Here is a 576,716-nt window from a genome sequence, read left to right on the forward strand (position 1 = left end):
GATGCCCGTGTAAGTTTGTATAGTCTGTTTCTCAGGAGATCAAAGTATCTCAGGTTCTTTCATCCTTACAAAAGCATCGGTAATACGATGCCAGGCCGATGAACTGATGCACTTCAGATACATTTTGGGGTGCAGGCCACCCAGCCACTTTTTGGATCTTTTGGGGGACGGTGGCAACACCTTTGGCGGAGAAAATGTGCCCCAAGTAAGCCACTTGCTCTCGGAACAGGACAAACTTTGACAGTTTAAGTTTCAGGTTGGCTGCCCGTAGTCTATTGAAAACTTGACTCAGCTGCTCCAAAATTTCAGTTCCGTCTTGCCCCAGGACAATGATGTCGTCGAGGTAGACCAAACAGGTCTCCCACTGCAACCCCACCAGGACACGGTCCATGAGCCTCCGGAACGTGGCTGACACTTTGCACAGTCCAAAAGGCATCACATTCCATTCAAACAGGCCCTTGCGTGTGCAGAAGGCAGCAGCTTTTCAGGCTTTCGGCGTCATCTCCACCTTCCAGTACCCTGATGTTAAATCCAGCGTGCTGAAGTACCTGGCAGTGGACAGTGTGTCTAAGGTGTCCTGGATGCAGGGCAGTGGATAAGCATCCTTTATGGTTCTCTCATTTAGGGGCCTGTAGTCGACACATAACCGCAATGTCTGGTCCTGCTTTCTGACCAAAATGATCGGTGCAGCCCAGCTGCTGTTGCTGGGTTGGGCCACACCAGTGTCCAGGCTCTGCTGAACCTGCTGGTCTGCTGCAGTATGTTTGTCCCTAGCCATCTTGTGCAGTTGCTGCACAAGTCCCGTACCACCAAGGTCACTAGGCCCCATGGAAAAGATGTCACTGTAAGACCGTAGCAGGCGGGCCAACCTCTCCTGGTCGCCCTTGGACAGACTACCACAGCTCTCATTATACAGGACCTGCAGGTGGCTAGGTAAAGAAGCACAAACAGAGTTAGTATGTTCTAGGGCTGGTGGGGCCAAGGATGGCTGGGGCTCCACCTTCCCCAGTGCCGTGGCCGGCTGTAGAGTCCCTGCCACAGCACCTCTCTTCAAAGTGACAGGTATGTCACCCGGGTTGAAGACACAGGGCACATGGTGCTTTTCTATGAAACCCTTTGTTGGGCTCAACATCAGGTCTCCCTCAGTAGCATGGTGCAGGTGGGCGTTGCCAGGCACTACATACTCACACCCAGACTCCAACACTGTCATGCGGGCCACTCTGACAATGTGCACCCGGGACTGATGGCTTGGGTTAAAATGAGGTACCTTTTCACTGAAGAGGGTTATCTCACAGCGACCATAGTCCAGCTGGGCACTTGTCTGATGGAGGAAAGGGTGCCCCAAGATAACCTCTGTGTTCTCTGTCGTGTCTGCAATAATAAAGTTCACATTGGTAACTCTGCTCCCAACTTGTACTGGTAGGTTGACTTCCCCCAGAACTGCCAAACCACTGGGGCCGATACCCTGCAGGACCTGTGCAACAGATGGCTCTATTGGGGTTCTGGATTCTGTGGGAATGGAATTAAAGGCATGGAGGGGCAACACATTCCTCCGAGCACCAGAGTCAAGCTGAGCACACAAAGTGTGTGACCATTGTGGCGGCCCTCTTGGTGGTCTTGTTGTTGTGTGCGATGTCATACGCTCTAGATAGGGTGCGTGGCTGCTTCTCCGGACGTTTTTGCACCACTTCGGTGTCAGCCAGGGCGTTGTTGAAGACATCCACACCGATGGCATCCTGCTCCAGCTCTGTACGGTCAGCATACACATGGACACTTTCTCATAAATGTCATCCCTTAATAGGTGTAAGGCTTCATTTTGCCCCCTATCCCTCTGTCTCAGTTCAATGCTGATGGCCGCCGCATGGTCAGAGCACGGCCCGTAGGTGGTCTCTATATCGGCTACAATTCGCTGATAGCTCCAGTGGTTAGATCTGGGGTTTTTATATACAATAGCTCCAGCCGCGCCAGTCAGGCCGAATCTCAGTTGTACCGCCATTGTCATTTTCTACCAATAGTTTGCCCTCGCACAGCTTTCAAACTGGTGAATAGTCTTTTCAGGAGCCCGTTCCATCAACATTTCCTGGCTTTAATATTGGAATTCTCTCTTTATACCCATAATACTCACCATCACTAGAGTCCTTTATTTCAACAACTGGCTCTGTGTGTGATAACTGTGGTGCAGGCTTGGCCCTTTCCACAGCTGACTGACCATATTGGTATCGATCACGGTTTGAGGCATAGTTATCATCATAGCTTATTACTCCACTACGTTCCACGGGCCAGGGCATGCAGAGTGGAAAAGGTGTCGAAGTGAACTGGGAGACCAATGTGTGGGCCGGGGGAAATGGGTTTTGTGCCATACAGTTCATATAAGTGAATGGGTTAGCTAGCTGGTTAGCGTCGTGAAGGGCAAACTTTGGAGTGGGGCTATTTTTCAAACTGTATGGTGGAGCTGCAGCTGAGCTGGATATAATACTATTTGAACAGTCACATGTTTGCTGATAAAAGTATGTGGACTCACCCTCTATTTTATTCTGTGATTCCAGGGGCATTAGGAACGGATTAGTCAACGGATCTGTTATGAACTGATTAGGTGAAGCTAGGTTGAATGACGGCTTCCAGCCGTAAACAATCTATAATATAATAATATAATGATATATAGTTAAAATAATTGTGTAAGTAGTAAAACAATACAAATGCAAAAGGAGCAACAACAAAAAAAGTTTTAAACATCTCTAGTTCCCCCTGCTTTGCCTCACATTGCTTTGGTCCACTGCCTGCTCCCCTTTAACCTCACCACCACCGACATACACACAGTGCGAGAAAACAACGTGTTTCAGTAGTTGTGGAACTAGTCAAGCTTACTTTATTCACATTAAACATCGGATGGCGTGATTATTTTCTCTTTAATATAGATGATGCTGAGTCATTAATAAATTGTGTCCAAAAAATATTATTGTGTACTTTTGTCACCGATGTAGTCTGCGCTGTTAGTGATTATAACGTTTACCCTTGTTTTATACAGGCGTTTACCTAGCTTGTTTAATAACGTCTTAGACACACCCATAGTGTACGGATATACAAGTCTTGTACGTTAGATTAGACTAGTGCTGGTTTGCATTTAGATTTTCCCGGGTTTGCTATGATTTAGTCGGTTTCAGGGGCGGCTCGTCGGGTGAGGCAGGGGAGGCACAGTTTTCCCCAAATTTTGAGGTGAAAATGAGGAACATTTTATGTTAATAAAATTCACTATTCATTTCAGTTCATGTTTCAGAATGTAAATATTTTTGTTTGTAATTTCACAGTTGTAATACCATTACATGAAAGCTCCGCTTTTCTATCGTGAATGTGCCGAATCTGCTGATGTAATTACAACCGCTAAATGAAAGAGAAGGGGAGGGGGAGGCCAGGGGAACCAATCAGCATCGAGTTTTCACTTTCAGCGCTGAGGAGTGCTGAGAAAAGTAACATCATAGAGGAGGCTAGCCTCCATTCTGGTATATCAACCAACTATCATAGAGACGTAAATTACGTGCTATTAGTTTGAACCTGTTTTTATACAGTCTATTAGCCATATCACCCTGGAGCCCAAGACCCAAGACCAGTTTCCCACTGAAGCTAAGCAGGGCTGAGACTGGTCAGTAAATGGATAGGAGACCTCCTGTGAAAACTAGGTTGCTGCTGGAAGAGGTGCTAGTGAGGCCAGCAGGGGGTGCTCACCCTGTGGTGTGTGTGGGTCCTAGTGCCCCAGTGTAGTGATGGGGACACTATACTGTCAACAAGCACCGTCCTTCGGATGAGACGTTAAACCGAGGTCCTGACTCTCTGTGGTCATTAAAAATCCCAGGATGTCTTTCGAAAAGAGTAGAGGTGTGACCTCGGCATCCTGGCTAAATTCGCCCATTGGCCTCCGACCATCATGGCCTCCTAACAATCCCCATGTCTACTGATAGGCTTCACCACTCTGTCTCCTCTCCACCAGTAAGCTGGTGTGTGGTGGGCGTTCTGGCGCACTATGGATGCCGTCGCATCATCCAGGTGGATGCTGCACACTGGTGGTGGATGAGGAGATACCCCTGACTATGTAAAGTGCTTTGAGTGCCTAGGAAAGCGCTATATAAATGTAATGAATTATTATTATTATTATGGTTTGAAAGTCTCCCGGAGCGGCTGGGCTGATAATTTTCCAAGTATTGATAATGATTAGCGGTATTGAATATATTTTCTTTATGGTTTCTGACTAAAAGCCACCAAAAAGCCATTTTAAAGTGGTTAAGCAAATAATAATAATAACAATCGGCAGGGATCCCCAGACCAATACAATTAGTTTGCCTCCTCTATTTTAAAATCCACGAGCCGCCACTGGTCAGTTTATTTCATTTAATATACCGTATTTTCCGGACTATAAGTCACACTTTTTTTCATAGTTTGGCTGGTCCTGCGACTTATAGTCAGGTGCGACTTATTTATCAATATTTTTTGACATGAACCGAGAGAAATGAACCAAGAGAAATGAACCAATAGAAAACATTACCGTCTACAGCCGCGAGAGGGCACTCTATGCTGCTCAGTGCTCCTGTAGTATACACTGAAGACATAGAGCGCCCTCTCGCGGCTGTAGACGGTAATGTTTTCTCTTGGTTCTTGGTTCTAAATAAATGTGACTTATAGTCCAGTGTGACTTATATATGTTTTTTCCTCATCATGACGTATTTTTGGACTGATGCGACTCAGGTGCGACTTATAGTCCAAAAAATATGGTAGTTAATCTAATATAACATCATACTAAGAGTGCAGTTGTTCTCCAAATATTAGCATAACAAATGTGATTTGGAATTTTATAAAAATGTAATAAACAAGAAGTTAATATTTAGTGCATTTTAGGCACCATATTACCTGTTTTAGCTCTATTTCACCAACGAAAAAAGTTGAAAACTAAGCTAAAGCAGTAACAGCACTAATTGCGTCTTTGAGAAACACACTGAGGAGGTGTTTCCTAACTGAATGAATCCACTTTTTGAACAAATCATTCATTGACGTAATAAATTATTATTTTTTGTTTTTTCCCCTCTTTCACATCTATACCGATCTCACAATACAGTTGTGTGAGGGTGTATGTCTAAGAGTATTTTGCTAGGCATGGCAAATGTTTTTATATATGCATGTTTTAATTATAACTGTGAAGCAACAACATTGCTATTAAATGTGCTATATAAATAAATTAAAGTTGAAGTTAAGTTCAAATTCCATTGTATTTTGGTGGCTTGATTGTGTTAACAATTGTGTGTCTCTAATTGTGCCTCACTACTCTGTTTAAGGTATGTTTTTACAATTTGTGATCATTTATTTTACTGTTTACTATGTAATGTGTGAGTTTAACTTGATAGTTGTGTACCTCCAGTATATACTAGGGCTAATTTCATACTAAAATACCTTGTGGTATATCTTCATACAATGAGACTGTTTGTGTAAAATAGGAACTTTATTATACACACAGTAGTTCAACAATCAGTTTAAAGTACATTTATATGTGCATTTAAGTGAATTTATAACATGTTTGTATGTTAACTTTTTCTGTTATTTAATTTCCATTTATTTTTCCTGTGAGTGCTGTCCTGTTATTCATGGTAATTCAGCACCATCGTTTACATGTTAAATGCTATATAATGCCTTTGTTAAAACATTCGCTCAGACGCATGGTGTATGCAGACGGGGAAGCGGAGGAATTAGAGAGTAGGCCTTCTCGAATGTCCCTAATTGTGCCTGACTACTCTGTTTAAGGTGAATAAATAACACAGAGTATCATCACTTCAGTCGTTGAGTGGTCGTGTTTCCATGGTGTCCTGTGGTTACCACTTGAAGTCTGCTACATAAAACTGGTGCCGTGACACGGATCCACTTGGTCAGCTGCAGCCGATCACCGGGGTCTAGCAGTGTGCTGTGACGTGTTCTGCGTGGCCAGAGGATCTACACAGCAGATATTCAAGTGAAGTTATTCGGACATTTGCACACAAACACACGCGTTTACCTGTCCACGTGAAGTTCCACTAAATTCCAGACTGCGCCGTACACTTTACACGCAAGCGTACATCGGACATTTGCACATATTGGACGTTGACATTCACATTTACATTCCTTTGAAGACTGAGTTCATCTCAAACTATATATTTTCATTTAGTTTTTTTTTTTTGCAAATCTGTACCCACTGCATATTTACATATTTCACAAATTTCTGTTAATTTATTTGGGTTTCATTTTTGTCTTAGCATTCAGAATGGCCGGGAGAGGTCGAGACATTTCTGATATATTCACTCCATTAGCTGGGAGGGGTAGGGGTCTGTATAGTGTAAGAGAGAATACAGGGGCCATACCAAAACTGTTATTTCCAAGTACCTTGTCAGAGCCAAAAGTAAATCCCCATCCAGAGTTAGCACAGCCAACGTGTTCCACTCCAACTGACCCCAGCCCCAACGTCACACAGCAGCTACGAGAGTTAATAGGAGAGCTGGGTAGTCAGATTGGTGAGTCCATAATCAGCCATTTGCTAGCCAGTCAGAGTGTAGTCAACCCGTTACCTACAAGTCCACCAGAGCTAACCAAGAATGTGCTCCATCCTGAATCCCCCAAAGTCAACTTTATAGTGAGGTCTGACATCAAAGAGCCACCCATGTTCAAGGGAGACCAGAGTGACAAGTACACAGTACAAGAATGGATAGATGTTATGGAACTGTACTTGCAGAAAAGCAGTTGCCCTGAAGCAGAGAAAGCCGTTACCGTCATGAGTGACCTCCTAGGAAGGGCTAAAAATATAATCAAAGTGGGACTAAAAAGCACAGCTTCTTCCAGTCCAGCTAGTGTTGAGAAAATTTATGACATGTTGAGACACTACTTTAACGATCACCCAGTGTCACTGTTGCCATTGGCAGATTTCTACGCAACACAGCCTAAAGCTAAGGAAAGCCCCTTCGACTATTGGGTGAGATTGAACTCCGCAGCTGAACGAGCCAATGGTCACTTAGAACGCAGTGGGAGTAACATGGAGAACATGAGTGTGGAAGTAGCCATGATGTTCATACGAAACTGCCCTGACCCAGAACTGTCCAGTGTGTTTAAATGTAAGCCTATGAGCAAATGGTCGGTCGAAGAGATACAGGAGGCTATTGATGAACATCAGAGGGAAAGTCAGTTTTGCAGAGCACCCAGTACAGTTATGCCTCGCACCCTTCAAGTATCGACAGCTACAGCAATCTCTAACGTTGAAGTCGTGGAAAGTGAAATTACTGCTATCAATGCCGCAGCATGCACTCCAAGTAGCCATCCTAAGACAGGTGATGCAGTCAATCCTGATGCATTAGAACGTGTCCTCAGCATGTTAGAGAGAGTGCTTGAACGGACTAGTCAGCGGGCATATGGTCCTTCAAGGCCCGTCCAAACACATGGAGTTCGCTTTCTGTCTTGCCGCATTTGTGGGGACACAACACACTCCACTCGCTCACACTGCATGCGAGAGAGACGGTGTCTTATCTGCATGAGGGTTGGACACCAGCGTAAAGACTGTCCTAGTGTTAAAGAACCAGCCTCCCGGCCGAACATGGTGCCTCACACTCAGGAAAACTATCCTGCTCACATTGGGGAGGGGACTATGTGAGCGGGAAAAGTGAAACCCTCAACAGCAAAGATGACCTTTGGGTGTATGAAGAAAGCTGCAAAGCAATTCCTGATAAAAGTGTTCTATATCAAAATGTAATGAAGTTGGAAAGAGCTGACAGCCTGTTTTACACTGATGTTGTCGTTTCAGGGGCCCCAGTTACATTACGTGCTCTGCTTGATAGTGGGTCCATGGCCTGTACTATGAATGTGGAGGCTGATCGCAAGTTGAAGAGTGCAGGAGTTGCGCTCACCCCCAGTGAAATGCGCCCCGATATCGTCCTTGTTGGTTGCGTTGGTGTTAGCATTCAACCAGAGGGTATTTACCAGCTTGAAATGGAAGTGTATGGACATGAGGTTAGTGTTCCCACTCTTGTCGTACCTGGTCAGCGAGATGAAATGATCTTGGGCACTAATGTTATCAAGTACATCATCAGCCAGATGAAAAGTACACATGGGTACTGGCGTGTCCTCAATCGACCTGAAAGTTCAGGAGATGAAGATATTATGCAGTTTCTGGACATGTTGTCTGGCCTCCACAGGTGGAAAGGCACTGAAATGCCCAACAAGATAGGAACGGCGATACTCACCCAGGCCGTAGTGCTGTGTCCTCAACAAGAACACCTTGTCTGGGGACGCCTACCTGATTCCACACCTGTTTCTGCAGGAAGTGCTGTCCTTGTGGAACCTGCAAAGTCTCAGTCACATAAGAACATTGTCATTGGGCGGGTGGTAGCCTCCATGAGTGGTGACAGATGGGTGCCAGTCAAGGTGCTAAATGCTACAGAAAAGCCCATAACATTGCGGAGGAACACCAAGTTGGCTGATGTATACCCTTGTGTAGCTTTGGAGGACTTGGATATCAGTCCCCAGCATCTAGCCAGTAATGAGCTGAAAGTCATGAACCAAACTGCAGGTGTTTCAGTCTCTGACAGTAGATCCGCTGATTCAAGTTTCTGCGATAGACTGAGCAAACTCAGTCTAAGCAACCTTGATGTTGAGTCTTGTGAGGTGTCATCGCATTGGAAGGAACAACTTGTACAGCTAGTATGTAAATATGAGGACGTGTTCTCAAAGAGTAAATTAGACTGCAGCAAAGTGAAGGATTTCTCTCACCGAATACATCTTGCAGATAGTCGCCCCTTTAGACTGCCTTACCAACGTGTGCCCCCCACCCATTACCACAAGCTCAGACATATTCTTTCAGAAATGGAGGAGCTTGAGATAATTCGTAAATCCTCAAGTGAGTGGGCCTCCCCGCTGGTGCTCGTCTGGAAGAAAAGCGGAGATTTACGCATCTGTGTCGACTATTGATGGCTGAATGCCCGCACTACTAAAGACGCCCATCCCTTGCCACACCAGGCAGATTGTCTAGCTGCGCTTGGCGGAAATGCCATATTCAGCGCTATGGATCTTACCTCAGGATTCTACAATATCGAGATGGCAGAGGAAGATAAAACATTCACTGCGTTCACGACACCAATGGGACTCTATGAGTTCAACCGACTCCCTCAAGGTTTGTGCAACAGTCCTGCAAGTTTTATGCGACTAATGATGAGCATATTCGGGGACCAGAACTTCCTTACCATTCTCTGTTACCTAGACGACCTTCTAGTATTTGCACCAAATGAGAGTATGATGATGGAAAGGCTCGAGCTGGTGTTCAGCCGCCTGAGAACCCATGGTCTAAAACTTTCCCCAAAAAAGTGCCACCTGCTGCGTCGGAGTGTACGGTTCCTAGGTCATGTGATTGATGAGAGAGGGGTAACGGCCGACCCCGACAAAGTTCAAGCCGTTATAGCGATAACTGAAACAGACCTTATGATGGAAGATGGGGTTATGCCATCTCAAAAAAAGATAAAGTCGTTCCTGGGCATGGTTATGTTTTATCAGCGATTCATACAGAACTGCTCTAGCATAGCTAAACCCTTGTTCGCACTGACCGCTGCACCAAGGGGACAAAAGAGTAGCGGAACAAAGCCATCTGCCTTCAGGAGGCTGAACCCAAGCGATTGGAAGAGGGAACAGCGTGACTCCTTCAATCATCTAAAGTCAGCCCTTTTGGAGTCAGTAGTGCTTGCACACCCAGATTTCAACCGCCCCTTCATCCTGTCAACAGACCCCTCTCTGGATGGATTGGGCACTGTACTTTCTCAAGTCTCGGAAGGCGAAACTAGAGCACGTCCTGTCGCTTTCGCTAGTAAGACCCTCTCACGTGCACAAAGCGATTACCCTGCCCACCGCTTGGAGTTCCTGGCTTTAAAGTGGTCTGTCTGTGACAAATTCAGCCACTGGCTGAAAGGCCATTCCTTCACCATCTGGACGGATAATAATCCACTAACCTACATCCTGACGAAGCCAAAGCTCGATGCGTGTGAGCAGAGGTGGGTCGCCAAGTTGGCACCATATGACGTTAGTATCCAGTACATCCCCGGGAGCAAGAACGTGGTGGCAGATGCCATGAGTCGACAACCTTTTGTCCAAGGACGTGCAAGTCGGAGGTTGGTAACAGAGCCTTACGTGAGACTGCTGAAGGAGGCCAATCACTTCAAAGAGGATGTAGTACAGCACGCTTTCAGAATCAGTGCTAAGTGTCAAAGTGTCGAACCCCCTGTCTCTGACCAAGAGCCAAATGGTTTCTCGTTCTCCTCCGATGAAGTGTCGGCCATACTGATGAACCAGGCTGAGTGGAATGCAGGGCCAAAGGGAGAAGTGCATTATTGGCTAACTCAGGATGTGCACAACTTAATTCCAGCAGGGCAAAGTGTGCTGCCAGTATTTACACTGAAAGAGCTTCAGGATAAACAGTCAGAAGATCCTGTTTTGGCTCGAGTTCTTTCTTATGTCTCCCGTGGCAGGAGGCCATCAAGACGTGAGAGGACAAAAGATTCGTTAAAAATCCTGAAGACTCTCAAACAGTGGGAGAGGTTGAAAATGTTGGATGGAGTTTTGTATCGTGTGTGCAAAGACCAGCTAACAGGAAAGATGAATGATCTGCGCCCTGTTGCCCTTACCTCTGCAGTTATGAAATGTTTTGAAAAAATAATTTTAAAACAACTTCTCCAAGAGGTTTCACCCCTTTTAGACCCAAATCAATTTGCCTATTGTGCAGAGAGAGGTGTTGAGGATGCACTGCTATCTTTGATTAACAGTCAAGTCAAGTCACCTTTATTTATATAGCGCTTCAAACAAAATACATTGTGTCAAAGCAACTGAACAACATTCATTAGGAAAACAGTGTGTCATAATGCAAAATGATAGTTAAAGGCAGTTCATCATTGAATTCAGTGATGTCATCTCTGTTCAGTTTAAATAGTGTCTGTGCATTCATTTGCAATCAAGTCAACGATATCGCTGTAGATGAAGTGACCCCAACTAAGCAAGCCAGAGGCGACAGCGGTAAGGAACCGAAACTCCATCGGTGACAGAATGGAGAAAAAAAACCTTCGGAGAAACCAGGCTCAGTTGGGGGGCCAGTTCTCCTCTGACCAGACGAAACCAGTAGTTCAATTCCAGGCTGCAGCAAAGTCAGATTGTGCAGAAGAATCATCTGTTTCCTGTGGTCTTGTCCTAGTGGTCCTCTGAGACAAGGTCTTTACAGGGGATCTGTATCTGGGGCTCTAGTTGTCCTGGTCTCCGCTGTCTTTCAGGGCAGTAGAGGTCCTTTCTAGGTGCTGATCCACCATCTGGTCTGGATACGTACTGGATCAGGGTGACTGCAGTGACCCTCTGATCTGGATACAGACTGGATCTGGTGGCTACGGTGACCTCGGAATAAGAGAGAAACAGACTAATATTAGCGTAGATGCCATTCTTCTAATGATGTAGCAAGTACATCGGGTGTTATGGGAAGTGTTCCCGGTTCCGGTTTACCTAATTAATGCAGCCTAAAAATCCTTTAACGGATTTGGATATTAAAAGCATATTAGTATGTTATGTGTAAACCAGGTTAAAGAGATGGGTCTTTAATCTAGATGTAAACTGCAAGAGTGTGTCTTCCTCCCGAGGAATGTTAGGTAGGTTATTCCAGAGTTTAGGCGCCAAATAGGAAAAGGATCTGCCGCCCGCAGTTGATTTTGATATTCTAGATATTATCAAATTGCCTGAGATTTGAGAACATAGTGGACGTAGAGGATTATAATGTAAAAGGAGCTCATTCAAATACTGAGGTGCTAAACCATTCAGGGCTTTATAAGTAATAAGCAATATTTTAAAATCTATACGATGTTTGATAGGGAGCCAGTGCAGTGTTGACAGGACCGGGCTAATATGGTCATACTTCCTGGTTCTAGTAAGAACTCTTGCTGCTGCATTTTGGACTAGCTGTAGTTTTACTAAGCGTTCAGAACAACCACCCAATAAAGCATTACAATAATCTAACCTTGAGGTCATAAATGCATGGATTAACATTTCTGCATTTGACATTGAGAGCATAGGCCGTAATTTAGATATATTTTTGAGATGGAAAAATGCAGTTTTACAAATGCTAGAAATGTGGCTTTCTAAGGAAAGATTGTGATCAAATAGCACACCTAGGTTCCTAACAGATGATGAAGAATTGACAGAGCAACCATCAAGTCTTAGACAGTGTTCTAGGTTATTACATGCAGAGTTTTTAGGTCCTATAATTAACACCTCTGTTTTTTTCAGAATTTAGCAGTAAGAAATTACTCGTCATCCAGTTTTTTATATCGACTATGCATTCCATTAGTTTTTCAAATTGGTATGTTTCACCGGGCTGCGAAGAAATATAGAGCTGAGTATCATCAGCATAACAGTGAAAGCTAACACCATGTTTCCTGATAATATCTCCCAAGGGTAACATATAAAGCGTGAAGAGTAGTGGCCCTAGTACTGAGCTTTGAGGTACTCCATACTGCACTTGTGATCAATATGATACATCTTCATTCACTGCTACGAACTGATGGTGGTCATATAAGTACGATTTAAACCATGCTAATGCACTTCCATTAATGCAACACAGTGTTCAAGTCTATGCAAAAGAATGTTGTGGTCAATTGTGTCAACGCAGAACTAAGATCCAATAAAACTAATAGAGAGATGCAACCACGATCAGATGATAAGAGCAGATCATTTGTAACTCTAAGGAGAGCAGTCTCAGTACTATGATACAGTCTAAATCCTGACTGGAAATCCTCACATATACCATTTTTCTCTAAGAAGGAATATAATTGTGAGGATACCACCTTTTCTAGTATCTTGGACAGAAAAGGGAGATTCGAGATTGGTCTATAATTAACTAGTTCTTTGGGGTCAAGTTGTGTTTTTTTGATGAGAGGCTTAATAACAGCCAGTTTGAAGGTTTTGTGGACATATCCTAATGACATGAATGAGAAATGAATGAGGAATTAATAATAGTCGGAGGAGGATCTATGACTTCTGGAAGCACCTCTTTTAGGAGCTTAGATGGTATAGGGTCTATCATACATGTTGTTGGTTTAGATGATTTAACAAGTTTATACAATTCTTCCTCTCCTATAGTAGAGAATGAGTGGAACTGTTCCTCAGGGGGTCTATAGTGCACTGTCTGATGCAATACTGTAGCTGACGGCTGAATGGTTGTGATTTTATCTCTAATAGTATCGATTTTAAAAGTAAAGTAGTTCATAAAGTCATTACTGCTGTGATGTTGGGAAATTTCAACACTTGTTGAGGCTTTATTTTTCGAAAATTCAGGGCTGGGCGGAACCAGCGGAGAAACAGAAAATTCATAGCTGGGTGGAACCAGCGGAGAAACAGAAAATTCAGGGCTGGGCAGAACCAGCGGAAATGGAGCAGAGGAGCTGACTGGAGGAGGTAGGAGTGGGAGACTCAGAGGGTATACAGGGGGATCAGGGCTGGACGGAACCAGCGGATAAAAAGGAAAATTAGGGATTACCTCCATAGACCAGTCCATAAGATCCATAAGTTGCTCCATATCCTTTCCCGAGACCGAAAACAGCTCATCCTCAGTCGCGGAAGTGTGGGCAGGGCGTTCCTCCACGCCCTCGATCTCCACTAAGACTCCCACAATGTACGGTGTTGCCGGCTCACACACCTGGTCAGTCGCGCTCTCGAGGTCCTGCATTGGCTCGGGCTCTGCGGCTGCGGTGGGCTCTGGCTCCGTGCGCCTTGATGGTGGCTGGCTGGTCTCTGGGTCGGGAGTGAGGCTGGAGATTTCCTCTTCGGCGGTGCTGATGGTAAATGAAGATCCATTTTTCTCCAACACCCACTCCACAAAAGCGGCGAAATCATCTCGGCGACCGTTCGCTGGTAGGCGTGCCTTACTCCACTCGCTCAGGCCGGTGTAGAAGAAGTTGGAGAGCGAGCGGTCGGGGAAGTGGGTAAGGCACGCCAGATCGAGAAAGTCCCTGGTGTGGTCCTCCAGCGAACGGTCCAGTTGCTCCAGGCATAGGAGACGGACTGCTGGGATGGCCATTCTGGGAGAGGGAAGAAAACAAAAATAAACACCCAAAAAGAAAGAAAAACGTCGCTAAATAAACTAATCTGTTTAGGTCCGTGATTCTGTTACAAACTGGTGTAGTGCTAAACGAAAGACTAAGTGCTCGAGGAGGATATGGAACAAATGAGGAGTTTACTAAAGAAAACTAAGGAGAATAACAGACAATATACTATACACATTCACATACAATACGATATCAGATTAGATCCACATTCACATTCAGTATACATTCATTTACACATATAATCACGGACGAGGAGGAACTGAACAGAACGGGTATTTAAACACACAGAAGGTAATGAGGGAACTGGAGACAGGTGGGGATAAATCAATTAACTAAAACAAGAAAAGGAAGGTGACCAAATAAGGGAACAAAAATTCATTAACGTGATAGGCGGGTAATAAATGAGTGACCATATGAATTTCCCCTTGTGGGACAATAAAGTTTACCTTGACCTTGACCTTGACTATGAAACAAGGGGTGATATCTCTCATCCCCAAACCAGACAAAGACATAACTATAATTGATAACTGGCGCCCTATCACTCTTCTTAATTTTGATTATAAATTAATTGCTTCCATATTCGCCAAGAGATTAAAACAACATTTACATCACATAATTAATGAAACACAGACTGGATTTAAGAAAGGTCGTCATATTAGTTGTAATACTCGACTTGTTCTGGATCTTATTGATTATAGAGATTAAATCAAGTCTGATGCTATTATCTTATTCCTCGATTTTTATAAGGCCTTCAACACTGTAAAACACCAGTTCCTTATTTACTCTTTAGAGACCTTTGAATTTCCTTCAAAGTTCATAAATATTGTTCAAATGTTGTACAAAGAAATAGATAGTTGTATCATTTTAAATTGTCAAGGTTGCCCTTTAAGTCCTTTTTTATTTCTATTTGTTGTAGAAATATTATCCATAGATATTTTGCACAATATTAACTTTGCTGGCCTTAATATCTTTAACAGAGAGATTGGAATTTCACAATTAGCAGATGATACTACTTTATTCTTGAAGGATAAACAGCAAGTTTCTCCAGTCTTAACTACAATCAACGATTTCTCTAACGCTTCTGGGCTCAAACTTAATTTAAATAAATGTGAAATTATTTGCTTATTTGATACTGTAGAAAATGAAATTGAAAATATACCTATTAAAAATTAACTTAAATATTTGGGAATTAATATAACAAAAAATTTAATTACTAGACAATTTCTGAATTTTTCTCAATGGCTAATGAAAACAAAATATATTTTTAATAAGTGGCTCCAAAGAGATTTATCAATTTTAGTTTTCTTATCAGAATTATTTAGAGATTATCCAGATTTGTGTACCCTTCCCTGTATTTAGCTGTAGATAATCACACCTCCAAAAATATAGATAAGATTTTCCTTGATTTTATTTGGAGCAATACATCTCACAAATTGAAGAAATATGTTTTAGCAAACAAAAGCAGTGATGGGGGTCTTGAAGTCCTGAATTTTGATAATACTAACAATACATTTAAAATTAATTGGTTAAAAAGATGTTTGCTTGGGTCAGATTCTTTGTGGTATTTTATTCCTATTAATATATTTAAGAGGCTCGGTGGCCTCTCTTTTTTGATGAAATGCAACTACTCTACTGGTAAATTACCTATTAAATTGGCTAGATTTCATCAACAAGCATTGTTAGCCTGGAAACTGGTTTACAACCACAACTTTTCCCCCCACAAAGCAATATTATGGAATAATATGGATATTAAAATTAGGAACAGATAAAAAAATTTTATAAATGGATTGATAAAAACATAATTTTTGTTGCTGATCTTTTCAATTCTAATGGTGATTTGTTATCTTATGAATGCTTTATGAATATCTATCAATGTCCCATTCCGTTTAAAGAATTTAACTCCGTTATAAAGGCGATTCCTGCTGGTTTAATGTGTCTAATGAGGGAAGCCCCTTTCCTATGAGTCATGCACAAAACAACTCTCGCAGTTATGTTTGGGAGGTGTTTCGCTTTTAAGTAAAGAATGTAATAATACATTTATTCGTCAACTTTCTCAATCTCGAAACTCAATTTCTCCAAAAGGGAAGTTTTTTTTGGGGTTCTAAAATAGCTAATATTAATTGGAGGAAAACATGGTTATTACCATATAAGTACTGTATACAGAATAAAGTGAAAGAAGTGCACTTTAAAATTCTTTATAATATATACCCTTGCAATGCATTCGTGTCTAAATTTTCTGATGTAGCTGATATATGTACCTTCTGTAACAAAGAGAGTGAAGACAGTTGCCATTTATTTTTCTCATGTAATGTTTCATCACTTTTCTGGAAAGATTTGAGTGTCTACTGTTTTTCTAAAGTTAAAATGAATTATAATTTACTCATTAAGGATGTTGTTTGTTTTTTTGAAAACCCAAACAAATCTTTAGAATCATCTGTTAACTTTCTTATCCTTGTAGCAAAGTTCTATTTTCACAAACAAAGAATTCTTAAGAAAAAAACTAATTGTATAGAATTCTTATGTGAAGTAGAATATTTAATTAAATCACTAAGACTAATTAATAACAAAAAAATGTGTTTCTTTTTTTGAGGAGATATGATGAGATCTTTAATGTACCATGATTAATACTTGATTTTTTGTATTTTTGTTTCTTTTTTCTTTTCTTTTTTGTATCTTTCCTTTTTTTCTATTAGTTCTGTTGACTTTGGATGTATTGTTAATACATTTTATGTACTGTATGCTAAAGAAGAAATAATAATAAAAAAGAAAAAAAAAGTAGTCCAAACGGGTCGTTTTTTTGTAGGCGAATTCTGTTAAATAAAATATCTCGCTTGGCATTGAACTTTGAGCTTTAGGATTTTACAGATATTATTTATACTCTAACAACAACATTACACACTAACTAAAGTTTAAAACATGTGATCATGAAGAACGGGACCTTTAAAGAAGACGAGGGAGTCACAAACTCTTAATTGACGGCCAGCTGTGTCCGCTGAAGGCATGATGCTGTCTAACGCCAACACTCTGGTGAGTCTCGAGCGCTTATCAAACGCGTTGAGTTCGTGTGAAAGAGATGAGAGATTTGAGATACAGTGTGATTGATCGTTCAGCCGAAGCTGTATCTGTCCGTCATCGAGGATGTGATTGAGAGCATCAGAGAGCTGTTTATTGATGAAGGAGTGGAGGAACGAGTGCTGGACAACCTCCGACAGGTAACGACCAAAACAAGACTCGTTTCGACATGAATATAATATTAATCTTATCAGCGGCGCTCATTTCTGATGGAGATAATGATCACGAGTGTATACCTCCCTGATTACGATAAACAATAGAAACCATCAGAGAGTTTGTAATGGGGTCACTGGCTATAATGGGAATTGTGCTGGTTTTAATGGAAACTGTATTGGTCACTGTGGGTCTCTACTGGTAATGTGTCACATTATAATGGTGGCTTAAAACCACTAGAGCCTAATAAGAAATTTTCTAAAACACACTATAGGAAAACCATTTTTAATCGTTGAAAGATGATGGTTTGTAACAGTGAAAACCATTAGAATTTCTGTGATGGATTCTATATTTATTTATTTTTTTTCAGGAGGGTTATGTAAGTATAGGCTAGTAACTGTTTTGTTTTTGCCGTATTGATTACATTTTATATAACCAAAGTTGTAGTAGAAATACCATCTGTAAACAATGCTGGTGTAGCAACACCACGATTAATTTGTGGTTTCCATTCTTTAACTATAGAACCATGTTTCTTTGGATTCACTTGAAGAAAATCCATGGTTAATTTTCACAAGGGTAGTTGCTCTGATGCGTGTGTGTGTGTGTGTGTGTGTGTGTGTGTGTGTTTCAGCTCTGGGAGTCAAAGGTCATTCAGTCTAAGGCTGTGGAGGGTTTCATGAAAGACAGCAATCCATCCAATTTTGTTCTGCAGCTTCCAGCGAACTACTCCCAGAGTCTCCATAAACCCACCGGTCTGTTCTGTGTTTTCAGTCCACTGCCAATGCCATCATAATAAATGCACGCCATTACAGCTGCTAGCATCAAGTTAAATGGTCTAAACTGCAGTGTTTAACATGTTTGTGACAGCAGCGGTTTCATCTGTGAGATCATTTTGTTTAACCAGAGACCAGTAGCTCTAGTAGAGTGAACTTCTGCAGTGTTTCACTTACTGTGATCTCAATCGCTGATCATTACCTGTGACCAGTGTGCCTCACTGCATGCGTTTGCTTTCACTCTTTTGTCTGTTATGTTTCTGTTCATTTATATTTAAAGTTTTCCTGTCTGTTCTCAGTTGTCATTCCAGCAGCTCCGAATGTGCCGAGTTTCTCCTCCAAAGCAGTAAGTCCACAAACAGAGCTGTGCAGGATATAGTTCACATCCACTTTCACAGCTGTTTAAGGTCACTGGGTTTTCAGATGATCATGTTCAGTAATCAGCATTATAAGCTCTTGAACTGTCTGTCCAGTGATTCATACTTGATCCTGTGAAGCTCTGGATCATATTTGATCTTGATCTAAGGCTCTAGATGATCAAACTCTGCTGTTAAACCCGTCTCACTCTCAATCTCTTCCATGTCTTCTGTCTCTGATTAATAGTGTTTCATCCAGTCAAAGCTCTTTTAGTGTAACTGTACAAGCGTCCAGCATCAGCTACTGCTTCTGGTGTCAGATCTTGAGTGATTTTGATCAAGTAGGCATCAGAATAACGTCAGTAACTCTTACTGGACTCAAGCAGTTCAGCTTTACTTGATTCTCCATCAATCATGTTTTAGAGGCTGCACATCTGGACCTTATTTCTTCAAATCTCAATCACTGCATTATATGTGCGGATCATTCACTGACACACATTACTGGAGATATAGCGCGACTGCTGATATTTACATCAGTTTATGTCAGTATCTGCTCTACTGTTAGAAAGATCTCACTGATTTACGTCACAAGCAGCAGAATATCATCATAGAAATATCAGCATCTGCAGCTAATATTTTTAGAACATTTTTTCTCCGTTTGAGTCTCTGAATAAAATTAACCCTTTTCCCATCACATTCTTACTATATCAGACTATGTGAGCCATAAAAGCCTGATGTATTCAATATTATATACAAAACATTACATTTACACTTAAGACTTATTTAGCAGATGACTTACAAATGAGGACAACAGAAGCAATCAAACCAACTAAAGAGCTGTGACACTTCTCAGTTAGTCTAATGCAGTATGTAGGGTTGAAGATCTCCTTGAAGATCTTGCTGATCTGCTCAGGTGAAGTTTTCTGAGTGTGAAATGAAAGTGTTCAGTCTCTGCCTGTGTTTCAGGGCAGCTGTGGCTCTGTGGCGACGTTCTCTCTGCCGGCTGGAATCACGTATCCGGTGCAGATTCCTGCAGGCGTCACGCTGCAGACGGCCTCAGGTCAGACTCACACACACAGAAACGCACACACAGAAAGTGTTTCACACCAAACCTCTGAGGCCGAGGCGATGAACACTGTGGCGCAGTGATGATATAATGCAGAGAAGTCAAAGCACACGAGCACTAGAGATGATTCCACATTGAACTAACAGTGATGGAAAGATCAGATCATTTCGCCCACTTCATCTACAGCGATATCGTTGACTTGATTGCAAATAAATGCACAGGCACTATTTAACTGAACAGAGATGACATCACTGAATTCAATGATGAACTGCCTTTAACTATCATTTTTGCATTATTGACACTGTTTTCCTAATGAATGTTGTTCAGTTGCTTTGACGCAATGTATTTTGTTTAAAGCGCTATATAAATAAAGGTGACTGACTTTGATAAGTGCAGTAAACTGACTGCTGAAAGTCTGTCTTCACTACATTATAAAGCATAATGTCATTCTTTTTACTGCACTACATTTCATAAAAGTTGTTGTTGTTGTTTACCTTTAATACTTAAGTATATAAAAAATGTAGTTCTCTCTTGTACTCAAGTAAATCTTTGAATTTTCTACTAGAGTAAAAGAAAGTACTAGATTTCTAATGTAATTAAGCATTAAATGATATTTAATATGAAACGTAGTGCAGTAAATGTACAATATAATGCTTTGGCATGTTGTGAAGTAAAGTTTTCTAAAGAAAAACACTGATGAAGTACAGAGACTTGAAAAGTATTTCTAAAGCAGAGTAAAAATACTTCTCTACTGTCTGCCTCTGGCTGTAAACCAGCAATTTTCAAAGAGTAAAGCGTGGAGAATTATGATAAACAACATAAAGTGATTTGCTTTATTTTACTACACTGAGCAAATGAAGTAGTGCTGTCAATCGATTAAAAAACAACTTTTTTTCTGAAATTAATCCGTTAATCCCACCTAACATTAATGTTTTTATTAATACTTTTAATTTCACATTTAATCTTTAAATGAATGTAGAAACAAGATAAAGACAGTATATTTTTAATAATTGTATAATGGCATCTTTTTTTAATGACTGAAGGGCAGTATCACTCTGTCTCTATGAAATAGTTTTTTTTTTCACCTAATATTTAACCATTGACTAGCCGTTCAACAATACAAAGCTATCAATTTTAACATTTATTAGACTACTTGAAATAATTTCTAATTTAAGTGAACTTAAAACAAAAACCCATTATAATAAATGTCACATTTACCTTTGCCCTTCAGCAAGTATAGAAACTGAATACACTGATCAAACAGTAAATTCTAAATTAAATCTAGATGAATCTTTAAATTTTTCTCTTGATCTTTGATTAGCAGCCATCACAGCAGCTGGTTATCAGTTCTGCTGTCAGCTGCTGAATGATATGGATCTGACACACATCTCTGAGTTGAATCGGTTGTGTTTGATGAGGGATGCTCCAAGACAGTTTGAAAAACCACTGCGTTTCAGAGACCTGTTCTTAAAGTCTGTGACTCCTATAATTAATACAAAGGCTACATACAGTTTTAAGGCCGCTTTAATTGGTAACTTCATGACTTAACTGACGACATTGCATGCTCGTAGTTTATTTTGCACTTTGATATGAAATGATACAGGCAAGAACATGACCATTTCTCTTTGTAATACAATTGTTTAAAAGTTCCATTATTCATGCAGAAGATTCAGAGTCCACAGACCGCTCTGTGCTGATGTAAATGATAATGAGTTCCAGGTTTCATAACCGCCAGTTCCACATGACTTTGACACTAAATCTTCTGATGAAAATGATCTGAACTCTTTCCTCAGGGCATTTCTATAAGGTGAATGTTCCTGTGATGGTGACACGAGGAGCTCAGCATGTGCTGAACCCGCTGTCTCACCCGGCGGCTGTGGCCCGCAGCAGCGCTCTGACCCATCTGTCTGAGCCGGCTCCAGCAGCCTCGGTGTGTGAGACACCGCCGAACCGTCAGATCACAGACGCAGCCTCGCTGTCCGCCTCTGACACTCCGGGCGAGTTCACGCTGGACGGCATCGAGTTCAGCCCGCAGCTCGGAGACATGAGCACTCCACCGGCTCAGGCTCTGTGCTCCGATCACAGCAGTCAGCTGAACGACACCAGCTTCAGAGAGCAGTCCACTGCCCTTCCAGACCCACAGACAGAAGCTGCTCCTGACATCAAGGTAAACACCTGTGAACAGAGATATAGTCATCACCACAGCAGACACATCTCAGGGCTGCACATCTGGAAATAACTCATCAAATCCTTTCAGCTGTGAATATACCACATTTCTGCTTTTATAATTCTGTCTGTGTTGATATATTTTTTTTCTTTATATTTCTAATTCTATATAATATATTTTTTATTCATTGTCTATTATTATTATTATTATTATTATTATCAGCATATTAGAATGATTTCTGAAGGATCATGTGTAACTGAAGTAATGATGCTGAAAATAGAGATTAGATTGAACACACACACACACACACACACAGCAGTGAACACACACACACACACACACAGCAGTGAACACACACACACACACAGACACACAGCAGTGAACACACACACACACACACACACACACAGCAGTGAACACACACACAGTGTGTCTTTTCTGGATCTCCCGTCACCAAGATGAATTCCTTGTGTGTATAAACACACTTGGCAATACAGGGGCCTGTACCATGAAGCTGGATTAGCCGGCTAGCCGGGTAAGTTTCAGGTTAGTTTGCAGCAATCCTGGGTTTTAGGTACCACGGGTGGCTTGGCTTTTAGCGGCATTTATTGCCATAATCACTTAGACTCCACGGCTAACCTGCTCTGGGGCAGATTATGTTCTGGGTTAGAGATCTCAAACTGGAGCTGGACCAATCAGATGTGAGAGAAGTGACACATGTCTAACACAAAGTCACTCCAGTTTATCTTGCTCCAAATTAAAGGTCACTAATGCTAAAAAATAAAAAATAAATAGAAGATGTCTGGCTTTAATGATAATTACAGAGTCATTTTATGACTTATATAATTATTGTGATTCATATTTTTATTATTTTTATTTATATTTTACACAAGCAATTTTAGTTTAACAGTTATTATAAATCGTTTATTTTAAACAAAAAATGTATGTATACAGATCATTTAATATAAATAAGCTGTAGTATCAATAGATTGCACTATTTAAAAAATCTGACCTTACACGTTCGAGTCTCTATCACTATATATTTTCAAAAGTATAAACTAAGTTAACAAGTTTCACTTGTGACTGCACTGATAGAGCAAGATTGTTTATTTTATTTTTCCACCTTCATTTTTCATATGATGTTTACATTTGTCATATTCTTCAATCTCTTAACCTTTAGCAAAACCTTTAACCAGTGCTCGAATTGAGGGGGGGCTGGGGGGATCCGGGACCCCCCATAAGGTATTGGGGACCCCCCATAAGAAGTAAAAAAATAGAATTAGGGGGGTCCCTCGGATATTTTTATTTTAGTAAAAATAATAATGACAAATCAAAATAAATGCATGCAAAGGATACAGTAAATATCGTGAATTGATTATTTACAATTTATTTTAAGTGTGTTTATAGGCTAGTTGTCATTTCTCTTTAAAATGTAAACGTCCCGCCTAAAGAGCGCTGTGCGCGCGCATGACATCGTCGACAGGACTGTTTGTTTGGCGCCGCTCCGGTGAAGCTAATTTTAGCTTTTAAAATATGGAGAAAAATAAACCTCCACTCGCAGTCGGGAAGAGAAAGCTTCATACTGACTTTTTTGAGGGGTAATTGTCTCTCGCTATATATCTTTCTACTTTATATCTAACAGTTATCCACTCCATGTCGGGGCTTTTATATTCCTAGCATATTGGAAACATTTAGGCTTACGTTACTATTTTTTTTCATAATTAACAGTCCTGGTTCTACAGGAGTGCTAGTGCTAGAGATCTCGATGAAGATGGATAACAGATTTTTAGTAATTATAAAGGGAGCGCTAGTTGTGCGCTTTCTATGCTTTCTAATATCCATTCAGAATTTGTATTTATTTGTATATGACTTGTTTTTCATGCTGCTAGGACCAAAGGCTGTATAAACACGGCAAAGTTTTGGGAATTACATACGCATTTATGCGGGATTCACTCTTGAAATAGCAATGATTTATTTTGATTGCCATAGTATTGTTTGTTTATGAATAAAGCAGCCTTTTTCACTGAAATGGTTGAATAGTCTGCTGACTCACTCACTTATGACAGTGCTTTATCGCCACCTACTGGACGTAACTATTTAAAAATCCTATGTGCTGAAATAGTTGAAAAATCCCAACCAACACACAGGCTGACAGCATGTTTTGCCACAATTTATAATAAACAAGTTTCATGCATTTAATCAGGTCTTTTGGAACAAACATTATCACATTGTCACATCAATCATCCAGTTGTTTTTAGGGTAAATACTACATTGGTAAATAAAGCTAGAATCATTCTGTTGGATGTACACTATTCAAAAGTTCAAGAGTCTCTTCTGTTCACTAAGCCTGCATTGATTTGATCCAAAATACAGTAAAAACAGTAATATTATGAAATATTATTACAATGTAAAATAATACAATAAAATATAATTTATTTCTGTGATCAAAGCTGAATTTTCACCATCGTTACTCCAAGTGTTCATCACATGATCCTTCAGAAATCCTTCTAATATGATGATTTGATGCTCAACAAACATTTATGATTAATATCAATGTTGAAAACCGTTATTTACAGTATTTTAAAAAAAATTTAGTTTGATGAATAGAAAGTTTATCTGAAATATAAACTTTTGTAGCATTATACACTACCATTCAAAAGCTTGTGGTTAGAATTTATAAAAAAATGTTGGGAAAGAAATTAATACATTTTCGCTAATAGACGTCAGTTTTGCCTCACTGATGTGTTAGATTTGATGGCTTCAGTCAGGGAAAATGAAAGAAAAACACTGTAGTTAAAATATTTAATATCCACAGACGAAAGTTTGGTACTTATGAAGTTATCTGCATTTCTTAGAACGAATTCAAGCAGGATGTTAAGCCTGTGCTTGAACCTGTGATAATATTTCTCTAATCTACATGGTATTCAACCATATTTTAGATTTGACACATTTAAAAGGTGTGCAGTATTATTTATATTATATTATGCGTTATATTATTCAAAAGAAATTGTGGTTTACTTTGCATTGGAGCATTAAAAGTGGTAGCCTATTTTAGGGGGGTTGGCTACATGGATTAATATGCAAAATGTCAATATAAGGATTACTTTATCACAGAATATCTGTTTTCGTCGGCTTGTTTAGTTTAAAAGTAGACATGTCAAGCTTTCTATAGATATCTCTCTCATGTATTTTCGTTGAGTATTCACGGAGTTACAGTTCATTTTAATGACATGTTTGTAAATGAAGATCGGCGCAGACAAAGGCTGCAGACAGCACATCTTGTTTGTTATCTTTATTTTATAAGTGCACAAAGTTTTGTTATTATGTTTGTATCCAAAAAAAAGAAGACCCTTTACAGATTCGATTGATGTATTGCTCTTATCTGTACGATTAAAACTGAAAGTGTAATTTAAGTTCTTTTCGGGGTTATCAGGAGAAAATGACTCATAACGCGTATCCGCGTTAATCGACTCCAGAGGGTTAATAAAACAACATGCATTTTTGTTATTCGTTACCTGTCCTTTAACTTATTGGGAAAAAGACATTTGTCTGTAAACTGATTAAGAAATTGTTGCATGTTTAAATGTGAAGCACTGTATAATTTCGTTCCCATTATTTAGGCCTAATTTGCCTAAAACAAGAAACTAATAAAATTAAACCGGCACGATTAAATCTTTGAAGCTCTAAAGAATTAATAAAACGTCCTCACAATTAAACTCAAGTTCTCTCATTATAATCAACAACATTCACACGAAGTAAAAAAAAAGCTTTAGTAATTGACAACTAAAGTAATTTTAAAGGGAACCTTCTTTACTTGTTTTTAAAGTAGGGTAATATCATATAGCCTAAAAAAAAATCCCTGTTTTTTTTTTTTATTTTAGAAAAAAAAAATCTGATTTATGATTTAAACCGATTTTTAAATCAATATTCAAATGACGAAGAAATTTTACAAAACAAGTTTTAATATAGTTCTTTATCATTCATTTAGCAGTCAAATTTAAAACTGCAACAAGATGATAAAAAAAATTATTACCTTAATGCTGGAAAGATGCTATTTTTTTTAATACTAGCCCATCATGCATCTAACCATCCACTCCGCTTTAAGAGCTGTTCAGATTAAAACTGCAGCTCCGCAGTGAGTCAGTGTCATGGACCGAGGACCTGTTCATATTTTTTCTAGTTTATATTTCCATCTCCTTATGCCACTGGTTTAGATTTTTTATTTTTATTTTTTTTCTTATAGAACTTGTTTGTAAATAGAGCAGTCACTGTCTGTGTCTACACCGGACGCGAGAGTTGTCATCTGTGCCCCACAGCGAAAAGTGTCTCTAAACTTGATGACATCACAACCTTTAGTTTTGAATCTCACTGGGTCTCTCACTAGAAGTAAATCAAACTTGCTTTGTGTTGCGAGGCTCGTGATTGGCTGTTCACCAGTGATTTCACACATTCATGTGCACACACTCCACAAACCCAGGATCAAAGCCTGAGCTGACAAAGAAAGTTGATGAACAGCATCATGGTACCAACAGAGCCGGATTGGAGAGGTTTGGTTTTGTCAACTCAAAACTAATCCTGAATTTGTTCAGCTACCATCATGGTACAGGCCCCAGCTCTTTCTGATTCAGATTGTAAAAGGGAAGTGACATCAAGTAATACTCAGATAACAACACGTGCATCTTGCCCTCTGCTGGAATAAAAATGGTAACTTCTCTCCCGTCTGTATCCAAAGACTAAAACACAGCAAGTAAATATGAATTATTGTGATTCTGGAATAAAAAAAAAAAAAATCCTCATAAAATTGTGGTTCTAAACCCGAGTCTGATGATGTGTCCTCAGCTTGAGACAGAGCTGCAGACTGACCTCCAGTTCAACCAGCTGCTGGACATCACACAGCTGGACGGAGTCGCTGACAGCAGCTCAGACACGGAGGAGGAAGATGATGACGATGATGATGATGACCTGGGGCTCGTTGGAGAGAAGGAGTTTCTGGGAATGATCACTGCCAATGAAGAGGAGGAGCTGGAAGAGGAAGAGGTAATGATAGCACTTACAGACTTCAACTGAAGCCTTCTATTCCTCTTTTTTTTTTTTCTTTGTTAGAAATATAAGCTGTATGCAGCTTATGTTCTAGAAGTTATCTTTTGCTTGAAATTAGTTTGTTACAATATGAACATTTTTGATACCCTTGAAACTCCTTTCAAACTTAAATTTTGATGTAACAGGAAAAGCTAATGCTAGCAGCGAGTGAGTTTTCTTTTTGTTATTTAAGACAGCAGCTTTAAGACCAAATTATACTGACACACCTCAGGTGTTCCCTTAAGACATTAACTGGTATTCAGTGGTGGAAAGTGTATTAAGATATTGTGTCAAAGTTAAAGTATCTCTACTTAAGGAATAATTTACTTGAGTACCACTAAACTTACTGAAAATAGTAAAAAGTAGTTTGCTGAAAAACTACTCAAGTTACTGTTACAAAGTACAAAGTACTTAAGTAGTATTATTTTTCTATTTTTTACCCCAAGTAAGACGATGTGAGCATTATGGAGCAGGGTTAACCCTAATCCTAACACTTATGTACTGTAATGTCTGTTTTACAAGTGAGACCCATTAGATATCTCTACAGCTGAATAACATGAAGATAGAGATGCTTTGACTTTTGAAACATGGAAGACAATAAACACAATTTCAATACAGTGGTAACTGTCATAGCTTGTATCACAGTAAAGATTTGTATTTTCTGTCTCACTGTGATAAGAAGCAACATGGAACCACCGAAGCTAACGGTTTCAAACTCGACTGATGTCATATAGTGATTTTTGCAGTAAGATGGTCATGTTTGATTCTATGTTAAACATACTACCCTATACCTGTTGCAAGGAGCAACTGTTTTATTATAAATAATTTTGAAAAGTACATTCACGTATAAGATTGTGGTTGTTTTTTAGAATGGCAAAAGCAAAGAAGGGTTTAAAAGAAAAGAAACTGTTTAAAACGGTGTTGATTGAAATGTGAAAGTAAAAGATTATATGGTGTATGGGTAAGGTTGGGCATCGTTTAAATTTTAATTATTTCAATTCTCGTCAATTCCTAATGCCAAAAATAAAGAAATTATTTGTAATACAACATTTTAAATATTCACATTTATTTTAACTCTCATTGGAAAATATTTCCTGGTTAGCTGAATACTTTGAGTGAAAGTCAACAGGCTAAATATGTGTGCAGCAGAGAAAACAGCACAGCAGTCTTCTTGACTGGAATTGTTTAAAATCACATTGAACGTGTAGTTTATAATAGCAAACTTTTTCAAACAAACAAAATTTGATTCTTGTGAATGTGCACGTGCCTCCAAACGCATGTGTGAGTGTCCTCATCACAGGCAGGCATGGCACTGAAATCAGCATGTGTTCGTGTTTGCGTTTGCTGTCTGCATCACTCACAGCATGTGCCTATATCGCCCGTTATATCCAACATTTGTTATATCGATATCCAAGAAGGTGTACGGATGATAAATATTGATACCGTTTTACCGCCCAGGCCTAATAGCATACATGAACATTCACAGTTCTGTCTATGGATATTTTTCCTTTTTCTATATATTTTTATTACTGTTATTTATAATTTGTCTCTTATCTCATTTTATGTATGTCTGCACTGTTTGTATTTTCTGTACAGGAAGCTCCTAACACCAAGACAAATTCCTTGTGCATGTGTGAACCCACTTGACAATAAAGCTCTTTCTGATTCTAGCAAAGGTGGACTTGGATTAAAAAAAAAAAAGAGCATTTTATTTAACATTTTAACCCATACCTAGGCTTGGAAATCCAAAAGCTTAATGTCAGGAATCATCAACTTTTTAGTGAATTATAATTTTGATTCTTCTTATCAATTCTTTTTCTGTACTGCACACATTAGGGCTGTAAAGAAAAAAAAAAATTATGATTTTAAAATTAAAATCCACATTCGAATGCAAAAACATTGAAAAACCTTTTACATTATTACAATACCTTTCTCCTAGGGATGCTCATTTTGGTTATTTTTCCTAACCGACAACCTCGCTTGTTAACCGATTATTAACCATTAACTGACAAGATTATTTTAAATTGGAATTAAATTAAATTAGAAATAAGTTTCTGTGACCCATTAAAAATACTAACATTTGTTTCCCGGGGATTGATATTACATGTGCAAAGAGCAGCACACAACAGAACATGAGGATTTACAATGTCTCCATATCACATCACCCTCCTGCAGCGCTTCTGCGAGTGGAGAAAAACATCATAAAGACAGGCTATATGTAGTGAATAAATAGGCCTACACAAGAAATATACTTTCACTTGAATAAGTAAAAAATATGAAAGAAAAAACGCAGAGTTTTGGTTCATTTTTGTGCTGCACGAAAGGAAACATACGGCACAAACCGGCATCCTATTTTTTTTAGGCTTACTTTATGCACAAAGATTTGATTTTATTGTGAATGTACACAGATAAAGGCAAACCGTTTAAAATTCCAATGAGCTTTATAACTAAAAGGAGAAGTTGCTTCCACTGTTAGAAGGGAAAACTCAAGTGATTGAGCCTGTGTTTTGACGGAACACCAAAAAAGCATACCCTTGTATAAACTGTATTTAATAAAAATTGACAGACTCCGCTATAAAACTCCACTTCCGGTATGCTATTCTGACAAAGTATGCTACATCAACAGAACACCGGCGCAGCATGTGCACACAGTTAAGCTTAGCTACTTTGACAATGCTGCCTGTTCATTATCATTATAAAATACAGTCAGTCAAACATATGGAGAAAAAAAATACACTGCTCAGTTTAAATGTCATAAAATCTGTGCTGTTGTTATGTCTGTAAAAAAGTCTCAGAAAGAGACTCGTAATGTACTACACCGAACCAACCCGGACCTGTCAATTATTTGAAAGCTGGACCCGAAGACACAGACCCGACTGGACCCGATTGTCGTATATTCCACCATATATTGCTATAAAAAGTCAATAAACCTGTTGCGAAAAATACAACTTTTTGTCTTACCTAATTTAAGGAGCCGTAGTCTCTCTTCTATGAACCTGACTGCCTGTGATGCATTACAGTCCTCCGATAAGAAAGTTATCCATGTTATTCCAAGTCCAAGCTTAATCCACTCATTATTTCAGCTTCAAAAGTCCACTTGATGTCACGATGACGGATGACAAATGCAACTGTGCATATGTACATTCTGACTCGAGTTAACTCGCATAATAACTTCGACTGTTTGCTCTTTTTTTTTTTTTTTTTTTTCCAAATGTTTATTGAGCACCGAAATACAGGATGCACACAATGAGAAACAGTACCTATAAATATAAAACAGTGCTCACATTTTTCCAGTTTCTCCCCACACACTTCCAACATTACACTATCCCTGTCCCCTACATGGGGTCCCAGACCCTGACGCCCCCCACTCCTAGATAACAAACAAGAAAAAAATAAAATAAAATAAATAAAAATATAAAATATAAAAATAATATATATATATATATATACAGGTCCTTCTCAAAAAATTAGCATATTGTGATAGTTCATTATTTTCCATAATGTAATGATAAAAATTAAACTTTCATATATTTTAGATTCATTGCACACCAACTGAAATATTTCAGGTCTTTTATTTTTTTTAATACTGATGATTTCGGCATACAGCTCATGAAAACCCAAAATTCCTATCTCAAAAAATTAGCATATAATGAAAAGGTTCTCTAAACAAGCTATTAACCTAATCATCTGAATCAACTAATTAACTCTAAACACCTGCAAAAGATTCCTGAGGCTTTTAAAAACTCCCAGCCTGGTTCATTACTCAAAACCGCAATCATGGGTAAGACTGCTGACCAGAAGGCCATCATTGACACCCTCAAGCGAGAGGGTAAGACACAGAAAGAAATTTCTGAACGAATAGGCTGTTCCCAGAGTGCTGTATCAAGGCACCTCAGTGGGAAGTCTGTGGGAAGGAAAACGTGTGGCAAAAAACGCTGCACAACGAGAAGAGGTGACCGGACCCTGAGGAAAATTGTGGAGAAGGACCGATTCCAGACCTTGGGGGACCTGCGGAAGCAGTGGACTGAGTCTGGAGTAGAAACATCCAGAGCCACCGTGCACAGGCGTGTGCAGGAAATGGGCTACAGGTGCCGCATTCCCCAGGTCAAGCCGCTTTTGAACCAGAAACAGCGGCAGAAGCGCCTGACCTGGGCTACAGAGAAGCAGCACTGGACTTTTGGACAAATTTTGCATGTCATTCGGAAATCAAGGTGCCAGAGTCTGGAGGAAGACTGGGGAGAAGGAAATGCCAAAATACCTGAAGTCCAGTGTCAAGTACCCACAGTCAGTGATGGTCTGGGGTGCCATGTCAGCTGCTGGTGTTGGTCCACTGTGTTTTATCAAGGGCAGGGTCAATGCAGCTAGTTATCAGGAGATTTTGAAAAGCTGAAAAGCTTTATGGAGATGAAGATTTCATTTTTCAGCACGACCTGGCACCTGCTCACAGTGCCAAAACCACTGGTAAAAGGTTTTACTGACCATGGTATTACGTTGCTCAATTGGCCTGCCAACTCTCCTGACCTGAACCCCATAGAGAATCTGTGGGATATTGTGAAGAGAAAGTTGAGAGACGCAAGACCCAACACTCTGGATGAGCTTAAGGCCACTATCGAAGCATCCTGGGCCTCCATAACACCTCAGCAGTGCCACAGGCTGATTGCCTCCATGCCACGCCGCATTGAAGCAGTCATTTCTGCAAAAAGATTCCCGACCAAGTATTGAGTGCATAACTGAACATAATTATTTGAAGGTTGACTTTTTTTTTGTATTAAAAACACTTTTCTTTTATTGGTCGGATGAAATATGCTAATTTTTTGAGACAGGCATTTTGGGTTTTCATGAGCTGTATGCCAAAATCATCAGTATTAAAACAATAAAAGACCTGAAATATTTCAGTTGGTGTGCAATGAATCTAAAATATATGAAAGTTTATTTTTTATCATTACATTATGGAAAATAATGAACTTTATCACAATATGCTAATTTTTTGAGAAGGACCTGTGTGTGTGTGTGTGTGTGTGTGTGTGTATATATATATATATATATATATATATATAATAAAATACAAAAAATTTAAAATAAGTAGCATTGTTGTTAGTTACACTGTATGTCCAAAGGACATAAACATTTCACTCATCAGGAATGATATTTAGAGAATCTATGATGGATAGCAAGGGGTTCCAAGTTTTGTCAAATCTCCTCAAGGAGCCTCTAAGGGAGAACCTTAACCTCAAGTTTTAAGTTATGTAAAACTTCCTTAATCCATCTATCATATGATGGAGGTAAGGCTTGCTTCCAGTTAAGTAAGATCAATCGCCTAGCAAGCAGAGGACAGAAGGCCAAAGAATGTTGTGCTTCAGCTGTTAGAGTGCTAGCATGTGAAATGCCAAAAAGGGCAGACAAAGGATTTGGGTTTGATATACAATGGTAGGCTGTGTGAAGAGTGTTAAAAATTTTAAACCAAAAGTCTGTTAGCTTTGAACATGACCAAAACATGTGAATGAAATCTGCAGGAGATTAGTTGCACCTATTACAGACATGTATAACATTGGGGTAGAACTTAGACAATCTGTGGTTAGTGTAGTAAGTCCTATGTATTAGTTTACATTGAATCAGTCCGTGCCGTGCACAGATGGAAGAGTTATGGACTAGCTCTACAATCTGGTCCCATTGGTCTTCCTCAATATACCCCAAGCCCTGTTCCCAAAGATCTCTGTTTTTTTGGGGGAAATTAGAGAGAGTGGAATCCAGAGCTTTAAAGATATGAGAAATAGCTCCTCTCTGATAAGGGTTTACTTTGAGAAGAGTGTCTACCAAAGTCTCTGGTGGTAGATTTGGGAAGTCAGGGTAATTTCTTTGTACAAAATGCCTAATTTGAAAGAAGCGAAAAAGGTGAGAGGCAGGGAGTTGAAATTTGGCTGATAGGTCGACGAAAGGCATGAAGATACCATTGTCATAGAGGACTTTGATAGCTGTGATACCTCTGTCGCTCCAGAGTTGAAAGGCAGAGTCCATAATAGAAGGTTTGAAACTGTGATTGTGAGTTACAGGGGCAAGGATAGAGGGATGCTTCAGACCAAAATGCTTTCTAAATTGCATCCATATTTTAAGCGATTGAGTGACTACAGGGTTAACACTAATGTCAGTAGTAATGTCATGCAATATGTTTTTCCGCATGCGCACTGGTTTATTACCCCATAGAAAATGAGAGACTGATTTATCTACTTTGGCAAAAAACTTCTTTGAGATGAGTACAGGGATATGTTGGAATAGATAAAGAAACTTTGGGAGGATGGTCATTTTGATTAGGCTGACCCTGCCAGCTAAGGAGAGGGGCAGAGTAGACCATCTGCTGAAGTCTTCCTCCACTTTTTTAAGCAAAGGGTTGAAATTACTATTAAAAGTGCATGCCAAGGACCCGGTGATGAAAATACCCAAATATTTGAAGCCTTGGTCCACCCACCTAAAAGGGACTACATGGTTTGGCAATTTACCTACAAGGTTGTTGATTGCGAATGCCTCACTCTTCCCAAAATTTAGTTTATATCCTGACAGTTGGCCAAATTGTTTTAAAATGTCTAAAATTACAGGAAGAGAGGAAGACGGGTTGGATACATACAAGAGCAAGTCATCCGCGTACAGTGACAGCTTATGTACCGTACCTTGACATGTAATGCCCTCAAATTTTTCTTCAGATCTTGGCCAGATAGCCAAAGGCTCGATGGCTATGGCAAACAGTAAAGGGGACAGGGGACACCCTTGTTTCGTGCCACGGTGAAGTCGGAAAGAGGGTGAGAGCACATTGTTTGTTTGTACAGATGCTACTGGGGATGAATATAACCGTTTTACCCATGATATGAAACCTGAACCTAAACCAAATCTATCCATCATTTCAAAAAGAAACCTCCACTCTACCCTATCAAAAGCTCTCTCAGCATCCAGCAACACCAATATCTCAGGGGTGCTGGAGCTGGGCATGTTCAGAATGTTTAGGAGTCTTCTGGTGTTGTGAAATGAGTGCCTCCCCAGCATGAAGCCTGTTTTATCTGCTGAAATGATCCATGGCAAAACCTACTGAAGGCGGAGGGCTAGGATCTTAACTAGAATTTTGTAATCCACGTTTAGTAATGATATGGGTCTGAAGCTACTGCAAAGTAAGGGATCTTTGTCCTTTTTTAGGAGAAGAGTAATTGTGGCATTGGTCAGGGTTGGAGGAAGTCTGCCAAGTGACAGGGCTTCATTATACATATCACTTAGAACTGTAGAGAGAAGTGGGGCAAATTTCTTGTAGAATTCTACTGTGAATCCGTCTGGACCGGGCGATTTCCCACTCTGCAACGTAGTTATCGCTCCCATGATCTCCGCTGTAGAGATTGGCATAGCTAAATTCTCTGCTAGTCCCTGATCTACTTTAGGGAACTCGATAGAACTTAAACCACTTGTTGAACTGGTGTTAGGGTGATCAGAGGCATATAGTTCAGAGTAGAATTTAGAAAATGTTTCATTAATAAGCTTTGGGTCAGTGGTAGTGGCGCCTGATGAAGATATAATACTAGGAATAAACCTAGATGCTGCTGCAGCTCTAGCTTGCTGGGCAAGAAGTTTACCAGCCTTATCCCCTGACTCAAAAATTCTTTGTCTCGACTTTAAGCAGTTGCATTTCCGCATCATTTGACGTTAAAAGGTTGAATTCTGTCTGATATTGTAAATGCTTCTTATAAAGTGAGGGGTCTGGGTTATTTGCATAGCTATCATCAATTTCCAGAATTTTTTGTGCTAGCTCACTTTGTCTAGACCTGGCCGTTTTTCTGAGGTGGGCTGTGTAGGAAATTATCTGGCCTCTTAAATATGCCTTGAGGGACTCCCACAAGGTGCCCCTCGCAACGTGTGGGTTGTCATTTATTTCAAGAAATAGTTCAATGCTTGATCTTAAAGATTCCACCAGAGGGTCGTCGGCAAGCAAATTTGAGTTAAATCTCCATGGCTTAAAAAAAACGATTGTGATTGGGGAAGTTTGTCTAGTGACGTTGGAGCATGGTCTGAGATCACAATGCTATGGTAATCGCATGATAGAACATTCGACAACAGTCTGTTATCTATAAGAAAAAAATCTATTCGAGAGTAGGTGCGGTGGACATGTGAGAAGAAAGAAAAGGATTTTTTTCCAGGGAATTTACACCTCCATGGATCAGACATGCCTAGCTCTTCTGCAAAGGACGCTAGTAGCTTGGCGGATTTAGTAAGGGAATGCGGTCTAAGAGACGATCCGTCCAAATCGGCATCTTGCACAAAGTTAAAGTCTCCCCCAATGATAATATGATGTGTTTCAATATTAGGAATAGAAGTAAAGATTTTTGAAACCAATTTCTCATCATCCCAATTTGGTGCGTAGATGCTGGCCAGGACAACTTTAGTGTAACAGAGTGTCCCTGATACAATAACAAACCGGCCATTTAAGTCTGTAATTACATCATCTGCTTCAAATGGAATATTATTTTGGATCAAAATGGCAGCACGCCTGGCTCTTTCACTGAATTTGGAGTGATATACCTCGCTAAACCTACTCCTTTTTAAGCGCATAATCTGACCTGTAGGTAAGTGGGTCTCCTGCATAAATACAATATCTCCTTTCAAATCTTGGAGGTGGGAGATAATCTTATTTATTTTAGTAGGTTGCTTTGCCCCTTTGACATTCCATGATATGAAGCGAATGTTATTCATTGTTTGTCTACTTCCCATTGAAACGAAAGTAGATTAAAATTATAGTGTAAAATACGATATGCTTGCCCCAAGCGCCCCTCCCCCCAAACATGTAATCTACTTATCAAAATTCTTCCGGAGCTCCTTCCCCTTTAAACCTCACACTCCACCACACAGTCATATGAACAAATTATTTAACTAATATTTCTTTCAAAACACCTCTGAATAATGACTCAGATTTTTTTTTTCCTTCTACCCCCCCTCCTCTCTCTTTATACACACTGGCCTGCACTCACGGGATAATCCACATTACTCATTGTCCATGTGTTGACAGTTACATAGCCCATAGTCATACTTATTTCGAACAGGGGTTACATTGAAATGTAGGTTAGAATGAAATTAAATATATGCATGCTCCCGGTTTCGGAGAGGACGTTGGCGCACGTTTGGCTGCCACTTCTCCTGCCGTATTTTTAGTTGTTTATTATTTTAATTAATTTTAAACTCTTCTGAATAATTTTAAACTCTTCTGAGTCTTAACCTGCTGCTGGATTTCCATATAGTTACCTTTACTGAGCCAGCGTTTTAAAGTGTTTCCCCCTGGTCTATCTGCTGCTGCTCACATCTGGTTGCCGTGATTCACCTGCACTGTCTCTGCCTGTTGCTGCTGTCTCCGTGTGAGATCAAACGAGTCACTGGAGTTGCGTCAAGTTCTCCGTGTGCAATGGCTGTGTAACAACTCTTGGATGTTATCATGCGACTTCATATGATCACCTGGATTATTTGCGATCTGATTTTATCAGGAACCAGCGTAAAGCAGTGGACCGTACTTCTGGACTTCACCATGCTGAGGTACTCTCTCTCTGATCTTTTGTCCCTGGGACACCATTACCGTCCAGATATCAGCGTCATACAAACTTTGCGTTCCATGCAGCTCCTCCGCCGGCCTAGTTATAATCATAGAGGGTCTCGTCAGAGTCGCTCTACTGCCGGTGCTGGAGTCACTGCACTTTGGTCTAACCGCAGGCGCTCGCTGCGTCGTACTTCGGGTTCCCGTGGAATCGGCCATAGTAACCTACGCTATCCAGAGGTTCTCTCTCAAAAACCCGCGGCGAATGTGTGCTGTAGCACTATGCGACTCGCTCACTTCAACACGAGGTCAATAAACAATAAAAAATAAAACGGCACTTATCACTGACACTATCCTTGACAGGAAAATTGATATTCTCTGTCTGAGTGAAACTTGGCATAAAGACAATGACTATCTTAATTTGAACATGTGTGCCCCATCTGGATATAAATATATTGACGTGCCTCGAGCTTCGGGTAAGGGTGGTGGCTTGGCTGCAATATTTGTATCTAATATATCAATTGATGTTATTGATGCTCCTACTGTTTCATCATTTGAATGTCTGGTTTTTTTTTATTTTACTTCTTAGGGATTTCAATTTTTATGCGTGTTGTCCAAATAGGCCTATGGTTTGAGTTTTTACAACTGGTAGACCCTTTTAATTTCACACAGTTTACTTCAAATCCAACCCATGAGCAAGGCCATGCTTAAACAGCCTAATTTAGACTATTTGAATGTCTGGTTTTTAAAGTCAATGGTGCTTCACCTGTTCTTGTGCTGCTAATTTATCGTCCACCAAAACCTAATCCTTTATTTTTTTCTGAGTTTACTGAGTTGCTGACACTTCTTAGTCCACTCTGTCCGTCTATGGTCTTGACTGGCGATGTCAATTTCCATATTGATAATCCAAACTGTGTCAAAACTGCTACCTTTTTGGACATTTTGGTTTTGACTTTAAACAGCATGTTACTTTTCCGACCCATAGGCTGGGCCATATATTGGATGTGGTATGTTCTGCTGGTGTTGGTATCCAATCTCTGGATAGTATCGACATGAGTATAAGTGATCATAGACTTATTACTTTTGACATAAATGTTATGTCTTCCGATCTATTTCTGAGCGCACTATCAAATTCCGTAACATCAAGCACATGGACTTCACTCTTTTTTCGACTTTTGTCTCTGGGCTTTCCACTACTAATTCCGTTGAGCACTATAATTCCATGCTTTCCTCACTTTTGGATGAGTTCGCACCTGTGCGAGAACGGCTTGTTACTTTTAGGAAACCCTGTCCATGGTTTACCCCGGATTTACGTTTAATGAAGAGGGCATAGTACTGAAACCGCTTTAATTAGGGTCATAAATGATCTTCTTATCACAGCGGATTTAGGTGCATACAGTATTTTGGTCTTGTTAGACCTCAGTGCTGCTTTTGACACTATATGTCACTCTCTTCTGCTTGACAGGCTGGAAAATTGGTTGGGTCTTTCTGGAGCTGTCCTCAATTGGTTTCGGTCTTATTTAACTAAACGTGCCCAGTTTGTTGGCTTGGGTAACTATAAATCAGATACCGTGCCTGTTCGACAAGGAGTTCCTCAGGGTTCAGTACTGGGTCCAATATTATTTAATATTTATATGCTTCCACTTGGGCAGATCATTAGGAAACATGGTCTTGGGTATCACTGCTATGCGGATGATACGCAGATTTACATCACCACTAGTCCTGATGTCCATTGCTCATTAATAGCTTTACGTGGTTGTTTAGCAGAGATTAGTAACTGGATGCATAACAACTTCCTGAAGCTGAATGGCTCCAAAACTGAACTGATGCGGATTGGTACAGTGGCAGCCACACGTAAGGCCGAGCAGATCAGTTTGATTGTTGATTCCTGCACGGTAATCCCCACTTCACAGGTGCGAAATCTTGGTGTCATTTTTGATTCACAATTATCATTTGAAGCACACATAAAACACATCTCTAAAACTGCATTTTTCCACCTGAGAAACATAGCTCGACTTAGACCTTTTCTCTCTTTTGCAGACACAGAAAGGCTTATACATGCCTTCATAACAACTAGGTTAGATTATTGTAATGCCTTGTTCTCTGGCCTTCCAGCTAAATCGTTGAGCAAGCTTCAGTATATACAAAATTCTGCCGCTCGTGTGCTCACTTGTACTTCTCCTCGTGAACACATTACACCGGTTCTTTCACAATTAGACTGGCTTCCCGTAAATGCGAGAATTGATTTTAAAATTCTTACTTTAACATACAAGGCACTTCATGGGACTGCACCTGAGTATCTTTGTGAACTCATCAGCCCTTATATTCCATCACGCTCACTTCGCTCTACTAACTCTCTTTCACTTAACCAGCCATCATGCAAGCTAAAGACCATGGGGGAAAGAGCCTTTTTATATAAAGCCCCTAAGCTATGGAATGTACTTCCTCTGCACGTCAGAAATGCACCAACGTTGGATGATTTTAAAAAGTTGATTAAGTCACATTTATTCAAGACTGTCTTTCTATAATGAATTGTTGTATTGTTTTTGGTGTTTTGTTTTACTTTATTTATTACTTTATTACTGTAGCGCTTTGGGTCTAAGAAAAGCGCATTACAAATAAAATGTATTATTATTATTATGTAAGTATATATATATCAACAAAAACATCACACAGAGAATAAAACTGCCTACCTGTAAACCCATCAGACCAACTGAGAAAAGAGTTTAACTGGGCTACCAGTCATATCCGTCCATGTGAGTACGAAGAAGAAGAAAAAAAAACAAAAAAAAAAAAACCCAGAGACAAGCGTACCATGAGTAGCAAGTTGCCTCTTGTAGGGATCAGTCATCACTTGCGATTAATGATCCGGATTTCTGGTATGATGCCAAAAACTGTTGAGCTTCCTTCACTGAAAAGAGGCATCGTCTCTCCCCGTCATCAGTCTTAATAAACAGTCACGCTGGATATAGCAGTGACGGCTTGAGTTTGAGCGTAAACAGCTGACGCATGACTTCTTTGTACTCGGCTCGTTGGTCCATCACCTCAGGACAGTAATCATCGTATAAGTACACTGACTTGCCATTGTATTTTAGGTTGTCTCGCTTCTTGCGGGCAGCGCGAATTACCATGTCCTTGGTCTGAAATTTATGGAAACAAATGATCCCGTCTCTAGGTTTACCCCCCTCCGCCAGTTTGGGTCTCAGCGCACCATGAGCCCTATCAAGCTCCGGTTGAGAAGTCAGCACATCTTGGCCCAGTATGTCCATCAGGAGATTAGAGAAGAATATTGTTGGTCGTGTTCCCTCCACAGATTCGGGTATCCCGATGAGAGACACGTTGCACCGTCTGCTTCTCTCCTCCAGGTCAGTAATTTTTGCTTTCAGTTTAGCGTTGTCATCGGCCAAGTTGGAAAGCTGAGATTCCAGTGACTGCATTTGAATCAGCCCAGATTGGAAAATACGTTGATCATGATTAGCGATCGTGGTCTGCACACCGTCTAATTTCGCGTCAATGACCGCGAGTTTGTTTTCAAATCTGACGGACAGTGAGTCAGGCTTCGTTAACAAGTCTGCGCGCAGTTCCGCTAGCATGTTAGCCAAAGTAGCATTGTCGATAGCGGAGTCCGGTGATGCAAGTTCTTTCTTTGATTGTTTGGCGGCTTTAGACATAGTTGCTGGCTAGGACTATCCAACTACTATTTAAAAGGCAGTTATAGCGAGGTTAAGATTAAACTGACTGAATAATACCAAAAATAGAGATTCTGTGGTCAGAGCTTGGAAAAACACCGCTACTCCATCCCACTCGCTAACCGGAAGTCACTGTTTGCTCTTTTGAACTATAATAAGGATTGCTCGTTCAGTGCCATGACCGCTGACATTATTTATTTGCTATCATCTCTGTGACAAGTCTGAATCTGACCACTAAAACTTTAAGATTAAATGGTTCATTTATATTATTATAAAAATGGGAAAAATGTAAAGTACGGTTCGGCGGTCGAAGTCATTATCTCCCTCACTGGTTACCATACAAACATGACACGTGCTTGAGACTGCACATGCGTGCTAGCTGGATCAACCTAAAATATGCTTTAACGCAATTTGAATGTCATAGAAAACATTAATGTGACCGTTCACCTCAGATCTTGTTGCTGATTTGAAATATATTAAGTATGAGTGTGTCAAGCGTGCAAGCATTATTACCGTGCGTGCATTAACTCTGAGTCTGTGCGCTCTGCTTCTAACAGTAGAGAAAGAGAGAGAGAGAGATTGTTGTTTTTTTTTTTGCTCACTCTTTTCTTTTCCTAATTTTACAAGTTGCAAGTTACAAAAAAACACAAGCAGTGTCTGATCATGGCCGGGTGTTCTCCGAGTCCGATGACTCCGATCGCACGGATATTACACACAATGTTAAACAGACCCGGGACCCGAGGTAATAGATTCGGACCCGACCCGGACCCGGCTGATCATTTAAAATATACACCCGAACCCGTACAGGTCCCGGGTCGATGGGTCTTGGGTGCACTGTGAAGATCTCCGTTTGCTATTACTTCTTATAGGCTATTTTTTATTCTTGTTATTTTTTTATTTTTTATGTGGGCTATTGTTAATTGAAAGGATTTGTTGTGGAGTGAGGGGAACTAAAATAACATCTATGTTTACAGTGTTTATGTTTTTAAACATTTTCTCTACATTAGGCCTATTTCTGAATATGATAAAATGAAACTTGTTAATAGGCTACGCAACTTGTTTTCTCTCTAAAAAAATGTATTTTTATACACGTAGCATAGCCCATTTTAACAATGTAGCAAACCCTTTTAAATATTTTTATAAATTACTGAAAATAAATTAATGACTTTTAAACTGTTTAAATGATTGTATTAATGTAAAAAATCTTAAAGGTAGGTTAATGGTCATCAGGTTAAAATGAACATCCCTACTTTCTCCCCAGTCTGGCAAAAACTGATCGATTAGTTCTAGGTTTGATGAAAACCAAATGTGTTGTGATTGGTTACCTGTCCCAGTGCGTTGTGATTGGAGAACAGCTTAGACTGTGTTTCAGTTCTGACACGCCCCTTGCCAAAGCAGCAAGTTCTGTCTCTTCCGGTGTAGTTAAGGATGGCATCAGTATTGCCATACCAATTTGAGCTTGATTCAGAATTTTCCTGAGAATATTGAGAAAGATGATCACACAGAACTAGGGTTGCCACCTTCAATACAGAAAAATAAGGGACGCCTAGGGGGGTAAATCCAGTTCCAGTGGTGGTAAATCACAACTTAAAACATATGTAAAAATTGATAGCCTGAATGCACTGTAAGTCGCTTTGGATAAAAGCGTCTGCTAAATACATATAAGGTTTTCATAAAAATATTAATTGCTAATGAACTTTAGTAATTGTATAAGGTGGCGTGAACACAGATTTTGGATAAAGTTTTTGTCATTGTTTGCAAGTCAAGTCAATTCACCTTTATTTATATAGCACTTTAAACAAAATACATTGCGTCAAAGCAACTGAACAGTGTGTCAATAATGCAAAATGACAGTTAAAGGCAGTTCATCATTGAATTCAGTGATGTCATCTCTGTACAGTTTAAATAGTGTCTGTGCATTTATTTGCAATAAAGTCAACGATATCGCTGTAGATGAAGTGACCCCAACTAAGCAAGCCAGAGGCGACAGCAGCAAGGAACCGAAACTCCATAGGTGACAGGAGAAACCTTGGGAGAAACCAGGCTCAGTTGGGGGGCCAGTTCTCCTCTGACCAGACGAAACCAGTAGTTCAATTCCAGGCTGCAGCAAAGTCAGATTGTGCAGAAGAATAATCTGTTTCCTGTGGTCTTGTCCTGGTGCTCCTCTGAGACAAGGTCTTTACAGGGGATCTGTATCTGGGGCTCTAGTTGTCCTGGTCTCCGCTGTCTTTCAGGGCAGTAGAGGTCCTTTCTAGGTGCTGATCCACCATCTGGTCTGGATACGTACTGGATCCGGGTGACTGCAGTGACCCTCTGATCTGGATACAGACTGGATCTGGTGGCCACGGTGACCTCGGAATAAGAGAGAAACAGACTAATATTAGCGTAGATGCCATTCTTCTAATGATGTAGCAAGTACATAGGTTGTTATGGGAAGTGTTTCCGGTTCCGGTTTACCTAATTAATGCAGCCTAAAAATCCTTTAACGGATTTGGATATTAAAAGCATATTAGTATGTTATGTGTATGCCAGGTTAAAGAGATGGGTCTTTAATCTAGATTTAAACTGCAAGAGTGTTTTCACTGTTTGCAGACAGTAACACCATCCAAACAGTGAAACCACATAATAAATAACCGATCTATAAACCTTTCTAAATTCATGTAAAACACACAAATTTTTTGTATTATTATTATTGGTAAGTTAATCTATTTTATATAGTCTATTTTTAATTCTACAGTAGCCTATTGAATAATGCAATCATTTAAATTAGTTACATTGTTTATTTGCTTCACTTGGGCACTGCGGGGGGGGCGTGGTATCTGGAGCAGCCTCGAGTATTACCAAAGTCCTTTTAGGCAAGACGTGCCACTCGGCCGCCATCTTGGCAATGCCTCCGGGCAGCGATTTCAGACTAACAAGACCAGGCTCCTATCTAAATGAATGGGCATAGAGTCAGAACTGCACTTTCACAAGGGTTCCTGAACTGTGCGCATACGTCAGTGGAACTAGACTTATAGGCTTAAATGTTTCCCGGCTTGACTGTTAGAAGCAGATGATTGGCTTTCCAGTGAGAGGGGCGCGACATGCGCATACAACCGCCATCTTTGCCATTACGGGGTTTCCTTATATAGTTGTATTGAGGAAGTGGCATGTCTCTTATAAATTGTCTCTGGTATTACCCAATCAGGGGCAAAATAGGACGAGTCTACACAGAATGCCAGTGGGATGATCTGCATGAGATGCTGCATTGAAGACAACTCCGAAAATATGGGACAATCCCAGTCCCGTAATGATTCAAAACGGGACGCGCTATTTTATTCTCAAATACGGGACAATTCCGTATTTTAAGGGATGGGTGGCAACCCTACACAAAACTTTTGCATGCACTGATATTGCAAGACATATTAGAGTGGTAAGGTTTTTTTTTTTTGGCTAAATTACATTTTAGATATGTTGTCAACAACCACTTAAAAATAAATGCATTTACTATGTTCAAATAAGTGCTAATGTATTAGTTTTTTCTTTAATTCTAACATTTATATATGAATTGCAGTGAAACTGTTATACAGTTTAATTTATTTATAACAGTCCTCTGAAGGTAATTTAATGCCTAAAAGATTTGCATACGCAGGGTACGAGTTGTGGAAGTGTTCATAAGACTGTAAGCTTAAATTAAATTTGCATGTGCACAAGAAGCTTTGTAAAGGTATAAATTGCTTTTTAAGCATAGAAAAATTGCAGCATTTTACTGTTTCTCATAAGTGTAATTCAAGTTTTGTGAAACTGCAGCATGACGCTAAAGCAAAATAAATATGATCTGCAATCTTCTGACTTTGTTTGTCCTTACATTTTTTTTTTCATTCAACCTTTATTTTTACAGGCAAGTCATTAAGAACAGGTTCTTATTTACAATGGCGGCCTGACAAGTGGAATGACCACTTAGGGAAAGGGAAGTAGGGCTACAATAAATACAGAACATTAGAAACACAGGTTAGCATTTACATAAATGCATATTAAAACATCATCAATTTACTGTAAAAAAAAAAAAAAAGTGAAGCAACTGCATTTGTCCATGAAGTATGATATACTAGTTTTGAATGATGAAATTGTCAAACTAGATAAACTAATTCCAATGTTTTGCAGAGCATTCCAATTGCGAGTGGCAGCAGATTGAAAAGATGTAAGACCAAATGCAGAATTATTTTTAGGAATGCTTATTTGAAGATGTGTGAGGACCGAGTGTTATATGTGATGGGCATTGGCTGCAGCAGGTGACCTAAGTAAGGAGGTGAGTGGCCGAGAAGTGTCTTGTTAATGAAGGTGAACCAGTGAATTTTACGGCGATTGTAAAGAGAGGGCCAGTTAACGGATGAATATAAAGCACAGTGGTGTGTATTGAAGGGTGCATTTGTGGAATGATAAATGAGCATCAAGTTTTGAAAGAGAGGACTTGCAAGCAACCCTGTATATAGTGTCTCCATAGTCTAACATGGGTAGAATGGTCATTTGAATGAGAGTAAGTCTGGCAGAGGTGGTGAATGAAGAGCGGTTTCTGTAAAGGAAACCAAGCTTGGCTTTGACCTTTGATTGCAGCTTTGATATGTGAATGGTGAAAGAAAGTGAAGTTTCCAACCAGATGCCCAAGTAGTTATATGCAGTTACTTGTTCTAGAATAGTCCCCTTGCAGGTAGTGATGTTAAGTGCAGGAGGAGGCGTAGTACCCTTACGGCAAAACCCACATTATTTTTGTTTTTGAGGTATTTGAGAGTGAGTTTGAAATGTGTAAAAGACTGCTGTAGTTGGTAAAAGCTATCTTGCAGGGTAGCTTGAACAGCCTCAGGGGATGAACCTGTGACATAAAGGATTGTATCATCAGCATATAAGTGAATGAGTGAATTACCAACTGCCTGGGGAATGTTATTAATATAAATTAAGAAAAGTAATTTACACTTTTGGCACTTTTTTCACTAAAATACGGTCAAAAGCACTGCAAGCCTGTGAACAGTGATTTGCAAGTGAACACAACAGTTTAAAGAACTGCGAAATGGATCGACTGCATGGGACCAATTTGTATGTGTAAAAAAAAAAAAAAAACGTCTCCGGTTACGAATGTAACCATGGTTCCCTGAGTAGGGAATGAGACACTGCGTCCTCTAGGGGTCGCTATGGGGAACACCTCGTCGTGACCCGTGTCTGAAGCATACATTGAAAAAACACCAACTTGTTGGCCGACGACAGCCTCAGACGTCACTACCGGCGCGACTTTAACCCTCTGGAGTCTAAGGGTATTTTTGGGGCCTGGAGAAGTTTTGTCATGCCCTGACATTTGTGCTTTTTTCAGTTTCTTATAAATATCTAAATGGGTAAAGTCTAATCTCACTGTAATCAGCACAAACTGGGCTGTAATAATATGTGAAATGCATGTATGTACATGATTGTGTTTTTGAGAAAAAAAAATATTATGCGTGGTTAGTGAAAAACTAAAAATGTTAAAACACTTGAAACCTGTGATCTCAGCTGCCTAATACCGGAACATGAAGCCGGATGGCTGGTGCTGGCGAGTGTTTAGCAAACACTGTAATTGAGCACTTGAATAACACTAATTGAGCACTGCAAAGGAAACTCACAGAGTTTATTAGTAGACACATAACCACCAGCAATTTAATACACAAGTATATACAGAGAGGGTTACATTTACTCACCCACCCTCCTGCGCTGGAGCCCCGCTCAAGGGGCGCCTCCTTTTAGCCTGGACCATCAGTAGGGTGGTTGCTATGAACACACAACCATAAAAAACATTATAGGTCCAGAATAGGAGACTGTTATGCGAGAGGTTTCCACCTTACCTCGATCAGGTGGAGAGCTGGTGGTTACAGGGGAATTAAGAAGGGGAGGATAAAAGAAGTTAAAAAATTCCCAAAGGGAACGAGTAGATACGTTGGTATCGCTCTGATTCGGACGAGAACGCTGCCTCGTCTAGATCACACACCTTAGGTTCTGCTTATCTCCTCGTGACCCACGATTCCTCTAACCCCTGCCCGCAGGTGGGGGAGGAGCGTGAGTTGTGACACTAGCCTTCTGTGCCCGTCTTTGATCCTCAGATCGAGAACCAGGACCCCTACGTTGTTCGGACTCGGACCTGGACCTTCGTGGAACGATCTTTCATTTATTTTTGATCTCTGTATGGAGATCATGCAGAAATGGAAGGCTCGCCTGAGTTGGAGGGCTATGGTCAAAAAGATAACGCTCATCAGGGTTTTTTTTTTTTTTTTTGCCTCACAGCGTCACCTTGTTAGCGCAGTCTAATGGCAAGTCCTTTTTTTTTTTTTTTTTTACTTTGCCATGGCGTGATCAATATCCTCCAACAGCTCTACATACGCAGGGCAGGAGAATTGAGAAGGCTTAGCCTCAGCTTCTTCACCATAGCGGCAGTGGCTCAGTGGTTCATGTAGGTTGTCTACAAACCGGAAGGTTGGTGGTTCAATCACCGGCTCCAGCTGACCAAGTGTCGAAGTGTCCTTGAGCAAGACACGTAACCCCAGCTGCTCCCCACGAGCTGGATGGCGCCTTGAATGGCGCCTTGAATGGCTGACACCGCAGTCGGTGTGTGAATGAGTGTGTGAATGGGTGAATGTGAGGCAAATTGTAAAGCGCTTTGGATGGCCATGTGGTCTGTTGAAAGCGCTATATAAATGCAGTCATTTACCATTTAACATTTACCATCCTCAAATATCTCCTGCTTTTCCTGGGTAAAAACCCAGCAGAGCACTAACCTCAGTATCAGAAAGTGTTAAAATATAACATCATCCTCCCGAGGCTCTCTTTCGTCCGCCGCCATTACGATCACAAAAGGGAAAGTCCAACTTTAAACCATTCAGACAGATCCATCTTTATTCTCACGAGCTCATTCTCCTCCGTGCCTCAGCAGCGACTGGTCCTGAACCGCGGGAAGCAGATGGCTAACTTTTTTCCTTTTTTTTCAGAAGAGAGACGAACGAGAGCGGAACTTTTTTTCATTGAAAAAACACTCACAATGCACGCAGATTGCCTCCTCAAAGACATCGACTGTGTGCTCTTCACCCAAACAAATGACGCAAAGATCGTGTGTGTCATCGGGTGTCAAATAACGCCGACACGGATGCACACATTGTCTAAATGCTTGCTAGTTGTCGCCATGATAAACAGAGAAAGATCACTTTTACCGGTTCTTTAAGATGCACGCTTCAAACAGAACAGTCAGTGAAGGCGAAGAAGAGAATGTCGTGCTCTCCCGGTGCTTGTTTATAGTCACGCCGGTAGTGATGTCAGAGGCTATAGCCGGCCAACAAGTTGGTGTTTTTTCAATGTATGGTTCAGACACGGGTCATGACGAGGTGTTCCCCATAGCGACCCCTAGAGGACGCAGTTCGAAGTTCCCTTGAAAGGGAACCGATATGTTCAGCTCTGTCTTTTTTCTGCGCTCATAGTTTTAGCACGCTTCTCTAACTAACTTTTTTTTTTTTTTTTTTTTTTTTTTTACTTTTAACGTTGTAGTGGGGGGGGGGCGGGTTGTGACTGAATATTACTAAAATATTTATTATCTCTAAATTACTGGGAATTTAATCACCATTTGTCATCTGTAATACCATTGTGTAACCACTAGATGGCTGTTTAGCTCTATAAATAAAAATATAAATGTGGCTGTGTGTTCCCTAGGGACTAGGAACGTTGGATTCCCACATAATTTTTAATTTGGTTGTATATTTAGATATTGTTAAGGACATTTTTATCAAAGTTGTATTTTATTTTGATTTGAAGATTCAGATTAGTCAAATCTGGAAACATAGAAAGCATTTTGTTGCTTATAATTGCTTCCTATAATAGCTTGATCAGTCACATGAAAATAATTAGACTCAATACTGAAATTTCAAAATATACAGTTGAGTGTTAAATACTGTAAACAGAGACATGGTCTGAAAAATGGACACATTCAGCTTTATGTAGCTTTATTGTTTTAGTAAAAAGGCTTTCAAATTATAGCGCTTTGATACTTTAGTGTTGAGCATTGTCACAAAACAACATTTTGACTTATGTTTAACATCAGCTCAATGGTGTATGTAGATCAGGGCTCTGAACCGGTTCAAGGAACGAAAACGAAAACCGGAAAACGAATGAAATTTTGACAGTAACAGAACCAGAAACAGAAACTAAATCAAATTTTATAGTTCCGAACAGAATCAAAAATTTTAAATGGCCATTAACCGGTTAATAACGTTATTTTATCGTTCCATTTAATATTTGAAATTTGCTGTCAATGAATCATGAATTCCAGAAGTACGTCCTATGCAAATGTGACGCTGAAGCCAGTGAGTGAAATTTCCGCTCAGCTGTGAACTCATCATAGGCAAGTCGCATTGGCAACGCACCGCCCTTAGAGTTTATCTGAGGATATGTGAGATGAATTCAACAGATCAAACACCTGCAGCACTTCTGTGAAAGGAGAAAACTGAAAAACGAACCCCTATAGGCTTACATAAAAAGGAATAAAATTACGTGTGCTAAATTACGGTTCATTGTGACACATTCCAAAGTTTTCGGAAAGGAAAACGAAACTGCAGAGAGAAGTTTTCTTTATTTTGCAAAAGCTTTACGGTTTTAATTATTTTTCAAAAGCTGACAGCTTTAAATAATGTCTTGCTTCTATATAATCAACCAGCTTTGGTATGACCATCACGCTGACACAACATCATCTTGCATTTTGAGTTAAAGAAACAAAAAGTTAGACTGCTCCGTTGTACAACATGTTTAATTCAATTTAAGTTTATTTGTATAGCGCTTTTTACAATACAAATCGTTACAAAGCAACTTTACAGAAAATTATGTTTCTACAATATTTAGTAGTAGCTAGTAGTTTGTGAACGTTTGACAGGATTTTAGAAAAATAAAAATAATAATACAAGACGTAGTCAGCTAGCTGATGAACTATCAATATTATTAATTAATAGTAATTATATGATGCAGTCACACATGTAGCAATATTTGTTAGTTCTGTTTGTTGATTCAAGGTTAGCGTCATCTGGGGTCCTCTGAGGGTCAGCATCATCTCTTCTCAGGTGTTCTGGATCCAGACTGGAGCTTGTGTAAATCCTAGTTACATCCCGTGGCAAAACATAGAAACAAAATAGAGACATCATTAGCATAGCTGCTGAAACTGAAGTAAAATTAGTTTAACCCAAGCTAAAGAATAAAAATGCAGATGCAACTACACTCACAATTTAAGAGATACATTATTCAAATGCTTGGCGAAAGAGATGCGTTTTTAATCTAGATTTAAACAGAGAGAGTGTGTCTGAACCCCGAACATTATCAGGAAGGCTATTCCAGAGTTTGGGAGCCAAATGTGAGAAAGCTCTACCTCCTTTAGTGGACTTTGCTATCCTAGGAACTACCAAAAGTCCAGTGTTTTGTGACCTTAGGGTGCGTGATGGGTTGTAGCGTGGTAGAAGGCTAGTTAGGTACGCAGGAGCTAAACCATTTAGGGCCTTATAGGTAAGTAATGATAATTTGTAACTGATACGGAACTTAATAGGTAGCCAGTGCAGAGACTGTAAAATTGGGGTAATATGATCATATTTTCTTGACCTGGTAAGGACTCTAGCTGCTGCATTTTGGACGACCTGTAGCTTGTTTATTGACGAAGCAGGACAACCACCTAGAAGTGCATTACAATAGTCCAGTCTAGAGGTCATGAATGCATGAACTAGCTTTTCTGCATCAGAAACAGATAACATGTTTCGTAGCTTGGCAATGTTTCTAAGATGGAAGAATGCAGTTTTTGTAACATTGGAAATATGATTTTCAAAAGACAAATTGCTGTCTAATATAACACCCAGATTTCTGACTGTAGAGGAAGTAACAGTACATCCGTCTAGTTGCAGATTGTAATCTACAAGATTCTGTGTGGTGTTTTTTGGTCCAATAATTAATATCTCTGTCTTATCCGAATTTAATTGGAGAAAATTATTTGTCATCCAATCTTTTACATTTTTAACACACTCTGTTAGCTTAGATAATTGGGAAGTTTCATCTGGTCTCGTTGAGATATATAGCTGAGTATCATCAGCATAACAGTGGAAGCTAATTCCGTATTTTCTAATAATATTACCAAGGGGCAACATGTATATTGAAAATAGAAGGGGACCTAGGACGGATCCTTGTGGCACTCCATATTTTACTGATGATAAATGAGATGACACCCCATTTAAGTAAACAAAATGGTAGCGATCGGACAGGTAGGATCTAAACCATCTTAGAGCCTTCCCTTGAATACCTGTATAGTTTTGTAATCGATCTATGAGTATGTCATGATCTATGGTGTCGAACGCAGCACTAAGATCAAGTAAGACTAGAAATGAGATGCAGCCTTGATCTGACGCAAGAAGCAGGTCATTTGTAATTTTAACAAGTGCAGTTTCTGTGCTATGGTGGGGCCTGAAACCTGACTGAAATTCTTCATACAGATCATTTTTATGCAGGAAGGTGCTCAATTGAGCAGACACAACTTTTTCTAATATTTTAGACATAAATGGAAGATTTGAAATAGGCCTATAATTTGCCAGTACACTAGGATCTAGTTTTGGTTTCTTAATAAGAGGCTTGATAACCGCCAGCTTGAATGGTTTTGGGACGTGACCTAAAGATAACGACGAGTTAATGATATTGAGAAGCGGTTCTTCGGCTACAGGTAACAGCTCTTTTAGTAATTTAGTGGGTACAGGATCTAATAAACATGTTGTTGGTTTAGATAAAGTGATACGTTTATTTAGCTCTTCCTGTCCTATATTTGTAAAGCACTGCAGTTTATCTTTGGGTGCGATGGATGAAACTGAAGTGTTAGACACTGTAGAATCTACATTCGCTATTGTATTTCTAATGTTATCTATTTTATCAGTGAAGAAATTCATAAAGTCATTACTATTTAACGTTGGTGGAATATTTGAATCAGGTGGCGTCTGGTAATTTGTTAATTTAGCCACTGTGCTAAATAAAAACCTTGGATTGTTTTGGTTATTTTCAATGAGTTTGTGGATATGCTCTGCCCTAGCAGTTTTTAGAGCCTGTCTATAGCTGGACATACTGTTTTTCCATGCAATTTTAAAAACTTCCAAGTTAGTTTTTCTCCATTTGCGTTCAAGACTACGAGTTACTTTCTTGAGAGAGTGAGTATTACTGTTATACCATGGCACAGTACGTTTTTCTCTAACCTTTTTCAATTTGATGGGGGCAACAGCTTCTAATGTATTAGAGAAAATAGTGCCCATGTTGTCAGTAATTTCGTCTAATTCATGTGTATTTTTGGGTACAAATAGCAGTTGAGATAGATCAGGCAGGTTATTTGCGAATCTGTCTTTGGTGGCTGGAACAATAGTTCTGCCCAGACGGTAACGCTGAGACATATAGTTAATATCAGTTATATGCAGCATGCACGATACAAGGAAATGGTCTGTAATATCATCACTTTGAGGTACAATATCTATAGCAGTAAGATCGATTCCATGCGATATAATTAGATCTAGTGTATGATTAAAGCGATGAGTGGGCCCGGTGACATTTTGCTTGACTCCAAAGGAGTTTATTAGGTCAGTAAACGCAAGTCCTAATGTTGCGTTCAGCGTGACCGCACCTCACTGTGCTGATACAGCCGATGTGAAGGATGATGTTTTATGTAGATAAAAGTACAAACACTATATAATCAATAATATTTTAGCATCCAAATACTTCATGGAAACATTTGGATTCATGCCGGACGAGAGATGTAGGCATTAGCTTCAGGTTAAAGGAGCATTTCACCCGTGGGAACATTGATCTTCATTGAAAGTGGGTCATATATGTAGTCGAAATCTATTAAAACTTTCGAATTTGGTGCCTTTTTGACCGAGTTATTACAGAAAGTAACTTTAGGGCTCATTTGTATGGAAAACCACAACTCCCACAATGCAACACATTTGCACAGCTCCACAAGCCACTCCCACTAATCCAGAACACCGCTGTTAGGCTGTTAGGCGATATTGTCTACAAGACATTGAGGACACAGTTAGCGATGTATGGTATTTACGTGCCACAGTAGTAAACAATGCCACAGTAAGCTTTTTGTGCATTAAAAAAGGTACTGCACAAACAGTTTACAGTTGACGTTACGTAACTTATTAACCGGGAATCATTTCGTGATAATAATGCTTGAAGAAATTGTATACATTTCACGAAATGAATAATAAATTAAATTGAAACACTTATTTTACAGTTAGACGTCCATTTGTCCCTGCAGGCTTCGGCTGGCGTTTCCAGTTTACCTTCGGAATTCTGAAATATGTCTCCAGGACGCCTCTGTCCATATGCGGGGCGAAACTAGGATGGTTCACAACGCACCGTGTCCTTGTCTGCCTCAGACATTTCTTCGAGGAGAAATTGGCATCTTTCAAATTCTTTCAGCAGACGGACTCGAGCTCTGTGTCCGTAGGCGCACAACGAGAGCACAGGCACCACCAGTCAGCACCAGCTCGAGCACGCCCGGGCTCCTCGGACGTGACAGGCAGGTCTCCGGCCTCGGCTGCAGCCGCCGCCTCCTGTTCCTCCTCTGCGCTATATTGTGGCTCGTATAGATAGCCACGAACATCTGTTTCGAGCAACAGACTTTGAAAATCCTCTTCTTCCATATCATGAGTTGTTCCTCCAGCCATTCTCGTAAATCTGACTCTATAAGCGCTTGTTAGCTTAGCTACATAGCTTCCAAACAAGATGGCGGATTTTCATTTTCGTTTCTGTAAGTTTAGTCCCACCCACTGATCTGTAATAGGCCTGTAGGGTGAGTGGGTCCCACCCCCTGGAATAATAATAAGCTAGTGTCTGTAGTCTCTACACTTTTCAATGAATTTTGACTTCCTGCTTATTATGACGCAAAATGACGATTTTTACGTCATAATAAGCAGGAAGTAAAACAATTAAATCCTTATTTCTCCCATCTCAGGGAAAAACAAAGGAAAAATCCATGATCATTATAATATATGACTGGGTTTCTAACAATACAAAGCTAAATGCAAACGGGTGAAGTGATCCTTTAAATTAATTTGTTTTTGCATTGACGTTTTTATAGGCTAAACTTGTTTTGTTTTCAAGAGAAACTAATAACTTTTTATAATGTTTGTAAACATTTTGCTTTAGACTACAGGCATTTTAGCCTTCATTATTTCGTAAAGTAATAGGGCTAATAAAATGCAACGCCGCAACTTTCGTTTTTTTTTCACTATCAAAACACTTTTTTTCACTTTCATCCTTTTTTTTTCTTTACAATGCAGCAAATATTTTTAAAAATATTTAAAAAACTTTGATGTCTTTTAAAGTGTTGATAGATTTTTTTTTTTTAGTAGCCTACATTTGGCCAAAATCTAGAAAAGATGACTAACAGCGGGTTATTAATTAACGTTAGATCTCTATTTTTTCTTTTTCTTTTTGAGTATATAAAACGCTGTACTTTATTATTACTACATTACTATTATTGTAGGGAGTGAAATTAAAAGGTTAAAATGAATGTTCTATAACTTTAAATAAGATATAAAGGTAATATAGCGAGAACATAGACCCGCGATTAGAATCGCGGGAGAGAATAGTCTGCGCGCTGTTATGAGAGGTAGAGAGGGAGAGAGAGAGAGAGATGAAGCACACTGTGTAATCAGATGTGGCTAATTCGTAATGTTCACCTCTTCATGTTTTATAAATCAAGTGTTATGATCTGCCGAGCTCCATGTCGGTGTCCTTCCAACAAAGCCAACGAGCTAGCGCACGGTAAGAACTGTAAAGCCTGCATATAGAAACGAAGCGCGTTACATTATTATTAGGCAAATTATAGACACATAATATTGTTATTTTTTAAAAATAACGATATTAACCGGTATTTTTTCCACACGAACCGGTTTCGGAATGGTAATAATTCAGAGGAACGCAGGAACAGAAAAGTTAAAATATCGATTTTGCTCTGAGTGAATCGATTGAATTTACTTTGGGTTTTCAAGCCCTGATGCAGATTGTATGACATTTCAAAGTAAAGCCAAACCAATCCAATTATGTTAACACCAACTCACAAATCAATATGAACACATAGAGTCTAGCCTAATGGTACACAACTTATACGTTTTTATACATTTGTCATTTTGCATTATTGACACTGTTTTCCTAATGAATGCTGTTCAGTTGCTTTAACGCAATGTATTTTGTTTAAAGCGCTATATAAATAAAGGTGACTTGACTTGACATTTATTTTTAATGTAGCCAATGTGTACATTAAAAGTACCGTTCTGGCAGCGAGAATGATCCGAAACTAAATGAAGATTAACGTTTTGGCAGATGATGTGTTTATTGAATCAATCGGATAAGAGTAAATTGAGATTCAATGAGAGCCTCATTTGATTGACAAGAAGGTGGTGGACCCCATTCCCCCCCACACACACTTGCAAAACTCAGTGAGAAAATCGTGCCAAAATTGTAAGCTCAGAGAAGAGAAACATGGGGCTGTACATATCGGTTTATTTCGGGTAACTTTTTGCACTACATATAAACAATTTGTTTTTTCACACTCACAGACTGGTTCTATGTAGTCAATCTATTTTGCAGTTCTTTAAACTGTTGTTTTCACTTGCAAATCACTGTTCACAGGCTTGCAGTGCTTTTGACCATATTTTAGCGAAAAAAAAAAAAAAAAAAACCTGCCAAAAGTGTAAGCATGGAAAAATGGAAGTCAGAAGAATGCAGATCATATTTAATTTGCTTTAGCGTGAAGCTGCAGTTTCACAAAACTTGAATTACACTTGAGTTACAGTAAAATGCTGCAAATACTTTTTTTCTTGTGCTTAAAATGCGATTTATATCTTTACAAAGCTTCTTGTGCACATGCAAATTTAATTTACGCTTAGTCTTATGTAAAATTCCACAATTCTTACCCTGCGTATGCAAATATTTTAGGCATTAAATTACCTTCATATAGTCCAGTGTTTCCTGCAGACTTACACTATATTTGTAGCAGCATACATATGCAACTGAATTCTCTGACAGCAGGAGGTTCATTTATTGTGGGAGAAATAGAGGTTTCCCCAGTAACGCTGTACAAAAAGCAGCACTCCAATCACAAACGCTGCTTTATCAGGCATAACATGTTAAATGAAATTAAATGAAAATTACATCCAGATTTCTGAAGACAGTCCATTTTCTTCAGAAGTACATTGGTTTCGATGTTGAAATGTGCAGTGCTCATGTTAATTCAACAAAATCAAAGCCTTTTGGATAATCTATTTGTGTCAGTCAGTTTTGATATTGTGTCGGGCCGCCACAAATAAATCAATGTATGGGAAACACTGTAGTCTCATAATTTAAGTGTACCTTCTGCAGATTACATCACTGTCCAGTCTTGCACTGTCAGCAATTTATTATAAAAACTTTTTCACAATTATAACATATTTACTAGGGCTGTCGTCGTTAACGCATGCAATTAATTTTAAAATCCTTAATGCGTTAAAATTAAATGTAGTAAATGTAAAATTACTGAAGCACAATTGAATCCTTTAACCCAATTTTACTTCTCTGCTTGTGATCAGATTATTTTTAGCCACTAAACACTAAAAGTTTTCAGTCCAATGATCCGGAAAGCTAATGCGTTCAAACAGTCTGTCCAAAACAGTGCTAACATAAAGGAAACAGACTAATTACATCAGAGATTGCAGAGCTCTGCTAGAGTGATTTGTCTCTGAAGAGCGCGAGCCTTCACAGTCGCGCTGCATGAAGTACAGACTGAACAGCTTGTCAACATCCATTGTATGACCAGATGAAATGCAAATACACAAAAAATCTAGTGACACCCCTGTCCACGCCCAGTATTCAAAACAAGCAACAGAAAAACATGGTTCAACCAATCAGAGCATTTTTTGTTTGTTTTGCATTTAAATAATGATTTATTTCCCTCCTATTAGCCTATAGTTATAGTTTCAGTTGAAAGCAGCTCACGCTCACTCCGTCAGATGCTGACAGAAAGGCTGTCTGTGAGGCTGACGAAATTGCGCTGTTTAATGTGTTTGAGATGTGCTGTTTTCCTTAATGCATAACTTACATTTTACAGGTATGTTGTCCATCTGTAAATGTTACAAAACCAATGGAAATATTTCCATTTTGCAATTAATCACAGAAAAAAAGGTGTGATTTAATCAGATTAAAAATTAATCAATTGACAGCCCATATATTTACCAAGCGGCTTAGGGATTGGTGATACGATACCGATACATTTAATGGCAATCGATATAGATACGATACTTCGAAGCTGAACTTTTAGATTATGAAATGTATTTTATTATTATGAGTAAAATGGGTAATAATACCTACTTTATATTTGAAATGCATTTTAATATTCAATATGCCTTAATTGCAATTTATTAGGTTATATGTTTGTTTACACATGGTTAAAACATATTTACTGTAGTGGTAACCAAGGAAATCTACAAATACTATAGTTAAACTGTGTTCACTTTACCATGGTTCTTTGTCATAAGGGACTGCCAGTAATAGGCTGTTGCATGCATAAAATGCAACCTTTTTATTCAGAGTGTGATTTATATTAACAATACAGAATAGAACATCAGCAATATGAACATTTAACATTCAAATTTAAATAATTGTACTGCACAAACTAGAGTACAATTTCAATAGGTTTATTGTGAAATAACTCAAACATATAGCCTGTGTTTTTTTTCTGCATTGCTCTGGGCTGCCTTTTCCAGAAACACAAATGCTTTCTTATTATAGGCTACTCTTGCTCTACTCTACACCTTAGTATCAATATTTTTTTATTTGAGTATCAATACTTTCGATACTCGCATCAGTATCGATACTTCAGGATCAATTTGCCCATCCCTAGTGGTAATCTCCCATCATCTCTCGTGAAGCCCATATGGAAGTTACTTAAACTGTAATTCATTGACTGGCCGCTAGAGGCTGGCTGGAACAGGGAGTCAATCCCCTAGACTCCCCATGTTAAACTGCCTAACAAAACATGTTTACAGCCTGGTTCCAAAAATTATTTTGGTCTATATAGCTAATTTTGACCTTCGTGACCTTCGTTTTTTTTTTTTTTTTTTTTAGAACCCATCCGTTTAATTTTATATAAAGCCTTAAAGTGCTGCATAATTAAGGGCTCATCAACTAGAGTGACAGGTGGATTGCTGCTGCTGTCCCCGCTCTCGTGCTAAGGGGGCGTGGCTTCTGCAACCTTTTGCCCATTTTCGATTATCCGGGAGTGGCGTGCGACGACACGCTGCCAAGATGGTGACGGCAGGCTCCGCCTACATTTGGCTTCAAAAACGTTCTTCAGAAACCTATTGGTGACGTCATGGACACTAAGTCCATGTTCTTATACGGTCTATGATATTAACACACATAATTATTCAGGTGCATGTGTAATAACTAGTGGTGGGCATAGATTATTTTTTTTAAAATCTAGATTAATCTCTCTCTCTCTAGATTAAAATGGCTCATTTGAATTCTGCCGAAGCCATTCAGAAAATGTGTGCTACCCAAATAATGACTAAAAGTAAGTCTTGAGCCAGGTGGCGCATTAGACCAGGGGCTCATCTCCTTTTTCCAAAATGCATCACAAACTGCTTGAAAAAGCTGTTCTACTATGACAATTGGTGATGAAAATAAATTGTTCAATAAGGTGTACTTGTTATTACTGATAGAGCTGTGCTGACGGGCTTGCTTCGGTTGCACTCAAACATAGTAGTTTGATGACGACTCTTTCCCTGCGCTACATCAGTGCTACACCAGGGATGCTTTGCGTTTAGGTGGTACTTGAGACAAGAACTCATATAGTAAACTAATTCTGCATTGCACAAGGTGCAAACAACCTTATGCCTGTTTCACACATACACTAAGTAGACATCCAAAAGGCCCTTTTTACCGCCGCACGTACCGCCGCAGCGGCGGTATAAAGTGCATTTGCAGCCTTTGACCGCTGAATGGCGCTTTAACCACAAGTTATCAAACAAGCGCATCAAAGCACATTTTCGCTAATAGACGTCAGTTTTGCCTCACTGATGTGTTAGATTTGATGGCTTCAGTCAGGGAAAATGAAAGAAAAACACTGTAGTTAAAATATTTAATATTTAATATCCACAGACGAAAGTTTGGTACTTATGAAGTTATCTGCATTTCTTAGAACGAATTCAAGCAGGATGTTAAGCCTGTGCTTGAACCTGTAATTATATTTCTCTAATCTACATGGTATTCAACCATATTTTAGATTTGACACATTTAAAAGGTGTGCAGTATTATTTATATTATATTATGCGTTATATTATTCAAAAGAAATTGTGGTTTACTTTGCATTGGAGCATTAAAAGTGGTAGCCTATTTTAGGGGGGTTGGCTACATGGATTAATATGCAAAATGTCAATATAAGGATTACTTTATCACAGAATATCTGTTTTCGTCGGCTTGTTTAGTTTAAAAGTAGACATGTCAAGCTTTCTATAGATATCTCTCTCATGTATTTTCGTTGAGTATTCACGGAGTTACAGTTCATTTTAATGACATGTTTGTAAATGAAGATCGGCGCAGACAAAGGCTGCAGACAGCACATCTTGTTTGTTATCTTTATTTTATAAGTGCACAAAGTTTTGTTATTATGTTTGTATCCAAAAAAAAAGACCCTTTACAGATTCGATTGATGTATTGCTCTTATCTGTACGATTAAAACTGAAAGTGTAATTTAAGTTCTTTTCGGGGTTATCAGGAGAAAATGACTCATAACGCGTATCCGCGTTAATCGACTCCAGAGGGTTAATAAAACAACATGCATTTTTGTTATTCGTTACCTGTCCTTTAACTTATTGGGAAAAAGACATTTGTCTGTAAACTGATTAAGAAATTGTTGCATGTTTAAATGTGAAGCACTGTATAATTTCGTTCCCATTATTTAGGCCTAATTTGCCTAAAACAAGAAACTAATAAAATTAAACCGGCACGATTAAATCTTTGAAGCTCTAAAGAATTAATAAAACGTCCTCACAATTAAACTCAAGTTCTCTCATTATAATCAACAACATTCACACGAAGTAAAAAAAAAGCTTTAGTAATTGACAACTAAAGTAATTTTAAAGGAAACCTTCTTTACTTGTTTTTAAAGTAGGGTAATATCATATAGCCTAAAAAAAATCCCTGTTTTTTTTTTTTATTTTAGAAAAAAAAATCTGATTTATGATTTAAACCGATTTTTAAATCAATATTCAAATGACGAAGAAATTTTACAAAACAAGTTTTAATATAGTTCTTTATCATTCATTTAGCAGTCAAATTTAAAACTGCAACAAGATGATAAAAAAAATTATTACCTTAATGCTGGAAAGATGCTATTTTTTTTAATACTAGCCCATCATGCATCTAACCATCCACTCCGCTTTAAGAGCTGTTCAGATTAAAACTGCAGCTCCGCAGTGAGTCAGTGTCATGGACCGAGGACCTGTTCATATTTTTTCTAGTTTATATTTCCATCTCCTTATGCCACTGGTTTAGATTTTTTATTTTTATTTTTTTTCTTATAGAACTTGTTTGTAAATAGAGCAGTCACTGTCTGTGTCTACACCGGACGCGAGAGTTGTCATCTGTGCCCCACAGCGAAAAGTGTCTCTAAACTTGATGACATCACACTACAGTGTCAAATCATCTGAACACAGTGTCAGAACATTTCATCATAAACAGAACGAGCATCAGTTCACTGATGGGGATCGAGTGCAGTGCATCCATCACTGGGGTCTGTTGTCTTTTGTTGGAGAGTTCCACTCGTGTCAAGTGTAGACCTGGCGTGCGTTTTTTATTGTTTTATTTTACAGCCCTGCTTGTTTTAATGTTTTTATTAAATATCTGTATTGACTACATGGTCATATTATCGAATTATTTACTGCCATGCGACCTACAAAAGTAAAGCTTGGCGAGTCGATGAACGAGCATTGCTGCAGGTTGATTTTTGGCGGATGTGCTGTGCTTGTGTTCCCGCGGTCGTCTTCATTTCGTCGGGTGAAACATCTCTCTCACTCGCAGCAGAGTCTGTGAGCAGTAACAACTTCCCCTCCACGCGCTCTGATACCAGAAAAATAACATAGCATATAAAATAATAATAATAAAAAAAATAACTGGAGAGTTTCAAAGTGGCTTAAGCTATTTTGTGTAAACTTTTTTTCCCTATAGCCTATCACATGCCAAGCTAATAACATTGTAAGCATTACATCTTTAATTGCTGCTTTCTGCTGTGAATATTTTGTTTGTGATGAAAATAACAGTATATTTTTGTCAGTTATTTTATCTAAACAGATCGATTAACTTCAAGATTTCTAAATCAGATAGCATGCTGATAATGTAGCACTGTAAGATTACATTTGTTTGAATGCATTATTGCAAAAGCGATTGAGTGTGAATCTGTTTAAATCAGGCTTTAACCCGAAAATAATCAGTAAAAGAAACAGACAAACTCTTAACATCCCGCTCGACTCTTGCAGTCAACCTTCTGATCAAGCTAAATATGTTGGCTGTTGGCATGAATTTTACTCGTGATAAGAAGCTCATATTCAAGTGTTTGTGCAAAAATGATTCATGTGCATTAATGACAGGGAGGCGCCGTCTCATCACTTTAATTTTTCATGATAATGAATGTATAATTTTTTAATTAACATGATATCGTGGTGTCTCACATAGGTACATAAAAAATATATCTACTGAAAGCTTGAAATGTTTTTAGATGAAAAGGAATAGTGTAATGTGTGAATGTTGCATTTCTCTCGTCGGAGAGAGCCAGCACTGTGAATATAATCAAAACTACAGTCATATATAAACCGGTTCAGCAAGTGAAAGCCTCATAAAGACACTGTCCATATGAAAGAGCAATTCACACTTTTATCTCGACCCCCACATCCATGAATAACTACCCAAAACCCAACCCCCTCCAGCTGAACAGAATTCGGTCTGTGTTTTGGCTCTGAGGAACGGTGTGTTAGCTACTGGGCTGAAACATGCTTTCACTCAGAAGTACTCTTTGTATTCATAATTTTCTCGCAGCCCATATTATTATTTTCACAAGACCATAATGATAATAACAAATCATCAATTAATAATTAATCATTATTTCACGAAAATCATTGTTATTTGTGATCGTGGATGTTTGCGGGAGGCTTTAAGACCAAGCGGAATCCTCTGTTCCCGCCTCACAGCGAGTCCCGCGCGCTCAGTGATGCAAGCTTCACTGTCTGCGGTTTGACTTTACTGAATCAGATTGAGGCCAATACAACTTATTGATCATGAGCCCAGGGCCAGAGCAAGCTCAAATGCCGCTCTAGGCAGAGCACGATCGTGCCGCCCCCCTCACATTCACAATTAGGGATCCTTAAGATGCATGTAAACAATTTTTTTTAAATCTATGAAATTACACTAAAATAAAAACGTGCAAGCATGTTTTCAGAGTTTTTAATTTTTTCATTCTGCAAAAAGGTGAAAAGGGTAGCCTACACAATGCAACAGCTAAGTATAAATTCTGTTTTATAGGCTAATAGATAGTGTACAGAATAAAACTAAACATATGCACACATTTTTTTTAGCTCACAAAACTGGAGTTTTCGATTGTTTTCTTGACTGATACACACATTCACACACCTACATTTCAGAAGCGTGCGCGTCGGGCTTTCGCAGCGGCAAACGCTTTGATTGCGTCCTCGAGTTTAACTTGTACTTCGGAGATCATTTTTATCAGTTTAAGCTTTGAGAAACTGCGTTCTCCATAGCTCACAGTGACCGGGAGAGTGGGAAGCACTCTCAATGCTACAAAAACATTTGGAAAATTGTTTTCCATCCCTTTTTCACAGATGAATTTAAGCGCATCCAGTGGTTTAGATCCAGCAACCAGGCGTCTGCCCAAAGCAGTCAGCTCTTCAAACAATTCATGCCCATCAACATCTCGCGAGTCTCCGTGAATCAGGGCCTTTTCCAGTCCTAAGCAATCCTCGAACTAGGCTATTCTATTGTCCTTTTTCTTTGAGAGATGCGATGTCATCTAAAAATCCAAATACGCGCCCATGGTCTAGGAGCAGCGAGAAGCGCTCTTCCACGGAGGCGATTACTCATGACCAGATAAATTTATTCGGTTTGACATTTTTGAATATACATTAAAGTATTTTGCATACATATAGACCTACTAATAGGGCGCTGCTGTGCGGGAATTTTTATTCGAAATGTAAAGTTTTTTAATTTATTTATAGCTTTTATTTTATTTATACCTAATGTGAAACAAACAATTAAATTAATAATTCTCTCTCTCTCTCTCTCGCCTTCTCTCTCTCCGCCCTAGGCGGCTGCCTAGTTCGCCTACAGGCACGAGCCGGCCCTGCATGAGCCCAACATTTAGCAAGGCAGGAAAATTCTAACGGAAGGAAGACGTATATCATTGAGCTAATGCTGTTAAACAGAGAGAGAGAGAGAGAGAGAGAGAAACTAGTCTAGGGCTATTCTTAAACTTGGAGCTCATTATATTGAAGTAGCCTACAAATCCAAACACCAGAAATGTTATGCATTTTATGAATAATGAAATGTTATGAAAATTATGCATTTTATTTATTCACACTGTATGGTTGAAATAATATTTTAGTTCACAACTTTAAGTTCCGTTGTTTAAAAAAATGCTTTATTGGCTAATGTTTCATAAACCTTCGGTTGCTCTAAAATGCCATTGTTAATTTCTAAAATGTTATGCCATTATTAATTTCACAGTATTTTTACCACCTAAATGACTAATCTTTAAAGTCACAATTCTATAATGGTCAAAATTACTCTGGCCAATGGTATTTTTTTAATGACATTATTTTATTATTATAATAATTATTATTATTATTTGAATAATTGTAGCTTACATAAATAGGTAAAGCAAAACAAATATTCGGATTGTCCCTTATTTTTTCCCTTGTTTTCCTAAAGAATAAACACGTATTTTTTACAAGAACAAACATGATAACATATTATTAATTAATAAAAAATAATTTAAGCAATTAAAACCTTTTTTTAAACTTGAATTTAAATAGTATTAAACTAACTTTAAATTCTCAAGGAGTTTATAAGTAAAAAAAAAGTTCTAAATAAACTTGTTAACAATATAATTAGAACTAACAATATAATTCGATTTTTAAAAATGAACAATTCCTGTATAAAATGGGACAGCAACCTTTATATCAGTGGTTCTCAACCTTTTTTTCCAGCGGGCCGCACTATGGTCTAAGTGCAAGTCTACGCATATAATTTAAATATTACGTCAGCAATACAAGCCAACCTGATTTATAATATTATAGCCTAACTATTATGATATATAACCTATCACATTCATTGAAATAAACAATTCTACTCCCCATAAATAAAACACCTGATGCTGTCGGGAGCTGACCAATTTTGTGAGATTCAGCTTGAAAGCAATAACACAAAGAAGTTGCGATTGTAACGCCTGTGTTATACTTTCCTCATGAGCAATCCGGATGCAGACACGGCCAGCGCGGACGCAGACTTCAATTTATACTTCTGAGTGCGCAGGCTGATGGTCCGCTCTGCAATTGCCCATAATTATTGCACATCTGACTGCCTTTATATTCTTTTATTGACGGATTGCACAGGTTCGAGTAGCAATGAGCTTCTTCACTCTGCCTGCACATGTGCAATTTTGCTTTTGAAGCCTACTGACCACGCGCACCTGTCCGCGCGGTCGTCTGCTCAGAGCCTCGGCACACACTCTCCAATGACGATAAGGATTGTTACATAGTGTATGGTGTTTCCATTTATCTGAACTTCTTCAAGTGAGTTGCGGGGCGAAAAAAAAAAACAAACGAAAATCCAGCACTTCTCCTTCAATACTGATACTGCGACTATTCACAGTTTGTACATGTTCATTCGCTGGCATTTTTTGAATTTCTTTTTTTTCACCCTTAAAAAACAAATGTGTCCATTCTGATGCGCAATTTTACCTTAAAGGCAATTTACCTAATGGCTGTTGATGACTATTTGAATTGAATTCTGCCAAAGTGCGTTCGTTAAATGCTTATGCCAGTGCTCATGTCTGAAAATAATATATGAAGAAAAGAAAATCACATAAAAACATTAGGATATAGCTTATATTTCATTAGTAGCATAATTTTTTTAATTGATGTAAATAATAAAATTTTAGAAAATTATAAAAAAAAAAAAAATTATTAAGCATGTGGTTCGGGCCTCATTTGAATTCGTCATGGGCTACGGGTAGAGAACCACTGCTTTATTTCAAACATTTTTAAATCGTCCACAGCTGAGTTTTGCGGGAGGCTGATCTGCGCCAGATCGCGTGAAGTGAATGTAATGAACAAAGTCATTTTCAGATGCAATGAAAAAAAAAAACCATGGATAACCTAGATTAGTCCCAGGCTCTGTTCTGAAGTAAAATAATTATAATTACTGTTAACCAAGAGTAACACATTTTTAACACATTTTAACGGATTAATCGCCTATTTTCATTTGCTGAATGTTTTCTTTATTTTTTATTTTTTAAACACGCTAAAAATTAAATAAAGTTTGTCAGAGGAAAAAAAATATGAGTCGTGTATAGGTTTCATTTTAACGGATCAATCACCTATTTTCGTTTGCTGCATGTTTTTTTTTAAACACGCTAAAAAATAAATCAGAGTTTGTGAGAGGAAAAAAATAGGCTATAAGAAAATATTTTACAACAAATCCTTTAAATTTAAGAAATTTATTAGAACGAAACAATAATTTAAAAATATATAATTCTAATGGATAAATATAATTGCAGTATATAATATAGGCTTAGTAATAAAACAAAACAAAAAATAATAATAATAATTTAAAGCTAAGCATAAGGTAAGGTTTGGCTTTCTCAATCGGGAGAAATCAAACGTTTCCATATTTGTGATGTTGCCCATTTGAAGCTTAACTATTATTCATGAGGTAAATAGGCTGTGTGCATTTCAGTATCGAGCAAAAAAAAAAATCATAATTAACAATGTCAAAGTGCTCACACCGAATGTCTGGTGAACGACTGCTGTTTCCAGTGAATATGTGCGCGAGGCACCAGCACGCTCAAACAGCTGAAACAAATAATACTTAATTTTTGGTCACACATAAGGCATAATTCAAAAATGCTGGTAGTTTGAAAAATCAAGAATAATAACAGAGTTAATACTAATTATTGCTAAATGCTGGACCGTTCCCATTTCGCTCTGCATATGGAACCTGAAGATTTTTTTAAACCAAGAATGAACCGAAATGAAAATGAAATTAAAACATTAAGCTTATATATATATATATATATATATATATATATATATATATATATATATATATATATATATATATATATATATATATATATATATAGGCCTTATATTTATTTACTGTTTAATAAAAATAGCATGCATATGATCCTTTGTGTTAAGGTCTTCTTTTAATTTTTGTTTAGTAGACTGTAGCCTAAGACTATCCTACATTTTAAAAATTAACAAATTGTAAAAAAAATTGTTTTTTTTTTAAATGTTACAATGTTATATCATAATGTTGTTGTTGTTTTACTTCCTCCTTTTATCTCATTTTACAGTTACATTCATTTCGCAATCCGTCCCTTTGCGCCACCTGGCGGTAGTTTCGCGAATGATTTTAACACGCGACTGAATTACAGTTACACGCGGCGGTAAGCCCCAGATAGGATGGCCACCTACTGTACTCTGCAGTGTGTATGTGTTGCGTATTTTTTTTACGCACCCATTTGAATGGATTCCAGCGTTCACACTGCACGAGCCTGTGGCCCGTCAGTGCGTTCTCGTTCTCGACCCCTACAGTGCAATTCGGCTAGGTATACATCCGCGCTAAAATATCAAGGTGAAAGTCATCATAGCTTGCGTAGTATAGACCCAGCTCCCAGCCCAACGTTGACAATAGATTAACGGCGATATTTTTTTTGATCAACCAATAACAGTCTCACGTTAAGGCAGCACGTTAATGTTTTTAACATTTTTTATGCCCAAATACACACCCACTACACACTGACTAAAATTCAAGAATAAGGTTGTGATGACAAGAAGCAAGCCGTGTGTGTTGGGAGGCCGCAGTTCAGTGCCCATTTTAATGTTTTTTTTTGGTTTTATTTGTATGTCTTATTAGCCCTAACTACTCTCTCTGGACGTATGACTGCAAAACTTTGCTTCACATTCGCGCAGAGATGGATGATCTCACACAGGCCCGCGATTCATGCCGTCTATGCCAGTGGAACCGTGGCTCAGCCTAGAGTTTGGATACTGGTGAACTCCGCATAATCGGAGCAATTATTGTCGGAAGTGTGGCAGACGAGCGGGTTTCGCTGTGAAAGCTAGAACATCATGGATGTCGGAGAGTCACTGTAATGGTTTAAACCTTGCTAATCATCGGGAAGGAGGAGGCGGGAACCGGCGGATAATCAAACAAAGACTTTAATTACAAAATAAACACAAAACAGCGCACCAGCCCCTCACGGACGACTGGTGCGCTCAAATAAAAACCAAAACACAACTAAAATCCCAGGCCTGGTCCTCTCTCGTCCTTCACTGTCGTCGCTCCAGTTTTATATCCTTCCATCTCCTACGTGGGACTCGAGACCGGCAGTGGGTCGCAGGTGCCACTGATTTCCCAATCATTGCCGGCCTCCCTCCTTGTTCCCACGTCCCTCGGCCCCGCCCCACTCGCCACAGTCACCTGTTGACTTCGGGAGACATTTTGAGTGAGAGACTCTCCTGTTTGCGTCCAGTTTGCCCGGACTTTTGGATACCTTCTTCGAGGGCTGTGACTCAATGACACAAAGTTTTAAGAGGAGTAAATGTTAATAATTTGCGTTATATCCAGTCGGCTGTGGACTCGGGTGGAGCATCACTGTCTTCGTTGTAGTCTGGTACAGTAAATATGGCCCTGGTTAATGCAAGATCACTCTTAAACAAACATTTATTTTAAAATACTTTTTTATAAAACATAATTTGGATTTTCTGTTTATTATTGAAACATGGCTTAATGTTGGCGAGACATACGCCCTGATTGAAATTCTCTATATGACTGTACATTTTTTAGCACCCCTAGAACTACTGGTCGGGGTGGCGGACTTGCATGTGTTTTTAAGGTTTTAAATGCCGTCTTTTGTCAAAAGTGAATTATCAGAGCTTAGAGGCTCAAGTGATGTATGCTGGCTGTAAATCTGTTCTGTGTGTGTTGGTCTACAGACCACCAAAATATAACAAGGATTTCATTCAGCAGTTTTCAGTGCCAAATTGTGATAACATTTTACTTCTTAGGGATTTCAATTTTTATGCGTGTTGTCCAAATAGGCCTATGGTTTGAGTTTTTACAACTGGTAGACCCTTTTAATTTCACACAGTTTACTTCAAATCCAACCCATGAGCAAGGCCATGCTTAAACAGCCTAATTTAGACCCGCTAGAATTGAAGAATTATCGGCCCATCTCAAAACTACCATTCCTATCAAAGATTTTAGAGAAGGTGGTTTATTCCCAGTTGATGTCATTTTTAAGTAGGTATGAGATCTTAGACAAATTTCAGTCTGGTTTTAGGGCAGGTCACAGCATGGAGTCTGCACTTTTAAGAGTTGTAAATGACCTCTGTATAATCACAGATGCAGGTAACGCGGCAGCTCTAATTTGATTGGACTTAAGTGCAGCTTTTGACACAATAGATCACGTGATTCTGATAAAGCGGTTATCCCGTTTAATTGAAATTAGTGGCACGGTTTTAGAGTGGTTCAAGTCTTATCTTTCAAGTAGATCATTTTCTGTAAAGTATGGTAACTTGGTTTCAACAGCAGTGCCTGTTACCTGTGAGGTCCCTCAGGGTTCTGTTATTGGCCCTTTTTTATTTTCCTTGTATATGGTTGCCCCTGGGTTCATTTTTTTTAAAAATACGACATGTCTTACCATTTGTATGTGGACAATACACAGATATATTTGCCAATAAGAGTGTGAGAGAATAATGGTTCTAATTTGATATTTGCATGTCTAGGAGGTTAAGTGCTGGATGACCCATAATCTGCTTCAGTTGAACCAGAGTAGAACTGAGATTGTTTTTTGGCCCTGCTAGAGGATGTTTAGATATGTCCACATATTTGGGTTCATGGTCCGATTATTGCCATGACAAAATAAGGAACTTGTTGTGGTATTTAACCCAGAGCTGAAATTTGACAAGCAGATTAATGCTGTAGTAAAGAGTTGTTCTTTTCCAGATTAGATCTATTGCTTGACTAAATGATATTCTGTCAAGAAAAGACTTAGAGAAGGTTATTAATGCCTTTGTTTTGTCTTGTCTGGACTATTGCAATGTGTTGTATGTGGAGTCCTGCCAGACCACTATTTCATGCTTTCAATTAGTTCAGAATGCAGCAGCTAGGCTGCTAGTGGGTGCTAAGAAAAGTCATCATATCTCTCCTATTTTAGCTTCTCTCAAGTGGCTACCAGTGAACTACAGGATAAAATATAAAACTCTCATGTATGTTTTTAAAGCAGTGCTTGGGTCGGCCCCTGCTTATGTGTCTGAGCTCATTGCTGTTCGTCAAGCACTTAGGTCTCTAAGATCTAATAATAATTTATTGCCTACTGTCCCTCATACTTATTTCAATTTAAAAGGGGATCAGGCCTTTGCTGTTGCGGGGCTGAGGCTCTGCAATAGTCTTCCTCAGGAACTAAGAGAGATCACATCTTTAAATGCTTTTAAAATTGAAGTCAAAAACTACTTGTCTTTAGCCTTTGAGAGGGTGAGTGGGGGGGGGGGGGGGGGGTTAGTGTTTGCTAAACATTCTATAATTTATTAGTAATTATATAGTCTAATACAGCATGTAGTTTGGCCTATGCCATCTTATTCATTTTTTCTAATAAACGTTTTAGCTAGCTTGTCATTGAATCTTACTTTTTTATAGTTGTGTATTTTAATTAAAAATAAAAATGATTCCATCTTTTTTGGTCTTAAAAGGTGAAAGGTGTATAGATGTAAGAAAAACAGAACAGACAATTATATTTTTATTGTAAAACCTAACACAATATTGTGAAATTGAAAGTGAAAGCATCCGTAGTCGGTCTTATCGAACTGAGAAAGTTAGTTGCAAAAGAGCGACTATGGGAATGAGTCTAGAGCCCTGAGTTGCCCAGCTCTCCCGTAAATGATCTAGTACCCCCTTAGCACCTGTTAAAAAATATTAAACTGTGATAAAGATGACATGACACTGTGTAAGCAAATTGATTAATTAATCAGACTCATATTTTAGTCTACTATTGGCAATGTTTCATAATTACATTTAAGATGAGGAGGAGCAGTCACAAGCCTCCAGACTATGTGAGGAAAATGTGGACCAGGAGGAGGTCAGTTAGGCCAAATATGAGATGAGAGGACCATGCTAGAAAGTACAAGGTTAAAGAGCTACATGCTAAATAATTGTAATCTAAAAAAAAACATAGGCTATTTTAGAGGTCATTTCAAAGATCTTGCCCAGTGCTTAATTTGTAAATTTTGAGGTCCTGGAACAAAGCGGGGTAACTGGTCCGGCATGTGATTACAGAAGAGAGAGGTAATGGAGCATTCGCGCAATCACATTGGAGGACCAGGTTAAGTTATTAAGAGCGTGCATCAGTCACTTTTAGGGTCTGTAAAGTCATGAATAACCACAATATGCCATGCGATTTTAAAACAACAATTTCCAGACTTAAAAAAATTGCCCCTCAAAATTCCTGTGCACGTCCCTGCCTGGTGGAGTTTATGAATATTAAGTGCCGGCCATTCTATCTGCCGATGGAATATACTGCCATACTGCTCGTTTCGGTTTACATTCCCCCGAAAATCAACTGCAACAGGAACGATGCACTAAATTAACTGTATCAGCACATCAGTGAGAAGCAGATAGCACACCCTGATGCTTTTCTTATCATAGCTGGGGATTTCAACCATGCTGACTTAAAGAGTGTGTTTCCAAAAATACACCAACACATTAACTTTCCAACACGAGGTAATAACAATTTAGGATTTGTTTACACATCACAGAGAGGAGCTTACAAAGCCCTCCCCCACCTCGGAGCCTCAGACCACATCATCGTCATGCTAATGCCTGCATACACACTGCTCATTAAAGTCACCAAACCAGTTCACAAACAGAATCAAGTGTAGCCGGTAGGATCGTCAGCGGCTCTTCAAGACTGCTTTGACACAACTGACTGGGATATGTTTAAGCAGGCTACCATTTACTACAACAAAACTGACCTCCAGGAGTACTCAGAGACTGTCACTGCCTACATCAACAAGTGTATTGATGATGTAACAGTCAAAAACAAAACAAAAGCCATCACTGTCCGGGCCAACCAGAAGCCTTGGATGACAGGGGAGGTCTACAGACTCCTGAAGACATGGAACGCTACCTTCAGAGCTGGAGATGAGGTGGGCCTGAGGACAGCCAGAGCCAACCTGTCCCGCGGCCTGTGGCAGGGGATACAGACCATTACGGACTACAAGCCCCCACTGCAGACCTGTGACAACATCTCTCTGCTGAACGAGCTGAACACCTTCTACGCTCGCTTTGAGCAACAAAACAGCACCACTGCACTGAAGACTCCACCTCCTCCCGGCGACCAGGTGATAACGCTGACCCCAGACAGCATGAGGAGATCCTTCAGCAGGATCAATGCACACATAGCTCTGGGTCCTGACAACATCCCTGGGCGTGTACTAAGAGACTGTGCAGCGGAACTGACTGATATCACAGACATTTTTAACATCTCACTTAGTCAGGCTGTTGTTCCCACATGTTTCAAAACTACCACCATCATCCCAATCCCGAAGAAGCCATCTCTATCCTGCTTCAATGACTACTGTCCTGTTGCACTTACTCCCATCCTCATGACGTGCTTTGAACGGCTAGTCATGCATCACATCAAGTCTGCCCCCCCCTCCCTGGACCCCTTCCAGTTTGCATATCGGTCCAACCGGTCGACTGATGATGCCATCGCCACTGCCATCCACTCAGCACTCACACATCTAGAGAAAAAGACTCATATGTCAGAATGCTGTTCATAGAATTCAGTTAAGCATTCAACACAATGATCCCTCAACAGCTCATTTACAAACTTGTCCAGCTGGGGCTCGACACTTCGTTCTGCAACTGGCTGTTGGACTTTCTGACTGGAAGACCTCAGGCAGTACGTGTCGGCAACAACACATCCAGCACTGTCACAATGAACACTGGGGCCCCCCCAAGAATGTGTGCTGAGCCCCCTCCTCTTCACTCTGCTGACCCATGACTGCACACCGTCACACAACTCCAACCTCTTCATTAAGTTTGCAGATGACACGACTGTGGTGGGTCTCATTAGCAACAAAGATGAGACCAACTACAGGAGCGAGGTGAGCCGCCTGGCCAGATGGTGCAGTGACAACAATCTCTCTCTGAACGTGGAGAAGATGAAGGAGATTGTTGTTTACTTCAGGAGAGCGCACACTCAGCACGTTCCTCTGATCATCAATGGTGCGACTGTGGAGAGAGTTACCAGCATCAAGTTCCTGGGTGTGCACATCACAGAGGACCTCTCCTGGACTGAAAACACAGCAGCACTGGCCAAGAAATCGCAGCTGCGTCTCTACTTCCTCCATAAACTGAGAAGAGCCAGAGCCCCACCCACCATCATGTACACCTTCTACAGAGGCACCATCAAGAGCATCCTGACGAGCTGCATCACTGTGTGGTATGGTGCCTGCAACGCGTCCCGCCGAAAGACTCTACAGACCAGCTGAGAAGATTATTGGTGTCTCTCTTTCCCAGGTCCCCCCACCTCCCACTAACATACGATGGCATGCACCAGTCAATTTGTGCAGGAGTGGTTTGTTCACTACCTCATTCACCATGGAACTGACTTCATTCTACCACCTCATCAGTCAGTTGAAATAAAATAACTGCTCTTGAGTCCTTTGTCACTTTAATCAGACTGAATAAGCTTTTTTTTTGCACTAAAAATCTTTTTATCGGTGGTCACGTGACCCGGAGCAAGATGGACGCTTGAGACTTCGCTCCTTGCTAAACCAAGGTTTAAAGTTCTTTTTCTCGCTTGGCAAACGTCACTTAATCAGTTATTTTCTATCTCAAGTATGCCTAAACCTCCTCGTGACAAAGATTTTCCTATATTTTCGTCGTCTGGCCCGTCCACCGGGAAAAAAAGCGACGACTCGACTGACCGCGTGCTCCACTGATGAAGATCAGCATGGTGAAATTGACACGGAGGCCACCTGCTCGATTACCATGGATCAGATTTTGATTGAAATCAAATCCGTGGCCTCCCTTGTTAATAACATGGATGAAGCTGTCGAAGCTCGTTTGAATACGATAAACAGTGCTCTGGGTGACATTAAAACATCTATCACGTCAGTTGAGCTTTCTCTTTCCAATCTATCTAATCGAGCAACAGATTTGGAAAAACGAATGGATGAAGCCGAAACTCGGATCTCAAATACCGAGGATAGTCGCGACAATTGCGAAGCCCAAATATCAGCTATGCAAAAGATTGTGGATAGGCTGCAGCTTAAGGTTGACGACCTGGAGAACCGCGGGCGTCGGAAGAATTTAAAGATCGTCAATCTCCCGGAGAAAGCGGAAGGCTCCACTTTACTCGCGGACTTTCTCCAAACTACCATTCCAACTTTAGTCGGCCTACCTGCTGACTTTCCTCCTCTGGAGATTGAACGCGCCCATCGCGCTCTGGTCCCGAGCCCGGACGCGAATAAGCCACCAAGAAGTATTCTTGTGCGATTTCTCCGGTACTCTCAGAAAGAAGCGGTTCTCAGGGCAGCTTTGAAGAAGCGCAACATCCTCTACAATGAATCCAGATTAAGGTTCTACTCTGACCTTTCGGCGGAGGTCCTGCGCAAACGTCGTGAGTTTGACTCCGTGGGGAAATTGATGGCCTGTCGGAATATGTATCGTGGCTTTGCCTACCCTGCGAGGCTTCGCTGTCTTCATAACGGGCAAATTCGTCTTTTTGATACCCCCGAATCAGCCGCTGCCTTTTTGGAATCTCTTACTTGAGGTATTTTTGCTGCTACTCTCGTTTGTTAAGGAGGATTATTGACTTGATCTACAGCGAGTCCCTTCATTACTTTCTAGTTTTTAAGACTAAAGGAGCCAACCTGTTTTTATTTACTCACTTTTTTGTATATTTATTTATTTATTTTTAAAGCCTGCCTGATTTAAAGTAATTTGGAATAACTAGGAGGTTTGATTAATCTTAAGTATAGCTTCCCATTTATAACATAGTTTTTATTTTATTCCTAAGGGACTCTCCTTTCCTTTTCCTCGCAGTGTTTTTTTTTTTTTTTTTTTTTTCTTTTTTTTTTTTTTTATTCAGTCTCTTGGTTTGGCCGTTGTCTCTGGCGACTGAATTGTTATTGTGGTCACTAATTTGAGTTTGGATTTGTACTGATATTACGTTCGTTGACTTCATTATGGGGGGTTTTACTCTGTCGTTTGGGGACAGAGTGGGGGTGGGTACGTGCTGCAAGGTTTTCTTTGATGTTTTATGTGTTTGTTGTAAGCCAACTCTCTGTTGCCTTTTTTCGCCAAATAAAATCGCTTTATCTTCGCGATTAATTCACACCTTTCATGGCTGGTTCACTTAAACTTATCACTTGGAATGTTCAAGGGATTGGACATGTAATTAAAAGGAAAAAAATTCTAACTCATTTGAAAAAACAAAAACCTGATATAGTATTGCTTCAGGAAACAAAATTCGGTTTTCTATCCGGTTTGATAGACGTATTGCGCCAATTAAATCCTAAAGTGAGGGATTATACTTTTTTTCTCAGCCCCACAATTCATATTCCAGGCTGGACTATTTCTTTCTCCCTAAACAATTTTTGCATGCAGTTCAGACTTGTCATATTGACTCTATTGTCCTATCAGATCATGCAGCAGTATGTTTGCAAATTGACCCCGCCTTCAGTATTCCTAGATCTTCAAATTGGAGATTTAATACATCTCTTTTAAACAGTGATCATTTTTCATCTTTTGTTTCAGATAGTTTGTCTCAATTTTGGCTCGACAACAGAGATTCTCCTGTGTCTTCTGCCATAATTTGGGATGCAGCCAAAGCTACTCTACGCGGTCATCTTATTTCTTATACTTCCCACCTTAAAAGAGCCAAAGACAGTAATAGGAAAAATCTTGAAAAGGAGGTAACTAGATTGGAACAAATACACAAGCAATTCCCTACAGTTTCAAATTTAAAATTACTGGAGAATGCAAGAACTAAACTAAATATGGATCATACCTCCCATATTCAGAAGCTTCTTCTCTTTACTAAACAAAAATATTATGAATTTGGCAATAAATCTATCCGGTTACTGGCATACCAATTAAAGAATCAAAACAACGACAGGTCGATTAATATGATACGGAATATAAATGGTGTCACTTCTAGTGACCCTTTAGTCATAAATAGTACTTTTAAGGAATTCTATAAATCGCTATACAGTTCTGAATCAAAAGCGACAGACTCTGACATTGCTGCCTTTTTAAGTAATATCACATTACCGTTATGTTCTGAGGAGGACCGTTTTAACCTAAATTCTCCTTTTTCAGTAGAGGAGGTTTGGGCAGCAATTCAATCCATGCCAAATGGGAAGTGCCCCGGTCCAGATGGTTTCCCACTGGAATTTTTCTAAAAATTCTGGCCCAATATCCATCCGATTTTTATGCCTGCGATCAATGATATCTGGAAAGGTGAAATCCCCCCATCTTGGAGACAGGCTTCAATTAGTTTACTCCTAAAAAAAATATAAAAATCCTCTAGATTGTTCATCTTATAGGCCTATTAGTCTCCTTAATGTAGACTATAAGATAATGGCAAAAGTTCTGGCCTGCAGACTGGAATCAATTCTTCCTAAGGTTATAAATCCTGATCAAGCAGGCTTTGTGAAATCCAGGCATGGTTCGGATAATGTACGTCGTGCTCTTAATGCTATACATTATTTTAATACTCAGAAAAAGATATCAATGATATTATCTTTGGACGCCGAAAAGGCTTTTGACCGCGTGGAGTGGCCTTTTTTGTTTTTAGTTTTGGAAAAATTTGGATTAAGCTCTAATTTTATTAATGTTATTAAGCATCTTTACTCAGACTCTACTGCCTCCGTCAACACAAATGGTTTGATGTCCGAAGGTTTTTCAGTACGTAGAGGTTGCAGACAGGGATGCCCCTTATCGCCCTTATTGTTCACACTATTTATTGAACCTTTGGCAGAGTCTATCAGGACTAATCCTGAGATATCTGGAATTATAATTAACGGGAAAAAACACGTCATCTCTCTGTATGCAGATGACGTCCTTTTATATTTAGAAAATTTACAGACATCTACTCCTGCAGTTCTGACTTCCTTGGCTTTGTTCAGTACTGTGTCGGGATACAAAGTTAATATCGAAAAGTCTGTTTCTATGTCTTTTAATTACTTTAATAACCCTACAATACAATTTCCTTTTGAGATTTCTAAAAAAGGTTTTAAGTATCTTGGCATTCTTCTCACCCCTGATTTGAATAATTTATTTGAAGCAAATTACTCCCCTTTAGTTCAAAAAGTTAAAAAAGATTTAGAAAAGTGGACCCCTCTGCCAATTTCTCTTCTTGGGAGAGTTAACGTCATAAAAATGAACATACTTCCTTGACTTAACTATCTTTTTCAAAATCTCCCATGCTATTTAGCTACATCGTTTTTTAAAACTTTGAATTCTTACATATCTCGTTATATCTGGAATAATAAGCAGCAGAGAGTTGGTCTTTCTAAACTTTGTAAACCAAAGGACCTTGGGGGTCTCTCCTTACCCAATTTTCAGCTTTATTATTGGGCTGCTCAACTCAAAATGATAACAAGCTGGGTTATGAATAAGCAGGATGCTATGTGGATTGATTTTGAATCTTTATTTTGCCATCCAAGAAGATTAGATTCCCTGTGGTTTATTAATAATATAACTCAGATAAACTCTCTTAATGATAATGTGATTGTCTATAATACATTACTGGTTTGGAATGATGTGAAAAAACATTTGAATATCCCCCAAACTATATCCATACACTCCCCTCTGGCTTTGAACCCAGACATTCCCATTCAGATTAGGAGCATTGGATTGCTGGATTGGAGTTTTAAAGGCTTGTCTGACTTTTCAGGAATGTTTACCTCTGAAACTTTGAGATCATTTGAACAAATTAGAGAAGAGTTCGATATTCCCTCCGAAGACTTTTTCAAATATCTTCAAATTCGGCATTTTATAGAGTCTCTTTTAAAACAAAATAGATTCCGATTTAAATTATCGGAATTGGAAGAAACCATACTATCAGTTAAATCGTTCAAAGGACTTATTTCAAAATTTTATGCCTTAATTTTATGTATTAACTCATTCTGATTCTTCAGTGTATGATTCTTTGAAACCACTATGGGAACGGGACCTAGGAGTTCTGTTTAATTCTGAAAATTGGACCAAGATCTGCGATGGTATCTTTCCAAAATGTACCTCAATTTCCATACATGAACAAAATTTCAAATTTTTCCACAGAATTTATTTTACACCTGTTCGACTGCATAAAATGTTCCCAGGTTGTTCTGACCTCTGTTTTAAATGCAAAGCTTGTAAGGGCACATTTTTTCATGTATTTTGGTCTTGTGTTCACATCCAACCATTTTGGAGAGGGGTCCACTCTGCAATCCAGGAGATAACAGGGAAACGGTTTGTTATCCCCCTCACTTTTTTTGTTGAATGACATTCCTAAAGACCTTTTTGACTCGGACCTCAAATCTCTGTTTACTACCCTCATATTTCTGGCTAAGAAATGTATATTACTAAAATGGTCTACATCTCAGATCCCTACAATTTCCATGTGGATTTCTCAGCTGTCAACCTTTCTTCCTTTGGAGAAATTAACTTATGACCTCAACCACAAACAGGACAAATTCAGGAAACTTTGGGAACCTCTCCAATCCTTCCTACACAAAATTTGAAATTTTATTTTTTAGAGATTTTTGGCTTCTTCTGTTTTGATTTATGTTTTTTGTTAACAGATACACTTGTACATTTTATTTAACTTGCAGCACTTGGGGTTTGTTTGTTTGTCTGTTTGTTTGATTGTTTCTGTCTCGGTTGTTTGTATTATTTGAAAATCTCTAATAAAAAAAAAAAAAAAAAAAAAAAAAAAAAAAATCTTTTTATCTAAACTTTTTATCCGTTTGTTCACTTCACTGGTTTGCACTCTATCTGCTAGGGATGGTAAGATTAACCGATTTGCATCGGTGCATCAGCATAAAAGCTTACGATGCGATGCATCGATTTAAATAAGCGTGCATCGGATACAGTTGGCGTTTGTATTGCAATGCATAGTTTCAAACATATCTGCATCGGTAAAAACTGATTTATTCATATATATTTATAAGTAGATGCGCTATTCTTTTACTATTTATAAAGCGACCGATATTTTATGTAACTTTTAGATTGATTTCTCCTTTCTGAACTATTGCGAAAGTGCATTCTCTCATCACCATCACAGCTGCTACGTGATTGCGGTATCACAGCAACACTACGGAGACCGAGAGGTGTTACCACCTAGAACGGATTAACATGGCAGACTCGGGAACTCTTTCTTCCACCAAGTCATTTAAAATCCAGTGTTTGGAATGACTTTGGGTTTTATAAGTGAGATGGAAATCTTGAAGAAACCCATGCAATTTGTAAAATGTCGTGCCGCTATAAAATATACAGGCAGTATGACTAATTTAACAACACACTTGAAGCGCCGACACAATGTGAGTGCAGCAGACTAGAGTCCTGCAGCGGGTCAGGGACCCGCGGATACCCGCATAAAAGTGGCTGAAATGGGTGGATTTTGACATTCCTAAAATTGACGGGCGGGTGGTAGTGCGGATGAAAAAATATTTGCAATATTTGTATGTCTAAATTACCATTACACATACAATCTGTTGTGAGATTTATCGCGAGCGCGGATCGAGTAACGGGCCAAATTTTAACATGTCTGGGCAGGTGTGCATATAATTTTTATATTATCAGGGGTGACTGGTCGGATCTGCTGCTGAACTTTGCGGGTATGGGCGGGCGAGGGTCTCCAAAAATGGACCTGTGCAGGACTCTAAAGCAGACATTTAAACATCTATATATCTATCTATCTATCTCTCTCTCTCTCTCTCTCTCTCTCTCTCTCTCTATATATATATATATATATATATATATATATATATATATATATATATATATATATATATAATATTTCTTTGTTTATCCCTGAGCAGCATTCTTAAATTGTTTCACCTGTTAAATGTGTGAGCTGTTAAAAGCAACTAGAGACAAGACAGGAAAATAATTTCTGTTTTTATTTAATCTTTTGGTTTTGTAAAAAATATAAATATTTTGTTTGTAAAAGAGTCTTGTGTAAAAAGTCAGATGGCACTTAAGATACTTTAAGATAAGATTTCTGTCATAACAAAAGTAAATAAAAGTTAAATATCTACATATAGAATTGCACAGCATATTATTTTTCTCCATAATCAAGTCAAATACTGAGGTGCTAAACCATTCAGGGCTTTATAAGTAATAAGCAATATTTTAAAATCTATAAGATGTTTGATAGGGAGCCAGTGCAGTGTTGACAGGACGGGGCTAATATGGTCATACTTTCTGGTTCTAGTAAGAACTTTTGCTGCTGCATTTTGGACTAGCTGTAGTTTGTTTACTAAGCGTGCAGAACAACCACCCACTAAAACAATACAATAATCTAACCTTGAGGTCATAAATGCATGGATTAACATTTCTGCATTTGACATTGAGAGCATAGGCCGTAATTTAGATATATTTTTGAGATTGAAAAATGCAGTTTTACAAATGCTAGAAACGTGGCATTCTAAGGAAAGATTGCGATCTATATCGACTATGCATTCCATTAGTTTTTCAAATTGGTGTGTTTCACCGGGCCACGAAGAAATATAGAGCCGAGTATCATCAGCATAACAGTGAAAGCTAACACCATGTTTCCTGATGATATCTCCCAAGGGTAACAAAGTGTGAAGAATAGCAGGCCTAGTACTGAGCCTTGAGGTACTCCATACTGCACTTGTGATCTATATGATTCCTCTTCATTCACTGCTGCGAATTGATGGCGCTCATATAAGTGCGATTTAAACCATGCTAATGCACTTCCATTAATGCCAACAAAGTGTTCAAGTCTATGCAAAAGAATGTTGTGGTCAATTGTGTCAAACGCAGCCCAAAGATCCAATAGAACTAATAGAGAGATACAACCACGATCAGATAATAAGAGCAGATCATTTGTAACTCTAAGGAGAGCAGTCTCAGTACTATGATACGTTCTAAATCCTGACTGGAAATCCTCACATATACCATTTTTCTTTAAGAAGGAATATAATTGTGAGGATACTACCTTTTCTAGTATCTTGGACAGAAAAGGGAGATTCGAGATTGGTCTATAATTAACTAGTTCTTTGGGGTCAAGTTGTGTTTTTTTGATGAGAGGCTTAATAACAGCCAGTTTGAAGGTTTTGGGGACATATCCTAATGACAATGAGGAATTAATAATAGTCAGAAGAGGATCTATGACTTCTGGAAGCACCTCTTTTAGGAGCTTAGATGGTATAGGGTCTAACATGTTGTTGGTTTAGATGATTTAACAAGTTTATACAATTCTTCCTCTCCTATAGTAGAGAATGAGTGGAACTGTTCCTATAGTTCCTATAGTGCAGTCTGATGCGATATTGTAGCTGACGGCTGAATGGTTACAATTTTATTTCTAATAGTATCGATTTTAGAAATAGTTCATAAAGTTATTCCTGCTGTGATTTTGCGAAATGTCAACATCTGTTGAGGCTTTATTTTTCGTTAATTTAGCCACTGCATTGAATAAATACCTGGAAGATAGGTTACTTTCCCGTCAAGCAATACGAAATGCCTCTAGTTTTGTTTTCCTCCAGCTGCGCTCCATTTTTCGGGCTGCTCTCTTTAGGGTGCGAGTATGCTCATTATACCATGGTGTCGTACTGGTTTCCTTAACCTTCCTTAAGCGTAAAGGAGCAACTGTATTTAAAGTGCTAGAAAAGAGAGAGTCCATAGTTTCTGTTACATCAAGTTGTTCTGAGGTTTTGAATATGCTAAGGAATTTGGATACATCAGGAAGATAACTTAAAAAGCAGTCTTTTGTGGTAGAAGTGATGGGTCTACCATAATTGTAACAAGAAGTAGAATTTACAATTTTGGCTATAAGAAGTTTAGACAAAACTAAATAATGATCTGAGATATCACTTGGCTGCATAATTTCAACACCATCAACATCAATTCCATGTGACAATATTAAATCTAGAGTATGATTTCGACAGTGAGTAGGTCCTGAAACGTGTTGTCTAACCCCAATAGAGTTAAATGCTGATCCCAATGTATCTTTTTCATTATCAACATGGATATTAAAATCACCAATTATTAAAACTTAACTAACTCGGATGTAAAATCATCAAACTCTTTAATAAAGTCTGTATGGTGTCCTGGTGGCCTGTATACAGTAGCCAGTATTATTAACATTTGTTTCTCTGGATAATGTTATATGAAGTACCATTACTTCAAACGAGTTATACTTGAAGCATGCCCTCTGAGAAATCCTGAAAACATTGTTATAAATTGAAGCAACACCTCCCCTTTGCCTTTTAGACACGGCTCATGTTTATAACAGTAATCTTGGGGGATGGACTCATTTAAAATAATGTAATCATCAGGTTTTAGCAAGGTTTCTGTCAAACAGAGCACATCTAGATTATGATCAGTGATCATATTATTTACAAAAAGTGTTTTCGTAGAAAGGGATCTGATATTCAATAAGCCAAGCTTTATCATTTGTTTATCCGTATTGCATCTATTTTTTATTTGTTGAATTTCAATTAAATTGTTACTTTTAACTTGGTTTGGACATTTTTTGGACATTCAGTTGCCCTGCTGCAGGGGCTCTGTCGCCGGAACCGAACAATGTACAGGAATCTCTGAGCTAGACGCATCCAAAGCCGTATCTAGAGCCCTAACATTCTTACTGTCCTCAATTAAAGTTTGGATGCATGTCTCTAATTCTGAAATCTTCTCTGTCAGTGTAGCAGTGTTTTCTGCGTTGTTTTTATACCAAAAGACAGACTACGAACACTCTTGCCAGCAGATCCTCGTTTATTCTGTATAACACAAATGGAAATATGAGGACTCGTGCAGCACATAAACCAGCGTGCGGCAGCAATGCACGATATGCTGTGACATCTCATGCAGACTGGTGCAATATACTTTCACTAAAGCACATTTTACGAACATATAACAATGGAACATGTACCTGTATACAGAGGTGGGTAGAGTACCCAAAAACTGTACTCAAGTAAAAGTAAAATTACTTCTAGAAATATTTACTCAAGTAAAAGTAAAAGTACTAGTCTTGAATAGTTACTTGAGTAAGAGTAAAAGAGTATCGGATAAAAAATCTACTCAAGTAGTTAGTTACTAGTTACTTTGGGTCATATATACTGAGCCTATTTTTATTTAGATATATAGATAAAATGTATGTAATGTATGTGTGTGTGTATACATATATACATATAACATATATATTTCATCACCCTTTACTCCAATTTCTGTAATTTATTATAAAACCCTGTCTGTTTACTAAAGTAACAGATATAGATGTCATGCCATAACATATTTTTAATACGACTGACTTTATATTAAATGTGAATTTAACATTGAAAGTTAATGTGATATAAATATTGCTACTAATCTTTCATTGTTCAGAAAGAGAGCAAATAACATTTACATTATCAAAGATCATTTTCACTGACAGTCTAGATTTCAATCACTCTCAGAAACTCCCATTAAAATCACTGAAACTGTTAACACTGTGAAATCAATATCTTATTTACAGATTAGTACACACACATCTGCACTTTGTTGTTTCTGACGAGAGAATTCGCCAGAAAGAGGTATTCAGTCAGTGAGCGAGTGAAGGAAGCACCGGCATTTTAGCGATGACTCATCTGAACGCCTCTGATTGGCCAATGCTTTAATAAGCTCAAAAGAATCATGTGTGATTGGTTATAATGCGCAGTGCTGTAAAAACACATCTGTCTCTGGCTCAGCGCCAGCCAGCGATCACAGATCTGAATTTAGCAGCTGATGATATGACTTGCTGAACGTACTCGCACCTGTGTTATTGTATTAAAATAAATAAAATCTTAATCGGCTATTTTTTGTCTTTTGGAAGCTGCATTCAACTTGACTCCCCTCTGTTATAAGCCACACACGTACAACAAATTAATGTCAGAGGTATCGTGTACTGTAATCGAATATAGCCCAAGTTATTACCTGTTAAACAGTAGACAGCACACACGGTGTTCATCTAATAAGGATCTCCATCGCTAGCAAATAGTAGCCTTTGCAGATTTGCTTTCAATTCAGTGCAGTTCCAGCCACGTTTTCAACGCTCTTTCTGTTCTTAAACGTTACAACTCTGAGTGAACTGCTTCAGACCCTCAGCGCGTGCGGCAGGGAACTGAACGACTCATTCAAACTGATTCATGAGCCAATTCACTCGTTTGCCAATTGATTTGATCAAGCCTTTGAACAGAATTGTCTCAAAAGAATGAATCATTCGCGAATGGGCATCGCTCATTGCCAAGAGAAAAGTAGATGGCGCGTTTGGAATAAACTGAAGCATTTATAACATTTATTGCATTAAGATAAAGTAACGAGAGGGGCGTCGCCCATAGTAACGAAGTAAAAGTACAGATTTTCCCCAAAAAATTTACTCAAGTAAGAGTATAAAGTACCCATCTTTAAATATACTCCGAAAAGTATTAGTTACCCCAAATAATTACTCAAGTAAATGTAACGAAGTAAATGTAACTCGTTACTACCCACCTCTGCCTGTATAACACAAATGGAAATATGAGGACTCATGGAGCACATAAACCAGTGTGCGGCAGCAATGCACGATGCTGAGAAAGAGTAAAATTACATATATTAAAAAGAAACTTTAGTAAAGAAAAATAATCAACAAAACATCTGAGTGCGTATTACAGAGGGGCTTTAGATCACAATCATACAGATATATCATTTGAATTCATCCGTTACATGAAATACGGCCCTAATTGACTCGCTGCAAAACTTGCGCGACCTACCGCTGTGACATCTCATGTAGACTGGTAAGCAGCAAAGTGCGCCAACCCCCCAAGTCAGCATGGCGGCAGGAAACCCCAGATATGGTAATGGCAAGTGGAATCACAAAGTAATTTCCTAAATACACAACTGCTACATTCCCCTCTGCTGACTTCCACTTGCACATGACAAAATAAAAGCACAACATAAAAACAAAATTCTGCAAAGTCACCCAAGAACAAAAACAGATACTCCAAATCTGAAAGAACAATAGAAAGAAAAAAATAATAATAAAAGGGAGAAAAATAATTTGTAGCATAGTACCAAATGATAATACTGAGTGTCACATGAAACACTTAATTCTCCAGTCTTAAGACTATTCTTTTCAGAATTAGAAATGCAAGAGGGTTGCAAAGCCTCTAAACATGCCTTTTACACATTACATACTCTTAGTGTTCATTTTTGCACAGTATTTCATAAGATCTTATCCATTTCTGGATTCACTCTTTAAATACTCTTCCTCCTCACAAGGTACCATAAATCACAAATATAAATCTCAATTCAATCACAATTTAACCTTCGTAGTTAATCAGTTTTATATACAGAACAACCATTCGAATGGGAAAGAAAAAAAAATTCAACCCAGACAAAACCTTCTGATGCATATTCTGAATCAGTCTAATAACTGGTTTAACCACCCTCCCACATCTGGTTCTGACTGTCAGTGACCCACCCTGACCGAAAAAGTGCTCTGGAACATCGCTGTTAATGGTCAGTGGCTAAAGTATCAGTATCTACACCTTCATCAGCCTGAACAATGTTCTTGTCATCGTCAGGTTCATGTGTCAAAGACCTGCAGTCGGTCTCAATTGTCTGTATACTGTCGTCTGCATCACATGATACAGTCAGGGAAGTAGGCTGGTCAGCTTTACATAACTGGACAGAATCAGATTCAGAGGGGCCAGCATCTTGGGAAACTGGGAGCTCAGACACCCATGACACAGTTCTCTCGTCCAGCTCATCGACAGGTAAACTAAGCTCTACATTTCCATTCATAGACAGACTTGACCTGCTTGAGGTGAATTTTTTACAAGTATCATCATCAGACATGTCCTTTCGCAGAGGCAAGAAGTTCACTGGCATAATGAGATTTCTATGAACAACTTTTTCAGTACCAGTCGCACTATTTCTGATACGGACCTCATCGTTCATTCCCGTCACTATGTAGATGTGACTCTCCCATCTATCAGCAGTCTTCCTCTTGCCACGCTCTCACTTATTGGCCAGGAGTACCCTGTCGCCAATATTTGCTGGAGCACCTTTGAGCTTCTTATTGTAGAGGTTTGCTTGCCTCTGCTGTTGTTTTGAAGCAGAGCATTGGGCCAGTTTCATAGCCTGTTCCAGATCATCTCTGAAAGACTGCACATATCGGTCATAGTCAGCCACCTGTTCATCAAGAAGTGCAGAGTCAAACATCATGTCAACAGGCAACCTTGGAGTTCTACCAAACATCAACTGGAATGGAGGATAATTGGTCGTTTCATGAATCGTTGCATTATAGCAAAAAGTGAGAGACTTCAACATTTGAGGCCATCTGTGCTTAGCTTTAGGTGGCAAGGCACGAATCATGTTGCCTAATGTGCGGTTAAATCTCTCGACCGCCCCATTACCCATTGGGTGGGAAGGGGTCGTATGGGATTTTTGAACACCTGCAAGCTGAAGCATTTCAGAATCAGGTTGCTTTCAAAATTGGCTCCCTGGTCAGAATGTACTCGCTCCGGGAAGCCATAGATGCAGAAAATGTTATCCCATAGCTGTTTCGCTACTGCCTTTTCCAATTGGTTAGGACAGACCATTTTACCAAGCTGGCTCAGGCTTACCTCTGTCACGACCAAGACATCCAGAGACTTATTAGAGGAGTCTTTGGCAGACCAAAAATCTACACAAACTAGCTCAAGAGGTCTTGATGTCCTAATACTCTCAAGTGGAGCTCTTGCCTCTGGCTCTGGTGACTTACTGACTACACATCTTCTGCAGCATCCCACATACGGTCTCACATCTTTTTCCATTCCTTGCCAGTAGAACCGAGATCTAGTGAGGTAGAGTGTCCTGTGTTGACCCTGGTGTCCAGCTTCATCATGTACCCCCTTAAGCACTTTATCTCGAAGGGCAGCAGGCACAATAAACTGAAAAGTTTTATTTTTGGAGACGACATCCTTGGACACACGATACAACAAACCCATTCTGACTGATAGTTTGTTCCAATGTCTCAGCAACCGAAGTACGCTAGGTGATTCCTTACTCCGCTCCCTATTAAATGGCCTAAACTTGCGCTCCACAAAATAAAACAGTCTGCTCAGAACAGGATCAGCATGTTGTAATTCTGTCAGCTCCTGCCTTGACAATACTGGATGATCCAGTGGCTGAGATGGTATAATTGACTCAATCAACTGTGGCAGCAGGTAAGCATATTGTCGAACATGATTTTCCAGTTGCCGTTTCTGGCCCTTGTTATGCCTTGGTTTTCTCATGCCTGATGTTAAAGCAAACAGGGGTCTACCAATGCGAGAACAACCTTTGATATACTGCTGGTAGAAAACCATCCCCAAAAACGACCTTATTTTCATCTGTGATGGAATGTCAGTGCCATCTTCCATAAGATCCTGTTCTGTGATGTCAACAATAGCTCTGACCTTTTCAGGATCTGTGCCCACGCCATCAATACTCACAATGTGACCAAGGAACTTAACGGAAGATTTCATAAAATGACACTTCTTTTGGGACAGTTTTAGATTGTGAGCCTGAAGTCTTTGGAAAACCACGTCTAGTCGTTCCAAAGCAAGCTGTTCGTCAGGGGCGAAAACGAGGATGTCATCGAGATAACACAGCAAGCTCATAAAGTTCTGGTCGCCAAATGTTCATCATCCTCATGAATGTCACAGGGCTATTACATAGCCCCTGAGGAAGCCTGTTATACTCGTAGAGACCAAATGGCCTAGTAAAAGCTGTGAATCTCTTGTCATTCTAATGCACCTCCACGTTATAATAACCTGATGTTAAGTCCATTGTAGAAAAGAAAGCATTACCACCCAGAGCTTCAAATGCGTCCGCTTGGTGCGGAAGAGGATGTGTATGTTTTAACGGTTCGCGCATTTAGCCAGCGGAAGTCTGTGCACAGCCTCAGATCACCATTCCTCTTCAAGACTTCCTCTTTAATCACTCGCTGACTTTCTGATTATCTCGCGCTCCTCCATGTCATCCAGGGCCTCACGCAGTTTCTCATAGTGTGATGGTGACAATCTTCTGTAGGGAAGTCGGAAGGGTTTAGTATCGCTTAGGCCGATTCTATGAACAAAGCCTTTGGCCTTGCCACAGTCTAAACCATGACGAGAAAATATTGACTCATACTTAACCAACAGCTCAACCAACTTCCCTCTCCAGTAAGGTGTCAAAGAGTTTGAGTCAATGTCAATATCCTGGAGCTCCAGGCTAGACAGTGCTGAGCCAGTAAAGACCATGCAGCATGTAGTGTTGTCTCTCCATTTCACATGAATTACTACTGCAATTTTAGTCTTTCAGTGTCCACTTCATTACACTGCAGATCTTTCACCTGTTGAAATGACATGTCAAGACAGTCAATGTCAATGTCTTCAAGTGCCATGCAGGTGTAAACATCAGCCAGTTTGCAGTTGCTTAGACAGATAGGCTTGTTCGATGGGTTGATAACTTTAACTGGGGTACTGCTTTCACCCCATAAAGACACGACTATCCTGCCCACCAACACATTTCTTGGTGGAGTGCGAGCTGTGCTAGGCTCCACAACGACTGTACTGCCTGCAGACAGGGTTTTGTCACAGGACAACTTTCCCCACACTATGTGTTCTGTCATGGGTTCTAAAGTGACAGCATGCTTCAGTTTTACAGTTCCTACTTTTGTAGGGGGATCCATTCCTTTCCATGACTCAACATTGCACAAGAGTTGCATCAAAGCATCTGCATCAGGATTCAATCAGATAGTTTCCCCCAGAAATCACTGGATACTTTCATGTCATGAATTTAATGTTTTATAACATTACTTCCCAAAATTAGGTCAGCGTTTTGCCCATCAACTATTAAGGCAGGTACACAGAAGGAGCAGTTAAATACTTCCATCTGGACGTCACATACTCTCTGTGGGCTTGTTCTTTGACCGCTTGGCGGGAAAGTAACCTATCCTACAGAAAAGCATTAAAAACTGCTAGATCCGATTACTTCTCTTTTAGAAGACAACAAACATAACCCTAGGTATTTATTCAATACAGTGGCTAAATTAACGAAAAAATAAAGCCTCAACAAGTGTTGACATTTCCCAACACCACAGCAGTAATGACTTTATGAACTACTTTACTTCTAAAATCAATACTATTAGAGATAAAATTGCAACCATTCAGCCGTCAGCTACAGTATCCAGAACAGTTCCACTCATTCTCTACTATAGGAGAGGAAGAATTGTATAAACTTGTTAAATCATCTAAACCAACAACATGTGTGTTAGACCCTATACCATCTAAGCTCCTAAAAGAGGTGCTTCCAGAAGTCATAGATCCTCTTCTGACTATTATAAATTCCTCATTGTCATTAGGATATGTCCCCAAAACCTTCAAACTGGCTGTTATTATGCTGAGGCCTGGACACTCTTGTTGTCTGCTGACAAATTCCCTGATCCAAAATTCGTTCCAAAAGACTGATCACTCGACTCAATGACTGATCTTGAGTAGACTGCTCAGTCACCTGGGATGGAGGAACCACAGCAGCAGCGGCCTCCAAACCACGAACGTGGGCACAAAAAGTCAATTGACTAAGCATGACATGCAATGCTACTCACATGTGTGTTAGACTTGCGTTGTTGAAGCTTATTCTCGCTTTGATACTCATCCAGTCTAACCTGCACATCAGCTGCAGCCCATTCGTGCAGTGGCTTACATTTTGAATATAAGAGACCGCTCTGGATCCGGACAGTTCCTGATGAACATTAAAGTAACTTCACGAAAGGGGTCATCTAGAGTTTTCCCCTGTCTCTTCAGTCCTTCCACAGTAAATGTCAATAGCATTGTGCAGCCGAATCCAATAGTCGAATGGCTTCTCGTTTTGCAAAGGCAATGTGGTGTAAAAAACTGCCAAAGGCATGCACGAACACACAGTTTCACCACATTGTTGTTTGAGCAGGTCAAAAACTGGCTTTGGACCCTTACTGAGGTCGATCAATGGGTTACTTCTCAGTCCAACCTTCACCACATCACGTGCTCTGCCCTGCAACTTAGTCAGTACTTCGTCAGCTTGGTCTTTTAAGGGCACTTCACGCTTCAAGTACACTTTTACACTCTCCAACCACTCATCAACAGAAATTTTCTCCTCCCCATCACCTCTGAAACATAGAGGCTCATTGACATCATGCTTAACAACCAAGCTAACCTTTGACAATTCACTTATATTAAAAGTTGAATCACTTTGTTTGTTTTGGCCAAAAACCCCAGATTCAAGACAGGTGAAAATATTCTGGCCAAATCTGTTTCACTATGTCATTAATCGGATTCACCGGCACAGCATTCAAATCAGATAATTGCACAGAATCATCAGAGATGGCAGAAGACTGTGACACAATAGGTGTCTGCACATCAACACTTCTTGTGTGAATAGGGGTTGACAAAATGGACCTATGTTATCAGCCCCACCAATCTGATGTGTATGCGCAAACCTCAGTACTCCTCGCCCGCTTCCCATACCATTCTGACTATTAGAACCCTCCATTTCGGAATCAGCTATTCAAATCACAATGCTTCTTGTAACTGACTTTTTTTCCTTTTACAATAACAAAAAATAGGTAAATAAAAAAATAACAATCTATAAATTTTAATCAACAATATAATTCAGGATTCCAGCGATTAACACTCTAAATTAACCCAAGATAGTATTTAAAGTCCTTTAAAGAATGAGTTCAATACAAGAATCAATATATTTCAGTCCACTAAATACTTAAGATTTCACAAATCAGGTATCCAGTTCACAGTATATATTGTTAAATGGCGAACCTTTCGTCCACTCAGTCACGTTGCAGCGGTGCACTCATTGGCCTAACACCCCTGCAACTTCTCCACTCGCATGTAATGTCCGATCCCACGAAGAGTGAAGCGTCGATCACGGCACCAGTTGTAGCGGTGTTTTCTGCATTGTGTTTATACCAAAAGACAGACTACGAACATTCTTGCCAGCAGATCCTCGTTTATTCTGTATAACACAAATGGAAATATGAGGACTCGTGCAGTGCATAAACCAGCGTGCGGCAGCAATGCACGACGCGCTGTGACATCTCATGCAGACTGGTACAATATATTTTCACTAAAGCACATTTTACGAACATATAACAATGGAACATGTACCTGTATAACACAAATGGAAATATTAGGACTCGTGCAGCACATAAACCAGCGTGCGGCAGCAATGCACGACGCTGAGAAAGAGAAAATTACATATATTAAAAAGAAACATTGGTAAAGAAAAATAATCAACGAAACATCTGAGTGCGTATTACAGCGGGGCTTTAGATCACAGTCATACAGATATATCATTTGAATTCATCCGTTACATGAAATACGGCCCTAATTGACTCGCTGCAAAACTTGCGCGACCTACCGCTGTGACATCTCATGTAGACTGTTCGAATGAAAACGCTAATAACAAGCTAACGAGTGCTAACGCAATGCAGGTGTACTGCACTCACGGATATAAAATAAAAGTGAACGATCAAAATTAATCTGATAAGATTGATCCATAATCTCAGAAATATGCTGTGAATTAAGTTATTTTTATCACTTTAAAAAACAGAGAGTGATAGTAAGATAAAGATTCTAGAGAAGAAAAAAAAACCGCTACACGGAGCTACAATCAGCTCCAGCAAGACCAACAGGAAGCAGAGAAAACACTGTCCAAAAGCATAATAGAACCCCTTTAAATAGCCATTCATTAAACCATGCAGAAACCTTTCTGTTGAGACATTGTGAAGACTTTGAGTCAGCATACAAAAAATACATACTAGTTAAATATTTTAACTACTTACATAAAAACGACGATTCCATTTGTTATTTTTATTTTTTAACTAGTTTATTGAAACTAGTGTCAGAAAGAACCACTTTATAAGATCCCAGCCTCAGTAGTTATTAGAGAAATGGGGCTGGATATTGATTTTCATCCCATTGTCAGCGAGTCTGGCACCGATTGATGCACTTGGCAGTCCAGTGCTCTTGAAAATCTGATGCAGTTTAATGAATGTGTCTGTTTCAGGATCCGCTGAACTCTGGAGATGACGTAAGCGAACAGGACATCCCAGAGATCTTTGACACCGAGAACATCATTGTGTGCCAGTATGACAAGGTAAAGGAATGAGAAGAGTTTTCTAAATGAGGTAAAGAGATCAGCCTGTAGAATACACTTGATAAAGATGGACACTGTAAGATTAAACCACCCTGTTAATTTAATCAAAGCAAGCTGGTGTCTTGAGAGCAGTTCTTTTAAGGTCATTGCACACTGAGTCTGAAATTTTTGCACAATAAAAAATTATGACCTCTCATTGTGTCAGTCTCGTTTACACAGTGCCTCTGAAACTCTCGTCCATCAAAACAAATTTGGGTTTGATTCTCTGCATTTTTCACACCGGTAGCAAGAATTTTGAGAGGTTTATTTATATAGAGCTTTTAACAATAAAGATTGTAACAAAGCAGCTGAACAGCATTAAATAGGACAATAGTGCATCAAGTAAAGCAAAAAGGCAGTTCATCATTAAATGTCATCATCCAGCTCAGTTCAGTTTAAATAGTAACTGTGCAATCAAGTCAACAAAAACACTAGAAATTAAGTACAAACAAACGCAATAAAACAGAATGGAGTCTTTCAAGTTGATCCATTTTATCTCGCAGCACAAAGCACCATAAAGATCCTTGCACACGGAGTTCACAGAAATTGGTGGTCTTTCTAAAATGGTCTGATTATTAAGATTACAACATAGATGACATATCAGATGTTAAACCTGTTAGCCAGCACCCCCCATTATGGGACTCACAGCTGAAAGTGCTCTACCTAACTAAAAATTGTAACAGTTTCTTACTTCAGTGTGTTACATCCTTTTGGTGTCTTTAAGACCCTTTGGGCTTTTCTTTTTTATCAACCAGATTTGATAATGCTCAAAAATATTTAAAGTTATAGACACTGAAGTGGCTAGAATTTTTACCACTCTGAATGTTTTTTTATATATATAAAAATACATGAAATGAGTCCTGGAGCAATCTAGAAAAGTAATGGGTTGAAAGTCAAATGTCTCATGAGTTTCTATTTCAAATCTGAATAAGATCTCATGAAAAATGAGATTCCTGCAAATATTTTTCTGAGACTGTCTAGACCCCCACCATCCCCCAAATATAAAAAAAATATTTACTCACTGTATTTAAGGCTTCCACAAATTGTCATTAAACATAACCACTGCATAGTTTTTTTTTTTCAATTATAAAACACTAGGCAGAAACTTAGACATCATAGAAGTGATTTATTTGAGCATTAGAAAAATACAATAATAATAATTTGAGTAAGAAAAATAAATACAATTAAAAAATACTTAGCTTTATATGCCAATTACAGAACATCATCATCACATTCAACATAAAACACACGCACACACATATAAACACTGTTGAAAAATAAAACAAATAAAGAAAAAGGCGATCGCTAGAAGTTCCGCCTCCATCAGCTGACAGGTGCTCAGAGCGCGTCACGAGCCGTCACGAGAGAGCGCCAGAGTTCAAATATACTATTTTTCGCTTTTCTTTCACTTATTACTTTGTGGATTGTCTCATTCTGTTTTTGATGCTGTACGCTGCAAAACCATGCCATTTTTTTTACTACCAAGATGCAGTTTCTTAGCGTGAGTTTTGATGTGTACGGTTTACACAAATTTAGCAAATACAGTCTTTATAAGCTTTCCATTGAAAAACAGTGATCTGTCGTCGATGCTTGAGGCTTAGAGCTTTATAATGATATATAGTTTGTCAAGATTAATCTTGTTCCGTTTCATTTAATCTATTCGTAAACACCGACACGTGCGAGTTGAGGGGCGTTCAGGGGTGCAGGTTAACAGGTAGAGAAAATTTATAATTTTAAGGGAAAAATAAGTTGATTTTAAATTTCATGGCATCAACCCATCTCAAAAAGTTGGGACAAGGCCATGTTTACCACTGTGTGGCATCCCCTCTTCTTTTTATAACAGTCTGCAAATGTCTGGGGACTGAGGAGACAAGTTGATCAAGTTTAGGAATAGGAATGTTGTCCCATTCTTGTCTAATACAGGCTTCTAGTTGATCTACTGTCTCAGTTTTTCTTTGTCACATCTTCCTCTTTATGATGCACCAAATGTTTTCCATGGGTGAAAGATCTGGACTGCAGGCTGGCCATTTCAGTACCCGGATCCTTCTTCTACGCAGCCATGATGTTGTAATTGATGCAGTATGTGGTCTGGCATTGTCATGATGGAAAATGCAAGGTCTTCCCTGAAAGAGGCGACGTCTGGATGGAAGCATATGTTGTTCTATACTTGGATATACCTTTCAGCATTGATGGAGCCTTTCCAGATGTGTAAGCTGCCCATGCCACACACACTCATGCAACCCCATACCATCAGAGATGCAGGCTTATGAACTGAGCGCTGATAACAACTTGGGTTGTCCTTGTCCTCTTTAGTCCGGATGACATGGCTTCCCAGTTTTCCAACAAGAACTTCAAATTTTGATTTGTCTGACCACAGAACAGTTTTCCACTTTGCCACAGTCCATTTTAAATGAGCCTTGGCCAAGAGAAAATGCCTGCACTTCTGGATCATGTTTAGATATGGCTTCTTTTTTGACCTATAGAGTTTTAGCTGGCAACGGTGAATGGCACAGTGGGTCGTGTTCACCGACAATTCTGGAAGTATTCCTGAGCCCATGTTGTGATTTCCATTACAGTATCATTCCTGTATGTGATGCAGTGCCGTCTAAGAGCTGAAGATCATGGGCATCCAGTATGGTTTTCCGGCCTTGACCCTTAAGCACAGAGATTGTTCCAGATTCTCTGAATCTTTGGATGATATTATGCACTGTAGATGATGATAACTTCAAACTCTTTGCCATTTTTCTCTGAGAAACTCATCCTTTCTGATATTGCTTCACTATTTTTCCAAAAATTTTTTACCAATGTTTGGCGTGACATTTCAAAATGTCTAAAAATTATTCCATTCCTTTTTTACTCAGAATTTGTACAGTTTCCCAACTTTTTGGGAATCGGGTTTGTAGTATAAATAGCATAAAATCCTGTAATTTTAACAGAACGATGTGTAAATAGATGGAATCTATAGCTCCTTGTGCGGATTAAATAGCATATTGTTAAAAAAAACTGCTATTTTCACTCAACGTAAACAGAATCCACTGCTATTTGCACTTAGCTTTCTTTACTGCTGATTCAAGTGTGCAAACTAATTAAAAATTGTAAATGTGTGGTGACAGAATAAACATGCAACACAAAAACAGTACATTCATGGCCAAAATATCTTAAGATTTTAACACCATGCAGACATTCTAGTTTTATCATTTGAAACTATCATGTGAAAAAGACGCATGGCCATTATTTAGTGTTATTAAACACTGTGGACTATCAGCCATCCAATAATAGCAAAGAGCTTTGTCTTTTGTTATGCAAGTCAATAACAATAAATGCTATTTTGATGCTTTTGAATGTGGCATGACAGATCTCTGTATTCACCTGAGTTCAAGCCGCAGCGTGAGTCTCTTCCACTTTCATACAAGTTACAGTGTGAAATAAATATGAATGAACATCAGAACATGTGATGTCTAATGTAATCATTTCAAAGGTTTAGTTAATTCTTGCTGGCCGTTGACATTTTAAATGATTGATGATAATAAAAGGTACTTATGAGTGAAAGTCTTCTGAGGTGCTGAAGCAGGCGCATCTCTGATCATTCATTATAATAGCTTATTTTTAGGGAAGCAAATAATTTTAGTAAAATGACCATGGCTAAGTGTAGCATATAAGAAACAGAAGATAGTGATCGCATATGGATTGTCCGTGGTTTTCAGTATCAACTCCTTATCACAGACATAAATCTAGTGTACGATTCTGACCGCGAGTAGAGGCTGCTATACTTTTATCTGAACCCACATGACTGAGAAATGCTAATGGCAGTGCATCATTTTCATTATCTGTTAGTGTTGACACCAGCAGTAACCAAAGCAGATGAAGACAAGATCGACTACACAAACACCTGCAGTGTTACCAGAATAACTGCATGTGTAAATTTACTAAATCTGTCAGTTTGTATTTTAGTTATATCTTTAGCACAAATCTCCCTGACAAAACACTTTTAAGAGTTTAAGTCCATTAAAACGTCACTAGTTTCTGTATAAAAAAAAGTTATTGATGTTTGTTTTACAGATTCACCGTAGCAAAAACCGCTGGAAGTTCTACTTGAAAGATGGAGTCATGTGTTATGGAGGGAAAGACTATGTTTTCTCAAAGGCTGTGGGGGAGGCAGAGTGGTGACACACATACTGCTTTACAAGTATTTATCTAATCTTGCATGCCAATTATAATTTACATCATCTTATGATTGCATTTGTATTTCTTCATATGAGTTTGTGATTGTATTCTGATACAGAAAATAATGTTGGTGCTTACTGAGTTAAAAATATATATTGATAGAATAAAAGTAAAAGAGATGTAGTTTTTCATCATATAAGGTTCCTTATGTTTTTTGGTTAAGCTTGAAACTTTAAGCTGAGACATTTTTGTTTATTCTAAAACAAACATTAAAATGCTGATTCCAGACCAGTCTGTCATTTGTTGCTTTTCTTAAAAAATAAATAGAAAATAAATGGTCAAGAAGCATGAGCTTCTAAAATGAGGTCTCAGAGAAATGCTAATAAGTTTTTTCTTCCAGCTCTATATCAGAGCTCCTGACGGACTCCTTGAGGACGGTTAGGGTTATGTGTGTTTAGTGGAAGTTCATGCCTGATGCTGAAGGAGCCCCATGAAACTTTCTCTGCTAAAATATCCTCTTGTATAAGTACACTGTAAATAAATGTGCAACAGTGAAGATTAACTGCCTGCATACCTGTAGACCGCTTCCTTGATGATTAGCTAGCTTATTTTAGGTTAGGTTATTTATTTATTAAGCAAATGTAAAAACAACCAAAAGGTTGACCAAAGTGCTGTACATTAGAAACAATATATAAAAATAGAATTTCAAACAGAAAAGTAAAATACACAGTAAAATTCATTAGTTGTTAAATGCCATGGTGTAATGATGAGAAAGAGACGTTCGGATCCATGTGCAGAACTTTAATGATGAGAATGGTCAGACAGGCAATGATCGGTAACGGCGTCAGGTATGTAGGGATAACCAGAATGGATAACAGAAACAGGCAGATGTCGGGGGCAAGCAGCGGAGAATCAGAGTCGGTATAAACAATCCAAAGGTCAGGTACAGAAGGAAAACACAAGGAAAACGCTCGGAAATGTCAGACTGGCTAAACAAGACTTTGCAGAGAGTGGGAGTGAGTGTGCTGCTTTTATGTGTGTGTAAATGAGGTGCAGGTGTGGCAAGGAAATTGGCTGATGAATGATGTGCAGGTGTGGCAGGGTGATTGTGATGCAGTGACTCATGGGGAAAGTAGTTCGGGTGTGGTGCAACAGATGAGAGGCTCTAGAGTCCGAGTGACATCTGGTGGTTGATGTGGAATGGTCCTGATTGGAGTGCCCTCTACTGAAGTTCATGGGCACTCCATCTAATGATCGTGACATAGCCCCCCCCCAAAGGAGCGGCTTCCAGACGCTCAAAACAATCTAGGAAGTGCGGTGGAGTGGAGGCGGAACGGGGGAGGGACGGAGGGCCAGGTCCATGAGGAAGTGCAGTGGTTGAGGACCGAGGCAGAGCAGGCAGAACTGGGCCTAACATGGAGATCAGGAGCCTCTCCTGGACCTGACATGGGAAACAAGGGCCCTTCCTGGGTCTGACAGGGGAAACAGGGACCCGCCATGGGCTTAAATCGGGAACAGGAACTCGCCATGGGCCTAACTCGGTAACAGGAACCCGCCGTGGGCCTAATTTGGGAATAGGGGTCCACCAAGGCAGAGCAGGTGGCGTTGGAGCCCACCAGGGTGGGGCAGACGACCACCACAGCTGAGAAGAGACAAAAGCCCTCCAGGGCGGAGCAGACGACCACCACAGCTGAGAAGAGGGGACAGAAGCCCACCAGGGCGGAGCAGAGGACCACCATAGTTGAGCAGACATGACAGAGGCCCACCAGGGCGGAGCAGAGGACCACCACAGTGGAGTTGGTGGCACAGGAAAGCAAGTCTGGTCAGGTGGGACTGAAACAGGGAACATAAACAGGTTAATAGCGGCCTCCGTGGCCGTGATGAGATGGTAGCTGGCCTCCATGGCCGTGACAGGGCAGGCGGTGAGTTCATGGAGGACCTCCGTAGCCATGACGGAACGAATGAGAGCTCATAGACGGCCTCCATGGCCGTGACAGAATAGGACGAGAGCTCTGGAAGTGCGGCTGAGATGTGACGAGGCTCTGGTAGATCAGTGGTGATTTGACTGGATTCATGAAGATCGACTGTGACTTGACTGGGTTCCTGAAGATTGACTGTGACTTGACTTAGTTCACGGAGGTTAATGGTGACTTGACTTTGCTCATGAAGATCATTGGTGACTTGCCTTGGTTCCTGAGGATCAACTGTGACTTGACTTGGCTCAAGAAGGTTAATGGTGACTTGACTTTGCTCATGAAGATCAACTGTGACTTGACAAATGAAGATCAAATGTGACTTGACTGTGCTCTTGAGGATCTACTGTGACTTGACTTGGCTCAAGAAGGTTAATGGTGACTTGACTTTGCTCATGAAGATGAACTGTGACTTGACACATGAAGATCAAATGTGACTTGACTGTGCTCTTGAGGATCGACTGTGACTTGACTTGGTTCCTGAAGAACGACTGTGATTTGACTTAGTCCTTGAAGATCACCAGTGATTTGACTCTGTCCTTGAAGATCACCAGTGACTTGACTTGACTTGACTCTGAAAGGTCAACGGTGACTTGACTTGACTCTGGAAGGTCCACAGGACCTAGCCCTGACTCTGGAGGGTCGATGGCGACTAACCCTGACTCTGGAAGGTCCACGAGCACCTGACTCGACTCTGGAGGTTCCACCGGAACCTGACTCAACTCTGAAAATTCAACGGTCACCTGATTCGACTCTAGAAAGTCAATGGCCACCTGACTCGACTCTGGAAGGTTAACCGGAATCTGACTTGATTCTGGGGAATCAACTGGAACGTGACTCGACTCTGGAAGGTCAACAGGAACTAGCCCTGACTCTGGAAGGTCAAAGGTGACTAACCCTGACTCTGGAAGGTTGACGGTGACTAACCCTGACTCTGGAAGGTTGACGGTGACTAACCCTGATACTGGAAGATCGATGGTGACTAACCCTGACTCTGGAGGGTCCATGAGCACCTGACTCGACTTTGGAGGGTCAACCGGAACCTGACTCAACTCCAGGAAAACAGGGACCTGATCAACGGTGAGCTGACTAGACTCATGAAGTTTAACTGTGGTTTTACTTGACTCATGGGTGTTAATGGTGACTTGACCTGACTCTGGACGGTCAGCGGAGACTTGACTAGACTCATGAAGTTTAGATGTTGTTTCACTTGACTCTTGTGTGTTAGTGGTGACTTGACCTGACTCTGGAAAGTCGACGGGGACCTGATTTGACTCTGGAAAGTCGACGGGGACCTGACTTGACTCTGGAAAGTCGACCGTGGCTGCCATCTTGCGCAGCGGCGCTGGGCTGGCGGCCATCTTGAGCAGCGGCGCTGGGCTGGCGGCCATCTTGAGCAGCGGCGCTGGGCTGGCGGCCATCTTGTGCAGCGGCGCTGGGCTGGTGGCCATTTTGTGCAGCGGCGCTGGGCTGGCGGCCATCTTGTGCAGCGGCGCTGGGCTGGCGGCCATCTTATGCAGAAGCTCAGGTACAGGGACCACCGAACGGATAGGAGCTGGATACCTTGGAGAAGTGACCTCCTCAAGTGTAAAGGGAGAGCCATAAAACTGCAATACAAAGTCAATAAACTGTCCCAGGGTCCAGCTAGGGTCTTCTTCGGGTAAACTTAAGCTTATCTTAGCGTCAAGACCACTCCAGAAACAGTCCATTACCAGATCCTCATCCCCAGGACTATACTGGATGAATTCCTCCACAAAGAGCTCAATTGGTCGGCTATCTTGAAAAATGGAGCAATGCACACCTACAGGGTTGAATGAACTTTTAGCTGGCTCCATACCTGGTCTGGGGTTCAATAAAGCTGCTGGATCCTGGTTTGGCGAAGTCTTCTGTAATGATGAGACGGAGACGTTCGGATCCATGTGCAGAACTTTAATGATGAGAATGGTCAGACAGGCAATGATCAGTAACGGCGTCAGGTATGTAGGGATAACCAGAATCGAAAACAGAAACAGGCAGATGTCGGGGGCAAGAAGCAGAGAATCAGAGTCGGTATAAACAATCCAAAGGTCAGGTACAGAAGGAAAGTAAGCTGTTCCATCATTTGGGGCCAACCCTTGGAAAGGCTCTGTCCCCTCTGTGCTTTAGCTTTACCTACACACAGAGAGTAATCCAAGAGAGTACTTCTTGTGCGCTGCTCGGCTGCCTGCATGTGGAACCGAGAGAATGGAGCGGTCTTAATTCATCACCATCATTACCCATTCATCGGTATAGCCGAAAGGCTCTATTGGAGATAAATACTATACAAGGATGCCTCGAAGGATGGTTACAAATTACCTAAAAAACCTAGAATTAGTAGTAAATATTCTACAGGAGGTGGTTAGACTGAAAAGCAAGAAACGTGGGAGGAGAGGGGGCATAAGGACTCTGTCTGAGATTTAACCGGCCGCCGCTACCCTCCATCATCATCAGCAATTTGCATTCTTTGAACTACAAAGTGGACACCTTAAAATCATACATAAGGTACTGTAATGAATACCATGTGGCTTATCCTATTATGTTTCACTTAAAGTTGGCTACATCCTAGAATAACTGATAATCTTTTTGAACTTCCCGGGTTTACCTTAGTATGGGCAGACAGGGAAAAAGACTCAGGAAACAGTAGATGTGGGGGGACATGTGTCTACATAAATTATATGTGGATGTAATTACAATTCGGATGTGATCATCTATTTGTTGTACAGTATATGTCCTGCCCAGTGGCAAACCATCAAAAGCGGCCAGTCTTATAGCAGACAAGATACATTCAATTCAATTCAATTCAAGTTTATTTGTATAGTGCTTTTTACCATACAAATCGTTACAAAGCAACTTTACAGAAAATTATGTTTCTACAATATTTAGTAGTAGCTAGTAGTTTGTGCACGTTTGACAGGATTTTAGAAAAATAAAAATAATAATAATAATACAAGACGTAGTCAGCTAGATGATGAACTATCAATATTATTAATTAATAGTAATTATATGATGCAGTCACACATGTAGCAATAATTGTTAGTTCTGTTTGTTGATTCAAGGTTAGGATCATCTGGGGTCCTCTGAGGGTCAGCATCATCTCTTCTCAGGTGTTCTGGATCCAGACTGGAGCTTGTGTAAATCCTAGTTACCACGGGATGTAAATCCCGTGGCAAAACATAGAAACAAAATAGAGACATCATTAGCATAGCTGCTGATCCAACAAAGTAAAATTAGTTTAACCCAAGCTAAAGAATAAAAATGCAGATGCAACTACACTCACAATTTAAGAGATACATTATTCGAATGCTTGGCGAAAGAGATGCGTTTTTAATCTAGATTTAAACAGAGAGAGTGTGTCTGAACCCCGAACATTATTAGGAAGCCTATTCCAGAGTTTGGGAGCCAAATGTGAAAACGCTCTACCTCCTTTAGTGGACTTTGCTATCCTAGGAACTACCAAAAGTCCAGCGTTTTGTGACCTTAGGGTGCGTGATAGGTTGTAGCGTGGTAGAAGGCTAGTTAGGTACGCAGGAGCTAAACCATTTAGGGCCTTATTGGTAAGTAATGATAATTTGTAACTGATACCGAACTTAATAGGTAGCCAGTGCAGAGACTGTAAAATTGGGGTAATATGATCATATTTTCTTGACCTGGTAAGGACTCTAGCTGCTGCATTTTGGACTACCTGTAGCTTGTTTATTGACGAAGCAGGACAACCACCTAGAAGTGCATTACAATAGTCCAGTCTAGAGGTCATGAAAGCACGAACTAGCTTTTCTGCATCAGAAACAGATAACCTGTTTCGTAGCTTGGCAATGTTTCTAAGATGGAAGAATGCAGTTTTTGTAACATTGGAAATATGATTTTCAAAAGACAAATTGCTGTCCAATATAACACCCAGATTTCTGACTGTAGAGGAAGTAACAGTACATCTGTCTAGTTGCAGATTGTAATCTACAAGATTCTGTGTGGTGTTTTTTGGTCCAATAATATCTCTGTCTTATCCGAATTTAATTGGAGAAAATTATTTGTCATCCAATCTTTTACATTTTTAACACACTCTGTTAGCTTAGATAATTGGGAAGTTTCATCTGGTCTCGTTGAGATATATAGCTGAGTATCATCAGCATAACAGTGGAAGCTAATTCCGTATTTTCTAATAATATTACCAAGGGGCAACATGTATATTGAAAATAGAAGGAGACCTAGGACGGATCCTTGTGGCACTCCATATTTTACTGATGATAGATGAGATGACACCCCATTTAAGTAAACAAAATGGTAGCGATCGGACAGGTAGGATCTAAACCATCTTAGAGCCTGCCCTTGAATACCTGTATAGTTTTGTAATCGATCTATGAGTATGTCATGATCTATGGTGTCGAACGCAGCACTAAGATCAAGTAAGACTAGAAATGAGATGCAGCCTTGATCTGACGCAAGAAGCAGGTCATTTGTAATTTTAACAAGTGCAGTTTCTGTGCTATGGTGGGGCCTAAAACCTGACTGAAATTCTTCATACAGATCATTTTTATGCAGGAAGGTGCTCAATTGAGCAGACAACTTTTTCTAAAATTTTAGACATAAATGGAAGATTTGAAATAGGCCTATAATTTGCCAGTACACTAGGATCTAGTTTTGGTTTCTTAATAAGAGGCTTGATAACCGCCAGCTTGAATGGTTTTGGGACGTGACCTAAAGATAACGACGAGTTAATGATATTGAGAAGCGGTTCTTCGGCTACAGGTAACAGCTCTTTTAGTAATTTAGTGGGTACAGGATCTAATAAACATGTTGTTGGTTTAGATAAAGTGATAAGTTTATTTAGCTCTTCCTGTCCTATATTTGTAAAGCACTGCAGTTTATCTTTGGGTGCGATGGATGAAACTGAAGTGTTAGACGCTGTAGAATCTACATTCGCTATTGTATTTCTAATGTTATCTATTTTATCAGTGAAGAAATTCATAAAGTCATTACTATTTAACGTTGGTGGAATATTTGAATCAGGTGGCGTCTGGTAATTTGTTAATTTAGCCACTGTGCTAAATAAAAACCTTGGATTGTTTTGGTTATTTTCAATGAGTTTGTGGATATGCTCTGCCTTAGCAGTTTTTAGAGCCTGTCTATAGCTGGACATACTGTTTTTCCATGCAATTCTAAAAACTTCCAAGTTAGTTTTTCTCCATTTGCGTTCAAGACTACGAGTTACTTTCTTGAGAGAGTGAGTATTACTGTTATACCATGGCACAGTACGTTTTTCTCTAACCTTGTTCAATTTGATGGGGGCAGCAGCTTCTAATGTATTAGAGAAAATAGTGCCCATGTTGTCAGTAATTTCGTCTAATTCATGTGTATTTTTGGGTACAAATAGCAGTTGATCTAGATCAGGCAGGTTATTTGCGAATCTGTCTTTGGTGGCTGGAACAATAGTTCTGCCCAGATGGTAACGCTGAGACATATAGTTAATATCAGTTATATGCAGCATGCACGATACAAGGAAATGGTCTGTAATATCATCACATTGGGGTACCATATCTATAGCAGTAAGATCGATTCCATGCGATATAATTAGATCTAGTGTATGATTAAAACGATGAGTGGGCCCGGTGACATTTTGCTTGACTCCAAAGGAGTTTATTAGGTCAGTAAACGCAAGTCCTAATGTATCATTTGCATTATCAACGTGAATATTAAAATCTCCCATGATTAGCGCCTTATCAACTGTAACTAGAAGGTCTGAGAGGAAATCTGCAAATTCTTTTAGGAATTCTGTATACGGCCCTGGTGGTCTGTACACAGTAGCCAGAGCAAGAGATACATTAGACTTCTTTTGCATGTCTGACAGTGTAACATTTAGCAGAAGTATTTCAAAAGAGTTAAACCTGTATCCTGTTTTCTGGGTAACATTGAGAATATCACTATATATTGTTACAACACCTCCGCCACGACCAGTCTGACGGGGCTCATGCTTATAACAGTAGTTTGGTGGAGTAGACTCATTTAGACCAAAATAATCATTTGGTTTTAGCCAGGTTTCAGTCAAGCAGAGTACATCAAAACTATTTTCTGTGATCATTTCATTTACAATAACTGCTTTGGGTGTGAGTGATCTAATATTTATGAGCCCAAACTTTAAAAATTGTTTTTGTTCATTTACTTTACATTTTTCTGGTTTAATTACGATAAGATTTTTTCTAGATCCTACATTATATTTTGACCTCACTATTCGGGGAACAGACACAGTCTTAATAGTTTTTACAGCGCAAGTACTTTTATCATTTAAGCGGGTGGAACAAAACTCATCATAATAGTTATTAGAGAATTGTCTTACTAGTCACATGGAGCGAAGTGTCCTGGAGATGTTGTCAGAGAGCAGCTCCGCTCCGATTCTGCTGGGGTGTAATCCATCAGCGCGAAACAGCCTAGGACGCTCCCAGAAAAGATTCCAGTTATTAACAAATAGCAGTTTCTGTTCTTAACACCATGACAACAATCATTCATTTAAAGCAAAACGTCTACTGAACCTTTCGTGTCCTCGTCTATACGTGGGCAGTGGTCCTGACACGACGATCGTCGCCGCGGGCGTCGTGCTGCGAACCGTCTCGATCAGGCTGCTGAAGTCCCTCTTCAGCGTCTCCGTCTGCCGCAGCGTGGTGTCGTTAACCCCGGCGTGAAGCACGGCCGCTCTGGGGCTCTCGTCGGCCTTCAGGATCGCGGGTATCTGCGCAGAAACATCGAGAACACGAGCACCAGGCAAACAATGAGTGTGCACTTTACCTTCGGCTAACGTAGCACTTACGTGTCAGACGATGGAGTCTCCGATGATCACAGCGTCGCGTCCTGTCTCGCGGAGGGGAGCGAAGCGGTTCCGGATGGAGATGTCGAAGGCAGGAGGGGGAGAAGTCGTCGCCCGGGACCCGGCTCGCGTCCTCCGCTGTGGATGCACCCAGGGTCCGTGGTGTCCCGGCGTCGCAGTGAAGGACATCTGGGAAGATCGCGTCCTGGGTGCACCGGGCCTGTGCAGAGAAACACACGGAGTAGACGTGGTGGGACTGTTAGCAGATCGCTGTATACTTACCCCGGACTTGTGAGCGTCAGCCCGGGATGATTCCAGCGCGGCTCTCCGCTCTCTCAGCTGGGCCTGCCTCACCTCCAGGTCGCGAATCTGCTTTCCCATGGCCTCGAGCTGCACAGAGTGGAGACATTCATCCGCCATTAAAGCAAGTAACAGTGAGTACAGCAGTGGTAATGTGTGTGAATAGAGTATTAGCAATGTAAGCGCAGTTAGCTGCAACCACGTCGCTGATGCTAACGGGCTAAAAGCTAATAGCGGACCCGGGAGATCAAAATAAAACTAGTGATAGCGAGGCGCTCTGATTGTTTTTGTTGTAGAATACAATAGAGGATATATTCACACGTTATATAAACGGAAACGATGATGTATAAAATTGATTTTTGAGTTAAAAATAGTCAATGAAAAGAATATAGTGACGGAGCTCAAACGCAGTACAGCCGCCAACAACAAACAGGAAGTAAGTCCCATGAACTGCAACTCTGCTACCCTGAAGCCCCTGTTATACTGCTTGGAGACATTTTTGGTGTAATTTGGAACAAGTGCTGCCAGGATTTGAACAATTCCAATCACAATGTGATGTACATGATTCCAGCATACAAAACAAAGTTAAAATGGGGAAAAGTGGAAAAGAAAGAAATCGGAGTATGGACAAATGAAAATACAAACTGGGAATTTTTCCATGATGGAACATATGATGAAAGAACTTAAGTAATCAATGACTATATTAACTTTTGTGTGCAACTGGTAATACCTACAAAGAATATTCAAATATATCCAAACAATAAATATTGTCAACAATTGATATTAAGGAAATTATAAATAGACGGAATGTAGCATTTAGAAACAAAGATCCTAAAGAACTGAAAGTGACTGAAAAATAAAATGAGGAAAGCTAAAGAAGCTCACAGACAGTGCATAGAAGAAGCCAAAACAATAAGAAAGTCTGGGATACCATGACAAAGATGGCTGGTTTATCCTCTCCCAACAAATGTATTGTAACAGCAAACAAAGTCAGCTTTCCTAATGAACTAAATACATTTTTTTAAAGATTTGAACCCTCAAGCAACAATGAACTAGTATTGTCTTCCTCCCAAAAGATAGCGATCAATGTTGTGGAAGTTAGGAAGACATTTCAGTCTGTTAATACAAGAATAGTGTGAACTAGCTCCAGTGTGGCAACCAATATTTCAAGCTTCCATTTACTTCCGACAATATGGAAATCCTCAATCATAAAACTTACCAAAAACACTGTCCAAAGGAATGTAAATATTACAGACCCATAGCCCACACTTCAGTAATTGGCAAATGTTTAGAAAGAATACTACTTAAACATTTGTTTAATAATGTCAAAGGTAAACTTGATCAGTGTCAGTTTGCATATAAACAAGATAGCAGTACACATAGCCAGGTGTTTTTTTTTCAAAAATAGGATAGATAAGAAAAGGTAAGTGCTAGTATTAGTTGGTTAAGTGCTGCGAAAAAGATGAGTAATTGAGATTGGGAGGTCATGAAAAGAACATCAAACAAGTATAAGCATATAGGTACTTATGAGTATGGATAGACAAAACATTATCATTGAGAGATCAAATAGGTAGTATCTGTGCAAAATCTATGCAAATAATCTACTTTCTCCATAGATTGAGGTCATTTGGAGCAAGAAAGCAGATTCTTTTATTGTTTATGTCTGTAATCATGAGTGTCTTGATTCGGTGTGGTATATGAGTTTATCTGTCTAAAAACAAAGCTAATGAACTTACTAAAAATGTGCTCCAAAACAGTGTCAGCCACTTCAAAAAACATATGAACTATCTTACCATAATAATCTTGTAAGACTAGCTAATAATATTGTTTCTAAACCTAATCGTGTTATATAACGAATTTCTACTGTTGCCAACTAATCTACAATATAAGGTCCCAAGATACAGTCAAATTAAGTTTAAGAATTAATTTGTACATCAACCTGTATTAGCGTTGAACACTGTTGGGAACGTTACTTTAAAAAAGTAATTAGTTACTCACTACTTGTTCCAAAAAGTAACTGAGTTAGTAACTGAATTACTCTATAATAAAAGTAACTTGTTACCAGGGAAAGTAACTATTTGCATTACTGTAAAAAAAAAAAAAAAAAAAAGTTGCTATGTCAAAGAATTTGTTTTTGTTTTTTTTTTTAGCAGTTTTCACAAGTCAGTTGAAATAAGTAGAACAGACAGGTGTTCATACATAACTTTCGAGATTTATTGCACGCCAACAGACAGCAAGAGTTTTATCCTGCACTCTTTGTAAGAAAAGTGTTTTTGGCCACTAGCTTTGTAGATGCGTGTGTCACACATTACATGTACACATTACATGCACGTTCTTGCCTTTGACTACAATGAATTTAAAGTAGTGCTTATATCTCCACCTTGAAAATGCCAACTTTTCATCGGATTGATGATCTTTGATGATCGCCATTTCTGCTGCTGCTGCGAATCTCTGTGTAGCTGTTGCGTGCGTGTGACTGTGTGTGTTTGGCATCGCTGGCGCGTGTGTGTAAAAACACTGGCTCTGATTGGCTACCATGAAACACATGACTCTGCCTTAGCCAATCATAATCGCTTATCTCGTTATTAACCCACCTGCTCACTCGCTGTGTGAGCCAGGGGTGCGTTCGGATTGCATATTAAATCAATGCATAGTAACGCACCGCATTTAACGTTCAGTAACGTTAATGACGTTGTAACGACGGGAAAAGTAATTAGTTAGATTACCCCGTTACTGAAAAAATAACGTCGTTACCTAACGCCGTTCTTTTAAACGCTGTTATTCCAAACACTGGCGTTGAATAACTCATATAAAAAGTAAATGTTCTTTTGTGTGTGTGTGTGTGTGTGTGTATGTGAGAGAGCGAGAGAAAGAGAAAGCTCTATAGTCTGTGTTGTTTATGTGATAAAGTATTGTAAATTTGAGTGAACCTACTGTAACGCAAGACAAAGTTCTGACTCAGTCTGACAATAAAGTGTATCGTATCGTATCCCCAGACCTAAGAGACCTAGTTGGGTTATGAAGGAGTACCAAAACAGAAAGGTTGCCTGGTGCTAAGCCATGTAAACATTTGTAAACAAAAATTATAACTCTATTCTAAATTTAACCAGTAGCCATAGCAGAGACAACAAAATGGGAGTACCCACATGGAAAGAACCTATATGAGGATATATGCGCATATATGAAACCTATATGCAGTTTATATGCACATATATGCTGCATATATACAGCATATATGCACATATATGATAATATATTTGCTGCATATATGCGTATATACATATGTATGCCACATAATAGTGTCAGTCAGAGCAAGAAGTACCAGTCAAGTAAGAAAATCTAACGTTCCTCTTGAGGAACTTGAGCTGCGTCGAACGCTTTGGGGAAACGCCTTTGGCAAGATTAGTGTGATCATGCCCTTGCACAAACCTAACTGGACACTGGAGGTTTATATAGATCTCGCATTTCAACTAAGTCGCTCTGCATTTACTGTGAGTGTTGTGGATGAGGAACATCGCAGTCCTGCAGTATCTCCCATACCAGAGTCTCGTCACAAGATGGCCGCCATTCCAGAGTCTCGTCACAAGATGGCCACCATTCCAGAGTCTGCTTCGAAAATGATAAGTCTGTCTGTCAAGTCAGCGCCACTGCACAAGATGGAAGCCAGCCCAGCACCACTGCACAAGATGGCCGCCAGCCCAATGCCACTGCACAAGATGGCTGCCAGCACAGAGCCACTTCACAAGATGGCCGCCAATCCGGTGCTCCAGTACAAAATGGCAGCCACAGTTGATCTTCCAGAATCAAGTCAGGTCCCCATTGACCTTCCAGTGTCAGGTCAAGTCACCATTAACCCCCATGAGTCAAGTAAAACCACAGTTAAACTTCATGAGTCCAGTCAGGTCACCGTTGATCTTCATGAACAAAATCAAGTCACAGTTGGTCTTCGTGAACAAAGTGAAGTCACCACCAATCTTCATGAACTAAATCAAGTCACAGTTGATCTTTTATGAGCCCAGTCAAATCACCACAGAGTCTTCCAGAGATTCAACATGTCTCAGCTGACCTTCCAGAGCCTCGTCACATCCTGTCTGTTGCACCCAGCAATGTTCTCTCAGCCTGTTGTATTGCTGTCAAGGAGACTGTTACTGCTGTGGAACCTCCAGAGGTGGCGGCAACTGCTGCAAAACCTTCGGAGGTGTCAATAGTATCCATCCATGAACTCACGTTCTGTCATGTCATGGCCACGGAGGCTGTCTATGAACTCATTGCAATTTCACTCAGGACTCTTGTATTTGGTGTCCATTTCCATTCCCTACTCCATTTCCCATAGTCCCGTGCTTAAGGCTAATTACCACAAGGTGTTCCCCATTACCACTCCCCTATATAATGTGTTTGGATGATTGTGAAGTCTTGTTTAGTTCTGTCTGGCTTTTCCAAGCGTTTTCCCTGTGTTTGTTCCTTCCGTGTCTGATCTTGGATTGTTTATACTTGTTTACACTCTGCTGCCTGCCCCGACCTCTGCTTGTTTCTGTTTTCGATTTTGGATATCCCTTGACATACCTGATGCTGTCCTCTGATCATTGCCTGTTTGACCATTCTGTTAATAAAGTACTGCATATGGATCCGAACATCTCTGACTCTACGTTGCAGCCGTCCTTTATTCTCACCATCCCATTTAATTTGCCACATATCTTTTAATGTTTTTTAAATTACCTCTTTTATTTCTAATTTACTCATTGGAGTATTAAATTCTATGTCTGGGCACCACTTCATTACCTTCTATTCCTATATGTGCAGATATCCGTACAAAATAAATAATTGTTTTTGTTTTTTTTCTGAACAAACTCTGTAAAATGTCTTGTCTAGTTGAAGATTTACCACTCTTTTTAATCACACTTTATAGTGATGAAAATGAGTCTGAACATATGACTACTTCAGATATATTAATGTCTTCAACCCACTGAAGAGCCAAAAATATGGCAATCATTTCTGTAGTGTAACTGACAGATGATTAGATGTTCTTTTTGCTATTTTATACCTGAACCTTGGAAGATATATTGCTGCTGCTGTGTGTCCTGTTTCAGGATCTTTAGATCCATCTGTATATATAAATATATATATATATATATATATATATATATATATGATCTAAATATTTCTGTACTACGGTTTTTATCATTTATACTCCCTAAAACCTGAATGTTAACTACAGGCATTGGGAATAACCATGGAGGTGTTACTGGCAACACAACAGTATTTCAAACATAACAATTACTTATTCCAATTTCATGTGCCTCATTATTTGCTTTCCATCCAAAACTATTTATATTTACATATTCATGTTCCCAACAGTTTTCTAATACTTTTTTAACTGGATGTATTACTGAATGGCCTTTTACAGTAGCCCAGTATACCAGTTTCAGCTTCAACCTGCGAAGCTCCAGTGGCATCGCATTCATTTCAACCTGTAAAGCTGGTACAGGAGCAGTTCTAAATGCTCCACAACATAATCACAATGTCTGGTTTTGTGTTTTTTGTATTTTTCACATGATGAGACTGTTCCATAAATCATACTCCCGTAGTCTAAGTAGACCTTATAAGTGCACAGTATATTCTTTTTAGAGACTTTCTATCAGCTCCCCAATTTATTCCCACCAAACACCTCAGTACATTTGTTCCTCTTTTACATTTATCTACTATATGTTGAATGTGTTTTGCAAATGTTATCTTTGCACTAGAATCCAACCAAATACCTAAAAAATCTAAATTCAGATACTTGCTCTACCTTTTGCTCATACAGTTTTAACTTAACAACTGGTGGTTTCTTCTTTTTTGAAAAACATATTATTTTAGACTTTTCCACTGATATTCGAAATCTCCAATTACTTGCCCACATTTTAACTTCTTTAATAGCATACTGCATGCTTTCTTCTACATACAACTACATAAAACAAACCTCTTTTCCATAAAGCAGCATCGTCTGCATATAAAGACACTCCAATCCCTGGTCCAATGGTATTAAAATTATAATTTACCATTATGTTGAACAATATAGGGCTGCACACATTACCTTGTGGGGTACCATTTTCAATTGCATATTTCTTTGAATACGAAGACCTCTTCCTAACTTGAATGGTTCTATCAATTAAAAAATCCTTTATCCAATTATACATTCTACCATTAATATAAATTTTATTCAGTTTAATTAAAAGTCCTTCCTTCCACATCATATTGTATGTTTTCTCTATGTCTAAAAACACACCAACTAATACTTCATTAATCTGCAATTTTCTTATATCTGATTCTAGATTTAAAATTGCATCTGTTGTGTTTCTACCTTTTCTAAAACCACTCTGATGAGGACATAATAGATTTTTTGATCCCAGAACACAATTCAGTTTCGCCACCAAACGTTCCATTAAACTAGGGATATGCCGGTATCAAATTTTCCTGTTGCGGTTAATTGATCATGCTTTTATCATGGTATACGGTATTATCACGGTATTGAAATTTGGTTTTAAAAAAGTGGTCGTAATAACAGGAGTGCAATTACTGTGATGACAGGACAAGCATAGAGGAATTCTAGTGCCTACGGTGAAGTGTCTAAGGGGAAGTGAGCCCACTAGTGGACACCCAGGGAAACAGAGACTAGACAGCGTGACATTACCCCCTCCTCCACGGAGCAGCTGCCAGAACTGCTCCACCCGAACCCAAGGGAAGACCAAAAACACAAAGAGACCAGGAGGGAGGTGGAGCAGCGGAGGACCAGGGGGAGGGATGGAGGGCCAGGTAAAATGGGGAAACCGAGACAAGACGACCAGGTAAAATGGGAAAACGGAGACAAGACGACCAGGTAAAATGGGAAAACAGAGACAAAGGGAGTGCAACACAAAACAAGGAGTCCAGGAGGGTGTTGGACCGGGGGAGGATCAGGGGGAGGGATGGAGGGCCAGGTCCTTAGAGGGAAACAGAACGAAAGACACAGACAAGAAACCCAGGAGGGAGGTGGACCGGCAGAGGATCAGGGGGAGGGACGGAGGGCCAGGTCCATAGGAGGAAACAGAAAGACACAGACAGAAGAACAAAAAAAAAAATAAACACAAAAACACAAGTCCAAGAAGGACATCACGTGACGCCCACCAGGACGAAGCAGAAGACCACCACATCCGTGCGACCGAAGCAGACGCCCCCCCAGGGCGGAGCAGAAGACCACCACATCCGTGCGGCCGAACCAGACGCCCCCCAGGGCGGAGCAGAAGACCACCACATCCGAGCGTCCGAACCAGACGCCACCCAGGGCGGAGCAGAAGACCACCACATCCAAGCGGCCGAACCAGATGCCACCTCCGTGCGTCCGAACCAGACCACAACCGTGTGGTCGGGATAGAAGCCCCCCAGGGCGGAGCAGAAGACCACCACGTCCGTGTGGTCGATGCCGGAGCCCCCCAGGGCGGAGCAGAAGACCACCACAACCGTGTGGTCAGGACGGAAACCCCCCCGTGCGGAGCAGAAGAGCAAGTCTGGTAGGGCAAGTCTGAAACAAAGAACATGAACATATTAAGGGTAGCCTCCGTGGCCACAACAGGAACAGTCGGGTGCTCAGAGAGTTCAACTGAGACGTGACAAGCCTCTGGAAGTTCCGCAGAGGCAAGGAGAGACTCTGGTAGTTCAGCTGAGATGTGGAACGGTTCTGGTAGTTCATCAGAGATGTGGAGAGGCTCTGATAGTTCAGGAGAGATGTGGGGAGGCTCTAGTAGTTCCACAGAGAAGTGACGAGACTCTGGGAATCCCATGGTGTTTATACTGAATTCCAGAAGATCGGTGCTGACTTGACTCTGCTCATGAAGATTATTGGTGACTTGCATTTGTTCATGAAGATCATTGGTGACTTGTATTTGTTCATGAAGATCCTTGGTGACTTGTATTTGTTCATGAAGATCAATGGTGACTGGCCTTTGTTCAAGAAGATCAATGATGACTGGACTTGGTCCTTGAAGATCACTGGTGATTTGACTCTGTCCTTGAGGATCACCGGTTACTTGACTCTGTCCTTGAGGATCACCAGTGACTTGACTTGACTCTGGAAGGTCAACGGTGACTAGCCCTGATTCTGGAAGGTCAACAGTGACTAGCCCTGACTCTGGAAGGTCAAAGGTGACTAACCCTGACTCTGGAAGGTCGACGGTGACTAACCCTGACTCTGGAGGGTCCACGAGCACCTGACTCGACTGTGGAGGGTCCACGAGCATCTGACTCGACTTTGTAGGGTTAACCGGAAACTGACTCAACTCTGGAAATTCAATGGGCACCTGACTCGACTCTGGAAGGTCAACAGGAACTAGCCCTGACTCTGGAAGGTCAACAGTGACTAACCCTGACTCTGGAAGGTCGACGGTGACTAACCCTGACTCTGGAGGGTCCATGAGCACCTGACTCGACTCTGGAAGGTCAACAGGAATCTGACTTGATTCTGGAGGGTCAACTGGAACCTGACTCAACTCTGGAGGGTCAACAGGAATATGACTCGACTCTGGAGGGTCAACCGGAACCTGACTCAACCCTGGAGGGTCAACGGGAACCTGACTCAACTCTGGAGGGTCAACCGGACCCTGACTCGACTCTGGAGGGTCAACCGGAACCTGACTCAACTCGGGAGGGTCAACGGGAATATGACTCGACTCTGGAAGGTCAACCGGAACCTGACTCAACTCTTGAGAGTCAACGGGAACTTGACTCAACTCAGGAAAGCCCACTGTAGCTGCCATCCTCTGCAGTGGCTCCGGGCTGGCGGCCACCTTGTGCAGTGGCGCTGGGTTGGTGGCCATTTGTACTGTGGTGCTGGCTCAGCAGACATGACGTGAACACTCCTGGGAATCTCTAGGATCTTTGACAGCATGGAGAAACAATCCAAAAACGTCTCAGCGGCCATCTTGGGCGTTGGCGCTGAGCTGGCGGCCATCTTGCACCGTGGCGCTGGGCTGGTGACCACTTTGTGCTGTGGCGCTGTGCTGGCGTCCATCTTGCCTCGTGGCGCTGGGCTGACAGGACAAGACTAGAGAAATTCTAGTGCCTACGGTGAAGTGTCTAAGGGGAAGTGAGCCCACTAGTGGTTACCCAGGGAAACAGAGACTAGACAGCGTGACAATAGGTATCACTTTACAATAAGACCTCATTAGTTAACCTTAGTTAATGCATTAACATTCAAGGCAAGGCAAGTTTATTTATATAGCACATTTCGTACACAATGGTAATTCAAAAAGAAAGTAAAAAAAGTAATGAAGAAAAATAATCAGAAAAATAAAACAAGCAATTTAAGAACTTGAAAATAAAAATGATTTAAAAATGGACTTAAAATGAATTTAAGAGTTTAAAAATACAAAAAGATTTTACATAACTAGCCCTGATTCTGGAAGGTCAATGGTGACTAGTCCTGACTCTGGAAGGTCAACGGTGACTAGCCCTGACTCTGGAAGGTCAAAGGTGACTAACCCTGACTCTGGAAGGTCAACGGTGACTAACCCTGACTCTGGAGGGTCCTTGAGCACCTGACTCGACTCTGGAGGGTCCACGAGCACCTGACTCGACTCTGGAAGGTCAACAGGAATTAACCCTGACTCTGGAAAGTCGATGGTGACTAGCCCTGGCTCCGGAAGGTCGACGGTGAATAACCCTTACTCTGGAGGGTCCACGAGCACCTGACTCGACTGTGGAGGGTCCACGAGCATCTGACTCGACTTTGTAGGGTTAACCGGAAACTGACTCAACTCTGGAAATTCAATGGGCACCTGACTCGACTCTGGAAGGTCAACAGGAACTAGCCCTGACTCTGGAAGGTCAACAGTGACTAACCCTGACTCTGGAAGGTCGACGGTGACTAACCCTGACTTAGGAGGGTCCATGAGCACCTGACTCGACTCTGGAAGGTCAACAGGAATCTGACTTGATTCTGGAGGGTCAACTGGAACCTGACTCAACTCTGGAGGGTCAACAGGAATATGACTCGACTCTGGAGGGTCAACCGGAACCTGACTCAACCCTGGAGGGTCAACCGGACCCTGACTCGACTCTGGAGGGTCAACCGGAACCTGACTCAACTCTGGAGAGTCAACGGGAACTTGACTCAACTCAGGAAAGCCCACTGTAGCTGCCATCCTCTGCAGTGGCTCCGGGCTGACGGCCACCTTGTGCAGTGGCGCTGGGTTGGTGGCCATTTGTACTGTGGTGCTGGCTCAGCAGACATGACGTGAACACTCCTGGGAATCTCTAGGATCTTTGACAGCATGGAGAAACAATCCAAAAACGTCTCAGTGGCCATCTTGGGCGTTGGCGCTGAGCTGGCGGCCATCTTGCACTGTGGCGCTGGGCTGGTGACCACTTTGTGCTGTGACGCTGTGCTGGCGTCCATCTTGCCTCGTGGCGCTGGGCTGACAGGACAAGACTAGAGAAATTCTAGTGCCTACGGTGAAGTGTCTAAGGGGAAGTGAGCCCACTAGTGGACACCCAGGGAAACAGAGACTAGACAGCGTGACAATAGGTATCACTTTACAATAAGACCTCATTAGTTAACCTTAGTTAATGCATTAACATTCAAGGCAAGGCAAGTTTATTTATATAGCACATTTCGTACACAATGGTAATTCAAAAAGAAAGTAAAAAAAGTAATGAAGAAAAATAATCACAAAAATAAAACAAGCAATTTAAGAACTTGAAAATTAAAATGATTTAAAAATGGACTTAAAATGAATTTAAGAGTTTAAAAATACAAAAAGATTTTACATAAAATACAGTGCAATACATAAAATATAGTGTCAAAATATCAGTTTGGACATCGCATAGTGCTCATTCAATAAATGCACAGCTAAACAATGAGCAATAGCTACATTTACTATAGAAGTTATTAATCTTTGTTAAAAAATAGTCTTAGTTCATGTTAGCTCATTAAATAAAACAATTTTTTCAATTTTAACAATGTGTTATTAAATATTGGAATACCTAAGATTAATGAATGTTCTGAATAATTTTTTCATTGGCAGTTTGTTAACTATTGAAGCCATAAGGTAAAGTGTGAATGAACAATAAAAGATCAAAACACTTTCAAACAATATCTAGGGCATTTGTAGTCCAGACTAAAAAAAAAAATGAATTTTTGAAGATAAATAGCCTATAAACTCTAAATATTTCAGTAGTTGGCTCTGTAATAAACACCATAGGGAAAACACAAATCTGAATGGTTATTTAAAATTATTTAAATATGGTTTAGAAAGTAACAGCTGCTTTATTTACTGTGTTTACAGGGCAAGGGCTGCATTTTAGTGCCATCTGCTGTCAGAGAGTGAATGTGCTTTCATTCAGCACGTCTCTCACGTGTTCCTCCATGTGCTTCTCATGCGTGCTTGTTTACATCAGAGCGCATGCGCTCTTTCAAGCAGCATACAGCGATGTTGTGCATTTTAAGCAACTGATGGGAATACTATTCTTAAAATGCATTCCAAATTCTGAATAATTTTTAATGTATATTTTTTCAAGGTATCTAGAAGTGCCCACGATAACAATATCGTGCATATTAATCACCGCAATATATCGCATTACCGAATACCGGCACAAGTTTAACTGTAACGTTACTGGCTAGCATCTTTACACCTTAACAAAACAACAGTTTACTCTACAGTAGCTCAACAAATGTGATTTTAACACATGGTAACCGTGTTTTTGTTCATAATACTCACATTTGTAAACACTCCTCGTCGCTGCTCTCCTTCCCAGTCGATGATGACGTATCCTCTCGCATGGCATCCTGGGATTGAAAAGTATCCATCGATGAACACTGCAGACTCTGGGCTGAAGCAGTAGGACATCCGGGGATTTCTCGCCTTCTGTTTTATGAATACTCAGGTTTTGAACGTTGTTGTGTATGCTGGCAGATGAATGATACACGGCAGACAATCGAGTCATGTTAACTCACATTGTTTTTACTCTGAACTATTAACTTCAATACATCACTATATGAGTCACCACTATAGGGCAGGCTTATCACAGAATGCTGATACCCAATAGTACATATATTACTCTTTCCTCCCCCCTAGATTAATCAACCTAGGAAAACAAGAAATGCATAACTATAAACTTACTGCATAACATTTACAATTAACCTGGAAAATGTTGCCAACTACAACACAACTACAAATCAAGCCTTTGGGGAGGTTTCCTTCATCTCTCAGGATAACGTCTCTGTGAACCTGGGTGTGGTAAGGTGTAACTGGAATCGTCACATCTGGTTTATCATTGTGTGATTCAGAATCGTTCATGTTAACTGAGGTAAGAGGGGCGGTCTCAACAGCATCATTGACATTGTCAGTTACATCAGGGACATTGTCAGGTGAATCAGGAACAGATAACAGCGAGGATTTTGTCTGTCAGTCCATCAGCTGATCTGCATGCCGTCTCCATGTGTTGTCTCCAACCTTTACTGTGTACATCAAGGGTCCAGTTCTGGTGGTGATCTTACCTGGCTGCCACTTTTACAGTCTGTAGTCGCGTGCTAAGACTTCTATTGTTCATGTGCACAAATTGTTTGTTTTCCAAATCTCGTCAAACATCAGGTTTGATGAGATCCAAACGAGATCTTAAATTCCTCTTCAGGAACATCATTGCTGGTGTTTGACCAATCATGGAGTGGGTGGCATTTCTGTACATGAAAAGGAAGTTGTCTATTTTGTGTTGGAGCAAGATGGTGTCATTGTCCATTGCTTTTATTGCTTTCTTGAAGGTTTGTACAAACCTTTCTGCCGAGCCATTAGTGGCAGGATGATATGGTGCGGAAGTAATGTGTTTGACTCCGTTCAGCTTCATGAATTTCTGAAACTCGTCTGAGATGAACTGTCGTCCATTATCCATGCATATCTGTTCTGGCAGCCCATTTCTGGAGAATATTGTTCTTAGCACAGAAACAGTCTTCATTAGAACAACTTCAGGCCACTTAGAATGTGCGTCCACGGCGATCAAGAACATGGAGTCCTTGAATGGTCCAGCAAAGTCGACATGCACTCTTTTCCACGGGGTGACAGCCATTCCCAGGGATGCAAGGGAGCTAATAGTGGAGAGTTCTGGGTCCTTTGACATCCTGGACAAGCCTTTGCCAGATCCTCAATCTGTTTGTCGATTCCCGGCCACCACATATAACTGCGGGCAAGGTTTTTTCATTTTTACAGTGCCAAAATATCCTTCATGCAGTGTGTCCAACATCTTACTGTGCAATTTGGAGGGAATGACAACTCGTAAGCCACACATTAGAGTTCCTTGACACACAGAAAGCTGTTCTCTCCTCGCTGCACACTCCCTGTGAGTTCCCTTGTGTCGGCCGCCCATGTACTGTGATATCATAGACCTTGGACAATGTTGGGTCATTGCGGGTTTCTCTCTGAATAGTGGCATTTGTCACAGGAAACTGACTCATGATTGAGGTTTGAAACACGTCAGCTGGATCCATTGCCTTTGACTCTTCTGTCAACCTTAGCATCATAAACAAAAGAAAAAATAAAGCCATCAGCGTTACCGTGTAGTTTGGTGCCTTTGTACTCAATATCATATTGGTGAGCACCCAAGAAGAGTGACCAACGCTGCAACCTTGTTGAGGCCATCGCTAAGACACCCTTTCGAACATTGAAGATCGAGACCGAGGGCTGATGATCTGTGATCAGGGTAAACCGTTGACCATACAGATAATGGTGGAATTTTTTTTACACCCCACACGAGACTAAGTGCTTCACGGTCTATTTGTGCATAGTTACGTTCTGCTGTTGTTAGTGATCTAGATGCGAAGGCTATCGGTTTTTCAGTGCCATCTGGAAACTTGTGTGACAGCACTGCGTCAATTCCATATGGTGATGCATCGCACGCCAGTCTGATAGGCATAGATGGGTTGAAGTGTGTCGGCACTACATCAGAAGTTATGAGCCGTTTGGTCGTTTGGAAAGCTTGTTCACAGCTGTCTGACCATTTCCACTGTGTCTTTTTTTTCCACAACAATGCATTCAAAGGATGTAGTACAGTGGAGAGGTTTGGAAGAAATGTGTGGTAATAGTTCACAAGTCCAAGATATGATCGGAGTTGAGACACATTTTGTGGGTGTGGTGCATTTAGCACAGCTTCAATTTTGTCTTGTGACTTGTGTAGACCATCTTTGTCTATCACATGACGACAGTAAGAAATCCGAGACTTAAAGAACTCACATTTTTCTTTGTTGGCTCTTAGTCCACACTTACACAATCTCATCAGTACCCATTTTAAGTTTTGGAGGTGATCTGTATCATCCTTCCGGTTGTACTGATAGAGCCCTTTATGTGTGTTGATGGTCAGGAATTTCTTGGATTTCTCATCCATCTCCATTTGGAGATAAGCTTGGGCTAGGTCAATTTTTGAGAAGTGTTCTCCACCAGACAAGGATGCAAAAATGTCTTCAATGCGTCTGGGACACTGTACTACATGAAGCGCTCGATTAATGGTCACTTTAAAATCCCCGCAAATATGCACATCTCCTGCTTTCCCCTTTTTGATCACTGGGACTATGGGTGTTGCCCACTCACTCCATTCAACATTTGTCAGAATTTCAATTTTTTCCAAATTATCCAGCTCTGCCTCCACCTTGGGAAGAATTGCGTACTGGTCTGGGCGAGCTTAAAGAATTTTGGAGTAGTGTCTTCTTCCAACTCTAGATTCACTTTTATTCCCTTAAGTGTTTCTATTCCTTTCTGAAACACAGGTTCTGCATTTTCTATAATTTATACTAGGGTATTTTGTGTCTCTTTGTTTGTGACTTGCTGGGACACATCCAGGTTTTTTATTGTGTGCCAGTCCAGAGGTATTTTCCTCAGCCACTCACGTCCGAACAATGCAGGCCCTCTTTTTTCCAACACATACATGTTCAATTGCTGCTGATTTTCTTTGTATTTCACAATTACTGGTAATTTCCCTTTCGGAGACACATTTTCACAAGTATAGGTCTTTTATATCACTGATGTACTTTGCAGTGGTATTTTTGAGAACAGTCACTGGTAATCAGCTGCTGAGATGACCGATAAGGCCAATCCAGTGTCTAACTCCATTTTGAGTTTTACTCCTGACACTTCTGGTGTATGCCAAATAACTCTTCGATCAATTCAAGAAATTGAAGAGGAAATAGTGCGCAGAGCACACCCGACAAAGAAAAGAAAAACAAGACAAACAGCGAAAGAAGAAAATGTGAGTATAACAGCTCCATTGATTGAAGTTTTAGGTCCTGACAGGCCTATTATGGTCTTTAGACCATGGACTGTGACTGACATGAAAGAAGCGATGGCTCATTTGCCGAGCCCTGGCGAAGCAGGTGATAAATTTTCTACCAAATTAGTCACATTCTGCCAAGAATTCAGCCCTACCATGCACGAACTGAGAAGGCTGCTGGCAGTGAAACTGGGGGCTACAAGCTGGCATAAAGTGAGTGGAGAGCTGCAGAAAGAAGACTGTCGGAGAGAACACTGTGAATGGAAAAGTGGATGGCTATCTGCTGTTTTGGCAGACGCTTTGCATGCAGAGGAGATGCAGGCGGGCGAAGAAGGAAAGAGTTCAAGCCAAGACCCGACAGAGAGTGGCAGCTGGCGTTAGTGCAAACTGTGTCGAAGCCTGGGGGCTATTCTGCGCAGCGAAACCAGCAATCGAAAGGGGGAAGATGGAAAAGAGGAGGAGGAAGATATCCGAATGGAACTGAAAGAAAATCTGAAAGAAGGTGTTGTTGGATCTGCGAGACTGATGAACATATGACATTCAAGTGTACCAGATGCAGACTGTGCAAAAAGGACGGTCATTGGGCAGGGGATTTCCCGGAGAACCGGCGAAATCCAGAAGCAGACTGAAGCGAGGGAAACGGAGAGCAGAGAGGAGGGGTCCAGGGCAAGCAACCAACGGTCACAAGTCAGGGTAGTGAACATTTTCTAACCATAAACAGACACACATACACTGATGTACTTTCTGCTCTCTGCAATGAAGAAAAAAAGCTTGCTTTCCTTTGTGTATGTCTGATTCTGTTGATGAACATCCCGATAAATGTGCAATTATGTTTAAGAGTGAAGCCTTTATTGAAATGCCTAAATATCCTATGCTAGTAGAGGGGATATGGATTGAGTTTTTAGCTGATTCTGGAGCCTCAAGGTCAGCTATACGGACATGTGATTTGCAATGCCAACCACAATTAACAGGCGAAATTAAGGAGTCAATTTCTGCATCAGGGCACGTAATTTGTGAAAGGTTCACAGTTCCTCTGAATTGTAAACCAGAAGGGGGTGAGGTGCTGAGGCATGCTTTTCTCTACACTCCAGTATGTCCAGTGCCTTTGATGGGGAGAGATTTATTGTGTAAACTAAATTTGACACTGATTGCAGACTCTGGGGTGTCCGAGTGGCAGAGAAAGAGCAGATTTGCTGTCTGCAAGCAGAACCAAAATGGGCATATGAATGGCACATCATAAATTCTGATTGGGCTGAAATGATGTGTGAACTGACTAAAAAGTTGAACAAAACCATTTGACAGAGAAATTATGTTGCCTGGCAATTTGCATTGCACGTCACATGTTGTAGTAGAATGAGATGACCAGTATGAAAAAGACTGGTTTGGGGAAGAAAAGGAGAAACTTTGTTTTGAGAAAGTGTTTTGGACAGAAAATGTGTGCGCAGTTTCAGTTTGTCTGACAGAAAAACAGCTTCAGTTTTACTTAATGGCAGAAGATTCTGTGCCTCACTTATCACTCTCCAAGGCCAGGGACAGTCATGGCGCAGATTAGGGCTATTTGTGAAAAGTTGTGTTTGGGCTACCGACTGGAGGGAGATAGGAGAGAGGGTGAAACACAGTGAGAGCATTTATGTCAGAGTGCAAGCATGAAATTGGGGTAGAAAGAGTTGTGATAGCCATTTACAAAGGAGAAAAGGAATATCATTGCATGACAAATATTTGTGCCTCAGATATACATCCCGCATTAGCAGAAGTGCCATCAGAGTTATGGGCAAAATACAAATACGATGTGGGTTTGATTAAAGGATGTGAACCGGTTGTGGTCACCCCAAAATCTGATTACAGACCGTGTCAATGTCAATATCCTCCAAAACCAGAGGCAATTCTTGGTATAAAACCAGTGTTTGAGTCACTATTAAGAGAGGGAATAATGGTGCCAGACAAAGGGCTCCCTCAGTGCCAACTCCATACACAATTTTGTCATAAATACCACAAGATGCAACATTCTTCTCAGTGGTAGATCTGGCTATTGAATTTTTTTTTTTTTTTAAGAAGGCGTTTGGAACCTTTGACCCTGACAGCAGGTACAGCTTTGTTACAGTATGTGGACGATCTTTGCTTGTGTGCTCGTGATGAGCTTACATGTGTAACTGACACTGTGACTCTCCTGAAGCATCTGGCTCAGGAGGGCGATAAAGTCAGCCTGACAAAACTGCAGTTCGTAAAACAACAGATTACATTCCTGGGGCATGTAATAACACCAAATAGCAAATCACTGTCTGAAAAAAAGGGTTATAGCTATGAGAGAAGTCCCAAAACCACTCACAAAGAAACAAACGCTTTAATTTTTGGGGATGTGTTCCTATTGTAGAACATTTATTCCAAATTATGGAATTTTTGAGCTGCCCCTGAGAGCCCTGAGAGGGGAGGGGTTGAAGTTATGTGACAGGATTGAGTGGACAGAGAAAACGGAAGAGGCATTTCTGAAAATGAAAGTTCAGCTGTCTGTTGCACCAACTCTGGGCTTGCTGGCACCAATAAACCCTTTATTCAAATGGTAGATGAGAAAAATGGATTTATGACTTCTGTATTGTTGCAACATCATGGAGACAAATTGAGACTTGTGGTATATTTTTCCAGCAAATTAGACCCAGTTGCAGCAGGCCTGCCACACTGACTGAGGGCAGTGGCAGCTACTGAGCAGGCCGTGATGGCTTCTAGAGAATTCTTAGGTTACTCTGATCTGACATTGATGGTGCCTCACGCAGTGTCCATGATTTTGCAGGAACATAAAACATCACACTTATCAACAGCTCGATGGTTAAGATATCATACTATTCTGCTTGATATGCCTAATATCATTGTTAAGCGAGGAACAACATTGAATGCTGCTACTCTCCTTCCAACAGAAAAGGGTGGGGAAGAGCATTATTGTTGTTTAACAGCACTTGAACAAGTGTGTACGCCACGTCCAGACCTGTCTGATGTGCCACTTGAAAATGTCCTCTTTGTGGATGGCTCAGCTTTTAAAGATCCACAAACAGGCCTGAATAAGGTTGGTTATGCGATAACAACTGAATTTGACATTGCAGCCTCTGGCTCATTGCCATCAAATTATTCCGCACAAGCAGCTGAGCTTGTGGCATTAACAGAAGCATGCAAACTAATGACAGACAAATGCGTCACAATTTACACAGATTCACGCTATGCATTTGGGGTAACTCATGATTTTGGTGCGCTGTGGAAACACAGAAATTTTTTTTAAGTCAGATGGGCGACCAATATTAAATGCACTCCTTGTGGCAGATTTGCTAGATGCTATTTTGCTGCCAGAAAAGATAGCCATTTGTAAATGCACAGCGCATACTAATAACAAAGATTCTGTATCTACAGGAAACGCAAGAGCAGACGCATCGGCGAAGGCTGCGCCATCTCAGCAGACAAAATCACCAGAGTGTACTTTATCTGAAAGTAACCCTGACATTTCTTCATCTTTACAGGGCATGCAGACATTTGCGACAGCGTTGGAAAATTTTTGTAAAAGATGTGTCATTTGTTATACACATAATGTTGCGATAGGCATAAAAATGTCTCCGGTATCCCAGCCAGCCCCGAGGGATTTCATTGAACTGTACCCATGTGAAAGGAAAGAAAGAAAAATTGTTTGGTATTTGTGGACATGTGGTCCAAATGGGTAGAGGTCTTCCCAAAGTCCAAACAGGGTGCAGCAGCAGTAGCAAAAGCTCTGCTTACTGAAATAGACACGAGATGGGTAATTCTACGAAAAAGCAGTTCAGACAATGGAACACATTTTGTGTAGGGGCAATAAAAAACAAATTGGCTAAGTGTTGTGAGGAAACTGGACTCACATGGGTTAAAGCGCTCCCCATCATGAGAACGAGAAAATGATCCAGAGTGAACCTGAGCCCTTTTGAAATTCTCTTTGGCAAACCACCATTTATAGGAATGGAAGGGGGTAAACAACAGCTGCCATCTACAGAGGTGTGTGAGCATGACATGTTGAGTTAGTGCAAAGAAATGTCTTCTCCGTTGTCTAATGTCTGTGTGCAGGTGAAGGCTGCTCAGGGGAAGGTTGCTGAAACCCCGTTGTATAACCTGAAACAAGGAGATTTCATGGTGGTACGAGATCTGAGGAGAAAGAGCTGGAAGGCGAAAAGGTGGCTGGGACCGTTCCAGGTGCTTCTGACCACTCACACGGCTGTGAACGTATCAGAGAGAGCAACGTGGATCCACGCCAGCCACTGCAGAAAGGTCCCACCTGCATCTGAGGAAGAAGAGCTGAGGGAGCAAAGATCTGGAGACACACACGTCAACAAGGCCAGAATCCAGCCTAATCATCAAGCGTTCTTATCAGCGGGAAGAGCAAGGTTAAGACTGAAAAAACAGCATCAAAGTAGTCTGCGCACAAGTGAAAAGATAAATATGAGCATCATTGTTGGGTACATCATGTTGTTTTCATATTCCAGACTACAGTGACAACGTTACCAATATCATCACCCACATGAGAAAGGCCGTAAAAGAGCCTGAGCGTACACATACTGCTGCTAAATGATTTTTGCTGCTATTATGTCTACCATGTATTTTTCAGTTGAGATCCAGCTCAGTACAGAGACTGGTGAAGTCTAGCGTTTCACATCAAATGGTTCAAATGACTGTTTGCAATGAAGACATTATCATGGATTTGAGTAGGGAGAAAACTATTGATAGAGGGGCAAACAGTAGCGGAAGCTACAGTGAAATGCGTTAAATGTATGATATTTTTTCTTTGAAATAAGTAATGTTCAGGGCTATCTGAATCTATACTGTTTGCTTGCTTGAAATAGGGTCTGTCCCCATACAAAAAGCCTTAGCATATTTTCTAACAACTTTTACAAACTTAAGAGAGTGATCATTTATGAGAAAATGAGAGATGAAGAGTATAAATGTGATGATATGCTTTAAGTTTGCTTTATTTTGAATTATGGTTGTATTCCTGAGTGTGAATTTTTGATTTTGAATTGTGTTTGTATCTGTGAGGTGACTGAGGGTCTGACTTATGTCAGAAATGCAATAACAGTGTTTTATTTGTTTAGCCCGACTTCCAGAGCAAATATAATGTTAAGTGTGTAGTGAAAATATAACCAGTAGAAATGAATTTTTATGTTTTAGTGATCAATGAATGATAAAAAGGGGGAAATTGTGGTGGAAAAATTCATTTAACATTGCTTCTGTATGCCCATATATTCATGTGTTTTCTTAGAATTGCTGTGTGGGTTCAGAAGGGCGACACCTGGGGGGGAAACAGATGCCTGAGGATGACCTGAGGGGGTCACCTAAGTCCTAAATGTGTGAGAAACAAACCACAGAGAGTGTGTTTTATGTTATCCATGGAAATTTGCAGTTGCTAAGACTTTGTAACCTTGACGCAGCAGAGGGATATAAGGTGGAGGACTGCCCTCCCCTCTTGTCGCACTCTGCAGGAACTCGGTGTTACTGTATGACTGTCTGACCTTCTTTGCAAAGAATAAAAGCTTTCTTTTTAATTATAACCTGAGAGTGAGTCTGTCACTTATGCTGACGAGAGTTTATTTAATTTTGCCACAACAGCATCATGAGACATTTTTCCACAGTGATAACATTTCTGTTTTCTTTCCAATTTCAGTGACAGTTTATTTGTTGCACATTCCATTGTTTTTTTCCAATTCCAATGCATATTTTGCTGCAGTCTCCATGGATATTACTATGTTCAGTGCACGATCGAGTGTCAAGTCTTTTTCTGTCAACAGTCTTTTTTTGCGTGCTTTCATTGTGCATTCCACACACAAGCCTGCCAGTCCAGCTCCAAACTGACAATGTTCTGACAATTGGCATAGCTCAGCTATCAGAAATGCTTTCTCCTTTTGCTTGGTTACGCTTATGGAATCTGAATCTTTCCGCAATTAATAGGAGTTTGGGGTTCAAATGTTCATTTAGAATATTGACTATTTGCTGAAACGTTTTATCCGCTGGCTTTTTAAGGGGTTAACAAACTACGGAGCAGTCCATACGTCTTTGCTCCCATCACGCTCAGCAAAACAGGCACTTTCTTACCATCTACAATGGCATTAGCCTCACAGTATAATTCGTTTATATAACTATATAACTCGTTTGTGGTTTAGCTTTACACTATAATTGGCTTCTCTTTCTTTCATGTGACTCACGCTGTCTTTTCATGATCTCTTCCTGTTACATATCCATTAAAGTCTTGTTGACGTGTCTGTAGTTGTTGATCCAGGCCTCGTCGTCAATTTTGTTGTGTATGCTGGCAGATGAATGATACACAGCAGACAATCGAGTCATGTTAACTCACATTGTTTTTACTCTGAACTATTAACTTCAATACATCACTATATGAGTCACCACTAGAGGGCAGGCTTATCACAGAATGCTGATCCCCAATAGTACATACATTACAAACGTACTTCTCTCTTCACATACTCTTTTTCCCTACTATATAGTAGGTGAGTAGGCATATCAGAACGCAAATTAAGTATACGTACATCCGAATCTCACAAGAATTATTGCAATTCTCGCTTACTCTTTTATGAACACAAAAGATTCAAACATACTCATTCGCTCGCTACTGCTTTTTCCATACTACATAGTAGAGAAGTATGCGATTTCGGACGCAGACATTGTGTTTTTGGAACACAACTAATGTGTTGTCATCTCAAATTTTTGCGTTCTCAGTACCTTTCCGAGTAGGGGTCTGCTCACCCTTCAGGTATGTTAACTGTCTCTGTATTGAGTGATGGGTTATGATGGCGTGCGGTATAGCGGGTCGTTGTGTGTATATGTGTTGCTTTCTGTACCCTTCAGTTAATCGGTGGTTTTGATGATTGCTGTAAACGGTATCCAGTGAGAATTATATGTGGAGTGATATCCTCTTTTGGGGCATTCTTGAGGCGTGGGTCTTCTCTCTCATCCTCAGCATGATCTCCTTCTCGTTTCTTAAAGTCCACCTTGATAACCACTGCGCTGCGCTGTTCTCCGCATTGCTGTGATACCGCCGTGAGCAAGCAGCAAATAAACAGGATTTGTATCATCTACTTCCTTTTAGAGTGATAGAACCTATAAACTGACTGTTAGTTGTACAAGAACGAGTGTTTGTGTGTATGTGTGCGCGTGCTGCACCAGTTCTATCTTTTTGTTATGTCTTTTCTTTTTCTTTAGTTTAAACTGTGTACTTTTGTGTGGACCGACCTTAATTTATTGTAGGTTTGTATTTTGGTTGTGATACTTTTTTTTCTCTCTGGGTTTTACCAAACTCAGCTGTATGTTTGCTCTCTCAGTCAAAGTCAAAGTCATGTCACCTTTATTTATATAGCGCTTTAAACAAAATACATTGCGTCAAAGCAACTGAACAACATTCATTAGGAAAACAGTGTCAATAATGCAAAAATGATAGTTAAAGGCAGTTCATCATTGAATTCAGTTATGTCATCTCTGTTCAGTTAAATAGTGTCTGTGCATTTATTTGCAATCAAGTCAACGATATCACTGTAGATGAAGTGTCCCCAACTAAGCAAGCCAGAGGCGACAGCGGCAAGGAACCGAAACTCCATCGGTGACAGAATGGAGAAAAAAACCTTGGGAGAAACCAGGCTCAGTTGGGGGGCCAGTTCTCCTCTGACCAGACGAAACCAGTAGTTCAATTCCAGGCTGCAGCAAAGTCAGATTGTGCAGAAGAATCATCTGTTTCCTGTGGTCTTGTCCTGGTGCTCCTCTGAGACAAGGTCTTTACAGGGGATCTGTATCTGGGGCTCTAGTTGTCCTGGTCTCCGCTGTCTTTCAGGGATGTAGAGGTCCTTTCTAGGTGCTGATCCAGCATCTGGTCTGGATACGTACTGGATCCGGGTGACTGCAGTGACCCTCTGATCTGGACACAGACTGGATCTGGTGGCTACGGTGACCTCGGAACAAGAGAGAAACAGACAAATATTAGCGTAGATGCCATTCTTCTAATGATGTAGCAAGTACATAGGGTGTTATGGGAAGTGTTTCCGGTTCCGGTTTACCTAATTAATGCAGCCTAAAAATCCTTTAACGGATTTGGATATTAAAAGCATATTAGTATGTTATGTGTATGCCAGGTTAAATCTTTCTTGTAAACTGACATTATTTGTGCATGTTGCGCTGAGTGCCTTTTAAAGAACATACTATTTTAATTATTTTTGTACATTTAATAAAAGGACCATTGGTAAATTGTTTGTGCTCATGTCTCTGACCTTCCAGGGCACACACGAACCTGTGTGACCTAGTGTTAACTGCTGGGTTATTTTGATATTCCTTGATTGATTCAGGGTGGCGTGACAATTTCCCCATAACTTAAATTTATTAAAATCACATACTGCTTCGTCACACTGGCTTTATAATTGGAATAATTATACGATGTTTCCAAGAGGACAGGAGTTTTACTCTTTTCTGTACTCTTAAAAATATATAATAAAATATTCTCTCTAGATACCTAATCATTTCATTATATATGTTGTCTTTACCAGGATATGTATTTCTAACTCCTACAAGTGCCTGATTTAATTCATACATGGTATAAACTTAATCTACTGAGCTTTCATTCACATCTCTTTGCTGTAAAATATTAGGATTTTCCTTCATTTTATTTTCTCTAAATTATCTAACTTTTTCTGATATATTTCTATTAATATGAACCTTAACAAAATTTTCAGACCTTACTTCTACTTTCCCAGAGTTAGAAATGACTTGTTTTCCTTCACTAATTAAAACTGGAATTTCTCTATTAGGATGAATCCCTCCCATCTTTCTTATCATTCCTCACATTTCATTAAGTTCAGTCTCTTTTCCAATTTCATGACAAAATTTCCTCTAGTAATTATTTTTTGCTATACTAATGGTTTTCCAGACAATTGCTTGTGTTCTCTTATACTCAAAATCATTAAATGAATATGATTTATTAACTTTCTTAAATACTCTGTTCCTTTCTTTTATAATTTCACTGCACTCTTCTGTCCACCATGGTACAATCTTCTTTCTCCTTTTCCCTGTGGTTTTCCCTATTACATCAGTTGCTGTTTTATAAATAACATCACTTATATATTTAATTCATCAACAGCTTCCATTGATGTATCTGTTGCCCACATTCTTGTCTCACTTATTTCTTGAAAATTGTTCCAGTCAGCAGATTTAAGTTTCCATCTAGGATTTTCTTCCCTTTCAACTTGTTTTAATTATATTCTAATTTAACAGCTTATAGGGAAATGGTCACTACCTACTGTACTTTCTTCCATAACACTGCATACATACTTCCTTGCCAAACATTGAGATGCTAGAGTCAAATCAATTGCTGACATTCATCCCTGTGCAACACCTACCCTTGTATTCCTACCATCATTTAAGCATATTAAATCTTTCCATCCAACATCTCTTCTACTACATTTCCATTATGATTAGTATGTACACTTCCCCATAGAGTATTGTGAGCATTAAAATCCCCACACCATATCATTTTATGATTTCCTAATCCCCCAATATTCTCTAATGTTTCTCTAGTTAACCTTTCAAATCGGTTATAAAAATTTATTCAGCCCAAACTTCAACCACCAATGACTCATATTCCTTATATACCTGCACTGTTATAAATCCTATTCCTTGTTGTACAAAGGTAGCAACTCCTCCTCCATTTCCAACACCCCATCTCTTCATACTGCTACATACCCTTGATAAATAAAGTTTAAATGCGTTTTCAGCCATGTTTCCTGTATACATATAATTTGCGATCTGCTATCTAAACTATCAAACAAACAAAAAATTATAATTCCTGTCCATTAGCAATCAGACTTCTTGCATTCCACTGTAAAATGGTAAAAACCATTACAATCAGTTTGTATTTAGCATCTTGATTCTCTCATTTATTTGCTCCACAGTTACTTCTTCTGTTTTTAGATGTTTTCCTGCTGCTCTAATTATGATTCTAATTTTTTCTGTTCTACTTTCCGTTTGTGCAGAGCAGTTTATTACTTCAGCCACAAAGGCAATAGATGACACTTTGTTTACTAGCATAGTATTATCATTCACCTTGCTACAACTATGGCTTTCTTTTGTTCTAGTTGTAACCTTTTGTGTACTTTCTTTTGGTTCTACCACCTTAACCCTTTTTAATGCTTCCGCATATTTTAACCCTTCTGAAATCTTGATACTTTGATTTTTCATTACTTCTTTTCTTACTTGACATCCACCATAGCCAGCGCTGTGATCACCTCCACAATTGCTACATTTGGGTTTTACACCCTGTCCACACTTTCCATATTCATGTTCTCCACTACACCTCGCACAACGCTGTTTTCCATTACAAACAGCTGCTTCATGCCCGTACTTTTGACATTTGTAGCACCTAAGAGGAGGAGGAACAAACTGTCTAACAGCATAGCTTATAAACCCAAAGAATACTCTTTCTGGTAATCTTTCTTCATCAAAGTGCACTCTTACAAATAAGCTTTTCTTTTTCTCTAACATATTTCAGACGTTTGACACCCTTCACTTTTGTTCCTGATAAACTTCTCTTGATTGTGTCTTCCGATACATCTGTTGGGACCCCTGTTATTACTCCCTTCATCCATTTCATCATCTATGTCCCTGCTAATGTCTTTAAGTCTAGTACCTGCTTTGTCTGATAGTTGTCTGCTATCTTTACAAAAAAGTAGCAACTTTCCATTCCGTAACATTTTTGCATGTTCGATTTTCCAGATTTCTTCTTTGATTTCTTCTGTTGAAATCTTCTTTTGATTTGATTTCTTCTTCTTCTTTGGCTTTAGTTATTGTCAGTGGGGTGAATGCATTTACATTACCGGACAAGACATTTATCATTAGCTTAAATTCTTCCTTTTTCCTTTTCTACTGTTGTCTTTGCCTTTCACTTTCCGAACCAGAAAGTTCATTCCATTTTTTTTCCTTTTCCGATTTTCTACTGTTCCAATTTCCATTTTTACCTCCTCTTTCCCCGCCACTACATTCACCCTATATGTCCAGCTCACTTCCTGATCCTACGTCACACCCTAGTGTCGCCAACCACCTTCACCGGAAGACCACAAACCCCTGTTGGCTCTGCTAATAAGTGCAGACGTTAGTTGGGCCAAAGGTGCATTCCATCAGTAATTAAACCACTGGTGTTAGCATAAAAGGTTGGTGCGCTTTAGCGAAGGGGCTCTCACTTTTTTTTCTCTCTCTCTCTTATATCTTTTTGTCCCAAATTTTCTTTTCCCTTTTTTATTAGTGGTGGGCAGATCGATGCTTTGTGAAGCAATGAAACAGTTGAAGCAAATGTGCTATATTGTGTCGAGGCTTTGAATCAATCCGACACTCGTCTCAACGGTGACACCTAGTCACTTGCAGGTGTTGATCTGAAACAACCTTGACAACGAGCCATAAAAAAAATTGTTGTTTTTATTATTATTGTATTTTTCTAATATGTGAAGCTTGTAACCTGTAGGCTTCTCAATGAGCATAATGTTATTTTGGTCATGAAAAATTATTATTAATGAAAGAAATCAAGCCACAATGTCTCACTTTTTTAGAGGTTTTTATAAAAAAATATTAATTTATCTGCTGTGGAAGGACTTAGCCTACTTCTTTTTTACAGATAATTTCTCCAGCCTTTGAAAAAATCCTCTCACAAGGGACACTTGTTGCTGGCATGCAAAGATATTTTTCAGCTAGGACATACAAATGAGGAAAGATTACTTTTCTCTCTTTCCAGTAAATTAGGGGATCATGCAAAAACGCATCATGGAGGTATTTTTTCACTTCCACTGTGGCATTGTGTATCATCTGGGTTTCATGGATACGATTATCAAAAAGTTCCCATAAACTGCCCTGTGTTTCTACTGGTGTTGATGTTGATGGTGATGAAGATGATGATGATGATGGGCCTGATGATGAAAACAGCAATTAGTAACAAATCCTACACTACACTGACCTACACCTATATGAAGTATATATATTATGAATTAGATTACATAACATTACATAGACTGAAACTTTAGCCTACTGTTTAATTATTTGGAAACCTTCATAAACAAAAAGTTATGTTATGAACTTTTATGCTCAGTGTGCAGAGAAAATCACATGGGATGTAGAACTACAACCATTAGGAAACCCAAAATGATGTCCTCACTGGCTGTAGATTGGGTACTCATATGTAGACCTATAAAATGTATATTCACATAATAGTATATTATACCTATTCATTGTGTTATATATCTAAATGTTTCAAATCATTTTCAATGAAGAGTAAGCTAATTTAATAATTTATTATCTGTGCGTCAGTTGTACATTAGTGAGCTATGAAATGATTGTGGGGCAAATTAATTGTAGTAGACCTTAATAATAAAGGTACCATAATAACAATAGTGATGGTAATTTTATTCATTAATTGGAAATGGCAAATCCTCTCAATATCATCGATAGCAATTTTTTTTCCTTTGGATATCTCTCTGGCTATCATCCATATTTTATTGTTTTGCTGAGAATCATTAAGCAGGTACAGCGAGCAGTCAGTGGCCCATTGGTTTGTCTCCTGTATTGACAGTGTAAACATCAGAATGTGTTATAGATGGAGCGATGAAGTATTTTTCTTTTTGCTTTAATTGCTCTGTGGTGAGTGATGCTGGCAAAAGAGCCAGGCAGGAGAAGAAGAGTAGTTTAGTTTCACTGTATATGCTTCCTACTTTATCTTAATGCAGTAAAAGTTATAAATGCTTCAGTTTATTCCAAACACACAGTCTACTTGTCTCTGGGCAATGAACGATGACCATTCGCAAATGATTCATTCTTTTGAGTCAGTTCTGTTTTCAAGGCTTGATCAAACCAGTTGGCATACCAGTGAATTGGTTCATGAATCAGTTTGAATGATTCGCTCCATTCACTCAGAGTTGTAACAGAAAGTTTAAGAACATCAAGAGCACTGAAGACGTGGCTTTGGATCTACAGTCAATAGAAAGCAAATCTGCAAAGGCCATTGTTTGCTAGTGATTAAGATCTTTTTTTAGATGAACACCACATTTGTTGTCTACGGTTCAACAGGTATAACTTAGGCTACATTTAATTTCAGTACACAATACCACTATTAAATCATTTAATTGTATGTGTAACTTATAAATTAAATAAAAAAATTGTTTACATTATGTAAATAAGCTGTCAGGAATGCCTTTGCCTAGATACAGTTAATATTGATTTTCCACAATATTTACACTTGCAAAAATATACAATTGTTTACATTTTGCAGAACAGATGGAAGAAAATACGTCAGTGCATTTGCAACCGATGCAACTGGTTCTTGACTCGAGAACGAGTCAATCTTTTGTTCGTTATCTGGCTCGGCTCGGTGTTCATCTTCAGTTCTCTCTTCACAGCAGTTCAGTCAGTGTACTGTTTGAGTAAATGAATTACTCCGGGATATTGGTTTGTTTTAACTCAGAGGGAGTGTCAGCCACATTAAAAAAAGTTAACAGCTTAAGTCATTTGTGGATTAATGCGTATTGGAGACGCGAACCATTTCAAACGATTCAGTTCGATTTCGTGAACTGGTTCAAGAAGATCCGGTTACATCGAATGATTCGTTCACGAACCGGATATCACAAACTGCAGTGAACGCGCTCACAACAGACCCTGAAGAGAAGATAATGCTGAATAAAGTCGTAGTTTTTGTTATTTTTGGACCAAAATGTATTTTCGATGCTTCAACAAATTCTAACTGACCCTCTGATGTCACATGGACTACTTTGATGATGTTTTTCTTACCTTTCTGGACATGGACAGTAGACCGTACACACAGCTTCAATGGAGGGACTGAGAGCTCTCGGACTAAATCTAAAATATCTTAAACTCTGTTCTGAAGATGAACGGAGGTCTCACGGGTTTGGAACGACATGAGGGTAAGTTATTAATGACATAATTTTAATATTTGGGTGAACTAACCCTTTAACTGCAGGCAGATATAGGCCTACATTTATTGTACAGTATATTACAAAAATTTGGATCGTCCCTTATTCTTTCCTTTATTTTCTTAAAGAATAAACACTTATTTTCTTAAAAAAAATAAAATTAATCTCAGTTGTAGGAGATATGCGAGCAAATAATAGATTTAAAAAAAAAAATGTGGGAGCTTGGTTTCCGAAATGGAAAACGAATACAGCTCGTAAAAAATGATATGATGAAAAATCATGATAACATATTTAAGTTAGGCTACTTTAATTCATAGAAATAATTTAAGCAATTTAAAGCTTTTTTTTATACTAGAATCAACATGGATATCAGTACTACGGATGAATTAAAGGTTGAAACGGGTGAAAATGTTGTTTCTTAAATTAATTTTCAGATGCAATGGGGGAAAAATGGTTCAAAAACATACACAAAACTTGTAAATAGTTAACAACATAGGCTAGATTAGGCCCAGACTCTGTTGCTAACTATACTACAATGTAAATTTGTAAACCAACAGTAATCGCCTATTTTCATTTGCTGCATGTTTTTTAAAAAAAACGCTAAAAATAATATATATAAAAATATATAAGTCATGAATAAGTCGCATTTTATTACATACAGAAATAATAATGGGTGGCCTAATAATGTTATAATATACCAAAAGGATATTTTTAGTTCCCCTCACTTTAAAACAAATCATTTAATCAATTTAATCAGAATTCTAATGGATAAATATAATTGCAGTATATAATAATAATAATAATAATAATATAGGCTTAGCTATAAAAAAATAAATAATAATAATTTAAAGCGAAACATAAGGTAAGGTTGGGCTCTCTCATTCGGGACAAATCCAAACGTTTTCATATTCGTGATGTTGCCCATTTGAAGCTATTATTAAACTATTATTCATGAGGTTAAATAGTTCACGCGTAATTCAAAAAGCAAAGTGTTAGCAGGTTGAAAAATCAAGAATAATAACAGAGTTAATAAGAACTATTTCTAAATGCTGGACTATTATCATTTCGCCCTGCATATGGAACCTGAAGGAATTTTTTACCAAGAATGAAAAAATTTAGCTTTTAATCCAGGTATGTATATATATATATACACAAACACACACACACACATATATATATATGTGTGTGTGTGTGTGTGTGTGTGTGTGTAATTATTATTAATAATAATAATAATAATAATAATTCCTTACATTTATATAGCGCTTTTCTAGGCACTCAAAGTGCTTTACATTGTCAGGGGGTATCTCCTCATCCACCACCAATGTGCAGCATCCACCTGGATGATGCGACGGCAGCCATAGTGCGCCAGAACGCCCACAACTCACCAGCTTACTGGTGGAGAGGAGACAGAGTGATGAAGCCAATCAGCAGATATGGGGATTGTTAGGAGGCCATGATGGTCAGAGGCCAATGGGCAAATTTAGCCAGGATGCCGAGGTCACACCTCTACTCTTTTTCGAAAGACATTCTGGGATTTTTAATGACCACAGAGAGTCAGGACCTCGGTTTAACGTGGACCTCCTTTCATCTCTGTTTACAAACCAACATTTTACAATTGCAGTCAGTTTCCAATCCATCCCTTTGCGCCACCTGGCAGCAGTTTTGCGAATGATTTTAACACACAACTGACTTTCAGTTAATGCCACAGCCCTGTGGCTCTAACGTCTGTCGTCATGAAGTCGTTTGAAAAACTGGTTCTGGCTTATCTGAAGGACATCACTGGACCCTACCTGGACCCTCTGCAGTTTGCTTACTGAGCAAACAGGTCCGTGGATGATGCAATCAACATGGGATTGCACTTCATCCTGAAACATCTGGACAGGGACTTAAATGAGGATCCTGTTAGAGGACTTAGTTCGGCTTTCAACACCATCATCCCAACAGTCCTCCAGACCAAACTGACCCAGCTCTCTGTTCCTAGCTCTATCTGTCAGTGGATCACCAGCTTTCTGACAGATAGGCAACAGTTAGTGAGACTGGGGGAATTCATGTCAAACAGCTGCTCCGCCAACACTGGTGCCCCTCAGGGTTCTGTTCTCTCCCCACTGCTCTTCTCGCTGTACACCAATGACTGCACCTCTAAAGACCCCTCTGTCTGTTCTTTCTGAGACATTTCCGAACTCCCTAAAAACTGCAGTTGTTAAGCCCCTCCTGAAAAAGAGCAGTCTTGATACCACCATTTTGAGCAATTTTAGACCAATATCTAATCTTCCTTTTATAGACAAAATTATATAAAAGGTAGTTTTTAATCAGCTGAATAAATACTTAAACTCAAATGGATACCTGGACAATTTTTAATCTGGTTTTCGACTGCATCACAGCACAGAGACAGCACTCATTCAGATAATAAATGATATTCACTTAAATTGTGACTCTGCCAAAATATCGGTGCTGGTATTGCTAGATCTCAGTGCTGCGTTTGACACTGTCGATCATAACATACTTCTACAGAGACTGAAAAACTGGGTCAGGCTTTCTGGGATGGTACTCAAATGGTTCAGGTCATACTTAGAAGGGAGAGGCTATTATGTGAGTCTAGGAGAGCATAAGTCTAAGTGGACGTCCATGACATGCGGAGTCCCACAAGGCTCAATTCTTGCACCGCTCTTGTTTAGCCTGTATATGCTCCCACTAAGTCAAATAATGAGAAAGAACCAAATTGCCTATTACAGCTATGCTGATGATACCCAGATTTACCTAACCTTATCTCCAAATGACTACAGACCAATTGGCTCCCTCTGCCAATGCACTAATGAAATTAATAGTTGGATGTGCCAGAACTTTCTTAAGTTAAACAAGGAAAAAACTGAAGTCATTGCATTTGGAAAGAAAGATGAAGTTTTCAAGGTGAATGCATACCTTAACTCTAGGGGTCAAACTGCTAAAAATCAAGTCAGGAATCTTGGTGTGATTCTGGAGACAGATCTTAGTTTCAGTAGTCATGTCAAAGCAGTAACTAAATCAGCATACTATCATTAAAAAACATGGCAAGAATTAGATGTTTTGTTTCCAGCCAAGACTTGGAGAAACTTGTTCATGCCTTTATCACCAGCAGGGTGGACTATTGTAATGGGCTCCTCACCGGCCTTCCCTAAAAGACCATTAGACTGCTGCCAGGATTCTGACTAGAACCAGAAAATCTGAGCATATCACACCAGTCCTCAGGTCCTTACACTGGCTCCCAGTTACACTTAGGACTGATTTTAAAGTACTTTTACTCGTATATAATTCACTAAATGACCTAGGACCAAAATATATTGCAGATATGCTCACTGAATATAAACCTAACAGAGCACTCAGATCACTAGGATCGAGTCAGTTAGAAATACCAAGGGTTCACACAAAACAAGGGGAGTCCGCCTTTAGTGACTATGCCGCCCGCAGTTGGAATCAGCTTCCAGAAGAGATCAGATGTGGTAAAACACTAGTCACATTTAAATCTAGACTTAAAACTCATCTGTTTAGCTGTGCATTTATTGAATGAGCACTGTGCAATGTCCGAACTGATTGCACTATATTTTTACTGTTTCTTTTATTTTATTTTATGTAAAATCATTTTCTAACTGTTTTGAATTCATTTTAAAAAAGTATTTTTTTTTATAATTTTAAAAGTTTTAAAATTACTTGTTTTATTCTTGTTATTATTTTTCTTCATTATTATTTTACTTTCTTTTATGTAAAGCACTTTGAATTATCATTGTGTACGAAATGTGCTATATAAATAAACTTGCCTTGCCTTGCCTAATGAAAAGAGAGAGCGTGTTTACTGCGCATTTCACTAGATATTCAACAATGTTTTTATCTGCCTGCACTGACACCATTGTATGCGAACAGGACTGTGCTGGACAATGACATCGCTGTTTTTATTTTTACAGTGCTGATATAGATAAATGAACTAATTATTGATTTTTTACAACCGAACAAATCAATGCTGAATTTACTTAAGCTGGACAAAATTATTCACCAGTTATCACAGTAAAGATGCTTTGAGACAATCTGCATTGTAAAAAGCGCTATACAAATAAAAGTGACTTGACTTGACTATTGACGACGGTCATTATAAGGAAGGAAATGCCACAGAATAGAATCTTGCTTAAAGTGCAAAGAGCTGCTTGATTTATTTATTGTTTGTTGATTTTAAAATATAAAACTTGTGCATCTGTTCTTTTTTGAAAATTCCTGACTAAAACATTTTTAATATACTAATGAACCCACAGATCCCAGCTCATTACATGAGACATGTTGGGGAAATTTTGGGTCTATCATTGAGATTATGCCTTGAACTGCAGTCTCGGAGAGGTGAGGCGATCCAAAAGTCACAGAAGCCAACGTTTCTTCATTGTCTAAAAAAAACAAAACAAAACAAAAAAAAACAATGGTATCAACTAAACAGCAAGGAGGGTAAGCAATAAAAAGTTCATACATGTTTGAAATAACAGGAGGCTGTTACCTAAATGTATAAAAAAGGTCATTTTAAATATTTCACCAATACAACTGCAAAATCCACAACACAGAATAAAACAATTTCAGTAGCCTTGGGAGCCAATTTTAACAGTACCTTGCAATGTGGAAACATTAGGGAGTTGCTGTGATCCGTTATCCATATCGTCTATGTCATCTATTAAATGACATTGTAAAAATGTTATTACACCAACCATACACATATACACCAAGTAGATTTAACAACATTTAAATGATGAATTTTCTTCACACTTCCCTTCTCCATAGCCATAAGCAGCTTTGAGATCTTAGCCAGCTGAATTGTTGTTTGGGGCAGTCGATAGTACTGGTTTAGTTGAAGGTTAGTTGATATGAGGTTTTGGGGATCTTTGGCTCCACAAGCATCTGCAAATTGACCAAACTGCCCTCTGTAGTGACCATCACTACAAGGAACAGCGAAGAGGTAATTGTTGTTTTCAGTTACTCCACACTCTTTCCTCTTACTAATGAGGAGTGAGAGGTTAGCAGTCATATCAGAAGTCAGAATCACAGCAACCTTTCTTCCTTTTTTCCCCCTCACTCTGGCGAATTGTTTGCAAAGTCTCTTCTCAACTTCTGTGAGCCCAGTGTTTATGTCATCATTTAGTTGGGACATGTCACGATCTTCAAAAATTTTTACAGTCACCCGTGCCACTTCACCTTCCCTCCTCCTATTAAACAAAATGACTTGACAAAGGGTCACCTTTGCTAGTGCTCCATAAGTGCCTGCTGTTGGGTCATTGGCTAGTTTCTCTTTAGTCAATTCCACATGCTGACCAAGATACAACTGTAGCTTCTGAACATCTTTGGCCAGTGGAAGCCCGGTGCTCTTGTTGTATTTTGCCTCACTCAGGTTTGATAAGGCAGAATGGGAAACTAATTCAAACCACTTTGTTTCATGAAGTGTATGAAACCTCCTGATGGAATCGATCACCTCTTGGTCCTCTTCCATGAGAGCACGACACATAATGAGGTCACTTATCTTTCTGATAGAATGCCCAATTTTAAGGGCCAAACTTGGAGCTTTGAATGTACCGTTTCATGATCAAAACCTGAAACTCTCTTGACAGCACTAGTAAGAATAAAGAAGTTGCCTGGTTTTATTGCCTCTTCCATGTTATGGATTCTTGTTGTGTGGCGCAAAGTCACAAGTAATCTCCCAAGTTCCCTTACTTTCTGTCTTATATACTCATGCTTTGATCGGTCACTGCCATGCTTATTAAAGAGGGACTGGGCAAACTGTATGAGATAATAATCATTCCTTATTGCAGTAGACACGTTATCCTTGTGCATTTTGCCCAGCACTGACCAAAGTTCACTTGAAATTGGCTGGGACATTGTGGATTGAGCAGATGCTATAGCAAAGACTCTCTCTCCAACATTATTCTCTGGTCTTAGAGCACATTTTTTCATATGTCGAGAAAGTTCTTTCTGGATAACATACCCCTAAAGTACAAGCAGTAATCATACGTCTCAGGGCTGCTGCTCTGTTTGGAACTCCTTTTCACTTTAAGACAGCCTGATCCTGTGTTTTTAACAATTGAGTTGTGCTTGAAGTTGCCAAGGTTTCGGAATTCCTCAAGAAGAACCTTTCTGTCCTTGGATGATTTGGGTAACTGGATTGTCTGTGCGATTTCAGCATTTTCATTTTCATGCCTCTCCAGATGGCATGCAAATATTGTTTGAGGGTTTCCACATACAAAATAATAATTAACTTGGCTTTTAAGGATTTTGCTGATTTGGTTGAGGTTTTACTTTGGCCAAAAATATCCACAGTACCCTTTTCGTTTCTCACATCTTTTGTTTTCTTCTGGTATGACTGAGCTTTCTGGTTCTGGGTCACTTTGGAGATCACCAGTAGTTTCTAGATCCATCAGGATATTCTTACAGTTGTCATGTTTATCTTTGGTCTGTTCTTTTTCAGCAAAAGTAATGCTTAAATCAGGCATATTATTGGTATGGAACTTTTTGGATGCTTCGGGCAACTCAACAATCATCTCTGTCCCTGAGCTTTCTGAATCCGATACAGAGTCTGGGATGTACTCATCATCAGATGAGACATCATCCTATAAAGTACATTAATTTAATTAATTAAATACAGCATACTTTAAGTAACATAAATACACATGGGAAGGATGGATGTCAAAAACAAACTGCTAAGAGTCATCATATTGATATTAAGCATTTTATACTTCAATATACACTTACTTCTAATATATCCCAGTCTTCTGAAGATTTCTGGAGGCAGATTTTATGCCACACACCACAGCATTCTTCACAGACAAAATTAAGCAAACCACAGCGTTGGACAACAACTGATCAGTTTCCCATGCTGACCAATTCCATCCTAATTTTCTTATTAAATCCAAACAGCTTCACACTTAAGAACAGTTTGAGTGATGGCTAACATTTTCCATTTAGACAAATGTACACAGTTTTCAACCATTAAGTCAAGTCAAGTCACCTTTATTTATATAGCACTTTAAACAAAATACATTGTGTCATAGGAAAACAGTGTGTCAATAATGCAAAATGATAGTTAAAGGCAGTTCATCATTGAATTCAATGATGTCATCTCTGTTCAGTTAAATAGTGTCTGTGCATTTATTTGCAATCAAGTCAACGATATCGCTGTAGATGAAGTGACCCCAACTAAGCAAGCCAGAGGCGACAGCGGCAAGGAACCGAAACTCCATCGGTGACAGAATGGAGAAAAAAACCTTGGGAGAAACCAGGCTCAGTTGGGGGGCCAGTTCTCCTCTGACCAGACGAAACCAGTAGTTCAATTCCAGGCTGCAGCAAAGTCAGATTGTGCAGAAGAATCATCTGTTTCCTGTGGTCTTGTCCTTGTGGTCCTCTGAGACAAGGTCTTTACAGGGGATCTGTCATTAGGGCAGAATAGAGGCAGAATATCTTTAAACACGCCCCTCCAGCCATTAGTTTGCTATGAGTGAGAGACAGAGACCAGGAGCGCAAACAAAACAATGACCTCTATTCAATATTCCATTTCAGTTGGAAATACATCGCCACACTGAAATAAAATCTGCAGCGATTTACGGTCCTCATGGACATTAAAGATGAGCCGAATCTAACCTAGAACACAAATGGAAGATGACTATATACATCAGCTTGATAACGCCTGCGTTCATAATAGCGCCAGTCCAAAGAGTGACCTGTGTGAAGATAAGGTGAGAGCCACGGTTCTCTGCATCTGCAGCCATGGACTTCCCACAAAGCTTGATAGACTCCATTTAACGATGGGAACCCGACGAGTGAACCCTTGCAGAAGGATAAGAAATCATTAAATATAACAACAATCCCTTATTCGCCAATTAAACTTCAGTAGCTATTAAATCCTGTGAAAGCATAAAGAAAGCCCTTACAGAAAGATTTTTGCATAACTTTAAAGCAGATGTGAGCGTACACTGTCCAGGACATTAAAGTCACGGAGCACAAACTAAATTAACGGAGTAGGAATTATAACCTCCAGGTCCAAACATTGACAAAGTTTAGGAGGAAATCCAGAGAGGAAGTTATCTATAGATGTACATAAAAACATCAGACTATAGAAGGCCTTGAAGTTCAAGTGCAAGTTCAAAGATGGAATACTTTAATGCTCACCACACAGAAAGAGCGCCATCTAGTTATTTATCAGAGCAAACTAATGCCACATAGTTAAGCTAGAGCTAATTACCTTGAATCTAATATGTCCTGAGAAAAGCAAAAAATACGGATTGGAAGAAAGTATGATAAAATGCTTAGTTAGTCAATATATTGTGTATTGGGAACACTTTAGTGTTTGACCACAAGAAAACGTATCCGTTTACATACATGCTCTTATTCAGAGGACGCTGGTGTAGAAATAGACAGCGAAGACCTCTTTACAAAAATTGTCTATGAAACAGGAGAGACTTAAGTTGTAATACTTACCCCATTCCAGTAGAAGGCATTCAGGATTTATTGTAGATAGACGCAAATGAAACAATGACTGAATAAACAAAGACAAAAGAATATGATTAAGACAAAATACTTTATGGTGTGCTAGATATAGCATATTTTTCAGAAAGGAATAATGCAAGCAACGATCTTTATCAGTATAAAGATTTTAAGCCTTTAATAACGAGCCTCAAAATGCCTCATTACAAAAGAGTTGTTCCAAACATTGAATGTATTAGTTTGATTAACATCTGATCATGCAGTGTTAGTCTACTAGATAATCACACAACAGTGTAAATACTGTAACTTTGCAGAGAATAAACTTTATGCTTAAACGCCACAAGTGCATAAAACAAAACCTGGCAACACTGGAACTCTACTTGGTACTCTACTTAGAAAACTCCAAGCCTGTGTATCATCCAACTCTACTAAATGACCAAAAACATTCACAGCATCACCAGAGCAAAGCCAACTATCTAATGTGATTCTTGAGAGGAATGTCAAACTTGAACTAAACTAAATGCAAGTAACCCAGGGAAAGCCAGGCAATAAGTCAAGTGACAGTTTGAGCAAAACTTTCACGGCAGTATCTGCAAACACAATGATGTGTGAGTAGTGGGCTTTTATATTCCTCATGTTGAGGTCCGATTAGCTATATCTAATTGCAATGTAATGTGGCATTAAGTCTTCCTAGTAGAACTTGTGCTGACACTTCCATTTCTACCATGCTGATCAATCCGGCCACCACAATAACCAGTTGGTCGACAGGCTGGAAAACAGCAGCCTACAAAAGGAAAAAGAAACACACAACAACCTCACATCAAACACAATACAAAAATAATAAAAAACAACTTCAACTCACAAAGAAATATATAAATTACACAAAAGCAAATCAAACATATATATATATATATATATATATATATATATATATATATATATATATATATATATATAAAATATGTCATATTCTAGGTTCTTCAAAGTAGCCACCTTTTGCTTTGATTACTGCTTTGCACACTCTTGGCATTCTCTTGATGAGCTTCAAGAGGTAGTCACCTGAAATGGTCTTCCAACAGTCTTGAAGGAGTTCCCAGAGATGCTTAGCACTTGTTGGCCCTTTTGACTTCACTCTGCGGTTCAGCTCACCCCAAGCCGGCAGCCATATCACCCTGGAGCCCAAGACCGGTTTCCCACTGAAGCTAAGCAGGGATGAGCCTGGTCAGTACCTGGATGGGAGACCTCCTGAGAAAACTAGGTTGCTGCTGGAAGAGGTGCTAGTGAGGCCAGCAGGGGGTGCTCACCCTGTGGTCTGTGTGGGTCCTAGCGCCCCAGTGTAGTGATGGGGACACTATACTGTCAACAAGCACTGTCCTTCGGATTAGACGTTAAACCGAGGTCCTGACTCTCTGTGGTCATTAAAAATCCCAGGATGTCTTTCGAAAAGAGTAGAGGTGTGACCTCGGCATCCTGGCTAAATTTGCCCATTGGCCTCTGACCATCATGGCCTCCTAACAATCCCCATGTCTACTGATCGGCTTCACCACTCGGTCTCGTCTCCACCAGTAAGCTGGTGTGTGGTGGGTGTTCTGGCGCACTATGGCTGCCGTCGCATCATCCAGGTGGATGCTGCACACTGGTGGTGGATGAGGAGATACCCCCAGACAATGTAAAAAGCGCTTTGAATGCCTAGAAAAGCGCTATATAAATGTAATGAATTATTATTATTATTATTATTAAACCATCTCAATTGGGTTCAGGTCCGGTGACTGTGGAGGCCAGGTCATCTGGCGCAGCACCCCATCACTCTTCTTGGTCAAATAGCCCTTACACAGCCTGGAGGTGTGTTTGGGGTCATTGTCCTGTTGAAAAATAAATGGTCCAACTAAACGCAAACCGGATGGAATAGCATGCCGCTGCAAGATGCTATGGTAGCCATGCTGGTTCAGTATGCCTTCCATTTTGAATAAATCCCCAACAGTGTCACCAGCAAAGCACCCCCACACCATCACACCTTCTCCTCCATGCTTCACGGTGGGAACCAGGCATGTAGAGTCCATCCGTTCACCTTTTCTGCGTCGCACAAAGACACGGTGGTTGGAACCAAAGATCTCAAATTTGGACTCATCAGACCAAAGCACAGATTTCCAATGGTCTAATGTCCATTTCTTGTGTTCTTTAGCCCAAACAAGTCTTTTCTGCTTGTTGCCTTTCTTTAGCAGTGGTTTCCTAGCAGATATTCTACCATAAAGGCCTGATTCACACAGTCTCCTCTTAACAGTTGTTCTAGAGATGTGTCTGCTGCTAGAACTCCATGTGCCATTGACCTGGTTTCTAATCTGAATTGCTGTTAAACTGTGATTTCTAAGGCTGGTGACTCGGATGAACTTATCCTCCACAGCAGAGGTGACTCTTGGTCTTCCTTTCCTGGGGCGGTCCGCATGTGAGCCAGTTTCTTTGTAGCGCTTGATGGTTTTTGGGACTGCACTTGGGGACACTTTCAAAGTTTTCCCAATTTGTCAGACTGACTGACCTTCATTTCTTAAAGTAATGATGGCCACTCGTTTTCCTGTACTTAGCTGCTTTTTTCTTGCCATAATACAAATTCTAACAGTCTATTCAGTAGGACTATCAGCTGTTTATCCACCTGACTTTTGCACAACACAACTGATGGTCCCAACCCCATTTATAAGGCAAGAAATCACACTTATTAAACCTGACAGGGCACACCTGTGAAGTGAAAACCATTTAAGTTGACTACCTCTTGAAGCTCATCAAGAAAATGCCAAGAGTGTGCAAAGCAGTAATCAAAGCAAAAGGTGGCTACTTTGAAGAACCTAGAATATGACATATTTTCAGTTGTTTCACATTTTTTTGTTATGTATATAATTCCACATGTGTTAATTCATAGTTTTGATGCCTTCAGTGTGACTACAATTTTCATAGTCATGAAAATAAAGAAAACTCTTTGAATGAGAAGGTGTGTCCAAACTTTTGGTCTGTAATATATATATATATATATATATATATATATATATATATATATATATATATATATATATATAAAACAAAAAACTAAACCTCAGAAAACTTAGTGACTGCAAAGGGGCTGTTGGTCTTCTGGACGCCACTTGAAACCTTAAAAACCACAGTCCAGCTGATGTTAGATGCTGCAAATGTAAAGAGAAAATAAGCAGACACTGGCATCCAGACGACTCACATGGCACGGAAACGGTTACGTGTGAAATAAATTCCCAGGAAAACAGCTGATGGCATCCCATGAAGCTCCTCAGTCCACCCTTTAATAGAAAAGAAATAAACCCATGAAACCCTTTATGATAAAGCCACAAACAGACCATGAGTCGATCGCTGCCAACAGCTCCTACCTTACAAACATCTACATGCTCCGCCGGAAGTAAGGTGACTCGCTACTAAGGGGTGCACAGCTACTGATTTCTGCTAGTCGATTTCTTATTTTAAAAAATATTTAAAAAATATAAGTTATTCGACTACTCGTGGTTCATGCTATTGTAAATGAAAAGACATGAAATAGTTCTTTTCAATAAACACTTATTAATTAATAGCCAATGCAACAGTTACATATGTAATATGTCCCGTTCCTTGTTTAGTTAATTGATTAATTACCACCTGTTCTCCATTCCCCAGTTTACCTCCCTTGTGTTTAAAAGCCTGTCTGTTTAGTTCCTCCCTGTCCGCGATTATCAATGTTACTGTCAATGTTACCTCTGATGTTGTTATTGATGTTCATTAAATTCTCTTTTGATTTATTATCCTCCTCGTTCATCTGAGTCCCACGGCTGCACATACAGCCCGTAACAGAATCGCGGACCGAAAAGTAAATATAGCGGTGTTTTTCTTTCTTTTTTGTTTTGTTTTCTCCCTCTCCTGGAATGGCCTTACCAGCTGTCCAGCTCCTATGCCTAGAGCAGTCGGACCGTTTGCTGGAAGACCACACCAGGGACTTTCTTGATCTGGCGTGCCTTACCCACTTCCCCTACCGCTCGCTCTGTAACTTTTTTTTACACCGGTCTGAGTGAGCGGTGTAAGGCACGCCTGCCAACGAACGGTCCCAGAGAGGATTTCGCCACTTTCGTGGAGTGGGTGCTGGAGAAAAATGGATCTTCGTCCACCATCTGCACCACTGAAGAGGATATCTCCAGCCACACTCCCGAACCAGAGATCAGCCAGCCGCCATCCTGCTGCACAGAGCAAAAGCCAGAGCCCACCGCAGCCGCAGAGTCCGAGCCTGTCATTGTCCGGGAGCATGAACTCGAGAGCGTGACTGACCAGGTATGTGAGCCAGCAACACCATGCATCATGGGATTACTGGTGGAGATCAAGGGCGTGGAGGAAATCTCTGCCCACACTCCTGCGACTGAGGTTGAGTTGCATCTGGTTTCTGTGAATTATATGGAGGAATTAATGGACCTTGTAGACTGGTTTGTGGAGGTAAATCCTGAATCTTCTGTTTCTCCGCTGGTTCCACCCAGCCCTGAATCTCCTGTTTCTCCGCTGGTTCTGTCCACCCCTGATCCTCCTGTATTCCCTCCCAGCCTCCCTCTCCCACCTTCTCCTAGACCAGTCTGTTCCTCTGCTCCACTTCCACTGGTTCAATCCAGCCCCATATCTCCTGTTTCTCTGCTGGCTCTGTCCAGCTCTGATTCTCCTATGTTTCCTCCCGGCCTCCCTCTCTCATCTTCTCCTATACCTTTATTTATTTATTTATATAGCGCTTTAAACAAAATACATTGCGTCAAAGCAACTGAACAACATTCATTAGGAAAACAGTGTCAATAATGAAAAAATGATAGTTAAAGGCAGTTCATTATTGAATTCAGTTATGTCATCTCTGTTCAATTAAATAGTGTCTGTGCATTTATTTGCAATCAAGTCAACGATATCGCTGTAGATGAAGTGTCCCCAACTAAGCAAGCCAGAGGCGACAGCGGCAAGGAACCGAAACTCCATCGGTGACAGAATGGAGAAAAAAACCTTGGGAGAAACCAGGCTCAGTTGGGGGGCCAATTCTCCTCTGACCAGACGAAACCAGTAGTTCAATTCCAGGCTGCAGCAAAGTCAGATTGTGCAGAAGAATCATCCGTTTCCTGTGGTCTTGTCCTGGTGCTCCTTTTAGACAAGGTCTTTACAGGGGATCTGTATCTGGGGCTCTAGTTGTCCTGGTCTCCGCTGTCTTTCAGGGATGTAGAGGTCCTTTCTAGGTGCTGATCCAGCATCTGGTCTGGATACATTCTGGATCCGGGTGACTGCAGTGACCCTCTGATCTGGACACAGACTGGATCTGGTGGCCACGGTGACCTCGGAACAAAAGAGAAACAGACAAATATTAGCGTAGATGCCATTCTTCTAATGATGTAGCAAGTACATAGGGTGTTATGGGAAGTGTTTCCGGTTCCGGTTTACCTAATTAATGCAGCCTAAAAATCCTTTAACGGATTTGGAAAATCAAAGCATATTAGTATGTTATGTGTATGCCAGGTTAAAGAGATGGGTCTTTAATCTAGATTTAAACTGCAAGAGTGTGTCTGCCTCCCGAACAATGTTAGGTAGGTTATTCCAGAGTTTAGGCGCCAAATAGGAAAAGGATCTGCCGCCCGCAGTTGATTTTGATATTCTAGGTATAATCAAATTGCCTGAGTTTTGAGAACGTAGCGGACGTAGAGGATTATAATGTAAAAGGAGCTCATTCAGATACTGAGGTGCTAAACCATTCAGGGCTTTATAGGTAATAAGCAATATTTTAAAATCTATACGATGCTTGATAGGGAGCCAGTGCAGTGTTGACAGGACCGGGCTAATATGGTCATACTTCCTGGTTCTAGTAAGAACTCTTGCTGCTGCATTTTGGACTAGCTGTAGTTTTTTTACTAAGCGTGCAGAACAACCACCCAATAAAGCATTACAATAATCTAACCTTGAGGTCATAAAAGCATGGATTAACATTTCTGCATTTGACATTGAGAGCATAGGCCGTAATTTAGATATATTTTTGAGATGGAAAAATGCAGTTTTACAAATGCTAGAAACGTGGCTTTCTAAGGAAAGATTGCGATCAAATAGCACACCTAGGTTCCTAACTGATGACGAAGAATTGACAGAGCAACCATCAAGTCTTAGACAGTGTTCTAGGTTATTACAAGCGGTGTTTTTAGGTCCTATAATTAACACCTCTGTTTTTTCAGAATTTAGCAGTAAGAAATTACTGGTCATCCAGTTTTTTATATCGACTAAGCAATCCATTAGTTTTTCAAATTGGTGTGTTTCACCGGGCTGCGAAGAAATATAGAGTTGAGTATCATCAGCATAACAGTGAAAGCTAACACCATGTTTCCTGATGATATCTCCCAAGGGTAACATATAGAGCGTGAAGAGTAGCAGCCCTAGTACTGAGCCTTGAGGTACTCCATACTGCACTTGTGATCGATAGGATACATCTTCATTCACTGCTACGAACTGATGGCAGTCATATAAGTACGATTTAAACCATGCTAATGCACTTCCACTGATGCCAACAAAGTGTTCAAGTCTATGCGAAAGAATTTTGTGGTCAATTGTGTCAAACGCAGCACTAAGATCCAATAAAACTAATAGAGAGATACACCCACGATCAGATGATAAGAGCAGATCATTTGTAACTCTAAGGAGAGCAGTCTCAGTACTATGATACGGTCTAAATCCTGACTGGAAATCCTCACATTTACCATTTTTCTCTAAGAAGGAATATAATTGTGAGGATACCACCTTTTCTAGTATCTTGGACAGAAAAGGGAGATTCGAGATTGGTCTATAATTAACTAGTTCTTTGGGGTCAAGCTGTGGTTTTTTGATGAGAGGCTTAATAACAGCCAGTTTGAAGGTTTTGGGGACATATCCTAAAGACAATGAGGAATTAATAATAGTCAGAAGAGGATCTATGACTTCTGGAAGCACCTCTATTAGGAGCTTAGATGGTATAGGGTCTAACATACATGTTGTTGGTTTAGATGATTTAACAAGTTTATACAATTCTTCCTCTCCTATAGTAGAGAATGAGTGGAACTGTTCCTCAGGGGGTCTATAATGCACTGTGTGATATGATACTGTATCTGACAGCTGAATGGTTGCAATTTTATCTCTAATAGTATCGATTTTAGAAGTAAAGAAGTTCATAAAGTCATTACTGCTGTGATGTTGGGAAATGTCAACACTTGTTGAGGTTTTATTTTTCGTTAATTTAGCCACTGTATTGAATAAATACCTGGGGTCATGTTTGTTTTCTTCTTAAAGAGAAGAAAAGTAATCGGATCTAGCAGTTTTTAATGCTTTTCTGTAGGATATGTTACTTTCCCGCCAAGCAATACGAAATACCTCTAGTTTTGTTTTCCTCCAGCTGCGCTCCATTTTTTGGGCTGCTCTCTTTAGGGTGCGAGTATGCTCATTATACCATGGTGTCAAACTGTTTTCCTTAACCTTCCTTAAGCGTAAAGGAGCAACTGTATTTAAAGTGCTAGAAAAGAGAGAGTCCATAGTTTCTGTTACATCATCAAGTTCTGAGGTTTTGGATATGCTAAGGAATTTGGATACATCAGGAAGATAACTTAAAAAGCAGTCTTTTGTGTTAGAAGTGATGGTTCTTCCATACTTGTAACAAGAAGTAGGATTTACAATTTTGGCTATATGAAGTTTGCACAGAACTAAATAATGATCTGAGATATCATCACTTGGCTGAATAATTTCAACACCATCAACATCAATTCCATGTGACAGTATTAAATCTAGAGTATGATTTCGACAATGAGTAGGTCCTGAAACGTGTTGTCTAACACCAATAGAGTTCAGAATGTCTATAAATGCTGATCCCAATGCATCGTTTTCATTATCATAATGGATATTAAAATCACCAACTATTAAGACTTTATCTGCAGCCAGAACTAACTCGGATGTAAAATCACCAAACTCTTTAATAAAGTCTGTATGGTGCCCTGGTGGCCTATATACAGTAGCCAGTACAAACATAACAGAGGATTTATCATTAACATTTGTTTCTCTGGATAATGTTATATGAAGCACCATTACTTCAAACGAGTTATACTTGAAGCCTGCCCTCTGAGAGATCCTGAAAACGTTGTTATAAATTGAAGCAACACCTCCACCTTTGCCTTTTAGACGCGGCTCATGTTTATAACAGTACTCTTGGGGGGTGGACTCATTTAAAATAATGTAATCATCAGGTTTTAGCCAGGTTTCTGTCAAACAGAGTACATCTATATTATGATCAGTGATCATATTATTTACAAAAAGTGTTTTCGTAGAAAGGGATCTGATATTCAATAAGCCAAGCTTCATCATTTGTTTATCCATATTGCTTCTGTTTTTTATTTGTTGAACCTCAATTAAATTATTAATCTTAACTTGGTTTGGACGTTTTTTGTTTTTTCTAGTTCGGGGAACAGACACAGTCTCTATAGTGTGATATCTAGGTGAAAAAGTCTCTATGTGCTGAGAATTAACTGACCTCTGTGACGGGAGGCGGCTAGCAGACGGTCGGTTTAGCCAGTCTGTCTGCTTCCTGACCTGATCCCCAGTTAGTCAAGTATAAACACGAAGACTATTTGCCAAATTTCTAGAGAGAAGAGTGGCGCCACCCCAGGAGGGATGAAGACCATCTCTTTTAAGCAGGTCAGGTCTGCCGCAAAAGCTTGTCCAATTGTCTATGAAACCTATGTTATTCTGTGGGCACCACTTAGACATCCAGCCATTGAGTGATGACAATCTGCTATGCATCTCATCACCACGGTAAGCAGGGAGGGGACCAGAGCATATTACAGTGTCTGACATCGTGCTTGCAAGTTCACACACCTCTTTAATGTTATTTTTAGTGATCTCCGATTGGCGAAGTCGAACATCATTAGCGCCGGCATGAATAACAATCTTACTGTATTTACGTTTAGCATTAGCCAGCACTTTTAAATTTGCCAAGATGTCAGGCGCTCTGGCTCCCGGTAAACATTTGACTATGGTGGCTGGTGTCTCTATATTCACGTTCCGTACAATAGAATCATCAATAACTAGAGCACTTTCATCAGGTCTCTCAGTGGGTGCATCACTGAGTGGGGAGAACCTGTTTAATGTTTTGATCGGAACAGAAGAGCGGTGTTTTGACCCACGACTACGCTGCCTCACCGTCACCCAGTTGCCCTGCTGCAAGGGCTCTGTTTCCGGAACTGAACAATGTACAGTAATCCCTGAGCTAGACGCATCCAAAGCCATATCTAGAGCCCTAACATTCTTACTGTCCTCAATTAAAGTTTGGATGCATGTCTCTAATTCTGAAATCTTCTCTTTCAGCCTAACTATTTCGCTGCATTTATCACATGTGAATCCCTCATCAGCGACAGAGATAGATAAACTGTACATGTGGCAAGAGGTGCAAGAAACAATGATAGGAGAAGCCATTACTCACCGTGCTTGATGAAACTTCTTACTGTGGTTGTTTGATGAACTTGTGAAAAACTGGAGCGAGAGGAGAAAAGAATACAGCGATAGGTTCGAATGAAGACGCTAATGACAAGCTAACGAGTGCTAACGCTTTTCTATACCAGCCACTTCCAGTCTCCAGCTTGTGGATTCCCTGTCTCTGCCTCCAGCCTCCACTTGGACCTCTGGACCCTCTGCGTCACCCTGGCTCTGCGGCTGCTCTGCTCCATCTTGGGCTCCTCACCCACTGGCGCAGTCTCCATCTGTCGGCCCCCTGGTGTCGTCGGCTCCTCCTCCACCATGGCTCCTCCCGCCATTGACTCCACCGTGGATCGTCATCCTGGCTGGTCTCTGGAGCACCATCTAGGTCTTCCTGCTCCGGGCTCCTCCCTGGCTTTTCCCTCCTACTCCACCCTGGGTCCTCTCCATTGCCTGCCCCTTGCCTGCCCTACGCCCCGCCCTACAGAACCCCCACCCTCCCTCCGCTGGAATTCCTCTTTCGGTGCAAGGACGCACCATTCCGGGAGGGGGCGAACTGTTACATTCATGGACTTTCTGTTTCCTTATTTTGGATATCTCCAGCCACACTCCCGAACCAGAGATCAGCCAGCCGCCATCCTGCTGCACAGAGCAAAAGCCAGAGCCCACCGCAGCCGCTGAGCCCGAGCCTGTCATTGTCCGGGAGCATGAACTCGAGAGCGTGACTGACCAGGTATGTGAGCCAGCAACACCATGCATCGTGGGAATACTGGTGGAGATCGAGGGCGTGGAGGAAATCTCTGCCCACACTCCTGCGACTGAGGTTGAGCTGCATCTGGTTTCTGTGAATTATATGGAGGAATTAATGGACCTTGTAGACTGGTTTGTGGAGGTAAATCCTGAATCTTCTGTTTCTCCGCTGGTTCCGGCCAGCCCTGAATCTCCTGTTTCTCCGCTGGTTCTGTCCACCCCTGATCCTCCTGTATTCCTTCCCAGCCTCCCTCTCCCACCTCCTCCTAGACCAGTCTGTTCCTCTGCTCCACTTCCACTGGTTCAATCCAGCCCCATATCTCCTGTTTCTCTGCTGGCTCTGCCCAGCCCTGATTCTCCTATGTTTCCTCCTGGACTCCCTTTCTCGTCTTCTCCTATACCAGCCAGTTCATCGACCTCATCTCCACTGGTGCCAGTCAGTCCCACAGCTCACCCTCAGTCAGCGCCATCTGGGCAGGACTTCCAGTCTCCAGCTCCGCCTTGGCATGTGGATTCCCTGTCTCTGCCTCCAGCCTCCAAGCCCTGGACTCCACCTCAGTCCTTTGACCCTGTCGCTCCGCCTTGGCACCCTGCTCCCTCGTCTTCACCGTGGCCCGTCATCTCACCAGCTCCACCGGGCTCCCTCGTCCCTCCGGCTCCACATTGGTCAGTCGTCAACCATCCGCTGCCTCGGGACTCCACTCCTATGGCTTGGCCTCGTCATTCCATCCCTCCGGCTCTGTCAGGCTCCTCCTTCCCTCCGGCTCCATCTCAGTCGCTCCGACTCCATAGCGGGCTTCCGGGGGCCCCACCTCTGCCTCGGTCACTGGTGCCTTCAGCGCTGACTTGGACCTCTGGACCCTCTGCGTCACCCTGGCTCTGCGGCTGCTCTGCTCCATCTTGGGCTCCTCACCCACTGGCGCAGTCTCCATCTGTCGGCCCCCTGGTGTCGTCGGCTCCTCCTCCACCATGGCTCCTCCCGCCATTGACTCCACCGTGGATCGTCATCCTGGCTGGTCTCTGGAGCACCATCTAGCTCTTCCTGCTCCGGGCTCTTCCCTGGCTCCTCCCTCCTACTCCACCCTGGGTCCTCTCCATTGCCTGCCCCTTGCCTGCCCCACGCCCGCCCTACAGAACCTCCTCCCTCCGCTGGAATTCCTCTTTCGGTGCAAGAACGCACCATTCCGGGAGGAGGCAAACTGTTACATTCATGGACTTTCTGTTTCCTTATTTTGGTCATGTACCGTTCCTTGTTTAGTTAATTGATTAATACCCACCTGTTCTCCATTCCCCAGTTTACCTCCCTTGTGTTTAAAAGCCTGTCTGCTTAGTTCCTCCCTGTCCGCGATTATCAATGTTACTATCAATGTTATTTCTGTTAATGTTATTTATGTTCATTAAGCTCCTCTTTTGATTTATTATCCTCCTCATTCATCTGATTCCCATGCCAGCATACACAGTCCGTAACAAAAACTTTATAATTATGACATTACATATTTTTTTTTCATGTTACTGTCAGTATTTGTAACTGTAACAACCTTAAAATTATTCGTATCTACAGTCAGATAGAACCAGGTGGAACGTACAGTTACTTGATAAGACCGTATGACTATCTTTTTTTATATAATTTATCACTGAAAAAGTATGCCGTGTTAATCTAAAATAATATTTATAATGCAAGCAGAGAGATGTCATGACAAATGTTTAGTGATTATTTGAACACGACTGAATTAATTCAATGCATACATTTTCATTACGTAGAACTCTTTAAGCAAGTCTTTTTTTTACTTCACTAAACAAATGTGCATGTGCCATGCAAACCAACAAAATATAAAGATACAAACATGTATAGGCCAAATATAAAATGTATGTAGTTGATTATTACCATATTTTGAGAGAGAACTGGTTTGGTTTTTGAGAGTCTGAGACATGCAACATGGCTGTTTGATTGGTGAGCGCGCTGTGCTTATTCCATTCATTCATATCATATTGTTGTCACGGTTCGCGAATGCACCGTCTCCAGCTGTAGTCATGTTATGTCATGTTGATTGGTTCTTGTGGGTGTTGCCACTGATCGCCTGATCAGCGGCAGGTGCATCTCATTCCACCGCCTATTTAATGCCCTGTCTTTCGTCTCCTGTTTGTCAGATCGTTGTTTGAGGTCCTCGTGTCGATGTCTGTTCGTGCTCCTGTGTTCCTGTCTTTGCTCTGTGTCCTGCTTCAGTCTTCATCGGATATTCACAGTCGTTCACGGATTATCACCGCCGATCACCGATCTACCATCACCGCCATCGCTACCAACGCACTCCAACCACCTACCGACCTGTCTGTGCTGCCATCGTGGTTCCTGCGTCACTCACCAGCATTCATCCATCATACTTCTGTCAATAAACTACCTTTACTTGCATCTGCCTCCTGTCCTCCATTGTTAGCGTCACAGAACGATCTGACCAACATGGAGGCAGCGAGTAATCAACCCTCCTCTCTCGAAGCTTTCCTCAGCGCCAGTGTTCGGAGGATGGACTCCCAGGAGCGGACTCTTAACGACACTGGTCGCGCGGTTCAGGCTTTAGTGACGCAGGTATCCGAACTCACCCAACAGTTCCAGCTATTACGAGCTCCCACTGCGCCACTCACACCGCCTGTTCCACCAGCACCATCGGAGGCCCCCTCCCAGCCGGAACCACGCCTCCCGATTCCGGAGGCTTACTCAGGTGAACCCGATTATTGTAGAGCTTTCCTTAACCGTTGTGATATGCATTTTGCCCTCCAGCCTAGAACGTTCGCCACTGAGAGGGCCAAGGTGGCGTTCGTCCTGACCCTGCTCTCTGGGAGGGCGGCATTGTGGGGAACAGCGGTGTGGGAGAACCAGGACCCATGCTGCGCCTCGTTCCAGGCCCTCACCGCCGAGATGAGACGGGTCTTTGATCGGGCCGCCGCAGGACGGGAGGCGGCCAGGAGGCTGGCGGAGTTGCGCCAGCACGAGAGATCCGTCTCAGACTACTCCATCGAGTTCCGGACCCTGGCGGCGGAGTGCCATTGGAACGAGGAGGCGCAGTGGGACATGTTCCTGCATGGGCTGGCTGACCGCGTCCAGAGGGAGATCTACGCCCTGGACCTTCCCCCGTCGTTCAATGGACTCATCGAGCTGGCCCTTCGGGTCGACGCACGTCTGGCACGGATGGAGAGGAGGGGGCTACTCAACACCCCATCCAGGGGACCGGCAGACGTGCGGTTCAGCGGCGGGGACGTGGCCAGCCCCGTCTACGATCACGAGCCCATGCAGGTAGGGCGAGCTCGGCTTTCCCGGGAGGAGAAGGAGAGGCGGAGGTCCCTGGGCCTTTGCCTTTACTGCGGGGGAGCCGGACATCAAGCCCACGCCTGTCCGGTAAAAGGCCAGGCCCGGTAGTACGTATGAGGCTACTATCGGGTGGGATCTCCGCCGAGAAGACCTCCATCATCATCATCATCACCATCATCTTCTACGCTCCTCCCGGTATGGCTGCGGTGGTCAGCACAGACACATCACTGTCAGGCACTACTGGATTCCGGGGCAGAAGGTAACTTCATGGACAGCACATTAGCCCACAAGCTCCACATCCCCCTCAGACCTCTTCCGCACCACATCACGGTTCACGCCCTCACTGGTCAGCAACTTCCCACCATATCATACATCACTGAAGACATTACACTCATCACCTCTGGCAATCACTCCGAAACCATCTCTTTTCACATCCTTGACTCTCCCCTGGCACCCATTGTCCTCGGACACCCTTGGCTCCTCCTCCACAACCCTAACATTGACTGGCTCTCTAACTCCGTTTTGTCTTGGTGTAAAAGGTGTCATGAGTCTTGTCTAGTGTCTGCCTGTCCGTCTGTGTCTGTGTCTGTGTTGCAGGAGGAGGCGGTGGATTTGTCTAACGTGCCCGCTGAGTACCTCCATCTGAAGGAAGTGTTCAGTAAGTCTCGGGCTGCTTCTCTTCCTCCGCATCGTCCTTACGACTGTGCCATAGATTTACTATCAGGTAAGTCTCCGCCTAAGGGCAAACTCTATTCACTTTCTCTTCCAGAGAGGGAGGCTATGGAGAAATATATTTCTGATTCTCTAGCTTCCAAATTCATCCGCCCTTCCTCTTCTCCTGCGGGGGCGGGGTTCTTTTTTGTGGGAAAGAAGGACGGATCTCTGCGACCTTGTATTGATTACCGGGGACTGAACAACATCACGGTAAAGAATACTTATCCTTTGCCGTTGATGTCTTCGGCCTTCGAGAGGTTGCAGGGAGCGTCAATTTTCACAAAACTGGACTTACACAATGCGTATCATTTGGTTCGGATCAGGGAGGGGGATGAATGGAAGACCGCTTTTAACACCCCCAGAGGGCACTTTGAATACTTGGTTATGCCCTTTGGGCTCTCCAACTCCCCAGCGGTCTTCCAGGCACTCGTCAACGACGTGCTGCGAGATATGATCGATCAGTTCATTTATGTCTACCTGGACGACATATTGATTTTTTCCTCTTCTCTCCAGGAACATGTGCAGCACGTCCAACGAGTGCTTCAGAGGTTGCTAGAGAATGGGCTTTTTGTCAAGGTGGAGAAATGCGAATTTCATGCACAGTCAATTCCATTTTTGGGGTATATCGTGTCGACTGAGGGAATACGCATGGATCCCGAGAAGGTTAAGGCTGTGGTAGAATGGCCAAGCCCAGATTCCCGTAAGGCCCTACAGAGGTTTCTGGGGTTCGCTAACTTCTACCGGCGTTTTATTCGCAACTTCAGCCAACTAGCCGCACCTCTGACCGCCTTGACCTCCGCCAGAACTGCGTTCAGGTGGTCGGACACAGCTCAGGCTGTGTTCGCTAAACTGAAGAGCCGTTTCATTTCAGCCCCTATTCTGATTACCCCTGACCCTACACGTCAGTTCGTGGTGGAGGTCGACGCATCAGAGGTGGGGGTAGGAGCGGTGTTATCGCAACGTTCTTCCTTAGACGACAAGGTCCACCCTTGCGCGTATTTCTCATATCGTTTATCTCCGGCAGAACGAAATTACGATATTGGTAACCGAGAATTGTTGGCAGTCAAGATGGCATTGGAGGAATGGCGTCACTGGTTAGAGGGATCGGGGGTTCCCTTTATAGTATGGACTGACCACAAGAATTTAGAGTACATTAGCACCGCCAAGAGGTTGAACTCCAGGCAGGCTCGGTGGGCACTTTTTTTCGGACGTTTTGACTTTACTATCTCGTACCGCCCGGGTTCCAAGAATATCAAACCCGATTCTTTGTCGCGTATTTTTGACCATTCCGAACGCCCGTCCACTCCCGAGTGTATTTTTCCTGAGACATTAGTGGTCTCCACTCTCACATGGGAGATCGAATCGAAGGTCAGAACGGCCTTAGAAGGGGTAACGCCTCCGCCCGGGTGTCCACCGAACCGTTTATTTGTGCCGGAGGGATTAAGGTCCAACGTTATCCAGTGGGGACATTGCTCGAATGTAGCTTGCCATCCAGGGTTTAACCGTACTAGATTTTTAGTCAAGCAACGATTCTGGTGGCCACTTATGGCTCGCGACATTCACAGTTTTGTTTTGGCTTGCTCGGTTTGTGCCACTGGTAAGACTTCCAATCGGCCCCCTGATGGGTTACTCCAACCGCTGCCGGTTCCTTCGAGACCCTGGTCCCACATCGCTCTAGATTTTATTACCGCCCTCCCGCCCTCCCAGGGCAACACGGTAGTTTTAACCGTGGTGGACCGGTTCTCGAAGGCAGCCCACTTTATTCCCTTGCCCAAATTACCTTCAGCCAAGGAGACAGCGTTGACTGTCGTAGACCACATCTTTCGTTTACATGGCCTCCCGATAGATGTGGTTTCCGACAGGGGACCCCAATTTGTGGCTAAATTTTGGCAAGAATTCTGTAGACTACTGGGAGCGACTGTAAGTCTGTCCTCAGGGTTTCACCCCCAGAGCAATGGTCAAACCGAGAGAGCCAACCAAGATTTGGAAAGGGTGTTGCGATGTTTGGTCTCCAAGAATCCTTCCTCCTGGAGCCAACAATTGTCTATGGTGGAGTACGCCCACAATACCTTACCAGTATCAGCTACGGGCCTATCTCCTTTTGAGTGTAGTGTAGGTTACCAGCCACCTATTTTTCCTAGTATGGAATCCGAAGTTGCGGTCCCCTCCGCTCACGCCTTCGTCCAGAGGTGCCACCGCACTTGGACCAGAGCCCGTGAGACTCTACTCCAAGTGGGGGCGCGCACCAAGGCCAAGGCCGATCGCCACCGGTCTAGGCCTCCCGTATACGTCGTGGGTCAAAAGGTGTGGCTTTCAACCAAAAATATTCCTCTCCGGTCCGTATCTAATAAGTTGGCTCCCAAATTTATTGGCCCGTTTACTGTCACCAAGATCATTAGTCCGGTGGCAGTCCGCCTTAAACTCCCTCCTACGTACAGGAGAATTCATCCCGCTTTTCATGTGTCCAAAATCAAGCCCGTATTTCATTCTCCCATTAATCCGCCTACCCCGGTCCCTCCCCCGCCGCGTCTCGTAGATGGGGAGACCACCTATTTGGTAAATCGTATTCTGGACTCTAGAAGGAGGGGACGGGGATTTCAGTACTTGGTGGACTGGGAGGGTTACGGTCCGGAGGAGAGAAGTTGGGTACCTGCTAGGGACATCCTGGATCACTCCCTTATCGATGATTACAATCGACAGGTAAGAGATTCTGGGGACGCCAGGAGGCGTCCTTAGGAGGAGGGGTACTGTCACGGTTCGCGAATGCACCGTCTCCAGCTGTAGTCATGTTATGTCATGTTGATTGGTTCTTGTGGGTGTTGCCACTGATCGCCTGATCAGCGGCAGGTGCATCTCATTCCACCGCCTATTTAATGCCCTGTCTTTCGTCTCCTGTTTGTCAGATCGTTGTTTGAGGTCCTCGTGTCGATGTCTGTTCGTGCTCCTGTGTTCCTGTCTTTGCTCTGTGTCCTGCTTCAGTCTTCATCGGATATTCACAGTCGTTCACGGATTATCACCGCCGATCACCGATCTACCATCACCGCCATCGCTACCAACGCACTCCAACCACCTACCCACCTGTCTGTGCTGCCATCGTGGTTCCTGCGTCACTCACCAGCATTCATCCATCATACTTCTGTCAATAAACTACCTTTACTTGCATCTGCCTCCTGTCCTCCATTGTTAGCGTCACAATTGTAGCCAAAGGTTTAAATCATTGCCTTTTAAATAAATACAAATGATAGAATGTGTATTATGTATTATTATAGGTGATATTACTCTCGCCAATCTCTGATTTCTGAGAGATGCATGGTGATGCAACAGCAATGCAGCGTTTCATTTGTGCTCTTTTCTTTCATAAAGTTTACATTCATTCACTTCACACTAGTGACTTTAGAGCTCTGTTTATAATACTGCGCTGATCCCCTGGCTCAACTGTTATATTGAAAACACTAGACTGTGCCAGCCTCAGCCGAATATTCAGTCAGCATTATTCCATGTCTGTTGTTCGTTTTTGAAGCCATTATCCATGCCATTTTTAATAAGGTATTCGGTCGGCTTCGGGCACACCCCTAATTATTACATTACATATTAACATTTTACATGCAACATAGATAAAGCAATAGAAAGTAACAGCTACACGCAATATTGTAATCCTAAAATTCACACATACTGTGCATGCATTATGTTTAATGCATGCTACAGTAGTCGATTGTTTCTGACAGCGCTGACTAGTTGTTGATGTAGTCTATCACTTGACTACTCAACGAGTCTATGCAAGCCCTACTCGCTACCCGAGGCAGTGGTAGACCGAATTGCTATGCTAAGAAGAATTTGGCAAAAAGATGAATAAGTTCTACACCACATTACAGGCTTGTGACTCTAACATAAAGTCAGTTAATAGCAATCTACTCCGATATTATACTGCAGCAGCAAATACATCTTAATGTTTTATAAACATAAATCTACAGAGTCTAGAGCAAGTCAACAGTCTATTACTTTTTTTATCTATTTATTTATTTTTAAAAGTACAGTAAATTGAAAAAGAAGTGTACTTACTGAAAAATCTTTCAGTAATGTCATGATAGGTCCAATAAGTCTGGCCTGTATGTGTAACCTAAACTTAATAATATAAACATGAGCTCTCTCACTGTGTTATATTTATGATTTGTCCATATATGAACATGCTGTTTATAACTTTGAGAGTCATTTATGACCATGAAATAAGATTCGTATGTGCAGTGATCACAGGTTTAATTGCCCAAAGAAGTCTGCCAGATATATGTATATATAATTTTTTTTCATTTGGAAGGACTGTCACAGTCCATCTTTGGTAATTAAAGAGGAAATAATATGGATGCTAAATGTCCAAAAACAAATAGTTATTAATATGATAGTTGCCCGAAACACAAGTTGTATATTACCTTTTATCAAAAGTAAAAACTTTTAGTCATAGGTTAGTCTTGCTTTCACCTCTAAAATTTTATAGTAGTGACAGCTGTCTGCTTCACATTCAGATTCACATCTGAACCAAGTTCATCCTCTTTGCCAAGATTGAAATAAGATACAACATTGAAATAAGATCTCAGTGACATTAATAAAAAAATTAAAATTAAACATTGTAAACAAACACTCAGCAAGAAAGACTACATTAAAAAGAAGATACACAACATAAGAAAAACCTTAAATGTTAAACTTTTATACCATATAAGTGTATTATCCAAATGTCTATGATTAATATGTTATTGCTTTAAAATTTAAACATATCAACGCCATGAATTTAAGTATAGAAAGACTGTTCATTTGATCTAAACCATGAGAATAAGTAAAATATCACATGCTCCAGCAAACCCACAAAACAAATAAATGACAACATGTTGCTATTTTCCACCAGGACTGAGATGCATCATCATAAACCATGTAGAATAACATGACCAAATCCAGCCGGACAGTTCAGCTGAGTCTTCAGTTAAGATACTATATAAATGACAACCTCTGATTGCAGCACAGTTGCCCATCAAAACTGGTGAGTCACATCATCTATCTATCTATCTATCTATCTATCTATCTATCTATCTATCTATCTATCTATCTATCTATCTATCTATCTATCTATCTATCTATCTATCTATCTATCTATCTATCAGTATTTAGTATATAGTCATCTATAATTTTTATTTTTCAGAATCCATAACTAGGTGGCTTCGATTTCTATCTGCGCATCATACTTAAGGTAAATAACTTCCCAACTGATGGTTACAATATGATATGTTTGCATGTTTCACCGATTGGAATGTATTAGGAGAGTTAGAATTAAAAGTTAGACAATTACAATCAAAGAGTGAATCTAATGAAGTATATCAGCATGGTGATGTCAGTTGTGCTCCACAGTGAAGTACAATCATGGGAGATGGTGAAATGGAGTGTTTCGGCCCGGCGGCCATTTACCTCCGGAAGCCAGAAAGAGAGCGACTCGAGGCTCAGACACTCCCCTTCGATGCCAAAACAGCATTCTTCGTGACAGATGCAGCTGAGATGTACTTGAAAAGTACTCTTATTAGTATAGAGGCTGGCAAAGCTACTGTCAAAACTCACTGTGGGAAAGTACGTATCATAGATTTAAAAAACAAAAACTATTTCATATGTGACTGTGCTTGAGTCTTCAGAGGTTAAAGTTTTTCACTTTAATAATGTAGAAATGTGTGTACAAAAAGTCTAAACAATGTTCATTACAGACTGTCACAGTAAAAGAAGATGAAATCTTCCCAATGAATCCTCCCAAGTTTGACAAAATGGAGGACATGGCCATGATGACCCATCTCAATGAGCCTTCTGTGCTGTTTAACCTCAAAGAGCGTTACGCAGCATGGATGATCTATGTAAGTACATCCTAATTTATTCCTGGAATAGGGTAACAACATTGTAAAACTGGACGATCTCCATTTCAGACCTACTCTGGCTTGTTCTGTGCCACTGTCAATCCATACAAATGGCTCCCAGTGTACGACACAGTTGTCGTGAGTGGATACAGAGGCAAAAAGAGGATTGAAGCCCCACCTCACATCTTCTCCATCTCTGACAACGCCTACCAGTTCATGCTCACAGGTAAGTGGATTCCAGCAGTCTCAACATATAACAGTTAAAGAGACAATGAAAAAAAATACACTTTATAATAACTATTGTGAAGTATTAGTGTATTATTCATTGTCTATAAATTGCTGTTTTGATGAGTTCATAGAAAAGCTAAATTAACTCAATGCTCCATAACCAATAATTTGCATGATTGTATCTTCTATATACTTATATGAATAAATATTTGAAATGTTAACTTTAGGATAAAGCCTATTAATCTAATAAAAATGCAAAAAAAAAAGGGGGAGGGGGGCTTCACAAACACTTTATAGCTTCAAGTTACTATAAAGTGCTACCTATTTTATATATCCTGTTAATATTTCATGGTTTAATTTCAGATCGTGAGAACCAGTCTGTCCTGATTACGTGAGTAAATATTCTTCTGCTGACACAACCTGAAGCTTTTCAATTATGATTGTAAATCAGTTAAAGATTTAGGACTAAATGATGCTCTCATATAAATCTCCAGTGGAGAATCTGGTGCAGGAAAGACTGTGAACACAAAACGTGTCATTCAGTACTTTGCAACTGTTGCGATGGCTGGTCCAAAGAAGACAGACTCTGGCCCTGGAAAAATGCAGGTTAGTGAATATCTATTCTAGACAATGTTATTGATGACAGTGTTTGTGATTCACCTCATGACTACCCACTGTGCTACAATTACGTCTAGGGATCACTGGAGGACCAGATCATTGCAGCCAACCCTCTGCTGGAGGCTTATGGTAACGCCAAGACTATAAGGAACGACAACTCCTCTCGTTTTGTAAGTTGCACCTATGAATCATCATTAATAACATCATACATTTTCAATCACCAACAACTGAGCTTTTATCAATGATTTCAATCTAGGGTAAATTCATCAGGATTCACTTTTCGGGCACTGGTAAACTGGCAAAAGCAGATATTGAAACTTGTAAGTCAACACAGCTTTCAGCCAAACATTTTATTTGGAGTTGTGGGTAAGATGTGGGTTAATAAATTGAACACATTTTTTCCCCATTTTTTTCTTGGAAAGATCTGCTAGAAAAGTCAAGGGTAACATTCCAGCTGTGTGCTGAGAGGAGTTACCACATCTTCTACCAGCTCATGACTGGACACAAGCCAGAGCTGCTCGGTGAGAAATCTACAGGATTGTGTGTTTCAGTTATTTCTATATTTGAGAGCACTGGCAACATACTGCACATCAATTCTTTACAGAGGCCCTGCTCATCACCACCAACCCTTACGACTATCCAATGATCAGCCAGGGTGAAATCACTGTCAAGAGCATCGATGATGTGGAGGAGTTCATTGCCACAGATGTATGTGGATAGCTGCAATATTATTAGTAGTAGTATTTTTGGATTTTATGCAAAATGTCTGAGAAAACATCAGAAAAACACAAGCTTTAACTGAATACTGCATGACACAGTATAAAGTACTCCAATAAACAATATGATTTATTTGGTCTTTGTAAAAACAGACTGCCATTGACATTCTGGGCTTCACTGCTGATGAGAAGATCAGCATCTACAAGCTGACAGGTGCGGTGATGCATCATGGGAGCATGAAGTTCAAACAGAAGCAGAGAGAGGAGCAGGCCGAACCTGACGGCAATGAGGGTAAGAAAAAATTTTAGCACAAATGAACATATTAACATTCACTTGATTAGCAACAATAATGCATAAAACTGCTTCCTTAGCGGCTGATAAAATCGCCTACCTCATGGGCATCAACTCTGCTGACATGCTGAAAGCTCTGTGTTACCCCAGAGTGAAGGTCGGGAATGAGATGGTGACCAAAGGCCAGACAGTACCACAGGTGATGACTTCATCAACACATTTAACTTGTGGATACAGTGAGAAATATCTCAGACATAGTCATCTTGAGAAGTAAGGGTAATAATACATTGACCTTTGAATCTGTCAGGTGAACAATGCAGTCTCTGCACTCTGCAAGTCTGTCTATGAGAAAATGTTCTTGTGGATGGTCGTCCGCATCAATGAGATGTTGAACACGACGAATCCTAGAGAGTACTACATCGGTGTGCTGGACATCGCTGGATTTGAGATCTTTGATGTGAGTATCAGTCATTAATGTCTCTGAAAGAATCAAGACATACAAGATAACAGTGAGTTGCAATAATTGCTTCTGTTGAATTATCAGTATAACAGCTTGGAGCAGCTTTGCATTAACTTCACAAATGAGAAACTGCAACAGTTCTTCAACCACACCATGTTTGTTCTGGAGCAAGAGGAGTACAAGAAAGAAGGCATTGAATGGGCGTTCATTGACTTTGGTATGGACTTGGCTGCCTGCATTGAGCTCATTGAGAAGGTAAGAGGATATTCATTAAATAAAAATAACTATTCTCACTGTGCCTGTACTTGAGTGTGAATATTTCTTCAACAGCCAATGGGCATCTTCTCCATTCTTGAAGAGGAGTGCATGTTCCCAAAGGCTACAGACTCAAGCTTTAAAAACAAGCTGCATGACCAGCATCTGGGCAAATGTGCAGCTTTCCAGAAGCCCAAGCCTGGCAAAGGTAAGGCAGAGGCCCACTTCTCTCTGGTGCACTACGCCGGCACTGTGGACTACAACATTACTGGCTGGTTGGAGAAGAACAAGGATCCACTGAACGACTCTGTCGTGCAACTTTACCAAAAGTCAGCACTCAAAGTGCTGGCCTTGCTGTATGTCGCTGTGCCAGAAGGTACACACATCTGCAATTCCTCAATTCCTTTGTGTTTTAATTATGTACCTGCTTATACAAAAAAAAAGGTTGAGCTCATCAGAGCACAACAAACTTGTGATCACAGATTTTGGAGTTTCAAATTATGAAGTATATCTATTCAAGAGAACAGTTATATTCAACAAGATGTAAATAGAGATTTATTGAAGGGCTTAATAGACAGCAACACAAAATAAAAACAAACACTTATGTCACTGATATAAAGCAGAGGGAGGTGCAAAGAAAGGAGGCAAGAAGAAGGGTGGTTCCTTCCAGACGGTGTCTGCAGTTTTTAGGGTAAACAGATTCTCTCTCTAATTGAAGTTTGTGAATTTTTCACCATTACAGATTAGATTAATCACAAACTTTCCACAGGAGAACTTGGGTAAACTGATGTCTAACCTGAGGAGCACTCACCCTCACTTTGTGCGCTGCTTGATTCCTAATGAAACCAAGACTCCAGGTAACCTTGATCCTTGAAGACTCAAATACATCACAGTTTTGAAAAAAAATGTCTGGAACCATAAGAACATTTGCATTTCAGGTCTGATGGAGAACTTCCTGGTTATCCACCAGCTCAGGTGTAATGGTGTGCTGGAGGGAATCAGAATCTGCACGAAGGGTTTTCCCAGCAGAATCCACTACGGTGACTTCAAGCAGAGGTAATGACATCTTTTTGCAACTTCTTACTTAGAAATGATGTATTACCTAATCTTCACCTCCTAACATATTTCACAAGAATAATTCTTTCCCCTAAATGTCCCCTAGATACAAAGTATTAAATGCTAGCGTCATCCCTGAGGGACACTTCATTGACAACAAAAAGGCTACAGAGAAACTCTTGGGCTCTATTGATGTTGACCACACCCAATACAAATTTGGACACACCAAGGTGAGCTGTTCAGCAAATACACCATGTGGACAAAACTATTTCAACTCTTTCCTTCTCATTTTTTACTCTGCTATAACACAATGACATTGTAGAGAATTCAGTCCTTCCAATTGTCCTGCAACAGTATGAGGAAGGAAGGCCTGAAGCTTTTGAATTCAGGCGTTCAAGTCTAGGCTTTGTGTCAGTCAAGCCTTATTCCACACCAGATTACACAAAACATTTCTATATGGATCCCACTTTGTGTACCGGACACCTCAAACTGTTACATCAAAAAAGAATGGACAGAATTCTCCCAAATGTCATTCTATACTATAGTATAGGCCATAATATAGGTTTTTCCCCACTGGAATTACTGGAACAGCCAATCTCAATTATTATTAGGGCCATATCCCAGGCCACATCTACTCTGAAAAGCGTTAATTGGCTTCTTCAACACTACACCAATAATATATTACAAATGTTCTTGTAGGTGTTCTTTAAAGCTGGTCTGTTGGGTACTCTTGAGGAGATGAGAGATGAAAAACTATCAAGTCTGGTTACCATGACTCAGGCCTTGGCCCGAGGATATGTCATGAGGAAGGAGTTTGTCAAAATGACGGAGAGGAGGTACTTGCAATAATGTCTGAAACACAACTGTTTAGTTGCACAGTGTGATAAAGGCTGATTTACTGATTACAATTTACACAGGGAGGCAATTTATTCCATCCAATACAACATCCGCTCATTCATGAATGTAAAACATTGGCCATGGATGAAGGTGTACTTCAAGATCAAGCCTCTTCTGAAGAGTGCAGAGAGTGAAAAAGAAATGGCATCAATGAAGGAGAACTTTGAGAAAATGAAAGAAGATTTAACAAAGGCATTAGCTAAAAAGAAGGAGCTTGAGGAGAAAATGGTGTCACTTGTTCAGGAGAAACACGATCTTCTACAGCAAGTAACTTCTGTGAGTATTTCAGCTCTTATTTATCCCAATATGGATCCTGCAGCTATGAACATAAGTAGGGATGCACTGATATGACAATTTTGGCTGATACGATAATCGATATGTTGGCAGATAAGTCTAAATCCACATTTTACATAATTTTTGAAAGCCTCGTTACCAAAAAAGATTCACCATTAAAAGGCATTAAACACTTCAACATAAATCAAACATAAACCAGCCTTACAAATAAATAAAATAATGCTTCAATAATGGAAACAAGTTAATGGACAACAGTACTTAACGTGTAAAAAAAAAAATCATGCCATGGACAGTGGTGTAGTGGATAGGGTGGTGGGGGGCGGGGGCATTAAGATGATGAAGTGTGTTGAAAGACGATAATCATGTAAGGACTATAGCCAGAGATATTGTCAAAATCACTAAATATTGTCATTATTGAGAGTATTTGTCATTTGCAATTAATGTAGGCCTGCTATTTCCTGTCTAGCATTATTAGGTTACTTTTATTATTAAATTAATATTAGAATTAATTTGCTTTTCAACAATTTCATAGCACATTAACGCATAACTGACACGCTTTGACCTGTGAGGAAAATAAAAATAGGCTATAAGCTTAAGCTACTCCTCACTGAAAAAAAAACATCTTAAAAACAGGTCTGTTATAGCCTACAATGAGTTATAGGCCTATAGCCTAAATAAAATTGTTACACTTCAGTAAAATTTTATCAATGAAGCAAAAGAGCAGCTTTATTTTATGCACAGACAAGAGTAACATTGAAGAAATAAATTATATATACGACATATAAGGAGATTCGTCTCTCGTCGTCTCTGAGAGAATACGCGCTGTTAATGTGTGTGTCGTCAGACGCCGAGAGCGCGCTCAGTTTTTACTTTCACTATCATGGATAAAAGATGTTCACCTGCATATGTTTGACTTGCACAAAGTTTGCACATTGCTTGTATGATATCCACTGGCTGGCCTTCACAGTTTAAAACAGAAGTAGCCTATTTCCAATATTGCAATGCACCCGCTCTACAAACATCGAATAGTCAAATGTGTCGTGGACACGATCTTTCTGTAACAACGCGTCGAAACATGACAAATAAACCAAAATAATTCACAACTTTTTTATCACGGTAATATTGTCTTTTTAATATTATGTTTATAACATTCCCAATTATAGTTATTATTGTTTTGCAGTGCTGTTCAACCTGTCTGTGTGCAGCTAAAGCACAGAATGAACACCTGTATACTGAAGTGCTGCCAGCTTTTTTCACACAAAGAAACGCATCATATATTCAGATATTTATACAACATAAATATAATACTACAACTTATATATGTACAAAAAGATGCAAATGCACACGTGAACCTGAACTAAGTTATGTGCTAATCAGAATGTGCTGTGGATGCGCTCTTGGCTCTTTCTGCAACAACGAGCTGAAATATGGAAACCAAACCGAAAGAATTCATAAGGTTTCGTTATAATAGAATTCTCATTATAATGTTTATATATATATATATATATATAGATATATATATATATGACAATCTCATTCATAGTTAGGCTATTAATGTTGTAAGCTGCTGTTTGAGCCTTGTGTGCTGAGCTAAAGATGATAGACAGCAAACTGAAACACTTAATTAAACCGTCTATATAGCTTAATCAAACGCATTCTATATGAGAAAAATCTTACTTTTATGTATAAATAAAAACACAATATTATAACGTACATTTGCACAAAAGACTGTAAATGCACAAGCGAACTTGACTGTGCTAATTATGTGTGGATCCGTTGTGAATGCGCTCTTTCCTTAACAACGCGCTAAAACACATGCAAACAAAGATTCCGTTACAATATTTTACAATAGCTAATGATCTCGTTATAATATGACAGACTTGCCCTGCACATTTTCCTTTTCAAAGTGATTTGAGCAATATTTCAAGCAATTAAAAACCATCATGGTTAACAGTGCACATCTGAAGTGTCTCTGCAGGAAATAATGCATTATTTATCGGCACTAAGATTTTGGCCGTATTCACATATCAGTTTAATAACGATAACAGAACAATTAATGTATATTATTAATATATGGTGGCCAATATTTCATCCATCCCTAAACATAAGTGATTAACTATATCCATGTCAATGAACAGGAATCTGAAAGCCTCTCTGATGCTGAGGAGAGATGTGAAGGGCTCATCAAAAGCAAGATCCAGCTCGAGGGCAAACTCAAAGAGACAAACGAGAGACTGGAGGATGAGGAGGAAATCAATGCTGAACTGACTGCCAAGAAGAGGAAACTGGAGGACGAATGCTCTGAGCTGAAAAAAGACATTGATGACCTGGAGCTCACCTTGGCAAAAGTGGAGAAGGAAAAACATGCAACAGAGAATAAAGTCAGTATTCATATGTGTGTGTGTGTGTGTGTGTGTATATAGCCTATTATATATACATGTATATGAAGGGATTTGTTCCAAAACCCGATTAACATCTTTTTTTTTAAGTTTCTGCCAAAATCTGTATTTTATCTGGTCGGTATTGATAAGGCAATTTTTAATTTGATGGAAAATGCAATATCGACCGAGTTAGTAGGTTATGTTTTTTCCCCTTTTTTTTCCAAACCACGTCAAATGCCAGTCTCCCTTTTCTGCAGAATGCAATATATCCGCTCCACCAACCACAGCACACCATTCCACGCACTCTAGACAGTAATAGCGGAGCTTTGAATACACCCGGCATCCTAGTTTTCCTCATCTACTTTGTGATCAACAATCAAGGGCTGCATGATAAATCACATGCGATTGTCGTCAGTAAAGTCGATTCTGTGATTTAATAGCTCTGGTAAATCTCCATCACGTGCTTCTGCTTTAAGATGGAGCGGCATTTAATACACAGAGCCGTAGATCACTGACAAGCTACACAATATCGAGTTTGTTAGATGAATCGCATTTGATTATTATTATTATAGCTTATCAGTGTAATCTTTTTATGTTTGGCATTTTGGCATTTATGTTTTTGTTAATACAGCGTATAGCACTAGTCAGCTATATTAATGTAACATGACAAAGACGAATGCACTTTTGGAAGCTGAATGTAAGGGAAATGTTATCTTGGAATGTCTGTGGTCTATTGTGATATTGCTGTTCTTATTCTTGTTCATGAAGAAATGTTCTCGTTTATTGTTGTAATTAAATTATAGCAAATAAGATGACGCATTGAATTCATTTTTGGGAGCGAAGACTGATTAATGTATTTTTGAATGTATCCTATATATAGGATTAGTATTGACAAAATTCAGAGGCTGTCATATGTGGATCAACTTATTTTGTTGTGTAAAAAACTTTCATATTGTTTCAATGCATTCATTGCATTTTGAAATCAAAAACAAAAAAACGATCATGTATTTATTAATTTTATAATAAATATTTGAAAATCAAAATCTGGATTAAATTTTGTAATGTTATTATAAACTAAAGATGCTTTGTGAAAGTTTGAAACAGAAAATAGTGGTTTTCAGCTTGCCACTTTCTTGGTAAAGAAAACACATTTTTACTCAAATTAATCAAAATGGATTTATAGCGTTTTGGAACCAGACTCTTCATATACACTGCAGATTGGGATTCAGGCTCTTGATAATGAAACCTATTATCAATATTTCCATTTAGGTGAAAAACCTGACAGAGGAGATGGCCTCTCAAGACGAGAGCATTGCCAAGCTGACAAAAGAGAAGAAAGCCCTCCAAGAGGCACACCAGCAGACTCTTGATGACCTTCAGGCAGAGGAAGACAAAGTCAACACTCTGACTAAAGCTAAGACAAAGCTTGAGCAGCAAGTGGACGATGTAAGATGTTTGGCATCAATAAGAAATCAAATTTATTGCTCTGTACCAGATTTTAATGTTCCAGTTTTTGTAACAATAGCTTGAGGGCTCATTGGAGCAAGAGAAGAAGCTTCGTATGGACCTTGAGAGAGTCAAGAGGAAGCTTGAGGGTGATCTGAAACTGGCCCAGGAGTCCATAATGGACCTGGAGAATGAAAAACAGCTATCAGATGAGAAGATCAAAAAGTGAGTGACCATCAGATCTTTAACTTTACACAATTACACAAAATATGTATTTGACACATTTAACACAACATTACTTTGAAAACAGGAAGGATTTTGAGATAAGCCAGTTTCTCAGCAAGATTGAGGATGAACAGTCTTTGGGAGCACAGCTTCAGAAGAAGATCAAAGAACTTCAGGTAACACTAGCTCTAATCTTTCTGATGTGAAATGGTGAAGTGGACGCATAGCTGGAAAAATCCACGATACAAATATCAGTAAAGAATCTTTTTTTTCACCCAGGCCCGTATCGAGGAGCTGGAAGAGGAAATTGAAGCAGAGCGATCTGCTCGTGCCAAAGTGGAGAAGCAGAGAGCTGATCTTTCCAGGGAACTTGAAGATATCAGCGAGAGGCTTGAGGAAGCTGGTGGTGCCACTGCTGCTCAGATTGAGATGAACAAGAAGCGTGAAGCCGAATTCCAGAAGATGCGTCGTGATCTGGAGGAGTCCACCTTGCAGCATGAAGCTACAGCTGCAGCTCTCCGAAAGAAGCAGGCTGACAGTGTGGCTGAACTCGGAGAACAGATCGACAACCTCCAGCGAGTCAAGCAGAAGCTGGAGAAGGAGAAGAGTGAATACAAGATGGAGATTGATGACTTGACAAGCAACATGGAAGCTGTGGCTAAAGCAAAGGTAATGTCACTAGATGATCATTAAGAAGTACGAAATCATCTTTGCAAACATATTCATATAATCTCTAATCTCTTTAGGGTAATTTAGAGAAGATGTGCCGCACTTTTGAAGACCAGCTGAGTGAAATCAAGGCCAAAAGTGATGAAAATAGTCGCCAGTTGAACGACATGAATGCACAACGAGCAAGACTTCAGACTGAAAATGGTGAGTAAGCGACACATGTAAAAACTGAGTTCAAATATTCTGTTGTTACAGTTCATGCTGATATCTGTAACCTGTTTCTAAGGTGAATTTAGCCGTCAACTGGAAGAGAAAGAAGCACTTGTTTCACAGTTAACTAGAGGAAAACAGGCTTTTACTCAGCAAATTGAGGATCTCAAAAGACATGTTGAGGAAGAAATCAAGGTAGAGTTGCAAATATTATTTAGTTTTGATAATACATTCATTGTAAAGTTCTGTTTTTTTTTAATCCAAACCATTGTGTAGAAGTTACAGTGTTTAAAATCCCAAAATGTGTCACCTTACAGGCCAAGAACGCTCTGGCTCATGCAGTTCAGTCTGCCCGCCATGACTGTGATTTGCTCAGAGAGCAGTATGAGGAGGAGCAGGAGGCCAAAGCTGAACTCCAGCGTGGAATGTCTAAGGCCAACAGTGAGGTGGCCCAGTGGAGAGCCAAATATGAGACTGATGCCATCCAGCGCACTGAGGAGCTTGAGGAATCCAAGTAAATACAGCAACGAAAAGAGTCTTAACTACCCTACATTTAATATCAGTAAGATTTCATTATTTAATAACACTCTCTTTAGGAAAAAGCTGGCACAGCGACTGCAGGATGCTGAAGAATCCATTGAGGCAGTGAACTCCAAGTGTGCATCTCTGGAAAAGACCAAACAGAGGCTGCAGACTGAGGTAGAGGACCTGATGATTGATGGGGAGAGGGCAAATGCATTGGCTGCCAACCTTGACAAGAAGCAGAGAAACTTTGACAAGGTGAGAATGATGTGGATAATCTTAAAATCTAAACCTTGAACCATGGACTTAGCTAATTAACAACGATTACCTTTTTCACCAGGTCCTAGCAGAGTGGAAGCAGAAGTATGAGGAAAGCCAGGCTGAACTAGAAGCTGCTCAGAAAGAAGCTCGTTCTCTCAGCACTGAGCTTTTCAAAATGAAGAACTCCTATGAGGAAGCTCTTGACCACCTCGAGACCCTGAAGAGGGAGAACAAAAATCTGCAACGTAAATGGCACTTCTATTTTTACAGCAAAGATTTTAAAAACAAGAGATGCATTTAAAAACAGAAAATGATGTACAATTGATTTTTAAATACTTTCAGAGGAGATTTCTGAGCTCTCTGAGCAGCTTGGAGAGACTGGAAAGAGCATTCATGAGTTAGAGAAAGCCAAGAAGACAGTGGAGTCCGAGAAAGCAGAGATCCAGACTGCACTAGAAGAAGCCGAGGTGCCATTCCTTTGCTACAACACTACCATCACACCAGTGCTTTGAAAAATATTAAAACATTGTATATGTAGTGGTTCAAAACCTTAAATGAATGTTATTTCTTCTTAAACCGTCACAAATATACTCCCATAACTCCGGAGGCATATAGTACAATTTGACAAGTTTAAAAAGTATGTAAATCATTTCCTTTTTCTACTTGCAGGGCACCCTGGAGCATGAAGAGTCCAAGATTCTCCGTGTGCAGCTGGAGCTGAACCAGGTGAAGAGCGAGATTGACAGGAAGCTTGCTGAGAAGGATGAGGAGATGGAACAGATCAAGAGGAACAGCCAACGAGTGATCGACTCCATGCAGAGCACTCTGGACTCTGAGGTCAGGAGCAGAAATGATGCCATGAGAGTCAAAAAGAAGATGGAGGGAGATCTGAATGAGATGGAGGTCCAGCTGAGTCATGCCAACCGCCAGGCTGCTGAGGCCCAGAAACAGCTCAGGAACGTCCAAGGACAACTCAAGGTATCCCTCTGTAGAAAGAGTAGTTTAAGTGTTTGATCAAATGAATATGATACATGAATTAACTGAAGCACAACATGGAACTAACAAAGAAAGAACATTGCCACAGGATGCCCAACTGCACCTTGATGAAGCTGTCAGAGGACAGGACGACATGAAGGAGCAGGTGGCCATGGTGGAGCGCAGGAATGGCCTAATGCAAGCAGAGATTGAGGAGCTGAGAGCTGGCCTGGAGCAAACAGAGAGAGGCCGCAAAGTGGCGGAGCAGGAGCTGGTGGATGCCAGCGAACGCGTGACACTGCTGCACTCACAAGTACAAAAAGATTTATTAAATACTAAGAGCAAATTCAGATCACATGATACATTATTAGTTACATATACATTAAACTACCTGCTTAAATCCTGCAGAATACGAGTCTTATTAACACCAAGAAGAAGCTTGAGACTGATCTGGTCCAGGTTCAAGGTGAGGTGGATGATGCAGTCCAGGAGGCCAGAAATGCAGAGGAGAAAGCCAAGAAGGCCATCACTGATGTGGGTGTTTGCATTCGGTTACTCTATTCTAATTTAAACAGTTATTTGACTTGTTTAGCTGGATGTGGTAGCAAAGAGAACATTCATGGAAGCTAATTCTATCTATATTGGTTAGCTCGTTTTCATTGGCCAATATTTCAGGCTGCCATGATGGCTGAGGAGCTGAAGAAGGAGCAGGACACCAGTGCTCACCTGGAGAGGATGAAGAAGAACCTGGAGGTGACTGTCAAAGACCTGCAGCACCGTCTGGATGAGGCGGAGAATCTGGCTATGAAGGGTGGAAAGAAACAGCTCCAGAAACTGGAGTCCAGGGTAAATTACAGGCTAAATACAGACTTAGGGTGTACTCATACTAGGAACGGTTGCCTTCTAATGAGCCAGAGTGAGATTATACAAGTCAAACGAACCAGGCTTTGGGGGTGCTCTGGAACGGTTCAGATCGCCTAGTGTGAGTAACCCTCAGGTAAGCTGGCCATGGCAGAGATTTCACCGTTGACAATAACTCTCTACTGAAGGTGCATGAGTTGGAGGCTGAAGTTGAAGCTGAACAGAAACGTGGTACAGACGCTGTGAAAGGAGTGCGCAAATATGAAAGGAGAGTGAAGGAGCTCACCTACCAGGTAAAACCACACGCGAATTAGACACTTAACACCTTTCATGATGATAAACCGTTTAACCAAGGCCATGAACAATTATTACACCCAAAGACTGAGGAAGACAAGAAGAACGTGACTCGACTGCAGGATCTGGTAGACAAGCTGCAGCTGAAAGTGAAGGCCTACAAAAGCCAAGCTGAAGAAGCTGTAAGTCTAATGTCAAATTTCTTGAGTGTTTAGACATTTTCTATCCAATACAATCAGTGCCATGAGTGCAATGCTCTGAATGGGGTTGTATATCTGGTGTAATCCTAACAGGAGGAGCAGGCCAACACTCACCTGTCCAGGTACAGGAAGGTGCAGCATGAGCTGGAGGAGTCTCATGAGCGCGCTGACATCGCAGAGTCCCAGGTCAACAAGCTGAGAGCCAAGAGCCGTGAAGCTGGGAAGGTAACAACAGATGATGATTATGTAGAGAAAAGTGACTTTTTATACATAAAATCTATGAAACATTTAACAAAATCATTTTTATTAATTTTAATGGTTTTTTTTTTGCTTTTTAGACTAAAGATGAAGAATGAAGACAAGAAACTATACCTACAAGCAAGCATATGACTGACTTGTGCTGAGTTCTTCTGTGTCCATTAAATGGCAGAGTTTGACTTTGTTCTTCATTATTTTTTCCACTTTCAAACTTCATCACATACTCAATCACTGTTTTAAAAGATAACTCATGAGGCATGATATGGTAAAGAACACAAATGCAGAGTACTGAAATTGTGATAGTGACATAAAGTGACGTAAAACCTAAACCGGAAACAACCTGAACTTCATAATAAAAATGGGAACTTGTCTTTGTATGTCACTTTGGATAAAAGTGTCGGCTAAGTACACAAATGTAAATGTGTTGGAATAAACCAAAAGTCACTGGCAAATAAGAACACCAACTCAAGGAGACAAACCAAAATGGGTATATTTATGCACTGTATAAAAGGCATTACATGAAACAATGACAACAAAGGAAATACCAAAATAAAAATGGGAAGGGGAAACGTGAAGACAGAAAAGTCAAGACCAAAACAGTCAGCCATATCACCCTGTAGCCCAGGACTGGATGCCCACTGAAGCTAAGCAGGGTTGAGCCTGGTCAGTACCTGGATGGGAGTCCTGGGGAAAAAAGTTTGCTGGTGGAAGATGTGTTAGTGAGGCCAGAATGGGGAGCTCACCCTGTGGTCTGTAATGGAGACACTACACTGTAAAAAACACCGTTCTTCGAATGAGATGTTAAACCGAGGTCCTGACTCTACAGGGTCATTAAAAATCTCATGGCACTTCTCTTAAAGAGTAGGGTGTAACCCTGGTGTCTGGGCCAAATTATCTCCACCGGCCCTTGTCAGTGGTCTAATAATCCCATCCAGACATTTGGCTCTATCTCTCTCTCTCCTTTCCACCTGTAGCTGGTTTGTGGTGAGTGCACTGGTGCCATTGTCCTGTGGCTGCTGTTGCATCAGTCAGGTGGATTTGAGTTTGAGGAGAGACCCCCTCATATGATTGTAAAGAGCTTTGGGTGCACAGCAATACACAGTAAAGCACTATATAAATGCCTCATTCATTCATTCACAACAAAACTTCAAAATAGGTTTGCTTTCAAAATGCTACCTTCCAAAGCATACCAATATATATGTACATTACATGCAGAGCCATCGAGAAAGTTGCAACATGCTTTGATCTTCCTGCCATGCAGGCAAGTGGTTCATGGAGCTGTCAATATTTCCAAACAACTCAGCAGTTTCTAGTACTTTATGTGCATTGATAACTATGCTGACCTCATTTTACCATAACATTTTACTCAATTAAATAATTGTACTATATTTTCATCATTCAGTTCTATTTAGTTATTATTTGGTCATTGCATCCATGAATGACCAAATATAATATAACATTCTCTAAGTTGTTTATTGTTTATATTATTATGTAGCATTTAGGGTTAAAATGGAGAAAACATTATTTCAGTGCAAAGAGGAAAATAATATTCATATGTAATGCCATAGTTTATATATATATATTAAATTTAACAAGGTTAATTACTTCCCAGTTTTATTTTGTGATATTCACATAACCATACAACATAACATAATATTACAAAAGGCAAGCATATTCGGAATTTTACCAAATAAAAAAGGTTTCAAATAATGTTTAAAAAAACACAAGGCAACCATTTGCGTTCAGCAAAACTCTTTATTGTAATTATTGAAAGTCATTCAACCTCCTTCAGAGAGAGAATGATTGCAAAAGACTAAAAACTAAAAATATGACAACTAGCATCTTGCTATCTATCGTGTTTCTCAAATTATCTAACTGCAATTATAATATAACTGTCTATTATATAATGATAAACGTTAAGTATAACATGCAGGGCCGTAGCTGGGGTTTACGGGGCCCCGGTGCAGGTTGTATCAGTGGGCCCAGTTTGAGTTTAATTTGTATGTTCTTTCTATTTATTTATTTGTGCCATTTACACAATGTTTAAGTTTTTTCAAGTTTGTAGGTGTTCAGGTACAGAAACTGAATAGTTAAATGTAAAATAGCACTGCACAGTCTTCATTGTAAAACAAAAATTTGGTCCCATTTAATATTGTCCCTAATACCTGTGTACTTAAATTGTGGTTACATACTATGTATACATCTAGTTACTATGTAAGTACACAATGGTATATAATATCTAAAGCTGTATTGTTTGTGTAACTACACATATTCACTTCATTTACAGCAATATCGTTGACTTCTTTGCAAATGTTTGATAACGATTTGGATGTTAGAAGCATATTAGTATGTTATTTGTAAGACAGGTTTAAGAGATGGGTCTTTAATCTAGATTTAAACTGCAAGAGTGTGTCTGCCTCCCAAACAATGTTAGGTAGGTTTTTTTCTGAGTTTTGAGATCGCAGCGGAAATGGAGGATTATAATGTAACAAGAGCTCATTCAAATACTTAGGTGCTAAACCATTCAGGGTTTATTCAGGTAAGTTATTAGCAAGATTTTAAAATCTATACGATGTTTGATAGGGAGCCAGTGCAGTGTTGACAGAACCGGGCTAATGTGGTCATACTACATATCAATGCTGTATTTTTATCACTCCCAAGAATAAAATGTTATTGTAAAGTGAAGTCAGCATAGTTATCAATGCACATAAAGTACTAGAAACTGCTGCAAATATAGTGAAACTGCTGTCTGTCCCGAATAAACCCATTCAAACATATAGACAGCGCATAGTTGTTTGGAAATATTGACAGCTCCATGAACCACTTGCCTGCATGGCAGTAAGATCAAAGCATGTTGCAACTTTCTCGATGGCTCTGCATGTAATGTACATATATATTGGTATGCTTTGGAAGGTAGCATTTTTAAAGCAAACCTATGTTGAAGTTTTGTTGTGAAGGAATGAGGCATTTATATAGTGCTTTACTGTGTATTGCTGTGCACCCAAAGCTCTTTACAATCATATGAGGGGGTCTCTCCTCAAACTCAAATCCACCTGGCTGATGCAACAGCAGCCACAGGACAATGGCACCAGTGCACTCACCACAAACCAGCTACAGGTGGAAAGGAGAGAGAGAGATAGAGCCAAATGTCTGGATGGGATTATTAGACCACTGACAAGGGCCGGTGGAGATAATTTGGCCCAGACACCAGGGTTACACCCTACTTTTTAAGTGCCATGGGATTTTTAATGACCCCGTAGAGTCAGGACCTCGGTTTAACATCTCATCCGAAAGCTTTTTACAGTGTTGTGTCTCCATTACAGACCACAGGGTGAGCGCCCCATTCTGGCCTCACTAACACATCTTTAAAGTGAAGTGACATACAGCCAAGTATGGTGACCCATATTCTGAATTTGTGCTCTGCTTCGGTGCCTTTCTCAAGGGCACCTCAGTCATGGTATTGAGAGTGGAGAGAGCACTGTACATGCACTACCCCCACCTCTTCCACCAGCAACCTTTTTTCCCAGGACTCCCATCCAGGTACTGACCAGGCTCAACCCTGCTTAGCTTCAGTGGGGCAACCAGTCCTGTGCTACAGGGTGATATGACTGTTTTGGTCTTGACTTTTCTGTCTTCACGTTTCCCCTTCCCTTTTTTATTTTGGTATTTCCTTTGTCATCATGGTTTCATGTAATGCCTTTTATACAGTGCATAAATATACCCATTTTGGTTTGTCTACTTGAGTTGGTGTTCTTATTTGCCAGTGACTTTTGGTTTATTCCAACACATTTACATTTATGTACTTAGCCGACACTTTTATCCAAAGTGACATACAGAGACAAGTTCCCATTTTTGTTATGAAGTTCAGGTTGTTTCCGGTTTAGGTTTTATGTCACTTTATGTCACTATCACAATTTCAGTACTCTGCATTTGTGTTCTTTACCATATCATGCCTCATGAGTTATCTTTTAAAACAGTGATTGAGTATGTGATGAAGTTTGAAAGTGGAAAAAATAATGAAGAACAAAGTCAAACTCTGCCATTTAATGGACACAGAAGAACTCAGCACAAGTCAGTCATATGCTTGCTTGTAGGTATAGTTTCTTGTCTTCATTCGTCATCTTTAGTCTAAAAAGCAAAAAAAAATTAAAAATTAATAAAAATGATTTTGTTAAATGTTTCATAGATTTTATGTATAAAAAGTCACTTTTCTCTACATAATCATCATCTGTTGTTACCTTCCCAGCTTCACGGCTCTTGGCTCTCAGCTTGTTGACCTGGGACTCGATGTCAGCGCGCTCATGAGACTCCTCCAGCTCATGCTGCACCTTCCTGTACCTGGACAGGTGAGTGTTGGCCTGCTCCTCCTGTTAGGATTACACCAGATATACAACCCCATTCAGAGCATTGCACTCATGGCACTGATTGTATTGGATAGAAAATGTCTAAACACTCAAGAAATTTGACATTAGACTTACAGCTTCTTCAGCTTGGCTTTTGTAGGCCTTCACTTTCAGCTGCAGCTTGTCTACCAGATCCTGCAGTCGAGTCACGTTCTTCTTGTCTTCCTCAGTCTTTGGGTGTAATAATTGTTCATGGCCTTGGTTAAACGGTTTATCATCATGAAAGGTGTTAAGTGTCTAATTCGCGTGTGGTTTTACCTGGTAGGTGAGCTCCTTCACTCTCCTTTCATATTTGCGCACTCCTTTCACAGCGTCTGTACCACGTTTCTGTTCAGCTTCAACTTCAGCCTCCAACTCATGCACCTTCAGTAGAGAGTTATTGTCAACGGTGAAATCTCTGCCATGGCCAGCTCACCTGAGGGTTACTCACACTAGGCGATCTGAAACGTTCCAGAGCACCCCCAAAGTCTGGTTCGTTTGACTAGTATAATCTCACTCTGGCTCATTAGAAGGCAACCGTTCCTAGTATGAGTACACCCTAAGTCTGTATTTAGCCTGTAATTTACCCTGGACTCCAGTTACTGGAGCTGTTTCTTTCCACCCTTCATGGCCAGATTCTCCGCCTCATCCAGACGGTGCTGCAGGTCTTTGACAGTCACCTCCAGGTTCTTCTTCATCTTCTCCAGGTGAGCACTGGTGCCCTGCTCCTTCTTCAGCTCCTCAGCCATCATGGCAGCCTGAAATATTGGCCAATGAAAATGAGCTAACCAATATAGATAGAATTAGCTCCATGAATGTTCTCTTTGCTACCACATCCAGCTAAACAAAGTCAAATAACTGTTTAAATTAGAATAGAGTGACAGAATGCAAACACCCACATCAGTGATGGCCTTCTTGGCTTTCTCCTCTGCATTTCTGGCCTCCTGGACTGCATCATCCACCTCACCTTGAACCTGGACCAGATCAGTCTCAAGCTTCTTCTTGGTGTTAATAAGACTCGTATTCTGCAGGATTTAAGCAGGTAGTTCAATGTATATGTAACTAATAATGTATCATGTGATCTGAATTTGCTCTTAGTATTTAAAAAATCTTTTTGTACTTGTGAGTGCAGCAGTGTCACGCGTTCGCTGGCATCCACCAGCTCCTGCTCCGCCACTTTGCGGCCTCTCTCTGTTTGCTCCAGGCCAGCTCTCAGCTCCTCAATCTCTGCTTGCATTAGGCCATTCCTGTGCTCCACCATGGCCACCTGCTCCTTCATGTCGTCCTGTCCTCTGACAGCTTCATCAAGGTGCAGTTGGGCATCCTGTGGCAATGTTCTTTCTTTGTTAGTTCCATGTTGTGCTTCAGTTAATTCATGTATCATATTCATTTGATCAAACACTTAAACTACTCTTTCTACAGAGGGATACCTTGAGTTGTCCTTGGACGTTCCTGAGCTGTTTCTGGGCCTCAGCAGCCTGGCGGTTGGCATGACTCAGCTGGACCTCCATCTCATTCAGATCTCCCTCCATCTTCTTTTTGACTCTCATGGCATCATTTCTGCTCCTGACCTCAGAGTCCAGAGTGCTCTGCATGGAGTCGATCACTCTTTGGCTGTTCCTCTTGATCTGTTCCATCTCCTCATCCTTCTCAGCAAGCTTCCTGTCAATCTCGCTCTTCACCTGGTTCAGCTCCAGCTGCACACGGAGAATCTTGGACTCTTCATGCTCCAGGGTGCCCTGCAAGTAGAAAAAGGAAATGATTTACATACTTTTTAAACTTGTCAAATTGTACTATATGCCTCCGGAGTTATGGGAGTATATTTGTGACGGTTTAAGAAGAAATAACATTCATTTAAGGTTTTGAACCACTACATATACAATGTTTTAATATTATTCAAAGCACTGGTGTGATGGTAGTGTTGTAGCAAAGGAAATGTCACCTCGGCTTCTTCTAGTGCAGTCTGGATCTCTGATTTCTCAGATTCCACTGTCTTCTTTGCTTTCTCTAACTCATGAATGCTCTTTCCAGTCTCTCCAAGCTGCTCAGAGAGCTCAGAAATCTCCTCTGAAAGTATTTCAAAATCAATTGTACATCATTTTCTGTTTTTAAATGCATCTCTGGTTTTTAAAATCTTTGCTGTAAAAATAGAAGTGCCATTTACGTTGCAGATTTTTGTTCTCCCTCTTCAGGGTCTCGAGGTGGTCAAGAGCTTCCTCATAGGAGTTCTTCATTTTGAAAAGCTCAGTGCTGAGAGAACAAGCTTCTTTCTGAGCAGCTTCTAGTTCAGCCTGGCTTTCCTTATACTTCTGCTTCCACTCTGCTAGGACCTGGTGAAAAAGGTAATCGTTGTTAATTAGCTAAGTCCATGGTTCAAGGTTTAGATTTTAAGATTATCCACATCATTCTCACCTTGTCAAAGTTTCTCTGCTTCTTGTCAAGGTTGGCAGCCAATGCATTTGCCCTCTCCCCATCAATCATCAGGTCCTCTACCTCAGTCTGCAGCCTCTGTTTGGTCTTTTCCAGAGATGCACACTTGGAGTTCACTGCCTCAATGGATTCTTCAGCATCCTGCAGACGCTGTGCCAGCTTATTCCTAAAGAGAGTGGTATTAAATGATGAAATCTTACTGATATTAAATGTAGGGTAGTTAAGACTCTTTTCGTTGCTGTATTTACTTGGATTCCTCAAGCTCCTCAGTGCGCTGGATGGCATCAGTCTCATATTTGGCTCTCCACTGGGCCACCTCACTGTTGGCCTTAAACATTCCACGCTGGAGTTCAGCTTTGGCCTCCTGCTCCTCCTCATACTGCTCTCTGAGCAAATCACAGTCATGGCGGGCAGACTTAACTGCATGAGCCAGAGCATTCTTGGCCTGTAAGGTGACACATTTTGGGATTTTAAACACTGTACCTTCTACACAATGGTTTGGATTAAAAAAAACAGAATATTACAATTAATTTATTATCAAAACTAAATAATATTTGCAACTCTACCTTGATTTCTTCCTCAACATGTCTTTTGAGATCCTCAATTTGCTGAGTAAAAGCCTGTTTTCCTCTAGTTAACTGTGAAACAAGTGCTTCTTTCTCTTCCAGTTGACGGCTAAATTCACCTTAGAAACAGGTTACAGATATCAGCATGAACTGTAACAACAGAATATTTTAACTCAGTTTTGTTTTAAGATTTTTTACATGTGTCGCTTACTCACCATTTTCAGTCTGAAGTCTTGCTCGTTGTGCATTCATGTCATTCAACTGGCGACTATTTTCATCACTTTTGGCCTTGATTTCACTCAGCTGGTCTTCAAGAGTGCGGCACATCTTCTCTAAATTACCCTAAAGAGATTAGCGATTATATGAATATGTTTGCAAAGATGATTTCGTACTTCTTAATGATCATCTAGTGACATTACCTTTGCTTTAGCCACAGCTTCCATGTTGCTTGTCAAGTCATCAATCTCCATCTTGTATTCACTCTTCTCCTTCTCCAGCTTCTGCTTGACTCGCTGGAGGTTGTCGATCTGTTCTCCGAGTTCAGCCACACTGTCAGCCTGCTTCTTTCGGAGAGCTGCAGCTGTAGCTTCACTTCACTTTGAGTGCTGACTTTTGGTAAAGTTGCACGACAGAGTCGTTCAGTGGATCCTTGTTCTTCTCCAACCAGCCAGTAATGTTGTAGTCCACAGTGCCGGCGTAGTGCACCAGAGAGAAGTGGGCCTCTGCCTTACCTTTGCCAGGCTTGGGCTTCTCGAAAGCTGAACATTTTCCCAGATGCTGGTCATGCAGCTTGTTTTTGAAGCTTGAGTCTGTAGCCTTTGGGAACATGCACTCCTCTTCAAGAATGGAGAAGATGCCCATTGGCTGTTGAAGAAATATTCACACTCAAGAACAGGCACAGTGAGATCGTTATTTTAATTTACTGAATATCCTCTTACCTTCTCAATGAGCTCAATGCAGGTAGCCAAGTCCATACCAAAGTCAATGAACGCCCATTCAATGCCTTCTTTCTTGTACTCCTCTTGCTCCAGAACAAACATGGTGTGGTTGAAGAACTGTTGCAGTTTCTCATTTGTGAAGTTAATGCAAAACTGCTCCAAGCTGTTATACTGATAATTCAACAGAAGCAATTATTGCAACTCACTGTTATCTTGTATGTCTTGATTCTTTCAGAGACATTAATGACTGATACTCACATCAAAGATCTCAAATCCAGCGATGTCCAGCACACCGATGTAGTACTCTCTAGGATTCGTCGTGTTCAACATCTCATTGATACGGACGACCATCCACAAGAACATTTTCTCATGGACAGACTTGCAGAGTGCAGAGACTGCATTGTTCACCTGACAGATTCAAAGGTCAATGTATTATTACCCTTACTTCTCAAGATGACTATGTCTGAGATATTTCTCACTGTATCCACAAGTTAAATGTGTTGATGAAGTCATCACCTGTGGTACTGTCTGGCCTTTGGTCACCATCTCATTCCCGACCTTCACTCTGGGGTAACACAGAGCTTTCAGCATGTCAGCAGAGTTGAAGCCCATGAGGTAGGCGATTTTATAAGCAGCTAAGGAAGCAGAGTTTTATGCATTATTATTGCTAATTAAGTGACCATTTTTATATGTTCATTTGTGCTCAAATTTGATCTTACCCTCATTGCCGTCAGGTTCGGCCTGCTCCTCTCTCTGATCATTGGATAGTCGTAAGGGTTGGTGGTGATGAGCAGGGCCTCTGTAAAGAATTGATGTGCAGTATGTTGCCAGTGCTCTCAAATATAGAAATAACTGAAACACACAATCCTGTAGATTTCTCACCGAGCAGCTCTGGCTTGTGTCCAGTCATGAGCTGGTAGAAGATGTGGTAACTCCTCTCAGCAGACAGCTGGAATGTTACCCTTGACTTTTCTAGCAGATCTTTCCAAGAAAAGGTGTGGTAAAAAGACATTGTTTTCAATTGATTAACCCACATCTTAAACTCCAAATAAAATGTTTGGCTAAAAACAGTGTTGACTCACAAGTTTCAATATCTGCTTTGGCCAGTTTACCAGTGCCCGAAAAGTGAATCCTGATGAATTTACCCTAGATTGAAATCATTGATAAAAGCTCAACTGTTTGTGATTGAAAATTTATGATGTTATTAATTATGATTCATCGCCGCAACTTACAAAACGAGAGGAGTTGTCGTTCCTTATAGTCTTGGCGTTACCATAAGCTTCCAGCAGAGGGTTGGCTGCAATGATCTGGTCCTCCAGTGATCCCTAGAGGTAATTGTAACACAGTGGGTAGTCATGAGGTGAATCACAAACACTGTCATCAATAACATTGTCTAGAATAGATATTCACTAACCTGCATTTTTCCAGGGCCAGAGTCTGTCTTTTTTGGACCAGCCATCGCAACAGTTGCAAAGTACTGAATGACACGTTTTGTGTTCACAGTCTTTCCTGCTCCAGATTCTCCACTGGAGATTTATATGAGAGCATCATTTAGTCATAAATCTTTAACTGATTTACAATCATAAGTGAAAAGCTTCAGGTTGTGTCAGCAGAAGAATATTTACTCACGTAATCAGGACAGACTGGTTCTCACGATCTGAAATTAAACCGTGATATATTAACAGGATATATAAATATAGGTAGCACTCTATATTAACTTGAAGCTATTAAGTGTTTGTTTGTTTTTTGCCATTATTATTAGATTAAAAGGCTATATCCTAAAGTTAACATTTCAGTTATTTATTCATGTACTTAAGTACAAATAGAAGATAAAATAATGCAAAATAATGGTTGTTATCAAACACTTAGTAATTGATAATTCATTTGAACTGTACTACTCCGTTTCCTCAGCTTAAAACCTCATTTAGGTACCGTTTATAAAGAAGTTGTTAACTAAGGATAAAAAAACATCAGTAACCTTTGATATAAAGATACTATTTTGAGTTAATTCAGCTTTTCTATGAACTCTTTTCATAGAGCAACAGCAATTTATAGACAATGAATTATAGGCTAACACTTCATGCTAGTTATTATAAAGTGTATTTTTCATTGTCTCTTTAACTGTTATATGTTGAGACTGTTGGAATCCACTTACCTGTGAGCATGAACTGGTAGGCGTTGTCAGAGATGGAGAAGATGTGAGGTGGGGCTTCAATCCTCTTTTTGCCTCTGTATCCACTCACGACAACTGCGTCGTACACTGGGAGCCATTTGTATGGATTGACAGTGGCACAGAACAAGCCAGAGTAGGTCTGAAATGGAGATTGTCCAGTTTTACAATGTTTCTGCCCTATTCCAGGAATAAATTAGGATGTACTTACATAGATCATCCATGCTGCGTAACGCTCTTTGAGGTTAAACAGCACAGAAGGCTCATTGAGATGGGTCATCATGGCCATGTCCTCCATTTTGTCAAATTTGGGAGGATTCCCTGGGAAGATTTGATCTTCCTTTACTGTGACAGTCTGTAATAAAAGTCTTTTTTTTAGACTTTTTGTACACATATTTCTACACTATTAACGTGAAAAACTTTAACATTTGAAGACTCAAGCACAGTCACATATGAAATATTATTTTTTAATATTTGATACTTACTTTCCCACAGTCAGTTTTGACAGTAGCTTTGCCAGCCTCTATACTAATAAGAGTACTTTTCAAGTACATCTCAGCTGCATCTGTCACGAAGAATGCTGTTTTGGCATCGAAGGGGAGTGTCTGAGCCTCGAGTCTCTCTCTTTCTGGCTTCCGGAGGTAAATGGCCGCCGGGCCGAAACACTCCATTTCACCATCTCCCATGATTGTACTTCACTGTGGAGCACAACTGACATCACCATGCTGATATACTTCATTAGATTCACTCTTTGATTGTAATTGTCTAACTTTCAACTCTAACTGTCCTAATACATTCCAATCAGTTAAACCAAACAGATCATATTGTCACCATCAGTTGGGAAGTTCTTTACCTTGTATTAATCTCAGATGGAAATTGCAGCTGGCAAGTCCAGGATTCTGAAATATAAAATGAATATATACTAATTAGTAATACATATATAATTATAATTGTATATAGATAGATAGACAGATAGATAGATAGTGACTCATCGTATTTTGATGGGCAACTGTCCTGCAATCAGAGGTTGTCATTTATATAGTATCTTTACTGAAGACTCAGCTGAACTGTTCAGCTGGATTTGGTCATGTTATTCTACATGGTTTATGTTGATGTAAATAGCAGCAGGCTGTCGTTCATTTGTTTTGTTGGTTTGCTGGAGCATGTGATATTTTAATTTTTTAATGGTTTAGATGAACTGAACAGTCTTTCTATACTTAAATTCATGATGTTGATATGTTTTAATTTTAAAGCAATAACATATTAATCATAGACATTTGGATAATATACTTATATGACATAAAAGTTTAACAGTCCATGTTTTTCTTATGTTTTGTCTCTTCTTTTTAATGTAGGCTTTCTTGTTGAGTGTATGTTTGTTTACAATGTTTAATTTGATGTCACCGAGGTCTTATTTCAATGTTGCTTCTTATTTCAATCTTGGCAAAGAGGAGGAACTTGATTCAGATGTGAAGAAGCAGTCAGCTGTCACTACTATTTAATTTTAGAGGTGAAAGCAAGACTAGCACCATGTGATGACTAAAAGTTTTTACTTTTGATAAAAGGTAATATACAACTTGAGTTTTGGGCAACTATCATATTAATAACTATTTGTTTTTGAACTTTTAGCATCCATATTATTTCCTCTTTAAAAACCAAAGATGGACGGTGACAGTCCTTCCAAATGAATAAATAAATAAATAAATAAATAAATAAATAAATAAATACATGTATCTGACGGACTTTTTTGGGGGAATTAAACCTCAGTGATTACTGCACATACAAATCTTATTTCACGGTCATATAATGACTATCAAACTTATAAACAGAATGTTCATATATGGACAAATTATAAATATAGCACAGTGAGAGCTCATGTTTGTATTAAGTTTAGGTTACACATCCAGGCCACGGTGAAGACTTATTTGACCTATCATGACATTAGTGTAAGATTTCTCAGTACGTGCACTGCTTTTTCAATTGACTGTACTTTTGAAATAAATAAATAAATAAATAATTAATTAATTAAAAGTAATAATGTTTATGACTAGCTCTAACTCTCTAGATTTACGTTTATATGTTAACATTCATTAGCTGCTGCAGTATACTATTGTAATAGATTGTTATTAACTGACTTTGTGTTAGAGTCACAAGCCTAGGAATTTTGCTTGATTTTAATATAAATTTACAGACAACAGTCACCATACTCAGAAGCATTTGGCCCAAAGATGAATAAGTAGTACACACTTATTCATCTTTGGGCCAATTGCTTCTGAGTATGGTGAGTTGCATTTGCAGATGCATTCCTATATGAAGATGGTACTGTTTGTTATCACACCACATCTGTCCTAAGTGCATCAAGTCAAATACGGAACGTCAAACCACAAAATCATTTACTTTTCTTGAATGTAGTTTTTGTTTCATTATAGTTTTAGTCGACTAAATATCATAAAATTTTAGTCGACTAAATCGACCATGAATTTAGTCAGCTAAAATCTAATGGGTTTAGTTACAGTGCATTTATAAAGCATTTCTCTAAAACGTCCAAACATATTACAGTATGTAGGTTCATTTCTTGTATTTGGCAGTTTGGCAGGTTAGACAATAGTTTCAATTTGGCTTAAATAGATTCAATTAGGTTAATAACCTTAAATGAAAAAAGAAAAACAAAGAAAAGGATATATCATTACTTCTGATGAAATGTTAACAACTGTGAACAAATACAATTTAAATCAACTTTACAAATGACAATTGTCTCCTTTTGTTCATTTATATATTTAGCTTATTTTCTCTTCTCATGCAACCATAACATTTATAAAATTTTACGTGAACAGTTTAAGCAAACATATGAGATCTATGGCATTTTACTTCATTTATGCACTTATGATTAGACGAAAGTTGTGCGTCATACACCTAATAATAATAATTGAAGCATAATACAAATGACTGTTTTCCTTCATATTGGCGGCTGTTGCTGTTGGACAGTGTTTTCTCTACTTCCTGTTGGCCTTCTGTAGCTAATCGTAGCTCCGTGTAGCTGTTTTTATTTTTTTTATTTTTTTTTTATAGAATCTTTATCTTACTATCACTCTCTGTTTTTTTAAAGTGATAAAATATAACTTAATTCACACCATATTTCTGATATTATCGATAAATCTTTTCAGATTAATTTTAATCGTTCACTTTTATTTTATATCCGTGAGTGCAGTACACCTGCAAAGCGTTAGCACTCGTTAGCTTGTCATTAGCATTTTCATTCGAACCTATCGCTGTTTTCTTTTCTCCTCTCCTCTCTCTCGCTCCAGTTTTTCACAAGTTCATCAAACAACCGCAGTAAGAATATTTCATCAAGCACGGTGAGTAATGGCTTCTCCTATCATTGTTACTTGCACCTCTTGCCACATGTACAGTTTATCTATCTCTGTCGCAGATGAGGGATTCACGTGATAAATGCAGGGAAATAGGCTGACAGAGAAGATTTCAGAATTAGAGACACGCATCCAAACTTTAATTGAGGACAGTAAGAATGTTAGGGCTCTAGATACAGCTTTGGATGCGTCTAGCTCAGGGATTCCTGTACATTGTTCGGTTCCGGCAACAGAGCCCCTGCAGCAGGGCAACTGGGTGACGGTGAGACAGCGTAGTCGTGGGTCAAAACACCGCAAAAATTGAAAGTGCTCTAGTTATTGGTGATTCTATTATACGGAACGTGAATATAGAGACACCAGCCACCAAATGTTTACTCGGAGCCAGAGCGCCTGACTTCTGGGCAAATTTAAAAGTGCTGGCTAATGCTAAATGTAAATACAGTTAGATTGTTATTCATGCCGGCGCTAATGATGTTCGACTTCGCCAGTCGGAGATCACTAAAAATAACATTAAAGAGGTGTGTGAACTTGCAAGCACGATGTCAGACACTGTAATATGCTCTGGTCCCCTCCCATCTTACCATGGTGACGAGATGCATAGCAGATTGTCATCACTCAATGGCTGGATGTCTAAGTGGTGCCCACAGAATAACATAGGTTTCATAAACAATTGGACGAGCTTTTGGGGCAGACCTGACCTGTTGAAAAGAGATGTTCTTCATCCCTCCTGGGGTGGCGCCACTCTTCTCTCTAGAAATATGGCAAATAGTCTTAGTGTTTATACTTGACTAACTGGGGCCCAGGTCAGGAAGCAGACAGACTGGCTAAACCGACCGTCTGCTAGCTGCCTCACGTCACAGAGGTCAGATTATTCACATAGAGACTCTTTCACCTAGATATCACACTATAGAGACTGTGTCTGTTCCTCGAACTAGAAGATACAAAAAACTTCCAAACCAAGTTAAGATTAACAATTTAATTGAGGTTCAACAAATAAAAAACAGATGCAATATGGATAAACAAATGATAAAGCTTGGCTTATTGAATATCAGATCCCTTTCTACGAAAACACTTTTTGTAAATAATATGATAACTGATCATAATATAGATGTGCTCTGTTTGACAGAAACCTGGCTAAAACCTGATGATTACATTATTTTAAATGAGTCCACGCCCCAAGATCACTGTTATAAACATGAGCCGCGTCTAAAAGGCAAAGGCGGGGATGTGTTGCTTCAATTTATAACAACGTTTTCAGGATTTCTCAGAGGGCAGGCTTCAAGTATAACTCGTTTGAAGTAATGGTGCTTCATTTAACATTATCCAGAGAAACAAATGTTAATGATAAATCCCCTGTTATGTTTGTACTGGCTACTGTATACAGGCCACCAGGGCACCATACAGACTTTATTAAAGAGTTTGGTGATTTTACATCCGAGTTAGTTCTGGCTGCAGATAAAGTTTTAATAGTTGGTGATTTTAATATCCATGTTGAAAATGAAAAAGATGTATTGGGATCAGCATTTATAGACATTCTGAACTCTATTGGTGTTAGACAACACGTTTCAGGACCTACTCATTGTCGAAATCATACTCTAGATTTAATACTGTCACATGGAATTGATGTTGATAGTGTTGAAATTATTCAGCCAAGTGATGATATCTCAGATCATTATTTAGTTCTGTGCAAACTTCATATAGCCAAAATTGTATATTCTACAAGTATAAGTATGGAAGAACCATCACTTCTACCACAAAAGACAGCTTTTTAAGTTATCTTCCTGATGTATCCAAATTCCTTAGCATATCCAAAACCTCAGAACAACTTGATGATGTAACAGAAACTATGGACTCTCTCTTTTCTAGCACTTTAAATACAGTTGCTCCTTTACGCTTAAGTAAGGTTAAGGAAAACAGTTTGACACCATGGTATAATGAGCATACTCGCACCCTAAAGAGAGCAGCCCGAAAATTTTGTATTGTATTTTGTATTTTGTATTTTGTATTGCTTGGCGGGAAAGTAATCTATCCTACAGAAAAGCATTAAAAACTGCTAGATCTAATTACTTTTCTTCTCTTTTAGAAGAAAACAAAAATAACCCCAGGTATTTATTCAATAAAGTGGCCAAATTAACGAAAAATAAAGCCTCAACAAGTGTTGACATTTCCCAACACCACAGCAGTAATGACTTTATGAACTACTTTACTTCTAAAATCGATACTATTAGAGATAGAATTGCAACCATTCAGCCGTCAGCTACAGTATCACATCAGACAGTGCACTATAGACCCCCTGAGGAACAGTTCCACTCATTCTCTACTATAGGAGAGGAAGAATTGTATAAACTTGTTAAATCATCTAAACCAACAACATGTATGTTAGACCCTATACCATCTAAGTTCCTAAAAGAGGTCATATATCCTCTTCTGACTATTATTAATTCCTCATAGTCATTAGGATATGTCCCCAAAACCTTCAAACTGGCTGTTATTAAGCCTCTCATCAAAAAAACAGAACTTGACCCCAAAGAACTAGTTAATTATAGACCAATCTCGAATCTCCTTTCTGTCCAAGATACTAGAAAAGGTGGTATCGTCAAAATTATATTCCTTCTTAGAGAAAAATGGTATATGTGAGGATGTCCAGTCAGGATTTAGACCGTATCATAGTACTGAGGCTGCTCTCCTTAAGAGTTACAAATTATCTGCTCTTATCATCCGATCGTGGGTGTATCTCTCTATTAGTTTTATTGGATCTTAGTGCTGCATTTGACACAATTGACCACAACATTCTTTTGCATAGACTTGAACACTTTGTTGGCATCAGTGGAAGTGCATTAGCATGGTTTAAATCGTACTTATATGACCGCCATCAGTTCGTAGCAGTAAATGGAGATGTATCTTATCGATCACAATGGAGTATGAGTATGAGTATGGAGTACCTCAAGGCTCAGTACTAGGGCCGCTACTCTTCACGCTTTATATGTTACCCTTGGGAGATATCATCAGGAAACATGGTGTTAGCTTTCACTGTTATGCTGATGATACTCAGCTCTATATTTCTTCGTGGCCCGGTGAAACACACCAATTTGATGGAATGCATAGTCGATATAAAAAACTGGATGACAAATAATTTCTTACTGCTAAATTCTGAAAAAACAGAGGTGTTAATTATAGGACCTAAAAACTTGTAATAACCTAGAACACTGTCTAAGACTTGATGGTTGGTGTGTCAATTCTTCGTCATCAGTTAGGAACCTAGGTGTGCTATTTTATCGCAATCTTTCCTTAGAAAGCCACGTTTCTAGCATTTGTAAAACTGCATTTTTCCATCTCAAAAATATATCTAAATTATGGCCTATGCTCTCAATGTCAAATGCAGAAATGTTAATCCATGCATTTATGACCTCAAGGTTAGATTATTGTAATGCTTTATTGGGTGGTTGTTCTGCATGCTTAGTAAACAAACTACAGCTAGTCCAAAATGCAGCAGCAAGAGTTCTTACTAAAACCAGGAAGTATGACCATATTAGCCCGGTCCTGTCAACGCAGCACTGGCTCCCTATCAAACATTGTATAGATTTTAAAATATTGCTTATTGCTTATAAAGCCCTGAATGGTTTAGCACCTCAGTATTTGAATGAGCTCCTTTTACATTATAATCCTCTACGTCTGCTACGTTCCCAAACTCAGGCAATTTGATAATACCTAGAATGTCAAAATCAACTGCGGGCGGCAGATCCTTTTCCTATTTGGCACCTAAACTCTGGAATAACCTACCTAACATTGTTCGGGAGGCAGACACACTCTTGCAGTTTAAATCTAGATTAAAGACCCATCTCTTTAACCTGGCATACACATAACATACTAATATGCTTTTAATATCCAAATTCGTTAAAGGATTTTTAGGCTGCATTAATTAGGTAAACTGGAACCGGAAACCCTTCCCATAACACCCTATGTACTTGCTACATCATTAGAAGAATGGCATCTACGCTAATATTTGTCTGTTTCTCTCTTGTTCCGAGGTCACCGTGGCCACCAAATCCAGTCTGTGTCCAGATCAGAGGGTCACTGCAGTCACCCGGATCCAGTACGTATCCAGACCAGATGGTGGATCAGCACCTAGAAAGGACCTCTATTGCCCTGAAAGACAGTAGAGACCAGGACAACTAGAGCCCCAGATCCCCTGTAAAGACCTTGTCTCAGAGGACCACCAGGACAAGACCACAGGAAACAGATGATTCTTCTGCACAATCTGACTTTGCTGCAGCTTGGAATTGAACTACTGGTTTCGTCTGGTCAGAGGAGAACTGGCCCCCCAACTGAGCCTGGTTTCTCCCAAGGTTTTTTTCTCCATTCAGTCACCGATGGAGTTTCGGTTCCTTGCCGCTGTCGCCTCTGGCTTGCTTAGTTGGGGTCACTTTATCTACAGCGATATCGTTGACTTGATTGCAAATAAATGCACAGACACTATTTAACTGAACAGAGATGACATTACTGAATTCAATGATGAACTGCCTTTAACTAGCATTTTGCATTATTGACACACTGTTTTCCTAATGAATGTTGTTCAGTTGCTTTGATGCAAGGTATTTTGTTTAAAGCGCTATATAAATAAAGGTGACTTTGACTTTGACTATTAATGTTGGGACAAGACTTTATAAAGCATGAACTGACGATTTACTAATGAGTGCAGTTATTATAAAGTGTTACCAATGCATTTACTAATGTTAACAAATAACATTTTACAGTGTTATCAAATCCTTAAATGATTTGTAAGTGTTTTATAATGATTTTAATGACCTATAAGCATTTGTGAAAGTTCTGCTTGCATTACTGTGACGATTCGTGTACCCAGAAAGACACAGGGAGAGCGAGAGATCCAATTGCAGGTAGTTTAATATATGGTAATCCAAATCATAGTCGAATACAGTTAAGGTCAAAACCAAAAGGACAGTCCAAACAAAACAAACAAATGAAAGGGACAGGAAAAGGGAACTCGGAATGTGAGATGACTCGGAGGACGAGCAGACAGGAAGAATCTCGGGGGATGAGTAAGCTGGACACACAAAGGGTAAGGACTCCATACAAACAACAGGAAAACACTGGAATTTATAGGGAGGCTAATGATAATAGTGTGCCTGAATCTGGTGCAATTAACCAGAGTGCAATTACTGTGATGACAGGGCAAGACTAGAGGAAATCTAGTGCCTACGGTGAATTGCCTAAGGGGAAGTGAGCCCACTAGTGGACACCCCGGGAAACAGAGACTAGACAGTGTGACATTGTCACATTGTCACATTGTCCACGGAGCAGCTGCCAGATGCTCCACCTGAACCCAAGCGAAAACCAAAGACACAAAGAGACCAGGAGGGAGGTAGAGCGGCGGAGGACCAGGGGGAGGGACAGAGGGCCAGATAAAATGGTAAAATAGAGACAAGAGGACCAGGTAAAATGGGGAAACAGAGACAAGAGAAGTGCAACACAAAACAAGGAGTCCAGGAGGGTGGTGGACCGGCGGAGGATCAGGGGGAGGGATGGAGGGCCAGGTCCTTAGAGGGAAACAGAACGAAAGACACAGACAAGAAACCCTGGAGGGAGGTGGACCGGCGGAGGATCAGTGGGAGGGACGGAGGGCCAGGTCCATAGGAGGAAGACAGACAGAAAAAAACAAAACACAAAAACATAAGTCCAAGAAGGACATCAGGTGATGCCCACCAGGGCGGAGCAGAAGACCACCATAACCATGTGGTCGGGACGGACGCCTCCCAGGGCGGAGCAGTAGACCACCACAACCGTGTGGTCAGGGCGGAAGCCCCCCAGGGCGGAGCAGAACTGTGTGGTCGGGACGGACGCCCCCCAGGGCGGAGCAGAAGACCACCACAACCGTGTGGTCAGGGCGGAAGCCCCCCAGGGCGGAGCAGAAGACCACCATGTCCATGTGGTCGAGAACGGTGTCCCCCAGGGCGGAACAGAAGACCACCACAACCGTGTGGTCAGGATGGACGCCCCCCAGGGCGGAGCAGAAGACCACCACAACCATGCGGCCGGACCACCAGGAGGACAAGTCTGGTTGGGCAAGTCTGAAACATAGAACATGAACATGTTAAGGGTAACCTCCGTGTCCACAACAGGAACAGTCGGGTGCTCAGAGAGTTCGACTGAGACATGATGAGTCTCTGGAAGTTCCGCAGAGGCGAGGAGAGACTCTGGTAGTTCAGCAGAGACATGGAACGGTTCTGGTAGTTCATCAGAGACGTGGAGAGGCTCTGATAGTTCAGCAGAGACGTGGGGAGGCTCTGGTAGTTCCACAGAGAAGGGCAGAGACTCTGGTAATCCCATGGTGTTTATACTGGATTCCAGAAGATCGGTGCTGACTTGACTCTGCTCATGAATATTATTGGTGACTTGCCCTTGTTCATGAAGATCACTGGTGACTTGAATTCTACCATGAAGAACCCCGGTGACTTGACTCTGTCGTTGAAGATCACCAGTGACTTGACTTTGTCCTTGAAGATCACCAGTGACTTGACTCTGTGCTTGAAGATCACCAGTGACTTGACTCTGTCCTTGAAGATCATCAGTGACTTGACTCTGTCCTTGAAGATCACCAGTGACTTGACTCTGTTCTTCAAGATCACCAGTGACTTGACTCTGTCCTTGAAGATCAACGGTGACTAGCCTTGACTCTGGAAGGTCCACGGTAACTAGCCCTGACTCTGGAAGGTCAATGGTGACTAGTCCTGACTCTGGAAGGTCAACGGTGACTAGCCCTTACTCTGGAGGGTCAATTGTGGCTAACCCTTACTCTGGAGAGTCCACGAGCACCTGACTCGAATCTGGAGGGTCCACGAGTCCCTGACTCAACTCTGGAAGGTCAACAGTGACTGACCCTGACTCTGGAAAGTAAATGGTGACTAGCCCTGACTCTGGAAGGTCGATGGTCGACTTCATCTACAGCGATATCGTTGACTTGATTGTAAATAAATGCACAGACACTATTTAACTGAACAGAGATGACATAACTGAATCCAATGATGAACTGCCTTTAACTATCATTTTTGCATTATTGACACTGTTTTCCTAATGAATGTTGTTCAGTTGCTTTGACGCAATGTATTTTGTTTAAAGCGCTATATAAATAAAGGTGACATTGACATTGACATTGGTGACTAACCCTGACTCTGGAGGGTCCACGAGCACCTGACTCGACTCTGGAGGGTGCACGAGCATCTGACTCGACTTAGGAGGGTCAACCGGAACCTGACTCAACTCTGGAAATTCAACGGGCACCTGACTCGACTCTGGAAGGTCAACAGGAACTAGCCCTGACTCTGGAAGATCAACGGTGACTAAACCTGACTCTGGAAGGTCGACGGTGATTAACCCTAACTCTGGAAGGTCAACGGTGACTAACCCTGACTCTGGAGGTTCCATGAGCACCTGACTCGACTCTGGAGGGTCAACCGGAACGTGACTCAACTCTGGAAAGTCAACAGGGACCTGACTCGACTCTGAAAGGGAACGGACACCTGACTCGACTCTGGAAGGTCAACAGGAATCTGACTTGATTCTAGAGGATCAACTGGAACGTGACTCGACTCTGGATGGTCAACAGGAATCTGACTCGACTCTGGATGATCCACTGGAACCTGACTCAACTCTGAAAATTCAACGGGCACCTGACTCGACTCTGGAAGGTCAACAGGAACTAGCCCTGACTCTGGAAGATCAACGGTGACTAACCCTGACTCTGGAAGGTCGACGGTGATTAACCCTGACTCTGGAAGGTCAACGGTGACTAACCCTGACTCTGGAGGTTCCATGAGCACCTGACTCGACTCTGGAGGGTCAACCGGAACCTGACTCAACTCTGGAAAGTCAACAGGGACCTGACTCGACTCTGGAAAGTCAACGGGCACCTGACTCGACTCTGGAAGGTCAACAGGAACTAGCCCTGACTCTGGAAGATCAACGGTGACTAACCCTGACTCTGGAAGGTCGACGGTGACTAACCCTGACTCTGGAAGGTCAACGGTGACTAACCCTGACTCTGGAAGGTCAACGGTGACTAACCCTGACTCTGGAAGGTCAACGGTGACTAACCCTGACTCTGGAGGTTCCATGAGCACCTGACTCGACTCTGGAGGGTCAACCGGAACCTGACTCAACTCTGGAAAGTCAACAGGGACCTGACTCGAATCTGGAAAGTCAACGGACACCTGACTCGACTCTGGAAGGTCAACAGGAATCTGACTTGATTCTGGAGGATGAACTGGAACGTGACTCGACTCTGGAGGGTCAACAGGAATCTGACTCGACTCTGGATGGTCCACTGGAACCTGATTCAACTCTGGAGGGTCAACGGGAATATGACCCGACTCTGGAGGGTCAACTGGAACATGACCAGACTCTGGAGGGTCAACGGGAACCTGACTCAACTCTGGAGGGTCAATGGGAACCTGACTCAACTCTGGAGGGTCAACGGGAACCTGACTCAACTCAGGAAGGCCCACTAGAGCTGCCATCCTCTGCAGTGTCTCCAAGCTGGCGGCCATCTTGTGCAGTGGCGCTGGGTTGGTGACCATCTTGTACTGTGGTGCTGGCTCAGCAGACGTGATGTGAACAGTCTCTGGATCAGCAGACGTGACGTGAACACTCCTGGGAATCTCTAGGATCTTTGACAGCATGGAGAAATAATCCAAAAACGTCTCAGCGGCCATCTTGGGCGTTGGCGCTGAGCTGGCGGCCATCTTGCACCGTGGCTGTGGGCTGGCGGCCATCTTGTGTTGTGGCACTGGTCTGGCGTCCATCTTGCCTCGTGGCGCTGAGCTGGCGGCCATCTTGTGTTGTGGTGTTAGGCTGGCTTCCATCTTGCCTCGTTGTGAGGGTTGGCGGCCATCCTGTGCAATGGTGCTGGGTCGGCGGTCATTCTGCGCAGCGGCGCTGGCGCGGCAGACTTGCGCCTCCTTTCCCCTCTCCGTGCACAATGATGAGACGGCGGGTTCCATCCGAACTCAGGGTCAAGGACTCAAGGACTCCATACAAACAACAAGAAAAGACTGGAATTTATAGGGAGGCTAATGATAATAGAGTGCCTGCACCTGGTGCAATTAACCGGAGTGCAATTACTGTGATGACAGGACAAGACTAGAGGAAATCTAGTGCCTACGGTGAAGTGCCTAAGGGGAAGTGAGCCCACTAGTTGACACCCAGGGAGACAGAGACTAGACAGCGTGACAATTACAGCTTAGTCTTCATCTGTGAGCTGAACATATTTACTGTTACATCCATGACATTATGTAAATTCAAATAAATATCATGTCACAGGATGTCATAGGTCAGTATCAAATGAGTTTGAAATTATTATTTGCAGCACAAATAAGGTTTTTTAGGATTTTTAAAAATCCCTAAAACTGTCAGAAAAGGATAAGGCCTACGATATTTCAATGTGAGTGGCTAAATTTATTTTTGTTTTTATAATTATAATACATAAACTATGAAATTATACAAAATGTATAAAAAAGTAAATAAATAAATGTACACACATTAAAAAAAGCAGCCAAGACGAATGAGTTTCCTTTTTTTATATATAGATTAAAATTGAAGACAGAAGCAGCTGGTAAATGCGGTCACTTAATATTCAAATCCAGTAGATCCACTTCAGATTTATTTCTCAACAGTTTATGTTCACGTGGCTGTTTTCGTCTATATTCGCCAAGCTATTATGTATTTTGAAATAATCTTGTCCGTGATGTGTTCGTTCGTACAACGAAAGGCAGAATCCTGCAGCTCGAGAGATATATGTTATTCTGCCAGTTGCGCTTTCAAATAGTCTTTCACACTTAAACGGGTCACAAATACCTGCATTTAGCTCTTGTTGTGTTATAATGGGTGTATTGTGTGCATTTGTGGTAATATTTTATTTTAAAAAGCTCTTAAACAATAATAAATTTGTTTATTTGAGCACTGTGACACTGTACGTGCTGATCGGAGGCGGTGATTTTACATAGGCAGCCGCAAATATATCATTTTCACACAATAAGTTCAAAAACATCTGAATTTAGCTCTTGGTGTGTTCTAATTGGTGAATTGTGTGATATCGCTGTAATATTTTATTTTGAATAGCTATAAAACAAGAATACATTTTTCTGAGCTAGTCATTCCACACGCTGGTGCTCAGAGCGGTGATTCATCTCTCGTATTTCTCACGTATCACTGACCACACATCAACTATTAATGAGCCCTGACCCGGTAATAATCATATATGTTGGTTTAGCTTGCCAGTGTGAATTAAATCTAAGTATTTATTTGTATTTTTAACCGATTTAAAAGTGAAACTAAAAGAGAGTCTCCTCCCTTTCAGTCCGGGAATTGCACCTGTAGGGGCGCTATTTCTCTCAGACAATGGAAGTCTAAGCACATATACTCAAACAGAGGGACAGAGTGAGATGAGATGTCTGACAGTTTTTTAATTTTCTGTTATCCATACAGTGTTGTAAAGTCGTGAAACTATGCATATTTCCTCAGAATGACTTTTTCATCTGTATGAAAAAATTCTTTGACGTGTTTCATTGCAGGAAGCTGCAATTTAAAAATACAATACAATTAATGATTCCCTTTTTACGGTCATTTCAAAAAAATCACCACGGCAAAACCATTCAAGCTATCCAAAATCCATTCGCAATATAAGTTCCTCAATGTTTTTTCAACATGTAGACAAAGTTTGGTGTGTCAAGTGTACTTCTCCTCTGAGCAGTATGCATTAATTCACAGCTGAATTTTCCCAAAAATCCATATTCAAGTCAAAATAGCCAACTTCCTGTTGGTCGTAGCTGATGACTGTATATAAGAAAGTTGTCCATCTTGATAAGACCAATAATTGTACTGAGTTTTGTGTCTATAGCTAAAACTAACCCCCCCACTTTTGTCAAAAGGTGGCGCTATAGAGTTCCTCCTTGTCAATGTCAATATCACCTTTATTTATATAGTGCTTTAAACAAAATACATTGCGTCAAAGCAACTGAACAACATTCATTAGGAAAACAGTGTCAATAATGCAAAAATGAGAGTTAAAGGCAGTTCATCATTGGATTCAGTTATGTCATCTCTGTTCAGTTAAATAGTGTCTGTGCATTTATTTGCAATCAAGTCAACGATATCGCTGTAGATGAAGTGTCCCCAACTAAGCAAGCCAGAGGCGACAGCGGCAAGGAACCGAAACTCCATCGGTGACAGAATGGAGAAAAAAACCTTGGGAGAAACCAGGCTCAGTTGGGGGGCCAGTTCTCCTCTGACCAGACGAAACCAGTAGTTCAATTCCAGACTGCAGCAAAGTCAGATTGTGCAGAAGAATCATCTGTTTCCTGTGGTCTTGTCCTGGTGCTCCTCTGAGACAAGGTCTTTACAGGGGATCTGTATCTGGGGCTCTAGTTGTCCTGGTCTCCGCTGTCTTTCAGGGATGTAGAGGTCCTTTCTAGGTGCTGATCCACCATCTGGTCTGGATACGTACTGGATCTGGGTGACTGCAGTGACCCTCTGATCTGGACACAGACTGGATCTGGTGGCCACGGTGACCTCGGAACAAGAGAGAAACAGACAAATATTAGCGTAGATGCCATTCTTCTAATGATGTAGCAAGTACATAGGTTGTTATGGGAAGTGTTTCCGGTTCCGGTTTACCTAATTAATGCAGCCTAAAAATCCTTTAACGGATTTGGATAATAAAAGCATATTAGTATGTTATGTGTATGCCAGGTTAAAGAGATGGGTCTTTAATCTAGATTTAAACTGCAAGAGTGTGTCTGCCTCCCGAACAATGTTAGGTAGGTTATTCCAGAGTTTGGGCGCCAAATAGGAAAAGGATCTGCCGCCTGCAGTTGATTTTGATATTCTAGGTATTATCAAATTGCCTGAGTTTTGAGAACGTAGCGGACGTAGAGGATTATAATGTAAAAGGAGCTCATTCAAATACTGAGGTGCTAAACCATTCAGGGCTTTATAAGTAATAAGCAATATTTTAAAATCTATGCGATGCTTGATAGGGAGCCAGTGCAGTGTTGACAGGACCGGGCTAATATGGTCATACTTCCTGGTTCTAGTAAGAACTCTTGCTGCTGCATTTTGGACTAGCTGTAGTTTGTTTACTAAGCGTGCAGAACAACCACCCAATAAAGCATTACAATAATCTAACCTTGAGGTCATAAATGCATGGATTAACATTTCTGCATTTGACATTGAGAGCATAGGCCGTAATTTAGATATATTTTTGAGATGGAAAAATGCAGTTTTACAAATGCTAGAAACGTGGCTTTCTAAGGAAAGATTGCGATCAAGTAGCACACCTTGGTTCCTAACTGATGATGAAGAATTGACAGAGCAACCATCAAGTCTTAGACAGTGTTCCAGGTTATTACAAGCAGAGTTTTTAGGTCCTATAATTAACACCTCTGTTTTTTCAGAATTTAGCAGTAAGAAATTACTCGTCATCCAGTTTTTTATATCGACTATGCAATCCATTAGTTTTTCAAATTGGTGTGTTTCACCGGGCTGCGAAGAAATATAGAGCTGAGTATCATCAGCATAACAGTGAAAGCTAACACCATGTTTCCTGATGATATCTCCCAAGGGTAACATATAAAGCGTGAAGAGTAGCGGCCCTAGTACTGAGCCTTGAGGTACTCCATACTGCACTTGTGATCGATAGGATACATCTTCATTCACTGCTACGAACTGATGGCGGTCATATAAGTACGATTTAAACCATGCTAATGCACTTCCACTGATGCCAACAAAGTATTCAAGTCTATGCAAAAGAATGTTGTGGTCAATTGTGTCAAACGCAGCACTAAGATCCAATAAAACTAATAGAGAGATACACCCACGATCAGATGATAAGAGCAGATCATTTGTAACTCTAAGAAGAGCAGTCTCAGTACTATGAAACGGTCTAAATCCTGACTGGAAATCCTCACATATACCATTTTTCTCTAAGAAGGAATATAATTGTGTGGATACCACCTTTTCTAGTATCTTGGACAGAAAAGGGAGATTCGAGATTGGTCTATAATTAACTAGTTCTTTGGGGTCAAGTTGTGGTTTTTTGATGAAAGGCTTAATAACAGCCAGTTTGAAGGTTTTGGGGACATGTCCTAATGACAATGAGGAATTAATAATAGTCAGAAGAGGATCTATGACTTCTGGAAGCACCTCTTTCAGGAGCTTAGATGGTATAGGGTCTAACATACATGTTGTTGGTTTAGATGATTTAACAAGTTTATACAATTCTTCCTCTCCTATGGTAGAGAATGAGTGGAACTGTTCCTCATGGGGTCTATAGTGCACTGTCTGATGTGATACTATAGCTGACGGCTGAATGGTTGCAATTTTATCTCTAATAGTATCGATTTTAGAAGTAAAGTAGTTCATAAAGTCATTACTGCTGTGGTGTTGGGAAATGTCAACACTTGTTGAGGCTTTATTTTTCGTTAATTTAGCCACTGTATTGAATAAATACCTGGGGTTATGTTTGTTTTCTTCTAAAAGAGAAGAAAAGTAATCGGATCTAGCAGTTTTTAATGCTTTTCTGTAGGATATGTTACTTTCCCGCCAAGCAATACGAAATACCTCTAGTTTTGTTTTCCTCCAGCTGCGCTCCATTTTTCGGGCTGCTCTCTTTAGGGTGCGAGTATGCTCATTATACCATGGTGTCAAACTGTTTTCCTTAACCTTCCTTAAGCGTAAAGGAGCAACTTTATTTAAAGTGCTAGAAAAGAGAGAGTCCATAGTTTCTGTTACATCATCAAGTTGTTCTGAGGTTTTGGATATGCTAAGGAATTTGGATACATCAGGAAGATAACTTAAAAAGCAGTCTTTTGTGTTAGAAGTGATGGTTCTTCCATACTTGTAACAAGAAGTAGAATTTACAATTTTGGCTATATGAATTTTGCAAAGAACTAAATAATGATCTGAGATATCATCACTTGGCTGAATAATTTCAACACCATCAACATCAATTCCATGTGACAGTATTAAATCTAGAGTATGATTTCGACAATGAGTAGGTCCTGAAACGTGTTGTCTAACACCAATAGAGTTCAGAATGTCTATAAATGCTGATCCCAATGCATCGTTTTCATTATCAACATGGATATTAAAATCACCAACTATTAAAACTTTATCTGCAGCCAGAACTAACTCGGATGTAAAATCACCAAACTCTTTAATAAAGTCTGTATGGTGCCCTGGTGGCCTGTATACAGTAGCCAGTACAAACATAACAGGGGATTTATCATTAACATTTGTTTCTTTGGATAATGTTATATGAAGTACCATTACTTCAAACGAGTTATACTTGTAGCCTGCCCTCTGAGAAATCCTGAAAACGTTGTTATAAATTGAAGCAACACCTCCACCTTTGCCTTTTAGACGTGGCTCATGTTTATAACAGTAATCTTTGGGGGTGGACTCATTTAAAATAATGTAATCATCAGGTTTTAGCCAGGTTTCTGTCAAACAGAGTACATCTATATTATGATCAGTGATCATATTATTTACATAAAGTGTTTTCGTAGAAAGGGATCTGATATTCAATAAGCCAAGCTTTATCATTTGTTTATCCTTATTGCTTCTGTTTTTTATTTGTTGAACCTCAATTAAATTGTTAATCTTAACTTGGTTTGGACGTTTTTTGTATTTTCTAGTTCGGCGAACAGACACAGTCTCTATAGTGTGATATCTAGGTGAAAGAGTCTCTATTTGCTGAGAATTAACTGACCTCTGTGACGGGAGGCAGCTAGCAGACGGTCGGTTTAGCCAGTCTGTCTGCTTCCTGACCTGGGCCCCAGTTAGTCAAGTATAAACACTAAGACTATTTGCCATATTTCTAGAGAGAAGAGTGGCGCCACCCCAGGAGGGATGAAGACCATCTCTTTTAAACAGGTCAGGTCTGCCCCAAAAGCTCGTCCAATTGTCTATAAACCTATGTTATTCTGTGGGCACCACTTAGACATCCAGCCATTGAGTGATGACAATCTGCTATGCATCTCATCACCACGGTAAGCAGGGAGGGGACCAGAGCATATTACAGTGTCTGACATCGTGCTTGCAAGTTCACACACCTCTTTAATGTTACTTTTAGTGATCTCCGACTGGCGAAGTCGAACATCATTAGCGCCGGCATGAATAACAATCTTACTGTATTTACGTTTAGAATTAGCCAGCACTTTTAAATTTGCCAAGATGTCAGGCGCTCTGGCTCCCGGTAAACATTTGACTATGGTGGCTGGTGTCTCTATATTCACGTTCCGTACAATAGAATCACCAATAACTAGAGCACTTTCATCAGGTTTCTCAGTGGGTGCATCACTGAGTGGGGAGAACCTGTTTAATGTTTTGATCGGAACAGAAGAGCGGTGTTTTGACCCACGACTACGCTGCCTCACCGTCACCCAGTTGCCCTGCTGCTGGGGCTCTGTTTCCGGAACCGAACAATGTACAGGAATCCCTGAGCTAGACGCATCCAAAGCTGTATCTAGAGCCCTAACATTCTTACTGTCCTCAATTAAAGTTTGGATGCGTGTCTCTAATTCTGAAATCTTCTCTGTCAGCCTAACTATTTCCCTGCATTTATCACATGTGAATCCCTCATCAGCGACAGAGATAGATAAACTGTACATGTGGCAAGAGGTGCAAGAAACAATGATAGGAGAAGCCATTACTCACCGTGCTTGATGAAAATTCTTACTGCGGTTGTTTGATGAACTTGTGAAAAACTGGAGCGAGGGAGCCCTTCATGCCCTTTTAAAAGCTTTTACCATTGTCTAGCTGTCACTAATACTGATATGTGTTCTGAATTTCGTGAAATTCTAAGTATGTTATATGCCTCAAAATCACCTGAAAAGTATTCCAGTTTGACATGTTGCCATGGCAAAATATTTTTAGATATCGATATCCCCCCAGCAGATTTATATCGGCTGTGTTTTAACATTATTCTGATGAAGTTTGAAGCAAATCGAGTAAAAATAAGATGCTGAATTCAAAACATTTTAAAAAAATGACACACTTCCTGCTGCCAGTTGGTGGCGCTATAACTTTGACTCCTAATAGTCACATATATGCGATCGACATCATACAACGAATAATCTGATGAAGTTTGATTAAAATCAGGAAATGTATGTGGATGGTATTAGACACTTCCTGTTTCTCATTTCTCACCATAATTTCAAGCCTCGCCACGAGCAAACCATTCGAGACATCAAAAATCCCAGCGGGCACATGCATTCACAATAGCCCTCTGGCAGTCAGGTTTTAAGGGATACGGCAGTTAAAGGGTTAATTTGAATCATCTAGACTTTGAAATCACATTCACAGAACAATATATATAACTTTACTAACACATTTTTCAATCTGAGTTAAACCTCTTTTTTTGGGCTTATTTTATCAGTAAAGGAAAAAATGCCTAATAATTCTTCACACCTAAATATAAGGAGTTTTGTTTTTCTCTTCCAGGCTTCATGGTCAACTGCATATATATCACACTCATTGCTTTCTATAGTGTAGCTCAACCAATTCTCATCCCATTCGTCCATATTTGTGATATCACAAATCCCAGACAATATTTGTTGTAGTCCAAACTATTTGTTCATTATAGTTTTTAGTGTTTTTTGTTAAATAAAATATTTTCTTTTTTAATTGGACTTTCAGCTTAGTAACTTTGCAGAACTTTTTTTATGCTGAAACAACAACATTACAGTATAACTAAAGTTGAAAAAGTGAAAAATAATAATAGTAGCACTCCTTTAATAGGCATAATTACGCAGTTCATTAATACAGCTATAAATGTTTTGTTCTTGAGCTATAAAGTTCAATCATTGTATTTTCATACTTTAAATATAATAACGTTATTCTAGTTGTCAGCAGGGGCGCTGCACAAGATCCCAGGCCCTATGCATAGGCAGTCCTAATGGTAACAGTCCTTTGTGAGCTCATCTAAAGTGAAGACTATTTATACATTTAAAGCATTCACAAAGGAGATTTAAAGGAACATTCATCTACCAAACTAAAAAGTCAACACAACACAGAGGGATACAGAACACAGAAATATTTTTTCAAGAAGGATAAAATGAAACTGTACAGCTGTACACTTGATAAAAAAAATTATATATATATATATATATATATATATATATATATATATATATATATATATATATATATACATATACATATACATGTGTGTGTGTGTGTGTGTGTGTGTGTGTGTTTGTGTGTGTGTGTGTGTACTGGCTTTCCAATGCCATTGATAATAGGGGTAAGCAAGTTTAAAACACGTACAAACAGAGTCCATGCAGATGGATGTAGATGCATAACAAATGTCTTTCTTTATTACTTGAACTCCATTAAAAATGATCTCAAACTTCTTGTGTCCTCTCCTTGTTCACATGTACAGACAAAGCCATACCTTATGGACTGCATACAACCAGAATCCACCTTGAGAGCAAGTCTGCAGTGCACTCAAAAACTTTGCTTCCCAAATACCAACACACACTTGCTGCTCAGGTTCTCTAATTAAACATAGCCACAGCACCACCCAGTGGACAAATATATATATATATATATATATATATATATATATAATTCAAGTGTACGGTTTCCTTTTATTGCATATTGAAATAAATATATCTTTATCAATCTGTGTTGTGTTTGTTTATTTTTTATTTTTCTTAGGAAGATAACTGACCCTTTACTCTCCTTTTCAATATATGTACTTATAAACCAAGAAAAAGTTTTTTATAGCTGTATTTATAAGCTGCTTATTAATGACTATTAATGTTGGGACAAGACTTTATAAAGCATGAACTGACTATTTACTAATGAGTGCAGTTATTATAAAGTGTTACCAATGCATTTACTAATGTTATAATAATAATGTTATGCTATAATGTTGACTCTTAATAGTCACATATATACGATCGGTATCATACATTGAACAAATCGATGAAGTTTGATCAAACTCAGGCAATGTATGTGGATGTTATTAGGCATTTCCTGTTTCTCATTTTTTGCCCAAATTTTAACGCCGCGCCACGGGCAAACCGTTCGAGATATCAAAAATCCCCTGGCATTTTTTCATCCACAATGTCTTGAGATCATGTTGACCGAGTTTGGCGGCAATCAAGTAAAAAACCTATGACAAGTATATCAAATTCCAGAGCATGCTTTTTTTAAACAGCCTTGAATAGCTGACTTCCTGTTGGGCGGAGCCTATGACATAGAGCGTGAAAGTTGTTCAGCTCAATGAGATCCATAAGTGTACTGAGTTTCATATAAATATATGCAAGTGTGTGTGAGCTATGGTTCAAGATTTCTGACTGTGTTCCAGGGGGCGCTGTAGAGCCCCTGTGTCACGCCCGGGTCCCAGTCTCTGCGACGTCCTGATGGCCGCAGGTTCCAATGTGTGTGCCAATTTTCAAGAGTTTTTGAGCATGTTAAGGCCCCCAAAAACCCCCGGAAGGTTAAATAAAAAATAATAATAAATATAGCTGCAAGCAGCGATGGCGGGCTCAAGCCATCAGTGCAAACGCCACCCCGGTGGCATCAGGTAAACTGTGCCCAGCGGGCATAAGCATTTACAGTAACCCTCTGGCAATCAAGTTTTAAGGGATACGGCAGTTAAAGGGTTCATCCGACCCATCTAGACTTTTAAATCACATACACAGAACAATATATATAACTTTAGTAACACTTTATTTTAATATATATAAAAAATGTATAAGGTGTGCATCGTAGCTGACACCTAAATGAACACATTACAATTGTTTTATGACTGCAAGTCTTTCTCCTCAAATGCTATTGAGCTTCAAATTTGTGTTTGAGCCCATGTGACCCGGGCATAGATGTCCCGGGCATAGATGTCCCGGGCATAGATGTCCATCCATCAATTACGAACATTGAGCCACAAACATGAGATGCGAGCGGTCGGATGGGAGAATGGCGCATGTTTTTTTTTTTGTTTTTTTTGAGCAACTGGGATGGTGCCCCCTCTGGGAGTTGGTGCCCTATGAAGACTGCGTACTCTGCATATAGGGAGTGGCGGTACTATCTGGAAGATATATTCCTCAAACCGTCGTACAAGAGGAGGTGATGCTAGTCCTTCAAGAATCTCTCAAAACCTGTTACATTGTAATTCTGAGACTCCAGGAAAGTTGCAGTTCTGGAAAATGGTGGCACTGTAGACTAAATGCTCGCTGATTGTTTCACACCTAATTGTTCACTTTAATTCTTAATTCTTTTGCAGTTTACGTGTTTCTGGTCTTCTCCACCTGGGTTTTTTTTCTGACCCTTCTGACCCAGTAAGCATTTTTCTGTCCAGTGGTCATGTCTTTACTTTGCAATTACTGTAGTGATCTAATTTTGAATATTTCTCATGAGGATCTAATAATTTTGGTTTCGTCAGTCTGAGTAAAATGTCTTTTTTTGGCTCATTTTATCAGTAAAGGAAAAAGTACCTAATAATTCTGCACACCTGAATATAAGGAGTTATTTTTTTCTCTTCCAGTCTTCATGGTCAGCTATGTATATATCACACTCGTTGCCTTCTCTAGTGCAGCTCAACCAATTCACATACATAGTCCATGTAGACAGATGTAGATGCATAACAAATGTTTTTTCTTTATTACTTGAGCTCCATTAAACATGATCTCAAACTTCTTGTGGCCTCTCCTTATTCACATGTACACACAAAGCCATACCTTATGGACCGCATACAACTAGAATCCACCTTACGGGGCTAATCTGCCATCCACTCAACTCAAGTTACCAACACTGCAACACACACAGTTCTTGCTTAGGTGCTCTAATTAAACATAACCACAGCACCACCAAGTGGACAAAACCTTTACCATCCCCAAAATGTATAGAGTTAGAATCATGCCAAAACCTCACACACACACAAAACTTGTTTTACTCATACCCAACGATTCACAAACAAACTCAGTGTGGTTTGCAAATACAAAACATCACTCACAAACTAATGCATTTTGTTCTGCAAATAAAAAACGTAGCTATCAAACAAATACAGTACGTTTTACATATACAAAGAAACGTATTTCTTCAATGACAAAAATATCCTCCAAGTACAAACTAAAATCTTTCAAGTATAAAAATAAAATCCTTCAATTAAAAAAAAAAATCCTTCAAGTACAAAACAAAATTCTACAAGTACGGAAAAATGTCACGTGACTTTTGGCACTAATTTTTCACCTTGCTGATCCACACGCATATGCCTTCAGATCCACACGCATGCTAGTAAACTGTCATGTAATTCGCACTCCACAACAGCAGGTGGCGCTGTTAGCGACTTGCTTGGCGCCGCCACCGACATGGACACAGAAGAGAAGAAGAAACGCTAGGGTGAGGGACGTTTTGAGTGGCCAACAGGTGAGTTTGCAGTCATTTCTGGTGAAAAATCAGCCAGAAGGGGTTGTTATTAGCTATAACAACCGCCTCACTATACATGATCCCACTTATTACATTGCTACCTACAAAATAAATAATTTGACACAAAATATTGATTTAAAAATGAGTTTATTGATTTTAAAAACGATTGTATTGCTTCCGCTAAAGAAAATAGTCTGTTCCGCGTCCGTAGCAACGGTCTGTTTTCATGGCAAGGGTGTGTTTGGACCTCCAAATCAACCCTGGTCTTCTCCTGCTAGTGTCTCATAGAATATAGAGGCTTCATTCCATGTCAAATCAGTCAGAATCCAGGAAAGTGGTTGCAGCAACATCTCGGATGAAGAGTTTTTCTATATTATGTTTGGGTCCCAAAACTAAGGCCTGTAAAAATATTCATATTTTTGTCAGTCCTTGAGATTGTCATTCTTATAGCATCAAAACACTATCAGAGAACCATGTTTGGGCATTAATATCTTAAAGTGTTATTCATAGCCTCACCAAACTTTCCAGGATGGAAGACAAACATGTTCTTAGTATAACTGAACCAAAGTTTGTACTGGATGCCTATTGAGATTCTGCAAGGCCCTAGATTTGGGTAAATGGCTAAACCCCTGATACCTATGGGATTATAAACTCATTTTCTGCATCTGTATGATATCAATCATTACATTTTCTTTAAGCACAATCTTGTATTAATCGTGTGTCAATATTTGAGGTCTCTATCACTAATGGTCATGAAGATATTAAGAATAAAGCAAAGTGTAGTTTTTGGTCATTTTACTGGTCCTGTTCAGTTACACCAGTATTTTTGACCTCATACATTTTTCCTCTTTTCCCCTCTCTCTAGGAACTGCTTGCACAAACAATGTTAGAGAGAATCCACACACAGCTCCAGCATATTGTCTGTCAGCAACACTTGACCTGGATTACCTTGAATTTGTGTGTTTTCAGGAGGCTGTTCTTTTTAGTGCTGCCTCTAACCAGGTTCTCATCCCAAAATGCATTTTAGATGCACTCACAGAGCTGCACAAGTTGGTTAAGAAAGAGAAAACCAGGTCCCCATAGTAAAAGAAAAAGAGAGAAAGATGTTGTATTTTTTTTGGTAGTTCCAACCCCCCAGATATTTTAAGATTGTATTCACACTACAATAAAAAATAATACAATCTACATGTGTTTGGTTTGAACATTCATTACGACATTAAGAGAGCTGAAAGTCTTAAAGTCCGCTGCTAGCACTGCTTGAGGAAAGCTATGCTTCCTTCTTCCGCTGGCAGTCCTAACACGGGGCATGTCTGCTGGTCTGATTTGGTTAAACAGAGAAAAATCAAACATTAGACCACCTCACTGATTCAGAAATATATATTTGTGTAACTGTAACATCTTACAAACCAGTTATTAGCAGGGGCACTGTTCTGTAAATAAGTGTTCTTTTTGTATTTGTGCTACAATTGCATTGAATCAGGTCCTTTGCTGAGTACGTTTTACTGTAAGCCTAGTAAGTGATGGACATACTGCACAGTAAGTAGGTAGATGTCTGAGCCTTGTGATTGGGAGTGTCCCAGGGGATTTATGGCTGCCCTTAGTGCTGCCATTTGTTCATCACTCAGTACATCGCCCATCTCAGGAACAGTGACATCATGGTGTGGCTCATCAGGCAGGCCACTGTCCTCCCTGTCCAAATGTGGTAGGTACAATCCCTGAAAAGACATGTGTTTATGTAGGGCAGTGGTTCTCAACATTTTTACATCAAGGACCCAGACCACATTTGATAACATTTTGTAACAGACTCCAGAAATACACGATATTAATTCTGAGACTGAATAACATTACTTTTTTTTTGTCAATGTATGTTAAAATTAATGTCAATGGGATGCATTTTTGGTGAAATTTATAAAGTCTTTTGTGGAAAAATAGTCAATTTCTAGAAAAAGTCAGAATTAAAAAGTTGTGTGTTTGTATTTATATATACCCCCCCTTGAACCTCCCTCAAGGACCAGTGCCAAACCCATTGCCAAGTTTATTCCTAAAACTGATTGAATATACTTTAATTCAAATAAAATCTTTGCACATACTTCATGCATATAGTTATTTTTAGCAAGGGTTAAACAAGCAGGTTATGTCCTAATTTTCAGCTTTAAAAAAATGCAGCACCCATGTATAGTGAGAGCCTGCTGCTGTGATTTGGATGCAGAAAATGAGTTTATAATACCCTCAGTATCAGGGGTTTAACCATTTACCCAAATCTAGGGCCTTGCAGAATCTCAATAGACATGCAGTACAAACTTTGGTTCAGTTATACTAAGAACATGTTTGTCTTCCATCCTGGAAAGTTTGGTGAGGCTATGAATAACACTTTAAGATATTAATGCCCAAACATGGTTCTCTGATAGTGTTTTTGATGCTATAAAAATGACAATCTCAAGGACTGACAAAAATATGAATATTTTTACAGGCCTTGGTTTTTGGACTCAAATATAATATAGAAAAACTCTTCATTTGAGATGTTGCTGCAACCACTTTCCTGGATTCTGACTGATTTGACATGGAATGAAGCCTCTATATTCTATGAGACACTAGCAGGAGAAGACCAGGGTTGATTTGGAGGTCCAAACACACCCTTGCCATGAAAACAGACCGTTGCTATGGACGCGGAACGGACTATTTTCTTTAGCGAAAGCAATACAATCGTTTTTAAAATCCATATACTCATTTTTAAATCAATATTTTGTGCAATGTAATAAGCGGGATCATGTATAGCGAGGCGGTTGTTATAGCGAATAACAACCCCTTCTGGCTGATTTTTCACCAGAAATGACTGCAAACTCACCTGTTGGCCGCTCATCGTGTTCAAAACGCCCCTCACTCTAGCGTTTCTTCTTCTCTTCTGTGTCCATGTCGGTGGCGGCGCCAAGCAAGTCGCTAACAGCGCCACCTGCTGTTGTGGAGTGCGAATTACATGACAGTTTACTAGCATGCGTGTGGATCTGAAGGCATATGCGTGTGGATCATCAAGGCGAAAAATTAGTGCCAAAAGTCACGTGATATTTTTCCGTACTTGTAGAATTTTGTTTTGTACTTGAAGGATTTTGTTTTGTACTTGAAGGATTTTTTTTTTAATTTAAGGATTTTTTTTTTTGTACATGAAAGATTTAAGTTTGTACTTGGAGGATATTTTTGTCATTGAAGAAATACGTTTCTTTGTATATGTAAAACGTACTGTATTTGTTTAATAGCTACGTTTTTTTATTTGCAGAACAAAATGCATTAGTTTGTAAGTGATGTTTTGTATTTGCAAACCACACTGAGTTTGTTTGTGAATCGTAGGGTATGAGTAAAACACGTTTTGTGTGTGTGTGAGGTTTTGGCATGATTTTCACTCTATACAAAATGTCTCCTACTATATATATATATATATATATATATAATTGCATACGTTTATATTTCATTTTTTTATCAAGTGTATATATATATATATATAATTCAAGTGTACAGTGCACTTTTATTGCATATTGAAATAAATATTTCTGAGTTCTGTATCAATCTGTGTTGTTGTTTGTTTATTTTAATTTTTCTTAGGAAGATAACTGACCCTTTACTTTCCTTTGTAATAAATGTGCTTATAAACCAAGAACAAGCAATTTATAGCTGTATTTATAAACTGCTTAGTATTGACTATTAATGTTAAGACAAGGCTTTATAAAGCATAGCGTTGTTTTTTTGAGCAACTGGGATGGTGCCCCCTCTGGGAGTTGGTGCCCTACGAAGACTGCGTACTCTGCATATAGGGAGTGGCGGTACTATCTGGAAGATATATTCCTCAAACCGTCGTACAAGAGGAGGTGATGCTAGTCCTTCAAGAATCTCTCAAAACCTATCTGTTCATAAAGCCTATATATAAGGTCTTAATAAATAATATTCCACAATACGTCATGCTATTCTAATTAAGTAATTTTTTGGGTTCTTTTACGTCTCTCAGAACCTGACACATTGTAATTCTGAGACTCCAGGAAAGTTGCAGTTCTGGAAAATGGTGGCACTGTAGACTAAATGCTCGCTGATTGTTTCACACCTAATTCTTCACTTTAATTCTTAATTCTTTTGCAGTTTACGTGTTTCTGGTCTTCTCCACCTGTTTTTAATTCTGACCCTTCTGACCCAGTAAGCATTTTGCTGTCCAGTGGTCATGTCTTTACTTTGCAATTACTGTAGTGATCTAATTTTGAATATTTCTCATGAGGATCTAATAATTTTGGTTTCGTCAGTCTGAGTGAAATGTCTTTTTTGGCTCATTTTATCAGTAAAGGAAAAAAGTACCTAATAATTCTATTAACCTGAATATAAGGAGTTATTTTTTTCGCTTCCAGTCTTCATGGTCAACTACGTATATATGACACTCGTTGCCTTCTCTAGTGCAGCTCAACCAATTCACATCCCATTTGTCAATATTTGTGATACCACAAATCCCGGAAAATACTTGTTGTAGTCCAAACAATTTGTTTGTTGTAGTTTTGAAAAAGTGATTTTTGTATAATTGCGCATGTTTATATTTCATATATATATATATATATATATATATATATATATATATATATATATATATATATATATATATATATATATAATATAATCTGCCATGCGCTCAAAAACTGTGCTTCCCAGTCTTCTTGCTTAGGTGCTCTAATTAAACATAACCACAGCACCACCAAGTTGACAAAACCTTTACCATCCCCAAAATGTCTCCTAATAATATATATATATATATATATATATATATATATATATATATATATATATAATTGCATACGTTTATATTTCATTTTTTTATCAAGTATATATATATATAATTCAAGTGTACAGTGCACTTTTATTGCATATTGAAATAAATATTTCTGAGTTCTGTATCAATCTGTGTTGTTGTTTGTTTATTTTAATTTTTCTTAGGAAGATAACTGACCCTTTACTTTCCTTTGTAATAAATGTGCTTATAAACCAAGAACAAGCAATTTATAGCTGTATTTATAAACTGCTTAGTATTGACTATTAATGTTAAGACAAGGCTTTATAAAGCATAAACTGACTATTTACTAATGAGTGCAGTTATTATAAAGTGTTACCAATACATTTAATAATGTTAACAAATTAGACATTATTTTACAGTGTTATCAAATCCTTAAATGATTTATACGTGTTTTGTAATGATTTTATTGACCTATAAGCATTTGTGAAAGTTCTGCTTGCATTGCAGCTTAGTCTTCATCTGTGAGCTGAACAGATTTACTGTTACATCTATGAAATCATGTAAATTCAAATAAATATCATGTCACAGGATTTCATAGGTCAGTATCAAATGAGTTTGAAATTATTATTTGCAGCACAAATAAGGTTTTTTTGGATTTTTAAAAATCCCTAAAACTGTCAGAAAAGGATAAGGCCTAAGATATTTCAATGTGAGTGGCTAAATATATTTTTGTTTTTATAATTATAATACATAAAGTATGAAATTATAAAAAATGCATAAAAAAGTAAATAAATAAATAAATAAATAAATACACACATAAAAAAAGCAGCCAAGACGAATGAGTTTCCTTTTTTATATATAGATTAAAATTGAAGACAGAAGCAGCTGGTAAATGCGGTCACTTAATATTCAAATCCAGTAGATCCACTTCAGATTTATTTCTCAACAGTTTATGTTCACGTGGCTGTTTTCGTTTATATTCGCCAAGCTATTATGTATTTTGAAATAATCTTGTCCGTGATGTGTTCGTTCGTACGACGAAAGGCAGAATCCTGCAGCTCGAGAGATATATGTTATTCTGCCAGTTGCGCTTTCAAATAGTCTTTCACACTTAAACGGGTCACAAATACCTGCATTTAGCTCTTGTTGTGTTATAATGGGTGTATTGTGTGCATTTGTGGTAATATTTTATTTTTAAAAGCTCTTAAACAAGAATAATTCGTTAGTTTTGAGCTCGACACTGTACGTGCTGATCGGAGGTGATGATTTCAGATAGGCAGCCGCAAATATATCATTTTCACACAAACAGTTCAAAAACATATGAATTTAGCTCTTGGTGTGTTCTAATTGGTGAATTGTGTGATATCGCTTTAATATTTTATTTTTTTAAGGCTATACAAGAAGAATAAACTAGTTTTTTCTGAGCTCTTCATTCCACACGCTCCTGCTCAGAGCGGTGATTCATCTCTCGTATTTCTCACGTATCACTGACTTTCACATCAATTATTAATGAGCCCTGAACCGGTAATAATCAGATATGTTGGTTTAGCTTATTAGTTTGAATTAAATCTAAGTATTTATTTGTATTTTAACCGATTTAAAAGTGAAACTAAAAGAGAGTCTCCTCCCTTTTTTATTCCGGGAATTGCACCTGTAGGGGCGCTATTTCTCTCAGACAATGGAAGTCTAAGCACACACACTCAAACAGAGGGACAGAGTGAGATGAGATGTCTGACAGTTTTTATAATTTTTTGTTATCCATACAGTGTTGTAAAGTCATGCAACTATGCATATTTCCTCAGAATGACTTTTTCATCTGTATGAAAAAAATCTTTGACGTGTTTGGAAGCTGCAATTTAAAAATACAATACAATTAATGATTCCCTTTTTACGGTCATTTAAAAAAATCACCACGGCAAAACCATTCAAGCTATCCAAAACCCATTCACAATTTAAGTTCCTCAATGTTTTTTCAACATGTAGACAAAGTTTGGTGTGTCAAGTCTACTTCTCCTCTGAGCACTATGCATTAATTCACAGCAGAATTTCCCCAAAAATCCATATTCAAGTCAAAATAGCCAACTTCCTGTTGGTCGTAGCTGATGACTGTAAATTAGAAAGTTGTCCGTCTTGATAAGACCAATATATGTACTGAGTTTGGTGTCTGTAGCTAAAACTAACCCCCCCACTTTTGACAAAAGGTGGCGCTATAGAGTGCCTCCTTCACACCCTTTTAGAAGCTTTTGCCATTGTCTAGCTGTCACTAATACTTATATGTGTTCTGAATTTCACGAAATTCTAAGTATGTTATATGCCTCAAAATGACCTGAAAACCCTTCCAGTTTGACATGTTGCCACGGCAACAATATTTTTAGATATCGATATCCGCCCAGCAGATTAATATAGGCTTTGTGTTAACATTATTCTGATGAAGTTTGAAGCAAATAGAGTAAAAATAAGATGCTGAATTCAAAGCATTTTGAAAATGACACACATAAGCTGCCAGTTGGTGGTGCTATAACTTTGACTCCTAATAGTCACATATATGCGATTGACATCATACAACGAATAATCTGATGAAGTTTGATTAAAATCAGGTAGTGTATGTGGATGCTATTAGACACGTCCTGTTTCTCATTTCTCGCCATAATTTCAAAAACACCTCGCCACGAGCAAACCGTTCGAGATATCAAAAATCCCCTGCCAATTTTTCATCCCCAATGTCTTGAGATCATGTTGACCGAGTTTGGTGGCAATCACCTAAAAAACCTATGACAAGTATTTCAAATTCCAGAGCATGCGCTTTTTACATAACTCTAAATAGCTGACTTCCTGTTGGGCGGAGCCTATGACATTCAATACGAAAGTTGTTCGGCACGATGAGATCTATATGTGTACTGAGTTTCATATGAATATGTGCAAGTATGTGTGAGCTATACATCAACATTTCCGACTGAGATCCAGGGGGCGCCGTAGAGCCCCTGTGCCACGCCCTGGTCCCAGCCTCTGCGGGCTCCTAAAGGCCACATATTCCAAGGTGTGTGCAAATTTTCAAGAGTTTTTGAGTATGTTGAGGGCCCCAAAACTTTGACGGAAAATACGGATAATAAACCCTAAGTAGCCAACTTCCTGTTGGGCGGAGCCTATGATATGCAATACGAAAGTTGTTTGTATTGATGAGATCTATATGTGTACCGAGTTTCGTACGTCTATGTGCAAGTATGTATGATATATGGCCCTCAGTATTCCAGGGGGCGCTGTAGAGCCCCTGTGCCACGCCCGTGTATCAGTCTCTGCCCGGCCCTAATGGCCGCAGGTTCCAAGGTGTGTGCTAATTTTCAAGAGTTTTCGAGCATGTTAAGGACCCCAAAAGCCCCCGTAACGTTAGAAAAAATAAATAAATAAATAAATAAATAAATAAATAAATAAATAAATAATAATAATAATAATAATAATAATAATAATAATAATAATAATAATAAATAATCCTAAGGAAAACAATAGGGCTCTCGCCCTCCAGGCTTGAGCCCTAATAATAATAATAAGAAGAAGAATAATAATAAAAAATAATCCTAAGGAAAACAATAGGCCTCTCGCCCTTTGGGCTTGAGCCCTAAATATAGCTGCAAGCAGCGATGGCGGGCTCAAGTCATCAGTGCAACACCACCCCGGTGGCATCAGGTAAACTGTGCCCAGCGGGCACATGCATTCACAATAGCCCTCTGGCAGTCAGGTTTTAAGGGATACGGCAGTTAAAGGGTTAATTCGAATCATCTAGACTTTGAAATCACATTCACAGAACAATATATATAGCTTTAGTAACACATTTTTCAATCTGAGTTAAACCTCTTTTTTTGGGCTTATTTTATCAGTAAAGGAGAAAAAATGCCTAATAATTCTTCACACCTGAATATAAGGAGTTTTGTTTTTCTCTTCCAGGCTTCATGGTCAACTACATACATATCACACTCATTGCTTTCTATAGTGTAGCTCAACCAATTCTCATCCCATTCGTCCATATTTGTGATATCACAAATCCCAGACAATATTTGTTGTAGTCCAAACTATTTGTTCATTATAGTTTTTAAAAAGTGTTTTTTGTTAAATAAAATATTTCCTTTTGAATTGGACTTTCATCTTAGTAACTTTGCAGAACTTTTTTTATGCTGAAACAACAACATTACAGTATAACTAAAGTTGAAAAAGTGAAAAATAATAATAGCACTCCTTTAATAGGCATTATTAAGCAGTTCATAAATACAGCTATAAATGTTTTGTTCTTGTGCTTTAAAGTTCAATCATTGTATTTTCATACTTTAAATATAATAACGTTATTCTAGTTGTCAGCAGGGGCGCTGCACAAGATCCCAGGCCCTATGCATAGGCAGTCCTAATGGTAACAGTCCTTTGTGAGCTCATCTAAAGTGAAGACTATACATTTAAAGCATTCACAAAGGAGATTTAAAGGAACATTCATCTACCAAATTAAAAAGTCAGACACAACACAGAGGGATACAGAACACAGAAATATTTTTTCAAGATGGATAAAATGAAACTGTACAGTTGTACACTTGATAAAAAAAATTATATATATATATATATATATGTGTGTGTGTGTGTGTGTACTGGCTTTCCAATGCCGTTGATAATAGGGGTAAGCAAGTTTAAAACATGTACAAACAGAGTCCATGCAGACGGATGTAGATGCATAACAAATGTCTTTCTTTATTACTTGAACTCCATTAAAAATTATCTCAAACTTCTTGTGTCCTCTCCCTTGAGAGCAAGTCTGCAGTGCACTCAAAAACTTTGCTTCCCAAATACCAACACACACTTGCTGCTCAGGTTCTCTAATTAAACATAGCCACAGCACCACCCAGTGGACAAAACCTTTACCATCCCCAAAATGGCTCCTACTATATATTTCTATGTGAGTGGCTAAATTTATTTTTGTTTTTATAATTATAATACATAAATTATGAAATTATACAAAATGTATAAAAAAGTAAATAAATAAATACGTACACACATAAAAAAAGCAGCCAAGACGAATGAGTTTCCTTTTTTATATTTATAGATTAAAATTGAAGACAGAAGTAGCTGGTAAATGCGGTCACTTAATATTCAAATTCAGTAGATCCACTTCAGATTTATTTCTCAACAGTTTATGTTCACGTGGCTGTTTTCATTTATATTCGCCAAGCTATTATGTATTTTGAAACAATCTTGTCCGTGATGTGTTCGTTCGTACGACGAAAGGCAGAATCCTGCAGCTCGAGAGATATGTTATTCTGCCAGTCGTGCTGTCAAATAGTCTTGCACACTTAGTGTTTATACTTGACTAACTGGGGCCCAGGTCAGGAAGCAGACAGACTGGCTAAACCGACCGTCTGCTAGCTGCCTCCCGTCACAGAGGTCAGTTAATTCTCAGCACATAGAGACTCTTTCACCTAGATATCACACTATAGAGACTGTGTCTGTTCCCCGAACTAGAAAATACAAAAAACGTCCAAACCAAGTTAAGATTAACAATTTAATTGAGGTTCAACAAATAAAAAACAGAAGCAATATGGATAAACAAATGATAAAGCTTGGCTTATTGAATATCAGATCCCTTTCTACGAAAACACTTTTTGTAAATAATATGATCACTGATCATAATATAGATGTACTCTGTTTGACAGAAACCTGGCTAAAACCTGATGATTACATTATTTTAAATGAGTCCATCCCCCAAAGATTACTGTTATAAACATGAGCCACGTCTAAAAGGCAAAGGTGGAGGTGTTGCTTCACTTTATAACAACGTTTTCAGGATTTCTCAGAGGGCAGGCTACAAGTATAAATCGGTTTGAAGTAATGGTACTTCATATAACATTATCCAAAGAAACAAATGTTAATGATAAATCCCCTGTTATGTTTGTACTGGCTACTGTACACAGGCCACCAGGGCACCATACAGACTTTATTAAAGAGTTTTTCTTTTCTCCTCTCCCTCGCTCCAGTTTTTCACAAGTTCATCAAACAACCGCAGCAAGAATTTTCATCAAGCACGGTGAGTAATGGCTTCTCCTATCATTGTTTCTTGCACCTCTTGCCACATGTACAGTTTATCTATCTTTGTCGCTGATGAGGGATTCACATGTGATAAATGCAGGGAAATAGTTAGGCTGACAGAGAAGATTTCAGAATTAGAGACACGCATCCAAACTTTAATTGAGGATAGTAAAAATGTTAGGGCTCTAGATACGGCTTTGGATGCGTCTAGCTCAGGGATTCCTGTACATTGTTCAGTTCCGGAAACAGAGCCCCAGCAGCAGGGCAACTGGGTGACGGTGAGGCAGCGTAGTCGTGGGTCAAAACACCGCACTTCTGTTCCGATCAAAACATTAAACAGGTTCTCCCCACTCAGTGATGCACCCACTGAGAAACCTGATGAAAGTGCTCTAGTTATTGGTGATTCTATTGTACGGAACGTGAATATAGAGACACCAGCGTACCATAGTCAAATGTTTACCGGGAGCCAGAGCGCCTGACATCTTGGCAAATTTAAAAGTGCTGGCTAATGCTAAACGTAAATACAGTAAGATTGTTATTCATGCAGGCGCTAATGATGTTCGACTTCGCCAGTCGGAGATCACTAAAAATAACATTAAAGAGGTGTGTGAACTTGCAAGCACGATGTCAGACACTGTAATATGCTCTGGTCCCCTCCCTGCTTACCGTGGTGATGAGATGCATAGCAGATTGTCATCACTCAATGGCTGGATGTCTAAGTGGTGCCCACAGAATAACATAGGTTTATAGACAATTGGACGAGCTTTTGGGGCAGACCTGACCTGTTTAAAAGAGATGGTCTTCATCCCTCCTGGGGTGGCGCCACTCTTCTCTCTAGAAATATGGCAAATAGTCTTAGTGTTTATACTTGACTAACTGGGGCCCAGGTCAGGAAGCAGACAGACTGGCTAAACCGACCGTCTGCTATCTGCCTCCCGTCACAGAGGTCAGTTAATTCTCAGCACATAGAGACTTTTTCACCTAGATATCACACTATAGAGACTGTGTCTGTTCCCCGAACTAGAAAAAACAAAAAACGTCCAAACCAGGTTAAGATTAACAATTTAATTGAGGTTCAACAAATAAAAAACAGAAACAATATGGATAAACAAATGATAAAGCTTGGCTTATTGAATATCAGATCCCTTTCTACGAAAACACTTTTTGTAAATAATATGATCACTGATCATAAAATAGATGTACTCTGTTTGACAGAAACCTGGCTAAAACCTGATGATTACATTATTTTAAATGAGTCCACCCCCCAAGATTACTGTTATAAACATGAGCCACGTCTAAAAGGCAAAGGTGGAGGTGTTGCTTCAATTTATAACAACGTTTTCAGGATTTCTCAGAGGGCAGGCTACAAGTATAACTCGTTTGAAGTAATGGTACTTCATATAACATTATCCAAAGAAACAAATGTTAATGATAAATCCCCTGTTATGTTTGTACTGGCTACTGTATACAGGCCACCAGGGCACCATACAGACTTTATTAAAGAGTTTGGTGATTTTACATCTGAGTTAGTTCTGGCTGCAGATAAAGTTTTAATAGTTGGTGATTTTAATATCCATGTTGATAATGAAAACGATGCATTGGGATCAGCATTTATAGACATTCTGAACTCTATTGGTGTTAGACAACACGTTTCAGGACCTACTCATTGTCAAAATCATACTCTAGATTTAATACTGTCACATGGAATTGATGTTGATGGTGTTGAAATTATTCAGCCAAGTGATGATATCTCAGATCATTATTTAGTTCTTTGCAAAATTCATATAGCCAAAATTGTAAATTCTACTTCTTGTTACAAGTATGGAAGAACCATCACTTCTAACACAAAAGACTGCTTTTTAAGTTATCTTCCTGATGTATGCAAATTCCTTAGCATATCCAAAACCTCAGAACAACTTGATGATGTAACAGAAACTATGGACTCTCTCTTTTCTAGCACTTTAAATAAAGTTGCTCCTTTACGCTTAAGGAAGGTTAAGGAAAACAGTTTGACACCATGGTATAATGAGCATACTCGCACCCTAAAGAGAGCAGCCCGAAAAAATGGAGCGCAGCTGGAGGAAAACAAAACTAGAGGTATTTCGTATTGCTTGGCGGGAAAGTAACATATCCTACAGAAAAGCATTAAAAACTGCTAGATCCGATTACTTTTCTTCTCTTTTAGAAGAAAACAAACATAACCCCAGGTATTTATTCAATACAGTGGCTAAATTAACGAAAAATAAAGCCTCAACAAGTCAGCTACAGTATCACATCAGACAGTGCACTATAGACCCCCTGAGGAACAGTTCCACTCATTCTCTACCATAGGAGAGGAAGAATTGTATAAACTTGTTAAATCATCTAAACCAACAACATGTATGTTAGACCCTATACCATCTAAGCTCCTGAAAGAGGTGCTTCCAGAAGTCATAGATCCTCTTCTGACTATTATTAATTCCTCATTGTCATTAGGACATGTCCCCAAAACCTTCAAACTGGCTGTTATTAAGCCTCTCATCAAAAAACCACAACTTGACCCCAAATAACTAGTTAATTATAGACCAATCTCGAATCTCCCTTTTCTGTCCAAGATACTAGAAAAGGTGGTATCCACACAATTATATTCCTTCTTAGAGAAAAATGGTATATGTGAGGATTTCCAGTCAGGATTTAGACCGTATCATAGTACTGAGACTGCTCTTCTTAGAGTTACAAATGATCTGCTCTTATCATCTGATCGTGGGTGTATCTCTCTATTAGTTTTATTGGATCTTAGTGCTGCGTTTGACACAATTGACCACAACATTCTTTTGCATAGACTTGAATACTTTGTTGGCATCAGTGGAAGTGCATTAGCATGGTTTAAATCGTACTTTTAAACTCTGCTTGTAATAACCTAGAACACTGTCTAAGACTTGATGGTTGCTCTGTCAATTCTTCGTCATCAGTTAGGAACCTAGGTGTGCTACTTGGTCGCAATCTTTCCTTAGAAAGCCACGTTTCTAGCATTTGTAAAACTGCATTTTTCCATCTCAAAAATATATCTAAATTACGGCCTATGCTCTCAATGTCAAATGCAGAAATGTTAATCCATGCATTTATGACCTCAAGGTTAGATTATTGTAATGCTTTATTGGGTGGTTGTTCTGCACGCTTAGTAAACAAACTACAGCTAGTCCAAAATGCAGCAGCAAGAGTTCTTACTAGAACCAGGAAGTATGACCATATTAGCCCGGTCCTGTCAACACTGCACTGGCTCCCTATCAAGCATCGCATAGATTTTAAAATATTGCTTATTACTTATAAAGCCCTGAATGGTTTAGCACCTCAGTATTTGAATGAGCTCCTTTTACATTATAATCCTCTACGTCCGCTACGTTCTCAAAACTCAGGCAATTTGATAATACCTAGAATATCAAAATCAACTGCAGGCGGCAGATCCTTTTCCTATTTGGCGCCCAAACTCTGGAATAACCTACCTAACATTGTTCGGGAGGCAGACACACTCTTGCAGTTTAAATCTAGATTAAAGACCCATCTCTTTAACCTGGCATACACATAACATACTAATATGCTTTTATTATCCAAATCCGTTACAGGATTTTTAGGCTGCATTAATTAGGTAAACCGGAACCGGAAACACTTCCCATAACACCCTATGTACTTGCTACATCATTAGAAGAATGGCATCTACGCTAATATTTGTCTGTTTCTCTCTTGTTCCGAGGTCACCGTGGCCACCAGATCCAGTCTGTGTCCAGATCAGAGGGTCACTGCAGTCACCCGGATCCAGTATGTATGCAGACCAGATGCTGGATCAGCACCTAGAAAGGACCTCTACATCCCTGAAAGACAGCGGAGACCAGGACAACTAGAGCCCCAGATACAGATCCCCTGTAAAGACCTTGTCTCAGAGGAGCACCAGGACAAGACCACAGGAAACAGATGATTCTTCTGCACAATCTGACTTTGCTGCAGCCTGGAATTGAACTACTGGTTTCGTCTGGTCAGAGGAGAACTGGCCCCCCAACTGAGCCTGGTTTCTCCCAAGGTTTTTTTCTCCATTCTGTCACCGATGGAGTTTCGGTTCCTTGCCGCTCTCGCATCTGGCTTGCTTAGTTGGGGACACTTAATCTACAGCGATATCGTTGACTTGATTGCAAATAAATGCACAGACACTATTTAACTGAACAGAGATGACATAACTGAATCCAATGATGAACTGCCTTTAACTATCATTTTTGCATTATTGACACTGTTTTCCTAATGAATGTTGTTCAGTTGCTTTGACGCAATGTATTTTGTTTAAAGCGCTATATAAATAAAGGTGACATTGACTTAAACGGGTCACCAAGACCTGCATTTAGCTCTTGTTGTGTTATAATGGGTGTATTGTGTGTATTTGTGGTAATATTTTAATTTAAAAAGCTCTTAAACAAGAATAAATTTGTTTGTTTTGACATCGTGACACTGTACGCGCTGATCGGAACGGTGATTTCAGATAGGCAGCCGCAAATATTTCATTTTCACACAAACAGTTCAAAAACATCTGAATTTAGCTCTTGGTGTGTTCTAATTGGTGGATTGTGTGATATCGCTGTAATATTGTATTGTTAAAAGCTTTAAAACAAGAATAAACTAGTTTTTTCTGAGCTCGTCATTCCACACGCTCCTGCTCAGAGCGGTGATTCATCTCTCGTCTTTCTCACGTATCACTGACCACACATCAATTATCAATGAGCCCTGACCCGGTAATAATCAGATATGTTGGTTTAGCTTCTCAGTGTGAATTAAATCTAAGTATTTATTTGAATTTTTAACCGATTTAAAAGTGAAACTAAAAGAGAGTCTCCTCCCTTTTTTAGTCCGGGAATTGCACCTGCAGGGGCGCATTTTCTCTCAGACAATGTAAGTCTCAGCACATACACTCAAACAGAGGGACAGGGAGGGAGTGAGATGAGATGTCTGATAGTTTTAAAATTTTCTGTTATCCATACAGTGTTGTAAAGTCATGAAACTATCCATATTTACTCAGAATGACTTTTTCATCTGTATGAAAAAAATCTTTGACGTGTTTGGAAGCTGCAATTTAAAAATACAATACAATTAATGATTCCCATTTTACGGTCATTTCAAAAAATCACCACGGCAAAACCATTCAAGCTATCCAAAATCCATTGGCAATTTAAGTTCCTCAATGTTTTGGCATGTCGTGAAACTATCCATATTTACTCAGAATGACTTTTTTTCTGTATGAAAAAAGGTTTTGAAGTGTTTGAAATTTAAAAATGCAGGACAATTAATAAATCCCTTTTTACTGTCATTTAAAAAAATCACCACAACAAAACCTTTCAAGCTATCCAAAATCCATTGGAATTTAAGTTCCTCAATATTTTGGCATCATGTAGACAAAGTTTGGTGTGTATAGTGTTACTCTCCTCTGAGCAGTATGCATTAATTCACAGCTAAATGTAAAAAAAAAATCCACATTCAAGTCAAAATAGCCGACTTCCTGTTGGTCGTAGCTCATGACTGTGAATTAGAAAGTTGTCCGTCTTGATAAGAACAATTTATGTACCGAGTTTGGTGTCTGTAGCTAAAACTAACCCCCCCCCCACTTTTGACAAAAGGTGGCGCTATAGAGTGCCTCTTCCACGCCCTCTTATGAACTTTTGCCAGTGTCTAGTTATCATTAATACTGATATATGTTCTGAGTTTGATGAAATTCTAAGCATGTTATATGCCTCAAAATCACCTGAGAAGTATTCCAGTTAGACATGTTGCCACGGCAACAATATTTTTAGATATCAATATCCCCCCAGCAGATTTATATCGGCTGTGTTTTAACATTATTCTGATGAAGTTTGAAGCAAATCGAGTAAAAATAAGATGCTGAATTCAAAGCATTTTGAAAATGACACACTTCCTGCTGCCAGTTGGTGGCGCTATAACTTTGACTCCTAATAGTCACATATATGCGATCGACATCATACAACGAATAATCTGATGAAGTTTGATTAAAATCAGGAAATGTATGTGGATGCTATTAGACACGTCCTGTTTCTCATTTCTCGCCATAATTTCAACACCTCGCCACGAGCAAACCGTTCGAGATATCAAAAATCCCCTGGCAGTTTTTCATCCCCAATGTCTTGAGATCATGTTGACCGAGTTTGGTGGCAATCACCTAAAAAACCTATGACAAGTATTTCAAATTCCAGAGCATGCGCTTTTTACATAACTCTAAATAGCTGACTTCCTGTTGGGCGGAGCCTATGACATGCAATATGAAAGTTGTTCGGCACAATGAGATCTATATGTGTACTGAGATTCATATGAATATGTGCAAGTATGTGTGAGCTATAAATCAACATTTATGACTGTGATCCAGGGGGCGCCGTAGAGCCCCTGTGCCACGCCCGGGTCCCAGCCTCTGCAGGCTCCTAAAGGCCACAGATTACAAAGTGTGCGCAAATTTTCAAGAGTTTTTGAGTATGTTAAGGACCCCAAAAGCCCCCACAACTTTGACGAAAAATATGAATACTAAACCCTGAATAGCCAACTTCCTTTTGGGCGGAGCCTATGACATGCAGTACGTAAGTTGTTTGGTTTGATGAGTTCTAAATGTGTACCGAGGTTCATGTGTCCACGTGCAAGTATGTATGATATATGGCCCTCAGTATTCCAGGGGGCGCTGTAGAGCCCCTGTGCCACGCCCGTGTATCAGTCTCTGCCCGGCCCTAATGGCCGCAGGTTCCAATGTGTGTGCCAATTTTCAAGACTTTTTAAGCATGTTAAGGGCCCCAAAAGCCCCCGAGACGTTGGAAAATAATAATAATTAAAGCTGCAAGCAGCGATGAACGGGCCCTCGCACCCGGGCTCACCGGCAGCGAGTGGCTTTAGTAAATAGGTGAACGCTGAGAAATGTGCATTTAAACTCATAAATATATGTAGAATATATCAATGTTTATTCCATATATGTTCCAATCTTCCTGTTGCCAGCAGGTGGCACTATCATTATAATGGAAAATTGGCCTTCAGATGTGTTCAGGGCTGCACTCTTATCGAACATGTGAAGTTTGGGGAAGATCAAACATTTTATGCCTGAGTTACAACAACTTCTCTTGCTGAATTGACAAATTTTGTCATTTTTGCCATGGACACGCTCTTAAACAAACACTCAAGATTGCCACAATTTAACATTACACAGGCCTTTAGATTAGACTGACCACAAAAATAAATTAATGTCAAAAAATCTCTAGGAGTAGTTTATCTCAGCGTAAAATATGTCACTTCCTGTTGCCAGCAGGTGGCGCTATGACTATAATTGAATATGGGCATGTAGATCTGTTAAGGGCAGAAGTCTTATCTAACATCTGAAGTTTGGGGCAGATTGGACATTGTATGTCTGAGTTACAGCAACTTCCTTTTTCATGGCGAAACATCAAAATTTGTCAGGCCGCCATGGACACTCCCTTTAACGAAATCTCAAGATCTTCCCAATTTAACTTCGCAAAGGCCTTTAGATTTAACTGACCAAGTTTGGTGTTGATTTGAATAAATCTCTAGGAGGAGTTCGTTAAAGTACAACCTCTGAAAATGCCAAAAACAACACCAATTTTGCAGAGAAAATTCTAAATAACTGACTTCCTGTTTGGATTCGGATTTCGTACCATGAGACTTTTTCGTAGATATTGGTGTGTTACATGTGTGTACCGATTTTTGTACATGTACGTGAAACATAGCTTGAGGCGCACTCCGTTGAAAGTGTATATGCACTCAGTTGAAAGTGTATAGGTGGCGCTATCGAGCCATTTTGCCACACCCAATGGAATTTTGGCCTTCAGATCTGTTCAGGCCAGGACTCTTATCACATATGTGAAGTTTGGGCAAGATCGGACATTTTATGCCTGAGTTATAACATCTTTAATTCCCATGGCGACACATCGAACTTCGTCACGGCGCCATGGACACGCCTTTTAACGAAAACTCAAGATCTTCACAACTAAACATCACACAGGTCTTTAGATTAGACTGACCACAAAAATAACATTGATGTCATAAAATTTCTAGGAGTAGTTTGTCGCAGTGTAAAACATTTCACTTCCTGTTGCCAATAGGTGGCGCTATGACTATAACTGAATATGGGCATGTAAATATGTTCAGGTCAGGAGTCGTGTTAAACATGTGAAGTTTTGGGCAGATTGGACCTTGTATGTCTGAGTTATAGCAACTTCCTTTTTCACGGCGAAACATCGAAATTTGTCAGGCCGCCATTGACACGCCCTTTAACTAAACCTCAAGTCCTTCGCAATTTAACATCACAAAGGCCGTTAGATTAGGCATACCAACTTTGGTGTTGATCTGAATGAATCTCTAGGAGGAGTTCGTTAAAATACAACGCATGGAAATGACAAAAATGACACAAAATTTGCTCATAAAATTAAAAATAACCGACTTCCTGTTGGGTTTCGGATTTTGTACCAAGAGACTTTTTTGTATGTATTGGTGTGTTACATGTGTGTACCGATTTTTGTACATGTATGGGAAACGGAGCTCGAGGCGCGCTATGTTGAAAGTGTATAGGTGGCGCTATCGAGCCATTTTGCCACACCCGATGGAATATTGGCCTACAGATGTGTTCAGGCCAAGACTCTTATCACACATGTGAAGTTTGGGGAAGATCGGACATTTTATGCCTGAGTTATAACATCTTTTATTCCCATGGCGAGACATCGAACTTCGTCACGGTGCCATGGACACGCCCCTTAACGAAAACTCAAGATCTTCACAACTTAACATCGCACAGGCCTTTAGATTAGACTGACCACAAAAAAGACATTGATGTCATAAAATTTCTAGGGGTAGTTAGTCGCAGTGTAAAATATATCACTTCCTGTTGCCAATAGGTGGCGCTATGACTATAACTGAATATGGGCATGTCAATCTGTTCAGGTTCGGAGTCTCATCAAGCATGTGAAGTTTGGGGCAGATTGGACATTGTATGTCTGAGTTATAGCAACTTCATTTTTCATGGCGAATCATCGAAATTCGCCAGGCCGCCATGGACACGCCCTTTAACAAAAACTCAAAATCTTCGCAATTTAACATCGCAAAGGCCTTTAGATTAGGCATACCAACTTTGGTGTTGATCTGAATTAATCTCTAGGAGGAGTTCGTTAAAATACAACGCATGGAAATGACAAAAATGACACAAAATTTGCTCATAAAATTAAAAATAACCGACTTCCTGTTGGGTTTCGGATTTTGCTCCAAGAGACTTTTTTGTAGGTATTGGAGAGATACATGTGTATACCAATTTTCATACATGTACGTGAAACGTAGCTCGAGGCGCACACCGTTGAACGTGTATAGGTGGCGCTGTCGAGCCATTTTGCCACACCCACTTCTGAAACCCATATCAGACGTAAATTTTCGCCAGTTCTGAGGTGTGTGCAAAGTTTCATGACTTTTCGAGCATGTTTAGGCTCTCAAAAATGCGATTCATCTTAGAGAAGAATAATAATAATAATAATAATAATAATAATAATAATAATAATAATAATAATTAAAGCTGCAAGCAGCGATGAACGGGCCCTCGCACCCGGGCTCACCGCCAGCGAGAGGCTTTAGTAAATTGGCGAACGGCGAGATATATGCATTTAAAGTCGTAAATATAAGTGGAATATGTCAAAATCATTTATATGTGCCAGTCTTCTTGTTAACAGCAGGTGGCGCTATCATTATAATGGAATATTGGCCTTCAGATGTGTTCAGGCCAGGACTCTTATCACAAATGTGAAGTTTGGGGAAGATCGGACATTTTAGGCCTGAGTTACAACAACTTCTTTTCCTGTGGCGAGACATCAAATTTTGTCATGGTGCCATGGACACACCCTTTAACAAAAACTCAAGATCTCCATAATTTAACATTGCACAGGCCTTAAGATTAGACTGACCACAAAAAATACATTAATGTCAAAAGATTTCTTGGAGTACTTTGTCACTGCGTAAAATATGCCACTTCCTGTTGCCAGCAGGTGGCGCTATGACTATAAGTGAATATGGGCATGTGGATCTGTTAAGGGCAGAAGTCTTATCTAACATGTGAAGTTTGGGGCAGATTGGACATTGTATGTCTGAGTTACAGCAACTTCCTTTTTCATGGCGAAACATCGAAATTTGTCAGGCTGCCATGGACACGCCTTTTAATGAAATCTCAAGATCTTCACAATTTAACATCGCACAGGCCTTTAGATTAGACTGACCACAAAAAAGACATTGATGTCATAAAATTTCTAGGAGTAGTTAGTCGCAGTGTAAAATATGTCACTTCCTGTTGCCTATAGGTGGCGCTATGACTATAACTGAATATTGGCATGTAGATCTGTTCAGGTCAAGAGTCTTATCCAACATGTGAAGTTTGGGGCAGATTGGACATTGTATGTCTGAGTTATAGCAGCTTCCTTTTTCATGGCGAAACATCGAAATTTGCCAGGCCGCCATGGACACGCCCTTTAACGAAACCTCAAGTCCTTCGCAATTTAACATCGCAAATGGCTTTAGATTACACTGACCAAGTTTGGTGTTCATCCGAATAAATCTCTAGGAGGAGTTCGTTAAAGTACAACCCCTGAAAATGGCAAAAACAACGCCAATTTTGCAGGGAAATATCAAAATAACCGACTTCCTGTTGGGATTAGGATTTCGTACCAAGAGACTTTTTTGTAGGTAATGGTGTGTTACATGTGTGTACCGATTTTTGTACATGTACTTGAAACGGAGCTCGAGGCGCGCTATGTTGAAAGTGTATGGGTGGCGCTATCGAGCCATTTTGCCACACCCGATGGAATATTGGCCTACAGATGTGTTCAGGGCAGGAATCTTATCACACATGTGAAGTTTGGGGTAGATCGGACATTTTATGCCTGAGTTATAACATATTTTATTCCCTTGGCGAGACATCGAACTTCGTCATGGCGCCATGGACACGCCTTTTAACGAAAACTCAAGATCTTCACAATTTAACATCGCACAGGCCTTTAGATTAGACTGACCACAAAAAAGACATTGATGTCATAAAATTTCTAGGAGTAGTTAGTCGCAGTGTAAAATATGTCACTTCCTGTTGCCTATAGGTGGCGCTATGACTATAACTGAATATGGGCATGTGAATCTGTTCAGGTCAGGAGTCTTATTAAACATGTGAAGTTTTGGACACATTGGACATTGTATGTCTGAGTTATAGCTACTTCATTTTTCATGGCGAATCATCGAAATTCGCCAGGCCGCCACGGACACGCCCTTTAACGAAAACACAAAATCTTCGCAATTTAACATCGCAAAGGCCTTTAGATTAGGCATACCAACTTTGGTGTTGATCTGAATTAATCTCTAGGAGGAGTTCGTTAAAATACAACGCATGGAAATGACAAAAATGACACAAAATTTGCTCATAAAATTAAAAATAACCGACTTCCTGTTGGGTTTCGGATTTTGCTCCAAGAGACTTTTTTGTAGGTATTGGAGAGATACATGTGTATACCAATTTTCATACATGTACGTGAAACGTAGCTCGAGGCGCACACCGTTGAACGTGTATAGGTGGCGCTGTCGAGCCATTTTGCCACACCCACTTCTGAAACCCATATCAGACGTAAATTTTCGCCAGTTCTGAGGTGTGTGCAAAGTTTCATGACTTTTCGAGCATGTTTAGGCTCTCAAAAATGCGATTCATCTTAGAGAAGAAGATTAATAATAATAATAATAATAATAATAATAATAATAATAATAATAATAAACGGAGCAATTCCAAGAGGGTCCTCACACCATCGGTGCTCGGGCCCTAATAAACGGAGCAATTCCAAGAGGGTCCTCACACCATCGGTGCTCGGGCCCTAATAATAATAATAATAATTAAAGCTGCAAGCAGCGATGAACGGGCCCTCGCACCCGGGCTCACCGCCAGCGAGTTGATTTAGTAAAAAGATGAACGGTGAGAAATATGCATTTCATGTCATAAACATAATTGCAATATGTCAAAGTCATTAATATGTGCCAATCTTCATGTTGCCAGCAGGTGGCGCTATCATTATAATGGAATATTGGCCTTCAGATGTGTTCAGGCTAGGACTCTTATCAATCAAGTGAAGTTTGGGGAAGATTGAACATTTTATGCCTGAGTTACAACAACTTCTCTTGCTGTGGCGAGACATCAAATTTTGTCACAGCGCCATGGACACGCCCTTAAACAAAAATTCAAGATCTCCACAATTTAACATTGCAAAGACCTTTAGATTAGACTGACCAAAATAAAATGTTGATGTCATTAAATTTCTAGGAGTAGTTTGTTACAACGTAAAACATGTCACTTCCTGTTGCCAGCAGGTGGAGCTATGGCTATAACTAAATATTGGCATTTAGATCTGTTCAGGTCAAGAGTCTTATCCAACATGTGAAGTTTGGGGCAGATTGGACATTGTATGACTAAGTTACAACAACTTCCTTTTTCATGGCGAAACATCGAAATTTGTCAGGCCGCCATGGACACGCACTTTAACGAAACCTCAAGATCTTCGCAATTTAACATCGCAAAGGCCTTTAGATTTAACTGGCCAAGTTTGATGTTGATCTGAATAAATCTCTAGGAGGAGTTCGTTAAAGTACAACCCCTGAAAATGCCAAAAACAACGCCAATTTTGCTGAGAAAATTCTAAATAACCGACTTCCTGTTGGGATTCGGATTTCGTACCAAGAGACCTTTTTGTAGATATTGGTGTGGTACATGTGTGTACCGATTTTTGTACATGTACGTGAAACATAGCTCGAGGTGCACTCCGTTGAAAGTGTATATGCACGCAGTTGAAAGTGTATAGGTGGCGCTATCGAGCCATTTTGCCACACCCAATGGAATATTGGCCTTCAGATCTGTTCAGGCCAGGACCCTTATCACACATGTGAAGTTTGGGCAAGATCGGACATTTTATGCCTGAGTTATAACATCTTTAATTCCCATGGCGACACATCGAACTTCGTCACAGCACCATGGACACGCCTTTTAACGAAAACTCAAGATCTTCTCAACTAAACATCACACAGGTCTTTAGATTAGACTGACCACAAAAATAACATTGATGACATAAAATTTCTAGGAGTAGTTTATCGCAGTGTAAAATATTTCCCTTCCTGTTGCCAATAGGTGGCGCTATGACTATAACTGAATATTGGCATGCAGATCTGTTCAGGTCAAGAGTCTTATCCAACATGTGAAGTTTGGGGCAGATTGGACATTGTATGTCTGAGTTACAGCAACGTCCTTTTTCATGGCGAAACATTGAAATTTGTCAGGCCGCCATGGACACGCCCTTTAACGAAACCTCAAGTCCTTCACAATTTAACATCGCAAAGGCCTTTAGATTAGGCATACCAACTTTGGTGTTGATCTGAATGAATCTCTAGGAGGAGTTCGTTAAAATACAACGCATGGAAATGACAAAAATGACGCAAAATTTGCTCATAAAATTAAAAATAACTGACTTTCTGTTGGGTTTCGGATTTCGTACCAAGAGACTTTTTTGTAGGTATTGGTGTGTTACATGTGTGTACCGATTTTTGTACATGTACGTGAAACGGAGCTTGAGGCGCGCTATGTTGAAAGTGTATAGGTGGCGCTATCGAGCCATTTTGCCACACCCGATGGAATATTTGCCTACAGATGTGTTCAGGCCAGGACTCTTATCACACATGTGAAGTTTGGGGAAGATCAGACATTTTATGCCTGAGTTATAACATCTTTTATTCCCATGGCGAGACATCGAACTTCGTCACAGCGCCATGGACACGCCTTTTAACGAAAACTCAAGATCTTCACAACTTAACATCGCACAGGCCTTTAGATTAGACTGACCACAAAAAAGACATTGATGTCATAAAATTTCTAGGAGTAGTTAGTCGCAGTGTAAAATATGTCACTTCCTGTTGCCAATAGGAGGCGCTATGACTATAACTGAATATGGGCATGTCAATCTGTTCAGGTTCGGAGTCTCATCAAACATGTGAAGTTTGGGGCAGATTGGACATTGTATGTCGGAGTTATAGCAACTTCATTTTTCATGGCGAATCATCGAAATTCGCCAGGCCGCCACGGACACGCCCTTTAACGAAAACTCAAAATCTTCGCAATTTAACATCGCAAAGGCCTTTAGATTAGGCATACCAACTTTGGTGTTGATCTGAATTAATCTCTAGGAGGAGTTCGTTAAAATACAACGCATGGAAATGACAAAAATGACACAAAATTTGCTCATAAAATTAAAAATAACCGACTTCCTGTTGGGTTTCGGATTTTGCTCCAAGAGACTTTTTTGTAGGTATTGGAGAGATACATGTGTATACCAATTTTCATACATGTACGTGAAACGTAGCTCGAGGCGCACACCGTTGAACGTGTATAGGTGGCGCTGTCGAGCCATTTTGCCACACCCACTTCTGAAACCCATATCAGACGTAAATTTTCGCCAGTTCTGAGGTGTGTGCAAAGTTTCATGACTTTTCGAGCATGTTTAGGCTCTCAAAAATGCGATTCATCTTAGAGAATAATAATAATAATAATAATAATAATAATAATAATAATAATAATAATAATAATAATAATAATAATAATAATAATAATAATAATAAACGGAGCAATTCCAAGAGGGTCCTCACACCATCAGTGCTCGGGCCCTAATAATAATAATAATAATAATAATAAACGGAGCAATTCCAAGAGGGTCCTCACACCATCGGTGCTCGGGCCCTAATTAAAGCTGCAAGCAGCGATGAACGGGCCCTCGCACCTGGGCTCACCGGCAGCGAGTGGCTTTAGTAAATAGGTGAACGGTGAGAAATATGCCTTTAAACTCATAAATATAAGTGGAATATATCAATGTTTATTCCATATATGTGCCAATCTTTCTGTTGCCAGCAGGTGGCGCTATCATTATAGTGGAAAATTGGCCTTCAGATGTGTTCAGGCCAGGACTCTTATCGAACATGCGAAGTCTGGGGAAGATCGAACATTTTATGCCTGAGTTACAACAACTTCTCTTGCTGTGGCGAGACATCAAATTTTGTCATGGCGCCATGGACACGCCCTTTAACAAAAACTGAAGATCTCCGCAATTTAACATTGCACAGGCCTTTAGATTAGACTGACCACAAAAAACTACATTAATGTCAAAAGATTTCTAGGAGTAGTTTGTCGCAGCGTAAAACATGTCACTTCCTGTTGCCAGCAGGTGGCACTATGACTATAACTGAATATGGGCATGTAGATCTGTTAAGGGCAGAAGTCTTATCTAACATGTGAAGTTTGGGGCAGATTGGACATTGTATGTCTGAGTTACAGCAACTTCCTTTTCATGGCGAAACATCGAAATTTGCCAGGCCGCCATGGAACCGCCCTTTAACAAAACCTCAAGATCTTCGCAATTTAACATCGCAAACGCCTTTAGATTTAACTGACCAAGTTTGGTGTTGATCTGAATAAATCTCTAGGAGTAGTTTGTTAAAGTACAACCCCTGAAAATGGCAAAAACAACGCCAATTTTGCAGAGAAAATTCTAAATAACCGACTTCCTGTTGGGATTCGGATTTCATACCAAGAGACTTTTTTGTAGGTATTGGTGTGTTACATGTGTGTACCGATTTTTGTACATGTACGTGATACATAGCTTGAGGCGCACTCCGTTGAAAGTGTATATGCACTCAGTTGAAAGTGTATAGGTGGCGCTATCGAGCCATTTTGCCACACCCAATGGAATATTGGCCTTCAGATCTGTTCAGGCCAGGACCCTTATCACACATGTGAAGTTTGGGCAAGATCGGACATTTTATGCCTGAGTTATAACATCTTTTATTCCCATGGCGACACATCGAACTTCGTCACGGCGCCATGGACACGCCTTTTAACGAACACTCAAGATCTTCACAACTAAACATCACACAGGTCTTTAGATTAGACTGACCACAAAAATAACATTGATGTCATAAAATTTCAAGGAGTAGTTTGTCGCAGCGTAAAACATATCACTTCCTGTTGCCAGCAGGTGGCGCTATGACTATAACTGAATATGGGCATGTAGATCTGTTAAGGGCAGAAGTCTTATCTAACATGTGAAGTTTGGGGCAGATTGGACATTGTATGTCTGAGTTACAGCAACTTCCTTTTTCATGGCGAAACATCGAAATTTGTCAGGCCGCCATGGACACGCCCTTTAACGAAAACTCAAAATCTTCGCAATTTAACATCGCAAAGGCCTTTAGATTAGGCATACCAACTTTGGTGTTGATCTGAATGAATCTCTAGGAGGAGTTCGTTAAAAAACAACGCATGGAAATGACAAAAATGACACAAAATTTGCTCATAAAATTAAAAATAACCGACTTCCTGTTGGGTTTCGGATTTTGCTCCAAGAGACTTTTTTTTAGGTATTGGAGAGATACATGTGTATACTGATTTTCATACATGTACATGAAACGTAGCTCGAGGCGCACACCGTTGAAAGTGTATAGGTGGCGCTATCGAGCCATTTTGCCACACCCGATGGAATATTGGCCTACAGATCTGTTCAGGCCAGGACTTTTATCAAACATGTGAAGTTTGGGGAAGATCGGACATTTTATGCCTGAGTTATAACATCTTTTATTCCCATGGCGAGACTTTGAATTTTGTCACGGCGCCATGGACACGCCCCTTAACGAAAACTCAAGATCTTCACAACCTAACATCGCACAGGCCTTTAGATTAGACTGACCACAAAAAAGACATTGATGTCAAAAAATTTCTAGGAGTAGTGTGTCGAAGTGTAAAATATGTCACTTCCTGATGCCTATAGGTGGCGCTATGACTATAACTAAATATGGGCATGTAAATATGTTCAGGTTCGGAGTCTCATCAAACATGTGAAGTGTGGGGCAGATTGGACATTGTATGTCTGAGTTGTAGCAACTTCATTTTTCATGGCGAATCATCGAAATTCGCCAGGCCGCCACGGACATGCCCTTTAACGAAAACTCAAAATCTTCGCAATTTAACATCGCAAAGGCCTTTAGATTAGGCATACCAACTTTGGTGTTGATCTGAATTAATCTCTAGGAGGAGTTCGTTAAAAAACAACGCATGGAAATGACAAAAATGACACAAAATTTGCTCATAAAATTAAAAATAACCGACTTCCTGTTGGGTTTCGGATTTTGCTCTAAGAGACTTTTTTGTAGGTATTGGAGAGATACATGTGTATTCCAATTTTCATACATGTACGTGAAACGTAGCTCGAGGCGCACACCGTTGAACATGTATAGGTGGCGCTGTCGAGCCATTTTGCCACACCCACTTCTAAAACCCATATCAGACGTAAATTTTCGCCAGTTCTGAGGTGTGTGCAAAGTTTCATGACTTTTCGAGCATGTTTAGGCTCTCAAAAATGCGATTCATCTTAGAGAATAATAATAATAATAATAATAATAATAATTAAAGCTGCAGGCAGCGATGAACGGGCCCTCGCACCCGGGCTCACCTGCAGCGAGTGGCTTTAGTAAAGAGGTGAACGGTGAGAAATATGCGTTTAAACTCATAAATATAAGTAGAATATATCAACGTTTATTCCATATATGTGCCAATCTTCTTGTTGCCAGCAGGTGGCACTATCATTACAATGGAATATTGGCTTTAAGATGTGTTCAGGGCTGCACTCTTATCGAACATGTGAAGTTTGGGGAAGATTAAACATTTTATGCCTGAGTTACAACAACTTCTCTTGCTGTGGCGAGACATCAAATTTTGTCATTTTTGCCATGGACACGCTCTTTAACAAAAACTCAAGATTGCCACAATTTAACATTACACAGGCCTTTAGATTAGACTGACCACAAATATACATTAATGTCAAAAAATCTCTAGGAGTAGTTTGTCTCAGTGTAAAATAAGTCACTTCCTGTTGCCAGCAGGTGGCGCTATGACTATAATTGAATATGGGCATGTAGATCTGTTAAGGGCAGAAGTCTTATCTAACATGTGAAGTTTGGGGCAGATTGGACATTGTATGTCTGAGTTACAGCAACTTCCTTTTTCATGGCGAAACATCGAAATTTGTCAGGCCGCCATGGACACTCCCTTTAACGAAATCTCAAGATCTTCCCAATTTAACTTCGCAAAGGCCTTTAGATTTAACTGACCAAGTTTGGTGTTGATTTGAATAAATCTCTAGGAGGAGTTCGTTAAAGTACAACCTCTGAAAATGCCAAAAACAACACCAATTTTGCAGAGAAAATTCTAAATAACTGACTTCCTGTTTGGATTCGGATCTCGTACCAAGAGACTTTTTCGTAGATATTGGTGTGTTACATGTGTGTACCGATTTTTGTACATGTACGTGAAACATAGCTTGAGGCGCACTCCGTTGAAAGTGTATATGCACTCAGTTGAAAGTGTATAGGTGGCGCTATCGAGCCATTTTGCCACACCCAATGGAATTTTGGCCTTCAGATCTGTTCAGGCCAGGACTCTTATCACACATGTGAAGTTTGGGCAAGATCGGACATTTTATGCCTGAGTTATAACATCTTTAATTCCCATGGCGACACATCAAAATTCGTCACGGCGCCATGGACACGCCTTTTAACGAAAACTCAAGATCTTCACAACTAAACATCACACAGGTCTTTAGATTAGACTGACCACAAAAATAGCATTGATGTCATGAAATTTCTAGGAGTAGTTTGTCGCAGTGTAAAATATTTCACTTCCTGTTGCCAATAGGTGGCGCTATGACTATAACTGAATATGGGCATATAAATATGTTCAGGTCAGGAGTTGTATTAAACATGTGAAGTTTTGGGCAGATTGGACATTGTATGTCTGAGTTATAGCAACTTCCTTTTTCATGGTGAAACATCGAAATTTGTCAGGCCGCCATGGACACGCCCTTTAACGAAACGTCAAGTCCTTCGCAATTTAACATCACAAAGGCCGTTAGATTAGGCATACCAACTTTGGTGTTGATCTGAATGAATCTCTAGGAGGAGTTCGTTAAAATACAACGCATGGAAATGACAAAAATACACAAAATTTGCTCATAAAATTAAAAATAACCGACTTCCTGTTGGGTTTCGGATTTCGTACCAAGAGACTTTTTTGTAGGTATTGGTGTGTTACATGTGTGTACCGATTTTTGTACATGTACGGGAAACGGAGCTCGAGGCGCGCTATGTTGAAAGTGTATAGGTGGCGCTATCGAGCCATTTTGCCACACCCGATGGAATATTGGCCTACAGATGTGTTCAGGCCAAGACTCTTATCACACATGTGAAGATTGGGGAAGATCGGACATTTTATGCCTGAGTTATAACAGCTTTTATTCCCATGGCGAGACATCGAACTTCGTCACGGTGCCATGGACACGCCCCTTAACGAAAACTCAAGATCTTCACAACTTAACATCGCACAGGCCTTTAGATTAGACTGACCACAAAAAAGACATTGATGTCATAAAATTTCTAGGAGTAGTTAGTCGCAGTGTAAAATATGTCACTTCCTGTTGCCAATAGGTGGCGCTATGACTATAACTGAATATGGGCATGTCAATCTGTTCAGGTTCGGAGTCTCATCAAGCATGTGAAGTTTGGGGCAGATTGGACATTGTATGTCTGAGTTATAGCAACTTCATTTTTCATGGCGAATCATCGAAATTCGCCAGGCCGCGACGGACACGCCCTTTAACGAAAACTCAAAATCTTCGCAATTTAACATCGCAAAGGCCTTTAGATTAGGCATACCAACTTTGGTGTTGATGTGAATTAATCTCTAGGAGGAGTTCGTTAAAATACAACGCATGGAAATGACAAAAATGACACAAAATTTGCTCATAAAATTAAAAATAACCGACTTCCTGTTGGGTTTCGCATTTTGCTCCAAGAGACTTTTTTGTAGGTATTGGAGAGATACATGTGTATACCAATTTTCATACATGTACGTGAAACGTAGCTCGAGGCGCACACCGTTGAACGTGTATAGGTGGCGCTGTCGAGCCATTTTGCCACACCCACTTCTGAAACCCATATCAGACGTAAATTTTCGCCAGTTCTGAGGTGTGTGCAACGTTTCATGACTTTTCGAGCATGTTTAGGCTCTCAAAAATGCGATTCATCTTAGAGAAGAATAATAATAATAATAATAATAATAATAATAATAATAATAATAATAATAATAATAAAAATAATAATAAACAGAGCAATTCCAAGAGGGTCCTCACACCATCGGTGCTCGAGCCCTAATAATAATAATAATAATAATAATAATAATAATAATAATAATAATAATAATAATAATAATAATAATAAACGGAGCAATTCCAAGAGGGTCCTCACACCATCGGTGCTCGGGCCCTAATTAAAGCTGCAAGCAGCGATGAACGGGCCCTCGCACCCGGGCTCACCGGCAGTGAGTGGCTTTAGTAAATAGGTGAACGGTGAGAAATATGCATTTAAACTCATAAATATAAGTGGAATATATCAAAGTTTATTCCATATATGTGCCAATCTTTCTGTTGCCAGCAGGTGGCGCTATCATTATAATGGAATATTGGCCTTCGGATGTGTTCAGGGCTGCACTCTTATCGAACATGTGAAGTTTGGGGAAGATCAAACATTTTATGCCTGAGTTACAACAACTTCTCTTGCTGTTGCGAGACATCAAATTTTGTCATTTTTGTCAATTTAACATTACACAGGCCTTTAGATTAGACTGACCACAAAAATACATTAATGTCAAAAAATCTCTAGGAGTAGTTTGTCTCAGCGTAAAATATGTCCCTTCCTGTTGCCAGCAGGTGGCACTATGACTATAATTGAATATGGGCATGTAGATCTGTTAAGGGCAGAAGTCTTATCTAACATGCGAAGTTTGGGGCAGATTGGACATTGTATGTCTGAGTTACAGCAACTTCCTTTTTCATGGCGAAACATCAAAATTTGTCAGGCCGCCATGGACACTCCCTTTAACGAAATCTCAAGATCTTCCCAATTTAACTTCGCAAAGGCCTTTAGATTTAACTGACCAAGTTTGATGTTGATCTGAATAAATCTCTAGGAGGAGTTCGTTAAAGTACAACCCCTGAAAATGCCAAAAACAACACCAATTTTGCAGAGAACATTCTAAATAACTGACTTCCTGTTTGGATTCGGATTTCGTACCAACAGACTTTTTCGTAGATATTGGTGTGTTACATGTGTGTACCGATTTTTGTACATGTACGTGAAACATAGCTTGAGGCGCACTCCGTTGAAAGTGTATATGCACTCAGTTGAAAGTGTATAGGTGGCGCTATCGAGCCATTTTGCCACACCCAATGGAATATTGGCCTTCAGATCTGTTCAGGCCAGGACCCTTATCACACATGTGAAGTTTGGGCAAGATCGAACATTTTATGCCTGAGTTATAACATCTTTTATTCCCATGGCGACACATCGAATTTCGTCACGGCGCCATGTACGCCTTTTAACGAAAACTCAAGATCTTCACAACTAAACATCACACAGGTCTTTAGATTAGACTGACCACAAAAATAACATTGATGTCATAAAATTTCTAGGAGTAGTTTGTCGCAGTGTAAAATATTTCACTTCCTGTTGCCAATAGGTGGCGCTATGACTATAACTGAATATTGGCATGTAGATCTGTTCAGGTCAAGAGTCTTATCCAACATGTGAAGTTTGGGGCAGATTGGACATTGTATGTCTGAGTTACAGCAACTTCCTTTTTCATGGCGAAACATCGAAATTTGTCAGGCCGCCATGGACACGCCCTTTAACGAAACCTCAAGTCCTTCGCAATTTAACATCGCAAATGGCTTTAGATTACACTTACCAAGTTTGGTGTTCATCCGAATAAATCTCTAGGAGGAGTTCGTTAAAGTACAACCCCTGAAAATGGCAAAAACAACGCCAATTTTGCAGGGAAATTTCAAAATAACCGACATCCTGTTGGGGTTAGGATTTCGTACTAAGAGACTTTTTGTAGGTACTGGTGTGTTACATGTGTGTACCGATTTTTGTACATGTACTTGAAACGGAGCTCGAGGCGCGCTATGTTGAAAGTGTATAGGTGGCGCTATCGAGCCATTTTGCCACACCCGATGGAATATTGGCCTACAGATGTGTTCAGGCCAGGACTATTATCACACATGTGAAGTTTGGGGAAGATCGGACATTTTATGCCTGAGTTATAACATATTTTATTCCCTTGGCGAGACATCGAACTTCGTCATGGCGCCATGGACACGCCTTTTAACGAAAACTCAAGATCTTCACAATTTAACATCGCACAGGCCTTTAGATTAGACTGAGCACAAAAAAGACATTGATGTCATAAAATTTCTAGGAGTAGTTAGTCGCAGTGTAAAATATGTCACTTCCTGTTGCCTATAGGTGGCGCTATGACTATAACTGAATATGGGCATGTCAATCTGTTCAGGTCAGGAGTCTTATTAAACATGTGAAGTTTTGGACACATTGGACATTGTATGTGTGAGTTATAGCAACTTCATTTTTCATGGCGAATCATCGAAATTCGCCAGGCCGCCACGGACACGCCCTTTAACGAAAACTCAAAATCTTCGCAATTTAACATCACAAAGGCCTTTAGATTAGGCATACCAACTTTGGTGTTGATCTGAATTAATCTCTAGGAGGAGTTCGTTAAAATACAACGCATGAAAATGACAAAAATGACACAAAATTTGCTCATAAAATTAAAAATAACCGACTTCTTGTTGGGTTTCGGATTTTGCTCCAAGAGACATTTTTGTAGGTATTGGAGAGATACATGTGTATACCAATTTTCATATATGTACGTGAAACGTAGCTCGAGGCGCACACCGTTGAACGTGTATAGGTGGCGCTGTCGAGCCATTTTGCCACACCCACTTCTGAAACCCATATCAGACGTAAATATTCGCCAGTTCTGAGGTGTGTGCAAAGTTTCATGACTTTTCGAGCATGTTTAGGCTCTCAAAAATGCGATTCATCTTAGAGAATAATAATAATAATAATAATAATAATAATAATAATAATAATAATAATAATAATAATAATAATAAACGGAGCAATTCCAAGAGGGTCCTCACACCATCAGTGCTCAGGCCCTAATAATAATAATAATAATAATAATAATAATAATAATAATAAACGGAGCAATTCCAAGAGGGTCCTCACACCATCGGTGCTCGGGCCCTAATTAAAGCTGCAAGCAGCGATGAACGGGCCCTCGCACCCGGGCTCACCGGCAGCGAGTGGCTTTAGTAAAGAGGTGAACGGTGAGAAATATGCGTTTAAACTCATAAATATAAGTAGAATATATCAACGTTTATTCCATATATGTGCCAATCTTCCTGTTGCCAGCAGGTGGCACTATCATTACAATGGAATATTGGCCTTAAGATGTGTTCAGGGCTGCACTCTTATCGAACATGTGAAGTTTGGGGAAGATCAAACATTTTATGCCTGAGTTACAACAACTTCTCTTGCTGTGGCGAGACATCAAATTTTGTCATTTTTGCCATGGACACGCTCTTTAACAAAAACTCAAGATTGCCACAATTTAACATTACACAGGCCTTTAGATTAGACTGACCACAAATATACATTAATGTCAAAAAATCTCTAGGAGTAGTTTGTCTCAGTGTAAAATAAGTCACTTCCTGTTGCCAGCAGGTGGCGCTATGACTATTATTGAATATGGGCATGTAGATCTGTTAAGGGCAGAAGTCTTATCTAACATGTGAAGTTTGGGGCAGATTGGACATTGTATGTCTGAGTTACAGCAACTTCCTTTTTCATGGCGAAACATCGAAATTTGTCAGGCCGCCATGGACACGCCTTTTAACGAAATCTCAAGATCTTCCCAATTTAACTTCGCAAAGGCCTTTAGATTTAACTGACCAAGTTTGGTGTTGATTTGAATAAATCTCTAGGAGGAGTTCGTTAAAGTACAACCTCTGAAAATGCCAAAAACAACACCAATTTTGCAGAGAAAATTCTAAATAACTGACTTCCTGTTTGGATTCGGATCTCGTACCAACAGACTTTTTCGTAGATATTGGTGTGTTACATGTGTGTACCGATTTTTGTACATGTACGTGAAACATAGCTTGAGGCGCACTCCGTTGAAAGTGTATATGCACTCAGTTGAAAGTGTATAGGTGGCGCTATCGAGCCATTTTGCCACACCCAATGGAATTTTGGCCTTCAGATCTGTTCAGGCCAGGACTCTTATCACACATGTGAAGTTTGGGCAAGATCGGACATTTTATGCCTGAGTTATAACATCTTTAATTCCCATGGCGACACATCAAAATTCGTCACGGCGCCATGGACACGCCTTTTAACGAAAACTCAAGATCTTCACAACTAAACATCACACAGGTCTTTAGATTAGACTGACCACAAAAATAGCATTGATGTCATAAAATTTCTAGGAGTAGTTTGTCGCAGTGTAAAATATTTCACTTCCTGTTGCCAATAGGTGGCGCTATGACTATAACTGAATATGGGCATATAAATATGTTCAGGTTAGGAGTTGTATTAAACATGTGAAGTTTTGGGCAGATTGGACATTGTATGTCAGAGTTATAGCAACTTCCTTTTTCATGGCGAAACATCGAAATTTGTCAGGCCGCCATGGACACGCCCTTTAACGAAACGTCAAGTCCTTCGCAATTTAACATCACAAAGGCCGTTAGATTAGGCATACCAACTTTGGTGTTGATCTGAATGAATCTCTAGGAGGAGTTCGTTAAAATACAACGCATGGAAATGACAAAAATACACAAAATTTGCTCATAAAATTAAAAATAACCGACTTCCTGTTGGGTTTCGGATTTCGTACCAAGAGACTTTTTTGTAGGTATTGGTGTGTTACATGTGTGTACCGTTTTTTGTACATGTACGGGAAACGGAGCTCGAGGCGCGCTATGTTGAAAGTGTATAGGTGGCGCTATCGAGCCATTTTGCCACACCCGATGGAATATTGGCCTACAGATGTGTTCAGGCCAAGACTCTTATCACACATGTGAAGATTGGGGAAGATTGGACATTTTATGCCTGAGTTATAACAGCTTTTATTCCCATGGCGAGACATCGAACTTCGTCACGGTGCCATGGGAACGCCCCTTAACGAAAACTCAAGATCTTCACAACTTAACATCGCACAGGCCTTTAGATTAGACTGACCACAAAAAAGACATTGATGTCATAAAATTTCTAGGAGTAGTTAGTCGCAGTGTAAAATATGTCACTTCCTGTTGCCAATAGGTGGCGCTATGACTATAACTGAATATGGGCATGTCAATCTGTTCAGGTTCGGAGTCTCATCAAGCATGTGAAGTTTGGGGCAGATTGGACATTGTATGTCTGAGTTATAGCAACTTCATTTTTCATGGCGAATCATCGAAATTCGCCAGGCCGCCACGGACACGCCCTTTAACGAAAACTCAAAATCTTCGCAATTTAACATCGCAAAGGCCTTTAGATTAGGCATACCAACTTTGGTGTTGATCTGAATTAATCTCTAGGAGGAGTTCGTTAAAATACAACGCATGGAAATGACAAAAATGACACAAAATTTGCTCATAAAATTAAAAATAACCGACTTCCTGTTGGGTTTCGCATTTTGCTCCAAGAGACTTTTTTGTAGGTATTGGAGAGTTACATGTGTATACCAATTTTCATACATGTACGTGAAACGTAGCTCGAGGCGCACACCGTTGAACGTGTATAGGTGGCGCTGTCGAGCCATTTTGCCACACCCACTTCTGAAACCCATATCAGACGTAAATTTTCGCCAGTTCTGAGGTGTGTGCAAAGTTTCATGACTTTTCGAGCATGTTTAGGCTCTCAAAAATGCGATTCATCTTAGAGAATAATAATAATAATAATAATAATAATAAATAAAGCTGCAAGCAGCGATGAACGGGCCCTCGCACCCGGGCTCACCGGCAGCGAGTGGCTTTAGTAAAGAGGTGAACGGTGAGAAATATGCGTTTAAACTCATAAATATAAGTAGAATATATCAACGTTTATTCCATATATGTGCCAATCTTCCTGTTGCCAGCAGGTGGCACTATCATTACAATGGAATATTGGCCTTAAGATGTGTTCAGGGCTGCACTCTTATCGAACATGTGAAGTTTGGGGAAGATCAAACATTTTATGCCTGAGTTACAACAACTTCTCTTGCTGTGGCGAGACATCAAATTTTGTCATTTTTGCCATGGACACGCTCTTTAACAAAAACTCAAGATTGCCACAATTTAACATTACACAGGCCTTTAGATTAGACTGACCACAAATATACATTAATGTCAAAAAATCTCTAGGAGTAGTTTGTCTCAGTGTAAAATAAGTCACTTCCTGTTGCCAGCAGGTGGCGCTATGACTATAATTGAATATGGGCATGTAGATCTGTTAAGGGCAGAAGTCTTATCTAACATGTGAAGTTTGGGGCAGATTGGACATTGTATGTCTGAGTTACAGCAACTTCCTTTTTCATGGCGAAACATCGAAATTTGTCAGGCCGCCATGGACACTCCCTTTAACGAAATCTCAAGATCTTCCCAATTTAACTTCGCAAAGGCCTTTAGATTTAACTGACCAAGTTTGGTGTTGATTTGAATAAATCTCTAGGAGGAGTTCGTTAAAGTACAACCTCTGAAAATGCCAAAAACAACACCAATTTTGCAGAGAAAATTCTAAATAACTGACTTCCTGTTTGGATTCGGATCTCGTACCAACAGACTTTTTCGTAGATATTGGTGTGTTACATGTGTGTACCGATTTTTGTACATGTACGTGAAACATAGCTTGAGGCGCACTCCGTTGAAAGTGTATATGCACTCAGTTGAAAGTGTATAGGTGGCGCTATCGAGCCATTTTGCCACACCCAATGGAATTTTGGCCTTCAGATCTGTTCAGGCCAGGACTCTTATCACACATGTGAAGTTTGGGCAAAATTGGACATTTTATGCCTGAGTTATAACATCTTTAATTCCCATGGCGACACATCAAAATTCGTCACGGCGCCATGGACACGCCTTTTAACGAAAACTCAAGATCTTCACAACTAAACATCACACAGGTCTTTAGATTAGACTGACCACAAAAATAGCATTGATGTCATAAAATTTCTAGGAGTAGTTTGTCGCAGTGTAAAATATTTCACTTCCTGTTGCCAATAGGTGGCGCTATGACTATAACTGAATATGGGCATATAAATATGTTCAGGTCAGGAGTTGTATTAAACATGTGAAGTTTTGGGCAGATTGGAAATTGTATGTCTGAGTTATAGCAACTTCCTTTTTCATGGCGAAACATCGAAATTTGTCAGGCCGCCATGGACACGCCCTTTAACGAAACGTCAAGTCCTTCGCAATTTAACATCACAAAGGCCGTTAGATTAGGCATACCAACTTTGGTGTTGATCTGAATGAATCTCTAGGAGGAGTTCGTTAAAATACAACGCATGGAAATGACAAAAATGACACAAAATTTGCTCATAAAATTAAAAATAACCGACTTCCTGTTGGGTTTCGGATTTCGTACCAAGAGACTTTTTTGTAGGTATTGGTGTTTTACATGTGTGTACCGTTTTTTGTACATGTACGGGAAACGGAGCTCGAGGCGCGCTATGTTGAAAGTGTATAGGTGGCGCTATCGAGCCATTTTGCCACACCCGATGGAATATTGGCCTACAGATGTGTTCAGGCCAAGACTCTTATCACACATGTGAAGATTGGGGAAGATCGGACATTTTATGCCTGAGTTATAACAGCTTTTATTCCCATGGCGAGACATTGAACTTCGTCACGGTGCCATGGACACGCCCCTTAACGAAAACTCAAGATCTTCACAACTTAACATCGCACAGGCCTTTAGATTAGACTGACCACAAAAAAGACATTGATGTCAAAAAATTTCTAGGAGTAGTGTGTCGAACTGTAAAATATGTCACTTCCTGTTGCCTATAGGTGGCGCTATGACTATAACTGAATATTGGCATGTAGATCTGTTCAGGTCAAGAGTCTTATCCAACATGTGAAGTTTGGGGCAGATTGGACATTGTATGTCTGAGTTACAGCAACTTCCTTTTTCATGGCGAAACATCGAAATTTGTCAGGCCGCCATGGACACGCCCTTTAACGAAACCTCAAGTCCTTCGCAATTTAACATTGCAAAGGGCTTTAGATTACACTGACCAAGTTTGGTGTTCATCTGAATAAATCTCTAGGAGGAGTTCGTTAAAGTACAACCCCTGAAAATGGCAAAAACAACACCAATTTTGCAGGGAAAATTCAAAATAATCGACTTCCTGTTGGGATTAGGATTTCGTACCAAGAGACTTTTTTGTAGGTATTGGTGTGTTACATGTGTGTACCAATTTTTGTACATGTACGTAAAACATAGATCGAGGCACACTCCGTTGAAAGTGTATAGGTGGCGCTATCGAGCCATTTTGCCACACCTGATGGAATATTGGCCTTCAGATCTGTTCAGGCCAGGACTTTTATCAAACATGTGAAGTTAGGGGAAGATCGGACATTTTATGCCTGAGTTATAAAATCTTTTATTCCCATGGCGAGACTTTGAATTTTGTCACGGCGCCATGGACACGCCCCTTAACGAAAACTCAAGATCTTCACAACTTAACATCGCACAGGCCTTTAGATTAGACTGACCACAAAAAAGACATTGATGTCATAAAATTTCTAGGAGTAGTTAGTCGCAGTGTAAAATATGTCACTTCCTGTTGCCAATAGGTGGCGCTATGACTATAACTGAATATGGGCATGTCAATCTGTTCAGGTTTGGAGTCTCATCAAACATGTGAAGTTTGGGGCAGATTGGACATTGTATGTCTGAGTTATAGCAACTTCATTTTTCATGGCGAATCATCGAAATTCGCCAGGCCGCCACGGACACGCCCTTCAATGAAAACTCAAAATCTTCGCAATTTAACATCACAAAGGCCTTTAGATTAGGCATACCAACTTTGGTTTTGATCTGAATTAATCTCTAGGAGGAGTTCGTTAAAATACAACGCATGGAAATGACAAAAATTACACAAAATTTGCTCATAAAATTAAAAATAACCGACTTCCTGTTGGGTTTCTGATTTTGCTCCAAGAGACTTTTTTGTAGGTATTGGAGAGATACATGTGTATACCAATTTTCATACATGTACGTGAAACGTAGCTCGAGGCGCACACCGTTGAATGTGTATAGGTGGCGCTGTCGAGCCATTTTGCCACACCCACTTCTGAAACCCATATCAGACGTAAATTTTCGCCAGTTCTGAGGTGTGTGCAAAGTTTCATGACTTTTCGAGCATATTTAGGCTCTCAAAAATGCGATTCATCTTAGAGAAGAAGAATAACAATAATAATTAAAGCTGCAAGCAGCGATGAATGGGCCCTCGCACCCGGGCTCACCGGCAGCGAGTGGCTTTAGTAAATAGGTGAACGGTGAGAAATATGCATTTAAACTCATAAATATAAGTGGAATATATCAAAGTTTATTCCATATATGTGCCAATCTTTCTGTTGCCAGCAGGTGGCGCTATCATTATAATGGAATATTGGCCTTCAGATGTGTTCAGGGCTGCACTCTTATCGAACATGTGAAGTTTGGGGAAGATCAAACATTTTATGCCTGAGTTACAACAACTTCTCTTGCTGTGGCGAGACATCAAATTTTGTCATTTTTGCCATGGACACGCTCTTTAACAAAAACTCAAGATTGCCACAATTTAACATTACACAGGCCTTTAGATTAGACTGACCACAAAAATACATTAATGTCAAAATATCTCTAGGAGTAGTTTGTCTCAGCGTAAAATATGTCACTTCCTGTTGCCAGCAGGTGGCACTATGACTATAATTAAATATGGGCATGTAGATCTTTTAAGGGCAGAAGTCTTATCTAACATGCGAAGTTTGGGGCAGATTGGACATTGTATGTCTGAGTTACAGCAACTTCCTTTTTCATGGCGAAACATCAAAATTTGTCAGGCCGCCATGGACCCTCCCTTTAACGAAACCTCAAGTCCTTCGCAATTTAACATCACAAACGGCTTTAGATTAGACTGACCAAGTTTGGTGTTCATCTGAATAAATCTCTAGGAGGAGTTCGTTAAAGTACAACCCCTGAAAATGGCAAAGACAACACCAATTTTGCAGGGAAAATTAAAAATAACCGACTTCCTGTTGGGATTAGGATTTCGTACCAAGAGACTTTTTTGTAGGTATTGGTGTGTTACATGTGTGTACCAATTCTTGTACATGTACATGAAACATAGCTCGAGGCGCACTCCATTGAAAGTGTATATGCACTCAGTTGAAAGTGTATAGGTGGCTCTATCGAGCCATTTTGCCACACCCAATGGAATATTGGCCTTCAGATCTGTTCAGGCCAGGACCCTTATCACACATGTGAAGTTTGGGCAAGATCGGACATTTTATGCCTGAGTTATAGCATCTTTTATTCCCATGGCGACACATCGAACTTCGTCACGGCGCCATGGACACGCCTTTTAACGAAAACTCAAGATCTTCACAACTAAACATCACACAGGTCTTTAGATTAGACTGACCACAAAAATAACATCGATGTCATAAAATTTCTAGGAGTAGTTTGTCGCAGTGTAAAATATTTCACTTCCTGTTGCCAATAGGTGGCGCCATGACTATAACTGAATATTGGCATGTAGATCTGTTCAGATCAAGAGTCTTATCCAACATGTGAAGTTTGGGGCAGATTGGACATTGTATGTCTGAGTTACAGCAACTTCCTTTTTCATGGCGAAACATCGAAATTTGTCAGGCCGCCATGGACACGCCCTTTAACTAAACCTCAAGTCCTTCGCAATTTAACATCGCAAAGGGCTTTAGATTACACTGACCAAGTTTGGTGTTCATCTGAATAAATCTCTAGGAGAAGTTCGTTAAAGTACAACCCCTGAAAATGGCAAAAACAACACCAATTTTGCAGGGAAAATTCAAAATAATCGACTTCCTGTTGGGATAAGGATTTCGTACCAAGAGACTTTTTTGTAGGTATTGGTGTGTTACATGTGTGTACCAATTTTTGTACCTGTACGTGAAACATAGATTGAGGCGCACTCCGTTGAAAGTGTATAGGTGGCGCTATCGAGCCATTTTGCCACACCCGATGGAATATTGGCCTTCAGATCTGTGTAGGCCAGGACTTTTATCAAACATGTGAAGTTTGGGCAAGATCGAACATTTTATGCCTGAGTTATAACATCTTTTATTCCCATGGCGACACATCGAATTTCGTCACGGCGCCATGGACACGCCTTTTAACGAAAACTCAAGATCTTCACAACTAAACATCACACAGGTCTTTAGATTAGACTGACCACAAAAATAACATTGATGTCATAAAATTTCTAGGAGTAGTTTGTCGCAGTGTAAAATATTTCACTTCCTGTTGCCAATAGGTGGCGCTATGACTATAACTGAATATTGGCATGTAGATCTGTTCAGGTCAAGAGTCTTATCCAACATGTGAAGTTTGGGGCAGATTGGACATTGTATGTCTGAGTTACAGCAACTTCCTTTTTCATGGCGAAACATCGAAATTTGTCAGGCCGCCATGTACACGCCCTTTAACGAAACCTCAAGTCCTTCGCAATTTAACATCGCAAATGGCTTTAGATTACACTTACCAAGTTTGGTGTTCATCCGAATAAATCTCTAGGAGGAATTCGTTAAAGTACAACCCCTGAAAATGGCAAAAACAACGCCAATTTTGCAGGGAAATTTCAAAATAACCGACTTCCTGTTGGGGTTAGGATTTCGTACTAAGAGACTTTTTTGTAGGTACTGGTGTGTTACATGTGTGTACCGATTTTTGTACATGTACTTGAAACGAAGCTCGAGGCGCGCTATGTTGAAAGTGTATAGGTGGCGCTATCGAGCCATTTTGCCACACCCGATGGAATATTGGCCTACAGATGTGTTCAGGCCAGGACTATTATCACACATGTGAAGTTTGGGCAAGATCGGACATTTTATGCCTGAGTTATAACATATTTTATTCCCTTGGCGAGACATCGAACTTCGTCATGGCGCCATGGACACGCCTTTTAACGAAAACTCAAGATCTTCACAATTTAACATCGCACAGGCCTTTAGATTAGACTGACCACAAAAAAGACATTGATGTCATAAAATTTCTAGGAGTAGTTAGTCGCAGTGTAAAATATGTCACTTCCTGTTGCCTATAGGTGGCGCTATGACTATAACTGAATATGGTCATGTCAATCTGTTCAGGTCAGGAGTCTTATTAAACATGTGAAGTTTTGGACACATTGGACATTGTATGTGTGAGTTATAGCAACTTCATTTTTCATGGCAAATCATCGAAATTCGCCAAGCCGCCACGGACACGCCCTTTAACGAAAACTCAAAATCTTCGCAATTTAACATCACAAAGGCCTTTAGATTAGGCATACCAACTTTGGTGTTGATCTGAATTAATCTCTAGGAGGAGTTCGTTAAAATACAATGCATGAAAATGACAAAAATGACACAAAATTTGCTAATAAAATTAAAAATAACCGACTTCTTGTTGGGTTTCTGATTTTGCTCCAAGAGACTTTTTTGTAGGTATTGGAGAGATACATGTGTATACCAATTTTCATATATGTACGTGAAACGTAGCTCGAGGCGCACACCGTTGAACGTGTATAGGTGGCGCTGTCGAGCCATTTTGCCACACCCACTTCTGAAACCCATATCAGACGTAAATTTTCGCCAGTTCTGAGGTGTGTGCAAAGTTTCATGACTTTTCGAGCATGTTTAGGCTCTCAAAAATGCGATTCATCTTAGAGAATAATAATAATAATAATAATAATAATAATAATAATAATAATAATAATAATAATAATAATAATAATAATAATAATAAACGGAGCAATTCCAAGAGGGTCCTCACACCATCGGTGCTCGGGCCCTAATTAAAGCTGCAAGCAGCGATGAACGGGCCCTCGCACCCGGGCTCACCGCCAGCGAGAGGCTTTAGTAAATTGGCGAACGGCGAGATATATGCATTTAAAGTCGTAAATATAAGTGGAATATGTCAAAATCATTTATATGTGCCAGTCTTCTTGTTAACAGCAGGTGGCGCTATCATTATAATGGAATATTGGCCTTCAGATGTGTTCAGGCCAGGACTCTTATCACAAATGTGAAGTTGGGGAAGATCGGACATTTTATTTTTAAAACTTATTTTCCTGTGGCGAGACATCAAATTTTGTCATGGTGCCATGGGCACACCCTTTAACAAAAACTCAAGATCTCCATAATTTAACATTGCACAGGCCTTAAGATTAGACTGACCACAAAAAATACATTAATGTCAAAAGATTTCTTGGAGTACTTTGTCACTGCGTAAAATATGCCACTTCCTGTTGCCAGCAGGTGGCGCTATGACTATAAGTGAATATGGGCATGTGGATCTGTTAAGGGCAGAAGTCTTATCTAACATGTGAAGTTTGGGGCAGATTGGACATTGTATGTCTGAGTTACAGCAACTTCCTTTTTCATGGCGAAACATCGAAATTTGTCAGGCTGCCATTGACACGCCCTTTAACGAAATCTTAAGATCTTCCCAATTTAACTTCGCAAAGGCCTTTAGATTTAACTGACCAAGTTTGATGGTGATCTGAATAAATCTCTAGGAGGACTTCGTTAAAGTACAACCCCTGAAAATGCCAAAAACAACACAAATTTTGCAGAGAACATTCTAAATAACTGACTTCCTGTTTGGATTCGGATTTCGAACCAAGAGACTTTTTCGTAGATTTTGGTGTGTTACATGTGTGTACCAATTTTTTTACATGTACGTGAAACATAGCTTGAGGCGCACTCCGTTGAAAGTGTATATGCACTCAGTTGAAAGTGTAAAGGTGGCGCTATCGAGCCATTTTGCCACACCTAATGGAATATTAGCCTTCAGATCTGTTCAGGCCAGGACCCTTATCACACATGTGAAGTTTGGGCAAGATCGGACATTTTATGCCTGAGTTATAACATCTTTTATTCCCATGGCGACACATCGAATTTCGTCACGGCGCCATGGACACGCCTTTTAACGAAAACTCAAGATCTTCACAACTAAACATCACACAGGTCTTTAGATTAGACTGACCACAAAAATAACATTGATGTCATAAAATTTCTAGGAGTAGTTTGTCGCAGTGTAAAATATTTCACTTCCTGTTGCCAATAGGTGGCGCTATGACTATAACTGAATATTGGCATGTAGATCTGTTCAGGTCAAAAATCTTATCCAACATGTGAAGTTTGGGGCAGATTGGACATTGTATGTCTGAGTTACAGCAACTTCCTTTTTCATGGCGAAACATCGAAATTTGTCAGGCCACCATGGACACGCCCTTTAACGAAACCTCAAGTCCTTCGCAATTTAACATTGCAAATGGCTTTAGATTACACTGACCAAGTTTGGTGTTCATCTGAATAAATCTCTAGGAGGAGTTCGTTAAAGTACAACCCCTGAAAATGGCAAAAACAACACCAATTTTGCAGGGAAAATTCAAAATAACCGACTTCCTGTTGGGATTAGGATTTCGTACCAAGAGACTTTTTTGTAGGTATTGGTGTGTTACATGTGTGTACCAATTTTTGTACATGTACGTGAAACATAGCTCAAGGTGCACTCCGTTGAAAGTGTATAGGTGGCGCTATCGAGCCATTTTGCCACACCCGATGGAATATTGGCCTTCAGATCTGTTCAGGCCTGGACTTTTATCACACATGTGAAGTTTGGGGAAGATCGGACATTTTATGCTTGATTTATAACATCTTTTATTCCCATGGCGAGACTTTGAATTTTGTCACGGCGCCATGGACACGCCCCTTAACGAAAACTCAAGATCTTCACAATTTAACATTGCACAGGCCTTTAAATTATACTGACCATAAAAAAGACATTGATGTCAAAAAATTTCTAGGAGTAGTCTGTCAAAGTGTAAAATATGTCACTTCCTGTTGCCTATAGGTGGCGCTATGACTATAACTGAATATGGGCATGGAAATATGTTCAGGTCAGGAGTCTTATTAAACATGTGAAGTTTTGGGCACGTTGGACATTGTATGTCTGAGTTATAGCAACTTCATTTTTTATGGCGAATCATCGAAATTCGCCAGGCCGCCACGGACACGCCCTTTAACGAAAACTCAAAATCTTCGCAATTTAACATCGCAAAGGCCTTTAGATTAGGCATACCAAATTTGGTGTTGATCTGAATAAGTTTCTAGGAGGAGTTCGTTAAAATACAACTCATGGAAATGGCATAAATGACACAAAATTTGCTCATAATATTAAAAATAACTGACTTCCTGTTGGGTTTAGAATTTTGCTCTAAGCGACTTTTTTGTAGGTATTGGAGAGTTACATCTGTGTACCGATTTTCATACATGTACGTGAAACATAGCTCGAGGCGCACACCGTTGAACATGTATAGGTGGCGCTGTCGAGCCATTTTGCCACACCCACTTCTGAAACCCATATCAGATGTAAATTTTCACCGGTTCTGAGGTGTGTGCAAAGTTTCATGACTTTTTGAGTATGTTTAGGCCCTCAAAAATGCGATTCATCCTGGAGAATAATAATAATAATAATAATAATAATAATAATAATAATAATAATAATAATAATAATAATAATAATAATAATAATAATAATAATAATAATAAACGGAGCAATTCCAAGAGGGTCCTCACACCATTGGTGCTCGGGCCCTAATAATAATAATAATTAAAGCTGCAAGCAGCGATGAACGGGCCCTCGCACCCGGGCTCACCGGCAGCGAGTGGCTTTAGTAAATAGGTGAACGGTGAGAAATATGCGTTTAAACTCATAAATATAAATAGAATATATCAATGTTTATTCCATATATGTGCCAATCTTCCTGTTGCCAGCAGGTGGCGCTATCATTATAATGGAATATTGGCCTTCAGATGTGTTCAGGGCTGCACTCTTATCGAACATGTGAAGTTTGGGGAAGATCAAACATTTTATGCCTGAGTTACAACAACTTCTCTTGCTGTGGCGAGACATCAAATTTTGTCATTTTTGCCATGGACACGCTTTTTAACAAAAACTCAAGATTGCCACAATTTAACATTACACAGGCCTTTAGATTAGATTGACCACAAAAATACATTAATGTCAAAAAATCTCTAGGAGTAGTTTGTCTCAGCGTAAAATATGTCACTTCCTGTTGCCAGCAGGTGGCGCTATGACTATAATTGAATATGGGCATGTAGATCTGTTAAGGGCAGAAGTCTTATCTAACATGCGAAGTTTGGGGCAGATTGGACATTGTATGTCTGAGTTACAGCAACTTCCTTTTTCATGGCGAAACATCGAAATTTGTCAGGCCGCCATGGACACTCCCTTTAACGAAATCTCAAGATCTTCCCAATTTAACTTCGGAAAGGCCTTTAGATTTAACTGACCAAGTTTGATGTTGATCTGAATAAATCTCTAGGAGGAGTTCGTTAAAGTACAACCCCTGAAAATGCCAAAAACAACACCAATTTTGCAGAGAACATTCTAAATAACTGACTTCCTGTTTGGATTCGGATTTCGTACCAAGAGACTTTTTCGTAGATATTGGTGTGTTACATGTGTGTACCGAATTTTGTACATGTACGTGAAACATAGCTTTAGGCGCACTCCGTTGAAAGTGTATATGCACTCAGTTGAAAGTGTATAGGTGGCGCTATCGAGCCATTTTGCCACACCCAATGGAATATTGGCCTTCAGATCTGTTCAGGCCAGGACCCTTATCACACATGTGAAGTTTGGGCAAGATCGGACATTTTATGCCTGAGTTATAACATCTTTTATTCCCATGGCGACACATCGAACTTCGTCACGGCGCCATGGACACGCCTTTTAACGAAAACTCAAGATCTTCACAACTAAACATCACACAGGTCTTTAGATTAGACTGACCACAAAAATAACATTGATGTCATAAAATTTCTAGGAGTAGTTTGTCGCAGTGTAAAATATTTCACTTCCTGTTGCCAATAGGTGGCGCTATGACTATAACTGAATATTGGCATGTAGATCTGTTCAGGTCAAGAGTCTTATCCAACATGTGAAGTTTGGGGCAGATTGGACATTGTATGTCTGAGTTACAGCAACTTCCTTTTTCATGGCGAAACATCGAAATTTGTCAGGCCGCCATGGACACGCCCTTTAACGAAACCTCAAGTCCTTCGCAATTTAACATCACAAATGGCTTTAGATTACACTGACCAAGTTTGGTGTTCATCTGAATAAATCTCTAGGAGGAGTTCGTTAAAGTACAACCCCTGAAAATGGCAAAAACAACACCAATTTTGCAGGGAAAATTCAAAATAACCGACTTCCTGTTGGGATTAGGATTTCGTACCAAGAGACTTTTTTGTAGGTATTGGTGTGTTACATGTGTGTACCAATTTTTGTACATGTACGTGAAACATAGCTCGAGGTGCACTCCGTTAAAAGTGTATAGGTGGCGCTATCGAGCCATTTTGCCACACCCGATGGAATATTGGCCTTCAGATCTGTTCAGGCCAGGACTTTTATCACACATGTGAAGTTTGGGGAAGATCGGACATTTTATGCCTGAGTTATAACATCTTTTATTCCCATGGCGAGACTTTGAATTTTGTCACGGCGCCATGGACACGCCCCTTAACGAAAACTCAAGATCTTCACAATTTAACATTGCACATGCCTTTAGATTATACTGACCATAAAAAAGACATTGATGTCAAAAAATTTCTAGGAGTAGTCTGTCGAAGTGTAAAATATGTCACTTCCTGTTGCCTATAGGTGGCGCTATGACTATAACTGAATATGGGCATGTCAATCTGTTCAGGTCAGGAGTCTTATTAAACATGTGAAGTTTTGGGCACATTGGACATTGTATGTGTGAGTTATAGCAACTTAATTTTTCATGGCCAATCATCGAAATTCGCCAGGCCGCCACGGACACGCCCTTTAACGAAAACTCAAAATCTTCGCAATTTAACATCGCAAAGGCCTTTAGATTAGGCATACCAACTTTGGTGTTGATCTGAATTAATCTCTAGGAGGAGTTCGTTAAAATACAACGCATGGAAATGACAAAAATGACACAAAATTTGCTCATAAAATAAAAAATAACCGACTTCCTGTTGGGTTTCTGATTTTGCTCCAAGAGACTTTTTTGTAGGTATTGGAGAGATACATGTGTATACCAATTTTCATATATGTACGTGAAACGTAGCTCGAGGCGCACACCGTTGAACGTGTATAGGTGGCGCTGTCGAGCCATTTTGCCACACCCACTTCTGAAACCCATATCAGACATAAATTTTCGCCAGTTCTGAGGTGTGTGCAAAGTTTCATGACTTTTCGAGCATGTTTAGGCTCTCAAAAATGCGATTCATCTTAGAGAATAATAATAATAATAATAATAATAATAATAATAATAATAATAATAATAATAATAATAATAATAATAATAATAATAATTAAAGCTGCAAGCAGCGATGAATGGGCCCTCGCACCCGGGCTCACCGGCAGCGAGTGGCTTTAGTAAATAGGTGAACGGTGAGAAATATGCATTTAAACTCATAAATATAAGTGGAATATATCAATGTTTATTCCATATATGTGCCAATCTTTCTGTTGCCAGCAGGTGGCGCTATCATTATAGTGGAAAATTGGCCTTCAGATGTGTTCAGGCCAGGACTCTTATCGAACATGCGAAGTCTGGGGAAGATCGAACATTTTATGCCTGAGTTACAACAACTTCTCTTGCTGTGGCGAGACATCAAATTTTGTCATGGCGCCATGGACACGCCCTTTAACAAAAACTGAAGATCTCCGCAATTTAACATTGCACAGGCCTTTAGATTAGACTGACCACAAAAAAATACATTAATTTCAAAAGATTTCTAGGAGTAGTTTGTCGCAGCGTAAAACATGTCACTTCCTGTTGCCAGCAGGTGGCACTATGACTATAACTGAATATGGGCATGTAGATCTTTTAAGGGCAGAAGTCTTATCTAACATGTGAAGTTTGGGGCAGATTGGACATTGTATGTCTGAGTTACAGCAACTTCCTTTTCATGGCGAAACATCGAAATTTGCCAGGCCGCCATGGACACGCCCTTTAACGAAACCTCAAGTCCTTCGCATTTTAACATCGCAAAGGCCTTTAGATTTAACTGACCAAGTTTGGTGTTGATCTGAATAAATCTCTAGGAGGAGTTTGTTAAAGTACAACCCCTGAAAATGGCAAAAACAACGCCAATTTTGCAGAGAAAATTCTAAATAACCGACTTCCTGTTGGGATTCGGATTTCATACCAAGAGACTTTTTTGTAGGTATTGGTGTGTTACATGTGTGTACCGATTTTTGTACATGTACGTGATACATAGCTTGAGGCGCACTCCGTTGAAAGTGTATATGCACTCAGTTGAAAGTGTATAGGTGGCGCTATCGAGCCACTTTGCCACACCCAATGGAATATTGGCCTTCAGATCTGTTCAGGCCAAGACCCTTATCACACATGTGAAGTTTGAGCAAGATCGGACATTTTATGCCTGAGTTATAACATCTTTTATTCCCATAGCGACACATCGAACTTCGTCACGGCGCCATGGACACGCCTTTTAACGAAAACTCAAGATCTTCACAACTAAACATCACACAGGTCTTTAGATTAGACTGACCACAAAAATAACATTGATGTCATAAAATTTCAAGGAGTAGTTTTTCGCAGCGTAAAACATGTCACTTCCTGTTGCCAGCAGGTGGCGCTATGACTATAACTGAATATGGGCATGTAGATCTGTTAAGGGCAGAAGTCTTATCTAACATGTGAAGTTTGGGGCAGATTGGACATTGTATATCTGAGTTACAGCAACTTCCTTTTTCATGGCGAAACATAAAAATTTGTCAGGCCGCCATGGACACGCCCTTTAACGAAAACTCTAAATCTTCGCAATTTAACATCGCAAAGGCCTTTAGATTAGGCATACCAACTTTGGTGTTGATCTGAATGAATCTCTAGGAGGAGTTCGTTAAAATACAACGCATGGAAATGACAAAAATGACACAAAATTTGCTCATAAAATTAAAAATAACCGACTTCCTGTTGGGTTTCAGATTTTGCTCCAAGAGACTTTTTTGTAGGTATTGGAGAGATACATGTGTATACTGATTTTCATACATGTACATGAAACGTAGCTCGAGACGCACACCGTTGAATGTGTATAGGTGGCGTTATCGAGTCATTTTGCCACACCCGAAGGAATATTGGCCTTCAGATCTGTTCAGGCCAGGACTTTTATCAAACATGTGAAGTTTGGGGAAGATCGGACATTTTATGCCTGAGTTATAACATCTTTTATTCCCATGGCGAGACTTTGAATTTTGTCACGGCGCCATGGACACGCCCCTTAACGAAAACTCAAGATCTTCACAACTTAACATCGCACAGGCCTTTAGATTAGACTGACCACAAAAAAGACATTGATGTCAAAAAATTTCTAGGAGTAGTGTGTCGAACTGTAAAATATGTCACTTCCTGTTGCCTATAGGTGGCGCTATGACTATAACTGAATATGGGCATGTAAATATGTTCAGGTTCGGAGTCTCATCAAACATGTGAAGTTTGGGGCAGATTGGACATTGTATGTCTGAGTTATAGCAACTTCATTTTTCATGGCGAATCATCGAAATTCGCCAGGCCGCCACGGACACGCCTTTTAACGAAAACTCAAAATCTTCGCAATTTAACATCGCAAAGGCCTTTAGATTAGGCATACCAACTTTGGTGTTGATCTGAATTAATCTCTAGGAGGAGTTCGTTAAAATACAAAGCATGGAAATGACAAAAATGACACAAAATTTGCTCATAAAATTAAAAATAACTGACTTCCTGTTGGGTTTCGGATTTTGCTCCAAGAGACTTTTTTGTAGGTATTGGAGAGATACATGTGTATACCAATTTTCATACATGTACGTGAAACGTAGCTCGAGGCGCACACCGTTGAATGTGTATAGGTGGCGCTGTCGAGCCATTTTGCCACACCCACTTCTGAAACCCATATCAGACGTAAATTTTCGCCAGTTCTGAGGTGTGTGCAAAGTTTCATGACTTTTCGAGCATGTTTAGGCTCTCAAAAATGCGATTCATCTTAGAGAAGAAGAATAATAATAATAATTAAAGCTGCAAGCAGCGATAAACGGGCCCTCGCAACCGGGCTCACCGGCAGCGAGTGGCTTTAGTAAATAGGTGAACGGTGAGAAATATGCATTTAAACTCATAAATATAAGTGGAATATATCAAAGTTTATTCCATATATGTGCCAATCTTTCTGTTGCCAGCAGGTGGCGCTATCATTATAATGGAATATTGGCCTTCAGATGTGTTCAGGGCTGCACTCTTATCGAACATGTGAAGTTTGGGGAAGATCAAACATTTTATGCCTGAGTTACAACAACTTCTCTTGCTGTGGCGAGACATCAAATTTTGTCATTTTTGCCATGGACACGCTCTTTAACAAAAACTCAAGATTGCCACAATTTAACATTACACAGGCCTTTAGATTAGACTGACCACAAAAATACATTAATGTAAAAATATCTCTAGGAGTAGTTTGTCTCAGCGTAAAATATGTCACTTCCTGTTGCCAGCAGGTGGCACTATGACTATAATTGAATATGGGCATGTAGATCTGTTAAGGGCAGAAGTCTTATCTAACATGCGAAGTTTGGGGCAGATTGGACATTGTATGTCTGGGTTACAGCAACTTCCTTTTTCATGGCGAAACATAAAAATTTGTCAGGCCGCCATGGACACTCCCTTTAACGAAATCTCAAGATCTTCCCAACTTAACTTCGCAAAGGTCTTTAGATTTAACTGACCAAGTTTGATGTTGATCTAAATAAATCTCTAGGAGGAGTTCGTTAAAGTACAACCCCTGAAAATGCCAAAAACAACACCAATTTTGCAGAGAACATTCTAAATAACTGACTTCCTGTTTGGATTCGGATTTCGTACCAAGAGACTTTTTCGTAGATATTGGTGTGTTACATGTGTGTACCGATTTTTGTACATGTACGTGAAACATAGCTTGAGGCGCACTCCGTTGAAATTGTATATGCACTCAGTTGAAAGTGTATAGGTGGCCCTATCGAGCCATTTTGCCACACCCAATGGAATATTGGCCTTCAGATCTGTTCAGGCCAGGACCTTTATCACACATGTGAAGTTTGGGCAAGATCGGACATTTTATGCCTGAGTTATAACATCTTTTATTCCCATGGCGACACATCAAACTTCGTCACGGCGCCATGGACACGCATTTTAATGAAAACTCAAGATCTTCACAACTAAACATCACACAGGTCTTTAGATTAGACTGACCACAAAAATAACATCGATGTCATAAAATTTCTAGGAGTAGTTTGTCGCAGTGTAAAATATTTCACTTCCTGTTGCCAATAGGTGGCGCTATGACTATAACTGAATATTGGCATGTAGATCTGTTCAGGTCAAGAGTCTTATCCAACATGTGAAGTTTGGGGCAGATTGGACATTGTATGTCTGAGTTACAGCAACTTCCTTTTTCATGGCGAAACATCGAAATTTGTCAGGCCGCCATGGACACGCCCTTTAACGAAACCTCAATTCCTTCGCAATTTAACATCGCAAAGGGCTTTAGATTACACTGACCAAGTTTGGTGTTCATCTGAATAAATCTCTAGGAGGAGTTCGTTAAAGTACAACCCCTGAAAATGGCAAAAACAACACCAATTTTGCAGGGAAAATTCAAAATAACCGACTTCCTGTTGGGATTAGGATTTCGTACCAAGAGACTTTTTTGTAGGTATTGGTGTGTTACATGTGTGTACAAATTTTTGTACATGTACTTGAAACGGAGCTCGATGCGCGCTATGTTGAAAGTGTATAGGTGGCGCTATTGAGCCATTTTGCCACACCCGATGGAATATTGGCCTACAGATGTGTTCAGGCCAGGACTATTATCACACATGTGAAGTTTGGGGAAGATCGGACATTTTATGCCTGAGTTATAACATATTTTATTCCCTTGGCGAGACATCGAACTTCGTCATGGCGCCATGGACACGCCTTTTAACGAAAACTCAAGATCTTCACAATTTAACATCGCACAGGCCTTTAGATTAGACTGACCACAAAAAAGACATTGATGTCATAAAATTTCTAGGAGTAGTTAGTCGCAGTGTAAAATATGTCACTTCCTGTTGCCTATAAGTGGCACTATGACTATAACTGAATATGGGCATGTCAATCTGTTCAGGTCAGGAGTCTTATTAAACAGGTGAAGTTTTGTACACATTGGACTTTGTATGTGTGAGTTATAGCAACTTCATTTTTCATGGCGAATCATCGAAATTCGCCAGGCCGTCACGGACACGCCCTTTAACGAAAACTCAAAATCTTCGCAATTTAACATCGCAAAGGCCTTTAGATTAGGCATACCAACTTTGGTGTTGATCTGAATTAATCTCTAGGAAGAGTTCGTTAAAATACAACGCATGGAAATGACAAAAATGACACAAAATTTGCTCATAAAATTAAAAATAACCGACTTCCTGTTGGGTTTTGGATTTTGCTCCAAGAGACTTTTTTGTAGGTATTGGAGAGATACATGTGTATACCAATTTTCATATATGTACGTGAAACGTAGCTCGAGGCGCACACCGTTGAACGTGTATAGGTGGCGCTGTCGAGCCATTTTGCCACACCCACTTCTGAAACCCATATCAGACGTATATTTTCACCAGTTCTGAGGTGTGTGCAAAGTTTCATGACTTTTCAAGCATGTTTATGCTCTCAAAAATGCGATTCATCTTGGAGAAGAATAATAATAATAATAATAATAATAATAATAATAATAATAATAAACGGAGCAATTCCAAGAGGGTCCTCACACCATCGGTGCTCGGGCCCTAATAATAATAATAATAATAATAATAATAATAATAATAATAATAATAATAATAATAATAATACAAAAATAACATCGATGTCATAAAATTTCTAGGAGTAGTTTGTCGCAGTGTAAAATATTTCACTTCCTGTTGCCAATAGGTGGCGCTATGACTATAACTGAATATTGGCATGTAGATCTGTTCAGGTCAAGAGTCTTATCCAACATGTGAAGTTTGGGGCAGATTGGACATTGTATGTCTGAGTTACAGCAACTTCCTTTTTCATGGCGAAACATCGAAATTTGTCAGGCCGCCATGGACACGCCCTTTAACGAAACCTCAAGTCCTTCGCAATTTAACATCGCAAAGGGCTTTAGATTACACTGACCAAGTTTGGTGTTCATCTGAATAAATCTCTAGGAGGAGTTCGTTAAAGTACAACCCCTGAAAATGGCAAAAACAACGCCAATTTTGCAGAGAAAATTCTAAATAACCGACTTCCTGTTGGGATTCGGATTTCATACCAAGAGACTTTTTTGTAGGTATTGGTGTGTTACATGTGTGTACCGATTTTTGTACATGTACGTGATACATAGCTTGAGGCGCACTCCGTTGAAAGTGTATATGCACTCAGTTGAAAGTGTATAGGTGGCGCTATCGAGCCACTTTGCCACACCCAATGGAATATTGGCCTTCAGATCTGTTCAGGCCAAGACCCTTATCACACATGTGAAGTTTGAGCAAGATCGGACATTTTATGCCTGAGTTATAACATCTTTTATTCCCATAGCGACACATCGAACTTCGTCACGGCGCCATGGACACGCCTTTTAACGAAAACTCAAGATCTTCACAACTAAACATCACACAGGTCTTTAGATTAGACTGACCACAAAAATAACATTGATGTCATAAAATTTCAAGGAGTAGTTTTTCGCAGCGTAAAACATGTCACTTCCTGTTGCCAGCAGGTGGCGCTATGACTATAACTGAATATGGGCATGTAGATCTGTTAAGGGCAGAAGTCTTATCTAACATGTGAAGTTTGGGGCAGATTGGACATTGTATATCTGAGTTACAGCAACTTCCTTTTTCATGGCGAAACATAAAAATTTGTCAGGCCGCCATGGACACGCCCTTTAACGAAAACTCTAAATCTTCGCAATTTAACATCGCAAAGGCCTTTAGATTAGGCATACCAACTTTGGTGTTGATCTGAATGAATCTCTAGGAGGAGTTCGTTAAAATACAACGCATGGAAATGACAAAAATGACACAAAATTTGCTCATAAAATTAAAAATAACCGACTTCCTGTTGGGTTTCAGATTTTGCTCCAAGAGACTTTTTTGTAGGTATTGGAGAGATACATGTGTATACTGATTTTCATACATGTACATGAAACGTAGCTCGAGACGCACACCGTTGAATGTGTATAGGTGGCGTTATCGAGTCATTTTGCCACACCCGAAGGAATATTGGCCTTCAGATCTGTTCAGGCCAGGACTTTTATCAAACATGTGAAGTTTGGGGAAGATCGGACATTTTATGCCTGAGTTATAACATCTTTTATTCCCATGGCGAGACTTTGAATTTTGTCACGGCGCCATGGACACGCCCCTTAACGAAAACTCAAGATCTTCACAACTTAACATCGCACAGGCCTTTAGATTAGACTGACCACAAAAAAGACATTGATGTCAAAAAATTTCTAGGAGTAGTGTGTCGAACTGTAAAATATGTCACTTCCTGTTGCCTATAGGTGGCGCTATGACTATAACTGAATATGGGCATGTAAATATGTTCAGGTTCGGAGTCTCATCAAACATGTGAAGTTTGGGGCAGATTGGACATTGTATGTCTGAGTTATAGCAACTTCATTTTTCATGGCGAATCATCGAAATTCGCCAGGCCGCCACGGACACGCCTTTTAACGAAAACTCAAAATCTTCGCAATTTAACATCGCAAAGGCCTTTAGATTAGGCATACCAACTTTGGTGTTGATCTGAATTAATCTCTAGGAGGAGTTCGTTAAAATACAAAGCATGGAAATGACAAAAATGACACAAAATTTGCTCATAAAATTAAAAATAACTGACTTCCTGTTGGGTTTCGGATTTTGCTCCAAGAGACTTTTTTGTAGGTATTGGAGAGATACATGTGTATACCAATTTTCATACATGTACGTGAAACGTAGCTCGAGGCGCACACCGTTGAATGTGTATAGGTGGCGCTGTCGAGCCATTTTGCCACACCCACTTCTGAAACCCATATCAGACGTAAATTTTCGCCAGTTCTGAGGTGTGTGCAAAGTTTCATGACTTTTCGAGCATGTTTAGGCTCTCAAAAATGCGATTCATCTTAGAGAAGAAGAATAATAATAATAATTAAAGCTGCAAGCAGCGATAAACGGGCCCTCGCAACCGGGCTCACCGGCAGCGAGTGGCTTTAGTAAATAGGTGAACGGTGAGAAATATGCATTTAAACTCATAAATATAAGTGGAATATATCAAAGTTTATTCCATATATGTGCCAATCTTTCTGTTGCCAGCAGGTGGCGCTATCATTATAATGGAATATTGGCCTTCAGATGTGTTCAGGGCTGCACTCTTATCGAACATGTGAAGTTTGGGGAAGATCAAACATTTTATGCCTGAGTTACAACAACTTCTCTTGCTGTGGCGAGACATCAAATTTTGTCATTTTTGCCATGGACACGCTCTTTAACAAAAACTCAAGATTGCCACAATTTAACATTACACAGGCCTTTAGATTAGACTGACCACAAAAATACATTAATGTAAAAATATCTCTAGGAGTAGTTTGTCTCAGCGTAAAATATGTCACTTCCTGTTGCCAGCAGGTGGCACTATGACTATAATTGAATATGGGCATGTAGATCTGTTAAGGGCAGAAGTCTTATCTAACATGCGAAGTTTGGGGCAGATTGGACATTGTATGTCTGGGTTACAGCAACTTCCTTTTTCATGGCGAAACATAAAAATTTGTCAGGCCGCCATGGACACTCCCTTTAACGAAATCTCAAGATCTTCCCAACTTAACTTCGCAAAGGTCTTTAGATTTAACTGACCAAGTTTGATGTTGATCTAAATAAATCTCTAGGAGGAGTTCGTTAAAGTACAACCCCTGAAAATGCCAAAAACAACACCAATTTTGCAGAGAACATTCTAAATAACTGACTTCCTGTTTGGATTCGGATTTCGTACCAAGAGACTTTTTCGTAGATATTGGTGTGTTACATGTGTGTACCGATTTTTGTACATGTACGTGAAACATAGCTTGAGGCGCACTCCGTTGAAATTGTATATGCACTCAGTTGAAAGTGTATAGGTGGCCCTATCGAGCCATTTTGCCACACCCAATGGAATATTGGCCTTCAGATCTGTTCAGGCCAGGACCTTTATCACACATGTGAAGTTTGGGCAAGATCGGACATTTTATGCCTGAGTTATAACATCTTTTATTCCCATGGCGACACATCAAACTTCGTCACGGCGCCATGGACACGCATTTTAATGAAAACTCAAGATCTTCACAACTAAACATCACACAGGTCTTTAGATTAGACTGACCACAAAAATAACATCGATGTCATAAAATTTCTAGGAGTAGTTTGTCGCAGTGTAAAATATTTCACTTCCTGTTGCCAATAGGTGGCGCTATGACTATAACTGAATATTGGCATGTAGATCTGTTCAGGTCAAGAGTCTTATCCAACATGTGAAGTTTGGGGCAGATTGGACATTGTATGTCTGAGTTACAGCAACTTCCTTTTTCATGGCGAAACATCGAAATTTGTCAGGCCGCCATGGACACGCCCTTTAACGAAACCTCAAGTCCTTCGCAATTTAACATCGCAAAGGGCTTTAGATTACACTGACCAAGTTTGGTGTTCATCTGAATAAATCTCTAGGAGGAGTTCGTTAAAGTACAACCCCTGAAAATGGCAAAAACAACACCAATTTTGCAGGGAAAATTCAAAATAACCGACTTCCTGTTGGGATTAGGATTTCGTACCAAGAGACTTTTTTGTAGGTATTGGTGTGTTACATGTGTGTACAAATTTTTGTACATGTACTTGAAACGGAGCTCGATGCGCGCTATGTTGAAAGTGTATAGGTGGCGCTATTGAGCCATTTTGCCACACCCGATGGAATATTGGCCTACAGATGTGTTCAGGCCAGGACTATTATCACACATGTGAAGTTTGGGGAAGATCGGACATTTTATGCCTGAGTTATAACATATTTTATTCCCTTGGCGAGACATCGAACTTCGTCATGGCGCCATGGACACGCCTTTTAACGAAAACTTAAGATCTTCACAATTTAACATCGCACAGGCCTTTAGATTAGACTGACCACAAAAAAGACATTGATGTCATAAAATTTCTAGGAGTAGTTAGTCGCAGTGTAAAATATGTCACTTCCTGTTGCCTATAAGTGGCGCTATGACTATAACTGAATATGGGCATGTCAATCTGTTCAGGTCAGGAGTCTTATTAAACAGGTGAAGTTTTGTACACATTGGACTTTGTATGTGTGAGTTATAGCAACTTCATTTTTCATGGCGAATCATCGAAATTCGCCAGGCCGTCACGGACACGCCCTTTAACGAAAACTCAAAATCTTCGCAATTTAACATCGCAAAGGCCTTTAGATTAGGCATACCAACTTTGGTGTTGATCTGAATTAATCTCTAGGAAGAGTTCGTTAAAATACAACGCATGGAAATGACAAAAATGACACAAAATTTGCTCATAAAATTAAAAATAACCGACTTCCTGTTGGGTTTTGGATTTTGCTCCAAGAGACTTTTTTGTAGGTATTGGAGAGATACATGTGTATACCAATTTTCATATATGTACGTGAAACGTAGCTCGAGGCGCACACCGTTGAACGTGTATAGGTGGCGCTGTCGAGCCATTTTGCCACACCCACTTCTGAAACCCATATCAGACGTAAATTTTCACCAGTTCTGAGGTGTGTGCAAAGTTTCATGACTTTTCAAGCATGTTTATGCTCTCAAAAATGCGATTCATCTTAGAGAAGAATAATAATAATAATAATAATAATAATAATAATAAACGGAGCAATTCCAAGAGGGTCCTCACACCATCGGTGCTCGGGCCCTAATAATAATAATAATAATAATAATAATAATAATAATAATAATACAAAAATAACATCGATGTCATAAAATTTCTAGGAGTAGTTTGTCGCAGTGTAAAATATTTCACTTCCTGTTGCCAATAGGTGGCGCTATGACTATAACTGAATATTGGCATGTAGATCTGTTCAGGTCAAGAGTCTTATCCAACATGTGAAGTTTGGGGCAGATTGGACATTGTATGTCTGAGTTACAGCAACTTCCTTTTTCATGGCGAAATATCGAAATTTGTCAGGCCGCCATGGACACGCCCTTTAACGAAACCTCAAGTCCTTCGCAATTTAACATCGCAAAGGGCTTTAGATTTAACTGACCAAGTTTGGTGTTGATCTGAATAAATCTCTAGGAGGAGTTTGTTAAAGTACAACCCCTGAAAATGGCAAAAACAACACCAATTTTGCAGGGAAAATTCAAAATAACCGACTTCCTGTTGGGATTAGGATTTCGTACCAAGATACTTTTTTGTAGGTATTGGTGTGTTACATGTGTGTACAAATTTTTGTACATGTACTTGAAACGGAGCTCGATGCGCGCTATGTTGAAAGTGTATAATAATAGTAATAATAATAATAATAATAAACGGAGCAATTCCAAGAGGGTCCTCACACCATCGGTGCTCGGGCCCTAATAATAATAATAATAATAATAATAATAATAATAATAATAATAATAATAATAATAATAAACGGAGCAATTCCAAGAGGGTCCTCACACCATCGGTGCTCGGGCCCTAATAATAATAATAATAAACGGAGCAATTCCAAGAGGGTCCTCACACCATCGGTGCTCGGGCCCTAATAATAATAATAATAATAATAATAATAATAATAATAATAATAATAATAATAATAATAAACGGAGCAATTCCAAGAGGGTCCTCACACCATCGGTGCTCGGGCCCTAATAATAATAAACGGAGCAATTCCAAGAGGGTCCTCACACCATCGGTGCTCGGGCCCTAAATATAGCTGCAAGCAGCGATGGCGGGCTCAAGCCATCAGTGCAAACGCCACCCCGGTGGCATCGGGAAAACTGTGCCCAGCGGGCATAAGCATTTACAGTAACCCTCTGGCAATCAAGTTTTAAGGGATATCCATTACAATGGATTAATGAACTATTTTAGTGTAAATATATAAATCTTATTATTTAGACACATGATAATAGTTGGTCAGTTTGCTAATAACTGCTTTATTGACATATATTCCAGCTGTAATTCATGATAAAGTCAGGTTTTTATAAAATATTTAGTAATTGCCAGCTATCTATTTTTGTGAGCTCATAGTATTAAGTTAAACACAACACAGAGGGATAAAGAACACAGAAATATTTTTTCAAGATGCAAAAAGTTAAACCGTACAGCTGTACACTTGATAAAAAAAATTAAATATAAACGTATGCAATTATATATATATATATATATATATATATATATATATATATATATATATATATAAATTAAAGTGTATAGTTTTCTATTATTGCATCTTGAAATAAATATTTCTGAGTTCTGTGTTTATTTATTTATTTATTATTTATTTATTGTTTGGAAGATTACAGCCTTTAATCTCCTCAAAATAAATGTGCATATAAACCATGAACAGTTTAATTATAGCTGTATTTAAAAAATGCTTACTAACTACTAATTTTGGGAGAAGGCTATATAAAGCATGAACTGACTATTTACTAATGCTTAGCTAATGAGTGCAGCTATTATGAAGTGTTACCAATGCATTTACTAATGTTAACAAATGAGACATTATTTTAAAGTGTTACCAGATCCTTAAATAATTTAAAAGTGTTTTGTTATGATTTTATTGACCTATAAGCATTTGTGAAATAGTTTTGCTTGCATTACAGCTTAGTCTTCATCTGTGAGCTGAACAGTTTTACTGTTACATCCATGAGATTATGTAAAATCAGATAAATGTCATGTCACAGGGTGTCAGAGGTCAGTATCAAATGAGTTTGAAATTATTATTTGCAGCACAAATAAGTATTTTTTTTTTTTAATTCCTGAAACTGTCAGAAAAGGATAAGGCCTAAGAGATTTCTTAAGCTGTAATGAAAACAGCACAATTAGCAACAACAACAACAACAACAACAAAAAAATAACAATTTAAAATACAGTTTTTTTTTTCTGGTGATTAAAGAGATGTTTAAGTCTCTCTCTCTCTTTCTCTCTCTCTGTCTGTCTGCCACTCAGCTCATGCCCATCCCCCACTCTCACACACATACACACACACACACACACACACACACTCAGTCAGCACACATACATTCCTCAAACAGAGGGACAGAGTGAGTTGAGATGTCTGACAGTTTTTTAATTTTCTTTTAATCATACAGTGTTGAAAAGTCATGAAACTATGCATATTTCCTCAGAATGAGTTGATCTCTTTATGAAAAAATGATTTTAAGTGTTTGGAAGCTGCAATTTAAAAATACAAGACAATTAATGATTCCCTTTTTACTGTCATTTCAAAAAATCACCATAACAAAACCGTTCAAGCTAACCAAAATCCGTTCGCAATTTCAGTTCCTCAATGTTTTTTCTTCATGTAGACAAAGTTTGGTGTGTATAGTGTACTTCCCCTTTGAGGAGTATGCATTAATTCACAACTGTAAAATCTCAAAAATACACATTCAAATCAAAATAGCCGACTTCCTGTTGGTCGTAGCTGATGACTGTGAATTAGAAAGTTGTCCATCTTGATAAGAACAATATACGTACCCTTTTTGGTCTCTGTAGCTAAAACTAACCCCCCCCCCAACTTTTGACAAAAGTTGGCGCTATAGAGTGCCTTTTCCACGCCCTTTTAAAAGCTTTTTCCATTGTCTAACTATCACTAATACTGATATGTGTTCTGAGTTTCATGTAAATCTGAGGTTGTTATCTGCCTCAAAATCACCATAACAGAATATTCAAGTTTAACATGTTGCCATGGCAACAATATATAAGATATCAATATCCCCACAACAGATTTACATCGGCCATGTTTTGTCATTATTCTGATGAAGTTTGAAGCAAATCGAGTAAAAATAAGATTCTGAATTCAAAGCATTTTGAAAGTGACTCAATTCCTGCTGCTAGTTGGTGGCGCTATAATGTTGACTCTTAATAGTCACATATATACGATCGGTATCATACATCGAACAAATCGATGAAGTTTGATCAAACTCAGGCAATGTATGTGGATGTTATTAGGCATTTCCTGTTTCTCATTTTTTGCCCAAATTTCAACACCGCGCCACGGGCAAACCGTTCGAGATATCAAAAATCCCCTGGCAATTTTTCATCCTCAATGTCTTGAGATCATGTTGACCGAGTTTGGTGGCAATCAAGTAAAAAACCTATGACAAGTATATCAAATTCCAGAGCATTCTTTTTTTAAACAGCCCTGAATAGCTGACTTCCTGTTGGGCGGAGCCTATGACATAGAGTGTAAAAGTTGTTCAGCTCAATGAGATCTATAAGTGAACTGAGTTTCATATAAATATATGCAAGTGTGTGTGAGCTATGGTTCAAGATTTCTGACTGTGTTCCAGGGGGCGCTGTAGAGCCCCTGTGTCACGCCCGGGTCCCAGTCTCTGCGACGTCCTGATGGCCGCAGGTTCCAATGTGTGTGCCAATTTTCAAGAGTTTTTGAGCATGTTAAGGCCCCCAAAAACCCCCGGAAGGTTAAATAAAAAATAAAAATAAATATAGCTGCAAGCAGCGATGGCGGGCTCAAGCCATCAGTGCAAACGCCACCCCGGTGGCATCGGGAAAACTGTGCCCAGCGGGCATAAGCATTTACAGTTACCCTCTGGCAATCAAGTTTTAAGGGATACGGCAGTTAAAGGGTTAATCCAACCCATCTAGACTTTGAAATCACATACACAGAACAATATATATAACTTTAGTAACACTTTATTTTAATATATATAAAAAATGTATAAGGTGTGCATTGTAGCTGACACCTAAATGAACACATTACAATTGTTTTATGACTGCAAGTATTTCTCCTCAAATGCTATTGAGCTTCAAATTTGTGTTTGAGCCCATGTGAAAAAGTAGCATAATTCACATATGTCTTACAGTTTGTTTTAATAAACATCAAACATTCAGTTTAATTGTGCATTATAGCTGTCACCTAGATGAACAATTACAGTTGCTTTTATGACTGTAAGTCATTTTCTTCAAATGCTACTGACATTAGAAAAGTGTACAACAATATCACATGTAACTTTAGAGACGGTCCCTAAATTTGAGACTCTCGAATGTTTTTTTTTTACTTTCTTTAGTGTTCTTTTCTCTGTGCCGGATTGCTGATGTCCTTTACCCGGGCATAGATGTCCATCCATCAGTTACGAACATTCAGCCACAAACATGAGGTGCGAGCGGTCGGATGGGAGAATGGCGCATGTTTTTTTGTTTTTTTTGAGCAACTGGGATGGTGCCCCCTCTGGGAGTTGGTGCCCTATGAAGACTGCATACTCTGCATATAGGAGCAGCGGTACTATCTGGAAGATATATTCCTCAAACCGTCATTCAAGAGGAGGCCGAAATAAAGGCCTACATAAAGCCTATATATAAAGTCCACAATACGTCGTGCCATTCTAATTAAGTCATTTTTTGGGATCTTTTAAAGTGAAAGTGAAGTGACATTCAGCCAAGTATGGTGACCCATACTCAGAATTTGTGCTCTGCATTTAACCCATCCGAAATGCACACACACAGAGCAGTGAACACACACACACACACACACTGTGAGCACACACCCGGAGCAGTGGGCAGCCATTTATGCTACGGCGCCCGGGGAGCAGTTGGGGGTTCGATGCCTTGCTCAAGGGCACCTAAGTCGTAGTATTGAGGGTGGAGAGAGAACTGTACATTCACTCCCCCCACCCACAATTCCTGCCGGCCCGGGACTCGAACTCACAACCTTTCGATTGGGAGTCCGACTCTCTAACCATTAGGCCACGACTTCCCCGTAACATACGTCTTTCAGAACCTGACACATTGTAATTCTGAGACTCCAGGAAAGTTGCAGTTGTGGAAAATGGTGGCAATGTAGACTAAATGCTCCCTGATTGTTTCACACTTAATTCTTTACTTTAATTCTTAATTCTTTTGCAGTTTACAAGTTTCTGTTCTTCTCCACCTGTTTTTTTTTCTGACCCTTCTGACCCAGTAAGCATTTGCTGTCCAGTGGTCATGTCTTTACTTTGCAATTAATGTAGTCATCTAATTTTGAATATTTCTCATGAGGATCTAATAATTTTGGTTTCACCAGTCTGAGTAAAATGTATTTTTTTTGGCTCATTTTATCAGTAAAGGAAAAAGTGCCTAATAATTCTGCACACCTGAATATAAGGAGTTTTTTATTCTCTTCCAGTCTTCATGGTCAACAACGTATATATGACACTCGTTGCCTTCTCTAGTGCAGCTCAACCAATTCACATCCCATTCGTCAATATTTGTGATATCACAAATCCCAGAAAATGCTTGTTGTAGTCTAAACAATTTTTTCGTTGTAGTTTTTAAAAAGTGATTTTTGTTAAATAAAATATCTCCTTTTGAATTGCGCATGTTTATATTTCATTTATATATACATATATAAACTGGCTTTCCAATGGCGTTGGAGTAACCCCAGAGTGCAGTCTGGACGATGGGGCGGGGCGACACTTTGAGGCGGAGCGACACGTGTCGCCCCGCCCATATTTGTTTTCCCCGCCTTTGACATTTTGCTCCGAGCCAGCAGGGGGCAGTTTGCGTTGAAATAAACAGAACGGTGGCAACTGCAGAAGCAGAGTAATAACGCTATTCCACGTTGATTGCATGAGGTGAGTAAAAGTGGTTGTGTAAATATATTATAATATTAAATGCGATGTTCGATCATTTATTTATCCATTGTACGTTCAATTGGAAAAATTATTGTTAATAATTGTTATAAATTGCTCATTTTATTGTTCTTTGTGGATTGTAACAGTACACTCTGTACATGGCTTTAGTTCTTAGGTTTGATTTTACAGAGGTATGCCATTACATTTGTCAAGTTATTTGAACAGACATGCATGATTATTGTGTGTATATTATTATTGTTATTTTTCAGGATGACATGATCAGGAGGTGGTGGTGTTCTGTTCTCCTGGACAGCTTCACTCCGCAAATGTATGTAGCTGTTTGAATGTTGCTACATGAAACATTACTCTGTACTATATCTAGCAATATACCTACCTCTTGTTCTTTTAGAGCTCAACCACTGAGGGGAGGAACTTCACCATTCAAAAGACAATGTCTTCAGGCAGAGTCCAGCAAAGCAGGTTATTTGTGCACATACATTCATTAAGAACTAATCATTACATACATGCAGAGGTATTTTAGTTATTACAGCTATAAAGTTGTTCAGATATGAAATTGGGATTATGTACAAGTACTATATTGGTCAACACCGTGGATTATTTCATATATAGCTATCAGTTAACATCAGCATCAAAGACATTTAAAAACATTTCATCTTAATTCATTTTCAGACAGCAGCGAATGTTTTAAATAACTTCTGTTTGCGATCTAATGTGGATTTTGTTCACCATATAAGACAGAAATATTTATATTCAATGTAAAAGATCTTCATGTGGATCATGCATACAAATATATACAAATATCTCACTGGATTATTACAATTAATGGCAAAATGAATGTGTGGAAATGTTAACTAATATATCCTACTGACACACTACAGCAAAATATATAAATAATTGGCTTAAAACAATTTTTTTCAATGTGAAAATACTAACATGCCTAATACTTCTGCACAGTACTGTATATATTAACATTTTATTAGTGGTATTATAAAAGAATGAGTATGCAGTTGTGACAACAATCTATAGAGTTTGTTTAAAGCAAGGTTGTCTGTAGTCAGTGTTTATATAATGTTTAATAACTTTTATATACTTGTATAAATAAACCTTTGTATGTTTTTGATTCAACAGCTTCCCCTGGAAATCCTCAGGGAAGTTATTTTGTCAGCGGGTGACTCTGCATATTTGACACTTTCTCTTGTTTGCAGATGGTTTAGGGATGTGGTCACTCAAGAAGTTTTCCGGAAAGCGGCACACTTTGCCTGGCTAGACAGTAAGATTTCCCCCTGTTTAATGCTCATTCTCCAATTGAACTTTGTAGTATGAGGCTGTTAAACTTTTATTATTATTATTATTATTATCTTTCCTGTATTTTGTCTTTACACTATAAGTTGTGGCCAACTGGAAGAATTGTCCCCCTGTCTACCGGAACGAGTTCAGACGGATGTACAGCATCAGGAAATGCTTGCAGTGCAGAGCCCTTTTCAAGTTTAACCCACCAGGGTACAGGGAAGAGGCCGGCGTGGTGATCTTCTGGGCTTTTGTTTACACAGGATTTTGTTCTAAGGACTGTTTTTTTTTTTTTTGGCGGCATGAAACACATTTGTGTGTTAAGTTCATTAAAGGGAAATAGAGAATGAACTGAGATCAACTGGTTTTGATGTATTAATTGATGTCATTTAAAGTTAAACTTTGCAGTGTATAATGTTTTAATAAAAAAGCTATGGCAAACACGTGCATGACAACAGGTTTCAGTCATTTACATCAGTCTATCATTCTTTAAGGTTTCTCATATTTCATGGTAACATCATTTGCTATGCATTGCTCATAATGAATTCTTAATTTAGTTGTGACAATTCGATGTAATTTTTCAATTACCAATGATTTTGATAAACAATGAAGTGTTTAAAGGGGTGATTAAATGTATTATGTTTTTATATAGAAGCGGGTAACTAAATAAATTCAGGATTAATGAGGTTTTCAGTAGTGCAGTTCAGAAAACAAATAACAGAAAGTGACGAGTGTTTTTGGGCAAGTTCTTTAGAACCTGTATAGTTCCTTCCTTGCAAAAAGTAACCATGGATTTATTGTAGCAAAAATATTTGTTGGCATATTAATTACCATGTCCTGTAATTATAAAAACACCATAGTTTAACTATAGTTTTTGTAGCAGAACCATGGTAAATTTTCGTAGGGGCTAAGGGAATGTTCAGTATATTATGGGTGACGTTCAGAGACTGGTGACAATTTGTTACACACATACACACACACACACATATATATATATATATATATATATAATTTGAATATATAAATCAAGGTACTCCATGACTATCTACATAACCATACTTCGCATTATATTGCCGTGTCATTTTCAAAAACCAGCGAGTAATGCCGAGGTAGCGTCTACAGCCGTTGAGGGAGTAATTGTAAATTAGACCATTTGTTTCTGTTCTGTTCGTCGTGATCCAAAACTCTTTGTATTTATACGGTATGTTGTGGAAACGCAACAATAAATGCAAAAACACAACATTTATATTCGCTTTTAATTTATATTAAAGGTTTATTCATCTGAGTGTCTACTTCCGCATTCCAATCCTGCTCACAGCGTCATAATTCTCTATACCAATAAGCTGTAAAATCGTCACTCATCTGTACACCAATAACCTCATCTTAATCATAAACCAATAACCGCTGAGGTGGGCGGGGCGACACGTGTCGCCCCGCCCCATCGTCCAGACTGCACTCTGGTCTACTACTGGCGTTGCCATTAATAGGATTGAGCAAGTGTAGAACACATACAGAATCCATGCAGACGGATGTAGATGCATAACAAATGGCTCTCTTTATTACTTGAGCTCCATTAAACATGATCTCAAACTTCTTGTGGCCTCTTCTTGTTCACATGTACACACAAAGCCATTCCTTAAGGACCGCATACAACTATAATCCTCTTTGCGAGATAACTCTGCAGTGCGCTCAAAACTGTGCTACCCAATTACCAACACACAGTGAAATGCTCAAAAAAAACTTTACAGTTTTCTTTTATTGCATATTGAAATAAATATTTCTGAGCTCTTTATCAATCTGTTTTGTGTTTGTTTATTTTAATTTTTCTTAGGAAGATAACTGACCCTTTACTCTCCTTTTTAATATATGTCCTTATAAACCAAGAAAAAGTTATTTATAGCTGTATTTATAAGCTGCTTACTAATGACTATTAATGTTGGGACAAGACTTTATAAAGCATGAACTGACTATTATTAATGAGTGCAGTTATTATAAAATGTTACCAATGCATTTACTAATGTTAACAAATTAGACATTATTTTACAGTGTTATCAAATCCTTAAATGATTTATACGTGTTTTGTAATGATTTTATTGACCTATAAGCATTTGTGAAAGTTCTGCTTGCATTACAGCTTAGTCTTCATCTGTGAGCTGAACAGATTTACTGTTACATCTATGAAATCATGTAAATTCAAATAAATATCATGTCACAGGATTTCATAGGTCAGTATCAAATGAGTTTGAAATTATTATTTGCAGCACAAATAAGGTTTTTTAGGATTTTTAAAAATCCCTAAAACTGTCAGAAAAGGATAAGGCCTAAGATATTCTATGTGAGTGGCTAAATATATTTTTGTTTTTATAATTATAATACATAAACTATGAAATTATACAAAATGTATAAGAAAGTAAGTAAATAAATAAATAAATACATACATTAAAAAAAGCAGCCAAGACGAATGAGTTTCCTTTTTTATATATAGATTAAAATTGAAGACAGAAGCAGCTGGTAAATGCGGTCACTTAATATTCAAATCCAGTAGATCCACTTCAGATTTATTTCTCAACAGTTTATGTTCACGTGGCTGTTTTCATTTATATTCGCCAAGCTATTATGTATTTTGAAATAATCTTGTCCGTGATGTGTTCGTTCGTACGACGAAAGGCAGAATCCTGCAGCTCGAGAGATATGTTATTCTGCCAGTCGCGCTTTCAAATAGTCTTTCACACTTAAACGGGTCACAAACACCTGCATTTAGCTTTTGTTGTGTTATGATGGGTGTATTGTGTGCATTCGTGGTAATATTTTATTTTAAAAAGCTCTTAAACAAGAATAAATTCGTTAGTTTTGAGCTCGACACTGTACGCACTGATCGGAGGCAGTGATTTCAGATAGGCAACCGCAAATATTTATAATTTTCACACAAACAGTTCAAAAACATATGAATTTAGCTCTTGGTGTGTTCTAATTGGTGGATTGTGTGATATCGCTGTAATGATTTATTTTTAAAAGCTTTAAACAAGAATAAATTCGTTTTTTCTTAGCTCTTGACCCCAGACGCTCGTGATCACAGCGGTGATTCATCTCTCGTCTTTCTCACGTATCTCTGGACAGAAATCAATTATCCATGAGCCCTGAACCAGTAATAATCAGATATGTAGGTTTAGCTTGTCAGTGTGAATTAAATCTAAGTATTTATTTGTATTTTTAACCGATTTAAAAGTGAAACTAAAAGTCCGGGAATTGCACCTGTAGGGGCGCAATTTCTCTCAGACAATGGAAGTCTAAGAACATATACTCAATCAGAGGGACAGAGTGAGATGAGATGTCTGACAGTTTTTTAATTTTCTGTTATCCATACAGTGTTGTAAAGTCGTGAAACTATTAATATTTACTCAGAATGACTTTTTTTCTGTATGAAAAAATGTTTTGAAGTGTTTGAAAGTTAAAAATGCAGGACAATTAATAATTCCCTTTTTACTGTCATTAAAAAAATCACCACGACAAAACCGTTCAAGCTATCCAAAATCCATTTATCAGTTTAAGTTCCTCAATTTTTTGGCATCATGTAGACAAAGTTTGGTGTGTATAGTGTTACTCTCCTCTGAGCAGTATACATTAATTCACAGCTAAATGTAAAAAAAAATCCACATTCAAATCAAAATAGCCGACTTCCTGTTGGTCGTAGCTGATGACTGTGAATTAGAAAGTTGTCCGTCTTGATAAGAACAATTTATGTACCGAGTTTGGTGTCTCTAGCTAAAACTATCCCCCCCACTTTTGACAAAAGGTGGCGCTATAGAGTGCCTCTTCCACGCCCTCTTATGAACTTTTGCCAGTGTCTAGTTATCATTAATACTGATATGTGTTCTGAGTTTGATGAAATTCTAAGCATGTTATATGCCTCAAAATCACCTGAGAAGTATTCCAGTTTGACATGTTGCCACAACAACAATATTTTTAGATATCAACATCCCCCCAGCAGATTTATATCGGCTGTGTTTTAACATTATTCTGATGAAGTTTGAAGCAAATCGAGTAAAAATAAGATGCTGAATTCAAAGCATTTTGAAAATGACACACGTCCTGCTGCCAGTTGGTGGCGCTATAACTTTGACTCCTAATAGTCACATATATGCGATCGACATCATACAACGAATAATCTGATGAAGTTTGATTAAAATCAGGAAATGTATGTGGATGGTATTAGACACTTCCTGTTTCTCATTTCTCGCCATAATTTCAACGCCTCGCCACGAGCAAACCGTTCGAGATATCAAAAATCGCATGGCAATTTTTCATCCCCAATGTCTTGAGATCATGTTGACCGAGTTTGGTGGCAATCGGCAAAAAAACCTATGACAAGTATTTCAAATTCCAGAGCACGCGCTTTTTACATAACTCTAAATAGCTGACTTCCTGTTGGGCGGAGCCTATGACATGCAATATGAAAGTTGTTCGGCACGATGAGATCGATATGTGTACTGAGTTTCATATGAATATGTGCAAGTATGTGTGAGCTATACATCAACATTTCTGACTGTGATCCAGGGGGCGCCGTAGAGCCCCTGTGCCACGCCCGGGTTTCAGCCTCTACTTTCAGAAACCACTGTCGGTAAACACAATCCGCCGTGCCATCAGCAGATGCCAACTAAAGCTCTATCATGCAAAAAGGAAGCCATATGTGAACATGGTCCAGAAGCGCCGTCGTGTCCTGTGGGCCAAGGCTCATTTAAAATGGACTATTTCAAAGTGGAATAGTGTTTTATGGTCAGACGAGTCCAAATTTGACATTCTTGTTGGAAATCACGGACGCCGTGTCCTCCGGGCTAAAGAGGAGGGAGACCTTCCAGCATGTTATCAGCGTTCAGTTCAAAAGCCAGCATCTCTGATGGTGTGGGGGTGCATAAGTGCATACGGTATGGGCAGCTTGCATGTTTTGGAAGGCTCTGTGAATGCTGAAAGGTATATAAAGGTTTTAGAGCAACATATGCTTCCCTCCAAACAACGTCTATTTCAGGGAAGGCCTTGTTTATTTCAGCAGGACAATGCAAAACCACATACTGCAGCTATAACAACAGCATGGCTTCGTCGTAGAAGAGTCCGGGTGCTAACCTGGCCTGCCTGCAGTCCAGATCTTTCACCTATAGAGAACATTTGGCGCATCATTAAACGAAAAATACGTCAAAGACGACCACAAACTCTTCAGCAGCTGGAAATCTATATAAGGCAAGAATGGGACCAAATTCCATGAGCAAAACTCCAGCAACTCATAGCCTCAATGCCCAGACGTCTTCAAACTGTTTTGAAAAGAAAAGGAGATGCTACACCATGGTAAACATGCCCCGTCCCAACTAATTTGAGACCTGTAGCAGAAATCAAAATTGAAATGAGCTCATTTTGTGCATAAAATTGTAAACTTTCTCAGTTTAAACATTTGCTATGTTATCTATGTTCTATTGTGAATAAAATATTGGCTCATGTGATTTGAAAGTCTTTTAGTTTTCATTTTATTAAAATTTAAAAAACGTCCCAACTTTTCCGGAATTCGGGTTGTAATAATAATAATAATAATAATAAATAATCCTAAGGAAAACAATAGGCCTCTCGCCCTTTGGGCTTGAGCCCTAATAAGAATAATCCTTAGGGGAACAATAGGGCTCTTCGCCCCTTCGGGCTTGAGCCCTAATAATAACAAGAATAATCCTTAGGGGAACAATAGGGCTCTTCGCCCCTTCGGGCTTGAGCCCTAATAATAATAATAATAACAAATAATCCTAAGGAAGACAATAGGGCTCTCGCCCTCCAGGCTTGAGCCCTAATGATAAATCCCCTGTTATGTTTGTACTGGCTACTGTATACAGGCCACCAGGGCACCATACAGACTTTATTAGAGTTTTTAAAGAGTTTGGTGATTTTACATCTGAATTAGTTTTGGCTGCAGATAAAGTTTTAATAGTTGGTGATTTTAATATCCATGTTGATAATGAAAAAGATGCATTGGGATCAGCATTTATAGACATTCTGAACTCTATTGGGGTTAGACAACACGTTTCAGGACCTACTCATTGTCGAAATCATACTCTAGATTTAATACTGTCACATGGAATTGATGTTGATAGTGTTGAAATTATGCAGCCAAGTGATGATATCTCTGATCATTATTTAGTTTTGTGCAAATTTCATTAAGCCAAAATTGTAAATTCTACTTCTTGTTACAAGTATGGAAGAACCATCACTTCTACCACAAAAGACTGCTTTTTGAGTTATCTTCCTGATGTATCCAAATTCCTTAGCATATCCAAAACCTCAGAACAACTTGATGATGTAACATAAACTATGGACTCTCTCTTTTCTAGCACTTTAAATACAGTTGCTCCTTTACGCTTAAAGGAACACTCTGACTTTTTGGGACTTTAGCTTATTCACAGTATCCCCCAGAGTTAGATAAGTCCATACATACCTTTTTCATTTCTGTGCGTTCTGTAAGTGTTATTTGACGCACCCACCGCTAGCCTAGCTTAGCACAAAGACTGGATGTAAATGGATACTGGTAGCATAGTAATCCCAATAAGTGACAAAATAATGCAAACATTTTCCTATTTACATGTTGTGATCTGCGACAATAAACAGGGGAGACCAGGTATTACTATGATGTTTCATAGAATTCCAACCACAAACGCTGACCTGATGAATCGATGGCTACTTGCTCTGGAAATAGATCCAAACACACCTGTAAACACCATCACGAAGTATTTCGTTGCTCTGAACATTTTACTGTAGACGACTATTTTGAAAAAATGCAAGTTGCCATACGGACCATGAAACGTGTGTTAAAGGATACAGCCATCCCATCGATAATAAAGACAGGACAAATTGGATCACCTGTTGCTGCGGTAAGTGTTCCGTTATGTTTTGAGATTACTAACATTAGCCATACTGTAACAGTGCCATGCTAATGTAATATAACCTTAGTAGTGACACTATTACGTGAATAGGGGCTCCGTGTATCCGTGTATCCCCTTTATTGTTATTATTGTGACACACTGTGTGCAATGGCTATACTACAATTTCATTGAACTATGAATGATCATTATAACAAAATCACTTACTTGGTGGACAGCTGACCATTAGGTTCACTCGGCATGGGGCGTTTCTTCCAGTTGATCTTGTCACAATGGGAAAAAAAAGACAACTGCCGGGTGTATTAGGGCAGAGAAATCTTCCGTGGTAGTGACGCAAATATTTTGATTGTCATCAAACCTTGACATTGATGGAAATACCCGGTCCCATTCATTACAACAAAGGCACTCGGTTTCTGTCGGCATAGGTTGGCATGTTCCACATTTACACCACCAGTCCGTGTTCGTTCTGATTCTCCCTTCGTCTTACAGCTTCCAAAGTTTGTAACTCCTCGTCTGTGTATTCTGGCTCAAAACTATATGGTTCTGGATCTTGGTTTGATACACAGTAAAATTCCTCTGAGTCTGACAATTCCTCAAAGTCAGCCATGATCACGAGTCACGTTTGTTTTGTTTACGGTCTCGTGTGCTGCGCTAATCACTCCGCCCAAGTAGCCACTCCGTCCAAGTAACGTTAGCTGTGCTCCTACACCTAGTGAGAATATAGTTCCCAGTATTTATACGATTAAAAATGCTCTCTGTCTCATATAGCCTTGTTATTTGTACACGCTGTGACTATACAGATCACAACATGTAAATAGGAAAATTTTTGCATTATTTTGTCACTTATTGGGATTACTATGCTACCAGTATCCATTTACATCCAGTCTTTGTGCTAAGCTAGGCTAGCGGTGGGTGCGTCAAATAACACTTACAGAACGCACAGAAATGAAAAAGGTATGTATGGACTTATCTAACTCTGGGGGATACTGTGAATAAGCTAAAGTCCCAAAAAGTCGGAGTGTTCCTTTAAGGAAGGTTAAGGAAAACAGTTAGACACGATGGTATAATGAGCATACTCGCACCCTAAAGAGAGCAGCCCGAAAAATGGAGCACAGCTGGAGGAAAACAAAACTAGAGGTATTTTGTATTGCTTGGCGGGAAAGTAACCTATCCTACAGAAAAGCATTAAAAACTGCTAGATCCGATTACTTTTCTTCTCTTTTAGAACAACAACAAGTGTTGACATTTCCCAACACCACAGCAGTAATGACTTTATGAACTACTTTACTTCTAAAATCGATACTATTAGAGATAAAATTGCAACCATTTAGCCATCAGCTACAGTATCACATCAGACAGTGCACTATAGACCCACTGAGGAACAGTTCCACTCATTCTCTACTATAGGAGAGGAAGAATTGTATAAACTTGTTAAATCATCTAAACTAACAACACAATTATATTCCTTCTTAGAGAAAAATGGTATATGTGAGGATTTCCAGTCAGGATTTAGACCGTATCATAGTACTGAGACTGCTCTCCTTAGAGTTACAAATGATCTGTTCTTATCATCTGATCATGGGTGTATCTCTCTATTAGTTTTATTGGATCTTAGTGCTGTGTTTGACACAATTGACCACAACATTCTTTTGCATAGACTTGAACACTTTGTCGGCATTAATGGAAGTGCATTAGCATGGTTTAAATCGTGCTTATATGACCGCCATCAGTTCGTAGCAGTAAATGAAGATGTATCATATCGATCACAAGTGCAGTATGGAGTACCTCAAGGCTAAGGACTAGGGCCGCTACTCTCCACGCTTTATATGTTACCATTGGGAGATATCATCAGGAAACATGGTGTTAGCTTTCACTGTTATGCTGATGATACTCAGCTCTATATTCCTTTGCGGCCCGGTGAAACACACCAATTTGAAAAACTAATGGAATGCATAGTCAATATAAAAAACTGGATGACGAGTAATTTCTTACTGCTAAATTCTGAAAAAACAGAGGTGTTAATTATAGGACCTAAAAACTCTGCTTGTAATAACCTAGAACACTGTCTAAGACTTGATGGTTGCTGTGTCAATTCTTCGTCATCAGTTAGGAACCTAGGTGTGCTATTTGATCGCAATCTTTCCTTAGAAAGCCACGTTTCTAGCATTTGTAAAACCGCATTTTTCAATCTTAAAAATATATCTAAAGTACGGCCTATGCTCTCAATGTCAAATGCAAAAATGTTAATCCATGCATTTATGACCTCAAGGTTAGATTATTGTAATGCTTTATTGGGTGGTTTTTCTGCACACTTAGTAAACAAACTACAGCTAGTCCAAAATGCAGCAGCAAGAGTTCTTACTAGAACCAGGAAGTATGACCATATTTGCACGGTCCTGTCAACACTGCACTGGCTCCCTATCAAACATCGTATAGATTTTAAAATATTGCTTATTACTTATAAAGCTCTGAATGGTTTAGCACCTTAGTATTTGAATGAGCTCTTTTTACATTATAATCCTCTACGTCTGCTACGTTCTCAAAACTCAGGCAATTTGATAATACCTAGAATATCAAAATCATCTGCGGGCGGCAGCTCCTTTTCCTATTTGGCGCCTAAACTCTGGAATAACCTACCTAACATTGTTCCGGGAACACTTCCTATATATATACTTGCTACATCATTAGAAGAATGGCATCTATGCTAATATTTCTCTGTTTCTCTCTTATTCCGAGGTCACCGTAGCCACTAGATCCAGTCTGTATCCAGATTGGAGGGTCACTGCAGTCACTCGGATCCAGTACATATCCAGACCAGGTGGTGGATCAGCACCTAGAAAGGACCTCTACATCCCTGAAAGACAGCGGAGACCAGGTCAACTAGAGCCCCAGAAACAGATCCCCTGTAAAGACCTTGTCTCAGATGAACACCAGGACAAGACCACAGGAAACAGATGATTCTTCTGCACAATCTGACTTTGCTGCAGCCTGGAATTGAACTACTGGTTTCGTCTGGTCAGAGGAGAACTGGCCCCCCAACTGAGCCTGTTTTCTACCAAGGTTTTGTTCTCCATTCTGTCACCAATGGATTTTCGGTTCCTTGCCGCTGTCGCCTCTGGCTTGCTTAGTTGGGGTCACTTCATCTACAGCGATATCGTTGACTTGATTGCAAATAAATGCACAGACACTATTTAACTGAACAGAGATGACATCACTGAATTCAATGATGAACTGCCTTTAACTATCATTTTGCATTATTTATAATATAATCATAAATTATGGTGACTTAACTTGACTATGGTTTTAGTTGACTAAATATCATAAAATCTTAGTCGACTAAATCAACCATGAATTTAGTCAGCTAAAATCTAATGGGTTTAGTTACAGTGCATTTATAAAGCATTTCTCTAAAACTTCCAAACATATTACAGTATGTAGGTTTGATATTAAGGTTTTATCATGATAGACATTTCTTGTATTTGGCAGTTTGGCAGGTTAGTCAATAGTTTCAATTTGGCTCAAGTAGATTCCATTAGGTTAATAACCTTAAATGAAAAAAAGAAAAACAAAGAAAAGGATATATCATTACTTTGGATGAAATGTTAACAACTGTGAACAAATACAATTTAAATAAACAATTTACAATTGTCTCCTTTTGTTCATTCATATTTTTAGCTTATTTTCTCTTCTTATGCAATCATAACATTTATAAAATTTTACGTGAACAGTTTAAGCAAACATATGAGATCTATGGCATTTTACTGCATTTATGCACTTATGATTACACGAAAGTTGTGCGTCATACACCTAATAATAATAATTGAAGCATAATACAAATGACTGTTTTCCTTCTTATTATACATTATACTAATCAAATAACATGGATTCAAGTGACAATCAGTCCTTCTTATAATTAAAGAGAGATATTTCCATACCATCAGTGTCCCTGAGATGACCGACAGCTGATGCGTTTCCCATTTTGTGCATCACTCACAACCTTTTAGCCCTCCAGCACAAATCATCTTCATGCTGATACAGAAAGTGCTCGTGCGTGTAATCCGCATTGTTATCTCACTGTTGTTATTCTGCACTCTAGTTCCCTATCTGTCGATCACTACGAGTTATGTCGAACTACATATGGGGTTTCACTTGGGAGGCCAATCATCTCTGAGTTTAAGAAAAAACGCCAATGAAAATTGGCTAGTGGATTTAACATACCTGAGCCACTCCCAGTGCCAACGGGTATAAATAGGGCGACAGGTGCATCCACTCATTAGATTTTTTCTTCGGAGCCGAGTAGTTGATGTATCCAGTCTCTACAAAGCCTTCATCTGTGTGTTCGAGAGCTGTTCCTGGTCGGTGTGACGGTGCAGTACAGCGGTGTCCCTGTGACGGCGATTCCACCGGGTGCTTCGGCTGAAAGAGCAGTTTCTAAAAGAGCAAATCACGGACGATTCGGGTCTTTTTCAAGATGCCGTTTCGTCCTTGTCCTTCTGGATGCCGTCGTTTCCTGTCTTCGGTTGACGGTTCGTGCGTCTATTGCGGACGTATGAACATGGCAGCGCTGCGATCGCGTCTCTCACTCCTCAAGGGGAGTGCAGCAGAACCCTCTGTCGCCACCCGTCCCGGTTTCTCTGGCTCGAGCAGGGGACCGCCGGCTGGCGCTCTGGGAGATCTGAGGGTTAGAGTGAGAGCTTCTCCGCCAGGCCACGCCCCACGGACCTCTCGCTCCTCCCGCAGCGCGTGTCCCTTGAGGCTGCTGATTGATTCTACTGGGCCATCTTACAGCGGTCCCAGCGTGTCTCTCGGTGCGCCGCCCGAGGATCAGATGTCTATTGCTGCATCGGGGGATGGGTTATCGACCTCTGAGGATGAGGATTTGGCGGGGCTGCCCCACTCGGGTGTTGTCACTGCTGCCAAATCTGACTTGGAGTTGTCGGCCATGCTTGCCCGGGCAGCCGTTAGTATCGGGCTGGAGGTGACTACATCGCCCAGCCCCAAGCCCTCGCGGCTGGACAATTGGTTTCTCTGTGCGGAGCACGGCTCACAACCTCGTTCTGCCCTGCTTCCTTTCTTCCCGGAGATGCATGAAGAGGTGCCAAAGTCGTGGACTGCCCCTTTCACGGCCAGAAGCCGCTCGTCTCCCTCTTCCATCCTCACCACCCTCGATGGTGAAGCAGCCAGGGGGTACGTGGACATTCCCCAGGTGGAGAGAGCGGTTGCGGTGCACCTGTGCCCACAAAACGCCGCCACTTGGAGGAATCGTCCGCGTCTTCCGTCCAAGGCCTGTTAGCTGTCGACCACTCTGGCTGCCAAGGCTTACAAGTGCTGCGGGCCAAGCTGCCTCTGCCCTGTATGCCATGGCTATCCTGCAGGTACATCAAGCCAAGGCGCTGAAATCAATGCACAAGGGTGGTACCAACCCGAGGTTGATGCAGAAACTGCGCACGGCGACTGACTTTACCTTACGGGCGACGAAGGTCATGGCGCGGTCCCTCGGGAAGGCGATGTCCACGCTGGTGGTCCAGGAGTGCCATCTCTGGCTGAACCTGGCCGAGATGAGAGACGTCGACAAAGCCCGCTTTCTCGATGCTCCCGTCTCCCAGGCAGGCCTGTTCGGCGACACGGTCGAGGACTTTGCCCAGCAGTTCTCGGCGGTGCAAAAGCAGACTGAGACAATCCAGCAAATCTTGCCCCGACGTGATCCTCCGGTTGCCACCATTCCGTCGCGGGCAGCGCCTCAGCCTACTCGTCGCCGTGGGCGCCCCCCTGCATCCTCCACACCAGCTCTGCCCCATGCTGAGAGTTCTTCGAGGCCGGTGCGTAGAGCCCCGCGCAGGAGAGCGGCGCCCCCCATGTCACTCCAGGCTGCGAAGTCCTCTAAAAAGATGACTAAGCGGCCCTGACACGGGCAACTCGGAGATGTGGGAGACTGCTCTTTAGGAGCTGGCTTTTCTCCTAGTTGCAAGGCTCGTGGGTTGACGATGAGCGATGCACTGTCTCTTCATTCTCACCCACGAAGCCCTCTTTCGCCAGCGATCAAGAGGTCACTGTTCGGAGACGCAACACCTCTTCACGAGGAGTATGGCTGTGATGACTCCCACCACTCCCTTCCAAGACCAGGTGGTGAACCTGCAAGCGCTGCCCCTGGAGGAGGCAGATCCAGCCTTGGCATTGCTGTGTCCTGTAAGAGCACTTTGCAAATACGTGGATCACACCCAGAGCTTCAGAAGCTCTGAGCAGCTCCCGGTCTGCTTTGGAGGTCAGCAGAAGGGGAAGGCTGTCTCCAAGCAGAGGTTGGCTCACTGGATAGTGGATGCCATCGCCTTGGCGTACCATTCCCAAGGCGAGCCGTGCCCCCTGGGGGTGAGGGCCCACTCCACACGGAGTATGGCCTCCTCCTATGCGCTGGCGTACAGCGCCTCTCTGGCAGACATCTGTCGAGCTGCGGACTGGGCGACAGCCGACACCTTTGCAAGGTTTTACAACCTCCGTGTAGAGCCAGTTTCTTTCCGTGTGTTGGGTAACAGGTAATTGGCGGGAAGGGCTGGCTGGGTGTCACGCTTGCTGCGCCATTCCCCCTAACACGGGGATGTGAGCACCTTTCTTCTCCCAGTAGAGTTCCCCGGTTGGCGTACCCTGGTCGAGCATCCTCCAGCACCCTCGGCAGTCAGACTTGGCGGAGCAGTCTTTCGCCAGGCCCAGTACTGATGTTAGCATGCCCGGAGTTCCGGTCAGCCCCTGTACTGGGCTAGGTATACATATGGCTTGATTCCCTACGGGTAATCCCATATGTGTATTCTTCCACGGTAAGGTTTCCCTCTTGGCAAACCTGTGTCTTCCCTTGACAGACCCGCTCTGTCAGTTTCTTCTGGCAGCTGTTCCATCCCTACTCTGAGGTAGGACCTGCCTCAGAGACCCATTCCATATGTAGTACTGCCCCCCGGGCCAGTCCATATCAGTATCTCCACATGTCACCTCCCTACGGGTAGGATGTGGTCTCCGTAGCAACCTTTTCCTAAGGCTCGCTTCCCCATTGTCTTGCCAAGCTGTAAGAACAAATAGGGAAGATTTGAAGCAATCTTTCTCCGAAGGTTGAAATCCCTTCCACTAACTTTGTGTGGGCGGAACAGCAGCGTGGCCTTCTCCCTTCGGTACCAAGGTCAGTGAATTTGCGCTGGGGCTTTGGGAAGGTTATGACCTTAAGCATAGCTTTTGTGGCATGCCAGGGCTTGTCGACAATTGCAGCGCCACAGGGTTGTGACGGTGATCAGGTTCTGGCGTTTTCCATAGGACCCCATATGTCGTTCGACATAACTCGTAGTGACCAACAGATAGGGAACGTCTTGCTTACGTACGTAACCCTCGTTCCCTGATGGAGGGAACGGAGACGTTATGTCCCCATGCCACAACCTTTAACCATTCGCTGTTGCCGGGACACGTTCTCGGCTCCTCAGTGTAAAACCTAATGGATGCACCTGTCGCCCTATTTATACCCATTGGCACGGGGAGTGGCTGAGGTATGTCAAATCCACTAGCCAATTTTCATTGACGTTTTCTCTTAAACTCAGAGATGATTGGCCTCCCAAGTGAGTCCCCATATGTCGTTCAACATAACGTTTCCGTTCCCTCCATCAGGGAACGAGGGTTATGTACATAACCGAGACGTTCTGCGTGCATGCATCTGCCATGTGAGTTTCACTCTTTAATGTAGGATCTAGATAAAATCTGATCATGATTAAACCAGATTTTTTTTTTTAAATAAATGAACAAAAAACTTTTTTAAAGTTTGGGCTCATAAATATTAGATCACTCACACCCAAAGCAGTTATTGTAAATGAAATGATCACAGATAATAGTTTAGAAGTACTGTGCTTGACTGAAACCTGGCTAAAACCAAATGATTATATTGGTCTAAATGAGTCTACTCCACCAAACTACTGTTATAAGCATGAGCCCCATCAGACTTGTCGTGGCGGAGGTGTTGCAACAATATATAGTGATATTCCCAATGTTACCCCAATCCCCAATGTAGAAAACAGGACACAGGTTTAACTCATTAAAAAATACTTCTGCTTAATGTTACACTGTCAAATATGCAAAATAAATCTATGGTATCTCTGGCTACTGTGTATAGACCACCTGGGCCATATACAGAAATCCTAAAAAGAATTGTCAGATTTCCTCCCAGACCTGTTAGTTACTGTTGATTAGGGGTTGCACGACTTCTGATTTCTGCTAGTCGATTTCTTATCTAAAAAACACTCGAGTTACTCGACTACCTGTGGTTCATTCTACTGTAAATGAAAAGACATGAAATAGTTCGTATTCAAACGCTTATAAACTCATAGTCTAATGCAACAATTATGTAAATTTTCATAACTTTATTATTACGCCATTACATATTTTAATTTTCATGTAACAGCCAGTATTTGTATCTGTAACAATGACAAAATTATTTGTATCTGCATTCGGATAAAACCAGATGGAACGTTGTACAATGACTTGACCGTTACGACTATATCTTTTTTTCATAGTAATCACTGAACAAATATGCCATATTAAACTAAAATAATTATACATTTTTAAAAATATATTTACCATGCAAGCAGAGAGATCTTCACTAAAGAGAGATGCAAGCAGAGAGAAATTCACTAAACAAATATGCTGTTACAAACCAGCAAAAGATAAAGATGCAAACATGTAGGCCAAGTAGTAATGTATCTGTATCTAAGCTGATTATTACCCTACTCTTGAGAGAGAACTGGTTTGGTTTTTGGGAGACTGAGACGCGCAAAGCGACTATTTGATTGGTGAGCGCGCTGTGCTTATTCCATTCATTCATTCATTCATTCATTCATTCATTCATTACTCCTTCGAGGACAGCTAGAAACCTAGGAGTTGTGATGGATCATCAGTTAAGCTTCACAGACCACATTGCTACAACTACCCGGTCCTGCAGGTTTGCCTTATACAACATTAGGAAGATTAGACCCTTCCTGTCAGAGCAAGCAACCCAACTTCTTGTCCAAGCTCTTGTTCTCTCCAGACTGGACTATTGTAATGCTCTCCTGGCGGGCCTTCCTGCATGTACTGTCAAGCCTCTGCAATTGATCCAGAATGCAGCAGCGAGGGTTGTCTTCAATGAGCCAAAAAAAGCTCACGTTACTCCTCTCCTCATCAGGTTACACTGGCTACCAGTAGCTGCTCGCATCAAATTCAAGGTACTGATGCTAGCCTACAAGACGACCACTGGCATGGCACCAACTTACCTAAACTCATTGGTTAAATCTTATGTGCCCTCCAGAAGTTTGCGCTCTGCAAGTGATCGACGCCTTGTGGTACCATCCCAAAGAAGTTCAAAATCACTCTCACGGACCTTTTCCTGGACTGTGCCCAGCTGGTGGAATCTCAATTCGTACAGCTGTGTCTTTACTCATTTTCAAGAAACAGCTAAAGACTCATCTTTTTCGCCTGCACTTAACCAACTAACACTAGCACTTTTCCTTTTCTTGTCTTTTAATTAAAAAAAAAAAAAAAAACCTACCTATGCGTTCTATACTAGACTAACTGAGACTTGTCATGGCACTTGTATACTGTTGTTGCACTCTTGTTGACCTGACTGCTTCTATTGTTCTCATTTGTAAGTCGCTTTGGATAAAAGCGTCTGCTAAATGATTAAATGTAAATGTAAATGTCATATCATATCGTAGCCTAAGGTTTAAATCATTGCCTTTTAAATGTATAAAAATAATAGAATGTGTATGATGTATCATTATAGGTGATATTACTCTTGCCAAGCTCTGATTTATGAGGGATCCACGGAGAGGCAACAGCAATGCAGTTGTTGTGTTCTCTTATTACATTGCTTGTTGATAATGTCCACTAGAGGGAGATATTGTTCTAGACATGGAAAAGGAGAAAATGTAAAAGAGGAAGGAGGAGAAGGAAATGAAAAAGTAAAGAGACCTGTTCGTTACTCGGTGTGCTCTCATTTATTTTATGCAATTACACAACAATTGGCGACGAGGATGGCAGTTCATCTTCCTCCTACATACTTACAATGTCCTGGTGAGCCTGCAGTTGAGTTTGGGATATGGACGCAAATGTTTGAGAACTACTTGTTGGCGATTCATGCAGAGGGAGATGACTGGCCTGATACTCGTAAGCGTGCTATACTACTTCACTGCCTGGGCACAGAAGCACAGAGAATTTTCTACACTCTTCCTAATACCGGTACGACCTATGCATCTGCTCTCACGGCTCTCAGAACGCATTTTGTACCTAAAGTTAATGTGATTGCTGAGCGACATAAATTCCGTCAAAGGGAGCAAAGACATGACGAAAATACACTTCAGTATGTGGCCGCGCTTCGTGATATGGTGTCATTATGTGCATTTGGTGACAAAGAAGATGAAATGCTAAGAGATCAAATTGTGGAGAAAGTGCGCAGCAGTCGAATTCGTTAACGTTTACTACTTGAAGCGGATTTGACGTTAGACAGAGCAGTACAAGTGGCCGTTCAAGTGGAAAATGCCATGGCTAATGCGAGTGAATTTGCAAAACCTGCCGATTTGCCAGTTCAACTGCTATATGTCAGAAAAAAAGAAACGACCATGCATAGAACCACACAAGGTAAAAACCAGAGTCACTCTGCACACAAATGTTATCGCTGTGATTCCAGCTTCCATTTAGCCAATTCCAAGCAGTGCCCTGCTTTAAATAAGACATGCAAATGATGTGGTAAAACGGGACATTTTGCAAAAGTGTGCCGTTCTGGACGAAGACAGGACATCAGAGAAATCGAAGTCCCGGAACTGACTGTTTTGTACATGACTAACACATTTGCTGCTGCAAACAAAATTGTGTGTGACAGTGAAATGGGGACATTTTCTGACACTACAACGCAAGAGTTAATTGTTGATACTGGATCATCCGTATCTTTGCTTCCAGAGCATGTATATAAACAATACTTCTCTGAACTGCCCTTGGAACAGTCAGATGTGCGTCTTGTCACATATTCAAAAGATGACATTCCAGTGCTGGGATGTATTAAGACGTCTGCGCGACATGGTGAGCATTCAGTACCTGCCACATTCTATATTGTGAAAAGTGGAAATGCACTTATGGGCATGGACTTAATACATTCCTTGAACTTGTGCATAACAGGAAATAAAGTACTCACCCTCAAACAGTCAGTGCAACAAGTATTCCATACTGATACGCCATCCTTTGGCTGTGCAAAGAACTATGTACACAAAGTGAAAATGCATGAAAACTTTATTCCTGTGCAACAGAAGCTACGCAGACTACCTTTTTCTGTAAGGGATGCTGTGTCTACAGAGCTGAACCGCCTACTAGCAGCAGATATTATTGAAAGAGTGGATGCTTCGCCGTGGGTTTCGCCCATCATAGTTACGCAAAAGAAATCTGGAGACATCAGAATGTGTGTGGATCTTAGGGAACCCAACAAAGCAATCGTTGTGGACAGCTACCCTATTCCACACATTGAAGAACTCTTTTCACAGTTGAGAGGTGCTGTGATGTTTTCTACAATCGACCTGGCAAATGCATACCATCAAGTGCCACTACATGAGGACAGTAGGGACCTCACTGCTTTTATAACACATGAGGGTCTGTTTCATTACAAGCGAGTTTGCTACGGATTAGCATCAGCCCCGGCGGCGTTCCAAAAACTGATGTGTACTATTCTCAGGGGCGTTACAGGCGTCCAGTGTTATCTGGATGACATAATTGTGTTTGGTGACTCTGTTACTAGCCACGATGCTCACCTAAAAATAGTGCTGCACAAACTACAAGAAGCAGGTCTGCATCTGAATGAGAAGAAATGTACATTTCGCCAGGAGAAGCTCACATTTCTGGGACATACCATCTCCAAAGCGGGACTGATGGCAGATCACAGCCACTTGGAAGCAATACGTAATGCTCCACCACCTTCGGATGTGCCTACACTAAGATCATTTCTAGGCCTCACCGCTTGGTATGCTAAATTCATTCCTAATTACGCAGCTGTTGTTGAGCCTATGAGAGATGTCTTTAGAGGAAATTCAAATTTCGCATGGACTGACGAAGCACACAAAAGTTTCCAGGAAGTAAAAGAACTGATTGCACAGAGCCCTGGATTGGCTTTATTTGATCCTGCTTTACCTACAATTGTTACAACAGATGCCTCCGACTACGGCATAGGTGGCATCCTGACTCAGCTTCATCCAGATAAGTCAGAAAGAACAGTGGCTTTCGCATCCAGAACCTTGACATCGGCAGAAAGGAAGTATTCTGTTGTTGAAAATGAAGCCCTTGCTTGTGTCTGGGTCATTGAGCGTTGGAGAACATACCTGTGGGGCAAACACTTCACATTAAGATCAGATCACCAAGCCTTAACCACCCTTTTGACCACTAAAGGTATGGGACGAGCTGGACTGAGAGTAGCACGATGGTCCGCTAGATTGCTCTGCTTCAACTATACTATGGAGTACAGGCGGGGAGTTGACAACCAGGTAGCGGATTGCCTTTCGCGTCTTCCATTGGCAAACGAAAGTAATTCAGATTTTGATTCTGAACCAGAAACTGTTGCTGCTATCACTACACTTCTGTCAGCTGTTCCTGTGGCTGAGTTTGCTGCTGAAAGCTCCTCATGCCCTGAGCTCGCCAAACTTCGCCAATACATTGAGTGTGGCTGGCCCGCTACATCCAAAAACCTGCATTCTGACATGTCCAGGTACTTCTCAATCCGAGACGAACTGTCTATCTTGGACTCGTATGTGCTAAGAGGATAACACAGACTGATTGTGCCTCTTAGTTTACGTTCCCGTTTGGTCACCCTTGCTCATGATGGCCATCAAGGCATTGTGAGAACCAAGCAACGGCTTAGGGAGCTATACTGGTGGCCTAAGATGGATTCGCAGGTACAGTCCACAATTGCAACTTGCGTCACCTGCCAACTCAATGATAAAACTGCTAGAACCACACATGCACCACTTACCCCTGTTGACTATCCAGTAGCTCCGTGGCAGAAACTGGGCATCGATGTGGTGGGTCCTTTTGACATTGGTCCTGTTGGTTGTAGATATGCTATCACATTGATTGACTACCATTCAAAATGGCCAGAGGTAGCTTTTGCGCCTCATGTGACTGCATCTACCATTAATTGTTTCCTGAGGTCAGTGTTTAGCCAAAAAGGGAATCCTCTGGAGATTGTTACGGACAATGGGCCTCAGTTCGTGTCAACAGAGTTCAAACTATTTCTACAAGAAAGAGATGTAAAGCACATTCATACTTCTATATATCACCCGGAAGGAAACGGAGCTATGGAGCGCTGGAATAAGGTACTGAAGGAGGCTATTCTGACTGCAGAAAGGGAGAGAGCCCCTTGGACATCGTTCATTGCGGATTTTCTGCAGACTTACCGAGCTACACCTCACGCCACGACAGGAATGTCTCCTTTTGAGCTGATGTTCGGAAGATAAATGAGAACAAAATTGTCAGTTCTTTCAAAGGGCAATGTGAATCCTGCTATAAAAAAGCTGAAAACAAAGGTGATGCGACACCAGAAAAAAATGAAAGCATACCTGGATAAAAAATGCAAAGCAAAGACTCCGGGGCTCAAGGAAGGTGACTTTGTACGGGTGAGAAAACCTGTGCATGTCAGAAAAGGGAAATCAAAATTCAGCAACCCTATGCAGATTGTTAGAAGGAAGGGAACACATAGTTTTGAACTGAGTGATGGACGAACTTGGGACGTATCTCATCTGGCACCACTGCACTCAGAATTTGCTCAGGTTCCTGAACACTCTGAACAATCAACTTCTGCTGCATCGCCTGAAAGCGATAACAACCAATTGGAGAGACGTTGTAGAAGGAAGCCAGTATGGTTGAAGGACTATGTAACTTAAACTGCTAAAGTAGGAAAAGGAAAAGGAAAAAACCCAAAGTTTAGTTCAGGACAGTTGTGGTTTGAACTGAAAAAATGTTCACATAACTATTCATACTATATGTGTTTGTCAAGAGAAATTGTTTGACATTGTGGTGAGTTTCTAATATAAGTAAAGGAATCCGGTAAGAGAACAAAACGATTGATTACAGTGTTTAGCAAATGTTCATTGTAACTGCAGAGGAAAACAAATTAAGTCAAGGGGAGATGTTGTGTTCTCTTATTACATTGCTTGTTGATAATGTCCACTAGAGGGAGATATTGTTCTAGACATGGAAAATGAGAAAATGTAAAAGAGGAAGGAGGAGAAGGAAATGAAAAAGTAAAGAGACCTGTTCGTTACTCGGTGTGCTCTCATTTATTTTATGCAATTACACAACAGCAGTGTTTGATTTGCACTCTTTCCATTCATAAAGTTTACATTCATTCACGTCACACTCTATTGCGTGACTTTAGAGGTCTGTGTATAATATTACACTGATCCCCTGGCTCAACTGTTATCTAGCAAACACCAGACTGTGCCAGCCTCAGCCGAATATTTAGGCAGAATTATTACTTGTCCCTTGTTCGTTTTTGAAGCCATTAACTGTGCCATTCCAAATAAGGTATTCGGCTTTGGGGACACCCCTTATTATTACATTACATGTTTTAATTTTACATGCAACATAGATAAAGTCATAGAAAGTAACAGCTACACACAATATTGTTGTTCTAAAAAGCACGTCGTACTTGCTAACTCTGTGCATGCATTATGGTTAATGAATGCTCGAGTAGTCGATTGTTTATGCAAGCACTATGGTTGATAAAGTACTTAATAACTGAGATTTAAACATTCACATTGATAATACAAATGACGCATTAGGACTTGCGTTTACTGAACTAATAAACTCTTTTGGAGTCAAGCAAAATGTCACTTAGCCCACTGGGCGTTTTAATCATACGCTAGATTTAATTATATCACATGGAATCGATCTTGCTGATATAGATATCGTACCTTAAAGTGATGATGTTACAGACCATTTGCTTGTATAGTGAACGCTGTGTATCACTGATATTAACTATATGGCTCTGCCTAACTGTGACTATTGTTCCAGCCTGATTTATCTAAAACATTAGAAGCTGTTTTTTTTTTCAAAAGTGTGCTTAACTGCTTAGAAGCAGATCTTATAGAAGTGGTGATCGCCTCACTTCTTTCTGGGACATTTCCAAGCTCCTTAAAAAATGCAGTTGTTAAGCCCCTCCTGAAAAAGAGCAATCTTGAAAACACCATTTTGAGCAATTTTAGACCAATATCTAATCTTCCTTTTATAGGTAAAATTATAGAAAAGGTCGTTTTTAATCAGCTGAACAAATACTTAAACTCAAATGGATACCTGGACAATTTCAATCTGGTTTTCGACCGCATCACTGCAAAGAGACAGCACTCATTAAGATAATAAATGATATTCGCTTAAATTGTGACTCTGGCAAAATATAGGTGCTGGTATTGCTAGATCTCAGTGCTGCGTTTGACACTGTCGATCATAACATACTATTAGAGAGACTGGAAAACGGTCGGGCTTTCTGGGATGGTACTCAAATGGTTCAGGTCATACTTAGAAGGGAGAGGTTATTATGTGAGTCTAGGAGAGCATAAGTCTAAGTGGACGTCCATGACATGCGGAGTCCCACAAGGGTCAATTCTTGCACCGCTCTTGTTTAGCCTGTATATGCTTCCACTAAGTCAAATAATGAGAAAGAACCAAATTGCCTATCACAGCTATGCTGATGATACCCAGATTTACCTAGCCTTATCTCCAAATGACTACAGCCCAATGGACTCCCTCTGCCAATGCATTGATGAAATTAATAGTTGGATGTGCCAGAACTTTCTTCAGTTAAACAAGGAAAAAACTGAAGTCATTGCATTTGGAAACAAAGATGAAGTGTTCAAGGTGAATGCATACCTTAACTCTAGGGGTCAAACAACTAAAAATCAAGTCAGGAATCTTGGTGTCATTCTGGAGACAGACCTTAGTTTCAATAGTCATGTCAAAGCAGTAACTAAATCAGCATACTATCATTTAAAAAACATTGCAAGCATTAGATCTTTTGTTTCCAGCCAAGACTTGGAGAAACTTGTTCATGCCTTCATCACCAGCAAGGTGGACTATTGTAATGGGCTCCTCACCGGCCTTCCCAAAAAGACCATTAGACAGCTGCAGCTCATCCAGAACGCTGCTGCCAGGATTCTGACTAGAACCAGAAAATCTGAGCATATCACACCAGTCCTCAGGTCCTTACACTGGCTTCCAGTTACATTTAGGATTGATTTTAAAGTACTTTTACTCGTATATAAGTCAGTAAATGACCTAGGACCGAAATATATTGCAGATATGCTCACTGAATATAAACCTAACAGAGCACTCAGATCATTAGGGTCGAGTCAGTTAGAAATACCAAGGGTTCACACAAAACAAGGGGAGTCCTCCTTTAGTTACAATGCCGCCCGCAGTTGGAATCAGCTTCCAGAAGAGATCAGATGTGCTAAAACACTAGTCACATTTAAATCTAGACTTAAAACTCATCTGTTTAGCTGTGCATTTATTGAATGAGCACTGTGCAATGTCCGAACTGATTGCAATATATATTTTCACTTTTTTTTTTTTTTATGTAAAATCATTTTCTAACTGTTTTAAATTCATTTTAAATAAGTACAGTTTTAATAAATTTTAAAAAGTTTTAAAATTGCTTGTTTTATTCTTGTTATTATTCTTCTTCATTACTGTTTTACTTTCTTTTATGTAAAGCACTTTGAATTACCATTGTGTACGAAATGTGCTATATAAATAAACTTGCCTTGCCTTGCCTTGCCCCCATCAAATTGAAAGAGGTTAGAGAAAAAACTTGCTGTCAAGTCAAGTCACCTTTATTTATATAGCACTTTAAACAAAATACATTGCGTCAAAGCAACTGAACAACATTAATTATGAAAACAGTGTGTCAATAATGCAAAATAACAGAAAATAAAATACAGACGTGATCATATAGTGCTACGTCCTTAATAACAATGGAAACTGTAAACTGCAGTTGCACTGCAGCTGTCTTCTAGCTATGTTTAGAATTGAACTGTTCATGAGGTAGGTTGCCTGGGGGAAGAAACTGTTCTTGTGCCCGGCTGTCCTGGTATTTGTGGCTCTGAAAGCGCCAAGCCAGACTGCTTGATAAGACTACAGACAAGAGGCTGAGCAGCTGGCTGTCTAGTGTAGTATTGTCGCCATCCTGGATGAGACTGATGACTGTAGTGTCATCTGCAAACTCAGGTGCTTGACAGAGGGATCTTTAAGTTCAAGTTTCAAGTTTAAGTTCAGAGCTTTATAGTCACTCTGCTACATGTGTGGATATACAGTGGAACGAAATGTCGCGCCTCACAAGACCACAGTGCTACATAAATACAGACGTACAACAATTTATTAAAACAGTATAAATCTATACACAACTGACTTACTGCAAAATTTTGACTAAATATACTATACATAAATTTTACTTATACATAGACTGAAAAAGAAAAATATATAGACTATACGAAGGCTTCACACATTGATCTTTGCAGCTGTGTTTACTGTCCACTGGAGGGTCTTGCAGTCTGCTGCACTGCAGTTCCTGTACCAAACAGTGATGCAGCTGGTCAGCACGCTCTCTATTGTTCTTCTGTAGAATGGGGTGAGGATGGGTGGAGGTAGAGTGTAGATGCTGTTGTGCCGTCTTGGAGAGTGACATGGTGTTGGTGTTCCAGGTGAGTGCAGTGCAGTCATGGGTTAAATGCTGAGCTGAAGTCGATGAACAGCATTCTAACATTGGAGTCTTTATTCTCTAGGTGGGTAAGAGCCAGGTGGAGGGTGGAGTAAATTGCATCATCTGTAGAGCGGTTTGGATGGTGTGCAACCTGGAGCGGATCGAGTGTGTTGGGGAGGCTGGTTTTGATGTTATGCATGGTTAACCTCTCAAAGCACTTCATCATGATTGGAGTCAGTGCTATGGGGTGGTAGTTATTTAGACAGGACACAGGTGATTTTTTTTGGTACCGGTATGATTGTTTTGGATTTGAGATATGTGGGGACAGCTGCCTCACTCAGCGAGGTGTTGAAGATATCTGTTAGGACAGTCAGTTGTTCAGCACAGTCCCTCAGTACACAGACAGGTATGTTGCCAGGACCCGCAGCCTTGCGTTGGTTAACCCTTTAGGCGCCAGAGTTTTTTTCCTAAAACGTTCGATTTTGACATCTTAATTTCAAAAGGCTATATCTTAAACGTGATAAAAGATAGACTTTCTGTCAATTATAAAAATATTAAGGACGACCCAATGTTTACGTAGGGATTAAATTTTCCCATCTAATTTGCATATTATGGCGTCATATGGTGGTGGCCATCGTGAATTATAGAATTTTCATGAAAAGTAATGTGTTTAAATGATATAATGCAGCACTTCTTTCCCCCCAAAATGTCCCTCACCTTCTGTGTGCTATATTGCACAATACTGAATGCTCAGGTAAATAGTAAGTAGTAAATAAACTGTGTAAATGATTACTAATAAATGGAAGAAACAAACTGAATGCATGAAGCGGTTGGCCTTTTGCTGTAGATATTTTCAATTTACTACATACAGCAGGCACTCTGATTCCATGTATGGGGCACACATATATTTTTCATATGACACACAAACACAAGTAGACAAGACCTGTTTAGTTCAAAAGCTATGCCCCATGTTACACCGCCTCTGCTCCTGCTACGAGCAGCGCGGACAGATCTGCCTCGGGCACGTGCGCCGAGTGTGCACAGCTCGGACTACTGTCAGTGTCATTGCGACTCCCCACCCTGCCTCCACGTTGCCTCCTAACTGTCGTATGAATACTTCGACCTCATCTTACATACCCAGTGGCATTAGACAAAGTCTCCACTACAATACTGTCGCCGTGATTGCGGAGAGGCACACGGTCAGAAGATAAAGTGTCATGTCTAGCGCGGTAAAAATCTCCCGCCTCGTTCCCCGCAACACTAACACGTCTGCTAACTTTGCGATGAACACTCCAACCCCAGGAAATATTGTTCACACCACTGACATTGGGTAAAGGACCATCTACATTGGGCAATGGATTCACCGTTTGTGCTTGGTGTAGGGCTATACTTTCACTTTCAGTATCACCGTCATCTTCTGAATGCAGATAGAATCAGGGTCCGCGAATAGAAGTCCCAACACTTCATTGCGGGTTTATTGAAGCTTTATTGATTCCATTAGATAATAACAACAACAACAATAATAATAATAATAATAATCTAATGCCAATACTCGCTGACGTTGACAATATTGCTCTGATAAAATAGCTCACTCTCACACTAGCTCCGCTTTTGTTCGCACTGATTCAATGCGCTCTACCTTGAAGATTTTGTATAGAAGCATGACGTTTTTTTGAGTCAGAGATGAAGTATTGCATGTCTGCTATCTGGTGCAGGGGAGGTCGCATGAAATTTGACACCCTATTTGACAAAATCGGCCGTGTAGTCAGTGATGGTCTGAATGGTTTGCCACAGGCTCCGTGTGTCTCTGCTGTCTGAAGTGATTGTTGATATTTTGAGCATATGACCATTTTGCATTTTTGATTCCACAGGACAGATTTTTTTGAGGGCTGCTTTATCTCCTGATCTGAATGCTTCATTTTTGGTCTTTAGCAACCCACAAACCTCTGCTGTCATTCACGGATTTTAATTTGCACAAGTCAAGTCAAGTCACCTTTATTTATATAGCGCTTTGAATAAAAAAGATTGCGTCAAAGCAACTGAACAACATTAATTAGGAAAGAGTTTGTCATATAATGCAAAATGACAGTTAAAGGCAGTTCATCATTGAATTCAGTGATGTCATCATCTCAGTTCAGTTTAATTAGTGTCTGTGCAATCATTTGCCGTCAAGTCAACGATATCGCTGTAAATGAAGTGACTTCAACTAAGCAAGCCAGAGGCAACAGCGGCAAGGAAGCAAAACTCCATCGTGACAGTATGGAGAAAAAACCTTGGGAGATTCCAGGCTCAGGCAGGGGGCCAGTTCTCCTCTGACCAGACGAAACCAGCAGTTCAATTCCAGGCGGCAGCAAAGTCAGATTGTGCAGAAGAATCATCTGTTTCCTGTGGTCTTGTCCCGGTGGTCATCAAGTCAAGTCAAGTCAAGTCACTTTTATTTATATAGCGCTTTAAACAAAATACATTGCATCAAAGCAATTGAACAACATTCATTAGGAAAACAGTGTGTCAATAATGCAAAATGACAGTTAAATGCAGTTCATCATTGAATTCAGTGATGTCATCTTTGTTCAGTTAAATAGTGTCTGTGCATTTATTTGCAATCAAGTCAACGATATCGCTGTAGATGAAGTGACCCCAACTAAGCAAGCCAGAGGCGACAGCGGCAAGGAACCAAAACTCCATCGGTGACAGAATGGAGAAAAAACCCTTGGGAGAAACCAGGCTCGTTTGGGGGGCCAGTTCTCCTCTGACCAGACAAAACCAGTAGTTCAATTCCAGGCTGCAGCAAAGTCAGATTGTGCAGAAGAATCATCTGTTTCCTGTGGTCTTGTCCTGGTGGTCCTCTGAGACAAGGTCTTTACAGGGGATCTGTATCTGGCGCTCTAGTTGGTGGTGTTAGCGCAGTGGATAAGACGCATGCCTGTGGTGTGGGAGACCCGGGTTCGAATCCACTGTGAGACACCAATGTGTCCCACTTAACCCCTAGTTGACACTTAACCCCTAGTTGCTCCAGAGGCGTGCGACCTCTGACATATATAGCAATTGTAAGTCGCTTTGGATAAAAGCGTCAGCTAAATGAATAAATGTAATGTAAATGTAGTTGTCCAGGTCTCCGCTGTCTTTCAGGGCAATAGAGGTCCTTTCTAGGTGCTGATCCACCATCTGGTCTGGATACGTACTGGATCCGGGTGACTGCAGTGACCTTCTGATCTGGAAACAGACTGGATCTGGTGGCTATGTTGACCTTGGAATAAGAGAGAAACAGACAAATATTAGCGTAGATGCCATTCTTCTAATGATGTAGCAAGTACATAGGGTGTTATGGGAAGTGTTTCCGGTTCCGGTTTACCTAATTAATGCAGCCTTAAAATCCTTAAACGGATTTGGATATTAGTATGTTATGTGTAAGCTGGGTTAAAGAGATGGGTCTTTAATCTAGATTTAAACTGCAAGAGTGTGTCTGCCTCCCGAACAATGTTAGGTAGGTTATTCCAGAGTTTAGGCGCCAAATAGGAAAAGGATCTGCCGCCCGCAGTTGATTTTGATATTCTAGGTATTATCAAATTGCCTGAGTTTTGAGAACGTAGTGGACGTAAAGGATTATAATGTAAAAGGAGCTCATTCAAATACTGAGGTACAAAACCATTCAGGGCTTTATAAGTAATAAGCAATATTTTAAAAGCTATACGATGTTTGATAGGGAGCCAGTGCAGTGTTGACAGGACCGGGCTAATATGGTCATACTTCCTGGTTCTAGTAAAAACTCTTGCTGCTGCATTTTGGACTAGCTGTAGTTTGTTTACTAAGCGTGCAGAACAACCACCCAATAAAGCATTACAATAATCTAACCTTGAGGTCATAAATGCATGGATTAACATTTCAGCATTTGACATTGAGAGCATAGGCCGTAATTTTGATATAATTTTGAGATGGAAAAATGCAGTTTTACAAATGTTAGAAACGTGGCTTTCTAGGGAAAGATTGCGATCAAATAGCACACCTAGGTTCCTAACTGATGACGAAGAATTGACAGAGCAACCATCAAGTCTTAGACAGTGTTCTAGGTTATTACAAGCGGAGTTTTTAGGTCCTATAATTAACACCTGTTTTTTCAGAATTTAGCAGTAAGAAATTACTTGTCATCCAGTTTTTTATATCGACTATGCATTCCATTAGTTTTTCAAATTGGTGTGTTTCACCGGGCCGCAAAGGAATATAGAGCTGAGTATCATCAGCATAACAGTGAAAGCTAATACCATGTTTCCTGATGATATCTCCCAAGGGTAACACATAAAGCGGGAAGAGTAGCGGCCCTAGTACTGAGCCTTGAGGTACTCCATACTGCACTTGTGATCGATATGATACATCTTCATTCACTGCTACGAACTGATCGCGGTCATATAAGTACGATTTAAACCATTGCTAATGCACTTCCATTGATGCCAACAATGTGTTCAAGTCTATGCAAAATAATGTTGTGGAAAATTGTGTCAAACGCAGCACTAAGATCCAATAAAACTAATAGAGAGATACACCCACGATCAGATGATAAGAGCAGATCATTTGTAACTCTAAGGAGAGCACTCAGTACTATGATATGGTCTAAATCCTGACTGGAAATCCTCACATATACCATTTTTCTCTAAGAAGGAATATAATTGTGAGGATACACCTTTTCTAGAATCTTGGACAGAAAAGGGAGATTCGAGATTGGTCTATAATTAACTAGTTCTTTGGGGTCAAGTTGTGGTTTTTTGATGAGAGGCTTAATAACAGCCAGTTTGAAGGTTTTGGGGACATATCCTAATGACAATGAGGAACTAATAATAGTCAGAAGGGGATCTATGACTTCTGGAAGCACCTCTTTTAGGAGCTTAGATGGTATAGGATCTAACATAAATGATGTTGGTTTAGATGATTTAATAAGTTTATACAGTTCTTCCTCTCCTATAGTAGAGAATGAGTGGAACTGTTCCTCAGGGGGTCTATAGTGCACTGTCTGATGTGATACTGTGGCTGACGGCTGAATGGTTGCAATTTTATCTCTAATAGTATCGATTTTAGAAGTAAAGTAGTTCATAAACCAACTCCTGCTTTGGTGTTGGCAAATGTCAACACTTGTTGAGGCTTTATTTTTCATTAATTTAGCCACTGTATTGAATAAATACCTGGGGTTATGTTTGTTTTCTTCTAAAAGAGAAGAAAAGTAATCAGATCTAGCAGTTTTTAAGGCTTTTCTGTAGGATAGGTTACTTTCCCGCCAAGCAATACGAAATACCTCTAGTTTTGTTTTCCTCTAGCTGCGCTCCATTTTTCGGGCTGCTCTCTTTAGGGTGCAAGTATGCTCATTATACCATGGTGTCAAACTGTTTTCCTTAACCTTCCTTAAGCGTAAAGGAGCAACTTTATTTAAAGTGCTAGAAAAGAGAGAGTCCATAGTTTCTGTTACATCATCAAGTTGTTCTGAGGTTTTGGATATGCTAAGGAATTTGGATACATCAGGAAGATAACTTAAAAAGCAGTCTTTTGTGCTAGAAGTGATGGTTCTTCCATACTTGTAACAAGAAGTAGAATTTACAATTTTGGCTATATGAAGTTTGCACAGAACTAAATAATGATCTGAGATATCATCACTTGGCTGAATAATTTCAACACTATCAGCATCAACTCCATGTGACAGTATTAAATCTAGAGTATGATTTCGACAATGAGTAGGTCCTGAAACGTGTTGTCTAACACCAATAGAGTTCAGAGTGTCTATAAATGCTGATCCCAATGCATCTTTTTCATTATCAACATGGATATTAAAATCACCAACTATTAAAACTTTATCTGCAGCCAGAACTAACTCGGATGTAAAATCACCAAACTCTTTAATAAAGTCTGTATGGAACCCTGGTGGCCTGTATACAGTAGCCAGTACAAACATAACAAGGGATTTATCATTAACATTTGTTTCTCTGGATAATGTTATATGAAGCACCATTACTTCAAACGAGTTATACTTGAAGCCTGCCCTCTGAGAAATCCTGAAAACGTTGGTATAAATATATAAACCTCCCCCTTTGCCTTTTAGACGCGGCTCATGTTTATAACAGTAATCTTGGGGGGTGGACTCATTTAAAATAATGTAATCATCAGGTTTTAGCAAGGTTTCTGTCAAACAGAGTACATCTATATTATGATCAGTGATCATATTATTTACAAAAAGTGTCATCTGAGACAAGGTCTTTACAAGGCAAGGCAGCGCAAGTTTATTTATATAGCACATTTCATACACAATGGTAACTCAAAGTGCTTTACATAAAAGACAGTAAAATAATCATCAAGAATAACAAAAAATAAAACAAACAATTTTAAAACTTTGGAAATGATTTAAAAATTGACTTCTCTTGTTTTGTGTGAACCCTTGGTATTTCTAACTGACTTGATCCTAGTGATCTGAGTGGTCTGTTAGGTTTATATTCGGTGAATATATCTGCAATGTATTCCGGTCCTAGGTCATTCCTTAATGTAACTGGAAGCCAGTGTAAAGACCTGAGGACTGGTGTGATATGCTCAGATTTTCTGGTTCTAGTCAGAATCCTGGCACCAGCGTTCTGGATGACCTGCAGTTGTCTAATGGTCTTTTTGGGAAGGCCGGTGAAGAGACCATTACAATAATCCACCTTGCTGGCGATAAAGGCATGAACAAGTTTCTCCAAGTCTTGGCTGAAATCAAAACATCTGATTCTTGCAATGTTTTTTAAATGATACTATGCTTAGTAACTGCTTTGACATGACTACTGAAACTAAGTTCTGTCTCCAGAATCACACCAAGATTCCTGACTTGATTTTAAGTTGTTTGACTCAGGTATACATTCACCTTGAAAACTTCATCTTTGTTTGCACATGCAATGACTTCACTTTTTCCTTGTTTAACTGAAGAAAGGTCAGGCACATCCAACTATAAATTTCATCAATGCATTGGCAGAGGGAGTCAATAGGGCTGTAGTCTTTTGTAGATAAGGCTAGGTAAATCTGGGTATCATAAACATAGCTGTGATAGGCAATTTGGTTCTTTCTCATTATGTGACTTAGTGGGAGCATACACAGGCTAAACAAGAGCGGTGCAAGAACTGACCCTTGTGGGACTCCACATGTCCACACGTCCACTTAGACTTTTGCTCTCCCATACTCACATAAAAACCTCTCCCTTCTAAGTATGACCTGAACTATTTGAGTACCATCCCAGAAAGCCCGACCCAGTTTTCCAGTCTCTCTAGTAGTATGTGATGATCGACAGTGTCAAAAGCACCACTGAGATCTAGCAAAAAACAGCACCAATATTTTGGCAGAGTCACAATTTAAGCGAATATCATTTATTATTTTAATGAGTGCTGTGATGCGGTTGGAAACCAGATTGAAAATTGTCCAGGTATCAATTTGAGTTTAAATATTGATTCAGCTGATTAAAAACTGCATTTTCTATCATTTTGCCTATAAAAGGCAGATTAGATATTGGTCTATAATTTGCTCAAAATGGTGTTATCAAAATGTCCCAAAAAGAAGTGAGGCATTCACCACTTCTAAGAGATCAGCTTCTAAACAGTTAAAGTAGACCATTTACAGAATCAAGTGATGTATTATGTGCCCAATCAAAAGTGACACAGCATTTAAAGTTTCCTCTGTCATCTGGAAAATATCCAAGTGCTCCCTCCGGTGTCTTTGCCAAGCCCAGGCGGTTAAAGATAAATTCCCAAACCAGGACACCAAAGAATAGGACCATAAAGATTAAATACGACAAAGAATTCTAAAACCCAACCTATTAAGTTACACTAAGCAGACAGCCTAAAGGCCCTTTTTACCGCCGCACGTACCGCCGCGGCTGCGTTGTAAAGTGCATTTGCAGCTTTTGACCACTGAGTGGTGCTTTAACCACAAGTTATCAACACAGCACAGCACATTTTCGCAAATAGACGTCAATTTTGCCTCACTGATGTGTTACATTTGACAGCTTCAGTCACGGAAAATTAAAGAAAAAGACTATAGTTAAAATATTTAATATATTTAAAATGTAATTTTCACAGATGGAAGTTTGGTACTTATGAAGTTATGTGCATTTATTAGAACGAATTCAAGCAGGATAAATGTCAAGCCTGTGCCTGAACCTGTGATTATATTTTCTCTAAGCTACATGGTATTAAACCATATTTTAGATTTTTGATACATTTAAAAGGTGTGCAGTATTATTTATATTATATGAATTATGTGTTATATTATTCAAAAGAAATTGTGGTTTACTTTGCATCTGAGCATTAAAAGTGGTAGCCTATTTTAGGGATTTATGCAATGTCAATATTTTTATATATTATGCCTATATTTTAATTTATATTTTAAAATTCCTTTAATAAAACAACATGCATTTTTGATATTCGTTACCTGTCCTTTATTTTGACAGATAACTTCTTGGAAAAAAGACATTTGTTGTCTGTAAACTGATTAAGAAATTGTTGCATGTTTAAACGTGAAGCGCTGTATAATTTCGTTCACATTAATTATGACTAATTAGCCTAAAACAAGAAATTAATAAACCGTCCTCATGATTAAACTCAAGTTCTCTCATTATAATCAACAAATTGCACACGATGTAAAAAAGAGTTTCATTAACTGACAACATAAGTGACTTTAAAGGGAGCATTCTTTACTTGCTTTTAGTGCTGGGCGATAGCATATGGCCTAAAAAAAAATCTGATTTATGATTTAAATTGATTTAAAAAAAAAATATTCAAATGACAAAGAATTTTTTCAAAACAAGTTTTAATATAGTTATAAACTTATAACTGAGACAAGATGATAAAAAACTGTAATGTTATTACCTTTATTTTTTATTATTTTTTATTGTATATTATTTGTATTATTATTAATTTTTTGTTAATTAGCCCATCAGCTGTGCAAATTTTGTCAGTTATTTTATCTAAACAGATCGATTAATTTCAAAATCAAATAGCCTACTGATAATGTAGTAGCACTGTAAGATTACATTTGTTTGAATGCATTATTGCTAAAGCGATTGCGTGTGAATGTGCTTTATCTGTTTAAATCATGCTTTAACCCGAAAATAATCAGTAAAAGAAACAGTCTCTGTCAGACTCGCGGGGGAGGGTTGAGCCACTCTAAACCACGGGAGAACTGAGTGTTGCATCGGTGGATGTTAAAAAGAAAACCGATTTTCATTCAAACAAACCGATGTAAATTACAAATTCGAGTTAATTGATAAAATCGATTTATCACCCAGCCCTACTTGCTTTCATATTATTTAATGAAAAAAAAATGCAGCTGCATTTAAATGCATTTGGGTAAAATATGTGCAAGATTTGCACTGCACGTGTGATGGTAGATGTGCAGCTTTTATTCTTATTTACTTTATCTTCATTACAAATCTTGTTTGGTTTCATTTGGGATAATTGCATGTAAAAAATAATTTACGTTGTAATGCAAAATTTGAATTAATATTCATATGCAAGTATTTGTGCAAAAATTATTAATGCGCATTAATGACTGGGCGCATTAATATTCAACATTCAACAATCCTGTGAATGTTGCATTTCTCTGTTGGAGAGAGCCAGCACTGTGAATTTCATCTTGCAGCAGACAAGAAAAAATTTGTTTATTAATAAATAATGAAAATTTCTAATTTTCAACATTCAACAATACTGTGAATGTTGCATTTCTCTGTCGGAGAGAGCCAGCACTGTGAATTTCATCTTGCAGCAGACAAGAAAACATTTGTTTATTAATAAATAATAAAAATTTCGAATTTTTCACAATTATTAGGCTACTTCTGCATGTACTTTGTGCCAAACTTAATGCATGTGCTTGAGCGCGGAATATATTAAGATTTGATTATGTAAATTTAGTAAAACCTCTGATTAGTTGAATATAACAAATGAACGACTAGAACTAGAAAGATACGTGGGGACAGACCATTTTTTAGTCTTTAACCAAAACAACAGTCCTATATAAACCGGTTCAGCAACTTTGAAAGCCTCATACACTGTCCATATGAAAGAGCAAGAGATTCACACCTTTATCCCCACCCCCTCAAGCCACACATCACTAACCCCAAAAACCCAACCCCCTCCAGCTGAACAGAATTCGGTCTGTGTTTTGCCTGTGAAGAACGGTGTGTTACTGGGCTGAAATATGCCTTCACTCAGCAGCACTACTCTTTGTATTCATTATATTCTCGCAGCCCATATTATTATTTTCACAAGACCATAATGATAATAACAAATCATCAATTAATAATTAATCATTATTTTATGAAAATCATTGTTATTTGCGATCGTGGATGTTTGCGGAAGGCTTTAAGACCAAGCGGAATCCTCTGTTCCCGCCTCACAGCGCGCGGGACTCGCGCTCATTCATGCAGCTTTACTGTCTGCGGTTTGACTTTACTAAATCAGATTGAGGCCAATACAACTTATTGATCATGAGACCAACATTTAGCAAGCAGGAAAACATTCATTCTAACAGAAGGAAGACGTATTTTATTGAGCTAATGCTGTTAAATAGAGAGAGAGAGAGGGAGAGAGAGAACCAGTCTAGGGCTATTCTTAAACATGGAGCTCATTATATTGAAGTACAAATCCAAACACCAGAAATGTTATGCATTTTATGAATAATGAAATGTTATAAAAACTATGCATTTTATTTATTCACATGCAGTATGGTTGTTGGTATTTAGCAGTTAAAACCTATTTTTAAACTTGAATTTAAATACTATTAAACTAACTTTAAAATATCAAGTTTATAAATTAAAAAGGATAAAATGTCACAGTGCATGTTAAATAGCCTAAATGAACTTCTGTTAATAATATAATTAGAACTAAAAAAATAATTCTATAATATAATTAATAATTATATAATTTTAAATGAAAAACTCCTGTATAAAATGGGACAGCAACCTTTATATCAAACATTTTTAAATCGTCCACAGCTGAGCAACGCGAGAGGGGGATCTGCGCCAGAGCGCGTGAAGTGAATGTGATGAACGAAGTCCTTTTCAGATGCAATGAAAAAAAAAAATATATATATCCTAGATTAGGCCCTTGCAGGCTCTGCTCTGAAGTATATAATACTTATAATTACTGTTAACCCAAAGTAACAAATTTTAACGAATTAATCGCCTTTTTTTCATTTGCTGCATGTTTTCTTTATTTATTTATTTTAAAAAAATAAATTAAGTTTGTGAGTGAAACAAAAAAAAAATATGAGTCGTGTATAGGTTTCATTTTAACGGATTAATCACCTATTTTCGTTTGCTGCATTTTTAAAAAAACATATAATTCATGTATAAATTGCATTTTATTACATTTAGAAATAATAACGGCTGGCCTAATAATGTTATCATGTACAAACAGGATATATTTAATTCCCTTCACTTTACAACAAATCCTTTAAATTTAACAAATATATCAGAACAAAACAAGAATTAAAATATAGAATGAAAAATATAGAATTCTAATGGATGAATATAATTGCAGTATATGATAATATAGGCTTAGCTTTAAACAAACAAAATATAATAATAATTTAAAGCTAAGCATAAGGTAAGGTTTGGCTTTCTCAATCTCTGACTCGGGAGAAATCCGTTTCCATATTCGTGATGTTGCTTATTTGAAGCTTAAGTATTATTCATGAGGTAAAATAGGCTTTGTTGTACACGCGTGTTTCTGTATCGATGGAAAAAAAATCATAATTAACAATATGTGGAATAAGTGGATCGCTGCTAACGCTGAATGTCTGGTGAACGACTGCTGTTTCCAGTGAATATGAAATCATTTAGCTTTTTATCCGTATATATATATATATATATATATATATGGGCATTATATTTATTTACTGTTTAATAACAATAGCATGCATATGATCCTTTGTGGAAAGGTATTCTTTTAATTTTTGATGAGTAGACTGTAGCCTAACACTATCTTACGTTTTAAAATTAACTCACTGTAAATGTTTGAATCTTTTTTAAAAACGTTACAATGTTATATCATAATGTTATTGTTGTTTTACTTCTTCCTTTTATTTCATCTTACAATTACATTAATTTCGCAATCTGTCCCTTTGTGTCACCTGGCAGTATTTTCGCGAATGATTTTAACACGCGACTGAATTACAGTTACCGCCGCGGCACTGTAATTCAGTCGCATGTTAAAATCCTTTGCGAAACTACCGCCAAGTGGCGCAAAGGGACGGATTGCCCAATTAGGCTGTCTACCTACTGTATTACTCAATTTAAATTGTTCTAATAGCCTAGTTACTAAAATGTGAGGTTGAAATAAAGAAAAATCTACAAATAAAAGTCTTGCATGAGACCCCTTCCCCTCCAAATGGTTAAAAAGTGAATGCATCAAGGTCACTGTGGCATTCTCTACATGTTATGGGTAAGAACGATGGAAGACCAGGGCGAGGTGCAGTTTACAGTCTTTAATAAAGCAAATTGTCTTTCACTGAATAATATAAAACAAAAATCACAGGCTTTTATCAAAGCCAAAAACAGGAACAGCCAGACGACTGGGTCTCAGACAAACTACATAAAATCCACGAGGGCAGAGGCAGGGACCCCGGGATGCATACAGCCAGTCCGAAAAACAGTGAAGACAGCCGGCAGAGTGAACAGCCAAGGGCAAGCGCTGCACAGGTACTCTGCAAACAGGCAAAGCTGGATGATACACAGTCCAATGACAAAATAACTCACAGTTGCAACAATGACTCCACAGACAAGACAGGACAGGACTAGGAAACAGACGTGTCTCACGAGAGGTCATCGAATAATCCGACAACAAGACAGGGCTAGAAAGAGGGAATAAGAAGCAGAGACAATCAAGGGCCAAAAAAGGAACAGGTGAGGAGAAGGGAACGAAAGGGGAAACAGTTGAAATAGATAATGAGCGGAGGAGTGGATGTGTGTGCGTTATAGTGTGAATATGTGACCGCAAGAGGGAGACAGAGTAGGAGGAAAAAGCCAGGATCATGACAGTACCCCTCTCTCAGCGAGCGCCCCCTAGCGCTCCTGAGGACGACTGGCGGGTCCGGAGGAAATCATCGATGAGTGAAGGATCCAGGACGTCCCGGGAGGGAACTTAACTTCTCTCCTCAGGACCATACCCCTCCCAGTCGACAAGATATTGACGACCGCGTCCCCGACGGTGCATGTCAAGAATGCGGCGAACCCTGTAGATAGGGGTATCATCGGCAAGACTAGGGACGCGGACCGGGCGAGATGGGGGATGGATGACTGGTTTAATGCAAGAGACGTGAAACACGGGATGGACCCGGCGTAAATTAGGCGGAAGGTGAAGCTTTACTGCGACAGGATTAATGACTTTAACAATGCGAAATGGTCCGACAAAGCGGGGAGACAATTTACGTGACTCGGACTGGAGAGGTAAATTTGAAGTGGATAACCACACTCTCTGGCCGCAAACGTAGCGAGGACTCTTAATTCTGCACCTATTGGCTGTTACTGTCATGCGTCTTCTAGCTCGACAGAGAGCAGATCGCACTCTCCTACAGGTGCGTTTGCAACGGCTAATAAAGGCTTGCACTGACGGAACATTAGAATCAGAGTCTTGGGACGCAAATATCGGAGGTTGATAACCGAGACATCAATGAAAGGGCGAAAGACCAGTAGCAGAGGAGGGGAGCGAATTATGGGCGTATTCGGCCCAGGAAAGCTGCTGTGACCATGATGCGGGATTCTGATGGGTGAGACTGCGGAGCATACGGGCGACAATTTGATTAGTCCGTTCAGCTTGACTGTTCGTCTGGGGATGAAACCTGGACGAAAGGCTAACGGATGCCCCAATCAGGCGACAAAACTCTTTCCAAAATTGAGAAGAAAATTGGGGACCTCTATCAGACACAATATCAGTGGGTAAACCATGTAATTTAAAAACATGATCAACCATGATCTGAGCGGTCTCCTTGGCAGAGGGGAGTTTAGCGAGTGGAATAAAATGGGCCGACTTAGAAAAACGATCTACCACGGTCAGAATAACGGTGTTACCCTCTGAAAGAGGAAGCCCGGTGATAAAGTCGAGAGCTAAGTGAGACCACGGTCGGGTTGGAACCGGTAACGGACGAAGTAGACCGGCCGGAGGGGAATTGTCAGTCTTAGTCTGAGTGCATGTATCGCAGGAGGCAACAAACCGTCGCACGTCTCGTTCTAAAGAAGGCCACCAAAAGCGCTGACGGATAAAAGCGATGGTGCCCCGGACACCAGGATGGGCTGTCAATTTAGAGGTGTGTCCCCATTGAAAGACAGCTCGATGCGCAGATACAGGGACGAAAAGGAGCCCCTTAGGGCAGTTGCGCGGGACTATGACATGAGAAAGGGAACGCTAAACCAGCTTCTCTATTCCCCAGACGGTCGTGCCAACAACATGACCGGGGGGAATAATCTCCTCAGGCTCTGAAGATGCAGAGGAGTCAAAAAGACGAGATAGCGCATCGGGCTTGACGTTCTTGGTACCCGGACGATAAGAGATGGTAAAATCGAAACGAGTAAAGAATAAAGCCCAGCGGGCCTGACGAGCATTTAGTCTTTTGGCCTTGCGGATATATTCTAGGTTACGGTGATCTGTCCAGACGATAAAAGAAACGGGAGCTCCTTCTAGCCACTGTCGCTATTCGCCTAACGCTAGACGGATGGCGAGCAGTTCGCGGTTGCCCACGTCGTAATTGCGCTCAGCAGGAGAAAGACGGTGAGAGAAAAAGGCGCAGGGGTGTATCTTTCCGTCAGCGGTGGAGCGCTGGGAAAGCACAGCCCCGACCCCTACTTCAGAGGCATCGACCTCGACTATAAATTGTTTAGTGAAGTCAGGAGTAAGAAGGATAGGCGCGGTAGTAAAAAGAGATCTAAGAACGTCGAACGCAGTCTGCGCAGAATCTGACCATCTAAACTTGGACTTGACTGAGGTCAGAGCTGTAAGGGGTGCGGCTACTTGATTGAAATTTCGTATAAAACGACAATAAAAATGAGCAAACCCGAGAAAACGTTGTAGCGCGAGACGGGAGTCGGGCACGGGCCAATCGGTAACCGCCTGGACCTTAGCGGGGTCCATACTAATCCCCTCTGCCGAGATGACCGAACCCAGAAACGTAACTGAGGGGGCGTGGAAAGAACATTTCTCAGCTTTTACATAAAGTCGATTCTCTAGTATACGCTGAAGAACACGACGAACGTGTTGGACGTGCACCTGGAGTGATGGCGAAAAGATCAGAATATCATCAAGGTAGACAAACACAAAAACGTTGAGCATGTCCCGTAGGACGTCATTGACTAAGGCTTGAAAGACCGCGGGGGCGTTAACCAATCCGAAAGGAAGAACCCGGTATTCAAAGTGCCCTAGGGGCGTGTTAAACGCGGTCTTCCATTCATCCCCCTCCTTGATACGCACTAAGTGATAGGCGTTACGTAAGTCGAGCTTTGTGAAAATCTTAGCTCCCTGTAAGACTTCGAAGGCAGATGACATCAGTGGTAATGGGTAACGATTCTTGACAGTGATATCATTTAAACCCCGATAGTCTATGCAGGGACGCAGGGAGCCATCTTTCTTTTTAACAAAGAAGAAACCGGCTCCCGCTGGAGACGAAGAAGGAACGATGGTACCGGCGTTGAGCGAATCAGAGAGGTATTTCTCAAGCGCCTCCCTCTCGGGGGCGGATAATGAGTAAAGTCTACCTCGGGGGGGCGTTGTACCTGGGAGAAGATTTATACTGCAGTCATACGGGCGATGAGGGGGGAGAGAAGTGGCCCGGGAACGACTGAAGACCTCCCGCAAATAGTGATACTCCTCCGGAACTCCAGACAAATCACCTGGCTCTTCCTGAAAAACAGTTACGGGCAAGACAGGGGACACAGCAGAAGACAGACAATCGACATGACAAGACAATTTCCAAGAAAGAATAGTGCCTTCCGCCCAGTTAATCTGGGGGTTATGGAGCACTAACCACGGGTGGCCTAAAACCACAGGAGTAAAAGGGGAATGAAAAATAAAAAAAGAAATAGTCTCTGTATGATTTCTTGAAACAGTAAGAGTCAATGGTGAAGTCCTTCTCTGTACCCTAGGAAGGGAACTACAATCTAGGGCGAACAGGGGGGTGGAGTCTTGTAAATCTAAGAGGGGAATACCTTGTTCTAAAGCCCAATTCTCATCAACGAAGTTCCCCTCCGCCCCTGAATCAAGCAATGCGGAGCAGGAAACAGACGATCCCAGCCAGCGGAGGTGTACGGGAAGGGAAGTGCAGGACTTAGACAGAGAGACACATGATGTAGCGCTCGCCAGCAACCCTCCACCTACTGATGAGCGCTGGCCCTTTACTGGGCACCTGGAGACAAAGTGATCTGAGGCAGCACAGTACATGCATAGGCGATCCATAATCCTGCGTTGGCGTTCCCGTGTAGATATGCGAAGCCCCACTAGCTGCATCGGCTCGGGATCAGCAGCAGATGGCAGTGGCGGCCGGGTTGCTGTGGAGGAGGGAAGAAACGAAACCTCCAATCCGCGAGCCCTTCGTCGCATCTCGAAGCGTCTTTCGATGCGAAGAGCCAGCTCAACAAGGGAGTCGAATCTTTCAGGAACCTCTCGGACAAAGACCTCATCCTTAATCTCAGAGTTCAAGCCCTCGAGAAAGCGGGAAATTAGTGCCGGGCCGTTCCATCCACTCGTAGTGGCCAGGGTACGAAACTCAATAGAAAAATCTGTGACTGACCTCTTCCCCTGGCGCAAGGTGGATAGGAGGCGGGATGCTTCATCACCCTGTGCAGATCGGTCAAATACTCAGATCATCTCCTCCTTGAACAGAGAAAACCTAGAGATGCAGTCTACCTCTGCCTCCCAGTTCGCTGCCGCCCACTCTCGAGCTCGTCCATTGAGAAGAGAAATCACATAAGCCACCCTCGATTGATCCTTGGCATAAGTGGATGGCTGGAGAGAAAATACAACTTCGCATTGGGTGAGGAAGGCTCGACATTGTGCAGGCTCACCAGAGTAGCATGGCAGGTTGTTTATGCGTGGCTCAGAAGAGTCGCGCTGTCCGGCTGAAGCAGTGGTTTCATGACGGTAGTGGTGGAACTGCTGGGTTAGACCCGAGAGCTGGGCGGTCAGGGATTCTACGGCACGTCTCGTGGGCGGATAAATCCTCCTCATGTTTGCCCAGCAGAGCACCCTGGAACTTAACAGCACTCTGAAGGGGATTACCACTCGCCTGGTCCATCTTCTGGTCGGATTATTCTGTTATGGGTAAGAACGATGGAAGACCAGGGCGAGGTGCAGTTTACAGTCTTTAATAAAGCAAATTGTCTTTCACTGAATAATATAGAACAAAAATCACAGGCTTGTATCAAAGCCAAAAACAGTAACAGCCAGACGACTGGGTCTCAGACAAACTACACAAATATTCACGAGGGCAGAGGCAGGGACCCCGGGATGCATACAGCCAGTCCGAAAAACAGTGAAGACAGCCGGCAGAGTGAACAGCCAAGGGCAAGCGCTGCACAGGTACTCTGCAAACAGGCACAGCTGGATGATACACAGTCCAATGACAAAATAACTCACAGTTGCAACAATGACTCCACAGACAAGACAGGACAGGACTAGGAAACAGACGTGTCTCACGAGAGGTCATCGAATAATCCGACAACAAGACAGGGCTAGAAAGAGGGAATAAGAAGCAGAGACAATCAAGGGCCAAAGAAGGGACAGGTGAGGAGAAGGGAACGAAAGGGGAAACAGCTGAAATAGATAATGAGTGGAGGAGTGGATGTGTGTGCGTGATAGTGTGAATATGTGACCACAAGAGGGAGACAGAGAAGGAGAAAAAGCCAGGATCATGACACTACACCTGTTCTATATTCATATACATCTTTATATCTGTAGGTGAACTGCATTTGATTAAATAAACTTTCAGTCATCCTAAAGATTTCAGATCTCACACGACTTTCAATAATTTTCATTAAAACAGATTTAAGATCCACTGGTCTAAATTAATTTTGCATCCTTGGAAATCTATATTTCAGAACAGGGACAATCATTGCATCCTTCCACATATTTGAAACATGCTGAACCCTCAAAGACATACAAAAAATTTAGTGAAATACAGGACTTAAAGCTTTTCTTGAGTACCCGCCTACAAATATTATCAGGCCCATAACTCTTATTCACCTCCCCTTGGTCTATACAGAAATGCTGGCTATCTACATACTTTTAACACGAGTCCTGGATTTCCTTACCTAAAACAATTGTATCAAAATGATTAAAAAAACATTCAAAGCATTTGAAATTCCAAACCAGAATTATATCCGTCCAAGATGACCTGAATATTGTGCTTTGAACTATCATACACTAATGTACTTTTCATACTAGACAAGGCCAAGCCCAACTTATTAGCAGCTAGCTGACTTTCTTATCTCACCTTATAATTATGTTTTGCATTTAGAATTTCTCGGTTCAACTACTTGTTTATGCAGATAAATGTATTTACCTTGTTTAAACACCCATCTCTTACTTTCTATTATGGATTTAACAGATTTCAGTCACCCATGGTTTGTTATTTGGGTAGATTTTGACCGTCTAATAAAGAATTATCATCAACAAAGGGCAACATAAGAACAAGTCACATCAGGGGCCGGTTCTTCACACCTCACTTAATATTTCTGAGATGATCTGAAAGATGCCAGATCTTCTAATTGTGATAACTGATCTCTGGCTAATTTGGTACTTCTAAAGAAATTGTGGATTTTATTAAAATATCTGGATTAAGGTTACTGTGCGTTACAGCATTAATTTAAGTTTCTTAAGGGTCAAGATCAAGTTATCTGCATCTCCTTCACTCCATCAAGCCAATGATAGCTGCCAGTACTCAAATTAATGCACAACTCAGATTAACTGTATAGCATGTGTGTAAGACTCAAATACAATCATAAAGTAAATATTTTATCACAAATAAATATTTCAGTGAGTAGAAAGGGCTGTGTCTATATTATTATAGATAACACAAAATTAAAATATTATTTTCTAATAAATATTTACATTTTTTATAATTTTAATTTATTGTCCCTGGGTTAGTAGGGTACTCATGTAATAAATTATCAGTGGCTTGGAAAGATTTTAAATATCAATTCCACTTAAAAGATGCAATCTAATGAAATAAGCCCATATGACATAAGCCTGCTCCCAATCAGGTTTAAGCTTAGAGACCAGTTACTATGACAGCAAGTCCAGGATGAGCTTCGAAGACCCAAATAATCCAAGATCATGTTAAATCGTCAAAAAAATTAAATCCAGCTAACTGAGTTAGTGATGTACAGAGAAGGGGCCCCAGCAAGTTAACGGATTTGGATATTAAAAGCATATTAGTATGTTATGTGTATGCCAGGTTAAAGAGATGGGTCTTTAATCTAGATTTAAACTGCAAGAGTGTGTCTGCCTCCCGAACAATGTTAGGTAGGTTATTCCAGAGTTTAGGCGCCAAATAGGAAAAGGATCTGCCGCCCGCAGTTGATTTTGATATTCTAGGTATTATCAAATTGCCTGAGTTTTGAGAACGTAGCGGACGTAGAGGATTATAATATAAAAGGAGCTCATTCAAATACTGAGGTGCTAAACCATTCAGGGCTTTATAAGTAATAAGCAATATTTAAAAATCTATACGATGCTTGATAGGGAGCCAGTGCAGTGTTGACAGGACCGAGCTAATATGGTCATACTTCCTGGTTCTAGTAAGAACTCTTGCTGCTGCATTTTGGACTAGCTGTAGTTTGTTTACTAAGCGTGCAGAACAACCACCCAATAAAGCATTACAATAATCTAACCCTGAGGTCATAAAAGCATGGATTAACATTTCTGCATTTGACATTGAGAGCATAGGCCGTAATTTAGATATATTTTTGAGATGGAAAAATGCAGTTTTACAAATGCTAGAAACGTGGCTTTCTAAGGAAAGATTGAGATCAAATAGCACACCTAGATTCCTAACTGATGACGAAGAATTGACAGAGCAACCATCAAGTCTTAGACAGTGTTCTAGGTTATTACAAGCGGAGTGTGTAAGTATAAGTAATAGTGTGTAAGTGCTTTTTTCAGCGACACATTATTAAAATAACTCAATATATAATGTGTTACTTCAGATAAAATTGACTGTACTTATTGTGCCACCTCAAAAATTATACTAAAAATAATATTGCAGTTGTCAACATACAGTAGTAATGAACTCCTTCACATCATTGATGCTCTTGACAGTGATTTCACCCTGGCTGATCATTGGATAGTCGTAAGGGTTGGCCATGTGCTCAATTCTGTCAAACAATGGGAGGATTCATTGGGAATATTTCATCTTATTTTACTGTAACAGTCTGAAGCACAGAGTCTTTTTTTCCCGTTATACTTTCCCACTGTGAGTTTTGACATTAGCTTTGACCCCCTTTTAAAAAAAAAAAAAAAACCTTCAAGGTACATATCAGCTGCATCTGTCATAAAGAATGCTGTTTTGGCATCGAAGGGGGTGTTCTGAGCCTTGATTCACTCTACTTCTGGCTGCCAGAGGTAAATGGCCACCGAGCTGAAACACTCCATCTCCCATGATTGTACTTTTCGGCTTAAAATGTTAAAAGGTACACATTTTTAAGTGTCAGACTTACTTAAGTTATGAAAAAAACAATGTGTTCCAAAAATAATTAATATTTTTTATTAATTAATTTTGCATTAACAAAGTATTTTCATTAAAGATGCAGTATATCATTACGTGAACATCCAATCTGCTCACCTTTTTGTTTTTCAAGACCAGAAATGTTTCTGCTAGGTTCTGTTAAATAAATACATGGACACAGACTAATTATTGGATATTGATTTTTGTTGATATATAATCTCATATATGCTCATATATATCATATATTTTTTCTTTTAACAATATCAAACATTGCTATTAATGTTAACCAAATATAACAGTAAAAAAATCAATTAATTAAAATGATCAATTTTAATTAAATTAATAATTTTGGCACAGTAAAGTCTTGACTCACCTTCCAGTGGTTGGAAGTCACTGAGGTCCAGGATGACTCTTTTTATATAGACTCAAGATGTTGTCTCAGCAGTGCAGCCACTGTATTTGGTTATAATGGGCTGGGTTTTACTTTCTATTTATGATGAATGTGTTCTGTTCTGTTTTTATCCTAGTATACAGTTACACACCCCCACAGAGTGATTGATAAGAGAGGTCAAAGTAATGTCTCTGCATTTAAAGAATTTTACTTTACACAAGATGAAAGTGTATACTGTAAACCTATTTGTTTTCTTAAACAGGAGTGAATTCTTTTTGAATTTCAAAACAAACAATACAACAGATTTTATTTGCCCTCATGTTTAGTTTTTCTTCAAAAGAAAATTATTGGTAGTTAATTTCATTGTTTCCCAAATTTCTCTTTCTGCACCTATTGTCTGAACTGAACTAGGCAAAAAAAGAGTGAAGTGACATTCGGCCAAGTATGGTGACCCATACTCAGAATTTGTGCTCTGCATTTAACCCATCCAAAGTGCACACACACAGAGCAGTGAACACACACACACACTGTGAACACACACCCGGAGCAGTGGGCAACCATTTTTTGCGGCGCCCGGGGAGCAGTTGGGGGTTCGGTGCCTTGCTCAAGGGCACCTCAGTCGTGGTATTGAGGGTGGTGAGAGAACTGTACATGCACTCCCCCCACCCACAATTCCTGCCGGCCCAAGACTCGAACCCACAACCCTTCGATTGGGAGTCCGATTCTCTAACCACCAGGCCACGACTTCCCCAAAGTATGCTGAAAAAGTATGTTTTAGGTATGCTGTACCCCATGGATTAGAATTCTTTCTTAATGAAATTAAAGATATTATTTGTGTCTTACAAAAAAACTAAATTAAAATATTATTTGAGAATTGGGGTTGTTTGTGTAGATGTGTATAAATTGGCCAAGACACTTATGTAAAAGCGATTTTTAATCTCTGAGAGGTTTTTCCTTGTTAAATAAGTAAAATTAGGCAATTATATCCAAGAAGATTCCTAAAGTTCAATAAATAAAGTATTCAAGACAAGCATAATGCAAAATGCTTCTTTGTCCACATAGATGAAAAGTTCTGTAATGATTAACAGATTTGTTTGGGCAAGAGTGGGATTGGGAATCAGCTGCTCAGGTTTTCACTGCTTCTTCATGCTGTCAGATAATCCAGCTGGCACTCTTCCAGTGCAGGCATGGCTGTGGAGGAGCTGTCAGATTGCTCTGGTGTACAGTTTCAAGACAACAGCAAGCTGAGTGCACATTTATAAATAGGTCAAAGTCATATTAAAGATCATGGTGTGTGGTGAGAGAAGAAATGCAATCTAAATTAAATTCAATTCAAGTGTATTTGTAGAGCACTTTTTATGATACAGATCGTTGCAAAGCAACTTTAAAAGTTTCTACAATATTTAGTAGTATCTTATCAGTGGTGACTGTCAGTTTATGGACATATGGCAGATTTGTATGAAGGTATTTTTGGTGCAAAACAACCGAATATGTGACATGGAATTTGTAGTTGTAGAGAATAGCCACACGTGTACCAGTAAATTGTCAAAAAAAAAAGTCACTTGTCAAAAGTTGCAAACACAAATCAAGAAACTCATACGCTCACATGTTTTGCTACTATTTCTGCAGTGAATATGGTGCAAAATATATTCACACACCTGCAGAAAAATGTGAAGTCATGGACAAATTTTGTACATCTGCAAATCAATGTGTGAATTCTTACAATGAGATTTGCATGCTTGTAGAATGTTTTCTCAGATATATATATATTTTTTTTCTTGGATACTTTTTCTAGCACAAACACAAGTGCTTTATGACAATGGTTTTCACTGTTTTTCACTTGCAAATGACACGTTTTGTGCACCCTTTTACAGCACATATCTGTGTGATAAATGGTGCAAAAGTGATTTGTGCATCTGTACAGGCAACGATGGGCACTGTTCCGAGATCAGAGAGTTGATGTAAAGCAGCAGAAACCAAGGTGTTTTCTTTTTCTGACATCCCTCACCTTTATACTGTACATTTGTTTATACACTGAACAAAATTGTTGTAGCGGCGATCTGCTGGGAGGTGTGTCTGAGTGCGTGTGCATGTGACAGCGGCTTGCTTCTGAATGCGCGTGACAGAGCACAGCTCCGCAGCGCGCTTCAGCAGGTGAGCAAAATTAGACTAATTAGCAGTGCACGCCAGAAACCTTCAGACAATAGAAGCAGCACAAGTTTGTTCAGTTTGCAATGCAGCTAAGAATAGTTAAAGAAAAGAGAAATCGCTGAAGAATCACGGAATTAAAACTCATGGGAAAAGGAAAAGATCAAAGGGGCTACCGGTAAGCTCACATCTCTTTACTGGACTCTAAAGACTGTAAATGTGATTGCTGGCTGCGTAGTAGTTTGAATTGAATTAATTATCACCAATCAATGAATTGTTGAATGAAGTGTTTATTGCACTTTTAAAAGATTGAGGGTAAAACATGTCTTGCCATTACAAGTGGCTAAAGTCGTTGTTTAGTTATATGCTGTTTAAATTAATAAACTTTGTTGAAGATATATCCTTGATGAAGTGTATAAGTATTAGTAAGAGTCTGCAGTAGCTAATTTTGCTTCAGTTAAATACAAAGGGTGAATTGTTAGTTTGTTCAGATATTTAACCATTTCTTAACCGAAATAATATTGTTCTAATTCACAGTAAATGGTTTAAAAATGCTTGATTACATTTAAGTGAAATTATGAATGAAATATGGAAATGCTGTATAGCATAATCCAGGGTAAACAAACAATAACAGGTTAAATTAAAGTAACTAGGTCTGAAAGTAGAGCTGGCTTACTAAGTATGCAATGCCTGATTTACACCGTTTACCTGTGAAAACAAAATTAAATATCTATGTCTATCTACAATCTATGTGTAAAATATACTTACCCTTTGCTTGATGTGTGCTGTGCTTTATTGTATGTGATGTGAAATATTGAGCTTTATTTAATGTCTGTTATTTTTTGTATGTTTAAAGGTTTTTCACCTTCCTTGTTACTAGTCAAATAAATTGAAGAAAGAGTGAAATCCTGAGTCTGGTCAATTTCCTTCCCTTTTCAAGAGTGGGAAGCCATGAAGTTATAAATACACTTGACAGTGAAAAACCGCCGTGACTAGTGACCAGCGAAGATTCCATAAAGCTGCTGACTGTCAATTGAAGAGGACAAAATGGCAAAGTCACTTGAAGATTTGAAAGTGGAGAGGACCACAGCTAAGAGACTTCTCTCCCGTTTTTCCAATAATATTACGAGGACCCATACAGAGATGTCGATAGAGGAGTTAAAGGAGAACTTCAAGAAGCTTACACTAGAGAGCTCCAGAGTCATGGAGGCAAATGAGGAGGTAGAGTCCGCTTACATGGCAGAGGCCAAAGAAGCTACTGCAGAGGAGCTGGATGACTTACTGAGAGCCGACATAGGAAAGACGGAGGAATATTGTAAGCAGAAGACTGAAGAAGTTAAACTCCTAATTCGAGAGACACTCTGGGCTGTATATGGAGAAAAAGAGCTGTCCCTAGCTCTACATGTTGCAGAGAGTGAGTGCAAGAATGTCCCCTCCACCCAGCTAGATGTAACTCTGGAGTCTTATGAGTTCATGCTAACCCACTTAGAGAAGTTGGTACTCAAGGCAAAGGAAGCGCACCAAAACTGGAACCGCTGGGCTCCGCCAGTCGAGCAAGGAGATGCTGATGGCCGCCTAAGAGCACTTGAGGTACTCCTTCCCCAGCTGGTATCGCGGAAGGCCGCCTTCATCAAAGCAGCAGGGATAAAACCAGACACTGAAGAATCCCCAGGCCGCCGTTTAGTTCCAGTAGCAGCGATAAAGCCGAAAGCCACAGCTCTACCAAAGTTTGCCGGTAACCAGCGGGACTTCTATAGATGGAGGCAAGAATGGGAGGCTTTACAGAAACAGGGTGAACCAACTGGCTCCAAAGAGGTGAAGAAATTTAAACTGCTCGACAGCCTTGACGAGAAGGTGGCCAGAGATCTATGCCTTTCCACTTACAACTCATCAGACGAGATCTTCAGAATCCTGGAGAACCGGTTTGGCAATGAAGTCACCATTGCTCTTGAGATCATTGAGGAGCTACAAGCAACTCCACCAGTCAGGAGTGGCCAGCCAAGAAAAGTCATAGAGCTCATCCAAACAGTGGAAAAGGCCCTTTATGATTTGGGTGAACTGGATAATGTAGATGCCATAAAGAACCCGAAAGTGACTAAATCCATTGAGGGCAAGCTCCCAGAAACTCTAAAGAAGGACTGGCTCACCTATGCTTCTGATGAGAGTAACGCTGTTAACCACCGGAACCGTTTCGACAAGCTTATCACGTACCTGAAATCACAAAAATCCATATATGAACAACTAGACCAGCTGAAAGACGTTGTCGAACCTGTGAGGGAGAAGACCAAGTCTCTTAAGTATGCCAGAACAAGGACAACCAAGACCAGCAGTGAAACAGAAGGTTGCATCATTTGTGGTGATCCAAAGCACAGAAAGAAACTATATTTCTGCAGAAAATTTAGGACTAACCTAAAGCCAGCGGAGAAGAGGGATGCATTGCAACAAATAGGTGGCTGCAAGAGATGCCTCGAAGTCCACAATGGGGATTACTGCAGGACAAGTACTTATCTGTGCAAGAATCCAGAGTGCAAAGACCAACACCATTTTCTTCTCTGTCCAGTTACCAGATCCCAGTCTCAAAGAACACCGAAGTCCAGTCCAGTGGGAACTGAGGGCAAAAGATACACTGAGACCCAAGAAAGGTTCCTCTCCAAACTTACACCAGAGCTGGCGCAGCAATGTCAAGACGCCTTCTGCAATGTAGCATCCAGGACATACAACTCCATTGTAGCTGAAAGAGGCCTTCTTGAGGACAACTGCTTAAAGGAGTACCCAGTGATCCTAATGCTCCTTGACGTCACTGCCAACGATGGACAAAAAATAGGGACTCTCATTGACTTGGCTTCCGATACGAACTACATAACGCACAGAGCTGCACGCAAGTTGAACCGGAGAAGTGAAGATTTGACACTGGTGGTTTACGGTGTTGGAGGGATGAAAGTGTCTGTCGCAACCAAGCGTTACCTCCTCAGGATACGTGTTAACACTCCCAGAGGGACCCTCAAGTCACATCAATTAATCTGCTATGGACTTGATCAAATTGCAGAAGTTCACAAGCATGTTCCAGCCATCAAGTTACAGAAGATATTCCCTGATGTTTCCCTCAAAGACCTTGCAAGACCGAGAGAAATACAACCCCTCATCAGCCACAAAGAAGGGCAGTTGGTTCCTCAGAAAGTTCGTTCTGTCTGTGACCTGGTGCTCTGGGATGGCCCGCTTGGCAAGACCATCGGAGGCACGCACCCAGACCTCTTTGAAGAAGTCACTTTAATGGTCCATACATCAAAGACGCACTTTGCAAGATCCATGAGAACCGCAGCAGTCAAATACACGGAACTCACCAGTAAAAATCCAGTCTCATGCCAGACTCCCGACCATCCCAGCACCCAGTCCAATACAGCCACTAGCAGCAGAGACTTTCTTAAGTGGTGGAAATGGGAAAGCATTGGAGCCGCTTGTGATCCGAGATGTGGAGGATGTCGCTGCGGGAATTGTCAACCCGGGGGGAAGGAAATGACATTGGCTGAAGAAAGAGAGATGGAGATGGTGAGAGACTGCTTGACATATACGAAAGAAGATCACTACAGCCCGGAACCACACTGGCATGCCAAGTATTTATGGACAGAGAATCCAGCATCTATCCCCAACAACAGGAGAGCGGTTGAAGCCACATTCCACAGAACGGAGAAGCAGCTGGCAAAGGAACCAGAGTGGAAAATGGCCTATGCTTCACAAGTCCATGAAATGGTTAATCGCAAAGCTGCAATAAAGCTGTCCAAAGAAGTTCTGCAGAGCTGGACAGGGTCAGTGTGGTACATAAAGTCACCTCATTGCATTGAATCCACATTCAGTCTCCACCCCAGTGAGGCTAGTGTGGAATAGCAGCCAGAAGTGCAGAGGCCTAAGCTTGAACGACATATTGATCAAAGGTCCTGACGTCCTGAATCCGATCAGAGCTGTCCTGCTGAGGTTTCGAGCTGGAGTCTTTGCTGTCCTTGGTGACATCCGCAAGATGTACAACTCTGTCTGGCTGGAAGAAAGAGAGGTCCACCTGCACAGGTTCCTGTGGCGTGATACTGAAGATGCAGAGATAGAGGATTTCGCCATAACAAGAGTCAATATCGGAGACAAACCTGCTGGTTGCATAGCCCAAGTCGCCATGCGAAAGACTGCCAACTTGCCTCCATTCAGCCACCTGAAGGAGGCGAAATGTGTGCTGGAGGAAGACGCATATGTTGATGACATCCTAACCTCTCACAACAACCTCAGCCACCTGAAACTCCTCACGGCCAATATCGAACAGATCCTAAAAGCAGGAGGATTTTTCATGAAGCCTTGGGTCTACTCTGATCAAAGTGGGGGGGAAGGGGAGATAGGTGAGAAGGAGTCAAAGACTGTGATCCTGCCAAACCAGCTAACCCCAGAGGATAACAAAGCCCTTGGGCTCGGTTACACGATTGAAGACGACAAGTTACACGTAATGGTTGCAGTAAACTTCTCCAAGAAAAGGAGAAAAATACCTCTCGGCCAGGACTTATTGAGGGAAGAAGTACGAAGCCAAACACCAGACCCACTCACCAGAAGAGAACTGTTAAGCCAAATCTCTGGTCTTTATGATCCTCTCGGCCTTGTGGCTCCAGCAAAACAGAAGGGAGCCATTCTGATTCGAAAAGCTTTCCAGGAAGCGAAAGTGATGTACGGCATAGAAGACACCTGGGATGCCGCTTTGTCCAAAGAACTCCGAGAAGACGCAGTAAAGCTCCTCGAAGAGTATGCTGACCTGAGGCTACTCAGATTCACCAGAGCTCTTACACCGCCAAATCCAGGTGGACGACCATGTGGCGTAACCTTCTCTGACGGTAGTGAGCACGCATATGGCGCCGTGTTGTACCTTCGTTGGAGCTGCAGCCATGGTGTCATTGTGAGGCTGGTTGAATCAAAGGCCAAGCTGACCCCTTTAGATCACAAGGGTGACTCTGTGAAGGCAGAGTTGTGTGGAGCAGTTTTTGCAGCCCGACTGAAAAACTACTTTCAGAAACACTGCCGAATTGATGTTGAGAGATGGTACCATCTCGTCGATAGTCAGACCATCTTGGGCGCAATACAACGTGAAAGTTATGGCTATCAGACTTTCTTTGCGAACAGAGTTGGCGAGATCCAGAGCAGTACAGACATCCGAGATTGGTGGTGGATTCCATAGCCGGCGAACATTGCGGATATCGTCACCAGAGGGGCCAGTCCTGGTAATCTAACTGAGGAATCCGAGTGGCAGTCGGGTCCACAGTTTCTTCAGCTTCCTGAGAATGAGTGGCCGAAAAAATCAGCTAAAGACATTGCTGTACAAGCAGGAGACAATATCACAAAAATGCAGAAGAAAACTTTTGTCGCCGTACTAAACCGAAGTCAACAGAAAGCACAAGACCAAATCAGAGCCCAGGCGACAGAGTCCAAGTCCAGGAGACCACCGGCAGTAGCAGCAGTCCAAAAGCTATTGGATGAAAGGCACTTCAGCAGTCTAAGACGGCTGATCGGGGCGATAGCATGGACGTGGAGAGCAGCTAAGAAGTTCCTGTGTGCTAAGATTGGAGATAAAGAAAAGTGGGAGGCTGTTCAGTCATCTGGTGTCATTACGGTCAGTGAAGGAGAGGAAGTGTTCCGGAATCTATGCCTGGCAGCTCAAAACGGCGTATCCTTTCCAAACACAACAACGGACAGACTGGTTGTTTATAAGGATCCAACAAGTGGACTCTTGATGTGTGGTGGTAGGATCCAGACCTTCAAAGAAGACCAGAGAGCAGTTCCCCTGCTACCTTTCCAGACCTGGATCTCCACCCTCCTAGCTCGAGAAGCACACGGTGAGGGGCATGATGGAGTGGCAGGGACGTTACTGCGGATGCGAAAAAAAGCATGGGTCATCAGGGGAAGAATTATTGCCCAAAAAGTCGTTGATAAGTGTGTCATTTGCAAAAAGGCAAAAGCAAAAACCTGTCAGCAAATCATGGGAAACTTACCTGAAGAGAGGTCGAGCCCGGCTGCACCATTTCAATTCACGTCTATAGATCTGTTCGGACCGTACCAAGTGAAGGATGATGTCAAGAGGAGAGTGAGCATGAAAGTATGGGGTGTACTCTTTTGCTGCATGTCAAGCCGAGCCATCCATGTTGAACTGGCAAGCACGCAAACAACAGAGAGCTTTCTACTTGCTTACCAGAGGTTCACTTCTGTCCGAGGCCATCCTCAGAAGATCTGGTCCGATCCAGGTACAAATTTTGTTGGAGCAAAACTTGTTCTGGAGGATATGTACAATTACCTGAGACGGCAAAGCAAAGAAACGCTTGAAGAATATGCTGCCAAGAATGCGACTGACTGGACATGGAAAATACTTCCAGCCAACTCACCTCACCGAAATGGCGCTGCCAAAGCTGCTGTCAAGATCACCAAAAGAGCTCTCCAAAGTCTTTGTGGAGGAGAAGGCCTTACTTTCGGTGAATTCCTGACAGTGCTCAAGCTAGCTGCCAACCTTGCCAACGAAAGGCCTATTGATGCCAGAATCCAGAGCCGTGAAGACCGCATTCAATACATCACTCCGAACACCCTGTTGCTTGGTCGAGCTACACAGAGTGGAGATTTCAAAGCATTCGACTACACCACTTACCCCTTCAAAAGGCTGCAAGAGATACAAACTCAAGTTAACTACTTTTGGAAGTCCTGGAGCCAGCTTGCAGGTCCAAACTTATTCATCCGCAGCAAGTGGCATACTGCCAAAAGAAACGTTGCCAAGGGAGACTTAGTTTGGCTCTGTGACCAAAATGCACTAAGGGGGCAGTTCAAGCTAGCAAGAGTCATCAGTGTGAATGCAGATTCCAAAGGTACCGTCCGGGATGTCAACGTGAAAGTGTCTCCAATTGGGTGTGTTCAGGCAAAGACTCCAAAACCTCTTGCCAAAGAGTCCGGGTTTAAGGAGAAGGATTTCCAGGGTACCATACTGCATCGGGACATGCGGCGCCTCATCGTCCTCATTCCAGCAGAGGATCAATTCAACGGGGACTAGCTCGCCTGAGAGATGCGATCTTTTTCGCTCTCACCGCGCAAAGATCGAGTGGGAGGTGTAGCAGCGATCTGCTGGGAGGTGTGTCTGAGTGTGTGTGCATGTGACAGCGGCTTGCTTCTGATTGCGTGTGACAGAGCACAGCTCCGCAGCGCGCTTCAGCAGGTGAGCAAAATTAGACTAATTAGCAGTGCACGCCAGAAACCTTCAGACAATAGAAGCAGAACAAGTTTGTTCAGTTTGCAATGCAGCTAAGAATAGTTAAAGAAAAGAGAAATCGCTGAAGAATCACGGAATTAAAACTCATGGGAAAAGGAAAAGATCAAAGGGGCTACCGGTAAGCTCACATCTCTTTACTGGACTCTAAAGACTGTAAATGTGATTGCTGGCTGCGTAGTAGTGTGAATTTAATTAATTATCACCAATCAATGAATTGTTGAATGAAGTGTTTATTGCACTTTTAAAAGATTGAGGCTAAAACAACGACTTTTGCCATTACAAGTGGCTAAAGTCGTTGTTTAGTTATATGCTGTTTAAATTAATATACTTTGTTGAAGATATGTCCTTGATGAAGTGTATTAGTAAGAGTCTGCAGTAGCTAATTTTGCTTCAGTTAAATACAAAGGGTGAATTGTTAGTTTGTTCAGATATTTAACCATTTCTTAACCGAAATAATATTGTTCTAATTCACAGTAAATGGTTTAAAAATGCTTGATTACATTTAGGTGAAATTATGAATGAAATATGGAAATGCTGTATAGCATAATCCAGGGTAAACAAACAATAACAGGTTAAATTAAAGTAACTAGGTCTGAAAGTAGAGCTGGCTTACTAAGTATGCAATGCCTGATTTACACCGTTTACCTGTGAAAACAAAATTAAATATCTATGTCTATCTACAATCTATGTGTAAAATATACTTACCCTTTGCTTGATGTGTGCTGTGCTTTATTGTATGTGATGTGAAATATTGAGCTTTATTTAATGTGTGTTATTTTTTGTATGTTTAAAGGTTTTTCACCTTCCTTGTTACTAGTCAAATAAATTGAAGAACGAGTGAAATCCTGAGTCTGGTCAAATTCCTTCCCTTTTCAAGAGTGGGAAGCCATGAAGTTATAAATACACTTGACAATTATAAACACAACATTTTTGCTTTTGCCCCCATTTTTCAAAAGAGAAATGATCTCAAAGATATAAGACTTTTTCTATGTTCAAAAAAGGCCTCTAAGCACACCAACCCAGGTCCACATCCAGCATCTTCACCTCCAATATCATCAGTTGCAGAACCAAAGCATTTCAGCACAAACTGTCAGAAACAGTCTCAGGGAATCTCATCTGCATGCTTGTCATCCTCATGAGGGTCTCGACCTGACTGCAGCTCGTGCCCACATTTGATGGCGTCTGGCACTTTGGAGAGGTGTTGTCTTCACGGATGAGTCCCGGTTTTCACTGTACAGCCAATGAAGAGGAGTGGACCAACATTCCACAGGCCACAATCAACAACCTGATCAACTCTATGTGAAGGAGATGTGTTGCACTGCGTGAGGCTAATGGTGGTCACACTAGATACTGACTGGTTTTAGGACTCTCCAATACAGTATAAATGCACATTTTAGAGTGGTCTTTTATTGTGGCCAGCCTAAGGCACACCTGTGCAATAATCATGCTGTCTAATCAGCATCTTGATATGCCACACCTGTGAGGTGGATGCATTATCCCGGCAAAGGAGAAGTGCTCACTAACACAGATTTAGATAGATTTAGATAGATCTGTGAACAATATTGAAAGTGAAAAGTGTAAATGGTGACCCATACTCAGAATTCGTGCTCTGCATTTAACCCATCCAAAGCGCACACACACAGCAGTGAACACACACACACACACACAGCCTGGTTTCTACCAAGGTTTTTTTCTCCATTCTGTCACCGATGGAGTTTCGGTTCCTTGCCGCTGTCGCTTCTGGCTTGCATAGTTGGGGTCACTTCATCTACAGCGATATCGTTGACTTGATTTCAACCAGCCTGGGCCGCACCCCAGTTCTTACCGAAGCAAGCCTCTCTCACTTCTCGTTTACCAGTTTGAGGCTGCCTCCTCTAGCGGCGCAGACCGCGCGTCGTAAATCAATACATTTTCAGGTGAAGGCGCTAAATACAGGTTTCGCGGCTAAAGACGCCTTTCCACTGTCTCCGACGAACAACAAGGAAGTAATTCATTTCCAATGGAAAGTAGTGCGGGAGCTGCGTGGAGTTCTGATCACATACATATGCAGAAATTTTGGATCCGATTTGAGCCTCGGATGCGTTCAAATATTTGAACTTCTGCGAATAGACCGTATGCAACGCCCGACCGGATACAACGTATTCTAATCAAAACTATCAGTGTGAGGTCAGAATTACCAATATTTTGTTTATTGTTTGTTACTTTAACATTATTCTTTAAACAGTATTTCTGTAAAATGGTGGTTTATAATAATTATGGGAGAAATAATTATTAAACCATTATTTACGTTGATTAGTCCCATAAAACCTACTGTTTTTATTTTGGGGGTCATCTGATTTGTGACAATGCATTCATACATTAATTATATTCATTAAAATTATTAATTTTACCATGGTGAATATGCCAAGGTAACGGTGGCTGCACGACCAGTTTGAAAGTTCTGTGCGACTGCCGCTAGAGGGAGAAATGCGACAATCGTGGAAAGGGGGCTTAAAGTTTGTTAAATGAGGTTATGACGTAGTTCTGTCGGATGACGATGCCATTTTTTACCACGAAGCCAAGGCATTTTTTCCAGAGTCGTCATCCACACTGAAATGCCCAAAGATATTATATTTGCCTTATCGTGCATGTTTAAACCTCTCTGAAATTATATAGACATAAGTTTCATGCATTATTTCGGCAGGACCAATTTATTTAGGGACATATTTCACCATTTACGGGCGTGATCACGGGCCTTTAGTATTGAGCTCCCATCGGACGCCGGCGAGAGACTCCTGGCAACACAACTTTACCCTTTCCGTCTTGTGTCCGGAGAGGCTTACCCGCTTGATGCCTTGAGTATTGAGCTCCCATCGGACATCGGCGAGAGCCTCCCGGCTAGACAACCTTACCTTTTCCTTTTTACGGTTGGCGAGGCTTACCCGTTCGGTGCCTTGAGTATTGAGCTCCCATCAGACGTCGGCGAGAGTCTCCCAGCCACATAAAGTCTGGCGGCTGTCCTTTCCGCTATTGCTTTTTGGGGGGTACTCTAGGTTTGGGCCATTCCCGAGCTCAGAGCCCTTCCCCGGACAGCACACCAAATATGCATTATAATACTTCAGCTAATTATATGTAAGTGTGAACTCATGAAATGTTGTTTCATTAACAAGGTTTGGAGGAGCATGTCAGATACTTAGCCTAATTAGCACAGGTGGGGAACCACTTAAGATAATCAACCCTAGGGTATTAATACAGCTGACTTAGCCTACCTGTCTCCATTGACGGTTTATCAGCATCCCCCTCCACCCCATCTCCTCCACTAGAGTTCAGTTTTTACCTTATATACGGGGGGTAGTCTAGGTTCGGGCCATGCCTTTAACAGATTTGGATATTAGAAGCATATTAGTGTGTTATGTGTAAGTTACTGTAGGTTAAAGAGATGGGTCTTTAATCTAGATGTAAACTGCAAGAGTGTGTCTCTTGCCAGAGTTTTGAGAACGCAGCGGACGTGAAGGATTATAATGTGTTCAAGAGCTCTAGCTGTAACGGAGGCATGTTACAACTATATTATAACGCCCCCAATTATCTAACTGGATAATTGTAAACATCAAGAGTGTCTAAGGCTCTTCCTCAAAGTGGGGAAGTGGAATCAACCTAACAACTGGGCGTAAGAACAATTGAGTGTAGGATTTCTCATGAACTCTGACCCGAGCAGTGCAAATTTTTCCGTCAGGTCCAGCCAACGTCTCAGTCACTGTGCCTACAGGCCAGAGGGCACGAGGAAGTTGGGGATCAACAATGAGAACCAGTTGGCCCACAGTCAGCCTCTGCCATCCTTTTTCCACTTATGCCGATCCTGCAAACATGGGAGGTAATCTTGGATGAAGGCAGTCCAGAAACGATCTGCTAAAACCTGGCTGTGTTTCCATCTGTGTCTTCCGACCAGGTTGGTAGAGTCGAATACGACTTGAGGTAAGGAGGCATCATGACGGCCCATAAGGAGTATTTTCGGAGTCACTGGGTCCACGTCTTTGACATCAGAAGATACGTAATCAAGAGGCTTGGCATTTAGAATGCAGCACTGGCTCTGGCACCGTTTGCTTTCACAGAATGACACGTAGTGCAGTCTTTTGAAAAACTAATGGAATGCATAGTTGATATAAAAAACTGGATGACGAGTAATTTCTTACTGCTAAATTCTGAAAAAACAGGTGTTAATTATAGGACCTAAAAACTCTGCTTGTAATAACCTAGAACACTGTCTAAGACTTGATGGTTGCTGTGTCAATTCTTTGTCAACAGTTAGGAACCTAGGTGTGCTATTTGATCGCAATCTTTCCTTAGAAAGCCACGTTTCTAGCATTTGTAAAACTGCATTTTTCCATCTCAAAAATATATCTAAATTACGGCCTAAGCTCTCAATGTCAATTGCAGAGATGTTAATCCATGCATTTATGACCTCAATGTAAGATTATTGTAATGCTTTATTGGGTGGTTGTTCTGCACGCTTAGTGAACAAACTACAGTTAGTCCAAAATGCAGCAGATAGAGTTTTTACTAGAACCAGGAAGTATGACCATATTAGCCCGGTCCTGTCAACACTGCACTGGCTCCCTATCAAACATCGTATAGATTTTAAAATATTGTTTATTACTTATAAAGCCCTGAATGGTTTAGCACCTCAGTATTTGAATGAGCTCCTTTTACATTACAATCCTCTACATCCGCTACGTTCTCAAAACTCAGGCAATTTGATAATACCTAGAATATCAGAATCAACTGCGGGCGGCAGATCCTTTTCCTATTTGGTGCCTAAACTCTGGAATAACCTATCTAATATTGTTCGGGAGGCAGACACACTCTTGCAGTTTAAATCTAGATTAAAGACCCATCTCTTTAACCTGGCTTACACATACTAATATGCTTTTAATATCCAAATCCGTTAAAGGATTTTTAGGCTGCATTAAGTAGGTAAACCGGAACCGGGAACACTTCATATAACACCCTATGTACTTGTTACATCATTAGAAGAATAGCATCTAGGCTAATATTTGTCTGTTTCTCTCTTTTTCCGAGGTCACCGTAGCCACCAGATCCAGTCTGTATCCAGATCAGAGGGTCACTGCAGTCACCCGGATCCAGTATGTATCCAGACCAGATGGTGGATCAGCACCTAGAAAGGACCTCTACATCCCTGAAAGACAGCGGAGACCAGGACAACTAGAGCCCCAGATACAGATCCCCTGTAAAGACCTTGTCTCAGAGGACCACCAGGACAAGACCACAGGAAACAGATGATTCTTCTGCACAATCTGACTTTGCTGCAGCCTGGAACTGAACTGCCTGCATACAGACCAGTCACCAAAGTCACCAAACCAGTTCAAAAACAGATTCAAGTGTGGCCAGAAGGGTCATCAGAGGCTCTTCAGTTTTGACGCCACTGACTGGAATATGTTTAACCCTCTGGAGTCGATTAACGCGTATACGCGTTATGAGTCATTTTCTCCTGATAACCCTGAAAAGAACTTAAATTACACTTTCAGTTTTGATCGTACATATAAGAGCAATACATCAATCGAATCTGTAAAGGGTATACTTTTTTTGTATACAGAGATAATAACAACAGAACTTTGTGCACTTATAAAATAAAGATAACAAACAAGGTGTGCTGTCTGCAGCCTTTGTCTGCGCTGATCTTCATTTACAAACACGTCATTCAAATGAAGTGTAACTCAGTGAATACTCAACGAAGAGACATGAGAGATATATCTATAGAAAGCCTGACATTTCTACTTTTAAACTAAACACGTGCCGCCGAAAATAAATATTTTGTGATTAAGTAATCCATATGAAAACAACGCAATGTCTGTTTTTCAAGTCTCCCTTCATTATCTTCTAATTTGACCACGTCCCCGCGCTGAACGGTCTATTCAGATTCTAATGTTTCAAACTGAAGCGCGCGGCTTGAATAGGCCCATACAACAGAAGACAATGCAGCCAGACTGTTCTTCTAGTTCTTTTTTATTTTACTGTTTGCTTCGCGATGAGAGGAATAAGACATAATTCACCCCAAAACGATGTGATGCGGTTGAGAATTTGAGATTTGGATTTCCTCAGAAAAAAAGGATGAAGTGCTTTATTCAGCAGAGATCATTAACATGAGTAAGTCTCTTTTTATTTATTTTTATACTTGTACTAGTTTTCACATAACGTGTAAAGATTTTACTAGTTAGACTTTTTCCAAAGACTTTTTAGACAAACTATAATTCCTGACTAAATGTATAATCAAGTGAAACATTATGAAGTTTCAATAACAATATACAATACTATACCATTCAAAAACTTGATGTAAATAATATAAATGTAACAAATAAGGATAACTGTAACAAATGTCAAGTCACCTTTATTTATATAGCCCTTTAAACAAAATACATTGCGTCAAAGCAACTGAACAACATTCATTAGGAAACCAGTGTGTCAATAATGCAAAATGATAGTTAAAGGCAGTTCATCATTGAATTGAGTGATGTCATCTCTGTTCAGTTAAATAGTGTCTGTGCAGTCATTTGCAATCAAGCCAACGATATCGCTATAGATGAAATGACCCCAACTAAGCAAGCCAGAGGCGACAGCGGCAAGGAACCGAAACTCCATCGGTGACAGAATGGAGAAAAAAACCTTGGGAGAAACCAGGCTCAGTTGATCCCCCAAGGGTAACATATAAAGCGTGAAGAGTAGCGGCCCTAGTACTGAGCTTGTGATCAATATGATACATCTTCATTCACTGCTACACTGCAGCACTAAGATCCAATAGAACTAATAGAGAGATACACCCACGATCAGATGATAAGAGCAGATCATTTGTAACTCTTAGGAGAGCAGTCTCAGTACTATGATACGGTCTAAATCCTGACTGGAAATCCTCACATATACCATTTTTCTCTAGGAAGGAATATAATTGTGAGGATACCACCTTTTCTAGTATCTTGGACAGAAAAGGGAGATTCGAGATTGGTCTATAATTAACTAGTTCTTTAGGGTCAAGTTGTGGTTTTTTGATGAGAGGCTTAATACCAGCCAGTTTGAAGGTTTTGGGGACATATCCTAATGACAATGAGTAATTAATAATAGTCAGAAGAGGATCTATGACTTCTGGAAGCACCTCTTTTAGGAACTTAGATGGTATAGGGTCTAACATACATGTTGTTGGTTTAGATGATTTAACAAGTTTATACAAATCTTCCTCTCCTATAGTAGAGAATGAGTGGAACTGTTCCTCGGGGGGTCTATAGTACACTGTCTGATGCGATACTGTAGCTGACGGCTGAATGGTTGCAATTTTAATGTTGTGGTGTTGGGAAATTTCAACACTTGTTGAGGCTTTATTTTTTTGTTAATTTAGCCACTGTATTGAATAAATACCTGGGGTTATGTTTGTTTTCTTCTAAAAGAGAAGAAAAGTAATCGGATCTAGCAGTTTTTAATGCTTTTCTGTAGGATAGGTTACTTTCCCGCCAAGCAATACGAAATACCTCTAGTTTTGTTTTCCTCCAACTGCGCTCCATTTTTCGGGATGCTCTCTTTAGGGTGCGAGTATGCTCATTATACCATGGTGTCAGACTGTTTTCCTTAACCCTCCTTAAGCGTAGAGGAGCAACTGTATTTAAAGTGCTAGAAAAGAGAGAGCATAGTTTATGTTACATCATCAAGTTGTTCTGAGGTGTTGGATATGCTAAGGAATTCTGATACATCAGGAAGATAACTTAAAAAGCAGTCTTGTGTGGTAGAAGTGATGGTTCTTCCATACTTGTAACAAGAAGTAGAATTTACAGTTTTGGCTATATGAAGTTTGCACAAAACTAAATAATGATCTGAGATATCATCACTTGGCTGCATAATTTCAACACTATCAACATCAATTCCATGTGACAGTATTAAATCTAGAGTATGATTTCGACAATGAGTAGGTCCTGAAACGTGTTGTCTAACCCCAATAGAGTTCAGAATGTCTATAAATGCTTATCCCAATGCATCTTTTTCATTATCAACATTGATATTAAATGACCAACTATTAAAACTTTATCTGCAGCCAGAACTAACTCGGATGTAAAATCACCAAACTCTTTAATAAAGTCTGTATGGTGCCCTGGTGGCCTGTATACAGTAGCCAGTACAAACATAACAGGGGATTTATCATTAACATTTGTTTCCCTGAATAATGTTATATGAAGCACCATTACATCAAATGAGTTATACTTGAAGCCTGCCCTCTGAGAAATCCTGAAAACGTTGTTATGTTATGTTATGGCCCCCCAACTGAGCCTGGTTTCTCCCAAGGTTTTTTTCTCCATTCTGTCACCGATGGAGTTTCGGTTCCTTGCCGCTGTCGCCTCTGGCTTGCTTAGTTGGGGTCAGTTCATCTACAGCGATATCGTTGACTTGATTGCAAATAAATGCACAGACACTATTTAACTGAACAGAGATGACATCACTGAATTCAATGATGAACTGCCTTTAACTATCATTTTGCATTATTGACACACTGTTTTCCTAATGAATGTTGTTCAGTTGCTTTATAACAGTAATCTTGGGGGGTGGACTCATTTAAAATAATGTAATCATCAGGTTTTAGCCAGGTTTCTGTCAAACAGAGCATATCTATATTATGATCAGTGATCATATTATTTACAAAAGTGTTTTCGTAGAAAGGGATCTGGGGCCCGTTCTTCGTACTTAACGTTAACTCAGCTGGATTTGAATGTTGACGATTTGCCTTGATCTTGGATCATTTGGTTCTTCTAAGCTCATCCCGGAGCTGCTGTCATAGCAACAGGTCCGTAGCTTAAACCTGCTCGGGAGCAGGCTTATTTCATGTAAACAGGATTAGATCGCTTCTTTTCAACCAGAACTAATACTCAAAATATGTCTGCTACCACCGCTACTTTATTACAAGAGTATCGTACTGATCCAGGGACAATAATTTAAAATAATAATCATTTAAAACATTATTTAAAAATAATATAAAAATGCTGTGTAGTCCATAACTGTCACGGCTTACGCTGCTGGAAGGAACACGGAGCCGAGGGATAAACGAAACAAGGATTTATTAACTCAAACATAGGCAAGGTAAGTAGCAAATAACAGGTGGCAAGTGGCAAGTGGCAAGTAACAGGTAACAAGTGGACAAGTAGACAAGTTAACAAGTAGACGAGTGGACAAGTAACTAGTAACGAGTAGACCCGACCAAACAGAACTGAAAGGACAAGGCTTTTATACAACGGATAATAGGGAAAACACAGGTGGATGGAATGACTAAATTAACAGGGACATGGAACACATGCGGAAATGACACACCTGGGAACTAATCAAACCACATAGAGACAGAAACTGGGTCACAGGGGCAAAAACACACAAATTGAGTCCAGGTGTGTGACAGTACTCCCCCCTCCCGGTAGGTGCGTCCTCACACCGTAGAAACAACAAAGGGAGGCGTGGGTGGGAACTTGGGAGGAGGTTCCGGTGGAGGACAGCCTCCCAGGAGGGGGCCAGCAGACAGGGACTACAGAGGAAGGAGCCAGGGAGGAGACAGGAAGGATCTGAAGCAGGAGGTACCCAGCAGGACCCAGGCCACAGCCATAACGGCCCAAGGTGGGGCCGACGATGGAAGGAGCCATGGAGGAGGAATGGTCACCGACTCCAGGGACTCGACCCACGGCAACGGAGCAAGTGGAGGAGGAGCCCGAGGCGGAGACGGAGAGCCGAAGAGCCAGGGTGACGGGGAGGAGCCGGAGTTCCCAGGCGGAACTGATGGCTCTGGTGACTGACGCGGCGATGTGGATCCGGAAGGCCGCGGTGAGGCCAGAGTGACCGAGGACTGAGGTGTAGCCGAGGGGATGAAGGAGCCTGACGGAGCCGGAGGGGCGGAGGGATGAGGCGAAGCCGGAGGAGTGGAGTCCCGAGGCATAGGATGGACGACGCCAGACCAAGGCGGAGCCGGAGGGACGAGGGAGCCAGGCAGAGCCTGCGGACTGCCGGGCCACGGCGGAGAGGAAGGAGCTAGGAGCCATGGTGGAGCCGACGGGTCAACGGGCCGAGGCGGAGTCCAGGCCTCAGAGGCTGGAGGCGGAGGTGAGGGAGACGCCGACCAAGGCGTCGCTGGAGGATGGCGGTCCCGCTGAGCTCGCACCACAATGATGGTAGGCTGAGGGCGAGCAGAGGGGCAGCCAGACGACAGCGGAGGAGGAGGCAGGAGTGGGTGGGAGGGTGGGAATTTTGGAGGAGCAGGCATTGGAGTAAGCTCTGGGGCTGGAGCCCTTCCTGGGCTTAACGGAGGATCAGGAGCCTGTCCTGGGCTTAACGGAGGATCAGGAGCCCGTCCTGGGCTTAACGGGGGTTCAGGAGCCCGTCCTGGGCTTAACGGGGGTTCAGGAGCCCGTCCTCGGCTTAACGGAGGATCAGGAGCCCGTCCTGGGCTTAAAGGAGGATCAGGAGCCCGTCCTGGGCTTAACGGAAGATCAGGAGCCCTTCCTGGGCTTAACGGGGGTTCAGGAGCCCGTCCTGGGCTTAATGGGGGTTCAGGAGCCCGTCCTCGGCTTAACGGGGGTTCAGGAGCCCGTCCTCGGCTTAACGGGGGATCAGGAGCCCGTCCTGGGCTTAAAGGAGGATCAGGAGCCCGTCCTGGGCTTAACGGAAGATCAGGAGCCCTTCCTGGGCTTAACGGGGGTTCAGGAGCCCGTCCTGGGCTTAACGGGGTTCAGGAGCCCGTCCTGGGCTTAACGGGGGTTCAGGAGCCCGTCCTGGGCTTAACGGGGGTTCAGGAGCCCGTCCTGGGCTTAAAGGAGGATCAGGAGCCCGTCCTGGGCTTAACGGAAGATCAGGAGCCCTTCCTGGGCTTAACGGAAGATCAGGAGCCCTTCCTGGGCTTAACGGAGGATCAGGAGCCCGTCCTGGGCTTAAAGGAGGATCAGGAGCCCGTCCTGGGCTTAACGGGGGAACAGGAGCCCGTCCTGGGCTTAACGGGGAATCAGGAGCCCTTCCTGGGCTTAACAGAGGATCAGGAGCCCGTCCTGTGCTTACAGGAGGATCAGGAGCCCGTCCTGGGCTTAACGGGGGAACAGGAGCCCGTCCTGGGCTTAACGGGGAATCAGGAGCCCGTCCTGGGCTTAACAGAGGATCAGGAGCCCGTCCTGGGCTTAACGGAAGATCAGGAGCCCGTCCTGGGCTTAACTGAGAAACTGGCATGGGTGAATTGGAAACCCCCTCATTTTGACCCATTTGGCGCTCCACATTTTGCTCCCTCGTGGTGGGCAGTGTCGCCGGCTCTCGCACCTGGTCTGACGGGTTGCTCTCTGGCTCTCCGTCATCGGTGGGCTCGGGCTTATGCCTCGTACCGTGGGGAGATTGTAGGCTGGGCTCTGGGTCCAGAGTGGACCTGGCGAGATCCTCCATTGGGCCGACCGTGAGAGGTGACCCATTTCTCACCAGATTCCACTCTATGAATGCGGCGAAATCCTCCCGAGCACCATCTTCGGGCGACAACGCTCTGCACCTGGAGTTCAGGCTGGCGTGATAAAAGGTGCAGAGCGCGTGGTCCGGGTAGCTGGTGGCATTAGCTAGCACGAGAAACCGTCTAGTATGGTCCTCGAGAGAAAGTCCCTCCTGCTCCAGCAGGAGGAGGAGGTATTCGGGGCGATAGAGGGGATCCATGACACACTACGGAAAGAAAAAGACTGTGAAAAAACGGAAAACAAAACGGAGGGAAAACACGCAGTTTCTTTAACTTTTTAGGTCGGGTCTTCTGTCACGGCTTACGCTGCTGGAAGGAACACGGAGCCGAGGGATAAATGAAACAAGGATTTATTAACTCCAACATAGGCAAGGTAAGTAGCAAATAACAGGTGGCAAGTGGCAAGTGGCAAGTAACAGGTAACAAGTGGACAAGTAGACAAGTTAACAAGTGGACAAGTAACTAGTAACGAGTAGACCCGACCAAACAGAACTGAAAGGACAAGGCTTTTATACAACGGATAATAGGGAAAAACACAGGTGGATGGAATGACTAAATTAACAGGGACATGGAACACATGCGGAAATGACTAGACACACCTGGGAACTAATCAAACCACATAGAGACAGAAACTGGGTCACAGGGGCAAAAACACACAAAATGAGTCCAGGTGTGTGACAATAACAGCCTACTATAGACACAGCCAGTTTTACTCACTGAAATATTTATTTGTCATAAAATTATTACTTCATAATTGTATTAGAGTCTTACACACATGCTATACAGATAATAGAGTCGTGCATTATTTTGAGTGATGACTGCTATTATAAGAGTGGCTTGATGGAGTGCAGGAGATGCAGATAACATGATATTGACTCTTAAGAAACTTTCATTAATTAATACTGTCACTTAACAAATCTGTCCAAATATAAAATGAAATGAATAGATAATTTCTACATTGAAATAAAAATGTAAAGACTGCACAACTTGTTACGTTTATGAACTTTCTGTTTCCTTATTTGGTCTTCCTGTGCTTGTTTTGGTTAATTGATTATTCCCCACCTGTCTCCAGTTCCCTCATTACCTTCTGTGTGTTTAAATACCCGGTCTGTTCAGTTCTCCCTCATCCGTGATTGAATTTGTATTGTAACCTGAATGTGCATCTATATGTAACGTCCTACTTACTTGCTACTTACGTGTGTCTTCCTCTGAGTTCCATGTTGGATATCCCGTGTTGGATATAATAAAGCCTTATTTCATTTATTCCTCGGCTCTGTGTTCCTTCCGGCAGCGTAACCTGTAACAGAAGACCCGACCTAAAAAGTTTTCCCTCCGTTTTGTTTTCTGTTTTTTCTTTCCGTAGTGTGTTGATGGATCCCCTCTATAGCCCCGAATTCCTCCTCCTCATGCTGGAGCAGGAAGGAAGTTCCCTTGAGGACCATACCAGACGGTTTCTTCTGCTAGCGAATGCCACCAGCTACCCGGACTACGCGCTCTGCAACTTCTATAACACCAGCCTGAACTCCAAGTACAGAGCGTTGTCGCCCGAAGATGGTCCTCGGGAGGAATTCGCCGCATTCGTGGAGTGGACTCTGGCGAGAAATGGGTCACCTCTCACCGTCTGCCCCATGGAGGATCTCGCCAGTCCCACTCCCGACCCAGAGACCAGCCAGCCACCATCCCGCCGCACGGAGCCAGAGCCCACCGCAGCCGCAGAGCCCGAGCCATTAACGGACAGGGTGCAGGACCTCGAGAGCGCGACTGACCAGGTGTGTGAGCCGGCAACACCGTGCATTGTGGGAGTCCTGCTCACACTTCCGCGACTGAGGGTGAGCTGTATGCGGTCTCGGGAAATTATATGGAGCAACTATTGGATCTTATGGACTGGTCTATGGAGGTATGCCCTGAATTTTCTGTTTCTCCACTGGTTCCATCCAGCCCTGATCCCCTTGTATACCCTCTCAGTTTCCCACTCCTACCTCCTCCAGTCAGTTCCTCTGCTCCATCGCCGCTGGTTCTGCCCAGCCCTGAATTTTCAGTTTCTCTGCTGGTTCCGCCCAGCCCTGAATTTTCTTTTTCTCCGCTTGTTCAGCCCAGCCCTGAATTTTCTTTTTCTCCGCTGGTTCAGCCCAGCCCTGAGTTTTCTGTTTCTCCGCTGGTTCCGCCCAGCCCTGAGTTTTCTGTTTCTCCGCTGGTTCCGCCCAGTCCTGAGTTTTCTGTTTCTCCATTGGTTCCGCCCAGCCCTGAGTTTTCTGTTTCTCCGCTGGTTCTGCCCAGCCCTGGATTTCCTGTGTTTCCGCTGGTTCCGCCCAGATCTGAATTTCCTGTGTCTCCGCTGGTTCCGCCCAGCTCTGAATTTCCTGTTTCTCTGCTGGTTCCGCCCAGCTATGAACTTTCTGTGTCTCCGCTGGTTCCGCCCAGCTCTGAATTTCCTTTGTCTCCTGTGTTCCCTCCCAGCCTCCCTCTCCCACCTCCTCCTAGACCTGCCAGTCCCTCTGCTCCACTTCCGCTGGTTCCGTCCATCCCTGATCCTCCTGTGTTTCCTCCCATCCTTCCTCTCTCTCCTTCTCCTAGACCAGCCAGTTCCTCGACGTCATCTCTGCTGTTGCCAGTCAGTCCCGCAGCTCACCCTCAGTCTGCGCCATCTGGGTGCGATGGTTCGCCTTGGCTTGTTAAGGCCCTGTCTCCGCCTCCAGCCTCCGAGCCCTGGACTCCTCCTTAGTCTTTCGACCCAGCGGCTCCACTTTGGCTCTTAGCTCCCTCGTCTCCACCATGGCCTGGCATCCCACCTGCTCCACCGGGCTCCCTCGTCCATCCGGCTCCACCTTGGTCAGTCGTCAACCATCCGCCGCCTCGGGACTCCATTCTTCTGGTTTCACCTCGTCACTCCATCCCTCCGGCTCTGTCAGGCTCCTCCTTCCCTCTGGTTCCACCTCCATCCTCAGTCACTCCGGCTCCACAGCGGTCTTCCAGGACCCCGCCTCCGCCTTGGTCGCCTGAGCCTTCTACTCCACCTAGGCCCTCCGGATCCTCGACCTCACCCTGGCTCTGCGGCTGCGCTGCTCCATCTTGGGCTCCTCACCCACCGTTGCAGTCTCCTCCTGTCGGCCCCCTGGTGTCGTCGGCCCCTTCTCCACCATGGCTCCTCCTGCCGTCGACTCCACCGTGGATCTCCGTCCTGGCTGGTCTCTGGAGGACCATCTGGCTCCTCCTGCTCCGGGCTCCTCCCTGGCTCCTCCCTCCATCCACTCCGCCCTGGTCCCTACCTCCATGCTCCCTCTTCACCTGCTCCTTGCCTGCTCCTCGCCCGCCTCCAGAACCCCCACCCTCCCTCTTCTGGTATTCCTCTTGCGGTGCGAGGACACACCGTTCCGGGAGGGGGCGAACTGTTACGTTTATGAACTTTCTGTTTCCTTATTTGGTCTTCCTGTGCTTGTTTTGGTTAATTGATTATTCCCCACCTGTCTCCAGTTCCCTCATTACCTTCTGTGTGTTTAAATACCCGGTCTGTTCAGTTCTCCCTCATCCGTGATTGAATTTGTATTGTAACCTGAATGTGCCTCTATATGTGACTTACTACTTACTTGCTACTTACGTGTGTCTTCCTCTGAGTTCCATGTTGGATATCCCGTGTTGGATATAATAAAGCCTTATTTCATTTATTCCTCGGCTCTGTGTTTCTTCCGGCAGCGTAACCTGTAACACAACTATTATAAATTGTGAATATAAATAATTGGGAATCATGAAAAAAATTCTAATAAAATAAAAACATGCATCTATTATCTGTTTCATGTATCTATTATAACATTTATGTAGTTTTCTTTGCTTGGCTGTTTCCTTATAAAAGTCCAGAAATTTGTCAAGTTTTTCGTCGGGTGTCATTTTAAATTATATGATGTCATTACATTGCCGTCTTGCCACCAGCCAATCGCTGCACTGCTGATCATGGTTTCGAGTATCGATACATATCCCCTTTTAAGCCAACACATGAACGCGCAATTATCTCAGATAACTCAATCCAGCGATACTAATCATACACAACAGGTGTGTTCGAAGAACCCAATTAGCCGGATCATGATAAGCACGATGATATCATCTTGGATGTGTCATTTGATCTCGGATGTAATATGCGACGTACGAAGAATGGGCCCCTGATATTCAATAAGCCAAGCTTTATCATTTGTTTATCCATATTGCATCTGTTTATTTGTTGTACCTCAATTAAATTGTTAATCTTAACTTGGTTTGGACGTTTTTTGTATTTTCTAGTTCTAGTTTCTAGCCACCCCAGGAGGGATGAAGACCATCTCTTTTAAACAGGTCAGGTCTGCCCCAAAAGCTCGTCCAATTGTCTATGAAACCTATGTTATTCTGTGGGCACCACTTAGACATCCAGCCATTGAGTGATGACAATCTGCTATGCATCTTGTCACCACGGTAAGCAGGGAGGGGACCAGAGCATATTACAGTGTCTGACATCGTGCTTGCAAGTTCACACACCTCTTTAATGTTATTTTTAGTGATCTCCGACTGGCGAAGTCGAACATCATTAGCTCCGGCATGAATAACAATCTTACGTACGGTGTACATTTTAGGACATCCTCAGACCTCAGTCATCAAATGAAAAGGCATCATGCCTCAGACTAAAAGGCTTCAGTCATCAGACAAAACGGCATCGCGCCTCTGACTGAAAAGCTTCAGGTCTCAGGAAAAACGATGTCAGGTGTCAGGTCTCATACAATTAACGTTAGGTATCAGACTAAACGGACTCAGACAAAAAGTCATCAGATGAAACGGACTCAGGCAAAAAGTCATCAGACTAAACGGACTCGTACAAAAAGTCATCAGACGAAACGGACTCAGGCAAAAAGTCATCAGACGAAACGGACTCAGGTGGAATATAGCATTGCCCCGCCCCATGTGACATCACACGCACGCCGTTCACAGGAAGTGGTATATCATGGTTGATTGATGGCAAAAGGAGGTAAGCAGCATCTGATATTTTATATTTTAACAGTTTAATTCAAATGTTACACTAATTAAGTTATATAGGTAAGAGAACATGCTTTTCGAGAGTCTTGTGTGCACGTTTAAAAAGTTAGTTAGCCATATTGCAACTAGCGAGCTTTTATCTTGGACAAGTAGTAAAGTTACCCTTACGAAAAATAACCATGGTTTTACTATCAAAAAACAAAACAAAACAAAAAACAAATGGTCGATATAGTTAAATCATGGTATCCACAGATTAACCATGGTTTTGCTACACTAACCATTGTTTAACCATGGTGTTTGTAGTAAAACTGTAGTTATACAAATGGTATCATTACACTAAAAAAAACATGTTACTACACTTTACCTATAATAAAACCATGGTCACTTTACGTCTGGGTGAAGCGAATTCTTTCAAGCTATTAGATTGAAATCTTGGTCTAATTATAACATACCTGTATGAGTCTAACATTAGTTGTTGAATTAAATGATTTTGTAAAAACAATGGTTCTGTCTTATAATTAAATATATATTTGTTGTTTCAGTCAATCAAGTTATCGCTGACATTTTCTGGGTAAGCGTGACCATGCTGAGCAGGACCATTACCTGGATCCAGTACCCATTTAGATGTCCAAGCAACAAATAAGCTCCTCCATGCCAGAGAATTACCGTTTGTTCAATCCAAACCTGCATGTCATCCTGGACTGTACAGAAATCTGCCGTGAAAGCCCTACATCACTGAAACTCCACTATGAAGTTATAAGTGCACTACCACATTCAAAGGTCTGGTTGGGGTAACTCTGTGTGGTGAAGTGGAGATGTGGTTATGGCAGACAAGGGTTCATGATTGAAGATATGCTCGCCAGTGTTGGTGCTAGACAGATCATTCCATCTTTCAAATGTGGCAAGCAGTTCAGCAAACAGGACTGTGAAAAAACACAGGCCACTGCACGCCTCAGACTTCTGATGGGAAGGGTGATTAGAAGGGTCAAGGAAATACACATCTGGGATTCTGTTGTGCCACTCACCTTGTCAGGAAGAATTAATCAGATCTGGCATAATTGCTGTTTTATGGTTTATTATGGTTTCTTGAGCAGTGAATGTATATTAGTATATTAGATTTTTGAATGACTGTGATTATTACAATAGTAGTGTTACAGTGTTAACATTTGATAGTAGTTTTTTATTTATTAATTTTTTTTCTTTTTTACCTTTTCAGTTAGTTGCAGTGCATACCTTTAATACCTGCCATCATTAAATGTTTTTACTTTTTTTTTTATTGTAATGTAAAATTTTATATTAAATAAAATGTCCCTGAAAATAATTTGACAGACACAATGAAATAGTAAAAATTTATTTTTATATTAACTCATGAAAAAATCTTATTTGTTATATCATACAATGTATCAAATGTAAATATACACAACTAGTAAAAGAATATGCATATATACATTACAGAAGATTTAATACAAAACAAAGTATTCACCTCGGTATGTGCATATTTCTAATTAATAGCAAGTACAATGTATTTATTGTTATAATTTGTGATGTATCTAATATGTTACAAAAGATCTACTACAAAATATGCTACATACTACTCAACTACATAAAGTATATATTTACTATGAATGTAAAAATAAATCTTAGGTTCATACTATAATATGAACAGAATCTGTCCATTCATACCACTGAAAGATACACATCCAGGTAAACGTTATAATAGTACTTTCATTGATGCTATGAAGGCATCATCTCGCCAGATCATCTGTATTATGAAATCTGATTTTGTGTCAGTCACAAAGTCACATCAGTGTAGACCAGTGTCTGCAGTCTGACCTTGTACCTGCCAGTAGTACTTATGGGTCTCTTTAAGTTTGGCTGGTCCTCTTTGAATTTTCATAAATGGAACCTGGGCAATGTTTTCAGCAGAAGTGCTTTTTACCTCCACTAGTCCAAACTGGAATGTTTCAGATGGATCATTAACATCAGGAACACCTGCAGCTATAGGGGGACATTGGTATGAAAGTGGACTGCCAAGAGGCACAACTCAGGGATTAATCTGACTTAGTTTTGCACCAGAAGCCAAGACATCAGCATCTGGAAGGGGACCTAAAGAAATGAACACAAATGATGAGTCGTGAAGACATTAAGCTATAGCTGTGCGCACACACACACACAGAGTTGTGAATTACCTGTGTAAGCCTTTTATGGGGTAGAATTGATTCCATTCTTCCCAACTGATTCTGGTTTCAGGACACACAGTTCACTCACTGCCTCTGGATGAACTCCCTTATTATAAAAAAAAATACAGTAATAGTTAAAGATCGTTTACTGATCTTGGGTATATATTTGTTACTTAATCTGCACTCTTGTTCATTATTAGTCTATGATGTTTAAATGTATACATATACTTTCTTTGAGTTAATAGTGTTCTTACCAATGCAGAAAAGAAAAATACATGCCTGTTCTCTTGGACGATGCCATCTCTGTGGCTAACTTGATTTTATTCATCTTCATAGATGCGTTTCACTGCAAGATAAAAGCATTAGATGCTGTTAACCTTTTTTTTTCCATTTGTACAAGGATATTGTATAATATCAGTGAAGAAGTACATTATCGATTAAACTTAACGGTAACACTTCCTATGAAGCTCGTATTTAAAACAAATTATAAGAGTATTCTTATGGCATTATAATGAATGAATAATGTATTAGAAAAAAAACTTTGTAATATGTCATATCATCTCATGAGTAATCATAACAACATTTTTAATGTGTTATAATTTAAGTATAATTTACTTATTTGTGGTTATAGCATTTAAGATTATGATTAATAATACGCAATGAATATGATGCATCCACTTAACTTAAAACAGAATGTTTCCCTTAGATATAATTCAAGTCTCATATCTTGGCATTGTTGTTTTGTTACTTTACTCAAAGCAGGCAAATACCACTATAAATAACTACAACAATAATAATGAAAATAAAAATATTATTTTTCATTAAACAGCCATCATATCAAAAATCTGATCAGATGAATGTGTAATATGTAATACTTTTGATTTTAACAAAATTTATTGTAATATCAATAAGATAGTAAGATACTGTATATATTTTAAATAAATAATGTCAAGATATAAGACTTATAAACCATTATAAATCATGTGGATTTAGCATGGTGTATATTGCGTGTTATACATAAGTGCACTCATACTCATAAAAGTTACATCCACGAATAAGTACGTTTTATACGTATAATTGCTATGATTATTTATGAGATGAAACAAAGTTTTTCTATATATAAAGTTTTTTTTTAGTGTAATGATACCATTTGTATAACTACAGTTTTACTACAAACACCATGGTTAAACTATGGTTAGTAGCAAAACCATGTTAATCTGTGGATACCATGATTTAACTATATCGACCATTTGTTTTTTGTTTGTTTTTGGTTTTTGATAGTAAAACCATGGTTATTTTTTCGTAAGGGTAACTTTACTACTTGGCCAAAATAAAAGCTCGCTATTTGCAATATGGCTAACTAACTTTCTAAACGTGCACACAAAACTCTCGAAAAGCATGTTCTCTTCCCTATATAACTTAATTAGTGTAACATTTGAATAAAACTGTTAAAATATAAAATATCAAACGCTGCTTACCTCCTTTTGCCATCAATCAACCATAACATACCACTTCCTGTGAACGGCGTGCGTGTGACGTCACATGGGGCGGGGCAACGCTATATTCCACCTGAGTCTGTTTCGTCTGATGACTTTTTGCCTGAGTCCGTTTCCGTCTGAGTACTTTTTTTCTGAGTATGTTTCGTCTGATGACTTTTTGCCCGAGTCCGTTTCGTCTGATACATAACGTTAATTATGAGACCTGACACCTGACGTCGTTTTTCCTGAGACCTGAAGCTTTTCAGTCAGAGGCGCAATGCCGTTTTGTCCGATGACTGAAGCCTTTTAGTCTGAGGCATGATGCCTTTTCATTTTATGATTGAGGTCTGAGGATGTCCTAAAATGTACACCGTACTTACTGTTTTTAAGTTTAGCATTAGCCAGCACTTTTAAATTTGCCAAGATGTCAGGTGTTCTGGTTCTGGTTCAATTAAAGTTTGGATTCGTGTCTCTAATTCTGAAATCTTCTCTGTCAGCCTAACTATTTCCCTGCATTTATCACATGTGAATCCCTCATCAGCGACAGAGATAGATAAACTGTACATGTGGCAAGAGGTGCAAATAACATTAGCAGGAGAAGCCATTACTCACCGTGCTTGATGAAATATTCTTACTGCGGCTGTTTGATGAAGTTGTGAAAAACAAGGCAGGGAGGTATCAAACAACAGTGGAGTGAGTGAGGGAGAGAGAGAAAGCAAGCCGAATTCACACAGGTTCACAACTCGATGGGCAGCAAGAGTACAATTGTCAAGTTTCAATTGTCCTTATGTTTGTGCAATGAATCATATATCATAATCATTCGGACCAAACATCTAATAACACACCATGAACACCGCTGAGGCTGAATCAACATAGTGAACTTAGTAATATAGGCTTTCACAATAATTTTCGTACCGATCTGAGGATGAGTCGCCAACAATACTAGAAAGGGCAGGGATAGGAAGCGTAGTCATCGGATGTACGGTTGATGTTGATTTTATATGCAAAGCACAACCCTGAAATCTACAAGAAATCATGCCATACATAATTTGTCAGGCCTGTTTTGAAATGAACTTAGTTGTGTAGTTCTTAAAAAATGAAACAAATCAAGCAGGGATACTTACTTGTCAAGCAGAAATGTGGCTAACTCGGCATCTGTTTTAAATCCTTTCAGGACACGTAGCTCCCTCCACCTCTGAAAAGCCGCTCCGATATTTACCCTCGTTTTATTTCGGACTCTATCAAATTCTTTCTTTTTGGTTTTTTTTTCATCGTCATCTGTCTTATTCCGTTTACCCGTTATTTTATGAGCTGGTGTCACACCAGGAATTGGCAGTGTGGATTGTTTATCCGTCATTAGCACAGCTGCGGCACACCGGCAGTATTGATTTTGAATGGCCGCACGCGCTGTGAGTGTGCAGGAGAGGGAGGGTGATCAGCGTGCACATGAGCTTGATTGACAATCCTAAAACACTCCTCCTGGCTCTGATTGGTTGTTTCTTACCGGGAGTGGTGTATTTCTGCAAATGGCAATAGGACCACTGGGAGAAGCCTGAGGGGCTTGATTTTTTCACAGATTATCTGTCTCATATTCTACTGTCAGGACATAATGACAGTTTTAATAAATATGTAAAAAATATTTTTTTACAAAAGTAACCTACTGAAGATTTAATGAATGGATAATGGATAAATTAAGTTTTAGTAATCAAAACACTTTCATAATCAATTTCATGAAACCTATACAATTTAACAGTAATTTATTAAAAGTTTAAGAACCTTATAAGTAAAAAAATGCATTGGTATCATTTTAAACTGCTTCAATACAGAATTTCTTAAAAAACAAAACACTGGATTTTTTTGTCAAAGTACTGTGATATAGTTAACTTATATTTGCTAAAAGTCCTCTCACTGTAAACTGCACTAATAAAAATATATATTTTCCTCACAATAAACTTCACAGTAAAATCCAAAACAAGGGATTTTTTATTTGTCAAACAGAGTTAACAGTGAAAATGAAAACAGGGATGAAAAAACAAAAGCTGTAGAGCTGCTTGATGGCCAGAGCTATGCGTGTCCATTCTGAGGTTTCCATCTCTCAGAGACATCTCCATTAAAATGCATGATAGCCAGCCTCATTGTGTTTAGCTCTGTTAGTGCTTCACGCTTGTCTGTGAGGAGTGTCTTATGTTTGCTGAAACTCTTCTCACTGTTGACTGAGCTCATTGGGAAGTAGATCTAGGGCACTGATATTTCTGCAATCTTTGGAAATCTCCCACTCATACACTTCCTGTAATCGTAAAAAAATTATCTGTAACTATTGCCCACACATCATTGAAGTCACTTGGGGTCACTTCATCTACAGCGATATCGTTGACTTGATTGCAAATAAATGCACAGACACTATTTAACTGAACAGAGATGACATCACTGAATTCAATGATGAACTGCCTTTAACTGTCATGTTGCATTATTGACACACTGTTTTCCTAATGAATGTTGTACAGTTGCTTTGACGCAATGTATTTTGTTTAAAGCGCTATATAAATAAAGGTGACTTTGACTTTGACTTTGAAGTCCAGATTGCTTCTGCTGAGGGACCCCAGTATTGCCTGCGAAAAGGTTGTGTAGTTGCATCTCTCCATAAAAAGAATGTGTGAAAAAGTTGTGGCCTTCAACACCTGAAATTAAATTAACTTATTTTATTTGGTGTATTTGAATGACATCCTTAGGTTAAGCAATTTTAAAGAGCAGGGGTCTCATTTATAAAACTCTCCATAGATTTCAACGCCTAGTTTTAATATGCATAACCTCATCTGCATATGAATATTCCCATCCACGGGACACAATGTTTAACTCCGATAAAGGTACAAGACAATATGAGATGTGGACAATAAATGCCATTTGTGCCATAAACAATTCTTATTGCTAAAAATCATCCAGTATCCTTGTTATTTGTTTAGCATAAATATATAAAAAATAAATATCCCTAAAAGCAAAACTGTTTCAAATAGTTATCAGATAAATATTTTAGTATATAGTCTGTCTCATTCCCTTCCACTGGCCGAATAGTGTTTCAATTGTTTTAAACAATTAAAATCAAATTTAATTTATGCAGTTTTGCTGATAAGGTGAACATATTTTAGTTATTTTAGCCTATATGTATTGCAGTGTAAATAGAATTGTCTGACTTGGCGAGTCACTGACAAAGTAGCCTATTTTAAAAAGAAAACCAGCAAATTACCATTTTTTTCAAGTTGTATCCTTCAAATATATTGGTATTTTTTTCATAATTTAAGATTTGTTATTCATCACATACACAATTATATATAGCATATATAACCAGCAGTGAAATATGAGTCGGGTCCGCTCCATGGACAGTGCAATTATTAAAGAAAACAACACAGATGAAGATATACATAAATATATGAAATAATGAGTAAATAAATGAAATAATGAATGAAATAAAAGTAAACAATAAAAATATAAGAATAAAATATAAAAAATATGTATATTGTAGAATTAAATATAGAACGCAAAATAATGTGCATGAAAGTAAACTGTAGTCTTAAATATTAAGATACACAGGAATGTACAAGAGGCAAATGTGCAAACAGGTTGACACTGTCAGTGTGTCTATGTGAGGTAGTGTATGATGAAGATATAATAATGTTGTAGAGATGCCTTCTCACGGCATCATCACCTCCATGTAGCTGCGGTTAAACAGTAAGCTATTATCATTAGACCTATTCAAACTGGACAATGGACCCTTGAACCACTGAATCCAGCAGTGTCCACCATAACATCGAAGTGCTCATCATTGACCATTGTTCTCACTAAAATAGTTACACATAGCATTAAATCTGGAGTTTAGTTTAAAGATGAAGATGAATTATTGTGCATCTATAGCACTCCTCGCTGTCATTAAAACAGCATGCAACAGGAAAAGTGATCAAGCGCATCCACTAAATACTATGTCTAAATTCATATAATTTTTGTTTAACTTCTGCGTAATGATTATGTATTTTCTAAAATACATAAAAAGCCTAGAGAGAGGAAATAAACATTCAGTGCAGATTAAATTAAACTAGATTAATCTAACACATAAAGTTCAAACGTCCGGGGACATGAACCGCTTGGATCGACAGAAATCTGTTCTGAGAGCAAAGAAGAATATTTCTCGCCAGCCTGCACAAGGGGCGAGAGCGTAATCCTCCTTGATGATACAGATACGACACAACCGCTATGTTGTCTGATCTGAGTAGTACATGACGGCCGATCAGCAGATTCGAGAAATACTGGAGAGCTAGAAAAACCGCCAGTAATTCCAACCTGTTTATATGCCAACTGCGTTGTGTCGCCGTCCATACTCCGTAAGCTGAGCGCCCTTGACAAACAGTTCCCCAACCAGTCAAAGACGCATCCGTCGTGACAGTCTTTCGGGAAGCACAAATCCCCAGCCGAACTCCAGCTAGAAGGAATTCGGTTGACATCCATTGTCTTATTGACATAACACACCTCCGTGTCACCGGAATCGTCCGATGTGGAGGACAACGGGGTGAAATGTTCCGGCTTGTCGTCCACCACTGAAAGGATGCATATGAAGTAAACCCAGACGGATTACAGGGGATGCCGCTGCCATTAGACCTAAAAGTCTGAGGCACAAACTCACCGTCACTGTGTGACCCACTTTGAAGTGACATACGCATGACGCGAGAGACTGAGCGCGCGGGAGAGATAGTCTTGCTGTCATCGCGTGAGAGTCAAGTTTATTCCAGAAGAAATTAAAACCCTCTTCTGGAAATTCGTGCATGAGCACAGGCTGTTTAGAAGATTCAGCACAAGATCCCGATGGGAGTGTGCTTGAGTCTGCGATTGTGCTTAACACCAGCCAATCGTCTGGGCAATTCAATACACGAATGCCCTGGAGCCGCAACAGGGCCAGAACTGCGTCCATGCGTTTCGAAAATACTCGATGAGCCAAGGCTAAGCCGAAAGAAGAACTGAATGGTGTATCCATGACGAATTGTGAGTAACACCCATAGTGAAAATGCCAGGCAAGCGCTACCTTGTGGCCCATAAAACGTAGTGGTTTCCAAGCCTCCGCCTGCACCGTTCCCACATGCATTAACGTCCGGCTGTCCTTTCCGCTATTGCTTTTTGGGGGGTACTCTAGGTTTGGGCCATTCCCGAGCTCAGAGCCCTTCCCCGGACAGCACACCAAATATGCATTATAATACTTCAGCTAATTATATGTAAGTGTGAACTCATGAAATGTTGTTTCATTAACAAGGTTTGGAGGAGCATGTCAGATACTTAGCCTAATTAGCACAGGTGGAACCACTTAAGATAATCAACCCTAGGGTATTAATACAGCTGACTTAGCCTACCTGTCTCCATTGACGGTTTATCAGCATCCCCCTCCACCCCATCTCCTCCACTAGAGTTCAGTTTTTACCTTATATACAGGGGGTAGTCTAGGTTCGGGCCATGCCTTTAACAGATTTGGATATTAGAAGCATATTAGTGTGTTATGTGTAAGTTACTGTAGGTTAAAGAGATGGGTCTTTAATCTAGATGTAAACTGCAAGAGTGTGTCTCTTGCCAGAGTTTTGAGAACGCAGCGGACGTGAAGGATTATAATGTGTTCAAGAGCTCTAGCTGTAACGGAGGCATGTTACAACTATATTATAACGCCCCCAATTATCTAACTGGATAATTGTAAACATCAAGAGTGTCTAAGGCTCTTCCTCAAAGTGGGGAAGTGGAATCAACCTAACAACTGGGCGTAAGAACAATTGAGTGTAGGATTTCTCATGAACTCTGACCCGAGCAGTGCAAATTTTTCCGTCAGGTCCAGCCAACGTCTCAGTCACTGTGCCTACAGGCCAGAGGGCACGAGGAAGTTGGGGATCAACAATGAGAACCAGTTGGCCCACAGTCAGCCTCTGCCATCCTTTTTCCACTTATGCCGATCCTGCAAACATGGGAGGTAATCTTGGATGAAGGCAGTCCAGAAACGATCTGCTAAAACCTGGCTGTGTTTCCATCTGTGTCTTCCGACCAGGTTGGTAGAGTCGAATACGACTTGAGGTAAGGAGGCATCATGACGGCCCATAAGGAGTATTTTCGGAGTCACTGGGTCCACGTCTTTGACATCAGAAGATACGTAATCAAGAGGCTTGGCATTTAGAATGCAGCACTGGCTCTGGCACCGTTTGCTTTCACAGAATGACACGTAGTGCAGTCTTTTGAAAAACTAATGGAATGCATAGTTGATATAAAAAACTGGATGACGAGTAATTTCTTACTGCTAAATTCTGAAAAAACAGGTGTTAATTATAGGACCTAAAAACTCTGCTTGTAATAACCTAGAACACTGTCTAAGACTTGATGGTTGCTCTGTCAATTCTTTGTCAACAGTTAGGAACCTAGGTGTGCTATTTGATCGCAATCTTTCCTTAGAAAGCCACGTTTCTAGCATTTGTAAAACTGCATTTTTCCATCTCAAAAATATATCTAAATTACGGCCTAAGCTCTCAATGTCAATTGCAGAAATGTTAATCCATGCATTTATGACCTCAATGTAAGATTATTGTAATGCTTTATTGGGTGGTTGTTCTGCACGCTTAGTGAACAAACTACAGTTAGTCCAAAATGCAGCAGCAAGAGTTCTTACTAGAACCAGGAAGTATGACCATATTAGCCCGGTCCTGTCAACACTGCACTGGCTCCCTATCAAGCATCGCATAGATTTTAAAATATTGCTTATTACTTATAAAGCCCTGAATGGTTTAGCACCTCAGTATTTGAATGAGCTCCTTTTACATTACAATCCTCTACATCCGCTACGTTCTCAAAACTCAGGCAATTTGATAATACCTAGAATATCAGAATCAACTGCGGGCGGCAGATCCTTTTCCTATTTGGTGCCTAAACTCTGGAATAACCTATCTAATATTGTTCGGGAGGCAGACACACTCTTGCAGTTTAAATCTAGATTAAAGACCCATCTCTTTAACCTGGCTTACACATACTAATATGCTTTTAATATCCAAATCCGTTAAAGGATTTTTAGGCTGCATTAAGTAGGTAAACCGGAACCGGGAACACTTCATATAACACCCTATGTACTTGTTACATCATTAGAAGAATAGCATCTAAGCTAATATTTGTCTGTTTCTCTCTTTTTCCGAGGTCACCGTAGCCACCAGATCCAGTCTGTATCCAGATCAGAGGGTCACTGCAGTCACCCGGATCCAGTATGTATCCAGACCAGATGGTGGATCAGCACCTAGAAAGGACCTCTACATCCCTGAAAGACAGCGGAGACCAGGACAACTAGAGCCCCAGATACAGATCCCCTGTAAAGACCTTGTCTCAGAGGAGCACCAGGACAAGACCACAGGAAACAGATGATTCTTCTGCACAATCTGACTTTGCTGCAGCCTGGAATTAAACTACTGGTTTCGTCTGGTCAGAGGAGAACTGGCCCCCCAACTGAGCCTGGTTTCTCCCAAGGTTTTTTTCTCCATTCTGTCACCGATGGAGTTTCGGTTCCTTGCCGCTGTCGCCTCTGGCTTGCTTAGTTGGGGACACTTCATCTACAGCGATATCGTTGACTTGATTGCAAATAAATGCACAGACACTATTTAACTGAACAGAGATGACATAACTGAATCCAATGATGAACTGCCTTTAACTATCATTTTTGCATTATTGACACTGTTTTCCTAATGAATGTTGTTCAGTTGCTTTGACGCAATGTATTTTGTTTAAAGCGCTATATAAATAAAGGTGACATTGACATTGACATTGACATTGTTATGCTTTAAAGTCCCATGCCATTTGTAATATCACAGTATTTTCACCTCCTAAATTACAACCCGAATTCTATAATGGTAAAATTTACTCATGCCGATGGCTTTTTTATTTATTTTTATTTATTAATTTTTTTAGAATAATTGTAGCCTATATTGTTGAAGCAAAACAAATACGATAACTTTTTAACTGAAGGCAGATATAGGCCTATATTATAAAAAATATATTATCATTACAAATATTTGGATCGTCCCTTATTCTTACGTTATTTTCTTGAAGAATAAACATTATAAATAAAGAATAAAAGAGAAAGAATCTCAATAATCCCTTATTTTCCATTTCTGAAGTTAACTGGCAACTCTAATGACGATGTAATTATATTTTGACTTCCTGACTGTCACACACCTGGACTCATTTTGTGTGTTTTTGCCCCTGTGACCCAGTCTTCCGTGTGTGGTTTGATTAGTTCCCAGGTGTGTCTAGTCATTTCCGCATGTGTTCCATGTCCCTGTTAATTTAGTCATTCCATCCACCTGTGTTTTCCCTATTATCCCTTGTATAAAAGCCTTGTCCTTTCAGTTCTGTTTTGTCGGGTCAACTCGTCTACTTGTTTCTTGTCAACTTGTCCACCTGTTACCTGTTACTTGCCACTTGCCACTTGCCACCTGTTATTTGCTTCTTACCTTGCCTATGTTTGATTTAATAAATCCTTGTTTCGTTTATCCCTCGGCTCCGTGTTCCTTCCAGCAGCGTAAGCCGTGACACTGACAGTGGCACCTTCCTCAAAAAAGAAAAGAAAAACATTCCCCATTGTAGGAGATATGCGAGCGATTAATAGATTTAAAAAAGAAAAAAGTGGGTGCTTGGTTTCAGTAAAAAAATATATGAGGAAAAATTAATGCTAACATATTAATTCATAGAAATAATTTTTTTTTAAAAACCTTTTTTATACTAGATTCAACTTGAGTTTCAAAAATCTCATGGCGTTTATAAGTTGAAATGGTAAAATGTCACAGTGCATGTTAAATAGTCTAAATAAACTTGTATCTTATATAGTATCCGAAGACCTAGATCTTGAATCTTTTTTTTCTTTTTTTAAATGAACAATTCCTGTATAAAATGTGAAGGCAACCTTTATATCAAACACTCTTAAATCGTCCACAGCTGAGCAAAATTGGGAGGCAGGTTCTGTGTCCGAGCGCTGAAAGTGTATTTCATATGCAATGAAAAACAAATAGATAAAACATACACAAAACTTGTAAATAGTTAACAACATAGCCTAGATTAGCCCCATACTCTGTTCCTAAGTATATAATATAATTTTTTTAACCCACAGTAATACATTATAACTGATTAATCGCCTATTTTAGTTTGCTGCATGCTTTTTTTTTGTGAGAGGAAAAAAAAAGTTTTATTTTATTACATTCAGAAATTATAACAGCAGGCCTGATAATGTTATAGCTGCCAACAGGATATTTTTAATTCCCCTCACTTTACAACAAATCCTTTCAATTTAACAAATTTATCAGAACAGAACAAGAATTAAAAATTTATAATTATAATGGATAAATATAATTGCAGTATATTATGCTTAGTTATAAAATAATAATAATAATAATAATAATAATTTAAGGGAAACATAAGGTAAGGTTGGGCTCTCTCATTCTGGAGAAATCCTAACGTTTCCATATTCGTGATGTTGCCCATTTGAAAATAGGCATTGTAGTTCTTGAGTGTTTCAGTATTCGATGGAAAAAAAACATAATGAACAAATAAATGCAAAAGTGGACCGCTGCTCGCGCCGGATGTTACAGTGAATGGCTGCTGTTTCCACTGAATATGTGCGAGAGGCACCAATGCGATCAAACAGCTGAAACAGATAATACTAAATTTTTGGTCACACATAAGGCATAATTCGAAAATGCAAACTGGTTAGCAGAAATATCAAGAATAATAACAGAGTTAATAAGAATTATTTCTAAATGCTGGACCGTTCTCTTTTTACTCTGAATATGGAACCTGAAGACTTTTTTTTTTTAAATGTAAAGAATGAAAAAAAAAGACTACCCTACGTTTTGAAATTAACTCACTGTAATTTTTTAATGGTTTTTAAGGATGTTACAATGTTATATTATAATGTTAATGTTGTGTTACTTCCACTCATCTGCGTTTATAAACCAACATTTTACAATTACATTCATTTCGCAATCGGTACCTTTGTGCCACCTGTCGGTAGTTTCATGAATAATTTTAACACGCGACTGACTTGCAGTTAATGCCGCGGCTCCCAGGTGGCAGTACACACAGCGGTAATATCCATTCTGGTTATCCACCTACTGTATATAATAAGCTTTGAAATGTTATTTAATCCTAAATTTGACAAATTCCATGACAATCTGTGATATACAGTAAATTCCAGTTTTATGTCCGGATTCTGTCCGTGTTTTCTGCATCACAGAAATCATAGGGCCCTACATACATATGATCATAGAATGACATAATATTTTATTCACGGACTGTAAGTTGGGAAGAAGGAGGCAGGAAATGGCAAACATTTAAATAAAACTTTAATAATGAAATTAACACAATAGAGTGCAATAGCCCCTCACGAATGACTGCCACAAACAAACAGAAACGAAACACAATTAAAATCCAGGCCTGGGGTTTCATGCATATGCAATTTTTCATGCACATATCATGATTTATAAAAAAGAAACTTAGATCACGTTATAATAAATATTTAAGTGAGTACAATGATCGATGATGCACACTTACTGTATTATGGCAGACACTGCTGAATTCAGTCGTCGAACGGTCCCACTGTGCGGTTTGAATAGGTCTAATGATAATAGCTTACTGTACAACTGCAGCTGCACGGAGGTGATGTTGTCGTGTGAAGGCATCTCCACAACATAATGAAAAATACCACTCTATATGTAGAAAATAACTAGGAGAAAATGGTAAGATTTGCCCGTTTCATTTTTAAAATACTTTGTCTGTGATGAGCTGAACCACACAATTGTATTTACACTGCAATATAGACCTATCTGTTTTTACCAAAAATAACTAAAAGATGTTCATCAGCAAAACTGCATAAATTAAATTTTATTTGAATTGTTTAAAACTATTACACTGGCCAAATAGTATTTTAAAAGAATGAGATGATCTCATATATATCTGATAACAACTTTAAACAATTTCCTAAGGTTGTGGGTTCGAGTCTCGGTCCAGCAATACCATGACTGAGGTGCACTTGAGCAAGGCACTGAACCCCCAACTGCTCCCCAGGTGCTGCAGCATAAATGATGCCCACTGCTCTGGGTGTGCTCACGGTATGTCTGTGTGTGTTCACGTTGTGTGTGTGTGTGTGTTCACTGCTGTGAGTTCACTGCTCTGGGTGTGTGTTCTCTGCTGTGTGTGTGTTCACCGCTCCGGGTGTGTGTTCATGGTGTGCGTGTGTTCACTGCTATAAAGGACCTCTACATCCCAAAGACCAGGAGACCAGGACAACTAGAGCCCCAGATACAGATCCCCTGTAAAGACCTTGTCTCAGAGGACCACCAGGACAAGATGATTCTTCTGCACAATCTGACTTTGCTGCAGCCTGGAATTGAACTACTGGTTTCGTCTGGTCAGAGGAGAACTGGCCCCCAACTGAGCCTGGTTTCTCCCAAGGGTTTTTTCTCCATTCTGTCACCGATGGAGTTTCGGTTCCTTGCCGCTGTCGCCTCTGGCTTGCTTAGTTGGGGTCACTTAATCTACAGCGATATCGTTGACTTGATTGCAAATAAATGCACAGACACTATTTAACTGAACAGAGATGACATCACTGAATTCAATGATGAACTGCCTTTAACTATCATTTTGCATTATTGACACACTGTTTTCCTAATGAATGTTGTTCAGTTGCTTTGACGCAATGTATTTTGTTTAAAGCGCTGTATAAATAAAGGTGACTTGACTTGACTGCTGTATGTGTTCACTGCTCTGGGTGTGTGTTCACGGTGTGTGTGTGTTCACTGCTCCGGGTGTGTTTACGGTGTGTGTGTTCACTGCTGTATATGTGCACTTTGGATGGGTTAAATGCAGAGCACAAATTCTGAGTATGGGTCACCATACTTGGCTGTTGTCACGTCGCAAGCAGTGCTTTAAGTGGGCCGGTACGCACCGGTATTCAGTACCGCCACTTCCAAATATAGCTCTTGAGCGTACCGCCACCTCTCAGTGCGCCCAGAACATGCTTTTAGCATACCGATACGCTCATTTGGAAACCTGTTTTAATAGAGGTTTTAATCTTTTGCCTGCGCTGCCGCTTTTCAGAGCGCCCTTCACAATGCACGCTTTCTAATTCGTCCCACCGAGAGCAGAGACTACATTACCTATACACCCTTGAGTTTTACAAGTGAAAAGCGCATGCGTCGCTTTTGCCGCTGTCAGTAACAACTCAATGTGGCCGGAGAGGGTATGTGAAACGTGCACACTCGGCTCGCTAAAAATACAGTGAACAACACTTAATATGCTCTACTGGCTTCAGACTGTGAGTACTAAAAGAACACGGTCAGAATCAGCTGACTCGCTGGCTGACACCCCACCAAGCCTGCGTGATATCGCTGCAGGTCAGACACAAGCTAATGAAGTAATGCAGTAGCTCTTTCTAAGGGTTTTTTTTGCACATTTTATTTATGTTCAGTAGCACTTTCTAGCTCAAGCAAATCCACAAACTAATAAAAGGATTTATTATTTTTATAAGGTCGTCTGTTGACTGCTGTATGTATATATATATATATATATATTTTTTTTTTTTTTTTTTTTTTATATATACTTTAATAGAGTACCGGCACCTCTTTTGGGCAACTTAAAGCACTGGTCACAAGATTACTGTTATAAACATGAGCCACATCCAAAAGGTAAAGGGGGAGGTGTTGCTGCAATATATAGTCATATTTCAAAGTTGTTTGAAGTAATGGTGCCTTATAAACAAATCTTCTTCCCTTTTGACATTTTTACTGGCTACTGTAAACAGGCAACAAGGGCACCATACAGAATTTGTCAAAGAATTTGCTGATTTTCTGAGATACCTGCTACTGATTAACTGATAGCTTGAGTGGGTTGTTCAATAATACATTGTTCATAGGACATACTTCAGGCTGATTTGGAAAAGAGGGAAATGTTGCTTGAGGAGAAACAGCTTGATTTTCCATCTGTTCCCAATCAGGTTTGAGAGATCCATTCCAAAATGACATACATCGAATGTTGCAGGACCAATAATAGAGCCGAAAACTGGGCAATCCCATTGTGGGATTGGGTCTTTGTAAAAAGGATTTTTAATTCTTTTTAAAAATTTAATTCTAGTCTTTTTATTCCAAATAAAGGACGCAACTAAAGAATATATTTTGGTAAAAAATGTCTTATTAATCAAAATTGGAACACACTGAAATAAAAATAAATATTTCGGTAAAACATTCTGATAATATTAATTCGGCCAGCGATAGAGATCAGGAGATTAGACCACCTCTCGATCTGTTGCTCTGTTTGTTTATATAGGTTGACAAAGTTTTTGCTGAAGAGGCCAGATATTTCCTGAGTGATATTTATTCTGAGATTTTTAAAACAGTCTGAAACAGCGAAGGGAAAAGGGGTGAGCGTAAGTACTTGATCTTTTGCCTTAGAGCTGATCGGAAATAATATGCTTTTTGACAGATTAATTTTATATCCTGATACTTCCCCGAAGTCAGATAGCATGGACATAATTTTTGGTAGAGATCGAGATGGATCTGAAACATATAAAAGCAGATCGTCTGCTTATAAGGACACGCTATGCTCCTTATCTCCTCTTACGATCCCCTTATAATCCCCCGTTGAGTGCAGCAAAATAGCAAGAGGTTCTATAACCAGCGCAAACAACAAGGGAGACAAAAGGCAGCCTTGTCTTGTTGACCGGTGAATAGGAAAAGAACAAGAGTCCATATTATTTGTGTGAACACATGCTTTAGGCTGAGCGTAAAGCAGCTGAATTAAAGAAATGTAGTAGGGGCCAAATCCAAACCTTGACAGGGCTGAGAAGAGAGAATCCCACTCGACCCTGTCGAAGGCCTTCTCGGCATCCAGTGAGACCAATATTTCGGATACTTCTTTATTTGGATTTTGAGTGTAGATAATGTTGAACAATCGCCTGCTGTTAAAAAACAACTGCCTGTCTTTAACAAATCCAGTTTGGTCTGATTTTTTCCAAACGCATGGCTAAGATCTTTGCCAAAACTTTGTTATCTACATTCAAAAGGCTTATAGGTCTATATGAACCTGGTTCTAGAGGGTCCTTGCCAGATTTATGGATTAAAGAGATACATGTGTAACCGGTTGAGAATCTGTAATGTTCGGTTTGGCTCATTGGAAGTAGGTCATTTTTAGTGTTTTCGTATATTTCAAATGGTAAGACACGCCCACTGGCGTTGAACGGCGGATTGACATTGAGTACACCTGTGCGGCGCAATCATGGAGGTGCATCAGGTTTTAGTGGCGTGATAAAAAGCCTGTTTAAGTGGGGCATTGTCATTCTTCTCTGTGCTTAGTGTAGTAACAGGCTGCTTATTTCGATTTGCGTTGCCCTCTCTGGTGAGTTGTTTTCCGTATTGCCCTTTTCTCAGTCGCAGATTACAGTCTAAATATGTTTTTCATCAGGAGTGTGTGTGTGTGTGTGTGTGAAGTGGTGAGCGCAGGTAGCATCAAGTTCACTATAGCTTAAGAATTTCCTGAGGTAAGAAACGTTATGGTGGGTTTCCTCTTTTGGGAGGGGAGAAGTTAATGTACTATTCTTGTTTTTATTGCAGGTGCGGCCCAAGAGCGCTAGCTGCTGTTCCGTTTTGTTTTTTTATATATATATGTCCCTGTTTTATTGTACTGTTCGCACGACTGACGGCAGGGACGTGGCATTGTTGAACCGCAGTATCCATTGAGCTCTTTAACGAACCCTGCTCGTTATGGACTGTGTTGAGATATTAGACGGGCGTGTTCTATGGGCTGTTATATCAAACTAACACGCTGGTAGCTGGGTCAGTTTAAAGTAGCTTGAACGATCTTAAAATTGTAATGATGTCATTTTGATTGTCTGTGTGATACAACTCCTTTTGTTTTTCTTTTTTTGTAATTACCAACTGATTTGCTAGTGTATATCCACATTGATTATTTGAACTGTGATATTGAAGCTTAACAGAAGCGGGAGGGTATTTGTTTTTTTTTGGTATTCACTTGTCTTAAACTTTGTTTATTGATTTGCTGTGTGATTTGTTCCTTTCTGTTAAAGTGGGTTTATTATGGTCTCTTATTAACTTTGGGTATCTAATTGGTAATTTGTATGAGATCTATTTTTAGGATGTTTTAAATCAGGGGAGCCCAACCTTTTTTGAACAAAGATCTACTTTTAGATTTATCAGTGTGCCGAGATCTACCACTCCAAACAGAAAGCCAGTCGCTACTCACAGCGCATCTGCAGATTTAATATGCTCAAAACAAACAGAAAAGTAGCTCTAATCCATATATAATAAATCTGTTGTGAATCAGAAGGCAGAGACAGATCCATTTGCAACAATTTATTAAACAGAAACTCCAGGCAAAGGTCAATATCTGCATAGATAGACAGTTTCAGGCATCAAACAGAGGCGAGTCGAGAAACAGGCTTTGGGTCAGTAGGCAGGCAGCAGAATGATCAGAATCCAGAAACAGGCTTTGGGTCAGTAGGCAGGCAGCAGAACAATCAGAATCCAGAAGCAGGCTTTGGGTCAGAAGGCAGGCAGCAGAACAATCAGAATCCAGAAACAGGCTTTGGTTCAGTAGACAGGCAGCAGAACAATCAGAATCCAGAAGCAGGCTTTGGGTCAGTAGGCAGGCAGCAGAACAATCAGAATCCAGAAACAGGCTTTGGGTCAGTAGGCAGGCAGCAGAACAATCAGAATCCAGAAACAGGCTTTGGGTCAGTAGGCAGGCAGCAGAAAAATCAGAATCCAGAAACAGGCTTTGGGTCAGTAGGCAGCCAGCAGAACGATCAGAATCCAGAAACAGGCTTTGGGTCAGTAGGCAGGCAGCAGAACGATCAGAATCCAGAAACAGGCTTTGGGTCAGTAGGCAGGCAGCAGAACAATCAGAATCCAGAAACAGGCTTTGGGTCAGTAGGCAGGCAGCAGAACGATCAGAATCCAGAAGCAGGCTTTGGGTCAGTAGGCAGGCAGCAGAACGATCAGAATCCAGAAACAGGCTTTGGGTCAGTAGGCAGGCAGCAGAACGATCAGAATCCAGAAACAGGCTTTGGGTCAGTAGGCAGGCAGCAGAACGATCAGAATCCAGAAGCAGGCTTTGGGTCAGTAGGCAGGCAGCAGAACGATCAGAATCCAGAAACAGGCTTTGGGTCAGTAGGCAGGCAGCAGAACGATCAGAATCCAGAAGCAGGCTTTGGGTCAGTAGGCAGGCAGCAGAACGATCAGAATCCAGAAACAGGCTTTGGGTCAGTAGGCAGGCAGCAGAACGATCAGAATCCAGAAACAGGCTTTGGGTCAGTAGGCAGGCAGAACAATCAGAGAGAGTTAGAGATAGCAAGGGTCAGAGACACGGGTAGGCAAGAATAACCAGAAACGCTCAGACATGAATAATAACAAAAACATATAATAAAGTTATTTCTCTACCTTAGTGGGACCTCTGGCACTGGGAGGAGGCAGCTAGTTTCTCGTAGTCAGGGCAGTAAGTGCTGGTTGCAAGCCTTAAGCAGGCCAGAAGGTGGTCATCAGTCATTGTAGATCTGTACTTTGACTTGATGATTTTCATGTGAGAGAAAGCACACTCACACAAGTAGGTTGACCCGAAAAGTGCTGTCAAGTTGAAAGCACATTTTCTGAGGTTGTGATACTTTTGTTCAGTCAGTAAGTTCCAGAACTCTCCATTCATGTCAGATGTTGCCCTGGATTTGATCTCAATGTCATTTTGCAGTGTGAGAATCTCATTCTCAACAGCAGTGTTATTTAAGTGGAACAGTGATACAATTTTGGAGGCTATACAATCCACATCAATACTTGGACCAAATGGAAAACACAGATAGCTGGCAACAGGCTCGATGGATCCAAAATCTGTAAAGCGCCTCTCAAATTCTAACAAGATGCTCTGAACTTGCTCCTCAAAACGTGCACTGTCAAGCTGCACAAAGTCTTTGCCCTGACGTTGAAGTTCTGCCTGCATGTGAGGAAAGTTCCGTAGGTCATAGCGTTGCAGCCTATTTGAAAGCAGTTGTAGCTTGCTTTTAAATGTGTTTACTGCACTGATCATGTTGATTACATGTTTGTCTTTACCCTGCAGCTCTAAATTAAAATCATTCAGCAGGTCAGTGAGATCTGTCAGGAACGCTAAATCCAATAGCCACTGGTAGTCCTCTAGCTGGGCATATTCTGCATGTTTCGAAAGCTTCAGAAAATCTTTGATTTCAGGCAACAACTCTGAGAATCTCGCTAAAAATTTACCTCTACTCAGCCATCTAACATCTGTGTGCAGCAACAGGTCTGTGTGTTCTGCACCAGTCTCCTCCAAATGAGCACAGAATAACCTTCTCTGTAGACTCCTGGCCCGAACGGAACACACAATCTTCATTGCAACATCCATCACTTCTTTCATGTTTAAAATCTTACTACATAATGCCTGCTGGTGGATTACTTACTTACTTACTTACTTACTTACTTACTGCCCATTATGCCTCTGGCATGTAGGGCACCAACGAAGGTCCTCCACTCTGGTCGATTCTGGGCTATTTTCTGGACATCTCCCCATGTCAGGTTCATATATTTCATTTCTTCCTCTACTGTACGACGCCAGGTGATCTTTGGTCGTCCTCTCTTTCTTCTACCTTCGGGTGTCCAATGAAGGGCTACTCTTGGGATGCTGTCTTGCTCTCTTCTCAAAATATGGCCAATCCAGTTCCAGCGCCGCTTTGTTACAATGCTACCCATGCTGTCTTGTTGACATCTTGTTAATAGATCCTCATTTGATATCTTGCTTGGCCAAAAAATCCGACAGATTCTTCTCAGACTCCTTGTGTGGAAGACTGACAGTTGGCATATGTCACTTGCTGTCATTCTCCAGCATTCTGCGCCATACAGTAAGGTGGATAGAACGCAGCTCTGATATAATTTTAGTTTTGTCTTGGTTCTATACTGCTGAGACTTCCATATGTTGTTTAGCATTCTGAATGCATTTCTGGCTTTGTTGATTCTGTTTTTAATGTCATTGTGTGCACCCCCATCGTATCTTACAGTACTCCCAAGATAGGTGAACTCATTTGTTGTTAGTAGAGCTTCTCCATTCACATGTATCAGTAATGGATCTAGGATGTTTAGCACCATTACTTCAGATTTCCTCTGGTTTATCTTCAGGCCAACTTGCTGTGCAAAGTAGCTGAGACGTGTTGTTTTCTCTTGCATGTGTTGGTGAGTGTGTGAAACTAGAGCCAGATCATCAGCAAAATCAAGGTCTTCCAATGTTGACAAGAGGGTCCATCGTATACCTCTTGATTTATCTTCTGTTGTGCGGCGCATCACCCAGTCGATAACAAAGTTGAAGAGCAATGCTGACATTACACATCCTTGTCTGACTCCTGTCTTTACCTGAAATGCCAGGCTACTGTTTCCCACCCGGCATTTGAAATTGGCATAAAAGGTCTTGATGAGGTCCACTATGTGTTGTGGAATTCCATACATCCTTAAGATGTTCCAGAGGCCGTCTCGGTGTATACTATCGAATGCCTTTTCAAAGTCTATAAAATTGATGTACATTTGCCTCTGCCATTCTGTGCATTGTTCTATGATATTACGAAGTGCAAATATCTGGTCAATGCACCCTCTCCCCTTACGGAAACCTGCCTGTTCATTCCTGAGTTTCTTATCTACTGCCTCTTTAAGTCGTCGCTCAATGATTTTTGCCATGATTTTGCTTGGTATAGATAGGAGTGTGATTCCTCGCCAATTGTTACAATCTCTCAAGTTGCCCTTCTTTGATATCTTTATGATAATTCCTTCCGTCCAATCATCAGGTATTTCCTTTTCCTCCCAGATAGTTTTGAATAGTGGTTGAAGTATTTTTAAGGCGAGGTCTGGGTCTGCTTTGAAAAGCTCTGCATTCAGGTTATCTTGGCCAGGGGCTTTTCCATTTTTTAGGGATTTAATGGCTGAGACAATTTCTTCCTTTGATGGTGGTTCAATGCTAATGTCCAGGTCATTCTCTGCATGCTGGACATCTGGTTCTATTGTGGGTGGTGGTCTATTTAGAACTTCCTGGAAGTGCTCTGCCCATCGGGCTTCTTGTTGTGACTCAGTTGTCAATAGCTGACCCTTTTTGTCTATTATTGGTGCCTAAATTGTTCGTCTGTGTTTGCCACTCACTATTTTGGTGATCTTGTAGACTTTTCCTTGCTCCCCTTTTCTAGCTGCCTCTTCTGCTTGACTTGCGAGATCTTCTAGATATGCTCGCTTGTCTGCTCTGGCTTTCCTTCGCACTGCTTTGTTTGTTTCTTGGTATTGTTTCCTGTATTTTTCTTTAAGCCGTTCAGACTTTGTCTCATTTACTTTCTTCTTTAAGACCCTTCTATTTTCTACAGTTTGCCATGTGTCGTCACTTAACCATTCCTTCTTTTCCTTGTGCTTGTATCCAAGACAGGCTTCACTGGTCTTCACATAGGCTGTTTTGGTATGTTCCCACAAAGTGTTGATATCATCTGGTTTAGGCTCTGTATGATCCAACATATCTGCTAATGCCTGAAATCTGTTCTTTAGTTGTAGCACAAAACAACCTTTGACCTTGGTATCATGTAGCTTTCCGACATCAAATTGTTTTCTGGCTGTCTTTCTGCTTCCTGTTTTCCTAAGCTTTATTCTCAGCACAGCTGTTACCAGGTGATGATCACTACCAACGTCTGCTCCTCGTTTGACCTTAACATCAAGTAAGGAGCGTCTCCATGTGCCATTTATCATGAGATGATCTATTTGATTTTGATCCTTTCCATTTGGAGAGTACCAAGTCTTTGTGTTGGAACAGGGTTCCCCCAATGACGAGGTCATGAATGGTGCAAAATTCTGACCGCGCAACCTTCCCTTCCCATCGCCCTATCGTGTTCTGTGTTGCTATTACCCATCTTGGCGTTTAGGTCCCCCATCACTATCCTCATGTCGTGTCTGGGTGTAGTTTCCAATATAACCTGCAGTTGTTCATAGAATTCATCCTTCCAGGTGACATCACTGTCATTTGTTGGGGCATAGCACTGGATGATAGTTGTGTTAATTTGCTTCCCCCTCAGCCTAATCTTCATGAGCCTACTGTTGACAGGTTTCCACTCCATCAAGCTCTTCTCTACTCCTTTCTTCAGAATGATGGCTACTCCTTCCCTATGTTGGTGGTCATCTCTTCCTGAGTACAGCACTGTTTCCCCTGTGCTTGTTGTGAGTCTCCCTGATCCTGTCCATCTGCTTTCACTTACTCCGAGTATATCTATGTTATATCTTCTCATCTCTGATGTCACTTGTGCTAATTTACTTGTATTGTACATTGTTCTTACATTCCAAAATCCTATCCTAGTCTTAAGTTTGGCGTTCAGAATTTCCACCTTCCTGTCACTGGCTTCCTTTCGGCTTTCACCAATGACATTCATCCTAGTATCTGATGATAGCCCTGGAAGTCCATCACGTCCAGTAGTGCCAATTCCTTCTGTTGCTGTTTCCGTAACGTGTTTGTTTTTACAAGACAGAGTTGTTAGCCCTGTGCTAAACCTCCAACCTGGAGGACCAGTGGATTGCTCTTTGTCTGGCCTCTACCCTTTGACCTGTCCAGCATGGGTGGCCCTACCAGGAGATAAATCTCCTGCTGGTATAGCTCTAGGGGTCATTGAGACACACAAGCTCCCCGACCACTACAAGGTTGCAATCCAACGGGGAGCTGCTGGTGGATTATACAGTGGTAATTAAGGAAGTCCGGGAAAAATTCACTCTGTTTGCACAATGCAATGAATCCGCTGGTACGGCCCACCATTGCTGGAGCACCGTCCGTTGTGATAGAGATGAGTTTGAAGAGGGGCAATTGGGTCTTGTTGACAAATTCCATGAAAGCTTGGAAAATATCTTCGCCTCTTGTGTGTCCTTTCAATGGTAAAATGGTGAGCAGCTCTTCTTTTGCACCCATGTCTCCAAAAACCATTCTAATGAAAACACATAGTTGTGCCACATCAACAACATCAGTTGACTCGTCAAATTGAAGAGAAAAACATTCGCACTGTTCAACATCCTTCCTTAACTGCTCCTCGACATCCTCTGCCATTCCCTCACATCGCCGTGTAACAGTGCCACGGGATAATTGCACGTCCTTAATGGCAGCTATGATGTCACTTTTATTCTTAAAGTCACCAAAAAGTGTGTCTGCAGCTTCGACAAACGCTTCTTTCACAACTTCGCCGTCCTTGAAAGACTTCTTGTGTTTTGCAAGAACATGACTGACACGATAAGATGCTATAGTTGCAGCCTTACCCTTGGTGCTTGGCCTGGTAAAAATGGACTGCTGTGCTGCTAACTGCCCCTTCAATTCCCGGACTTTTCGGGTGCGTAGAGCTGATTTAGCCGGAAAATCTGCGTCATAGCTTTTGTGCACGGTCTTAAAATGCCGCTCCAAATTGCCCTTCTTCGGTAAGGCCACGCTTGAATTGCAAATAAGACAGATGGACTTCGAATTTGAATAAACAAAAAAGTAATCCTCTTCCCAGTCAGAATGAAAATGATATGTTTTCGTTTTTTTGGCTACTGCCATAGTTGTGTTTTCTTTTGCTGATGTCGCGACTCGCAGCTCTCTCAACGTCTCCCTAGTAACAGTGAATAGTGGCGCGAAATTCGCGAATGATGCGGCTCGAGGTGAACGGCGGGAGCTCTTTTTCTGAATATTTATTATCTTTTTCTTTAATATGGGTTCTATTTTATTATTGTTTTGAATGTTGTTTCTATACATTAAAAATATGTAATTTAAATGGAAAGGTTTAGCATTTTTTTTTAATAACAAATCAAGGCATTTAAAAAAAATTGTTAGACATTGTGAGTATGATTTCGTTAAATAATTTAATTAGAATTGTTTTCACACCTTTCATAGTCAAAGTCAAAACATTTATTTTTTTAAAGAGCCGTTTGTGACCCAAAAAAACCGTCTCTTTTCAGTGAGCTGAGTCAACGAGCCGGAATACCAGCGAGCTACTAATAATGTAACGTGCCTAGCTAAAATCCTGTCTGAATTCAGATTAGCTGACATATATTTGAAATAGTATGAGTAGGCTATGTATGCGATTTCGAATTCAGCCCATAATTTCTTCGCTGTTATTTTTTTCATAAAGGTCAAACTTTATGTCAGTGAATTTTACAAATATTTAACAACCAATGAAAAGCATTAAAACAGTTTGTGTTAAATCTTGTTACTCGACCCCCATGATAAATGCGCTGCTGCCCCGCGACCCCGCACCTCCCCCACCCCAGGGTCCGAAATTAACTTTTTGGCTCACCTGCCACGGGGACTGGTAGATGAAATATCCAACAGCAAGCATATTTTTTTACTGGCCAAAATAATAAACAGCCTTTTTTTGTCACATATACATCCATTTCAGTACTTTTAATTGAGATAATAAGGTAGGCCTATTATGTTGAATACAAACATAAAAAAAATGTCCAGAGCAAAATTTTAAATGTAGGCTATAATAATAATAAAAATCTATATATATATATATATATATATATTGATCAAAATGTGAGAAATATATGGAATATTTCTATCATTGGGGTGAAATATAGCCTATATATATATATATATATATATATATATATATATATATATATAAAAAACTCCTTTTCGCGAGAAAAGAACGACCATAGTGTGTAAAGCAGAAGCAGCCTGGCCAGCGGCGGAGTATGCACGATCCGCGAGTGCTGAAGACGTTCTGCACGGCTTGGATGGGTGCGCGGGCTTTGCTCTCTGATATAAATGGGCGGCGACCGCTTTTCCAGTGGAGCTTTTTCCTCAGCGCCGTCAACAGATAGAGCGTTAACTGTACGTACACACCGCCGCCGACTTGAGCTGCAAACTCTGGTCGTCCTGTCAAGGACGCTTGTCAAAAAGTACGAGGAAGCTTGACGCTGGACCGCTCTGAATAGTGAATGTGCGCGCGCGGCCGGGGCTCTCTCTCTCTCTCTCTGAACAGAAAACCACTCGCGATGTTGTTGTTTTTAAAAAAAAGAAATACAGCGTTTTCTTTACTCAAGAAATACTATGTCTGTAAAGGTTAATTTTTTATGTTTTTGATGTCTGAGACGCGGGAGCGGTGAAGAGAGAGAAAGGGCAAACCAGAGTACAATTTACTCGCGATCGACTGGAAAGCAGTCCGCGATCGACTGGTTGGGCACCCTTGTTTTAAATGAATGATTTTCTTTTTTTAAAAGAAAAAAAAAAGTGATGTGACATTCAGCCAAGTATGGTGACCCATACTCAGAATTCGTGCTTTGCATTTAACCCATCCGAAGTGCACACACATCGAGCAGTGAACACACACACACACACTGTGAACACACACCCGGAGCAGTGGGCAGCCATTTATGGTGCGGCGACCGGGGAGCAGTTGGGGGTTCGATGCCTTGCTCAAGGGCACCTAAGTCGTGGTATTGAAGGTGGAGAGAGCACTGTACATGCACTCCCCCCACCCACAATTCCTGCCGGCCCGGAATTTTTTTTTGTGTGGAATATGTACCATATGTGTGCTAATAATACTCGCGAAGATTATAAAACTTCCATATAGCAGATTAATCGATCAGAAGATTCTAATAAACGACTCTGGGAGAGAGTTGACAAATTGAGATCAAGAAAACCATATAGGATATAATATATATATTTTTAAACTACAACAAAACAAACAAACACTAAAACATTAAATTTGAATGGCCATTCATAAACAAATGGGGGAAAAACAACAAATTCATGTACGTCATAATGTCAACATGATCAGGCAATCATCTAATAACTACGACCCATATCAGTTCATAGTTCAAGTCATCATCAGTCCATTTGTACAATATCCCCACACACCCATAGTTCATTAAACCCACACTGGATATGGATATCAGGGTCCAAAGGGTTTACAGTGAAATAGTTTGTGAAAGGGATGAGGTATGCTGCAGTGGGCAATGAGTAGGAGCAGTGTGGGGGAATAAATTCATGGGCTGCAAGGAGCCCCCTACCGGCCTAGCAGGAGTAGCTGAGTCTTCAGACTGTGTAAAATCAGTCTCTATATGGGCTCACAGGCTTGAGGGCTGCTCCTTTGGTTAGCTCGCCATCAAAATCACCTGGCCTGGTTAACACAAAGCCATCATTTCAATTAAATAAATAAACAAAAATCAATTAATACAAAAAAACAATTCAATGTGCACACATTCAGTTAAATAGCACTATTTGTACTATAAACAAATTAGATATACAAGTTCCCAAAAAGTATAAAAATATACAATATAAACCATAAATCACATCCAAAGTCCTAATAAACATTAGACGAAAACTAATCTGAATGTTTCAACTAAATACAAATAGTACTAAAGAAAGAAATATCATCATATTCCAGGTCAAATATAAAGTGCTTAGTGCCACAAAGTATAATATATTAATTTTGGCACAGATAGATTTCCTTATAAGTGTATAACACTAAGATGTCGATGAATGAGTAAACCACAGATCTAATACCACTGAGATAGCAGCTAGACGAACAGTAACAATTCACAACACTCACCAATTCATAAATCACACTCCTCACATACATTTGTTTACTACAGCTTAGGTCACGGTAAACGGCTCCTGAGATCGTAACACACACACAATCCATAAATGCCAAGTAGGATCATCACATAACAGAAAACATCAGAATCACTCTAACTGACCTGCATCTCTACCCACATCGGCGTCCCACTGCGTCTGCCATGCTCCCTACCCCTGCGTACTTTACTTCCTGTAAACCGCGGCAGGTCACGTGACCTCACGCCATCACGTGATTGGACGCAGAGACTCTAGCGAAAGTATGACAAAGCATCGCGATATTTAACCAGGAGAACCAATATGCAGATAGGAGAAAATTATTAAATTAATAACTAAGAAATCCTATTCAGGATGTATGATCTGGGTTACACCCTCCCCCCTTAAAACCATGCAACTCCCGAGCATGCTAAACAACATGAACCCGAGTACATATCGGCTTAGACACAGGCTTGGTAAAAACTTCCCCATATGCATCTGCTAAACTGTGGAACAAAGATTGCACTACCGAGATCAATGGTTTACCCAGGGCAGCATACTGGAAGCGTGATGGCAATTGACGCCGTCGAACAGAACGACGAACAGGCTGCCCGGTTAAATCATCCACAGACTCAGAAACCACAGAAGGTACATTAGCGGAGCAAGGCGATAGAACAATGGACTCGAGTGATGTCTCTACTGGGACGTCAAGCTCTGAATCTCCCACAGGCGGACACCTCTCAGAAACTTGATCAGGCTCAGGTAAACGATCTAATTCCAGTTCCAACTCAACATCCCCTTCAGGAACGACTCCCTCCATGATCATAGATTGATCCACAGCAGCCACCGATAGAGACGTTTCCCCTTCAACAGGTAAAGGAACCAACTGTTCCGGGATACTGATGGTTGACCGAGCAGGAAGTGTACCTTCAACACTGAACTGCACAGTGGGTAAAACTGGGAGTTTGGAAGAACACCATTCCTCCTCATCCTCATCCAGACTCTCCTCCAGGTCCTCAACCGGTCTCTGCTGACTTCGGGTTTGGGGCCTACGAGCAGGAACATCTACTTGCGATACCGGTTCTATACTTGGCGGGAGGAACCCACAAGGAAGAAGAAGGTCCCGATGCAAAGTACGTACTTTTCCATTTAGATCAGTCTCAGGTTTCACAGAATAAACAGGAAGATCGCCAGCCCGTCTAATCACAACGTAAATGTCTTTTTCCCATTTATCCTCCAATTTATGCTTGCCTCTGAGCCTTACGTTACGGACAAGCACGCGATCCCCCTCTTCCAGATGGACTGGCCTCACCCTTTGATCAAATCTAGCCTTGTTTCTTTTCGCAGACTTCACAGAATTCTTAAAAGCCAACTGGTATCTCTTTTCCAGCCGAGAACGCAGGTTTCGCACATATTGGGAGTGCGAACGAGGGGATGGCCCCCGGACAGGCAAGTTGAAAGCTAGGTCCACAGGGAGTCTTGGACAACGGCCGAACATCAGCTCATATGGAGTAAAACCCGTGGTTTCATTTCGGGTACAATTATAAGCATGAACAAGTGGCTTAACGTACTCCTTCCACCTTATCTTCTGCTCTGGGTCCAATGTACCCAACATGCTAAGCAACGTCCTGTTAAACCTCTCAACTGGGTTCCCACGAGGATGGTAAGGTGTAGTGTGGCTCTTCTTAATGCCAGCTATGGCACAGAGTTCCTTAATCAGGTGACTCTCAAAATCAGGCCCTTGGTCTGTATGTAGGCGCTCAGGGAACCCATAATGCACGATAAAATTCTCCCACAAGCACTTCGCAACAGTCTTCGCCTGTTGATTGGCAGTTGGAAAAGCCATGGCGTACTTAGTGAAATGATCAGTAAGGACCAAGATATCTTTGGTATTACTCTTATCAGGTTCAAGCGATAGATAGTCCATACATAATAGCTCAAGTGGTCGACTGGTCTGGATATTTACTAAGGGTGCCGCTCGTTCTGGCAAAGCTTTCCGTCGAATGCAACGATCGCAGGTCTTAAGCCTGGCTTCGACATCTGCAGACATACGTGGCCAGAAAAAACGAGATTGGACCAGGTCAAGTGTTCTCTCCACGCCCATGTGACCCATATCATTATGGAAGCTACTTAGAACCACAGGGCATAATGCTTCTGGCAACACAAGCTGGAAAGACACATGTTCATCATCCTGCCGTCTTCTGTACAAGACATCATCTTGGAGCTCAAGACGATTCCATTCCCGCAACAGAAGCGGAAGATCTGGAAGTTCAGCTCTGGCAGTAGAAGGAACCTTTTCACCCGTTTCAAGTTGGTGAATAACTTCTCTCAACACAGGGTCTAATCTCTGCTTCTCCTTGAGATCCAACAGAGACAACGATGGAACCACAGGTAACCCCTGGGACTCACTGGAATAGGAGTCAGGAATGACAGTAGCAGACATGCTCATAGTTTCTACCAGGGTGATGCTGCTCACAGCTGAATCATCAATGCTTCGAGTTCTTAGGAAAGCACTGTGGCAAATGGCTGCTACCACATCTGATGCAAGTTTAACAGATACATTGCCTTCTTCATCTACATGATCCCTGGTAAACTGCTGCACCATTTCCCACTCTGTCTTGACGCAAGTATCAGGTGACTGAACATGTGGCCTTCTGGAGAGAGCATCAGCATCTCTATTTTGGCTACCAGCACGATATTGCAATTTAAAGTCATAAGTGGACAATGCAGCCAGCCATCGGTGACTAGCAGCATCTAACTTGGCAGATGTCAAGATGTATGTCAGCGGGTTGTTATCTGTAATGACAATAAAGCTGGCACCATAGAGATAGTCATGAAATTTTTCAGTTACACTCCATTTCAAAGCTAAAAATTCGAGTTTATGGGCTGGATACCTCGCTTCACTGGAGGACAACCCACGGCTTGCATAAGCTATAACACGAAGCTTTCCCTCCTGCTCCTGATATAGTGCAGCTCCGAGGCCGATGGTGCTGGCGTCTGTATGCAAGATGTATGGTTGACTGGGATTAGCAAATCCGAGCACCGGGGCAGTTGTCAACTTGTCAATTAAGGTGTCGAAAGCAGATTGACATTGAGCTGTCCATCTCTCATTGAAGAGTTGTTTTGCATCCAGTCTCTTAACAGCAGCGGGATGTTTACTGTGATTATGACGAACAGGGATGTAACCTTTTGTCAAATCATTCAAAGGCTTGACCAGGGCAGCATAGCCATTTATGAATCTGCGGTAATAACCCGCAAATCCAAGAAACAAGCGCAGTTCTTTTAATGTTCGAGGAACTGGCCAGGATTTTAAAGCACTTATTTTCTCCGGATCCGTTTCTACTCCGTGTTCAGAGACCACATGGACAAGATAACGCACTGAAGATTGGAAAAACTTACACTTCTCCGGCGACAATTTCAATCCATAGTCTCGGAGTCGATGAAGCACTCTCAGTAGACGACTCTCATGCTCTTCTAGGGAATTAGAGAAGACAATAAGATCATCCAGAAAGACTAGAACCTCTTTCAAATGTAAATCACCCATGCATTTCTCCATAAGGCGTTGAAAGGTACTTGGTGCATTTGTCACGCCTTGAGGCATCCTATTAAATTCCCAAAACCCAAGAGGGGTAACAAATGCAGTTTTAGCCTTATCATCCTCTTCCATGTCGATCTGATTATATCCGGACTTTAGATCAAGTACACTAAACCAACACGAACCAGTGAGTGCAGAGAAGGATTCTTCTAAATTTGGTAACGCGTAAGCATCTTTTATCGTTTGCAGGTTCAATTTACGATAATCGATGCAAAGGCGAACATCACCATTCTTCTTCCGGACGACTACAATCGGTGAAGAAAATGGGGACTCCGATTCTCTTATTACTCCCGTCGCTAACAAATCCCGCAAATGATTGCGGACTGCTTCAACATCATTTGGATGGATAGGACGTGCACAGTGTTTGAATGAAGTCTCATCATGAAGACAGATATGATGCTTTACTCGATCCGTACGACCAAAGTCCAAATCATGTTGAGAAAACACTTCCGGCATAGCTCTGAGTTTTTCGATGACCCTCTCCCTCCAATCCGGAGGGATGGGAGAATCGCCAAAGTCAAAATGTAAATCTAAATTATCTGAGTTCTTTGAACAGTCAAATATGACATGATGGGAGAGTATCTGTGGCACTGTTGCAGCTTCAGCAATAATACTAAGTGATGGAATTGTTACAGATTGTTCCGATTCATTTGAAATGACCACGGGGACCTTATAGGGTACTTGGGTTGACAAGGACACAAGACAACTTTTCACACATAAAGCCCCAGGCAAGGGAGTAGTTGGCTGCTCTACTAGTGCCCAGTCACCAGCTAATGGTATGCTGGTGTTAACAGAACCTTCGACAACCAAAGTATGGCCTGCTGGAATACTGACAGGTGACTTACTGGCCAATCTTACAACACCTTCACTTGAACCTTGGGCCTGCTGGTGCCGTAACTGGAGCAACTGAAGCACGGCTCTGTAGCCATGCTTGATAAGTTTAACATTGACACTGTCACTCTCCAAATGCTTGTTGTACAGTGACTCAAGGGTGTTCATTCCAATGAGGACGTGATACTGGAAGCCACTTTGAGCATCTGGAACCACAAGTGCCAAGGTACACACCTCCATATAAGTACCAATGAACTCTTTAGGAAAAGTAATAGTCACCTCTATATAGCCCACATATGGGACATCTTGGCCTCCAGCTCCCTCTACTTGCAACAAATCAACCAATGACTTCACAGGAAGATGTGAGAAGTGTTGATTGTACATTGAGACGGGGATTGTTGTAACTTGTGACCCAGTGTCTAATAAGCATTGGAAATTTTGACCAGCAATTTCTACTTGAGCTGTGCATCTTGACCCAATCAACCCAGGTGGAAATGGGCTTGTCCTAGCAGGGGCTGCATGTGACAAATTGCATGTGCATCTTATCGGTGGCTGCGTGGTGGAACTTTGTCTGTTCTCTACAGTTCCCGTTCGTCCCTCAACAAGAACCCGGTCTAGTTTAACGACGGGTCACTGTGAGGGTTTGCTTTTTGCCACTTTTTCTGCTTGTCACTGAACTGTTTCTTTTTGGATGCAACAAGTGAAGAATTAGACTGATTGTCACAATTTGGCCTTATATGCCCATCTTCACCGCAATTATAACAATAACCTGGCTTAGGGCCTAAGGATGCCCCCCGATGAGAGAGCTGTGGCACAGTGGTAGGGGGCTGAGTGGACTTACTGATGCGGTTTAATTTCTCAGACCCAGATTGCTTTTGGCCAGACTGGGCAGCTGTGAGGGCATTCAGCTGTTTTTGTATGTCTGCTAACTGTTGTGCAAGCTGTTGGGTGATAGTAGTTAGACGATCAATGCTTTTCTCTTCTGCTACATAGGCATATTGAGCATGTGCACTGGCTCGAGGCTTACTAGCGCCAAGATGTTGCTTCATGCGCTGGGCCTTAGCAATATCCTGATCCTCCTCTGTTCTGAGCAATAGCAGAAACTCAGCGAAGGTTGGTGGATCAGACTTACGCTGTTTCAGCCGGAGATCAGAAATGAGCGCATTGTCCCAACAGCCATGACAGAATTGATTTAACAGGTGTCTATTAACATCTTTTGGTAAAACTCCATCTCTCTTCACAGCCAGGTTCAGTGCCACTTGCAAGCGCTGTAAATAACCTGAGGGCTTTTCGCCGGCGTCCTGAAACATCTCCATAAACTTAGCATAGAGTTCATCTCCATCTTGGACGGTTTCATAAGCAGAGTCAAGGATTTGAAGGTAGCTTGAAGGGGCCGTTTCTGGTCGAAGATGTTTCACCATATCTGCCGCTGGAGGTAACAAACTGTCCAATATCTTCCTGGTACGCTGCAGATCTGAAACAGCGGGATCTTTCAACAGAAGTGTAACGCCAGAGCACCAAGTTTCATAATCAATCTCATGTTGTGGTCTTGGAATTCGTCCCGAAAATGTTCTGAGTCTTTGAGAGGAAGCATGCATTGCAGTGTCATCACTTTTCATAATGTGCTCAACCACATAACGTTGTACCTGTGGTGGATTAATGTCCGGCATAGCTGGCCTTGAAGGTTGTGGCGTGTGTGTGGCAGCTGAATCGAGGCAGACTCGTTGTTGTTTCCCCTCAGGGACTGGCTCTGGAACATCTGCTCCAGATGTCACAACGGCACCATCAGAAGTCTTCAATTGTGAGGGTCCCGGCTTGAGCTGGCTTACAGACTGCCCCAGCAGAGACATCACATTTTTAAGAACATCGGTGTAATTCTGACCTGTAAGCTTAGCCACATTCTTCAAGTCGCTAAGATAACTTTGCGTTTTAACTTCAGTCTCCAAATTCGAACAAGCGATTGACAGCTCTTCGATCTCATATGTCACTTTTCCAGTTTGACAAATATATACATACGGTAGGATTTTGTTCAACCCAACCAATGTATTTCCTGACTCAAACTCAACAATCATACAATTATGGAAAACACTATCAGGTTATTGGATGACTTCAAATTTGGATACAGCGCCATACTGTTCCAAAAAATCAACAACTTATTTGTCAGTGTCCGAATTCGTTACGTATTTAACCAACACCGAGTTAGATATCTTAATCTCATACTGTGCCAAAACATCCATTTCCATAAAGAAAGAGAAAAAACTAGAAGTCAGAAAAAAACAATATGCAAATTAACAAAATCATACAGCTCTGTACAACTCTCTCCTGGCTGGCTCGCCAAATTACTGTACCATATGTGTGCTAATAATACTCGCGAAGATTATAAAACTTCCATATAGCAGATTAATCGATCAGAAGATTCTAATAAAAGACTCTGGGAGGGAGTTGACAAATTGAGATCAAGAAAACCATATAGGATATAATACATATATTTTTAAACTACAACAAAACAAACAAACACTAAAACATTTAATATGAATGGCCATTCATAAACAAATGGGAGAAAAACAACAAATTCATGTACGTCATAATGTCAACATGATCAGGCAATCATCTAATAACTACGACCCATATCAGTTCATAGTTCAAGTCATCATCAGTCCATTTGTACAATATCCCCACACACCCATAGTTCATTAAACCCACACTGGATATGGATATCAGGGTCCAGAGGGTTTACAGTGAAATAGTTTGTGAAAGGGATGAGGTATGCTGCAGTGGGCAATGAGTAGGAGCAGTGTGGGGGAATAAGTTCATGGGCTGCAAGGAGCCCCCTACCGGCCTAGCAGGAGTAGCTGAGTCTTCAGACTGTGTAAAATCAGTCTCTATATGGGCTCACAGGCTTGAGGCCTGCTCCTTTGGTTAGCTCGCCATCAAAATCACCTGGCCTGGTTAACACAAAGCCATCATTTCAATTAAATAAATAAACAAAAATCAATTAATACAAAAAAACAATTCAATGTGCACACATTCAGTTAAATAGCACTATTTGTACTATAAACAAATTAGATATACAAGTTCCCAAAAAGTATAAGAAAATATAAAATATAAACCATAAATCACATCCAAAGTCCTAATAAACATTAGACAAAAACTAATCTGAATGTTTCAACTAGATACAAATAGTACAAAAGAAAGAAATATCATCATATTCCAGGTCAAATATAAAGTGCTTAGTGCCACAAAGTATAATATATTAATTTTGGCACAGATAGATTTCCTTATAAGTGTATAACAATAAGATGTCGATGAATGAGTAAACCACAGATCTAATACCACTGAGATAGCAGCTAGACGAACAGTAACAATTCACAACACTCACCAATTCATAAATCACACTCCTCACATACATTCGTTTACTACAGCTTAGGTCACTGTAAACGGCTCCTGAGTTCGTAACACACACACAATCCATAAATGCCAAGTAGGATCATCACATAACAGAAAACATCAGAATCACTCTAACTGACCTGCAGCTCTACCCACATCGGCGTCCCACTGCGTCTGCCATGCTCCCTACCCCTGCGTACTTTACTTCCTGTAAACCGCGGCAGGTCACGTGACCTCACGCCGTCACGTGATTGGACGCAGAGACTCTCGCAAAAGTATGACAAAGCATCGCGATATTTAACCAGGAGAACCAATATGCAGATAGGAGAAAATTATTAAATTAATAACTAAGAAATCCTATTCAGGATGTATGATCTGGGTTACAAATAAATTTTGTATACTTTTTTGGAAAGTCACGTCTCTGTCTTTGATGCAAATCGAATCAGCAGGGTCCTTCTTTTTGTTGTAATTCTTTTTGGTTAAACTTTCTTGTTGGGGTATTTTTATTCATTTTTACTTTCCTAGTTGGAGTAGTAACCTAGGTGGCGTAGTCGGGTTTTTTTTTTTTTTTTTTAGCCAAAGGTTACAATTTTGGCGTAGCCGGCAGGGTTTTTCATTTTGTATGTGAAGCAGAGACGTGACTATTACTTTTGTTTGTGATACCAATTAGTTTTTTTTTTTTGAACAGCAGCTAGCGCATTAGAATATTGTTTTGTACTTTCCTGTGTTTTGTCTGTCCCTTGGATTGTCACTATGGAGGATGAGGTGCAACAATTGCGAGACCTGGTAGCCCAACTTAAGGCTGATAATGAACACCTGCGGCAAGAACGTTTGGAGGTTCAGGCAAGTCCGAGTGCTGCGTCCTCTGAGTCTAATCATAGGGGGGCGGGGTTGGACATGGGCCTGAGATCTTCCTCCAATGGTAATTCAGTAGTGACGGAAAGGTTGATTTATGTTCCTAGGGAGAGGAAATGTCCTGTTTTTAGGGGCCGCACCGGAATTTCTTTGGCTGATTGGCTAGAGGAAGTAAAGGCCAGTATGCGTGTTTGCCACTTATCTATTTTTGATAAAGCGCACTTTCTGTATGACCATTTAGAGGGGGAAGCTAGGGAAGAAATAAAATTTAGGCCTAGCAAAGGCTGCCCGGATTCATATATTGTTTTGCAGGAGAATTTCTTCTCTCGACGACAACTAGAGGGGGAGACGCACCAGGAATTTTCACATGCCCTACTTGGCTTAATGTCAAAAGTAATTAAAAATGCTCCAAATGGTATGCCCAATTCTGATGTTCTGTTGCATGACCAATTTGTAGAGTATGTGCTGGATTCTGCCCTTCGCAGGGAATTAAAACATTTTGTACGCCAACACTCTAGGGCTACTTTGCTTGATGTTAGAGGGGAAGCCATTAGATGGGAACGGGAGGGTATGTTGAGAGGTACTGGGGGTTGTAGTTTGTCAACTTCTTCTACGTATGGGCTGCAGTATGGGGTTTATGGGTCTGCGCCAGCTTCTACAAACTCTGAAATATCAGAGCTAAAAGAGATGCTAAAAAAGCAGCAAGAACAGCTTGATCAGTTAACCCGTAGTGTGACTTCGCTTCAAAAGGCCCCAAGAAGTCTCCCTTTTACCACAAGTCCCTTTAATAGGGGTTCAGTTATCTGTAGGAAGTGCCATTAACTTGGCCATTTTGTCTGTGAATGCAGTGCTCAAAGTTTGTCATCGAGAGTTAATCCTTCTCCTTCACGTCACCCTCAGCCAGTAGTGACAAGGCCCCAGTCCTCTGTTACCTTCCAGGAAAACTAGTACCTTCTGTGCTCCCGAGCCAAAGTGCAGAAGGCACTGGCATGTGTTTGGCTCAGATGCTGTTTTTCCTGATGTAGAGAATATGGCCCCTTTATTATCACCATGCCCCCATGTGACTGTTAGTGTGGGTGGGGTGTTAGTTCCATGTTTGTTAGAGACCGGCTCAATGGTGTTGACGGTGACTGAAAGTTTTTATTTGCAGAATTTTGAGCCGTGGGGTTTGGAAAAACTTCACTCCTGTCAATGGTTGCAGATATCCCTTATATAGGCTATTTAGAGCTGGATGTTGAAGTCTTTGGTAAAGTGATTCCTAAACGTGGCGTGCTCATAGTTAAAGATTTTCCAGGTAATCCTACTCTGGTCTCCGGTGTTTTGGGCATGAATGTTATTCGAGAATGCTATCACGATTTGTTTGGATTGTATGGACCGACTCTCTTTGAGACCGCTTTAGTGCAGCAGACCCCTAATTCTTGGCAACAAGCCTTACAGAAGTGCCATCAAGCCCAAATCAATGCCCCTTTAGATTCTTTGAGCCTTAGTAGTATTTGAGCCTTCGAGGGGTGGGCTAGCAACTGGTCTTTTGACCTCCCCTGCCATTGTCAAGGTAATTCGTGTCCAGGTTTATGTTCCAGTCATTAATGTGGGAGTAGTGGATGTTAACCTTTATGCACAAACTGTTCTTGGTGCTATTAGTCCAGTAACTGTGGTGGGTTTACCCCCTGGTGTAGAGGATGTCCCCTTGAGCGTGCAGGCCACTGTTTCTTCCCAGACAACTGTAGGTTCTCTACAAGACAAGATAGATTCTATTGATCTGTCTCTGATGACCCCTGAAGAACAGTGTCAAGTCAGGGCATTGCTATTCAAATACTCTTCTGTGTTTTCAGCACATGATAGCGATCTGGGCTGTACTACTTTGATAACACATGACATTCCTTTGACTGATGAGGTTCCTGTTAGGCAGCGTTATAGATGCATTCCTCCCTCAGAATATGAAGCCGTTAAGGCTCATATTAATCAGTTGCTGGAAACTCAAATTATAAGAGAAAGTAGCAGCCCTTATGCTTCTCCCATTGTCCTGATGAAGAAAAAGGATGGTAGCCTGCGAATGTGTGTTGACTATCGTCAACTTAACAGTAAGACCAGAAAAGATTCATTTCCATTACCAAGAATTGAGGAATCCTTGGATGCTCTAGCAGGTGCCAGGTGGTTCACTACAATGGATCTTGCTAGTGGCTACAATCAAGTTCCTGTGGCTGAAAAGGACAGGATGAAGACAGCCTTCTGCACACCTTTTGGGTTATATGAATGGAATAGGATGGCCTTCGGCCTGTGCAATGCACCTAGTACATTGCAGAGACTGATGGAACGTATGTTTGGCTCGCAACATTTTAAATCATTGTTGCTTTATCTGGACGATCTTATTGTCTTTTCTTCCACAGTGTCTGAGCATGTGCAATGGCTGGAGGTGGTCCTGCAGTGTCTACAACAAGAAGGCTTGAAGGCTAAATTGGAGAAATGTTTGTTATTTCAGGCTGAGGTGAACTACTTGGGGCATTTGATTACTGCTCAAGGGGTGGCTACCGATCCAAAGAAAATTTAGGCAGTTGCTTACTGGCAGCCTCCCCAGCAGGTTTCAGAACGTCGGCCATTTTTGGGCTTCGCAAGTTATTACAGGCGGTTCGTGGAGTCTTTTGCCAAAATTGCTGCCCCACTTCATCGTCTGGTAGCTGACCTGACTGGAGCTAAAAAGAAGGGCCCAGCCTGGTCTTGTAGGGAGGCTTGGACAGAGGAGTGTCAGCAGAGTTTTGATAACCTGAAGCAACGGTTGGTGAGTGCTCCCTTGTTGGCTTATGCTGACTTTTCCTTGCCATTCATCTTAGAAGTGGATGCCAGTTATAGCGGATTGGGAGCAGTCCTGTCACAGGAACAGGAGGGAAGAGTTCGACCAGTAGCTTATGCTAGTCATGGTTTAAGGCCTTCAGAGAGGAACATGTCTAATTATAGTTCCATGAAACTTGAATTTCTTGCCCTTAAAAATGAAATTTTGTGAGTATTTACTTGGACACAAGTGTGTGGTATACACGTATAATAATCCTCTGAGTTACCTCAATACTGCTAAACTTGGTGCTTTAGAACAGAGATGGGCTGCCCAACTCGCCGCTTTTCACTTCAGCATTAAGTATTGTTCTGGACGAAGTAATCATAATGCTGATGCACTCTCGCGACAGCACCCTGCTGGACCTGTGCTGGAAGCTATGATTCCAGGAAGTTCCCTGCCAGTGCCCCTCCAACAAGTCGCTTCTACCAGACCCCCGAGAGGGATACAAGCATCCATTACTGCTTTCCCTGGCTATTCTTCTGCAGATTTATACAGGCTACAGGAAGCAGATGCAGTATTGGGAGTATTCCTGAAGTTATGAAGAAGCGGGAAATATCCTTCACGTGAAGAGCGGCAGGGGTTGTGTGCAGATGTGGGTAAACTCCTGAAACAATGGAAACGATTACAGGTGAAGGATGGCGTAGTGTACCTTCAGTGTTACCATCCCCAGGGCGGTGAGGCCTTTCTTCAGCTGTTGCTCCCGACATCTTTAAAGACTATGGTGATGCAGCAGCTTCATGATGAGCATGGCCATCAGGGAGTGGAGTGTACAACAGAGCTGGTGAGACAAAGGTGTTTCTGGCCAGGTATGTGTGAGAATGTGAAGCGTTGGTGCCAGCAATGTGAGCGCTGTACTGTTGCTAAGGATGTCTTCCCTCGAGTGCAGACTTATATGGGTCATTTGTTGGCTTCAAGGCCTAATCAAATTCTGGCCATCGACTTCACTTTGATTGAGCCATCACAGAATGGAATGGAGAATGTTCTTGTTCTAACCGATGTGTTTTCCAAATACACCCAGGCCATGCCTACTCGTGACCAGAGAGCATCTACGGTGGCAATGGTGTTAGTTAATGAGTGGTTCTACAAGTTTGGCGTGCCCAGTCGCATCCACTCGGACCAGGGGAGGAATTTCGAAAGCACCCTTATTCAGCAGTTGTGTGCATTGTATGGCATTGAACGGAGTCGGACCACCCCAGCCCATCCCACTGGAAATGGTAAATGCGAGAGATTTAATCGCACACTGCACAATCTGCTGCGTACTCTGCTTTCTTGTAAGAAGAAGAACTGGACAGCATATCTCCCTCAAGTGGCTTTCTCTTATAACACTACTCCGCACCAGTCTACAGGTGAATTCCCCTATTTCTTAATGTTTGGGCAAGACCCACAATTGTTTGTTGATTTTCTCTTGGGTAGAATTGAGACTCCTACTCAGGGCAGCGTCCATGACTGGATTTATGACCATCAAGCAAGACTTCAAGTGGCCTTTGATTGAGCTAGAGGTCGCATGAAGGCTGCAGCAGAACGTAGGAAAGAGCGTCATGATCTGAGAGTACAGGATGAGCCTTTAAGCCGAGGTCAGCTGGTGTATTTGTGGGACCTTTGTGTGCGAGGCCGGGCAAAGATCCAAGATCGCTGGAGTTCTGTTCTTTATAAAGTGCTGCGAGCCCCGACTCCTGGTGGGTCAGTGTACACCATTGCTCCTGTTGAAGATTTGTAGAAAGTTAGACATGTGCATCGTACTCTGTTAAGAGTCCAACCGGCTGGTCAGAATTTGGCAGAACCTTTTAACCCTCTCTTTTCAGAGTCTAATCAAACATCAGTGGACTCTGGCGAGGATGATATGCTGGATGCGTGGCTAGTGGTTCCGTCCGAGCAAGAAGCTCCTCCCCCGGTGACAGTATCAATTGCTGTCCATTCACCATTACGTGATGTCCCACTTTTGCCCCAAACTTCTGAGGCTGCCTCCACATCTAGTAGAGTTCCTGAGCCTCCTTTGAGGGATCACTAGGCAAATCATGGACCAGTGACAGTCGAGGGTACCACTATTACTGTTGGTGCACCATTACGTCGGACCACCCGAAAAACTGCAGGCTACCATTTCAATTGCCAGAGACAATGGGGGTTAGACGGGGTATTGTGAATTCACACATAACTGTTACTAACAGTGTTTCCACTCTTTTTAGGCCTTGGAGTTGATATCGTCGGGTCGACAGATTTAAAACTAGGGGGTAGAATGTAACCGGTTGAGAATCTGTAATGTTCGGTTTGGCTCATTGGAAGTAGGTAATTTTTAGTGTTTTCGTATATTTCAAATGGTAAAACACGCCCACTGGCGTTGAACCGCGGCTTGACATTGAGTACACCTGTGCGGCGCAATCATGGAGGTGCAACAGGTTTTAGTGAAATAAGTTTGAAATAGGTTGTTCTAATAATTTTTTGTTTTCTAGACTTATAGTAGGTATCTGAAGATTATTCAAAATTTGTTCTATTAAGTTTGAATCATTTTTTGATTCTGAAGAGTACAATGCAGAGTAGAAATTTTCGAATGTGTCATTTATTATTTTGGGATTGGATGTCGTCTGACCAGAATCTGTTTGTATCTCTGTAATTAACCTTGATGCTGCTTGATCTTTAATTTGCTGGGCTAATAGTTTACCTGTTTTTTCCCCATATTCATAATTTCTGTGTCTTAATTGTGTCAAAAATTTAGTCGTTTCTGCTGTGTATAGTAAATTGAGTTCAGTCTGCAATGACTGCTTTCTTTTATAAAGGTCTTGTGTGGGGGAGTTGGCATAAACTCTGTCAATTTCCTTAAGTTCTTGAGTAATTTTCAGCTCCCTTTCTCTTCGCTGTTTATTTTTCAAGCTATTCAAGCAAATAATCTGGCCCCTCATGTATGCTTTAAATGTTTCCCACAAGGTCGATCTTTTGATCTCTGGATCATCATTTGTGTGCAAGAATATATCAATTTGTTTTTGCAGTTCTTCTATTACTTTGTCATCTGATAAAAGAGCATTATTAAACCGCCATTTTTTGGTTGTCGGGCCATACTCCATCTCTGTGTGGAATGATACTAGACTTTGATCAGATAACACAATTGCTTCGTAATTACAATGTTTGATGTGTGTTAAATATGCATAATCAATTAAGAAGAAATCTATTCTAGAAAACGAATGGTGAACCGGAGAAAAATAAGAATATTTCCTTTTGTTGGGAGATAAAACTCTATATGGATCAAATAATTTATAAGTATTCATGAGTGTATGAATGGCTTTAGCAGACTTTGAAATGTTGGATGGTTTTTGTGATGACCTATCAATTATTGGGTCTAACACCAGATTAAAATCCCCTCCAATAATCAATTTATGAGAGTCCATATTAGGTAATGCTGTAAAGAAAGAGGTAATAAAAGCCTCATCATCAATATTGGGGGCATATACACTAGCTACAGTAACTGGTTTATTGTACATTTTCCCTGTAACAATAAAATATCGTCCTCGAGAATCAGATATTATTTTTGATGCTAAGAAGGGTATTGTCTTTCTAATAATTATAGCTGCGCCTCTGTTTTTTACAGGGAAATTAGAGTGAAATATCTGTCCAATCCAATTAGTTCGTAACCGTTTATGATCCTGATCTTTCAAGTGTGTTTCTTGTAAAAACCCAATATCCATCTCTAATTTTTTAATATGGGTCAGTACATTTCTACTTTTAATAGGTCCATTGAGTCCTTTACAATTCCAGGAAATAATTTTGACCACATTTTTGTGACTAGATGGGTCTAAAATATTGTTTTTAGCCATAACTGTTTAGATGAGAAAAAAAAAAATGACTCCGTTTTGTTTTTTTTGGACGGTCTCCAATAAAAATCAAAGTTAAATTCAAATCTAGTGCAGGTAAAAACACAAAACAAATTAAAGTCTCTAAATACAACAAACCCTGCTCCCACCCTGAACTCCCCTGAACTAGTTACTCTGTCAGAACTACAGAGGAAGCGCGTATTCCCAAAAGAAAGGTAATTTATACACCTAGAGAGGTGTGTGAACATTTGACTTACCACTAAGCTCCTAAACAAAAGAGAAAGTTAAACTAATTTCGTTTTCCAGACCTTCTTAACCATATTTTGGCCAGTACTTATGTCTAATGTAACCCAGAGTTCCCAAAATGTAAAGCAAGTAAATGTAAAAATATTTTTTAAAAAGTTAAATAAATAAAAATAACAATAATAGTAACAGTTAAAAAAAAAAAATATATATATATATATATATATAGTCTATAGAGTCCGTTAGTCAGTTTGTGCAGGCCATAGAATTACCACACACAAGTGTACAAATTAGTGTTCTTACGTTTAATGCTCCTCCAGTGACGATGATTTGTTGCTGTCAATAAACCTCTCCACTGCTCGTGGGTCGGTGAAAGACATTTTGGAACCATCAGCTGTAATCTCCAGTTTGGCAGGGAAAACATTCTGTACTGTATTCCAGCGGCACGTAGTTTGCCTTTCACCTGATTAAAGGCTGCTCGTTGTCGTACCTACCTCTGGGCTCATATCGGTGAATATATGAACCTGTGCTCCCTCGAAGGACAGCTTGCCTTTGGACCGGGACATGACATGATCTTTTCTTTATACGAGTAGTAGTGAAGGCGGGCGATCATGGGTCGGGGCCGTTCACCCATTCGTGGTTTTGGAGCAAGGCTTCTGTGGGCACGATCATTAAGGATGGGGCCGTCAAAGTTTTCTTCACCAAGCACTTTAGACAGAAACTTGTCCACAAACGCAGTTGGTGTGTTGTTTTCGGACCCCTCTGGGATGTTTATTATCCTGATGTTTTGGCGGCGGCTCCTGTTTTCCAAATCGATGCATTTTTCCTGAAGTTTCTTATGATCAGCAGCAAGAGATTGGCAAGAATTCTATAGAGCCATGAGCCTGTCAGAAGTGTCATTGAGGGATTGCTCCATGCCCGTCTGTATGTTAGCTGCTTCTGCCTGCATTGAAAACAGTTTCTCAACTTTTCCGTTAGCTCGTCACGGATAGTTTTCATGTCCGCTTTGGTTGTCTCCCGCAAGGTTGAGTTCTCTTTGCGTATTTCTTTGCCAAGGCCCTCTATTTCTGTTTTAAGAAATGATCGCATGGTGTCTCCGTATGAGTTGAACTCTGACTTCAGCTCGGCACACAAACTGCCTAGTGAGATTGGGCCTTCTTCTGTTAGCCCCGCGGCTCCACTAGATTTAGCGCCTTCACTCTTTTCTGCGATGGAGGTTGAGTCTCACACCGCCAGAGTCATCTGCGTGTATTGTCTGCCCTTCCTTTGAGACATTTTAATATCACGGACGTTGTGGGTCAGTTTGTTTGAAATCAGCTGGACTGGAAAATAAAATTTAATACCATTTACACGGAGCTGGTCCCTTGCTCTGCTCACGCCATGCGACCGGAAGTGGAAGTCCTGAATATTCATATTACTTTTAATGCGTTTTTATTACCTATTATTAGGCATTGGTCAAAAACGTTTTGTCTTTGGTTTAATTTGAATTATAAACGTATCTTTTATTTAGAACCAAAATGTAATTATTTTTAAATCCTAATTCTGAGTCGGAATAAGTACTTGTTGTTTCCTTGAATGATAAATTGTTCCAAAATGACCAGTGACCTGTGATCTAGTGTTGAGAAAGCAGTTCAACAATAATCCAGCATGTACTCACAATGATCTGCACATTTGAGGCAGACTTCAAAAACTGCTCTGCCTTCAGCAGTATGTTCAGTAGCTGTTCAGCATTTGCATAATTGGTGTGTGTAAAGACTCGTTCAGTGTTTCTATACACACACACTCAGGTAGGATGAATTACATTGAATGGGAATATACTCTACAGTTCCTCAGACAAAACAAAAAGCAAAACACACATCTCACTTTTTGCCATCACTGCTCCAGATAAAGCAGAAGACAAATTGCCACAGTCCTGATCTATTTTTAAATGTATATTAACCTTAAGCAAGCTCAAGCAAACAGCTGTAAAGTGTGAGTGATTTTCCAGAGCTTATAAGGTCTGCTGGCTTCTTGGGTTTCTTGAGTAAGCCCTCTGTTATTCCATGAACATTATCACTTCTGCCAAAAGCAGATTCAGGGTCTTGAAGGAAAACAGAAGGAATGTTGCTCCCTTTTACTGCTACTATTAAATGCATCTCAATTCAACCCCTTGCTATAGGACAAAGCTGTGACAACATTTTACCTCATATCTCATTAATCATTGGTGTCTCTTTTACTCCGAGACCTGCACCACTCTTCTGCCATTTAAAAGTGCATGTTCATTTTCAGTATGTAAGGAATGTGCATGTTGATTTACTGTAGAATAAAAGAGAATGAAACAGACACTACACTGTTTGTTTACTTCACTTATTTGCATTCTATATGCCATGTGCCTTGTGCTGCTTTATTTAACTGTATTTTATTTTTATTAAAATAAATTTACATGCCCTTATTTGTATAGTTGTATTTTATATTTAATCTCTATCTATCTATATTTTTATGCTCTACTGTTGGTGTTATCTGTATGCAACAAGGGTCTGAGAGTAACCCATGGACATGGCAGTGGAAAAAGATTCTATTTTCCAGAACTTTTGCATTCCCTAAAAAAAACTAAGTTCAGACAAACAGTCTTGTTAGCTTTACAGCTAGAAGTGTCTCAGACAGCTCTGTACATTCACAAAGGAGCAGTTCATAGATTTATTTTGAACTTCAGCTAAAGTATAAAGAAATTTAGTCAGTTATTTAGTTCAAGGCACAGATTTGCATGTTCCATTTATTTTCTGGTCACATCTGCTTTCCTATGCCGTAGTATATTTTATGAATAAACTGTATACCAGATTTGCTGTCTGAGCTGTTTGAACAACTGCAAGGTGTAAAGTAAAAAGCAAGTGTTTGCCTTAAAAGGTTTTGCCTAAAAACACAAAAGTTTTGCAAGAGGATGCAAATAACTTTGAATGTTTTTGTGCCTTTTGGGGGTCTGTAGTGTCATATCAGACCTGTTAGTTCATATTTGGTTTGAGTTGCCAGTTAGGTCAATAAACTCATGAGCTGAAAACAGTGTCAGCCGTGCATAGAGCACAGCCTTCTTTGATATGACCTATTAATAAAAATGCTTGAGCTGTAAAAGTGCTGCAACTGTACACCAGAACATGCAGAGCACAGCTAAACCAGAGCCAAGCAACAGGCTTAGCTATTAAATACCCTGTCTGTACAAACTATATAAGGAATGCTGGATCACACAAATCTATGTGATGCTTTTTTTTACTACACTTCACCACATTCCAATAGTGATAGAGAGTTTACTCTTGATATTCATGAGGATGTTAAGCACTCAACTGTAAAAGTATACAGTCATGGCCATAAATTTTGGTCAGTTACATGAATTTTGTGTTTTAGCAAAGTTTGCTGCTGAAGCTGTTGTGGTGTTCGTTCAAATTGTTTCTAGATTTTTGTGTAGAGTGATCAGATGTATTTTAAATAATTGCTAAAAGCTTCATTAGCCAAAAATACATATATATATATATATATATAGTGTTCCTGTAGCTCAATTGGTAGAGCACAAGGTTGGGGGTTTGAATCCCTAGGAACACATGATAGGCAAATATTGATAGCCTGAATGCACTGTTTTGGATAAAAGCGTCTGCTAAATGCATACATTTCATTGTAAATTTAATATTATAATAATTTCACAGTTTTTTGATCCTGAAATAAAAAGACCAGCGAACATTAACTGTTATGCAAGTTCGGGAGCGAGTTAAGCTTCCTGAAAGCCTGATGAATGAAGCTTCTATGACACAGCTGTGATTTCTTGGCCAGTGCTACGGTGTTTTCAGTCCAGGAGAGGTCCTTTGTGATGTGCACAACCAGGAACTTCGTGCTGCTCACTCTCTCCACAGTCGCACCGTTGATGGTCAGAGAAGCATGCTGAGTGTGCGCTCTCCTGAAATCAACAACAATCTCTTTCGTCTTCTCCGCATTCAGAGAGAGATTGTTGTCACTGCACCACCCGGCCAGGTGGCTCACCTCGCTGCTGTAGTTTGTCTCATCTTTGTTGCTGTTGAGACCCACCACAGTCGTGTCATCCGCAAACTTAATTAAGAGGTTGGAGTTGTGTGATGGTGTGCAGTTGTGGGTCAGCAGAGTGAAGAGGAGGGGGCTCAACACACATCCTTGGGGGGCCCCAGTGTTCAGTGTGATGGTGCTGGATGTGTTCCTGCTGACCCGTACTGCCTGAAGTCTTCCATTCAGAAAGTTTAACAAACAGTTGCACAGCAAAGTGTTGAGCCCCAGCTGGACCAGTTTTTGGATGAGCTGTTGAGGTATGATTGTGTTGAATACTGAACTGAAGTCTATGAACAGCATTCTGCATTCTTTTTGTCTAGATGTGTGAGTGATGAGTGTAGGGCAGTTTCGATGGCATCATCGGCCGAGCGGTTGGACTGATATGCCGAGCATGGCAGCCGTGTTGCGAGCTCAGAGTAAACTTTGCAGTTTTTCGTTTGTTTTACTTGTTGTTCTATGTGTTGGATGTTTGTATAACTGTCTACAGTAGACACAAGCTTCTAAGCATAGGTTCCTACGACACAAAATGCAAACCGGACTTTCTTGAATGCTGGCGCCTTGTATACAGACACCGCATCAGAGCCCTTTGTCTGGGCTGCACAGCACGACCGAGGAAACACTGCCGGAAAAGAGGGAAGAGAGCCGGCGTCCTTATCAGACTCAGATGTCGTCCCCTCCGACCTCCTCTCCCAACCATTTTGCTGGCTAACGTTCAGTTACTGGACAACAAACTCTGTGAACTGTGGGCCGTATCTCATAACAACGAGAAACAAGGGACTGCTGCATTATTTGCCTCACAGAAACCTGGATGTCTGCAGAGGTTCCAGACTCAGCCATCAAGCTTACGGGGTTCTCCGTGCACCGCTCGGACAGAACGAAAGAGCTCACAGGGAAAAGCAGAGGTGGGGGTGTTTGTTTCTTTATCAACAACTCGTGGTGTGATGAATGGAACCTACACTCTATTAAATAATTCTGCTCCCCTGATCTGGAATTTCAAATGCGTCTGTGTCGACCGTTTTGGCTACCGAGGGAATTCACAGTGGTCATTATCACAGCTGTTTACATTCCTCCTTAAGCCAACACAGAGCAGGCACTCAAGGAACTGTATGGGAATATAAGTGAGCAAGAAACCTCGCACCCAGATGCACCGTTTATTGTTACGGGGGACTTTAATAAAGCCATCTTTAGAACAATAGCACCAAAATATTTTCAACACATCACCATCAACACGCGTGGTGATTGACACTGGACCACTGCTACCCTCCTTTCCGGGACACTTACAAATCTCTCCCCCACCCACACAGAGAGTGCTCCCACGGCTGCTGCAGAAGATGTGAGTGCACTCTCCATCTCTGTCGCGGATGTAACCCGATCCTTCCGACGGGTGAATATCCGTAAGGCAACAACACTTCATCCTCGCCATCTAATGGACCGGTATGTCTGTGACCACTGAGATGGCCTTATGGCCTCCCCCTGATGCTCACTCTCTTGGTTTGTGCGTTTGTTGCTGTCTTGTCTAGGAGTTTTGTTGGGTATGTGGTATTTATGTTCTGCAGAGCAGGAACCTGCTGAAAATCAGTTTTATACTGTGTCAGGCCCGATTGTCTTTAATCTTTTCCTGTATAAAAATAAAAAATCTAATAAAAAAATCAAATCAAATCCCCGCTGACCCTCAGCACTGGTGCTCCTTCAGTGTTAAGGGAGGATCTCACCTGGTCTACACACACTGATGGAGTGCTGAAGAAGGCACACCAGCGCCTCTTCTTCCTGAGACGGCTGAGGAAGTTTGGAATAATGGGGGGACTGGAGTGATGGTGGTAGCTTTGAAGCATGTGGAGACAACAGCCTGACTAAGTGAGATATTGAAAATGACTGGGAAGACATCAGTGAGTTCCACTGCACAGTCTGTCAGTAAACGCCCAGGAATGTTGTCAGGACCAGGAGCTTTGCGTGCATTGATCCTGCAGAAGGATCTCCTCACGCAGTCTTGGGTCTTATGCCGTACAATGAATTGGCCCTGGCTGTTCTCAGGCCAACCTCATCTTCAGCTCTGAAGGCAGCATTCCGTGTCTTCAGGAGTCTGTAGACCTCCCCTGTCATCCACGATTGGCCTGGACAGTGATGGTCTTAGTGACTGTTAAATCATCAATACACTTGATGATGTAGGCAGTGACAGTCTCTGGGTACTCTTGGAGGTCAGTGGTGTTATTCTATGTGGCAGCCTGCTTAACCCTCTGGAGTCTAAGGGTATTTTTGGGGCCGGGAGAAGTTTTGTCATGACCTGACATTTGTGCTTTTTTTAGTTTCTTATACACATCTAAATGGCTAAAGTCTAATCTGACTGTAATCAGCACAAACTTGGCTATAATAATATGTGAGCAGCATGTATGTACATGATTGTGTTTTTGAGAAAAAAAAATGTTATGCGTGGTTAGTTCCCGGGACCTTTGAGAACTGGAGCTTGTAGCCTAGAATTTTTCTTTCTAAATTATGTGAAAGTCATCTTGTTTACTCACTCAAAGAAAACAATATATTGATTTAAATTTTCTAAGACACTTTTTGTTGGTAAAAGTCATATGCGAGTAGGCGTCAACTATCATGAATATCATTGTGATTTACACCTGAGAAGACAAAGGCCTGCATAATGAGCCTTTCAGTCATCTGTGCCACTGAGAGGGAAGAGTTACAAGAAAGAATGTGAGGACAAAATAAATCTATATAATTTTCTGTTTGTAGTTTATTTAGAATATATTTATCCCACAACATAATTTAATATCCACTTGGGGGAGCAGTTAAACAGTTTATTAGGAACAATCAAAGCTGACTTTCAAACTGAATTTTTTGCATAATTTCTCCAGTCACACAATCCTTCAGAAATCCTTTTAACAATCTTATTTTCTACAAAAAAAAACATTTATTGTTAATATTATCATTATTACCGTATTTCCCGGACTATAAGTCACACTTTTTTTCATAGTTTGGCTGGTCTTGCGACTTATAGTCAGGTGCGACTTATTTATCAAAATTAATTTGACATGAACCGAGAGAAATGAACCAAGAGAAAACATTACCTTCTCCAGCCACAAGAGGGCGCTCTATGCTGCTCAGTGCTCCTGTAGTCTATCACTGAGCAGCATATAGCGCCCTCTCATGGATGTAGATGGCAATGTTTTCTCTTGGCTCTTGCTTCTACATGAATGCGACTTATAGTCCAATGTTGAAAAGAGCTGAGAATATTTTTCAGGTTTTTTAGGGGGGATAAACTGAAAGAACAGCATTGTTTGTTATATTTGTTACAGTTATCTTTATTTGTTACATTTATATTATTTACATCAAGCTTTTGAATGGTATAGCATTGTATATTGTTATTGAAACTTCCTAATGATTCACTTGATCATACATTTAGTCAGCAATTATAGTTCGGAAAAAGTCTTTGGAAAAAGTCTAACTAGTAAAATGTTTACACGTTATGTGAAAACTAGTACAAGTATATAAATAAATAAAAAGAGACTTACTCATGTTTATGATCTCTGCTGAATAAAGCACTTCATCCTTTTTTTCTGAGGAAATCCAAATCTCAAATTCTGAACCACATCACATAGTTTTGGGGTAAATTATGTAATGGTAATGGTAAATGGACTGCATATATATATTGCTTTCAACAGACCACATGGCCATCCAAAGCGCTTTACAATTTGCCTCACATTCACCCATTCACACACCGACTGCGGTGTCAGCCATTCAAGGAAGCAGCTGGGGTTAGGTGTCTTGCTCAAGGACACCTCGACACTTGGTCAGGTGGAGCCAGGGATTGAACCACCAACCTTCCGGTTTGTAGACAACCTACATGAACCACTGAGCCACTGCCACCCTAACTTATTCCTCTCATCACGAAGCAAACAGTAAAATAAAAAATAACTTGAAGAACAGTCTGGCTGCGTTGTCTTATGTTGTATGGGCGTATTCAAGCTGCGCGCTTCAATTTGAAACATTAGAACGCTGAATAGAGCGTTCAGCGCAGGGGTGTTGTCAAATTAGAAGATAATGAAGGGAGATGTGAAAAACAGAAATCGCGTTGTTTTCATATGGATTACTTTATCAGAGAATATTTGTTTTCGGCGGCACTTGTTTAGTTTGAAAGTAGAAATGTCAGGCTTTCTATTGATATATCTCTCATGTCTCTTCGTTGAGTATTCACGGAGTTACAGTTCATTTTAATGACGTGTTTGTAAATGAAGATCAGCGCAGACAAAGGCTGCAGACAGCACACCTTGTTTGTTATCTTTGTTTTATAAGTATAAGTTCTGTTTTCATTATGTCTGTATTAATTTTTTTTTTGACCCTTTACAGATTCAATTGATGTATTGTCCTTATCTGTAAGATCAAAATTGAAAGTGTAATTTAAGTTCTTTCCGGGGTTATCAAGAGAAAATTAATCATAACGCGTATATGCGTTAATTGACTCCAGAGGGTTAAACATATTCCAGTCAGTGGTGTGAAAACAGTCCTGAAGAGCCTCTGATGAACGTTCTAGCCACACTTGAATCTGTTTTTGAACTGGTTTGGTGACTTTGGTAAGTGGTCTGTATGCAGGCATTAGCATGACAGTGATGTGGTCTGAGGCACCGAGGTGGGGGAGGGGAAGGCTTTGTAAGCTCCTCTGTATGGTGTAAACAAAAAGTCTATCTGGTGTCTGCATAATTGTTGATTTGACTGTGCATTACTTTGTTAAAACTAAAAAGTAATTCTGTCAAGAGCAGTGAGTGATTTTCTTTCTTTAATTTTCTTGGATTAACCTTACAGCAGCTAGTAGCTAAATTAGGCATGGTCACTTCAAGAGACAATGGATGCAATCAATATAATACAACGTCCCATTTTTTCTCAACTGTACACTTTCACTTAAGACATAACCAACAGTTTTTTCGAACACATTTTCCAAGACGGATATTTTGACATGTTGTATGAGCAAAAAGAGGCAAATTTGGTGTTCAAGTGTTTTGAGTCGACTTTCTCGGCATGAGCCCTGAAGACCAGAACACTGCAGGTGCTGAATTGGGCTCTTTCACACCTTTTCTGTTGGTTTAAACTGTGATTTGTATTTGTTTGTTCAGGTGAAGGAGGAACTTCGAGAAGAGCTAGGCAAAGGAGAGCTTTTCCGCATCTTGTGCATGGGTGCTTTAAACTCTTTTGAATGTTTAAATTGGCAAGGTTATAAACACATGAAAATTATAAGCTTTCATGACGGCGACAGCAGTGGCCTGTCAACTGTCCTGAGCATCTTTTTTTATTGGCTGGCCTCAGCCAGATGGTTGAGATCGCCGGGGGCCCCTATAATCTACACCACCTATCATCCCACTAGCGACGCCCCTGGCTCTTGTTGGAGCTCGGAGGAATGTATACAGCAATGAGCAGTATGGCTGTATAATCCTTCGGTAGATAGAACGGCCAGCACTTAATAATCATAAACTCCACCGGGGGTCAGCAGTGTTTTTCAGCTGATCGAGCTGTATAGCGCTGTCTGGAACGCTGTTGCTAAGCCATGTTTCCGTGAACACAAAAACACTACTGTCTCTAACAGTCCTCCGAGTTGAGCATAGTAATCAGATGTAGTCCAGTTTATTGTCCAAGACCAATTTTTTTAGCTTTTGAGGTTCAAGAAATATAAACAGATTCAAAAGGAATAAACAAATGATAAAGCTTGGCTTATTAAATATCAGGTCCCTTTCTACGAAAGCACTTTTTGTAAATGATATGATCACTGATCATAATCTAGATGAGCTCAGTTTGACAGATGATTTCATTATTTTTAATGAGTCTACCCTACCAAAATTAGATTGACAGCGTAAGCTTCAACAAGCAGAGACTGAACTTGAAGTAGCTAAGCTTGTATTCTCCATGCTCTCCATAGACTCTGGTGCGACCACTCCAGTCCCTCCAGAACCTTGTTCTCCAAACAAGCAACCGCTTGCAATGCAGCTCAAACAGGCTTATTCACCTCAGCTCACTTCTTTCGAGCCTCAGCAGCCCCCCTTCCAGTCACCAGCTGTGACATCATCGCTGCTGCCCTGTCCTACTGAGATGCCTGATCCTGATGTCTCTGCAGGTTCCCTGCCATCACCTAAACCGCCACAGTTAGGGTTAGACCTGTTACTGCGGGTGTGCCCTTGCCTGCTGCACTCCACCCAGGACCACAAGCATTCTCATTGCCAGTCCCTGACATCGTACACTCTGTGTCATTAACATAGAATGTGGCACCTCCAGCAGTGTACACTATCCCAACATCTGCTGTTTACCAGTGTGTGACCCACCAATCTGTTACGTCCACATTTCCTACCCTTGGCTACAGGCTAAAACAGACAGCAAAAATACCAGTGTAAACACTCCCAGTGCCATCGCAGCTCCCTGTCTCCAGCCACCAAGCACTGGCAACGACACTTCATGCTCCTGGTTCCGTTCAAGCAGCTTCATCTGTGCCTTTCCCCCCAGCTTTTTACTTACCTCATCCGAGTCCAGAGCTCCTGTTTGCCTCAGCCTATGGCATTCCACGACCCACGTTAACAGTTTTCGAAAGTGGTGCTGAGAGTGACTTTGCATTGTTTAAGTTATCATTGGACAACTTGTTGGGTAATCAAAATCATATCAGTGAACAGTATAAATATCATGTTCTACTAAGCCATTTGAAACTTTCCGGTGCTCATCAGCTAGCTAAATCCATCATTTATCACCCCCAGCCTTACACTGCTGCTCTGCAGGCACTTCAAGACAAGTATGGACAGCCAAGACAGCTCGTTCAGTCCGAGGTGGGTACCATCCTAAGCATCCCGCCTCTTAAGTTGGGTGATGTTAACGTCTTTGATTAATTTGCATTCAGTCAGTTCAATCCTTAGTGGGAATGCTAAGAACTCTTGAGGGCCAGAATGGTTACAAGCTTTTGTGTGGCTCACATGTGGACCATCTCTTGAGTAAATTGCCACCAACCTATCGCGACAGTTTTGTGGAATACTGCTTAAGTCGGGGTATTCTCCAAAAGGGCACCAACAAGACCTATACACTTCCTGATTTTGCAGACTGGCTCCAGATAAAGTCCCAAGCAAAACGGATGTTCCAGGATGAAACTCCAAAGGCCCCTGGCAGAGCTAGAGGAGTACCTCATCCCAGAGAGCAGCCAAGGCCAGTTCTCCTGACACAGGAGAATACAACCAAGACTCCTGAGCAGACAGCCCCTAAGCCCCAAAGTTTAATTGAGGACAGTAAGAAAGTTAGGGCTCTAGATACGGCTTTGGATGCGTCTAGCTCAGGGATTCCTGTACATTGTTCGGTTCCGGGCAACAGAGCCCCTGCAGCAGGGCAACTGGGTGACAGTGAGGCAGCGTAGTCGTGGGTCAAAACACCGCTCTTCTGTTCCGATCAAAACATTAAACAGGTTCTGATGAAAGTGCTCTAGTTATTGGTGATTCTATTGTACGGAACTTGAATATAGAGACACCAGCCACCATAGTCAAATGTTTACCGGGAGCCAGAGCGCCTGACATCTTGGCAAATTTAAAAGTGCTGGCTAATGCTAAACGTAAATACAGTAAGATTGTTATTAATGCCGGCGCTAATGATGTTTGACTTTGCCAGTCGGAGATCACAAAAAATTAAATTAAAGAGGTGTGTGAACTTGCAAGCACGATGTCAGACACTGTAATATGCTCTGGTCCCCTCCCTGCTTACCGTGGTGACGAGATGCATAGCAGATTGTCATCACTCAATGGCTCGATGTCTAAGTGGTGCCCATAGAATAACATAGGTTTCATAGACAATTGGACGAGCTTTTGGGGCAGACCTGACCTGTTGAAAAGAGATGGTCTTCATCCCTCCTGGGGTGGCGCCACTCTTCTATCTAGAAATATGGCAAATAGTCTTAGTGTTTATACTTGACTAACTGGGGCCTAGGTCAGGAAGCCGACAGACTGGCTAAACCGACCGTCTGCTAGCTGCCTCACGTCACAGAGGTCAGCTAATTCTCAGCACATAGAGACTCTTTCACCTAGATATCACACTATAGAGACTGTGTCTGTTCCCCGAACTAGAAAATACAAAAGACGTCCAAACCAAGTTAAGATTAACAATTTAATTTAGGTTCAACAAATAAAAAACACATGCAATATGGATAAACAAATGATAAAGCTTGGGTTATTGAATATCAGATCCCTTTCTACAAAAACACTTTTTGTAAATAATATGATCACTGATCATAATATAGATGTGCTCTGTTTGACAGAAACCTGGCTAAAACCTGATGATTACATTATTTTACATTATTTGGTCAGCGATGAAGCCCGGTGACCTTTAACCAGTCGTCACTTCCTGTTTGTTGTTGGCGTCTGTACTGCGTTTGAGCTCCGTCACTATATTCTTTTTATCGACAATTTTTTTATCGACTATTTTTAACTTAAACATCAATTTCTGTTTATATAACGTGTGAATATATCCTCTATTGTATTCTACCACAAAAACAATCAGAGCGCCTCGCTATCACTAGTTTTATTTTGATCTCCCGGGTCCGCTATTAGCTTATAGCACGTTAGCATCAGCAAGCGTGGTTGCTGCTAACTGCGCTTACCTTGCTAATACTCTATTCACACACATTACCACTGCTGTACTCACTGTAACTTGCTTTAATGGCGGATGAATGTCTACCTTTGATTGCAGGTGGGGACACGCTCGAGCTGCATTCTGTGCAGTTCGAGCTCGAGGCCGTGGGGAAGCAGATTCGCGACCTGGAGGTGAGGCAGGCCCAGCTGAGAGAGCGGAGAGCCGCGCTGGAATCATCCCGGGCTAACGCTGACAAGTCCGGGGTAAGTATACAGCGTGCTGCTAACAGTCCCACCACGTCTACTCCGTGTGTTTCTCTGCACAGGCCCGGTGCACCCAGGACGCGATCTTCCCAGATGTCCTTCACTCCGACGCCGGGACACCACGGACCCTGGGTGCATCCACAGCGGAGGATGCTAGTCGGGTCCCGGGCGACGACTTCTCCCCCTCCTGCCTTTGAGATCTCCATCCGGAACCACTTCGCTCCCCTCCGTGAGACAGGACGCGACACTGTGATCATCAGAGACTCCATCGTCCGACACGTCCGTGCAACGTTAGCCGAAGGTAAAGTGCACACTCATTGTTTGCCTGGTGCTCGTGTTCTCGATGTTTCTGCACAGATACCTGCGACCCTGAAGGCCGACGAGAGCCCCAGAGCGGTCGTGCTTCACGCCGGGGCTAACGACACCACGCTGCGGCAGACGGAGACGCTGAATAGGGACTTCAGCAGCCTGATCGAGACGGTTCGCAGCACGACGCCCGCGGCGACGATCGTCGTGTCAGGACCACTGCCCACGTATCGACGAGGACACGAAAGGTTCAGAAGACTTTTTGCTTTAAATGAATGGTTGTTGTCATGGTGTAAAGAACAGAAACAGCTATTTGTTAATAACCGGAATCTTTTCTGGGAGCGTCCTAGGCTGTTTCGCGCTGATGGATTACACCCCAGCAGAATCGGAGCGGAGCTGCTTTCTGACAACATCTCCAGGACACTTCGCTCCATGTAACTAGTAAGACAATTCTCAGATAACTGTTATGATGAGTTTTGTTCCACCCGCTTAAATGATAAAAGTACTTGCGCTTTAAAAACTATTAAGACTGTGTCTGTTCCCCGAATAGTGAGGTCAAAATATAATGTAGGATCTAGAAAAAAATCTTATCGTAATTAAACCAGAAAAATGTAAAGTAAATGAACAAAAACAATTTTTTAAGTTTGGGCTCATAAATATGAGATCACTCACACCAAAAGCAGTTATTGTAAATGAAATTATCACAGATAATAGTTTTGATGTACTCTGCTTGACTGAAACCTGGCTAAAACCAAATGATTATTTTGGTCTAAATGAGTCTACTCCACCAAACTATTGTTATAAGCATGAGCCACGTCAGACTGGTCGTGGAGGAGGTGTTGCAACAATATATAGTGATATTCTCAATGTTACCCAGAAAACAGGATACAGGTTTAACTCTTTTGAAATACTTCTGCTAAATGTTACACTGTCAGACATGCAAAAGAAATCTAATGTATCTCTTGCTCTGGCTACTGTGTATAGACCACCAGGGCCGTATACAGAATTCCTAAAAGAATTTGCAGATTTCCTCTCAGACCTTCTAGTTACAGTTGATAAGACGCTAATCATGGGAGATTTTAATATTCACGTTGATAATACAAATGATACATTAGGACTTGCGTTTACTGACCTAATAAACTCCTTTGGAGTCAAGCAAAATGTCACCGGGCCCACTCATCGTTTTAATCATACACTAGATTTAATTATATCTCATGGAATCGATCTTACTGCTATAGATATTGTACCTCAAAATGATGATATTACAGACCATTTCCTTGTATCGTGCATGCTGCGTATAACTGATATTAACTATATGTTTCAGCGTTACCGTCTGGGCAGAACTATTGTTCCAGCCACCAAAGAAAGATTCGCAAATAACCTGCCTGATCTATCTCAACTGCTATTTGTACCCAAAAATACACATGAATTAGACGAAATTACTGACAACATGGGTACTATTTTCTCTAACACATTAGAAGCTGTTGCCCGCATCAAATTGAAAAAGGTTAGAGAAAAACGTACTGTGCCATGGTATAACAGTAATACTCACTCTCTCAAGAAAGTAACTCGTAGTCTTGAACGCAAATGGAGAAAAACTAACTTGGAAGTTTTTAGAATTGCATGGAAAAACAGTATGTCCAGCTATAGACAGGCTCTAAAAACTGCTAGGGCAGAGCATATACACAAACTCATTGAAAATAACCAAAACAATCAAAGGTTTTTATTTAGCACAGTGGCTAAATTAACAAATTACCAGACGCCACCTGATTCAAATATTCCACCAACGTTAAACAGTAATGACTTTATGAATTTCTTCACTGATAAAATAGATAACATTAGAAATACAATAGCGAATGTAGATTCTACAGCGTCTAACACTTCAGTTTCATCCATCGCACCCAAAGATAAACTGCAGTACTTTACAACTATAGGACAGGAAGAGCTAAATAAACTTATCACTGTATCTAAACCAACAACATGTTTATTATGCCACGTTCCAGGCAACCTGTAACCCGTGTTTTTCCAACCTTATACCCGTGAAAGTGCACTGGAACGGCAGTCAAACCCGTGACTTCCCACCCGTGAACTCGTACTAGATCAATGTACTCCCAGTTACGAGCTCTGACGTCACACAGCCCGCGAAACCAAAACAACAATGGCAGCACCTACGGATGCAGTGTTTCTGCAGGCGGTAAACGGTGAGAATATTTATACTTTAGGAAATTATAACATTGCAGTCAAATTAATAATAATAATATAGTAATAATGATAATACACACACGATTATGTATTACAATGTTATGTGTCTGAAACAAAAGTATGTCGTGAAAGTGTATTGCCGCATGGAAATGTTAAGGTGACGTAAACCTGAACTTGACAGCATTGATCATGCTTATGAAAAAAAAATATATATATACGTACAATTTCTCAGCATAGCGAAATTGGCATAGGCTACAATGTTTAGCTAGCTTGATCTCATGCTTTTATCATAAAAAGTACAATCCATGTACATCTGCTGTACTGAAATCAGCTTCCATTCGAACACAGTGTATCTAGATGAGGAGATGCGGGGATTTCTCGATGTGGACAGAACCCAACCCCTGTTGACTCCCCTATACCAGTCCCCCCAGGGGTTATACTTTTTGGATGAAGGCCATACTGTAAGGGTATTTCTACAACTTCCACCTGGTATGTTTTGTCAAGGACTTGAAATCACAATGGTAACTGCTTAAAGTGTTCACAATTAAAAGTGATCCTCTGTTTATAGTGATCCAAAAGCTTGGGAAAGATTCATTCCTATATACTTACTTAAATTGGGTATAGTAGTCATCCATTTATATTAAAAGGCACAAAATCGGGTGGACATAATCGCTATAAGAGGATCCCATTGTATTTTATTGTCAGCACATTGTGGCCAGTTATAGTTTAAAGCTGTGCCGTTATATCCAATTGCATGCTGTTCTTGACATAGACAAATACATTTCATTCTTGATTAAGGAGCGAACAATGGCAGCCAGCCATTTTTGGAGTCACAAAGCTTGTGTGTGGAGGGAGAGTCAGGCGAGTACCAGTCAGGCCCCAGCAGTACTGGATCCCAGTCAGACCCAGGCCCCAGCAGTCTATCAAACTCAGGGCAGGAGACCGTATTCACTTTGGAGAGCACCCGGTTTCTCATCGAGCTGATGAGGCACGTAATAGATAAGATAAGTTCATGCAGTGGAACCAGCTTGTTGTGATCATCCATGTATAGTGATCTTATGTCAGAATCATTTCTATACACATGCTTGATTTCTGCTTATCTAACCATTTATAGTGATCAATTTCACATGTATGGATGTGCTCACTATAAGAGGATTCCACTGCATCATAATCAAATGAAAGGTATAAACCTGTTAGTCAGTTTTCATAAGAACAAATCATGCATTTACTTTTCTGGAAAAAGAGAGTCTCATGCTTTGGTATGACAGGAACTATAGAACTATATATATATATATATATATATATATATATATATATATATATATATATATATATATATATATATATATATATATATATATGTGTGTGTGTTAAAAAAAACATGCATCCATAATGTAAGAGAAGTTTCCATCTGAAAGGCATAGTGTTAATTTTTTGGTGGCTGAACTAATTAACTAAATGATAAAAAAAATGATTTAATCGAGTCAGACATTCTCATTGTTTCAATGATTTTCCTCTCACAGGGAAAACCTGGAGTCTGATGGCAATGAGCTCCCTTAGAGCCTGCAGGAGCTCAACACCAGAATCAAGAGGGGAAAGGGGCCAAAAAAAAGTTGTGGGAGGAAATGGCCAGCAGGCTGACTGCCAAATTTGGCCTGGTTTTCTCTCCAGCCAAAGTGGCCCGCAAATGGCAGACCCTTGTCGATGGCTACAAAGGTGTCAAGGACAATAATAATAGCACAGGGAGGGGGGTAGTTCGGTTCAAGATTTTTGATCAGATGGATACACTTTTAGGAGGGCAGCATGACATTGAATTCCCAGTTGTGGGAGATAATGAGGGGGGCTTAAATGTCTGTAGGCCGGAGGTGCTGGGTGCAGGGGGGGAACAGGGACAGCAATCAAGTGCATCGGATGATTCTCCAGAGAATAGTGCAGGTACCAGCAGAGCAGGGGGTACACGGACACCAAACACACGTAGACTTAGGAGGACTAGGGCACCCGCAAACCAACTTTTAGATGTTATCCAGGAGTCAGAACAAGCTAGCCAGAGGAGACACGATGAAATCCTTGAGGAAATGAGAGCTCAGCGGATGTCATTTGAGAAATTATCTCAGTAAGCAATAGACGCAAATCCCGTTTTATATCTTCTGTGGCTGTTCTGATTGCCTAGAAGGCCCTTAATTACTTCACACATCCTCACATAAGCATTCTTTCTTTACACACCCTCCTCTCCATTCTCTTTCTCACAAAAGGCTATTGTAGTGTTAATGTATTCTGGTCATTCGATTATATTTTTGGAGCATTGTTCCACTTGTTTTACACATTTTAAGTTGTTGTCATTAATAAATATAGTTTTGTCTTCATATATTTGCAGTTATTGTCTATTTTGCCTGTTTGATAAATGCACAATGCCCCATAATAATACCTGTATGTCCATGTGCCATAACAGCCCCAAGCATCATCCATGTGATGGTCAAGTAGACATTACAACATCGATGCTAGTACAGTGATTACTCTTTAATCCATTGCTGCCAGAAAAATTAACAGAGACACACTACTGCAACACTGTATACACTGTATTCAGTGGGTAAAATTTGAGAAATGTAAATAACATCAAGTACAAAAACACATCTTTAAGAACAAAATAGTGAAATAAAGCAACTGAAGTTGTCAACCTGGTACAACAAATAAATATTTAATTCTAAGAACAATTGCCTTGAATGTGCATCAAAAGACAACTTGCAAAAAAGAAGATCTGTTTTTGTAAATTAACTCTTTAAATGTTTTCATCCTCATGACGAGGGCACCCAGTGGGATGGTCTTTGCACATGTCTGTAGGTCCGGTGCAGAGGTTGTGGAGCATGCAGGCTGACATGATCAGCATGACCACCACATCCAGCCTGGTGTTTTGCAAATCTCTCATTCTCCTCCACTTGCATTTGAGCCTGCCAAAAGATTACAGTACACAAAGTTAGCTCACACACCAGGAAACAGGAGATAGGCTCTGCCTTATGGGCAGTTACTTACCTGCCAAAAGCTTGTTCCACCACAACACGTCCTTTGCAGATCTGTGTGTTCCTCTGCTGGTCCTGGGTGGTCAGGGCACCATTTTCCCGCTTTGGTGTGATAATAAACGGGTATTCGCGACTAATGTAGGGGCTGTCGCCGAGTAGCATGTACCTTAAGATAAGAAGTCAGATTCCCAGGGTGAGAAATGTAAAAATTTTCAGAGCAGCTAGAACATTTGAAGAAAGTGGGCTTCTGGCTGTATTGTGAGCAGTTTTGATAGAAAGGTGGGCAAACTGATACACCAATTTCAGTATTTCAGAGTAATTAGGACATTACTGTCAAGACTGCAGCTGTGCACAGAGCCTATACAGGGGGTAATGCAAATTACATACTTGTATAACAAAATAATTTGTTTATTCTAGAAGACTGACATTGGTAGAAGAGGAGGACAGACCAATGCAATTGTGGGTTTTAAGCTAAATGTTCTCATCCAGCCTATACAGAGGGTACTGAAAATTACATACTTGTATACACATAGCATCAGTCTTCTCCAAGACGCTACAAAATACTCACCTCCCCATTTTTTCTGCCCATCTCGCGAAGAAGGTTGATTTCCTGAGGATCCTGGAGTCATGTACCCTGCCTGAATATCAGAAGTGGTTTATTGCTGTGTATGCTATGCCTCGAAGGAATGTGCTTGTGGTATATTGGTGCATGACAGTTACAGGATTCAATATACAATTACCTGGTGCTCCTACAAAGATGTTCCAAAACCTCCCTTTTCCATCCACAATACCCTGGAGGACTACAGAATAGTAGCCTTTTCTATTCAGGTAGTCCCCTCCTCTGACAGGTGGCCGCTGTATTTTTATGTGGCATCCATCTATGGCACCTGCAATACACAAAAATAATGCACAGTTTATGACAGATATACAATTTGACTAGTGGTAATTTTTTATTGACTGTTCCTATAATACAGTGAATATTAATGCTCTGAGTATGCTCTGTATATTAATGCTCTCAGTTTTTAAATCTTAAATATCTTTATTAATTTGGAAGGGGCAGTGCGAGTTGATGAACACGGTAGAAGTTATGATTTTGATGCACATTTGCACCACCCTCTTCGAGTGCTGCTCTGTGTGCCCTATAGTGTGTCTGAGCATATCTGTAACAGTGTGCACTGTAAGACATGTTTAGTAGTTTTGTTACCCTGTACAATGCCATGTCTGCTGTGTATACCTTGCAGTTGTGAAAACTTAAAATGTCCCTATCCCCTGGGGATGAGTAAAAGCTATCATAATGTACCTATGATGCAGTCAATGCCACACATCGCCCTGAAGTCAGCAGAGGTTAACATCTTTTCACACTCAGTGAACCAACTGACAAAAGTTGGAACCATAATGCAAAAGGTTCTCAGCACTTCAACCACACATCTGTAAAATAGGATACAACAGATTAGAATAGCACTGAAAATATTTCCGTTTTCCAATATTTCCGAAAATGTTTTTATGAGCATAACACAATTCATTATCAATCAGGATATTTCAAACTGTTTATTCTTCAATTCTAGCATCAGTCTGTTAATCGGTTTTCTAGCAGCAATGTAACACCTAAACTTTCTACCTGTGTGCAGATGATTGGGACAAATTGAACTTGTCTGAGATTTCTCGAAAGCTATTCTGGTTTGCCATGTACCAGAGAAAGAGTGAAACCTGTAAACAGATAATTTATCCCAGACACTCAACAAATTATCACAAAGGGAGAAATTTATATGATGTATTTAATTGTGGTAAGGCTATTAAAACGGCAGCATTTTCAAACAACCAGTCTTTAATCAGGGCATAGGCCTACCTTTTGCTTGAGAGGAATCTTAACACCTCCATCGTGCTGGTCTCCTTTCAGACCATTCTGTCTCAGCACCTCAGTGAGGTAGACAAACTGCGAATGGGTGACCAGGAGATGGCGGCAATATGTCTGCTCATCCATATGGAACAGAAGCTCCCATTCTGTGCCAGTCTTCAAAATCGTTGTCCGTGTCAGGAAAAATTGAGCAATAGCATTTCTGAAAATTAAGTTAAAATTAGGTTAAAACAGGCTTAATGAATGAATAACAAAATCTTAATAATTGGATTATCCTTCAGGAGCTAGGCCAGTCATGACATTTCACTGTAGGATATTGAATTATTGGTCTTCACTGAACTGTGTGTAGGATATTGGTGAGTGAGTGAGTGTGTGTGTGTGTGTGTGTGTGTGTGTGTGAGTGTGTGCGTGAGAGAGAGAGACTGACAGAGAGAACAGTTGAAGCAGAAAAAACTTCTAGTTCTCACATTCACATTGCTGGGTCATGCTCATAAACTGGTGGTCAGGTGCCTTCAGATGTAGCCTAAGTTTCTCTAATGCAAGAGAAGGGCCAAATCGTTTATTAAAATAAGGTATTGCTCGAACGTTATTTATCCGCAAATGTTATGCATTATCAGCAGCTATTCTAGCGTTAACTAGTTTTCAGTCCATTGAGTGCAGGGAAAAATTAATACCAAATACATTTCCAAATATACAAATAAAGTTAAATAAAAGGGATAAAAGCTTATCTTGTCTTATGCGCCGTTTTTTCCTCCTCCGTTTCCCTCAAATAAACAAGGAGTAAGCACATTTGGCGACAGAAATGATTACAAATGGGCAGCCCCGTAAGGTCCGCCATGCTGGTTTGTTTACATCTAGCTACTACCACAATTCCTTGCACTCAGGTAGTTTCACGTGACTGGCCTGGAACGCTACGAAGTCATGAGTCGTGGTTTGAAGTCGTGATTTACGTGCTCAAAAACCTGCCTGGAACGCAGCATTAGATCCTGTACCCACTAAATTACTGAAAGAGTTGTTACCTGTAGCCGAAGAACCGCTTCTCAATATCATTAACTCGTCGCTATCTTTAGGTCACGTCCCAAAACCATTCAAGCTGGCGGTTATCAAGCCTCTTATTAAGAAACCAAAACTAGATCCTAGTGTACTGGCAAATTATAGGCCTATTTCAAATCTTCCATTTATGTCTAAAATTTTTGAAAAAGTTGTGTCTGCTCAATTGAGCACCTTCCTGCATAAAAATGATCTGTATGAAGAATTTCAGTCAGGTTTTAGGCCCCACCATAGCACAGAAACTGCACTTGTTAAAATTACAAATGACCTGCTCCTTGCGTCAGATCAAGGCTGCATCTCATTTCTGGTCTTACTTGATCTTAGTGCTGCGTTCGACACCATAGATCATGACATACTCATAGATCGATTACAAAACTATACAGGTATTCAAGGGCAGGCTCTAAGATGGTTTAGATCCTACCTGTCCGATCGCTACCATTTTGTTTACTTAAATGGGGTGTCATCTCATTTATCATCAGTAAAATATGGAGTGCCACAAGGATCCGTCCTAGGTCCCCTTCTATTTTCAATATACATGTTGCCCCTTGGTAATATTATTAGAAAATACGGAATTAGCTTCCATATATATCTCAATGAGACCAGATGAAACTTCCCAATTATCTAAGCTAACAGAGTGTGTTAAAAATGTAAAAGATTGGATGACAAATAATTTTCTCCAATTAAATTCGGATAAGACAGAGATATTAATTATTGGGCCAAAAAACACTACACAGAATCTTGTAGATTACAATCTGCAACTAGACGGATGTACTGTTACTTCCTCTACAGTCAGAAATCTGGGTGTTATATTAGACAGCAATTTGTCTTTTGAAAATCATATTTCCAATGTTACAAAAACTGCATTCTTCCATCTTAGAAACATTGCCAAGCTTCGAAACATGTTATCTGTTTCTGATGCAGAAGAGCTAGTTCATGCATTTATGACCTCTAGACTAGACTATTGTAATGCACTTCTAGGTGGTTGTCCTGCTTCGTCAATAAACAAGCTACAGGTAGTCCAAAATGCAGCAGCTAGAGTCCTTACGAGGTCAAGAAAATAGGATCATATTACCCCAATTTTACAGTCTCTGCACTGGCTACCTATTAAGTTCCGTATAAGTTACAAATTATCATTACTTACCTATAAGGCCCTAAATGTTTTAGCTCCTGCGTACCTTACTAGCCTTCTACCACGTTACAACCCATCACGCACCCTAAGGTCACAAAAAACTGGAAACTCTGGAATAGCCTTCCTGATAATGTTCGGGGTTCAGACACACTCTCTCTGTTTAAATCTAGATGAAAAACACATCTCTTTCACCAAGCATACAAATAATGTATCTCTTAAATTGTGAGTGTAGTTGCATCTGATCAAATGTGCATTTTTATTCATTAGCTTGGGTTACACTAATTTTACTTTGTTGGATCAGCAGCTATGCTAATGATGTCTCTATTTTGTTTCTATGTTTTGCCACGGGATTTACATCCCGTGGTAACTAGGATTTACACAAGCTCCAGTCTGGATCCAGAACACCTGAGAAGAGATGATGCTGACCCTCAGAGGACCCCAGATGATGCTAACCTTGAATCAACAAACAGAACTAACAATTATTGCTACATGTGTGACTGCATCATATAATAACTATTAATTAATAATATTGATAGTTCATCGTCTAGCTGACTATGTCTTGTATTATTATTATAATTTTTATTTTTTCTAAAATCCTGTTAAACATGCACAAACTACTAGCTACTACTAAATATTGTAGAAACATAATTTTCTTTACAGTTGCTTTGTAACGATTTGTATTGTAAAAAGCGCTATACAAATAAACTTGAATTGAATTGAATTGAAAAATGAGTCCACCCCCTAGATTACTGTTATAAACATGAGCGGCGTCTAAAAGGCAAAGGGGGAGCTGTTGCTTCAATTTATAACAACGTTTTCAGGATTTCTCAGAGGGCAGGCTTCAAGTATAACTCGTTTGAAGTAATGGTGCTTCATATAACATTATCAAGAGAAACAAATGTTAATGATAAATCCCCTATTATGTTTGTACTGGCTACTGTATAAAGGCCAACAGGGCACCATACAGACTTTATTAAAGAGTTTTTTATATTTTTATATATTTTTATATATTTTAGATTTTACATCTGAGTTAGTTCTGGCTGCAGATAAAGTTTTAATAGTTGGTGATTTTAATATCCAGGTTGATATTAAAAAAGATGCATTGAGAACAGCATTTATAGACATTCTGAACTCTATTGGGGTTAGACAACACATTTCAGGACCTACTCATTGTCGAAATCATACTCTAGATTTAATACTGTCACATGGAATTGATGTTGATAGTGTTGAAATTATACAGCCAAGTGATGATATCTCAGATCATTATTTAGTTTTGTGCAAACTTCATATAGCCAAAATTGCAAATTCTACTTCTTGTTACAAGTATGGAATAACCATCACTTCTATCACAAAAGACTGCTTTTTAAGTTATCTTCCTGATGTATTCAAATTCCTTAGCATATCCAAAACCTCAGAAGAACTTGATGATGTAACAGAAACTATGGACTCTCTCTTTTCTAGCACTTTAAATAAAGTTGCTCCTTTACGCTTAAGGAAGGTTAAGGAAAACACTTTGAGCCCAAAAAATGGAGCGCAGCTGGAGGAAAACAAAACTAAAGGTATTTCGTATTGCTTGGTGTGAAAGTAACCTATCCTACAGAAAAGCATTAAAAACTGCTAGATCCGATTACTTTTCTTCTCTTTTAGAAGAAAACAAACATAACCCCAGGTATTTATTCAATAAAGACTTGAATACTTTGTTGGCATCAGTGGAAGTGCATTAGCATGGTTTAAATCGTACTTATATGACCGCCATCAGTTCGTAGCAGTGAATGAAGATGTATCCTATCGATCACAAGTGCAGTATGGAGTACCTCAAGGCTCAGTACTAGGGCCGCTACTCTTCACGCTTTATATGTTACCCTTGGGAGATATCATCAGGAAACATGGTGTTAGCTTTCACTGTTATGCTGATGATACTCAGCTCTATATTTCTTCGCAGCCCGGTGAAACACACCAATTTGAAAAACTAATGGATTGCATAGTCGATATAAAAAACTGGATGACGAGTAATTTCTTACTGCTAAATTCTGAAAAAACAGAGGTGTTAATTATAGGACCTAAAAACTCTGCTTGTAATAACCTAGAACACTGTCTAAGACTTGATGGTTGCTCTGTCAATTCTTCGTCATCAGTTAGGAACCTAGGTGTGCTACTTGATCGCAATCTTTCCTTAGAAAGCCACGTTTCTAGTATTTGTAAAACTGCATTTTTCCATCTCAAAAATATATCTAAATTACGGCCTATGCTCTCAATGTCAAATGCAGAAATGTTAATCCATGCATTTATGACCTCAAGGTTAGATTATTGTCATGCTTTATTGGGTGGTTGTTCTGCACGCTTAGTAAACAAACTACAGCTAGTCCAAAATGCAGCAGCAAGAGTTCTTACTAGAACCAGGAAGTATGACCATATTAGCCCGGTCCTGTCAACACTGCACTGGCTCCCTATCAAGCATCGCATAGATTTTAAAATATTGCTTATTACTTATAAAGCCCTGAATGGTTTAGCACCTCAGTATTTGAATGAGCTACTTTTACATTATAATCCTCTACGTCCGCTACGTTCTCAAAACTCAGGCAATTTGATAATACCTAGAATATCACAATCAACTGCAGGCGGCAGATCCTTTTCCTATTTGGCGCCCAAACTCTGGAATAACCTACCTAACATTGTTCGGGAGGCAGACAAAGACCCATCTCTTTAACCTGGCATACACATAACATACTAATATGCTTTTATTATCCAAATCCGTTAAAGGATTTTTAGGCTGCATTAATTAGGTAAACCGGAACCGGAAACACTTCCCATAACAACCTATGTACTTGCTTCATCATTAGAAGAATGGCATCTACGCTAATATTTGTCTGTTTCTCTCTTGTTCCGAGGTCACCGTGGCCACCAGATCCAGTCTGTGTCCAGATCAGAGGGTCACTGCAGTCACCCGGATCCAGTACGTATCCAGACCAGATGCTGGATCAGCACCTAGAAAGGACCTCTACATCCCTGAAAGACAGCGGAGACCAGGACAACTAGAGCCCCAGATACAGATCCCCTGTAAAGACCTTGTCTCAGAGGAGCACCAGGACAAGACCACAGGAAACAGATGATTCTTCTGCACAATCTGACTTTGCTGCAGCCTGGAATTGAACTACTGGTTTCGTCTGGTCAAAGGAGAACTGGCCCCCCAACTGAGCCTGGTTTCTCCCAAGGTTTTTTTCTCCATTCTGTCACCGATGGAGTTTCGGTTCCTTGCCGCTGTCGCCTCTGGCTTGCTTAGTTGGGGACACTTCATCTACAGCGATATCGTTGACTTGATTGCAAATAAATGCACAGACTCTATTTAACTGAACAGAGATGACATAACTGAATCCAATGATGAACTGCCTTTAACTATCATTTTTGCATTATTGACACTGTTTTCCTAATGAATGTTGTTCAGTTGCTTTGACGCAATGTATTTTGTTTAAAGCGCTATATAAATAAAGGTGACATTGACATTGACATTAAAGTGGCTAAATTAACAAAAAATAAAGCCTCAACAAGTGTTGACATTTCCCAACACCACAGCAGTAATGACTTTATGAACTATTTTACTTCTAAAATCGATACCATTAGAGATAAAATTGCAACCATTCAGCCGTCAGCTACAGTATCACATCAGACAGTGCACTATAGACCCCCTGAGGAACAGTTCCACTCATTCTCTACTATAGTAAAGGAAGAATTGTATAAAATTGTTAAATCATCTAAACCAACAACATGTATGTTAGACCCTATACCATCTAAGCTCCTAAAAGAGGTGCTTCCAGAAGTCATAGATCCTCTTCTGACTATTATTAATTCCTCATTGTCATTAGGATATGTCCCCAAAACCTTCAAACTGGCTGTTATTAAGCCTCTCATCAAAAAACCACAACTTGACCCCAAAGAACTAGTTAATTATAGACCAATCTCGAATCTCCCTTTTCTGTCCAAGATACTAGAAAAGGTGGTATCCTCACAATTATATTCCTTCTTAGAGAAAAATGGTATATGTGAGGATTTTCATTCAGGATTTAGACCGTATCATAGTACTGAGACTGCTCTCCTAAGAGTTACAAATGATCTGCTCTTATCATCTGATCGTGGGTGTATCTCTCTATTAGTTTTATTGGATCTTAGTGCTGCGTTTGACACAATTGACCACAACATTCTTTTGCATGGACTTGAACACTTTGTTGGCATTAATGGAAGTGCATTAGCATGGTTTAATCATACTTATATGACCGCCATCAGTTCGTAGCAGTGAACGAAGATGTATCATATCGATCACAAGTGCAGTAGGGAGTACCTCAAGGCTCAGTACTAGGGCCGCTACTCTTCACGCTTTATATGTTACCTTTGGGAGATATCATCAGGAAACATGGTGTTAGCTTTCACTGTTATGCTGATGATACTCAGCTCTATATTTCTTCGCGGCCCCGTGAAACACACCAATTTGGAAAACTAATGGAATGCATCGTCGATATAAAATACTGGATGACGAGTAATTTCTTGCTGCTAAACTCTGAAAAAACAGTGTTAATTATAGGACCTAAAAACTCGGCTTGTAATAACATCGAACACTGTCTAAGACTTGATGGTTGCTCTATCAATTTTTCTTCATCAGTTAGGAACCTAGGTGTGCTATTTGATCGCAATCTTTCCTTAGAAAGCCACGTTTCTAGCATTTGTAAAACTGCATTTTTCCATCTCAAAAATATATCTAAATTACGGCCTATGCTCTCAATGTCAAATGCAGAAATGTTAATCCATGCATTTATGACCTCAAGGTTAGATTATTGTAATGCTTTATTGGGTGGTTGTTCTGCACGCTTAGTAAACAAACTACAGCTAGTCCAAAATGCAGCAGCAAGAGTTCTTACTAGAACCAGGAAGTATGACCATATTAGCCTGGAGAAGTTTTGTCATGCCCTGACATTTGTGCTTTTTTCAGTTTCTTATAAATATCTAAATGGGTAAAGTCTAATCTCACTGTAATCAGCACAAACTGGGCTATAATAATATGTGAAATGCATGCATGTACATGATTGTATTTTTGAGAAAAAAATTTTTATGCGTGGTTAGTGAAAAACTAAAAATGTTAAATCACTTGAATAAGGCCATAAAACACATAAAGAACAATGGTTCCCGGGATTTTTGAGAACTGGAGCTTGTAGCCTAGAATTTTTCTTTCTAAATGATGTGAAAATCATCTTGTTTACTCACAGAAAACAATATATTGATTTAAATTTTCTAAGACACTTTTTGTTGGTAAAAGTCATATGCGAGTAGGCGTCAACTATCATGAATATCATTGTGATTTACACCTGAGAAGACAAAGGCCTGCATAATGAACCTTTCAGTCAACTGTGCCACTGAGAGGGAAGAGTTACAAGAAAGAATGTGAGAACAAAATAAATCTATATAATTTTATGTTTGTAGTTTATTTAGAATATATTTAATTATCCCACAACATACTTTAATATCCACTTGGGGGAGCAGTTAAACAGTTTTTCAGGAACAATCAAAGCTGACTTTCAAACTAATTCCTTTGCATTATTACTCCAGTCACACAATCCTTCAGAAATCCTTTTAACAATCTTATTTTCTGCCAAAAAACTTTTATTGTTGTTATTATTATCAGTATTATTATTATTATTAATGTTGAAAAGAGCTGAGAATATTTTTAGGGGGATTAAATTGAAAGAACTGCATTTTTTTTTTTTACATTTGTTAGCCTACAGTTATTTATTTGTTACATTTAAATTATTTACATCAAGCTTTTGAATGGTATAGTATTGTATATTGTTATTGAAAGTTCATAATGTTTCACTTGATTATATATTTAGTCAGGAATTATGGTTTGGAAAAAGTCTTTGGAAAAAGTCTAACTAGTAAAATGTTTACACTATATGTGAAAACTAGTACAAGTATATAAATAAATAAAACGAGACTTACTCATGTTTATGATCTCTGCTGAATAAAGTGCATTCTTTTTTTTCTGAGGAAATCCATTTCTCAAATCCTCAACCACATCACATCTTTTTGGGGTGAATTATGTCTTATTCCTCTCATCGCAAAGCAAACAGTAAAATAAAAACTTGAAGAACAGTCTCGCTGCGTTTTCTTCTGTGTGGGCGTATTCAAACTGCGCGTTTCAGTTTGAATCTGAATAGCGCGTTCAGCGCGGGGGCATGGTCACATTAGCTATAATGAAGGGAGACATGAAAAACAGACATCGCGTTGTTTTCATATGGATTACTTTATCACAGAATATCTGTTTTCGGCAGCACTTGTTTAGTTTAAAAGTAGATATGTCAAACTTTCCATAGATATCTATCTCATGTCTCTTCGTTGAGTATTCACGGAGTTACAGTTCATTTTAATGACGTGTTTGTAAATGAAGATCAGCGCAGACAAAGGCTGCAGACAGCACACCTTGTTTGTTATCTTTATTTTATAAGTGCACAAAGTTTTGTTGTTATGTCTGTATCCAAAAAAGTAGACCCTTTACAGATTCGATTGATATATTGCTCTTATCTGTACGATTAAAACTGAAAGTGTAATTTAAGTTCTTTTTGGGGTTATCAGGAGAAAATTACTCAAAACGTGTATCCGCGTTAATCGACTCCAGAGGGTTAATATCCAAATCCGTTAAAGGATTTTTAGGCTGCATTAATTAATTAAACCGGAACCGGGAACACTTCCCATACCACCCGATGTACTTCCTACATCATTAGAAGAATGGCATCTACGCTAATATTAGTCTGTTTCTCTCTTATTCCGAGGTCATCGTGGCCACCAGATCCAGTCTGTATCCAGATCAGAGGGTCACTGCAGTCACCCGGATCCAGTACGTATCCAGACCAGATGGTGGATCAGCACCTAGAAAGGACCTCTACTGCCCTGAAAGACAGCGGAGACCAGGACAACTAGAGCCCCAGATACAGATCCCCTGTAAAGACCTTGTCTCAGAGGACCACCAGGACAAGACCACAGGAAACAGATGATTCTTCTGCACAATCTGACTTTGCTGCAGCCTGGAATTGAACTACTGGTTTCGTCTGGTCAGAGGAGAACTGGCCCCCCAACTGAGCCTGGTTTCTCCCAAGGTTTTTTTTCTCCATTCTGTCACCGATGGAATTTCGGTTCTTTGCCGCTGTCGCCTCTGGCTTGCTTAGTTGGGGTCACTTCATCTACAGCGATATCGTTGACTTGATTGCAAATAAATGCACAGACACTATTTAACTGAACAGAGATGACATCACTGAATTCACTGATGAACTGCCTTTAACTATCATTTTGCATTATTGACACACCGTTTTCCTAATGAATGTTGTTCAGTTGCTTTGACGCAATGTATTTTGTTTAAAGCGCTATATAAATAAAGGTGACTTGACTTGACTTAAGTTCAGCTTCAAGCCCAAGCCATATTGTCCTCATTGTGACAACAGCGAACACTATCTCAACTCTTGCGAGGCTTTCAATAAGTTGACTACCTCCCAGATTGTAGCTTGGAATAAAGATAGTAAATGCTGCTGGACATGCATACGGTTCCATGCTGGTCTCATCAGAGTAGGTGGGTGATTATGTCGAACAAATGACCTTGACCTGGATGCCATTCACCTGATTGTGTTGGATCCTGGTCATTCTAAAACTAAGCTGTTAATCAAAGAGACAGACGGCAGACTTCTGCATCCTGGGTCTGAAAGGGTGCTAGCAGAATTGTGTTGTCAGTTTTGGATACTTTGGGGCAGAGAAGCCATCCGTAAACATCAGCGCAAATGTCAAGATTGTCAGTTCTGGCGAGCTAAGCCTGAAGTCCCCCAAATTTCCGATCTCCCATCCTGCAGACTGCATCTTCACCAACCGCCATGTAGGAATGTCTTTTCCTTTTAGTTTCAATTTCATATATATATATATATATATATCCAGGATAAAAATTAAAAAAAATATTTATCTTCAAACTACGCAGAACAATAATAATAATTATTTTGACATTTATTCGTACACTGAATTGTTCGAAAGAACCGGTGCTCTTGAGCATCTGCTCCTGTACCCTTTTGTGAATGCCTGCCCACGCCCAATCATAATATTAGTACAATTTATTAATAATAATTTAGCCGTAAATAAAATGACCAACATGATGACCTTTCACCTGACGACGACGACCTATCCGACCGGGACGATGATTCACTCACGCCGCATGCGCATTTTTTAATTGCTAGAGGATATTTTCAACACCGTGGCAGCTGGTAAGTGGTGTTTCATTCTCAGCGAAGTGATTTCGATGTTTATTTACTTATTATTATTTTACAAGAACGATGTGATGTGAGAACATGCAGATATTTTGTTTATATTGCTGTGTGTAGCCTGTAGTGTAGAAGTAACGTTAGCGTGCTGTTTGAGGGAGAAAAGTTTCACAGGCATCGAGGGGTCTGGTCTTTTTTATGTTATTTGCCTAAACTATTATTATATTACAGTACTTATTTATTTTTTAACACGTAGAGTGCCTTAAAAATAATTATCACAACACTGGTAAGACTTATTCAGATTTTCTCATTCTCTGAATTATCATTATAAAAATAAATACAATTCAGAAATGAATTAAAATATAATTATATTTTAAATGTAACGCAAATATTTTTTTTCTACAATAGCAACAGTGTTTACAACAGCAAGACGACTTTAGCCTTTAAACTCAATAATATCTCTCTGGAAATAAATGTAAAAATATCAATGTCAATAAAAAATGCATAATATACCAGACATCAAAGTGCAGTGTGAAGAATATGAATAACAAATGTAGCCTGTCATTTGTTTACACTGCAAAGGTGTTAAATTTTAGATAACTACAACAGTAATAATAATATTAATCACTATATTTCAGTGTATCAGTTTTTTTTTCAGTTTTGTATCAATATTTAAGGTGGACTTATTGATTAGGTGCAAGAGTAGAAGTGATGGTTAAAATAATAGATTAATGCTGAAATAGTAAATTGAGCCTTGGACAGAGAGTGGAAAGTAATAGTTCTACCAGAAAGACTCGGGAGATAAAATGATGTATGAAGCATACATTTATTGACAACTCAGCAAGCATAATTATAAATTTCTTTGGCGGAAGGCCCCGTCCATGGTTCGTAATCCGAGGGAAGCGGATCTGCATTTCCTGCCTGAAGACAAAGGCAGGGGCGCAGCCGACCCCCCTGGAAGGTAAGGACAGGACCATCCTGGTGGTGGTGGGGAGGGTGGAGGTTGTTGTCGCGTCGGCATCTGCGAACTCAAACATGTGTAAGTACAATCTTTTATACCGAAGTATAAAGACGTGATTGGATAATGATGAAGGTAATTAGTGACAAAGTAATTGAGTCTTCCTGGCAGAACTTAGGTTAAAGCTTTCATTGCAGATAAGGAGGGACATGTAGAGGCACAAGTGTTTTCTATAGTTTTTACTATAACCGCTGTTCTTAATTATTCTGTAGAACAGAGAAGAAAAAGCCATCAGGTTGGGACAATTTAAGACATTTCAGTTTCTAATCCCAGAGCTATTATTGTTTTAAACTTAAAATTGTCTTCTCTAGTGTTTCTTTTTCAAAACTGCATCAAAGCATTTGCTGCTGTATCAATACATAATCATCCATATCTATACGTGAATCAGCAAGGAATGCATCACAATATATTGCTGTATTGATATTTTGAACAGCGCCATTTAAAGCCTTGTTCCATGTGCCCCTTTTAGACTTTGAGCATCTGCCCCTCCAAAGGTCTCTGCACGGCCCTGTTCAGAGGGAGTGTCAGCCACGTTAAAAAAGTTAACCACTTAAGTCATTTGTGGATTAATGCCTATTGGAGATGCGAACCGTTTCAAACAATTCAGTTTGATTTGGTGAACTGGTTCAAGAAGATCCGGTTACATCGAATGATTCGTTCGTGAACCGGATATCACAAACTGCAGTGTTTTGAAATCTCACACAACAGACTCGGAAGAGAAGACAATGCTGAATAAAGTCTGCACTACGTGTCATTCTGCGAAAGCAAACGTTGCCAGAGCCAGTCCTGCAGACCTTGTTAGTGAAAGTCGAGGGCATTCTAAATGCCAGGCCTGTTGGCTACGTATCTTCTGATGTCGCAGACGTGGACCCAGTGACTCCGAATCTACTCCTTATGGGCCGTCATGATGCCTCCCTACCGCAAGTCGTATTTGACTCTACCAACCTGCTCGGAAGACACAGATGGAAACAAAGCCAGATGTTGGCAGTTCGTTTCTGGACTGCCTTCACCCTTGATTACCTCCCATGTTTGCAGGATCGGCATAAGTGGAGAAAGGATGGCAGAGGCTGACTGTGGGCCAAGTGGTTCTCATTGTTGATCCCCAACTTCCTCGTGCCCTCTGGCCTGTAGGCACAGTGACTGAGACATTGGCTGGACCTGACGGAAAAATTTGCACTGCTTGGGTCAGAGTTCATGAGAAATCCTACACTCGCCCAGTTGTTCGGTTGATTCCACTTCCCCACTTTGAGGAAGAGCCTTAGACACTCTTGATGTTTACAATTATCCAGTTAGATAATTGGGGGCGGTATAATATAGTTGTAACATGCGTCCGTTACAGCTAGAGCTCTTATTACATTATAATTCTCAACGTCCGCTGCGTTCTCAAAACTCAGGCAATTTGAGACACACTCTTGCAGTTTAAATCTAGATTAAAGACCCATCTCTTAAAACCTAGCTTACACATAACACACTAATATGCTTCTAATATCCAAATCCGTTAAAAGATTTTTAGGCTGCATTCAAGAGTTCACACTTACATATGAGTATTTTTTTTAAGTATTATAATGCATATTTGGCGTGCTGTCCGGGGAAGGGCTCCGAGCTCGGGAATGGCCTGAACCTAGACTACCCCCCCCCCCTCGTATATAAGGTGTAAAATGAACTAGTGGAGGAGATGGGGTGGAGGGGGGATGATGATAAACCGTCAATGGAGACAGGTAGGCTAAGTCAACTGTATTAATACCCTAGGGTTGACTATCTTAAGTGGCTCCACCTGTGCTAATTAGGCTAAGTATCTGACGTGCTCCTCCAAACCTTGTTAATGAAACAACATTTCATGAGTTCACACTTACATATAATTAGCTGAAGTATTATAATGTATATATGACTGGATTTTTTGTCTTTGTAAAATAAAGAAGCAGCAATTTTAATGGAATATGGGGATGTAGCTCAGTGGTAGAGTGCATGCTTTACATGTATGAGGTCCTGGATTCAATCCCCAGCATCTCCAAGAACTGTTTAACGACTCTCATGTGAGTTTAAGCAAAATTATTTTGCTTCTTTGCTCTAAAGTGTTACGCGACTGGATTGTTAGTGTTTGTTATACAACGAAGCAGCAATGTTGTTTGAAATATGGGGATGTAGCTCAGTGGTAGAGCGCATGCTTTGCATGTATGAGTTCCTGGGTTCAATCCCCAGCATCTCCAAGCACTATTACCTGCAAATTTAAGCAAAGCAGATTTGCTTTATTTCCCAAAGAAGCCTGGAGCCATTGCACAACCGGAGCACCTCACTGCATTGGAACAGATGAGCCCTACCGGCCGATGGAGGAGGAGCAACGTGATTTGATGGCCCGACCAGGAGGGCCCTGAGTTGCCTCGACTGGAATAGGTCACGGTGTTGGCATACGGGCCCTACTGGCTGATGAGCCCCTGCTAATCAGTGGGCATCCAGGGCAGATAACTGACCGAGAGGACCCATGAAGCCTCCGACTGGAGATCAAGACTCAGGATGATGGATGTGTTGGTCCTCTCAGTTGGGCAGATAAACAGGCTTTGGGCCACCGACAAAGGGGACTCTTGCGACACTCGACGGGAGATCAATACTCACGGCATCAGATGGATAAGACCTGTTTGTGGGCAGCAAGTAAAGAAAACCCAACCGAGAGTACTCTCGCCGACATCTTACACGAGCACAATACTCAACTGCATCAGACGGGTAAGCCTCGCTGGCCAGGGAGCGGGATAAGGAAATACCGACTGCGTGGGCTCTCGCAGCATCCGATGGGAGATCAGGACTCAGAACATCGAAAGGGTAAGCTTCACCAGACGGGGGGAAAAGATTCGGACAGAGTTTGGCGGGAGGTAGAGACTCTTGTAGTCGTACGGCGAGCATCGTCACTCATCAAACAGGAACGAAAAGTTAGGTGGCCGTGAGACTCTCGCCAACGTCCGATGGGAGCTCAATACTCAAGGCACCGAACGGGTAAGCCTCTCCGACCGTAGCATGGAAAAGTAAAGTTAATGTGGCTGGGAGACTCTCGCCAACGTCCGATGGGAGCTCAATACTCAAGGCACCGAACGGGTAAGCCTCGCCAACCGTAGAAAGGAAAAGGTAAGGTTGTCTAGCTGGGAGTCTCTCGCCGGCGTCTGATGGGAGCTCAATACTCAAGGCCCGTGATCACGCCCGTAAATGGTGAAATATGTCCCTAAATAAATTGGTCCTGCCGGAATAGTGCATGAAACTTATGTCTGTATAATCTCAGTGAGGTTTAAACATGCACGGTAAGGCAAATATAATATCTTTGGACATTTCAGTGTGGATGACGACTCTGGAAATAATGCCTTGGCTTCGTGGTAAAAAATGGCATCGTTATCCGACAGAACTACGTCATAACCTCATTTAACAAACTTTAAGCCCCCTTTCCACGATTGTCACATTTCTCCCTCTAGCGGCAGTTGCGCAGAACTTTCAAACTGGTCGTGCAGCCACCATTACCTTAGCATATTCACCATAGTAAAATTAATAATTTTAATGAATATAATTAATGTATGAATGCATCGTCACAAATCAGATGACCCCCCCCCCCCCAAAAAAACAGTAGGTTTTATGGGGCTAATCAACGTAAATAATGGTTTAATAATTATTTCTCCCATAATTATTATAAACCACCGTTTTACAGAAATAGAGTTTAAAGAATAATGTTAAAGTTAACAATTTATTGGTAATTCTGACCTCGCAACGATAGTTTTGATTAGAATACGTCACATCCGGTCGGGCGTTGCATACGGTCTAGTCGCAGAAGTTAAAATATTTGAACGCATCCGAGGCTCAAATCAGATCCGAAATTTCCACATACATATGTGATCAGAACTCCACGCAGCTCCCGCACTACTTTCCATTGGAAATGAATGACTTTCGGTCTGTCGCTTGTTGTCCGTCGGAGACAGTGGAAAGGCGGCTTTAGCCGCGAAACCTGTATTTAGCGTCTTCACCTGAAAATGTATTGATTTACGACGCGCGGTCTGTGCCGCTAGAGGAGGCAGCCTCAAACTGCGCCACGGCAGGAAATGAGAGAGGCTTGCTTCGGTCTATTGGCCACGACGTATGGCTTAGCGAGAAGAGCAGCTGTCGCGATGACGCTTGTTGGTGTTCAGCGGCCGTGTCTGGATAGGTAGGAATGATCATGGGTATCGGCAAAAGCAGCAGATCTGAAAAATCCCCGGTATGGATCTCCTCGTTGGAAAGAAAATTGGAGCTGTGATAAGATGATAGACAGAGCAAACCGGGATGCTGATAAACCGTCAATGGAGACAGGTAGGCTAAGTCAGCTGTATTAATACCCTAGGGTTGATTATCTTAAGTGGCTCCACCTGTGCTAATTAGGCTAAGTATTTGACGTGCTACTCACGAACCTTGTTAATGAAACTACATTTAATTAGGTAAAACAGGACCGGGAACACTTCCCACAACACCCGATGTATTGCTACATCATTAGAAGAATGGCATCTACTCTAATATTAGTCTGTTTCTCGCTTATTCCAAGGTCACCAAAGCCACCAAATCCAAAATGGTGGATTAGCACCTAGAAAGGACCTCTTTTTTTGTTGTAAGTGCTATATAAATAAAGGTGACTTGAATTGACATTACTGTTGTGATGTTGGGAAATGTCAACACTTGTTGATGCTTTATTTTTCATTAATTTAGCCACTGTACTTAACTGTATATAAAAAAATACCTGGGGTTATGTTAGTTTTCTTCGAAAAGAGACGAAAAGTAATCAGATCTAGCAGTTTTTAATGCTTTTCTGTAGGATAGGTTACTTTGCCACCAAATAATACGAAATACCTCTAAATTTGTTTTCCTCCAGTTGTGCTCCATTTTCCGAGCTGCTCTCTTTAGGGTGCGAGTATGCTCATTATACCATGGTGTCAGACTGTTTTCCTTATAAAAGGGCAACTGTATTTAAAATGCTAGAAAAGAGAGAGTCCATAACTTCTGTTATATCATCAAATTAATGGTTCTGCCATACTTGTAACAAGAAGTAGAATTTACAGTTTTAGCTATATGAAGTTTGCTCAAAATTAAATAATGATCTGAGAAATCATCGCTTGGCTGCATAATTTCAACACCATCAACATCAATTCCATGTGACAGTATTAAATCTAGAGTATGATTTCGACAATGAGTAGGTCCTGAGACGTGTTGTCTAACCCCAGTAGAGCTCAGAATGTCTATAAATGCTGATCCCAGTGCATCTTTTTCATTATCAACATGGATATTTAAATCACCAACTATTAAAACTTTATCTGCAGCCAGCACTAACTCGGACATAAAATCAGCAAACTCTTTGATTAAGTCTGTATGGTGCCCTGGTTGCCTATATACAGTAGCCAGTACAAATATCATTTTTATCATTAAAATTTATCATTATCATTTGTTTCTCTGGATAATGTTATATGAAGCACCATTACTTCAAACGAGTTATACTTGAAACGTGCCCTCTGAGAAATTCTGAAAACATTATAAATTTAAGCAACACCTCCCCCTTTGACTTTTTGGATGTGGCTCATGATTATAACAGTAATCTTGGGGGGTGGAATCATTTAAAATAATGTAATCATCAGGTTTTAGCCAGGTTTCTGTCAAACAGAGCACATCTAGATTATGATCAGTTATCATATTATTTACAAAAAGTGTTTTCGTAGAAAGGGATCAAAGTCACCTTTATTTATATAGCGCTTTAAACAAAATACATTGCGTCAAAGCAACTGAACAACATTCATTAGGCAAACAGTGTCAATAATGAAAAAAATGATAGTTAAAGGCAGTTCATCATTGAATTCAGTTATGTCATCTCTGTTCAATTAAATAGTATCTGTGCATTTATTTGCAATCAAGTCAACGATATCGCTGTAGATGAAGTGTCCCCAACTAAGCAAGCCAGAGGCGACAACGGCAAGGAACCGAAACTCCATCGGTGACAGAATGGAGAAAAAAACCTTGGGAGAAACCAGGCTCAGTTGGGGGGCCAGTTCTCCTCTGACCAGACGAAACCAGTAGTTCAATTCCAGGCTGCAGCAAAGTCAGATTGTGCAGAAGAATCATCTGTTTCCTGTGGTCTTGTCCTGGTGCTCCTTTGAGACAAGGTCTTTACAGGAGATCTGTATCTGGGGCTCTAGTTGTCCTGGTCTCCACTGTCTTTAAGGGATGTAGAGGTCCTTTCTAGGTGCTGATCCAGCATCTGGTCTGGATACGTACTGGATCCGGGTGACTGCAGTGACCCTCTGATCTGGACACAGACTGGATCTGGTGGCCACGGTGACCTCGGAACAAGAGAGAAACAGACAAATATTAGCGTAGATGCCATTCTTCTAATGATGTAGCAAGTACATAGGGTGATATGGGAAGTGTTTCCGGTTCCAGTTTACATAATTAATGAAGCCTAAAAATCCTTTAACGGATTTGGATAATAAAAGCATATTAGTATGTTATGTGTATGCCAGGTTAAAGAGATGGGTCTTTAATCTAGATTTAAACTGCAAAAGTGTGTCTGCCTCCCGAACAATGTTAGGTAGGTTATTCCAGAGTTTAGGCGCCAAATAGGAAAAGGATCTGCCGCCCGCAGTTGATTTTGATATTCTAGGTATTATCAAATTGCCTGAGTTTTGAGAACGTAGCGGACGTAGAGGATTATAATGTAAAAGGAGCTCATTCAAATACTGAGGTGCTAAACCATTCAGGGCTTTATAGGTAATAAGCAATATTTTAAAATCTATACGATGCTTGATAGGGAGCCAGTGCAGTGTTGACAGGACCGGGCTAATATGGTCATACTTCCTGGTTCTAGTAAGTCTTGCTGCTGCATTTTGGACTAGCTGTAGTTTGTTTACTAAGCGTGCAGAACAACCACCCAATAAAGCATTACAATAATCTAACCTTGAGGTCATAAAAGCATGGATTAACATTTCAGCATTTGACATTGAGAGCATAGGCCGTAATTTAGATATATTTTTGAGATGGAAAAATGCAGTTTTACAAATGCTAGAAACGTGGCTTTCTAGGGAAAGATTGCGATCAAATAGCACACCTAGGTTCCTAACTGATGATGAAGAATTGACAGAGCAACCATCAAGTCTTAGACAGTGTTCTAGGTTATTACAAGCGGAGTTTTTAGGTCCTATAATTAACACCTCTGTTTTTCCAGAATTTAGCAGTAAGAAATTACTCGTCATCCAGTTTTCCTCCAGTTTTCCGGTGTGTTTCACCGGGCTGCGAAGAAATATAGAGTTGAGTATCATCAGCATAACAGTGAAAGCTAACACCATGTTTCCTGATGATATCTCCCAAGGGTAACATATAAAGCGTGAAGAGTAGCGGCCCTAGTACTGAGCCTTGAGGTACTCCATACTGCACTTGTGATCGATAGGATACATCTTCATTCACTGCTATGAACTGATGGCGGTCATATAAGTACGATTTAAACCATGCTAATGCACTTCCATTAATGCCAACAAAGTGTTCAAGTCTATGCAAAAGAATGTTGTGGTCAATTGTGTCAAACGCAGCACTAAGATCCAATAAAACTAATAGAGAGATACACCCACGATCAGATGATAAGAGCAGATCATTTGTAACTCTAAGGAGAGCAGTCTCAGAACTATGATACAGTCTAAATCCTGACTGGAAATCCTCACATATACCATTTTTATCTAAGAAGGAATATAATTTTGAGGATACCACCTTTTCTAGTATCTTGGACAGAAAAGGGAGATTCGAGATTGGTCTATAATTAACTAGTTCTTCGGGGTCAAGCTGTGGTTTTTTGATGAAAGGCTTAATAACAGCCAGTTTGAAGGTTTTGGGGACATATCCTAATGACAATGAGGAATTAATAATAGTCAGAAGAGGATCTATGACTTCTGGAAGCACCTCTTTTAGGAGCTTAGATGGTATAGGGTCTAACATACATGTTGTTGGTTTAGATGATTTAACAAGTTTATACAATTCTTCCTCGCCTATAGTAGAGAATGAGTGGAACTGTTCCTCAGGGGGTCTATAGTGCACTGTCTGATGTGATACTGTAGCTGACGGCTGAATGGTTGCAATTTTATCTCTAATAGTATCGATTTTAGAAGTAAAGTAGTTCATAAAGTCATTACTGCTGTGATGTTGGGAAATGTCAACACTTGTTGAGGCTTTATTTTTCGTTAATTTAGCCACTGTATTGAATAAATACCTGGGGTTATGTTTGTTTTCTTCTAAAAGAGAAGAAAAGTAATCGGATCTAGCAGTTTTTAATGCTTTTCTGTAGGATATGTTACTTTCCCGCCAAGCAATACGAAATACCTCTAGTTTTGTTTTCCTCCAGCTGCGCTCCATTTTTCGGGCTGCTCTCTTTAGGGTGCGAGTATGCTCATTATACCATGGTGTCAAACTGTTTTCCTTAACCTTCCTTAAGCGTAAAGGAGCAACTGTATTTAAAGTGCTAGAAAAGAGAGAGTCCATAGTTTCTGTTACATCATGAAGTTCTGAAGTTTTGGATATGCTAAGGAACTTGGATACATCAGGAAGATAACTTAAAAAGCAGTCTTTTGTGTTAGAAGTGATGGTTCTTCCATACTTGTAACAAGAAGTAGGATTTACAATTTTGGCTATATGAAGTTTGCACAGAACTAAATAATGATCTGAGATATCATCACTTGGCTGAATAATTTCAACACCATCAACATCAATTCCATGTGACAGTATTAAATCTAGAGTATGATTTCGACAATGAGTAGGTCCTGAAACGTGTTGTCTAACACCAATAGAGTTCAGAATGTCTATAAATGCTGATCCCAATGCATCTTTTTCATTATCAACATGGATATTAAAATCACCAACTATTAAGACTTTATCTGCAGCCAGAACTAACTCGGATGTAAAATCACCAAACTCTTTAATAAAGTCTGTATGGTGCCCTGGTGGCCTGTATACAGTAGCCAGTACAAACATAACAGAGGATTTATCATTAACATTTGTTTCTCTGGATAATGCTATATGAAGCACCATTACTTCAAATGAGTTATACTTGAAGCCTGCTCTCTGAGAGATCCTGAAAACGTTGTTATAAATTGAAGCAACACCTCCACCTTTGCCTTTTAGAAGCGGCTCATGTTTATAACAGTAATTTTGGGGGGTGGACTCATTTAAAGTAAAGTAATCATCAGGTTTTAGCCAGGTTTCTGTCAAACAGAGTACATCTATATCATGATCAGTGATCATATTATTTACAAAAAGTGTTTTCGTAGAAAGGGATCTGATATTCAATAAGCCAAGCTTTATCATTTGTTTATCCATATTGCTTCTGTTTTTTATTTGTTGAACCTCAATTAAATTGTTAATCTTAACTTGGTTTGGACGTTTTTTGTATTTTCTAGTTCGGGGAGCAGACACAGTCTCTATAGTGTGATATCTAGGTGAAAAAGTCTCTATGTGCTGAGAATTAACTGACCTCTGTGACGGGAGGCAGCTAGCAGACGGTCGGTTTAGCCAGTCTGTCTGCTTCCTGACCTGGGCCCCAGTTAGTCAAGTATAAACACTAAGACTATTTGCCAAATTTCTAGAGAGAAGAGTGGCGCCACCCCAGGAGGGATGAAGACCATCTCTTTTAAGCAGGTCAGGTCTGCCCCAAAAGCTAGTCCAATTGTCTATGAAACCTATGTTATTCTGTGGGCACCACTTAGACATTCAGCCATTGAGTGATGACAATCTGCTATGCATCTCATCACCACGGTAAGCAGGGAGGGGACCAGAGCATATTACAGTGTCTGACATTGTGCTTGCAAGTTCACACACCTCTTTAATGTTTTTTTTAGTGATCTCCGACTGGCGAAGTCGAACATCATTAGCGCCGGCATGAATAACAATCTTACTGTATTTACGTTTAGCATTAGCCAGCACTTTTAAATTTGCCAAGATGTCAGGCGCTCTGGCTCCCGGTAAACATTTGACTATGGTACGCTGGTGTCTCTATATTCATGTTCCGTACAATAGAATCACCAATAACTAGAGCACTTTCATCAGGTTTCTCAGTGGGTGCATCACTGAGTGGGGAGAACCTGTTTAATGTTTTGATCGGAACAGAAGAGCGGTGTTTTGACCCACGACTACGCTGCCTCACCGTCACCCAGTTGCCCTGCTGCAAGGGCTCTGTTTCCGGAACCGAACAATGTACAGGAATCCCTGAGCTAGACGCATCCAAAGCCGTATCTAGAGCCCTAACATTCTTACTGTCCTCAATTAAAGTTTGGATGCGTGTCTCTAATTCTGAAATCTTCTCTGTCAGCCTAACTATTTCCCTGCATTTATCACATGTGAATCCCTCATCAGCGACAGAGATAGATAAACTATACATGTGGCAAGAGGTGCAAGAAACAATGATAGGAGAAGCCATTACTCACCGTGCTTGATGAAACTTCTATACTGCGGTTGTTTGATGAACTTGTGAAAAACTGGAGCGAGAGGAGAAAAGAATACAGCGATAGGTTCGAATGAAAACACTAATGACAAGCTAACGAGTGCTAACGCTTTGCAGGTGTACTGCACTCACGGAAATAAAATAAAAGTGAACGATCGAAGTTAATCTGATAAGATTGATCGATAATATCAGAAATATGGTGTGAATTAAGTTATATTTTACCACTTTAAAAAAAAAACAGAGAGTGATAGTAAGATAAAGATTCTAAAGAAAAAATAAAATAACAGCTACACGGAGCTACGATTTGCCACAGAAGGCCAACAGGGAGTAGAGAAAACACTGTCCAACAGCGACACCCACTCCAGGAGGGATCTGATATTCAATAAGCCAAGCTTTATCATTTATTTGTTTATCCGTATTGCATCTATTTTTTGTTTGTTGAACCTCAATTAAATTGTTAATCTTAACTTGGTTTGGACTTTTTTTGTATTTTCTAGTTCGGGGAACAGACACAGTCTCTATAGTGTGATATCTAGGTGAAAGAGTCTCTATGTGCTGAGAATTAGCTAACCTCTGTGACGTGAGGCAGCTAGCAGACGGTCGGTTTAGCCAATCTGTCTGCTTCCTGACCTGGGCCCCAGTTAGTCAAGTATAAACTCTAAGACTATGTGCCATATTTCTAGAGAGAAGAGCGGCGCCACTCCAGGAGGGATGAAGACCATCTCTTTTCAACAGGTCAGGTCTGCCCCAAAAGCTTGTCCAATTTTCTATAAAACCTATGTTATATGTTATTAAAGTCACAGAACAGAGACAATTCAGAACGGAAGAAGCATCAGACTAAATCCCCTCATGGCGTTTTTCATCAGAGAGCTTGTCAGCTTTGCCAAAATTACTGAAATTTAACACGACAACACAAACTAATTGTTTACTGTATTTTATTTCTGTAAAGCCTGTTTTGTGGAGACTGTGATGATGCCCTTTTTCAGCTAGTGCATGCTAGAGGTCAAGACTTGTATTTTTAAAAAGACAATGTCCAACAATTAAAAATAATATTATCAGGACAGATGTTAATGAGTTATTGTGATTTTTATGGGGGTGGGGTTGTACAAATATGGTTTACAGTGCTGTATTGCAATTGGATTGTTTTATACAGGTAAAAAATGCAAATAAAACAAACAGTAGTAATACATCCATCTACTGTAAAAATTTACAGCAATCTCTTTACAGTGTAGTTTAGGTGCTTATCAGTTTGCGCCCAGAGCATAGTCCAGAGCTGACAGCAGCAAACACCAATACAGGTACATTTTCTTTCTTTTTTTTTCTGAAATCACTCACTGTTATACTGTAAATTTATATTGTAAATGACATTCTAATAATAATGTATTTAGAAATTTATAAACTATTTTTGTGAGGCGAAACAGGGATGGGCAAGCTTGGTCCTGGAGGGTCACTGTCTTGCAGTTTAGATTTATCCCTAATCAAACACACCTCTACCAGCTAACTTAATTAGGATTACTAACATGCTACAGGTGAGTTTTATCAGACTTGAAGCTAAACTCATTTAATATTTAAACTGCACAAAAAATATATAAACACAACACTTGTTTTTGCCCTCATATTTCATGAGCTGAGCTCAAACATCTAAGACTTTTTTCTATGTACACAAAAGGCCTGTTTCTCTCAAATATGTGGGATGTCGTGATCTAGTGGTTAGAGAGTTTGACTCTTAACCCTAAGGTTTTGGGGAGACTGAGGTGCCCTTGAGCAAGCACCGGATCCCCAACTGCTCCCCAGTGCCCACCGTTGCCTGTACAGAAGCACAAATCACTTTTGCACCATTTATCACACAGAGATGTGCTGCAAAAGGGTGCACAAAACTTGTCATATGCAAGTGAAAAACAGTGAAAACCATAGTCGTAAAGCACTTGTCTTTGTGCTAGAAAAAGTATCCAAGAAAAAAAATATATATATATCTAAGAAAACATTCTACAAGCATGCAAATCTCATTGTAAGAATTCACAAATTGATTTGCAGATGTACAAAATTTGTCCATGACTTCACATTTTTATGCAGGTGTGTGAATATATTTTGCACCATATTCACTGCAGAAATAGTAGCAAAACATGAGCGTTCGAGTTTCTCGATTTGTGTTTGCAACTTTTGACAAGTGACTTCCAATTCCACATGTTTGGCTATTCTCTACAACTACAAATTCCATTGTCACATACTCGGTTGTTTTGCACCAAAAATACCTTCATACATATCTGCCATATGTCCATAAACTGACAGTCACCACTGATAAGATACTACTAAATATTGTAGAAACTCAATTTTCTGTAAAGTTGATTTGCAACAATCTGCATCATAAAAGGCGCTCTACAAATACACTTGAATTTAAATTGCATTCCTTCTCTCACCACACACCATGATCTTAAATATGACTTTGACCTATTTATAAATGTGCACTCAGCTTGCTGTTGTCTTGAAACTGTACACCAGAGCAATCTGACAGCTCCTCCACAGCCATGCCTGCACTGGAAGAGTGCCAGCTGGATTATCTGACAGCATGAAGAAGCAGTGAAAACCTGAGCAGCTGATTCCCATTCCCACTCTTGCCCAAACAAATCTGTCAATCATTACAGAACTTTTCATATATGTGGACAAAGAAGCATTTTGCATTATGCTTGTCTTGAATACTTTATTTATTGAACTTTAGGAATCATCTTGGATATATTTGCCTAATTTTACTTATTTAACAAGGAAAATCCTCTCAGAGATTAAAAATCGCTTTTACATTAGTGTCTTGGCCAACTTATACACATCTACACAAACAACCCCAATTCTCAAATAATATTTTAATTTAGTTTTTTTGTAAGACACAAATAATAAATTTAATTTCATTTAGAAAGAATTCTAATCCATGAGGTACAGCATACCTAAAACATACTTTTTCAGCATACTCTTTTTTTGCCTAGTTCAGTTCAGACAATAGGTGCAGAAAGAGAAATTTGGGGAACAATGAAATTAACTACCAATAATTTTCTGTTGAAGAAAAACTAAACATGAGGGCAAATAAAATCTGTTGTATTGTTTGTTTTGAAATTCAAAAAGAATTCTCTCCTGTTTAAGAAAAAAATAGGTTTACAGTATACACTTTCATCTTGTGTAAAGTAAAATTCTTTAAATGCAGAGACATTACTTTGACTTCTCTTATCAATCACTCTGTGGGGGTGTGTAACTGTATACTAGGATAAAAACAGAACAGAACACATTCATCATAAATAGAAAGTAAAACCCAGCCCATTATAACCAAATACAGTGGCTGCACTGCTGAGACAACATCTTGAGTCTATATAAAAAGAGTCATCCTGGACCTCAGTGACTTCCAACCACTGGAAGGTGAGTCAAGACTTTACTGTGCCAAAATTATTAATTTAATTAAAATTGATCATTTTAATTAATTGATTTTTTTTACTGTTATATTTGGTTAACATTAATAGCAATGTTTGATATCGTTAAAAGAAAAAAGAGCTTATATGAGATTATATATCAACAAAAATCAATATCCAATAAATAGTCTGTGTCAATGTATTTATTTAACAGAACCTAGCAGAAACATTTCTGGTCTTGAAAAACGAAAAGGTGAGCAGATTGGATGTTCACGTAATGATATACTGCATCTTTAGTGAAAATACTTTGTTAATGCAAAATTAAAAAGAAAGAATAATTATTTTTGGAACACGTTGTTTTTTTCATAACTTAAGTAAGTCTGACACTTAAAAATGTGTACCTTTTAACATTTTAAGCCGAAAAGTACAATCATGGGAGATGGAGTGTTTCAGCTCGGTGGCCATTTACCTCTGGCAGCCAGAAGTAGAGTGAATCAAGGCTCAGAACACCCCCTTCGATGCCAAAACAGCATTCTTTATGACAGATGCAGCTGATATGTACCTTGAAGGTTTTTTTTTTTTTTTTTTAAAGGGGGTCAAAGCTAATGTCAAAACTCACAGTGTGAAAGTATAACGGGAAAAAAAGACTGTGCTTCAGACTGTTACAGTAAAATAAGATGAAATATTCCCAATGAATCCTCCCATTGTTTGACAGAATTGAGCACATGGCCAACCCTTATGACTATCCAATGATCAGCCAGGGTGAAATCACTGTCAAGAGCATCAATGATGTGGAGGAGTTCATTACCACTGTATGTTGACAACTGCAATATTATTCTTATTATAATTTTTGAGGTGGCACAATAAGTACAATCAATTTTATCTGAAGTAACACATTATATATTGAGTGGTTTTTTTTTTATGTGTCGCTGAAAAAAGCACTTACACACTATTAATAATATGTCACCTGCCCAACCGGATGGTATGAAATACTAAATTTGTGTTATAGGTCAGTGGCTCGGACAATCACAACTGAGTGTTTTTATTACCTACATATAAGACTACATTTTAAGGAGAGAGTACAAAAAACGGTGTAAAGGTTTGGACAGAAGATTCTGTGCTCTGTTTACAAGAGTGTTATGATTGCATGAACTGGACTATGCTTAAAGAAAGCTTTGGTGATGATTTGGATGAACTTGCTGGGGCCCCTTCTCTGTACATCACTAACTCAGTTAGCTGGATTAAATTCTTTTGACGATTTAACGTGATCTTGGATTATTTGGGTCTTCGAAGCTCATCCTGGACTTGCTCTCATAGTAACTGGTCTCTATGCTTAAACCCGATTGGGAGCAGGCTTATGTCATATGGGCTTATTTCATTAGATTGCATCTTTTAAGTGGAATTGATATTTAAAATCTTTCCAAGCCACTGATAATTTATTACATGAGTACCCTACTAACCCAGGGACAATAAATTAAAATGATAAAAAATGTAAAAATTAATTAGAAAATAATATTTTAATTTTGTGTTATCTATAATAATATAGACACAGCCCTTTCTACTCACTGAAATATTTGTTTGTGATAAAATATTTACTTTATGATTGTATTTGAGTCTTACACACATGCTGTACAGTTAATCTGAGTTGTGCATTAATTTGAGTACTGGCAGCTATCATTGGCTTGATGGAGTGAAGGAGGTGCAGATAACTTGATCTTGACCCTTAAGAAACTTAAATTAATGCTGTCACATAACAAATCTACTTCGAAGATGAAATCACATGAATTGATAATAACAAAAACTCTGTACAAATACTAGAAAATGTGAATATAAATAATTTGGAAATAAATAAATGAAAAGAAATGCACATTTAAAGTATCTATTATAACATTTAGTTTTGTTTTTTAGTTGACTGTTTCCTTGTAAAGGTCCAGAATGTTTTACATCAGGAGTCTTTTTTTAATTATGAGATGTCATTACATTGCTGTCTTGCTGCCAGACAACTGCTGCATTGCTGATCATGACTTTGAGTATCTGTCCAATAGGGGGAACACGAGAACGCACAGTAACCTTAATCCAGATATTTTAATAAAATCCACAATTTCTTTAGAAGTACCAAATTAGCCAGAGATCAGTTATCACAATTAGAAGATCTGGCATCTTTCCGATCATCTCAGAAATATTAAGTGAGGTGTGAAGAACGGGTCCCTGATGTGACTTGTTCTTATGTTGCCTTTTGTTGATGATAATTCTTTATAAGACGGTCAAAATCTACCCAAATAACAAATCATGGGTGACTGAAATCTGTTAAAACCAAAATAGAAAGTAAGAGATGGGTGTTTAAACAAGGTAAATACATTTATCTGCATAAACAAGTAGTTGAACCAAGAATAGTTGTTAATAAATTGGGCTTGGCCTTGTCTAGTATGAAAAGTACATTAGTGTATGATAGTTCAAAGCACAATATTCAGGTCGTCTTGGACGGATATAATTATGGTTTGGAATTTCAAATGCCTTGAATGTTTTTTTAATCATTTTGATACAATTGTTTTAGGTAAGGAAATCCAGGACTCGTGTTAAAAGTATGTAGATAGCCAGCATTTCTGTATAGACCAAGGGGAGGTGAATAAGAGTTATGGGCCTGATAATATTTGTAGGCGGCTACTCAAGAAAAGCGTTAAGTCCTGTATTTCACTACATTTTTTATATGTCTTTGAGGGTTCTGCATGTTTCAAATATGTGGAAGGATACAATGATTGTCCCTGTTCTGAAATATAGATGTCCAAGGATGCAAAATGAAATTAGACCAGTGGATCTTAAATCTGTTTTAATGAAAATTATTGAAAGTCGTGTGAGATCTGAAATCTTTAGGATGACTGAAAGTTTATTTGATCAAATGCAGTTCACCTACAGATATAAAGATGTATATGAATATAGAACAGGTGTAGAGAAGGCCACAGTGACCTTCATGCATTCACTTTTTAACCATTTGGAGGGGAAGGGGTCTCATGCAAGACTTTTATTTGTAGATTTTTCTTTATTTCAACCTCACATTTTAGTAACTAGGCTATTAGAACAATTTAAATTGAGTAATAACTTAATGGGTTGGCTTTTAGAATTCTTTGTAGTATTTAAACTTTATGGTCCTATTCTTTGGTGTCCTGGTTTGGGAATTTGTCTTTAACCGCCTGGGCTTGGCAAAGACACCGGAGGGAGCACTTGGATATTTTCCAGATGACAGAGGAAACTTTAAATGCTGTTTCACTTTTGATTGGGCACATAATACATCACTTGAATCTGTAAATTGTCTACTTTAACTGTTTAGAAGCAGATCTCTTAGAAGTGGTGAACGCCTCACTTCTTTCTGGGTCATTTCCAAACTCCCTGAAAACAGCAGTTGTTAAGCCCCTCCTGAAAAAGAGCAATCTTGATAACACCATTTTGAGCAATTATAGACCAATATCTAATCTGCCTTTTATAGGCAAAACTATAGAAAAAGTAGTTTTTAATCAGCTGAATCAATACTTAAACTCAAATAGATATCTGGACAATTTTCAATCTGGTTTTCGACCACCTCACAGCACAGAGACAGCACTCATTAAGATAATAAATGATATTCATTTAAATTGTGACTCTGCCAAAATATCATTGCTGGTATTGCTAGATCTCAGTGCTGTGTTTGACACTGTCGATCATAACATACTACTAAAGAGACTGTAAACTGGGTCTGGCTTTCTGGGATGGTACTCAAATGGTTCAGGTCATACTAAGAAGGGAGAGGTTATTATGTGAGTATGGGAGAGCATACGTCTTAGTGGACGTTCATGACATGTGGTGTCCCACAAGGGTCAATTCTTGCACCGCTCTTATTTAACCTGTATATGCTCCCATTAAGTCAAATAATGAAAAAGAACCAAATTGCTTATCACAGCTATGCTGATGATACCCAGATTTACCTAGCCTTATCTCCAAAAGACTACAGCCCCATTTACTCCCTCTGCCAATGCGTTGATGAAATTAATAGTTAGATGTGCCTGACCTTTCTTCAGTTAAACAAGGAAAAACTGAAGTCATTGCATTTGGAAACAAAGATGAAGTTTTCAAGGTGAATGCATACCTTGACTCTAGGGGTCAAACAACAAAAAATCAAGTCAGGAAACTTGGTGTGATTCTGGAGACAGACCTTAGTTTCAGTAGTCATGTCAAAGCTGTAACTAAACATAGTATCATTTTTAAAACATTGCAAGAATCAGATGTTTTGTTTCAAGCCAAGACTTGGAGAAACTTGTTCATGCCTTTATCACCAGCAGGGTGGACTATTGTAATGGGGTCCTCACCGGCCTTCCCAAAAAGACCATTAGACAGCTGCAGCTCATCCAGAATGCTAATGCCAGGATTCTGACTAGAACCAGAAAATCTTAGCATATCATACCAGTCCTCAGGTCCTTACACTGGCTTCCAGTTACATTTAGGAATGACCTAGGACCGAAATACATTTCAGATATGTTTACTGTATATAAGCCTAACAGACCACTCAGATCACTAGGATCAAGTCAGTTTGAAATACCAAGGGTTAGAATAAAACAAGGGGAGTCCGCCTTTAGTTACTATGCTGCTCGCAGTTGGAATCAGCTTCCAGAAGAGATCAGATGTGCTAAAACATTAGTCACATTTCAACCTAGACTCAAAACCCATCTGTTTATTGAATGATCACTGTGCGATGTCCGAACTGATTGCACTTTATTTAACGTATTCACTGTATTTTATGTAAAATCATTTTCTATTTCTAGCTGTTTTAAATTCATTTTAAATAATTCAATTTTTAAATCATTTCCAAAGTTTTAAAATAGTTTGTTTTATTTTTTGTTCTTGATGATTATTTTACTGTCTTTTATGTAAAGCATTTTGAATTACCATTGTGTATGAAATGTGCTATATAAATAAACTTGCCCTGCCTTGCCTTGTAAAGACCTTGTCTCAGACGACCACTGGCACAAGACCACAGGAAACAGATGATTCTTCTGCACAATCTGACTTTGCTGCCACCTGGAATTGAACTGCTGGTTTTGTTTGGTCAGAGGAGAACTGGCCCCCCAACTGAGCCTGGTTTCTCCCAAGGTTTTTTTCTCCATTCCGTCACCGATGGAGTTTTGGTTCCTTGCCGCTGTCGCCTCTGGCTTGCTTAGTTGGGGTCACTTCATTTACAGTGATATCGTTGACTTGATTGCAAATGACACTAATTAAACTGAACTGAGATGATGACATCACTGAATTCAATGATGAACTGCCTTTAACTGTCATTTTGCATTATATGACAAACTCTGTTCTAATTAATGTTGTTCAGTTGCTTTGACACAATCTTTTTTATTTAAAGTGCTATATAAATAAAGGTGACTTGACTTGTGCAAATTAAAAGCCGTAGATGACAGCAGAGGTTTGTGGTTTGCTAAAGATCAAAAATGAAGCATTCAGATCAGGAGATAAAGCAGCCCTCAAAAAAATCTGTCCTGTGGAATCAAAAATGCAAAACGGTCATATGCTCAAAATATCAACACTCACTTCAGACAGCAGAGACACACGGAGCCTGTGGCAAGCCATTCAGACCATCACTGACTACACAGGCCTGTGATAATGACACATCACTCCCAGATGCACTCGACCACTTTCATCCACAGTTTGAAACCCAGAAACTGCCCATGTCTCCCAATGACTAGATGCTTTGTCTGTCTCCAGGCGACGTAAGGAAGACCCTATCTAGGATTAACCAATGCAAGGCTGGGGGTCCTGACAATATACCTGTCTGTGTACTGAGGGACTGTGCTGAACAACTGACAGATGTCCTAACAGATATCTTCAACACCTCGCTGAGTGAGGCAGCTGTCCCCACATATCTCAAATCCAAAACAATCATACCAGTACCAAAAAAAAAATCACCTGTGTCCTGTCTAAATGACTACCATCCCATAGCACTGACTCCAATCATGATGAAGTGCTTTGAGAGGTTAGTCATGCATAACTTCAAAACCAGCCTCCCCAATACACTCGATCCGCTCCAGGTTGCACACCATCGAAACCGCTCTACAGACGATGTAATTTACTCCACCCTCCACCTGGCTCTTACCAACCTTGAGAATAAAGACTCCTATGTTAGAATGCTCCTATGTTAGAATGCTGTTTTTCAAAAGAAAAGTGTTGGGAAATATTCCCTCCGGTCTGATAATTGTTTTGCTCTATTCGTCCCATTTGTGAGAACTGAACTGGGAAAAAGGGCTTTTATGTACGCAGCTCCATTTGAATGGAATTTACTCCAAACGAAATTGAAATTACAAACTCTGTTGCCTATGGAACATTTTAAATCTATTATTCGGTCACTCGAAGAAGACTCATTGATTTGTAATTGTTGTTAAGTGTTTTAAATTGTACATTTGTTGTTTCAATTTGTAAGTTGTGACTGTAACTGCTGTCCATTTTGGCCTAGACTCTCCTGTGGAAGAGATTTTGATCTCAGAGAGATTTTCCTGTTTAAATAAAGGTAAAAAAAAAATGTTAGAATGCTGTTGATCGACTTCAGCTCAGCATTTAAACCTTTGCACTGCACTCACCTGGAACACCAACACCATGTCACTCTCCAAGATGGCACAACAGCACCTACACTCTCCCTCCACCCATCCTCACCCCATTCTACAGAAGAACCATATAGAGCGTGCTGACCAGCTGCATCACTGTTTGGTACAGGAACTGCAGTGCAGCAGACTGCAAGACCCTCCAGTGGAAAGTAAACACAGTCAAGTCAAGTCACCTTTATTTATATAGCGCTTTAAACAAAATACATTGCGTCAAAGCAACTGAACAACATTCATTAGGAAAACAGTGTGTCAATAATGCAAAATGATAGTTAAAGGCAGTTCATCATTGAATTCAGTGATGTCATCTCTGTTCAGTTAAATAGTGTCTGTGCATTTATTTGCAATCAAGTCAACGATATCGCTGTAGATGAAGAAGCTGTAGAAGCAAGCCAGAGGCGACAGTGGCAAGGAACCGAAACTCCATCGGTGACAGAATGGAGAAAAAAACCTTGGGAGAAACCAGACAGAGAAACCAGGCTCAGCTGGGGGGCCAGTTATCCTCTGACCAGACGAAACCAGTAGTTTTATTCCAGGCTGCAGCAAAGTCAGATTGTGCAGAAGAATCATCTGTTTCCTGTGGTCTTGTACTGGTGGTCCTCTGAGACAAGGTCTTTACAGGGGATCTGTATCTGGGGCTCTAGTTTTCCTGGTCTCCGCTGTCTTTCAGGGATGTAGAGGTCCTTTCTAAGTGCTGATCCACCATCTGGTCTGGATACGTACTGGATCCGGGTGACTGCAGTGACCCTCTGATCTGGATACAGACTGGATCTGGTGGCTACGGTGACCTCGGAATAAGAGAGAAACAGACTAATATTAGCGTAGATGCCATTCTTCTAATGATGTAGCAAGTACATCGGGTGTTATGGGAAGTGTTCCCGGTTCGGTTTACCTAATTTATGCAGCCTAAAAATCCTTTAACGGATTTGGATATTAAAAGCAAATTAATATGTTATGTGTAGGCCAGGTTAAAGAGATGGGTCTTTAATCTAGATTTAAACTGCAAGAGTGTGTCTGCCTCCCGAACAATGTTAGGTAGGTTATTCCAGAGTTTAGGCGCCAAATAGGAAAAGTATCTGCCGCCCGCAGTTGATTTTGATATTCTAGGTATTATCAAATTGCCTGAGTTTTGAGAACGTAGCGGACGTAGAGGATTATAATGTAAAAGGAGCTCATCCAAATACTGAGGTGCTAAACCATTCAGGGCTTTATAAGTAATAAGCAATATTTTAAAATCTATACGATGTTTGATAGGGAGCCAGTGCAGTGTTGACAGGACCGGGCTAATATGGTCATACTTCCTGGTTCTAGTAAGAACTCTTGCTGCTGCATTTTGGACTAGCTGTAGTTTGTTTACTAAGCGTGCAGAACAACCACCCAATAAAGCATTACAATAATCTAACCTTGAGGTCATAAATGCATGGATTAACATTTCTGCATTTGATATTAAGAGCATAGGCCGTAATTTAGATATATTTTTGAGATGGAAAAATGCAGTTTTACAAATGCTAGAAACGTGGCTTTCTAAGGAAAGATTGCAATCAAATAGCACACCTAGGTTCCTAACTGATGACAAAGAATTGACACAGCAACCATCAAGTCTCAGGCAGTGTTCTAGGTTATTACAAGCAGAGTTTTTTGGTTCTATAATTAACACCTCTGTTTTTTCAGAATTTAGCAGTAAGAAATTACTCGTCATCCAGTTTTTTATATCGACTATGCATTCCATTAGTTTTTCAAATTGGTGTGCTTCACCAGGCCGCGAAGAAATATAGAGCTGAGTATCATCAGCATAACAGTGAAAGCTAACACCATGTTTCCTGATGATATCTCCCAAGGGTAACATATAAAGCGTGAACAGTAGCGGCCCTAGTACTGAGCCTTGAGGTACTCCATACTGCACTTGTGATCGATATCATACATCTTCATTCATTTCTACGAACTGATGGCGGTCATATAAGTACGATTTAAACCATGCTAATGCACTTCCATTAATGCCGACAAAGTGTTCGAGTCTATGCAAAAGAATGTTGTGGTCAATTGTGTCAAACGCAGCACTAAGATCCAATAAAACTAATAGGGAGATACACCCACAGTCAGATGATAAAAGCAGATCATTTGTAACTCTAAGGAGAGCAGTCTCAGTACTATGATACAGTCTAAATCCTGACTGGAAATCCTCACATATACCATTTTTCAAGGAATATAATTGTGAGGACACCACCTTTTCTAGTATCTTGGACAGAAAAGGGAGATTCGAGATTGGTCTATAATTAACTAGTTCTTTGGGGTCAAGTTGTGGTTTTTGATGAGAGGCTTAATACCAGCCAGTTTGATGGTCTTGGGGACATATCCTAATGACAATGAGGAATTAATAATAGTCAGAAGAGGATTCTATGACTTCTGGAAGCACCTCTTTTAGGAACTTAGATGGTATAGGGTCTAACATACATGTTGTTGGTTTAGATGATTTAACAAGTTTATACAATTCTTCCTCTCCTATAGTAGAGAATGAGTGGAACTGTTCCTCAGGGGGTCTATAGTGCACTGTCTGATGCGATACTCGCTGAATGGTTGCAATTTTATCTCTAATATTATCGATTTTAGAAGTAATGTAGTTCATAAAGTCATTACTGCTGTGGTGTTGGGAAATGTCAACACTTGTTGAGGCTTTATTTATGTTTGTTATGTTTGTTTTCTTCTAAAAGAGAAAAAAAGTAATCGGATCTAGCAGTTTTTAATGCTTTTCTGTAGGATGGGTTACTTTCCCGCCAAGCAATACGAAATACCTCTAGTTTTGTTTTCCTCCAGCTGCACTCCATTTTTCGGGCTGCTCTCTTTAGGGTGCGAGTATGCTCATTATACCATGGTGTCAAACTGTTTTCTTTATCCTTCCTTAAGCATAAAGGAACAACTGTATTTAAAGTGCTAGAAAAGAGAGAGTCAATAGTTTCTGTTACATCATCAAGTTGTTCTGAGGTTTTGGATATGCTAAGGAATTTGGATACATCAGGAAGATAACTTAAAAAGCAGTCTTTTGTGGTAGAAGTGATGGTTCTTCCATACTTGTAACAAGAAGTAGAATTTACAATTGTAGCTATATGAAGTTTGCACAAAACTAAATAATGATCTGAGATATCATCACTTGGCTGCATAATTTCAACATTATCAACATCAATTCCATGTGACAGTATTAAATCTAGAGTATGATTTCGACAATGAGTAGGTCCTGAAACATGTTGTCTAACCCCAATAGAGTTCAGAATGTCTATAAATGCTGATCCCAATGCATCTTTTTCATTATCAACATGGATATTAAAATCACCAACTATTAAAACACAGCTGCAAAGATCAACATGTGAAGCATTCATATAGTCTATATATTTTTCTTTTTCAGTCTATGTATAGGTAAAATGCATGTATAGTATATTTAGTCAAAAATTTGCAGTAGGTTAGTTGTGTATAGATTTATACTGTTTTAATAAATTGTTGTATGTCTGTATTTATGTAGCACTTTGGTCTTGTGAGGCACAACATTTTGTTCCACTGTATATCCACACATGTAGCAGAGTGACAATAAAGCTCTGAACTGAAACTTGAAACTTGAACTTAAAGACCCCTCTGTCAAGCACCTGAGTTTGCAGATGACACTACAGTCATCAGTTTCATCCAGGATGGTGACAATACTACAGCAGACAGCCAGCTGCTCAGCCTCTTGTCTGTAAGCAGTCTTAACAACCTGGAGCTGAACATGCTCAAAACTATGGAGATGATCGTGGACTTCAGGAGAATCCCCCCTGCTTTCCCCTCACTCACCATCATTGACAGCACTGTGACTGCAGTGGAGTCATTCAGGTTCCTGGGCACCACTTTCTCTCAGGACCTAAAGTGGGACAATCACATTGACTCCACTGATAAAAAAGCCCAACAAAGATTGTAATTCCTTCACCAGCTGAGGAAGTTTAATCTGTCACAGGAGCTGCTGAAACAGATCTACTCAGCCGTCACTGAGTCTGTCCTGTCCACTTTAATAAATGTCTGGTTTGATTCAGATACAAAATCAGACATCAGAAGACTACAGAGAATGCTTTGGACTGCTGAAAGGATTATTGATGTTCCCCTATCCACCCTTCAAGAACTGTATACATCCAAAGTGAGGAAAAGGGCTCAGAAAATCAATCTGGATCCCTCATAGGGTTGCCACCTTAAATACAGAGAAATAAGGGACACACACTCTCTCTCTCTCTTTCTCACACACACACACACATACACACTCAATATAATATGCTGTTATACTCCATATAACTCCATATACAAGCCAGAAACCAAGCCTTTTTTGCACAGGCCTATTTAAAGGGTTAATGGTCCCACCTAGTGATCAACTGTAAAAAATAACAAATGTTACCTCTTCCCAAAAGTGAAAACCACAAACAATCAAGAATGCATGATTATATGGCTTTGCAATCAAAAAATGTCATTATAATGGAAGTCAATGGGGCAAAAACAGCCACCAACAACAAATTAGGGAGAAAAATTTTAAATCTAATGCTGCACAAAAACAAACAATGCATCAAAGCCAATCTTGTTACTAATCTTTGACATGCCCAAGACTGTGATAAAAGGTTAAAAAAAATCCAGTCCACAATCACTTTTTATATTGAAAATATGTAATTTTGTGTGTTTTTTCCCAAATCTGTGACATCATTTATGAACTTGGTAATTAAAAAGTTAAAATCTTGGAATTTGTTTAAAAATTTGGTAGTTTTGATCAGGACTGAGGTTGATTAATAGATTTATGCAAAATAAATTTAAAAAAATATTTATCTGATACATTTTTACAGCAGTTTAATTTAGTGGATGTTTTCATCCACGAACATACTGAAAGGGTAGTGAATTTGCCCACAGTGTACCGTTGAGTTTTTGAAAAATTTCAATTTAATTCCATTAGCTCAAACACAGAGAAAGTTGTGGCCAAAATAAGACTCAACTTTACCCCCTAGTGGACGAAAACGTCCCCAACAACGCACAAGGGTTAAAACATGTTTTCATAAAAATATTAATTGCTAATGAACTTTAGTAATTGTATAAGGTGGCGTGAACACAGATTTTGGATAAAATATTTGTCATTGTTTGCAGACAGTAACAGCATCCAAACACTGAAACCACATAATAAATAACCGATCTATAAACATTTCTAAATTCATGTTAAACACAAAATTTGTTTTTTTATTATTGGTAAATTAATCTATTTTATATAGTCAATTGTTAATTCTACAGTAGCCTATTGAAGAATGCAATCATTTAAATTAGTTAAGTTGTTTATTTGCTTCACTTAGGCACTATATTTTTATTATTAAATATATCTATCTTATCTCTTATTAAAATAATGCTTATGTGTTTGACTTTAACAATTTAAAATAAGGTTCATTAGTTAACTATATTAATTAACATGAACTAATAATGAACTGCACTTATACAGCAATTGTTCATCTTTGTTCATGTTAATTTCCACATTTAATAATACTTTATTAAAATCTTGTTAATATTAGTAAATGCACTGAACTAACATGAACAAACAATGAACAGCTTTATATCTATTAACTAACATTAACAAATATTAATAAATAATGTAACAAATGTATTTCTTACTCATTGTTAGTTCATGTTAGTTAATACACTAATGTTTAATAAATTAAACTTATTATAAAGTTTATGAATGTTGTTCTCCCGAGGCATGCTTTCGAGCATCTGAAAAGCCACCGTGCGCAACAGAGAACACTCGTCGACAAATTGTGCTTGATACTCATTTCCGCTGACACTTTCCAGCCAAGTATTTGATTCCTCCCACATTCGTCGTACGTTTGCGTCCGCTTTCGTTTCAGCGCTGGACGCGGTTGGGTATCTGGACCAGCCTCCGCCATTCTTTCAAATCGACTCTCTGTCAAGAGACCCGCCCTCCTCTGACTCTGATTGGCTGTGAACCTGAAACAAACCAATCAATCCACCGATGGCAGCGAGTATTACCCAATCAGGGGCAGAATAGGACGAGTCTTCACAGAATGCCGGTGGGATGATCTGCACGAGATGCTGTATTGAAGACAACTCCTAAAATACGGGACAAACCCCGTCCCGTATTGATTCAAAACGAGACGCGCTATTTTATTCTCAAATACGGGACGATTCCGTATTTTAAGGGACGGGTGGCAACCCTAATCCCTCACATCCAAGTTTCACACTTTCTGAAATTTTGCCATCTAGCTGGCGCTTCAGAGCCGCAAATACCAGGACACAGAGGCGATTCTAGGATTTTTTTCAACTGGGGGGCACAAGAGGGGCCACGAGTAATACAGAGGGGCCAATTTTCAAACAGTTGTTTGAACTGTATATCCAAATCATTTCAAGAGTTCAGTAACCTTTAAAATCAGTAATAAACAGTGATACCCTATTATATTTTAATAGCAGTTATTCACTGCTCTAAATCAAAACAATCAAATACAATTTGTATTAACTTTTCACTTTACAAAAGTGAAAGAAAAACTGTAATAAATAAAAGAATCCAATGTATGAATAGTGTACAACTCACAAATAATAATAATAATAATAGAGTTTATTTATAATAGCCTTATATAATATATATAATAGCCTTATTTATATAAATGCTGAATAACATTAATAATTCATAGAAATAAATACACAATTAATGAATTAATATAACTAATATAAATGCAATATTGATGAATTGATGAATAAACAAAATCTACTTATGTCAAGGCTAATTAATCTTGAGCATATTGATTTAAAAATATCATATATCCATACTTTGTTAGATAGCTACTTGTTCAAAAAGGTAGCTTTAGTTTAACATGTAAAATATGTGGATCCCATAGAAACAGTTTAGAATAGCTTAATTAGTCCAGTGTTATTTTAGTATTAGTTATTTATTTTGCTATTTAATCATTCATTAAATGCATGTTCATGCATGTTATTTGCGGACATATGATGAACATATGATAAAGCCAGTTGCTAAAATATTTTTTTCATTTTGATTACACACAAGATGAAAAAAGATGTTCAGAGGGATTTCAGCATATTTATATATTTATATATTTTCTGCATATTTTTTATTTTTATTAAAATGTCTCATTAATCAGGCCAGTAATGATTTATTAACAAATCCCTCTGGAGATATCTTCAGAATACAGAATATAAGTGTATAACTGGAGGGTTTGGTGCACATAGCTGCTACATAGGCTAAGATGTTTGTACTGAAGAATGACAAAAAACTCATTTTGAGAAAACGGCATTTAAATATTTGTAATGTAAAAGCTAATTATTTTTTTAGTGGAAACAACTATTTACAGACACAATATCTTGTCAAATCCTTAGCAATCAACAAAACAAACCAACTAAAACACATCAAAACCTATAACTCAGCATTTATGGCCTTCAACTAAACAGAGAAACAGTCAAAAACACTGTGGAAATGTCAGGGCACGTCACGTTATGCGTCTGAACGAATCATGTTGTCGGAAATTGGCATCAGCCAATGAGATTCACTTTTAGTGTTAAATGCCCCATTGTACTTTCACAATTGGTTGCTGATGAAAAGGAAATGACCATATTTGGATCCGAGAACATTGTATGGGAGAGAGAGCTAGAGAGACAGCTTTCCAGGGTGCAGACAGCAATCGCGGAGTACCATGGTGATTTAGAACGCCAACTGAATTTATGAGAAATCTACAGACGCAAATAGACTAAAGGTGTAGTAAAATAAAGACCTATATGTGTATTTTGGACTTTTTTTCACCACAAGTCTGAAAGAAGACCCAAATCTAAAAATTGACCAGTAAAAAAAACAATGTTTTTGCATGTGTCTCACCCATAGACTGTAAAAAAAGTCTCAAGTGTGGAGCGTTAGATACGATTTGTTTCGTCACCTCACTTAAGTGAAAAAAGTCGCTAATCGACTGCATGATTCAATAATGACTTTATTAGAATTGCAATTATACTTTTTTTAAACCATTGCTTTAAATTGCGTTGTTGCCTATATCGGCGCATTCGGCTGAAAAATAAGTAAATCGTAACGCAGTAAACCCCTTTTACATTCAGCATCAGAGGAGCATAGTAAATATAATGATTAGCATCTTGGTCTGCTATAGGAGATAACATCTTCATCGAACCTGGTCTGTCTAACACCGAAAGACGTTAACGTTAGTACCAAACACTTCTTGCACTGCAACAACTTGCTAATCGAAAAACATAAGCTATATAAAATAAATCAACTTACCGTGTTCTTTTTTTCATTGGAAAACAGCAGCTCGCTATTCTTGGTCCTCGTTGAGAAGCATCGCGACGCAATCATGAGTTATTTACTAAACTGAAAGATTATGATTTGAATTTGTGAGTGACAGACAAGTAGAAGGGTGGGGGCACACTGGGGGGCCAATCAGTTTTCAGGAGGGGCCAGTGCCCCCATGGCCCCTCCACTGGCTACGCCACTGCCAGGACAGCCCGCCTCAAGAACAGTTTCTTCCCCCAGGCAACCTACCTCATGAACAGTTCAATTCTGAAACATAGCTAGAAGACTGTTGCAGTGCAACAGTCCTCAATGAAGCAGCCCCTCCTAACTTCACTTACATGAGTGTCTGCAGGACTGTTAGGAGAGGTGGAGGTGTAGCTGCTCTATTTAAAGATGTCTATCAATGCAAGCAAGTGTCATTTGGTCAGTACTTGTCTTTTGAATATCTAGGGATTGTGCTGAAAGGTGCTCTACACATTCTGTTTATTATTATTTACAGGCCTTCAAAATACTCTCCAGCCTTTGTTGAAGAGGTCACAGAAATGTTATCAATGATTTCCTCAGAGTTTGACAGTTTTGCTATTTCAGGGGATTTTAATATTCACATAGATAATGCAGAAAACAAAACTACAAAAGAAATGATAACGTTCTAAACACTTTTGACTTGATTAAGCATGTGCATGGACCCACACACAAAGGTGGACACACTCTAGACTTAATCATCAGTAGGGGTCTAAACATTTCATCCATTGTTATTAAGGAGGTAGCACTATCTGATCACTTCTGTTTTTTCTTTGATATTTTGATGTCTGCTACAACTGAATCTAGATCTGTCTCTGTCAGAAGGAGATGCATTAATGAGAACACAAGTGTAATGTTTATGGAGGCTATATCTTTAACACCAAGCATTTCTGCAGACTCTGTTGATATTCTCCATGACTCCTCAACTCAAAAGTTAAGAATGTTATTGATGATATTCCTCCAACAAAGAATGATCAAATAAGTGAAATAATGGGTGTAATTATTACCAAGATTTTCATAATAATATTTAATAGGAATATTGATATACAGTACAGACCAAAAGTTTGGACACACCTTCTCTTTATGTGTTTTTCTTTATTTTCATGACTATGAAAATTGTAGAGTCACACTGAAGGCATTAAGGGCTATTTGACCAACAAGGAGAGTGATGGGGTGCTGTGCCAGATGACCTGGCCTCCACAGTCACCGGACCTGAAACCAATCGAGATGGTTTAGGGGTGAGCTGAACCACAGACAGAAGGCAAAAGGGCCAACAAGTGCTAAGCATCTCTCTGGGAACTCCTTCAAGACTGTTTGAAGACCATTTCAGGTGACTACCTCTTGAAGCTCATCAAGAGAATGCCAAGAGTGTGCAAAGCAGTAATCAAAGCAAAAGGTGGCTACTTTGAAGAACCTAGAATATGACATATTTTCAGTTGTTTCAGACTTTTTTGTTACGTATATAATTCCATATATAATTCCACACGTGTTAATTCATAGTTTTGATGCCTTTGGTGTGAATTTACAATTTTCATTTGTTGTACCTCCCAAAGCGTGTAATAAACATGCTTTAAGTCTGGGTGTCCTATACAGTGGAAATGTATGAAATAGATGTCCCGTTTCATAACAGAAGTTCATATTTTTATTTGAAAAACATGACATTTTCCTGAAATGTCTATTTTTTATTTTTGTTCAACATTTAATTTTTAATAAGGTTCCTTGTCTCTGGCTTGCTTAGTTGGGGTCAATTCATTTACAGCGATATCGTTGACTTGATTACAAATAAATGCACAGACACTATTTAAACTGAACTGAGATGATGACATCACTGAATTCAATGATGAACTGCCTTTAAATTTCATTTTGCATTATTGACACACTGTTTTCCTAATTAATGTTGTTCAGTGTCATGCTGTCTAGTCTCTGTTTCGCTGGGTCTCCACTAGTGGGCTCACTTCCCCTTAGGCACTTCACCGTAGGCACTAGAATTCCTCTAGTCTGGTCCTGTCTTCACAGTAATTGCACTCCTGTTAATTGCACCAGGTGCTGTCACTTTATTGTCATTAGCCTCCTTATAAATACCAGTCTCTCCCTGTTGTTTGTATGGAGTCCTTACCCTTCGTGTTATCAGCCTTCTCGTCATCCGAGATTCCCCTTCGTCTTCTCGTCTTCCGAGATTCACCCTAACCTCTCGTCTTCCGAGTTCCTTTCCTGTTCCCTCCTTTGTTTATTTGTTTGTCTATTTTTGGACTGTCTGTTTGGCTTTGACCTCTGCTTGTTAGACCACGAATTGGATTACCCTGAATTGATAATAAATACCTGCAATTGGATCTCTTACTCTCTCCTTTGACTCTCTGGTACACGAATCGTCACAGAAGGACTCCATCCAAACAGAGATCAGGTGGTATGTCTATTCAAATTTCCTCCCCAGCCACCGAGCGTGAGAGGAATGGTTTTGAGGGTACTCGCCTGGTCGTATTTCGTGGGACCAGGGGAGGTCGCTCAGGAGTGGGTGGTCGAGATGAGGTCCGGCATCACTCCCCAATATGGCCACCCGTCGACCCTGAGTTCGGAGGGGAGTCGCCGTCTCTCCATTGTGGACGGTGAGGAGAAAGGAGGCGCAAGTCTGCCGAGCCAGCACCGCTGCACAAGATGGCCGCCAGCCCAGCGCCGCTGCGCAGAATGGCCGCCGACCCAGCACCACGAGGCAAGATGGAAGCCAGCCTAACACCACAACACAAGATGGCCGCCAGCTCAGCGCCACGAGGCAAGATGGATGCCAGACCAGCGCCACAGCACAAGATGGCCGCCAGCTCAGAGCCACTGCGCAGAATTGCCGCCGGCCCAGCACCACTGCCCATGATGGCCGCAGGTCCAGCGACACTGCACAAGATGGCCGTCAGCCCAGCGCCATGAGGCAAGATGGACGCCAGCACAGCGCCACAGCACAAAGTGGTCACCAGCCAAGCGCCACGGTGCAAGATGGCGGCCAGCTCAGCGCCAACGCCCAAGATGGCCGCCGAGACATTTTTGGATTATTTCTCCATGCTGTCAAAGATCCTAGAGATTCCCAGGAGTGTTCACGTCACATTTGCTGATCCAGAGACTGTTCACGTCACGTCTGCTGAGCCAGCACCACAATACAAAATGGCCACCAATCCAGCGCCACTGCACAAGATGGACACCAGCCCAGAGCCACTGCAGAGGATGGCAGCTACAGTGGGCTTTCCTGAGTTGAGTCAGGGTCCCGTTGACTCTCCAGAGTCGAGTCAGGATCCGGTTGACCCTCCAGAGTTGAGTCAGGTTCCAGTGGACCATCCAGAGTCGAGTCTGGTTCCTGTTGACCATCCAGAGTCTAGTCACGTTCCAGTTGATCCTCCAGAATCAAGTCAGATTCCTGTTGACCTTCCGGAGTCGAGTCAGGTGCCCGTTGACTTTCCAGAGTTGAGTCAGGTTCCGGTTTACCCTCCAAATTCGAGTCAGGTGCTCGTGGACCCTCCAGAGTCGAGTCAGGTGCTCATGGACCCTCCAGAGTCAGGGTTAGTCACCGTCGACCTTCCAGAGTAAGGGTTAGTCACCGTCAACCTTCCAGAGTCAGGGTTAGTAATCCGTTGACCTTCCAGAGCCAGGGCTAGTTCCTGTTGACTTTCCAGAGTCGAGTCAGATTCCAGTTGACTATGCAGAGTCGAGTCAGGATCCTGTTGACCATCCAGTGTCGAGTCACGCTCCAGTTGATCCTCCTGAATCAAGTCAGATTCCTGTTGACCTTCCAGAGTCGAGTCAGGTACCCATTGACTTTACAGAGTTGAGTCAGGTTCTGGTTGACCCTCCAGAGTCGAGTCAGGTGCTCATGGACCCTCCAGAGTCAGGGTTAGTCACCATTGACCTTCTAGAGTCAGGGTTAATCACCGTCGACCTTCTAGAGTCAGGGTTAGTCACCGTTGACCTTGCAGAGTCAGGGCTAGTCACCATCGACTTTCCAGAGTCAGGGTCAGTCACGGTTGACTTTTCAGAGTCAGGGTTAGTTCCTGTTGACCTTCCTGAGTTGAGTCAGGGACTCGCGGACCCTCCAGAGTCGAGTCAGGTGCTCGTGGACCCTTCAGAGTCAGGGTTAGTCACCATTGACCTTCCAGAATCAGGGCTAGTGACCATTGAGCTACCAGAGTCAGGACTAGTCCCCATTGACCTTCCTGAGTCAGGGCTATTTACCGTGGACCTTCCAGAGTCAAGGCTAGTCACCGTTGATCTTCGAGGACAGAGTCAAGTCACTGGTGATCTTCAGGGACAGAGTCACGTCACTGGTGATCTTCAGGGACAGAGTCAAGTCACTGGTGATCTTCAGGGACAGAGTCAAGTCACTGGTGATCTTCAAGGACAGAGTCAAGTCACTGGTGATCTTCAAGGACAGAGTCAAGTCACTGGTGGTCTTCAAGGACCGAGCCAAGTCACTGGTGATCTTCAAGGACCGAGTCAAGTCACTGGTGATCTTCAAGGACAGAGTCAAGTCACCGGGGTTCTTCATGGGAGAGTTCAAGTCACCAGTGATCTTCATGAACAAAGACAAGTCACCACTGATCTTCATGAACAAATACAAGTCACCAATGATCTTCATGAACAAATGTAAGTCACCAATGATCTTCATGAACAAATGTAAGTCACCAGTAATCTTCATGAGCAGAGTCAAGTCAGCACCGATCTTCTGGAATCCAGTATAAACACCATGGTATTACCAGAGTCTCGTCACTTCTCTGTGGGACTACCAGAACCGTTCCACGTCTCTGCTGAACTACCAGAGTCTCTCCTCGCCTCTGCGGAACTTCCAGAGACTCGTCATGTCTCAGTCGAACTCTCTGAGCACCCGACTGTTCCTGTTGTGGCCACAGAGGCTACCCTTAACATGTTCATGTTCTATGTTTCCAACTTGCCCAACCAGACTTGTCCTCCTGTTGGTCCGGCCGCACGAATGTGGTGGTCTTCTGCTCTGCCCTGGGGGCCTTCTGCCTCGACCACAAGGATGTGGTGGTCTTCTGCTCCGCCCTGGGGGCCTTCCGTCCTGACCACACGGTTGTGGTGGTCTTCTGCTCCGCCCTGGGGGGCGTCCGTCCCGACCACACGGTTGTGGTGGTGTTCTGCTCCGCCCTGAGGTCCTTCGGCCTCGACCACAAGGATGTGGTGGTCTTCTGCTCCGCCCTGCGGGGCTTCCGCCCTGACCACACGGTCGTGGTGGTCTTCTGCTCCGCCCTGGGGGCTTCCGCCTTGACCACACGGTTGTGGTGGTCTTCTGTTCCGCCCTGGGGGGCATCCTTCCCGACCACACGGAGGTGGTGGTCTTCTGCTCCGCCCTGGGGGGCTTCCGCCCTGACCACACGGTTGTGGTGGTCTTCTGCTCTGCCCTGGGGGGGTTCTGCCCTGACCACACGGTTGTGGTGGTCTTCTGCTACGCCCTGGTGGGCGTCACGTGATGTCCTTCTTGGACTTATGTTTTTGTGTTTTTTTTTTCTGTCTGTCTTCCTCCTATGGACCTGGCCCTCCGTCCCTCCCCCTGATCCTCCGCCGGTCCACCTCCCTCCTGGACTCCTTGTTTTGTGTTGCACTTCTCTTGTCTCTGTTTTCCCATTTTACTGAGTTCCTTTCCTGTTCCCTCCTTTGTTTATTTGTTTGTTTATTTTTGGACTGGCTGTTTGGCTTTGACCTCTGCTTGTTCGACCACGAATTGCATTACCCTGAATTGATAATAAATACCTGCAATTGGATCTCTTACTCTCTCCTGTGTCTCCCTGGTACACGAATCGTCACATTCAGTTGCTTTGATGCAATGTATTTTGTTTAACCTCGTAGCCAGCACCCCGACGCCCTCGCCCTGAAAGCTTCTAAACTTGCACTTGTCAGTGTTTACGAATAGATTAAATGAAACGGGACAAATTTAATCTTGACAAACTATGTATCATTATAAAGATCTAATCCTCAAGCATCGACGACAGATCACTGTTTTTCAACGGAAAGCTTATAAAGACTGTATTTGCTACATTTGTGTAAGCAGTATTCATAAAAACATGAACATTAGAAATGCTGTACATACCAGATCCGTCGTAATAACGAGTCATAAACACATCAACAGCTGTAAATTCCAGTTTAGTTGGAAAGGTAAGGGTCCACTGAACGTCATCTCATGGAGCACGTTTGGTCCAATGAAGCAATAACCTTGTAATATGGATCATAATTCCTTTGTTTACATTTCAGTTCTTCAGCGACAGAACTGTTTGCGTCCGTTATGGAATAACTCATGGTCGGAAACTGCGTCTTGGTAGTAAAAAAATGGCATGGTTTTGCAGTGTACAGTGTCACAAACAGAATGAGACGATCCACTGGAAAAAATAATAAATGAAAGATTGACGAAAGATTGTTTATTTGAATTTTGACGCTCCCTCGTGACGCGCTCTGACACACCTGTTAGGTGATGGAGGCGGAACTTATAGCGATCACCTTTTTCTTTGTTTGTTTTATTTTTCAACAGTTTTTATATATTTGCGAGTGTGTTTTATGTTGAATGTGAATGTATCTGCATGATTACCATCTGTTTGAGTGCAAATCAGCCCAAATCAGATCGCTATTACTGTATGATCACGGCTATCAAAGTGAACGAGTCTATATGAATAGAGAGAGTGGATTATTTACTTTATGGCACATTTGTGTTATTACCATCTGTATAAGTGGCCATCAGCACATCAGCACTTATTTGCATCATAATTCATTGTAAATGTTGCGTTTCAAGCAATCTCAGGATTTTCTGTAACTGGCAAACAAAGTTAATTCTTTTTTTTTTTCTTTTTTTTCTTACTTAAATATTCTTATTGTATTTTTCTAGTGCTCAAATAAATCACTTATATGATGTCTAAGTTTCTGTCTAGGGTTTTATAATGGAAAAAAAACTATGCAGTGGTATGATTAATTACTAAATAGTTTGTACAAGCCTTCAATACTGTTGGTAATTTTTTTATATATATATATATTTGGGGGGTGGGGGGTGTAGACATAGTCTCAGAAAAATATTTGCAGGAGTCTCATTTTTCATATCTTATTCAGATTTGAAATATAAACTCATGAGACATGTGACTTTCAACCCATTACTTTTCTAGATTGCTCCAGGTATCATTTATTGTATTTTCTTATCAAATAAAAAAATATATTTAAGTGTGGTAAAAAAAAAAAAATCAAGGCACTTCAGTGTCTATATCTTATAATATTTTTGAGCATTATCAAATCTGGTTGATAAAAAGTAAAGCCCAAAGGGTCTTCTTTCCAAAATTATGTTTGTAACACACTGAAGTAGGAAACTGTTACAATTATAAGTTTGGTCGAGCACTTTCAGCTGTGAGTCCCATAATGGGGGGTGCTGGCTGACAGGTTAAAGTGCTATATAAATAAAGGTGACTTGACTTGACAGTACGCTTTTTCTCTAACCTTTTTCAATTTGATGGGGGCAACAGCTTCTAATGTATTAGAGAAGATAGTGCCCATGTTGCCAGTCATTTCGTTAAATTCATGTGTATTTATGGGTAAACAGAGAAGTTGAGATAAATCAAGTTATTTGCGAATCTGTCTTTGGTGGCTGGAACAATAGTCAAGGTTAGGCAGAACCATATAGTTAATATCTGTGATACGCAGCGTTCACTATACAAGGAAATGGTCTGTAACATCATCACTTTGAGGTACGATATCTATATCAGCAAGATCGATTCCATGTGATATAATTAAATCTAGCATATGATTAAAACACCCAGTGGGCTAAGTGACATTTTGCTTGACTCCTAAAGAGTCAAATTAGTTCAGTAAACACAAGTCCTAATGTGTCATTTGTATTATCAATGTGAATGTTTAAATCTCAGTTATTAAGTACTTTATCAACCTTAGTGCTTGCATAAACAATCGACTACTCGAGCATGCATTAACCATAATGCATGCACAGTTAGCAAGTACGACGTGCTTTTTAGAACAACAATATTGTGTGTAGCTGTTACTTTCTATGACTTTATCTATGTTGCATGTAAAATTAAAACATGTAATGTAATAATAAGGGGTGTCCCCAAAGCCGAATACCTTATTTGGAATGGCACAGATAATGGCTTCAAAAACAAACAAGGGACAAGTAATAATTCTGCCTAAATATTCGGCTGAGGCTGGCACAGTCTGGTGTTTGCTAGATAACAGTTGAGCCAGGGGATCAGCGCAATATTATACAAAGAACTCTAAAGTCACCCAATAGAGTGTGACATGAATGAATGTAAACTTTATGAATGAAAAGAGCGCAAATCAAACACCGCATTGCTGTTGCCTCTCCGTGCATCCCTCATAAATCAGAGCTTGGCAAGAGTAATATCACCTATAATAATACATCATACACATTCTATTATTTGTATATATTTAAAAGGCAATGATTTAAACCTTAGGCTACGATATGATATGAATGAATGGAATAAGCACAGCGCGCTCACCAATCAAATAGCCGCTTTGCGCATCTCAGTCTCTCAAAAACCAAACCAGTTCTCTCTCAAGAGTGGGCTAATAATCAGCTTAGATACAGATACATTACTACTTGGCCTACATGTTTGCATCTTTATCTTTTGCTGGTTTGTAACAGCATATTTGTTTAGTAAAGTTATCTCTGCTTGCATCTCTCTTTAGTGAAGATCTCTCTGCTTGCATGATAAATATATTTTAAAAAATTAATAATTGTTTTAGTTTAATACGTCATACTTGTTCAGTGATTACTATGAAAAAAATATATATAGTGGTAACGGTCAAGTCATTGTACAACGTTCCATCTGGTTTTATCCGAATGCAGTTACAAATAATTTTGTCATTGTTACAGATACAAATACTGGCTGTTACATGAAAATTAAAATATGTAATGGCGTAATTATAAAGTTATGACAATTTACATAATTGTTGCATTAGACTATGAGTTTATAAGTGTTTAAATACGAACTATGTAATGTCTTTTCATTTACAGTAGAATGAACCACGGGTAGTTGAGTAACTCGAGTGTTTTTTAGATAAAAAATCGACTAGCAGAAATCAGAAGTCATGCAACCCCTAATCAACAGTAACTAACAGGTCTGGGAGGAAATCTGACAATTCTTTTAGGAATTCTGTATATGGCCCTGGTGGTCTAAACACAGTAGCCAGAGCAAGAGATACCATAGATTTATTTTGCATATTTGACAGTGTAACATTAAGCAGAAGTATTTCGAATGAGTTAAACCTGTATCCTGTTTTCTGGGTAACATTGAGAATATCACTATATATTGTTGACCAGTCTGATGGGGCTCATGCTTATAACAGTAGTTTGGTGGAGTGGACTCATTTAGACCAAAATAATCATTTGGTTTTAGCCAGGTTTCAGTCAAGCACAGTACATCTAAACTATTATCTGTGATCATTTCATTTACAATAATTGCTTTGGGTGTGAGTGATGTAATGTGTCTAATATTGAACATAATGGGAAACGCATCAGCTGTCGGTCATCTCAGGGACACTGATGGTATGGAAATATCTCTCTTTAATTATAAGATGGACTAATTGTCACTTGAATCCATGTTATTTGATTATTATAATGTATAATATGAAGGAAAACAGTCATTTGTATTATGCTTCAATTATTATTATTAGGTGTATGACGCACAACTTTCGTCTAATCATAAGTGCATAAATGCAGTAAAATACAATTGATCTCATATGTGTGCTTAAACTGTTCACATAAAATTTTATAAATGTTATGGTTGCATAAAAAGAGAAAATAAGCTAAATATATAAATGAACAAAATGAGACAATTGTAAATTGTTTATTTAAATTGTATTTGTTCACAGTTGTTAACATTTCATCAGAAGTAATGATATATCCTTTTCTTTGTTTTTCTTTTTTCATTTAAGGTTATTAACCTAATTGAATCTATTTAAGCCAAATTGAAACTATTGTCTAACCTGCCAAACTGCCAAATACAAGAAATGAACCTACATACTGTAATATGTTTGGACGTTTTAGAGAAATGCTTTATAAATGCACTGTAACTAAACCCATTAGATTTTAGCTGACTAAATTCATGGTCGATTTAGTCGACTAAAATTTTATGATATTTAGTCGACTAAAACTATAATGAAACAAAAACTACATTCAAGAAAAGTAAATGATTTTGTGGTTTGACGTTCCGTATTTGACTTGATGCACTTAGGACAGATGTGGTGTGATAACAAACAGTACCATCTTCATATAGGAATGCATCTGCAAATGCAACTCACCATACTCAGAAGCAATTGGCCCAAAGATGAATAAGTGTGTACTACTTATTCATCTTTGGGCCAAATGCTTCTGAGTATGGTGACTGTTGTCTGTAAATTTATATTAAAATCAAGCAAAATTCCTAGGCTTGTGACTCTAACACAATCTATTACAATAGTATACTGCAGCAGCTAATGAATGTTAACATATAAACGTAAATCTAGAGAGTTAGAGCTAGTCATAAACATTATTACTTTTAATTAATTAATTATTTATTTATTTATTTATTTCAAAAGTACAGTCAATTGAAAAAGCAGTGCACGTACTGAGAAATCTTACACTAATGTCATGATAGGTCAAATAAGTCTTCACCGTGGCCTGGATGTGTAACCTAAACTTAATACAAACATGAGCTCTCACTGTGCTATATTTATAATTTGTCCATATATGAACATTCTGTTTATAAGTTTGATAGTCATTATATGACCGTGAAATAAGATTTGTATGTGCAGTAATCACTGAGGTTTAATTCCCCCAAAAAAGTCCGTCAGATACATGTATTTATTTATTTATTTATTTATTTATTCATTTGGAAGGACTGTCACCGTCCATCTTTGGTTTTTAAAGAGGAAATAATATGGATGCTAAAAGTTCAAAAACAAATAGTTATTAATATGATAGTTGCCCAAAACTCAAGTTGTATATTACCTTTTATCAAAAGTAAAAACTTTTAGTCATCACATGGTGCTAGTCTTGCTTTCACCTCTAAAATTAAATAGTAGTGACAGCTGACTGCTTCTTCACATCTGAATCAAGTTCCTCCTCTTTGCCAAGATTGAAATAAGAAGCAACATTGAAATAAGACCTTGGTGACATCAAATTAAACATTGTAAACAAACATACACTCAACAAGAAAGCCTACATTAAAAAGAAGAGACAAAACATAAGAAAAACATGGACTGTTAAACTTTTATGTCATATAAGTATATTATCCAAATGTTTATGATTAATATGTTATTGCTTTAAAATTAAAACATATCAACATCATGAATTTAAGTATAGAAAGACTGTTCAGTTGATCTAAACCATTAAAAAATTAAAATATCACATGCTCCAGCAAACCAACAAAACAAATGAACGACAGCCTGCTGCTATTTACATCAACATAAACCATGTAGAATAACATGACCAAATCCAGCTGAACAGTTCAGCTGAGTCTTCAGTAAAGATACTATATAAATGACAACCTCTGATTGCAGGACAGTTGCCCATCAAAATACGGTGAGTCACTATCTATCTATCTGTCTATCTATCTATATACAATTATAATTATATATGTATTACTAATTAGTATATATTCATTTTATATTTCAGAATCCTGGACTTGCCAGCTGCAATTTCCATCTGAGATTAATACAAGGTAAAGAACTTCCCAACTGATGGTGACAATATGATCTGTTTGGTTTAACTGATTGGAATGTATTAGGACAGTTAGAGTTGAAAGTTAGACAATTACAATCAAAGAGTGAATCTAATGAAGTATATCAGCATGGTGATGTCAGTTGTGCTCCACAGTGAAGTACAATCATGGGAGATGGTGAAATGGAGTGTTTCGGCCCGGCGGCCATTTACCTCCGGAAGCCAGAAAGAGAGCGACTCGAGGCTCAGACTGCTAAATTCGATGCCAAAACAGCATTCTTCGTGACAGATGCAGCTGAGATGTACTTGAAAAGTACTCTTATTAGTATAGAGGCTGGCAAAGCTACTGTCAAAACTGACTGTGGGAAAGTAAGTATCAAATATTAAAAAATAATATTTCATATGTGACTGTGCTTGAGTCTTCAAATGTTAAAGTTTTTCACGTTAATAGTGTAGAAATATGTGTACAAAAAGTCTAAAAAAAAGACTTTTATTACAGACTGTCACAGTAAAGGAAGATCAAATCTTCCCAAGGAATCCTCCCAAATTTGACAAAATGGAGGACATGGCCATGATGACCCATCTCAATGAGCCTTCTGTGCTGTTTAACCTCAAAGAGCGTTACGCAGCATGGATGATCTATGTAAGTACATCCTAATTTATTCCTGGAATAGGGCAGAAACATTGTAAAACTGGACAATCTCCATTTCAGACCTACTCTGGCTTGTTCTGTGCCACTGTCAATCCATACAAATGGCTCCCAGTGTACGACGCAGTTGTCGTGAGTGGATACAGAGGCAAAAAGAGGATTGAAGCCCCACCTCACATCTTCTCCATCTCTGACAACGCCTACCAGTTCATGCTCACAGGTAAGTGGATTCCAACAGTCTCAACATATAACAGTTAAAGAGACAATGAAAAATACACTTTATAATAACTAGCATGAAGTGTTAGCCTATAATTCATTGTCTATAAATTGCTGTTGCTCTATGAAAAGAGTTCATAGAAAAGCTGAATTAACTCAAAATAGTATCTTTATATCAAAGGTTACTGATGTTTTTTTATCCTTAGTTAACAACTTCTTTATAAACGGTACCTAAATGAGGTTTTAAGCTGAGGAAACGGAGTAGTACAGTTCAAATGAATTATCAATTACTAAGTGTTTGATAACAACCATTATTTTGCATTATTTTATCTTCTATTTGTACTTAAGTACATGAATAAATAACTGAAATGTTAACTTTAGGATATAGCCTTTTAATCTAATAATAATGGCAAAAAACAAACAAACACTTAATAGCTTCAAGTTAATATAGAGTGCTACCTATATTTATATATCCTGTTAATATATCACGGTTTAATTTCAGATCGTGAGAACCAGTCTGTCCTGATTACGTGAGTAAATATTCTTCTGCTGACACAACCTGAAGCTTTTCACTTATGATTGTAAATCAGTTAAAGATTTATGACTAAATGATGCTCTCATATAAATCTCCAGTGGAGAATCTGGTGCAGGAAAGACTGTGAACACAAAACGTGTCATTCAGTACTTTGCAACTGTTGCGATGGCTGGTCCAAAAAAGACAGACTCTGGCCCTGGAAAAATGCAGGTTAGTGAATATCTATTCTAGACAATGTTATTGATGACAGTGTTTGTGATTCACCTCATGACTACCCACTGTGTTACAATTACCTCTAGGGATCACTGGAGGACCAGATCATTGCAGCCAACCCTCTGCTGGAGGCTTATGGTAACGCCAAGACTATAAGGAACGACAACTCCTCTCGTTTTGTAAGTTGCGGCGATGAATCATAATTAATAACATCATAAATTTTCAATCACAAACAGTTGAGCTTTTATCAATGATTTCAATCTAGGGTAAATTCATCAGGATTCACTTTTCGGGCACTGGTAAACTGGCCAAAGCAGATATTGAAACTTGTGAGTCAACACTGTTTTTAGCCAAACATTTTATTTGGAGTTTAAGATGTGGGTTAATCAATTGAAAACAATGTCTTTTTACCACACCTTTTCTTGGAAAGATCTGCTAGAAAAGTCAAGGGTAACATTCCAGCTGTCTGCTGAGAGGAGTTACCACATCTTCTACCAGCTCATGACTGGACACAAGCCAGAGCTGCTCGGTGAGAAATCTACAGGATTGTGTGTTTCAGTTATTTCTATATTTGAGAGCACTGGCAACATACTGCACATCAATTCTTTACAGAGGCCCTGCTCATCACCACCAACCCTTACGACTATCCAATGATTAGCCAGGGTGAAATCACTGTCAAGAGCATCGATGATGTGGAGGAGTTCATTGCCACAGATGTATGTGGATAGCTGCAATATTATTAGAAGTAGTAGTATTTTAGATTTTTTGCAAAATTTCTGAGCAAGTAAACATCAGAAAAACACAAGCTTTAACTGAATAGTGCATGACACAGTATAAAATACTCCAATAAACAATATGATTTATTTGGTCTGTGTAAAAACAGAGTGCCATTGACATTCTGGGATTCAATGCTGATGAGAAGATCAGCATCTACAAGCTGACAGGTGCGGTGATGCATCATGGGGCCATGAAGTTCAAACAGAAGCAGAGAGAGGAGCAGGCCGAACCTGACGGCAATGAGGGTAAGATCAAATTTGAGCACAAATTAACATATAAAAACGGTCACTTAATTAGCAACAATAATGCATAAAACTCTGCTTCCTTAGCTGCTGATAAAATCTCCTACCTCATGGGCATCAACTCTGCTGACATGCTGAAAGCTCTGTGTTACCCCAGAGTGAAGGTCGGGAATGAGATGGTGACCAAAGGCCAGACAGTACCACAGGTGATGACTTCATCAACACATTTAACTTGTGGATACAGTGAGAAATATCTCAGACATAGTCATCTTGAGAAGTAAGGGTAATAATACATTGACCTTTGAATCTGTCAGGTGAACAATGCAGTCTCTGCACTCTGCAAGTCTGTCTATGAGAAAATGTTCTTGTGGATGGTCGTCCGCATCAATGAGATGTTGAACACGACGAATCCTAGAGAGTACTACATCGGTGTGCTGGACATCGCTGGATTTGAGATCTTTGATGTGAGTATCAGTCATTAATGTCTTTGAAAGAATCAAGACATACAAGATAACAGTGAGTTGCAATAATTGCTTCTGTTGAATTATCAGTATAACAGCTTGGAGCAGCTTTGCATTAACTTCACAAATGAGAAACTGCAACAGTTCTTCAACCACACCATGTTTGTTCTGGAGCAAGAGGAGTACAAGAAAGAAGGCATTGAATGGGCGTTCATTGACTTTGGTATGGACTTGGCTACCTGCATTGAGCTCATTGAGAAGGTAAGAGGATATTCAGTAAATTAAAATAACGATCTCACTGTGCCTGTTCTTGAGTGGGAATATTTCTTCAACAGCCAATGGGCATCTTCTCCATTCTTGAAGAGGAGTGCATGTTCCCAAAGGCTACAGACTCAAGCTTCAAAAACAAGCTGCATGACCAGCATCTGGGAAAATGTTCAGCTTTCGAGAAGCCCAAGCCTGGCAAAGGTAAGGCAGAGGCCCACTTCTCTCTGGTGCACTACGCCGGCACTGTGGACTACAACATTACTGGATGGTTGGAGAAGAACAAGGATCCACTGAACGACTCTGTTGTGCAACTTTACCAAAAGTCAGCACTCAAAGTGCTGGCCTTGCTGTATGTCGCTGTGCCAGAAGGTACAAACATTTGCATTTCCTCAATTCCTTTGTGTTTGAATTATGTACAAGACACCTTGTTATACAAAAACTAAGAAAAAAGAATAAGACCATCAGAGCACAACAAACTATGTGATCAAAGACTTTGTAGTTTTAAAATATGAAGTATATCTATGCAAGAGAATAGTTAGAATCAACAAGACACAAATAGAGATTATTGAAGGACCTAATGAACAGCAACACAAGATTAACAAAAAAAACCTCTGTCACTGATATATAGCAGAGGGAGGTGCAAAGAAAGGAGGCAAGAAGAAGGGTGGTTCCTTCCAGACGGTGTCTGCAGTTTTTAGGGTAAACAGATTCTCTCTCTAATTGAAGTTTGTGAATTTTTCACCATTACAGATTAGATTAATCACAAACTTTCCACAGGAAAACTTGGGTAAACTGATGTCTAACCTGAGGAGCACTCACCCTCACTTTGTGCGCTGCTTGATTCCTAATGAAACCAAGACTCCAGGTAACCTTGATCCTTGAAGACTCAAATAAATCACAGTTTAGAAAAAAAAACTGAACCTTAAGAACATTTGCATTTCAGGTCTGATGGAGAACTTCCTTGTTATCCACCAGCTCAGGTGTAATGGTGTGCTGGAGGGCATCAGAATCTGCACGAAGGGTTTCCCCAGTAGAATCCACTACGGTGACTTCAAGCAGAGGTAATGACATCTTTTTGCAACTTCTTACTTAGAGATGATGTATTACCTAATCTTCACCTCCTAACATATTTCACAAGAATACTACTTTCCCCTAAATGTCCTCTAGATACAAAGTATTAAATGCTGCTGTCATCCCTGAGGGACACTTCATTGACAACAAAAAGGCTACAGAGAAACTATTGGGCTCTATTGATATTGACCACACCCAATACAAATTTGGACACACCAAGGTGAGCTTTTCAGCAAATACACCATGTGGACAAAACTATTTCAACTCTTTCCTTCAAATTTTTTACTCTGCTACAACACAATGACATTGTAGAGAATTCAGTCCTTCCAATTGTCCTGCAACAGTATGAGGAAGGAAGGCTTGAAGCTTTTGAATTCAGGCGTTCAAGTCTAGGCTTTGTGTCAGTCAAGCCTTATTCCACACCAGATTACACAAAACATTTCTATATGTACTCCACTTTGTGTACCAGACACTGTCGTGCCTCCTCAAACTGTTACATCAAAAAAGAATGGACAGAATTCTCCCAAATGTCATTCTATACTATAGTATAGGCCATAATATAGGTTTTTCCCCACTGGAATTACTGGAACAGCCAATCTCAATTATTATTAGGGCCATATCCCAGGCCACATCTACTCTGAAAAGCATTAATTGGCTTCTTCAACACTACACCAATAATATATTACAAATGTTCTTGTAGGTGTTCTTTAAAGCTGGTCTGTTGGGTACTCTTGAGGAGATGAGAGATGAAAAACTATCAAGTCTGGTTACCATGACTCAGGCCTTGGCCCGAGGATATGTCATGAGGAAGGAGTATGTCAAAATGACGGAGAGGAGGTACTTGCAATAATGTCTGAAACACAACTGTTTAGTTGCACAGAGTGATAAAGGCTGATTTACTGATTACAATTTACACAGGGAGGCAATTTATTCCATCCAATACAACATCCGCTCATTCATGAATGTAAAACATTGGCCATGGATGAAGGTGTACTTCAAGATCAAGCCTCTTCTGAAGAGTGCAGAGAGTGAAAAAGAAATGGCATCAATGAAGGAGAACTTTGAGAAAATGAAAGAAGATTTAACAAAGGCATTAGCTAAAAAGAAGGAGCTTGAGGAGAAAATGGTGTCACTTGTTCAGGAGAAACACGATCTTCTACAGCAAGTAACTTCTGTGAGTATTTCAGCTCTTATTTATCCCAATATGGATCCTGCAGCTATGAACATAAGTAGGGATGCACTGATATGAAAATTTTGGCCGATACGTTAATCGATATGTTGGCAGATAAGTCTAAATCCACATTTTACATAATTTTTGAAAGCCTCGTTACCAAAAAAGATTCACCATTGAAAGGCATTAAACACTTCAACATAAATCAAACATAAACCAGCCTTACAAATAAATAAAATAATGCTTCAATAATGGAAACAAGTTAATGGACAACAGTAATTAACGTGTAAAAAAAAAAATCAATGCATGGACATTGGTGTAGTGGATAGGGTGGTTGGGGGGGGGGCATTAAGATGATGGAGTGTGTTGAAAGACGATAATCATGTAAGGACTATAGCCAGAGATATTGTCAAAATCACTAAATATTGTCATTATTGAGAGTATTTGTCATTTGCAATTAATGTAGGCCTGCGGTTTCCTGTCTAGCATTATTAGGTTACTTTTATTATTAAATGAATATTAGAATTAATTTGCTTGGCAACAATTTCATAGCACATTAACGCATAACTGACACGCTTTGACCTGTGAGGAAAATAAAAATAGGCTATAAGCTTAAGCTACTCCTCACTGAAAAAAAAAAACATCTTAAAAACAGGTCTGTTATAGCCTACAATGAGTTATAGGCCTATAGCCTAAATAAAATTGTTATACTTCAGTAAAACTTTATCAATGAACAAAAGAGCAGCTTTATTTTATGCACAGACAAGAGTAACATTGAAGAAATAAATTATATATACGACATATAAGGAGATTCGTCTCTCGTCGTCTCTGAGAGAATACGCGCTGTTAATGTGTGTGTCGTCAGACGCCGAGAGCGCGCTCAGTTTTTACTTTCACTATCATGGATAAAAGATGTTCACCTGCATATGTTTGACTTGCACAAAGTTTGCACATTGCTTGTATGATATCCACTGGCTGGCCTTCACAGTTTAAAACAGAAGTAGCCTATTTCCAATATTGCAATGCACCCGCTCTACAAACATCGAATAGTCAAATGTGTCGTGGACACGATCTTTCTGTAACAACGCGTCGAAACATGACAAATAAACCAAAATAATTCACAACTTTTTTATCATGGTAATATTGTCTTTATAATATTATGTTTATAACATTCCCAATTATAGTTATTATTGTTTTGCAGTGCTGTTCAACCTGTCTGTGTGCAGCTAAAGCACAGAATGAACACCTGTATACTGAAGTGCTGCCAGCTTTTTTCACACAAAGAAACGCATCATATATTCAGATATTTATACAACATAAATATAATACTACAACTTATATATGTACAAAAAGATGCAAATGCACAAGTGAACCTGAACTAAGTTATGTGCTAATCAGAATGTGCTGTGGATGCGCTCTTGGCTCTTTCTGCAACAACGAGCTGAAATATGGAAACCAAACCGAAAGAATTCATAAGGTTTCATTATAATAGAATTCTCATTATAAAGTTTATATATATATATATATATATATATATATATATATATATATATATATGACAATCTCATTCATAGTTATTAATGTTGTAAGCTGCTGTTTGAGCCTTGTGTGCTGAGCTAAAGATGATAGACAGCAAACTGAAACACTTAATTAAACCGTCTATATAGCTTAATCAAACGCATTCTGTATGAGAAAAATCTGACTTTTATGTATAAATAAAAACACAATATTATAACGTACATTTGCACAAAAGACTGTAAATGCACAAGCGAACTTGACTGTGCTAATTATGTGTGGATCCGTTGTGAATGCGCTCTTTCCTTAACAACGCGCTAAAACACATGCAAACAAAGATTCCGTTACAATATTTTACAATAGCTAATGATCTCATTATAATATGACAGACTTGCCCTGCACATTTTCCTTTTCAAAGGGATTTGAGCAATATTTCAAGCAATTAAAAACCATCATGGTTAACAGTGCACATCTGAAGTGCCTCTGCAGGAAATAATGCATTATTTATCGGCACTAAGATATTGGCCGTATTCACATATCAGTTTAATAATGATAACAGAAAAATTAAAGTTTATCAGCTGATACCGATATGGTGGCCAATATTTCATGCATCCCTAAACATAAGTGATTAACTATATCCATGTCAATGAACAGGAATCTGAAAGCCTCTCTGATGCTGAGGAGAGATGTGAAGGGCTCATCAAAAGCAAGATCCAGCTCGAGGGCAAACTCAAAGAGACAAACGAGAGACTGGAGGATGAGGAGGAAATCAATGCTGAACTGACTGCCAAGAAGAGGAAACTGGAGGACGAATGCTCTGAGCTGAAAAAAGACATTGATGACCTGGAGCTCACCTTGGCAAAAGTGGAGAAGGAAAAACATGCAACAGAGAATAAAGTCAGTATTCATATGTGTGTGTGTGTGTGTGTGTGTATATATTATATATATTTATATATACATGTATATGAAGAGATTTGTTCCAAAACCCGATTAACATCTTTTTTTTTAAGTTTCTGCCAAAATCAGTATTTTATCTGGTCGGTATTGATAAGGCAATTTTGAATTTGATGGAAAATGCAATATCGACCGAGTTAGTAGGTTATGTTTTTTCCCCTTTTTTTTCCAAACCACGTCAAATGCCAGTCTCCCTTTTCTGCAGAATGCAATATATCCGCTCCACCAACCACAGCACACCATTCCACGCACTCTAGACAGTAATAGCGGAGCTTTGAATACACCCGGCATCCTAGTTTTCCTCATCTACTTTGTGATCAACAATCAAGGGCTGCATGATAAATCACATGCGATTGTCTTCAGTAAAGTCGATTCTGTGATTAATAGCTCTGGTAAATCTCCATCACGTGCTTCTGCTTTAAGATGGAGCGGCATTTAATACACAGAGCCGTAGATCACTGACAAGCTACACAATATCGAGTTCATTAGATGAATCGCATTTGATTATTATTATTATAGCTTATCAGTGTAATCTTTTTATGTTTGGCATTTTGGCATTTATGTTTTTGTTAATACAGCGTATAGCACTAGTCAGCTAAATTAATGTAACATGACAAAGACGAATGCACTTTTGGAAGCTGAATGTAAGGGAAATGTTATCTTGGAATGTCTGTGGTCTATTGTGATATTGCTGTACTTATTCTTGTTCATGAAGAAATGTTCTCGTTTATTGTTGTAATTAATTTATAGCAAATAAGATGACGCATTGAATTCATTTTTGGGAGCGAAGACTGATTAATGTATTTTTGAATGTATCCTATATATAGGATTAGTATTGACAAAATTCAGAGGCTGTCATATGTGGATCAACTTATTTTGTTGTGTAAAAAACTTTCATATTTTTTCAATGCATTCATTGCATTTTGAAATCAAAAACAAAGAAACGATCATGTATTTATTAATTTTATAATAAATATTTGAAAATCAAAATCTGGATTAAATTTTGTAATGTTATTATAAACTAAAGGTGCTTTGTGAAAGTTTGAAACAGAAAATAGTGGTTTTCAGCTTGCCACTTTCTTGGTAAAGAAAACACATTTTTACTCAAATTAATCAAAATGGATTTATAGCGTTTTGGAACCAGACTCTTCATATACACTGCAGATTGGGATTCAGGCTCTTGATAATGAAACCTATTATCAATATTTCCATTTAGGTGAAAAACCTGACAGAGGAGATGGCCTCTCAAGACGAGAGCATTGCCAAGCTGACAAAAGAGAAGAAAGCCCTCCAAGAGGCACACCAGCAGACTCTTGATGACCTTCAGGCAGAGGAAGACAAAGTCAACACTCTGACTAAAGCTAAGACAAAGCTTGAGCAGCAAGTGGACGATGTAAGATGTTTGGCATCAATAAGAAATCAAATTTATTGCTCTGTACCAGATTTTAATGTTCCAGTTTTTGTAACAATAGCTTGAGGGCTCATTGGAGCAAGAGAAGAAGCTTCGTATGGACCTTGAGAGAGTCAAGAGGAAGCTTGAGGGTGATCTGAAACTGGCCCAGGAGTCCATAATGGACCTGGAGAATGAAAAACAGCTATCAGATGAGAAGATCAAAAAGTGAGTGACCATCAGATCTTTAACTTTACACAATTACACAAAATATGTATTTGACACATTCAACACAACATTACTTTGAAAACAGGAAGGATTTTGAGATAAGCCAGTTTCTCAGCAAGATTGAGGATGAACAGTCTTTGGGAGCACAGCTTCAGAAGAAGATCAAAGAACTTCAGGTAACACTAGCTCTAATCTTTCTGATGTGAAATGGTGAAGTGGGTGCATAGCTGGAAAAATCCACGATACAAATATCAGTAAAGAATCTTTTTTTTCACCCAGGCCCGTATCGAGGAGCTGGAAGAGGAAATTGAAGCAGAGCGATCTGCTCGTGCCAAAGTGGAGAAGCAGAGAGCTGATCTTTCCAGGGAACTTGAAGATATCAGCGAGAGGCTTGAGGAAGCTGGTGGTGCCACTGCTGCTCAGATTGAGATGAACAAGAAGCGTGAAGCCGAATTCCAGAAGATGCGTCGTGATCTGGAGGAGTCCACCTTGCAGCATGAAGCTACAGCTGCAGCTCTCCGAAAGAAGCAGGCTGACAGTGTGGCTGAACTCGGAGAACAGATCGACAACCTCCAGCGGGTCAAGCAGAAGCTGGAGAAGGAGAAGAGTGAATACAAGATGGAGATTGATGACTTGACAAGCAACATGGAAGCTGTGGCTAAAGCAAAGGTAATGTCACTAGATGATCATTAAGAAGTACGAAATCATCTTTGCAAACATATTCATATAATCTCTAATCTCTTTAGGGTAATTTAGAGAAGATGTGCCGCACTCTTGAAGACCAGCTGAGTGAAATCAAGGCCAAAAGTGATGAAAATAGTCGCCAGTTGAACGACATGAATGCACAACGAGCAAGACTTCAGACTGAAAATGGTGAGTAAGCGACACATGTAAAAAATCTTAAAACAAAACTGAGTTCAACTATTCTGTTGTTACAGTTCATGCTAATATCTGTAACCTGTTTCTAAGGTGAATTTAGCCGTCAACTGGAAGAGAAAGAAGCACTTGTTTCACAGTTAACTAGAGGAAAACAGGCTTTTACTCAGCAAATTGAGGATCTCAAAAGACATGTTGAGGAAGAAATCAAGGTAGAGTTGCAAATATTATTTAGTTTTGATAATAAATTAATTGTAATGTTCTGTTTTTTTTTTAATCCAAACCATTGTGTAGAAGGTACAGTGTTTAAAATCCCAAAATGTGTCACCTTACAGGCCAAGAACGCTCTGGCTCATGCAGTTCAGTCTGCCCGCCATGACTGTGATTTGCTCAGAGAGCAGTATGAGGAGGAGCAGGAGGCCAAAGCTGAACTCCAGCGTGGAATGTCTAAGGCAAACAGTGAGGTGGCCCAGTGGAGAGCCAAATATGAGACTGATGCCATCCAGCGCACTGAGGAGCTTGAGGAATCCAAGTAAATACAGCAACGAAAAGAGTCTTAACTACCCTACATTTAATATCAGTAAGATTTCATCATTTAATACCACTCTCTTTAGGAAAAAGCTGGCACAGCGTCTGCAGGATGCTGAAGAATCCATTGAGGCAGTGAACTCCAAGTGTGCCTCTCTGGAAAAGACCAAACAGAGGCTGCAGACTGAGGTAGAGGACCTGATGATTGATGGGGAGAGGGCAAATGCATTGGCTGCCAACCTTGACAAGAAGCAGAGAAACTTTGACAAGGTGAGAATGATGTGGATAATCTTAAAGTCTAAACCTTGAACCATGGACTTAGCTAATTAACAACGATTACCTTTTTCACCAGGTCCTAGCAGAGTGGAAGCAGAAGTATGAGGAAAGCCAGGCTGAACTAGAAGCTGCTCAGAAAGAAGCTCGTTCTCTCAGCACTGAGCTTTTCAAAATGAAGAACTCCTATGAGGAAGCTCTTGATCACCTCGAGACCCTGAAGAGGGAGAACAAAAATCTGCAACGTAAATGGCACTTCTATTTTTACAGCAAAGATTTTAAAAACCAGAGATGCATTTAAAAACAGAAAATGATGTACAATTGATTTTTAAATACTTTCAGAGGAGATTTCTGAGCTCTCTGAGCAGCTTGGAGAGACTGGAAAGAGCATTCATGAGTTAGAGAAAGCCAAGAAGACAGTGGAATCTGAGAAATCAGAGATCCAGACTGCACTAGAAGAAGCCGAGGTGACATTCCTTTGCTACAACACTACCATCACACCAGTGCTTTGAATAATATTAAAACATTGTATATGTAGTGGTTCAAAACCTTGAATGAATGTTATTTCTTCTTAAACCGTCACAAATATACTCCCATAACTCCGGAGGCATATAGTACAATTTGACAAGTTTAAAAAGTATGTAAATCATTTCCTTTTTCTACTTGCAGGGCACCCTGGAGCATGAAGAGTCCAAGATTCTCCGTGTGCAGCTGGAGCTGAACCAGGTGAAGAGCGAGATTGACAGGAAGCTTGCTGAGAAGGATGAGGAGATGGAACAGATCAAGAGGAACAGCCAACGAGTGATCGACTCCATGCAGAGCACTCTGGACTCTGAGGTCAGGAGCAGAAATGATGCCATGAGAGTCAAAAAGAAGATGGAGGGAGATCTGAATGAGATGGAGGTCCAGCTGAGTCATGCCAACCGCCAGGCTGCTGAGGCCCAGAAACAGCTCAGGAACGTCCAAGGACAACTCAAGGTATCCCTCTGTAGAAAGAGTAGTTTAAGTGTTTGATCAAATGAATATGATACATGAATTAACTGAAGCATAACATGGAACTAACAAAGAAAGAACATTGCCACAGGATGCCCAACTGCACCTTGATGAAGCTGTCAGAGGACAGGACGACATGAAGGAGCAGGTGGCCATGGTGGAGCGCAGGAATGGCCTAATGCAAGCAGAGATTGAGGAGCTGAGAGCTGGCCTGGAGCAAACAGAGAGAGGCCGCAAAGTGGCGGAGCAGGAGCTGGTGGATGCCAGCGAACGCGTGACACTGCTGCACTCACAAGTACAAAAAGATTTATTAAATACTAAGAGCAAATTCAGATCACACGATACATTTAGTTACATATACATTAAACTACCTGCTTAAATCCTGCAGAATACGAGTCTTATTAACACCAAGAAGAAGCTTGAGACTGATCTGGTCCAGGTTCAAGGTGAGGTGGATGATGCAGTCCAGGAGGCCAGAAATGCAGAGGAGAAAGCCAAGAAGGCCATCACTGATGTGGGTGTTTGCATTCGGTTACTCTATTCTAATTTAAACAGTTATTTGACTTGTTTAGCTGGATGTGGTAGCAAAGAGAACATTCATGGAGGCTAATTCTATCTATATTGGTTAGCTCGTTTTCATTGGCCAATATTTCAGGCTGCCATGATGGCTGAGGAGCTGAAGAAGGAGCAGGACACCAGTGCTCACCTGGAGAGGATGAAGAAGAACCTGGAGGTGACTGTCAAAGACCTGCAGCACCGTCTGGATGAGGCGGAGAATCTGGCCATGAAGGGTGGAAAGAAACAGCTCCAGAAACTGGAGTCCAGGGTAAATTACAGGCTAAATACAGACTTAGGGTGTACTCATACTAGGAACGGCTGCCTTCTAATGAGCCAGAGTGAGATTATACAAGTCAAACGAACCAGACTTTGGGGGGTGCTCTGGAACGGTTCAGATCGACTAGTGTGAGTAACCCTCAGGTGAGCTGGCCATGGCAGAGATTTCACCCGTTGACAATAACTCTCTACTGAAGGTGCATGAGTTGGAGGCTGAAGTTGAAGCTGAACAGAAACGTGGTACAGACGCTGTGAAAGGAGTGCGCAAATATGAAAGGAGAGTGAAGGAGCTCACCTACCAGGTAAAACCACACGCGAATTAGACACTTAACACCTTTCATGATGATAAACCGTTTAACCAAGGCCATGAACAATTATTACACCCAAAGACAGAGGAAGACAAGAAGAACGTGACTCGACTGCAGGATCTGGTAGACAAGCTGCAGCTGAAAGTGAAGGCCTACAAAAGCCAAGCTGAAGAAGCTGTAAGTCTAATGTCAAATTTCTTGAGTGTTTAGACATTTTCTATCCAATACAATCAGTGCCATGAGTGCAATGCTCTGAAAGGGGTTGGATATCTGGTGTAATCCTAACAGGAGGAGCAGGCCAACACTCACCTGTCCAGGTACAGGAAGGTGCAGCATGAGCTGGAGGAGTCTCATGAGCGCGCTGACATCGCAGAGTCCCAGGTCAACAAGCTGAGAGCCAAGAGCCGTGAAGCTGGGAAGGTAACAACAGATGATGATTATGTAGAGAAAAGTGACTTTTTATACATAAAATCTATGAAACATTTAGCAAAATCATTTTTATTAATTTTAATGTTTTTTTTTGCTTTTTAGACTAAAGATGAAGAATGAAGACAAGAAACTATACCTACAAGCAAGCATATGACTGACTTGTGCTGAGTTCTTCTGTGTCCATTAAATGGCAGAGTTTGACTTTGTTCTTCATTATTTTTTCTACTTTCAAACTTCATCACATACTCAATCACTGTTTTAAAAGATAACTCATGAGGCATGATATGGTAAAGAACACAAATGCAGAGTACTGAAATTGTGATAGTGACATAAAGTGACATAAAACCTAAACCGGAAACAACTTGAACTTCATAACAAAAATGGGAACTTGTCTCTTTATGTCACTTTGGATAAAAGTGTCGGCTAAGTACATAAATGTAAATGTGTAGGAATAAACCAAAAGTCACTGGCAAATAAGAACACCAACTCAAGGAGACAAACCAAAATGGGTATATTTATGCACTGTATAAAAGGCATTACATGAAACCATGATGACAAAGGAAATACCAAAATAAAAAAGGGAAGGGGAAACGTGAAGACAGAAAAGTCAAGATCAAAACAGTCAGCCATATCACCCTGTAGCCCAGGACTGGATGCCCACTGAAGCTAAGCAGGGTTGAGCCTGGTCAGTACCTGGATGGGAGTCCTGGGAAAAAAAGGTTGCTGGTGGAAGAGGTGGGGGTAGTGCATGTACAGTGCTCTCTCCACTCTCAATACCACGACTGAGGTGCCCTTGAGCAAGGCACCGAACCCCCAACTGCTCCTAGGGCGCCGCAGCATAAATTATGCCCACTGCTCCGGGTGTGTGTTCACGGTGTGTGTGTGGATTTGAGTTTGAGGAAAGACCCCCTCATATGATTGTAAAGAGCTTGGGTGCACAGCAATACACAGTAAAGCACTATATAAATGCCTCATTCATTCACAACAAAACTTCAACATAGGTTTGCTTTAAAAATGCTTTGATCTTCCTGCCATGCAGGCAAGTGGTTCATGGAGCTATCAATATTTCCAAACAACTATGCGCTGTCTATATGTTTGAATGGGTTTATTCGGGACAGACAGCAGTTTCTAGTACTTTATGTGCATTGATAACTATGCTGACTTCACTTTACCATAACATTTTATTCAATTAAGTAATTGTACTATATTTTCTGTCACAGTGTCTGGGTTGTGTTCCCATGGTATCCACTAGGTGTCCTCAGTTCCCACGGTGTGTATCATATTATCACTTCCTGTCTCCTTATTTGGTCACCTTCCTCCTTGTTTAGTTAATTGATTGTTCCCCACCTGTCTCCAGTTTCCCCATTATCCTTTTGTGTATTTATACCTGGTCTGTCTGAGTCTTTGTCACGGAGTCCTTGTCGTATGCGTGACACTTCCCTGAGTCTGCCCTGTCTGTATGTTCTTGTTATGTTTATTGGATATTCTGGTTTTGACCCTGCCTGGACTGTTTACCCCTTTTGGATTGCCCCTTAATAAACCTCGTACCTGCATTTGAATCTCTCCCTTGTTTCTTGTATCAGCGTACGTGACAGAAGGACTCCGTCCAAACCTTGAGATCCAGTGGTATGTCGACTAACGCTTCTTCCCCAGCCACCGAGCGGGAGAGATATAGTCGGTTTGAGGGAACCCGCCTGGTCGTGTTTCGCGGGACCAGGGGAGGTCGCCGAGGAGGAGGTGGGTGAGAGGAAATTCAGCACAGAATGGCCGCCAACCCAGCGCCGCTGCGGTGCATGACCACCAACCCCGCACCACGAGGCAAGATGGAAGCCAGCCTCACCCCACAGTGCAAGATGGCTGCCAGCTTAGAGCCACAGCACAAGATGGCCGACTCAACGCCTGAGTCTCCAGACAAGGTGCCACCGACTCGCCATCATAGAGGATGGAGGAGGAGGAGACAGGCGCCTACCGTTCCTCAAAGCCCGGAGGACGTTCCCGAGCGGGCCGCTGCCCTCCAGGAGTACGTTCCCGAGCGGGCCGCTGCCATCCAGGAGGACGTTCCCGAGCGGGCGCTGCCGTCCAGGAGGCTGTTCCCGATGCGATGCCCGAGGCCGCTCCCGATGCGGCGCCCTAGACCGCTCCCGAGGTCGTTACCGAGGCAGTGCCCGAGGCTGTTCCAGAGGCGGTGCCCGAAGCCGAGGCATCTCACGTCTCCACAGGCAGTCCAAAGTCGAGTCAGGTGTTCATGGACCCTCCTGAGTCAGGGTTAGTTACCGTTGACCCTCTAGAGTTAGGGCTAGCTCCTGTTGATCATCCAGAGTCGAGTCATGTTCCAGTTGTTCCTCTTGAATCAAGTCATGTTCCTGTTGACCCTCCAGAGTCGAGTCAAGTTCCTGTTGACCTTCCAAAGTCGAGGTAGGTGATCATGGACCCTCCTGAGTCAGGGTTAGTCACAGTTGACCCTCCAGAGTCGAGTCAGGTTCCAGTTGACCCTCCAGAGTCGAGTCAGGTTCCAGTTGACCCTCCAGAGTCGAGTCAGGTTCCAGTTGACCCTCCAGAGTCGAGTCAGGTTCCAGTTGACCCTCCAGAGTCGAGTCAGGTTCCAGTTGACCCTCCAGAGTCGAGTCAGGTTCCAGTTGACCCTCCAGAGTCGAGGCAGGTTCCAGTTGACCCTCCAGAGTCGAGGCAGGTTCCAGTTGACCCTCCAGAGTCGAGGCAGGTTCCAATGGACCGTCCAGAGTCGAGGCAGGTTCCAGTTGACTCTCCAGAGTCGAGTCAGGTGTTTGTGGACCCTCCAGAGTCAGGGCCAGTCACCGATGACCCTCCAGAGTCAGGGCCAGTCACCGCTGACCTTCCAGAGTCAGGGCAAGTCACCGATGGCCTTCCAGAGTCAGGGCTAGTCACCAGGGACCTTCCAGAGACAGGGCGGGTCACCATTGAACTTTCAGAGTCAAGTCAAGTCACTGGGTGGTCTGCTGCTCTGCCCTGTTGGACTCCGGCATCGACCACAGGGGCGTGGTGCTCATCTGCTCCGCCCTGGGGGGCTTCCGCTCTGACCACACGGACATGGTGGTCTTCTGCTCCGCCCTGGGGGGCTTCCGCTCTGACCACATGGACATGGTGGTCTTCTGCTCCGCCCTGGGGGGCGCTCGCCCTGACTTCACGGTTGTGGTGGTCTTCCGCTCCGCCCTGGAGGACTCTGGCATTGACCACAAGGGTGTGGTGGTCTTCTGCTCCGCCCTGGGGAGCTTCATGTTGATGTTTTTTTCCTTTTGTTTTTGTGTTCATTTCTGTCCCTGTCTTTGTCATGGAGTCCTTGTCGTATGCGTGATACTTCCCTGAGTCTGCCCTGTCTGTATGTTCTTGTTATGTTTATTGGATATTCTGGTTTTGACCCTGCCTGGACTGTTTACCCCTTTTGGATTGCCCCTCAATAAACCTCGTACCTGCATTTGGATCTCTCCCTTGTTTCTTGTATCAGCGTACGTGACAATTTTCATCATTCAGTTCTATTTAGTTATTATTTGGTCATTGCATCCATGAATGACCAAATATAATATAACATTCTCTAAGTTGTTTATTGTTTATATTATTATGTAGCATTTAGGGTTAAAATGGAGAAAACATTATTTCAGTGCAAAGAGGAAAATAATATTCATATGTAATGCCATAGTTTAACCATTAGATGCCAATATGACCCTTTAATAAATATAGTCTACATGTATTAAGCACTAGTTTAGTAGCTCAAAAGAGTTTTGCCGGTCATATTTTTTTTTTTTTTTTTTTTTTAGGTTTTTGCCTAGACATAAATCAAACACTTGATTTTAGTTTCAATATATATATATATATATATATATATATATATATATATATATATTAAATTTAACAAGGTTAATTACTTCCCAGTTTTATTTTGTGATATTCACATAACCATACAACATAACATAATATTACAAAAGGCAAGCATATTCGGAATTTAACCAAATAAAAAAGGTTTCAAATAATGTTTAAAAAAACACAAGGCAACCAATTGCATTCAGCAAAACTCTTTATTGTAATTATTGAAAGTCATTCAACCTCCTTCAGGGAGAAAATGATTGCAAAAGGCTAAAAACTAAAAATATGACAACTAGCATCTTTCTATCTATCGTGTTTCTCATATTATCTAACTGCAATTATAATATAACTGTCTATTATATAATGATAAACGTTAAGTATAACATGCAGGGCCGTAGCTGGGGTTTACGGGGCCCTGTTGCAGGTTGTATCAGTGGGCCCTGTTTGAGTTTAATTTGTATGTTCTTTCTATTTATTTATTTGTGCCATTTACACAATGTTTAAGTTTTTTCAAGTTTGTAGGTGTCCAGGTACAGAAACTGCATAGTTAAATGTAAAATAGCACTGCACAGTCTTCATTGTAAAACAAAAATTTGGTCCCATTTAATATTGTGTCCCTAATACCTGTGTACTTAAATTGTGGTTACATACTATGTATACATCTAGTTACTATGTAAGTACACAATGGTATATAATATCTAAAGCTGTATTGTTTGTGTAACTACACATATTCACTTCATTTACAGCAATATCGTTGACTTCTTTGCAAATGTTTGGTAACGATTTGGATGTTAGAAGCATATTAGTGTGTTATGTGTAAGACAGGTTTAAGAGATGGGTCTTTAATCTAGATTTAAACTGCAAGAGTGTGTCTGCCTCCCAAACAATGTTAGGTAGGTTATTCCAGAGTTTTGAGATCGCAGCGGAAATGGAGGATTATAATGTAACAAGAGCTCATTCAAATACTGAGGTGCTAAACCATTCAGGGTTTTATAAGTTATTAGCAAGATTTTAAAATCTATACGATGTTTGATAGGGAGCCAGTGCAGTGTTGACAGAACCGTGCTAATGTGGTCATACTACATATCAATGCTGTATTTTTATCACTCCCAAGAATAAAATGTTATTGTAAAGTGAAGTCAGCATAGTTATCAATGCACATAAGTACTACAAAATTGCTGCAAATATAGTGAAACTGCTGTCTGTCCCGAATAAACCCATTCAAACATATAGACAGCGCATAGTTGTTTGGAAATATTGACAGCTCCATGAACCACTTGCTTGCATGGCAGTAAGATCAAAGCATGTTGCAACTTTCTCGATGGCTCTGCATGTAATGTGCATATATATTGGTATGCTTTGGAAGGTAGCATTTTTAAAACAAACCTATGTTGAAGTTTTGTTGTGAAGGAATGAGGCATTTATATAGTGCTTTACTGTGTATTGCTGTGCACCCAAAGCTCTTTACAATCATATGAGGGGGTCTCTCCTCAAACTCAAATCCACCTGACTGATCCAACAGCAGCCACAGGACAATGGCACCAGTGCACTCAACACAAACCAGCTACAGGTGGAAAGGAGAGAGAGAGATAGAGCCAAATGTCTGGATGGGATTATTAGACCACTGACAAGGGCCAGTGGAGATAATTTGGCCCAGACACCAGGGTTACACCCTACTTTTTAAGTGCCATGGGATTTTTAATGACCCCGTAGAGTCAGGACCTCGGTTTAACATCTCATCCAAAGAATGGTGCTTTTTACAGTGTTGTGTCTCCATTACAGACCACAGGGTGAGCGCCCCATTCTGGCCTCACTAACACATATTTAAAGTGAAGTGACATACAGCCAAATATGGTGACCCATATTCTGAATTTGTGCTCTGCTATAACCCATCCAAAGTGCACACACACAGCAGAGAACACACACACACCGTGAACACACTCCCGGAGCAGTGGGCATAATTTATGCTGCGGCGCCCTGGGAGCAGTTGGGGGTTCGGTGCCTTGCTCAAGGGCACCTCAGTCGTGGTATTGAGAGTGGAGAGAGCACTGTACATGCACTACCCTCACCTCTTCCACCAGCAACCTTTTTACCAGGACTCCCATCCAGGTACTGACCAGGCTCAACCCTGCTTAGCTTCAGTGGGGCAACCAGTCCTGAGCTACAGGGTGATATGGCTGACTGTTTTGATCTTGACTTTTCTGTCTTCACGTTTCCCCTTCCCTTTATTTTTTTTACTATTTCCTTTGTCATCATGGTTTCATGTAATGCCTTTTATACAGTGCATAAACATACCCATTTTGGTTTGTCTCCTTGAGTTGGTGTTCTTATTTTCCAGTGACTTTTGGTTTATTCCAACACATTTACATTTATGTACTTAGCCGACACTTTTATCCAAAGTGACATACAGAGACAAGTTCCCATTTTTGTTATGAAGTTCAGGTTGTTTCCGGTTTAGGTTTTATGTCACTTTATGTCACTATCACAATTTCAGTACTCTGCATTTGTGTTCTTTACCATATCATGCCTCATGAGTTATCTTTTAAAACAGTGATTGAGTATGTGATGAAGTTTGAAAGTAGAAAAAATAATGAAGAACAAAGTCAAACTCTGCCATTTAATGGACACAGAAGAACTCAGCACAAGTCAGTCATATGCTTGCTTGTAGGTATAGTTTCTTGTCTTCATTCTTCATCTTTAGTCTAAAAAGCAAAAAAAAACCATTAAAATTAATAAAAATGATTTTGTTAAATGTTTCATAGATTTTATGTATAAAAAGTCACTTTTCTCTACATAATCATCATCTGTTGTTACCTTCCCAGCTTCACGGCTCTTGGCTCTCAGCTTGTTGACCTGGGACTCTGCGATGTCAGCGCGCTCATGAGACTCCTCCAGCTCATGCTGCACCTTCCTGTACCTGGACAGGTGAGTGTTGGCCTGCTCCTCCTGTTAGGATTACACCAGATATCCAACCCCTTTCAGAGCATTGCACTCATGGCACTGATTGTATTGGATAGAAAATGTCTAAACACTCAAGAAATTTGACATTAGACTTACAGCTTCTTCAGCTTGGCTTTTGTAGGCCTTCACTTTCAGCTGCAGCTTGTCTACCAGATCCTGCAGTCGAGTCACGTTCTTCTTGTCTTCCTCAGTCTTTGGGTGTAATAATTGTTCATGGCCTTGGTTAAACGGTTTATCATCCTGAAAGGTGTTAAGTGTCTAATTCGCGTGTGGTTTTACCTGGTAGGTGAGCTCCTTCACTCTCCTTTCATATTTGCGCACTCCTTTCACAGCGTCTGTACCACGTTTCTGTTCAGCTTCAACTTCAGCCTCCAACTCATGCACCTTCAGTAGAGAGTTATTGTCAACGGTGAAATCTCTGCCATGGCCAGCTCACCTGAGGGTTACTCACACTAGGCGATCTGAACCGTTCCAGAGCACCCCCAAAGTCTGGTTCGTTTGACTAGTATAATCTCACTCTGGCTCATTAGAAGGCAACCGTTCCTAGTATGAGTACACCCTAAGTCTGTATTTAGCCTGTAATTTACCCTGGACTCCAGTTTCTGGAGCTGTTTCTTTCCACCCTTCATAGCCAGATTCTCCGCCTCATCCAGACGGTGCTGCAGGTCTTTGACAGTCACCTCCAGGTTCTTCTTCATCCTCTCCAGGTGAGCACTGGTGTCCTGCTCCTTCTTCAGCTCCTCAGCCATCATGGCAGCCTGAATTATTGGCCAATGAAAACGAGTTAACCAATATAGATAGAATTAGCTTCCATGAATGTTTTCTTTGCTACCACATCCAGCTAAATAAGTCAAATAACTGTTTAAATTAGAATAGAGTGACAGAATGCAAACACCCACATCAGTGATGGCCTTCTTGGCTTTCTCCTCTGCATTTCTGGCCTCCTGGACTGCATCATCCACCTCACCTTGAACCTGGACCAGATCAGTCTCAAGCTTCTTCTTGGTGTTAATAAGACTCGTATTCTGCAGGATTTAAGCAGGTAGTTTAATGTATATGTAACTAATGATGTATTGTGTGATCTGAATTTGCTCTTAGTATTTAAGAATCTTTTTGTACTTGTGAGTGCAGCAGTGTCACGCGTTCGCTGGCATCCACCAGCTCCTGCTCCGCCACTTTGCGGCCTCTCTCTGTTTGCTCCAGGCCAGCTCTCAGCTCCTCAATCTCTGCTTGCATTAGGCCATTCCTGCGCTCCACCATGGCCACCTGCTCCTTCATGTCATCCTGTCCTCTGACAGCTTCATCAAGGTGCAGTTGGGCATCCTGTGGCAATGTTCTTTCTTTGTTAGTTCCATGTTATGCTTCAGTTAATTCATGTATCATATTCATTTGATCAAACACTTAAACTACTCTTTCTACAGAGGGATACCTTGAGTTGTCCTTGGACGTTCCTGAGCTGTTTCTGGGCCTCAGCAGCTTGGCGGTTGGCATGACTCAGCTGGACCTCCATCTCATTCAGATCTCCCTCCATCTTCTTTTTGACTCTCATGGCATCATTTCTGCTCCTGACCTCAGAGTCCAGAGTGCTCTGCATGGAGTCGATCACTCGTTGGCTGTTCCTCTTGATCTGTTCCATCTCCTCATCCTTCTCAGCAAGCTTCCTGTCAATCTCGCTCTTCACCTGGTTCAGTTCCAGCTGCACACGGAGAATCTTGGACTCTTCATGCTCCAGGGTGCCCTGCAAGTAGAAAAAGGAAATGATTTACATACTTTTTAAACTTGTCAAATTGTACTATATGCCTCCGGAGTTATGGGAGTATATTTGTGACGGTTTAAGAAGAAATAACATTCATTTAAGGTTTTGAACCACTACATATACAATGTTTTAATATTATTCAAAGCACTGGTGTGATGGTAGTGTTGTAGCAAAGGAATGTCACCTCGGCTTCTTCTAGTGCAGTCTGGATCTCTGATTTCTCAGATTCCACTGTCTTCTTGGCTTTCTCTAACTCATGAATGCTCTTTCCAGTCTCTCCAAGCTGCTCAGAGAGCTCAGAAATCTCCTCTGAAAGTATTTAAAAATCAATTGTACATCATTTTCTGTTTTTAAATGCATCTCTTGTTTTTAAAATCTTTGCTGTAAAAATAGAAGTGCCACTTACGTTGCAGATTTTTGTTCTCCCTCTTCAGGGTCTCGAGGTGGTCAAGAGCTTCCTCATAGGAGTTCTTCATTTTGAAAAGCTCAGTGCTGAGAGAACGAGCTTCTTTCTGAGCAGCTTCTAGTTCAGCTTGGCTTTCCTCATACTTCTGCTTCCACTCTGCTAGGACCTGGTGAAAAAGGTAATCGTTGTTAATTAGCTAAGTCCATGGTTCAAGGTTTAGATTTTCAGATTATCCACATCATTCTCACCTTGTCAAAGTTTCTCTGCTTCTTGTCAAGGTTGGCAGCCAATGCATTTGCCCTCTCCCCATCAATCATCAGGTCTTCTACCTCAGTCTGCAGCCTCTGTTTGGTCTTTTCCAGAGAGGCACACTTGGAGTTCACTGCCTCAATGGATTCTTCAGCATCCTGCAGACGCTGTGCCAGCTTTTTCCTAAAGAGAGTGGTATTAAATAATGAAATCTTACTGATATTAAATGTAGGGTAGTTAAGACTCTTTTCGTTGCTGTATTTACTTGGATTCCTCAAGCTCCTCAGTGCGCTGGATGGCATCAGTCTCATATTTGGCTCTCCACTGGGCCACCTCACTGTTGGCCTTAGACATTCCACGCTGGAGTTCAGCTTTGGCCTCCTGCTCCTCCTCATACTGCTCTCTGAGCAAATCACAGTCATGGCGGGCAGACTGAACTGCATGAGCCAGAGCGTTCTTGGCCTGTAAGGTGACACATTTTAGGATTTTAAACACTGTACCTTCTACACAATTGTTTGGATTAAAAAAAAAAACAGAACATTACAATTAATTTATTATCAAAACTAAATAATATTTGCAACTCTACCTTGATTTCTTCCTCAACATGTCTTTTGAGATCCTCAATTTGCTGAGTAAAAGCCTGTTTTCCTCTAGTTAACTGTGAAACAAGTGCTTCTTTCTCTTCCAGTTGACGGCTAAATTCACCTTAGAAACAGGTTACAGATATTAGCATGGACTGTAACAACAGAATATTTGAACTCAGTTTTGTTTTAAGATTTTTTACATGAGTCGCTTACTCACCATTTTCAGTCTGAAGTCTTGCTCGTTGTGCATTCATGTCGTTCAACTGGCGACTATTTTCATCACTTTTGGCCTTGATTTCACTCAGCTGGTCTTCAAGAGTGCGGCACATCTTCTCTAAATTACCCTAAAGAGATTAGCGATTAGCGATATGAATATGTTTGCAAAGATGATTTCGTACTTCTTAATGATCATCTAGTGACATTACCTTTGCTTTAGCCACAGCTTCCATGTTGCTTGTCAAGTCATCAATCTCCATCTTGTATTCACTCTTCTCCTTCTCCAGCTTCTGCTTGACCCGCTGGAGGTTGTCGATCTGTTCTCCGAGTTCAGCCACACTGTCAGCCTGCTTCTTTCGGAGAGCTGCAGCTGTAGCTTCATGCTGCAAGGTGGACTCCTCCAGATCACGACGCATCTTCTGGAATTCGGCTTCACGCTTCTTGTTCATCTCAATCTGAGCAGCAGTGGCACCACCAGCTTCCTCAAGCCTCTCGCTGATATCTTCAAGTTCCCTGGAAAGATCAGCTCTCTGCTTCTCCACTTTGGCACGAGCAGATCGCTCTGCTTCAATTTCCTCTTCCAGCTCCTCGATACGGGCCTGGGTGAAAAAAAAGATTCTTTACTGATATTTGTATCGTGGATTTTTCCAGCTATGCACCCACTTCACCATTTCCAATCAGAAAGATTAGAGCTAGTGTTACCTGAAGTTCTTTGATCTTCTTCTGAAGCTGTGCTCCCAAAGACTGTTCATCCTCAATCTTGCTGAGAAACTGGCTTATCTCAAAATCCTTCCTGTTTTCAAAGTAATGTTGTGTTAAATGTGTCAAATACATATTTTGTGTAATTGTGTAAAGTTAAAGATCTGATGGTCACTCACTTTTTGATCTTCTCATCTGATAGCTGTTTTTCATTCTCCAGGTCCATTATGGACTCCTGGGCCAGTTTCAGATCACCCTCAAGCTTCCTCTTGACTCTCTCAAGGTCCATACGAAGCTTCTTCTCTTGCTCCAATGAGCCCTCAAGCTATTGTTACAAAAACTGGAACATTAAAATCTGGTAAAGAGCAATAAATTTGATTTCTTATTGATGCCAAACATCTTACATCGTCCACTTGCTGCTCAAGCTTTGTCTTAGCTTTAGTCAGAGTGTTGACTTTGTCTTCCTCTGCCTGAAGGTCATCAAGAGTCTGCTGGTGTGCCTCTTGGAGGGCTTTCTTCTCTTTTGTCAGCTTGGCAATGCTCTCGTCTTGAGAGGCCATCTCCTCTGTCAGGTTTTTCACCTAAATGGAAACATTGATAATAGGTTTCATTATCAAGAGCCTGAATCTCAATCTGCAGTGTATATGAGTCTGGTTCCAAAACGCTATAAATCCATTTTGATTAATTTGAGTAAAAAAGTTTTTTCTTTACCAAGAAAGTGGCAAGCTGAAAACCACTATTTTCTGTTTCAAACTTTCACAAAGCATCTTTAGTTTATAATAACATTACAAAATTTAATCCAGATTTTGATTTTCAAATATTTATTATAAAATTAATAAATACATGATCGTTTTTTTGTTTTTGATTTCAAAATGTAATGAATGCATTGAAACAATATGAAAGTTTTTTACACAACAAAATAAGTTGATCCACATATGACAGCCTCTGAATTTTGTCAATACTAATCCTATATATAGGATACATTCAAAAATACATTAATCAGTCTTCGCTCCCAAAAATGAATTCAATGCGTCATCTTATTTGCTATAAATTAATTACAACAATAAACGAGAACATTTCTTCATGAACAAGAATAAGAGCAGCAATATCACAATAGACCACAGACATTCCAAGATAACATTTCCCTTACATTCAGCTTCCAAAAGTGCATTCGTCTTTGTCATGTTACATTAATATAGCTGACTAGTGCTATACGCTGTATTAACAAAAACATAAATGCCAAAATTTCAAACATAAAAAAATTACACTGATAAGCTATAATAATAATAATCAAATGCGATTCATCTAACAAACTCGATATTGTGTAGCTTGTCAGTGATCTACGGCTCTGTGTATTAAATGCCGCTCCATCTTAAAGCAGAAGCACGTGATGGAGATTTACCAGAGCTATTAATCACAGAATCGACTTTACTGAAGACAATCGCATGTGATTTATCATGCAGCCCTTGATTGTTGATCACAAAGTAGATGAGGAAAACTAGGATGCCGGGTGTATTCAAAGCTCCGCTATTACTGTCTAGAGTGCGTGGAATGGTGTGCTGTGGTTGGTGGAGCGGATATATTGCATTCTGCAGAAAAGGGAGACTGGCATTTGACGCGGTTTGGAAAAAAAAAGGGTAAAAAACATAACCTACTAACTCGGTCGATATTGCATTTTCCATCAAATTAAAAATTGCCTTATCAATACCGACCAGATAAAATACTGATTTTGGCAGAAACTTAAAAAAAAGATGTTAAAAAGATGATTTTGGAACAAATCCCTTCATATACATGTATATATAAATATATATAATATACAAACACACACACACATATGAATACTGACTTTATTCTCTGTTGCATGTTTTTCCTTCTCCACTTTTGCCAAGGTGAGCTCCAGGTCATCAATGTCTTTTTTCAGCTCAGAGCATTCGTCCTCCAGTTTCCTCTTCTTGGCAGTCAGTTCAGCATTGATTTCCTCCTCATCCTCCAGTCTCTCGTTTGTCTCTTTGAGTTTGCCCTCGAGCTGGATCTTGCTTTTGATGAGCCCTTCACATCTCTCCTCAGCATCAGAGAGGCTTTCAGATTCCTGTTCATTGACATGGATATAGTTAATCACTTATGTTAAGGGATGCATGAAATATTGGCCACCATATATTAATAATATACATTAATTGTTCTGTTATCGTTATTAAACTGATATGTGAATACGGCCAATATCTTAGTGCCGATAAATAATGCATTATTTCCTGCAGAGACATTGAGAGATTGTCATATATATATATATATATATATATATATATATATATTTATATATATATTTATATATAAACTTTATAATGAGAATTCTATTATAACGAAACCTTATGAATTCTTTCGGTTTGGTTTCCATATTTCAGCTCGTTGTTCAGAAAGAGCCAAGAGCGCATCCACAGCACATTCTGATTAGCACATAACTTAGTTCAGGTTCACGTGTGCATTTGCATCTTTTTGTACATATATAAGTTGTAGTATTATATTTATGTTGTATAAATATCTGAATATATGATGCGTTTCTTTGTGTGAAAAAAGCTGGCAGCACTTCAGTATACAGGTGTTCATTCTGTGCTTTAGCTGCACACAGACAGGTTGAACAGCACTGCAAAACAATAATAACTATAATTGGGAATGTTATAAACATAATATTAAAAAGACAATATTACCGTGATAAAAAAGTTGTGAATTATTTTGGTTTATTTGTCATGTTTCGACGCGTTGTTACAGAAAGATCGTGTCCACGACACATTTGACTATTCGATGTTTGTAGAGCGGGTGCATTGCAATATTGGAAATAGGCTACTTCTGTTTTAAACTGTGAAGGCCAGCCAGTGGATATCATACAAGCAATGTGCAAACTTTGTGCAAGTCAAACATATGCAGGTGAACATCTTTTATCCATGATAGTGAAAGTAAAAACTGAGCGCGCTCTCGGCGTCTGGCGACACACACATTAACAGCGCGTATTCTCTCAGAGACGACGAGAGACTCATTGTAGGCTATGACAGACCTGTTTTTAAGATGTTTTTTTCAGTGAGGAGTAGCTTAAGCTTATAGCCTATTTTTATTTTCCTCACAGGTCAAAGCGTGTCAGTTATGCGTTAATGTGCTATGAAATTGTTGCCAAGCAAATTAGTTCTAATATTCATTTAATAATAAAAGTAACCTAATAATGCTAGACAGGAAATAGCAGGCCTACATTAATTGCAAATGACAAATACTCTCAATAATGACAATATTTAGTGATTTTGACAATATCTCTGGCTATAGTCCTTACATGATTATCGTCTTTCAACACACTTCATCATCTTAATGCCCCCGCCCCCCACCACCCTATCCACTACACCACTGTCCATGGCATGATTTTTTTTTTTTACACGTTAAGTACTGTTGTCCATTAACTTGTTTCCATTATTGAAGCATTATTTTATTTATTTGTAAGGCTGGTTTATGTTTGATTTATGTTGAAGTGTTTAATGCCTTTTAATGGTGAATCTTTTTTGGTAACGAGGCTTTAAAAAATTATGTAAAATGTGGATTTAGACTTATCTGCCAACATATCGATTATCGTATCAGCCAAAATTGTCATATCAGTGCATCCCTACTTATGTTCATAGCTGCAGGATCCATATTGGGATAAATAAGAGCTGAAATACTCACAGAAGTTACTTGCTGTAGAAGATCGTGTTTCTCCTGAACAAGTGACACCATTTTCTCCTCAAGCTCCTTCTTTTTAGCTAATGCCTTTGTTAAATCTTCTTTCATTTTCTCAAAGTTCTCCTTCATTGATGCCATTTCTTTTTCACTCTCTGCACTCTTCAGAAGAGGCTTGATCTTGAAGTACACCTTCATCCATGGCCAATGTTTTACATTCATGAATGAGCGGATGTTGTATTGGATGGAATAAATTGCCTCCCTGTGTAAATTGTAATCAGTAAATCAGCCTTTATCACACTGTGCAACTAAACAGTTGTGTTTCAGACATTATTGCAAGTACCTCCTCTCCGTCATTTTGACATACTCCTTCCTCATGACATATCCTCGGGCCAAGGCCTGAGTCATGGTAACCAGACTTGATAGTTTTTCATCTCTCATCTCCTCAAGAGTACCCAACAGACCAGCTTTAAAGAACACCTACAAGAACATTTGTAATATATTATTGGTGTAGTGTTGAAGAAGCCAATTAACGCTTTTCAGAGTAGATGTGGCCTGGGATATGGCCCTAATAATAATTGAGATTGGCTGTTCCAGTAATTCCAGTGGGGAAAAACCTATATTATGGCCTATACTATAGTACTGAATGACATTTGGGAGAATTATGTCCTTTCTTTTTTGATGTAACAGTTTGAGGAGGCACGACAGTGTCTGGTACACAAAGTGGAGTACATATAGAAATATTTTGTGTAATCTGGTGTGGAATAAGGCTTGACTGACACAAAGCCTAGACTTGAATGCCTGAATTCAAAAGCTTCAGGCCTTCCTTCCTCATACTGTTGCAGGACAATTGGAAGGACTGAATTCTCTACAATGTCATTGTGTTGTAGCAGAGTAAAAAATTTGAAGGAAAGAGTTGAAATAGTTTTGTCCACATGGTGTATTTGCTGAAAAGCTCACCTTGGTATGTCCAAATTTGTATTGGGTGTGGTCAATATCAATAGAGCCCAAGAGTTTCTCTGTAGCCTTTTTGTTGTCAATGAAGTGTCCCTCAGGGATGACAGCAGCATTTAATACTTTGTATCTAGAGGACATTTAGGGGAAAGTAGTATTCTTGTGAAATATGTTAGGAGGTGAAGATTAGGTAATACATCATTTCTAAGTAAGAAGTTGCAAAAAGATGTCATTACCTCTGCTTGAAGTCACCGTAGTGGATTCTGCTGGGAAAACCCTTCGTGCAGATTCTGATGCCCTCCAGCACACCATTACACCTGAGCTGGTGGATAACAAGGAAGTTCTCCATCAGACCTGAAATGCAAATGTTCTTAAGGTTCAGTTTTTTTTTCTAAACTGTGATTTATTTGAGTCTTCAAGGATCAAGGTTACCTGGAGTCTTGGTTTCATTAGGAATCAAGCAGCGCACAAAGTGAGGGTGAGTGCTCCTCAGGTTAGACATCAGTTTACCCAAGTTTTCCTGTGGAAAGTTTGTGATTAATCTAATCTGTAATGGTGAAAAATTCACAAACTTTAATTAGAGAGAGAATCTGTTTACCCTAAAAACTGCAGACACCGTCTGGAAGGAACCACCCTTCTTCTTGCCTCCTTTCTTTGCACCTCCCTCTGCTATATATCAGTGACAGAGGTTTTTTTTGTTAATCTTGTGTTGCTGTTCATTAAACCCTTCAATAATCTCTATTTGTGTCTTGTTGATTCTAACTATTCTCTTGCATAGATATACTTCATATTTTAAAACTCCAAAGTCTATGGCACTCTACTGGTCTTATTCTTTTTTCTTAGTTTTTGTATAACAAGGTGTCTTGTACATAATTCAAACACAAAGGAATTGAGGAAATGCAAATGTTTGTACCTTCTGGCACAGCGACATACAGCAAGGCCAGCACTTTGAGTGCTGACTTTTGGTAAAGTTGCACGACAGAGTCGTTCAGTGGATCCTTGTTCTTCTCCAACCAGCCAGTAATGTTGTAGTCCACAGTGCCGGCGTAGTGCACCAGAGAGAAGTGGGCCTCTGCCTTACCTTTGCCAGGCTTGGGCTTCTCGAAAGCTGAACATTTTCCCAGATGCTGGTCATGCAGCTTGTTTTTGAAGCTTGAGTCTGTAGCCTTTGGGAACATGCACTCCTCTTCAAGAATGGAGAAGATGCCCATTGGCTGTTGAAGAAATATTCCCACTTAAGAACAGGCACAGTGAGATCGTTATTTTAATTTACTGAATATCCTCTTACCTTCTCAATGAGCTCAATGCAGGTAGCCAAGTCCATACCAAAGTCAATGAACGCCCATTCAATGCCTTCTTTCTTGTACTCCTCTTGCTCCAGAACAAACATGGTGTGGTTGAAGAACTGTTGCAGTTTCTCATTTGTGAAGTTAATGCAAAGCTGCTCCAAGCTGTTATACTGATAATTCAACAGAAGCAATTATTGCAACTCACTGTTATCTTGTATGTCTTGATTCTTTCAGAGACATTAATGACTGATACTCACATCAAAGATCTCAAATCCAGCGATGTCCAGCACACCGATGTAGTACTCTCTAGGATTCGTCGTGTTCAACATCTCATTGATACGGACGACCATCCACAAGAACATTTTCTCATAGACAGACTTGCAGAGTGCAGAGACTGCATTGTTCACCTGACAGATTCAAAGGTCAATGTATTATTACCGTTGCTTCTCACGATGACTATGTCTGAGATATTTCTCACTGTATCCACAAGTTAAATGTGTTGATGAAGTCATCACCTGTGGTACTGTCTGGCCTTTGGTCACCATCTCATTCCCGACCTTCACTCTGGGGTAACACAGAGCTTTCAGCATGTCAGCAGAGTTGATGCCCATGAGGTAGGAGATTTTATCAGCAGCTAAGGAAGCAGAGTTTTATGCATTATTGTTGCTAATTAAGTGACCATTTTTATATGTTAATTTGTGCTCAAATTACTTACCCTCATTGCCGTCAGGTTCGGCCTGCTCCTCTCTCTGCTTCTGTTTGAACTTCATGGCCCCATGATGCATCACCGCACCTGTCAGCTTGTAGATGCTGATCTTCTCATCAGCAGTGAAGCCCAGAATGTCAATGGCAGTCTGTTTTTACACAGACCAAATAAATCATATAGTTTATTGGAGTACTTTATACTGTGTCATGCACTATTCAGTTAAAGCTTGTGTTTTTCTGATGTTTACTTGCTCAGAAATTTTGCAAAAAATCTAAAATACTACTACTAATAATAATATTGCAGCTATCCACATACATCTGTGGCAATGAACTCCTCCACATCATCGATGCTCTTGACAGTGATTTCACCCTGGCTGATCATTGGATAGTCGTAAGGGTTGGTGGTGATGAGCAGGGCCTTTGTAAAGAATTGATGTGTAGTATGTTGCCAGTGCTCTCAAATATAGAAATAACTGAAACACACAATCCTGTAGATTTCTCACCGAGCAGCTCTGGCTTGTGTCCAGTCATGAGCTGGTAGAAGATGTGGTAACTCCTCTCAGCAGACAGCTGGAATGTTACCCTTGACTTTTCTAGCAGATCTTTCCAAGAAAAAGTGTGGTAAAAATACATTGTTTTCAATTGATTAAACCACATCTTAAACTCCAAATAAAATGTTTGGCTTAAAACAGTGTTGACTCACAAGTTTCAATATCTGCTTTGGCCAGTTTACCAGTGCCCGAAAAGTGAATCCTGATGAATTTACCCTAGATTGAAATCATTGATAAAAGCTCAACTGTTTGTGATTGAAAATTAATGATGTTATTAATAATGATTCATCGCTGCAACTTACAAAACGAGAGGAGTTGTCGTTCCTTATAGTCTTGGCGTTACCATAAGCCTCCAGCAGAGGGTTGGCTGCAATGATCTGGTCCTCCAGTGATCCCTAGACGTAATTGTAGCACAGTGGGTAGTCATGAGGTGAATCACAAACACTGTCATCAATAACATTGTCTAGAATAGATATTCACTAACCTGCATTTTTCCAGGGCCAGAGTCTGTCTTCTTTGGACCAGCCATCGCAACAGTTGCAAAGTACTGAATGACACGTTTTGTGTTCACAGTCTTTCCTGCTCCAGATTCTCCACTGGAGATTTATATTAGAGCATCATTTAGTCATAAATCTTTAACTGATTTACAATCATAAGTGAAAAGCTTCAGGTTGTGTCAGCAGAAGAATATTTACTCACGTAATCAGGACAGACTGGTTCTCACGATCTGAAATTAAACCATGAAATATTAACAGGATATATAAATATAGGTAGCACTCTATATTAACTTGAAGCTATTAAGTGTTTGTTTGTTTGTTTTTTGCCATTATTATTAGATTAAAAGGTTATATCCTAAAGTTAACATTTCAGTTATTTATTCATGTACTTAAGTACAAATAGAAGATAAAATAATGCAAATTAATGGTTGTTATCAAACACTTACTAATTGATAATTCATTTGAACTGTACTACTCCGTTTCCTCAGCTTAAAAACCTCATTTAGGTACCGTTTATAAAGAAGTTGTTAACTAAGGATAAAAAAAACATCAGTAATCTTTGATATAAAGATACTATTTGGAGTTAATTGAGCTTTTCTATGAACTCCTTTCATAGAGCAACAGCAATTTATAGACAATGAATTATAGGCTAACACTTCATGCTAGTTATTATAAAGTGTATTTTTCATTGTCTCTTTAACTGTTATATGTTGAGACTGTTGGAATCCACTTACCTGTGAGCATGAACTGGTAGGCGTTGTCAGAGATGGAGAAGATGTGAGGTGGGGCTTCAATCCTCTTTTTGCCTCTGTATCCACTCACGACAACTGCGTCGTACACTGGGAGCCATTTGTATGGATTGACAGTGGCACAGAACAAGCCAGAGTAGGTCTGAAATGGAGATCGTCCAGTTTTACAATGTTTCTGCCCTATTCTAGGAATAAATTATGATTTACTTACATAGATCATCCACGCTGCGTAACGCTCTTTGAGGTTAAACAGCACAGAAGGCTCATTGAGATGGGTCATCATGGCCATGTCCTCCATTTTGTCAAATTTGGGAGGATTCCTTGGGAAGATTTGATCTTCCTTTACTGTGACAGTCTGTAATGAACTTTTTTTTAGACTTTTTGTACACATATTTCTACACTATTAAAGTGAAAAACTTTAACATTTGAAGACTCAAGCACAGTCACATATGAAATATTATTTTTTAATATTTGATACTTACTTTCCCACAGTCAGTTTTGACAGTAGCTTTGCCAGCCTCTATACTAATAAGAGTACTTTTCAAGTACATCTCAGCTGGATCTGTCACGAAGAATGCTGTTTTGGCATCGAATTTAGCAGTCTGAGCCTCGAGTCTCTCTCTTTCTGGCTTCCGGAGGTAAATGGCCGCCGGGCCGAAACACTCCATTTCACCATCTCCCATGATTGTACTTCACTGTGGAGCACAACTGACATCACCATGCTGATATACTTCATTAGATTCACTTTTTGATTGTCATTGTCTAACTTTCAACTCTAACTCTCCTAATACATTCCAATCAGTTAAACCAAACAGATCATATTGTCACCATCAGTTGGGAAGTTCTTTACCTTGTATTAATCTCAGATGGAAATTGCAGCTGGCAAGTCCAGGATTCTGAAATATAAAAATTATAAATGACTATATACTAATTAGTAATACATATATAATTATAATTATATATAGGTAGATAGACAGTAGACAGATAGATAGATAGATAGATAGATAGATAGATAGATAGATAGATAGATAGATAGATAGATAGATAGATAGATAGATAGACAGATAGATAGATAGTGACTCACCGTATTTTGATGGGCAACTGTGCTGCAATCAGAGGTTGTCATTTATATAGTATCTTAACTGAAGACTCAGCTGAACTGTTCAGCTGGATTTGGTCATGTTATTCTACATGGTTTATGATGATGCATCCCAGTTCTAGTGGAAAATAGCAGCAGGCTGTCGTTCATTTGTTTTGTGGGTTTGCTGGAGCATGTGATATTTAAATTATTTTAATGGTTTAGATCAACTGAACAGTCTTTCTATACTTAAATTCATTATGTTAATATGTTTTAATTTTAAAGCAATAACATGTTAATCATAGACATTTGGATAATATACTTATATGACATAAAAGTTTAACAGTCCATGTTTTTCTTATGTTTTGTCTTGTCTTTTTAATGTAGGCTTTCTTGTTGAGTGTATGTTTGTTTGCAATGTTTAATTTGATGTCACCGAGGTCTTATTTCAATGTTGCTTCTTATTTCAACCTTGGCAAAGAGGAGGAACTTGATTCAGATGTGAAGAAGCAGTCAGCTGTCACTACTATTTAATTTTAGAGGTGAAAGCAAGACTAGCACCATGTGATGACTAAAAGTTTTTACTTTTGATAATATCATGATCATATTAATAACGTACTTCATGGTCATATAATGACTATCAAACTTATAAACAGAATGTTCATATATGGACAAATTATAAATATAGCACAGTGAGAGCTCATGTTTGTATTAAGTTTAGGTTACACATCCAGGCCACTATGAAGACTTATTGTGATGACCTATCATGACATTAGTGTAAGATTTCTCAGTACGTGCACTGCTTTTTCAATTGACTGTACTTTTGAAATAAATAAATAATTAATTAATTGAAAGTAATAATGTTTATGACTAGCTCTAACTCTATAGATTTATGTTTGTATGTTAACATTCATTAGCTGCTCCAGTATACTATTGTAATAGATTGTTATTAACTGACTTTGTGTTAGAGTCACAAGCCTAGGAATTTTGCTTGATTTTAATATAAATTTACAGACAACAGTAACCATACTTAGAAGCATTTGGCCCAAAGATGAATAAGTACTACACACTTATTCATCTTTGGGCCAATTGCTTCTGAGTATGGTGAGTTGCATTTCCAGATGCATTCCTATATGAATATGGTACTGTTTGTTATCACACCAGGATATACCATCAGGAATCAGATATCATCAGGAAACATGGTGTTAGCTTTCACTGTTATGCTGATGATACTCAGCTCTATATTTCTTCGCAGCCTGGTGAAACACACCAATTTGAAAAACTAATGGATTGCATAGTCGATATAAAAAACTGGATGACGAGTAATTTCTTACTGCTAAATTCTGAAAAAACAGAGGTGTTAATTATAGGACCTAAAAACTCTGCTTGTAATAACCTAGAACACTGTCTAAGACTTGATGGTTGCTCTGTCAATTCTTCATCATCGGTTAGGAACCTAGGTGTGCTACTTGATCGCAATCTTTCCTTAGAAAGCCACGTTTCTAGCATTTGTAAAACTGCATTTTTCCATCTCAAAAATATATCTAAATTACGTCCTATGCTCTCAATGTCAAATGCAGAAATGTTAATCCATGCATTTATGACCTCAAGGTTAGATTATTGTAATGCTTTATTGGGTGGTTGTTCTGCACGCTTAGTAAACAAACTACAGCTAGTCCAAAATGCAGCAGCAAGAGTTCTTACTAGAACCAGGAAGTATGACCATATTAGCCCGGTCCTTTCAACACTGCACTGGCTCCCTATCAAGCATCGCATAGATTTTAAAATATTGCTTATTACTTATAAAGCCCTGAATGGTTTAGCACCTCAGTATTTGAATGAGCTCCATTTACATTATAATCCTCTACGTCCGCTACGTTCTCAAACCTCAGGCAATTTGATAATACCTAGAATATCAAAATCAACTGCAGGCGGCAGATCCTTTTCCTATTTGGCGCCCAAACTCTGGAATAACCTACCTAACATTGTTCGGGAGGCAGACACACTCTTGCAGTTTAAATCTAGATTAAAGACCCATCTCTTTAACCTGGCATACACATAACATACTAATATGCTTTTATTATCCAAATCCGTTAAAGGATTTTTAGGCTGCATTAATTAGGTAAACCGGAACCGGAAACACTTCCCATAACAACCTATGTACTTGCTACATCATTAAAAGAATGGCATCTACGCTAATATTTGTCTGTTTCTCTCTTGTTCCGAGGTCACCGTGGCCACCATATCCAGTCTGTGTCCAGATCAGAGGGTCACTGCAGTCACCCGGATCCAGTACGTATCCAGACCAGATGGTGGATCAGCACCTAGAAAGGCCCTCTACATCCCTGAAAGACAGCGGAGACCAGGACAACTAGAGCCCCAGATACAGATCCCCTGTAAAGACCTTGTCTCAGAGGAGCACCAGGACAAGACCACAGGAAACAGATGATTCTTCTGCACAATCTGACTTTGCTGCAGTCTGGAATTGAACTACTGGTTTCGTCTGGTCAGAGGAGAACAGGCCCCCCAACTGAGCCTGGTTTCTCCCAAGGTTTTTTTCTCCATTCTGTCACCGATGGAGTTTCGGTTCCTTGCCGCTGTCGCCTCTGGCTTGCTTAGTTGGGGACACTTCATCTACAGCGATATTGTTGACTTGATTGCAAATAAATGCACAGACACTATTTAACTGAACAGAGATGACATAACTGAATCCAATGATGAACTGCCTTTAACTATCATTTTTGCATTATTGACACTGTTTTCCTAATGAATGTTGTTCAGTTGCTTTGACGCAATGTATTTTGTTTAAAGCGCTATATAAATAAAGGTGACATTGACATTGACACCACATCTGTCCTAAGTGCATCAAGTCAAATACGGAACGTCAAACCACAAAATCATTTACTTTTCTTGAATGTAGTTTTTGTTTCATTATAGTTTTAGTCGACTAAATATCAAATCAACCATGAATTTAGTCAGCTAAAATCTAATGGGTTTAGTTACAGTGCATTTATAAAGCATTTCTCTAAAACTTCCAAACATATTACAGTATGTAGGTTTGATATTAAGGTTTTATCATGATAGACATTTCTTGTATTTGGCAGTTTGGCAGGTTAGACAATAGTTTCAATTTGGCTCAAGTAGATTCCATTAGGTTAATAACCTTAAATGAAAAAAAGAAAAACAAAGAAAAGGATATATCATTACTTTGGATGAAATGTTAACAACTGTGAACAAATACAATTTAAATAAACAATTTACAATTTTCTACTTTTGTTCATTCATATTTTTAGCTTATTTTCTCTTCTTATGCAACCATAACATTTATAAAATTTTACGTGGACAGTTTAAGCAAACATATTAGATCTATGGCATTTTACTGCATTTATGCACTTATGATTACACGAAAGTTGTGCGTCATACACCTAATAATAATAATTGAAGCATAATACAAATGACTGTTTTCCTTCATATTATAATAATCAAATAACATGGATTCAAGTGACAATCAGTCCTTCTTATAATTAAAGAGAGATATTTCCATACCATCAGTGTCCCTGAGATGACCGACAGCTGATGCGTTTCCCATTTTGTGCATCACTCACAACCTTTTAACCCTCCAGCACAAATCATCTTCATGCTGATACAGAAAGTGTTCGTGCGTGTAATCCGCGTTGTTATCTCACTGTTGTTATTCTGCACTCTAGTTCCCTATCTGTCGGTCACTACGTTCTACGTTGTTTCTTTCTGTTTCGCCGCTGGTCCAATGGCCGGCGACACCTGCTTTGTCAATAAAAGATCAATTTCCCTTTCCTCCTAGTTGCAAGGCTCCTGGGTTGACGATGAGCAATGCACTGCCTCCTCATTCTCACCCACGACGCCCCCTTTCGCCAGCGATCACAGGGACTTGGTCACAGAGAGCAGTTGTGCGATCACAGGGACTTGGTGCTCCGGCACCTCAGTCAGTTGGGGCTTCAGGTCAACAGAGTGAAGAGCAAGCTCTCCCTTGTGCAGAGCATCTCTTATCTCGGTATGGAGTTAGACTCGGTGAGTATGACGGCACAGCTCACCACCGAGCGTGCCCAGTCAGTGCTGAACTGCCTGAGTTCCTTCAGAGGCAGGACAGTGATACCACTAAAACACTTTCAAAGGCTCCTGGGGCATATGGCATCTGCAGCCGCTGTCACGCTGCTTGGGTTGCTCCATATGAGGCCACTTCAGCACTGGTTGCACTCCCGAGTCCCGAGATGGGAATGGCGCCGCGGTACACATTGTGTCACCACCACACCGATGTATCGCCGCCGATTCAGTCCCTGGTCGGACCTTGCCTTTCTACGGGCCGGCGTGCCCTTAGAACAAGTGTCCCGACATGTTGTTGTCACAACAGATGCCTCCAACACGGTCTGGGGTGTGACATGCAATGGGCAGGCAGCTTCAGGGTCCTGGACAGGACCTCGACTGCTTTGGCACATCAACTGTCTGGAGTTGCTGGCAGTGCATCTAGCCTTGCGGCAGTTTCGGCCGCTGTTGCTAGACAGGCACGTGTTGAGCCGCACGGACAACACTGCGGCTGTTTTGTACATCAACTGACAGGGCGGTCTACGATCACGTCGCATGTCTCAACTCGCCCGCCATCTCCTCCTCTGGAGTCAGACGCGGCTCAAGTCGCTGCGCGCTATCCACATCCCGGGGGAGCTCAATAGTGCAGCCGACGCACTCTCACGACAGCTCACCTTTCCCAGGGAATGGTGACTCCATCCCCAGACGGTCCAGCTGATCTGGAGTCGATTTGGGGAAGCCCAGGTAGACCTGTTTGGTTCCCACAAGTCCTCCCACTGCCAGCTGTACTATTCCCTGTCCTAGGCCCCCCTGGGCATGGATGCAATGCCACACAGCTGGCCTCAGGCTCTACGCAAGTATGCATTTCCCCCAGTGAGCCTGCTCACACAGATGCTGTGCAAGGTCAGGGAGGACGAGGAACAGGTCCTGTTGGATGCGCCTTACTGGCCCACCCGGACCTGGTTTTCGGAACTCATGCTCCTCGTGACAGCCCCTCCCTGGCGCATCCCCCTGAGGAGGGACCTCCTCACTCAGGGACTTGGCACCATTTGGCACAGAGGGGTCCCTTTGAGCCGCTGGATTCAGTCGAGCTTAAGTTCCTGTCTCTCAAGACAGCTCTCCTGGTTGCGCTCACTTCCATCAAAAAGGTCGGGGACCTCCAAGCATTTTCGGTAAGTGAAGAGTGCCTTGTGTTCGGGCCGGCCTACTCTCACGTTGTCCTGAGACCCCGGCCGGGATACGTGCCCAAGGTTCCCACCACTCCCTTCCAAGACCAGGTGGTGAACCTGCAAGCGCTGCCCCTGGAGGAGGCAGATCCAGCCTGTAAGAGCACTTTGCAAATACGTGGACCGCACCCTCTGAGCAGCTCCCGGTCTGCTTTGGAGGTCAGCAGAAGGGGAAGGCTGTCTCCAAGCAGAGGTTGGCTCACTGGATAGTGGATGCCATCGCCTTGGCGTATCATTCCCAAGGCGAGCCGTGCCCCCTAGGGGTGAGGGCCCACTCCACACGGAGTATGGCCTCCTCCTATGCGCTGGCGTACAGCGCCTCTCTGGCAGACATCTGTCGAGCTGCGGGCTGGGCGACACCCAACACCTTTGCAAGGTTTTACAACCTCCGTGTAGAGCCAGTTTCTTTCCGTGTGTTGGGTAACAGGTATTTGGCTGGAAGGGCTGGCTGAGTGTCACGCTTGCTGCGCCATTCCCCCTAATACGGGGATGTGAGTGCCTTTCTTCTCCCAGTAGATTTTCCCCGGTTGGCGTACCCTGGTCGAGCATTCTCCAGCACCCTCGGCAGTCAGACTTGGCAGAGCAGTCTGTCGCCAGGCCCAGTACTGGTGTTAGCATGCCCGGAGTTCCGGTCAGCCCCTGTACTGGGCTAGGTGTACATATGGCTTGATTCCCTACGGCTTATCCCATAGGTGTATTCTTCCATGGTAAGGTTTCCCTCTTGGCAAACCTGTGTCTTCCCTTGACAGAACCGCTCTGTCAGTTTCTTCTGGCAGCTGTTCCATCCCTACTCTAAGGTAGGACCTGCCTCAGAGACCCATTCTATATGTAGTACTGCCCCCTGGGCCAGTCTATATCAGTATCTCCACATGTCACCTCCCTACGGGTAGCATGTGGTCTCCGTAGTGACCTTTTCCTAAGGCTCGCTTCCCCATTGTCTTGCCAAGCTGTAAGGACAAATAGGGAAGATTTGAAGCAATCTTTCTCCGAAGGTTGAAATCCCTTCCACTAACTTTGTGTGGGCAGAACAGCAGCGTGGCCTTCTCCAGCATTGATGTACTCTCCCTTTGGCCCCTTCGGTACCAAGGTATTTGGTGAATTATGAATTTGCGCTGGGGCTTTGGGAAGGTTACGACCTTAAGCGTAGCTTTTTTGGGCCATGCCAGGGCTTGTCGACAATTGCAGCGCCACAGGGTTGTGTCGGTGTTCAGGTTGTGGCATTTTCCATAGGACCCCATATGTCGTTCGACATAACTCGTAGTGACCGACAGATAGGGAACGTCTTGGTTACGTACGTAACCCTCGTTCCCTGATGGAGGGAATGGAGACGTTATGTCCCAATGCCACAACCTTTAACCGGTCGCTGTTGCCGGGACATGTTCTCGGCTCCTCAGTGTAAAATCTAATGGATGCACCTGTCGCCCTATAGTGGCTCAGGTATGTTAAATCCACTAGCCAATTTTCATTGTCGTTTTCTCTTAAACTCAGAGATGATTGGCCTCCCAAGTGAGTCCCCATATGTCGTTCGACATAACGTCTCCGTTCCCTCCATCAGGGAACGAGGGTTACGTACGTAACCGAGATGTTCTGCGTGCATGCATCTGCCATGTGAGTTTCACTCTTAAATGTAGGATCTAGATAAAATCTGATCATGATTAAACCAGATTTCTTTTTTAATAAATGAACAAAAACTTTTTTAAAGTTTGGGCTCATAAATATTAGATCACTCACACCCAAAGCAGTTATTGTAAATTAAATGATCACAGATAATAGTTTAGAAGTACTGTGCTTGACTGAAACCTGGCTAAAACCAAATGATTATATTGGTCTAAATGAGTCTACTCCACCAAACTACTGTTATAAGCATGAGCCCCATCAGACTGGTGGTGGCGGAGGTGTTGCAACAATATATAGTGATATTCCCAATGTTACCCAAAAAACAGGATACAGGTGTAACTCATTAAAAAAATACTTCTGCTTAATGTTACACTGTCAAATGTGCAACAAAAATCTATGGTATCTCTGGCTATTGTGTATAGACCACCAGGGCCATATACAGAATTCCTAAAAGAATTGTCAGATTTCCTCCCAGACCTGTTAGTTACTGTTGATTAGGGGTTGCAGGACTTCTGATTTCTGCTAGCCGATTTCTTATCTAAAAAACACTCGAGTTACTCGACTACCCGTGGTTCATTCTACTGTAAATGAAAAGATATGAAATAGTTCGTATTCAAACGCTTATAAACTCATAGTCTAATGCAACAATTATGTAAATTGTCATAACTTTATTATTACGCCATTAATATTTTGATTTTCATGTAACAGCCAGTATTTGTATCTGTAACATCTGCATTCGGATAAAACCAGATGGAATGTTGTACAATGACTTGACCGTTACGACTATTTTTTTTTTCATAGTAATCACTGAACAAGTATGCCATATTAAACTAAAATAATTATACATTTTTAAAAATATATTTACCATGCAAGCCGAGAGATCTTCACTAAAGAGAGATGCAAGCAGAGAGAACTTCACTAAACAAATATGCTGTCACAAACCAGCAAAAGATAAAGATGCAAAAATGTAGGCCAAGTAGTAATGTATCTGTATCTAAGCTGATTATTAGCCTACTCTTGAGAGAGAACTGGTTTGGTTTTTGGGAGACTGAGACGCGCAAAGCGACTATTTGATTGGTGAGCACGCTGTGCTTTTTCCATTCATTCATATCATATCGTAGCCTAAGGTTTAAATCATTGCCTTTTAAATGTATACAAATAATAGAATGTGTATGATGTATCATTATAGGTGATATTACTCTTGCCAAGCTCTGATTTATGAGGGATGCACGGAGAGGCAACAGCAATGCAGTGTTTGATTTGCACTCTTTTCATTCATAAAGTTTACATTCATTCACGTCACACTCTATTGCGTGACTTTAGAGGTCTGTGTATAATATTGCACTGCTCAACTGTTAATCAGCAAACACCAGACTGTGCCAGCCTCAGCCGAATATTTAGGCAGAATTATTACTTGTCCCTTGTTCGTTTTTGAAGCCATTATTTGTGCCATTCCAAATAAGGTATTCGGCTTCGGGGACACCCCTTATTATTACATTACATGTTTTAATTTTACATGCAACATAGATAAAGTCATAGAAAGTAACAGCTACACACAATATTGTTGTTCTAAAAAGCATGTCATACTTGCTAACTCTGTGCATGCATTATGGTTAATGCATGCTCGAGTAGTCGATTGTTTATGCAAGCACTATGGTTGATAAAGTACTTAATAACTGAGATTTAAACATTCACACTGATAATACAAATGACGCATTAGGACTTGCGTTTACTGAACTAATAAACTCTTTTGGAGTCAAGCAAAATGTCACTTAGCCCACTGGGCATTTTAATCATACGCTAGATTTAATTATATCACATGGAATCGATCTTGCTGATATAGATATCGTACCTCAAAGTGATGATGTTACAGACCATTTCCTTGTATAGTGAAGGCTGTGTATCACTGATATTAACTATATGGCTCTGCCTAACCGTGACTATTGTTCCAGCCTGATTTATCTCAACTTCTCTGTTTACCCATAAATATACATGAATTTAATTAAATGACTGGCAACATGGGCACTATCTTCTCTAAAACATTAGAAGCTGTTGCCCCCATCAAATTGAAAAAGGTTAGAGAAAATACGTGCTGTCAAGTCAAGTCACCTTTATTTATATAGCACTTTAAACAAAATATGTTGCGGCAAAGCAACTGAACAACATTAATTAGGAAAACAGTGTGTCAATAATGCAAAATAACAGTTAAAGGCAGTTCATCATTGAATTAAACGATGTCATCATCGCTGTTCAGTTTAAATAGTGTCTGTGCAATCATTTGTAATCAAGTCAACGATATCGCTGTAAATGAAGTGACCCCAACTAAGAAAGCCAGAGGCGACAGCGGCAAGGAACCTTATTAAATATTAAATGTTGAACAAAAATAAAAATGGACATTTCAGGAAAATGTCATGGTTTTTCAAATAAAAATATGAACTTCTGTTATGAAACGGGATATCTATTTCATACACGCTTTGGGAGGTACAACAAATGAATAGAGAAAAAAATTATATCAATATTCCTATTAAATATTATTATGAAAATCTTGGTAATAATTACACCCATTATTTCACTTATTTGATCATTCTTTGTTGGAAGAATATCATCAATAACATTTTTAACTTTTGAGTTGAAGGAGTCAAGGAGAATATCAGCAGAGTCTGCAGAAATGCTTGGTGTTAAAGATATAGCCTCCATAAACATTACACTTTTTGTTCTCGTTAATGCATCTCCTTCTGACAGAGACCGATCTAGATTCAGTGGTAGCAGAGATCAATATATCAAAGAAAATACAGAAGTGATCATATAGTGCTACGTCCTTAATAACAATGGAAACTGTAAACTGCAGTTGCACTGCAGCAGTCTTCTAGCTATGTTTCAGAATTGAACTGTTCATGAGGTAGGTTGCCTGGGGGAAGAAACTGTTCTTGTGCCCGGCTGTCCTGGTATTTGTGGCTCTGAAGCGCCAAGCCAGACTGCTTGATAAGACTACAGACAAGAGGCTGAGCAGCTGGCTGTCTGGTGTAGTATTGTCGCCATCCTGGATGAGACTGATGACTGTAGTGTCATCTGCAAACTCATAAAAATATTAAGGACGACCCAATGTTTACGTAGGGATTACATTTTCCCATCTAATTTTATGGCACATTATGGCGTCATATGGGGTGGCCATCGTGAATTATCATGAAAAGTAATGTGTTTAAATGATAGAATGCAGCACTTCTTTCCCCCCAAAATGTCCCTCACCTTCTGTGTGCTATATTGCACAATACTGAATGCTCAGGTAAATAGTAAGTAGTAAATAAACTGTGTAAATGATTACTAATAAATGGTAGAAACAAACTGAATGCATGTAGCGGTTGGCCTTTTGCTGTAGATATTTTCAATTTACTACATACAGCAGGCACTCTGATTTCATGTATGGGGGCACATATATATTATTCATATGACACACAAACACAAGTAGACAAGACACGTTTAGTTCAAAAGCTATGCCCCATGTTACACCGCCTCTGCTCCTGCTACGAGCAGCGCGGACAGATCTGCCTCGGGCACGTGCGCCGAGTGTGCACAGCTCGGACTACTGTCAGTGTCATTGCGACTCCCCACCCTGCCTCCACGTTGCCTCCTAACTGTCCTATGAATACTTCGACCTCATCTTACATACCCAGTGGCATTATACAAAGTCTCCACTACAATACTGTCGCCGCGATTGCGGAGAGGCACACGGTCAGAAGACAAAGTGTCATGTCTAGCGCGGTAAAAATCTCTGCCTCGTTCCTCGCAACATTAACACGTCTGCTAATTTTGCGATGGACACTCCGACCCCAGGAAATATTGTTCACACCACTGATATTGGGTAAAGGACCATCTACATTGGGCAATGGATTCACCGTTTGTGCTTGGTGTAGGGCTATACTTTCACTTTTAGTATCACCGTCATCTTCTGAATGCAGATAGAATCAGGGTCCGCGAATAGAAGTCCCAACACTTCATTGCGGGTTTATTGAAGCTTTATTGATTCCATTCGATAATAACAACAACAATAATAATAATAATAATAATAATAATAATAATCTAATGCCAATACTCGCTGATGTTGACAATATTGCTCTGATAAAATGGCTCACTCTCACACTAGTTCCGCTTTTGTTCGCACTGATTCAATGCGCTCTAGCTCGAAGATTTTGTATAGAAGCATGACGTTTTTTTGAGTCAGAAATGAAGTATTGCATGTCTGCTATCTGGTGCAGGGGAGGTCGCATGAAATTTGACACCCTATTTGACAAAATCCGCCATTTTATTCAGTGCCGCATTCTGTTGAGTAAACTCGACTGTGGCGCCAAGAGGGTTAATCCTAGATAGGGTCTTCCTTACGTCGCCTGGAGACAGACAGAGCATCTGGTCGTTGGGAGACATGGGCAGTTTCTGTGCAGGTGTCATTCTGGGTTTCAAACTGTGAATGAAAGTGGTCGAGTGCATCCGGGAGTGATGTGTCATTATCACAGGCCTATGTAGTCAGTGATGGTCTGAATGGCTTGCCACAGGCTCCGTGTGTCTCTGCTGTCTGAAATGATTGTTGATATTTTGAGCATATGACCGTTTTGCATTTTTGATTCCACAGGACAGATTTTTTTGAGGGCTGCTTTATCTTCTGATCTGAATGCTTCATTTTTGGTCTTTAGCAACCCACAAACCTCTGCTGTCATTCACGGATTTTAATTTGCACAAGTCAAGTCAAGTCAAGTCACCTTTATTTATATAGCGCTTTAAATAAAAAAGATTGCGTCAAAGCAATTGAACAACATTAATTAGGAAAGAGTTTGTCATATAATACAAAATGACAGTTAAAGGCAGTTCATCATTGAATTCAGTGATGTCATCATCTCAGTTCAGTTTAATTAGTGTCTGTGCAATCATTTGCCGTCAAGTCAACGATATCGCTGTAAATGAAGTGACTTCAACTAAGCAAGCAAGAGGCAACAGCGGCAAGGAAGCAAAACTCCATCGTGACAGAATGGAGAAAAAACCTTGCTAGAAACCAGGCTCAGGCAGGGGGCCAGTTCTCCTCTGACCAGACGAAACCAACAGTTCAATTCCAGGCGGCAGCAAAGTCAGATTGTGCAGAAGAATCATCTGTTTCCTGTGGTCTTGTCCCGGTGGACGTCAAGTCAAGTCACCTTTATTTATATAGCGCTTTAAACAAAATACATTGCGTCAAAGCAACTGAACAACATTCATTAAGAAAACAGTGTGTCAATAATGCAAAATGATAGTTAAATGCAGTTCATCATTGAATTCAGTGATGTCATCTTTGTTCAGTTAAATAGTGTCAACGATATCGCTGTAGATGAAGTGACCCCAACTAAGCAAGCCAGAGGCGACAGCGGCAAGGAATCGAAACTCCAGCGGTGACAGAATGGAGAAAAAAACCTAGAATCATCCGTTTCCTGTTGTCTTGTCCTGGTGGTCCTCTGAGACAAGGTCTTTACAGGGGATCTGTATCTGGGGCTCTAGTTGTCCTGGTCTCTGCTGTCTTTCAGGGCAATAGAGGTCCTTTCTAGGTGCTGATCCACCATCTGGTCTGGATACGTACTGGATCCAGGTGACTGCAGTGACCCTCTGATCTGGAAACAGACTGGATCTGGTGGCTACGGTGACCTCGGAATTAGAGAAAAACAGACAAATATTAGCGTAGATGCCATTCTTCTAATGATGTAGCAAGTACATAGGGTGTTATGGGAAGTGTTTCCGGTTCCGGTTTACCTAATTAATGCAGCCTAAAAATCATTTAACGGATTTGGATATTAGTATGTTATGTGTACGCCAGTTTAAAGAGATGGGTCTTTAATCAAGATTTAAACTGCAAGAGTGTGTCTGCCAGACATGGGGACTTGTGACTTGGTGACTTGGACTCGAGTCGACTCGAGTCGCTATTTTTAAGACTTGTGACTTGACTTGACAAAAAATAAAATACTTGAGACTTGACTCGGACTTGGAAGTTAAAGACTCGGGACTTGAATGACTTGAGTGTTAATCACATTATGTTTTCAGTTTGAATATAAAATATATAAATTATTTTAAAAAAAAATAAAATTGATTACTCAGCTGGAGCGCAGGCTGAGAATCGCGTTGTCATGTCATGACATCATCAGTCATGCCCTCTCTACGTTACGCAGACCACGCCCACTTAGATCAGATATCACATCACATCAACATCTCAGCTTGAGGGGTACTGAGGGTCATCGCTTTTGTCGTCAATAATTCGCGCCTAAAAACGCGTGGAAATCGCTAGTCGCGCCGCTTTCTCATTGTTTCCAAAGCGCTCGGGCAGTTGCGCCCCTGAGGCGTCGAGCGTGTCGCACCGCGTGTGTGTCGCGACCGCGTTGCTTCCATTATGAGTGCGCATACCGGTGGCGCATACATGGTGAGATAGGCCACATCGTGCTCGGCTTGCAGACAAGACTCTCGAATCTTATATTTTACAAGTGCAACCTTGTAATAGAGGTAATGACTTACGGATGTACTCTGAGAGAGAGATTGTGTGTGTGTGTGTGTGTGTGACTGAGAGAGAGAGAGAGAGAGAGAGAGAGAGAGAGAGAGAGAGTGAGAGAGAAACACACTCGTGCTTCACCTGATGAAGGAAACCCAAACTGAGTCTGACTCCAATCACAACCCCAACATTCAGAAAATAATTGACAAAAATCTGAAGTATAATTATTATGATGAAAAATGAATTTGAGCTCCAAACCAAACTCCAGTGTAAGTCGGCCCTAAACAGAACCACAAAACTGGCAAATTACTTATCACTCAAGCAATTAAAAGAAAGACAAATCCTTTCAAAATATCGACTCAGTGATCATGATTTGGAAATAGAGATTGGTAGACATAAAAGATCCTGGCTACCGAGAGAAGAGAGGCAAACACTGTGAGCTGAATCAAACAGAGGATGAGAAACACTTCCTTCTTGTCTGTCCCAAATACAGCACTACAAGAGAAAACATTCTTCCCACAGTTTGAAGCTTTGAATCGTTCATTCTTGTCTCTAAATGACTCGGAGAAACTACTCTATATACTTGGAGAGAATGAGACGGCAGTCACAATAGCTACTAAATATTTATACACCATACACACCATACGAAAGGGATAATTTATTGTATTCAACTGTTTTATTTTATATTCTTAATTCTATATAATTACTATTATTAATATTAGAAATATTATCTGCTGCTGCTATTTTTATTGTATTTTATTGTAATCATATTTTTTTCTGTATCTAAATGCTAAATTTGGCAATACTGTAACTCAAATGTCATGCCAATAAAGCAACTTGAACTTGAACTTGAGAGAGAGAGAGAGAGAGAGGAGAAATGTAAGAAAGTTTAATGTTGTATGTAAACTGTGTTTGAGGGGAAGTTGTGGCCTAATGGTTAGAGAGTCGGACTTGCAATCGAAGGGTTGTGAGTTCGAGTCTCGGGCCGGCAGGAATTGTGGGTGGGGGGAGTGCATGTACAGTTCTCTCTCCACCTTCAATACCACGACTTAGGTGCCCTTGAGCAAGGCATTGAACCCCCAACTGCTCCCCGGGCCCCGCAGCATAAATGGCTGCCCACTGCTCCGGGTGTGTGTTCTCAGTGTGTGTGTGTTCGCTGCTCTGTATGTTCAGAGAGGAGTCTGTTGGATGTTTAGCTGTTATTTGTTTTATGGACTCAATGTTGAAAATGTAAAACATTTCTGTTGGCAGAAGTGAAAAATAAATAATTTTATGAAGTTTGATTCCATGGTGTATTTTACTGAACATGAGTAATTACTCGTCATCCAGTTTTTTATATCGACTATGCATTCCATTAGTTTTTCAAATTGGTGTGTTTCACCGGGCCGCAAAGAAATATAGAGCTGAGTATCATCAGCATAACAGTGAAAGCTAACACCATGTTTCCTGATGATATCTCCCAAGGGTAACATATAAAGCGTGAAGAGTAGCGGCCCTAGTACTGAGCCATGAGGTACTCCATACTGCACTTGTGATCGATATGATACATCTTCATTCAATGCTACGAACTGATGGCGGTCATATAAGTACGATTTAAACCATGCTAATGCACTTCCATTGATGCCAACAAAGTGTTCATGTCTATGCAAAAGAATGTTGTGGAGAATTGTGTCAAACGCAGCACTAAGATCCAATAAAACTAATAGAGAGATACACCCACGATCAGATGTTAAGAGCAGATAATTTGTAACTCTAAGGAGAGCAGTCTCAGTACTATGATACGGTCTAAATCCTGACTGGAAATCCTCACATATACCATTTTTCTCTAAGAAGGAATATAATTGTGAGGATACCCCCTTTTCTAGAATCTTGGACAGAAAAGGGAGATTCGAGATTGGTCTATAATTAACTAGTTCTTTGGGGTCAAGTTGTGTTTTTTTTTGATGAGAGGCTTAATAACAGCCAGTTTGAAGGTTTTGGAGACATATCCTAATGACAATGAGGAATTAATAATAGTCAGAAGAGGATCTATGACTTCTGGAAGCACCTCTTTTAGGAGCTTAGATGGTAAAGGGTCTAACATACATGTTGTTGGTTTAGATGATTTAACAAATTTATACAATTATTCCTCTCCTATAGTAGAGAATGAGTGGAACTGTTCCTCAGGGGGTCTTTAGTGCACTGTCTGATGTGATACTGTAGCTGAAGGCTGAATGGTTGCAATTTTATATCTAATATTATCGATTTTAGAAGTAAAGTAGTTCATAAAGTCATTACTGCTGTGGTGTTGGCAAATGTCAACACTTGTTGAGGCTTTATTTTTCGTTAATTTAGCCACTGTATTGAATAAATACCTGGGGTTATGTTTGTTTTCTTCTAAAAGAGAACAAAAGTAATCAGATCTAATAGTTTTTAATGCTTTTCTGTAGGATAGGTTACTTTCCCGCCAAGCAATATGAAATACCTCTAGTTTTGTTTTCCTTCAGCTGCGCTCCATTTTTCGGGCTGCTCTCTTTAGGGTGCGAGTATGCTCATTATACCATGGTGTCAAACTGTTTTCCTTAACCTTCCTTAAGCGTAAAGGAGTAACTTTATTTAAAGTGCTAGAAAAGAGAGAGTCCATAGTTTCTGTTACATCATCAAGTTGTTCTGAGGTTTTGGATATGCTAAGGAATTTGGATACATCAGGAAGATAACTTAAAAAGCAGTCTTTTGTGGTAGAAGTGATGGTTCTTCCATACTTGTAACAAGAAGTAGAATTTACAATTTTGGCTATATGAACTTTGCACAGAACTAAATAATGATCTGAGATATCATCACTTGGCTGAATAATTTCAACACTAACAAAATCAACTCCATGTGACAGTATTAAATCTAGAGTATGATTTCGACAATGAGTAGGTCCTGAAAGGTGTTGTCTAACACCAATAGAGTTCAGAGTGTCTATAAATGCTGATCCCAATGCATCTTTTTCATTATCAACATGGATATTAAAATCACCAACGATTAAAACTTTATCTGCAGCCAGAACTTACTCGGATGTAAAATCACCAAACTCTTTAATAAAGTCTGTATGGTACCCTGGTGGCCTGTATACAGTAGCCAGTACAAACATAACAAGGGATTTATCATTAACATTTGTTTCTCTGGATAATGTTATATGAAGCACCATTACTTCAAACGAGTTATACTTGAAGCCTGCCCTCTGAGAAATCCTGAAAACGTTGTTATAAATATATAAACTTCCCCCTTTGTCTTTTAGACGCGGCTCATGTTTATAACAGTAATCTTGGGGGGTGGACTAATTTAAAATAATGTAATCATCAGGTTTTAGCAAGGTTTCTGTCAAACAGAGTACATCTATATTATGATGAACAGAGTACATCTATATTTGCCTATAAAAGTTCTGTCTCCAGAATCACACCAAGATTTCCCGACTTGATTTTTAGTTGTTTGACCCAGGTATACATTCACCTTGAAAACTTCATCTTTGTTTCCACATGCAATGACTTCACTTTTTCCTTGTTTAACTGAAGAAAGGTCAGGCACATCCAACTATAAATTTCATCAATGCATTGGCAGAGGGAGTCAATAGGACTGTAGTCTTTTGTAGATAAGGCTAGGTAAATCTGGGTATCATAAACATAGCTGTGATAGGCAATTTGGTTCTTTCTCATTATGTGACTTAGTGGAAGCATACACAGGCTAAACAAGAGCGGTGCAAGAACTGACCCTTGTGGGACTCCACATGTCCACACGTCCACTTAGACTTTTGCTCTCCCATACTCACATAAAAACCTCTCCCTTCTAAGCATGACCTGAACTATTTGAGTACCATCCCAGAAAGCCTGACCCAGTTTTCCAGTCTCTCTAGTAGTATGTGATGATAGACAGTGTCAAAAGCACCACTGAGATCTAGCAATACCAGCACCAATATTTTGGCAGAGTCACAATTTAAGCGAATATCATTTATTATCTTAGTGAGTGCTGTCTCTGTGCTGTGATGCGGTCGGAAACCAGATTGAAAATTGTCCAGGTATCAATTTGAGTTTAAATATTGATTCAGCTGATTAAAAACTGCATTTTCTATCATTTTGCCTATAAAAGGCAGATTAGATATTGGTCTATAATTTGCTCAAAATGGTGTTATCAAGATTCCTCTTTTTCAGGAAGGGCTTAACAACTGCTGTTTTCAGGGAGTTTGGAAATGTCCCAGAAAGGAGTGAGGCGTTCACCACTTCTAAGAGATCAGCTTCTAAACAGTTAAAGTAGACCATTTACAGAATCAAGTGATGTATTATGTGCCCAATCAAAAGTGACACAGCATTTAAAGTTTCCTCTGTCATCTGGAAAATATCCAAGTGCTACCTCTGGTGTCTTTGCCAAGCCCAGGCGGTTAAAGATAAATTCCCAAACCAGGACACCAAAGAATAGGACCATAAAGATTAAATACTACAAAGAATTCTAAAACCCAACCTATTAAGTTACACTAAGCAGACAGCCTAAAGGCCCTTTTTATCGCCGCACGTACCGCCGCTGCTGCGTTGTAAAGTGCATTTGCAGCTTTTGACCACTGAGTGGCGCTTTAACCACAAGTTATCAACACAGCACAGCACAGCACATTTTCGCAAATAGACGTCAGTTTTGCATCGCTGATGTGTTACATTTGACGGCTTCAGTCACAGAAAATGAAAGAAAAAGACTATAGTTAAAATATTTTATATATTTAAAATGTAATATTCACAGATGGAAGTTTAGTACTTATGAAGTTATGTGCATTTATTAGAACGAATTCAAGCAGGATAAATGTCAAGCCTGTGCCTAAACCTGTGATTATATTTTCCCTAAGCTACATGGTATTTAACCATATTTTAGATTTGATACATTTAAAAGGTGTGCAGTATTATTTATATTATATGAATTATGTGTTATATTATTCAAAAGAAATTGTGGTTTACTTTGCATCTGAGCATTAAAAGTGGTAGCCTATTTTAGGGGGGTAGGCTACATGGATAAATATGCAATGTCAATATTTTTATATATTATGCCTATATTTTCATTTATATTTTAAAATTCCTTTAATAAAACAACATCATTTTTGATATTCGTTACCTGTCCTTTATTTTGACATAACTTCTTGGAAAAAAACATTTGTCTGTAAACTGATTAAGAAATTGTTGCATGTTTAAACGTGAAGCGCTGTATAATTTCGTTCACATTAATTATGACTAATTAGCCTAAAACAAGAAATTAATAAACCGTCCTCACGATTAAACTCAAGTTCTCTCATTATAATCAACAAATTGCACACAATGTAAAAAAGAGCTTCATTAACTGACAACATAAGTGACTTTAAAGGGAGCATTCTTTACTTGCGTTTAGTGCTGGACGATAGCATATGGCCTAAAAAAAATCCAATTTATAATTTAAATTGATTTTAAAATCAATATTTAAATGTCAAAGATATTTTTCAAAACAAGTTTTAATATAGTTATAAACTTATAACTGAGACAAGATGATACAAAACTGTAATGTTATTACCTTAATGCTGGAAAGAACTTTATTTTATTATTATTTTTTATTATATATTATTTTTATTATTATAAATTTTTTGTTAATACTAGCCCATCAGCTGTGCAAATTTTGTCAGTTATTTTATCTAAACAGGTCGATTAATTTCTTCAAGATTTCAAAATCAAATAGCCTACTGATAAGGTAGTAACACTGTAAGATTACATTTGTTTGAATGCATTATTGCTAAAGCGATTGCATGTGAATGTGCTTTATCTGTTTAAATCATACTTTAACCCGAAAATAATCAGTAAAAGAAACAGTCTCTGTCAGACTCGCGGGGGAGGGTTGAGCCACTCTAAACCACGGGAGAACTGAGTGGTGCGTCGGTGGATGTTAAAAAGAAAACCGATTTTCATTCAAACAAACCGATGTCAATTAAAAATTCGAGTTAATTGATAAAATCGATTTATCACCCAGCCCTACTTGCTTTCATATTATTTAATGGAAAAAAAAATGCAGCTGCATTTAAATGCATTTGTGTAAAATATGTGCAAGATTTGCACTGCACGTGTGATGGTAGATGTGCAGCTTTTATTTTTTATTTATTTTATTTTATTTTCATTACAAATCTTGTTTGGTTTTGTTTGGGATAATTGCATGTAAAAAATAATTTACGTTGTAATGCAAAATTTGAATTGATATTCATATGCAAGTATTTGTGCAAAAATTATTAATGCGCATTAATGACAGAGCGCATTAATATTCAACATTCAACAATCTGTGAATGCTGCATTTCTCTGTCGGAGAGAGCCAGCACTGTGAATTTCATCTTGCAGCAGACAAGAAAACGTTTGTTTATACTACTTCTGCATGAATATATAGTTGAATATAACAAATGAACGACTAGAACTAGAAAGATCTTACGTGGGGACAGACCATTTTTTAGTCTTTAACCAAAACAACAGTCCTATATAAACCAGTTCAGCAACTTTGAAAGCCTCATACACTGTCCATATGAAAGAGCAAGAGATTCACACCTTTATCTCGACCCCCACAAGCCACACATAACTAACCCCAAAAACCCAACCCCCTCCAGCTGAACAGAATTAGGTCTGTGTTTTGGCTCTGAGGAACGGTGTGTTACTCGGCTGAAACATGCCTTCACTCAGCAGCACTACTCTTTGTATTCATTATATTCTCGCAGCCCATATTATTTTTTTCACAAGACCATAATGATAATAACAAATCATCAATTAATAATTAATCATTATTTTATGAAAATCATTGTTATTTGTGATCGTGGATGTTTGCGGAAGGCTTTAAGACCAAGCGGAATCCTCTGTTCCCGCCTCAGAGCGCGCGGGACTCGCGCTCATTCATGCAGCTTTACTGTATGCGGTTTGACTTTACTAAATCAGATTGAGGCGAATACAACTTATTGATTTGAGACCAACATTTAGCAAGCAGGAAAACATTCATTCTAACAGAAGGAAGATGTATTTTATTGAGCTAATGTAGTTAAATAGAGAGAGAGAGAGGGAGAGAGAGAACCAGTCTAGGGCTATTCTTAAACATGGAGCTCATTATATTGAAGTACAAATCCAAACACCAGAAATGTTATGCATTTTATGAATAATGAAATGTTATGAAAAGTATGCATTTTATTTATTCACATGCAGTATGGTTGTTGGTATTTAGCAGTTAAAATATATTTTTAAACTTGAATTTAAATACTATTAAACTAACTTTAAAATATCAAGTTTATAAGTTTATAAATTAAAAAGGATAAAATGTCACAGTGCATGTTAAATAGCCTAAATGAACTTGTGTTAATAATATAATTAGAACTAACAAAATAATTCGATTTTTTTTAAATGACTCCTGTAATAAAATGGGACAGCAACTTTTATATCAAACATTTTTAAATCGTCCACAGCTGAGCAACGCAAGAGGGGGATCTGCGCCAGAGCGCGTGAAATGAATGTGATGAACGAAGTCATTTTCAGATGCAATGAAAAAAAATAAATAAATTAAAAAAAAAAATATATATATATATATATATATATATATATATATATATATATATATATATATATATATATATATCCTAGATTAGGCCCATGCAGGCTCTGCTCTAAAGTATATAATACTTATAATTACTGTTAACCCAAAGTAACAAATTTTAACGGATTAGTCGCCTTTTTTCATTTGCTGCATGTTTTCTTTATTTATTTATTTTTAAACACGCAAAAAAATAAATTAAGTTTGTGAGAGAGAAAAAATATATGAGTCGTGTATAGGTTTCATTTTAACGGATTAATCACCTATTTTCGTTTGCTGCATTTTTAAAAAAAAATATATAATTCATGTATAAATTGCATTTTATTACATTTAGAAATAATAACGGCTGGCCTAATAATGTTATCATGTACAAACAGGATATATTTAATTCCCTTTACTTTACAACAAATCCTTTAAATTTAACAAATATATCAGAACAAAACACGAATTAAAAATATAGAATTCTAATGGATAAATATAATTGCAGTATATGATAATAGGTATAGGCTTAGCTATAAACAAACAAAAAATAATAATAATTTAAAGCTAAGCATAAGGTAAGGTTGGGCTTTCTCATTCTCTCACTCCGTTTCCATATTCGTGATGTTGCCCATTTGAAGCTTAAGTATTATTCGTGAGGTAAAATAGGCTTTGTTGTACACGCGTGTTTCTGTATCGATGGAAAAAAATAATTAACAATATGTGGAGTAAGTGGATCGCTGCTAACGCTGAATGTCTGGTGAACGACTGCTGTTTCCAGTGAATATGTGCACGAGACACCAGGGCGATCAAACAGCAGAAACAGAAAATACTCAATTTTTGGCCACACATAAGGCATAATTCAAAAATGCAAACTGTTAGTAGTTTGAAAAAAATCAAAAATAAAAACAGTTAATAATAATTGATAAATGCTGGACCGTTCCCATTTCGCTCTGAATATGGAATCTGAAGATTTTTTTTAAACCAAGAATGAACCGAAATGAAAATGAAATCATTTAGCTTTTTATCCGTATATATATATATATATATATATATATATATATATATATATATATATATATATATATATATATATATATGGGCATTATATTTATTTTTTACTGTTTAATAACAATAGCATGCATATGATCCTTTGTGTAAAGGTATTCTTTTAATTTTTTGATGAGTAGACTGTAGCCTAAGACTATCTTACATTTTAAAATTAACTCACTGTAAATGTTTGAATATTTTTTAAAGACGTTACAATGTTATATCATAATGTTATTGTTGTTTTACTTCTTCCATTTATTTCATCTTACAATTACATTAATTTCGCAATCCGTCCCTCTGCGCCACCTGGCGGTAGTTTCGCGAATGATTTTAACACGGCAGTGGCTCAGTGGTTCATGTAGGTTGTCTACAAACCGGAAGGTTGGTGGTTCAATCCCCGGCTCCACCTGACCAAGTGTCGAGGTGTCCTTGAGCAAGACACGTAACCCCAGCTGCTCCCGATGAGCTGGATGGCGCCTTGAATGGCTGACACCGCAGTTGGTGTATGAATGAGTGTGTGAATGGGTGAATGTGAGGCAAATTGTAAAGCGCTTTGGATGGCCATGTGGTCTGTTGAAAGCGCTATATAAATGCAGTCCATTTACCATTTAGCACGCGACTGAATTACAGTTACCGCCGTGGCACTGTAATTCAGTCGTGTGTTAAAATCCTTTGCGAAACTACCGCCAAGTGGCGCAAAGAGACGGATTGCCCAATTAGGCTGTCTCCCTACTTTATTACTCAATTTAAATTGTTCTAATAGCCTAGTTACTAAAATGTGAGGTTGAAATAAAGAAAAATCTACAAATAAAAGTCTTGCATGAGACCCCTTCCCCTCCAAATGGTTAAAAAGTGAATGCATCAAGGTCACTGTGGCATTCTCTACACCTGTTCTATATTCATATACATATTTATATCTGTAGGTGAACTGCATTGGATCAAATAAACTTTCAGTCATCCTAAAGATTTCAGATCTCACACGACTTTCAATAATTTTCATTAAAACAGATTTAAGATCCACTGGTCTAAATTCATTTAGATTCCTTGGACATCTATATTTCAAAACAGGGACAATCATTGCATCCTTCCACATATTTGAAACATGCTGAACCCTCAAAGACATATAAAAAATGTAGTGAAATACAGGACTTAACGCTTTTCTTGAGTACCCGCCTACAAATATTATCAGGCCCATTAATCTTATTCACCTCCCCTTGGTCTATACAGAAATGCTGGCTATCTACTATCGGTCGGCAGCCATATCACCCTGGAGCCCAAGACTGGTTTCCCACTGAAGCTAAGCAGGGCTGAGCCTGGTCAGTACCTGGATGGGAGACCTCCTGAGAAAACTAGGTTGCTGCTGGAAGAGGTGCTAGCGAGGCCAGCAGGGGGCGCTCACCCTATGGTCTGTGTGGGTCCTAGCGCCCCAGTGTAGTGATGGGGACACTATACTGTCAACAAGCACCGTCCTTCGGATAAGACGTTAAACCGAGGTCCTGACTCTCTGTGGTCATTAAGAATCCCAGGAAGTCTTTCGAAAAGAGTAGAGGTGTGACCTCGGCATCCTGGCTAAATTCGCCCATTGGCCTCTGACCATCATGGCCTCCTAACAATCCCCATATCCGCCGAATGGCTTCATCACTCTGTCTCCTCTCCACCAGTAAGCTTGTGTGTGTGTGTGTGTGTGTGTGGTGGGCGTTCTTGCGCACTATGGCTGCCGTTGCATCATCCAGGTGGATGATGCACACTGGTGCTGCACACTGGTGGTGGATGAGGAGATACCCCCTGACTATGTAAAGCGCTTTGAGTGCCTAGAAAAGCGCTATATAAATGTAATGAATTATTATTATTATTATTACATACTTTTAACACGAGTCCTGGATTTCCTTACCTAAAACAATGATTAAAAAAACATTCAAGGCATTTGAAATTCCAAACCAGAATTATATCCGTCCAAGACGACCTGAATATTGTGCTTTGAACTATCATACACTAATGTACTTTTCATACTAGACAAGGCCAAGCCCAATTTATTAACAACTATTCTCGGTTCAACTACTTGTTTATGCAGATAAATGTATTTACCTTGTTTAAACACCCATCTCTTACTTTCTATTCTGGTTTTAACAGATTTCAGTCACCCATGGTTTGTTATTTGGGTAGATTTTGACCGTCTTATAAAGAATTATCATCAACAAAAGGCAACATAAGAACAAGTCACATCAGGGGTCGGTTCTTCACACCTCACTTAATATTTCTGAGATGATCGGAAAGATGCCAGATCTTCTAATTGTGATAACTGATCTCTGGCTAATTTGGTACTTCTAAAGAAATTGTGGATTTTATTAAAATATCTGGATTAAGGTTACTGTGCGTTCTCGTGTTCCCCCTATTGGACAGATACTCAAAGTCATGATCAGCAATGCAGCAGTTGTCTGGCAGCAAGACAGCAATGTAATGACATCTTATAATTAAAAAAAGACTCCTGATGTAAAACATTCTGGACCTTTACAAGGAAACAGTCAACTGAAAAACAAAACTAAATGTTATAATAGATACTTTAAATGTGCATTTCTTTTCTTTTATTTATTTCCAAATGATTTATATTCACATTTTCTAGTATTTGTACAGAGTTTTTGTTATTATCAATTCATGTGATTTTATCTTCGAAGTAGATTTGTTATGTGACAGCATTAATTTAAGTTTCTTAAGGGTCAAGATCAAGTTATCTGCACCTCCTTCACTCCATCACGCCAATGATAGCTGCCAGTACTCAAATTAATGCACAACTCAGATTAACTGTATAGCATGTGTGTAAGACTCAAATACAATCAGGGGCGTAGCAAGCTTTTCAAAAGTGTGGGGGATGGATGTGGTTTATTTATAAAAAATAAAAATGATGAATACAGTGACAGAGGGGTAGAAAATGCAGGGCTTAAAGTTCTCCGGCACTGTGCTGGATTTCCGGCTTGCAGCGTTTGGCTGGGAAAAAAAATAATCCTACATTTAATAAAAAAAATAATAAAATCAGAAAAGGGGAGAAAAAGAAACGCCCACACAAAGCTTTTTCTCTGGTGGTATAAATAATGTAACAATTTACTGTTTTTAAACATTAAAATAATATACACTTTTCTTTCAAAGTTCTTCAACAGGAATGCAAACAATAACTGCTGAACAATATCCCAATAATAGCAATTAGCATTAGTCTAAAAAACGAAATATAATACCGAAAACACTCAACATGTCAACAAAACGATAACAGAACATCTTCCCAAACACATATCAAGCTTATTTAAAAACCTCGAAAGCATAAACACTCATTCAAAGTACCTGGAAAAGGGAGATGTAAATAACCATAACCATAAGTTCCTTACTTAAGGCAGAACAGCCAATCATCAGCCGGTCACACTCAAAGCCGGTGTCATGTTTGAGAGGGAGGGGGAGAGGAGGCAGCCGCAGCGAGCGCAGACGCAGACACAGAGCGGCCAGAGAAACGGAGGAGCGAGTGTAGTAAGGCGTTTGTGCAAAACTGCGAAAAAACTGCCGAAAACGTGCGGGTGTTGAAACCTCTCATCAGGAAAAGTGCGGGTGCGACGTCCCTGTATCGTAGCCTAAATTGCGCTTAGTCATAGCCAACATAATCTTTTCTTGATTTTGGAAAAATGTTTTAAACAAAAACAACTAAACGCTTTAAAGACATTAAATAGGCTATAAAATATATTGTTTTCTTTCCCTCCACAACAAATAATCTAAAGTTAACAGTATTTAAGCTATAAACGTCAAGCCAAAAACAAATTAATTTAATGGGAAACGAAGCCTGGTTTTTCTTTAAATGAACTTTGGATTGCGCCACAATGAATAAACTTACCCTTTCGTTTTGTTAATCTGTTAATGATTTAAGTCAGGGGTGCCCATGCTTTTCTGAATGGTGATCTACCTTTTAAGTGACTGGGTCAGAATGATCTACTACTCACATTACGTGTCTTTTTTAATGTACCAAAACGAACACACAATGTCATATTGGCTGCTATTTTGCTTTAATGTTTCACACTTAAATCATTAGTAATTTCTGATTGAGTTTAATTTCTTTACCAATACTAAAAATACAGTAGCAGTCCACAATAGAAGCTACTAATCAACATGCATGTGATTTCATACACAGTGGCACTTACATTACATTTCCCATACAATTCAGTACATTTACATCAAAATCCACACATTGAAATGTAACTTTACGCACTCAGGTAGCACACACACACACACACACAAGCGCAGTCGCGCACGCACGCACACACACATTGAAATGTAACTTTTTTTCAACACTAGGATTTCCTTTTAACAAACATAGCCTACATATACAGTGGCATTTGGCCTACATCACACACTATATCACACTACAATTCATTGTTCAAACATTGAAACTTTCAGGCATTGAATTAACTTTATGTACAATAAGTTGCATGTAGTCATTTTCTTGCATACACATGGCATGTTCACATCAGTGGTCAGTACCTTATTCAGATGATGACTTGCATTGGATGGAGTCCACTAGGGATGCATAGTCCGGGCAATAGCTACTGATGGCCAGTCTAAGACAGGCCTCCAAATGATCGTCGGTCAGGGTGGAGCGGTACTTGGATTTGATAATTTTCATATGTGAAAAGGTCGATTCGCACAAGTAAGTAGACCCAAACATTGCAGTCAGTGATGTTGCACATTTTCTCATGTTGGGATACTTTTCTTCTGTGAGTAAACTCCAGAATTGTTCATGGGCCCTAGACTTCAAGTTAATATCTGCTTGCAGTGTCAAGATCTCATCCTCAACTTCAGCAGAACTGAGCTGAAACATTGTTGCGATTTTGGAAGCGAGGACATCGACCTCAGCATTCTCCCGAAAAGGGAAGCACATGAACGTGGCAACTGGATCGAGTAGAGCGAAGTCTTGAAATCTCCTGTCAAAGTCTGACAGGACAGTGTCAATCTGTAGTGCATAACATGCACTGTCAATCTCCGTTAAGTCCTTCCCTTGATTATTCAGCTCAGATGCAAGGTTTTTAAAGTTCCCCAGATCATGGCGTTGGATCTTTGAAGAAAGCAGTTTAAGTTTTCCCTTGAAGGCGTTCACTGAGCTTATCATATTGATCACGGTTTTCTCTTTGCCCTGTAATTCCATGTTCAGCTCATTGAGCAAGTTCGCCAGATCAGTTAAAAACGCCAAATCAAGCAGCCAACGATCGTCATTAAGTTGCGTATATTCCGCATGTTTTTTTTCATGTAGGAACTGCTTTACCTCGGGAAGGAAATCGCGGAATCGTTGCAGGAATTTCCCCCTGCTCAACCACCTTACCTCCGTGTGAAGCAGTAGGTCTGAGTGGTCGCTGCCAGCCTCCTCAAGATGCAAACGGAACAGTCGTCTTTGAAGAGATCTAGCACGGATAGAGCAGGCTACTTTGTTTGCTACGTCCATGATCTCTTTCATGTTCAACATTTTCGCACACAACGCTTGTTGGTGTATGATACAATGGTAACTTAAAAAGTCAGGAAACGCTTCATCCTCTCGGCATTTGGCAACAAATCCATTAGAGCGGCCGATCATGGAAGGCGCACCGTCGGTGGTGATTGACACCAATTTGCACACTGGAATCTTATTCTTGTCGATAAAGTTTTTGAATATCTCAAATATGTCATCCCCTCGTGTGTGTGCGTTCATATGCAGAACTGCTAAAAGTTCCTCTTTTGCAGTCATGTCGTGGAAGACCATTCGAATAAAAATGCACAATTGGGCTTTGTCTTTGATGTCCGTAGACTCGTCCATCTGTAGCGAGAAGCACTCGCAACAGTCAATGTCCTTAGCAAGCTGCTGCACTAAGTTGTCGCCCATCATTTCGCATCGCCTGGTCACTGTATTTCTTGTCAACTGAACAGCTTTGACTGCAGACCTTATTTCTGTTTTGTTCGTAAAGTCTTTAAACAAAGAATCCGCTGCCTCAATGAAGGCTTCCTTCACCATAACTCCATCCTGGAAAGACTTTTTGTGCCTAACGATCGTCCGACTCACCCGGAACGATGCCTCTGTTGCGGCCTTCGCTTTCGTTGTTGGCCGAGTGAAAAGAGACTGCTGTCCAAGAAGCTGAGACTTCAACTCCCTCACCTTTCTCTTTCTCAATTCACTGCTTGGAGGAAAGTCTGTATCAAAGGTTCGATGAATCATTCTAAAGTGTCTCTCTACATTCCCCTTCTTTGGAAGTGCAATGCTGGATTGACAGATCAGACAGACACACTTTGAGTATGACATCGTGAATAAGAAGTCATCTTCCCATTCCTGATGAAAATGGTAAGTCTTTGCTTTTTTGATTTCTTTCACTCCCTTATTCATTGTGGCATAATTTTTGTTTGTCTATACAGATATTAAACGAGCAATAGCGAAAATGAAAAGCAACGGTAAAACGAAAGCAATGGCGCTTTTCTGTAGTGTTGACTGCTGAGATCAGCTCGGTAGAGTTTATGGTTGTTATGGTAACGTAGTGTAAAAAAACTTTTTAGCAACCAGCAGACTGGCCTGTCTACACGTCAATCAGCGGGCACATGGTAATATAATGACATGATAGGGTGGATTGCTTTTCTGAAAAAAAAAACTTTTTTTTTTTTTTTTTTCTTCTGAGTTCTGTGAGCTACCGTCATTGGCTCTGCGATCGACCAGTCGATTGCGATCGACGTATTGGGCAGGCACGATTTAAGTGAAATATATTGATGTTTTTGGGCCCTGGTGCGCTGCTGCTCTTCTCTGACAATGACCGGTTTCAAATGGCAAACGCTTTAAGCTTTAGCTTGTCACCAGATTTTGTCATACAATTAATCATTCGTTCTAGAAGCTGAAAGTGATCAAAGACATTTCTCCGAAGCACAATGTTACAAGAAAGAAGACTACCCAGTTTAGGTCCAAGTATTGAGAATACTTGCTCGCAACATTGACATGCAGTCAAAAACACTCTGAGAGCACAAATTATTCAGTAAGGTTTTGCTTGTTTGTGGTTGTAAATTAATAAAAATAATAAATACTTTGATTGCAAAAGTTGGTATACGTGTAGAAAGTAAATTGTTCTCTTTTTTTCTTTTTTTTTAAGTACAAAATTTATTCCTTTTGTTTTTTTTTTTTTTACAAAAAGACATGAATTTTGTTAGCATATTTCGTCCCACTTTATATTAAGTGGCCCTAATACCTGTGAAATTACATGGTAACTACATGTGTACATAGTATGTAACTACAGCGTAAGTACACACTAGTACATAGTACCTACAACTGTAATATTTGTGTACCTACACATATGTAACAACTCATGGAATGGTATGCGTAAGTACAAATGGGTAACAGTACATTGGTAACAACACTTTTTTCACTTCAGTAAGTACACGTGTAACAGGAATTATGTAACTACGTTTTGTAACAACAATATGTATTTAATCAAGTTGTTCCAATTCCACATGGAATCCAATACTGCAGTTACCAGTTTGGATTACACTGAAACTATATGTAAACCAGGATGATTCCTTTATTTATACCATGTATTTATGACTGGCAGGACTGTTGAATTACAATGTACTAACATGGTAACTCCTCAGCAACGGTAAACAATATAATGTCTAAAAAGGTCATCCTTACTGTATTATTAAAAACACTGTATTAAGTGTACTTACATGGTAACTCCTCAGGAACTGTCCACTTAATATTAAGTGTAAAACGGTCATAACATATTGTGTAATATGCAAAACCCAAACCTCTGTGAAACACTGTATTTACAGTGTACTTACATGGTAACTCCTCAGGAACTGTCCACTTAATATAAAGTGTAAAACGGTCATAACCTACTATGTAATATGCAAAACCCAAACCTCTGTGAAACACTGTATTTACAGTGTACTTACAAGGTAACTTCTAAGGAACTGTCCACTTAATATAAAGTGTAAAACGGTTGTAACCTACTGTGTAATATGCAAAACCCAAACCTCTGTGAAACACTGTATTTACAGTGTACTTACATAGTAACCCCTAAGGAACTGTCCACTTAATATAAAGGGTAAAACGGTCTTAACCTACTATGTAATATGCAAAACCCAAACCTCTGTGAAACACTGTAATTACAGTGTACTTACATGGTAACTCCTAAGGAACTGTCCACTTTATATAAAGTGTAAAACGGTCTTAACCTACTATGTAATATGCAAAACCCAAACCTCTGTGAAACACTGTATTTACAGTGTACTTACATAGTAACTCCTAAGGAACTGTCCACTTTATATAAAGTGTAAAATGGTCATAACCTACTGTGTAATATGCAAAACCCAAACCTCTGTGAAACACTGTATTAACAGTGTACTTACATGGTAACTCCTAAGGAACTGTCCACTTTATATAAAGTGTAAAACGGTCTTAACCTACTATGTAATATGCAAAACCCAAACCTCTGTGAAACACTGTATTTACAGTGTACTTACATAGTAACTCCTAAGGAACTGTCCACTTTATATAAAGTGTAAAACGGTCTTAACCTACTATGTAATATGCAAAACCCAAACCTCTGTGAAACACTGTATTTACAGTGTACTTACATAGTAACTCCTAAGGAACTGTCCACTTTATATAAAGTGTAAAATGGTCATAACCTACTGTGTAATATGCAAAACCCAAACCTCTGTGAAACACTGTATTAACAGTGTACTTACATGGTAACTCCTAAGGAACTGTCCACTTTATATAAAGTGTAAAACGGTCTTAACCTACTATGTAATATGCAAAACCCAAACCTCTGTGAAACACTGTATTTACAGTGCACTTACATGGTAACTCCTAAGGAACTGTCCACTTTATATAAAGTGTAAAACGGTCTTAACCTACTATGTAATATGCAAAACCCAAACCTCTGTGAAACACTGTATTTACAGTGTACTTACATAGTAACTCCTAAGGAACTGTCCACTTTATATAAAGTGTAAAATGCTCATAACCTACTGTGTAATATGCAAAACCCAAACCTCTGTGAAACACTGTATTAACAGTGTACTTACATGGTAACTCCTCAGGAACTTAATATAAAGTGTAACATACTTGATACCAACCACAATTTACTGTATATGTACATTAATGTATGTATATTTACATTATAATATTAACCCAAACCTCATTTCTAAATACTCAATTTAATGTGGCATTTAAAACGTAGCAAGCATTGCAATCGCAGTTACACTGTGTACACTACACAAGAACAGAATACTGTAATTTACTGTAAATGCAAATTGGTCACCAGAATGTCACATCAAAAAAAAAATTGAAATAAAAGGGAAAAATAAAGCAAGTAAACGGTAAATCTTTAGAAGTGCTATGCAGTAATATCCCAGAATCTATCAAAGCATAACTATCACATTCATACAGTATTTCAGAGTTTACTAACCACTATGTAACCTTGTTTTGCAAAGATTCCTAAGATACAAGGCAGAAATGGTTTGCATGGCATAGCCAAATTTACGAATCTGAAAAAAGGTCACATCAAAGTTTAAAAAAAAATCATGCATTTTCAGCTGATATAAGTTTAATTAAAACTAAACCTGTATGATTTTCTAATATCATGGATCAACTGTGCCAAAGCACCTTTCCTATTTCTTCTTCCCAGCCAGTAGTGCCACTGGATGAATTTCAAGTGTTCTTTTAATAGTTTTTTTGTTTTGTTACCCCTGAATCTTGATACCTGTGCCTTGATGGCTAGCCAGGCCCGTTCAATATGTTGTGTGTGGCAGCCAGTTTGGGGATCAACAAAATTTTTACTGTGGTTTACAGTTAGGTGTTTGTATCCTTGTGGTTGTAGTGCATTCAGATATGCCCTCCAATTGTCACTGTAAACAGCTGACCCCCTTCTGATGTGCCTTTTGATGATGGGCATCAATGTGGTCCTGGAACGGTCCTTTACCATCTTTAAGACTGGTAGGCGGCGAGCTCCTTTAACCTCCATCATCCCAAACACCCAGCCTTTTTTTCTCTGCCAAGTAGTACGACAGCGGCCACGATTAAACTGAAAATGCATAAACACAAGAAACATAACAAATGTTAACAACAGTTAAACCTGGATTGTGTTTGATAAAACATACACTTGGATTCTTATCTCCCCATGACCATTTGGGGGTCATTCAAGCCATTCCTCAGCACACATGAATATAGATGGCGATATCACTTCTTTATATCAGAAATAAATTACTGCAGAAAAAGTTAGGTGCCATGCAAAATGTAATGTGTACTTGCATTACTTATCACAAATGGATAATGGAAATATTAGTGAATGTCGCTCTAACCAACTTTAGTATTTCAACACGGTAAAAAACAAACTTTCTGTATTTCTCATGTCAGATGTACCGGTACCTTTCTCTTGTGAGCGAACTTAGACTCATCTATGGCCACAAACTTCTGTCTTGACTTCCCGCCAACTCTAAGACCAGTTTTTCTTTTCAGTTTACTCAATGCATTAATGCAAACCTGTAAAAAAATATGTGGATATTAGTACAAACAAAATTAATTACAGTTCAATTAGCTGAGCAATGTAGTACTGGAGAGTTATTAAATTTAAGCTACCTTCCTGAGCAATTTGTTCATTCTTGACAATGTTGTTGATGTTTTGGCAACACAGTCTTCCATCAAATCAATTTGTCTTAGATGTAGACCCTGTGAAAACCTTTAAAGAAAATAATTTTAATTAATAAAAAACAATTACCAAAATGTAATGATGTACAAAAAAGATGATTACAAATAATTATTAATTGAAAGGCCCCCTATTATGGATTTTTGAAAATGACCTTTCATGTAGTGTGTAACATAGCTACAAGTGAATGAAAACACTTGTTCGCACACAGCAGGGAAAACTCAAACCAACAGCTGATTTCTGTGGACACTGGACAGTATCATGTTGAGAAGGTGGCGCTGTGCTCTATAACGTGAAGGTAAAGACCGTTTTATTTCACTGCCCAAGGATGAGCATGTGAAGAATCAGTTGTTAAAGTTAATCTTTACCATGATATCACAGGAGGAGTGTAATCATAAACTCTTGCTGTGTTCCCTTTATTTGACTGAAGACTGCTTCTCAAATCTCTGAGATAAATGCAGGATTCGCAAACCGCTTGCAGTTGAAATACTTAGTTTTGAGTTCACTTGTTAATGCTGATGATGGTGAGGAATTACAGTTGCAGCATCTTATAATGTACCTCAAACTGAGTTGTGTATCACTGAGAAATGTTCTGGTTTGGGCTGAATGACTAGCTCTTCCAGTGTTTCATCATTGCACTCGTACTCGGATTGATATGGTCAACTCGAAGTCATTGTTTGTTACTGTGTTTAGTTTACAGTGTAGGAACGCTCAGGACACAGAGCGGTAAACCAATCACAAGATACTGCACTGTCTGGCAAATCAGAGCAGACAGAGTAGCTAGGGGAAATGAGGGATTTATAAAGATTGAATCATTTGACGAGTCGTTTGAGAATCATTGAAAATTTGATGATGTGCAAATGTATATTATGAAGAAATGACTTAGGTTTTTTTTTTACCTTTGATACATATAAATGTTGTAAGAGACTCCACAACAGCATTAACAAACTTTAAAATAGCATAATAGTGGCCTTTTTAACAGTAGTACATGTTCTTAAAAAAGTTATTTTAGGTAGTAATAGCTGAGTCTTAGTTTTTTTTTTTTAGGTAATACACAAGTTAAAACAATGGTTTTCATTCCACCTAATATGGAGTAGCCTAGGTGGAATGTCATTGCAAACTTCTATAACACATTAATGTGGAGAGTTGTTGCCTACATTAAATCTTGAATAGTGAGTTATTTTCCTACTTTTGGAGAGGACCTTAGTGAGCATTTGCAAGATGAATTACAAATTCTGCTTGCAAAAACTATGTAACCACATTAACTAGTTATGTTATTGTTACAGGTGATACTCGAAAAACTAGAATATTAAGTTTTAAACATAAAAAGGTAATTTATTTCAACTTAATAGGTAAAATTAATATTTACTTTTCACATGCAAAGTGAAATATTTTAAGCCATTATTTGTTATAATTTTGATGATTATGGTGAAAACCTTTTCACAATATACTAATTTTGAATTTGGGGCCACAATCATCAAAATTATAACCTGTTCATGTGTTTATTAGGTGCCTGGGTAACACTATATTTTACAGTGTCCTTGTTACATATGTTACTTGTACTTACAATAGGATCAACAGTTAAATGTGCATAATTACATGCAACTAACCAATCAAACCCTAATCCTCCTAACCCTATAGTAAGTGCATGCACTTAATTAATATTACTCAGTACTTATATAATTGTACTGTAACAATGACAGAGTAAAATAAAGTTTTAAACAGTGCCTGGCTACTATACGTTACCTGTATATGTACTCCATCCACTTAACCAGAGGAACTCTCGAGTTATTAAACAGTGATCCATTGCGAATGGAGAGTGTAATTCTGCGATGCGTGTTTCTTCAACATTTCCTAAAAAACAGTGCAAAATTATATTAGTAAATCGAAGAAGCAAGTTCACTAAAATTATATTAACTACAACGTATATTATATTAATTATATTAAATATACGTTGACTAGGCTATCCAAATAACGAATTAAACTGGGTGCCTAAAGTTAACTTACTTACCATATATATCCATCACGTCCACTGTGTGTTGTAATTCGCATTTTCTTTCCACAGCGTTGACAACTTTGTGCATTGCACAGCAAGCCTTTCTTCTGTTGCCATTTGATTATTTGTTTTCTATGTTTTCCACTACTGCATAGGCGTATTAACTTATTTAATTGCCTTGAACACATAGCCATCTAGATATATTTATTTACTGTACGATTTTAAATTTTTGGCGCCGCGCTGATAAATGGCTGCCTACGTGAAACGTGACAGTTGTCCCATGACGTAAATTAGTTTTGATTGGCCTCAATGGCCTGTTGCATTCTGAACCGCCAACTTGATCCCTATCAGAACCATAGACTGATCAGGACTCAGGAGTATTTCGACAGCTAGCTAAACAGTTAACGGCCTCCCCAAGTTGTATTGCCTCTTACTTAACTAACGTTACATCCACACGACAGACAGTATGCCACGAAAGAAAGGGGTTTCCCTGAAGAGGAACTGCCAACGCAGCGCACCTGATACCATGGACCACTTGGACAAAGGTAACTTAACAAGTCGGCTCTTCTTATGACCTAATGTTAGCTAGAAGTACCACTATGATGATGATTTATCTTACACTTAGTTTGCGGTGTTGAACATTATAACCAATCAAACATGTTTCTGATGAACGCAATGTCCAATCAGAGACATTTTAATTCGTCATCGCGTCATGAGGGTTGCATGCGCTTACCGAATAAATTCTGAATTCTCTCTTATTAGCCTATCATAAACAACAGAAAAAGACAGAAAATATGCAAGTAAGAGATTCATTTTGCGTAACTCGCATTAGACTGAAGTCATGGCTTGCTTCAGTGTTTTTTGATTGCTTTCTAATATATTCCCAGTTTCAATAACCATTTTGTTTTTCATGCTAGTGTTACTACTAGTAACGTTATTATTATATTTCAATGTTTTCTCTATTTCTTATAAAAAAAGCAATACTGAATGTTTTTTTTTATTATTATTATGCTATTTATCTTATGCAATGTAAATGTACATGAGCATCATTAAACAGTATAAACATAAATGCCATGTCAGATGCAGCTTATGTTCCACCTTTGCAGTTTCAAAATAGTTTTAGTTGATTGTGGCAGTAACAGTTTGTAGAATTGTGATTCAATAAAGTAATTGGTTAAATTTAAGTATTTGAAAAACGCAGATACACAGGTTTTAATAAGGTAAAACTGCCCTCTATACAGTGCTTGTCAAATTTATTACACCTCCAGCACCTGTCAAAATAAAGAGAATGTATTTTCGGAGTCTGTCAAAAAATGGTTTAAAACTAAAAGTATTATTGTAATTTATTATGCAAAAAAGTAAGTGAAACAAATATTTTTTAATCATACAAAATAACCACAAATATTATATATTTATTAAATATTTATATCTAAAGCTGTTATATTTAAGCTTTAGAAACACTACTGTGTCCTGGTGTGGATTAACTATAACAGAAACTTAAAAAAATATTTACGTAATCGCCAACACTGTTAGTTTAGGGCAGATATGGTGCAAACCTTACATCACACACACACACACACACACACACATATACTGTATATACTGTAGATAAAAATTTGATTATCATTGACTATAGTTTTGGAACACTGAGCCATTTTAGGCTAAGCCTTTTCACGTTAAGTGTTGACGAATGTCCCTGATGCAACATTGCATCAGTTTGGCTACATTTGTCAGACAATAACATTATTCTTTTATGTTTTTACAAGATGATCTGTCCCAGCAAATAGATGAAGAACACCAAGGTAAAGAAGATGGTGACAATGACTTTTCTATTGTTGAAGTGGCATCTCCAGAAGCAGGTGAGTTTGCATTTACTCAATAGGGAACTAAACAGGGTTTTGTTTGAAAAAAAAAAATTGTAAGCCTAAGTTGATCATAGGCTTACAATGCTTTTGGGAAATGCAGCCCAGGTTGTATGCATTTTGAATATGAGATCAGCTGCTCTAGCTGAGGTCTTGTCCACTTTTTCTGTCAACAATTAACGCAGCATCCGTTATTTCTGTCATCCTTATTGTTATACGATCACACTCTTATTCACGCAAATGGTTTTAACCATTCATGCACGACAAGACAAAAAAGAACATCCGGACACACACACAACACTCAGAAAGACTTGCGTGCCAGTATTGCGCTTGAACGAACAATAACACACATTTATGTAAAAATGTTTGTCTTTAATTAGTTAAATAAAATCTAAAGAGTAAAGAGTACAGTAGTAAGAGAATGAGATGCGTGAGATCCTGTCAGCAGATGCAGGTCTTAGTGACAGCCGCTTCTGTTTCTCTCTATCAGTAAAGTTAACCGAAGAACATAGGGAACAGAGAAAATTACTCATTGCTCTTGACTAAAGAACGCTTGTAGCGTAAAAAGGAGCACACTATTTTTAATTTATGCAGTGCAGTGTTTTTATAACCTTATTCAATTCTTGTATATGATAGGAAAGGTACAGGTAAAAATATGACATTTATTATCTTTTTAAGTGAGAATTATTTTAAGTTCACTTAAATTAAAAATTATAGTTTTTGAAGCCTGACAAATGTTTAAAATTTGGACAAAAAGTTTTCATCAAAACATCAGTATAAATTACTAATATCAGTGATACTGGCCTAAATGAAAACTGTGATACCGCTGATTTTCTATTACTTGTTCATAAAAAAAAAAATCTTTTGTTGATATTACATTGTTTTTAAAGGAGGACATGAGGAGTCTTCCTCCTTGGAGGATAAAGACAAGCTGATGGTCATGGCCCAGACAATAAAGGCACTTGAAGAGGAACGAGATTTTCTCCGTCAAACTGTCCTAAAACTCTCAAGTAAGAAACATACAGTATATCTGTTTTGCTCTATTGACTGTTTTATTAAATAATTTAGTAATTACTGATAGTGATTTTTTTTTTAATTCCACATCAATCATGAAATGCTGATTACTTCTCTACTTACCACCGTAGCACACTCAAAGCCTGCAGCAGCAATTTCAACCACCATGACAAATGTTTAATTCAAAACATTGTTACCCTTGTCCTCACTTCCGAGGGCTAAAATGCCTTAAAATCAGTAATAAAAACAGAGCTGTTAGGTTTGTAATCCTCCAACCCATAAAAGAGTTAGTATTTTTGAGTTGTGTATTTCCATCTTGGTTTTCAGACTGATGACTTTCAGTTTCTGAGTAAAATTAGTTGATTACATTAGATATTCATATTTTATTCTACAACATAAATTGTCATACCCATAAAAATAAATTTTAGCACTGGGCTGTCCTGCAGCACAATTTAGGCTAAGTTCACACTACAGGATTTTAAGCCCGATTTGCAAGTTTACAGGCTCAGGTCGGGCTGTGATCAGGGGAAAATCAGCGGGTGATTAGCACTCACTTATTTGTGAGCTACTCGATGCATCACAGAGGCTTGCTGATGCCTCGCAGAAGCCACAACAAATATCTAGCATGCTAAATATCTGGACTGGTCAACCGACTCAACGTCACGTGGTGTCAGGTGTCTCAACAAGCTACAGCCAATGAGAGACCAAGGCATGGGTTGAGGTCAGCTGAAGATAAACAGCGGCAGCAACTTGGCTTTAAGAAATGTTTGGAGACAAGAAATAGAGCAATTCAATTTACAATTTACAATTAGAATTTCTCACCAATGTACATTTTCAAATTAACAACTCCTGTTTCATTGCTTGATTCGTGTCATTACCATTCAACTTATTGTGTGTGTTTTCATGACAAAATGTTGTTTGGGGATTGTGTAGTGTTGGGACAGTTGTTGTCAGACTCGTGTAGTGTGTCACCCCCTGTTGCAGATCATTTACGCTGTGTCATGTAGTGTGAACACCACAACGACTTCAAGACAAACAATCAAGTCATGTAGTCTGAACAGCATAGTGATCTGCCAACATTTAAAATCCTGTAGTGGGAACTTAGCCTTAGGCTACATCTATTAGGATTTCCAGTCAGGATTTAGACCATATCATAGTACTGAGACTGCTCTTCTTAGAGTTACAAATGATCTGCTCTTATCATCTGATCGTGGGTGTATCTCTCTATTAGTTTTATTGGATCTTAGTGCTGCGTTTGACACAATTGACCACAACATTCTTTTGCATAGACTTGAATACTTTGTTGGCATCAGTGGAAGTGCATTAGCATGGTTTAAATCGTACTTATATGACCGCCATCAGTTCGTAGCAGTGAATGAAGATGTATCCTATCGATCACAAGTGCAGTATGGAGTACCTCAAGGCTCAGTACTAGGTCCGCTACTCTTCACGCTTTATATGTTACCCTTGGGAGATATCATCAGGAAACATGGTGTTAGCTTTCACTGTTATGCTGATGATACTCAGCTCTATATTTCTTCGCAGCCCGGTGAAACACACCAATTTGAAAAACTAATGGATTGCATAGTCGATATAAAAAACTGGATGACGAGTAATTTCTTACTGCTAAATTCTGAAAAAACAGAGGTGTTAATTATAGGACCTAAAAACTCTGCTTGTAATAACCTAGAACACTGTCTAAGACTTGATGGTTGCTCTGTCAATTCTTCGTCATCAGTTAGGAACCTAGGTGTGCTACTTGATCGCAATCTTTCCTTAGAAAGCCACGTTTCTAGCATTTGTAAAACTGCATTTTTCCATCTCAAAAATATATCTAAATTACGGCCTATGCTCTCAATGTCAAATGCAGAAATGTTAATCCATGCATTTATGACCTCAAGGTTAGATTATTGTAATGCTTTATTGGGTGGTTGTTCTGCACGCTTAGTAAACAAACTACAGCTAGTCCAAAATGCAGCATCAAGAGTTCTTACTAGAACCAGGAAGTATGACCATATTAGCCCGGTCCTGTCAACACTGCACTGGCTCCCTATCAAGCATCGCATTGATTTTAAAATATTGCTTATTACTTATAAAGCCCTGAATGGTTTAGCACCTCAGTATTTGAATGAGCTCCTTTTACATTATAATCCTCTACGTCCGCTACGTTCTCAAAACTCAGGCAATTTGATAATACCTAGAATATCAAAATCAACTGCAGGCGGCAGATCCTTTTCCTATTTGGCGCCCAAACTCTGGAATAACCTACCTAACATTGTTCGGGAGGCAGACACACTCTTGCAGTTTAAATCTAGATTAAAGACCCATCTCTTTAACCTGGCATACACATAACATACTAATATGCTTTTATTATCCAAATCCGTTAAAGGATTTTTAGGCTGCATTAATTAGGTAAACCGGAACCGGAAACACTTCCCATAACAACCTATGTACTTGCTACATCATTAGAAGAATGGCATCTACGCTAATATTTGTCTGTTTCTCTCTTGTTCCGAGGTCACCGTGGCCACCAGATCCAGTCTGTGTCCAGATCAGAGGGTCACTGCAGTCACCCGGATCCAGTACGTATCCAGACCAGATGCTGGATCAGCACCTAGAAAGGACCTCTACATCCCTGAAAGACAGCGGAGACCAGGACAACTAGAGCCCCAGATACAGATCCCCTGTAAAGACCTTGTCTCAGAGGAGCACCAGGACAAGACCACAGGAAACAGATGATTCTTCTGCACAATCTGACTTTGCTGCAGCCTGGAATTGAACTACTGGTTTCGTCTGGTCAGAGGAGAACTGGCCCCCCAACTGAGCCTGGTTTCTCCCAAGGTTTTTTTCTCCATTCTGTCACCGATGGAGTTTCGGTTCCTTGCCGCTGTCGCCTCTGGCTTGCTTAGTTGGGGACACTTCATCTACAGCGATATCGTTGACTTGATTGCAAATAAATGCACAGACACTATTTAACTGAACAGAGATGACATAACTGAATCCAATGATGAACTGCCTTTAACTATCATTTTTGCATTATTGACACTGTTTTCCTAATGAATGTTGTTCAGTTGCTTTGACGCAATGTATTTTGTTTAAAGCGCTATATAAATAAAGGTGACATTGACATTGACATTGACATCTACATTAATCCAGGAACATTTGAAAACGGCATTTTCATTTTTAAAACACACTCTTGTCCACATTGGCATTTTCAAGCATTTTCCAAAAGTTTCATCTTACTGCATGTGTAAAACCTTGTAAAAGTTAATTGAGATTAAGTTTTCAGACAATACTTAGTGCAGGATTTTATTTAAGAAAATTTCTCATTATTCACTGACGTGTTCAGGTCACCATCAGATGTTTGATCTAAAACTGCCAGCTGCTATTTTGCTGCAAGACAACAAATTTTGAGAATTTTATGTGATCTTTTCAGGAACATGATAAGAAGAGTGTACAAAGTACAAAGTAACAAATCTTTAGCAACAGTGTAAAAGGTAATAGCACACACCAAGCACAATACCAGTATGAACATAAATATCTATTGTTGCAATACACGTCACATGACTAAAAATTGTTTTCTCATTGTTTTCAAACGCCTCCATTTTAACAATATACTACACTACACTACAACACGAAAACAAAGTTTTGATACTGTGCAGTTGATGATAAGTACGCCTGAGGTGCGTACTGGAAATATGCTTATGATTGTTATTAATTCATATTTTATTAAAACATGCCAAAAAACCTTTGTTGAGTGATGTAGCCTAAATAGATTTTATAATAGTTTATTGTGCATGCATATTGTATTTAAAGTTGCTTAAGCGAAATCAAGGAGTTTATAAGACTGGTTTATTTATTCTTTATATTGTAGTCCTGTAGAAACTCCATGTTTGTGCTTCAATGTCTGTAATGTGTGCTGTAGGTGTGAAAATTTTAAGAATCTTTTCCAAGTTGTAGGCTAGTCAATATTTGTCAGTCAGTTGTATCTGACAAATGATCCGCAAATCAAACTGTGACCACAAACACCATTAATGTAAGTGAATTATATGGTAATAATACAGCAATATGCTTTCACACAAATAACTTAATTTTTTTAATTTTTCAATATATTGACACAAATTACTTGTTTGAATTTTTCATTGATACAACATTGCACTGAGATGTTAGAAAAGAAATGCATAGAGACGTTACTGCTTGATAATATCAGGAACCGATGAATCGGCTTTTCGAACCAGTTAAATAAGCCAATCTGTCCGAAAAGAACTGGTTCGCGGAAATGAATCTGACTTTGCATCAAAAGTGTGGATGGAAGGCCAAAACGCAGAGAAAAAGATACATTTTCAAACAAAAAATTATTAGTGTAAACAAGGCATTACCTGCAGAGTTAAGCTTCAATACGATTTCTTGAAAGTTTATAGTGATCCTGAAAAACATGATGAGATGGTTCAGGTGTGTTTAATTAGGGCTAGAGCAGATACGGGCCTGGAGGGTGACTGTTCTGCAGAGTTTATTTCCATCCCTAATTAAACACACCTGCCTATAATTTTCTAGCAATCCGAGACCTAAATTGCAGGATCTCGATAGTACTCCACTAACCTGACAAGTCTCCAAACAAGCAAGATATGATTACTTAATAATTTGGTTACGCATGTATACTCAATTTAGCATTCCCTCTCCTCTGTTAACAGGCAAAAACTAATTTAGAAATTGTATTAGTTCAGCTTGTTGCTCAAGTTCTTAAGTTAAATATAATGTTCAGACAGCAGTCTAGTACATGTTTCCTCCATCCGTATTTGTAGTTCAATGCACTAACTTTTACTATGCCTAGGAGTTTGGGCATCTCATCTTTAAATTCATATTTTTATATGCCTATAAAAACACATAAGAATTAAATATAGGACCCGCAAGGAAAAAGGGATGTTAGTTGTAATTTTTACAGTTCCACTGGAGTAACATGGGTTTAGAAGCTCAGATATTAAACTACTAGGCCACATCATCCTCTGGCCTTTGGGAACTAGACTGGCAATTATCTGGCGTCCCAAGGATTGACCATTATAATTCAGTCATTGTCAGGCCAACGGAGGTAAAAGGATCCTAAAATGAGGGTCATCAAGGGAGTCCTCATGAAGATCTAGATCCAGCTCATCTGTAATGCAGGAACATAATTCACAGTATGACTTTTACTGAACAGATTTCAAAACAATAGGCATCAAACTTCTTGATATTTTAAATTGTTATGGAGAAAAACTGGGCATCATACATGAAGCGATAAAAAATAAAAGGTCAAGCGCCTTTGGATCTGGTCATGGATGAGTAAAAGTGGTCTGGCCTGACACATGGTGTACTATGATATATGTTCTAAAATGGACTCATCGATATCATCCAACTGGATGAAATCATAGTGTGAAGCTAAAAGTTTAGAGTCTGTGCCCTTCATATACTACGCAATTTTAATCTGCAGACTGTCTCTGACTTACAGCAACTAGCATTAACTTTTTCATATCAGGGCAAAAATCTCAGCCATTAAAGTGTGCTCACTGGAAATTCATATGCAAAATCAAGTAATTTTAATTAACAATATCCCAATAATAGCAATTAGCATTAGTCTAAAAAACGAAATATAATACCGAAAACACTCGACATGTCAACAAAACGATAACAGAACATCTTCCCAAACACATATCAAGCTTATTTAAAAGCCTCGAAAGCATAAACACTCATTCAAAGTACCTGGAAAAGGGAGATGTAAATAACCATAACGTACTCGGTTACTAACATAAACTCGGTTCTCTCTAGAAAAGGGAACGAGTACTGCGTCTTAGCTAAGACGCTACGGGAAAAGTCTCTTTTCACGAAATACTGAAGCAAAAAATTATCCTTAATTTTGAATTTTTGTAAAGCGCATTTGCAGCAGTACACAGCCATAGGCGAGACGGCTCGCTCGGTCATTGGCTGCTCTGCAGCAAGTGCACAGCCTATCGAGCGCAGGTTGATGCAATATCAGACCAATAAGGACGCTTCGCGCCCATCACGCCACTTCCCGCCGAAACGGGTGTGGCCCAACCCTATAAAAGGAGCTCGAAAAGGCTGACTCACCTGATTTATTTCATCGCCGAAGCGAACCAGAGTGAATCGTACGCACGGCAGAGAACGCAGTACTCGTTCCCTCTTCTAGAGAGAACCGAGGTTACGTTAGTAACCGAGTACGTTCTCTTACGAGAGTTCTCTCATACTGCGTCTTAGCTAAGACGCTACGGGAACCCCATGTAAAACGCCGTGCGCGCAGGGATCACACACCAATAAACCTGAAGCAACGCCCAGGATTTACATTGCACAGTCACCCGAGGGACTCACAGAGAGCCCAGGACAGGAGAGGGGGGAAGCTCTCTGTCCCATATCAAGGCCTGACCAATGTGGCAATGCGGGTCTTACGTAATACTGCTTATATAACAGTCGGCAGCGCATAACGCTCACGAACTCAGAATTCCCATCAGGGCCCTGATTCGGCTATACCGACAGCAGCCTTGCTTGCAAGGCGGGAACCTCCAGGTTATAGAACCTGATAAATGTAGACGGCGAGGCCCAACCTGCCGCCATACATATATCCTGCAAGGAGATCCCAGTAGACCACGGCCACGACGAGGCGACGCCCCTTGTGGAGTGTGCTCTGACGCCCAGTGGGCACTGAAGGCCGCTGGAAGCGTAAGCTAACGCTATGGCGTCAACTATCCATCTGGATAGAGTCTGTCTCGAAACAGCCATTCCCTTGGAACGTATGAGTATGACCCTTGAGTCATTAGGCCCAAACTCCAAGCACGACTGGCTCACCGAGAGCGCGTGCAGGTCACCCACACGCTTCACTGAAGCGAGAGCCAACAAGAATACCGTCTTGAACGACAAATGCTGGAGGCTAATCGATTGGACAGGCTCTTCATGGCCTCCAAAACCATCGCGAGGTCCCATATAGGGACTGACGGAGGTCTGGGAGGATTCAGCCTCCTAGGTCCTCTAAGGAAGCGGATGACCAAATCGTTCCTTCCTATTGACTGACTGAGCGCTGTTTCAGAAAACGCTGCGATGGCCGCCACATAAACTTTGAGCGTGGATGGGGCCCTGCCCTTATCCAACAGCTCCTGTAGGAAGGAGAGAACCTCCGTCACCTCACTATTAAGGGGTGAACATCCCCGAGCTGTACACCAGCTGGAGAACACCGACCACTTCGAGGCATACAGCCGTAGTGTCGACGGAGCTCTAGCCTGAGCGAGGGTATTTAGCACTCCCACTGAGAGATCAGCGGGTAACCGTTGAGCGCCCATACATGGAGGGACCACAACTCCGGTTGAGGGTGCCAAATCGAGCCCCTGGCCTGCGAGATGAGGTCCCTCCTCAACGGCACTGGCCACGGGGCGATGTCTGCTAACCGCATCAAATCTGGGAACCACGGTTGGTTCTTCCAAAAAGGTGCTACAAGCAGTATTGAACATCTCGTTTCTCTCACCCGTTCTATCACCTGCGGAAGGAGGGAGACGGGAGGGAAAGCATAAAGCGGGCAGCACGGAAGAACGCGGGGCAGTGAGCGTTTTCGTGGGACGCGAAGAGGTCCACCTCCGCCCTGCCAAATCTCTCCCACAACAGCCGGACTGTTTGCGGGTGTAGAGACCACTCGCCCGTGGGAATGCGGTCTCTGGACAGCCTGTCTGGACCCAGATTCTGTAGCCCAGGCACATGAACTGCCCTCAGCAAGCGCAAGTTGCGCTGAGCCCAAACCAGGAGGCGTTCCGTCAGCCTGTACAGGTTTTGGGACCCGAGATCACCCTGGCGATTTATGTAGGACACCACAGACATGTTGTCCGAACGGACTAAGACGCGGAGGTCCTTGATTCGGGGACAAAAGCGCGTCAGCGCGTTCTCCACTGCCAGCATTTCCAGACAGTTGATATGTTGGAGCTTTTCCTGTTCTGACCACAGGCCAAAGGACGATCTGCCCTCGAGCAGCGCTCCCCATCACGAAGTGGAGGCGTCCGTCGACACCATCTTCACTTTCGAGGAAGTCCCCAGGTTTACACCTGATTGGTACCAGTCGTTTGCTGTCCAGGGTTTCAGGGCTGTAACGCAGCCCTGATTGAGACTCTCAATCATCTTGAGACTCTGCGAATATGCGCGAGGAGCTTCCTGGTCGTAAGCATTCTGAAACTGCGCTTCACCAATGCCTTGTTCAGCTGTCTCAGATCCAGTATGGGTCTGAACACCGTCTCTCTTTGGGCACCAGAAAGTATCTGCTGTACAGCCCCCCCTCGCTTTGAGCTTGAGACACAGGCTCTACAGGCCCTTTGCTCAACAGTTTTGATATTTCGGCCCGAAGTAGGTGTGCTACTTCTGTTTTGACCGTGGTTTCGACGCGCGCTAAAAAGCGCGGAGGGCGTCGAAAGAACTGTCGCGAGTAGCCTCTCTTTATAATGCCTAGCACCCAATCCGAAACCCCTGGAAGCGCTGACCATGCATCTGCATGAATGGCTCAGGGCTGGATGCGAATCGCGCTCTGTTGCCTGGGCAACGGCGGCGCTTCGGTGTGCTGTAACATGGGCGTTACGCCTGTGGCATTTGAGGCGGGGAGCGCGCTGATCACAGCGGGCAGATCGCTCCTCCTCGACCCCGTCCCGGCGCTTAACCGATTGAGGGAGGGCTGAGCGGGTCCCATGGGACTTGTGATGTCTGCGAGTAACTGTGGGCTGCAAATGCGCACATTTACTGCTTTTGACTCGCTGTCTGTCTGGGCAGAGCGTACGTGCACGGGTTTCGTTTTTACAGAAACCACGCGCCGTGTGTGACATAGTGTTTGTGGGCACTGAGGAGTGGGCACGTTTACTATGTTGTGCGCGTGACCGATCTGAGTCGATCTTATAGACGCGAGCCCTGTGTGCAGGGCTGTGCTTACATGTGGAGATGGTCACTGAGGAGTGGGCATCGTCACTACATTTATAGCACAATCGGCCGTGGCCAGAACACCAGAAATAACACTCTTTTCGGGAAATATCTGGGTAGCCGTGATAACGGCTTTTGTGTGCAGGCAAGCGGGCACTCGTGCAGGCTTGCGCGTTGCAGAAGATGCTGAGACAGTCACAATTCTTGGAACTGCAACAGCGGCGCGCTTGGGTGAGAGCTCGGCCGCAGCGGAACTCGTACACCGGCGCTTTCCTAGCAGTGCTAGGATGCCTTCGGGGCTTCTGGCTTCACCGTAATCCTCTGCCGCGGCTCCCGCGGCGCGGGGCGACGGCTAGAAGAGCCAGAACGAGGTCTCGAGCTGCGTTACTGACGCTGTCGCGATGACGCAGCTGGAGGCAGTGGGCGTGACTGAGAGCTTTGTGGGACTGAGAGCTTTGTGCAGAACCGGAGCGCTTTGGCAAGAAGTGCTTGAACGCCTGTGACGCTTTCTGGTCCTCGACGAATCTCTCCACAAACTCGTTGACAGACGATCCGAAGAGGCCAGCAGGAGTCAGCGGCACGTCGAGGAACGCAGCACGCTCAGACTCCGCGATGTCGGAAAGCGTCAGCCACAAATGCCTCTCAGCCACCGTAGCGGTTAAGCGGTGAAGCTTAGGAAGAAAAGGGGCGTGCTTTGAACTGAGATGAAAAACGCTCATCCGGGAGAAAGCTACCATCCAGCCGGGAACGAGAAGGGGGCGCTGGTGCAGACCACTCGAGGCCGAGGCTCGCCGCGAGCACGTGTCCTCTTCCTCCGACGCGGCCCTGAGATCCACTTCCTCGGAGGACGCGGCGGCAGACAGCGGGCGCTGACCATCGGGAAGCGATGCAGGGGAGGCCGGTGAAGCTGAGGGAACCGGCGAGCTCGGTAGAGCTGGAGGCGGTTCCGGTAGACGCTGAGAGCGGCGCTTTTTACGGCGCTGCGGCGCAGCGGAGGATGCAGGCTTCGAGAAGAACGCCCGGCGAGTCCTCAGAGTCACCATAGGCATTAGCTTGCAGTGAGGGCAGCCGCCGTCAGCGAGCGCGAGCGCTGCATGGTCCTCACCCAGGCAGGAGACACAGATGACGTGACGATCTCCTTCGCTGAGCGGGGCTCTGCACGAGCCGCACGAGGGCATCTTTAAAAAGACGCAGCTCTTTTATGAGTGTGCGTCGCAGGGCGAACACACACAAGGATATAGGCGCCGGAGAGCGCAACAGGAACGGCAGTGGAAGGTGGCGAAGGCCAGCAGCTTCAGAATGGCTCGTCCTGCTGAGATGCCTATCAGACGGCGCTTGCTTCATTCGTGATCCAGCGATGCGTGAGCTTCGCTGAAGAGATGAAAAATCAGGCGAGTCAGCCTTTTCGAGCTCCTTTTATAGGGTTGGGCCACACCCGTTTCGGCGGGAAGTGGCGTGATGGGCGCGAAGCGTCCTTATTGGTCTGATATTGCATCAGCCTGCACTCGATAGGCTGTGCACTTGCTGCAGAGCAGCCAATGAGCGAGCGAGCCGTCTCGCCTATGGCTGTGTACTGCTGCAAATGCGCTTTACAAAAATTCTAAATTAAGGATAATTTTTTGCTTCAGTATTTCGTGAAAAGAGACTTTTCCCGTAGCGTCTTAGCTAAGACGCAGTACGAGAGAACTCTCGTAAGAGAACCATAAGTTCCTAACTTAAGGCAGAACAGCCAATCATCAGCTGGTCACACTCAAAGCCGGTGTCATGTTTGAGAGGGAGGGGGAGAGGAGGCAGCCGCAGCGAGCGCAGAAGCAGACACAGAGCGGCCAGAGAAACGGAGGAGCGAGTGTAGTAAGGCGTTTGTGCAAAACTGCGAAAAAACTGCAGAAAACGTGCGGGTGTTGAACCCTCTCACCAGGAAAAGTGTGGTTTTTAAAACACCCACATCCCCCACGGGTGCGACGCCCCTGAATACAATCATAAAGTAAATATTTTATCACAAATAAATATTTCAGTGAGTAGAAAGGGCTATGTCTATAATATTATCGATAACACAAAATTAAATCATTTAAATCATTTTATCATTTTAATTTATTGTCCCTGGGTTAGTAGGGTATTCATGTAATAAATTATTAGTGGCTTGGAAAGATTTTAAATATCAATTCCACTTAAAAGATGCAATCTAATGAAATAAGCCCATATGACATAAGCCTGCTCCCAATCAGGTTTAAGCTTAGAGACCAGTTACTATGACAGCAAGTCCAGGATGAGCTTCAAAGACCCAAATAATCCAAGATCATGTTAAATTGTCAAAAAAATAAAATCCAGCTAACTGAGTTAGTGATGTACAGAGAAGGGGCCCCAGCAAGTTCATCCAAATCATCACCAAAGCTTTCTTTAAGCATAGTCCAGTTCATGCAATCATAACACTCTTGTAAACAGAGCACAGAATCTTCTGTCCAAACCTTTACACCGTTTTTTGTACTCTCTCCTTAAAATGTAGTCTTATATGTAGGTAATAAAAACACTCAGTTGTGATTGTCCAAGCCACTGACCTATAACACACATTTAGTATTTCATACCATCCGGTTGGGCAGGTGACATATTATTAATAGTGTGTAAGTGCTTTTTTCAGCGACACATTATTAAAATAACTCAATATATAATGTGTTACTTCAGATAAAATTGACTGTACATATTGTGCCACCTCAAAAATTATACTAAAAATAATATTGCAGTTGTCAACATACAGTGGTAATGAACTCCTCCACATCATTGATGCTCTTGACAGTGATTTCACCCTGGCTGATCATTGGATAGTCGTAAGGGTTGGCCATGTGCTCAATTCTGTCAAACAATGGGAGGATTCATTGGGAATATTTCATCTTATTTTACTGTAACAGTCTGAAGCACAGAGTCTTTTTTTCCCGTTATACATTCCCACTGTGAGTTTTGACATTAGCTTTGACCCCCTTTAAAAAAAAATAAAAAATACCTTCAAGGTACATATCAGCTGCATCTGTCATAAAGAATGCTGTTTTGGCATCGAAGGGGGTGTTCTGAGCCTTGATTCACTCTACTTCTGGCTGCCAGAGGTAAATGGCCGCCGAGCTGAAACACTCCATCTCCCATGATTGTACTTTTCGGCTTAAAATGTTAAAAGGTACACATTTTTAAGTGTCAGACTTACTTAAGTTATGAAAAAAACAATGTGTTCCAAAAATAATTATTATTTCTGTTATATATTCTGTTATATATTATATAATTATTATATTCTGTTAAATAAATACATGGACACAGACTATTTATTGGATATTGATTTTTGTTGATATATAATCTCATATATGCCCTTTTTTCTTTTAACAATATCAAACATTGCTATTAATGTCAACCAAATATAACAGTAAAAAAATCAATTAATTAAAATGATCAATTTAAATTAAATTAATAATTTTGGCACAGTAAAGTCTTGACTCACCTTCCAGTGGTTGGAAGTCACTGAGGTCCAGGATGACTCTTTTTATATAGACTCAAGATGTTGTCTCAGCAGTGCAGCCACTGTATTTGGTTATAATGGGCTGGGTTTTACTTTCTATTTATGATGAATGTGTTCTGTTCTGTTTTTATCCTAGTATACAGTTACACATCCCCACAGAGTGATTGATAAGAGAAGTCAAAGTAATGTCTCTGCATTTAAAGAATTTTACTTTACACAAGATGAAAGTGTATACTGTAAACCTATTTTTTTCTTAAACAGGAGTGAATTTTTTTTAATTTCAAAACAAACAATACAACAGATTGTATTTGCCCTCATGTTTAGTTTTTCTTCAACAGAAAATTATTGGTAGTTAATTTCATTGTTTCCCAAATTTCTCTTTCTGCACCTATTGTCTGAACTGAACTAGGCAAAAAAAGAGTATGCTGAAAAAGTATGTTTTAGGTATGCTGTACCCCATGGATTAGAATTCTTTCTAAATGAAATTAAAGATATTATTTGTGTCTTACAAAAAAACTAAATTAAAATATTATTTGAGAATTGGGGTTGTTTGTGTAGATGTGTATAAGTTGGCCAAGACACTAATGTAAAAGGGATTTTTAATCTCTGAGAGGTTTTTCCTTGTTAAATAACTAAAATTAGGCAAATATATCCAAGATGATTCCTAAAGTTCAATAAATAAAGTATTCAAGACAAGCATAATGCAAAATGCTTCTTTGTCCACATATATGAAAAGTTCTGTAATGATTAACAGATTTGTTTGGGCAAGAGTGGGATTGGGAATCAGCCGCTCAGGTTTTCACTGCTTCTTCATGCTGTCAGATAATCCAGCTGGCACTCTTCCAGTGCAGGCATGGCTGTGGAGGAGCTGTCAGATTGCTCTGGTGTACAGTTTCAAGACAACAGCAAGCTGAGTGCACATTTATAAATAGGTCAAAGTCATATTAAAGATCATGGTGTGTGGTGAGAGAAGGAATGCAATCTAAATTAAATTCAATTCAAGTGTATTTGTAGAGCACTTTTTATGATACAGATTGTTGCAAAGCAACTTTACACGTTTCTACAATATTTAGTAGTATCTTATCAGTGGTGTCTGTCAGTTTATGGACATATGGCAGATTTGTATGAAGGTATTTTTGGTGCAAAACAACCGAATATGTGACATGGAATTTGTAGTTGTAGAGAATAGCCACACGTGTACCAGTAAATTGTCAAAAAAAAGTCACTTGTCAAAAGTTGCAAACACAAATCAAGAAACTCATACGCTCACATGTTTTGCTACTATTTCTGCAGTGAATATGGTGCAAAATATATTCACACACCTGCAGAAAAATGTGAAGTCATGGACAAATTTTGAACATCTGCAAATCAATTTGTGAATTCTTACAATGAGATTTGCATGCTTGTAGAATGTTTTCTTAGATATATATATTTTTTTCTTGGATACGTTTTCTAGCACAAACACAAGTGCTTTATGACAATGGTTTTCACTGTTTTTCACTTGCAAATGACAAGTTTTGTGCACCCTTTTACAGCACATATCTGTGATAAATGGTGCAAAAGTGATTTGTGCATCTGTAGAGGCAATGATGGGCACTGTTCAGAGATCAGAGAGTTGATGTAAAGCAGCAGAAACCAAGGTGTTTCCTTTTTCTTTTTCTGACATCACTCACCTTTATACTGTACATTTGTTTATACACTGAACAAAATTATAAACACAACACTTTTGCTTTTGCCCCCATTTTTCAAAAGAGAAATGATCTCAAAGATATAAGACTTTTTCTATGTACAAAAAAGGCCAGTAAGCACACCAACCCAGGTCCACATCCAGCATCTTCACCTCCAATAATGTCTGAGACCAGCCACCCGCACAGCTGCTGCAATAATCAGTTGCAGAACCAAATCATTTCAGCACAAACTGTCAGATCCGTCTCAGGGAATCTCATCTGCATGCTCGTCATCCTCATTAGGGTCTCGACCTGACTGCAGCTCTTGCTCACATTTGATGGCGTCTGGCACTTTGGAGAGGTGTTGTCTTCACTGATGAGTCCCGGTTTTCACTGTACAGCCAATGAAGAGGAGTGGACCAACATTCCATAGGCCACAATCAACAACCTGATCAACTCTATATGAAGGAGATGTGTTGCACTGCGTGAGGCTAATGGTGGTCACACCAGATAATGACTGGTTTTCGGACTCTCCAATACAGTATAAATGCACATTTTAGAGTGGTCTTTTATTGTGGCCAGCCTAAGGCACACCTGTGCAATAATCATGCTGTCTAATCAGCATCTTGATATGCCACACCTGTGAGGTGGATGCATTATCTCGGCAAAGGAGAAGTGCTCACTAACACAGATTTAGATAGATCTGTGAACAATATTGAAAGTGAAAAGTGTAAATGGTGACCCATACTCAGAATTCGTGCTCTGCATTTAACCCATCCAAAGCACACACACACAGCAGTGAACACACACACACACACACACACACACACACACAGCCTGGTTTCTACCAAGGTTTTTTTCTCCATTCTGTCACCGATGGAGTTTCGGTTCCTTGCCGCTGTCGCTTCTGGCTTGCGAAGTTGGGGTCACTTCATCTACAGCGATATTGTTGACTTGATTTCAACCAGCCTGGGCCGCACCCCAGTTCTTACCAAAGCAAGCCTCTCTCACTTCTCGTTTACCAGTTTGAGGCTGCGTCCTCTAGCGACGCAGACCGCGTGTCGTAAATCAATACATTTTCAGGTGAAGACGCTAAATACAGGTTTCACGGCTAAAGACGCCTTTCCACTGTCTCCGACGAACAACAAGGAAGTCATTCATTTCCAATGGAAAGTAGTGCGGGAGCTGCGTGGAGTTCTGATCACATACATATGCGGAAATTTTGGATCCGATTTGAGCCTCAGATGCAATGCCAAGGTAACGGTGGCTGCACGACCAGTTTGAAAGTTCTGTGCGACTGCCGCTAGAGGGAGAAATGCGACAATCGTGGAAAGGGGGCTTAAAGTTTGTTAAATTAGGTTATAACGTAGTTCTGTCGGATGACGATGCCATTTTTTACCACGAAGCCAAGGCATTTTTTCCAGAGTCGTCATCCACACTGAAATGCCCAAAGATATTACATTTGCCTTACCGTGCATGTTTAAACCTCACTGAGATTATACAGATATAAGTTTCATTCATTTTTTCGGCAGGACCAATTTATTTAGGGACATATTTCACCATTTACGGGCGTGATCACAGGCCTTGAGTATTGAGCTCCCATCGGACGCCGGCGAGAGACTCCTGGCAACACAACTTTACCCTTTCCGTCTTGTGTCCGGAGAGGCTTACCCGCTTGATGCCTTGAGTATTGAGCTCCCATCGGACATCGGCGAGAGCCTCCCGGCTAGACAACCTTACCTTTTCCTTTCTACGGTTGGCAAGGCTTATCCGTTCGGTGCCTTGAGTATTGAGCTCCCATCAGACGTCGGCGAGAGTCTCCCAGCCACATAAACTTTACTTTTCCATGCTACGGTCAGAGAGGCTTACCCATTCTGTGCCTTGAGTATTGAGCTCCCATCGGACGTCGGCGAGAGTCTCACGGCCACCTAACTTATTGTTCCTGTTTGACGAGTGACGATGCTCACCGTACGACGACAAGAGTCTCGACCTCCAGCCAAACTCTGTCCAAATCTTTTCCCCTGCCTGGTGAGGCTTACCTGTTTGATGTTCTGAGTCCTGATCTCCCATCGGATCCTGCGAGAGCCCGCGCAGTCGGGTTTTCCTTTTCCTTATTCCTGCTCTGCTCTCGGTTGGGTTTTCTTTACTTGCTGCCCACAAACAGGTCTTATCCATCTGATGCCGTGAGTATTGATCTCCCGTCGGGTGTTGCATGAGTCCCTTTTGTTGGTGGCAAAAAGCCTGTTTATCTGCCCAACTGAGAGGACCTACACGGCCGTCGTCCTGAGTCTTGATCTCCAGTCGGGGGCTTCATGGGTCCTCTCGGTCAGTTATCTACCCTGGTTGCCCACTGATTAGCAGGGGCTCATCAGCCAGTAGGGCCCGTACGCCAACACCGTGACCTATTCCAGTCGAGGCAACTCGAGCCCTCCTGGTCGGGCCATCCAATCACGTTGCTCCTCCTCCATCAGCCAGAAGGGCACATCCGTTCCAATGCAGTGAGGTGCTCCGGTTGTGCAATGGCTCGAGCCCTCCTGATTGGGTGCCCCAAATCACATAGTCCAATACAAGCAGCCGGTAGGGCCTATCTCTCCAAATATGTAAAGTTGTGCTCTTCCGACCTTCCAACCAGCGACTTTCTAAATATCAGTCCGCGCCAGATCTCAAAGTGGTTGTTCTGCACGCTTAGTGAACAAACTACAGTTAGTCCAAAATGCAGCAGCAAGAGTTCTTACTAGAACCAGTAAGTATGACCATATTAGCCCGGTCCTGTCAACACTGCACTGGCTCCCTATCAAACATGGTATTGATTTTAAAATATTGCTTATTACTTATAAAGCCCTGAATGGTTTAGCACCTCAGTATTTGAATGAGCTCCTTTTACATTATAATCCTCTACGTCCGCTACGTTCTCAAAACTCAGGCAATTTGATAATACCTAGAATATCAGAATCAACTGCGGGCGGCAGATCCTTTTCCTATTTGCCACCTAAACTCTGGAATAACCTACCTAATATTGTTCGGGAGGCAGACACACTCTTGCAGTTTAAATCTAGATTGAAGACCCATCTCTTTAACCTGGCTTACACTTACTAATATGCTTTTAATATCCAAATCCGTTATTTTTCCGTTATTTTAATTATCCGATTTTTAGGCTGCATTAAGTAGGTAAACCGGAACCGGGAACACTTCATATAACACCCTATGTACTTGCTACATCATTATAAGAATGGCATCTACGCTAATATTTGTCTGTTTCTCTCTTTTTCTGAGGTTACCGTAGCCACCAGATCCAGTCTGTATCCAGATCAGAGGGTCACTGCAGTCACCCGGATCCAGTACGTATCCAGACCAGATGGTGGATCAGCACCTAGAAAGGACCTCTACATCCCTGAAAGACAGCGGAGACCAGGACAACTAGAGCCCCAGATACAGATCCCCTGTAAAGACCTTGTCTCAGAGGAGCACCAGGACAAGACCACAGGAAACAGATGATTCTTCTGCACAATCTGACTTTGCTGAAGCCTGGAACTGAACTGCCTGCATACAGACCAGTCACCAAAGTCACCAAACCAGTTCAAAAACAGATTCAAGTGTGGCCAGAAGGGTCATCAGAGGCTCTTCAGTTTTGACACCACTGACTGGAATATGTTTAACCCTCTGGAGTCGATTAACGCGTATACGCGTTATGAGACATTTTCTCCTGATAACCCCGAAAAGAACTTAAATTACACTTTCAGTTTTGATCGTACAAATAAGAGCAATACATCAAGCGAATCTGTAAAGGGTATACTTTTTTTGTATACAGACATAATAACAACAGAACTTTGTGCACTTATAAAATAAAGATAACAAACAAGGTGTGCTGTCTGCAGCCTTTGTCTGCGCTGATCTTCATTTAAAAACATTAAACATTAAAATGAAGTGTAACTCAGTGAATACTCAACGAAGAGACATGAGAGATATATCTATAGAAAGCCTGACATGTCTACTTTTAAACTAAACAAGTGCAGCCGAAAACTTATTCTGTGATAAAGTAATCCATATGAAAACAACGCGATGTCTGTTTTTCATGTCTCCCTTCATTATCTTCTAATTTGACCACGCCCCCGCGCTGAACGCTCTATTCAGATTCTAATGTTTCAAACTGAAGCGCGCGGCTTGAATAGGCCCATACAACAGAAGACAACGCAGCCAGTCTGTTCTTCAAGTTCTTTTTTATTTTACTGTTTGCTTTACGATGAGAGGAATAAAACATAATTCACCTCAAAACAATGTGGTGCAGTTGAGAATTTGAGATTTGGATTTCCTCAGAAAAAAAGGATGAAATGCTTTATTCAGCAGAGATCATTAACATGAGTAAGTCTCTTTTTATTTATTTTTATACTTGTACTAGTTTTCACATAACGTGTAAAGATTTTACTAGTTAGACTTTTTCCAAAGACTTTTTCCAAACTATAATTCCTGACTAAATGTATAATCAAGTGAAACATTATGAAGTTTCAATAACAATAATGGCTGCCCACTGCTCCGGGTGTGTGTTCACAGTGTGTGTGTGTGTGTGTGTGTGTTATCACTGCTCTGTGTGTGTGCACTTCGGATGGGTTAAATGCAGAGCACAAATTCTGAGTATGGGTCACCATACTTGGCTGAATGTCACGTCGTCACGTCAATATACAATACTATACCATTCAAAAACTTGATGTAAATAATATAAATGTAACAAATAAAGATAACTGTAACAAATGTCAAGTCAAGTCAAGTCACCTTTATTTATATAGCGCTTTAAACAAAATACATTGCGTCAAAGCAACTGAACAACATTCATTAGGAAACCAGTGTGTCAATAATGCAAAATGATAGTTAAAGGCAGTTCATCATTGAATTCAGTGATGTCATCTCTGTTCAGTTAAATAGTGTCTGTGCATTCATTTGCAATCAAGTCAACGATATCACTGTAGATGAAGTGACCCCAACTAAGCAAGCCAGAGGTGACAGCGGCAAGGAACCGAAACTCCATCGGTGACAGAATGGAGAAAAAAACCTTGCGAATATAAATAATTGGGAATCATGAAAAAAATTCTAATAAAATAAAAACATGCATCTATTATCTGTTTCATGTATCTATTATAACATTTCTGTAGTTTTGTTTGCTTGGCTGTTTCCTTATAAAAGTCCAGAAATTTGTCAAGTTTTTCGTCGGGTGTCATTTTAAATTATATGACGTCATTACATTGCTGTCTTGCCACCAGCCAATCGCTGCACTGCTGATCATGGTTTCAAGTACTGATACATTTCCCCTTTTAAGCCAACACATGAACGCGCAATTATCCCAGATAACTCAATCCAGCGATACTAATCATACACAACAGGTGTGTTCGAAGAACCCAATTAGCAGGATCATGATTAGCACGATGATATCATCTTGGATGTGTCATTTGATCTCGGATGTAATAAGCGACGTATGAAGAACGGGCCCCTGATATTCAATAAGCCAAGCTTTATCATTTGTTTATCCATATTGCATCTGTTGTTTATTTGTTGAACCTCAATTAAATTGTTAATCTTAACTTGGTTTGGACGATTTTTGTATTTTCTAGTTCTAGTTTCTAGCCACCCCAGGAGGGATGAAGACCATCTCTTTTCAACAGGTCAGGTCTGCCCCAAAAGCTCGCCCAATTGTCTATGAAACCTATGTTATTCTGTGGGCACCACTTAGACATCCAGCCATTGAGTGATGACAATCTGCTATGCATCTCGTCACCACGGTAAGCAGGGAGGGGACCAGAGCATATTACAGTGTCTGATATCATGATTGCAAGTTCACACACCTCTTTAATGTTATTTTTAGTGATCTCCGACTGGCAAAGTCGAACATCATTAGCGCCGGCATGATTAACAATCTTACTGTATTTACGTTTAGCATTAGCCAGCACTTTTAAATTTGCCAAGATGTCAGGCGCTCTGGCTCCCAGTAAACATTTTACTATGGTGGCTGGTGTCTCTATATTCACGTTCCGTACAATAGAATCACCAATAATTAGAGCACTTTCATCAGGTTTCTCAGTGGGTGCATCACTGAGTGGGGAGAACCTGTTTAATGTTTTGATCGGAACAGAAGAGCGGTGTTTTGACCCACGACTACGCTGCCTCACTGTCACCCAGTTGCCCTGCGGCAAGTGCTCTGTTGCTGGAACCGAATAATGTACAGGAATCCCTGAGCTAGACGCATCCAAAGCCGTATCTAGAGCCCTAACATTCTTACTGTCCTCAATTAAAGTTTGGATGCGTGTCTCTAATTCTGAAATCTTCTCTGTCAGCCTAACTATTTCCCTCCATTTATCACGTGAATCCCTCATCTGTGACAGAGATAGATAAACTGTACATGTGGCAAGAGGTGCAAATAACAATAGCAGGAGAAGCCATTACTCACCGTGCTTGATGAAATATTCTTACTGCGGTTGTTTGATGAACTTGTGAAAAACTGGAGCGAGAGAGAGGAGAGGAGAGGAGAAAAGAAAACAGCGAAAGTTTTGAATGAAAATGCTAATGACAAGCTAACGAGTGCTAACTCTTTGCAGGTGTACTGCACTCATGGATATAAAAAAAATGTAACAAACAATGCTGTTCTTTCAGTTTATCCCCCCTAAAAATATTCTCAGCTCTTTTCAACATTAATAATAATAATAATTGTAATGGTAAAATTAACAATAAATGTTTTTTGTAGAAATTTTGTCCTCACATTCTTTCTTGTAACTCTTCCCTCTCAGTGGCACAGATGACTGAAAGGCTCATTATGCAGCTCATTATGCAGGCCTTTGTCTTCTCAGGTGTAAATCACAATGATATTCATGATAGTTGACGCCTACTCGCATATGACTTTTACCAACAAAAAGTGTCTTAGAAAATTTTAATCAATATATTGTTTTCTGTGAGTGAGTAAACAAGATGAGTTTCACATACTTTAGAAAGAAAAATTCTAGGCTACAAGCTCCAGTTCTCAAAAGTCCCGGGAACCAATATTCTATATGTGTTTTATTGCCTTATTCAAGTGATTTAACATTTTTAGTTTTTCACTAACCACGCATAACATTTTTTTCTCCCATTTAGATGTGTATAAGAAAAGCACAAATGTCAGGTCATGACAAAACTTCTCCAGGCCCACAAAAATACACTTAGACTCCAGAGGGTTAAGCAGGCTGCCACATTCAGTAACACCACTGACCTCCAAGAGTACCCAGAGACTGTCACTGCCTACATCATCAAGTGTATTGATGATGTAACAGTCACAAAGACCATCACTGTCCGGGTCAATCGTGGATGACAGGGGAGGTCTACAGACTCCTGAAGACGCTGCACGCTGCCTTCACAGCTGGAGATGAGGTGGGCCTGAGAACAGCCAGGGCCAATCTATCGTGCGGCATAAGACCCAAGACTGCGTGAGGAGATCCTTCAGCAGGATCAATGCACGCAAAGCTCCGGGTCCTGAAAACATTCCTGGGCGTGTACTGACAGACTGTGCAGTGGAACTCACTGATGTCTTCCCAGTCATTTTCAATATCTCACTTAGGCTGTTGTCCCCACATGCTTCAAACCTACCAACATTACTCCAGTCCCCCCATTATTCCAAACTTCCTCAGCCGTCTCAGGAAGAAGAGGTGCTGGTGTGCCTTCTTCAGCACTGCATCAGTTTGTGTAGACCAGGTGAGATCCTTACTTAACACTGAGGAACTTGAAGCTGCTTACCCGCTCCAAAGTTGTCTTGTCGATGTTGATGAGTCTGTGTTCTCTGCTCTGTCTCCTGAAATCCACCATCAGCTCCTTGGTCTTGTCGATGTTGAGTGAGAGGTGGTTCTCCTGACACCATTTAGTCAGGCTGCTCACCTCCTCTCTGTAGGCCATCTCATCGTTGCCGGTGATCAGCCCTATCAACGTTGTGTCATCAGCGAATTTGACGATGATGTTGGAGCTGTGTTTGGCTGTACAGTCTTGTGTGTACAGGGAGTAAAGGAGTGGGCTAAGGACAATGCCCTGAGGATCACCAGTGTTGAGGGTCAGCGGGGATTAAGTGTTGTTGCCCATTCTGACCACCTGACTTCTGCCTGTCAGGAAGTCCAGGATCCAGCTGCACAGAGATCTGTTTAGTCCCAGAGTCTGAAGCTTCACAACAAGTGTGGCAGGCATTATGGTGTTAAATGCTGAGCTGTAGTCCACAAACAGCATTCTCACATAGGTGTTCTTATTTTCCAGGTGGGAGAGAGCAGTGCGTAGGGTGAAAGCAATAGCATCGTCTGTAGAATGGTTGCTTCGATATGCAAATTGTAGCAGATCCAGTGAAGCAGGCAGCACAGAGCAGATGTAATCTCTGACGAGTCTCTCAAAACACTTACTGAAGATGGGTCACCTTTATTTATATAGCGCTTTAAACAAAATACATTGCGTCAAAGCAACTGAACAACATTCATTAGGAAAACAGTGTCAATAATGCAAAATGATAGTTAAAGGCAGTTCATCATTGGATTCAGTTATGTCATCTCTGTTCAGTTAAATAGTGTCTGTGCATTTATTTGCAATCAAGTCAACGATATCGCTGTAGATGAAGTGTCCCCAACTAAGCAAGCCAGAGGCGACAGCGGCAAGGAACCGAAACTCCATCGGTGACAGAATGGAGAAAAAAACCTTGGGAGAAACCAGGCTTAGTTGGGGGGCCAGTTCTCCTCTGACCAGACAAAACCAGTAGTTCAATTCCAGGCTGCAGCAAAGTCAGATTGTGCAGAAGAATCATCTGTTTCCTGTGGTCTTGTCCTGGTGCTCCTCTGAGACAAGGTCTTTACAGGGGATCTGTATCTGGGGCTCTAGTTGTGCTGGTCTCCGCTGTCTTTCAGGGATGTAGAGGTCCTTTCTAGGTGCTGATCCACCATCTGGTCTGGATACGTACTGGATCCGGGTGACTGCAGTGACCCTCTGATCTGGACACAGACTGGATCTGGTGGCCACGGTGACCTCGGAACAAGAGAGAAACAGACAAATATTAGCGTAGATGCCATTCTTCTAATGATGTAGCAAGTACATAGGGTGTTATGGGAAGTGTTTCCGGTTCCGGTTTACCTAATTAATGCAGCCTAAAAATCCTTTAACGGATTTGGATATTAAAAGCATATTAGTATGTTATGTGTATGCCAGGTTAAAGAGATGGGTCTTTAATCTAGATTTAAACTGCAAGAGTGTGTCTGCCTCCCAAATAATGTTAGGTAGGTTATTCCAGAGTTTAGGCGCCAAATAGGAAAAGGATCTGCCGCCCGCAGTTGATTTTGATATTCTAGGTATTATCAAATTGCCTGAGTTTTGAGAACATAGCGGACGTAGAGGATTATAATGTAAAAGGAGCTCATTCAAATACTGAGGTGCTAAACCATTCAGGGCTTTATAAGTAATAAGCAATATTTTAAAATCTATACGATGTTTGATAGGGAGCCAGTGCAGTGTTGACCTGACCGGGCTAATATGGTCACACTTCCTGGTTCTAGTAAGAACTCTTGCTGCTGCATTTTGGACTAGCTGTAGTTTGTTTACTAAGTGTGCAGAACAACCACCCAATAAAGCATTACAATAATCTAACCTTGAGGTCATAAATGCATGGATTAACATTTCTGCATTTGACATTGAGAGCATAGGCCGTAATTAAGATATATTTTTTGAGATGGAAAAATGCAGTTTTACAAATGCTAGAAACGTGGCTTTCTAAGGAAAGATTGCGATCAAATAGCACACCTAGGTTCCTAACTGATGACGAAGAATTGACAGAGCAACCATCAAGTCTTAGACAGTGTTCTAGGTTCTTACAAGCTGAGTTTTTAGGTCCTATAATTAACACCTGTTTTTTCAGAATTTAGCAGTAAGAAATTACTCGTCATCCAGTTTTTTATATCGACTATGCAATCCATTAGTTTTTCAAATTGGTGTGTTTCACCGGGCCGCGAAGAAATATAGAGCTGAGTATCATCAGCATAACAGTGAAAGCTAATACCATGTTTCCCGATGATATCTCCCAAGGCTAACATACAAAGCGTCAAGAGTAGCGGCCCTAGTACTGAGCCTTGAGGTACTCCATACTGCACTTGTGATCGATAGGATACATCTTCATTCACTGCTACGAACTGATGGCGGTCATATAAGTACGATTTAAACCATGCTAATGCACTTCCACTGATGCCAACAAAGTGTTCAAGTCTATGCAAAAGAATGTTGTGGTCAATTGTGTCAAACACAGCACTAAGATCCAATAAAACTAATAGAGAGATACACCCACGATCAGATGATAAGAGCAGATCATTTGTAACTCTAAGGAGAGCAGTCTCAGTACTATGATACGGTCTAAATCCTGACTGGAAATCCTCACATATACCATTTTTCTCTAAGAAGGAATATAATTGTGAGGATAAAACCTTTTCTAGTATCTTGGACAGAAAAGGGAGATTCGAGATTGGTCTATAATTAACTAGTTCTTTGGGGTCAAGTTGTGGTTTTTTGATGAGAGGCTTAATAACAGCCAGTTTGAAGGTTTTGGGGACATATCCTAATGACAATGAGGAATTAATAATAGTCAGAAGAGGATCTATGACTTCTGGAAGCACCTCTTTTAGGAGCTTAGATGGTATAGGGTCTAACATACATGTTGTTGGTTTGAATGATTTAACAAGTTTATACAATTCTTCCTCTCCTATGGTAGAGAATGAGTGGAACTGTTCCTCAGGGGGTCTATAGTGCACTGTCTGATGTGATACTGTAGCTGACGGCTGAATGGTTGCAATTTTATCTCTAATAGTATCGATTTTAGAAGTAAAGTAGTTCATAAAGTCATTACTGCTGTGGTGTTGGGAAATGTCAACACTTGTTGAGGCGAGTATGCTCATTATACCATGGTGTCAAACTGTTTTCCTTAACCTTCCTAGCAACTTTATTTAAAGTGCTAGAAAAGAGAGAGTCCATAGTTTCTGTTACATCATCAAGTTGTTCTGAGGTTTTGGATATGCTAAGGAATTTGGTTACATCAGGAAGATAACTTAAATAGCAGTCTTTTGTGGTAGAAGTGATGGTTCTTCCATACCTGTAACAAGAAGTAGAATTTACAATTTTGGCTATATGAAGTTTGCACAGAGCTAAATAATGATCTGAGATATCATCACTTGGCTGAATAATTTCAACACCATCAACATCAATTCCATGTGACAGTATTAAATCTAGAGTATGATTTCGACAATGAGTAGGTCCTGAAACGTGTTGTCTAACACCAATAGAGTTCAGAATGTCTATAAATGCTGATCCCAATGCATCTTTTTCATTATCAACATGGATATTAAAATCACCAACTATTAAAACTTTATCTGCAGCCAGAACTAACTCGGATGTAAAATCACCAAACTCTTTAATAAAGTCTGTATGGTGCCCTGGTGGCCTGTATACAGTAGCCAGTACAAACATTACAGGGGATTTATCATTAACATTTGTTTCTCTGGATATGTTATATGAAGCACCATTACTTCAAACGAGTTATACTTGAAGCCTGCCCTCTGAGAAATCCTGAAAACTTTGTTATAAATTGAAGCAACACCTCCACCTTTTTTTTTAGATGCGGCTCATGTTTATAACAGTGATCTTGGGGGGTGGACTCATTTAAAATAATGTAATCATCAGGTTTTAGCCAGGTTTCTTTCAAACAGAGTAAATCTATATTATGATCAATGATCATATTATTTACAAAAAGTGTTTTCGTAGAAAGGGATCTGATATTCAATGAGCCAAGCTTTATAATTTGTTTATCCATATTGCTTCTGTTTTTTATTTGTTGAACCTCAATTAAATTGTTAATCTTAACTTGGTTTGGACGTTTTTTTGTATTTTCTAGTTTGGGGAACAGACACAGTCTCTATAGTGTGATATCTAGGTGAAAGAGTCTCTATGTGCTGAGAATTAACTGACCTCTGTGATGGGAGGCAGCTAGCAGACGGTCAGTTTAGCCAGTCTGTCTGCTTCCTGACCTGGGCCCCAGTTAGTCAAGTATAAACACTAAGACTATTTGCCATATTTCTAGAGAGAAGAGTGGCGCCACCCCAAGAGGGATGAAGACCATCTCTTTTAAACAGGTCAGGTCTGCCCCAAAAGCTCGTCCAATTGTCTATGAAACCTATGTTATTCTGTGGGCACCACTTAGACATCCAGCCATTGAGTGATGACAATCTGCTATGCATTTCATCACCACGGTAAGCAGGGAGGGGACCAGAGCATATTACAGTGTCTGACATCGTGCTTGCAAGTTTACACACCTCTTTAATGTTATTTTTAATGATCTCCCACTGGCGAAGTCGAACATCATTAGCGCCGGCATGAATAACAATCTTACTGTATTTACGTTTAGCATTAGCCAGCACTTTTAAATTTGCCAAGATGTCAGGCGCTCTGGCTCCCAGTAAACATTTGACTACGGTGGCTGGTGTCTCTATATTCACGTTCCGTACAATAGAATCACCAATAGCTAGAGCACTTTCATCAGGATTCTCAGTGGGTGCATCACTGAGTGGGGAGAACCTGTTTAATGTTTTGATCGGAACAGAAGAGCGGTGTTTTGACCCATGACTACGCTGCCTCACCGTCACCCAGTTGCCCTGCTGCAGGGGCTCTGTTTCCGGAACCGAACAATGTACAGGAATCCCTGAGCTAGACGCATCCAAAGCCGTATCTAGAGCCCTAACATTCTTACTTTCCTCAATTAAAGTTTGGATGCGTGTCTCTAATTCTGAAATCTTCTCTGTCAGCCTATTTCCCTGCATTTATCACATGTGAATCCCTCATCAGCGACAGAGATAGATAAACTGTACATGTGGCAAGAGGTGCCCGTAACAATAACAGGAGAAGCCATTACTCACTGTGCTTGATGAAATATTCTTACTGCAGTTGTTTGATGAACTTGTGAAAAACTGGAGCGAGAGAGAGGAGAGGAGAAAAGAAAAACAGCGATAGGTTCGAATGAAAACGCTAATGACAAGCTAACGAGTGCTAATGCTTTGCAGGTGTACTGCACTCACGGATATAAAATAAAAGTGAACGATCAAAGTAAATCTGATAAGATTGATCGATAATATCAGAAATATGGTGTGAATTAAGTTATATTTTACCACTTTAAAAAACAGAGAGTGATAGTAAGATAAAGATTCTACAGAAAAAAAAAAAAAACAGCTACAGGGAGCTAAGATTTGCTACAGAAGGCCAACAGGAAGTAGAGAAAACACTGTCCAACAGCGACACCCGCAGGCAGCAATCAGAGATCAGGCAGAGCTCTCCTGGGTGTGAGAGCAATGGGCCTCCAGTCATTTAAGCATGTGGTTTTGTTTTTCTTTGGTATGGGCACAATGGTAGATTATTTGAAGCACGAGGGAACCACAGACAGACAGAGGGAGAGGTTGAAAAGGTCTGAAAACACCAGCTAGTGGGAATGCGCATGCTCTGAGCACATGGCCTGGGATGCCATCGGGACCCGCAGCCTTATGGATATTCACCCGTCGGAAGGATCGGGTTACATCCGCAACAGAGACGGAGAGTGCACTCACATCTTCTGCAGCAGCCGCCGGAGCGCTCTCTGTGTGGGTGGGGGAGAGATTTGTAGGTGTCCCGAAAAGGAGGATAGCAGTGGTCCAGTGTAAGATCATCACGCGTGTTGATGGTGATGTGTTGAAAATATTTTGGTGCTATTGTTCTGAAGCTGGCTTTGTTAAAGCCCCCTGTAACAATAAACGGTGCATCTGGGTACGAGGTTTCCTGCTCACTTATATTCCCATACAGTTCCTTGAGTGCCTGGTCTGTGTTGGCTTGAGGAGGAATGTAAACAGCTGTGATAATGACCGCTGTGAATTCCCTGGGTAGCCAGAATGGTCGACACAGAAGCATTTGAAATTCCAGATCAGGGGAGCAGAACGATTTAATAGAGTGTAGGTTCCTCTCATCCCACCACGAGTTGTTGATAAAGAAACAAACGCCCCCACCTCTGCTTTTCCCTGTGAGCTCTTTCGTTCTGTCCGAGCGGTGCACGGAGAACCCCGTAAGCTTGATGGCTGAGTCTGGAACCTCTGCAGACATCCAGGTTTCTGTGAGGCAAATAATGCAGCAGTGAAGAAATGTGATATCCGCAACACTGCTAACTCCCATAATTTATTAAAAAACAAGCAACATTTCGACCCTCAGGTCTTCATCAGGCTTAATATCAATGTGAAGTGAAATCACCTTTAAATAGACACAGGTGATTACCTTAATTAGACACACACAAATAGTCATGTGACAATTACAAGTCATAATAACCCCACTCATTACTCAATTAAGGGAACAGTTGTATGGAGAAAACAATCAAAATACAGAGCCTACATGCAGAAACACAAATGCACTCATTGTAAGCATGGCTCGAACACAAATGTACTCATAAGAATGGCTTTATGTCAAAATCTTCATTAAGACCATAAGGAGATAATGTGTTTAAATAGTAAATCCAAAAAGTTTCCCGTTGGAGAAGCTTTTTACCATGATCACCTCCTCTAAACGGTTTGTTGACCCGCTCCACCCCAATATATCTAAGGGCGCTGACATTATGCCCAGCTAATTTAAAATGAGCAGCAACAGGACTACGTTCATCTCCTGTTCTGATGGTGCTTCTGTGCTCACTGATCCTAGTCCGTAGCGCTCTCGTTGTTTTACCGACATATGATAAGCCACATGGGCAACTGATTAAATAAATAACATGTGTGGTACTACATGTAATGGTGCCGCGAATAGATAGTGTCTTACCAGTGTGTGGATGATTAACATTTTTACATTTATGCGTATACGAGCACTGGGCACAACTTCCACATCTATAATTACCCTCTGGCATGTTAAAAAAAGGAGTTGTAAGTTGTGGACGTATATCATTCTTAACTATATGGTCTTTTAAGTTAGAAGCACGCTTAAAAATAAGCTTAGGTTTTTCTGGGAAGACTCTGATTAGTTTGGGGTCCGAATCAATAATGTGCCAATGTTTGTAAACAGATTTTCTAAATTCTGATACAAGTGGAGAGTATTTTACACAGCATAAAGGAGACTTATTTGGGGGTTTTGTGCGTTTATTTGATCGAAGGCACTCATCTTGCGTTGTCTGATCAAAACGTTCTTTTGCCGAATCCACCCAATCTTGTTTGTACCCTCTATTGAGGAATCTTTTTGTCAAGTCCGCAGCCTGCTTTGAGTAAGATGTGTTATCGCTGCATATTCTGCGTACACGATTAAACTGACTTATTGGGAGACTTTTGACCAACGGCCTGGGATGAAAACTATCCCCATGCAATATAGTGTTGCGATCTGTAGGCTTGCGAAAAAGATCAGTTTTTAAGACCGTACCATCTTTATATATCTGGATATCCAGAAAACTGATGCGTTGTTTATCATATTCCAGAGTAAATTTTAAATGTTCATTACAAGAGTTCAAATACTCCTGAAAGTAATTTAATACATCCACTGTGCAATCAATAATCAGAAAAATATCGTCAATAAACCTCTTGTAAAATAAGATCTTAGAGTAAAATGGATTTCTCTGATGCAGCACAAATTGATTCTCAAAAAGACCCATAAATAAACAAGCATAATTAGGGGCCATTTTGCTTCCCATGGCAGTGCCTTTCTTTTGTATATAAAACTCATCTTGGAAGCGAAAGAAGTTATTGTTAAGAACTATGTTCGCCAAGTCTAATATGCACTCAGTGCTAGGTTTTCACTCCGCCTTATTCAAAGATAGAAAATACTGAAGTGCTTCTAGGCCACCATCATCTGGAATATTTGTGTACAAACTCTGAACATCAAAAGTGGCCAACAAACAATTATCAGAAATATGATCAAAGGTCTTTAGTGAATTGATAAAATCGATAGAGTCACGTATATAAGAAGGAAGGGTAACCACTTCTGATTTAATAAAATAATCAACGAAGGCAGAAATATTTTCCGTTGGGCTACCAATCCCACTGACAATAGGTCTCCCCTTCAGAGGGGTATCTAAGCCCTTGTGGATTTTAGGAAGTGTATAAATTACAGGGATCACTGGATGTTCAATCTTAAGAAACTCAAAGGCATTTTTGTCAAATTCACCATTATTAAAGTGATGTTCTAATTGAGAATATACCCCGTTCTTCAACCTATTAGTGGGATCAGATGATAATCTCTCATAGAATGTACAATCACTTAATTGTCTTTTAATTTCATTTTCATAATCCACAACATTTTGCAAAACAACAGCTCCCCCCTTATCAGCAGGCCGTACCACAATTCTATTGTCCTTACCTTGATCCATTACAGCTATTCTTTCCTCTTTAGTCAGGTTATTGTACACTTTATATTCTTTTTTATTTTTTAGTAGACCCTTTACATCATTCTCAACCAAACGACAGTATGTATCCAAAGAGGCATTACGGTGCTTAGGAGGAATAAAAGTTGATCTTTTCTTAAAGCGACTATGGGACAAGTCACTAGGGGCAGAGGAAACAGGCGACAGGACTTGATCCAGAGAGGGAACACTCGTGGTTAAACTGTCCTTCACATCAGAATAGAAAAACTCCCTCAATCTAAGATTACGAAAGAACTTCTGGAAATCAATAATAGTCTCAAAGTCATTAGTATGAGTAGTTGGGACAAAACTCAGTCCTTTACTCAAGGCTGACGTACAAGCCTCAGACAAAGTTTTTTCAGAAAGTGCTCTCCGCCATCGTTGTGAATTTTGAGGTTTTCTCAGGCCGTATCCTAAAAAACGTAATCTTAGATTGAGGGAGTTTTTCCATTCTGATGTGAAGGACAGTTTAACCACGAGTGTTCCCTCTCTGGATCAAGTCCTGTCGCCTGTTTCCTCTGCCCCTAGCGACTTGTCCCATAGTCGCTTTAAGAAAAGATCAACTTTTATTCCTCCTAAGCACCGTAATGCCTCTTTGGATACATACTGTCGTTTGGTTGAGAATGATGTAAAGGGTCTACTAAAAAATAAAAAAGAATATAAAGTGTACAATAACCTGACTAAAGAGGAAAGAATAGCTGTAATGGATCTGAGTAAGGACAATAGAATTGTGGTACGGCCTGCTGATAAGGGGGGAGCTGTTGTTTTGCAAAATGTTGTGGATTATGAAAATGAAATTAAAAGACAATTAAGTGATTGTACATTCTATGAGAGATTATCATCTGATCCCACTAATAGGTTGAAGAACGGGGTATATTCTCAATTAGAACATCACTTTAATAATGGTGAATTTGACAAAAATGCCTTTGAGTTTCTTAAGATTGAACATCCAGTGATCCCTGTAAATTATACACTCCCTAAAATCCACAAGGGCTTAGATAACCCTCTGAAGGGGAGACCTATTGTCAATGGGATTGGTAGCCTAACGGAAAATATTTCTGCCTTCGTTGATTATTTTATTAAATCAGAAGTGGTTACCCTTCCTTCTTATATACGTGACTCTATCGATTTTATCAATTCACTAAAGACCTTTGATCATATTTCTGATAATTGTTTGTTGGCCACTTTTGATGTTCAGAGTTTGTACACAAATATTCCACATGATGGTGGCCTAGAAGCACTTCAGTATTTTCTATCTTTGAATAAGGCGGAGTCAAAACCTAGCACTGAGTGCATATTAGACTTGGCGAACATAGTTCTTACCAATAACTTCTTTCGCTTCCAAGATGAGTTTTATATACAAAAGAAAGGCACTGCCATGGGAAGCAAAATGGCCCCTAATTATGCTTGTTTATTTATGGGTCTTTTTGAGAATCAATTTGTGCTGCATCAGAGAAATCCATTTTACTCTAAGATCTTATTTTACAAGAGGTTTATTGACGATATTTTTCTGATTATTGATTGCACAGTGGATGTATTAAATGACTTTCAGGAGTATTTGAACTCTTGTAATGAACATTTAAAATTTACTCTGGAATATGATAAACAACGCATCAGTTTTCTGGATATCCAGATATATAAAGATGGTACGGTCTTAAAAACTGATCTTTTTCACAAGCCTACAGATCGCAACACTATATTGCATGGGGATAGTTTTCATCCCAGGCCGTTGGTCAAAAGTCTCCCAATAAGTCAGTTTAATCGTGTACGCAGAATATGCAGCGATAACACATCTTACTCAAAGCAGGCTGCGGACTTGACAAAAAGATTCCTCAATAGAGGGTACAAACAAGATTGGGTGGATTCGGCAAAAGAACGTTTTGATCAGACAACGCAAGATGAGTGCCTTCGATCAAATAAACGCACAAAACCCCCAAATAAGTCTCCTTTATGCTGTGTAAAATACTCTCCACTTGTATCAGAATTTAGAAAATCTGTTTACAAACATTGGCACATTATTGATTCGGACCCCAAACTAATCAGAGTCTTCCCAGAAAAACCTAAGCTTATTTTTAAGCGTGCTTCTAACTTAAAAGACCATCTAGTTAAGAATGATATACGTCCACAACTTACAACTCCTTTTTTTAACATGCCAGAGGGTAATTATAGATGTGGAAGTTGTGCCCAGTGCTCGTATACGCATAAATGTAAAAATGTTAATCATCCACACACTGGTAAGACACTATCTATTCGCGGCACCATTACATGTAGTACCACACATGTTATTTATTTAATCAGTTGCCCATGTGGCTTATCATATGTCGGTAAAACAACGAGAGCGCTACGGACTAGGATCAGTGAGCACAGAAGCACCATCAGAACAGGAGATGAACGTAGTCCTGTTGCTGCTCATTTTAAATTAGCTGGGCATAATGTCAGCGCCCTTAGATATATTGGGGTGGAGCGGGTCAACAAACCGTTTAGAGGAGGTGATCATGGTAAAAAGCTTCTCCAACGGGAAACTTTTTGGATTTACTATTTAAACACATTATCTCCTTATGGTCTTAATGAAGATTTTGACATAAAGCCATTCTTATGAGTACATTTGTGTTCGAGCCATGCTTACAATGAGTGCATTTGTGTTTCTGCATGTAGGCTATGTATGTTGATTGTTTTCTCCATACAACTGTTCCCTTAATTGAGTAATGAGTGGGGTTATTATGACTTGTAATTGTCACATGACTTGTATTTGTGTGTGTCTAATTAAGGTGATCACCTGTGTCTATTTAAAGGTGATTTCACTTCACATTGATATTAAGCCTGATGAAGACCTGAGGGTCGAAATGTTGCTTGTTTTTTAATAAATTATGGGAGTTAGCAGTGTTGCGGACATCACATTTCTTCACCTCAGTAGTCCTTCTTTGTCCAGCACCTGCCAGAAGGTGGGATGTGCACACAATAACTCTTTTTAAAATAATGCAGCAGTACCTTGTTTCTCGTTGGTATGAGATATGGCCCACAGTTCACAGAGTTTGTTGTAAATGAACGTTAGCCAGCAAAATGTTTGGGAGAGGAGGTCGGAGGGGACGACTTCTGAGTCTGACAAGGACGCCAACTCTCTTCCCTCTTTTCCAGTAGTGTTTCCTCAGTCGTGCTGTGCAGCCCAGACAAAGGGCTCTTATGTGGTGTCTGTAAACAAGGCGCCAGCATTCAAGAAAGTACGGTGCTATGCTTAGAAGCGTGTGTCTATTGTAGACAGTTATACAAACAACATCCAACACGTAGAACAACAATTAAAACAAACAAAAAAAACTGCAAAGTTTACTCTGAGCTCGCAACACGGCTGCCATGCTCGGCGCCATCCAGTTTGCATATCAGTCCAACCGCTCGGCCGATGATGCCATCGAAACTGCCCTACACTCATCACTCACACATCTAGACAAAAAGACGTCAGAATACGTCAGAATGCTGTTCGTAGACTTCAGTTCAGCATTCAACACAGTCATCTCTCAACAGCTCATCCAAAAACTGGTTCAGCTGGGGCTCAACACTTTGCTGTGCAACTGGCTGTTAGACTTTCTGAATGGAAAACCTCAGGCAGTACAGGTCAGCAGGAACACATCCAGCACCATCACACTGAACACTGGGGCCCCCCAAGGATGTGTGTTGAGCCCCCTCCTCTTCACTCTGCTGACCCACAACTGCACACCGTCACACAACTCCAACCTCTTGATTAAGTTTGCGGATGACACGACTGTGGTGGGTCTCATTAGCAACAAAGATGAGACAAACTACAGGAGCGAGGTGAGCCGCCTGGCCGGGTGGTGCAGTGACAACAAACTCTCTCTGAACGTGGAGAAGACGAAGGAGATTGTTGTTGACTTCAGGAGAGCACACACTCAATATGCTTCTCTGACCATCAATGGTGCGACTGTGGAGAGAGAGCGCAGCACCAAGTTCCTGGGTGTGCACATCACAGAGGAACTCTCCTGGACTGAAAACACAGCAGCACTGGCCAAGAAATCACAGCAGCGTCTCTACTTCCTCCGCAATCTGAGAAGAGCCAGAGCCCCGGCCCCTACCATGTACACCTTCTACAGAGGCACCATCAAGAGCATTCGGACGAGCTTCTTCACTGTGTGGTATGGAGCCTGCAACGCGTCCTGCTGAAAGTCTCTGCAATGCATAGTGAGAGCAACTGAGAAGATCATAGGTGTCTCTCTCCCCTCCCTCCCCTCCCTCTAGGACCTCCGTCTGGCCCACAAATCCCTCAGCATTGCAGGTGATCCCACACACCCATCACACAGCTTCTTCAGTCTGCTGCCATCAGGGAGGAGACTGCGGAGTCTCCAGGCCAGGACCAGCAGAAGGACAGCTTCATTCATCAGGCTGTCAGGAAGCTTAACTCGCTCCCGAACTTGCATAACAATTAATGTTCTCTGGTCTTTTTGTGTCAGGATCAAAAAACAGTGAAATTACTATAATATTAAATTAAATTTACAATTAAATGTATGCATTTAGCAGATGCTTTTATCCAAAGCGACTTACAGTGAATTCAGGCTATCAATTTTTACCTATCATGTGTTCCCGGGGATTCGAAACCTCCAACCTTGCGTTTGACAGCACAGTGCTCTACCAATTAAGGTACAGGAACACTATATATATATATATATATATATATATATATATATATATATATATATATATACAGCACAGATCAAAAGTTTGGGCACACCTTCTCATTCAAAGAGTTTTCTTTATTTACATGACTATGAAATTTGTAGAGTCACACTGAAGCCATCAAGGGCTATTTGACCAATAAGGAGAGTGATGGGGTGCTGTGCCAGATGACCTGGCCTCCACAGTCACCGGACCTGAACCCAATCGAGATGGTTTAGGGGTGAGCTGGACCGCAGACAGAAGGCAAAAGGGCCAACAAGTGCTAAGCATCTCTCGGGGAACTCCTTCAAGACTGTTGGAAGACCAATTCAGGTGACTACCTCTTGAAGCTCATTAAGAGAATGCCAAGAGTGTGCAAAGCAGTAATCAAAGCAAAAGGTGGCTACTTTGAAGAACCTAGAATATGACATATTTTCAGTTGTTTCACACTTTTTTGTTATGTATATAATTCCATATATAATTCCACATGTGTTAATTCATAGTTTTGATGCCTTCAGTGTGAATCTACAGTTTTCATAGTCATGAAAATAAATAAAACTCTTTGAATGAGAAGGTGTGTCCAAACTTTTGGTTTGTACTGTATATATATTTGTATTTTTGGCTAATGAAGCTTTTAGCAGCTATTTAAAATACATCTGATCACTCTACACCAAAATTTAGAAACAATTTGAACGAACAACACAACAGCTTCAGCAGCAAACTTTGCTATAAACAAAATTTATGTCACTGACCAAAATTTATGGCCATGACTGTATACTTTTAGTTGAGTGCTTAACATCCTCATGAATAGCAAGAGTAAACTTTCTATCACTATTGGAATGTGGTGTAGTGTAGTAAAAAAGCATCACATAGATTTGTGTGATCCAGCATTCCTTATATATTTTGTACAGACAGGGTATTTAATAGCTAAGCCTGTTGCTTGGCTCTGGTTTAGCTGTGCTCTGCATGTTCTGGTGTACAGTTGCAGCACTTTTACAGCTCAAGCATTTTTATTAATAAGTCATACCAAAGAAGGCTGTGCTCTGTGCATGGCTGACACTGTTTTTACCTCATGAGTTTATTGACTTAACTGGCAACTCAAACCAAATATGAATAACAGGTCTGATATGACACTACAGATCCCCTAGAGGCACAAAAAAATTAAAAGTTATTTGCATCCTCTTGCAAAACTTTTGTGTTTTTCGGCAAAACCTTTTAAGGCAAATACTTGCTGTTTACTTTACACCTTGCAGTGGTTCAAACAGCTCAGACAGCAAATCTGGCATAAAGTTTATTCATAAAATATACTACGCATAGGAAAGCAGATGTGACCAAAAAAATAAATGGAACACGCAAATCTGTGCCTTGAACTAAATAACTGACTACATTTCTTTATACTTGAGCTGAAGTTCAAAATAAATCTATGAACTTCTCCTTTGTGAATGTACAGAGCTGTCTGAACCACTTCTAGCTGTAAAGATAACAAGACTGTTTGTCTGAACTTAACAGTTTTTTTATGGAATGCAAAAGTTCTGGAAAATTAATTTTCCTTATGTCCAAATCTTTTTCCACTGCCATGTCCATGGGTTACTTTCAGAAACCTTGGTGCATACAGATAATACTAACAGTGGAGCATAAAAATACAGATAGATGCAGATTAAATATAAAATACAACTATACAAATAAGGTCATGTAAATTTATTTTAATTAAAATAAAATAGAGTTAAATAAAGCAGCACAAGGCACATGGCATATAGAGTGCAAATAAGTGAAGTAAACAAACAGTGCAGATAAAATAATTGTAGTGTAGTGTCTGTTTCATTCTCTTTTACAGTAAATCTACAGTAAATCAACATGCACATTCCTTACATACTGAAAATGAACATGCACTTTTAAATGGCAGAATAGTGGTGCCGGCCTCTGAGTAATAGAGACACCAATGATTAATGAGATATGAGGTAAAATGTTGACACAGCTTTGTCCTATAGCAAGGGGTTAAATTGAGATGCATTTAATTGTAGCAGTAAAAGGAGCAACATTCCTTGCGTTTTCCTTCAAGACCCTGAATCTGCTTTTGGCAGAAGTGAGAATGTTCATGGAATAACAGAGGGCTTACTCAAGAAACCCAAGAAGCCAGCAGACCTTATAAGCTGACTGACACTTTACAGCTGTTTGCTTGAGCTTGCTTAAGGTTAATATACATTTAAAAATAGATCAAGACTGTGGCAATTTGTCTTCTGCTGTATCTGGAGCAGTGATGGCAAAAAGTTAGATGTGTTTTGCTTTTTGTTTTGTCTGAGGAACTGTAGAGTATATTCCCATTCAATGTAATTCATTCTACCTGAGTGTGTGTGTATAGAAACACTGAACGAGTCTTTACACTTTATCCAATTATGCAAATGCTGAACAGCTACTGCACATACTTCTGAAGGCAGAGCAGTTTTTGAAGTCTGCCTCAAATGTGCAGATCATTGTGAGTACATGCTGGATTATTGTTGAACTGCTTTCTCAACACTAGATCACAGGTCACTGGTATTTTTGGAACAATTTATCATTCAAGGTAACAACAAGTACTTATTCCGACTCAGAATTAGGATTTAAAAATAATTACATTTTGGTTCTAAATAAAATATACATTTATAATTCAAATTAAACCAAAGACAAAACGTTTTTGAAAATGCCTAATAATAGGTAATAGAAACGCATTAAAAGTAATATAAATATTCTGTATAGACGGTTATGCATTTTTCTTAAGAAATATAGGGAATATGCAATTAATTGCATATTTATCATTATCTTCATGTATATTAAAATCACTAACAGTTAATCAGTAGCAGGTATCTCAGAAAAACAGCTAATTCTTTGATAAATTCTGTATGGTGCCCTTGTTGCCTGTTTACAGTAGCCAGTAAAAATGTCAAAAGGGAAGAATATTTGGCACCATTACTTCAAACAACTTAAACACTTAAAATATGACTATATATTGCAGCAACACCTCCCCCTTTACCTTTTGGATGTGGCTCATGTTTATAACAGTAATCTTGTGACGTGACATACAGCCAAGTATGGTGACCCATACTCAGAATTTGTGCTCTGCATTTAACCCATCCAGAGTGCACATATACAGCAGTGAACACACACACACCGTGAACACACACCCGGAGCAGTGAACACACACACACCATGAACACACACCCGGAGGAGTTAACTCACAGCAGTGAACACACACACACAACCCAGGTCTCTCACACCAAAGGCATGTGTCTTATCCACTGCGCCATCAACACCCAAGTGGACTTAGTGTTTTTGGGAATTTTGGACTTGGTCATATGGATTGGACTTAGTGTTTTTGGGTGGGTTTGTATAAGAATTACAACAGCTTCCCCCAATGGGGCGCACGTCCCTCAAAGGTTTGGAATAGGAAGCTGAGGCAAGGCACTGGCCGACGCTCGTCTGCATATACCGGCTCCGAGCAGGCTTGTGGGCCCCCCAATAATTCAGAGCATGAATTCCCACCCCAGAGAACCAAACCCCCAACTGAGAGAACGAAGCCCCGACAAGGTGCATGAATTTCCAGACAAAGAGCCCAAAGCTGACCCTAACCTGTATCCTCCACTCCTCTACAGACCTTTGACCTCCCAGGTTCATTAATCCCACTTCCCCCAGATGCTCTCCCCATCTCCAGCCCACTCAGAACCCATCTGACAGACCAGATGATGGCTCGAGCCCATCTGCGTTGTTCTGCATGCTTAGTAAACCAACTACAGCTAATCCAAAATGCAGCAGCAAGAGTTCTTACTAGAACCAGGTCATTAGTGCTGTGATGTTGGGAAATGTCAACACTTGTTGAGGCTTTATTTTTCGTTAATTTAGCCACTGTATTGAATAAATAGCTGGGGTTATGTTTGTTTTCTTCTAAAAGAGAAGAAAAGTAATCGGATCTAGCAGTTTTTAATGCTTTTCTGTAGGATAGGTTACTTTCACGCCAAGCAATACGATAGCACTAATAGAAAGATACAACCACGATCAGATGATAAGAGCAGGAAAATTCCTATCAATAGAATCTAATCAACCTCTTTACTAATGACTGGTGTAAGTTGAAGACTCACATTAATTTTTAAACTCAACGCAGAGCGCAATCATGCAATTGTGGATCTGGTCAAGCTCGATTAACAATTGTTTACAAGACACGTGCTTGGGGTTGATCATACACGCGAGCCGGCCTCATCGTGAGTGTGTATAGTGTTTAAAGGCCGAAACACTCTATGATCTTTAGGTACACTACTGAAGAGGTTATCCTGAACATTTCCCTCAATCTATTTGATTTAAGGTAGCAGGAAAGAATAATGCAGGGCATCACACTTCTACCAGACCTCCCTCTTAGAAGTTTCACATGATGGTTATTTAAATTATTAATAAAATTTTAGTGTTCTTGTGCTTCTCCAAATATGTCTAACAAGACTATAATGTTTTCTCAAGATTTTGTCACTAACAAAAAGCTGTATTTAACGTTGAAAAGCAGCTTTCTTGACAGCTAATTCAAAATGTGGATTCCAGGTCCAATGACATTTCTGGAGATTTAAGTGTATTTTTCATAGTATAAACCCTGTTTTCTGATCCCTGTTGCCTAAATGTTCTGTTGGTAATATTAGTTCGCTTATGTTAGTGTACTAATGTAAGTATTACTTAACAAATCTTTAATACATTACTATTGAACCCTAACCCTAACCCTAAACTAACCCTAACCCTAACCCCTAACTATATGGTAACCCTAACCCTACCCTACCCCTACCCCTAACCTAACCTAACCTAACCTAACCTAACCTAACCTAGCACCAATCAATACTTTTATCCTAACCATCATTGAATGACGGCCAGGAAGTAGTCTTGGATAACTTCTAGTTGGCTCAGTGGTAGAGTGATGGACTTAGGACGAGGGGACCCAGGTTCCTGTCCTGATCATTGCAGGATTGTGTTTTCTATTGTTTAATAAAGTTTTTCTGTGGTCACCATGGACGAGGTGACTAGGACAAGATATAGGGTGCATGAAAGAGACAAGGGACTTTGGGCAAAGGTTCGTGACATCTGACGGTTATCCTGGAAAGGATGATGTCTGTTCAGTTCTAAAATGCATGAACTTTGAAGAGGATTGGACTGGTAGAGGATTGGTGTGCAGAAATGTGCATCCGCCAGTCTCACTCTCTCGGCCTGATGGGAAGGAGTGGGAGGTATGGGGTTGGGCTTTTTCAGGTGACCCGGATACCTTGCGGTGTTGACGAAGGGTCACTTGCACGGTGAGTATCCAGCCTCCCTGGGTCCACTTGGACAGCACGCAGGGCAGGTGGCCTGGGACTAACAGGCCTTAATTGGAGCCCAGTCTTCTATGGGGAGAAACATTTGCTAAGTACATTTGTTGCACCAGATGCGTGGTGGGAGGATATAGAGGGGGATAGGGCTAGTGGAAGAGTCCAGTTCAGGATTTTTTCACCTGGGTCTGTAAAAAGGTGTACTCTGACAGCCGGGGTTCAGAGAGAGTTATTAGGATCCCAACAGTAGCATTGTGGATCAGGTGGAGGTCGTATTAGCAAATTTGTCTGAAAAAAGTCTGATCACCCTGGGCAGGTCCACCCAGAGGAGGGTGTCTAGTGTTTAAAGAACCGAAATACCTGATGATCCCGGTGTACACTATTGACAATGCGTCTTAAACAG

The 576,716-nt window shown here is 40.2% G+C and overlaps 4 protein-coding genes, 2 long non-coding RNA genes, 2 other non-coding genes and 2 pseudogenes across 13 annotated transcripts; 6 read left to right on the forward strand and 4 right to left on the reverse strand.

The window, feature by feature from the left end:
* The first annotated feature begins 17,053 nt into the window (after positions 1–17,053).
* Positions 17,054–95,226, forward strand: gtf2a1l (general transcription factor IIA, 1-like). The gene is made up of 9 exons (XM_059565443.1): positions 17,054–17,141; positions 17,225–17,326; positions 17,971–18,091; positions 18,412–18,458; positions 19,435–19,528; positions 21,328–21,701; positions 26,541–26,738; positions 90,648–90,737; positions 94,836–95,226. The coding sequence occupies exons 1-9, from the start codon at positions 17,115–17,117 to the stop codon at positions 94,941–94,943; spliced, it is 1,161 nt and encodes a 386-aa protein (XP_059421426.1). The 5' UTR covers positions 17,054–17,114; the 3' UTR covers positions 94,944–95,226.
* Positions 95,227–116,579: 21,353 nt separating this feature from the next.
* Positions 116,580–117,431, reverse strand: LOC132156446 (uncharacterized protein K02A2.6-like; annotated as a pseudogene).
* A 43,667-nt stretch (positions 117,432–161,098) lies between these two features.
* Positions 161,099–175,130, forward strand: LOC132157523 (myosin heavy chain, fast skeletal muscle-like). Of its 2 annotated transcripts, none has more exons than XM_059566895.1 (40): positions 161,099–161,187; positions 161,346–161,558; positions 161,690–161,833; positions 161,903–162,059; positions 162,425–162,452; positions 162,556–162,667; positions 162,757–162,849; positions 162,936–162,999; positions 163,102–163,200; positions 163,284–163,387; positions 163,549–163,687; positions 163,768–163,886; positions 163,995–164,144; positions 164,232–164,402; positions 164,478–164,778; positions 165,023–165,093; positions 165,172–165,259; positions 165,341–165,458; positions 165,565–165,688; positions 166,158–166,294; positions 166,376–166,631; positions 168,788–169,030; positions 170,300–170,476; positions 170,556–170,701; positions 170,787–170,877; positions 170,981–171,370; positions 171,448–171,574; positions 171,657–171,775; positions 171,898–172,094; positions 172,177–172,360; positions 172,443–172,608; positions 172,706–172,830; positions 173,033–173,341; positions 173,448–173,651; positions 173,747–173,872; positions 174,014–174,184; positions 174,388–174,492; positions 174,580–174,675; positions 174,787–174,918; positions 175,032–175,130. In XM_059566895.1, the coding sequence occupies exons 2-40, from the start codon at positions 161,358–161,360 to the stop codon at positions 175,047–175,049; spliced, it is 5,802 nt and encodes a 1,933-aa protein (XP_059422878.1). In that variant the 5' UTR covers positions 161,099–161,187; positions 161,346–161,357; the 3' UTR covers positions 175,050–175,130. The 2 variants fall into 2 exon arrangements, with proteins under 2 accessions (XP_059422878.1, XP_059422879.1); XM_059566896.1 differs by having other exon boundaries at positions 165,026–165,093.
* LOC132157526 (myosin heavy chain, fast skeletal muscle-like) lies at positions 161,172–478,294 on the forward strand. Its single transcript, XM_059566899.1, has 40 exons — positions 161,172–161,187; positions 464,320–464,532; positions 464,663–464,806; positions 464,876–465,032; positions 465,531–465,558; positions 465,662–465,773; positions 465,863–465,955; positions 466,042–466,105; positions 466,207–466,305; positions 466,389–466,492; positions 466,660–466,798; positions 466,883–467,001; positions 467,110–467,259; positions 467,347–467,517; positions 467,592–467,892; positions 468,152–468,222; positions 468,301–468,388; positions 468,467–468,584; positions 468,691–468,814; positions 469,295–469,431; positions 469,513–469,768; positions 471,935–472,177; positions 473,451–473,627; positions 473,707–473,852; positions 473,938–474,028; positions 474,132–474,521; positions 474,599–474,725; positions 474,822–474,940; positions 475,064–475,260; positions 475,343–475,526; positions 475,609–475,774; positions 475,872–475,996; positions 476,199–476,507; positions 476,614–476,817; positions 476,911–477,036; positions 477,178–477,348; positions 477,554–477,658; positions 477,746–477,841; positions 477,953–478,084; positions 478,196–478,294. Exons 2-40 carry the CDS (start codon positions 464,332–464,334, stop codon positions 478,211–478,213), a joined length of 5,802 nt encoding a protein of 1,933 aa, XP_059422882.1. The 5' UTR covers positions 161,172–161,187; positions 464,320–464,331; the 3' UTR covers positions 478,214–478,294.
* Positions 178,981–186,357, reverse strand: LOC132157528 (myosin heavy chain, fast skeletal muscle-like; annotated as a pseudogene).
* LOC132156654 (uncharacterized) lies at positions 210,607–212,200 on the reverse strand. The gene is made up of 2 exons (XR_009437486.1): positions 212,093–212,200; positions 210,607–210,962 (listed from the first exon to the last, which is right to left on the reverse strand). It is a non-coding gene; the product is annotated as an uncharacterized LOC132156654 (long non-coding RNA).
* Positions 274,988–276,938, forward strand: LOC132156655 (uncharacterized). Of its 4 annotated transcripts, none has more exons than XR_009437488.1 (5): positions 274,988–275,187; positions 275,457–275,515; positions 275,597–275,667; positions 276,337–276,478; positions 276,597–276,938. It is a non-coding gene; the product is annotated as an uncharacterized LOC132156655 (long non-coding RNA). The 4 variants fall into 4 exon arrangements; XR_009437490.1 differs by lacking the exon at positions 274,988–275,187 and adding an exon at positions 275,238–275,256; XR_009437489.1 differs by lacking the exon at positions 274,988–275,187 and adding an exon at positions 275,300–275,378.
* Positions 425,614–425,685, forward strand: trnav-uac (transfer RNA valine (anticodon UAC)). Its single transcript has one exon. It is a non-coding gene; the product is annotated as a tRNA-Val (tRNA).
* trnaa-ugc (transfer RNA alanine (anticodon UGC)) lies at positions 425,810–425,881 on the forward strand. Its single transcript has one exon. It is a non-coding gene; the product is annotated as a tRNA-Ala (tRNA).
* A 6,239-nt stretch (positions 478,295–484,533) lies between the features above and the next one.
* On the reverse strand, positions 484,534–498,151 carry LOC132157525 (myosin heavy chain, fast skeletal muscle-like). 2 transcript variants are annotated; one of them, XM_059566898.1, is made up of 40 exons: positions 498,087–498,151; positions 497,719–497,931; positions 497,448–497,591; positions 497,222–497,378; positions 496,690–496,717; positions 496,475–496,586; positions 496,293–496,385; positions 496,143–496,206; positions 495,943–496,041; positions 495,756–495,859; positions 495,450–495,588; positions 495,250–495,368; positions 494,992–495,141; positions 494,734–494,904; positions 494,359–494,659; positions 494,044–494,111; positions 493,878–493,965; positions 493,682–493,799; positions 493,452–493,575; positions 492,835–492,971; positions 492,498–492,753; positions 490,648–490,890; positions 489,206–489,382; positions 488,981–489,126; positions 488,805–488,895; positions 488,312–488,701; positions 488,104–488,230; positions 487,889–488,007; positions 487,568–487,764; positions 487,302–487,485; positions 487,054–487,219; positions 486,832–486,956; positions 486,321–486,629; positions 486,011–486,214; positions 485,791–485,916; positions 485,479–485,649; positions 485,171–485,275; positions 484,988–485,083; positions 484,745–484,876; positions 484,534–484,632 (listed from the first exon to the last, which is right to left on the reverse strand). In XM_059566898.1, the coding sequence occupies exons 2-40, from the start codon at positions 497,917–497,919 to the stop codon at positions 484,615–484,617; spliced, it is 5,799 nt and encodes a 1,932-aa protein (XP_059422881.1). In that variant the 5' UTR covers positions 497,920–497,931; positions 498,087–498,151; the 3' UTR covers positions 484,534–484,614. The 2 variants fall into 2 exon arrangements, with proteins under 2 accessions (XP_059422881.1, XP_059422880.1); XM_059566897.1 differs by having other exon boundaries at positions 494,044–494,114.
* Between the last annotated feature and the right edge of the window lie 78,565 nt (positions 498,152–576,716).

The sequence above is a fragment of the Carassius carassius genome, chromosome 14 (genome assembly GCF_963082965.1).
Source record: "Carassius carassius chromosome 14, fCarCar2.1, whole genome shotgun sequence".
In the NCBI taxonomy this organism is placed as follows: domain Eukaryota; kingdom Metazoa; phylum Chordata; class Actinopteri; order Cypriniformes; family Cyprinidae; genus Carassius; species Carassius carassius.

Bases quoted from the DNA above. Each gene is read 5' to 3' on its own strand.
- LOC132157525 (XM_059566897.1), bottom strand. From the start codon at position 497,919: ATGGGAGATGGTGAAATGGAGTGTTTCGGCCCGGCGGCCATTTACCTC. The intron at 486,215-486,320 runs GTATCCCTCTGT...ACATTGCCACAG, and splicing joins ACGTCCAAGGACAACTCAAG to GATGCCCAACTGCACCTTGA. The intron at 485,276-485,478 runs GTAAATTACAGG...TCTCTACTGAAG, and splicing joins TCCAGAAACTGGAGTCCAGG to GTGCATGAGTTGGAGGCTGA.
- LOC132157523 (XM_059566895.1), top strand. From the start codon at position 161,358: ATGGGAGATGGTGAAATGGAGTGTTTCGGCCCGGCGGCCATTTACCTC. The intron at 161,834-161,902 runs GTAAGTACATCC...TCTCCATTTCAG, and splicing joins ACGCAGCATGGATGATCTAT to ACCTACTCTGGCTTGTTCTG. The intron at 174,676-174,786 runs GTAAGTCTAATG...TAATCCTAACAG, and splicing joins AAAGCCAAGCTGAAGAAGCT to GAGGAGCAGGCCAACACTCA.
- gtf2a1l (XM_059565443.1), top strand. From the start codon at position 17,115: ATGATGCTGTCTAACGCCAACACTCTG. The intron at 17,327-17,970 runs GTAACGACCAAA...TGTGTGTTTCAG, and splicing joins TGCTGGACAACCTCCGACAG to CTCTGGGAGTCAAAGGTCAT. The intron at 18,459-19,434 runs GTAAGTCCACAA...CCTGTGTTTCAG, and splicing joins CGAGTTTCTCCTCCAAAGCA to GGCAGCTGTGGCTCTGTGGC.
- LOC132157526 (XM_059566899.1), top strand. From the start codon at position 464,332: ATGGGAGATGGTGAAATGGAGTGTTTCGGCCCGGCGGCCATTTACCTC. The intron at 467,260-467,346 runs GTGAGTATCAGT...TTGAATTATCAG, and splicing joins CTGGATTTGAGATCTTTGAT to TATAACAGCTTGGAGCAGCT. The intron at 475,775-475,871 runs GTAAATGGCACT...AAATACTTTCAG, and splicing joins GGAGAACAAAAATCTGCAAC to AGGAGATTTCTGAGCTCTCT.